We start from the raw sequence: 551,662 nt of genomic DNA on the forward strand, positions 1-551,662 counted from the left end.
GGTCTGACACTCCTTTACCAAGTTGGACCTTAAGTTTGCAGCCAGACAAAATTTGGGTGAAAGGTAGACACCGCAATTCCAACGAGCCCACGCCCATCAGTGTATAAAGGGCGTGCTAATTACAGCGCTCGATCCATCCCGGCTAACCGGAGAAGATCTAAAGCCTTGAAAATCTTGCTAGCTTTAACCAACCTGGAGAACAGGTCACCCGAACTCAACTCCAGCCCCTAACCCCTGACTCCCAGAGACAAGCAACGTGAGGCGAGTGCGCGCGCGCCTCTGCCTGCCTGCGTCGAGACTACAAGTCCCAGCATGCAGTGAGGCATCACGGGTCGGTCCTGCGTGGGCCGGTCCTCCTAGGGGACAGCCGCCGGGAGTCCGTGCGTGCTGACGTTGACGCGCGGTACGTGCGTGCCCGCGTGAGCTTGCCTCGCGGTCCTGGGCTTGCTTAGCGTCAGGGCGGCTAAAGGCGTCGGAAGCGTTTTTGTAGCGGCGTGGTCGTTGTAAAGTTTGGGGGACAGTGGTTGTTACAAAAAGAAAGAAAAGAAAAGAAAAACCTCAGAGGACCTGAAAGGGGCCGCCACTTTTCTGGCTCTCCTTCCTCCCGAGTTGGAGACTGCCGAGTCCAAGATGGACAAAGTGTGTGCGATTTTTGGGGGCTCGCGGGGTATTGGCAAGGCGGTGGCTCAGTTAATGGCCCGCAAGGGCTACCGACTGGCTGTCATCGCCAGAAACCTGGAAGTGGCCAAAGCCACCGCCGGGGAGCTCGGCGGTAGGTATCCAGCTGGCGTCGACGCGGGGCGCACAGGTGTCTCCCCGGGTGGAAGTGCCGGCCGCCCTGCACCTCCCGCCCAGGCCCGAGCCCTTGGGGTTTCCTTTGAGACATTGCAGTCCTGTGGGGCCCCACTAATAAGCACCTACCTTCCTGCGGCTGGTGCAGGTCGTGAGAAGCGGCTTTGTTTTGGCGTCTGGGAGGGGAGTCTCTGCAATTAACAGCTCCTTACATGGTAGGGGAGGGAAAGGACTTGTTCTGGCGCCCTGGGCTACGGGCCTGGGCGGGATGGAGATCCGGCAGGAAAGGTAGGCGGGCCAGGTGTAGACAGCACACCGAAGTGTTGCTGAGGGCTGTTTTTGCGAACGCACAAAGCTGGGTTTCAAAGAGAAACTACTCTTGAGTCCCAGCCAGTTTTGAGTTAAACCTGGCCAGGTTAAGTCACAACATTGTTTTACTCAGTTTTGCAAGTGCAGTTGTTTTGCCCAGTTGTTACATTGCCTCTGAACTTCAGTCTTGCCTAATAGCAATGAATCAGTCATGGTTCTGCGAATTTCCAACTCTTGATAGAGAAATTAATTGTTGGAAAGATGCTGAGCTGATGCTGTATTTTTGCTACTGTAATGGACAAAAATATGAATGTTTACTGTCAGTGAGGCATGGGGAGAATAAAGGTCTGGGAATGTGTTTTTGTGGCTGTTACTTTTATTTTTTAAAGGGTTGTTATTTGAATGGCAGAGAGGCAGATCTTCCATCTGTTGGTTCAGTCCCCTCAAATGCTTTTAACAAGAACTGGGCCAGGTGTGAGCTAGACGCTCTGTGGCGGTCTCCCACACTGGCAGCGCCGGTCCAAGTACTTGGTCTGTCTGCTGGGTATGGGGCAGGTAGCTGAATGCCTAGCTGGGGCTCAAAGTGACCCTCTCATGTGGGATGCTGGCAGTGCAAGGGGCTGTTGTGTTGGCTATCCCTCCTCCTGGCTCCCACTTTTAAAATAGCATCGTTGAGTTCACAGATGCTGCTGGAACTTGAGTTCATTGTCATTCTGACGAAAGAGAGAAAGTAGTGCTTGTTCGTGGTCACTCTGAGCCATCTGTGTGTGTTCCACTGGGTTAAACTCTTGGCTCAGCTTGCAGAGGGGTGTGTGGGTGCAGCAGGTCTTTGGATGAAAGCCTGGAGTGATGCTATGGGGCCTTCATTTCCTTGACGCACGTGTTCTGTGTTTTACCTAAAACGTTTGGTTTCCCAGGTGGTTTGTATTGCCAAAGGCTGAAGAAAGTAATGATAATGTGAAAAAGGCAAGTTCAGGTGGGAAATCAGTTATTTTAGCTTTTTTTTTTTTTAAATCTGTGTTTACAAAAAAAAATGTATCTGGGTTTTAAAAAGGATTGATTGAAAGGCTGAGTTACAGAGAAAACAGGGAGAGACAGATCTTCCATCTGCTGGTTCATTCCCCCTGCTGACCACAGTGGCTGGAGCTGGGCCGGTCCAAAGCCAGCAGCTTGCTCTGGGTCTCCCACATGAGTGCAGGGGCCCAAACAAGTACTTGGGCCATTTTCTGCTGTTTTTCCAGGTGTGCTTTCAGGGGGTTGAATTGAAAGTGAAGTAGCTGGAACTCTGTGGGATTCCAGCACTGCAGGTGCCAGCTGCTATTTATCTGCAAGGTGGGGTTCCAGAGGGAGGGAGATACAGAGATCTTCTGGCACTGGCTCTATTCCCAAATGGTGGTAGTGAGCATGGCAGGACCAGGATGTCATTCAGGTCGCACGTGGGTACAGCTGCCCAAGTACCCTGGCCATCTTCTGCTTTCCCAGGTAATTCATAGGGAGTTGGATTGGAAGTGGAACAGTCCGACTTGAACCTACATCCATATGGGATGCTGACATCTCAGATGGCTGCTTTGGTTGAAACACCACAACAGCAGCTCCCAAATTCTACATTTTAGAGGACAGACACTCCTGTATTTAACTTTTAAAAAAATATAAAGTGGTAGGCCTGATGCGTTAGCCTAGTGGCTGAATCCTTGCCTTGCAACCATCGGGATCCCGTATGGGTGCCGGTTTGTGTCCCCTCTGCTCCACTTCCCATCCAGTTCCCTGTTTGTGGCCTAGGAAAGCAGTAGAGGACAGCCCAAAGCCTTGGGACCCTGCACCAGCATGGGAGATCTGAAAGAAGCTGCTGGTTTCGGATCAGCACAGCTCTGGCCCTTGTGGCCACTTGGGGGGTAAACCAGAGGATGCAGGAGCTTTCTGTGTCTGCTTCTCTCTGTAAATTTGCCTTTCCAGTTTTTTAAAAAAAGGATAAATCTTAAATAAGTGGTGAGAAAGCAGCTCTCATTCGGTTTGCATTTGGTACTTCTTCTGGGCCCATGGTAGATGTTACCATACTCTCATTGGTGGTCAATGACAGATACCAGCTGGCTTTGTGGTTGTGAGAATGTAAAGCCGTATACTGTGTCACTAAGCAGTGATATTCAGTATGTTGGGTGGAATGTATGTTTTCAACTCAGGATATTTTCTGTTTATCCAGATGTAACCACACTATAGTTCAGGAGCACCTTTTTTGCTTTTTTTTTTTAACAAATTCCTGTATTGTTTCCTCTCTCTTGTTGGTTGGACCTAATAGCACTGTGTGTGCCATTATGGATTTGTAGCACTTAAAACACAGGGAGAAGCTCTGGAATTCACACTTAGGACCAAATAAATCAACCAAGAAATAACAAAAGTTCTAACAAAATTGGATTTCAAAAACAATATAAAGTCCAGGTCCCCAAAATTATTGAATTGGGTAGCATGGGTTCCCTGTTAAAGCCATAAATGTTGTTAGATATATTTTGTAAAGCGGAAAAAGGCTCCGCTTCCCTTTTTGTTGTGAAGTTTTGGGGCCGGTGCTGTGGCATAGTAGGTTAGACCTCTGTCTGCAGGGCCAGCATTCAGAATGGGCACTGGTTCTAGTCTAAGGTGCTCCACTTCGGATCCAGCTCTCTGGTTATGGCCTGAGAAGGCAGCAGAGGGTGGTCCAAGCCCTTGTATGTTTGTACTAACATGGGAGACTTGGAGGAAGCTCCTGGCTTCAGAGCAGCTCAGCTCCTCTCAGCTCTGGCCATTGTGACCATTTGAGGAGTAAATCAGCAGATGAAAGACCTTTATCTGGCTTTCCTTCTCTCTGGAACTCTGCCTTTCAAAGAAAAACTTTTCTAAATGAACTTCTGTAGTGTTACTGTATTTCCTCTGTTCACCCCTGCCCTAACCTAGCTTCTTTCCTCTGAGAGCGGGTGCTCATCTTCACATGCTTTTATCACTTGCATACAAGCTCACAGGATAGGGCATGTTTAATGTACTGAGTGAATTTAAAATGAAAGGTGAATTTATATGTAATTGTGATTTAACTTTGTTTTGTAGGAGAACACTTGGCACTAAGCTGTGATGTTGCTAAGGAGCATGATGTTCAACATGCCTTTGAAGAGATGGAGAGACACTTAGGTCAAGTAAATTTCTTGGTGAATGCTGCTGGCATTAACAGGTGGGTCACAAATTTCAGCACAATTCCAATGTCTTTTTTTTCTTAACTTTTTTTCCAAGCAGATCTTTGTGGAGTCTATGTTTATGTGTTGGTTATGTTGTTTTACTTCTAACTGAAAGAAAAGTCACACATTTTAACACTTGGAGAATCCATAATATTATTTCTAAGATACTGTGTTAGAAATGAAGTATCTCATAGGTTTGATCAGTTTTTGGGACTGCAGTCACCTGCCATGTACATGCCAGGGCTCTCCCAGCACTGAGAAGGCTGTCTTGATTTCTAACTTAATACCTTCTTTTTTTTTTTGACTTTTTTTATTAATTATTATGCATTATGTGACAGTTTCATAGGCTCTGGGAACCCCCCCACCCCTCCCCACGCCCCTCCCCCCTGGTGGATTCCTCCACCTTGGTGCAGTATTACAGTTCAAATTCAATCAAGATTCTTTCCTTGCAAATATATACCAAACATAGAGTCCAGCTACTTATTGTCCAGATGGGTTGAACAGTTTCTTGGGGAGACCATTTCTGGTCCAAAGTTAGAGCTGGTAGAATATCATCCCAGTCAATTAAGAGTCCCAATATAACATTAACAGCAATTTGTAACATTATGGAATTGACATGGTTTTGCGTAACCAGTATGTTAAAAAAAAACAAAAAACAAGTTCTTAACCACAACCTATGATTTGCTCATTGACATTTCAATTTGAGTTTGTATACAGGACCGGCTGCTATATACCTTAAAATGGCTATAAGGTACCATTCAGCTGTCTCGTGTCTATTTCATTCCAGTATTTAGCCATTTGTTGTGTTGAAGTATAATTTTACTGATCTTGGCAGATTTTAGGATAATCTAGACTGGCTTGTAACTCTAACAAGACATTTGTCAACAATTAAGGTGCAGAACATTTTTTTGGGGGGGGGTGTGCAGGAAAGTCCCCAACACCACGGTGAAGAGTGACTAATCTTCGTGTCCTACCCAGCAAGGCATGAGCAAATCCATGCCAGCTCTTTCCTGTCAGATTCCAGGCTCTACTTTTTGTTGTTTGTCTATTTATTTTAGGTTTTTTTAGTTTGTATGATTGTTTGTTTGCTATGAGGGGTTTTCAGAGCGATCCTGATGGTCATTGCAAGGGAGGGTGGGGGTCCAGAGGTGGAGCCAGGCTCGGACCAGAGAAAGCTCTCCTCCCTGGTCCCGAAGGACGTTTATTGTTCTTCTGTTTCTGCGGACCGCTCAGGGCTTCTGGTTGTCTTTCCGATGATGTTGGTAACTTAATACCTTCTTAAGGGCAGTCACTATGCTGAGTTCTGTCGCTGTAGGTTCTGACAGTTTATGAACCTAATAATGAGGGAGTCCAAGATCAATTTACGAGAAAATTATTCAGAGTAATCCTAGTTTTCTTGCTAACCAAGTTGCACCATGGCAGTTGTGCAGGCTAAACTGTTTTGTTTCAGTGTATACTTTCAGTCAGCAATGCTTGCTTCCGTGGCTAGAGGGGGTGGCAGTGTGCTTTCTGGCTGCATCATTTCCCGGTCCTAGGTTGTTGGTGGTTCTCAAGCCGAGTTCCAAACGGGACCCCTAGATATTCTTGCAAAGCTGGAAAGCACATCTTAGACTCCATTTTTGGGAAGAATCCTGTATGTCTAGATTTCTTTTGTTTAAACATCTCATTTATATGTCACTTTTTCTTTGTGTGTGTAGGGATGGTCTTTTAGTAAGAACAAAAACTGAAGACCTAGTGTCGCAGCTTCATACCAACCTCTTGGGCTCCATGCTGACGTGCAGAGCTGCCATGAGGACCATGATTCAGAAGCAGGGAGGGTCCATCGTCAATGTAGGTGAGTAGTTCCCCTCTGTGTGTTGCTGGCAATCCTCCAGTGCTGTACAGTTTTTAATTAACTTAGTCGGAAGTTACTAAGGTAAGAAGCTCGAAAGGAATTGATCTTTGTATTATCTGTAAAACAATGTAGCCAAAAGGCCGAGAAGCGATGGAAAAAGATTTAATGAACTGATTAACGAATAAAACATGACCATGTATTCACATCCTTGGAGAGGTGAGGCAAATGATAAGTGAGTTGACACCATCACATACTAGAAAAGTGACAGTGCTGTCCACGTGCTATATGAGAAAAAATGGCCAGGCGCAGTGGGCGAAGGCCGCGTGCACTGGGAGAGGCCAGCACTGCAGAGGCCGGGATGTTGTCATTGCATATCAGCGTGGTCCCAGTCGTGCCAGTAGTCTGGATTTCTCAAGAGCAGTCAGACATCTGAATCTTTATTTGAAATCATAATGTTAGAAATGTGTATAAGGAATGTAAAATCATAAAAGTGTAGACAGTAGGGCCTGGTGTGGTGGCCTAACAGCTGAAGTCCTTGTCTTGTATGTGTTGGGATCCCATATGGTCACCAGTTCGTGTTCTGGCAGCTCCACTTCCCATCTGGCTCCCTGCTTGTGGCCTGGGAAATCAGTCGAAGACGGCCCAAAGCCTTGGGACCCTGCATGGCAGACCTGGAAGAGCTCCTGGCTCCTGGCTTCGGATCAGCTCAGCACTGGCCATTGCGGCCACTTGTGGAGTGAATCAAGGGATAGAAGATCATCCTCTCTGTCTCTCCTCCTCTCTTTATGTCTGACTTTGCAATAAAAATAAATCTTTAAAAAATTGTAGATAATAGGGGATAAAGAACAATGTTTATAGCCTTGTATGAGTTTATGCATGTTTATAGCCATGCAAAGGTTTCAAGCAAAATTAACTGAGTTTTTTTTTAGAATGGTTGTGAGTATATACTACTCCAGTTTGTCTGCCTCACGAGTTTGATAAACCATGGAGTACATACTGTAGAACTTAAAAGGTGCAGTGGCCTGAATGAAATCTTTCTTTAGTTTGTTAATTTCAAAGTAGTGTCACACCATCTGTTTTTTATTTTAAGTGATTACACATTAAAAGGCCACAAAATGAAAATGTTACTCCACCAAAGCAGATAACCCTGTTTTTGTTTGTTAATATAGGATGTGGCTTTCCAAGCCAAAATCTGATGTTTTTAGTTTTGAAATGAGAGAAGAATACTGTGCTGATGAATTAAGAGGCTATTAGAACTGTCAAAAGATTATTTAGAAAGAATTACAGAGAGAGAGGCTGGCTCATTCCCCAGATGGCCACAGTGGCTAATACTGGGATGGTCTGAAACTAAGGAGGCAGCTGTGTCCTCCTTGTCTTCCACTGCTTTTCCCTGGCCACTCTCAGCGCACTAAATCCAAAGAGGAGCAGTTGCAGCATGAACTGGTGTCCACAAGGGGTGCTGATGGGGCAGATGGCAGCCTCTGCAACATTTTTGACATTATTATTATTATTAATATTTATTTGTTTTCATTTGAAAAGCAGAAATAGAAGGAGAGAGAGCGCGCGAGATAGCAAGAGAGCTTCCATCCACTAGTTTATTTCCCATAGGACTACAGTGGCTGAACTGGAAAGTTACGTAGCAAAGAGCCAGGAGCTTGTGGATGCAGAGGACCCTGCCCCACTGCCTGCCTGCCCTTTAGCAGGGAACTAGAATGGAAGTGGAGCTGCCAGGACCTGAACCGGCACCCGTATAGGAGGCTGATGGAGGCTTAACATGATACGCCACTGTGACATCCCTGACATTGATGTTTTAACCATGTGAGGGATGAGGCAGGTGCCGTGGTAGTTACTAAGCCAGCACTTGTACTGCATATTTGCTGTAGTGGTTCAAGTCCCAGTTGCTGTGCTTCCCATCCAGCTTTCTGCTCACGTGACTGGGAACAGCAGTACCTAAGTATGCCATTAAGTATATTAGTATGGATTCCTGCCATCCACGTGAGAGTCCTAGATGGAGTTTCTGGCTGTTAGCTTCAGCCTGGCTCAGCTCTGGTTATTACAGTAATTTGGATGGAAAATGACTTTCTCTCTTGCTTTGTTTTTTAAATAGTTGAAAATAAACATAAATTAAAGATATTTTTTCAAATGGATTAATGAATGAGTTGGCCTTTGGCTTTTTTTTTTCCTTAAGATTTTTTTGTTTGTTTATTGGAAAGGCAGATATACAGAAAGAAGGAGAGACCGAAAGATCTCCTGTCTGCTGGTCCACTCCCCAAGTGGCCACAATGGCTGGTCCTGAGCTGATCCAGAGCCAGGAGCCTCCTCTGGGTCTCCCACACGGGTGCAAGGTCCCAAGGCTTTGCACTGTCTTCAGCTGCTTTCCCAGGCCACAGGCAAGGAACTGGATGGGAAGTGGAGCAGCCAGGACATGAGCCAGTACCCATATGGGATCCTGGAGCATGCAAGGTGAGGACTTTACCCGATAAGCTACTGCGCTGGGCCCAACCTTTGGCTTCTAACACAAAACAGGCATCTATCTCTCACCTGGTAACATGCAAGTTTATTTAATTCTACAACATCCCTTTAGATATATTTAAGAAACCCATGTCGGTTCTCTGGATGTATGCAAAACCTTTAAAAATGCACTGGAAGTAAATAAAAGTATACAAATAAATCATGAGGATCTGATTACAGAAAAAAAATATTGCACGTTGCTAGGAATTTCATTGATATTTCAGGGTTTTTCGCTTTTTGACCAAATAAATGATAAGTGCATAGCATGAACTGAAATTTTTTTGTTTGATTTCTTCTCCAAGCTTCTGTTTCTCTTTTTTAAAATGCTCTCTGTGTTTCTATTTCTTGTGAATACCCTTTCTTTTCCACCTGTATTTCCTCAGACCAGTGTCTTGTCTTGGTTTTCTGCCTTCACCATTATCCAGTTTACAGTGCATGATATAGGTAAATATGTAATATTTGACTCTGATTATAATAAAAGTGGAATGTTTTTCTAAATTTCTTAATTTTTATGAGGCTTGTGATTAATTTTTGTATTGTAAGTACAAGTCAGTGGTGCAGAAAATTACTTCTGCACTTCTGTTTTGCAGGCGTTATTTGCATATAGCTGATATTTGAATTATAAAGTATTCTTACATACTCATTAAATAAAGTCTTAAAAATCTGTAGTAAGCAGTAAAAGTTACAGTACATCATGGAAAGTAATAAAATTGAGCTTTTACAGAACGTTTATAATTGAAACTACATTAATTTAGATTAACAGTACCTTCAAATAAACTATTTTTCTTAAATGTAAAAGTGAATGCTTATGTCTGTGCTGTAGAATCATGACATTCTTCTTCCTTAGGCTTTTTCTGGCTTTAGCTTCTTTCCTCAGAAAACCCTTATAAACACCATGGAATTCATTCTGTGTCACCTCTTCAGGGTAGAGTGGGTCTCTTTCACTTAGTGGGTCAGTTTGTAAGCCTCAAAATTTATAAACTTATGAACTCAAAACTTATGAGTTTATATCAGGTTTTGTTTTTCAAGATCTTATTTTTCTGTTAGTATTTAGAGTAGACTGGGACTCTTAAGTTTTATTACCCAACTGACCATGATAAGAGTTCCCATGTTTAGTAAATAAGTTTTTTTTTTGTTTGACTTTATATATTGTGTGAATTTTCAAGGAACCTCATTAATTAATTGATTTGAATTTCTTTTTTTCTCCCTCTAGGAAGTATTATTGGATTAAAAGGCAATTCTGGCCAGTCTGTGTACAGTGCCAGTAAGGGAGGACTGGTCGGGTTTTCACGTGCTCTTGCTAAGGAGGTAGCGAGAAAGAAGATTAGGGTGAACGTAGTTGCACCAGGTTAGTGAAAACTTACTAAAAAGCTCTATTGATTAAGATTTTTGGTTTATGTGGAAGAAAGCTGTGAATCGGCCCATTACTTGACAGTCATTGATTGACATCTATGTAAAATAGTTCAGATGTGATTGTGCAGAATCAAATAATGAACTGGTGACTAGAAAAAAAGTTCTTTGTACGTTCTGTTGTGTGCAAAATCTTTTGTTTAAAAATTTCACTAATGTATGGAATGACTTAAGGTGTAGAGGATCTTATAGATCATTTATTCCAGTTATTTAGAAAACTGGGATCTGGGATTCAGAGTGACTTGCCCAAGATCGCCCAGCAATTTTGAGGCAGCAGTCTTACTAAAAGCTTATGTTGCTTCGTTTCCTTTGAAGGAAAACGGAGATTTGCTCCCTTGGATTCTGTAACATTCAGAGCCCTGGATTTTTGTGGTTTTTTTTTTTTCCCTGTATGATCTGGTTAAACTCTGTGGAACCTTACAAAACCTTCTACCTTTGTCATTGCAGTCAGGTATCCCTTAGCAATGGGCTTCACTCTAAGAAACATCATGAGGCGGTTGTGCAATGTGTGAACATTGCACAGTGTGCTCACAGGTACTAAGGTAGCTGTTGGCGTCATGAGGTGACGCAGGATTTTGGGACCACTGCCGTTTACGTGACCCACCAGTGACCTAAATGTCCTTACGTGGCGCATGACTATGTTTGCCTTTTGACTAGTTGATAAAACTGACTGTATTGGCAAAGAGGGTCATTAAAATTGTTAAAATTCTAATCTACGTCAGCACTCATTAACTGATGTGCTAGATGTTTTTATTTGGCATTACTTGATGTTTTAATAAAGTAAGTGTTTATGTATGCCTCTGCCAGTTAGCCATAGTATGCCAGCTTATATATAGTTTTCAGGAATTAACCAAGTGCTTAAGAAAAATTTAACTTGGTTCACTCCTTGGTTGTAAGAAAGAGTGGGCTAAAGCAGACCTTGGTTACATTCCCTTTTTAAGTCGCTAGTGACTTTTGCTTGGGCTCTGGAGTTGGGAATTTATTTGGTACTAATGCTGAGCCAGCAACTTTCAAAGATGTCCTGTCAACTCTTTTGCTCTGGGTGCCTTCATTGCAATTTTTTGTCTAGGTGCAAAGACCAGCAGAAGTCGCACTATGAACGTTTGATACATGACTGTAGTTTACATACAGCTAATTTCATTTTTGTTTTTGTTGTTTTTTTCTGGAAAAAAAATCTTGTCTTTGCTTTTTGTTTGCATACGCTTTATAAAAGCTTATTGCTGTTAGTGTTAGATTAGCTGTGTATGAAATATGATATTTATGATTTGGTACCCCACATATTTGCTTCCTTTTCATTTAGTGGAATAGTGTGGGTAATGAACAGTAGTTTGTGGTGATTTAAAACCTGAATGGATTGGGAGGAGTTTTCCTGACTCATAGTAAGTCATGTAGCAAACTTTCTGGAGTGTCTCCTATGCTGCAGAAGTGTAGGAGAGCTGTGTTAAGTCCCAAAACATAAGAAGGAGTAAGCTGTTTCTGCCATGAAGCGAAGCATAGTGGGAACGATAGAGTTATGATGTCATGTGAGGAACGTGAAGTAGAGGTGCACGCCAGGCGCGGTGGGAATGCCGAAGAGAAAACACTCTTAGTTGTCAGGGCCATTGGCTGAATAGTAGGAACCAAGTTAATAAAAAGGGAAACTTTAATAAGAACATTACTGTAGTGTGATATGGCTTTTCCTAAAGAGATTTTCCAGTGCAATTTATGCATTAGATGAAAACTTTTACTGTTGCAAGTTAAACTGCTGGTTGTGACAAAGGTAGTTCATATGAGCACTGATGGAGAAAGGTCGCAGTCAGTCCATTTCAGATCCAGCTGCTTGCTCACGTTCCTGGGAGAGCATGGGGGTGGTGGGGATGGCCCAAGTGCTCAGGCCCTGCATATGGGGAGCGAACTAGGGTTTGGAAGATCTTTATTCCTCTTTCTTTATAACTTTGTCTCTGAAATAAATAAATCTTAAAAAAAAAAAAACCTGTTGCTAAAATGTGACCATTGCATATGATGACTTTTATTGTGTCACTCTGCTTATGTACCAAGCAGGTTTCAATCAGTCAGAAGGAATGTATAAGCTGAAATTGAAGAACCAAGTTAATTCAGTGGATTATTTATTAACCCTATTTTAAAATATAATTTTGGTCAGATTGTTCAGCCTTCGAACACCTGACATAGTTAACAAATACATAGTTTTTTAATGTTCTATTTTTGTTTTTTGGTTACCCTCAAATGGAGGCTTCATAAGAACAGTCAGGCGAATTACAAGGAGCAGCAAGGAACAAAGCAGACAACAGAGGCTGTCAGGGCATGTGTTTAACCAGCAGTGAGACACTTGAGTCTTGTATTGGAGTGTCCAGCTTTGATGCCTTCCTCTAGCTCCTGACTCCAGCTTTCTGCTCATTCAGAGCCTTGGGCCAGTGGCCGTGGCTCAAATAATTGAGTCCCTTATCACCCACGTGGGAAACCTGGTTTGAGTTCCCTGAGTTTGGCTTAGTTCTTGTTTGAGAAACAAACTAGTATGTGGGAATATGCTTTTGTTCTCTATTTCTTTGTATGTCAAATAATCATCAGTGCTCTGCCTAATATATACTGATTACTTTTAAAGGTGATTAGTTAGCAAGCTTTGGTATTACAGGTAGAGCATCCCTAGTCCCCAAATCCAGAGTTTGAAATATTTGTATGTCTGAAGCTTTGTGAGTGCTGACAAAATGATCAAAAAGTTTTGGTTTGGGGAAAATGTGGGTAGGGTTGCAGGGGGTTAAGCTGTGGGTTAGGACACTCACATCCCATACTGCAGGGCTGGTTGGAATGCAACTCCTCCGCTTCTGCCAGATCTTCTGCTGTTGTGTCTGGGAAGGCAGAGGTGATGGCCCAAGTATTTGTGTCTAGCTGGGAGACTGATTGGAGTTCTTACCTCCTGGCTTTGGCCTGGCTCTTGTGGACATTTGGGGAGTGAATCAGTGGACAGGAAATCTTTCTCCCTATCCCCCATCCCATGTCATTCTACATTTTAAATAAACTAATTTTTTTAAAAGTTTGAAATTTGGAACATTTTGAATTTCAGATTGTGGGATTGCTGACAAATCTATGTGACTATTTCAAAAATTCCAAACTCTGAAAAGCTTTTGAATTGAAGCATCTTGAATAAGGGATCTTTAACTTGTACTTTAAATATAAACTTCTCAGCATAAATCTTGCTGATTAGAAAATATTAAACATGGAAATAAGAGTATTTCATGAATTGAACCAGTAATGGACATGTTACCCTTAAAATTGTATGTTTTGAATAATAATGTATATTGTATGAATTTGTAAGTTACAAAAGGCACAAAGTGAAGTCTTCTCTCTTTTAGACATGTGGCTACTTTCATTAATAGCAACCATTATTAATAAGTTTGTTCTGTGGTTCATATATAAGGTAATTGTGTATGTGTATGCAAGTTATTTCAGAAAATACACGTTATATCAGACTATCATAATGTGCTATACCTTTATTTTATTCATAGAATAATATGTCTTGGAGATAATTTCCTGTTCTTTTAAAAAAAAAAATGTTGTGATACAATTTCATAGGTTCTGGGATTTCCCTATTCTCCTCTCCCAAAACCTCCACCCCCGCCCCCCGATTTTCCCCATACTACTGTAGTAGCATAGTCCTTCATGAATAGTCCCGAAGTCCATCATTCTTCCGTTCAAGCATATCCTGACGTTGCGGGCATGGACAATGGCATAGAGTTCAGTATCCTATTGTCAAGATACATTTAACAGACTTGATGATTTTCTGGGGGTTTCCAAATCCGGCCAGTGTCACTGGGAGTCCATCTTTACTGTGGAAGTAGAGATGCATACTGCATTGTATCTTCACATCTGGACATGATAGTTCCTATTACACAATTACTGTACATCTGGTTAAATAAAAAGCCATAAAACATAATCAACAGGAAGAAAAATAGGAAATTTACAGCCACATAAAGTTAAATAACATGCTAACGTGCTACTGTGTTGCTGAAGAAATGAAAAAGAAAATGAAAAATATTGAGAAAAATGATGCTACTGTATGACCTATGAGTCAGTGAAGTAACAAAATAAGAAAACAGTTTTTTTAAGAAATGAAACTAAAACCAAAAATATGCTATTAGATATAGCGAAAACAGTATTGAAAGGGCTATTGATTTAATTTTGCATGAAGCTTGCTTTATATTCTATAAAGAACTGTTTGATTTTTGAGACCATTGGATAAGGGCGTCTGACATACTGGTTAAAATGCTGGTTGCAGTTCCCATGTCAGGTACCAGTATGCCTGATTCAAGTCCTAGCTCCTCTGTTGCAGATCTAGCTTCCTGTTAATAGACAAACTGGGAAGCAGTTTATAATGACATAAATATTTGGGTCCCTGTCGCTTGGAAAATCCAGATTGGCTCCTGGCTTTGGTCTGATCTGACCTTGCCTATTAGTGGGTGGATGATTTCTTTTTCAAATACAATGAGAGTTAAAGTTGCAGTTTTATGAGAATCTAAACATGAACCTTATGATTCATTCATTTAAAATGTATAATTCAGGCATTTTAGTGCAGTTATAGAATTGTCATACCACAGTGAAGTATCCATGTGTACTTCTGTTTGTTTAAATTTAAGACCCAGAGAGAGATTTTTCTTTTGCTGGTTCACTCTCGAAATGCCCTGGAGCCAGATACTCAGCCCAGGACTCCCATGGTATAGTAGGAACCAATAGCATGAAATGGGTGTACCCTACTGCCAGCCAGGGTACCTATAGCAGAAACCTGGGGTTAAGACTGGAGCTGGGACTGCACACCCAAATACTCCAATAGGGGATACAGGTCTTCCAAATGGTGTTGGCGTTGCTAGGCAACATGTGTGTCCCAACAGCAAATTTTAGAATGTCTTTGTCATCCCAAAAGAAATCCCTGAAGGCATTCAGCTTACTTCCATTTCTCTCCAATCCCAGCTTCTGCCAGCTGTCTATCTCTATAGATCTATTTGGGTCATTATGTATATATGCTATCACAACATTTGGAGTCTATGACTGCTGGATAATTTTTAATGGCTGAGATAGCAATGCCTGTTTAAAAAGTCAGGTCAATTTACTTCTTCACTTGATGCCTCTTGATAGTATGTAGGTTGTCTCTGATCTTTTCTGTTAAAATATTGGATTATTTATACATTGGCAAGTGTGCCTGTAATCCTGGAAATGGAACGGTTATTGCTCAGAAGTTACATGCACTTGTAGTTTTGATAAGCAGTGAAGCACTGCATTTATTTTTGCAGGGTACCCTGTATGCTTTGGTACCCTCTCCCTGCTCTTTAAGTTGGAGGGCTTTTTTGTTTACTACTTGGAGGAAATTGTAGTGACAGGTGCTTGCATAAGCTTGGCATCCACTTGGCTGTGGGTATTATTTTAAGTGTTCTTATGTGTTGTTGAGCACAAAGTTGATTTTTCACTCTGCTTCCCACTATAAATGCAAGATGTGCAGATTTGTTTTGGGTAAAATGTTGGTCTAGTTTTGGGCAACAGCCTTGTTTTTTCCTTAGAAAGTGTCTAGGATTGTTTTAGTTGCTTGTTTATAGATCCATGAAACAATACTAGAGATAGAGCATTTGAGTTGACCACTGTGTCCACCAGTGCTGCCTCTCACAATTGTTACTACTGGTGATAGACTAAAATGCAGGTGTGTTATTTAAATACAAAGTCTCTCCTTAACACAAACATGTTGAAAACTAAAATAGAAGCCTAGTAATAATGTGGAAACAAGGAGTTGTTCTTTATTTATATTGAATTGCTAGTTGGAGATGGCCAAAGGTAGCATATTTAGAGTTATAAGAATTCTTAGTGAATATGAACCCTTTACTTTTATGAGCAAGAGTATCCTGGTTCCTAGAGAGTTTCTGCATATATTTTAGAGTATACTGGGCTTATCATGTATTCAGGACTGAAGTAGAAATTTCTTTGTTACAAATTGGTTGAGTGCATGTCATTCAGTTTTCTGTTTCATGATTTAAAGAGTGATGACTGTATAGCCGGTGGGGAACCTCCTACTGTCCAAGTGATGCAAAAACATCACTTACTGCACAGTGGCACCTACTGGTAGTTTATAGTTTGTATAGCCCTGCTTGAAAGGCACTGTAAATACATACCACATAAAAAGAGTTGAATTTCTAGAACTTTGCATAAAACATGATTGAAGATAGGGGAAAGAATCTTTGGGGCCAAGGATTGAGAATACAAACTGGAAAGCAGTGCAAGTACGAAGATTGGTGAGAGGGATTGAGAACTGCTAATACTCCTCCTCAGGCTGTGACAATGTGTTAGGGATCCACAATTTTGAATGCAGTACGCTCATTGGGACTAAACATGGAGTCTGCAAGAAGCACATGGGGCATGCATTGATAAAAGCTGCGTATGGCCTCCAGAGTTTTTCTGCGCCAAAACTTATATTTTTAAATCTATTTTAAGTACCCTGCTATTTATGTTTGTGGTTCACGAGCTTTCGATAAAATGGCATGGACATTCGGTAGAGCTCAAAATATTGTGTCATCAGGAATATTTTTATGTGAATGCTGAAGACATATATGAGTTTTAAAAGGCTACAGATAGATTAGGCCAGTAGGACTATTCTGTATGCTGCTGTGATGATGGACGCATGATATAGATTTGTTCAAACCCATAACCTAAAGAGTGAACCCTGAGGTAGATTATGGACTTGTCTCAGCACTGCATTAATATTGGTTCATAAGTTGTAACAAATGTAATACACTGAGGTAAATGTGACTAATGGGGGAATGAGGGTATTGCGGTAAGGGAATATTTGGCAACTTGACCATCTGTTCAGTTTTTTTTTTATGAATATAAAATTATTGTGAAACCAAAGTCTGTTAAGAAAAAAATGGAGAGAAAGGCTCTTTGAATATGTTCTTGGGTCCATATCAAGCACCAATACCAAACAGGGAAAACCAAGTGTTTGTATGAGTTTGTCCTTTGCTTTCAACCCAACCTGTCACACCTGATCTACTTTGAGGCATTTATTGTGGGGTTTAAATGATGGCCGGCAAGGGTCATATGTTTGTCCAAGTATCCATTCGTGAGTCTGGGAGAGGCTTGTCCAGCCTCCTCTAATGAAATAGCACCCTTACCTTTCAGACCTGCGAGGTGAAAGGCGAGTCTTCCTGGAGGGTGAGTGGCTGAACGTAGTGATTCCAGCTCTGGAGTTGTAATCATGCTGGACTCACACTCACCTCCCCTCTTGTAAAATCGGGCCTGACGGAAACACGGGCATAGCAGACCCGAATCCAGGCAGTAATTATGCAAACCCTTTAGATGGCTTGAAGGTGGTGGCTTTCGTCTGGTCCTCATTATGGCTTCTGTGATTGTTTTTGCTTTCACAGCCTCTGTGTCACAGTTCACCCTTCCGTCTCACTGTGATTGTCTTTCAACTTCCTGCTGCCCACGTCTTTGTCTCTGGTTTGCCTTCTAGTACCTCATGCCTTGTTCTGGGTGACAGTGCCTTCTGATGCATTACCCTTTTGTTTCCAAGAGGGCAAATACATCAGAACTAATATCTAGAAGAGGGACAGGCCAATTTCTTTTCACACACCTGGATTAAAACTCAGATCATAAGTAGTTTTGGAATTGTAGCTATTTTAACCATATACCTTCCAGTGTAAGAACCAAGGGACTTTTACTTTAAGGGAAGTTTAGGAAGTTGTGAAGGTGACTTAATTGAACCATGGTTTTCTTTTTCAGATTTTAGTGTTGCTGATCTGTCATTTTCAATGTATTGTATTTATTTTATGATGCCAAAACTGCCATGCTGTTTTGGGTAATATGTAACTTTCTTTAGGGTGGAGCTTTTAAAAATTTTTTAGAAAGATTTATTTTGCTTAAAAGAGTTAGAGAAGGAGAGAGAGACAGAAAAATCTTCCATCTGCTGATTCACTCTCCAAATGGCTGCAGTGAACCAGAGCTGGGACAGGCTTAACCTGGGAGCCATAAGCTTCTTCCAGCCTTCCATATGGGTGCACGGGTCCAAGGCTGTGGACCATCCTCTGTTGCTTTCCCAGGCCATTAGCAAGAAGCTGGATTGGAAGTGGAGCAGCTGGGACTAGAACCAGCACCTGTGTGGGATGCTCACACTGCAGGCTGAGGGTTAGCCTGCTGTGTCACTGCACCAACGCTAGGGCACAGCTTTAATAGTATTTCGTGACTCAGGGATAGAATTTAGTTTAATGCATGTTAATGACTAATCTTTTTTAAACCACCGAATGCTGACCTTTGGAATAACCCATCAGAGTTGGTTGTAAGTTTGATCCTGGCATAGCCACAAAGTCTTTGTTTCAAACTCTTTTGGGTTGTAGTTTATTGTGTACATATTTTTCTTAGATTAAATTGTGACCTTCTGTTGAGAGTTTATAGATTTAGTGGGAAGTATTTTATGTCAATTTAGCTAGACCTAAAAAATACCTTGGAATAAAGAATGATTGTATTGTGAACTCTTTGAGAAGATAACCGTATTTTTAAAAACCATCTAAATTTTTATAACAAATGTTAGGTTAGTTTTCTTCCTAGGCTTCTCTGAGGAACCTTTGAAAGTTCACCATGTGCAAAGCCAAGAAACTGGCTGTCACAAGAGAGTAGTCTTGGGCTGTTTGGGTTGCCTGCGGATGATTATGGCTGTCTGCTGTAAATGAAGTTGGAATTACAGTTCACTTGAAATTCTGCGGAGGCTAGGTCGCAGTGTCTCATGTCAGCTGCGTCTCCTTTTATCTTGAATTCCTTCTGGCCATCTCATTATTTCTAAGGATGAAAGGGAATGTTGATGACTTTTTAAAAGAATATTTTAGAACAGAGTAGATTATTTCACATTATAGTTTTAGAATGAAACACAACACAAAACTGGTTTTGTTACTCCAGATCCTCATTACAGACCATCTGAAGTTAGTACTGTGCATTTCTTCAGTAACTTGTTATATCTGCACACAAAAATAATGTATGTTTGTTGTAAGCATTTAGAAAGAGCATGAAAGCATGAAGAAGACAGTATCACTTGTTTTTTTTATTATTATTATTTTTGTCACTTGTAGTTCTATTTACCAGATCACCTATAATTCTGTCTACAATCTTGTTAATATTTTGGTATATAATTTTTCAGTTATTTTTAGCAGTGGTATAAATGAATTAATGACTATGTGTGACATTTTTCATTGATTTAAATATAGCATCTTTAATAGCATCTTTTTAAATATCTGCATATTTTGTGTGAGTTTGTCTTGACCTGCTTAATGTATTGTTTGTTGAAAGACCTTCAGCTTACTGCCAGCTTTTCTCTAATGAAACTGTAACTGTTATAGAAAAACCTGATCATTTTAATTTGACTTTTAAGAAAGCTTTTTAGATATTTATAAGTTTGAAAACCTAAAAATAAAAATTAAAACAATTGGAAAACCTAAGATAAAGAAAAGTTAAATTGTTCCACCTCAGGTACCTGCCCCAGCCTGGAGTGAGCAAGGCTAAAGCCAGGAGCCAGAAATTGAATCCATGTCTCCCACTTGGGTAGCAGGTACCTAGGCACTGGAGCCATCAGGTGCTGCCTCCTAGGTGCACGTAAGGGTAGCTGGAGTCAGGAGTGAAGCTGGGGCTGGAGCTTCAGCACTTTAATGTAGGGTGTTTTTAACTCCTGTGCCTAATGCTCACCCATTAACGTTAATTCTTTATTCAGTGTGGAGTTCACACTTGTCATCATACTTTAAATGAAGGAACATTTAGGTTGATTTATGATTGGAGTTATAAATTATTGAATTTTAATATAAGCCAATTTGAAAATTATTTTTGAGATCGCACATAAGCTTTTACTTCATGTGTCATAACTTTTTAGTTCATATGCTTTTTGTGACCTTACACTTTTTAAGAAGATTTTCACTTATTTATTTGAAGGGCAGAGAGACACACCAAGAGACATGCAGACAGAAATCCCTCATCTGATCGTTTATTTCCCAGATGCCCATAAGGGCTGGGGCTGGGCCAGGCAGAAGCCAAAATGTAGGAACTCAGTGTGACCCTTAAAGTAGGTGGTGGTGAGCCAACTGCTTGCTGCATTCCCTGCTCCATCCCAGGGTGTGCCTTAAGCTGGGACATAATGCACAGCAGGGTTTGAACACAGCACTCTGAGACAAGACTGGCTCTTCTGCATGGCATCTGAACTATTATGCAAATGTTTGTCCTTTGGACTTACTAATTTTTTCCCCTAATTATTTCGTGAATCAACATTGACTTTTCTTTCTATTTTTAAAGATTTATTTATTTTACTTGAAATTTCGAGTTAGGGTGACAGATTTTCCATCTACTAGTTAACTTCTCAGATAGCTGCTATGGCCAGGTTGGAGGTGGGAGTTTTCTTTGTGGTTTCACATGTGCATGGCATGGGCCCAAATCCTTGGGCCATCTTCTGCTGCGTTGTCATGGCCACTGGTAGGGAGCTGGATGGAAAGCAGAGGAGCCAGCACACCAAGTGTTACCCATATAAGATGCAAGCATTATGAGTGGTGGCTCTATCACTGTGCCAACACCATTTGCTTTTTCTTTAAAAAAATTTTTTTTAAAGAGTTGCTTGTATTTATTTGAAAGTCAGTGTCTCAGAGAAAGAGGGAGAGACAGACATTGATATTCCATCTGCTGGTTCACTCCTCAAGTGGCCGAGATGGCTGGAGCTGGGCAGATCTGAAGCTGGGAACTTCCTCTGGGTTGTGGTTGCAGGGGCACAAGCACTTGGGCCGCCCTCTGCTGCTTTCTCAGGCTGTTAACTGGGAGCTGGATTGGCAAGTGGAGTAGCTGGGACTTGAACAGGCACCTATATAATCCATTGCTCTGTGGAGCTGGCATCCCATATGGATGCTAGTTCAATTCCCAGCTGCCTTGCCTCCTATCTAGCTCCCTGCTAATGTGACGGGAAAGCAGTGGAAATGGCCAAAGTTCTTCAGCCCCTACACCCAATGTGGGAGATCAAGAAGCAGCTTCTGGCTTCAAACTTTGGATCTGTGCATCTCCAGCCATTGTGGATGTTTGGGGACTGGAAGTCCTCTCTCTTTGTCTCTCCTTTCTCTCTAAAATCTGCCTTTCAAATCAAATCTTTAAAAAATGTAGTTCTTCCTGGCATGTATCTATAATAATCAAGAATTTTCTTTAGTTTTTATCACCTTTCAAATTGTGGAACTTTAGAGCATGTTGTTTGCAAACTTTATCATATGTAACACTAGCCTCTTAAATTTTGAATTTTCTGTGTGTATCTGAATAATCATTTGATAGGCCATAAAGCTTTTTCTTTTATGTATTGGAAATACTGGTCTAATGGTTAACTAGCTTACAGCAAGTGGAACTAACCTTTTCCCAAATTGCCACATCAGTTCTTGTGATTGTCTTCTTTCTTTGACCTTTTCTCTCTTCTCTACTCACCCAAGGAAAGTTCATCCATCTTGTGCCTTGTTGGGTGTACCTTTATAAGGCTAGGTACCAGGCTTGCTTACCTAACAACTGGGTGTGCAGGTGACTCTTTAGTCATCAATTATGGATTCCTTGAATGAAATTTAATTCATGTTTTGTTTGTATTTGTATCCATTTACTTACATTTTGCCTGGGTTTGGGCCAGTAGTCTGTAAATGGTGAGTGAGTGAAAGTGGATGATTGTTAATAGAACTTTGTGATTCCTACACAAGATTTATTGATAACACATTCTAAGGAATACGAATTCGTTTTGATTTTTAATTGGACCAGATAATTTGTAACCTTTTCAACTGTATAATCATTTCTTTTTTTAGGATTTATTCACACGGATATGACCAAAGACTTGAAAGAAGAACTTCTAAAGAAAAATATTCCTCTTGGGAGGTTTGGAGAAACTATTGAGGTGGCACATGCGATTGTGTTTCTTTTGGAATCACCGTATATTACAGGGCATGTTTTAGCAGTGGATGGGGGCTTACAGCTCACAGTATAATTTACAGATTGTTTGGTTGTGATTGTAGTTACAACTCTCTGGGCATTGACCACATAATCATGCCTACGTGAGTGACACTTGCTAATCAAACCTGTTGATGTTAAAATTGTTGATTGCTATCTTTATATGAACATATCTGAAAAGAAAAATGTGTTCTGTAAAGCGTGTGAATCATCTACTTTTGGTTACTTCGTAGTTTATAGCAAGGCTTTATGAAGTGATGTAGGTTTGTATAATTTGCTTCGAAAGTTGAATTCATTGTCTAGTCATGAATAATTTATTAGGCTGAGTTTTCTAGAAGTTAGCCTTTTGAGTGTTGCCAAAACAGAAGAGTATTTGCAGGGTGATGATTAACTGTCCATATCTCTGCAACCCTACTTAAAGCTGGGTGGTGTTTCCTTTTGCGTGTGCTTGGGCTGTCAGTGTTCATAGAGGTTGGAACAGTTAGTACCAGTTAGGTAGAGATGTAAATCACAAATCGATTTCTTAGATGCTGTTGTCGACTAAGCAGCTGAGCAAAATAATTCATTATTGTATACAATAATGAACTGCATACACCTCCTGAGTAGAAAAAACTGGCTTTTTAACCCACAAAAAGGTGTAACATTAAATGTTCACAGTGGAAAATGATTAGCATGAGTCTATACAAAAGTATTTATGGTATAATCCAGGTACACATGTAAGAAAACAGGAAAAACCCTGGAGAGAATATGCCACATACTAAACATAGTTTTCTGATGTGTTTGAATCATTTGTATATATTTTTTCTTTTGACTGAATCTTTCAATATTCATAATTTTAATGATGTTCTTTTGTGTAAAAACCAAAATACATTGAGATGAGAAAAAAGCACAGTGATACTTAAAACTATAGTGGAGCTACTTAGTTTAAGAAATAACATTTTCACGGCTGGGTTACGGTGTAGGGAATCACACTGCCTCATAAAAATTGGCATCCCATGTTGAATGCCAGTGCAAATTCTGCTTGCTCTGCTTTCCATCCAGCTTCCTGCTAATGGGCTCGGGAAAGCAGCAGAACATGGCCTAAGGGTGCAGGCCCCTGCCCCCACATGGGAGACTTGGATAATGGTCCAGGTTCCTGGCTGTGGTCTAGTGTCATCCAGGTTGTTGCGTACATTTAGGCAATGAACCAGCAGATGGAAGATTTCTCTTTCTTGGTCTTGTCCTGTCTATAATTCTGCCTTTTAAATAAAAAAGTGTATCTTAAAATATTTAAAAAATTAACAAGGTGCCTGCTTTAGCAGCACATACACTAAAAATTAACAGTATTTTGCGTTAATAAATATATCAATGATTTTTACACTAGAATTTTAGAAAGAATATAAAAGTTACTTATGCGCAGTCATAAATAATAACCTAAAGTAAATATACAGTAACAGTGAGGTAAATGTCTTTACAGGAAACTAATGTAAATTAAAGGTATAGACTCGCTGAATATAAACTCAGCATCTATTTTGCATTGAGCTCCTGTGGGAATAGTGTGATATTTTCAGTGTTACTAGATTTGTGTTTGTTTTTGCTTACTTTCAATATATTTCAAATAGTGTATTCTAGAAATGAATCTTTCTATAGATTTTTTGGAAATAAACAATATTTTGTCTAAGGCAATAGTTGTATGTTAAGTGCAGAAATATGAGTATACCAGTAAATTCCAGTAATATCAGAGCTATGTTCTAAATCAAGATTCCTGATTTTTTAGAAAAAGCTACTTACTTTTATTTGAAAAATTTATGTAGAGAGGAGAGACAGGAAGAGAGAGCTCTTTCTCCTGCTGGTTCACTCCCCAAATGGCCGCAACAGCTGGAACTGGGCTGGTCCCAAGCCAGGAGTTTCCCCCAGGTCTCCCGACCCTCCTCTGCTGCCTTCCCAGGCTGTTAGCAGGAAGCAGAATCAGATATAGAGCTGCCAGGACTTGAACTGGCGCCTGTATGGGATGCCGATACTGCAAGAGGAGGCTTAACGTGTTATGTCACGATGCTGGCCCTCATTCCTGATTTCTTAATGACTTAAAATTTATTTTTGAAATAATCTAGATTAATCTTTTTAGGGTATAACCTAAGGGTGAATAATGTGAGTCTTTTTGAACAAACTGTCTACTAAGTGTGAGGCATGGTAATATACAGAATTTATCAGGCAGACTCATTTCTAGCCACTGAGGGGAGAGAGGGGAGTTGCAGCTCTCAAGGTCATTGCAAATGTGAAGCTTCTGAGGTAGGAGGTTTATTCACGCAGCCAAGGAATGGATTTGTCCAGTGCTGTCTCATCTACTGGCTTTGGCTGCCTGCAGCTTTCATTTTGGTCTTCTAGTCAGCCTTCAGCTCCTTTCTCTTGATGCTTCTTGTTCTCCAGTCATCAGTAACTGTTACTGATTTAGAAGAAAGCAGCATGTTGCCCTGAACATAGGAATACTGAAATGTAGGTTAAAGATACGGCTAGGGGCCAGTAGGGTAGCATAGTGGGTAAAGCTGCTACCTGTGACACTAGCATCCCTGTGGATGCTGCTTCAAGTCTGGCTGCTCCACTTCATATCCAGCTCCCGTTAATGAAAAGCATTAGAAGATGGCCCAAGTCCTTGGGTCTCTAAGATTCTTTTGGGAGTCTTGGATGTGGTTCCTGGCTGCAACTGTTGCGATCATTTGGGGAATGAAGCACTGGATGGAAGATCTCTCTCTATAACTTGCACTTTGAAAAAAAAAACCTTTTTTGAAAAAAGGTCTAACCTTTAAAGGTATTTATACTTTACAATAAGAAATATAATCTTTAAAAGTATCCTATTTCACCCCCGGCATATATCAAACTAGTAGAATACAGAGAGATCTTGTAATAGGTCAGGCTTACTCCACGTAAATTTGCTGCACACTCCCACTGACCTGGTAGATTAAAAAAATTCATTTTTATTTGAAATAGATGAGAAAAGAGGAAAGAGAGAGGAAACAAAGGCGTCCACGTGCCATTCATGACCCACATGCCCCAACAGCGAAGGCTGGGCTGAGCTCAAGCCAGGAAGCCAGAAGTCAGGCGGATCACCTGCATGTGCGGCAGGGTCTGCTACACATTAACCGGAACCTGGAGTTGGAAGCAGGGCTGGGGCACTCAGCTGGCGGTGTGAGTGTGCCATGTGGCATCTTGGGAGTGTTAGATAAATCTCAGATCTCCTAAGAGCTCACAATTGAACCTGTATTGAGAACTTTTTTGAAAAGATTGTATTCTTACTGGAAAGGCAGATACAGAGAGATCTTCCGTGTGCTGATTCACTCCCCTAGCCACCATGGTTGGAGCTGAGCCTCTTCCAGGTCTGTCACACGGGTGCAGGGTTCCAAGGCTTTGGGCCATCCTCGACCACTTTCTCAGGCCACAAGCAGGGAGCTGGAAGGGAATTGGCCGCCAGGATTAGAACTGACGCCCCTATGGGATCCTGGCATGTGCAAGACGAGGACCTTAGCCACTGGTCTACCACGTTGGGCCTGAGAACCTCTTTTCAGTTCCTGGTTAAAGCCAGTGTGTTAAAATGTTTGCATTGGAGGTTTCAAAATTTGTGTTGCTTACGCTGCCATTCCTTCTCAGTTTGAGAGGGTTAGTTAACAGTTTTTTTAAAGCTAGAATTACATGTTATAAGTTCCTTTGGTGATGGGAGAGGGATGTTTTGTGCAGGAAGATCATTCAGTTTCCTTGCTTCTGTCACCCAGGGGAAAATGTGGGAGACTCTGCTGGCTGGCTGAGTTGTATCTTCTAATACTGAAACTTTTTCCTAGGCTTTCCCAATGGAAACATGTGCAAATGGAGAAGTCATACTGTTGTCCTAGTTTGACATACTGTATTTAAATTAAAAATTTAATAAGTAACTTTCTTTTATAGCAATTGTGTCTTTCATCTGTGTTATAGACTCTTGAGAGTAGAGATTGTGTTTTCATTCATTTAACTATTTAAGCACTTCAACAAATATTTATTGTACTTATTTTGATGTCCCTATCTTACCGACTTGGTTCTGATTGAGTTCACTGGAAATAGTGAGGTAAATTCTGGTGTTAATGCTTCCTGTTAATGATTCAGGGTCATCAGTCATTATGCTGTGCTATAAATGGGGAGAATCATTGAGAAATACGTTGAGTCAGGGCTACCCTGGAACTGCTTTCTTTTATCAGATTTCTGGATCATGCCTGCCTTTTCTTGTTTGCCTGATTTTGATGCTGAATTGCACTTTACAACTGAATTTGCAGTGCTAAGCAGTCAGCTATTTTCTCTTAGAGAATATGAGTAATTACCATTTGCTAATTTGAAACTCTTGGGCTAATTGAAATAAAGTTGAAATTTTCTGGGCGACTTAAAGTTTAAAAAACATATCGGAGCCTTCTTCCTAGAACATTCTGATCAGTAGAAGGACAGAATGAGGGAGACAGAGATGTTTCAGGAAAAGTTTTCATTGATTCAGATTGTTGATTCTTCCATGAGATGAAAATTCTTTTCCACTGTGGATCAGACATCACCAATCCTGGGCAGTACCATGGTAAGAGGAAAAAAAAAAGGAAACTGATTTCCTGGTGCCCATAGACTAAATGGCAGGTGGACCGTAGTGGACATAAACAATCACACCAGTGTGAAATGAACCGGGAGAAGCACAAGAACGTCATTGTGAAGCCACTGTTAGGAAGCGGACCTGTTTTAGAAGGTCAGAACTCAACTCCTGTGGGCGGGGTGGATAATAGGAACTCTGTTCAGTGGGAGCAGCAGGTGTAGCCATCCACTGGTGAGAGGAAGCAGGGGGAGTGAGGAAATGGAAGGGCCGTGGTACTAGGAGTGTAGAGCCGAGGGGAAGGTGTACTGAGGTAAAGCAGGAGGTCCAGGCCATGCTAAGGCCAGCCGTCAATGGTGTTAACAGTTTAGAGCTCTATCTGAGGAGCTGTTGAAGAATTTGAATTAATAGAATACCTGATGGGGTTTTAAAAAGTTTGTTCCAGTAATAGTGTAGAGAAAATGTTCAAAGGGGTTCATGTAATGCAAGGAGACACTTTGTGACAGTTTAGGTGAGAGACAGTGGAAGGCCAACAACAGGGTAGTGGGAATGAAAATGGAGACAAGTGGTCAGACTGAGGATTTGGAAATAAATCAGCAGTGCTTGGTGGCTAGTTTGATTTAGGTAACAGATGTATTTCTGACTTATAAGCCTGGATGAGTGGTGGTGCCATTCACAGGAAAAATACTTCGGTAAGCAGGTTTGGGAGTTTCATGAGTTCAGTTTTGAACATGCTGATTTTAAGGTGTTCAAGAAATAAATAAGAGGCGTTAAAAATGTGTGAGTGAGGAACTCAGAGAAGAAGTCTGGGCAAGACCTGGTGTGTAAGATATTTCTTAAGTTGGCAGTGTAAGTTTTGAGCATCAAGGATTGGAAGCGATTGCCTAGGAAGGGCATTTGCAGTGAGAAGATGGTAATCTCAGATACTTTCATGGTATATACCATGTGCTGGGCAGTGTTCTGTGGGTACAGAGTGGAGACCCCTCTGAGGAGCACTGGTGATTAAGGATAGCTTAGGGACAGGTAGGCCTGTGAAGGAGACTGAGAAGGGCTGGTGTGGAGTGGTACAGAGCTGCGTCCTGGAAGCCAAGGCCAGCATGTTTTCCTGAAGGAAAGAGTGCTCTATAGCAGTACTCGTGGAGCTATTGAGTGAGGTCCCAGAAGGTGGAACCAAGCAAGTCATTGGTCACTTCATTGTGAATTGTTGTTTTTGGATTGATGGGGATAGAAAAAAAGTAGAAAAAACTGCAGCTGGATCTTCACAACTTACCAAAAGATGGAAAAGGGGCTTAAACATCAAAACAAATTATGTATTAGAAGATAGCTGAGACTTTGTGACATTGGAGTGTGATAGGAGTTCTTAAATGTGAAAAAGAAGAAACTAGTTAAGACCTTTTATTCATCAAGATAGCAAAAGATTGTATACTTCCTGAAGGTTTTATGTGATGTATGGATCTAATAAAGAGTTACTATTAAGAACATAAAAAGAGCAGTAAGTCAGTAAGACTAACCAGTAGGAAAGTAGGCCAGATACAAAACAGGCTTGTCACAGGAGAGGAAACATCGCCAACATATGTTGAACATGTGTTAAAAATAATTAGAGATACTGCAAATCAAGACCCCTGTGAGATTTCAGTTGACATTTAAGTGGAAAAAAATAAATGTCTGATTCTACTGAGTGGTACAGAACAGGGCTTCTCAAACTTTAGTTTCAACCACCCATGGATCTTTTGAAATGTGACTTCTGATTTAGCAAATTTGGAGAAGAACTTGGTGTGCTACACTGCAGAAGATTTCTAAATTATGCCAGCTGACCAAATAATGGACCATAATTTTAGTCTATTAACTGAATTTTCATTTTTTACAGTTTTTATGTATTTCATATGAATCACACATCTTCTATCTGCAGATTGAACTCCCAAACTTGTTTCAACAGATGGGACTGTACCAGGCCAAAACTGAGAGCCTGGAATTCCTCCCGGGTCTCCCACACAGATGGCAGAGACCCAAGACTTTCAGTGATCGCCTACTGCTTCCAGAGTGCCCAGTAGCAGGAAGCTGGACTTGGAAGCAGAGCAGGGACCCAGACTCAAGCATTCCAGTATGGTATACAGGTATCTCAAATGGCACATAAACATCCACTCCCAACTTTTTAATGCATTTGAAAAGATTTGCTTATTTGAAAGAGAGGGGTGAATCTTCCTTCTGCTGGTTCACTCTCCAAATGGCCTCAGCAGTTGCCAGGGTTGTGTCAAGGTAGAACCAGGATCCCAGAGCTTCTTCCAGACCTTTCCTGTGGGTGCAGGGCCCCCAGCATTTGAACCACACTTCACTGATTTCCAAGACTCATAAGCATGGGGCTGAATTGGAAGTGGAGCAGCTGCGAACCAGTGCCCATATGTAATGCTGGTGTCATAGGCACTGGCTCTATCTGCAACTTGTGAGTGCATTTTAAATCCAGAAAGTATTTATAAAGGACCTTGCCTAAGATAGGCCTATCTAGAGTGCTTCTAGGAAGCAGACTGTAAGGAGATTTTTTTTTTTTTGGTTCAATCACTGGCTAGGATGGCATAGAATCCATTTACTGGTGGAAATTGCGATGATAATCTCTGCATGTGACAGCAGTGCATTGCTCCATCTATACCTCTGGCAAATTAGAATGGCAGTAGAGAGGAGGATCCATTGGTCAGCACAGAATCTCCCAACTTTCATGACATGTGGGGGAAATTATGGTGAGTTGGGTTGCTTGTTAAGTTGCATTGATATATTAAAGTGACAGGTTCACATCTGCTATTTACCAGACATTAATCAGAACTCAGCTGCACAGTCAGGAGTCAACACTAAAAGTCTAAAAATTGAGAGAAAGTATAGGGCTACAACAAGACTGAATTCTTAGCTTTAGCTAGTAGGTCCTTGGTTGAGAAGGCCTTTGGTGGGGCATTTCGCCAGAGGCACTCAAGAATACTGAGTCTAGATTCCCATGAATCTTTGGGACCTTGAGGAGTGACTTACTCCCCTTGCTAGAGGATGGAAGTTACTGCTTGCTTGGCTATTTCAGAATCTTCAGCTGAGACTAATGTCTTGCAAGCCAGTAGTTACTGCAAGAGCCAGCCCCACCTTCTTTTCTGGCAGTGAGCTTGAACATCAGCATCAGGCTTCACCGTGAGCCGACAGAGATGTCATGATCCTCCAATGAAGCAGAGGTTTTTGAGTGAAGCAACAACAGGACCTGGCAAGTACGTGTAAGTCTTCTTTTTCTGTTGCAAGGCATCATGAACTTGGCATGTTAAAACAACCTCCATTTGTTATCTCAAAATTCTGTAGCTTGAAAGACTGGGTATAGGTTGGCTTACTTGGATCTTGTTTAGTTTCAAAGGGCAAAGATCGAGGTATGGGAGAGCCATGTTTCTTTCTGGAGGCCCTGTAAATAATCCATTTTTGAGCTGGTTCAGATTATTGGTGAGATGCAGTGGTCAATGGTCTGAGGTCTCTTTCTCCAGCTTTCTGGCAGCTGGCAACCTCTGTGCTCCTAGACTGCCTTCACGGCTTCTCAGCTTCGGTACGACGGAGGCTGGGTCCCAGCCATGCTTTGAATCTTTCCACCTTCTGCTTCTGACTACTGCTAGAAAACCACTCTATTCTTGTGAGGGTTCACATGATTAGATTGGGTCCAGTGCTACAGTGACCAGAGCTGGATCGGCTGCGGTTGGGAGCCTGAAACTGAGTCCAGGTCTCTTATTTGGGTGGCAGGGACCCAACTGATTGAGTCATCACCTGCTTCTGCTCTGTTTATATATATATTAGTAGGAATTTTAAACTGAGTTTATTTCTATCATACAAGTTAATCCTCTTAGCTCAGGGGTCATTTATAAGTAAATATTTGTGCCCTAGGCCATGCAGGAGCTGCCAGTCAGTCATGTGACTTTCCCATGGTTTCCCAGTTTTATTCTGTCTTTCCCTGTGGTTACATTGTCCTGGGCTCTAGTTCATTCCCTGTGGTCACTGCTGCCCCACAGTTGGCAGCTCACAGGGCGTGGGTCTCCAATCTCTGTCTGCCTGGACACTCTACAGACATACCCCTGTGATGTGAGTTCTAGGATTGGCTGTCCCAGTTGGTACCTTTGGAGTCGAATGGCAATTTCCTCATTTCCTAGCCTACAGGGTTCTCCCTGGACCTGCTGTGCAGTCACCTGACTGTCTCTGTCATTTCTGTACTTAGGATCCCATTTTGTGGGTCTTGTCTCTTTTAGTTGGCTTATAATCTCATTTGGTAAAATACACCTTCCAGGAAAGATACATGGCAGGTAAAAATTTTGACACCTGCAGTGTCTGACAATATCTTGAATTCTGTCATCTGTTAAATCGATTAAGTACATAGTACCAGACCACTCCCCTTGGAATTTTGAAGGAATTGCTTGGTTGCCTTGGGTTGTCTGGTGTGACTTTCTGGAAGTTGTAAATAAAACTTGTTTTGTGAGGTTGTGTTGGCCTCTAGGGGTTCCAAGGACCTGTTCTCTCTCACACGGTGTTTTATTGGGTTGTGCTTTAGTATGAAGCTTTCTCACCTAACGAAGGACCCATTCAATTGAACCCCCAACTTTTTTCCTGCCATACTTTGTTGGAGTTTCTCCATTTATCTTCAAACTCTATTGAAAGCTTAAATTTTAATTACTTATTTTTCATTGCTGAAGTTCCTGTTTTGATTATCCCTTTTTTTGGTAATTCTGTATTTGTTTCCTGGATACAGACTTCTTTTTTTTTTTTAGGATATTATCAGTACTGGACATTAGCAACATAACAGTACTAATACTATTACTGAAAATTCTAATATTAATTTCAGTACATTAGTGTTAACACTAATGTTACTAATAGTATTAACAGAAGCTTTCTTTGTGTACTCTTAATTTCCAAGTTACTTTATCTTCCAGATCCCTATCGTTTCAGTTAGAGTCCCAGAGTCGTCCTCAAATCTTGGTGATCCTTAGACTGCTTTTTACTCTACAGTGGGACAGGAAAAAGCTTTGCTTGAACCCAGTTCTGATCAAGTCTCTGGATCCAGCTGCCAGCTTGTGGGAAATATCAAGGATGGAGGAATATGCTGAATTGCACCGTGAGGGCAAACAGCAAAACCCAGGCTACTGCACACCTTGCAGGTCCTAATAATGTATTTTTTTTTTAATTTATTTATTTTCATTGGGAAGGCAAATTTACAGAAAAGGAGGGAGAGAAAGATCTTCCATCTGCTGCTTTACTCCCCAAGAGGCCACAATGGGTTGATCTGAAACTAGGTGCCGGGAGCTTCTTTTGGGTCTCCCAAACAGGTGCAGGGTCCCAAAGCTTTGGGTCATCCTCTGCTGCTTTCCAAGGCTACGAGCAAAGAGCTGGATGGAAAGTGGAGCAGCTGGGATGTGAACTGGAGCCCTTATGGGATTCCAGCTCATGCAAGATGAGGATTTAGTCACTGAGCCGTGACATCTGGTTTAATCCACAGATAAAAATGGAAAAAAAAAAAGAGAGGGGTACTTACAGACTAAATGAGACTTTCAGAACTAAAATATGAACAAACCAAACTATTTAAAAATGATATAGCAGATTTTATGTTTATATATTTTATCACAATTAAAAACCAACAGGAGGCAAGACTGTGCATCTGTAGGACACAGGAGGACCTTAATGGTGCCCGTTGAAGTTCTGTGTCTTGACCTGGGTTTTGTTAGCTTTTTGTTGATCTTAAATTTGCTAACCTTACTTTAATCTTCAGTGTTTTCTCTGTGTAGAATTTGAAAGCATTTTCACACTACCAGCAGACTGGCGGCTCTGCCGAGGCCCACCGCTGTGTCCTGGCCTGGGGGATGGTCTGTGCGGGCGTGTCTGGTCAGTGAGGGAACCCTTTGGCGTTGCTTTCTCTAGCTCATCCGTAGGATTCCTTCACATGATTAAGAATTTCTAAGGACCACAACAAACTTTGGTTTATGTGGGTTAATCAATATTTACTGTATTAAGAAATAAAAATTGATTTAAAAACTTTAATTCATTAAAAATGACAATAGTAAACCCACTACATAAAAAATGTTTTTAAGAATGATTTTCTAAACAAATTGTTGGAAGGCTGATATTTCTGTGAATTTTCAAAAATTAAAATGGTCTTAATGTGAGTCAGGCAAAGAGATCTGTTGGTTTATTGCCCAGATGGCCTGCGATGGCTGACTCTGGGCTGGGTTCTTCAGCCGGGAGCCAGAACTCAACTCCACTTGGGTTTCCATGTAAGTGGCAGGAACTCAATTACTTGAGCCATTACTGCTCCCCCTCAGGGCCTTCACTGCTGGGAAGCAAGAAGCGGTAAATGATGTGTAACCACAAGGCCAAACTCTCTTGTGAATCACTTTGATGTCTAGCTGAAGAGAAGACAGCTAAACTCACATCTGTTTCTGCTTTTTCTGTTTTGCAGTTGCATACTGGCTGCAGCCTTTGGAAACTCCACGATTGTCAGAGAGTGAGAAAGGCATCTAACAGTGTAGTAGTATTTTGAAAATAGAGCTGCCTGTGAGAGTACCTAGGGTGTCTGGAGCACACTTTGGGAACTGTTTCTCTTGAGCTGGTCAGCCTCTCCAGCAAAGACTTTCTATGTGGAAAGCCATCAGCCCTGGCCCTGACCTCCTGTCTCCTGGCTGTCAGCATTCCGACCTCCCAAACAGGATGGAGCTGTAAAGGTCACTGCATTCCTTGGTTCTTGGCATAGTGTCCTGCGATCCGTTGTTGGTAACTCTCAGACCAGGAACCCGGGCAGCCTTTCCAGTAATCCTCTTGCATGCTGCTGTTTGTTGCCTGCATTCATAATTGAGGGAAATTTAAATTTAAGTTAGTGGCTGGTGATTTGTTTCCACTCCAAGTGTACAGGTTCTGCCAGTCCACTATTAATGAATGTACATGTTTTCTAACAATTATTTTAGTTTCCAACTATGTTAAATTGATAGTTGCTATATATATTGAGCCATGTTAAGTTTTACATGTGCTGTCCTGTAAGCTTCATAGTAAGAGGTGCCGTTTTCTCTTACAGCTGAGAGAATTGAGGCCTGGGAAGATGACGTTACTTGATGATGGATCAAGCAGGCCACATGTGATTCACCCTGGCTGGCCAATGCTAAAACCCAGGGTGTTCCCCACCAGCCCATAGAATTCGTAACACAAATAATTGTTAAAGGAACCAAGTAAAATTTTTCATTATTATATAGCAGCCTGTTGTAACTGAATAGGTAAAGTGATTGTTGCGTATCACTCATAGTCTTAGAAGCCTTTAAGAGTTCATGGAAAACATGCGTGAGCTCCTGAATTTTCCATGAACTTTTGGAGCTGCCCTTGCATAGGGGAAAATCAGGGTCCAATTGAGCATTAAAATATGTATTAGATGTTATGAGCTACCTAGCAAGGAAGAAGTTAGAGTAGAGGAAATGATGGAAAATACACAGAACTAGTTTGATTTGGATGTATCCTCCAAGTTCCCCCAGGTATCTTTTTAACATGTTACGTGCAATATGTGTTTGCTTTCGGTGGGGACTATAAATTACAGAAATGACCAGCTTTATCTCTTTGTCTGCTCCCACAGCCCCTGTGTGTGGCAGGCAACCAGAGGGCCAAATGTGTGGACCTAATGTTGTCAATGATCTGTGTATTGATGGCTCCAGGTATGAGTGTGTGTGGATAGCCATATTTTTTGTTCTAGTAGCTGTATCATTTTCCTCACTTTGAATTGATGCACCCTTTTCAGCATGGGATTGGTAGGTACTTGCATATGTATAAATACAGTTCCAGTGGCAGAGAAGTCTAAGGTGGGCTCTGACAGCTCTACCTTCTGGGGAACACAGGCCTCCCACTTAGGCACTCAAAAACAAGTTTAGGCGCTGCTTCATGTGATTCTACAGATACACTTAAGGTCTTTCAGGTGACTTTAAAATTAGGTGAACCCTTGAGACAGGGGGAGGGCCTTGGGGGGGTTCTCCTTGTGTGTTTTGAAGACCACCATGGCCTGTGGGAGCCAAGCATCAACCCTGGCAGATGAACTGAGACTTCTCTCCTACAACTGCAAGGAGCTGGGCTCTGCCCTAAGGGCCCAGGCAGGAGAGGGCTGCCGAGCTGCAGGTGGGAACGCAGCTGGCTGATGGGGACTTGAGCCTTTTCAGAGCTGAGACGGAGGACCCAGCCACCACACGCCCGGACTCCAGAACGGTGAGTCACCAATGAGTGCTGTCTGAAGCTTCCTAGTTTGGGCTAATTTACTAAACACTTTGCTTCACAAAATTGCAAGCATTGTTTGTTAAATATTTATTGATGTTAAGTCCACATTACACCAGCACAACAATCCAAAGTAGTATGATAGTACTTTTCATGATATAAATACAATGTAAAAGGTGGCAAAATAATGCTAGTTAATCCCAAACCAAGAAAGTTAGCAAGTCATATGCAGAAAAAATTTGGCAAGTAAGGTATGACATAAATTGTAATTCTACAATATATGGGTTCATGGGAGACCTTGTGGTATTTTAAATTCCGCATTAACAGTGCATGTAAGGATGGCCAAAGACACTTGCACCACGCTGCCACCCAGTGCTCCGGCCTCGAGTCATTTAAAGCTTAGTAGGTTGGTGTTCACAAAGAAGTGTAAAGCTGTACATGTGAAGTAGTAATAGGAAATACATGGGGTGGTACAGATAGAAAAACATTTAAAAAATACTACATATGAATTGAGTAGCTAAGAGCTCAATACCTTTATTATAAATAATGTAAGATATATGTGTTTTGCATAAGGAATACAGTGTTTTCATAGCAAAGTACCATTAAAGCCTCAGGTTTTATACCATTAGGTCAAATTATTTTTTCTCCTTTTAAAAATGGATTGGTTCCGACTTAAAGCCATGAAGTCTGGTCAGAGCCAGCTCACTGAGCTGACGCAGAATCGTGCGCATTCCAAAAGCAGTCTTTGCTGAGATGCTTTCACAAACTACTTAGAACCCAGCACCTTCCTAAGGCAAGGTCTCACGGCAGCAGGGAAGTGAACAGTAATTTCCACTCGCTTTTCTTGGTGCCATCGAAAAAAATGCATTATGGCACACCATTCCCTCAGAGTAGATCCCACAGGCAGTTTCTCATTTATGCCACTCTTTTCAGTCTCAGTCCATTTTCAACTTGCTCTACACGTCTAAAGTCTTCAACTGCTACACAAACCTCAGACACACTGAAATCCCCATAACACATGTGCTCCAGCCTTCCCGCTGTGCCTAGATTCCTGGACTTGGAATGCCAGTGTTTTGTCACCTACACTTTAAAGAAAACGGAAGAAAAGCCTGGTCTTTGCCACCTCTCCTGCCCCTTCTACTTTTATCAAAATGCAATATACTTAAGCTGTTAGCACTTCCCTTCATTGTCCCCCCGACTCCTTCCAAACCCGTGTTTCCTGCTGATCTGCTTGGGCCTTGGTCATTTTGGTAGGTTAGATGCCTGCCTTTCCTGGAATGGCCTATACCAGTATTACCGTTTGTTTTTTTTTTTTTCAGACTATATTATCGAAATTATCCTCTTAATATGGTTTGTAAATAGCTTTCTCCCAAGGTGGCATGAGAAGCAAATACTACACCTAGGGTACTGACCTTCTAAGAAAAGCCCTGATATGAATCTCATTTAAGGCAAGCAGTTTCTTCCTTAACTATGAAGTAGTTTGCGAAGACAAGGCATTTACTTGGATTTCTTTGTTATTTCCGTTTTCAACCTGACATTATTGCACTTGGTTCACTTGTAGATGTCTGAACACAGCACGCTTCAGAATCCTCGCAGTAGGAGTTGTGGTACAGTTGCCCCATGTTAAACTTACGTCACACTCTGAAGCTTGTAGCACCTATAGCTTGTGTTTAAAGGCACTTGTAGATAATATACATTGTGGTTTCCTTGGAACAAATGGATTTCCTTTAGCATTTTGGCATTTCAGCCGCTTTAATCACAGCAATTCCAAAAGTTTTAAGCTGGACAATAAATGTGTTTCCTGTGCAATGTGTATATTTCTATTAGCATCACCTACTTAAACGCTAAGTTTGGTATATCAAGTAAGAAAAATATTATTTTAGTGTTGTTTCATATAGTCAAAAATGCATCTCTGTCTTTTTCATAATGCAAACAGGATGGTGTTGATCGAGACTGTGTCTCCGCTGTAACCGGAACGGGGCTCACAGGTCCTCACTTTCCACCAAGCCGGGACTCAGCGTCAGGTGAGATGGGCTGGCCTCGGGCTGGAACGCTGCTCTGATGTCTAGCCCCTGGTCCGAAAGTGCTGCGTAGCGGCTGGCTGAGGGCCGGACTTTTTTGGGCTTGGTGCTCTGTGGCTGTTGATGCCACTGGGCTGCAAAGTAAAAGCAGAGTGAATTCAGATTATTCACTTTGAAGCACTTGGCTGTTTGAATATGTCAGGTGTATGTATATTCTTTGTGAATTCGCCCACAGTGGAGACATGGAAAATTAGGGTTACAGTGGCATTTTATTCATACATTGTGGATTTATCATCTTTATGGGCTAGGGGAACCATAACAAGGAAAGAAAAGCCAAGTGTAGTCTGTTTTCAAATAGTGCAGCACAGGGAATCTTTTCAGGCAGTTTGTTCCCTTTGGTAGTTACGGATGGATGTGAAAAGCAGTACAGTAACTGAAGAGACACTCATTTCCTGAGGAGCCTAAAGTCTACTTGGTAAGGAATTTGAAGTTGGTTCTGGCTGTGAGCGCATCATACCATACTACTATACAAAAACAGTTTTAATTTTGGATACATGAACACAAATACCCATTCACAAACATACTGCTGAGCTATTTTCACGTATTCAAGAAAAGCACTGAACCACAAAAATTCACATTCCAGGCTCAATGGTACACACATTTAGAGTGCATTAGGACACTATGCTAAGATTATAATGTAGGAAGAAATGTTAAGAGTCAGTCTCTACAGCACACAGTCATAGAAAATGAAAACCACAGGGTTAGGCCCTTGCCTACTGTTAACTCCTAATGAAGCCACAACTGTCTTGGCAAAGTGAAAGAAACCAGCATGCATGCAGGTTTTGCTAATAATTCAAAATTCCCGAGTGATACTTGGTATTGTGCTCCTGGTCAGGTTCACTATTAATGTCGAGAAACTATAAATAGAAAAAGAAAGCAATATGAATTTTTTTTAGGCAAAAAAGGCAGGTAAAACACTATGGTTGTTTCTAAGATGATTTGCTGAACAGTGTCTGAATTGGTCCTGGATCAGTGAGTGGCCGTGACACGGTGAGACGGGGCGGTACTCACTGTAAACGTCCAGCCTGGCAGTGCAGGACACGATGCCGGCCTCGTTCTTGGCGGACACGGTATACCAGCCGGCGTCCTCCTTTGTGGCTCCCTGAATGAGCAGGCAGATGTAGCCGTAGTTGTCCTGGTGCATGCTGGAAGCAAAGATAAAATCATTAGGGCTCTAAATTTCCCCAAAGTGGCTTCAGACACGAAGCATCCTGTTTAATGAGGGCATTAGACACATGCAAGCAGCAGATAATGGGGTTGTGCTTATTCTGGAGGGAGTACGGTCCCCAGTACAGCTAATGGGCAAGGAGCACAGGTGGGTGGCTGAATCAGTGTGCACACTTCCTGCCCCGCCGAGGGTCGGCCTCCACAAAGACCACTGAATAGGCTCTCGCCACGGACGCTAGAGGACCAGCTCTTCTTTCTCATGTGGTGAAGTTTTGTTTTTTAATGAAGAATGTGCCTCACCACATGCCATGACGGCCTCCATGTGAAAGCTTACTCCATCCCTGGAGAGGAGGGTCATGGTGTGGCTGGTGCCTTGTAGAGACTGCCAGATCCCCCAGTGGCCTCACCTCACTCGGTCAGTGCTGTGTGTGAGTGACTCATTCTCTTTCTTCCAGAATATCTGGGGCGGTGGCACTCCTGAAACACGACATTCCAGCCGTACCGGGTACCCATCAGCGACTCCTGTGTTCTGCAGCTTCTCCAGAAACACAGGGGGTTTGTGCGCTTCTTTAGCTGCAACGAGATGAATTCCCTGTCAACGATGGAGTGGGTACTCACCAAAGAATTCAGAAACCCAGCATGCTGTGCTCTTTAAGGCCATTTTCACGTCGGGTGGTAAGAGGCTGTCTCCAACTTAAGTCTTTCACCAAGCAAAGGTTCATTTGCTTCATTCCCCTGAGTCTTTCCTCAATTAAATTAGGTCTGACAGGCCCCCACAGTGCACTGGCCATCTGCCACATGGAATGCCTGTCGCCATCACTTCAGCTTCCCTCCTGAACTGCACTCACAGCTTTTACCAACTGCTGCCACCTAGTGACGGGACCTTGACAGTGCTTCTGGGTTAGCTGCCCGAGACAGCACAGGATTTCAGGGGAAGCAGCTCTAACATTAGCAGCCTTAAAAGAGGTCCCTTTAAATTAGAAATATGTATCCTATAAGTTACAAATTCTCCTTACTGTCTTTTTTAACACTATAAAAAAAGACGACTTTATGACTTGGTCTGAAAATTGCTAATAACACTGAAAGAAAGTTACCATCCAGTGGGAAATAGCTTTCTTGTCTCAGTGCTGAAAATGTCAGGGATAAGGTCTTCTTTTCTTCTGGGCTACCAGTGATGAACTTGAGGATATGTGTCTGTCTCCACCACCAGTGCCTCATTAAGACACAAAAGAGCATTTCTGTCCATTCTGGATGTTGCCAGCTGCTTTGCTATGCATGTTTACGCTTCTAGGCTTAAGGTCTTGCGTTAGAGGATTGTATCTATTGAATCTTGCATGATAACTTACTTGCAAGGCAGATTTACGTGAGATTCATTTTCCAGTTCCTGTGATGGCTAAGGCCAGGAAGGAGCTGGGCTGTCCCCTGTGCTGGCAGGTAGCCAGTCGCTCGACCTACCACAGCTACCTCTCAGTGCATGCTTTAGCAGGGAGCTGGATTGGAGGTAGAACAGCCTCTCCTAGAGGGTAGAGGCACCGCAATGCATGCCACATGATTACCTGACCAAGGCTAATTTAGGGGGAAGTAAAGTGAGGTTCATCTCATCCTATCTGAAAAGATGACAGCGGTTAAAACACACTTTAATGTCAGAGAAACGCACATTCCATTTTGAGGCACTGCATAACCAGGAGCCTGGTTATGCACATTTTATCTAAAGTCCTTATCCAAAGGCCATGGAGGCTCCATCTTACATGTGGGGAAGCTGAGGTGTCTGTCAGTTGCGAAGGTCGGCTAACATGCTTGTTCTAGGCCCTGCACACTGAGCTGTTGCTGGAAGTGCTAATGGAGGCACACCGAGATACCTCTGTCCCTTGGCCTCTCGTGGGGCCTGAAGGACGGGGTGATCAACCAACGCATCTAATAGAACAGCTTTAGTGTGCGGTCGAAGGAATGAAGTCAGCCCTGCTCCCTGGGAATATGGAATACATTGCACAAAACATTAAAAGCATGGATATCTTGCAGCACCACAATCCACATTTCAACCATACTGTTGTAGAGATCTCTAGGGGCCATGATCTGGACTGGGCCCCTTGCTGGTGCCACCCACAGGGGAATCTCAGGTATAGTTCCTGCTTTGGCCTAGACCAGCCCTAGCTGTTGCAGCTGTTTAGGGACTGAATCAGGGGATGGAGGATCTCTTTGAAAAACAAGAGGGAGGGAGGGACAGATACTTTGAAAATAAAGAATTTGTTGGGACCAGTGTTGTGCTGTGGCTGGTTACTAGATGTTGGTTCAAGTCTCAGCTGCTTCGCTTTTGATCTAGCACCTTCCTGCTTGGGCCCCTGTGCCCACTGGCGAGACCTGAAAAAAGCTCTTGGCTTCAGACAAGCCCAGCTTCTGCAGCCACTTTGGGAATGAACCAGCAAATGGAAAATTTCTCTCTTCTTTGTGATTCTGCCTCTCAAAAATAAAATCTTTTAAAAAATAACCTGATGTGTAGCAACTACTTTAATTCAGGGAGTCGCGCTGCCCTCAATATTTCCCTTTATGACACAGGGAGTAGAGCCAGGCAGCTGCTAAAATTGTTTTCTGCCTTGGCCAGGCTGGTGGAAAAAGGGAAGATAAACAAAAATGGCTGCAGTAAGAGCAGAACAGTTTGTGTGTATGCTAAGTCTTATATCCCCACCAGCTATTTTGGTGGCAGCATCTAATTTTTCCCCAGCAGTATGATCTGTGTTCCATATTGACTAACACAGAGCGTGTTTCCATTGGTAAACATGCAGAGAGAAAGCAATCAGAGAAGCCTACCAGCAACCACAAGCTCCAGGCTGAAGGAGTTCTGCCCTGCTCGGTTGGTGGCTATGCAGGTGTAGATGCCGGCGTCCCGCGCCGTGACGGGCTCTATGATCAGAGAGTGCACCCCGTTCTCACGCACCAGCATCTTGTGAGCGCTGTCAGGACGGATAGGCTTCCCGTCAAGTTGCCAGCTCAGGTCTGGAGTTGGCAACCCGCTGACCTAGGGCAGAAGGCAAAGGCGTGTAAGGTCTCTGATGTTAGAACAGAGTGCAGCCACTGCCAGCAAAGGACCCAGCAGAGCTCGACCTCTGGCAGGACCAGGGATGCCTTAGGATCTTTGGTTACGCTTTGGCTTAGGGCCTTGCCCCGGCTCCCTCGCACACAGAACAACCCCGAGACCGCTGAAACGAAGATGACTAAATCCCGTCCTCGTTTTACCTCACCCAATGCTATAAAGATTCCCGGGATGCTGTCAGCACTAGGCTAGGCTCTGAAATCCTTGGACCACAGGTAACATCACACACACACACACACACACACACACACACACAGCTGGCATTTACACGCTACAAAGCAGCTCATCCAGGGGCAGCCATTGCCATGGAGACATCAGTCACTGCATCCATCCACACAGAGGATTATTGTTATTTTATAATCCTTGAAATGGAGTAAGAGCAATATGAAATTACCCAGAAAGCCATCTCAGCAAAATTAGCATTACAATGGAAACACCATAAAACTTCGAGAACGTAGCAGTTGTGTCAAGCAGAGATGCGATAACAGTATACTGAAGTGCTCACGGCCAAGTGCTGTGAAGGGAGGGACTGGACGGCTGATGACCAGCTGCCAGCCTTCTAGTTCTGCCCATGATTTGGAATGTGAGGAAGCCACCCAGCCCGCTCTCTTCAGCTTTACTAGTGGGAAATGATATGCAAAATAATAATAATAAAAAATCAGGCTGCAAAACAGCTCAAGAACCATCTTTGCCAAAATTAGCCAGAGAACTCACAAGTTCCACTCCTGCTGTGATATGTGTTCACTTACAGCTACAACAAAGTGCCTCCCACACAGAGCAGCAAATGTCGGAGAACATAATGTCAATCTACATTACTGGTTAAAGGAGGAGAGACTCTGGAAACAGCTGGGTCTTTGATCCCAGGGACAGGCCACCCCCTACTCACTGCCTGCTGGGAGGGGAAGTGGACGTGGGGTCAGGTTCCAGGCTTTCCCCAAGTTGATAAATGAAGTGGCACTACCATGTGACTAAGGTAGAGCCCAGGCAGGTCGGGCCTTGTGCTGCTGGAGGCTGTGGTGTGTCTACAGGCAGAGAGGCCCAGCATACTCACTGCCAAAGTCATAGTGGAGTTGTTGAGTGCATGCAAAGGGAAATGACCAGTGCTGGCTGCAGTTTCCTGGGTGAGGCAGCAGAGCAGGCATGAATCCTGAGGACTGAGGGTGGCAGTGTAGAGCAGGTTTGAACAGGTGATGCGCTCCGTGTGCAAGGAGGTGGGATTGGCGGGCAGAGGGTCCTTGCTCCTGTAATGAGTTAATACCCACCCAAGGGGAGCTGGCATGTGGGACTGCACTGCAGGGCTTCAAGGAGGAAAGTGAGCTAGGGTCCCAGGATTTGGCTTAGGCTCCAGAATGTTCCTGTCATCCCAAAGCTTAGCTGTCATCCAGGTCAGATCATCACATCATGAACTCAACAGGAAAACATGATCCTTTTGAATTCAGTACTTCGTGATAAGAATAGGGATTCCAAAGCCAGGATTGTGTCCCTGGGCAGTGAAATGACAGTACTGTAGTTTCCTCAGGAGGGTGAGAAATGAGAAAATGGTATGGTGGCTCTGCACTCCTTGTTTAGATGTGCTCTGTCATCATTTTTAATATTTAACAGAAGCCCAGGGGGTAGACATTGGTGTACTGGTTGAGGCAGTGCCCTGGGCCGGCATGCTGTGCTGCAGCCTGCCTGCTAACGCACACCCCGGGAGGCAGTGCCCCCTGCTCGGGGCCCTCGGACCTGGCTCTGGGTGCTGCGCCAGCTGCATCCACAGCCGGCTACTGCAGACATTTGCAGGGAGGAACTAGCAGATGGGAGATCTGTCTGCCTTGCAAACGAAACAGAATCTTTCAGTCTACTTCAGATTTGTTATTTTACTACTACATAGCTCAGTATACATTTTTTTTTTAAATGCAGATTTTTCTTACATAATTACAATTCTTATTATCATCTTAAAAACATAAAATAGGCTGCAGCTTATCCAGGGAACTCAATGTCACGGGGGTCTGCATCATTTCTGCTAAACGTTGATCAGAATTTTATGTGGGTTTTTTTTTTTTTTGACCAATGTCTCTTCTACCCCCTAGCCTCTGGTGGCCACCCTTGTGCTGTCTGCTTCTGTAAGTTCAGCTTCATCAGCTCCTACTGCACGATTTACCTTTTACTTAACACAATGCTCTCCAGGTCCATGTATACTGTCCCGAAACGTCTTTTCAGGGCTGAGTTGTGTTTGCTCTATATGCCGTCTACTGATAGACTCAGGGACCCTGGGTGGAAAGCACATCTTGGCTGCGAAAGAACACGGAAGTGCAGACATGTCTGACGTTCCTCCTGTTTTCTTAGGATATACAGCCAGCAATGGGGGTGCTGGTTCACATGATAGTTCTTTAGGTTTTCAAGACTGAAAACGCAATGAAATACATAGAAACTCAATGTAATCCTTACTTTAAAGAGAAGTATTCTATGAAAGAAAATATCTTGTTAGAAATACATTTATTCTATGTATTTCTAGATGTTCACATCAACTTTTAACTTGCCCTAATCCTCTATTTGTGTTCTGTAATTCCACAGTGAACCAGCAGAGGGAGCGCAATTTTTTTAAACCATTCCTTTAGAAGCAAAACTATCATTAAGCAATGGGGCAAAAAAATAAGACCAACAGAATTTTTGCCTTCAGACATCTTTGAAAATTTGATAAAAACTGTGTCACATACAATTTTGTGTATCAGCGTATGAAGCCTACTCAGGGACTCTGGTTGAGGACTCCTGCTGTGAGGCAGGAGGGAGGATGGCACTTGGGTGTCTGCACATGACGGAGGGCAAGCAGAGCAGATGAGTGGAACAGCATGTCCACGGCAAAAGCGTCAAGAGCAACCAGCGATCAGAACATAAAGAAGATATAGCCCAAGAAGTGTTTCAATGTGGAAAACCACCACCCAGTGACTTTCTGGAGTATGGTACATAGAAAACATGGTTAGTATAAATTTTTTAAAAAGCATGTTTCACATTTTCCTCCAGCAGGACCACAGAGAAAAGGCAGTGATGGGAGAAGTGGGGTAGAGGGTTGGTGGGCAGCGGCACGATCTTACCTTGCAATCCATTCTGCAGAGTTTGCCCTCTTGAATGGTCAGGTCACCAGGAGCTTGCAAGAAATGAGGTCTGAAGAATCGCTCCTGAATCGGTTCGTTCTCGTCCCCGCTGTCCCTGGACCGAGAGCGAGGCCTTAGAACAAGATGGAGGGCAGACAGGCAGTGTTACTGCTTGGCTTTAGTCTCAGCTTTTCTTATGAAACATGGATGATAATGAGAAAACTTCAGAAAGCTCATGGAAATGGAATTAAGGTTTTTATTGTGGCACAGTTTTGAAATCCATGCGTCATGTTTTCATATTACTATTCATGAATACGTAGAAGATCCTTCGTACGCATGAACTTGAAGATGTTTTGCATCAAAGTGACTGGTAACTGCACGGTCTAAGAGCTTTATGCAGTATCCGGTAGAACTCCTTACCTGTCACCTACCCCCAAGCAAAATCTCAGAAAAGCGAAATCTGACTAAAGGTGGGTTTTTATGACAGCCTGCTGCTAACTGCAGTCGAATGTAAAGGCAGACACGGAACTGAGAGGTGTAGCACATATTAGCATACTTGTTCCTCAGTGTTTGGGAAGCTTTATGAAACGCAGTTCCAACCGCTACTCATTTATTAAGGAATCTTTGGTTTGAAAAGAAATTATTATTAACTTTCCATTGTGGCTTTCATTTTGTAGATTAAAAGTTTTTATTTTATAAAAGTGCAATATATTTTTAATCAAAATTCCTTTTCATATTAACCGGGCAAATAGCTTTTCTAGTCAACTTCACTTTTGTCTTAGCTATTCATGTTCCTTAGGGCATTATTTTTTTATTTAAAATAAGATTATGCAAATCTCTTAGCTGAATGCATGTCTCATTTTTATGTTGCTAGAGGAACCTTTAAGAGGAATAATTTGAAAATAATTGCAAGAAAGACTCAAGAGGAGGAGGTAGAATATAAATTGTGTCAGTAATCACTGGAAGACAAGTTTAAAAACACTTAATTAGCAAAAGTGAGACTTGGACCAGAGAAAGATTAGTGTATCAGGCTAATGCTTCAGCTTTTTAAAGCAAGTACATATCTACCCTTCTGCATAGAAATCCAATTTATGAGAAAAATTCTTCCAACTACCCACTGACATAAGGAAAAATTTAAATGTACTGAAGACCACAAGACGAGCAGAAGAGACTAATCCAAGACACATGGATCACTGGCTGAGCGTGAGATGTTTCCAGCCACGAACACAGGCCTGAGCTCCCAGGACCAGACCCTGCCACATCACAGTGTGTCCACGCTGAGGCAGCGGGCTGTGCGGAGTACCACCCCAATGACACACATGGAACATTTCCACTCGGTCTCTGAGCCTAACGTGTCCTCACTGAAGGAGTCTACGTGGACAGCCTGTGTAGGCTTTGCAGTCAGGAGTACCTGTAAAATACCTCAACAGGAATCCCAGTGGACAGGCTGATGGATTTAAGTGTGTTCTTTGTTAAGGGCGAATACTCTGTCTTCCTAAGAAGCAATGCCCTTTGCCCAGCCTTGTCTGTCATCATTCCATAAGCATTCTTGCATAGGCTCAGGGCTAACAGACACAAAACATAGTCTGTTATTAGCAGATATTTAAACATTTGAAAACAGGACTAATCTCACAAGATTCATAATGTAGGGTCTGATGTTGTGGTGCAGTTTCTGCTTGTGACACCAACAACCCATAAGGGTGCCTGCCTTTCAGATGAGGAAATCTTTTTAAAAAAAATTATGGCCTAATGGTTTTATGTTTGGACCTAAGCAGTTGGGCAGTGAACACCAAGAAATAAACTATTCTGTTGTTTCCCGGCCTTTTGGCTCAGATCAAGTGTAGAAATGAACTATTTCAAGAAATGTGCTTACAGGAGCTGATGCCATCAGCTCACATGCTTAGAGAAGCATGGTTTCAAGCTTGGAATCCTACTGGCGAACATTTCTGTGCATATGTGCCACAGTCAGCAGTAGCTGCATCTGGATTTCTCGGTATGGAAAACGTGCCCGAGGTAACGCATTCATGCTGATGCATCTCACAGGGCTTAAGCACACCTTGGCAAATGTCTGTTTCCTTTCCCTTTCTTGGTGTGAATGGCATAGTATAATTATCGAGGAGCCACACCAAATTCATACTCCCATTCCAATTTCTTCTTGGGCTGGCTTCTATGATTCTAATAAACAATTGGATAATGATAAAAGCACAGTAACAGAATCTACAGTACCTTCTGACATGAGGATGGCCTGAGGGGGAGCGGGGACTGCGGCCTCTTTGGCTGACTGCCTGGACCATCAGCCGGCCGGTGCAGCTGATGCGGCCCTGTGGAGACACCAGAAGGAGGGGTTATTTACTTAGGTAAAACTATTACCCACTGAACAGAGTCTTGTCTTTTGGCCATTCTCCAACAGGTTACTATTTCCTAGCCAGCCAGTGTGCCATTAGCCATGACCCCGGCTCAGCTCAGGTCCTTAGGCTTTCCTGTTATACCCACAACAGGATTTAACGTGAGAGCCCTGCAGTGGACTTTATCCACAAAGATCTTCCTGACATCAGAAGTTGAGCTGTGAAATAGGGCAGGACTGTGTTATTTTTTCTGGGGACTAGTCCATTGCCATTCAGGTTGTTGCCACTCCTGATATCAGGATAGATGCTTTTTCTGTCAGATTGCTTTGGTGCTTGTTTCACAATGGGACACAGTCACACAGCAAGGGAGATGTCAGCAGGATGAGACAAGCCATGGGTAAGACAAGAGCATGGGACGATGGGGGGAGCTTCAGGATCATGTGGCACCATGCCTTCCTGACATGAATGTATTGGAGATTGAAGCAGTGAACTCTGTAACGTGTGGGGGCCTGTGATTAGGGCCTCTGCAGGAAGCTGTCTGTGCGTGTTTAAGTTTGCCAGGTGACAGTTTGAGAGCCGTCATCGTAAGGCACAACCAGGAGATCAGAGGACGCGATCAGCCACACATGGTTACTGCCTTTTGTTTCAGCTCCTTATTTTGCCTTTCTCTAGAACTAGCAGAGTAGCAGGATAGATGATTTTCTCCTTTACTTTCTCTTTCCCTTTCCTGAAGAATGAGCATCTACATTTCAAAATTCTGATGAGGACCAAAAAGTAACAGCAGGTGAGGAAATATGAGGAGCAGGTTTCTCCTGAATGAGTCACCCTGGTGGAGTGTAGCTTAGGGTGGAGAGCAGCCTACACTTGAAATTCTACCGCTGGCTCTCACTGTCCTTCCATGTTGGCTGCCAATGCTGAGAAGTAGCAGAAGCAGAAGGGTCCACATGTGTTGAAATCTGTATTCCAGCTGAGGGTGGGCGAAGCAGGGCTGGGGCTGGGTGGAGGGTGTTTGTGCAGAGAGAAAAGGCCTCACAGCAGGATTCAGTGAAGGACCCGGATCTAGTCCTAAAGCCCAATAGACCCACAGGAGTGGACGGGACCAGGAGCCTTCATCACTGCCCCACGGAAAGGCATTCATGAGGGTCCCAGCATCACCCATCCCGTGTCACCAGGGATGTGGCTCATCTGGGCACAGTGTTGAGAACACCATGAAGGAGGCGCAGAAGTAGGATGTTACTTCTCACCTCGAGTAACTGGGCCAGAGCTTGGAACACATGCCACACATTCACTCACACTGAGCTCTCAGCAAACAGAACGGGCCCCAAACCAGCTTGAAATCTAACCATCATGTTCTCTCAGGACCGACTGACCCATGTTCGACTGCTGTTCATGTGGAACCCTATAACCATTATTTTCATTTCACCCCTCTAGCACTGGACATGCTATGGAAAATCTAGCTGTGACTTGCTTAAATGAGCCTTATTATAAATTATCCAAACATGCATTCTACTACTAGAGGTTTTCACAACACACAAAACCCAGGATTCTTTTCAGATGCTAAGAGCAAGGAAGTTGATGCCTCATTTTACAAATGGCTTCCAGCTGTACTAGTGTGATGTGCCCTCTGACTCCCTTATTATCTGCTCTGCTGATCGGTGGTAGAACGCATACAGTTTGCATTCATCTTTTCTGGTGGTATGAAACCCAGACAAGTCACAGGAGAAGCTAATACTGATCCATTCCGTGGTTAGAAGAAGAGGTAAGAAGAAAATCCAGACTTTAAACTTGATATTGGATAAGCAGATAAGGGCTGACAAAAGAAACTCTCTAACTTGGGTTTGAGTTTTGACTTCCCTATCTCCAGGCCAGACACTGAACTGGCTCAAGCCTTTGCCTCTTCAGTAACAACAGAAGTGCTGTGTATTTCTCATCAGGCTAACAGAACCTCACGGAGCCTTTCAAGCATCAGGTGGAACATGCTGTCACATACAGAGCTCACTGGAGCTGCAGCTATTGTGCTGGGAGTCCGCGAGGCTCACAGGCCAAGGACGTGCAGCAGGCTGACTAGCCCCGAGAAAAAGCTCCAAGTGAATAGACCAAAGCCTGCCCTCGGCTCTCCGTGCCATTCCTTCCAATATCCCTTCCAACCAACAGCTCGGCTGCCCCTTAGCGCTCACAGACCCAGACTTCTGCACACACCCTGCCAGTGAGCTTTCCGGGCCCGTCCTCAGTTCTGGGTCTAACAGTCAGCGACTTCAGGCAGGGAACTTCACTTCTCTGGCCAGGTTTCCTCATCAGGAGGAGGCCAATGAGATCTTAAGCAGATTAAACAGGTCAACCTAGCACTGTGTGTGACTCATGCCAAATGCTTCAAATGTTTATCACAACCTGAATACCAGGCATCCCTTAGAACTGTTTTGCTAAACATTGAGATTTTGTTTTGCATATATAATCAGGTTTTCTTTTTCTTGGTATTAGAATGCAACTTACTTCAAAGGAAGACCAAAATATTTATAGCATGAGAAGCCTCATCTGCAGGAAGTACATGAACCTCTTTTACTCTAGCTGGTACCCGCATGGAGCCAGGGACATTGTTACTGGATGCACGTGTCTGCGGTGCTGCGTGTGAGGCCTCAGGTGGAAGTTGCCCTCTCTCCTCTGTGCCAAGCATTAGCCTGCACTTAGGATAAGCTGCCCCCCAACAGCCATGAAGTAGGGTACACAGTTGGGCATTTGGCTCTGCAGGGATGTCATGTTTCTATGCTGTTTTCCCTGCTACTGCTTAAACCACAAACGCAAATGTTGCCCTGGAATAGTTCACTAGCCTTCAAAATGGAATTTGTTCTCATTTGCTCTTTTCATGCGTACACCAGCCTTTGCTTCTGAACATGAAGTGGGGAGGCATAGTCTTAGCATGGCCAGGTACATTTAGAGAACAGCCACATTAAAGATTTCTATAAAATTTTGGCATTAGGTCTGAAAAAGACTAAAAAGAACTTAGCAGTCTGACATGATGCCACCAAGGTACAGAACAGCAAAGTTCAGGCTTTTAAATTGGAACCTCTTATTTATAAGATTGCATTCAATTCATGCTAAATAATCTCATCACTGTAATACACCAGTTAACCCCAGCAATCGTATCAGGCAGTACTGTGGTGGCCTTTGCTTTCATTGTTTTTCTCATTCCTGCCTGCTTCACGAATGACACATGAAACAACAATGGAAATGAATGCGGAAAGTTAATCTCGCAGTCAGCCAGGAATCCATAGAATGAGGCTGAAACCAAACCTGATCAGTTTGGTACTTCTCTGTGCCAGAAAAACCCAGAGTTAAATTTAAAGCTTATAGAACAAATAACAAGCTGAATTCTTCAAGTGATCCTAACACATGCAGCTTGTACAGATTATAAAATGTAACTTGTGGCACACAGGTCTTTATAAATGCTTGCCACATGTATACATAATGTTGTTTGAGCAGACATCAAACTGCACAACAGCCGTTCCAAACTTCAAGTGCAACACTAGTAACTTAGCAACACAACAAAATAGAGTAAAACATGCGTGTTTAGATTTAGTCGTGTCTTACAGATAGGATTAGCATCTAAAGTTAAGCACGTTGGCAACTCAGTTTGGCATTAGGTTTGCTGCAGACCTGTGCCATCCCTCACCCCGTGCTGCAGTCTGGGCTGGACTCGGTCTCTCCTGAATTGCTCCAGCTGCAGACTTGCTGCAGGTGACGTGCAATTTGGCGGATGCAGAGAGCTGTGTGTTCCAGCCCTGGTGGAACTTGGACGTCATCAACCACATCTAGCCTGCTCCCAACTCCCGGAAGGTCAGCGCAGGTGGAAAAAGACCACATTCTGGAAAATACTCTGCTGGACCTTAGGGTTTTCTCCTTCCCCGTTCTCCACCCTTCTCTTGGCTGCTTTTGGTAACTATTTTGCACTGCTCAGGAAGTCCTGCGGTCTGTGTTCCATTACTGGACTGGGTTTTCCACCCCAGCGTTTGCCTCTTCCCCTTGGTCATTTCACATCATATAGGCTACAGTTGTATTACAAGAAAAATCCATGCAGCTGTCTCCCTTCAAACCCAAATGGATTTTAAATATGAAAAAATGGCAGGTCATGAAGGGACATCCAGGAAGCACAGTCGGCTTCAGTGTGTGTCAACCGGACTTCTCACTCTTGGGATGAATATGCACATCGAGAGATTTAGTTTTGAACTTTGGAAGTTTTTTCAGTGCCTATTTAGGACATGTCTCTTCTAAGTCATGCTTCAGTTCACAAGTGGCAAGAATGACAAAACATCTAAATACAGTTGAGCATCCTTAATTCAGAAATCCAAAACTGTGCTGACACAGTGCCCAGAAAATGTTACATTTGTGATCACTTTTATTCAGGATACTTAGATTAGGGGTGCTCAACCAGGTAAAGTATATGCAGATATTTCTACGAACAAACTACTATGAAATCTGAAACAAGTACGGTCCCAAGCATTTTAGCTATGGCATACTCCACCTGTATATATTAACATTATCAAGGTGGAGTAGTGGAGTCCATGTAGTGAAGTCCATTTCACGTTCTAGGCCCTGACATACAAAACCTACATTTGGCCTTTTGGGATTTAACGACTCCTGAAGACTCCAGGAGGGGAACGAGCAGTTCTATACTTGGAATTAAAGTCGCCCAGGTGACATGCTCGGAGACTTGGGCCAGCAATAACTCTCAAATGTCATAAATATTAAAAATGCTCTCGCAGCCATTTCAATGCAATACACACACCCGCATGCTCAGTCTAAAGCCCAAGTGTCCACTTTTAGAACTTCCCCAGACCCGTGATGAGTTTCTCCCCTTCATTCTGCCAGTTTTCCACTATGCAAGTAGAAGGCTGGACTCTCAGCCCCACCTCTTACTGGAAATACTAGGTGTATCAAACTAAGCTCCACAGCCAGCCGCAGCTGGGATTGAAGGTTACTGTGACTTTGGGGCTCTTTTGTGCCCCTGACAAAGTGTATTCCTAAGACCCTCTGTTGAAGACATGGCAGGGTTGGGGTCTACAGACAGAAAGGCTGGCTGCAGAGAACCAGTGTCCAACACGGGGCTCAGGTGGGGATGTGGAAGGATGGCCTGGGGCATGTGCTGAGGCAGTGCCCACTCTGTTGGGGACTTCTCTTGATCCTGTGGGTGCAAACGTGGCTTCCCAGCCCCATGTGTGGCTGGTGTCAGCTGTGCTGTGCTGTGGCCATGGCCCAGTCTCCACCCATTCCCACAGCTTTAGGTGGAGCGGGTAGTGAGAAGGAAGAGCCAGAGGACCACAGAGCAACAGCATGGCTCCTCAGGTGTCTGCCAAGCATGGGGGCTACCACGTGGGGTCTCGGGTATCTGTATGACTCGGACAGCAGCCAGTGTGTGCTGGAGAAGCACACTGAAATCCAGGCTGAAATGTGGACTGTTTGCATCTGCAGTCCCGGTCATCAGAGATGGCAGTCAAGGGGCTAAGTGACTTGTTGAAGAACGCACAGGCCACAGAGGCTCCATGGGAGATTTCCCTGATGCTACAGCCCACCTCCACTCCTAACCATGTGGTCTGGCCACCCAGCCCTAGGCCTTCGGTTTCTCCACTGTTGCCCTTCAGTCTTGACCTGTCTGGTGTCATTACTTGCTCTAGATTTCTTTCCCTTCCTCCTTTTCTATGTTCACAAAGGCAGTTTCTACAGGGGGCTGGGGAGGAGTTGGGGGTAGGATGACATTTGCTTATTTCATGGATACCTTGGAACTGATCTATTTATGTGATAGAACACGAACCATCCAAAATTTGTTCTCAGCAATCTTCCTTCATCTCCTGACTTCATCCTAGCTTGCCAAGAGTCTGGTCCAAGACCCTTGCTGGTCAAGGCTGCTCTGCCACCTTGAACTCTGCACTACATCATCGGCAGCAATCGCCCGGTCCTTCTCTTAGAACTTTTCCACATGTACAAATACATTACTGTAATTTGAAGATGACTAAAGCCAGACTTATAACTGCAGCTTTGCATTTCCATTCTTCTGTCCTACAAGATGGCTTATACCAATTTACAACGTGTTGGAAAAAATGCCTCGCTGTTCCTAACAGGATGCCAGTCCTGGCACGTGCTTAAGGAACAGTGACGATTCTTTCCTCGTAATACATCCCAGCCCCTCCAGCAGAAAAGAGGAATCAAGAACTGAACAGCATGAAAAAAAAGAAAAAACCTGCATTTTTTTCTTGAGTTTTCCATTATTTGATTAACAGGCAGGAAACAGGAAGTTAAAACATGTTAGTGGTCAAAGAGGCATGGTGAACATACAGTAAGTAAAACAAGGTAAGTCCCACCTTTGTTGCCTCAAGGGCAGCAAAAGCATGAATGCCACAAGCATTCAAATGCAGGGTGATGCCCATGTGCTTCTGGATTAAAAAGGTCAAGCTCCCAGCAGAGGCACTGCCAGGGCAGTGTGTACTGGGCTGGCTCTCAGTCTCCCTGGCTGGAACACTTGAGCTTCATTCTAACCCTGATGTGGCTGCAAGAAAGTGGCCTCCCATGACAATGGACCAGAAAAGCAGATAAACCCCACAGAGCCATTTCAAAGTTAGCCTGTAAGTGTGGTCAAAATTATATCATCATTTCCTAATGACACTTCAGTTTCTCCTTGAGAGAAACGATGAAACAGATGCAAACACATAAGAGACTTTAAAAAGTCCTCCTAAAAACATGACTATACAATAAAATTGTGGATTTTAGCTTCCGTTTTGCTTTTGAAAGATAAAAGGTATTATCTTCAGGCTTTATAAAATTAAAATGATTATCGTGCATTGAGCTCATCCAGTGCAGTCACTTCTGACCCGTCTGTGTCCCACAGACCCTGCAGAATGTCTTAAAATGAAACACTGCATCAAGAACAATCTGCAGACTTACCCTGAGAATGGGACACCCAGCAACTGCCTAATAGATTCAGAAAGGTGGTTGACCCTTTAAACCTAAACCTCAAGCCAATACAAAAAAAAAAAAGCCTTTTTTTGTGGGGGGTGGCAGGAAACAAATCCAAATGCTCTCCACAGGCAATGTAAACACAGTAATTCCTCTACACTTACACACTCCCTCATCCTGTTGGTGTGTGTTTCCTTTTTAGATAGTTTCACTTTTTTGAATTTTCCTGCTGTAGCTTCCCATACCACCCATTCACACAGTGACTATTTCAGAGCACACAAGAGGGAACAAACCTCTGCCCTGGATCACTACCGTGGACCACTTGCTGCACTGAGTGAGTTCACACGAAAAAGAAATTTTCTATCCCCAGAAATTGGGATGGAATACAGCTTCATAAGCCACAGCAGCGGCCCCTCAGGTTTCCATCGAGCAGTTCCCCTGGCCACTCACACGCTCCCACTCATAGCGCTGGGCCCAGACCTCGCGCCCCCTCCACACCTGCGGGTTGGCAGCCATGATGGTGTAATTCCCGTCGTCGTCTAGGGTGGAGGCCGCGGTGTGCAGAGAGCAGGTCCCATCGAGGTCTCTCTGAATGATATAGTGATCACTCTTCGGCGAGATCTGCTTCCCATCTTTAAACCAATAAATCTGGGGGTGCAAAGGATTAGAGATGGTAAGCGAGCAGCCACAGCACGTTCGCTCGCTGCCTAGAGGACTGCTCAGGATCCAGTGTGTGGGCTGCAGAGCTGAGCTTCCATGGTCAAACATTTAACTGAACGAAGGAACATTTGAACAGAACATTGATTTCTGAGCAATAATAATAATAACCCACAAAAACTGGTAACAATTCCAATCCAGATTCAGTTAAAAATTATAGATCCTTAAAAATAAATGGATATAGGGCCCGGCATGGTGCCCTAGTGGCTAAAGTCCTCGCCTTGAAAGCCCCGGGATCCCATATGGGCGCCGGTTCTAATCCCGGCAGCTCCACTTCCCACCCAGTTCCCTGCTTGTGGCGTGGGAAAGCAGTCGAGGACGGCCCAAGGTCTTGGGACCCTGTGCCTGTGTGGGAAACCTGGAGGAAGTTCCTGGCTCCTGGCTTCAGATCACCATAGCACCAGCTGTTGCACTCACTTGAGGAGTGAACCATTGGACAGAAGATCTTCCTCTCTGTCTCTCCTTGTCTCTGTATATCTGACTTTGTAATAAAAAAATAAAATAAATCTTTAAAAATGGATATAAACAATAAGAATCTATATCATGCTTGTGTTTTTTAAAATACTAAACTTTTTATGCAATTTCATTATGCATTCATTTCATTGATGAATTTCATATATGATGTAACGGAGGGGTTTCTGCTGCATTTCCGCAGTGATCATGTCGCTGAGGTGTTTTCCTGTTTGGCCTCTGTCCTCTTTCCAGCAAAGGGGCAACCACAACGTATTACTTGTCAAGACAAGGTGAAAAGGCTGTATGAGAGAAGAAAGCAGACCTTGAACTTGCACCACTCTGCTGAGATGTGTTCACCAAATGCAGGTGGGTGCCAGGGAGGGTGCCAGAGTGCAGGGCTGGGGAGGGTGGAGGTCTACTGCGTTGCCTCTGGGCCAAGAGGTATGTGATAAAAAGGCTGAAAAGCCCAACAGGGAACTGGGACTGACAGAAAATTCCAGTGAAAATCAAGTAAAAGTAAATTATACTCAAGAAAACACCAAAGTACTGGAGGCACAGTTTTAAGATACCTAACCTGAATGATGGAGAGGGAAAAATTAAAATCTTAATATTGATTAGAAAATTTTACCTCTTTTAAAAATCCTTGCCTCCCTCATTTTTAAAATAAGATTGGTTTATGACCATTTTGTTCTTATTTTTTTTAAGAGATTTATTTATTTATGTGAAAGACAAAGTTACAGGGCAGGAAGTGGGGAGACAGGAAGGGTGAGAGAGAGAGATCATCCATGAGTGGACTAGGCCAAAGCCAGGAGCCAGGAGTGGATGTGGGGTCCAAGCACACAGGCCATCTTCAACTGCTTTCCCAGGCCACTAGCAGAGAGCTGGACTGGAAGAGCAGCAGTTGGGACTCCAACCAGCACTCACATGGGCGGCCATGTCACAGGTAGAGACTTAACTAGCTATGTCACAACACTGATCTGGTCATTTTTCACAATATATTTATTTGAGAAGGCAGAAAATGGGGGCTCATCCCTCAAATGCTCTAATTGGGGGGTGCACCAGGAATGGGTCTCCTGTGTGGTGGCAGGGGCCAGCTACTTGAGCCACCACCTGCTGCCAAGCAGGGTGGGCTTCGGCAGGAAGCTGGACACAGAAGCCCAGCTGGGACTGGAATCATGCCACTCAGCTCCTGGCCCCTACCCTGAATGCCACCCCCAGTTGCCATGTCTGATGCAGGACGTGAACTGCCCAGTCAGCAGGTGGGTCCAGCAGAAGGCACCTCAGCGCCCACAGCCCCACCTGCCATCACCAACGTGGTGTACTAATCTCTGCATCGCCCTCCAGACTTAAGGTCAGGGAAGACAGAAACTCCCTTCTCCTTTACGCTATAAAAAACATTTACTTTTTTGAAAGGCAGAGTGACCCAAGAAACGGAAGGAGAAAGGCAGGGAGAGAAAGTAAGAGGAAGGAGAAGAGCGAGGAAGGGGGAGAGAGAGAGGGAAGAAGGTGGCAGAGAAGACGGGAGGGCGAGAAGGAATCTGAATAATCTTTGTGAAACCTTTATTTTTAATACAGGAAAAGCCTAGCAACATCTAATACTACATAGATCAACTGCACTGTAACTTTTCTAGTTTATATCTTCCAGTTAGTTTCAAATGTATAGGAACTTCAATCTCTGGATGCTTAAAAACAAATCAGGCTTCCCACAGATTTGATGTTTGGTTTTGCTTCCATTTTAGCACAATCCGTACAGCTCAGATAAGTGACTCTTGGGCTGCTGTGCTCCCCTGCTCAGCGTCTGTGTACTCCACACTTGTCAAGTTTGGCTTACTCTTTTTTTTTTAAGACTTATTTTTATTGGACAGTCAGATATACAGAGAGGAGAGATAGAAAGGAAGATCTTCCATCCATTGGTTCACTCCCCAGTGGCCACAATGGCCGGAGCTGAGCCGATCTGAAGCCAGGAACCCGGAGCCCTCTCTGGGTCTCCCACGCGGGTGCAGGGTCCCAAGGCTTTGGGCTGTGCTCTACTGCTTTCCCAGGCCACAAGTAGAGAGCTGGAAGGGAAGCAGGCAGCTGGAACATGCACCGGTGCCCATACGGGATCCCTGCACATGCAAGGCAAGGACTTTAACCATTAGGCTTCTGCACTGGATCCTAGGCTTCCTCTTTCTAAAGCAGTTTCCCCTCCCCGACCTCTGCCTGCAAACGATTTTACAAATCACAGACTTGAAGTCTTGGGGCTGGCAACATGGCGCAGTAGGTGAGGCTGCCACTGCAGTGCTGGCATCCCCTATGGAGGAAATTCAAGTCCTGGCTGCTCCACTTCCTATCCAGCTCCTTGGTAATGGCCGTGGAAAATGGCCCAAGTGTTTGGGTCCTGCAACTACCCATGTGGGAGACCCTCAATGAAGCTCTTGGCTCCTGACTTTGGCCTGGTCCAGCCCTGACTGGTGTTGCCATCTGGGGAGTGAAATGGCAGATGTGAGATCTCTGTATGTATGTATATCTCTCTCCAGCTCTCCCCATAACTGTGATATCAAATCGATCTGTCTTTAAAAAAGAGAGCGAGAGAGAGAGAGAGAGAAGGAACTGGGCACCACAGCTGTGCATGTGCCTCAGTGATCACGACTGAAGTAGACATTCAACAACAACTACATTAAAGTTTGCATAACCATGGCTTCCCTGTGTTACTTCACATGGTATAGAATCCTCTGCACTTGGGAAAGTTAGTTCATTTCACAGAGCTCAGTTGAGCCATTTTCACTTTGGGAGTAACCACAATTAGTAAATGATACAGATGAGTGACGAGCTCAATTATTCAATGGATGTTTCCAAGGCCCGCCCTCCTCCTCACTTCCTCCTGCCCCCCATCCTTTACACTCTGCTCTTGGTACACTCCACCAATCTTAATTTCTTCTAATGCCCCTAAAGGAAATCCTGAACCTCACACATTTTACATCCTGGGTGTTGAGAAAGCTCATTTGTGTCTCATCCTCATACTACACATGCTGTATTTTTCAAAGGTTGGTTTGTCTAGTGGAAAGCCAGATAGCGACAGAAAGAAAAAGCCTGGCTGAGTCTGGGGGTGGGAGGGAGGTGGGGAGAAGAGATGGAAAAGTCAGAATGTAAGAGAGGTCAATAATTTTTATCTTTGGGACAAGACCTCTGTCCCTGCCACTGTCCCCATCAAGCAATAAGCCCCTGATCTAGCCAGCGCGAGGCCAGGCTGGATGCCTTACCCTGCCCCCCTGGTGTCATGTATGGCCTGGGGGGCCTTAGGGCCAGCTGTGAGCTGTCAGGGCAGGTGGAAGGGGTACTGACACCTGAGATTTCCAATGGGTGGGCTTCAGCCAGTGTTGCCCCTGGCTCCTCTACTTCTAATACAGTTTCCCGCTATTGGTCTGGAAAAAGCAAAAGATGGCTCAAGTGCTTGGGTCCCTGCACCCATGTCAGACACCCAGATGGAGCTCTAGGCTCCTGACTTTGGGCCTGGTCCAGTCATGTCCATCGTGGTCATTTGGAGAGTCAACCAACAGAATAAAGATCTCCCTGTCTCTTCAGCTCTCTCTGTAACTTTGTAATAAAATATATGTTTTAAAATAAAAGTGTTGTTTGTTTCCTCTATCTTAAGGTTCATTTTCCAAATGGTCCCAACCGCTTAGGTCAGGCCACGCTAAAGCCAGGATCCAGGAACTCCATCTGGGTTTCCCACATGGGTGGCAGGAACCCAAGTACTGGGGCCATCACCCGCTGCCTCCCAAGCGTAACAGCAAGAAGCTGTTTTGGAAGCAGAGGAGCTACAACTGGAAACCAGGACTCTGGATAGGGGATGCGGGCGCCCCAAGCTTTGAAAGCAAAACTCTTCCTTAACAAGATACGGTCTGCTGTGTTCTGGGTATGTCCTTCTGAATGCATCGGCTGCCCCCAAGGCAGCATTGCTGACACTTGTGACCCTGGGGAGGACACAGAGTCCTGGTTCTACCGTCATGAGTGGATTAATCCTGCCCGAATGCTGGGAGTGAAGCCCTGAGACACCCTCACCAGCTCCAGGACTGCTCAGCCTGCAGAACCGAGGACCAAAACCACCTTCGCTCCAGGCACCGGGACCCGCCGCAGTGTTTCAGCTCACCTTTGGCTTTGGGTTTCCAGCCACTCTGCATGTGAAAGTCACAGGCATCCCCTCAAAGATCTTGAAGTGTTTCAGCTTCGTCTCGAAGAACGGGGCCACTCCGTTTTCCACAGGTGCATCTCCATGTTGAATGTCATCGCCTGATTCATCCACAGGAGACCTTTCTAGCCTGTACTCTATTTCACTGATGAGTCTCTGCTCACAGCTGGACACTTTGTATTCCTGTATCAGACAAAGCAAGTTCACTTCAGCCACTGCAGTCCCTGGGGCCATGGTCTGCCTCAAGAGTTCCCTTCCCTTCTCCAGTAAAGCACATGGGTATATTTTTTTATAAAAGAACTTAAAAACCACTTGGTCTAAGTCTGGCTCAATTTTACACAAGGCAAAACTCAATGAAAACATCTGGAAGCCAGTATACATGATTATTTCAAACTGTCTTCAGGTCCACCTTAAAAAAAAAAAAAACCCACACACACCAGAAAAAAGCCAACCAATGAACATGACTTTTTGTTCTTTTTTTCTTTCTTGGCAGATATATGGGAGAGACTAGGTGGGTAGGGTGGTGGGAATAGAGGAAATGAAAAAACAAAGAGCAAAGGCTAGGTATTCCTGAACTGTTTGTAAAACTCAAACTGGCTGGGCCACTGCAGGAGAAAGCTGGATCTTGGCAGGACCCCATTGCGCAGGCACACAGCACACACGGCTGGAAGCTGCGGTGTTGCCGGAATCCTATCAAAGGAGCAATGGCCAGGTCACCACCAGGTTCTTTTCTCAGGTAACAGCTCTGTTTCTCCTGGGGCCCTCTCCTTTTAGTTCTGCAGAGATGGGCAACCCATCCACCGTGAAAGTAAACTAGGACTGACAGTCTAGTCATGAGGTTGGCTGCAGAGAAACACAAAAGCAAGACAAAACAAACCTGGACATCCCCTGGCGGGCAAGGTGGCCCATTTGGAAACACTTCTTGTTTGCTATTAGGCAAGGGGTTATTCTCACCTGCTTTTCTGCTACAGAAGTTACTCAACTCTTAGTTCAGTTTGTTGATTAGAAGGGAGGAATACAATGGTATGGGGAAAAAAAATCAAACTGCAAAAAAGCATGCCACAAGTTGTTTTTGTTTTGTGCAGTTACTACACCCTTCTAGAAACATAGACTAGAAAGCTTTTTGAGATTTGAAGTTCACCTTGCCCATTCATGACAGAAGTAAAATTCCTGTTTGTTGAGAATTCACAAGAAAAATAATGTGGCAGTAATGCTGTGCATCTGCTATACATGCAAACTGATCCTGGTCACTGCCCTTCTGATACACGCGTGACAGTCCAGACAGACACACGGGTGAAAAGGGAAGCCGGGAGGCACACAGTGGACATGAGTGAGAGAAGAAGGCAGAAAGCTTGACCTTTTGACCTTCCAGAGGACTCCCTACAGAAGCGTGAGGAGACCCGATGTCCTGTAATGGCAGAAAAACAGAAGTGAAGGCTGACAATAAAGGTAACGGGAAGGAAGCACAACTTTGAGCGTCCTCGAAGTGAAACTTGGAGGGTTGCAATCTTTCATGTAGAAAAGCGATCTGATTTTGAAGGCAGGCCCATGTCTCAGTGGACAGGGGACCCTTGGAGCTTTTCTTTTGTACTTCCTTGTAGCCTGAGACCACATGTGGAAACTCCAGCCAGAATCGGGAGATCAGCGAGCCACTGGCACCAAATCCTGGAATTGACTTTTTTGTGTATGGTGGTAGCATGGGAACCAAAACAGTGTTTTGAGAATTCTATGGATTAGTGATTTATAACCACACATGGAGGCAGATAAAGAGGCAGTCTTTTATGTACACAGACTGTTTTGGCTTAATATATCTGACTATATATTAAGAATATGACTATATATATTCCTTGCGTACATATGAACAACATAGTGGGATCTACTCATTAGCTATTTCCATCAGTGTCAATGAAAATGTCTCCATACAAAACTTTCATTATAGCACAGGATAGAAAAATCACATACCTGAAAGGGGAATAAACTAGTCAATCAGAAGATTTTAAAAAGTTAACACAAATATCACTAACAAATGATTCTGGCAGCCACTCAGCATGGTGTCTGGTACATAGCACATGTTTAATAAATAACACCTCTGAGGTTGGTTTGATGACACTGTTTTACAGTGACTGTGCCCTCCGCTGTTCCACAGAACTGATCTCAAGAATGGAGTGCCTGCAGAGCACGGAGAAGGGGACGGTGCTGCTGTCCTTTTTTCTAAGAAGTCCAGACCCACAGCATACCTGATTAGCAGCTTCCTCTTCTGGCTCCTGAACGTGAAAGACGGTGGCACTGTCAGCACCCAGCAGCCGCCGAGCCATCCTCTCCTCGTAAGTTAACCTCTAAGGAAATAGGTCACAAAATGCACAAAATTAGGGAGGAAAAAAGTCACAACTACATGTTGCCGAAGACTACAAAACCAGAACGAGCTGCCTTGCTTCCTGCCATCTGCCTCAGATCACTGCATTCTTTCTGTTGATTAAGTTGTTCTACCTGTCACCTCCCCTCTGATCCACTGGTATCCCATGTTGGGAGATACCAACTAATTTTTTTAAAGATGTATGTATTTATTTGAAAAAGTTACAGAAAAAGGAGAAGGCAGAAATGAGGGAGAGGCACATGGACAGAGACGGCGCTCCTTCCTTCCCTGGGCTCACTGCCCAACAGCCACAAAGGCTGTGGCTGGGCTGGGCCAAATTCAGGAGCCAACAGCTCCATCCAATCTCCCGTGGGGGTGGAAGGGACCCAGGCAGTTGGATCATCTTCTGCTGGCTTCCCAAGCACATGAACAGGGAGCTGGATTGGAAGCGGCACAGCTGGGAACTGGTGCTTCTACAGGATGTCAGTGTGACAGGTAGCAGCTGAAGCAGCCATGTCGCAATGCCAGGGCCCTGAAAACTAACCTTGAGGGCTGCCAGCTGACCCAGCACACATTGTAAAGCGGGAATAAAGCAATGGGGCAGCCACCACATGGAAGATGTGGGCCATGTCCTTGTACGTAATGAAAAACAGAGGAAATGTGTCACCTGCAGGCTTCGGAGCAGCCAAACAGGTTATAGGACTAAGAAGCGCAGGAAAGTTGCCCAAAGGAGAATCCACTGTTCAAGAAGGAAAGAAAATGGACAGGCACGGCCGGCCACCTGAAACAATCCTGCCAATTACCCCCATGAAATGTGGCTAGTAAGCAGTGCTCAGGTTTAGGCCCACACAGTTTTTGCTAGGTCATTCTTAGGTTGTAAGTCACAGCAATGTTTTTGTTCTGCAGGTGCTTCATGCATTTAGGGTGTCTTAGGATGATGGCACGAGGGGTGGGGATGTTCAGAGACCATCGGCCCTATCAAGCGCATTTTACAAACAAGAACAACAAGGCAAAATGTACAGAAAGCACAGAAGTGATTTCAGCTGTTTCCAAATTTCAGAACTTCGATAAGAATTCTGGAAACTTTCTAATCAGGAAAATATGTTGGATAAATAAAAAAATTCCAGTAATTGCTGGTTCTGGTCCCAGATGAAACCAGGAACTGAAATAAGTCAAGTGCCAAAGGACAAATCATCTCAAAGTTCAGACAATTTTACTTAATGAAGACACAGCAGGAAGAGGAGGAGTGGAGGTCAGGTTGGGGGGCTGTCAGGTGACTGCATCAGTTTCCAGCCACACTCCGCCAGCACTTAGCTGGGTTTCAGCAGCAGTTTCCCCAGCAAAGGGGATTTTTTGTGTAGAAGCAGCCCTATATTGTAGGATCCAAATTCTCTTTTTGGTAACCTGCACAGCAGCCCCTGGCCTCTGGGTAAATACAGACCTGCCCAGAGTGTGTGGGCTCCCTGCCTTGCAGCATGTGCCAGGCCACATGGCATCCTATGCTGTCTGTACATGGTCACAGCACCATGCTCAGGTGTATGCTCTCAACTCCAGGAGCTGCCCTTCCATATTCCTGTCCCTGCAACTCATCACGTCACCAAGACTGAGGAGGAAGAGGAAGCAGGGAAGATCATGGTAAGAGGAAACCTATCTCTTTGTCTCCCTGCTCCTTACATTCAGGCCCTAGTACTAAGAAGGCTGTTGAGACTCAAGAATTCTGTAGACAAATCTTCAGAGCCTAGGTCCCAGTGAGTTAAGCAAAGAGACGTCTGGTGCAGGCAGTTCCCAACCCGGCCCAGGCCCTGGAGCTCTCAGTACCGGCTGCCCATTGTTCAGGAGGTCCTCCTTGAAGCGAAGTTTGCGTTCCAAGTCTTGGATGACAGCATCCTTTGTGCCCTGGATCTCCTCGTCAGAGGCTATCCTTGCTGTCCTGCCAGCCTTCTTTGGGAACCCCCTGAGGGACAAAAGCAAAAGGCAGTAGAGTCAGTTGTCAGGCACAGACACCCCAAACTCCCCAGGCCCGCACAGACAGCTCAGTGTGTCAGCGTGTCACTCCCTCTTGCCCAGACTTTATAGCGCCCTGGGAAAGGAGCGAGAGAGCTGCTCTCAGCAGTTCAGGAAACCCTAAATCGAAACCAGTGTTCAAGGTTCCAATAGCTGCGGGAGTATGTCTTAGGACAGTAAATTCAAGCACAGGGAAGACTTGGTTTAGTCCTGGGGAGGCAGCAATATAGAGGAAAAAACCAGCTGATCTGTGATTTGACAAGTGTTTAACATCTTACTCTACCTCCTATTAGTTTTTGGCCCAGAGTCTGTTTCTTAACATCTTTTCTAAAGCAGATAGAAGAAACATACACCACATGTGAATGTTGAAAAAGTTTGGGAAGTAATCATGCTTCTTTCATACTCTTATTTCTTCTTCCGGTCCATATAATTCATTTATTTAAAAACTATCCCTCCCCTATTTCTAAGAAAATATAGACTGAATGTCCTTTGCCCCAACTACTTGGGGATAGAATGGTTTGAGTTTCAGATTTGGGAATATCTGCATACATACATATAGTTTGCAGATGGGACCCATGCCTAAACCTGGGCTTCATTTACGTTGCACACACACCTTAAACACACAGCCTGAGGGTAATGGCAGAGACAGCTGTATTGCACCTGCGTTTTGACTATGACCTGTCACTTAAGTGTGGAATTTTCCAGTTGTAGCATTACACCAGTACTCAGAAAAACTCAGATTTTGAAATATTTTGGAAGTTGGATGTTTGACTTGGGTATGTTCAATCTGCATCACGGCTGTCATCTTCCCTGGTATCCCTTTGCATCCTTCATTTGGCTAGAGCCTCCCAACCACCTGAAGAGCCCTGGGCTTTTCGTAGAGGTAGCACCTCAGAAGCCTTCGAAGGCCAGCAACACTGCCCGGCCGAGTGAGCCCAGGATGGGTGTGGACTCACATTTGTTGGAACCTTAAGGAAATTGCTTCCCCTTTTATTCCTTTACTCTCACAGGGCAGTGCAGATTTCATGAGAAATGGAATACTATTTCATAGTGAAAGGAATGACCCATCACAACTCATCCCAACAAGCCAATTTCAAAAGCAAAATGTGGGATTAAAAAACAAAAAGTCACAGAGAAAAATGCATATAAATGTATTTCCATTTATAGATGGATTACAATGAAATAGCCCACAGTCAGAAAACTTGTTCTCAAAGTGTGTTCGTGGGACCAACATCAGCATGATCCAAAGGACTGCTAAAAATGCAGACTCTTGGCCTTAGTGCAGACCTATGTGACCAGTGAAGTGTGGCTTGGGGTTTAGTGATTTGTGTTACAGCAAGTCCCATGGGTGACTATGACACACATGAAAGCTTAAAAACAGATCCAGAGAAACATATACACATGGTAGAAATAAAAGAAGATAATGGTCGACTCTGAAACTCAGAGTAGTGTTTACCTCCTACCGAGGAAAGGAGGTGCAATTGTAGAAGGAGACCTGTTAGCAGAAGTAATAAAATAGAGCAGAATTTCTAGAGGTACTAGAAATAGGTAAGATTTTCTATACTACCAATGATAAGATATTTCTCATGAGTCAAGGGCATTGTACACTTGATGTTATGGACAAGGCAGAAAGTTCCAGGCTAAGGATACATGCACACATTGGATTCACTAACTGACTCATAGGTTCTCATTGTGTCACTCAACAGGGCTGGCAACAAGATGGTCAGATAGGAAGGTGCTGGTCCAACCCTTAACCGTATCGAGACTCCGGGAGTCTGTCGCCTGCACCTGCTCCTCCAGGCAGTCACATGCCCCTTAGTCCACCTCCCCCTGCTGCCTTGCTACATTGTTCCTGACTGTACTGGGTGTTCACCCTCCTGACAGGAGCCCTGCCAGTCTGTGTGGACTCAGTCCCCCGGACGGTTAGCCAGAGGTGCCGCAATGTCAGTTTGCTAAAGGACAACAGAAGCGGAGTGAAACGGTAAGGTGCTCTAGTTAAAAACGTCCCGTCGCCAAGGCAGTGTATACTTTGAAAGGAACTGTACACTATGAAAGGATGAATCTTACAGTCTGGAAACTGTACCTCAATAAAAATTCCAAAATGAAAAAAAACCAATTTACCATCTACAATAAGAAACACACAGGAAGCAGAGGTTGCCTGCTCCTGTGAGCTAACACACCATGTAACAGCAAAAGCTGCAGGCTCCAGTCCATGGCCAAGACAGAAGACGTCATCCATGACAAACCAGGACGGAACAATCTGGGGCCCCCAATGAACATCGGGGGGAGCACTATGCAAACACACTGCGGAACCGTGCCATCCAAACCTCGTTAATCAAGTCAAGAAACTCTTCACATAATCAACTTGCAACTAAGTCTTCTGATCCTCACAGTGGCAAACAGCCCAGTAAAACATGCCATGCCAGCTCTGTGATTTCGAGTCATTTACCCTTGTAGACTAGAATCGCACATTAAAGAAAAAAAAATTGAAATGTTACAATGTCCTGTGGTTGAAGTTCAAGGAAACAGCCAAACACATTGGAAATTAATCTTGATAGGGAACTGGGCAACGGACCTGAGAGAGCCTGATGGCAGGAGGTGAGGGGATTAGGGTTTACAGCCTCAATTTTGAAAACCATACATTCTTTAAACAGCCATGCCCACTGGTACAGTGGGTTAACCCTCCGCCTCTGATGCCAGCATCCCATAAGAGTGTCAGTTTAAGAACCAGCTGTTCCCTTTCTGATCCAGCTCCCTGATAATGCACCTAGGGAAGTAACAGATGTCTTAAATCCTTAGACCCTGCACCCATGTAGGAGACAGAGATGAGTTCCACTTGGCCTAGCTGTGACTGTTGTGGCTGTGTGGGGAGTGGACCACCAGACTGAAGACATCTCTGTCTCTTTCTGTAACTCTGCCTCACAAATAACCTTTCTATAAAATGTGCAGAGGCCAGCACCATGGGTTAGGAGGTTAAGCCTCTGCCTGCATTGCTGACAATCCCCTATGGGCACTGGTTCATATCCTAGTTGTTCCACTCTCCATTTAGCTCCCTGCTTATGCCTGGGAAAGCTGCAGAGGATGGCTCAAAGCCTTGGGACCCTGTATCCATATGGGAGACCTGGAAGAAGCTCCTGCCTCCTAGCTTCAGACTGGCTCAGCTCTGGCTGTTGTGGCCACTTTGGGGAGTGGATCAGCAGATGGAAGATCTCTCTGTCTCCCTCCTCCCCTCTCTCTAACTCTGCCTTTCAAAAAAAAAAAAGTAAAAAAAAAAAATCTTTAAGAACTGTGTATATTTTGATGTCTTTCCTAACCTGGCACCCTCTCTCCTCTGCAACTCTTTTCCCCAGGGTCTGTCAGCCTTTAATGTCTCCCAGGTACCCAGGTACAGTTGGTTATTGTACCATGTTTGTTTCCTTATTAGCACCCATCACACTGCAGTATGTGTTCTTTAAATATGGTCCCAGTCACCACGGCTCTTCTGTAAATTACAATGCTTGTTAACAGACACTCAAATAGTATTGCTGGGATGAATGAATGGCTGCATTATGGATCTGCACTTTGACCCCTGTCTAACCTTCTCTCTCTCCTCGGTCTTGTGCCAGAACTATCTGAGGTCAGACCTCATGTGCAAAGCCAGCCTCAGAACAAATACCAACTGCAGCATGCGGGAAGTAGAGAGCTGGGTTTTGAAGTCACCCGAGAGGTAAAAGGTAGCTCTTGGTTACCTCAGACACTGCAAACATACAAGTTTCTACTGTTGCTCTCAAAGCTGAGCAACATCACCAAATTGCACAACTGTGTGATGACAAGCAGCCTCTGATGACAGAAGGTGTCACTGAGTTTGACCGCAGGCTATGTGAGAGCTGTGCTCTCGGCGCTAATGAGGAGGACAGGGAGTATCGCGTGACCATCACGGGCAGATGAGATCAGCTGCAGAGAAGCAGAGAGCTTTTCCTTTAAGACAGCCAGAAGTTCCACTGGACAAGGAAACATCTATTCACTGCAGAGGTTCGACTGCTTGCACAGCACTGTCTGATGCACTTCATCCTTCCAGCAGGTGATTAGAACTGGTCTCGTGCATCTCGCAGAAAGCCCCTGTGCCTGGGGTTCCTGTCACATATGTATTTTCTTGTTTCAAATATAACTATTAACGTTGCTCTTTGGAGGAGGATGTCATGGTGCAGCATGTTAAGCTACTGCTTGGGATGCCTGTACCCCATATTCAGAGTGCCTACGATGGAGTCCCACCTCTGTTTCTGATCTAGTTCCTTGCTAATGTTCCTGGTAGGTAGCAAATGACAGCGCATGTACGTGGATCTGTGACACCCAGGTGGGAGACCCAGATGGAGATCCTTGCTTCTAGCTTCAGCTTGGCCCAGCCCCTGTGGTTTCGATCATGCGAAAAGTGTATCAGCAGATGGATGATCATGCTGTCATTGTGATTTTCAAATAAATAAAAATAAGCACTTAAAAACATATACTCTTTGGGGCTGGTGTTGTGGTGAGACACGTTAAGCCATCACTTGCAATACTAGCATCCCAGTTCAAGTCTTGGCTGCTCCACTTCTGATCCAGCTCCCTGCAGGAGCTCCTGGGAAAGCAGTGGAGGATGGCCCAAGTGCTTGGGTCCCTGAACCCGGAAGAAACTCCTGGCTCCTGGCTTCAGGTTGGCCGAGCCCTGGCCATTGCAGCCATTTGGGAAATGAACCAGCAGAATGAAGACTTGCTCTACACACCCTTCCCCCATTCTCTGTCATTCTGCCTTTCAAATAAAATAAATTTACTCTTTGGCCCAAGTAAGGATGCTTATAATTTCTTTTAGTAAGTCAGTTTCCTAAACACAGTAAGGTTACTAGCATTATAAAAATGTTTACTTAATTCCTGGTTCTCCCTTTTCTAATAACATTTTATTTTATTTACAAACCTCAAGGCACTCATATTTTCTGGATCTCAACAATACTGCAGTAAAAATCAATAGGAAGTTAACAGAAATGTCTAACAGCTATTCCAAAACTGTTACTGAATATCTAGCTATGCAGTATTAGTACAATATGGCAATAAGAATTTTAGTAAGCGTAGAAGAAACAGTATTAGTTTCCAAAATAAGCTTGATGACACTGGTTTTCTACCACGCATTACAAGTTTGCTGTATAAAAAGTAAAAAATGAAGATACAAGGCCAATGCCTCAATGTTGCATTATGTGACATGGCAAAGGCAACCAAGTTCAAAAGGTTAATAACCAAACTGGGTGTAAGTCAAGGAGCAAGGTACCAATTCTAGAAGCAAGCGGGCTGGAAAGGGCGGCAGCTCTGGTTGGAATGGCTGCCGATAACTCCAGGAAGGGGAGAAGAAGCTAAGAAAGCCACGGAGAGTTGATGAGCAGGCAGCAAGTGGACAAAGGGAGAGGAAGGAATTCCGGGTCAGTGGATAAAGGCCCAAGAGCCACCCTCCAAGCTATGTGACTTTCGTGACTTAGCTAAAGGTTACACGACTCGTTTCCAGTGGTGTGAAACATGGATGGTAACCTGTTTCATAGGATTACAGAGGAGACAATAGGTGTTAATGTGAATTAAAATGTTAAGTAGACGTGGTATAGTAAGAGCGCCTCTGGAGGGGCTAGCATTAGACATTCAGCTTGGGGGTTCAGCACAGCCCTGAGAAGAGTTGAAAAAGAGACCAGGGATTCTGGACTAGAATTTCCAAGAAACTGCAAAGAACCCTAACCAAGTGACTTTACAGTGCTCAACCCTGTCCTGGGTGCTGGGAATACAAGGCTGGGTAAAAGGACACTGTGATACAAAATCACCTTTGGGTGGTGGGGAGGGGCAGCGGGGAGAAAGGGAGGGAGGGAGGGAGAGACAGAGAGAACACAAGAGCTGGGAAAGGGGCCATCAGAAAGGTAACAAGAAGTTTCTCAGGCAAAGCTTTGGCAGGGTGAGCTTGTTTTCCTATAAAATAGAGTCTGTGTCGGAGCTTAATAAGTTGGTTGCACTCCCCAAAGTGTACCTGCTTTAGATAAATGAGGAATGATAACCCATTAAGAGACAGACAAGAGTTATCTGGTGACAAAACCAATTTCCTTTCATGATGGTTTCATACAATTAAACATAGCTTACTGAAAGTAAATTGTCAGCAAAATCAGAACTGAAAGTCCACATAGAGACAAACCTTAGCCAATACACAACCCCAACAGGCTTCCCTCAGTAAACACTTATTATACACACTCAGTCCATCTGTGCAAAACAGTACTGATCTGTTTACTCCAGCTGTAACTCTAATTCACTTGCCAGCTCAAAAAGGGAACTCATGTGGCTGGGGCTAGAATCACCCCAAACACGCATAGCCGTGGCAACCAGCACGAGGCCCCAGAGGTCTCTGCTGCTGGGTGATCTTCAAGCATCCTCCCCTTGATACGCACTCAGTTCCATCAGTGCATTTCAGAAACTCAGGTCTCCAGAGTCCAGTGTTGATTTAACAGATCAGCTATCAGGCCAGCAACCAGAAAAACAGTTTAACTACTAAATTCACTCCTTGCGTTCAGTGAAACCTGATGACCACATCACACAAACTTTGTGAGCAAACTCCCTAACAAATTGGCACTTAGATATCTTTTATATTCAAGAATGGAATCTACGCATGAATATATTTTTTGAAAATCCCGAAGCCAAGTTTTTATGTATCCATTCTATTTTTTGTAACTCGATTATTATGATGAAGCCAAACTTGTTTAAGCACAAAGAAAAACGAGAACATTACACTGAAATGAAAATCAACACCTTTAATTGTCAAATGCCTTTTCTAAAATGATGATGGTGCTGGGGACTGCCCTGCTCACTACCTCTGCACGACTCGGAACAGCGCCACAGACCACGCAGCCGACCTGACTCCCAGCAGCTCCTGGGGCACAGTCATCCACAAAATCATCACCCCTTTGTGCAGGGCCCTGGAGGCCCTCCTACTAACCCGATGCCCAGGGTTGAACACAACTTTTTCTGGGCTGCTGTTACATACAAGATGCTAATGAGTCCATGGTCCCAGGGACCTCCAACCCCTCAGTTCCCTGGTCTCTACCAGCAAATGACAAGGCCAGCACCTGCTTTCATGAGGGACAGGGTGACAATACTGGCTGCCAGGCCTGACAAGATTCCTGTCTTTTGGGTTCTTTCTCAGTGGTTACCACCTTGCCACCGTCTTTTCTTGAAAACTTCCTAAAATACTCTATCGTGAAGTGAAACCTACAGCTATTATCTGTTACCATCCTTTTTCTCAAGGTTTGGGATTTTACTGTTTTCCTTCTGCACCTGCTTTGGTTAATTATCACATTTACTAGAGATCCGCCAAAGCAGTACATGCAGGGCTAAGCCACGGTACTGTCCCCCACCCGCCCCCTCCACCGCTCAGGCCCCGCCCAAGTCCTGGGAAATCCTGCACCTCTAGGCTAGAGAATGACGACACTGTCCCCGCCCGCTTGTTTCTTCTAAGTCAGGGAGAAAGAGTGGGACAATGAGATCATGCCCGTAAAGAGCTGAGTGCCTGCAGAAGAAAGGCTCTCATTAGGACCTCCCAATTAGTACATTTTTTAATTGACACATGCTCCTTTTTGTCATACACAAAGACCTACTGATGTAAAAGAGGCAATTAAGAGTACAAAACACTATAGCCCTGTGGCTGTGCAGCACTCCCCTGTGAGAACTGTGAATGTGGGCAAAAGATCCAGAGGCCGGCCGATTCCCAGGCTGGGCCCTGCATGACGCGCCTCGAGTGCAGCCGGGTCAGAAAGGCTTTGCCCTTGGCCCACGGGGCACCGGCCAGGCTCATGGGTGCCCATCATCTCCTAGGACCAACCTACCAAGCGGAGGAACAGGGTCACAGCCATGAGAAGGTGTAAAATTAACCATTACAGGAGTTGAGGGGGAACAGGCTACACTAATTTCATAAAAGTGCATACAGATGTCCTCGAAGGAACATTCTCGTGGCATCCTTCTGCAAAAATGGCCCGGCGTCCTATCTGTGTCGGCAGCTTTCAGCTGGGCAAGACCTCCACGACCGGTGAGCCCACTACCCCAGGGAAGAAGGAAGCTGCTGGAAGGAGACACTGAAGACCCGCAGTTTTCAATTCACCTCCAGCAGCATGCAGGTGCCAGATAGGCCCACTCACTTCTGCCTTCTTGGCTTCGGGGTTTATCACTGGCACCCATGACTTCTGCGCCACCCTTGACCTCTAGCCACGTGAGAAACAACCTTTTCACAAGCTGTTTAGAACCTGGGTAGTACCAACTATTCCTCAAATTAACACTAGAGCAAGGCTAAACACACAAACAGGATACAAGGACAAGCGTGCAATAGATGACTAAGAAAACAGACTCATGGGCATTTAAACCTTTCGTAAAACAAAGCAAAGCAAAAAACCAACTCTCCCGAATTAGGTATAATCAATCAATTTGCTGGGACCTGACATATACGGCAAAACTATCCAGTGAGAAAAACAACACATCTAAGTGAAACTGGATTTGCTGTTGCGATCACAAGCTCCCAATAAAGCGTGCGTGTGTACACGCGCGCGCGCACACACACACACACACACACACATGCCAACAGCTTGGTAGTTCCTATATGCGTAAGTATGCCAATTAGCCATGGTCACCCTCAAAAGGGATACTCTTGGGCTAATTATCTGGCTTACAACCATGAATAAATAGCAACTTTTTTTCTGCTTTCAATTCAGAATGCAAATAAGGGTTCCCATAATACACCAGGGGAAAACAATGCCTCAAAAGACACAAGTAACCAAGCTAAACCACTGAATACGCCAAGTGCATGTGATTTAGCAACAGCAAAATTCCTTGGAGACAAAGCGTGACACGCAGGAATGGCTCACTGGGCTGGCCCCAGGACGAACATGTGCAGTTCAGCATGGCCACTTCACTCTAGTGTCCCAGCGCTTAACCACCTTTGGGTGGAGTTTTCCATAGCCACAGAATCAGCAGGGCTTCTCCATGAACTTTTAAGAAATGACACAACTACGGAAATCTTTCGTGGTAACAACGAAATAGTCTGACTCCATAAAATGAGCTTCCTGTTACTGGAAGTTAAGCCCTTCAAGCTGCAAATCTTTAGAGTCACAAAGATTGGAATAAACCACAGCTTTCACTGAAGAGGATAAAGGCAGGATCACCCAATACCTTTTAAAAAACGTTCGCTCAGCTTCTGTATGAAAGACATTAGAACCAATTATTTACTGTGTGTCTTCCTGAAGTGTCTTATACCAAATTCCCACTCTTTTAAAATCTGTTGTTAATAATTTCCTTCAAGACAATATTTCATATTCTGTCAGCTACACAAATGACAGCAAAGCATGGGAGAAAGACAGTTTTCTTTAGGCAAGCCGACCACTTTCACCAGAAACCTGTTACGGCATCATTGCTAGGCAGATTCCACTCCCTTTTTTTTAGAAGTCTCTTCAAAAAATTTTGTGGAAATATGAATTTCAAAGATAAGTGTATTCAGGGGCCAGCACTGTGGGATAGCTGGGTAGACCCTAGGCTGGGACTGCCTCATCCCATGGTGGAGTGTTGGTCCACTGCCCACCTACTCCACTTCTGATCCAGCTCCCTGCCGATGTGCCAAGGAAACAGCCCTGGCCCTAACACTTGGGTCCCTGTCAGCCATGTGGGAGACCAGGTGGGAGCTGCAGGCTTCTGGCTTTGGCCTGGCCCACCCTGGCCACTGAAGTTAGTTCAGGAGTGACATTCTGCCTTCTAAACAAATCGTTTAAAAGATAAGCATAGTTTAGTGCAAAAAAAAAAAAAAAAGCAAGCCATCATGACTTTTTCATAATTTGCATTTTCTACAAGCTTTTTAAAGTACCCTCTTGCTTACACCTGTCTTCTGACTCTGCTTTTTCCAGTAAGGATGTCAGAAGCTCACAGGATGCCAAGCACAGGACCCACATAACCAACATTCCCCAAGTGCCCAGCCTACCCAGAGCTCCCTGGTCCACCTCGGCCAGACTGGCCACAGCAGTACTTGCCTGCCAGGTGACCCAGGACAACCCTGCAATGGGAACGCCTCATGGATGAATGAGAATAACCGCATTCAGCGTTTCCTTCTTTTCCTCTCAACAGCTTGGGCTTTTGGCCAGAGCTGCAGGTATCAGCCGAGCTGAGACAGGTATTGAAATGCTTAGGAGAGGGGTCAGCTTGGCTCCTCTTCCCCAACCATGCCAAACACCTGCTGCGGGCGCTCCTGTGGAAGGCTGCCTGCCCGACTGTAGATGTCAGCCTGTCTGTCCTCAGAGGAGCTCCATTTTCAAGATCTGGTAGAGCTGCCGCAGCACTGTTGGGCACAGGCAGTTACAAGGGAACCTGCAAATGCTGCCCACCGGGAGCCAGGGGCCTTTTGCTCCAGCTGGGGCGCTCTGGGGACAGGGACAGACCCCAGATCACCAGGTCTCACATCCTAGGGCGCACACCTTCATTTAATGGTAGATAGACAACAACCTGCTTGTTCCCCTTCCAAACAGTCACTAGAATGTGGGGAAAGTTTTGATGACTGCTCTTTTGGGTTTTTCTAAATTCCTAACCTCCTGCTTACTAAGCAACCTCATGGGAAGTCAACACACATGGGGTGAAATTCAAGTTTAGTGGCCACGTGACTGCGAGAGGTGGCGGGTGGGAGATTTAATTACTGCTCCTTCAGCTGTGGACTCTGGGGCAGGTGAAACCAACACAGGAGACCTGCTTAGCTGCCCGCCCCATCAGTGCCAGCCCAGGCCACCCTCGTGGTAGTCATCACCGGCACGGGGATTGCGAACAGTGCCTGCTGGTCACGCAGAGGGCACCTAGGGAAGAAGTGCTGGACAATGCCGATGTGGCATATTAAACGGGATGCTGGGGTTCTAGGGCACTGCGGAAGTGTAGGAGCCGGGCGGCGCTGTCACTTACGCGGGGGTGACGCCCTTGGGTAGCCCCAGCGCGTTGACAGCAGCTGGCGGCGGCTGCGAGGGCAGCAGGGAGCTGAGGAAGGCCGCGGGCGTCTGGCTGTGGCTGAAGCGGGCGGCGGGCGCGGGGCAGGGCGAGGCCGGGCCCGGGCTGGGCAGTGGCGGCGGTGGTGGCGGCAGCGGGAACACGTCGGGCACCGCAAAGGCCGCGCTGGGGCTGAAGACCGGAGGCGGCGGCGGCGGAGGCGACGGTGAGGACGGGCCCCAGGAGCCCTCGGCCTCGGAGCCGAAGGGCTGCACGAAGGGCGGCACGGGCGCACGGCCGAACTGCTTGGGCGTCGGCGACAGAGGCGACGGGAGGCTGGACGAGCTGGGGCTGGAGGCCGGCGTGCCGTGGCCCGACGCGGGACCGAGGTTCTGCGCCGCTATGAACTGCTTGGGGCGCGCGTAGTTGAAGGAGCCGGAGGACTGCATGGCGGAGGCGGAGCGGGAGGCGAGTGCGCTCATGGGCTCCGGGGAGGCGGGCGACGCGCAGGCCGCGAGCTCAGGGAAGGCGGGCGGCGGCGGGAAGGGCGGCGAGGGAGGGCCCGAGTGCCGCGCGCTGGCCTCCTGCTCCAGGCGGATCTGGTTCTGCAGCTGCTGGATCTTGAGCGGGTCCCTGCGGGCAGAGAGAAAGACGGAGACCTTCAGAGAGCGGCTGGGAGCCACGTGGGCCACGCGACGAGGCCGGCAGGGAGCCCACGGCCACCGAGGGCCACCCCACACTCCAGCAGCAATGGGGCGCAGCTGCGCACAGGTGTAACTGGCCAGGCTACAAATGCTGATGGCGATTGTGCCCGACACTTGGGAGTCGTACTTCATTTTAACAACAACAACAACAACAACAACAACAACAACAACAAAGAAACAAAAGCCAACTTTTGACCAGAGTTATCAGGCTTCTGATTTGTAGCAAATTTTGAAGAAACTATCAGAACCAGCAAGTTGAAAGATGGAAAACATCTGACTCAAAGTTATTTTTGGCAGATTTGTATTGGTCATTTGCCTTCAGTGCGGTCAACTCATTATTCAGTAAATTCAACTGATTTCTATTGAAGATTTACTGTAACCTCGTTTTTTCTTCCCCTTACATCTTGAATCGCCAACGACTTAAACACATGCAAACTTAAAAATACACAATTGAGAGACATGTATTTTAAATGTGAATGTGGCCCTCAGAGGTACCAAATGGTTTTTAAATACATCTAATACTGTACATCATTTTATAAAAATAAACTCTATAATAAATGGTTTTCTGTACTCTTCCACTAACCCCTCCCGTGGCCAGGAAGCCATCAACCTGGCCGCCCCCCGCCCCGTGCCAGCCTGGTCTCACTATGCCCACACAGTGCTTTCAGGCGCTCTAAAGTTGGCCTGGCACTGTGAGTCAATTGCCCATATATTGTCCATCGATAAGCAAAAGTTTTAGTTTATAGTTTTGAAATAAAGACAACAGCTAGTAATCATCTAAAAATATTTTTTCTTTCTTTTTCCCCTCAAAGCTTTTCTGTTGAGTCAACCAAGATTTCTTTCCAGCAAGTAAAAATATAGGCTTCATTAGGGCTGTGAAAGCACTTGGACGGCAGGGGGCGCTACAGCAAGCCGATAAAGCAGGCAAAGTTCTATGAACGGAGAAAGTTATATGCCTGACCATAAAGCTTTTTAAAAACGTCAAAACCACACGCGAGAAGTTCCTGAATCTTTAAAACTCAGGCTTTCAGAGACTCGAAGCAGTAAAATGAACTGAAGCTACTGTTAAAAAGTAATAACTACACTTTAGGCATGTTGTGGCATCTCACTGTATGTGGGAACATAGAGTTGTCTGAGAACACTTTCCCTGTCTTCTGTAATTATCCAGGACAGGGATTAGACTTGAATCCTTAAAAAGACAAGCACATACTTTCCTGGAAACGGACAGTTATAGAGAGAATACGGTTTTATATTCTACACCTGTGCATATCATCACGGATTACAACAACAAAGAGTTCTGGGGTTCCTACTGAACTTCATTGCAGCCTTTAAAGCGGTCATGCCACCGCCGGGATTCGCTGCGCCCCTGGAGTTGCAGATGTCTGTGCGGTCTCGACCCACCATTCAGCCCTTGCGTATTTGCACTCAAGTATTTAGACATGACCCAGGAACAGATCTCGTAAAAGCCACCCACCAGCTCCAAAACCCCAATACCCAGCATTCTCACTCCCGTCTGGATTTTTCTGCTTTCGCGTCTCCTCCCGATTGCAAAATGCACCCTAGCCCTGGAATGTTTATCACGCGTCCACCGACCTCCGCACTGGCCTGCAGGCCATCTGTGTCTTCAGAGGCACTGCTCCCTCTCCCCAGCCTCCCGGTGCTAGCCCGGGCTCACCATGCCCACAGCCTCGGCCGTGTTCGAAGGCACTTCCTGGAGGTGCTGTGCCGGCTGTGGTAAGCCTGCCACAGCCATGGAAGTTCCGCCTTGGATCTGGTATGAGGATTCTGCCGCCCGTCTCTAACGAGTAGCCCCTGAAGACAGCCTTGGCAGAAGGAAGGGGAGCCCAGGCCACGTTAGCTGGCTTCTGACTTTTCTCCATGGGGTCAGCAGACTCACTTGGTCATTACAAAGTGTCAGCAGATTTGGGCTTAAAGCTGTTGGAGTGCTAATTCTAGCAATAAGTGACAGATAAAGAAATGATTACTATCTCATTCTACCAGAAATAGGCTTTCTAATAACTTGCCTACTAGTACCGGGGTACTTTGAAATATTTATGAAAAATGGAATTGAAAGATGGAAAAAAGATGACTTTGGTGCAAAACAATTTTTTAAATCCCTCGTTTTTCATCTTCCACAAGTATTTGCAAGAACCTGTGTACATGTTGCGATGAAGAGTTCTGCTAAAGGGTCTGCTCTGTTTCAGTTGCTGGCATGGAGGGAGGAATAGAAAATGCAGGGAAGTGGGGGGTGGGAAAAGAGCAAAGATTGTTTTGAGGGGGAGCGCACTGTGGTGTGGCATATGAAGCTGCTTCCCTGGCTGCCTTCATTCCATATCGTGGTTGACATGAGTCCCAGCTGCGCAGCTTCTGCTCCAGCGCTCTGCAAACACACAGCAGACACAGCCTGACCATTTGTCTGCCACTCATGTGGATGAGCAGAATGGAGTTCCTGGCTCTGGCTTTGGCCTGGCCTGGCTGTGGCTGTTGCAGCTATTTGACAAGTGAATGAGCCAGCATACGAAACACCTTTGTTTCTCTTCCCCCTTCTGTCATTCAGCCTTTCAAATAATTTTCTTTTCTACAAAAACTATTTAGAATCTCCATGTGTCTGATTTGATTCCTGTTTAAATAACTTCTTAAAACATTTGAATTAGATGATCAATACTAGACTCTGGGATGATGTAATACACAATTTTGGATCATTTTTCATTCATACGTAAGCTGATTTTCACAGATACAAAAAGAAAGAAAGGTACCAGAAAGATTAAAAAAGAATGGCCTTGGGCTCTTGCTATCCTGAGAGTCCAGCAAACACAGGTTGTTGAAATGTGAGTTATTATTACTACATATCACTTTTTTCCTCTGGGGAACTGTAGCTTGGGCTCAAAATAAATGATGTGAACTTCTGGAAAAAACAACTTTTATATAAATTGGAAATTCCCAGTATGTCTCTCTGGGGCAATGTCTGGATTGCACAAAATAATTTATCCCCTGATCATACTAATAAAACTAGGGTATTCATAATTGTCTGGAGAAATGGAAAACATTGGTGATTTAAGAGCAAACACGCTGCTGGCTTACGGGCCTGCTTCCACTGCTGACTGTATGATACAGGAGTCGTGCAGTCCCGCGCCCTCTGAGCTCTGAGCTAACCCTGGCCGCTGTCTGCGTGCACTCTGATGACAGGAAGTATTGCCTTTAGCTTCCTTACAATGCCCAAGGCTCAACAGTGACCCTGGCAGGAACATCAGTGTCAATGACAACAAGGATGCCGTTTCTGTCCCTGGCTGAGTCTGGCAGGTATATTCAGTGGGACAGTCCTACTGTAGAAGGGACCAAGACTAGATTGGGAGTCTTGCAAATGAAAGTAGATAAATGAATAAGAATGAGCTGCTGGTTAACACAACATAGTCCTAGCTCAGCATCATGTGCATGGAAGACCTACACACACTAATCCTGAGAACATATACAATGGATGGACTGCAAAACTCCCACCAGGGTTCCATGCAGTAGTACCAGTCAAGCTCCACTTATGACTTTATTAATCTTGTTCTATTTTTTATGCCTCAATTTGTTTTCAGTTGAAAGAAACGAGGTCCTATGCATGAGGATTGGCACCTATCAATTGGCTTTACTGAGCACTAATTATTGCCTCTTGATAATAAGTAGACATTGCAATCTTGGGAACACTGTAGTCCCCCCTTATCTAAGGTTCACTCCCTGTGGTCAACCACAGTCTAAAACTATTACGTGGAAAATTCCCGAAATAAACAACCTATAAGTTTTATATGACAAACTCTTCTGAGGGGCCTCATGAATACTCATGCCATCCATCCTGCCTGTCCTCAGGGATGTAGATCATCCCTGGGTTCAGAGTATCCACACGCTATGTGCTACCTGCCCGTTTGCCCAGTCGCTGTTTCACTTCTAGGCCACCTATCACAGCATCACAGGGCCTCTGTTCAAGTAACTCTTTTATTTTACTTAATAATAGCAATCAAGTGTAAGACTAGTGATGCCGGCATAAGCTCTCTCGAGTGACAGAGATAAAGATCACTCTTACAAAATGTTTTCATAGCATATTGTTATGATTATTCCATTTTGTTATAATGGGCAATCTCCTACAAAGTCTAATTCATAAATTAAACCTTAACATAATTATGTATGTGTGAATAGGAGAAATGTGGCACTATATGTAGTTGCAGGCATCCACTGGTATATAAGAGGGGGCTTTTCACAGTCTTTTACACACATACGGTGAGTTAATATAAGCTAAATGAGAACATATTGCATTGGGTTGATTGGGAGAGGTTATGACTGCAGAAGTAACTATAAAATTAAAATATATCCCCCTAAGTCTGGGGAGTATGGAGAGATTGGGGATAAAAATCTGGATTTTCTACAAAGTTCCATAAACCAGAGAATGTTAAAATCAAATTAAAATTGACCCCTGCTTGGGAAAGTGTGTCTATGTGTGCCTAACGTGTGTTGCAAATGACATAGATGGCTTTTCAAAATCCCACTCTTTGATCTTTAATTCATTCTGGGCCTTTTGTAAATTGTGCTAACTCTCCAGACAAAGCCAGGCTGGAACACAGTTAACGACAGAGGAGGGTTCAAAGGAGAAGTGAGCTGAAGGAAATCAGCACGCGACTTGAGTCTCTTTTCCAAAGATGTGTCCTTTGCACTCAGCCTCAGAACCACATCTGGCTCCACTAGAGAGAGAGTAGCGCCTTACGTCTTAGTACAAAAGTTTGATCTCTATTTGAAGTCCTTCCATGCCCCATGAGAGGGAGCAACTGCTGACCAATGCATAATCCTCCTGGGAACCGCTCAGGGATGTGAGAGGGCTGTGCCCTGCCTGTAGCACAGGGTATCTGCACTGAGAAATTTTAGTGCTCTGAACCACTCCGTGGGGGTGACAGTCCTGCAGCTGGCTCCCCAGATGTGCAGCATCTCATCCAGGAGGTCTGTGGTGCTGGGAGGGGCAGGGCAGGGTCATTTTGGCTCTGGGAGGGCTGCAGGATGTGGTCCACAGCGTTTACCGCCTCACCCAAGTAACAGGCTTTGTGGGTGGACATAAATTGTATGTGATAACGGGCAGGATCCGACGGGGTCCACAGAAGTCATGGGACGTGCGTGATGACTCTGAGTGGCCGCCTGCCTGAGCTGCTCTCTCCCTTTATCCTGGGAAGAAAATGAGGTTAGGTTCTAAAATCCTCAACTCGGCATCGCTGCTAAATACCTCCCATGACTTTTCTTCCTATGGTTTCAAAAGGCCAGTGCAAGCAGAAGGAAGGTATTAGCTGCCAAGTCCTATAAAAGCCAGGCTAATTTAGTGGACACTAAATGGAATTAATATGGCCTGTTCCCCAATTGAAATTATTTGGTATTCATTCTTGACATCAACGAAGTATGTTTCTGAACAAAAGTTTATTTCCCAACCACTTTTCTTGACAATGCTCTAGGCAAGACCAAGGATTGTGTTTCTAGCTAAAACAGCCAGGCAGCCCCCTCTGACACAGCTGGGGAAGGGCTGTGAATGCTCCAGCACAGAGTTTCTCTGAGACTTTGAAGGATGGAAGAAAAAAGAATGACAAATACTTAACTTTCTGTCTCATAATGAAATAAAGAATGTGGCCTTATTTCACAGCTTCCATAGTTAACCTTCCCTGGATTTTCCATTTTTCTGTTGTCTTGGGGCTTGTGTCATCCCTTCAGCTGACGTTTGCTGAACTGAATACAACTGAAACATGGGTATGCACAGCTGGCACCTGCAAGAAGCAATCCTATCTTTCACAACGAGCAGTCGGGATTTGCTCAGCAGGCAGCTTTATATGCAGCATTCTCTTACTTCCCTGGGGGCCTTTCCACACGCCCCAACTGCAGGGTCTGCCTCTGTCTTCACAGGTAAGACACTCAGCAAAGATCTGTTGGATTTCACCCAACTGCCCAGATTTCTCTACCATCTAAAACATCACTCCATCCAGTGAGAGTTCACTCAGCCGCATTCTTCCAGGGGATTCTTCGCAGAGATAAATACCACGCGTGTCCTTCACAAGTGAAGACGTGGGGCCACCAAACAGAGAAGGACCGAACAGCTCCAGTCCCAGCTCAGCTGTGAACTCTTTATGATTCTAGATAATTCACTTCTTCCTGGGACTGTCTCTTAGCTTTAAAATGGAAATTTACAACATTCTATCTGTAAGATTCTAGTAAACTTTGAAGTTTTATGAGGCGTACTTGCTAGCCTTTTAAGATTTAAATGTTGCACATAAATTCTGTCGTGATATAGAAGAAAACAGCTTTTGGGTCCTGTGCATTTCCGAGCAGTTTCTGTGGGGCTGGGCGTTGCCAGTCAAGAAAGTGGCTGCACACTCACTGTCCATAAACCCTCCTCCTTGTCCGACCACAACCTTCAATCAACCTTTGAAATGATTTTGTAAATTTTCCGAAAATTCGCTTCAGGGTTTGCTCAATGGACGGGTAACCGTTCTGGTGTACTCAGGAGCTTTGGTCAGGCCTCATTCTTGGCATCTCAGTAGGAACTCCTTCCAGAAGCCTTCTCCCGGATGCTTCTACACTCTGCTACCTCCAATGCTGGGCCCGCCTCCTTCCCTGGCTCTCATCAAGACCCAAGCTTTGTGCTCCTGTCTGCATAGGAGCCGGTCCCTAACCCAGACCTCAGTTCTGCATCCCATGGAGCATTAACGTGCAACGTTAATCCTAACCGATCCCATCTACAGCAGAGTCCCTCTCCCCACCCCCCAACCCCCCCGCTAATGTCTACCCTCCACAATGCATGATATTCCAAATCCCTACAATTTGGCCCCAACAATCCCAACAACTATATTGCTACTTATACACTCCTCCCTCTCTTTCTGCTTTTTTCCTTCTTCCAGGTTAGTTACTCTCATTGTCTCCTAACTTAACCTGCCCTTAACCTTTCCTTAAATGCTGCTTGGTTTTGGAAGGCCTGTCCCTACCAACCTGTCTCCATCTGTTCTTCATCCTTTTGCCCTCATCGCAGGGCCTATCTCGACCTGAAGCCCTCCTTAAGGAATGTTTGCCAAGCCTTTCTCCCTCTTCCTCCCCCAGCTCTAATACCCAGGCACTATCCTCTCACACGCCCCAGCCGGAGCTCCTAGCACCACTGAATGCTCCTTGCACCCTGCCGGTTAGTGTGGTGCCTTGGATGGAGATCACTAACCACCCGGGAAGGGATTGCTATGGTTTTTTTTTTAAGGAAGAATATGGGCAAAGAAAATTTGGCTTGTAATTAGAGGGGAAAATGTATCTTTTAATTTCACATATTTATAACATACACTCATATTTATGTATGCGTCAGAACTCTAACATGACGGTACTTTTATTTCTGGAATTTAGTAGCTAAGACAGAAAACTCCCATTCGCAAATGAGAATACCTCTGAACTTGGTACCGCAGTTCCTAATTTGGCATCTGCGAGGCCCTCCAGCATGCTGCAGGCAGCGGCAGCCTGTCTCAGTGCCCATTTTCCATTTTGTTTGGTTATCAGTCAAAAAGACACTGAGTTTCCCTTCACCTTGAGCAGCAGTGCTCTGGGGATATTTTCAGTACTTGGTGAGAAATTCAGTCATCTCTGAGCAACCTTCTTCTCTTCCCTGCACAATGTTCTATAGCCACATTGCCAAAGCACAGACTGTCCTGAGATGACAAAGTTGTTCCCTACACAAAAAGGAGCAAAGATCCCATTGTGTGTCCACTGTGTCGCAGGTCACAGAGACCCAGTGGAGGGTCACCAAGAAGGATGCACAAAATGCCTGCCTTGGGGCTGGGGTCTGCAGCACTGGCGTGGGTCTTGAACTTCACCCACAGATGTCTGGACTCGTTTTCCAAGTGTGGTGGATGTGCCGCTGGGAGTTGCTAATGGCTGACACCGAGTTAAAGAATGTGTAGGTGGAGACTGGGCTTCGTTTCTGGAAGAATAAGACCATCCTCTGATGGCATGGCAGTAAGCATTCATTAAAGCAGGGGATGACTCACGAATAGGTGGAGACGGATTCCCTCTTTGAAACTATTTGCTGAAACTCCAGGGAGAGCGACCAGCTATTTGGATTGTCTGTCTGTCTTTCTTCCTGGTATCTAGAAGCAGCACCTGCCCTTCTTTCACAGATCTGTTTCTCCTCTATTGCTTGTGGCTCTTCCAGGCACAATCGCCCAAACCTTGGCTGTGCGGTGAGTGTGTAACCCAGGACTAGCCAACCACTGCAGGGCCAAGCCATGCAGGGCCAAGCCACGCAGGGCCCTTCTCTGGGAACTTTCATACTAAAGACAGAAGGGAAATGTGCCTATTTGTCCTTGATAGTTATCTAAAGGATGAATCCTCTTGAGTTGCTGTCCCTAACTGGAGTCTATAAAAAGAAAGCTAATATATAAAAAAGAAACCACTTTAAGAGATAAAGTCAGCAAAAGAGAGAAGGGCCGACTGGATTACTCTTTTAGCACCTGGATCCAGATAACCCCAGATGAGTATTATCTCTCTGAATATCACGGGCAAATTAATTCATCCTCCTCGTTCTTTTTCAGTTTGTTAGTGGAAATGATTTCTTCTACTTTACAAAGTAACCTTGGAAACTAACCAATCCAGCTTTCATATTTTACAGATACAGAAATGGAAACAGAGAGTGATGTACAGCACAGACTCATCACCTGGCTGGTGCCAAAGGCCTAAAATCTTGCTGGAGAAGGAGGGCGGAGGGCAGAAGAGGCTGAAGCCAGAAAACTCCATCCAGGTTACCCACATGGGGAGCAGGGGGCCAAGTACTTAGCTTACCAATGACTGCCTTCTCAGGTGCCTCAGCAGGGAGCTAGATCTAAAGTGGCACAGCTCGCACATTCACTAGCCACCCATATGGCATGCTGGTGTTGCAGGTGCAGACTTAATTTGCTATGCCACAGTGGCAGCCCTTAACAGACTATTATCTTTATTTTCTAGCTGAGGATGCTAAAGTACAAAAAAATGTGTGTGTATACACATATATAAAAATACATATGTATAGATATAGTATATATACATATGTGTACAGATACAGGTGTGAGACTAAGGTTGCACAGCTGAAAGCAGTGAGGGAATTTAAACTGAGAAGGTGGCTCATGATCACTTTGTTACACTGTTTCACTTCTTTTGTCTCTGAGAATCTATCCAATTCCAACCAACACTGTGGCTCTAAAGCTCTCACTCCTTTTCCCTCTATCTCATTGTTACCTAGGATATGGACATTGCAATAGAGCTTAAAATCATGAAGTATACAGAGAGACTGGCTATGGCCTGAAGGTATTTGAAACATATAACTTTAAGTAGTTATGTGTCCCAAGCTCAACTTCAATGGCTTTTATTTATTGGGGATATTATAAGAATAATTCCTGGCTCCCTTTTTGATTTCACCTTCTTGTAAGCTCACACCTTGGGAAGCAGCACCCTGGGAGGTGATGGTGTCCTCCCAACTCTTGCTTCCTATTGATGTGCACTGCTTGAGCCTGTCACCTCCCGGGGCGTACATCAGTAGGAAGCAAGAGTTGGAAGGACAGTCAGAGCTCAAGTGCAGGCACCCCAAGACGGGATGTGGGCATCCCAAGTGGTCTCTTACCCCCTATGCCAAATGTCCTCTCCCACTGATAAACTACAGTCTCTAACTAATCACCGACCATCCCTGGCCATACACCATGAAGGCCAGAGATAGCAGTGGGAGACATTGACACAGGTTCTCAGTTAATACTTTTCAAGGAATTCATGAGCTGGGAGCAGGCACCTGGCCTAGCAACTGACAAGCCTGTTGGGACACCTGCATACCCTCTGAGAGTGCCTGGGTCCCACCCCCCCCATGCCAGCTTCCCTCTAACGTGCACCCTGGGAGCAGGCAGCAGGTAATGCTCTAGTAGTTGGTTCCCTGCCACCCATGTGGAGACCACGACTGAGTTTCTGACTCCTGGTTTTAGCCTAGTCCGGCCCTGGTGTGGCAGGCATTTGGAAGTAATTCAACAGACAGAAAATCTTTCTCTCCCTATACATCACATCAATTTTTTTCGAATAAAAATATTAGTGAAATTTCTGAGGCGAATTCAGAGACACAGTCAAGGGGATAAGTACTGCCAGGGAACTTCACAGCACAGAAATTTCTACATGCAGGCCTGTCCTTCATTCTCTTCTCGGAACAAGATGTTTGCTGTAGGAGAAATCCAGATGGAAGCATCCCTGAAACACCTGGAGTTGAACTCTTACAAACCCCATGCCCTCCTTAACATCTCCTGCCACTGAGACAGGTAGCACCTTCCCAGACAGAAGCGACTGTGCTATTAACTATCAACATAGCTGCAATTACATGATTGCATGGCCTAGCTTATTGACGTTTGCAAAGTCAAACTTTGGATCATTTTCAAAGGACCTTCTTTAAATGTCTTGCTAAAGTCCCTTTATGCTATAAAACCTACTGTCCAGACTTTCAAGACCAGTTGTCATTCATCCATTATGCTACTGCACCTGCTGAGAGACTGTGTCCCAAACAGGCTGGCATCCACCAATAACAGTTTTCACAGGCTGGTGAACAGCACCAATTTACTAAGCTGATTCTTAAATCTTCATAACTGAAGAACTAGACAGTATTTCTGAATACACAGCACACTGCCAATAGTCCTTTTTACATATTTTGGTCTCACGAGGGCAAATAAATTAAAGGAATGCTCAGCTGAATCTGGGGACTGGGAGTAATTTATTTAAAGGTCGACTACTGCTGATTGAAATGCTAATAAGGTGAAGTATACAAGCCAGGGGTCCCCATGATGTTAGTGCCCACCGGCCTGGTCACCTGCCTCCTGTTCAACCTTTCATCTGAAGCAGGAAAAAGTTCTTAAAGAAACTAAGAAAAAATGCACATTGGCAAGCTCAGGAGAGATGGGTTAGCCACACAAATTAAGGGACTTGTGGAGGTAGAAAAGAACTGTACCTCTTAATGGCTCTGCCCCTTAAGCTTTTGACCAGCTGACCTTGACATTCCTTGGAAGCCAGAGGATGAGCTACCCTAATGGGCTGACTAACCTTTCCCCTCAGGAGGGAGAGCCAATCTTTTCAACTAAAGCAAGTTGATCCAAATGTGCCTTGGGATCAAATCATAACAAATGACTAAAACCACTAAAGTAAGCCTTTGATAAAACAATCCAGTTATTTAATGTAATTAATCTTAAGGGGGGGAGAAATTTATCATAACTGCATGATGTTGCCAACGTGGTTTTGTATGACTGTTTATCTGGCATTCCATCAAGTAACTTTCTTTTCCTCTTTTTTAAAAATTGTGGGTTTATTTAAAAAAAAAAGATTTATTTATTTATTTACTTATGAAAGTCGGATATACAGAGAGGAAGAGGAGACAAAGATCTGTCTGCTGATTCACTCCCCAAGTGGCCACAAAGACCAAAGCTGAGCCGATCTGAAGCCAGGATCCAGGACCTTCTTCCAGGTCCCCCATGCAGGTGCAGGGTCCCAAGGCTTTGGGCTGTCCTCGACTGCCTTCCCAGGCCACAAGCAGGGAGCTGGGTGGGAAGCGGGAGCCGGCGACCATATGGGATCCTGGCACATGCAAGGTGAGTACTTTAGCCACTAGGCTACTGTGCCAGGCCCTAGTACAATTTTCTATAATATGATATTTGTTGCTGCTTCTAGTACTGTAACAATACTGCAACATCTTGAGATGCCTTCTAAAAGCAAGCTTTGGAGAATGGTCAGCTGCAGTATTGAACTTGTTTCACATGTAAATGCAGAAGTTGGTTGCATATTACATCTGGGTTACCTGATTATACAAGATTACAAACAGTGGGTGGCTATTCTTTTAGGCAAGTAGCACTTAGCTAAGGATAATTTCTGCATTTGACACATAGATCTCCTCTGAACAGCACTGGGAAATGCAAACTGATCCCTATCCTTTCACTCCCAATGAAGTTTTAGTATTACTCTTTCCTCAAGATAAAAACTCAGTCTTCACCACCCCTTGTAATTTAGCTCTGCTAAATACTTAGTGTAAATGCACCCTGACAAACGGCTGGTTAACATAATATTCACCATATTAGTCCCTTGCCTTATGACAAAATACCACCATCAAGTTTTGATTATGGAAGTGGCTGAAGGCAAGGCAGCTTAGAAGAGTATGAAGCAGAAATGTCATCTTTGTTGCCAATGGAATTCCATTATTTTTTTTTTCATCTCAGAGAACTGAAGCATACTGATTACTCCTGACACCCAAGGCAGTATTTACAACAACCCTTCTCCATTTAAACCTGAATTCACAACCATAACTATAATCACAGACACTTCATATAGTTCTTGGTACCTTTTTAAAAATTCATCCTATTTCTGAAAGTGGAAATATGTGTGCTTTACTACAAAAAACTGCCACCAAATTCTATCAGATTTCCAAAAAGCAAGTCTTGACTTATCACTCACACTTCTTAGCAAAAATCAACTCATATAAATCTTCAACATACACAGAAACCCAAAAGTATAAGGTTTCAGGCAGAAAACAGAGAAAATTTTTGTGATCATAAGTTAGGCAAAAACTTCTTAGAAAGACACAAAAAGTGAGTCCTTAAAAAGAACAACAATAAAGTCAACACACTGGATTCATCAACACTAAATATGTATTCAAAACCCAGGAACCAAGAGAATACTGAAAAGGTGCCTCTTCATCTAGGGCTGTCTCCTCTAAATCCACTTTCTCTCCCCAGTGTCAATCAAATGATTGCTGCTATTCTTGAGTTTCCTTCAAAGATACCCCAGACACAATGTATATGGTGCACATGGTATAACAGTTCTATTATTCTTTGCAGCAGACACAAAACTTCATATTGAACATACTTATCAGATTATTCAGTACAGTCCCATTCTTTTGACAGCATGCACTGGTTATGAACATAACAAACAAAATTCTTTGGAAGTAATTAGTTTGAAGTTTTCTTAAGCAAATATGGAAATGGAACAGATAAAAAATTTTTTAATATGCTTGTCTCAGTGCCATTAAACAAAAGCTGTTTCTGAATTGTTGGTCTCCCTGTGAATTACTTAGGCTGTACATAACATTTTAGCTATGCTGGCTGTTGCATCCTGGGGGAGTGATGGTGTCATCTGGGGCTTGGTACCAAAACATTATTTGAAGTACATGGAAACGAGCTGTTTCAGTGTTTTCTACTTGCCTGGGAATTATGTTTTTAGATCATCAATTCTTTAAAAGGAAATGAGGCTCTCATTAGTCACTTCGATCATCTGAAGAAGTATTTACCTCATGCTACTTGAAAAGCATTTTTCACACACACACACACACACACACACACACACACAGCACAATCCCCTTGCTCAAAGCCTGGTGTTTAGAGGCCTGTGTTCGCACAGTCCAAATTGAGATGTGCTCAAAGTATGAAATACACACCAGATTTTGAAAATTCAGTTAAGAGAATATACAACTTCATTACTAATGTGGACACTCTTTCTTACAAGTTAACATGAAAATATTTTGGATTGACTGGGTTAAATAAATTAATAACATTAATTTTATTCATTTCTTTTCTTTCTGATGTGACTCCTATATGATTAAAATGACAAATGTCACCTGTATTTGTAGTTGACATATGAGAATTTCTATCAGCACGCTGACTCTTCATGTTCCCTCCCTTCTCCTAAAGGACTGTTTGTCTTAGATGTTTACCAGGTGCCTATTGAACAGGAGCCTGGGGCTGGAGTTAGGGGTTTCAGGCCAGTCCTCTGCTTGTGTTGCCAGCATCCTTTATGGGCACCAATTCGAGATCCAGCTGCTACACATCCTATCCAACTTCCTGCTTATGTGCCTGGGAAAGCAGAGGAGGATAGCCCAAGTTGTGGGGCCTCTCTATCCACGTGGGAGACCCATAAGCAGCTCCTGGATCCCAGCTTTGGACTAGCCCAGCTCCAGGCTACGCCAGTTCTGGCATTGCAGCCGCTTGCAGAGTGAACCATCAGCTGAAAGATCCCTCTCATTCCTCTTCCCGCTCCCTTTCTCTGTAGTTCTGCTTTTCAAATAAAAATAACCTTTTTAAAAAAGAATCTACCATGGCTATGATCTCCGGCAGGGCCCTTGCTGGATGATAATGATGCAATTGCCCATTACAGCAGCAAAATGTCATCCTCAGTTTCTTATTTTCTATTCTATTTGCTCACCACTCAGCACGCAATATCAGAATCATAGGCTGCGTTTCTCAGATTGTTTCACACTCCTAAGACACTCATGCATGGTTGGCCTGCACTCTGACTCTTCTACAGCAGTTACTGCTGGCAGGGAGAAGCGACTCTGTTTCCATAGAAATCTTTCTAATGTTCAGGTCGCACTACAGGAAAGTCAGTCCTGCCAGCAGCAGTGAACATGCGCATCGCTGAATCATGGAAACAAGTGGTACCCCGAAGCCAGGGTACAAAGCCAAAGACAGCAGACTGTGGAGTGCGATCACTTGGATCATGTGACAGAGCACAAGTAAAAAGGGTGGAACCTGTTACCATAAGATGGGATGAGCAGTGACGAAGCTACAGTGAGATTCGAATAAGCTACAATGAGATTTCTTTCTCCAGTTCATAGAACTATTTAAATGAAATCAATGCACAGGTTCAAAAATGATAGCCTACTGTCCCGAGACACACAAACAACTTTTACATGTAAGGAATGTTAGTGAATAGGAGAGAATCGAGACCATGGGCAGGACCTGGCTCTTATACACACAATATTCCTAGAAGCTTACAGTCACTTGCTATTGCTTCCTTGCTAAAGCCAGTCTGAGAATACAACCTCCTCAACCAAAGTATTACCGTTAACATCATTTTTTTGGCTTAGAAACTAATGTCTCAGAGAAAACTTGCCCAGAGGGATTGCAACATACACTTTCTTCATACCTTTTGTAAGTAAAAGGTAAAATTTAAATTAATGTGTAATTCACAGTTGATCAAACGTTACACACACACACACACACACACACACACACACACACACACACACACAAGCAGATGCCTGGAAAATATCTCTATGGTACACCCCTGAGACTCTAACTTCTAAAAAAAGTACCTCCTGATCTTCCTAACTTAGTTTGGCTAAATATAGTTAGCAGGCCGCATGCCTCCAGCGCATTCCCGCTGGAATTCAGCTAAGATAAACACAACACATGGAGGGAACCTGGCCCCCCTCCATGAACATTACATCATTCTTCCTTATTAGGAAAACCTCTTCAAACCTGAAATTTTGCTCTAAACCGAGTTTAACTTTCAGAAAGCAGCTGTAGACAGGGAGAAGCTCTCATCAGAAGAGATGCTGCACGTTGGGATGACTCGTTTCAACAATGGTGTTTTCAATAGGATTGACACTGTGCAAAACAGTAACAGGGTGCATTTCATTCCCGAAGGAAGGTATATCTGAGAAAGAACATTCAATGTTCCCCAATTTTTTCCTATCTCTATATATTTGATTTTTTTTTTACTGTATCTGAGACACAGAATGAGGGAGCTCACAGGTACTCCCCAAAGGCCCACAAAGCTAGGACTGAGTCAGGCTGAAGACAAGAGCCAGGAACTTCACCCGCATCTGGCCTCCTATGTGACTGGCAGGGACCCAAGTATGAGGCTGTCATCTGTGGCCTCCGAGGACGTGTATCAACAGCATTAACAGGAAGCTGGAATCTGAGTGGAGTCAGTACCTGTACCCCGACACCTGGATACAGCACGAGGCGCCCCAGCTAGCTTCTTAGTGCCCATGCTATTTATTTTTGTGTATGAGGAGAAAGGAGAAAAATCTTAGATTCTTGATTTCTCACTGCAATATAAATTCTGACCAAAGATTCTGCATCTGACTGATCTCAGGAGGATGATGTGAAGGTTAAGAAACAGACCCACCTCCCCACCCTTTGCAACACCCTGGAGTTTCCTCCTAACGTGTTGTCATATTTGCTAGACATCTTTGGTTACTTTTGTTAATAGGATTAGACTGAGAACAACATGCTAACTAATCCAGGTTTCTTGGTTTAAAAGTGAGGTTTATGCAGTCCAAACAAATATGTCAACTAATTCAAACAAACTTCTTCCTTAAGCAATAGTTTCTCAAGGATCCAGATATGATTAAACATCAGTTTGCTTATTCTACCTGGTACTTCACCTTTCCTTCCTGCTGTTGAAAGCACAATTCTCATGAGAAATAAACGAGAAAGTGTTGAAAACAATGTGCTCTAGATGTGCAGTCCACAATGGTGCAGAGGTGCTGACAACGCTCAGTACATTCCAAAACAAGGAACTGGAAAATGAGCATCCCTGAGACACCATGGATCACGCACATCATATACGCAAGCGAAAAAGTTGTTTGGCCGCAATTACACATCCTGACTTCGAAATGCCCACCTTGGCTACCCAGCAACATAGATTACCCATTCTACCCCATTTGTGAAAGTATGGAGGCTGAGGAAGGCTATCAGAGAAGGGCAGTGAAGAGAAGATGCGCCTAGCAAATAAGAAGAGACAATGTTTTTAAAACTCCCTAGAATGTTGCAATATCTCTCTGCAACTGAACATTGTTAACACTTTTTTAAAAAATGAGTGGAAAAAAAAAACACAACCATATCTGAATCTCTTGCATTCAGTCAGCTGGTCTGTGGGTGGTCCTCACTGTATCCCATAAGGTTCCCTCACGCAGGGGACTGGGACAACGATTCTATTCAAGGATTCAAAGAACCTTCTGGTTCCAAAGGGCCCTTTCATCGTCAGACAGTTTATTCTGCTGCTTCCCAGTGATCTGGGAATTGACGGTACCGGTGTACTAGACAGACGTGTAGGCTCGGAGCTACATCGCTTACACTTCAATTTTAGACTCTATTATTTATTGGCTGAGTAACCTACATCCCTTAACCCCTCTGAACCTGTTTTCTTATCATTAAACTGAGGGTCATAGAATTATTACTCCTCTGGCTGAGATAAAAGTGTTTACAGCAATCCTTGAGAAAGACTTCAATGTCAGCTACTGTTTTTCAGGATGACTGTATATAGGGGGACTTTATTTTCTGAAAAATGAAATGAAAAGATAACCTTTGTCTTAATGTGAAAACTTTGAAATTCACAGGTAGTTTTTCATAATACATATTTTTGTGAACTTTTAGACATTTCGTATGCATAGGTTTCTGAAACATCTTTCAATTCAATTTTCCATGAATTTGTTTGAAGTATTTTTGTACATAATTTACTGTCCAAATGCAGATTTGTTCATATGTGTCTCATGTTGAACATCAATTGTCCTGGGAAAAATAGAACATGTAGTCACCCCATGTCAAAGTCATGTGATATAGGGAGAAACTGATGTATAAAATAACAAAATGGGGGCCCAGTGGCATGGCCTAGCGTCTGGAGTCCTCGCCTTGATTGCACCGGGATACCAATGGGCGCCGGTTCTAATCCCGGCAGCTCCACTTCCCATCCAGCTCTCTGCTTGCAGCCTGGGAAAGCAGTCAAGGACGGCCCGAAGATATGGGACCCTGCACCCGCGTGGGAGACCTGGAAGAGGTTCCAGGTTCCCGGCTTCAGATCTGCGCAGCATCAGCCGAGGCGGTCACTTGGGGAGTGAATCATCGGACGGAGGATCTTCCTCTCTGTCTCTCCTCTCTGTATATCTGACTTTGTAATAAAAATAAATAAATATTGAAAAAAATAAATAAAATAACAAAATGTTTGCATCCCAGGGTACTAGACTGTACAAGAGATTAGCTGGAATAAGAGAGCTTTAATTTAAAAAAAAAACCTGAGAATTTAAAGTGTTCATTCTAAATACAGACCTCACAGTTCCATGTCAATCACCCATTTGCTGAATTCAGAGCACTCCTTTTCAATCTTATCCCAAATACACTGTAAAATGCAGGTTGAGTTACTGAAACAACATTTTGTGACTCTTTCCTGGCCCCCATGGCCCTAGCGGCAGGGAAATGGGAGTCGAGGAGGACAGTGACATGGAAGCCAAAGACTAGCATGAGCAGTCTCACTCAGCACCAGCCGTGCTGGGCACCAACGGACATCGCTTCACTGCTCCAAGTCATTGTGTTGCTTCGCCCCTGACCTGGGGAACTGTCCCCCTCGTATGCTGTCATTGTAGAAACAGAGAAAACACATCTGTTAAAAATGAGCTTTAGTGGAAAAAATTTCAGTTGGCATTCTCTTTTCCTCGCTGCCGACCGTTTTATTTTTTTTTTAATAGCACTCTTATGTAAGTTCTTTACTATATATAGTAGAGAACAGGCAGTTATGATCTGACCTGCACCAAGGCAGTCAGATTGGAGCCATTTCTGTCCACCTTGTACCCACTGGCAGCGGGACCTGCTGGAAAGCAGGAGCAGCCAGGCTCTAGAAAGCCCCCTTTGTTGAGATTTCCACTGCTGCTTTTGACACGGCTGTCCCTTTTTGGGTCTTCACCCTCCCCATCTATCCTATTGGCCCAAGGCCTATTTCTGACCTAAGCTATGGGGGTGCCTCTGCAACCTCTGAGAACATCTGGGAAACATTTTTTTGGCTTAGTCAATAATGCATATTTTCCCCCTGTACATTCTTCCAAGATTTACGCAAAAGCTAGAATTCTAACATTTCCATGTAAGGATCCTAGATTATTTTACTGTCCTTGACCAGCTTACAACTGTTCCTATTTTTCCCACTTTGCTGCAATCTCTACAAAAAAAGCGGGGGCGGGGGGGAGATCTTCGTTGCAGATGCATTACCTAAAATTTAGCACACACTCCATGAAAGAACCAATGAACTGATCAACCAACAAGACGAGGCAGTGATAGCCAACATTCATTAAACATGTACTACATGACTTTGGACAACTTAATAATCTTTCTGCACCTCAATTTTCTCATCTGTGGAATGGGACCATAGAGGACTACTATAAAGATTATGAGAACTGTTCAGGACAAGGAGGCATGCTCTCTTAGTTTATAGAGTGCTTTCTTCCCCTTTCGTGAATGTCCCCACACCCACTCTGTTGCACAATCAGAGGCCCATGGAGTCATCCCTGCTGGCCCCACCCCCTCATCTAAACCACGAGTGTCCTTCCCTACTCATCTCCCACATGGTGTGTTTGTACGTACAAGCCCAGAGTTGCAAAATCCACACTGAATCTTGTGACTCTGACTTCCTTGCACCTAACAGCTTTCACTTGCTCTTGGGATAAGCTAAAACTCTCCTGCACGGCTCCCGCCAGGCGTGGGTGTCTGACTGCACCACTTCTCACTCCCTGGCTGTCTGAGACTTGTGAGTGATTCCTGCTGACTTCAGCCTTATCTCCACCTCACACGCATCCCTCAGCTGTCAGGGAAAGCACCACTTCCTGCAGAAAGGCTCCTCCCCCACTCTCCAGATGCCTTCAGCTTCCTGCCCTCGGTGGTCCCGGCAGACCTTCTTTTTTAAATCATATAGTTGGACCCCTAACTGAACAAAGTTATGCATGCAGTGTGACCACGCCCACCATGCCCACACACGTGCACAGCATGTACTGATCAGAAGTGATCAGGGTTACTGGAACATCCACCACCTGCAATGTTAATCATTTCTTCAAGTTGGAAACATTCAGAACCATCTTCATTAGCTGTTTTCCAATATTCAATTAACTGCTGCCAACCACAGTTATCTTACACATTTTATGCATGTATTCATTTTTACACTATCTCCCACACAAGCACCTCATCTGGTCTCACAACTCCAAGTACCCACACCCCTCGATAGCATCTTGCCATCTGAGTAACAGGAGAAGCGGGAGGCAGCACAGATACAGGAAGTGCAAGGAGCATGGGAGGGTAAGGAGAGCCCTCGGGGTAACAGTGCTTGACGCAGCGGTTGGTGAAGACACAGCCTGGGATGCCAGCTTCACATTAGCGCAGGCAATGCCTGGGATGCAGTCCCTGTGGCTCTATTCCTCATGCCAGCTTCCTACTAACACACACCCTGAGAGGCAGCTGGCGATTGGCTAAGGCATGTGCGGGTGCTGCCACCTCCATGAGAGACCTGGCATTGGCATGGCCCAACCCCAGCTGTTGGCAACACTTGGGAGTGAATCAGCAGATGGAAGATATTCTCTCTCTCTCTCAAATAAGGAAATAAAAGAACAAGGGAGAGAATGCCTAGGCCCTGGCCTGGGTTCTTTCCAGAGGTTTTCGCTGGACTCATTTTGGTCATCTATACGTTAAACTGGGCCACACTTTTGAGGACACAGTTTGTGTGAGAAACAAACAAAACTCCCAATGAACACATGGGAAAATCGGCAGCTGCTTTGGCTGAAAGAAAACCATACTACACAACGTGGCCATGCTGTCAGCGCCCTCAGACATGGCCGCTGCGCCTCTGCAGTCCCTTCCTTGCAGAAGCTGGAGGTGTCTTTTTCTTCTGTCACATACCAATGTGGCCTCTTCCGTTTCTCCCAAAATACTAAAATCATGGCAATGAGCTTTATTAATCCAAAAAAGCAAACTGGACATTTTCTTCATGGTTTATCAACAAACGAACAATTAATATCATGAACAACTCAGACAGAAGGCAGTGAGTGACATGAGTCTGTCAACCTCAAATATCCTAAACACAGGATGCAGGCGTCCTGACAGCCACGCCTGGAAAGAAGTTCAATGCTTCCTGCATAACCAAACCAAACCAAACCAACCCCCTCCCCCCCCCCCCCATTTAACCTTACAAAACCACCACCAACTCTCACAGGTTCTAACCTCAGGACTGGCCCTTGTTTTCCTTTTTTTGCTTTCTGAGCCTTTTTTAGGCATCCCCTTCTACAACTTGAACAAACACTGACTGGGCTTTGAACACACCCAGGGCACCAGGCTCCGTGCTGGAAGTCTGGCAGACAGAGCTAATCTTCTTGTGGTCACGTGAAACCAGCAAGTCAGGTACAGTCTACAAACTCCGCGAAAATACTTAACTGCACTTGAGCCCTGAGATGTGTGTTGCTGGAGACAGCCCCCGATTGTCACATGATTTCAATTTATTTTGCTCTAATTTAGCAGATGGCTTTTCTGGTCAGCTGATGGCATGGGGTGGGGTGCAGATATGTGCGGGCTCTTAGCATCTTCCTGGGTCACTATGTGCATCTCTCAGTCACTCAGGAGGCTGGCTTCCCCACCCACACCACTGTCAGCAGAAGTCAGAGCCTGTTGAAAAAGCTGGCCTCAGCTCTGTGCACTTGTGTGCCTAACTCTTCTCTTCCTCCGCCTTTAGCCACAAGTTGTCACCTCCATTTTCCAGCAGATCTAATACATGTTCAAAGGCCCTGAAATACGGAAGACTGATATAATATTAGATTGTTGTGCTGGACACGGCTACAATTTATAGCATCTTCACTCATACCACTCATGTGCTACCAAACAGGGTAAAGCAGACACAACTGTGTTTTATTTCACTTATTAAAGTGCTAAGGTACACATCTTTCTTTTCTAAAATAGCAACAAAGGACCAGTGGCTAAATCCTTGCCTTGTATCAGTCAGGATCCCATATGGGCACCAGTTCATATCCCAGCTGCTCCACTTCCACCCAGCTTGTGGCCTGGGAAAGCAGTAGAAAATGACCCAAAGCCTTGGGACCCTGCACCTGCATGGGAGACTCAGAAGTTGCTCCTGGCTCCTGGCTTTAGATCGGCTTAGCTCTGGTCATTGCAGCCACTTAGGGAGTAAACAAGCAGATGGAAGATCTTTCTGTCTCTGCTTCTCTCTGTAAATCTGCCTTTCCAATAAAAATAAGGATTTAAAATGAGGATTGTGACATAACCAAAGTTTCTGTCTGCAGTGCTAGCATCCCTCATGGGCACTAGTTCATGCCCCAGCCACTCCACTTCCAATACAGCTCCCTGCTAATGGCCTGGGAAAGCAGTGGAAAAGGGCCCAAATGTTTGGGCCCTTGCCATTCATGTGGCAGTCCTAGAAGAAGCTCCTGGCTTTAGCCTGGTTCAGTCCTGGCCCCTGTGGCCATCTGGGGAGTTAATCAGCAGAAGGAAGATCCCGCTCTCATCTCTGTAACTCTGCCTTTCAAATATAAATAAATAAATATATAAATATATTTCAAATATATATATTTTTAGGAGATATGTGAAAGGCAAAGTGGCCAAGGCAGGGGGAGAGTTGGGCAGAGGGAGAGATCTGTCATCCACTGGTTCATTTCCCAAATGACCACAACAATAAGAGACAGACCAAGCTGAAGCCAGGAACAACCAACTCCACCTGGGCCTCCCACAGGTGTGATAAGGTACTGGCCATCATTTGCCAGTAACCCAGGTGAATCAGTGGGGAAGGTGGATTGGCAATGAAGCAGCTAGGACTCAAATGGTACTTGGATATGAAATGTTCATGTCCCACGTGACAGCCTAACTCTGTGCCACATCGGAACCCTAAAGCATACCTCTTTCAAGGAAAACAAGTTTGGGAATTCTGCAATGAATGAGACAAAGATTCTAGAACTCACCAGCAAGTTTTGCCCTGCCTCTTTCACTTTACACATTGTTACTTCTAATTTATGGGGGTGTTAGAGAGGCACATTCTAGAGATGGAGAAAATTAAAGCAGTCCAGGCCAGGGGTCTGCAGTCTCTGATGTCGGGGGTAGCTGCTCCTGAGACTGCCAGGATGGAGCCACGTGCGGAGCAAGAGAAGAGAGATGACTAACTGAGACACACACAGGCACACAGTGACCCCCTAGCTGGTCTCTGCCTCTGACCTGCACCAGATCCACTCCCTCAGCAGATTTTCCTTGCCGCGCACAATGGGCCAGGCACTGAGTCAGGGCAGAGGGGGGCCCTGCTGAGCAAGAGTTAGGAGAGACTATCCTATACAGCGGTTGCCTACTTTCCACAGCTGGGCCCAAGACACCACACTAGAATCTGTATCATCATAGATTTTATACACAACAAAACTGTACCAACTCTCCCAATGGTCCATTGGGTTTTCCCACTTTGCACAAAGATCTGGAATGTGAAGACAACTGTCCTCTTACACAGGACTTTTTATAAGGGATTTTATAAGTGACCCAGGCATACCAGCTCAGGAACCAGCCATTTTACGGTCAGGGTAATGTTCTCCTCTTATCTCTTCAGTGCTTGGTAGGCAGTAGAGCAGAAGGCAGAACACTATTTCCCGCCGGATCCAGGCTACAGGAAAAAGGCCCCTTGCAGCGCAGAGGCAGCAAGGCTGCAGGCCTCCTGGGCTGCCCATGGCATGCAGCACCAGCAACTCGTTCAGTATCACAAGCTGGGTGAGTCAAATTCTCCCACCTTGCAGTCAGGGAAAATGTCTCCCATTTGTACACATCCAGGTCTCTTCTTGGTATGTATTAAGTATGAGGGACAATTAAGGGAGTTTATTACTTTTTAAAATGAAACAAATATATTGGGCAACCAAACTACTTGGTTTATCCTTGATACTTTATGAGTGTGCATAGTAAAACAGAATAAACATGCCCTGGGATCGTTTCCGTAAACGGGGCAGCATGCAGGGCAAGAAGATGGATTGGGGATGAGAAGCCAGTAACCCAAGCTTCCCCACTGCCAACCACAAAGTACTCCAACCTTTAGTGATCTTTTCTTTAAAACCATGCATAACAATATCCACTCCTTGTAAAGTTTACATGAAGTTAAAAATCTAACACTGAATCAAGATGGTAAGACATTTTGGTCTTTCTTTATTACTGACAAAATATGAATACAACTTTGATTTGTACCAAAATCCTCCTCCAGGCCTTAGAATAAAAATCAGATTTTGGAAATTGGCACTGTGATGCAGTGGGGTACAGTTGCCACCTGTAATGTCAGCATCCCATATGGGCTCCAGTTCAAGTCCTGGTTGCTGCACTTCTAATCCGTCTCCCTGCTAAGAACCCTAGGAAAGCAGTGGAGGATGGCCCAACTGCTTGGCTACCTGCACACGCGTGGGAAACCTAGGAACCAGTCCTGTCTCCTGGCTTTGGATTAGCTCAGCTCTGGCTACTGCACCATCTGGGAAATCAAGCCAGTAAATGGAAGATGCTCTGTAACTATGACTTTCAATGAGATAAATAAATCTTAAAAAACAAAACTGAAATAACACAAAATTTCGAAAGCAAACATTAAATGGGCATCAGGTTCCCAATTTGAGTCATGGCTACACAGCTTCTGACCCAACTTCCTGCTAATGCCCAAGCTGGAAGGCAACAGGGGATAGCCCAAGTACATGGGTCCCTGTGGGAGAGCCAGCTGTAGTTCCTGACCCTTGGCTTCCAACTGATCCAGTTCTGGCTTTTGTAGGCATTTGGGAGGATGGCCAGGAGGATGACAACCATTGCTGTCACTCTAAGACTCTGCCTTTCAGATAAAAAGGAAAATAGAAATTTTCAAAAAGGGAAAACATTAAGTTATGTCTAGGTTTGCTAGTGAATACTCAGTTACTGCAGAAAGTGTGACACATTAAAATATACATTCTCTCTTCCTGGCTTCTCTCTCTCTGCATCCTTGTCTTTCAGAGCATTATAGCTATCACCTTAAAAAATACATCCCTTGGGGCCCGGCGTGGTGCTCACTTGGGGAGTGAACCAGCAAACAGAGGATCTTTCTGTCTCTTCTCTCTGTAAAACTGACTTTCCAATAAAAATAAATATTTTTAAAAACTGTATCCCTCTTCTGCTGCACTTCATACAGTGTAGACAATCTGACCTGGCTTCTCTGAAAAGCAACCAGCAAGACAACCCGAGCACTTCACAGAAACACAAGTCTTAAAAAGAAACCCGGAGCTTGCTCAATGGGCATGTGCAGGTCTGGAACCCATTAGGACTCAGTCTTCCAAGCGGAGCTCATCTCTAGCTCTGATGCTATCAGTTGCCAAGGAAAGCGAAAGACAAAAGTCAACTGCTGCACCCAGCTGGAATGTGAACATGCTCAAGAATGTCATAATAATATGCTAGGGCTAATTTACGTCCAGATGTGAGTGGCTCTCCCAGAAAGCACTCAATCTGAATCCTCTGCTCTAAGGGAAACAATTCTTACATATTAATAAAAACTGTATAAAACTCCCATGGAATGTGAAGACAATAAATTGAGATTATAAAAGAATTCTTATACCATGCAGGAAGAGTTGCAAAGTAAACTTCCTCCCATCTTTACTAGTTGTAATTATAGCCTTATGTTGTGTTTCAGGAAAAATACACTTGTTTCTGCAGTGAACTTAGGAATGAGTCACACTACAAAACAGTCTAGAGAAGGCCTCGAAATTGTCCATTTCTGGCTTGACATAAGAGATCCAAGTAGCCTGTGATGTCATTTTAAAATGAAGTGCATTCAGGCCCGGCGGCGTGGCCTAGTGGCTAAAGTCCTCACCTTGAATGCCCCGGGATCCCAATGGGCGCTGGTTCTAATCCCGGCAGCTCCACTTCCCATCCAGCTCTCTGCTTGCAGCCTGGGAAAGCAGTAGAGGAATGGCCCAAAGCCTTGGGACCCTGCACCCACGTGGGAGACCCGGAAGAGGTTCCAGGTACCCGGCTTCGGATCGGTGCAGCACCGGGTGTTGTGGTCACTTGGGGAGTGAATCATTGGACAGAAGATCTTTTTCTCTGTCTCTCCTCTCTGTATATCTGACTTTGTAATAAAAATAAATCTTTAAAAAAAAATGAAGTGCATTCATTAAGCTCAATCAATCTTCTGATTTTGCAAAAGGCTGCAGTTCAGGATAATTATTCAGTATATAATGTATTTTGGCAAACCAAGACTTTTGGCAGTTTAAGGTGTAGAGACAAAAGTACACGCTACACTTGAGTTTGATAATTATGTCCTAAAGTTTCTGCTTTCACTATAATCTCTTCATACACTGAATATACTTACATTGTCTTCATATTAATTTTATCATCAGTGATAGTGTGAGAAGCCTTGGCTTAAGAGGGAAAAAAGAAGGGGCCTGGCGCAGTGGTCTAGCAGCTAAAGTCTTTGCCTTGAATGCACCGGGATCTCATATGGGTGCTGGTTCATGTCCCATCCAGCTCCCTGTTTATGGCCGGGGAAAGTAGTCAAGGATGGCCCAAAGCTTTGGGACCCTGTGCCTTCGAGGGAGAGACCCAGAAGAGGTTCCTGGTTCCTGGCTCCTGGCTCCTGGCTCTTGGCTCAGCTCTGGCTGTTGTGGCCGCTATGGGAGTGAATCAGCAGATGAAAGATCTTTCTCTCTGTCTTTCCTCCTCTCTGTATGTCTGACTTTGCAATAAAGAAACAAATCTTAAAAAAAAAAAAAAAGAGGGGAAAAAGAGAAATTGCACAGAAATCTGTGCCTGAATTACAAGGTGTATCTGTTGTGTAGGAAGGCAGTGAATGAGCTCTTGCTAACAGCCATGGTTTCCACTGACTACAAAAATGACTACATTTAGTCCCTCAATTACACAAATATACAGCTTTTGTTATCAGTGTTAGATCCATCAAAGGTAGGCCCTGAGACAAAACAGAGTGGCTGGCTCATATCTGCAGGACAGGGTAATAAGGACGATGAATCTAGCCCCTTCAGTTTTATTCACTTTCCTTTTGCCTGGAGCCAGAAGTGGGGAGTGTTGGTAGGCAGGAATGAGAATGGAAGTGCTTGGTCTTGGTTGCCACTCGACAGAGGTGACAACTCTGCAGTCACACAGCCCCTCTAGGATCCATTTTGTCACAAGTACAATGCCAAGATCAGAATGAATTCTAGCTCTAAAACTGAGTATAAACTCTGTTAAAGGAAGGCCCCCCCCAAAATTATGAATTATGCTAATTGGGAAATAGGAGTAGAGTCAGTCTCCATATTCCTGGGACTTCCAAAGAAATAAACATTCATTGTTGAAAATGCATGAAAAGTACTAAGACAATAACATCAAAACAAATATTCTTTCCCATAACCCCCATTCTCACATAATGGGTTTTTTCCATTCCTTGGGAAAAACCACCCTAAATATTTTGGAGCTAGCCTTTCAGAAGTGTTATTATATACACATAGGTTTCTATGTTGGGGGTTTACTTTGTTCACAAAAACCTGAATGAAGCATTTGTGCATCCCCCCCTCAGTCACCTTTTATCTTATAAGAACACACCATGGATTCCCCTCCAGGCAAGGACATGAAGATATGCTCCACACTTTTTAGTGGTGAAGTAGTACTCCATCAAATAGAATAAAAACAAAGGTACACCATTCTTCATATTGACAGACATGTTCTATTTATGGACTCATTAGTACAGTGTAGCAGCACGAACCCTTACAGCTCTTTCATGTTTGTTTTGAATTTTCTGTGAGAAAAAAAAATTCTAAAAATGAAACTATTCCATCAAAGGGTGATGTGTATTTTCAACATTAGTGGGTATAGCTAACTGTCCTTAAAAAGATCTTAGGATTATATTTGAAAAAAAACAAGGAAATAATAGGTGATCTTTTCCAGTTTTTTCTTTTTAACTAAGCATCCAATTCAATTAAGAAACTTAAATAAAAACAGAATAGAAGATGGGTGCAGCTTTGAGCTCTAGCCCCTTTCAAGTAGTCCTCCTTTCATCAGTAAGTGTTAGGACCATGTGCATTTTGTTTTGGTCTACATGTTGTCAAACTGACATTTGTTCTGTTGGCTAACTATGAATCCAAGAACTGCTTATTTCTAGTAGTGAGTTACAAATCGAAGTCCCAGCATCCAGTGGATGCCACTGAACCTTCCCTTCCATGACAGCAACACAGCTGGTGTGGGAGCCACACTCCCACATATTATCAGAATCCCTGCTTCTCACGATGCCCTGCAGTAGCAGTGATTGGACAGGTACTCAATTAGGGAACTACAATGCTACTCTGGGTAGGCTGATTTTCATGAATCTGAATGATAACCACTCAGCTAACTGGAATAGTATTTTTTTCTGCTCCATCTCATCAGCGTCACACACAAGCTCTTCAACATTTACAAGGAACCAGCTGCAAAATTCGAGATGGAACCCTCCCTCAAATTACCTCTTACGCACATATCAACTCTTCTACATAATAAGTATTTAAAATTCACACAGAATCATTTCTAGCCTTTTGCATCTGAAATATTTTTATTTGCTTGAAAGGCTGGGACAAAGATCCCATCCACCAAGTCATTCGCCAAACACCCACAGCGTGGAAGCAGGAAGCCAATCCTGGTCTCCCACGTGGATGGCAGGGACCCAGGTGCCTGAGTCATCACCCTGCCTCCCAGGAAGCCAGAGTCACTGTGGAGCAGAGCCAGCTCAGCCACTCTGGCCTGCTGATGTCGTCAGCCCTCCCGGCTTCATCATTGGGCCAAATGCCCATTGCCTCCCTTCTCATCTGTTCAAAGTAGCTGATGTGAATACTGATGTAAACCTAAACCTTCATCTTGATTTTATTCAGTGGATCTGTGGACCATTTCCAATATATTTTTTGTTTTACATATTCCATTTTAAAAAGAAAAGTAATGAAGTATACAATAGTTACAAAATTGAACACTGAACAACTGTACAATTTCTATTTACTTAAAAGTGAATTTTGTTGGCAAAAGGAAAGAAATTAGATTATACAAAATAATGCTTAGAAGAAAACAGACAAATTTGACAGGCTGCAGTGTAAAATTAAAGAATTTTACCTGCTACTTGTGATATACCTGGTTCATGGTATGTTTTTAAGAGCTGAAGTCAGGCTTGCACTGTGGCTCAACAGGTTAATCCTCTGCCCTGAATGCCAGTCTCCCATCTGGCTATCAGTGCATGTCCTAGACGCAGGGAGCTGGATGGGAAATGGAGCAGCCGGGACATTAACCAGCACCCATATGGGATCCTGGCGCATGCAAGGGGAGGACTTTAGCCACTAGGCTACAATGCTGGGCCAGAAAGTCTTTTTTAAAGAAAAAAAAAAAAAAAGCTGAGATTGACATGTATACAGTATTTCAATAAAATTTTTTAAAAATCACTTAAATTTCATAGTTGAGTTCATGTTGGAGAAGATAACCAGGAAATGAAATGATCAAAAGGCATTCAGGAAGTTAAGGAGCAAACAGAGCCTAGTGCAACTGCTTGCTGTCTCCATTCATTCACTCAGATCACACTAATCTGAAGTCTGACACCTTTGAGAGTTTCACTAGCAACTAAATAGCTCACCAAATAAATCAATGGTGCAGAAACCAGCAAAGGGGCCACTTAAGATACACTTTCTTCAAGAACCTTGGAAACACACATGACTTCAATACAAGGGTCCCTCTTTAGTCTCCCCTCTGAGGGTCTGGCTAAAGTCGTCTTCAATCAGGGGAATGCTAGGAACGTGGAGTTACTGTGTGCTGGGTGAAGGCAGAGTGCTGGCTTTGTTTGCTAGCCTCATAAAGCATTGGAAAGACTTTTAAGTATGTCATCCTCCAGCCATAATGTTTTAATATTTGGAATTCATTCTTTATTTATTAGGAAGTTGGCAGGGAAGATAGACTGAGGGACGTGACTCCAATTTCCTGTTGCACAACTTTTTTTCACCTCATATAATCTAATGAATCTTAAATAAAACACTGTAGGGTCAAGAATATCATAGAAGTCACAGGGTCTCCTACACAGAGGGCATATGATTTGGGAACACCCACTGGAAATTTGAGTGAGAAAAGCTTTTCCAGGATGTCCAACCACGGTGACACCACAAGATCTTATTGTCTCAAGTTCACCATTCCCTTCCTTCAGTTGACAGGAATATACGTTTGTATGTGTGTGTGTGTGTGTGTGTGTGTGTGTGTGTGTGTGCATGCACGCACACGTGCCTTTGCCAAGGGACATAAAATGATTTCACAGGACTGTGGGGAGAATTAATGGAGAATTTAGAGAGGGGTGGGGCTGTGGTATGGCCAATTAAATCACCATTTAGGATGCCTCCATCTCATATCCCAGTAATGGTTAAGTATAGCTACTGAACTTCTTTGTTTTTTAAAGATTTACTTTATTTTTATTTGAAAGACAGAACTACACAGAAGAGACAGAATGAGAGCAAGATCTCCCACCTGCTGGTTTTCTCTGCAAATGGCCAGAGCTAAGTCAATCTGAATCCAGAAACCTCCTCTGAGTCTACCATTTGCACGTCCAAGGACTCGGCCATCACCCACTGAGTTCCCAGGCCGTAAGAGGGAGCTGGATCACATTTGGAGCAGCCAGGACACAAACTAGCTCCCACGTGGGATGCAGGCATCAGAGGCAGCAGCTTAGCTCATTATGCCATGATCTGGCTACTGCACTTTTGACTCAGCTTCCTGCTAATGAATCCCGGGACGTGGCAGAAGATGGTTCAAATGCCTGGGTTCCTTTCAGTCTTCCTTTTAAAAACATTGTTATTTTTTGTTTAAAGAAAGGCAAAGAGACAAAGACACAGAGAGATCTCCTGTCTGGTGATTCAGGCCTTACATGTTTGCTAAGGCAGGGCCAGGCTGATCCAGGAGATGGGAGCACACTTTAGGTCTCCCAAGTGTGTGGCATGGGCCCAAGCACTCAAGACATCAATTGCTGCTTCCCATGGTATATGTTAGCAGGAAGCTGGAACAAAGACCAGAGCCAGGGCTTGAACTTGGCCCTCCATTATAAAATGCAGGTATTCTAAGCAGCATCTTAAACCAATACACCGAATGTCTGCCCCTCTGGCTATTGTGATCCAGCAATGGTGGCCAAAACTGACACTGTGAAAGGCTCTTGGATTTGCACAGCCAGACACATGGATTTCTTTGCCACTGTTTCACACTAAATGAAGAGGAAGGGAAACATGCACAAGCCTCCTTGTCTACTCAGCTAAAACACAAGCATATCACTGGTTCTTTCTTCGCTTTCACAGACATACTGTGAAGTAGTAATTATTCTTGAGGCAACAGGAGAGGCACTGCACTTTGACAAGGTGTGGTAAACTTGGCTGGGAAGTTCAATTTCCGTAACATTGTTTCCAGCCCAGGAAATATCTCAGGTGGCTTGGTATGGGTCACCTGCTGCCAGTTTTTCGGGCATGGGCTTGCTACTCTGGGATGACATCATTTAACTGAATTCTTTATTCATCTTGCTCCACAGAAAGCTCTGCTTTCAACATGTCTCCATTTTCCTCAAATACTGAACCTCATATGACCTGACCATGCTTCTGTCTCCAAAAGCCTAATATGGAAAGTCTCTTATCCACGGAATGAACCTACTTGCCTATTAAAATAGCAAAGGTATTTACTAATGTGCGCATTAAAACCATGCTACAGTGGGAAGACTTTTTGAATGTAGCATCATTATTACCTACAGGAATGAGCTGTAACTATAGCTATGACTGCAGCATTATACCAACAGAACCCTTGCAGTACCTAACTGCTGTATTAAATTGGTTTATCCTGAGGCTTAAGAACTGAGATCACTGAATTTTAAAAATCATGTCAATTGTAACTGCTTTCTTTCAAAAACCATGTAAACTACCTACTTCAGCTAAGCAAACAAACAAACAAAAACTACTGAAAAGGTGGAGCCTGTGAGTCTTAAAAAAATTATTTCGTTAATTGAAAGGTACGATGGAAGATGGGGGAAGGCAGGAGAGTGAGAGGGAGAGGAAGGGAAAAGGAGAGGCAGGAGAGGGGGAGGAGGGAGGGGGGAGAGGAGGGAGAGAGGGGGAGGAGGGAGGGGGGGAGAGGAGGGAGAGGGGGGAGGAGGGAGAGGGGAGAGGGAGGGGGGAGAGGAAGATGGGGGAGATGGGGAGAGGAGGGGGAGGGAGAAGAAGGGGAGAGGGGGAGAGGGGGAAGAGGAGAGGAGGGAGAAGAGGGGGAGAGGAGGGAGAGGAAAGTAAGAGGAGGAAGAGGAGGGGGAAGGAGAAGAGGGGGAGATGGGGGAGACGGGGTAGGGGGGAGAGGAGAGGAGGGAGAAATCTCCAAATTGTTTTTTCACTCTCCAAATGGCTGTAATAGTCAGGGTAGAGCCAGGCTAAAGTCAGGAGTTAGTAACTCCTTCTGGTCTCCCACGAGTGTGGCAGGAACCCAAGCACCTGGGTCAACACTGGCTGCCTCCCAGATGCATTAGCAGAAGCTGGAGCAGAAGTACAGAGCAGGCCTGGTGTGATGGCTCACTGGCTAAATGCTTACCTTGCATGCTTGGCATTCCTGTCTGCGGCCTGGGAAAGGGTTGAGGACAGCCCAAAGCCTTGGGACTGCAACTGTGTGGGAGACCTAAACAAGCTCCTGGCTCCTGGCTCTGGATAGGCTCAGCTCAAGCCATTGTGGTCACTTGGGGAGTGAACCACTAGATGGAAGATCTTTCTCTGTCTCTCCTTCCCTCTATAAATCTGCCTCGCCCATAAAAACAAACACATAAGAAAGAAAGAAAGAAAGCAAGCAAGCAAACAAACGAACAGGGCAGCTGGGTGTGGGACCAGGCACTCCAGTATGGAATGTAGATATCCCTAGCAGTAGATTCATCTGCTGCACCACAATACTTGCCCTGAGCCAGTAATTTTGACAAGCAAACCTATTTCCTATTATCCTTTCCCAGTTTATCAATTCATTAATCAACCTATGTTTCCCAAATCAGAGTATGTTTTGAAGGGTATTATCTCCTGGACTCTAAATTAGCATAAAAATTCCAGGAGGTTTGCAGGAAAGCCTTTGATTACCTTCCCTGACCAACTGATGGTTAACCTCACTTCATTTAGAATTCCTTTCTGAGAAAACCACAGTGATCATGCCTAAGAGCTAGTTAGGTTAGGTGACACCATGTATCTCCTTCCCTTTATATATTATGATATATCCATACGTGTATACACACACACACACACACACACACACACACACATGCATAACCCTCCACATTTGCAGAATCATCTTTATCATCATCTTTTGGGTAATTAGCACTGGGACTTATTGAGGAGCCTTTTATTTCTAAAACAGTTTTACTGAAAATGCACAGGTTTATAATCTGTACCAGCAGGTGGCATTCACTGATGTTTGAGATTCATCTTCTACTCCCTCAAAGCTAGGGGATGATACCCCATACATGAAGCACTCCCTGAGGGAATACACAGAAGAGGAGAGAGGTGGAAAGGGATGGGAATGGATGGTTTTTAATTCTGTCCGTACAAGGCAGGGGAATTAAAGGTGAGACAGACCTAGTGGTTCTTTGATATGATCCCTTTAAGAGAAGCAAACAAGAAATGCAAAGGCAATACATGTTGTCTGAGGAAAGATAGCTAGTACAGACAGCCTAAAGCAGAATTACCAACCAATCAAAAGGTAGACTTGGGATGACACTCACTCTTCTGGACATAAAAGAAGGGAGCACAAAGCTACAGGTTGAAGGACATTTGTCCTAAACTTCATGGCACACTTAGCTCAAGATGATCCACAGCACAGTGCAGGTGGTGGAGGAAAACACCAGGTGTCTGTTGCCCTTGCCAGGGGATGACCCAAGCGCTCAGTCAGATCCTGTGGTTTCACAATACCTGAACCTTCAATCACGCAGCTGAGAGCCAGAACGTTGTCAATGTTTTCCTGATTCATAACTTAGTTGGATGCTTGTCATCAGTGAGAAACTTACTTTTTAAAAAGTTACTACCGAGTGTCACAGAGGGATATTGTATCTGAAACCAGACATTTAAAGCACAGAGATTAAAACCAGGAGCAGATCACCCCAAAAGCGAGAAACAAATCTAAAATTCTGGCAGAGAAATCATACCCAAGATCCCCAGCAAAGCCAACAGGGGTTCAATGGGATTGTCACCCGCCTTCACTTTCAGGTTTGTATTTGGCTTAAGAAGTGGCATGAAGCCAGTTTTGTGCATAGTAGGTTAAAGCCTATAGTGCTGGCATTCCATATGGCACTGGCTTAAATCCTGGCTGCTCCCTTTCTGATCCAGCTCCTTACTAATGTGCCTGGAAAAATAGTGGAGGCTGGTCCAAGTCTTTGAGTCCCTGCACCCATGTGAGACACATGGAAGAAACTCTAGCCTCCTGGCTAAGGATTGGCTCAGCTCCAGCTATTGTGGCCATTTACAGAGTAAACTAGAGGATGGAAGATCTCTGTTTCTTCTTCTCTCTATAAATCTTTCGTTTTTCTTTAAGTGGACAAAACTGAAATAACAAGGCTAAAAAATAAACCCATAATAGGGTTGGCATTGTGGGAAAGCAGGTTACGCCCAGAATTCTATACACAGAATATATAGGATGCAAAGCCTGCATCCTATATTGGCATACTGGTTCAAGTCCTAGCTGCTTGGCTTCTTAACCAGGTCCTTGCTAATACACCTGCAAAGGCAAAAGAAAATGGCCCAAATATTTAGGTCCCTGCCATCCACTGGGGGACCAGCATGGAGTTCTTGGCTCCTGGCTGTGGCCTGATCTAGCCCTGATGCTCTTGGCCATTTGGGAATGAATCAGCAGATGGAAGATCTCACATCTCTGTCTGTCATCTCGCTTTTCAAATAAAGGAAATCTTAAAAAGAAACTCATGGGAAAACTGAGCTGAGAGTTGAGTTGCAGAAGCCACATGCAAGTCATCTGGGAGCCACAGACATTCTAGATACAGAAGAAAGAGACAGAGCAGCCAGACGGCGCCTGACACACAACGCCTGTCACTGTGTGGGTAGGTGACACATCAACTCAGCAGTTCTGTTGTCAGGGCTAGTGGCCAAGGGGCAGAGGACACCACTGTATGGATCCCTCAGTAACCCCACTGGAATAATCTCTTCAGTAAACTGGCCTTCAGAACTTTAAACACTTAAGATTTACTCTGAAAAACTTTCTTCCTGAATTTGCGATCAGCATTCTCATGTTGACTTTGCCAGACTTGCCATCTGTGCTTAAGCTTTCGGAAAATACTGTACCTGCCCCTGATGCATATTTTCGAGTGGCAAAATCATTCTGCATCTCAGAGCATGATTGGTACTGGAAAAAAAAAAAACACAGTTGGACTAAGGAGATCCAAGTCCTACCATAACTGCACCTTGAAAAAGACCCAAACTCAATACATTTCAATTTTTAAAAAAAATCAGAGGTAGCTTCTTAAGGCACAGTGGGCAAGCTGCAGCTTGAGATGTCAGCATCCCATGCCAAGTGCCTGACCTCGGGTCCTGGCTCTGCTCCGGATCCCAGCTTCCTGCTAATGCACACCCTGGGAGGCAGCAGGTGGTAGCTCAAGGATCGGAGTCTTCATGGGACTGTGTCACCCACATGGGAGTCCCAGGTTGTATTTCAGGATCCTGGCTCCCACCTGCACCAGTGTGGCTATTGCATTCATCTTGGGAATAAACCAGTGGGTAAAGGGTACCCGTCTCTAAGGTTTTTTAAACAGAACAAAAAACCATTTTTGTAAACCTGAAGAGCGGAGGTAAAAATGTCAGACCCATGCAGTTAGCCAATGTCCAGGTAGGTTTCAAATGAATGAGAACTTGGTAGTCACTCACACATCTCCTCCTTGTAGACTTGACATGGGTGTGAATTTGGACTTCTCAAATTCTGCAAAAATGAAATCATTCTAAATAACATGTTCAAGTGACTAGTTATACTATGTCATTCATTTGCACTAAGCAAAAAAGTTGACCCAAGGAAAGGTCTGGCAGCTTCGTAGAGTTGGTGGTTTCCTTGAGCATCTACCACACTGTGAAAGAGTAGGAGACAAACTGATATTAAACAGGATAATTTTCTGGACTTGTAATCTGACATCTCCTGCTGGTTGTGTATAAAGACAGGCCAAGGAATGCAAGGACTTGGACCAATGCCACCTTAGGCCTTGGTATTTTTTTCTTGCTTTTCAAAGAGATCTGCAAGTTCTGATGTACCACTCTGACTGACAAGCCAAGCCCTCTTCTTGGAGAGGTGAGAGCCCCTCCCTCTTTTCTGCCTCTGTGTATCAGGCAGTCACTTGTCTGAACAAATGACAGTTGCTGGCATGGATAGTACATCTGGAAACATGGTGTTACATAACAAAATGCCATGATGGGAGCGGTATAGTGCACATGTGATTTTACTGGATTTCCGAGTAGGAGACAAAAGTAGTTTTTAAAATATCCACAAGTCCCCTTCCACACCAATGCATCCATTTATAATTGTGCAGACAAGAACAAAATGCGACTTGGCCATGAAAAGCCATCATTTTCTCCAACTTCAGTTTTGTGTCCCTTTGTGGTTTTTCTGGAAAAAGTTTTACTTCTTTGTTGACACTGGATAGATTTTGCAAACTAAAGCATAACTTAGACCAAATCTTTACTCAGCTTTCAAATACTGAGAGACCTATTTTTTTCACTCTGCGCTCTCCTCTGGGCCCAAAGTCACCCTCTCCCAAAGCTGTGGTTATCACCAGCAGTGGCAATCCCTAGATTGTTGCCTCCCACCAGGCCGTCTCCTCGCAGTAAGCCTTAGGTATGTAATTAGCTCCTAGATATCTCTATTTGGGATGTGCCAATTTATACTAACCTTCCCTCAAAACTGCTCACTTCTTGTCCTTCCCTAGGGACAGGGAAGCCCCATTCTTTCACGCCTGGCAAAGCCCCGAGCAACCTTGTACATCCATCCACTCCTGTATCTCTCACATTTCGTCAGCAAAGCTAATCACATCTTCTAACTCTATGCAATCCATCTACTTCAATTAGTCCCCTTGCCACTAACATTGTTGAAATCCATGCTATTCATCATTCTAACCATCCCAGTGGCTTTCTGCTTCTAAGTGGGCCACCTACCAAGTACCCTCACTGTGTGCTTGCCAACAAGATGTGATGAGATAGAAGCCATTCACTAGCCTCTACAAAGGCATAAGCTGGTAAGAATGAGGGCAACAGTGACCAGAGAGTAATACGTAAGAGCTTACAGCAAGCACTTTTTAAAAAAGATTCATTTACTTTTATTGGAAAGGCAGATCAGATTTACAGAGAGAAGGAAACACAGAGGGAAAGATCTTCCACCTGCTGGTTCACTCCCCAAGTGGCCACAACGGCCAGAGATGAGCCAATCTGAAGCCAAGAGCCTCCTCTGGGTCTTCCATGCGGTTGCAGGGTCCCAAGGCTTTGGTCCATCCTATACTGCTTTCCCACGCCATAAGCAGGGAGCTAGATGGGTAGCAGAGCAGCTGGACATGAATCAGCACCCATAAGAGATCCCAGCACTTGAAAGTTAAGGATTTAGCCACTGAGCCATCATGCCGGACCCAAGAGTAAGCATTCATTCATGAATTAAAACTCTGTTACAGAGATGGAATTAGCCAAATGAAATAATTAGCACTAGAACAACTTGGTACTAGAACAACTTGGTATACAAGTACTATTTTAGAGCCTATACATGTCACAGCACTTCAAAAAACAATGCGTGATGATTAGGATAAAATGATTTAAATGAAATGTCTGGACAAGTATGCAGAAGGCTTGCAATGCTCATCACTCATCAAATACTAACCACACACCAAATGCAGAGCTTTGCTCCAAGTAAGTGACAAGAATCAGAAGATAGGGACTGGCACCATGGTGTGGCAGGTGAAGCTGCTGCCTGCAGAACCAGCATCCCACACAGGTGCCAACTGCAGTACCACCAGCTGCTTCACTTCTGATCCCTGCTAATATGCCTAGAAAAACAGATGGCGGGTGGCCCCAAAACGTTTGGGCCCTCGAATACATATGGGAGTCAGAAGACGGTCCCTACCTTTAAGAAGTAAATTAGAGTACTGAATTCTGAGCTATACTTCCCTTGTCTTTATGTCTCTCTCTCTCTCACTATCTCTCATTCTCTCTCTGCAGCTGACATTCAAATAAACAAATAAGCCTTGTAAAAGAGTCGTGGGATATTGTGAATCTTGAGTCAGAATTCAAGACAGGTGCCTTGGACAGGTGCCAACATTGTGGTGCAGTGGGTCAAGTTGCCATTTATAACACAGGAATCCTGTGTTGGAGTGCTGGTTAGAGTACCTGGCCCACTCTTCAGATTAAGCTTTCGGCTAATACGCCTGGGAACGATGGATGCCACTTACATGGGAGACCAGGAAGAAGTTCTAGGCTTCTGACTTGGCCTGGCCCAGCCCTGGTTGTTGTGGCCATTTGGGCAAAGAACTAGAAGGTGGAAGATCTCTTTCTCTGTCATTCTTCCTTTCAAATGGACAAATCAACCTGTAAAAAGAAAACTGACCTTGGGCAGACCCTGAAAGCACAATTCATCATCTGAATTCAGAATTCAAATGTCTATTTCGCATTTTCCAGACTGCTCTCACACACGCTTCACTCCCACTGCTTCCACTCTTTCAGGGAGGACCACACTCCCCATCTCACTAGCAAGAAGCATCACGCAGCGCACTTCTGTCTCTAGTACCGCTGTCCAAGGCCTTATCTTCTATCTAGTTCAACAGAACAGCTGCCAGGGTCAACCTTTCTCTTCCTGCGCACCAAGTCCTGGCCTCTAGGATGTCCCTTCAGCAGCTGCACATTTCACCATCTTTGGAAAGACAAGATCAAGGCTTTCATGACTTGAGCTTGTCTCTCTCCTCACCCACTCACTAACGTAGTTGCAGTGATGTCTGAGGACAGCCCATACTCAAGCCCTTGGCATTGCAGAGATAATGGTCTACTGTGAGAAACAGTAGCAGATATATTCCTGGATACAACCACACTCCACTCTTGTTTTCTTTCTCACTGAACTGCTACCCCTGACCTGGGATTCTGCATTCTCCTCTCCAGCCCCAAGCCATGTAACTGCATTAGAAGTGAACAGGTGCCAGTTCTTTGCTGATGATTTGCCTCCTACCACTGATAATTAAGTTCCACTTGGGCAAGGATTTTTGCTGCTCCATCCACTAGGGCCCAGGACTACCTCAACACTATTTGATACATTTATGAGGTCCCAGTCCTACCATTCCTGATCTCTGTGACTCTAAGCAATCTAAATACTCTCTTTAGATCTCACATTACTGGGCCTGGCATGGTCGCCTAGAGGCTAAAGTCCTCCCCTTGAATGTGCCAGGATCCCATAGGGAAACTGGTTCTAATCCTGGTGCCTCCACTTCCCATCCAGCTCCCTGCTTGTGGCCTGGGAAGGCAGTCAAGGACGGCCCAAAGCCTTGGGACCCTGCACCCGCGTGGGAGACCCAGAAGAGCTCCTGGCTTTGGATAGGCTCAGCACCAGCCAGTGCAGTCGCTTGGGGAGTGAATCATCGGACGGAAGATCTTCCTCTCTGTCTCTCCTCCTCTCTGTATATCTGACTTTGCAATAAAATAAATCCTTAAAAAAAAAATCTCACACTTCTGACACTCCTACAGAAGAAAGATAAACTGATAGTACATGGGATTGTGCTGAGGTTTAGAGGGCAGGAAGTATTGAATATGTTAGTATATTTAAGATTTATTACTTTGGGCCCGGTGCAATGGCCTAGTGGCTAAATTGTTGTCTTGCATGTCTAGGATCCCATATGTGTGCCAGTTCTACTCCTGGCTGCTCCACTTCCCACTCAGTGTTCTGGGAAAGCAGTAGATGGCCCAAAGCCTGAAGAACCCCGGGCTTGTGTGGGAGACCTGGAGGATGCTCCTGGCTCCTGCTTACAGATCGGCTCAGCTGTGGTCCTTGAGGCTACTTTGGGAGTGAACCTGTGGATGGAAGCTCTTAGTCTCTCTTTCCTTCTCTTTGTGTATCTGTCTTTCTAATTAAAACAATACTAACAATAATAATAATAATAATACATTTAAAAAATATTTATTGCCTTTTCATTTAAAGGCAGAGTTAAAGAGCTCAATCTATCTATCCATCCGTCCATCCATTTAGCTTCCATTTGCTGGTTGACTCCCCAAATGGTCACAATGGCTGGGACCAGGCTAAGCTAAAGCCAGAAGCCTGAAAGTCCATCCATGTTTCCCACATGGCTGCAGAGGCCTAAGCACCTGCACCACTCTCTGCTGCCTTCCCAGGTACATTAGGAGGGAACTGGATCAGACGCAGAGGACTGAAACGTGTACTAGGGTCGATACTGGCATCGCAGTGGCAGCTTAGCCTGCAACATCACAATGCTCTCCCCTTTAGCACATTTTCTGGTATGAAGTAAGTGCTCAATACAGGATGCCCATTCTATGATTAATTAGAAGTGTAATAATTAGCACTCATGTTTACCTTAAGTCTATCCAATTCCAAATAAGTACAGGTTTGGGAATTGAGTCACCAGGCATTACAAAGGAAAAGAGGCCTGTAGACCTGCTTTCCTTCCAGTGTTGACGATTCCACTGAAAACCTACTCAATGTTAAAAAGACTGAGTGCATTTTCTCCAAAAGCTCATACACATAGCTTGGTTCTGAGGCTCAGTTCCATCAATAAAACAGAATCTTCAAGCTCCGACTAGGTTGACCTGGGAGCTTGCCCCTAAGGGAGACAAGATGAAAGGGTGCTTACGGTTCCCAGCAATGAGTTTTAAACATCCACACGGGGAGTACAAGCTATGTGAAAGCTGAGGGCTGCCTCCTTCCCACTGACAAGGGCACTGCCAATGTCCTGTAATATCAGGCTCATGAGTCTCCCATCTATTGGCCCATGGGCTCTTCGTTTCTGTTTGGATGCGCTACTTCGTTCCAGTTCTAGAACACCAGAAATGTGGTGGGCTACTCTGGGAGAGTACTGTGACCGCTTAAGGGCCTGGTTAATAAGAGCTATTCTTAAAGGGTTAGTTATCTTTTCTCAATTCTTTTTTACTTGGTTTTGTAGTCTTCTTAGGAATCTATTTTTAACACTTCTATATGGAAAAACATGCCAAGCTTTTGCCAATGGAAAGCAGAAAACACCTATTGCTCATTTCTTCTGGCTGACAAACCTCGTTTGCAAATGGCAGCTTCTCTCTCTGCAGGAACTCTTTTCCACCAAATAAGCCTTTAACCATCCAACAGTGTGTGCCAGGATGAAAATCACCATCCTCGTTTACCATCGTGGCAAAGTCTTGGCAGTTGGGCTAACACACATTCAGTGGGAAGACACAGGATTGACATTAGCTGACCATTCCTCATTTTCAGTTGCTTTGCTCACAGTCATTAGCCAAAATACACAAGCCAGAAAGGCTCACCTAACTGGAATGGCTTATGTTGCCAATTATGGTTAACCCTAAAGCACACAACCAACAAGACAGCTGAGATTTACTGCTCCGGAACAAAGCTGTGCTTTGGGTTGGGCAGCAAACTGCACAGGCCACTCATTTCCAATTGCTCTTTCTGCTTCCCTGACACCCAGGCCTCTCCTGCCTTCCCTCCGCATCCATGTCCTTCCCATAAGAACAAGCTACTACTTGCAAATGATGAAGTCTCCTTGGATGGAAACTTTATCAGCTGCCATCCCTCATCCTTTGTCCTCTAACACAGTCTGATACAGACTTCTCCTATTTGGAGGGAAAAAACAATCCCTAGAATTAGTGCAATCATGAAGGGGTCTCTAGGATCAAAGACTTGGAAGACAGAACTTGGAAGAATCTCTGTTTCAACTCTGTAGGAACCCTATAGTGAATCTTTCCTCTTCTTTCTTCTTTAAAATCTATCTGGCAATGTCATCTTTTGGTGTGTGTTGTGTCTCTGAAATGTGTTCATGTGTATAAAATAGCAAAGCATGTTCAAAGAAGAGTCCAATGATCTTGAACATACCAGTATTTTTTAAGAGAGTATTTAGTGGGGCTGCATTGTCAAATAGCCGATCATTAGTTGTGATGTCTGTATGCCCTAAAGGATTCCCTGGAGTCCCAGCTGTGCTACTTCTGACCCAGCTCCTTGCTAATAGTCCCAGGAAAGCAGCAGAGGACAGCCGAGTCCTTGCACTCCTGCCAGCCACAGGGAGACCTGGACTGAGCATGCTCCTTGTAGGGCCCAGCCCAGCCCCCACCACTGGGGGCCATTTGGATAGTGAACCAGCAAATGAAAGATCTCTCTCCTTCCCTATCACTCTGCTTTTCAAATAAACAAACAGGTAAATAAATCTTTTTAAAAAAAATTGTCTATTTATTGTCTGTTTTCCCCATTTACTTGGCAAGATAGTAAAAACTGATTTTTCAAGGCCAATGAGCTCTAATGACTCAATATTTATCAGGACCTTGTAAAATAAATGCTGAAGAAGCCAAAGACACTTTGATATGAAATCGCTTGTGGGAAAATACACACAAAAGAGAAGACAATATGAAATCCATTGCTACAGTCTCTGATTATTGTGAACGGAATCTGACAAGAGGGGTATAGTTAACAATAGCTTGGATAATTAACAATTGTGAACAAATTAAAAATTTCCTCTTGAAATGATGACTTTAGCACCTTGTGCGGTATAGATTCCTAAATAATTTCCAGGAAATATTTTAAGTTTCAGTAATAATTTACTTCAAATATAACATTCAAAGATTTATTGTATGTAAGATTTACTGTATGTATTTTGAGGAGGAAAAAAAAGCAATTGCCCTCAAAAACAGTATAAAGAATACAGCTCATGGGAAAAGTTTTTAAAACACTAGCACTAGGCTGAAGACAACAATAAAGCAACATTTTGAAGATTGTTCCCCATGCAATGTGATGAAATCTAGTTTTCTCTCTATCTTAAGTGTTTCAAGGATACACTGAAGCAACATCAAGGCTGTGTAAGTGGGATATCCATCTATTGTTCACGGAAGGCAGCAGCCTCCTCACCTGGGACAGCCTGGGCTTCAAGTTCTTACATCATTTACAGCAGGTGAGCAACCAAAGAATACCAGGTATCAGCATCCTGTGATTCAGGGGACTTCAAAAATCACAACAAAATAAAGCTCCATTATCTCCAAACACCGACCCATGCTCCACCCCCACACATCAGGTGCCCACACAGGGAAGGAGATGGTTGGGAGACTGGCAGGTGTCCTTACTGGCCATACATGTCCAGTTTCTTAAAAAGAAGGTGGTGTGGCCATGGGACAATCCAGCCAACCCTCTTTCTCAAGACAAAATTGTAGAAGAGAAAAGCTAGTCAGCCAGCCAGCCAGCCAGCCAGCCAAGGAAATAGTTGAAAACCTCTGTTGCTCACTGAGCTCCTGTCTATCCCTCAGGCCTTACTGTTCAAGGGTGCACTAACTACTGACCCACCTCTGCCCACAAGCCTCACACTTCTCTAGAGGAAAAGAAGTCACTCAAACCTCCAAAGCCAGTTAAGTGTTGAAAGGAAAAAAAATTATACAGCTGACTTTCCTGGGGGGCAGTGATGGGCAGAGTTCTGACACTGAGTCTTCACATTGCAAATCCAGAAAATGTCCTCCAAGCCAGTCCTGGCAGTTTCCAAAGTTGGTAACGCCGTTCTTCAGCAGGGAGGATGGGAGGATGGGTCGCCAGGAGGGAGTGGTAGTTCCCCAGGAACTCTGCCTACACATCTCCTTCTTGGTCAGGCTAGCTAGTTCCCCCCTGTCTGCCAGCCACCTTGTGGCCCCCACCCCACCCCAGATGCCGGGGGTCCACCCATCCTCGTGTTTCCCTTGGAAGTTTTTTCACTTTAGCAGTCCCCACCTGCTGCTGGTGTGAAAACCAACTCAGCAGGGAGCCGGGATGACCCACCTAGGATAAGGAAAGTCCCCCTGCGCAAAGCACCAGTCCAACCCAAGCTTCAATCCCAGTCCAGCAGTAAAAAAAGGGCGGGAAGCCCCCCTAGCCCTTCAGGCCTCTGCACACAGCCCCTCCCAGGAGGGGGAAGGGGCGGTCCGATAGCTCAACAGGACCCTTCCAGGGTGATTGGGCTGTGAGCGCCAGGGTAACAAAGCAGCGGCCTGGACTGCGGGAGGCGATGCTGCGGGCGACACTGCAAAGTCCGCACACTCACCATCTGCTTGCGGACAAGAGCACCCAGGGGTACACGCAGGCTTCCAGGAGTGGAGCCCAAGGAAGGGTAGGCCAGGCTTGGGCAGGCAGAGGGCACAGGGACCTGGCCGGGCCTGGGTCAGAAGGACCCCTCCCCTCCCCCAGACTCCAGCCGCTGGGAATGAGGTCATCTCCCCCTCCCAGCCCCCACCCCAAATGCCTGCCAGCCCCTTGAGCTGTGCCCTCCCCTATCAGCTTGGACCCCAGCTGTGTGCGGGGGGGCTGAGAATGAGCAAGGGATGGAGGAGGTCAGAGAAGTTGAGAGAGACACGGCAGGGATGGAACGCGGCCCCACAGCATCTTCTCCATTCAGGACCCCCGCTGTGAGAGGATGAAGTGCTTCCAAAGTGGGGCTCAACTTTCAGGGAGCAACAGCTCCCAACGGGCAGGAGGGCGGCCCCAGGGAGTTCACTGGAGGCCGAACCGGGGTCAGGGGTCCAAGTGGGAGAGCAGGACCCCCACTTACCGGCTGCCCCATCCCCCCCTACTCCCCTGGCCTGCCGCCCCGTCCTCCTCCCTTTGATTCACGCAGTGCCAGCCCTCTGCGTGCGCCTACCTGGGGTGTGCCGGCCTCAGCACCCCGCAGCTCCCGGTTCGGTTCCCGGCCGCTGCTCCCAGGCTCCGGGGCAGGTACCGGAGCTATATAACCCGCCGGCCGCTCGGTGACTCAGGGAGCGCCTGGCGCCCTTCAAAATAAGAGTCCCGCCCGGGCAGGCCGCGGGAGGCGTGGCTGCAGCCCTGGGAAGTGGCCCCTTCCCCCGAGCATCTCCCAGCCGCTGTGCCGGCCGGCCAAGCTGGGCTTGGGGTTTCCCTGGACCCGGCAACCAGAGCTCATTACGGGAACAGAGTTGTACAACTTTCCTTATAGGCCACAACACTCTGTTAGAGCTGAGCGGTAGAGATGCCTCAGTTTTTGCTGTTTTCCCTTTATAGACTAAAGAATCACCATCAGTCAGTCAGTCCCACCCCAGCACAGCATTCCTAGGGGAAGCAAAGGAAGGCGGCAGAGGACGGAGGCAGCCCTGAAGCAATGAAACTGCTGCAGGGCGGCCCGGGGGCGGGGCGGGAAAGGCCACCCCCGGGGGCGGGGAGCAGGGGCGGATTCGCAGGTGGGCCGCATGCTGAGGACTAGAAATGCTTTCTAGATTTCCAAGCATTCATGCCCTGGGTTCTGTGGACCAAGGAGTCTGCAAATTCAGAGTCCAGGGGAGTTAAGAAGCTAGCGCAGGTGTAGGGGGGCGCCGCAGCCTCCACCCTTGGCCCTCAGCCACAGAGGATGAACTCCTCCCCCGGAATTTAGGTAGAAATGCTTTGAAAGCAGGAAATGGATTTAATTCTAGGATTAATCTCCCAGGTGAGATGTGTTACAGATTGTGGGCTTAGGCCTAAATCCCGATCACTAATTTTTCCTTTCACCAACTCAGCTAGGGACACCCCTGCTCTCCATCGAATCCTCAGGTCACCTGACTTAGCACTCTGCCATGGCTGCCCCGAGCGTGCAGCCTCCATCTGTGCTCCGTGGTCACTGGGGCCACGGACAAAGCAGCGGAATGGACGCATGCATAAATAAATGGTCATATATAACATACATGGAGCTCGTTCTTGCCAGGTTGCTTCTATAAAACAGTCACCAAAGAACATGTCAATCGATGCGGATGAAGCTGGAGTAGCTGTAGTCCACTTGTTTAACTGCTCAATTAATTCTAGCCCTACCTTCATTATTGATGTCTAACCGTGGGGTTTTTAGGTATACGATTCTGTGCCAGACATTTTCATACACATTCACTCCATTGCACATACACAGAGAAATATCTTTGTTGATTTTTAGTTGAAAAATGATGCTTCAAGAATAGTTGAGTAATAAATCACATGTGAGTATTTTCCTGCAAGCCCACTCCAGAGGTATTGTTACCTGCCTCGAGTACATTCCTCCAGGCCTTTGAATGTGGATTTAAACACATATTTAAAACATACCATCATTGATGTCGCATCCTGTAAGCCACCCTTTTTAAACCTCACACTATCTTCCAGGCGTCCTTGTCTTTGCCATTTTGACAGGATGATAGGCCAGCATTTCTATTGGCCTGAGGAGAAAAGTTTAAAACATGTAAGTCTCCATATTTCCCTGCTTAACTCTGCCTTTCTTTGAGTTTTTACTTGGCTCATTCCTCTGTCAAGTGGCCATTCCGGCAGCAGCAATGACATCACCTGACTGGTCAGAGGCTTTTCTCAAAGGCTGCACTGTGGCCCTGGAGACGGAAGTGAAGAACTGAGTCCGTGTTCTCCACTGTGGGGACACTCAAGCTTTCTTATTTGCATACTAATGAAGCTGATCTGATGAATTTTCACTTCAAATTTTTATCCTAAGGCAGAGAGAGCAGGAGACAGAGAGGGCAGAGCAGAGAGATTCTTCTATCCTTTGGTACATTCCTCAAATGCCAGCATTAGCTGGAGGCAGGACCAACTCCTGGAACCAAGAACTCAGTCTGGGTGAGAGCAGGGACCCAAGCACTGGAGCCATCACCTCTGGCCACCCAGGGTGCACATAACTTGATGAAGTTTTAAATCACAATTCTCTTTTATAAAATCATTGTTGCTAGCACTACCTGGCACCCTAACCCATGAAAGGCAGGTCAGTGGAGGGGGTGCAGGAGAATCTTCCAATTGCTGCTTCTTTCCCCAGATGGTCACAATAATTGGGGTTGACCCAGGCTGCAGCCAGGAGCCAGAAACTCCATCCTAGTCGCCTACCTGGGTGCAGACACTTGCTCCCTCTTCTGCTACTTTCCCAGGCTCATAGCAAGGAGCGTTATCAGAAGTGGAGCAGCCAGGATTTGAAATGGCATTCTGGTACGGGATGCTGGTGTTTCAAGCAGCAGCGTAATGCGCTGTGTGCCACAACACTTTGCCTCTAGATCTCAGCTCTTACATTCTGTGATTTTATGATTTGGGAGTTCATCCTCAACATAAGCACAGGAAGGCTAAAAGAAACAAGCACTGTCACTCTCCCCGCTGTTTCTTCCCTGTCTAGGGTTGGGTGTAGAGAATAGACTGGGAGGGTTGATTAGAGAAAATATCTCCACTCCCTTCACCCTCAGGATACCCCAAGAGCAGGATAACCCATTCCATCTGTGCATCTGCCGTGTCTGCATCTGCTTGCTCCTGCTCCAGGTGCCTGGGGGGAAGCACTCCCATCCCAGAGGATCTAAGGCATTGATGCAAAACATTGAAAATGTTTATGCTTTTGACATTCAAGTTGGGTGTTGTTTTTTTTTTTTTTTTTTTTTTTTTTTTGCATGAAGTGTGGCTACATCCTAGCCATTACCCTGGACAAGTTCCAAAATTGCTAACACTTGCATCAACAGTGCTGATGAGAATTCCTGCCAGGCTTGAAAAAGAACACTTCACCTTCCTCTGAACACCCAGGTTCCACCCAGCAGCAACCTTCCCTAGAATCACCACCCCCCCCCCTTAGCTAACACTTAAAAGTTTAATGGCTCAAAGCGAAATGACAGGGATGGGAGCAAGCAACCACAGATCCAACTTTCCTTCATCCATGAACTGCCCTGGTGGGATCCCTCCAGCCTGGCTGGAACGGTGAGACACTGTTGGCTCTAAGACTCTACCTGCACCTTCACTGTCAGGATGTTTGAACCCAGAAGTTTAAGCTGCATTTGAGACACAGTGTTTTGCTCAGTTTCCCACTTGTTTGGGGAGGGGTATGGGAATGGCTGAAGGGTGACAGTGAAACACAGGTGGTTAGAAATTACAACAGACAACTAAAAACAAGCAGAAACGTACCGAAGAACATCTTGGCAGTGAAGCCAAATCAGTGAGACACAGAGAAATAGACAGGAAATCCTGGGGCAGGGAGGCACTCGGAGCAGAGGTCTCAAAATGGATTCAGCACAGGTAGTGATGTTGTAAAAGCAAATGTTCTTCTAAATTAAAATTAAAGCCAAAGCCTATTCTTCCATCTCTTTTACTGACAGGTAGCAGCCAAAAAGTGCTAATATATCTTTTAAGTAAAATTGCTAAAATGTGAAATTTTTCCTGTGGCCTCCAGAGTGATGTATTTTCTACTAGGAGGCCTTGCTTTGTGTTTCCTCAGATTGGTTAATGGTTTTTGTAGCAGATATTTGGACGCCCAGTCAGCATTGGGGCAACTTCCATTCACCTCCTCTGATATGGTATTTTCTGAGATGTGCTGATGTGGTTATTGCTATGTCTCAAGGCTATGAGATCCTGGCCAAATGGCCTACTTCTTCTCTTTTAGAATATTATATTTATTCCAAAAGCCGAGTTACGGAGAGAGGGGGAGAGATAGAGACCCTCTAGCCGCTGATTCACTCCCCAAAACAGTCTCAATGACCACAGCTGGGTCAGGGCCAAGCCAAAGCCAGGAATCCTAACCAAGTCTCCCACATGAGTGGCAGGGCCCATCTTCTACTGCTCTCCCAGATGCATTAGCAGGGAGCTAAACCAGAAGTGGAGCAGCTGGGATTGAATCCAGTAATCATACAGGATGCCAGTATCACAGTGAATGGCTGAGTCAGCTGGCCCACCATGTCAGCCCCAGTTTCATCACAGGTGGTGGTTTAGCCCACTGTACCAGGATGCCCTATTTCTTCAATGACACATATCACCCTTTGTACAGACTCCCAACTACATCCAATCAACAAGAAAAAGACTCGCAATAGTAACCATCAACCTTTTACCTGATACTGGCTTCAACTAATATTATTTTTGGGAGAATATTTCTGAGAATACTTAAGGTCAGCATTTATTACATTCATTTTAAAAATAAGCCTCCCTTGGGCCCGGCGGCATGGCCTAGCGGCTAAAGTCCTCGCCTTGAAAGCCCCGGGATCCCATATGGGCGCCGGTTCTAATCCCGGCAGCTCCACTTCCCATCCAGCTCCCTGCCTGTGGCCTGGGAAAGCAGTCGAGGACGGCCCAATGCATTGGGACACTGCACCCGCGTGGGAGACCCGGAAGAGGTTCCTGGTTCCCGGCTTCGGATCGGCGCGCATCGGCCCGTTGCGGCTCACTTGGGGAGTGAATCATCGGACGGAAGATCTTCCTCTCTGTCTCTCCTCTGTATATATATCTGGCTGTAATAAAATGAATAAATCTTTAAAAAAAAAAAAAAAATAAGCCTCCCTTTAAAAATCTCAGTTCACTGTATTTGAACTCTAGCTATGTCTAACATTTTATACAAAGCATATTTGTTTCTATATCAACAATTACTAATGATTGTAGCAAAAAGAACTGTTCAAACTGGGAGTCTTCTAAAGAGAGGAAGCCCCACACATTTTCTGAGCATGAGTACAAACTCTTAGGGGAGGAAGGGGAGGCAGGTTTCTAAGGACCAGTTAGACTTTTAACCATTTCTTCATGCTGAACCACATGATGAACATGTTCATCAACATATTCCAAGGGCCAGTTTCCCCACTCACTCTTTTAAGAAGGTCTGTGTTGGGGAACGGAAAGATGACACCATAGTAGACAAGATAGCAGACTGCATTTGTGAGAACAAACAGACTTAAGACCATGCCAAACATTGCCATGGGACCTAGAGCCAGGAGGGGCTGGAAGAAATCATTCAGTGATGGCATGTTCTGCCAAGAGCTCGGATGCTGGAGCTGTGCAGAATGGGGTTGGTCCAAGGTGCTCTCCGAGACCTCGAAGTCCAAGTTTGTTTTCCTTACACTGCAATTCAGAAGATGCACTGGGATGCACCGGTGCAGAGTCTAACACAGCAGGTGATATGTACCCGAAGGGACTGGTTTTCTTCCCCTTCAAATCACAGGGAACTTATTTGTTTATAAAGCAAGATGTAGTTAGGAACAGAGTAGCAATCTGAACTTCCCTTTGGGGTGGCACTGGGTAAGTCACTTATTACTTCATCTGATCATGCAAACTGTAACAGCTATTATTTTTCCTACATGGAGGAGTTTAGTGAGCACAGAGAGGTTAACTAATTTGACAAGGACACAGAGTAGTGTCTGGACAGAGGAGCCATGACATAAATCATTCTCACCATAGTCCAAACACCAGGGCAACTGCATTAACCACCACAGGACACTAAATCTCTGTCAGTAAATCAGTAACTTATTATTTGAATGTCTTACAGGACACCATAATGTTTGTTTGACCTGAATTAGTTAAGGCAACTTCTAAATAGGTTCTGCTTAATCCAAAAAAGATTCTGACTCATTATTGAGTCCCCTTTTCCAAATTGAATGCAAAATGCCGGCTCTAATAGAATCATCCACTGATTCTGCATGGATTATTGAAGGGGAACAGTTAAAAGCAGGAATGTGCCTTTTTATTTGTCTCTCCTGAGTAAACGGTGAAATACCTCTATCAGCTGACTAGTTAGTTTAATGTTGGACTACACAAGGAAAACCTTGGAGAGTGCAAGCTACTGTGAGTAACAATGGACAAATACGGCCCAATCAGGTTAGGATTACATATTTTATATTAATCTCAATGGCAATTTGTGAAGTTATGAATGAAATGATGTAATGCCTCCTTACTTAATTCTCTTAATACTATCACCTCTGGCAACACCAAAACAAGGATTATGGGTTCTCACATGGATGCTTTGGACTCTTGAATGAAAACACCCAAATCAGTCATCAGTATTCCATGTCTGTTCCTGGAAATACCAACTCAGTGTATCTCAGGGTATTTGCCGGCATCTTGGTGTATTTTTTTTTTTTCAGAATGATGATGTAAATATGGAGAAACCAAGAGCACCAATAGGCAATAGTGTGAGGCTTGCAGGGAGGGACTCAGGTTTATTTTTCTCCACCTGGATAAAACTGCCCTACCTGAAACCTTTTTGCGATGGTTTGAATGCACCCCCAAAACTATGAATTGGAAATTTCATCTTCGACACAACATCATTGGGAAGTTGGCCCAATGAGAGGAATTAGGCTTTGAACGAATGGGTCAGTACTCACGGAGTGGGTTTCTAAAGAGCTTGCATGTGCTTGCTCATGACTGTCTGTCTATCTGTCTCTGTCTCTTTTCCTCCTGCATTCCATCATGGAATGACAAAGCAAAAGTGATCTTAGCAATATACTGATCTTGGACTTGAAAATTGTGAGAAATTATTCTCTTTACAGATGACCCAGTTCGTATTATTCTTTTACAACAACACAAAAAGAGCTGGCACATCTTCCCTCTACGAAATCCTTCCATCCTAACCTTGAGAACTGATTCCCTTGAATAAACTAACCTGCTAAGTCAAAATAATGGGATTGTTATCTGAAACATTTATATTTTTCATTAGGGAAATACATAGGAATTTAGGTGTGCAAGTTAAATATTTTCTAGCAAAGATATCTAACCAAGAAAACTGCTAAGATGGTTTTACAGTATTTATCTTTAACACAATAAATGTACAAATCTAGACTCCAGTAAGAGGGAGAGAAGAGAGAGACTAGGGGAAGCCAAATGTAGCAACTAAACTTTCCTTAAAATAAAAATGTAATGGATACATTTTAACATAGGAAGTTCCCTGAAGGCAGGCCCTAAAACCCATGGGAGAAAATATTGACAATTAACGAAATGCATTTATTTGATGTATGGCTTTGTATTTGACAGTTAAAAACAACTGACTTAATAATATCAACACTATTTGTTATAGTTCTATTGAATGAGTTCCACTATATCATTGCTGATACAATACTAGACTTTTTGGTGAAACAAGATTTTTACCCAAGATTTCCATAGATGTAAAGAATATCCTCATTATTCAAAAAGGAAAGGTCATTATCCTTATGTTGGCATATTTTATTTATCAATTTGTTTCTAGCAACTTTTGAAAGATAAATGACTTTAAGGGATTTGGTTAATTTATGGCATTGTATCAAGACAGATTTCAAATTAAACTTTGCTTCAATCTACTATGTTCAAGAAGTTAGTGGCCTATATCTTTAAGTGGCCATTTAGTTTATAGGATGTAATTAATTTCAATTAAATGTGGCTCATTAATATAGTTCAGAAAAGGGACTAAATCAAGGATTTGGAGTTAAAAGTATCTTTTTTAAAAATGTAATTTCTGGAGAAAGTTGACAAAGCAGTATTCAAAAAGTAAAATTTTCAAAGCAAGAAAAAGTACCCAGAACAAAACTCGAATCCAGTCCTGCCTTTTTTAAAAACCAACCCCTCTTCAAATCATTATCTACATTTTTGCAAAAGACCTCATTAGAGATCAATTTATTGACAACAAGTATCTGCATGTTTTAGTTATTGTTACACTTAGCTCGTTAGCTTATGGGTGGTAGCATTATTCCATCTTTATCTATAGGCAACACGATCAGAATCCTGATGTAACTGCAGTGTCACTGTTCCTTTGTTTGTCCACTGTATGACACTTCACAAAACCTTGCGTGCCGGCAATGAACAAACTGGTTTGGCAAAAACTCTCTTCTCACACTGACTACTTCTGAGAATGCAGGCTCGGTCTTTTCAGTATCACAGAGGAATTCATTTTGAATTTAACCACCTGCTTCGTGGTTATTCTACTGTGACTCAAAGGCCTTCCACAAGCTGCTCTCACAGAGCCTACTGACTGGGGGCATCCACGGGTTCTTGAAGGTCATGTGTTGCTACCTGAGAAGCATTGCTAAGAAATGAAAAACATGAAATTCAAGGAGACCAGCGACGCTTGTTGTTATAAAGGAGTGAAAACAGATGAGGCCAGAGGGTGTTTTATGAACTGCCCTTATTCTCAGTGTTTAGGCAGTAGCAGTTTACAGCCCAGGTCTAGCAGTGCAGTGGGAAGGACCTGCAACACTAGTGGGTTCCCAAAGGAATTTCAGTCTTCCTCAAACCAGAAGGAAAAAAGAAAAGAAAGGAAAAGAAAAGAAAAACATAATGATGATGACTAAATGAGCATAAAAAAGAATTCATCCTGCACTATATTCATTTTTATACCAGAGTATTTTATGTATTTATTATTTATTTACTTTTACATGGAGAAAGGATCACAAACGCAAAACTCTCTCATGCCCATGAGTACCAGAAAGCAGCCCCTGGTGCCAGGCATCTAACGTTTGTCTGAACCTTTGACATTTTGCTTTCAGTAGATATAAAGACAAACTATACCACCTATTCTCTATTCACAATTGAATTCTCTGGGAACTTAAATCAGTAGGTGTTACATGTTTGAAAGAAGAAAACACAGTCTTGTATTCTCAGGCTCTTTATAATCTAAGCGGAGACAAAATCAGCTGTTAACAACAGGTGCCTTGCAGTTGCTCATTCATTTGGACATTTATTTTATGAGTTAATTACTCATAACTTCCCTATGAACAGTCTGCACATCTGGGAAAATAAAACTGCCCACTGGAAGTCAATGACTAGAGTGTAGGTGCAGCACAATAGTTACTTCATGAGGATACCCTTAAAAGGGCTTACCAAAAGTCTCCGAAGCACTCAGAAGTTGGACTTGATGTGTAAAGCATGACATAATATCACGGTAAAGGCTTTAACATGGCAATTTAGCTTTCAGCTCTTCACAGACCTCTGGCTTGCCCATTCTGATTTACACAGTCATCACCTCTTTCAGAGCTTTTTATCACTCTAGTCGCATTGGGCATCTAGAATATGTTGTGCTTTTCCTTAAATGCCTCAAGATTTTCTTTCCTCTTTTAAATTTTATTGTTAACTGACATGTAAAATTCCATACCTATTTATGTATGGGGGTACTATGTGATGTTTCTCTGCATGTACCACTGCAAAATGTCCAATCAGGGTGGACCTATCTATCTATTCCCTCAAGCATGTAACATTTCTTTATGGTGAAACCATTCACAATACTTACATCTAGTTTTTTCTTCCAGCCAGAAAAGCCCAGTACTTATCATCATCTATAGTCCCCTGCTGTGCAACACAACTCCCAAGTCTCTCCTCTTACCTACCCCTTCCCCAACCTTTGGGAATCACCATTATATTCTTAACTTTAGGAGATCAACTACAGCAGAGTCCAGACCTGAGTGAGATCATGTGGTAATTCTTTCTGAGCTTTCATGATTTCACAATACATTGATCTTCCATGTCCCTCCACGATGGTTACTGCTATGACTAAGATTCCATCCTTTTTTTAATGACTGAATGACATTCTATTTGTTTGTACACATACCCGCATACCCCCCACATTTTTATATTCATAGTGGATGGATGCTTAGGTGGTTTCTACTCCTTGCCTGTTATGAATAGTGCTGCAATAAACATGGGGGTGTAGATGTCTCTTGGGGGAGAGTGATTTTCTGATTTCCTTTTTTTTTTATTTATAAATATCATTTATTTTCTGAACTCTCACTAAAAATTCTGTTTCTCAATTCCAAAATTGACTTCTGAACTAAATTTGGCACATTTTCCTAATTGATTTTCTTGAAGTGACCAGAAAAAAAGCATTTTGTCACTAAAAATAGCGAAAACAAAATTCTATGTAGTAAAACAGTTGCTAAGCTTGGGTCACTACAATCATATACCTTTTAGTTACTACATGTAACAAAAGATCTTATCAAGTTTTGAGTCTCTTTGGAAATAAGATCTTGAGGCAAAGGTGCCTTAGTCTAGGGTCTTCTCTTTTGCTCTGTGGAGGGTTGGATGGCATGATCTCACATTTGCTCCAGCTGGAGGAGCTGGCACCAGGTCCACGACCATGCTGCCCTGCCCTAGGAAGGGACATTTGTAGAAATTCCTCGGATGAGTGTTAGAGTATTAGATGGAAGGGCGGTCCTTAACAACAACTCACAGATGTGAAAAACAAATCAAAACATCTCTTTAAATATATACTTATCTCCATACTTTAATTTTTCTTTGTGCGTGTGTGGCTAGAAAGGAGCTTTAAAGACTCATGTAAAATAGAATTAAAAAACAAAAGAGATAAAATTTGCCTTGCAGTCACTGCTTATGACACAGACACCCCATATCAGAATGCCAGTTTAAGCCTTCGCTATTTTGCTTCTGCTCCAAGTTCCTGCTACAGTGCCTCAGAAGGAAACAGCTGATGGTCAAGTCCTTAGGCCCCTACCACCCACATGGGAGTAGCCACTGAGTGTGAAACAGCGGAGGAAACAGATGTGTCCACCAACCCCCCCTGTCTTTAAAATATATGTATAAACATGATATATATATATATATCATGTTAATTTCTCAGCAACAGCACTATGAAGTGGGTGACACCTCTTAATCACTGATGCTTCCGCACTAAATGACTGAGGATCTTGGGAACTTAATCCAAGTCACAGCAGTCCCTTTTGCATTGTTAAGTGAAGAAAAACAGATATTCTTTGAATAGTTTTGTAAAGAAAATATATATTTCTCTATTTTTCTGAAAGGCAGAGTTACAGCAGGAGAGGGACCATGGAGAGAGAGGCTGATTTATTTGCTGGTTCACTCTCCAAATGCCCCAGAGGCCAGTGTGGAATCGGGCTGGAGCCAGGTCCTGGGACTCTTTTTGCACCACTCAAAGGAGTGGCAGGGTTCCAAAGACTTTTACGACTTTCCTAGGCACATTGGCAGGAAGCAGGTTGTGGATCTTTCTCTGCCTCTCCCTCTCTTTGTATAACTCTGCTTTTCAAATAAATAAATCTTAAAACAAAAACAAAAACAAAAGACTTCAGGCAAGTTATCTAACCTCACTGTGACCCAGTTTCCTGCTCTGTTAAAACACCTCACGAATCGCTGCCAGGATTCCATGTGGAGCTGGACAATATTCAGCACAGTGCCTGTGGTGCTGCTGCCCCAGGCTACCAGTTTCTATCGATAACTACTCCATCCAAGATTTGATAATTCTAAAAAGTAAAGGCAGGAAGTAAACTGCTAGTGTGCAGCCTGGTGGAAAGAATATGGACCATCTAAAGCCTAATCAACTCTCACTTTGTCCAAACATGATTCACGGAAGCACTGCTTAAGTTCACCACAGAAAGGGGGCAGGCAGAGAAGGGGAAAAAGCAGAAGCCCCAAGGGGAAAACATCCATTATGGATTTAAATATTATATTCAACCAGGGAGTAGGCTCCATCAAGAACTCCCTGGGAGATCTTGCCTGAGCTACTTCAAGTCCTTGCACTCTGTTTTCAAATCTGTGCCACAGCAAGTGGGATAAGGTTACTTCTAAAACTCCAGAGTTATTCAATACTTATTATACATCATCATAGCAAATTCTATGAAGTTGTACAAAATTCTACAAAACTCTGGTTCTGTTACCTTTCCTCTGTTTTTTTTTTTTAATAACGTACTCTATGTGCTGTTTTCAACATTTTATTTTACTTATTTGAAAGGCAGAGTTACAGAGAGAGAGGGAGAGAGCTCTTCCATCCACAGGCTTAGTGCCTAAATGCTCACAACAGTGAGGCCTAGACCAGACTAAAGCCAGGAACCCGGAACTCCATTGTGGTTTCCCATGTGGGCGGCAGGGGTCCAAGTACCAGGGCTGTTTTCTATTGCCTTCCCAGGTGCATTAACAGGGAGCAGGATTCGAGACAATCAGGACTTGAACTAGCACCCATATAGGATGCCATTGTCACAGGCAGCACCTTAACCCATTGCACCATACTGCTGGCCCCCTTCTCTGACTTTTTGATACCTGGGTATGTAAATAATCTGTTCATTGCTCTAAGTCTCAAGCAATTTTCCCTGGTAAATGGGAAAGGAAGGTAGAATTATGAGATCTCAGCATCAAGGTTTGCTGCAAAGGGCTGCTCAATCCTTTCTCTCTCTCCCTCCCTTCTTTCCTTCCTTCCTTTCCTTCCTTTCTTACTCCCTCCCCCCCGTCCTTCGTATTTATGTATTTGAAAGGCAGAAAGAGAGAGAAAGAGAGAGAGAGAGAGAAACAGAGGGGATGGGGGAGGTTCTATCCACTAGTCACTCCTCTGGAACCTGCAGTAGTCTGGCCTGGGTCTGGCTGAAGCCAGAAGTCTGAGTCTCCTGTATGGGTGGCAGGAGTCCAGCACCTGGACCATCATCCAGTACCCTTGCACACATTAGCAGGAAGACAGACTGGAAGTAGAGCAACTGGAACTCTAATTTGTGCTTCTAATTGCAATTTGAAAAGGGGCAACTTAATTAATCTATGATGCCACAATGCAGTCCCTGTTTTGTCCCTGCTTTGTACTGGAAAAGGAATGGGGAGTGGTTTAACCAGTGATTACCTGTGCCGTGCTGTGCTTCCCACTATGCAAAGCATTGGAGACATCACAGAGAAATAGTCCCAAGACCTCTACAATTACAGTTTTTTTTCTGTTTTGTTTGGTTATTATTTTTCCTCCCAAAGGAACTACAACTAGGGCTTGGTGCAAGGACTCCATTGACTAATCTTCCCCCTTCAAGCACCAGGATCTGATATGGGCACTGGTTTGTGTCCCAGCTGCTCCACTTCCCATCCAGATCCCTGCCTGTGACCTGGGAAAACAGTGGAGGATGGCTCAAAGCCTTGGGACCCTGCACCCGCGTGGGAGACCCAGAAGAAGCTCCTAGCCCCTGGCTTCAGATTGGCTTGGCTCTGGGCATTGTTGCCATTTGGAGAGTGAACCAGTAGATGGAAGATCTTTCTCTCTGTAAATCTTCCTTTCTAATAAAAAATAAATAAATCTTTAAAAAAAGATACTACACCTAGCTTTGTTATTTTCAAATAATTTACAGGTCAAGTCAGTAGTTGAAATAAAACCTAGGGTCTGTTATGCTATCATTAAAAATGCAGGTAGAATTTTGTGACTTATATTTGATGTGAAGATAAATGCAAATCACAGGGCTAATTCTGGACACTGCTTCCTGCTTATTCGCTTTCTCATGATTTTTTTATAAAAGGTATTTAGTATGAACAAATACAAATAATAAAGTCAGCAAAGAAAAATCTATCTCTACATAGGACACTTAGCCCTACTAGTTTCTCCATATTTTTTTTTAAGATTTATTTTATTTATTTGAAAGGCAGAGTTACTGAGAACGAGGGATAGGCAGAAAAAGAGAGGGACAGAGAGAATATGAGTTAGTCTTCCATTGCTGGTTCACTCCCCAGATGGCAGCAATGGCCAGGGCTGAGCTACAAGCAAGCCAGCAGCCAGGGGCTTCTTCCAGGTTTCCCGTGTGGATGCAGAGGCCCAAGCACATGGGCCATGGCCAGCTGCTTTCCCAGGTATATTAACAAAGAGCCAGACTGCAAGTGAAGGAGCCGCCCATATAGGATGGCTTTACCTGATTCACCTCAATCTAACCTCTAACACATAGTTACTGTGTGTGACTTTATAAGGTAACGAACTTTCAGGCATTTTAGTGCTATGTGTCATAATTTCTCTTTCTCTCTCAAACTTAAAAATTTGAAAAGTTGATCAACTTAAGAAGCATGCTAAGATAGCACTTGGTCATTTAAAATGACTGATTTGAAAGTTTAACTTTATGTATCGTTTTAATTTTCAATTCTTTGTTAGTGATGCTAAGCATTTTTTTTGGTAAGTAACGAGATGACTTAATAGAGAAATAAGGTTTTATTTGAAAAGTATGGGATGAGGGGCCTGGCGCAATAGCGTAGTGGTCAAAGTCCTCGCCTTGAACGCACCGGGATCCCATATGGTCGTTGGTTCTAATCCTGGCAGCCCTGCTTCCCATCCAGCTCCCTGCTTGCGACCTGGGAAAGCAGTTGAGGACGGCCCAGATCCTTGGGACCCTGCACCCGCGTGGGAGACCTGGAAGAGCTCCTGGCTCCTGGCTCCAGATTGGCTCAGCTCCAGCCATTGCGCTCACTTAGGGAGTGAACCATTGGATGGAAGATCTTCCTCTCTGTCTCTCCTCCTCTCTGTATATCCACCTTTCCAATAAAAATAAATAAATCTTTTTTTTAAAAAGTATGGGATAGGATATTTTCAAAAACAGAATATACTACATTTTTAAAAAAGATTTTTATTGGCAAGGCAGATATTACAGAGAGGAGAGACAGACAGAAAGATTTTCCATCTGCTGGTTCATTCCCTAGTAGCCACAATGACTAAAGCTGAGCTGAGCAGGTCTAAAGCCAAGAGCCAGGAGTTTCTTCACACAGGTGCAGGGTGCTAAGGCTTTGGACCAGCCTTTGCTGTTTTTTCTGGCCACAGGCAGGGAACTGGGTGAGAAATGGAACAATCGGGACACAACAGGTACTCATATGGGATGTTGAAACATACAAGGTAAGGATTTAGCTGCTGAGACATTGTGCCAGGCCGGGAATGCACTACATTTTAAGAGCAATGCAATGCAATGCTCTAGTTCTGTGTGCTATAGTATTCTCTTGTTCTGCCTTCCAGATTCTTGTCTGTTCAGACTCTTCTGCCTAATAGGCAGTGTTCTAGTGGTTTCTGACTCATGTATGTGTGATTCAATTGTGTATGTGGTAACCAATCAAAAGTACAATCTATACTTATCTCTGTTAGCGTTTCTGGCAAGATAGAGTTATTGCAGATTTGACTAATTTTGACCCAGGATCATTATACCATATTTGTTCCTTGCTGTGTACAAATCAATTTCTAGATTAACAGAAATAATTTCTCAATGTTGGCTTTGTGACACAAAAAAGGTGTTTCTTATTAGCAATGTCCTGAAATAACCCTTGCAACTCTGTCCTATTCCAACTACACTTCAAAGGCTGTCAGAATAAAATCAATGGCAATCCATTTCATTAGTAATAAATATTTACCAGTTGTAGCAGATGGTATGAGAAGATTCAAATAGGCACTGAAAGGGCCTGGCGCACTGGCTGAATGGCTAAACCTCCCCTTGCAAGTGCCAGGAGGCCATCTGGGCTCCAGTGCATTTCACTTCCCTTCCAGCTCTCTGCTCATGGTCTAGGAAAGCAGTCGAGGACGGCCCAAAGCCTTGGGACCCTGCACGTGCATGGGAGACCTGGAAGAAGCTCCTGGCTTTTGGCTGCAGATTGTCTCAGCTCCAGCTGCTGCAGCCATTTGGGGGAATGAACCAGTGTATGAAAGATCTTTCTCTCTGTCTCTCCTTCTCTCCATCAACCTGATCTGCTGGCTTCAAATTGACTGAGTTCTGGCGGTTGCACCTATTTGTGGGGTAAACTATGGATGAAAAAAATCTCTCTCTCATTCTCTCCATAAATCTGATCTGCTTTCCAATAAAAATAAATAAATCTTTAAAATAAGGGCGGGGAGGCACTGAAGGGCCACTGTTTTTTTGCTGGTGTCCCATTTTAGAATACTGGTTTAAGTCCTGGCAGTTCCACTTCCAATCCAGCTCCCTGCTAAGGAAGCTGGAAAAGCAGTAGAAGACGGCCCAAGTGTTTGGGTCCCTGTAACTCATGTGGGAAACAGAGATGGACTTCTGGGTTTCTGGCTTCTGCCTGGACCAGTTCCAGCTGTTGTGGCTATTTGGGGAGTAAACCAGTGGATGCAAGATTCTCTTCTTTATTGTCATTCCACCTTTCAAATAAAGTAAAATAGATACCGATGGCTTTCTTTGCATTTTTGTTTCCTTTGAGTAACCACCATTTGAATGAATCACTATGTCTAATGAACATTTAACTAATTTGTGAGGATGTAAGAATTTTTTTGAAGTAGATATAATTACAACTTCATGTCCAGGACATGTTGGAAAATGAATTTTGGATGGTTTATGTTGGTTCTTAGGAACTTACACCATCTTGGCTCAAAGACCCATTAAAGATACACAGAAGTCAGGCTATGTTGCTTCTAAGGTACAACTTGTATTCTTCTGTATTTCACAGGAGGATGCTCATTGTTTCAGCTGCTACTGAAAGAGGCTCTAAACATCTCTCCAGACTTTCATTTACAAAAGCCGATGCAAAGTGAGAGAAAATTTACATGTCTCATTCCAGCATAAAGACCAGGGATACTGCATTGCTTGTAGATTTTTTGTAAGGAGGCAAAGCAAAAGTCACTGGCCCTCTGGCTTGGCTTATTTGACCCTCCCAGATTGCCTTGAAACCCTGACACACTTCTATTCTGAAATACTTGAGAACTGACTTCCTTATTTGGTTGCTGGAGCTGCTCTTTGTCTTGTTCAAACATTCTGCTAAGCTTGCAGCCTCTGTTCCCCCCCTTGCCCACTGCTCCCCCTTTTACACACACACACACACACACACACAACTGGCTTCAACAGGTCACTCTGACTCAGCCCTCTCTCTAGTTCACTAGCCAATCACTCGTTGGTTATGCCCATTTAAGGAGTACCTTTTGGAAATCGTCAGGGACCACAGAGTCCTCAGCTGTTTGGAAAGATTGCTATGTTGCATACACCCGAAGCCACCACAAAACATGTGTTTCACACAACTGCACTCCTTGTACGGCAGGACATGTATTTAAAAAGAGAAAGAAAAAACAGCTGAGAAATAAAAACAAAACTCCAGGCAGCTTAATTCATGGTTACTTGGGTTTTCATCTTTCTTCAATCAATGATACCTGCCAAATCCTCCAAGTTAATATTAATACACACACACACACACACACACACACACACACACTCACACCTAAACAGCTATGCCAGTAACACAAAGTAAAGCTCTTAGTTCTTGGGCAAAGAACACACTTTCAAGAAATGCTGTTCCTGCTGAAAACAGCGTGGCATTTGGAGTGCTGAAGGCTATTATTTGAGTTGTCTGCTCCATTGCATTTGGAAAAAGCAAAGCTTGCTTGCTTGTTTGCTCGCTCTCCTCTCCATTCCCTATTTAAGAAAGAAGCTGCAGTGGTCCCCTCCAATAAAACAGAGCAGTGTTTCTTTACATATAAACAACTGCGAAATTCCTTGGGCAAGCACATAGCCTTTTGGTGCTTGGAACAAAGCGGATGGTGGTATTTATTATGTCAAATAAACACATCATCTACACTCCAAAGGCAAACCTGAAACAATCAGCTGAACAAAGCGGCTTTAATCCTTCTGCAATTAGCTCTTGTTCAACTCCACTGAAAAAATTAAGAATGAGTTCTATTCCCAGAAAAAAGTTTCCTCACGTTGTTAAGTATCTACAGTTCATTCCTAACACTTGATCTGAAAAGGAAACAGAGCTGGTTTCCAGAGGCAAGTAATATAAACATACAGGATATCCTATCATTTAGTAGTATTTCTCATTTAGCCACCAAAAATGATCTGTACCCTTCCTTTGTCTATTGTGCTAATTTATAGAAGCCCTGGTATGGATCAGGCACTGAGCAGGACACTGAAGCCACCATTTACAGCCACCACTTCGGTCATTACAAGATTCAGATCAAACTCTATAGAAAGTAACATTCTCTCCCTGTCTTTTGATCACTCAATTTTGCTTATTTGTGTTCACCATGGCAACCAATGTGGAAACAGTATTCAGCTTGCGAAATTCCCTAAGTACATTGCCCTCTTTAACTTAGGACAGTTTTAGTCTGGCTTGGATGAGTTCTAGTTGGAAGACGACTCAAATTCTTCTGGTATATAGGTGGGGTATAAGTCACAAACATGCTTTTTATTATCTATTGCTTATAAAGCTTGATGAGGCTGGATGTGCTTTAAAACACAGTTTGTGGGTTCAAACTGGTTCAGATTTTAGAATACATAGAAGTCGTAACTCTCTGCACACTATTTTAACCTATTATAGGAATGTCAGGTGATTCTACTAAAAGAAAATGAAGTTATTGTATGCCTTGCAATACTTAAATGGTCACAAGCACTAGTCAGCAAAAATTGAAATTTGGGGTTGAAGTAGTGGTGCAGTGGGTTAAATGTTAAGTGTCAGCATCCCATATGAATGCTGTTTGGAGACTTTCCTGCTTGTTCTGCTTCCAGTCCAGCTGCATTGTAACGCACCAGGAAAAGCAGCAGATGAAGCAGTGCTTGGGCCCCTTCCACCCATGGAAGAGACCTAGATGAAGCTCTTGGATCCTGGCTTCAGCCTGGCCCAGTTCCAGCCATCGCAATCATTTGGGGAGTGGGCCAGCATATGAAAGATCTCTCTCTCCCTATCTCTCCTTCCTTTGTATAACCCTGCCTTTCAAATAAAAAAAAATAAATCTTTTTTTCAATTAAGAAAAAGGAAATTGGTTCAAGCCCTTCTGAATTGTTTAATTTACATTTCTCCATTTGTCTTGTTATTTTGAAGAAAAATGGTACTAGTCACTAAAAGATTCTTTAAAACATTGTTTTGGGGGGGAAAAAGCTTAAAGAAAATTACCCTGTGATTTTGGGAAGCCTGACCTGGGATAGGCCAGCTTTCTTGGGAAGTATCAGAATAGAAGCACTAGCATGAAGCAGTCAGCCCAGGGGCCAGTGTTGGGGTGCAGTGAGTAAAGCCAACTAATGTGAAACTGGTGTTCCATACAGATACTCGTTTGAATCCTGGCGAATCTGCTTCTGATCCAATTCTTTGATAATGAACCTGGGAAAGCAGCAAGTGATGTCCCAAGTACTCAGCCACCCATCACCCATGTGGGAGACCTGGAGGCAGTTTCCAGGCTCCTGACTTCAACCTGAATCCAGCCCAGGCTGTTATGGTCATTTGGAGAGTGAACAAGTGACCTCTCCCTCCTTCTTTCCTTCTCCCTCTGTAACGCTGTCTTTCAAATAGAGACCTCTGTGTGCTCCTGCCACTACTGAGGATGTCATTTCTCTCTCTGAGTCTTACTCTCCAAACCTATAAAGTGCAGATCTCTCACATGGAGGTGGGGGTTTGTTTGACTGAATGGTAAAGATGCTTGTAAGATGGGTGCCTCATATCAGAGAACCTGGGTTCAACACCTGGCTCTGTTCCTGAGCCCAGCTTCCTGCTATTGTGCACTGTGGGAGGCAGAAGTGTTTTCCCACATGATTGGTTCCCTGCCACCTATGTGAGCGACTCGACTGAGTGCCAGGCTCCTGGTTCGGGTCTCAATGGGAACCACTATGGACAACTGAAGATGAATAAGTGGGTGGAACTAGCTCTGTTACTCTCTCACCCTCTCAAATAAATTTTTAGAATTCCCAGTGAAGATAGACTGATGATATAGACGATCCTGTTACAGACTTCTACTCTTTGCCTCTTTGCCCAACAAATTTGGTATACGAGCTAAGAGTTTGAAATAGGAATTCTCAGAAACATCAGACACTGTGGGATTCAAATGATTTCAAAGCATTTTCCTAAATCAAAGTTCCTCAAATCTGAGAAGAAAGGTTCTTGGTTCTTACATTTTTGGTTTGTGGTTGTCACACATGATTCTCAAATTCAGCCAGAATTTTAGAAGACAACCCAACATTTCTCCTCATGTACTTGGGATCAGTCTCAGTTGTTCTGAGACTGACTTGGAACTTCTCAAAAATGCTGGCAAAATCTATTTTTGGCAGCCTCTACATAATTTTTGTTGTTGTTGCTTCATCCATACGTTCCCTGCTGAATTCAGAGTCTACTCTGAACTTCATTGTTTTCTATGCTGCAGCCCTGAGCTTTACCCATCGCTTTCACCCCCTGGCTCAGGCCGCTGCTCAGGGACCATGTGAGGTTCTACATGGAGTTGGGTCTCCAATGTGGGAAGAAGGTTTCTGGTACACACATTACTGAGTCATGAACAACAGCTTCTAAAAAGATGAAGGAGGGGTTAAGTATTATGATGAAGGCGTTCCTCAGGACGACCACATTCCATATTACAGGACTTGGGTTCCATACCTGCCCATGGCTCTGAGGACCAGTTTCCTGCTAATACCCACCCCGGTGGCACTGGGAGGCTCAAGTAATTGGGTCCCTGCCACCCACATGGGAGACCTTGATCACATTCCCAGATCCTGGCTTCAGCCCCAACCCAGCCTGGGTATTTGGGAAATCAATCTCTCTCTGTCAAATATATATATATATAATAGGACAAAAAAGCTGAAAGCAATATGTATTTATGTGCATGTGAGTCAAAATATTACATACATTAAATTTACCAGTTGAAATATATTTGATTATATGGCTCATCTGTTCTTAGTAGATTGCAACTGGCCCACTCAGGAGCAGAAGAGGAGCCTCAAACAAGGTCCTTCCTTCTACCCTTTGCACACTTAGGAAAGTGCTGGACATGATGTGAGAAGACATAGGCATTTCATGATTCCAGCAAAATCAGTATTTCCATTCTATTGCTTTAACTTTTTCAAATCTTTACTTGCATTATAATTATTTTCAGAAAAAGGAAAAAAGTGTCACCTAAGTTGTCAAATAAATGCCAATGCTTCTCCCCCAAAGGATTCCCTTTGTCAAAAGCAGACTCAAAGTATCCAAGGAACAGTGAGCTCCCCACACTACATTCCAACCATCTATTTGCCTTTAGGAACGATTCCAGGATCCTCTCTCGTAGGCCCAGGATTCTTTGAGTCTGGCATTGGCCTTTGTGAGGCTGAACTGGGTGAGGAGGTGTGAGTCAGGGCAACTTTTAGGTCCTATTTTTATTTCCACACCCACATTCATACTGTAAGTTTTGATGAGTAAAGAAAGAAAATGATTGCCATATGCTTCCTTGCATTTGTTTCAAATACACACACACTTCATTATGAAACTCCAAGTAAATGAGCATAATTGAAAGCTGATTCTTTACATTTGATTTTGAATCTAAATACTCAAAGAGGCCTAATTGTGACTAGAACAAATTCATAACACAATGTCTTCACATTTAATAGTCTTTACTACTCTTAGGAAGAAGAGCTGCAGAAATATCCTGAAGTGGAAAAATCTTTGCAAACTCACAAGCAGGAGAAAGCGTGACTTCAATCATTCCCAGCAATGTGCTGGAAATGCATCCCCCCCCCCCACATGTGGCCCTGACGCAGACTGTCATCCTGGGAGCCGCCAGACTCCCTGTCCACGCATGAGGACCGGCTTTAGTGGACAGCATCTGGGACTGATCCGAAGGCATTTTTGCATTCTGCATACTGCGACAAACCACCTTATGCTAATCTCTTCATGAAACAGCAAAGAGAAAAACAAGATACTTAGCAAGTCCCAGACACCCCTATACTAATGGTCGATGCTGACAGATTTCTAAGGAGGTGAGGCTTGGACAAAGAGGGTCTTGAGTCATCTTTGCCTGGCTTTTAATTGGTTCCAGGCCACAGCTGGAGACCAGTTTTCTTAGAACTCAAGTTGAGTCTCACCAATCTATTAGAAAAATAGTGTTTTTACAAAGTAATTTATTGACATGGACCTCGTCAGCCAATAAAACCATTCTGACTTCATACTATCCATTTTCATTTATGGAAATGCAGTTTTTCACTGTTTGACGTTCTACCATCGGCCTTTTTAGATTGTCTAGTAAACCTCCTAAAGCAACTGCATTTTATTCAGCAAATCTTTAGTAGGCAGGTAGGGCCAGACTTCTACCTTCATACAATGTTTCTATTTGGTTTTCACACTCTCATTGCACATCTTTAATATCTAAAGCTGAACATAATATGATTGGTGCTGTGGCATAGCAAGTAAAGTCACTTCCTGCAGGGCCAGCACCCTATTTGGTCATTAATTTGAATTCTAGCTGCTCCACTTCCAATCCAGCTCCCTGCTAATAAGCCTGGGAAGGCAGCAGAATATGTCCTAAGTACTTGGGCCCCAGCATCCACTTGAGAAATTTAGATGAAGCTTCTGGTTCCTGGCTTTGGACTGCCCCAGTTCTGGCCATCTGAGTTGAGTCCATCTGGGGAGTGAATCAGCAGATGGAAGTTTTCTGTCTCTTTTTCTCTCTGTAATTGCCTTTCAAATATGTAAATCTTAAAAAACAAATATGACCCCCAGATACAGAAAGGAAAAAAAGAATGTGAAAATGGTCTTACCCACCTTCCTGTAGTCCTTGGCCCTTATCACCAGAATTAACTATGTAAAAATCATTAAAATTATGATAATTATTTAGAAGAACAAATACAAAATTTAATGTATCATATCCTTTCCGCATGGAATCACCATACTTTTCAAAATCTCCTGTTTCAATTAATAAGTATTTCCCCCCAATATCTATGCAATAAAGGATACTTCTCTAATTTATTGAGGACAAGAAAAGATCCTTATGACACCTGCTTCCTATATTGAAATGCTGTGGTTCAAATTCCAGCTCTGGCTCCTAAGTCTAGCTTCTGGCCAACGCAGACTCTGGAAGGCAGCAGGTGCAACCCACATGGTGAGACTTGGATGAGTTCTTGGTTTCTGGCTGTGCTAATCCCTTTCCCCATCATTGGAGCAACTGAGGATGCACAATCAACCACCTCAGTTATAAGTTGGCAGTGAAATAATGGGCAAATGAAGACTCTATGATGGACTGTGTCAATCAGTGGACGACCTCATCGAGTGAAACTGGCAGCGATTCATAACTGGAGAACTATTAAAACCATTTGAGCAAGGATCTCAGAGCATGCCCCACATCCGGGACTTGAGGTGGGTGGGAAACTGGGTGGGGCTTCTCCGTCAATATCCCCCTTTACCTCAGATACATGATGGAAACAATATGGACATAATACTATTACCCACTTCCCTATACCCCTTGAACCTTTTTTTTTTTTACCGTAATTAACTATGTAAAGATTGTCAACAAAAATACAATAAAAAAAAGATTTAGTTCCAAAAAAAAATATGATACTAATCTTCCATTCCAAACACAAAGAGAAAAGAGACAGATGGACAATTCTACTTTGAAATGACTGAGTGTCACTGCAGAAGAAAAGGAAACATGTAACCCAACATGTGTTCTCGGGGAAGACTGGGAAAAGACCATGGAGGTCTGACAGGGCATTCTGGAGAATATGCCCAAGACGCCACATGACGTCACATATGGCTGAACCTCAGATCCAAGTTCGGTTTTCTTCAGCTAATCATCTTTTTTGTTTTTGCTACAGAGTTGATTTCCTAAAAGACCGACCATAGCAAAGGCTGTTCTTTTCTTCCTTTCTTCTAAAATCCCTGAATCTTCTCCATCTTACAACACCTGGAGATTTCATAACCTGACCTGTAGTTTTTATTTTTTAATCTTCAACCACTGACTTTGGAGGAGAAAGGCTTCCATTCTCTTCAAGTACATTATCCAAACCCCAACGTATGTTAATTTTGCTTCCTTCCAATCTTCTCCAGGGCCTACACATAACTATCTTTGCTTTCTTGAATTTTCAATTCTCAAATCCCCTTCTCTCATCAACGGGCTCTTTAAACCATCTTCCAATGTACCTCTCACGATCAATTAGCTACATTTTCCTCTCCTTTCATCATTAAGTGCTTTGAAAGAATAATCTGTGTACTCATGGTCTTTATGTACTCCCTTCCAATCCTCTTTCCAACCTCTTACAGTCTTGCTCTTCCAGAAACCAATGCAGCAAAGAATCTCACTCGCCCCTGCAGCACCAAACTCAGGAGCATGTTTGTAGTCTCCCCATGCACTTCTGTCAAAAACAAACCCTGTCTCCCTGCCCAGCTCAGGGGCTGACCTCCTGGTCTTCGCTTTCAGCCCTCTTTCTGCCTCTCTGGCCGCTTCTTAGCATTGCTCATTGACTGCATTTTGCTGGGTCTGATCCTTAAGTACAGGTGTCTTGCCAGTGTGTTTGCTTTCAGTTGTATTCCTGTCTCATTCTAAAAACTGTACTCTCCCTAGCCTTTATGGCTGCATCTTTCTTTTATTTTAGACTTAACTTCTCTTCTGTGCCCCAGAAATATCGTTCCATTTAGACACCCACTAGCTAGAACACAAGTTCAAAGCCGAAGTTATCACTCCCTTGATCTACTCATTTGTGTCCTTCTAGTTACTTTCCCACTTTTCCGCTTATCCTACCCCATGACATTGTATATGCATGGCTAGTTTTTGAGACTACAGATTTTATTTTTACAACTTCTGCTTTACATGTTAGGCCTGCCCACATGTCTTGATTTCTCATTGAACACAATAACAAATGCATGCCAAATCATTAAATATTTCCTGAAAATGTTGGAATGCTGTCAGTAAATAAAGATGTGTGAGAGGAAATCTGAATAAAGGTGAGAACACAGAACTGCAAGCACAGCTCTTTCAGCTGCTTTACCCTGAAGGAATTCTTCAGAAGTTACAGAAGGAAATTTAGCTTTTAAGACCTCACGAGACCAAGAGACAAAAGACAAAAATGCATGAAGGGGCCTAAGGTGACGAGCCTAATTCCAAACCCTAGCAGCAGAGTTTCTTTACTGAAGAGTCTCAGTGGAAAGGTGGCCCAGAGGCTGAAAGCTGTTCCCTGCATCTGTGGCCAGCAGATCACAGGGGAAGCCAGCTTGTATTCCTTGTCAACCAAGACTCATGAAGGGCTGAGCTTGCACCTGAACTCTCCTGCTGATCAATCCAAACTTCATTGTTAGAATAATCAAAAACAGGCCTGGCGCCATGGCCGAGGAGCTAAAATCCTCGCCCTGAATGTGCCAGGATCCCGTATTGGTACCGGTTCTAATCCCAGCAGCTCCACTTCCCATCCAGCTCCCTGCTTGTGGCCTGGGAAAGCAGTCGAGGACGGCCCAAAGATTTGGGACCCTGCACCCGTGTGGGAGACCTGGAGGAGGTTCCTGGCTCCTGGCTCCGGAATGGCACAGCACCAGCCATTGTGGCTCACTTGGGGAGAGAAACATCGGACGAAAGATATTCTTCTCTGTCTCTCCTCCTCTCTGTATATCTGAGTTTGTAATACAAATAAATACATCTTTAAAAAAATAGAATAATCAAAAATAACACTAAGCTACCAACCTTCAATTTTCAGATTTAGTTTGAAACGGTCTTAGACTTTTTTTAAGCTTTAAGCACAGCAAATTCTGAGAGAAATCACCTTTTTATAGACCTCCAGGGATTCTCACAAACAGTATTTCAAGGCATCCCAGTGGTGTATGCTAAAATAAATAAATAGTAAATCCACCAAGGACACAAGGGAAAAACATACTATGAGCAAGAGCTAGTACAATAACAAAAGAAACTGAGACACAAATACTTCTGATTTGGGGCTTGGTAGACATGGAGCATGCAGCAATAATACTACGTTAAACAAATGAGAACCAATATTTTAAAAAATCTGCTGTTTTTAAGTTGCAAACTGCTTTAATTGTTTAGACTGCTTAGCTACCTTATATAATTGGTATGCTTCCTTTATGCATCTCCTCAATTTTCAGCATCTTATGCAAACATCAATCTTCATAAAGTTGTTTGATTTTCCCAGATAGCATTAATACTTTCAAAAATGTTTTCATATGTATCAATGTATTTGCTTCTTACGTTTTCCAGACTTCCCTGTGGTGTGTAATAGTTGTAATTTACAGACAGGCAATAGTTTTGCTTTCCTTATTGGATTGTGAACTTGGATAATTCTAAAACTTAAACTGGTGTCTCTGAATGTGTCACAGTATCTTGCTAAGTTCGTTTCACACACTTGGAGATTAACTAGGGTTTGTTAAACTAGAATATGTTGGATATAGTTCACCTTGTGGAATGATTTCTCTTGATTCTCAAATAATTGTAGCACAAAGTGAAATTTTCATATTCACAAAATTGTATTGGCCTCCAAATCTCTCTGTAAGATGCCTAGTTTTGTCTGTGACCTCACTGCCCTTTCAAATTCCAAGCTCATTTTCCACAAATTCTTTGAAGTGCTTCATGAATGTACATATATTCAAATGCAGACATACAAACACACATACAAGTCTTGTCAACCCAAGTACATTGTGAGCACCTAGAAAAAAAAGTGTGTGTGGGGGGGAACAAATGTCTTGTTTTTAAAAATACTTTTTATTTTGTTACTTGAAAAAAAATATCCATGCCAAATGATCATTTTGCTCAACTGGAGAGAGATTGTATGTAGCACACTTCCACTTAGCTAGGAGCAAGCAGCAGCAAATGACCAGTAGCCTGACTCTTTGCTAAAAATGACAGGTGGTCAGATAGGAAAGGACTATGCAAATAACATTAACTGAATTTCTACCACGGAGGATGCAAGAGACACACTTACTATAGCTGAGACCAAATCCCTGCTTTCAAGGATCTCACATTCTAGGGCAGCAGAGATAAGTTATGACCCACAATGATAAGATGTTAAATGCTCTAGCTTGGCAGCAGGTAAAAGAAATAAGGCCAAAGCAATTACCCCTGTAACTGGAGGAGCAGGGCGAAGCATCTAGTTCACAAAAGAGGATTGAAAAAGATGAGTAAAGAGGAGTTTCAGGGGTGGGGTGGGGTGGGGGGCCGGGGCATTCCAACTGTGGAGACACTGTGTACAGAGGCATGAGGTTATGCAAGAACCCGGCATGCTCAGAACAGTGAAAATCTGTTGGAACATAACCCCAAAGGAAATCCAGGCAAGTTGAAGCATTGGATTGCACCAAGAAAAGGAAAGAGTACTTTGGGCCTAACATGGGAGGAAAAATTCCTCAAATACTTTTACTTTTCCTGCTCTCGTCTTTATGCTTCCTTCCAATCACTGTGACTGCTGCATTTGCTCCCTCTCTTACAGCAAACTTTCCTCAAATGACATACACTCTCCCTTTCTCTTAAAGTAAACCACTATCCTGACCTTTCTGGTTTTTTTCCCCCATTTTATTTGAAAGGCAGAGACAGAGGCAGGGAGAGAGGAGGAGACATTTTCTATCTATCCACTGGCTCAACCCCCAAGGATCCCCAATAGTGACTACTGGGCCAGGCCTAAACCAGGAGCCACAAGCTTAGTCCAGGTGTCCCATGTGGGTGACAGGAACCTAAGCAACTGAACCACCAGTAACTGCTTCCTAGGATGTGCAAGAGCAGAAAGCTGAAACAGATCTTGAGACCCTAAACCAGGCATTCCAACATAGGATATGGGTGACCCAAATGATGTCTTAATCGCTGGGTCAAATGCCGACCCCCAGCCCTCACATTCTTTAGGAGAAAGGTGACTGAGCACCTGTTACCAATATAGACCTCAGGTGAAGAAATGCTTGCAGATATCTTCAACCCTGACCCCTTTACACAGCAGAGTGAAGTAAGCCTCCCATCTCAGATTGTGGCCTGATGTGATCACTTTGGAAACTCTCAAAATGGGCAAGTCTTGCTCTTTTTTCTTCAGACAAAATATAATCCCCCAACACACATTTACTCTGAATATATGGCCCTTGGAATGAAAAATACCCTTTTGGGACAGTGACACAGATTTGATGCTGTGGATCATATATGTAATATCTAACTAACTGAAATCAGTAGAAATGTAAATTACAGTCAGTTATATATTACAATATGGTCCATAGCATCATATCTGTGTGGGTATATGACTTTGAACACAGGTGTTTATGACTGTAACTGCTACTGCCCAGGACTGCAGCCCACTGTGGCCTGATGGTCAAGGTGGATGTTTAGTTATGGGGTCTGCACACTCGCTGATCATCTTTGTGAATCAGGACCACAACCTAGGCTCAGAACTATAGATAATGAGAAGGCAGCTCAGTGCCAACTGGAGAATTTTGTAAAATGCCACCAAAGACAGGATCTTAAAAATCTCAACGCTGCCCCAAAAAGCATGCTTGAGTAGTCTCTAAGCTGGTTTCTGGATATGTCCAGACAGATGATAAAGTAGCTATGTTTTGGCTTATACCAACTTTTGGGCAAATATATGCCTATGACTTGCACAGTGCTGAGTGTTACTTTTTGAATGAATTTATTTCTACTTTGTTTTACATGCAAACCACATACTTCCCTCTTTTATAAGAAAAATCAAATCTGTGAGGATCTATTTTCTACATGGTCCTGTGTTGAGTGATATTTTCGAGGGCCAGGTGAACGGCATCAGCCGGCACTGTTCCCACAGTGAGTAATGCTTGAAAAAGTGGAGCCTGTTTACAGCTGTGAAAGCTATAGCCTGTAAATGGCAGAGAAAAGGTGACAGCACCTCAGCTGCACAGGCAAGCCTGGACAGCATTCCCAGGAATCCTCAGCACAGGAAAAACAGCCCCGTGCAAGCAACGACCAGCCCAGTGCTAGGCGTCAATCAGCTTCCTGTGGCCGTGCAGGCTGCACATCTCACTGAGCTGGATCCTCTCCGGGCACTCCATGAACACACAAGGTCCCAATGCTGTCCTGGCAACCCTGGCCGTGACAACCCTTCAGAGAGCCAAAGGCAAAAAGGTTCATCCCTGGGACAGCTTTCCTCTGGCATAAAGGAGTCCCTGTTTCTGGTGAGCCAGAAATCAGCCTCACCGGTCGGGTGGACGCTCATCACAGATAGTATTGGTGAACAGGATTTGGTGGTTTGTGTGAATCGAATGGTAGACTCTCACGATGTGACAATACACAATTTAGATCATGTGATGTTTACCACTCAAATAAATGAAATTCATTTTTTCCACGTTTAATAACTCCTCATGGACAAGTCTTTAACTCTACAGACTACTGAACATTTTAAAAAATACTTCCTACTACTTTAATGAAGTGAGTAAAACCAGTATAGTTAAGGTTGGTAGTCATTAACCAAATCCCTGCTCTCGTCTCCTTGGTGGGGACAAAATTACACGTTTCTAGCCTCTCTTGTAGTCAGAACTACAAATCATTAAGAAAGGACAATGCCAGACATTTAGTATGTGCCACGCAGCTCTAACCTCCTGTTTAAGCAGTCTTCATTTATTCAATGGACTCCACCCTAAGGCTGGTATCTTTATATGAAGAAGATCATTGTAACAAAAGGACTGCTGGTTGCCCATGACACAGGAGCGCCCTTCAAGCACAATGGGGTGCTAATCAGTAAGACAGGAGTGGACATCTGGTGCAAGTATTTAAATGCTGCTTGGACTGCCCATATATAAGTAGCTTTATTCAAGCCCCAGCTCCACTGCTAATCCCAGCTTCCAGCTAATGTTCATCTCAGGAGACAGTAGGTGGTAGCTCAAGTATTTGGGTCCCTGCCACCCACATGGGGAACAGAACTGAGTTTCCAGTTTGTGGCCTTGATCTGGCATAGCCCTGGCTATTGTGGGCTTTGGGGGAATAAAACAGCAGACAGGGAGATATCTGTTCATCTGTCTTTCAAATAAAGTAAACAATACACCTTTTTTAAAAGAAGGGGTATCGGGCCCGGCGGCGTGGCCTAGCGGCTTAAGTCCTCGCCTTGAAAGCCCCGGGATCCCATATGGGCGCCGGTTCTAATCCCGGCAGCTCCACTTCCCATCCAGCTCCCTGCTTGTGGCCTGGGAAAGCAGTCGAGGACGGCCCAATGCATTGGGACACTGCACCCGCGTGGGAGACCCGGAGGGGGTTCCTGGTTCCCGGCTTCGGATCGGCGCGCATCGGCCCGTTGCGGCTCACTTGGGGAGTGAATCATCGGACGGAAGATCTTCCTCTCTGTCTCTCCTCTGTGTATATCTGGCTGTAATAAAAATGAATAAATCTTTAAAAAAAAAAAAAAAAAAAAAAAAAAAAGAAGGGGTATCCTGGCCCTTTTTCTTTCTTTTCCTTTGATGCAACTTGTTAGTGGTATCCTATTTTTTTTTTCCTGAGGATTTGGGGTCAAGTCTCTCTTTTCTCCTCTTTAAAAAAAAAACTCCTATCTGCCTATCTTTTAAAAAAACTTATCTCTGCCAAGAATAAGAACTCAAGGTCTCAAGGAGGAACCACTGCCCAGGTTGAGAGACAGAAGTACCTTGTTGGGGCTTCCCTTTCCGCTCTGGCTCCTCAGAGTAACTGTGAAACTGACCTGCAAGATCCACCTTCACTTCATTTCTTTAAAGTTACAGGATCCACATATGCACATCTGAGCAACATTCTTTGCTTCCAACCTTTTAAAAGCTCAGTATAATTGGAGTCCTACTGTAAAAATATCCTTTTGTCTTGTTCCTTTAGTTTCATGTATGTAATATTCATCAGTGCTGTTACGTCTAGTGATAGTTCATATACTTGATTTAAATTCTTTTTACTTATTTGAAAGTCAGGGATAAACAGAAAGTCATTTTATTTTAATGGGTGAATGGTATTTAGGTGAATGACGCTACTACCATTTCTTCATCCATTGGACTGCTGATGGAGCTTTGGACTGTCTCCAGTGCAAAGCTCTGAGGAGCAGGGTTGCTCTGCACAACTGCCTGCGTGTCTCCAGGTGCCCATGTGGGAGCACAGCCTGCTGGAATATAATTAAAGTAGGATTGCAGGGTCATAGGGTTTATATAACATCCGAGTTTGTCCAAGGAGGCAAAACTCTTTTCCAATGTGGTTTTTAGCAACATATACTCCCACCATCAGTGCACGAAATATCCTGTTCATTCACATCCTCACCATTACATGGTATCATCAGACTTTGGCATCTGTGCCAATCATGTGGGTGTATAATGGTATCTCTGTTGCTTCAACTCATATTTCTCTTGTTACTAAGAAGGCTGAACATCTTTTTATGTTTCTTGGTATTTGAGTTCCTTCTATGGTGAAGTGGCCAAATTAAATTTTTCATTTTTTAAATTGGTGACTAGCTGCCTTTTTGTTACTGATTTGTAGGAAATTAATTACCCTGCCTATAATTTGCATACCCTGATCTAGTACTGTCTGCATGAGTTGTAAATATTTTCCACTCCTTTTCTACTTTATGGCGCCTTTAGATGATCCAAAATTTCCTAGTTTAATGTAATGGGATTACCAAATCTTTTATTTACAATCTTATGTCTTATCTACACAGGAAAGAAACTCCTTTTAAAAACAAGTGTAAAAGTTTGCAAATATTATTTATAAAAAGAAACTTTTTAAAGCAAATGATCTATGATTTCTTCATTGTAGTTATGAAGTTTGTCTCTAACTAGAGGCAAACAGACCTTTGCCATACATTGCCACAGCAGTGTAAAAAGTTATTTGTTTATGACACAAAGAGGACAGTTGCACACAGAGTTCCCATCCATTGTTCATTTCCTAAATGTCTGTAATGTCCACAGCTGGACACTGGCCAGAGCCAGGACTGATACTACAACCCAGTACTCCTACATGGGTGGCAGCGACTCAAATCTTTGAGCCATCAGCTGCCACCTGCTGTGCACTAGCAGGCAGTTGGAAATGGAGCACAGAGCCAGGACAGAACTTCCAGGCACTGTGATCTGGGATTCAGGCATTCTAATAAGTTTCTTTCTTTCTTTTTTTTTAAAGATTTATTAATTTCATTACAAAGTCAGATATACAGAGAGGAGGAGGGACAGAGAGGAAGATCATCCGTCCGATGATTCACTCCCCAAGTGAGCCGCAACCGGCCGGTGCTGCGCCGATCCGATGCCGGGAACCAGGAACCTCTTCCAGGTCTCCCATGCGGGTGCAGGGTCCCAATGCATTGGGCCGTCCTCGACTGCTTTCCCAGGCCACAAGCAGGGAGCTGGATGGGAAGTGGAGCTGCCGGGATTAGAACCGGTGCCAATACGGGATCCTGGCACGTTCAAGGCGAGGACTTTAGCCGCCGGGCCCTCTAATAAGTTTCTAAACTGCTACACCAAACATCTGCGCCTATGTGTGCTTCAGCAGGATAAAATTGGTATATATAGTATGGTTCCAATGTTTAAAAACATGAGTATAGCTATTTCACCATTTAAAATATATAGCTACTATCTGTTGAAATAGTTTATGGGAAAATCATAGATTTCCTTTTTTGTGCTTTTCTGTGCTTTCTAGTATTTCTATAAATCTACATCTATATATATATATGTCGGCGTCTTGGTCCATTTTCTGCTGCACACAGAGCAGATGAACCTCGGTGATACTGAAGAACTCAGGTTTCCTTGGCTCATGGTTCTGGAGGTTGAGAAGAACACAGAGCCAGCACTGGCTCAGCTTCCGGTAAGGGCCTCGTGCTGTGCAATAACACGAGGGAAGAGCAGAAGAGCAAGTGTGGAGGGGGACAACCATGAGACAGAGCCTTGATCTGTGCTTGATCCACCTCTCCATGAGTCCTCCCTCCTATGAGAATCGAGCAGCAGGGCCCCCAAGAACTAATCACCTCTTCAAGGTCTCACCACTTCCTAAACCTGACTTTGGCAATTAAAGCTCAACATGAATTTTGGAGAGAATACAGGACAATAGGCAAATAAATGAGAGGTGAAGCAGTAAGAAAATTTTTAACATATGTCTAACTTCTAGTTATAACAAACTTGCTTCTTTTTTTAATACAGATTTTATTTTTTCATGATGTTTACATAATTGGTTAGAGTGGGAAGGGTCAAAGCTTAGGGAAGGGTGACTGAGACCATTGTTTCCAAATCTTCTTTTTCTTTTTTCTGTGTCTGGGGGAGGGGAATTAAGATTTTTTCAAGTAACAAAATAATTTTGCTGTATTTAGCAATTCAGAAAACAATGCTAGAAAATTTGCCAGTTTCAAAGACAACTTTTCAAACTGAAAAGCCTTCAGCTCTATCTCTTTGCATATAGTTGAAATTTTTCCTAATGTTGTCCTTATTCAGAGGGTTTCCTCGACAGTCACCTTAGTTTTTACATTGCGGGGCCATTTAGACAAGTCCCTTTAGGTGGGGCGGGGCACATTAAAATAGGCTATCATCCATCTGTTAACAATAGGCAGAATACTGGAACAGACCCATTTTTCCATATATTTGGAATCCTGACCCTGATTCCAATAGCGCATCTTTTTTTTAAAAAGTTGAGCTCTTTCGTGTATAACTCTGAATTTGACACCATTAATACAAGTGCGTTTGGTTCCAATTTGACAACACAGAACTGAAGAAAAATAACCAGGCTGGAATCAGAAGGGAAGTTTCATGTCCAATTCAATATGTTGAGAAACATCCTGAGGGATTTACTGCAGTGTGATTCATAGATACAGGGACATATGTTCTGTAACTAGGAAGAGAACAGCTCCAGGAGATGGTGGGGGTGGCATGCAGGGAGTTAAATATAGCTACCAGTGGGACACCAAAGAAAGCATGAAATCTACACAGCTACATTTGCAAAAGTGGCTGTGTTTTCCTTCATTAATTAGGGAAAATCCCAGAGTCTACGGAACTGTATCATAACATAAATTTAAAAAAATCATTACTTGGGTTTTGATTGTCTCTTTTTAAGTTGATTTTTGTTGTGGTTGTTGCGTGCTGACAAGAGGCGTAGTCTGACTCTGCCACACAGATGGCAGTTGGATCTGCATCATTCATTCCCAGTCATTGGTTCAGAGTACAACAGAAAATAGAAATTGGGAGCATGGATTCAGGTCTCACAGACAGAGATTCTTTATCACAAGGCAACTCTGCCTTTGCCAAGGTGATGAGGCCTATATTTCTTTGGTTATGAAGCTATCCTCAAATAATGTAATTCAGAGTGGTCTGCTCAGCTCCTTTAATTAGGAATTAAACCATTTCCTGGAAAAGATGACGAGAAACAGGGACGCAGTAGCTCTGTTAACATGTTAGATTGGCACAGTGGTCTAAGCATTTTAGAGTTTTGGATGGATCAAAATTTTTTTTTCTACAAACATTTAGTAAAGAAGATTAAAAGAAAAAGAAACGGGTGGTATAGATATAAGAGTTTCAAAATACAAGCAGATATTCATTCAGAAATATCTTAGAGCCAGTTACTTCCTAAACATTTGTTTATTTTCACATATTTGAAAGAGACAGAGATCTTTCATCTACTGGTTCACTTCCCAAATATCCCAAACAGCCTGGGTTGGACCAGGTGGAAGCCCAAAGCCTGGAATTCAGTCTAGTTATCCCGCATGAGTGGGGAAATCCAAGTATTTGATCTATTATTCAGTGCCTCGGGTGCACGCTAGCAGGAAGCTGGCTTGGAGGAGGGAGAGGTGTCACAACCCTCGGACTACAATGTGGATGCAGGCATCTTAGCAGCAACTCAACCACAGCACCAACACTCATTCCAGGTCCTCTGTAGCTTTCTTCATTCATACCATGGTGTGTTAAGATAAATACATTTTCAGAGATAGAACAACGTTTAAATATTCTAAGAGGTAGACAGATCCAAAGTAGAAGCCAACTGACCTTACACTACTGTACTTTCCTGTATCTTTGAAAAGACAATGCAGACAACACAAACTTAGGATGACTGATGCCTTAGGAAATGAAACAACTCAAATTTCGTCCTTGGAGCCACAGCCACGGCTATGGCAGAACTGACCAGGTATGCGTACTGGATAGCAGGTTTGCTGTGCTCCCTACAGACAGCTCATGTAGCACAAAATACACACTTGCTCCTTGGATCATGAAACAGGAAAAGCAAAATCTGTTCCCTATCACAAAATTACCATTACCATCAAAGAGCAAGGGGGCAAGCTCTCAACTGGATCAAACTGCATTTTTATGAGAAAGTCTATAATCTCATTCCCTGTGTATGAATAGTTACAATGTGTCTTCAAGTATCTCATGGCCTTGGAATTCTTAAAAATATAGTGAAATTATGCAACTAAAGACTTACCAGCCCCCAGTTGCTTTTGTGTCATTCATAAAACCCCTCTCTCACCTCACAAAGATTGCTTAAGCTGAGGCTTTGCTTCAGGCCCTGCGAAGAATGGAAAGGACCCAGTAGAAAGCTGGAGGGGCTCCCTTTCACCCTGGTGTTGCTTAATAACTATTCCTAGTGAAACCCATGTATGCTCAGCTAACACAGCTCTCACAGGACAGGAAATGCTGCCCACTGGTGAGGTTAGTCCAGCAAGGAGCTGTGCTCCTTGGTGCTGGGCTTGGTACACAAAAACATGTTCTCTGCAACTTGGGGGGTACAACTCCTATTCTCAAGAAACCATTAGGGGAAAAGCATAGAAACAGGTCCTTTCCATGACAGCTTCACAGCAGTCATTGCAGAGAGCTGCGGGCCCTGAGATGTTCTGGGCTCCTCACAGCTCATCGACAAACCAAGTCAACGTTCACTGTCACACGTGAACACCTGCGACAGACAACCGGAACACCTTAGAGCCTTTCCATTTCTTTTTCACAGCTACCGATAATGAATATATTTTTAATCACAACGTGTACACTTATTTTCAAATACATAGTTTACAAGCACAAAGTAAAACACATTTTCTATTTTACTATCCTTTTTTCCCCCACTCTCTGATTTATAAATTTCCAGTCAATAGCCTTTGAATCGATTTCCTACAATAGGTTGGAAAAACACTGCCAGACTAGCAATTGACAAATTTCGATAAAGCTACATGTAACAGAGGTACCGTGGGACGAGGATACAGATAAAATATCTGTGTCTCTTTCTAAATTTATGCTGACATCCCTCAGTGTGATATATTGGGGTGTGAGGCCTGTGGTGGGTGATTAGGTCACCCCCTCATGGGTGGCACCAGTGAGATCTGTGCCCTGCTAACACACTTGAGTGCTGCTGCCCCTTCCATCCTGAGAGGCCACAGGGAGAAGACAAACTTGTGTGAAGTAGAAACTCAGCTGTACCAGGCTTTGATCTGCTGTTGTTCTACTTTAGGGTTTCTCAGCCTCCAGGATTTACATTATTTATAAGCTACCCGTCTCAAACACGTCAGACCATAAGGAGACACACAACCCTCATCCTGACAATGACAATGATGGCTCACATGTCCCGAGCAGGTACTATTTACTAAGCCTCCAGTTTGGGGTCCTCACATTTATGGCAGGACATGACACAGCAGATTCCTGACAAGCTCCCCACCATCAGACAGATGTCAAACAGCCCAAAGTCCTGAAGTGTCGGGCTGAGAGGCTCAAAGAGGAACACAGAGGATGCACCCACAGGCTGGAAAAGCCAGCACAGCTGTCCTGCCCTGGCTGAGCTCCAGCTAAGGAGACAGGAGTGGGTGAGCACTGGGTTCCCCAGGCTTCTGTCCCCACCTTCAGTGAAGTGACAGGGTCTAAGTCAAGGGCCTGGGCAAAGACATGCCTACTGAGAAGGAACCTGGAAGCCCAGAAGGCTGAGGACTGGAGAATAGATGCTGTTGTATCCAGAGGAATAACAGTACCTAAGTATAGTGATGGTAGGGGATGGGGAGCTGCAGGGAGGGGTGGGGAAGGCAGAGGAAGTCAGCCACTTGTCCCCTCCTGCAGATGTCCTTGGCACATGTTGTAAGGCTGGGTGTGGGAGAGGTTTTATGTAGGCCTGGACTGGGGTTTGGATTACTGTACCAATTACCCTAATGAGAACAATCTGTTTCTGATGAGAAAACTTGCGTAAAAGCTACTACAAAGAAGGGGCTCGTGTGGGATTTCTCCCAGTGTGAGGCAGGAGCAGCCTCCCAGAGCAGATGAGGGAGGGCCAGGCTCCTTTTGCCCTAGGTACTCAAACCCACATGGCGTCCTACAGGGGCAATGCTTACTGCACACTACACATCCTCCCTTTGGGCAAGTCCTCCAAGCGGGCCACTTTTTACAGATGAAAACATCAAAGTTCACAGAAGGGTGAGGCATCTCCAGCCAAAGTGTCATGCTCGTGAATGCTAGAACTAGGATTCAAACTTGGACAGGCTCACTTAGGTACCGCATATCTAACTGCATTGAGCGAGGGAACAGGAAAGTGTATTCAATAACTTAATGAATATGGTATAATACCAGCCTTTTCTTCCCTACTTTTATTTCTGATATATATGTCTATGATAAACTATATCATACATGCTGAAAATAACGTCTGTGATATATATTTCAGACTAATTGCATGTTGAGTTTATGCACTCTACTAATATACACAAGTATTTCACAGTGGAATTCTTTAATGCATAGACTAAACTGTGTCCCTGGAGTACCCGGGCCCTCCCCTCTCTCTGGATCCCTTTCATGGGAAAGCGTGTTGAGTGGGAGGTTTGAGGTGAGGGACAAAGGCAAGCTTTTTGGGGAGGACACTACTCAGGTAGACATAAAGGATATCAAAAATTGGGGCGGCAACAACAAACAGAAGAGCCCTAAGAGAGACTCAGAAGTGGGGGTGGAAAATGTTGACTGAAGACAAATTCCTATTACCTAAACAATATTCTCAGGCCAGTTCTAAAGTTTACCTCAGCTCATTGGGTAACAATGCAAAATGACTCCTCAAAATGTTTCATTGTTCACAACTCTGTTTGCAGGGACTCTTTATTCTACAAAGGGGCTGGGTGACTTGGTGAGAGTCTGCCAGTGGCTGCTCTGGGAGGCAATGTGAGGTCTGACAAGAATGCCAAGAGTGCCACAAGCAGGTGTATTGCCTCAATGATATTTACCAGTTATGACAGACCCTCATCTCTGCTGGGATGTGGTGGCCTTTCTTTGAAATCTTCTCCCAGATTGCATTTATGTATAGGTACGCTGCAGGGGAGAGTAGCTGTGGTTTTCACGTTTTTGAAGAGTTCCTTGTCCCCAAAGCATAAGAAAGATTGTGCTAGGCATTTGTTTAAACAATTCTTCTTTTAAAGCAAATTTAGGAGGCTGGCATTGTGACACAGCAGGAAAGGCCACCAGCTGCAGTGCCAGCATCCCATATGGGCACTAGTTCATGTCCTGTTTCTAACCTAACTTTCTGCTAGTGGCCTGAGAAAATGCAGCAGCAGAGGATGGACCAGGTGTTTGGACCACTCATGTGGGAGACCCAGATCAAGCTCCTGGCTTTGGGTGCTTGACTTCTGGGGACAGAACCAACCGATGGATGAAGTCTGTCTTTCTCTCTCTATAAATATTAATCAATCAATCAATCAAGCATATTTTTAAAACACACACACACAATTATTGGGCCAACAACAGCTTAACCTACATTCCATATTAGAACACCAGTTTGGCCCATTTTCTTGCTTCCTCAGAGGTAGTAGATGATGCCCTGAGCCTTGGCTTGGGTCCCTGCACCTGCATGGAGACCTGGATAGAGTTCCAGGCTCCTAGGTCCAGCCTGGCCCACACCCCACTATTTTAGGCATTTGGGAAGTGAACCAGTGGGTAAGAGATCAACTCATCATTTTCTCTCTCTTTCTCTGCCTTTCAAGAGGATAAAAATAAATGAGCATTACAAACCCAGAATTCATCATGGGAGAAGGAAGATATTTTTTCTTTTAGCATATTTTCTTTTCATTTTGTTTAGCAGATTTTATGTTTTAATAGCATTACTCATTCTGAGAAAAAGATAAATACGGAGATATATAAAAACTCCTCTCCTTTAACCATGTAATCCTGCCCTCCAACAGTGTCTTAGTGCATGGCTTGTTGTCTTGGAATTAAAAACGATCTTCAAAATTCTTTCAATCAGAGAACCAACACCCAGCATAAAAGTGATGGAAAAAGAGGAAGTCAGAGTTTGATTACAGTAGCAGTGGTGGAAGTGAAATTAAAAGGAGGGATTCTGAAGAAGGCGCTGCTTGGAGAGTGGCAGCTGCTTAAGGCAGAAGTCACTGCGTACAGGAGAGAAAGATATGAGCAGAAAAAGCTCAGGGGTGCAAACCCACACACCACTCAGAGACCCTTGCCCGAGGTCTGGAACGTCAGTACTTGATGGCCCATGTTAGGCTGGAAAGACACTGTAGTGCTGAAATGTAGAATAAGAAAAACACAAGGTTGAGATGAAGACTGTCAGAATATTACTGAGGGAGTCAGAAGAATTGATGGAGACAGTCATTTTCACACATGCTAACAGCTCCATCAAAATTCCACACAATCAAATTTTAATTTTAAACCAGTATCTAAAAGGTACAGTGAGATAGTTCTCTGAAACTTAACATAGGATGCAAAAGTTTGTCTGAAAAAAATCAGTACAAAAAGAACACTGCTCTGTGTGTGTGTGTGTGTGTGTGTACATACATGTACCAGAAGAGGCTAACAGAATTTAAAGCACAATAATTAGAACTGACATGATACTGGCTCAAGTGCAGACACAGAGGTCAACATCATAGAGTAGAAAATCAGAAACAGACATGAGTACACACAGCTCAGAAAATGATAAAAGTGCTGTCTGAAATCACTAAGAAAGCATGGATAAATACATAATAAACTTCAGGAAAAAAACCGCATCCATATCTCTTGCGGCATGACAACATAAGTTCTAGCTGTTTTAAACTGCTAAACTGAAAAAGATGAAAGCACAACAATTTTTCTCTAGAGCAGAAATTCAACTTGAAGGCCTTCCCCTTCCCCTGCCCCCACGCTGCCCTGAGGGGGTGGGTATTGTGGCACAGAACATTAAGCCATCTCTGGGAATGCTTCCTACCATATCAGAAATCTGGTTCAGGGGTCAGAGCTGTGGCACACTAGGTAAAGTCACAGCTAGGTAAAGCCTGTGACACTGGCATTCCATGTAGGCACTGGTTTGAGTCCTGGCTGCTCCACTTCTAATCCAACTCTCTGTAAATGTGCCTGAAATCAGCAAAGAATGGCCTAAATGCTTGAGCTCCTGCACCCACATGGGAGACCCAGAAGAAGCTCCATGTTTCTGCCTTCCAAATAAATACATCTTAAAAAAAATGAAACAATAATGAATTTCTGATCCAGCTTATTGCTAATGTGTCAGGGAAGCACAGATGCTGGACCAGGGAACTGGAGTCCTGCCACTCACACTGAACACCTGGATGGCATTCCCATGGGGCTTCCGCTTGGCCCAGCCTTGGTTATTTCAGATATGCAGAGAGTGAATCAGCCAGGAGAAGATACCATCTCTGTATCTATCTTTTTTACTCTGCCTTTTAAGTCAATGAAAACAAATAAACATTTTAAGAAAATGAAGTCATGCTAACCAATAGTAAGACATGGGTGAGTCTCATAAACAAAATTTTTATCAAAAGAATATATAAACATGAATGATTACATTTATATGATGGATCTTCAAAAAGTTTCTCAAAAATGTTATTATAAAAATTATGAATGGATTTCAATTTGCTTTTAAAGATTTGTTTTTTATAGGAAAGGCAGATTTAGACAGAAGAGAAAGAGAGAATCTTCTATTCACTGGTTTACTTCCCAAATGACTGCAACAGCTGGAGCTGAGCCATTTCAAAGCCAAGAGCCTGCTCTGGAACTCCATGTGGTTGTAGAGTCTCCTGCTCTCCCCAGGCAGGGAGCTGGATGGGAAGCGGAGCAGCCAAGACACAAACTGGTGCCCATATGGAATCCTGGCACTTACAAGGTAGAGGATTAACCAATCAAGCCATCCCATTGGGCTCATGGGATTTCAATTTTTTGTACTAATGTCAACTAGTAATAAGTTGTTACAATATGTCTGAATAGGACCTAATTTGAGACACTGAGGGTAAGACTTCAGTTTGCAATAAGCTTCAGTCAGAGTAACAAATTCTGATAAAATGAATAACAAAAATCTGATTTATGGTGAAGTTTGGGTAGGAAAGGTTAAAATTACCGAAGCTTCATGAAACATTCATGGGGACGATGTTCCAATCAGCGGCTTCTGAAGGGATAGTTCATTTCAATTACAATTTTGAACAAGATACTGCTGAAGACAGAACCTCCAGCAGAACACCCACATCAATTTTCAAGGAAAAAGCTTGTTTTAGTCATGCTCCAATTGAAGAGGAAAGGTGATCAACAGTAGAAACAATAGCTAACGCCATAGGCATCTCAAGTGTTGAACCTACATAACTATGACTGAATAGTCAAAGTGAAGCTAGCCTTCTGCCGTACGGGTGCCAGAACTGCTGCATCCAAACCAGCTACAGACAACAGCAAAGTCTTCAATGTACATTGGAAACAAACAGGATCCTTATCCTGGAATATTTCTTCAAAGAACTGTAAGGCAGATGAGACATGTCTTCATTGGTACTATCCTGAAGACAAAATACAATCAAAGCAATGACTACCAAGAGGTGCAGGTGGTGCAGTTGGAGGCAAAGTGGAACAGTCAGGGCAAAGGTGCTGAAGGTATTTTGTTTGTCGACTTTCTAGAAGTCCAAAGAACAATAGCATCTGCTCGTCAGGAGAGTGTTTTGAGAAAGTTCCCTATAGTTTCAGCAAAACGTCACCCTTGAGAGCTTCAGCAGGGAGTTCTCCACTACAACAGGACTCCGCTATATTCTTCTTCTTGAACAAGAATGATTTTTCTTCACCACTAGACCAAATGCTTGCGTCTATTATCTGTTTTAAAACAGTTTTATAAAAGAGTATTTTACGTTCAGAGAAAAACTAAACCAGTTCTAGTGTTTCCCTCCACCCTCACTTCTACTCTCTGGCTCTCATGATCAAAGCTTCAGATTCCTTGCCTGAATCACACTAGGACTAGGTACTGGACAACTAGGCACAGCTATGGCTGAGAACCTGCTGCAATGATCTAAACTAACCAATGGTAAATGTGCTTTCCTGCTTCACCTGACTCCCCATGGAAACCACAGCAACGCTCTGGCCCACATCTCCCTTCCTGCTTCTGACTCCTGAGGAACCCAGGCACTTCCCCTGGGGCCAAGTAGGGTCTATTGTCCTGGTTCCTTGTTCCTCTTGGGAGTCTCCGTGTAACCAATGGCAACCATCTCTTGATCTGTTAGCCTCACTACAACTTGATAATAACAAATCCTAAATTTAGAAATAGTAGATGGGGCTGGGTTTTTGTGACACAATGGTTGAGATGTTCCTTGGGCTGCTTGAAACCTGACTCCCTGCTGATGCACACCTTGGAAGGCAAGAGGTGATGGCTCAAGGGCTTAGCTCCTTGCCACCCACAGGGGAGACCAGGATTGAGTCTATAGCTTCCGGTTTTGGCCTTGCCCAACTTCAGCTATTGTGGACATCTGGACAATGATTCAGTCTATGGAATAGGTATATTTGTCTGTTTCTGATGGTGCCTTTCAAACAAATAAAAAAAAACTATAAATTTTAAAAGCATTATCTGGAACTTTATGATTGTTTGTTAAACAGAACATTCATGTTCATTACACCATTTTGTGAGCATGAACTTTTTCCCCCATTAAAACTAATCAGAAAAATTTCTTATAAAAATGCAGTGTTTGGGCCAGTGCTGTGACATAGTGCATTAAGCTGCTCCCTGCAGTACCAGCACCTCATATGGGACCAGTCTGAGTCCTGGCTGTTCCAGTTACAATAATAGTTTCCCATTAATGCACCTGGGAACAGAGCAGAGGCAACTGCAGTCATGTAAGAAACCCAGATGAAGCTCCTGGCTCCTAGTTTTTTCTTTCAAAGCAATCTTTTTTTTTTTTTTAAGGTAGTGAGTTTCTTTCCCAAAGATTTATTTGAAAGGCAGAATTGCAGAGCAAAGCAGAGAGCGCTAAGGAGAGAGAGAGAGAGAGAGAGAGAGAGAGAGAGAGAGAGAGAGAAGAAAGAAAGATTTTCCATTTGTTTGTTCCTTCCCCATATGGGTTTATATGGGAGCTGAGCTGGAGCTGAGCTGATCCAAAGTCAGAAGCCAGGAGGCTTTTCCTGGTCTCCCATATGGGTGCAGGGTCCCAAGGCTTTGGGCCAACGTCTTCTGCTTTCCCAGGCCACATGCAGGGAGCTGGACTGGAAGTACAGCAGTGAGGACATGAATCAGCACCTATATGGGGTGCTGGTGCAGCAGGAAGAAGCTTCTCCACTACACTGTGGCGCTGGCTCCTAGGAGTAATGTTTTTAAGTATAGACAAAGCAGAGCACTAATAGTCACGCCAGTTTTCTAGCCACTTATCTAAGGAAGACACAGTCCAACGTAACTGCACAGGACTTCGGAGAATCCCTGGGTGGTGATTTAGTCTTCAGATTTCTACTTAAATAAGTAGGAACTGGGTCATCTCATATCTACAGGAGTGAGTGAGCAATAGTTATTTGGACATCATTGACATTTTTGGCATCACATGCTCCACTGCACAGCAAAGCAAAAGTTTACTAACTACCAAGAATGCCACATTAGTAACATTTTAAGAATTTAACACTAATAAACACGTTTTTAGTAAGGTTAGACAGGCTTTTTGTTGTTGCTGCAAACACCAAATCTAACTTACAATCATTTCAATCCAATATTGAGCCAAATGCATGCAAACACACATAAGTGTGTGAAGGGTTGTCATTGTCATTTGTTGGCTCCTCTCTGAAGTAAGGGCAAGCAAAAAACTTCCCCAGAGTTCACGGCTCAGGGAGCTTACACCAAGAGTCTATTAAAAAATGAATAAAAGAAAGTATACTACCAATAAGTAGCTGAGTTTTTAATTAAGTCAAGAACAAAACTGAAAAATTCTTCCTTGTATATAAGTATTCTTATCCACTGAGTTTAGATCAAGAAAATCCATGGCAACTTCTTGTGGTGATGTAACTAATGGGTTTCGCACTTTGCAGGAGGGTAGCCACTAGCTACATGTGGATGGATATTCTGCCCCTGGAATGTGAGTGGAGAACTGTAGAAACATTTATTCTCATTCAAAGCTAAGCATGTGAAATTCATGGCCACTGTATTAGCATAGGTTAAGACATATTTACCAATTTAGCATTTTAATATTTCCTTAAAAAACCTGCTTTTAAAAATAACTTCAGTAGTATTTCTGGAGGAACTGCAATTGTTATAAAGAATTTAAGTGTGTCTTTTGATATTTTTAAATAATGTATTTATTTTACTTGAAAGAGTTACACAGAGAGAGGTACAGTGACACAGAAAGATCTTTCATCTATTGGGTCACTCCCCAGATGGCCACAATGGCCATGGTTAGGCCCGGCTGAAGCCAGGAGCCAGAGGCCAGGAGCTTCATTTGGGTCTCCCACAAGGATGGCAGGGGCCCAGGCACTTGGGCCATGCATTTTACACTGCTTTGCCAGGTACATTATCACATAGTTGGATTGGAAGTGGAGCTGCTGGGACATAAACTGGTGCCCATATGGAATGCCAACATACAAATGCCTTCTTATGTCAGCTCCTGTTTTAATAGCTTGTATTCAATAGTCCATATGCTCTCTCTCTCTCTCTCACTATATATATATATATATATCTATATATATATATATATATACATATCCATGATAAACCTATATAACCAGTTTTTCACAAATATTCATTAAAAACCTACCATAGGCCAGAAGTAATAGGAATCTCAATTTTAAACTCTTAAGATATTTTTAATCATTTGAGCCTTCTCTGTTTTTGCTCACTGTACATATGTAATGTAAATATATATGTGTTTGTATATATAGGTTTATCATGGATTTGGAAACTTGTTTCACACTCATTGAGGGGTGGAGGGGACCTTACTGGAAAACAGTGAACGAATCTTTGAAATTTAAAGCTATCATCTCTCATCTTGTTTCTCACACCAGTTTAATGGATACACATGTTGACAGAACAGTAGCTGGATGGTAGAAAGTTGGCTAGTTAACTAGCTTGGTAATTAGATGCTAGATCAACTGTTTGATAGATGGACATCAGAACAGTAACACTTCTATCCGCGAGGGATTATATTCAATATACCCCGTGGAGCAAACTGTGGATGCTTAAGTAGTTCTTTATGTGAAACGGTATAGGGCCACTGTTGTGTTGTGGCAGTAAGTTGAGCTGCCACTTATGACTACTGTAGCTCATGAAGGAGTGCCAATCTGAGTCCTGGCTATAGTGCTTCAAATGCAACACTCTACGTATGTGGCTGGGACAGCAGCAAATAATGATCCTATCACTTGGGTCACTGTCACTCACATGGGAGACTCTGGTGGAGTTTGAGGCTCATGGCTTTAACCTGGCCTGGCTCATATTTGAGGAGTGAACCATCAGATGGAAGATCTCTCTCTCCATCACACTGCCTTTTGATTAAATAAATCTTTTAAATATTTATTTATTTTTATTGGAAAGTCAGATTTAGAGAGAGAGAGAGAGAGAGAGAGAGAAATCTTCTGTGCACTGGTTCACTCCCCAAATGCTTGCAATGACTGGAGCTGAGCCTATGCGAAGCCAGGAGCATCTTCCAAGTCTCCCACGTGGGTGCAGGGTCCCAAAGCTTTGGGCTGTCCTTAACTTCTTTCCCAGGCCACAAGCAGGGAGCTGGAAGGGAAATGGAGCAGCTGGGATACGAACCAGCACCTCTATGGGATCCCAGCACATGTAAGACAAGGATTTAGCCACTAGACTATTATGCCAAGCTCTCAATTAAACAAGTCTTAAAAAATGGTATATGTGCATATAACTAACACAATCCTCCCATATGTTTTAAAACCACTCCTAGATTACTTACAATACCTAACACAGTGTAGTAGAAGTTGTTATACTGCATTGTTCAGGGAACAATGACAAGGAAAGCGCCTACACACAGCAGTACAGACCCAGTTTTTTTCTTCCGCATATTTTCCATGGAGGTTGGCTGATTGTGGAATGCAGGTGTCTGGAGCACTGGCTCTGAAAGGCTTCCAGGTGCTATCCTCCTTCTGGGATGTCTCTATCTCACTTGGGGATCAAGGGCTTTCCGGTTCCCTTAGCCCCTAAGTGGCTTTTTTGCTTCAGGAGTAAGCACATTTTCTGTAGTAATTTTTAACTAACATAAGCTCATTTTTAAAAACTCTAAAAGGAAAGGAACAACCACGTGTAATATCTGCCCAGAGATGACAGTGGCTAGATTGTGTTGTCTCTCCAACTGGCCTGCTTTCTGCTGCATACACTATTACCTGTGTGTGACTCTTAGAAATATTCCCTAACGGACACAGGGTGTACTTCATACTGTATTTACTGCTTTTAAATGATCCTATATTGGAGAATGTATTTTTATGCCAAGAAGTACGTTTCTATCATATTCTTTTAATTATCTGTTTAGGTCGTGTGCCATTGCCCAAAATATTAATGTGGGTCACAATCCTATCTCTGTCTACCCATTATTCTATGTGGCATTCTGATGCCCATTCACCAATGTTCAGTCTTCACACTGAATTTTGAAATGCTAGGTAAGCCCCTATAATTTGTTAAAACGGTCTCTACATTTTTGTGTGTTAGAACCTGCAGGGTGAATACCACATGCCTCAGTGACATCACCGTTTTCCCATGACATGCCTGGCCTTTTGATCTGAAATGTTGTTAAATAGGTCTCTTTTAGTCCAGTCAGGAGGCCTAAGCAAGGCCTAGAATGGCAGCTGTTGGCTCTCTCCACCCAGAGATGGGGTTTGGGAATGAGAAGGCAAACAATTTCATATTAGGAACTTGCAGAGGAATCAAGCAGCAGTTCCAAGGAGTGACTGCTTCCTTGGTCATGGGGGAACCACAAGTGAAAATTAAATGTTTCACATTCCTCACTACAGTTCAGAGTTCATCGTTTGGGTTTAACTTCGTAACTCTCCAGTTCGTCAGCAACGAACAGTGAATTTCCACCAGATGCATTCGGCAATCCCACCTGGTATTTGCAGAGGAGATAAGGGGAGGATTATGCACACTTAGCTTGTCCCAGCACAGGCACCCAGCAAGAGTCACGCTGATACTTGGAACAAACAGCCTAATTTCTCCCAACACACATTCACACGTCGCTGGCATTCAAGGCACCCAGAGCTCCACTTGTTAAGATGGAATTCCACCGTAGAGCTAATTGGTTCACAAGGTTGCTAATTCCCAGGGAACCACTTAAAAGTTAATGAGACACAGCCAGGGCCCCATTCCATTTTGCTGGTGACAATCTTTCATTACTAGAATGGAAAGACAAGAGGGGAAAGAAAACCGGGGCTTCATTCAAAGGAAACCATCTGCGGCTTCAGCCTGGGCTGGAAGGCAGTCCTGGCCAGCAGCATTCCTCAGCTCGGGCCTCCGTGCCACGTCTCCCAGCAGCTGAGAGAAACCATCACAAGTGCATCCCATGACCACCTGTCCACCGCAACCCAGGTTCACAAGGCTGCGTGGCTGTGGCTGCGTGGGATTGCTCAAGGCGGGGGACGCTTGTGCTCTTGCCCACCTCCTGCTGTGTCCTGCCTTGAGGCTCAGTCTCCACCCCAGACAATCTTTGCATCCTGCTTTCTTCCTTCACTCCCACAGATGAGTCCAGGGCAGCAGACTCTCTTATCCTAACGCGAGAAGGTGTGAGTGGCATTAAGGATTCAAAGCTCTGCTCTGTCTCTGGCCAGATTCTGTCTCAATGCTTTCTTCAGTGGTGGCCTTGTTTTCCAAGTTTCTCTCTGGCGCTCCCACTCCAGCCTGCCTCTGCTTCTAGGCTGCCCATGCTGGTGCTACACCATCCCCAGCTCTCCCCGAGACACCTCTCCTCCAGGGGTGGGAAGGAAGGGCTTCTTCATCCTTCTCGTGGCACTGTGAGCCGAATCCAGGAGTTATTTATATTCCTCCCTCCCTCATCACTCCTTTAGGATCTGGGAAGATGGCAAGTGTCCTGGGGGCAAGTTCGCTCAGCATCCTGAAACCAGTGGATGCTATGGTTCTTTGCTACATTGCTACAGAAACAAACTGTCTTTGGAGAAATATTCTGTTCTCAACCCAACTTCCTCTGACCATGTCTGACTGACTAATCCCCTCTGTCTCCAGCACCTGCTTCTTTGATACGTTCTTGTATAACATTGACCACGTGCCAGGAGCTCCAAGTTGCCTCACAAACATTCATTACCCAAGTCCTCCTGACAGGCCCAAAGGAAGCCACAGCTATCATCTCTACTTTCTGGATGGAGGAGAGACATGACTACCTGACCTGGGCTTTCCTGCAAATAGGATTTCTTTCTGATATATGCACAGTCTCTGTTGGTGCTCCTCCTGCTCTTACCCTCTCTCCCCTGCATGCTGTCCCCTCACTCCCCTTTTTACAGCTCTGTGCTGCCTGCAGCCCCCAGGTGAGGTCATCGCTCCTCGTAAGGTTCTCCGTGCTCCCACTGACATGGGTCTGCTCCTCCTCTGAACGCCTCTCCCACTGTAGGTGTGCTTCACTCGTGCTTCTGCTCTGCTGTGTACTTTGCTGTCTTTCAGTGTAAACTTCTACAGGTCAGAGGCCACCAGGCTGTCCTTTTCTCCTCCTCCAGAACCGTGGATCACTAATCATTAACTAGACCAAATGGTAAACATTGCCATCATCCAAGGGAAAACAAACAAAAAAATAAGGCAGAAAAATAGCCACACAAGGGTGCCTTTTTTTTTTTTTTGCGCTACCATGAATATATGTTTATCTGTTGTCAGTGAGAACACTATATTACATATACTTGTGGGCAGAAGTGCTGTTTTCTTACTTAGACCAGGAAAAGCCAACTATGCACGGTCCAGATCTGGCCCTCCGCCTGGTTTTATAAATAAAGTTTATCTGGCACAAAGCCATGCTCCATTCATTTCTGCATTGTCTACCATGGCTTTCACACTCCAAGGACATAGTGGAGTGCTTGTGATGGAGACCACATGGCCTGCACAGCCTAAAATATTTACTCTTTGGCCCTTGACTGAGAAAGTTGGCTGGCCTCTGCATTGGACAAAACAGAGACAAGGCATCTGAATATGAAACGCTTCACATTGCTACTTTTAATTTGAACTTACTTTTCCCTAATCATTTTCTTGACACTCTCTACCCATGGTCTAGGATCAAATCAAGGTACACACAGAATTTGTCGGGCTTGACAACACAGGCCCAAGCGTACTCGGAAAGAACTGGCCAAGCCAGTGTGCACTGATTGCTCCCCTTTCTGTAAAATTCCTGTGGCACCTCACTGCTCCTTGCCAATCAACATCTGTGGCTGTTTCCCACAAGTCTATTCTATTAATGAGAGGCATAGTCACTGGTAGCAGTCTGGTCAAGTTTGCAGTTACCTAGATTTTCCATACCAATGGAGGCGAGGAGAGACACGGGTAATAAAAATCAGATGATTGTCAAGCAAGGCCTCAGCCTAGTTTGGAAAGGCAGGCAGAGATAGCAGGCAGTTCTGCTGGGCGTCAGGTCAGTGTTAACTGAAGCAATGCTAGGAAAAGATGATCTTCATACTTCTCACAAACAACAGTGCAGATCAATCCACTGATGACCTTTACTTGATTTTTTTTTTTTTTTTTTTTTTGTGAGGCGGGCTGGGGGGAGCTCAGTCGTGTTTTTGGCTTTTGTGAACCATATAATTCAGAATTGTGTGGCCTCTCCTTTCTGAGTCCCTCTGCAGTAACCTGCTTCATGACCAGCCCTCTTATATGGGCACAATTTTCAAGATTCTCCAAAGTTTGGACTGACCAGGAGCCCAGTGACTGGGTCTCCACTGCCTGCTAACAGGTCTCCTCCACGCGCCCAAAGAGCACAGACTCTCAGGCTGCCTACCACCGTGTCACCAGGATGGGTGATAACCGGTCTCTCAGTCTCAGCCTGTATACCACAGGGAGGTTATTCTGTTTATCAGTCCAGACCACACTGAGCGCCTGCAGTTTTGTCTGCCTGGTATGTAGTACACTTCTTCATTGGCTCATTGCTTGTCTCCTCTGTCCCACTGTACCTAATTGGCCTCTGCCAAGCTACAATTTGACACTAGACAAAAAGAAGTCCAAACCTTCACCAAGCCCTCTTGAATATCACACTGTTCAACAAATACAAACCTGGTGCATACATAGCCAGAGTTCTATCATCTTCCTAATTTTTATTTCATGTTAGTGGTTTAGGCAAGGATAAGCCACTTGCCACTCAATTCATATCCTGAACCTTTGCCACCACAAAACCAAAACAGGGACAGGTATTATGGGACAGCAGGTTAAGCTGCACTTGGGACCCCTATATCCTGCATGACAGTGACTAGGTTTGAGTCCCACGTCCACTTCCTATTTAACTTCTTTGCTAATGCATACCCTGAGGACAGCAGGCGATGGCTCAAATACTTGGCTTCCTGACAGCTTCATGAGAGACACAAATGGAGTTCCTGGCTCCTGATTTCACCTGGCCCAGCCTTGGCTGCTGCATGCATTTGTGGAGTGAACCAGCAGACTGACTTTTTTCTTTAAGATTTTTTTTTTTTAATTGGAAACGCAGATTTAAAGAGAGAAGGAGAGACACAGAGAAAGATGTTCCACCCACTGGTTCACTCCCCAAGTGGCTGTAATGGCCATAGCTGAGCCGATCTAAAGCCAGGGGCCAGGAGCTTCTTCTGGGTCTCTCACGCAGGTGTAGAGTCCCAAAGCTTGGATGGACTTTTTCTTTCTCTGTTTTTTTCTCTCTCTCTCTTTCGTTACTCACTCTGCTTTTCAAATGAATAATAGTAAAAATAAAACTTAAAATTAGAAGTCAACAAATATTTGTGGCTTTTTAAAGTTATGTATTTTCTTGGCATTTATTAAATGTCCATTTTGAATATTCCCAAGTACAGACTTCTGTCTATGGCTTTTTAAAAATCTACACACACATAAACACACTCACACAAGTGCTTGTGCACTTTAAACATATAACTCTGATATTACAGTGTGAGTTGTCTACTTTTGGTCTACTTTCATAAAAACTAGAAAGTAAAGTAAAAAAGAAAGTAGAAAAGAACAAAATATGGTAAGAATATACCAGATAATTTTGTGTAAAAAGAACATATTCTAGAGCAATAAAGCAGCGTAACAATAGTATGAGCAATATCTCCTAATAAGAAAAACAAAATATCCAGTCTTCAATTTTCCATGACAAAGTTGGATTGAAATCTATAGAGAACAATATTGCACCACCAGTTAGGGACTGTCATTGTGTTGCTAGCAGCAATTTGGTAAGTCCAGCAGGCAGGGGAAGCAGGAAAAGGTCTGCCCTCTCACATTCTATCTGAAAGTCAAGGGGAAAAACAGAATACTTAAGGAGATACCACTAATAATATCACACTCAGGATTCGTGGCAGACTGCAAATGAGGAAAGGGAGTCGCAGCAAAAGTGACACAAAAGAACAGGAGAAAAATTTGACGAGAAAGTAGAAAAAAGACATTAAATAAACAAATCCACTAAAAGTCAAATAATTCCTTGTTGAGTTTTCTGTGGAGTAAATTGGGAGACATGTGGCTAATTAAGAGTGTGGTAGGAGCGTCTCCATAATTACAGTCTTAAGTGAATAAGAAATAGAAAATTTGAACAGATACAGTTTTATTGTGTGGTACACCAAAAGCCAAATAATCACACCATCTAATAGGATATGTGTTTTATGGATCTCCTCAAATTCTTATGTTAGGTGAGGGGTTTGTATACATATCAGATATTCAAATTGAATTTAGATTTCTAGACTTTAAAGCTAGACAATATTGGACTGTCAAAAAGATAGGACTGGTTTCTCCCCAGCATCTTCATACTGTACATTTAATATAAATAATGTCTGAAGAACAAATGAATGATTCAGACTTGTAATATAATACAGAATATAGAAAAACACAAACTAACCAGAGGATCATTTTTTATATATAGTAAGAAAATAACAAAGTTGAGTAATAAGTAATGGTGCAAAAAATACACAACTCCGTATGGATCAACCAACAAGGAATTAATAGACAGCAGATAATTTAGGAAGTGGAGGTATATTCTAATATCTGAGGCTTAACTATTTTAGATCAGTGGCCCTTATGGGGCATATCACAATCCCATAAGCATTAGTAACATCAATATCAGAGGATTCCACATCAATGTATTCCTAGCCAGAATCCAGAGCTGGGCTGCTGGAAGCAGTCATCTTGGGTCTAACGTCCAGTTCCTCCCTGTACTAGCTGTGTGACCTTAGGCAAGCTGCTCAGTCTCTCTGATTCAGTTTCCTCACCTGTAAAATGGAGGTTGAAGCATCTCTGTTGCAATGAGTCACAAAGGATAAATGAGCTTATATTTTTGAGCTTACACTTCAGGATAATGTTTGACACGTCATCAGTGTTATGTAAAAGTGTCTTATGGAGAGGTGGGTGTTAAGATGCCATGTGGGACTTCCGTATTCCCCATCAGAGTGCCTGGTTCAAGTGTCATCCAGCATCTTGCTAAGGTGCACCCTAGGAGGCAGCAGGGATGGCTTAAGCATTTGGGTGCTTGCTCCCCACTGGGGAGACCCAGACTGATTCTGGAGCTCCTGGCATTGGCTTGGCCTTTTATGAGTAAACTAGCAGATGGACAATACTGCTCTATCTTTCAAATAAAATGAAAACAAATAAGAAATTAAAATCTGTATTTTCTAAGTAAATATTTACTGAGTATCTCCCATGTGGATGGCACCAGGAATCCCATAATGAATAAAGAGAGCCCTTCCCTACAGGGATTTTGCAAGGTAAACCAGTTACCATGGTTTGACACACATGTAAACTTACAAGCTAAAATCTACTAGGATTCTTTTTTTTACTGTATATTTTAATTCTCTCACACAGGCCAAATGCATTAAGCATAGGGATTACATAAGGTGCTTCATCTATCTGTCTCAAACCTTAACCATATTAACAATTTGGATCACTTCCTTAGAGATTAGGATGTTCTTCTAGAGTTAATTAAGTGACGCATGTATGCTAGAAAGTGTCCAGACCTCCATTATCTCCCAGTAAGGCAGAAAGAAAAAGATCCTCCTCCTAAGCACTCCTTTCAAAAAGCAGGCATTGGAACACTTCAAGACTTCTCTAGGGAAAAAAAAATCAGGAAAGAGGAGGGGAAGGAAAGCTCTCTTGACCGCAGGTCTCCTGCTCACTTCCTTTTCCTTCCGATTCCCCCACGGCACCCTCCCATTGACACAAGGGGCACCTGGTTCACCCCTGAGCGGCAGCCTTGGGACGAAGATGATGGGCTGCAGCCCAGGGAATCTTGGTCCCGCTCCATGTGCTGCAGAGCCGTTTCCTTCTCCCAGGCCAGCCGGCTCCGGGCATTCTAGCGCAGCATAGGGGACAAGGGAGGCCCCAAGAAGTGAGCACTCATTAGGCAGTGTTGAGTGAGCAGGGTGGTGCGAATGCCCGGCCGTCAGCACTCACCTCAGGTCTCACCATGTGTGAACGAGCATTGCTTTCAAAGTAAAAAACTGACTGGTAAACTCAGGCCTTGGGTGGGGGGTGGTAGGGAGGGGTTGGCTCCTATTGTTTTCCGAATGTCATAAAGAGGGGGGGAAAATACTTGTCCTTGGTTGGAGACAAAATCGCTATTTACAGCCTTAGTTTCCTCTTCTGTGAACTGGGTGAAGTGGCCCAGGGTCTCATAGCTTCTGCTCCTCTCTGAATCCATGTGTATAATCTGTGGGAACCCACTAGGTTGATCTTATTCTCTTGGTTTTGCCTTCCATCTCCTTGTGTCACGTGGTGTCCTGTAATCATGTTTTAAACCTTGTCCCCCTCACTCCATCACATGTACCTTGAGCTGGCAATTCTATATCAGTCCATGGCAGGAAGAAGTCCAGTGTGTGTCAAGCCTGGGCACTGGAGCAATATATGGCACAAAGGAGTATTGATGGTGTCCAAACCCCAACCACACCACGGCTGGGCTTCCTGCTTCTCCCCCATATCCATGGAGGCTTCTGGAGACATCTTGGATCATGTTAGCTCTATTCAACACAGCTGAAAACCTCTGGCCCATCTTCCTGATGCTTTCTTGATCAAACACTATCAGACTTTGTGTGAAAAGGTGGAGACCATGTATATGAGTGCCTCTGTGTGTGTCCACTTGTTTCTTTTCTTGCTTTTCAATATCATATAAATCAAAAGAGAAAAAATGTTACTTGTTATCAGTAAGCAAGCTGGGGTTAATTTAAGTAGAGTTTAGTACACAGACTAATTCTAAAATTCCAGTTAGAAACCTATTTATCAAGTATACTGAAAGTAAACTCTGAGCAAATCAGATGCAACAGCTGTATAAAAAAGGATATGACACCATGATGAAATGGGAATTATCTCAAGAATGTAGAGGTAATTTTAACTGTAAGATTACCTCAATAGAAGCAGAAAACGCACTCAACAAAATCCAACATCCTGATGAAAAAATTCTCAGCAAACTAGGACTAGAAGGAAACTTCCTTAATCTGATAAAGGGTATCCATGAAAAAATCACAGCTGATCTCCTACTTACTAGTGAAAAACTAAATGTCTTCCCCATAATATTAGAAGCAAGGCAAGCCTTTTTGCTCTCATCACTTGTATCCAACTTTTCCTGAAGGTTCTGGACACTATAATATGGCAAGAAAAACAAATAGCAGGCATCCAGTTTGGAAGGGCAGAAGAGAAATTCTCTACATTTGTAAACAACTCTATTGTCTACATAGAAGATTAGAGGAGTCTACAAAGAGCTTTTGAATTAATGAGTCAGCAAGTTGGCAGATTACAGGGCAAGTACACAAAAATAGATTTTATTTCTATATATCATGAATGAACAATCAGAAATTGACATTTTAAAACTCATTTGTGAGAGCATAAAATACGAAATGTGAAGAAACCTAACAAGAAATGTGTAAGATCTTTATGCTGAAAACCACAAAACAAGAAATACTAAAGAACCCCTAAGTAAATGGAGACACACACTATGGTAAAGAGAGAAAAGATTCAATTCTTTTAAGATGCCATTTTTTTCCAGATGTGTCTATAGATCCAATACAATCTCAAGTCAAATCCCAGGGGATTTTGTGGCAGACAAGCTAATTTTAAAATTCATAAGGAAATGCAAAAGATCTAAAGCAGCAAAAACAGCTTTCGATTAGATCAAAAGTAAAAAGTCAACATTATCTTACTCTAAGACGTACTACAATGCTGAAGTAGTTAAAAGAGGAATACTGACAGGACAGAATAATTGAATAGAATAGGATCTACAGACTGATTAACACATATGTAGCTAATCCATTTTTGACAAAGCTACAAAGTCAATTTGGTAGACAAAAGTCCATTCCACAAATGGTACTAGAACAACTGAACATCTATATGCCAACACATAAATACAAAGGAAGTTAAATTTCCCATCCCATACCATGTAAAGCAATTACTAGTAATTCTGTCATAAATCTAAATACAAAACATAAGCCCTATCCTGAATGTCTGGGAAAAAAACTGAGGAAAGCATGGTTGTGAGCTTGGATTAGGCAAGGATTTTCTACACTTGACCTCAAAAACATGACCTAAAAATACTGACACATTTGATCTTATCAAAATTAAAACTAATTCTATTACTATTGAGAAAATTAGAAGACATTTCAGAGGAAGACCAAATGTTCGCAAGGCATATATCTGACTAAAGATTTGTATCTAATGTACACAAATCATGTAAAAACTCCAAAAGAAAATTTTAAAATAGCCAACAGATTTGAACAGGTATTTCAGGAATATATATACATGGAAGTAAATGCATGAAAAGCTGCTCCAAGGAATGCATCATTAGAGATGTGAAGATTAACACTATAATGATGGGCGGATGCCTGACTTAGAGGGGACCCTGTTAGGATGCTGGCACTCCATATTTGAGTGCTGGAGTTCAGTATACCACTTGAGGCCCTGTTTCCACTTTGCTGCTGGTATGGACTCTGGGAAGCAGTGGTGATGGTTCAAGGGCTGGGTTCCTGCCATCTACACAGGAGTCTAGATTCAGTTCCTGCCTTCTGGTTGATGTAGGCAACAGGGGAGTAAGCCAGTGAATGAGAATATTCTATCTCCATCCCCACTTATAAAGACACATGAAATCAAAGAAAAGTTAAAACAACAGAGAAACTTAATTATGCATCCATTAAAATAGCTAAAATTAAGAAAAAGTGAAGGTACTACTAGTATATGGAAGAAATGCTTCTCTCATATAATGATACTGGGCCAAATGATATAACCTAATACAGAAACCAGTTTAATAGTTTCTTCATTTTTTAAAAGGTTTATTTATTTGAAAGGAAGGCTGAGTGAGAGAGAGTAATGGAGAGGAGAAGAGAGAAAAGGAGAGGAAATAAAAAAGAAGAGAAAGAAGAAAGAAGAGGTTTTCCATCTGCCAGTTCACTCCCCCAGATGGCCACGCTGACTGAGGCTGAGCTAGACTAAGCCAGGAACCAGGAACTCCATCCTGTCTCCCAGCCAGGGAGCAGGGGCCCACATATGCGGCATCAGCAGGGAGCTGGATCAAAGCAGAGCAGCTGGGACTTACTGCCCTTGATCTCCTGCTCCCACAACATAGGACACTGACCTTGAAGGCGGCAGCTTTATCAACTGCACCACAATGCAGGCCATGACAACTTTTATTTCAAGATTTACTTATTTTTACTGGAAATGCAGATTTACAGAGAGAAGGATCTTCCATCTGGTGTTCACTCTGCAAGTGGTCGCAATGCCCAGAGATGAGCCAGTCTGAAGTCAAAAGCCAGGAGCCTCTCCCAGGTTTCTCAGGCAGGTGCAGGGTCCCAAGACTTTCTGCCATCCTTGACTTCTTTCCCAGGCCACAAGCAGGGGGCTGGATGGGAAGTTGGAGCAGCCAGGATTAGAACCAGCACCCATATGTGATCCTGGGCATGCAAGGCGAGGATTTAGCCACTAGGCTACTGCATCAGGCTCCATGATAGTTTTTTTTTTTTTAATTAAATGTGCACTGACCAGAAAACCCATTCACCCACTCTTAGGTTTTTACCCAGAAAATCCTAAATACATCCAAAGACTTGTTTACAAGGAACTTTATCCATACTAGTGAAAAGAGGAAATCATTCAAATATTATCAATTGAATGGGTAATTGATATTTACATAGAGACAGAAAACACATCAGGGGTTAGGGTTATCTGGGAGGAGCAGGTATCAGGAGGGAAGTGCAAGGGCTAGGAAGGAATCACTGGCTATGATGGCTATGGAGCAGCTGTCTTGACTGTGACGATGCTTCCAAGAGTGTATACAAGGGTCGAAACAGAATTGTACCTTCTAAGCAAATGCTGATTATTTTATCTCAAAGATCCTAACCATGTTTTGCAAAAACAAAACAAAACAAAACAAAACAAAACAGAAAAACAAGGATTCGAGTGCTCTGAGTTAGAAGAATATGGAGAGGGTAGCCAGGTGGCGATGGCTGTGACTGAGATGGATCACATGGCGCCTGTGACTGGTGGCAATGTCCCAGTGCCTGAGCTGAGTAATGATCCGATGGTCCCTGCCTACTATCCTTTCCTTCTGTATGAATCTGCCATCATCGATTGCTCTGTGGGGTTTTCTTCATTTGTTTCATTTTTACAATAAAAATGTTGTAACAAAAAATGCTAGGAAAACAATGGCATGAGAGAACACATAAAATATGACTCAGCTTATGATAGGCACATTTCCAACTCTTATTCCCAGGGCTATACAATGCTGAGGAAAAGGAAATTGAAATGATATGTGTTAAATTGAAAATGAAGTGAAATAGATTTGTTAAATGGCTGCAGCATTTCAGAAGCATTTCCTAAATGTGAGAGGGGAAGCTAAGTGAATGCTATCTGCAGTTGGGTGTGTCCCTGTGACCTCTCAGACAGGAGACCAGGCCATGAGGTGGGTGGGGAGGCGGGCAGCCAGGGTAGTTGTGCAGATGCCATGAAGGCCTAGGAACAGACATTAATCAGGAAGGCCAGGGACAAAATGCCAGCACATTCTAGCAGAAATGCACCATGGGGCTGTCGAGGGTAATGGTAGGAACACTGGCTCTGGGGTCCAAGTCGAGGATTTGCTTCTGCCACTTCTAAAAATTTACCTTGTCTACCCTACTTTCTGCACCTGTGGCATGGTGACAATGATGTGAAATACTGTGTGAGGCAAATGACATAATACTTGCTCAGGGCTTAGCTATCCTTCCCAGTTCAGTACGCATGTCACCTGTTGTCATCATTGAATTTATAAATGTAGAAACTTCAGCTCTCAGTAGCAGAGTTACAGAGAGCAGAGGCAGAGAGAGCTTCCATTCGCTGGTTCACTCCCACAGGAATGTGGTTTCTTCTTCCCTCCCTCCCTTGTTTCCTTCTTTCCTCCCCTCCATTTACATTTGAAAGGCAGAGTTACAGACAAAAGGAGAGAGAAAGAACAAACTTCAATCCACAGGTTCACTTCCAAAGTGGCCAGAACAGCCTAGCCTGGGAGCGTCTTCCAATTTTCTCACATGGGTATAAGGGCCAAAAGACTTGGACCATTCTCTGCTGTCTCTCCAGGTCATAAGCAGGAGTCTGGATCAGAAGTGAAGTAGCCAGGTCAGTAACCGTTGCCCTTCTAGGATGCTGGTGCAGCAGACGGAGGATTGGTATAATATACCACTGCAGCAGCCCCATAAAGGTAGTTTTTAAGCAAACTTTACTGTATTCTGGCCTAGGGCATGGCATGATCAAAACCCACTAGAAGCTACGGACAGGAAATTGTTGTGGAGTCCTTGTAGGTTTTCCTTTGGGACTTCTGCTGAAGTGAGGACTCTGGTAGACAAGGGCAGGCTTGGGTGTTCAAATCACAAACAACCTTGTGATGGTTCACATCAAGGAACGATATCCGCTACTAGATGCACAAACAATATGGAAATTTCACTTGGCACTGTTACTTAGAAAATACTCTGGCTGCTCCTCCTCCTCTTCTTCTTTTTAAATATTTATTTTATTTTTATTGGGAAGTCAGATATACAGAGACAAGGAGAGACAGATAGGAAGATCTTCCATCCAATGATTCACTCCCCAAGTGACCATAATGACCGGTGCTGTGCTGATCCAAAGCCAGGAACCTGGAACTTCCTCCAGGTCTCCCATGTGGGTGCAGGGCCCCAAGGCCTTGGGCCATCCTCCACTGCTTTCCCAGGCCACAAGCAGGGAGCTGGATGGGAAGTGGGGCCTCTGGGATTAGAACCAGCGCCTATATGGGATCCCGGCGCATTGAAGGGGAGGATTTTAGCCACTAGGCCATGCCGCTGGGCCTTGTTCCACTTCTGTTCCAGCTTTCTGCTGATGACTTGGGAAAGCAGTAGAAGACATCCAAGAACATCCTTGGGTCCCTGCCACCCCATGAGAGACACGGACAGAGTTCTTTGCTCCAGATTTCTGCCTGGTACAGCTCCCACTGTTGTATTTTTTTTTGGAGAAGGAACCAGCAGATGGAAGATGAAGACCTATTTCTTTTTCCCTCATCTGCACTCTTTCAAATAAATAAAGATAAAATAGATCAAAATGTGAAAAAACATTCTTAGGGTCTAAACTCTGGGTTAAAGATCATAGTAAGAAATGCATACTAGCCTGGAACCTTCAACACATGCCTGGAAGCCTGGCAACTCAGCAGAAACAGGTGTCTTCTAAGGGCCCTGTAGCAAGAACCTCAACACAGGAGCACACATTCATGAACACTCAGCTACACCAATAAAAGTTCTCCCTCCTTATCCGCATTTCTCCTGACATTCTCTCCTTTGCCAGCACCTCATGTGAGTGCTCCACTTCTAGCCAGGATTATTAGCAATACTGTTTGATAGCAGAGAACCTGAGTGTTTTACCAACCGCAGCCTGAAAGACTACAGTTCAGCTGAGAATTTTGCTATCAGAAAAATCGTTTAGCTATGAATAACCCTCTTTGTATAAAAATATATACTCCGGATGGGCATTGTGGCAGAGAAGATGTATTTGTGGAGAATGAACCAGAGGATGGAATCTCTCTCTCTTCCTCTCCCTCCCTGTCATGCATTTTATTTGAAATCATAAACATATGAAAGGCATTGTGTGCCAGCTAGCAATTGAGTGACAATAAGCTTCCAGGTGATGTAGGTTGGATGTCCCCACTGGCACTTCAGGTTGAAATGATGGTATGTCAGGCAGTGATTCAACCTGTTATACTACTGCATCAGCCTCTTAGTGTGTAAAAGTTTTGATTCATTAAAAACCATTATGTTTCTGAGATTCTGTTGTAACTGGAGTTCAGAGGAACTCTGAAGATGTTCACAGAAAGTCTGGGAAACCCACTTAATTCAGGCCTGGCTTTGGGAAGAGCAGAACCAAGCACTGAGAAGGCACAACAACAGGAAAGATGAGGCTTTCTTTCTCACAGCAAGGCGGAAAGCCATGCTTTCCTAATTTGTCTTTACTGAGAGAGTTCTGAGGATCTTCACAGGTGTATCCCTGGGAGGACCTGTCACATGAGTAGGTGGTGCTGGACAGCTGCTGGGTGCATGTGCACAGCCCTGTACAGGGGCTGATGAGCTGGCTGTGGTGCAACCCCGGGCTCAGAGCCCAGGACTGGGCACAAAGACCTGGGCAGCGCCCCTGAGTGCAGGAATGCAAACTTCCCCACTCTCATTGACAATCAGACACTGGGAACTGCACCTAATTTTTTTAACTAAGCTTGCAAATAACCCAAGCCTGGACAATCTCAGAAAGAGCAGGACTGTGAACAGTCATCTGAGAGTGGGTGCTAGTGAAAGAAGCCATTCGGCTCAGTTTGCCTTTCCTGATCTCTTCCCTTCTCCTGTTCCAACTCACCCTTGACCTCCCAAACCCTCCTGCCTGACCCCACTCACACCACGTCTCCCACAGGGGCAATGCTGTTTCCTCACAAACAGACTTAGGAAATGCGCGTCTGCTTTACTGCTGAAAGAAAACCCTGCACACACAAGGACATTTGTGTCAGGCATCATTTGAGAAAGCTGAAATATTGTAATAGCAGCGTTTATGTTCTCAGACTGTAGATAACTAAAAAGCAGCAAGATTTTACTTTGAGCTTTGAAATGAAAAATATCACCCACTCAGAGGAAATACACATTCCTTCCTTGCTCTCTCGACATGGTTAATGTTCCTCTAGATCTTCCTTCTCTCCTTGAGATTTCTGAGTCACCACAGAGGGAGACCCAAGCCGATGTCTGGCCAAGTTTTGCAGATTTAGCATTCTCAAGGAAAGCAGACTTGAAAGGTTTCCTTTCACAGTTCCCTAAGCTCCTCAGACAGTCTGGAGCAGAAACTGTCCTGGGACCCATGATAGAGTGGAGAGCAGAACTGCAGCAGGCAGGGGAGTTCAAAAGGGTAAGGCTAAGCCATGGCTGCCTTCAAGGCAGCAGCCAGGAGACCGATCCCGGGCCTGCCTCCCGCACACCAACGCAGGGATGCTGGGTTCCCAGGCTCCGTGCTGCATCATAGCCTTCCGGCTTTGGCCCTTGAAAGAGTCAAGCCTGCAATTCTCGGTTCTTTTTCCTTTCCTAAAGATAGGAGCTTACACAGACAAAGTGAATTTTTTCAAAGTTGCTGTGAGGACAGTTTTACTGAATGTCTCTGGAGTCGGGCTCATGGGCAGGCTTGTGTACAAGGACACTTTGCCAAGATTAAGTTATTTAAAAAAACATTGTGATATTAGTGTATATTCAGCTGTATGTAGGTTATGAAACAGAGTCTTACTACTTTTCTAGACATTGCTTTTGTCCTCCATTCTGAAATAATTCAATCTTTACCCCTGAAACAACTATTATTCTGTTGTGATAATTATTTTCCTTGTTTCTATCATTATCACTAATATATGAACCATCAAATCTCATTGCTTTTCCTTCTTGAGCTTAATAAAAATGAAGTGATGCTGAAAATATAAGATTAAGTGTACTTGAAAATCTGATTTATAAAGCAAGAACAGCTTGTTTTTTAATAATTGACTGGGTTAAAGCAGTCGTGCTTCCCTGAAAAAGCCACCAATACACACTAGAGCAAAATACATACCAGTCAAATGAGCTGCCTCAGCCAGATTTTTTATATTAATTTCGTCTATGCGCTCCAAAAATAAATCCTGTCTATGCTACACATGCCTGATTAAATGTTTTGATAAGTAGACTATATTTCTATGAACCATGAACATATAAGAATATCAGTGTAAGAACCTTATTTAACCATATTAATCCGATTCTGTTAACTAGAACCTATCTTTGTTTCTTCCTTGTAGCCTTAATATTGGCCTTTATTCCAATACCTGATCTGTCATGTCTTGGAACAAAGTGTTCTAGGCACAGGGTAATTAAGAAGAACATGAAAAAGAAAAACTCTCACTCAAGTCAGCGGCGCGGTCTCAGCCCTCCCTCTCAATGCAGTTGGCAGATGCTGACGTGGTGGCTCCTGGAGAAGTGCTCAAGCTTGGTCAGGCATGGTCAGCAAAGTATGATCTCAAGTGTCAAAAGAACCATAATGGTCAACAGCATTACCAATAAGGGGACAGAGTTCTATTAGAATGGTGATGGCAGAGGAAGTCAGGCAAACTTTACAGGAGAGGCATCCTTTGGACTGTGCCTTGAAGGTTGAATAAGAGTTTTCCAAAGGACACATGGTGGAGATGGGACAGATTATGTGAGAGCTGGGTAATGGCCACAGAAAAAGCTTCAAAGGTGGGCTGGTATGAGAAAAGCGAGAGCCTTGCATTGAGAGTTTCTGCTTAGAGTATAACAAGTGACAGGACAAAATTAAAGATGGGGAGTGATATTACCTATACCATATAATGAAAACCATATGTTGAAGTTGTGAAATTTAACAGTATCAGGAGAAAAATGAACAATGTTATCTCTGAATATATGAATATATCTCTGAATATATATGATTTTAGAGGTTTCTCAGTTTTTTTCTTTTTATATAAATACATATGATTCATTTAATGAAAAGGAGCAAATCATTAATGTGGATTAGGGAATAAAGTTCAAGAGTAGTTCATAAAGAAAATATCTGATTTCACAAGTTAATCTCAACATAGTCTATGCCAAAGGATGACTCTGGTGGCAGAAATAACTCCAGTAAATGCACACTCAACTGTAAGAGGCACAGGATCTCGATGGAGAGCAGGGGTGGGCGGTGGCTAACGGGCCCACTTCCTGTGCTCACTGGGACTTGCTCTCAAGTGTAACCTCCAGTTCTGGGAACTGCACTACCAAAAGCTTTAGTTGAGTGGGTCCGGAAGAAGACTCCCCAAATAAGGAAGATGTCTGATGACTGAGTCATAAAAGAAAGATTTATGTTATTTTGAGATGTTTATCCTGAAGAAGGGACTTCAGGGGTCACTTGAGCCATCTTCAAATGTTTGATGAGCTAACACGTCAATAAGAGACAAGATTCATCCTCTCCAGTTCTCAAAGTCAGAACTAACCACACTAGTTACATGGAAGCTAGTTTTGGCTGGACATGAAGAAGCGATTTGAGAGTACAGTGTTATGGCTAGAAGTGACTGATATCATATCAAACAGCTTCATAGTTGATAAAAGTGACTCATGTTGAGTCACAGTGACTTACCCCAAGCCTCTGTAGCTGGTCAGCTGGACACCAAGGGTTGAGCCAATTCTCAGGCCCCTGAACCTGATGTTGCTGCCTCCACTCCAACATGCACCTTGTAGGCACTGCAAAAACTCAGCTATATCTTGGCCTTCTCAAGAAGTAATCTTGAGTTCAGGATGGCTACAATCCCAGGCTGTATTACTGCCCATTGACGGTGCTTCCGAAGAATGTGTGACATGCAGAATGTTAGAATGGAGACTGCTTTCAAGTCCATGGTCATTTGAATTTTTAGGATGAAAATTTAGAGTGATGTCCTTTAAGCTCTCATATTCATTAATGAGAAATCTAGGAAGTTAGGAACAATGGCTGATAAGTAGAGAAGGTACAAGAAAGTATAGTTTCCTAGTTTCTTTAGACTCCATTGGGGTTATTATTGGTATCGTTATGTTGATACATCACTCCTACCTCTCCCATTTGGCAGGGATGAGGGGTGTGTTGGGTGGGGGGGAAACTCTCTTTCTGCTTTGGTTCCTACCCTGCCAGCCAGAAACTGTGATAACCCACAGAAAGGGACTGAATCCAGATGGGTGTGCCCTGAGCCATGGCAGAATGCCACCTGGAAATCGTCACAGACTAGATTATAATAACACTCAAGGCATTTTCATTCATTTTGGTCCATGCCAAGAAAATACTCACTCCCTTTTCCTCATCCCCACCCCCACCCACCACACTTGAAAAGAAAAATCCACACACCCATTTGTAATTCAGCCATTTATTTGGCTCACAATCATAGGAAAAGGGCTGACTTGCTTACCTCACTAGCGGCATATCCAAATCCTGAATCTATACTTGAAAGAATGTACAGTACAGGATTTCCCTCATTACCAGTGAGCTGCAGACAACAAATTCATTAATTAAAAGCTATTTTCTGGTTCCTGGTATGTCTGTTCTTTGGGAATGAGATTACAATCTGTGGCGTGCAGTGAGTTAGCCTATGAAACGGGAACCCAGTTCGGCAGTGTAATCTGGCTCTGCACTTAATTGTCCCTGAACATGTGGTTAAATTATTGCCAACAAGAGTTTTGAGTGGGTGACGCTGTGATAGGATATTTTCTTCTCTTTGACATTATCCTGTGTCCCCAAGAGCCCAGTCTTACTTGTGTTATCTGAGTCCTCTCTGGCTGGCATTTCCAGGGCATTCATTCCTATCTGTGCTTTCCTTTTCCTTACTAAAATGTAGCTACCACCAATCTGACACTCTCAAGCACAGGCTGTGCCTTCCAACATGTCAACCAGATAGTTAATGATTCTCTCCTCTTCTCCTACTGTTCTTTCCCTTCCTAACTCCTCCATCATTCATTTCATTCTCTCTCTTTTTTTCTTTTCAGATAATTGAACAAACTCACCCAGGTAAAAGGTAAGCAGTATAGATCAGATTCAAAACCTCTTTTTCTGATTCCAAAGTCTAGAGAATCTACAAGGCAGTCTACATAGTGTGAGCAACCAGTCTGCTGTCCCGTTTGTATTAGAACTTTTATATCAGGTGGTGTATAAACCTTTGTTTCAAATGAGGAACAGATAGAGAAGGGGAGCTTAGTGGGAAGTTAACTCAGCCTACTCAGGTCAGGAGGATGACAGTGGAATGAGGCAGTAGAAGGTATTCATTGCTGCTGCAGGCCAGGATGGATGTGGGAACCCAAGGAGCAGGTGAGTGAGGACAGGATGCTTGACTTGGGAATGGGAAGGTTTGATGCAGGCCACATGAAAGTCTAAAAACTTGTGGATAAATAATTTTTCCTGACACACAAGGATCAACTGGAAAGAGTGGGGCAAATCTGAGAAGGAAGTTTTTGATCGCAAAAAACAAACCTCAAAATGTTCCCTAGGGCTAAGGTGTAAACAGAGTTTTCTATAAGAGATGACATTTTATGTTAATTTATGATATATAATAATAGAGGCATATTTAGAAAAGTAATAGAAATAAATACTTTCCCTGTATTAAGTCAGGTGTATTCTTGGTCTAAATGACAAGAGTCAATTATTTTCTCTCCTGTTTTTTCACTCATTTGTTTATTCATCTACAAATGTTTACTGAGCAATCTTTTAAAAAATGATCTATAAGGAGATGACGTACAGCAAAAATATTCTTTAAGCATCAAATTTGCATACCTCTTACCTTCCCTCCTATAGTCTCCACCCAACATTTTGTGGCTAACAAAGTCAGTCATGGAGGAGAACTTGCCAAAGAACTCTGGGGCCTTGTGGCTAATGCTGGGGATAGGGGTGAAGCTACTTAGGCCTAGCCTGAAGGTATCTAAGTTCTTTCCTCTTTGGTTTCAGATTTCTGTGCACGGTGCCGACCTAAAGCAAAAACCACGGCCAAGTATGATGGTCCTTGCACTAATATTTACTTGAATATCCCCTCTTTGTCCTGAAATACTTGATTCAAAACTGGCCTGGCCCCAATCCTGCTGCCAGGAGACTCAGAGTAGCTCCAGTAAACAAGATTGTCAGCTCATCTCCTATGTGCTCAGCCATCTACCTCATAAGGGTTCAAACACTCTGAATGCTGTTTGGCTTTAAATAGCCAGGTGAGATTTCAGCTCTTACTCCATGACCTGTTGCATACAGGACCTGAGGCCATCTCATGGCTCTGTACGTGCCTTCTGCCAACAGCTGGAAGGGTGATGAAATCTCCACTTGGCATGGTTCTGGTGAAAATGAAGTGGCAACAAAATAGAGAACATCCATCAGAGTATTGGACACAAACTAGGTATTTTCCAGTGTCTGAGGACTGGGTCTGAATTTTATGGCAAGACATTGACATAACTGCATGTATTAAAGCTATGTAGTTAACGATTTCAAACTCCAAGACTAAAAATAGATCAAACTCATGGTGTAAAGAGTGGCATTTTTTATGTATTAAGTTCTATAATGCATAAATAGTCAATGAATGTTTATAAGAGTTATTCTAGAAGGAAGAAGTCATTAAAATTATTTTTAGGTGTATATATTTGGGTCTTCAGTTATATATCAGTGGTTATGGTCATCACGAAGCATGTTTAACAGATCCCTAAAATTAGACTTGCGTGTGGATTTTTTTCCTTCATTGGGTAAAAAGATTTTTAGTTTAGAGAATAGAATAAGGGAGGGCTACAAGGTGATACTTGTGAAGCACACCCATGGTTTCTTAGGAGAAAATTACTAGAATGCTAATTCCAGGCCCAGCATGACAGGAAAAACAGATTCACACCCTCCTTTACTGCAAACAGAGTGCAAAAAATATCTTGTTGGGCTACTTTCTAGCTACCTTACAAAGAAAGGTGCCAGATACAATATTGCAAGTCATGAAAATCTGCTGACTGCGATTTTCACTGGAAGGAAAGGATCTCAAAATCCGATGCAAGAATTGAGAGGCAACGTGGAGCAGTCCTACAGAGGATGCCAGAAGCACAGGGGACTCACAGTTGAAGTTTCCAGTTGGAAAGATGCTCTTACTTGAGAGCCAAAGACAAAGGCATTGGCAGACATTGTGGGAAAAGCATATTCCATGGAAATGTGTGTCTTAAAACTTTTCCATAGGAAAATGCAAAAAAAAAAAAAAAAACTTTTTCCTACTGAGCAGTGTTCTGAAGTACAGGTAGTTTAAGAATGAGAGCAAAGAACAAGGAGATTCTAGGCTGAATTCTCAGTTTACTTTGGTGAACCCTATACCCCCCAATTGTTTGGATGCAAGAAGGACCAAGAGTCAAACAAGTATTCAATTACTTTATCTAAACATGTCATGACCATGTCTCCTCCTCGGTAATTCTTATCACTTTGCAGTTTTCCACCTTTGAAGATTCAGTTATCCACATTTCTTGGCAATGGCAGAACCATATAGAGAACAGGAAAATCATTGCTAAGCTAGGATTTTCACAGTAGGTCTTTTTTTTTTTAAGATTTATTTTATTTTTATTACAAAGTCAGATATACTGAGAGGAGGAGAGATAGAGAGGAAGTGGAGCTGCTGGGATTAGAACCAGCAGCCATATGGGATCAAGGCAAGGACCTTAGCCACCAGGCCACACTGCCGAGCCCCACAGTAGGTTTTGAGAGGTGGGTATTTGACTCAGCACTTAATGCCATTGGGGACACCCCCATCCCGCAGCATAGCACCTGGCTTTGAGTTCTGGCTCTGCTTCCAGTTCAATTCCAGTACTCTAATATATGCAGTAGATAACAGGAGGCAGTACATGATGTCCAAAGTACTTAGGTCCCTACCACCCAAGTGGGAGACCAAACTGAATTCCTGGATCCTGGTTTTGATTGTGCCCAGCTGTGGCTGGGGAATGAAGCAGCAGATGGGAGATCAGTTTCTCTCTCTCTCTCTCTCTCTCTCTCTCATTCACTCTTAAGTAAATTGAAAACAAACTGCAATGAAATAATAAGATCTTGAAAGTTAAAAGAAAAAAATAAATTGAAAACAAATTGCAATGAAATAATAAGATCTTGAAAGTTCTAGATTTGAGTTTTCAAGAACCAGACACTTCAGGGAGGAAACACAGAAGTTTCTTTATTGTCTCCCACAGCTGGGCACTGAATATTCAGAACTGATCTTTGGACAGTAAGGCCAAAGAATTTTCCAGCCCTCTCATGAATAAGACAGATGTTACACATGGTGTGTGTGGGGGTAGTTTCTCTCCTAGAGGAAAGCAGTAGAAAATCACTCTTGAACAGAGAGATTTTCTTCTGCACAAGTAAATAAGGGATAATTTATGGCTAATTTTGTTTGAATCCTTTCTCAGGCTCTCATTAGCCCCTACTCCCCTACACCTCATGAGGGGTAAGAGGCAGAATATCAGAGACAACAAATAGGTAGATAGGTAATCCAAAGTTGGACAAGCCCCACATTGCAATCTGGTGACTGGCACTAGGTCACCAAACCTCAGAGTCAGAAGGCATCTGTGGCAACAGAGGTGTAAAGGGAATGGTACATTTAGGCTCTCCATCCACTCCCCAGTGCCACCACCAGGACTCCTGGCCTTACGCACTGCAGTCGGAGCTTTCCTCACCCTACACTTCAAAGTGCCACCTTCTTCAAAGGAAGAAGGAAAAAACGGAGGGGTGGGGTCCTTCAAGCTAAGGATACCAATACTACAGATACTGAGTTAACCTGGAAAAGGGTACGTTTGAAACGGGAAGTGACCCAGTTACTCTAAATAGGTGAGCTGAGATCCTTCAAGCAGAACCAGTTGAGTTCATAAATCGTTAAGTAAAGGGAATTTTTTCTAAATATGAAGGGAAGATGTATTTTAAATCATACTATTCAAGAATACTTACTGGGCCACTGAGCTTGAGGACTGTGTAAAGCATAAAGTTGGTAGGGTCAGTACAATGGAGTTTACATTGCTCTTAAGCTTTTACTTTCATTTGTTCTGGCCTATCCCACTGATGTGTAGCCCAGCATGTATTTTTTTGGTGAGAATCTGGGGATTTAAACTATGCACAAGTGAGGACTGTGGGAGGAAAAAAATGCTTTAAAGCATTTTAAATTTGCTGTTCGTGGTTACAAGTTTCCTTAGGAGACATAATATTTTTTTTTCTCTCGTCTAAAAAAATAATTTGGACTAACCTCAAAAAAGCTGGGTTTAATGTTTCTCAGACTGTTTCCAAGCAGACTAAAATACCAACAAACTCATGTCCACAGGGAGAGTTTATGGTTCACCAAGTTTGATGACTCACGCAGCAGAACCTAGATGCCTGAGATGAAGGATAAGTCTTGTACCGGGATGCATGGAACATACAGACCAGAACAGTGGATTCTGCACAGTGGCTGTTTGACCTACAAGGTCAGTGGGCAGACAGGATGCCACTGAGAGCAAGACAAGAGTAGGAGAGCAGACAGTTTTTCACACTCAGCTTTGATCTGTATGGGAAAAGCACACTGGTGGTAGCAGCCTCAGACATTAACACTGGATCAGTATCTGAGCCAACAGTTTGAGATGATGCTCGCTCCAATCCTCTCTGAAGCAACGGCTCTTCAGGCGAAATAAGAGCTATGCATATTTTGTTTTAAAATGGATAAAAGCAGAAAGACACCATGTGTAAAGCTCTGTCATCCATATTGAAGTTGTCAAAAGTTAAAGAAAATATATTTAATGTATTTGAAAGATTAGGGACTGGCATTATGGAAAATCAGGTAAAACCTCTGCCTATGACACTGGCATTCCATATGAGTACTGGTTCGAGTCTCTATTGCTCCACTTCGGATCCAGCTCTCTAATAATGTGCCTGTGAAAGCATCAGAACATGGCCCAGGACTTGGGTCCTGCCCTAGCATGGAAGACCTGGAGGAAGTTCCTGGCTTCTGGCTTCAGTCTGGCCTAGCTCTAGCTGACGCAGCCATTTGGGAAATGAGTCAGCATCTCTCTCTCTCTTTGTCCCTCTCTGTAATTCTGACTTTCAAATAAATAAAATACATTTTAAAAGAGCATTTTAAATAGCTCCTGTGATTACATAAGTTAATTTTTACAATAACAAAATCTTTATAAATTCTAAAATGTCATAATGTTATCATTTCTTATTACCAAACAGCCCATATGTTGGTTACTATAATGAAATACCAGAGGCAGGTTAAGTATGACAATAAAGGTTCTTATTTACTCACTATTCTGGAGAATCGAGGGCATGGTATGAGTATCAGTGCAGCAATGGCAAGGACCTCATCGTGGACAGCAATGGTGAGAGCACGTGTGCGCAAGAGGAAGAGATGTCTCAAAACCGAAAGCCAGAAAGAGACTGGGGTTCCACAGTTACTCCTAAGGACACATTCCTGATTGACCTAAGGACCTCCTAAGAGGTTGTACACCCTAACAGCCCACGCTACTTCAGTGCCAACATGCTTCCAACATATGATCCTTTAGGATAAAAGCAGCAGTCAAGACATAATAATAGCTATGGTTTACATTTAGTTTCAGTCATCACTACACGAGGCTGGTGTTGTGGCACAGCGTATTAAGCACCACCTACACCACCAGCATCACATGTGAACATCACATGGGTTCCAGTTCATGTCCCAGCTGTTCTACTCCAATCGAGATCCCTGTAAATGTACTTGGGAACCCAATGGAAGAAGGCCCAAGTGTGGGCCCATGTACCCATGGCGGGGGTCTTGGAAGGAGTTCCTAGCTCCTGGCTTAAGCCTGGCACAGCCCCAGCTGTTGTGGTCATTTGAGGAATGAATCAGCTAGTTTAAACTCTCTCTTTCTGTCTCCCTCCCTTTCTCACTATAATTCTGTCGTTAGATAATAAAGTCTTTAAAAAAAAAATTTTTTAAAGGACAGTCATCACTGTTATTAGCAGTTACAACAGATCAGAAGTCACTTACCACACACCTAACTGTGTGGCTTAGGTGATCATCGGGGACTGGGAGGTCAAATTAGAAATACATGCAGATCTTGGCCCAGCACGGTAGCGTAGTGGTTCAAGTCCTCGCCTTGCACGTTCCAGGATCCCATATGGGCGCCAGTTCTAGTTCCAGCAGCCCTGCTTCCCATCCAGCTCCCTGCTTGTGGCCTGGGAAGGCAGTCCAGGATGGCCCAAAGCCTTAGGACCCTGCACCCATGTGGGAGATTCGAAAGAGCTCCTGGCTTCAGATTGGCTCAGCTTCAGCTGTTGCGACTGCTTGGGGAGTGAATCACTGGACGGAAGAACTTCCTCTCTGTCACTCCTCCTCTCTGTATATCCGCCTTTCCAACAAAAATAAATAAGTCTTCAAAAAAAAAATACATGCAGATCTCTTCTTACGCTTTTTGCTCTCAGAAAATGGCTACAATACTTATTAGAACCACAGAAGCAGCATAAATAAAGTTCTGATTGTAATCTGTCCTCAAAAACAGAATAGTCCAATCATTTCTTATACTCTCCGCTATCCCAGATCATCACACAGGCATCCGACTCAGACAAGGCCAGCATGATCCCTTGCACATGACGACACCGTCAGAGCTGGACTGTGACAAACTGATTCAGCAACTGTCTCAGTACTTTAGCCTTTTCACCCCAAGTCCGTGTCTGACTTGCAAACACAGAGTACTTTTGGAGATGAGAAGTCATTAAAGGACTCCCCCTGTGCAGCCATGAAGTCTGAGGAAATCACCATTTCCAGCTAGTTTTTCTGTATGTCTTCACAGGACCTTGCTTGAATGATTTGTTCATGTTCGTTCTGTCTACTTTTCTACCTTTGCGTCTTCCCTTTGCTCAGCACACTTTACTCAGGGTGTACTTTCCTCCACTCAGTGGCCAAGGCCAACCACAGCCTCCACCTTGCCAATTCCCAAATACAATTCTCAGTATTGACTTACTTTAGACCAATATCCTGCACTGATGGAATTGATCTCTCTTCTATTTTATCCTTTAAAAAAGCATTTGAGGGCCTGTCCTGGTAGCCTAGTGGCTGAAGTCCTTGTTTTGCATGTACCAGCACCCCCATATGGGCACTGGTTCTTATCCTGGCTGATCCACTTCCCTTCTAGTTCCCTGCTTGGGACAGCAGTGGAGGATGGCCCCAAACCTTGTGATCCCCACATCCATGTGAGAGACCTAGAAGAAGCTCCTGGCACCTGGCTTAGAGTTGGCTCAGTTCTGGCTGTTGCAGCCACTTGGGGAGTGAACTAACAGACTGAAGATCTTCCTCTCTGTCTCTCCTTCTCTGTAAATCTGACTTTCCAATAAAAATAAATGAGATCTTAAAAAAAACCTACCTTGTGAAATTTTTTTTGAAGAAAATTCAGAGGGAATTGGGGAGGGAGAGTTTCTGTTTGCTGATCACTCCCCACACACCTACAACAGCAGGGGCTAGGCCTGGTGGAAGCCAGGTTTCCCGTGTGCGTATCAGGGATCCAATTACTTGGGTTATCAACTCTGCCTCCCAGCATCTGCACTGGCAGGAAGCTGGAGTCAGGAGCTGGAGCTGGGACTTAAACCCAGGTACTTGAATATAGGATGTGGGTGCCTGAACTCCTAGGTCAAGTGTCCCCTCCATATTTTCTTCTGGGAACACTCTTCTCATTTTGCATACACTTTTCCAGTTTTTTCTCTCTTAGAGGGTGCTCCGTCTCATCCCTTTCCAAATGTCTCAAAAGCAGGAGAGCAACTAGGTCCACTTCTAAGAGACCCTTTCCCTTAAGCGATCACAAAGAGTGTCATGGGCTTCAGTACTACCTCTTTAGTGAGGATTCTCAAGTGCATAGCTCTATTTCAAGATCTTCATTTCCAATGGACATTTTCATATCAAAATCTATAAAATGCCTCAAACCTAACAGAGCCAAAAAAGAATTACTGACTGCCAAATACTTTCTTGCTTACTTACCAACATGCCCATAAATGCTATATCCTTAGAGAGGAAAACCACCTAGGAATCATCCTTGATTCTTTTCTTCCATTGCATGGTAACTTTAATTGATCAGAACATCCTATTGTAAGCCTGTAGAAGCTCCCTAACCACCACCACCCTTACAAGCTACTCTGTTTTTCCCCTGAACTAAAATAATCTATCAAGTGGTCTTGCTTGCTTACTTTCTTGCTACCTCCAGACTAGCCTCCAGGCAGCTGCCAAAAACTTTTAAACAATAAGTTGGATCATATAACTTCCCCGCCTGGAATTTTCCTTTGGCATAGCACTCTGAATAACACCAAGTGCCTGCCCCTGGTCAATAAAGTTCTCCTTCATTTCTCCGATCCCATCTTCCACATGTATCCTCCTCCGCTATTATGCACTTCCCACTCTTACATTTACTGCTCCCTGTTACTCTAAGTGCCTGATTACCAAGCTCTTTCTCCCTCTAGGGCTTTTAAACTTGATCCTTCTCTTTTTTTTTTTTTTTTTTGTTCCCATTATACTTGTCTTAGTCCAAATGTCATATTTCTGATCTTTTGTCTAAAATTTTTTTTGCTGATACTGTCTATATATTCATTTCTTCTGCTGCTTTCTCCTTAGTTCTTATCAATACCCCAAATGCTACTGTTCAGTGTTTATGAAACTTCTTCTATCTTGTTGATTATTCTCTCTCCCATGCCTAGAACAGTGTTTAGCATGTTTGAGCAATAAGCCATGTCCAACAAGCACTCATGGAATTAGAGTTCATAGTACATTTGTATGGTTCGTAGAACTAGAGCTAAGAATTCAAGAGTGAACACCACAAAGGCGGTATTTAAGGCCACATGACTGTTATCTTTTGATCTTAGAACTGGGCATAGCTGCTCTCCTGCATTTGAGAGGTCTGGACAAGGATGAGAAGGAGCACCCTGCGAGAGAAAACCCACAAGAGTTGAAGCCAATGAGGAGAGTGTTCCAAGAAGAAAACAGTACATTGAATAAGCAGTTGAATGACATGCACCCAAATGTTACACAGAAGGATGGGAGTGAGTCAGTGGGGCAGAAGTAACACTCCAAGGTACTCCATGATGTAGAATCTTGAGGTTTGATTTTATCTAAAAAAATCACACAATTGCATTTCTTCAGATTGCTCCCATATAAACGTCACCACCATATAATGAGCTTTAGTGCACCAGAATGGAAAATGACAGTATAGTTGGAAAGCTACAAAATCATATTGCAGATTGGATCTGGAAGATATTATTAGCAATTTCACTCTATAGCATTGAGAAATCTGTCTACAGATCAACTTATTTTAATTATTCTAAATTTGATCATTACCCACGAAATAAAACAAATCATGTGGCCTAAGAAAGTAAACAGAAGGTACACTGTATATAAATACACCTTCACCTTCACCACATCCTGTGGCTCACACAAGTCTTCAAGGTAGAAAAAGACTCCTGAAAAGCATGAATGCCAGGAAGTTCATGCTGGGGGATGGGTGGGTGGCACCTTAGACAGGATTATGAGCTTGTGCCTCTCCACTTCCTGCGCTCAAAAGGAAGGAACAGTGAGTAATGGGAAGAGAAAAGAGGAAAGGAGGGAGGAATAAAGTTAGTGGTAGAAATGCTGAGGTATCTGAGGTTGGGACCAAATGAACTTCAAAGACAAAAGAGGCACAGACATCCAGCCCAGTGGTTATGATGCCAGTCCAAATGCCTACATCCTGTATCAGTTTGACATTCAGTTCTGGTTTCTGGCTGCAGCTTTCTACTGATGAATACCCTGTGGGGCAGCCTGTGATAGCTCACGCAAATGGACACCTGCCACCCACATAGTTTCTAGTACTGGGCTTTTAAAAATATATATTTTTATTGGAAAGTAAGATTTACAAAGATGATGAGAGATGGAAAAAGAAGTTCTTCCACCTGTTAGCTCACTCCCCAAAGGCTGCAATAGCCAGAGCTAAGATGATCTGGATTCTAGGGCCAGCAGCTTCTTGTGGGTCTCCCATGTGGGTGCAGGGCTCCGAGGACTTAGGCCATTCTCCACTGCTTCCCCAGGCCAGAGCTGGCTTGGAGGTGGGGCATCCAGGACCCAAACCAATGCCCAGAGTGAAGGATTAGCCTGTTCAGCCACAGCTTAGGCTCAAAGCACTCAGCTTTATCTTGGCTCATTCCAGGCTATCGCGGGCATTTCAGGACTGAACCCTTCTCTCACCCATGCCCCCTCAAGTACGTTTTAGAAGCTAAAAGACTTAACTACATACATGTGCATCTCTACATTTTCTCCTTTCACTTCAAACTGGATAATGGGTTATTGATCCTAAGAAGATAAGTTTGAACAGTCTGATTTAGCATTGGCTGTTGTTTGGTAATCAAATGGTTGCTATATTTCCTTCAAGGATAAGTAACGAGAGAATACTTAATTTCAACTGAGATAAGGGCCCAGCGCACTAGCCTAGCAGCTAAAGTACTTGCCTTGCACATGCCAGGATCCCATATGGCTGCCAGTTCTAATCCTGGCAACCCTGCTTCCCATCCAGCTCCCTGCTTGTACCTGGGGAAGCAGTCGAGGACGGCCCAAAGCCTTGGGACCCTGCACCCATGTGGGAGACCCAGAAGAGGCCCCTGGCTCCTGTCTTCGGATCAGCACAGCTCTGGCTGATGCAGTCGCTTGGGGAGTGAGTCAGTGTATGGAAGATTTCTGTCTCTCCTCTGTATATCTAACTTTCTAATAAAAATAAAATAACAAATTTCAACTGAGATGAGTCAAGACTTGCTTGCTGCCCCACTGTTTCATAAATACAATCTTGCGCTAAAAGTCCAGGCTATTTCCCCTTTTTCTTCCTTTTTCCTTTCCCTATTTCCTTTCTTCCACTTTAAATTTCTTCTCACGTTTTGGATTATTTACACTATATGTTTTTAAAAGATTTTTGCTGCTGGATCATAGTGATCAATATACACTGGACAATAATGATCAATTGACAATAATAATCAATAATCAATTCAAGTTCGTGGTCACTAAAATAGCTTGTGAGTAACGGAGCCCGTCAGTACATTCAGATGGCAAAGATGAGCACCACACATCCAAAGCAGAGAGGCTCAGGCTATCATTGTCAACCGATTCTCATCAGGCACCATTCAGAAATGTCTAAACAGATAATGTGGGGAAAAAAGTTTTAAAACTCAGCACAACCTCAGAACACGTAACTAAATAACAGACATTTTAAAAGATCCAGAGTCACTGTACTGCCCACGCTGTCACATAAACAACTTGGCCATAAAAACTGCTCAGCATCATCTGTCTTTTTATCAAGAAAAGGATGGGAACTGATTAGATTACTGAAAGGAATGAGAACAACTCCAGTGTGACTCGAGAAATTGACTTTTAAGCTTGAGCTTGACCTTGTGCATTCTTCTGCTTGGCGGGGGGGGGGGGGGGGGGACTGAGTGTTCCAAAGAGCTCGGAGCTGTGTAACATTCCAGCCCTGAGTCCCTGGAAGCAGCTCTCCTAGCCCTATGTCACTCCAAGAGCAGTGTTTAGGAAAACATGCCTACTTCCTCTCCCTTGAGTCTGTGAAAATAACCAGCCTCCAACACTGGTTATCACAATGGAGTTCCTTACATCTTGTCACTCCACCCACTCTTTGTAACATTCTAACCACTAAACTCACAACCAGAGAGGGAGACTGTTTCGAGACAGTGTTTATCTAGCCTGGGTTTTCTAGCAGCTGACAGTACTATCACAGGAACACGATACATGAAATGATAACTCACACAGCTGAGTTTAAACAGGACAGGCCTTGAGAAATGTTAATGCTTCCATCTTGATATTAATCACAGGGTTTGATAATTGTTAAATAATGATGCTATTGAGAAGAGAGGTCTAGAGCGTGTCTTGTCCAAGGTCAGATAGCCATTAATTAGAGATGATAGGAAAGTAACTCGAGGGTATTAAATGCCAGAGCCATTACTGTATGATATCATGTCTCTGACCTGGTAATTTATACTGCACTTAAGTCACAACACCCAAAACTCATTAATCACTTTTGTAACCAACAAGTCTTGATATTAGCATGTATTACACCACTTGACTCTCCAAACATATAAAATCTGATTTCATAAATACAATATCTGTTTGCCAAGTTTCTCTTAGGTACTGAGAGAGACTTTAATACTATAGCCAAGACTGACAGCTGCAGGCATTTCACTTAGGAATTAAGATTCTGATTAAGATGCTTCCATCCAAACTTGGAGTACCAAGATTCAAAACTGGGTTGTGGCTCCTGCTTCCTGCTAACACACATACTGAATGGCATTAAGTGATAGTTCCAATCACCGGATTTCTGCCACTCACAAAGGACCTCTAGGTTGAATACCTGGCTCCTGGTTTCAGCCTAACCCAAGATTGGGTGTGCAGATAATTGGTAAGTAAGCCAGTGCGTAGGAGCTCTCTCCTTTCTCTGTGTTTCTCTGGGGCTCCAAAGAAGAAAGAATGGCACATACCTTTTGTCTAGCCAAAGAGATACAATAATCTAAGTACTTGTAAAGCAAACCTGAGAAATACAATACTACAGGTACTAAAAGGCAAACCAGTTCCAGCTTGAAGCTGCAGATAGTATTCATGGAAAGATTTTGCATGGGTCCTTGAAATATAGCTAGGAGGTAGGCATAGAGGCCAGTAAATAACAAACCCAATTAAGTAGGAAAATTTGTCTTTTCTACTTTACTGAGTTTTTCTTTCCCACCCTCATTCTGACCTGTGCAATACCTATTTTTCTCACCCTTCTCCCCTTCTTCACTAGCATGGATGAGAGCCTCCTACTCTGGCATAATTTCTCTTCTTTTTCTCCCCCTCTTTAAATATAAAACATGGATATGTGAATTCTTTTTTTTAATTGCTTTTCTTTTTATTGTAGTTTCATCTCTCTCTTTTTAAAAAATAATATTACATAGTGGATTAGGGTACAAAGGGTTAAGGGTTACAGGAAAGTGGCTAAGATTATGGTTTCCACACTATTATCATCGTTTTTTCCCCCCTGTATCTGGGGTCAAGGCAGAAACAAAGGGAGAAGCCCCACCCAGCCTCCCACCCATCCCAGTTTCCCAATGTGGGGCATGCTCTGAGGGTCCTGCTCAAGCAGTTTTGATAGTTCAACAGGTCTGAATTGCTGCCAATTTCTCACCATTCCAATAGCGATGAACCCTATTCAGAATCCACTGGCTGACATAGTCTCTTCATGGTTGGGGTTCTGAGATCAGCAGTTCAGTTGGAGGGTTCTCCAAAGAAACTTCATCTGAGGTGATCCTAGACCTGATTGCTGTGTGTGTGAGTTTGCCAGTACAGGGTCTGGCATCGCCCATCACCCCAATCAGCTTATGCACATGCTGGTTGCTACAGTTGCTGGGTCAGTTCTGTTTCCAGCCCTGTCTTCCACACGAACCAATGGGTGTTGCAGTCCAACCTGCTCCTGCCCACTTCATACTCAGCCTTCACGCAAACCAGTGGGAGCTTCAGCCTAGTTGGGGTGACTCTCCACAACCCCCACCAGGCCTGCTCCCTACCCTGGTTCCCATCTTGCCACTTTATACCACAGGCTTGTTCAGTCTGTCCCACATCCCATTTGGCTCTGGTAAATGTGAATGGGTATTGAAGCCTAGTTCAACCCCACCAACCCTACTACCACTAACCCTACTATCCAGCCCACACACATATTGGAGGGTGCCTTTCTGTCTAGCCACGCCTGCCCCAGTCCCAGTTTTCATGCTTTCCAGTGGGAGTGGTAACCCAAGAGGGAGGTGCCCACTATCTCCCTACTAGGCCATTCCCACTTCCCGATTATGCACTCTCCAAGTGGTTCCGGAGTTTAACTTGACAGATTTAGCTGCCTCTGCCAGCTGATGCTGTGGCAAAGCCCAACCAACCCTTGCCCACTCTAATTTTTGCTTGCACCAGTAGGAACAGTCAGCCCAACCTGGCTTTTCCCTGATCTTGCTCACATGAGGCTCACAGGTGTTGTAGCCCTTCCTGGTCTGGTGTGCCCCCATCCCAACTCACGCTTTCCAGTGGGAGTTGCTGTCCCGCAGGGTAGCCAACATTCCCCCTGTCGGATTTACCCCTTCCATCCCTGGTTCTCACGTGTGCTGTTTGGGCGCTGTGGCCACATCTGCTATGGCTCACCACACCTTGGCTTTTTATAATGTGCACTGGTTTATGTGGTGATCAAACCTGGCCCAAGCCACACTCTATTCTGGTGCTTGGATTCACCAGCAAGTGACATGATCTGGTTCAGCCTGGTCTGCCCCCAACCTATGCCAAATGTATGCCAGTGGGTATCTTTCTCTGGCCTGGTCTGGGTTGCACCCTATCATGACTGTGTCCCGACAGAGGAGTTTCCCAAGCTCCTCCATCAGAACCTCTCCCTATGCCAGATCTTGCACGTACTGGTGGGTCCATGGGTCAGCCCTACTTAGTCCACCTCCTGTCCTAGTAGGAACAGTGGCCTTTCCTTGCTGGCCTTCAATCCATTCCAGTTCTTACTGTTGGATGTTTCAGCCCAGCCAAGGCTCGTCCATACCCAGACACTGCTCACTCATGGCTCAGTAGAGGCAGAGACCTAGCCTAGTCCATTCTACATATACCTAGGTTCTCCAGAGCACCAAATGGTGCTGGGGTCTCACCCGGCTAGGTGTATCCAGCCCCAGTTTACACTTGTGCCAAGGGAGATTACAGTCATATCCAGACCAGCATACCAGAACACAGCCCCCATTCCAGCCCCTGCACTCTCCCGTGGGAATCCCCAAACAGCAAGGGTGTACTCTCACAACTTCCCAACCAAGTCTAATCCCAGCCCTAGATTACACACATGCCAATGGTTGCTCTGACCCAGTTGTCTTAGCCTCTCACCTGTCTCAGCCTTTGCCATCAATGCTGTGGCCTAGTATCCGTGGCTCATCTAGACCAGTTGGTGTAACAGCCTAGTTCAGCATGACCTGTGCTCCATCCTGATTTCTGTTTCTCCTTGTGAGTTTAGGTTTGCTCCACCCTGCCCAGTCTGCCCCCTTCCAGTTGCAGTTTGGCCCACCCCGCATCCTGTTTTAGGATGCACTTTCAGGTGCTGCTGCTTTGACCTGTTCAGACTGTTGTTGGTTCCTTTACATGTAAGTGATGGTAGGTTCCATGGCCACACCTAGCTCAGCCCGTCACCACCCCAGCTTGCGAGCTAACCAGCAAGCTAACCAGGGTTTGGCCCACATTTCCCCCACAGAATCTACCCCAGGACCTGGTTATCTCGTGTTCTGGTTAGTGTCTTGACCCTGTCAAGTGTGATCCATCCACTGTTCCACCACTCAGTCAGGTACTGGTACCTCATGCTGCCAGACAGGCCCCAATCTATAGCTTTCATGTGGATTAGTGTGTGGCAGTCAGTGATGCTCTATGCTAACAGACCATCTCAGGATTCCCATTTGGGCTGGTGAATCAATCTGATTCAAATAGATCTTATGGACTCTCCCCTCCAAACCACCAGGTCTCAGTCCCCAGAATTGCCAGAAAGTTCTGTGACCCCGTTGCTGGGAATCACCCAGAATTCATCCCTCACCTACACTCACACTGGCCTTATCCATGGATGTCCCTTGGCAGAATTTAGATATCCTAAAAACCCCAGAGCTCGCTGCTGGGCAACCAGCAGGCACAGTCTGGCACCACTTGGTGCACTGGCCACCCAAACCTAGGACTCAGTCACCACCTGGTGGCTGTGACTTTGGCCTGAGTCCCCAGCACTGGGTCAGGGCACTGGGTCAGGCCTGGCTGGGGCACACTCCCCCTACAGCTGCCACACTGCAGGAAGCTGCTTTTGCACCAACCCTGTGGCTGAATGGATATGTTAATTCTAAAAAGCCTGCTTAGATAATCAGATGCCCTGTAACCAAGCTCTTCCCTTCATCAGGAGGGACCTGAACTTCTAGCATGCGGACAGTTCCCGAGATAGAAACCCCAGGCCTGCAAGGGCTCAGGCCTGGCCCAAACTGTCCATTGCAGCCATCTAGAGAATGAACTAGTGGATTAAAGATCTTTCTTTCTTGCTCTGCAGTTCATTCAAATAAATAAATAAATACATTTTTAAAAGGAAACATTAAAGTAGAAATGTATTCACAAGAAACAAAACTCAAAATAAAATTTAGACTATTTAATACACTATCTTGATGCACAATATTCCCTTTCAAACAGTTATATCTTATTTAGAAATACAAAAAACACATGATTTTCTCAGCATCTCATAATATCTGCCTAATGATGCCACAAGGTTCTGTACTTTAGTATAAAGTGAGGTACGCAATGTAGTATTGTCAATACATGAAGGTGAGTCAGAGAGATGTGGCAAGAGGAATGCTGAACTGGGAGACTTAGGTCTGGTGCCCTGGCTTTAAAGTGATAATGATAATGACTTATCATGATGCTGCTGTTGCACACAAATAATTGGTATCAATTTTTAGGCACTTACTGAGTTTTAGAGATTAAGTGCCTTATATGAATTTTATGCCATTTATCATCTCAGTTGTTCTGAGTTCTTTTATTATTTGATATATGACAAAGTTCAAAATTTTTTTTTTGTAAACAGAATGTCGTTTATTTGGGGTCAGCCTGCATCTTTTATAGTCTTCCTAGTTCCTCCCAGTATTATCCCAATGACAAAGTTCAAATTTAACACGGGTGGTGACATACTGAAGATCATAGCCAAGAAGGTGGCTGATGCAAAGCCTCTACTGTCATCTCCACCATAACTAGGCCACACCTGTAGCATCACTGAATATTTGTGGTCTCCGCTCAATTCCTAAAATTATGGAGTGGTTGGACCAGGTGGCCTGTGAAGTACCTTTTAGCTTCAAATATGTCATAAATACTTTACCCACTATTGAAAAGGCCAAAACACCGCAACTCTGTCTATATATATATTATTTTATTTTCTTTTCTCCAACATCTTGCTTTGGCCCTGTTCTATTCCATGCTTTGGAGATATCATGAGAGTATGGAAACTTAAGGTAGAAGTTGGGCAGACTACCAGCTAACTGACCACAGTACAGAGGAAAAAGAAGTAGCCTTAGCAGGGTGCTTTAGTCTCATAGGTCCCAGGTCCTAAACAAGCTGCCTCAATAGAGTAAACAGAAGTGGAGAAAAATGAGGGACTCCAGGAGTCCCTGCTAAGCAGCATCTCTTCCTGCACCTGCAGAACAGTCCCACTTCCATCAGACACAACACTCACCCCAGAGATTAGTCTTTCTCCTGGGTTGTTTAGAAAAGGGAGTGAGGATGGTAGAGGAACATCCAGTGGATGGGTGACTGCCCAGCACACTGTGCTCTGGGCGGGTTCACCATGAGCCTTGACAGCACTGTTATCAGCTTGTTCCTCTCCCTTCCCCACTCGGCCAGGGACAGCGAAGGCAGCTTTCCGCTTGAGTTTTGAACTGTGATTCCCTTTTTGGTACTGGTGTTATTAAACTGTATAAGAAATACTTTACGGGTAAGTCATATTTGGAGCATCCAAGGGACATCTGGCAAAGATTTTTGTGACAATGGAAGCAGATTCCCATTTACTATAATTTGGAAATTTCCAAATTCCCCTTATTCATGTTACGCGTGTTTTGAAAAATCTGGGAGATGTCCACAGATAGATATATTGAGGTCTCCTGAAGGATGTTTTGAAAAGATTGCAAAAACTGAATCACAGGGAAAGGCAAACTGCAAGCAAGCTCTTATTTTTAGGCTCCCGGCCAGACTTGACCAAACAAAACAAGCAGGAAATAAACAAGAGGAGCAAGTTAAAGACCCCAGTCAATAACCTCATTCAAACTCTCTAAACAGCGGTTGGGGTGACCATCTGCAGTCAAAATTCCAACTTAAAGCTCTTTACAGACCTGAAGTCATGGTACAGCTCACTTAGTAGGAATTCAACAACATCGTACATGGTACCACTTCTCATTGGAAGCTGACTGGGATTTTGAGAAAAGGTCTTTCATAGACTCCCCAATGACACACTAAATCAGCATTAAAGCCTTCTGTCAAAATATGTAGTGCTTTCTTTAAAAAAAAAAAAAACCTCAAGTCTCACATGTAATTAAACCATGGTAATTTGTTTTCCTTGACCTAGTGCTTGCTAGGTGTCATGGAATTAGAAATGAGGAAAACCTTCCTAAACATCATGTTGCTCCAGAATGCGATGACCTAACGGGGGAATCAACATCTATATGTCATTCAGAGTGACAATGAGAATCACCTACCCATCAAAGATGCACTGGGGTGGGGGCTGGGACAGGGCTAAAACAAGACACCCACAAACCTGGTGTCAGAGAACCTCCACTGTGGTATGGAGGCAACCCTGAGACAGTGGTCACATGAGGGTCACAGCATGTGCACGGTTTCCAGCAACAAGAGCGGGGGGAGACAGAGAAGAAGGGCTGCTAGCCTGTTCCTCCCAGAAGTCAAAACATGGTACCAGCTGATGGAGGAAACTCACAGATGGGCAGCAGGCGGTCAGGCAGACAGAGGAGGAGAAGAGCAGGCGGGAGGCTACGAGTCCAGAGGGAGGGGCTGGATTGCTGGAAACATGAAGGAGGGAGTGAGATTCTCAAGGCAATGACACTGAGTGGGTGGTTAAAATGGTTTTCTCGTTCAGTGCTAGAATTTATATTCATATAGCTGTGATTTATTCATAACTAGCTGCCAGAGTTTACGATGAGCACATGTAGGGTTAATATAATCAATGAGTGATTCCTGCTAAATGTCAATTTACTAGTTGTTTCCATTAACTTGTGCAACCTGCTAGATTTTTGAAATACTGAAAACTTTTCCCAAACTCCTGTTACTGACTTTCCCTGAAGTGTATTGAAAAACGCTGTTCAAGGGAGTCAGCATGTGGAGCACCAGTATTAATTTAAAAAATGAACTCCTCTTGGGGCCAGTGCTGTGGTGCAGCATCTTAAGTCACAGCTTGGGATGCCTGCATCCCATACCCTGGCTGCTCAGCTTCCTGTTAACGCATCCTGGGAGGCAGCAGACGATGGCCACCCATGTGGGAGTCACAGATGGATTTCCTGGCTCCTGGCTTTGGCCTGGCCTCATTCCAGCTGTTGTGGGTGTTTCTGGAGTAAACTACCAAGAGAGAGGTCTCTTCCTCTCTCTCTCTGCCATTTTTTCTCTGTCACTCTGCCTTTCAGACATATTACATATACACAAAAGCATGCCTTTGAAAACAATAAAGTTTTGGAGGGTAAAGCAATTGGGTCTGGTAGTTAAAATGCCAACGAAGATGCCTGCATCCCATATCAGAGTATCTGGGTTCTAGTCTTGCCTCTGCCTCCTGACCCTAACTTCCTGTTAATGTGGGCCCTTCACCTGTGATACTCGAGCTGAGTTCTCAGTCTTGAGCTCGGCAGATGTGTTCTTGCCCTCTCATTCTCCCTATCCCTCTCCTGCTCTTCGTCTGTCTGGCCCCCTGCCTCTCAAATAAGCAAATAAATTAAAAACCACTTGGGTTGGGTATGTTCATGGAACAAAAACTATTTTTTTCCTCAAACTGTCTGGATTCGGCTTTCTAGCCATGTGAGTTACTGATATTAGGAGGACATTCTAATCTTATCATAATGCTGAAAACAAACCTGAATTGAAAGCACACAGCCTCTTCCAAGTGACAGCGATCAAATATGCTTTCGTCTTCCCCAGGGCAACACTGACCTTGACATTCCACCAGGGGTCAGAGAGCTAAGATCACCTCCTCTGAGGGTGAAGCAAAAGCAGGACCCGGGAACAGAACCAGGCAGGCAGGGGAAGCTACTGAAGCCACATGTGGGGGCAGGCATTTGACATAGCAGATAAGACGGCCTTTGGAGGATGGGTGATGAGGCACAGCAGAACAAGGCACTGCTTGGCATACTCAGGTCCTACATCAAGACGCCGGACAAATAAAATCCAGGCAAACGTCTTCTGATTCCGCCTCCTGCTAACACTCCTGGAAGGGCAGTAAGTGATGGCCCAAGTGCTGGGGTCCCTGAGGCTTCTTGTGTGGTAGCCCCAAGTGGAGTTCCAGGCTTCCACCATCAGCCTAGCTCAGTTTGGGCTTCTCCAGCCTTATGAGGAATAAATAGCAGATGGAAGGTCTCTCTTTCTCTCCTTCTCTCTCTTCCTATTGCTGCATCTTTCAACTAATCAAATAAATGAACAAACAAAACTGAATAAGAAAATACCACTTGGAATGCCTGCACTCTACACTGGAATGCCTGCATTTAGACCGCAGATCCACTTTCAAGTCCAGCTTCCTGCTAATGTGCCTCCTGGGAGGCAGCCAGTGATGGCTCAGCTATGCGGGTTCCTGTTGTCCATGTGGGAGACCCAGCTGGAGCTCCTGGCTCTGACGTCAGCCTGGCTCAGCCATGGATGCTGTTGGCACTCTAGGAGTGAAGCAGTGGAGGGGAGATCTCGGACTATGCATCTCTCACTGCCTTTCGACTAAATGTGTGTTAAACATTCTAGAGTTAAATGAAGACACGTTTGTCTGAGAATTACTGGGTAAAGAATTTGAGGAGGAAGCAGGAAGAGACAGTGCTTGCAGGCTGAGGCAGGGAAGCCAGGAGCTCCACGTTCAAGTGTGGGACTTCTCCAACCAGGAAAGCCAGGGCTAGGCACCATCCACACTGCTTCTGCCAATGCCGTGAACAGCTGAGCCCATGGTGCTGATGGTGTTTCTGGAAGGCCAGAAACCCAACAGGCTTTCATTAATGAAGCCAGGATGGGTTGAACCTCAGCCCTTTCCCTTGGGGCCCTGGTGCATTGTATGCTTTGGAAAAGAAACAAAGAAAGTCAGAGCAAGCTCTCTTCTGCAGTTCCTCCATTGCCCCACAAAGCTTGTGTTTTGTTTAGGGTCAACTCATATCAAAGCTGTATGTAGGATGAATGACATGGTTTGTTATTGTTTTTGTTTTTGTTTTTTGCAGTGTTACCATTCTTTTTTTTTCCCCTGAAGACATATTCTTAAAAAAAATCCCCTCAGGGCCAGCATGATGGCAAAGCACCCTAATCTTCTGCCTGCAGTGCTGGCATCCCATATAGGAACCAGTTCAAATCCCAGATGCTCCACTTCCCATCAAGTTTCCTGTTTACAGCCCGCCTGGGAAACAGTGGAGGATGGTTCAAATGCTTGGGCTCCTGTATCCATGTGGGATAACTGGAAGAAGCTCTTGGCTTCTGGCTTCTAACCAGCCTAGCTCTGGACATTACAGTCATTTGGAGAGCAGAAGGAAGATCTTTTTCTCTAACCCCCTCTAACTGTAACTCTGTCTTTCTGATAAAAAAAAATAATAAATCTTCAAAGTAAAAGAACAAAAATAATTTTCTATTTCTCCTGCTTCAACTTTCTAATAAATCAATACATGTTTAAGAAAAATAATAGGGATCTAGTGTCATAGTGCAGTGGATAAAGCTGCCACCTGTGACGCTGGTGTCCCATATGAGTACAAGTTCAAGTCCCAGCTTCAACACTTTCAATCGAACGCTCTGCTAATGTACAGTAGAATATGGCCCCAATACTGGTACCTCTGCACTCACATGGCACTCGTAGAAGCAGCTCCTGGCTTTCACCTGACCCTCCCTGAAGTTGTGACCATTTGTGGAATTAACCAGCAAATGGAAGACCATTGCCTTTTCTGCTCTGTGTAATTCTGACTTTCAAATAAAAAAAATCTTTAAAAAATATTTATATGCAGCAGAGAGACACAGACAGACAGACAGAGCTCTTCTCTCCTCTGGGATACTCCCCCAGTACCCACAATAGCTAGGGTGCAGGCAGGCCAAAGCCAGGAGTGGGGAAATCACTCCAGATGTCTCATGTTGGTTAGATCTCAGTCGTCCCATCAGCGAGCTGGAATTGGGGGTGAAACAGGGTCCTTAGTTCAGGCATTCCAATATGAAACACGAATGTCCCAAGCAGCATATTCTTATTTTTTGATTGATTGATTTTGAAAGTCAGAGTTACAGTGAGAGAGAGACAGAATAGAAGAAACAAAGAGATCATTCATGTGGTGGTAAATTCTCCAAATGGCTGCAATGGTCAGCACTGGGCCAGGCTGAAGCCAGGCCAGCAGCTTCATCCAGGACTCCTATGTGGGTGGCAGAGGTCCAAATACTTCAGCCCTCTTCCACTGCTTGTCCCAGGCCAGGAACCAGCACCCATGCTGGTCCTACCAGTGGCATCTTACCCATGACATCAAACACCTGCCCCAAGACCTACACACCACTAATAGAAGCAAGGATTCCTTTTCAGAACTTGAACTTCCTCAGGAGCCAGCAATCTCATATGATAGGGATAAAAGCAAGTAACAGTTTTCAGAAATGGCACTATTCTACTTTATTCCATTTTTGGAGTTTCAGAAACAGGTGAGCAACACCAACTGTAGGAGATCTTTGCACCACCCACAGTTGGATCTGGTTGTACGGAAATGAGCTGTATGTAGGAGATCTTGAAGGCACTGGGAAACATCTTAAACTTGGAATAAAGTTAATCAAGGCCACATTACACTTAACATTCTTCCCTATTAAATACAGGTCACTTCCTTCAAGATACTATTTTGAGCGATTAAGATTTCTGCAATTCTGCAAAGACTGAAGTTAATTAAACAGCACAGCAAAAATGGGAAACAGATGTCACAGAACATTTAAAAAAAGATTTTAACGACAATCACTCTGTTTTCTTAAACTCATTTGCTGTTGCTATTGTAGCCTGCACTCAAGTTCATGAGCTGCTGCAGGATTTTGTATCAATTTCATGTAACTGGCAGCAGAAGAGCTATTTAAAGGGAAGCGTAACTGGGGCAGTCGGCAGTCTGGTTTCAACGCTTCAAGTCTTCTAAATGAACACTTTCTATTTCTTCAAGAGACCTTTGTATGCTATCAACTCTGACTCCAGTTTTATTATTTTTTAAACAACCTTTTCTAGTGACCTCATGCTCAATTTTTCCCAAATCACCTGCCAGGTTGACTAAGAAACTTAGTATCTGTCAAAGCCAGTTCACACACACACACACACAAAATCGCAACATGATGAAATTTTTGGAGATGAAAGTCAAAGTTAACCTTAGGTACATGCACAATGACTGGGTTTGCAATGTATTTTTTTTCTGACCATTTGGGAAATAATATACTCGCAATTCAAAACTACAAAGTTATCTGGAAAAGATCCAGATTTGATTAAAGTGAGGAAATGTAGCTTTCACAGAAGGAAAATGTAGGTTTCTATGAGTGATCACACAGGATTAGAGAATCTTTCGGAATTCGCCTTTTAATGCATTTCCAATACTTAAGATTATCTGCTGATTACTATGATAGGTCCTATGTAGCATTATAAAAGTTTTAAGAGCAAATACTTTTCACACAGGTAAGCCTGACTATCTTTTAAAAAAATGAATGGACCGGTATTATGGCTAGGCTTCAGTCTACACACGGGCATCTCAAATCAGGGAGCCAGCTGGAGTCCTGCTTGCTCTGCTTCAGATCCAGTTTTCCGCTAAGGCCCTTAGGAAAGCAGTGGAAGACCGATGCTGCCTCTGCCACCCACATGGGAGACTCACAGGGAGCTCTAGGCTCCTGACCTTGACGTGGCCCAGCCTCAGCCACTGCAGCGTTTGGAGAGCTAACCAACAGTTGCAAGATTTGTCTCCCCTTCTATATCAACTTGGCTTTCAAATAAATAAATCTTTTTTTCTTTCAAAAAGGAAAACTTCATGCATTAGTGTTTTCAAGTTTCCACTAACATACCAACTGAGAGGAAGCAATGAATTATTCTGCTGCCTGCTATTTATAGAAGCATCTCTATGCAATCTACAAATCAGGAATTGCTTTTACACTGAAACAATGATCTCTTCTAAATCAGAGAAGAGCTGTTAAATCTGAAGAGAAGGTTCAAGACAAGGGAAAGTTCTCATTAGAGCAGTAATAAAGGAAGACTAAACAAAGTGTAAGGGTGTGATGGTGTGATGGGGAGACCTGCAGCTGCTACACTAATGACCACCAAAATGAACCTCTTCCCTGACTGCACTTCATGTCTGACAGTCATTGATTTCTAACAAGAGGCTGCAGCAACCTCGGTTTGGATGTTTGGGGAATGCTGGGAAACAAGATGCCCAGGTCTGCAGCCTCTTGGTGGGCACGGGACAGGAAAAGTAGAAGGAACACAAACTGAACAAACAGGAATGTTAGCAAGTACTGTTGGTGACACGTGCCACACCTAAGTCTCGTGTGTGCGCTACATCCTCCATCAAGCTGCCTCGGTCATCGTGCCTCCTGGAGTCTTGTTTCCATAATCTTTCCTATCCATGATCAAGACCTTGTTCTATACATGTGTCTTCTAAGAATCACACCTTAGGTCTAGTAAAAGACCCTTGAAGCATAATTGATTCAAAAGCCTGACCAATAGCAGTTTTCCTGATCTTTCTCCAATCAGTTTCTGGCCACAAATCCATGAAGCATGTAAAGTTGAGAGGGACAGGACAAAGAGAATGTGGTTTTAAAATGAGAGTGGTCAGATTCCATCTGTACTAGGAATTCCCGGGTGATTATTCTCGTCTCCTGACTTCACAGCTCAGGAAGTATGTCGGGAGACAGATGGGCACACAGCTGCTCCTGCCTCCGCTCAGCAAGTTCTGCATGCTTAGCTCCACCTGAAACCACGGCTACAGCTTCTCAGGAAGTCCTCCACTCCTTGATCTTGGAAGTCAGTCTATTAAACTTCTAACAAGTGATGCACTTTGAAGGATGAGGGGTTATGGGCTGAATTCTTCTTCTTAGTCTGTTAATGACTAACAGGTTTACCAAAGCCAGTCAAAAAAGAATTCTGCCATATAGGCTCTTCAAAAAGCCAAGCACAGGAGAGGCCTCCAGAGAGGATGTGACAAGTGCGGGCATTTGGTTCAGCGGTGAAGATGCCCCCATTCCCTACTAGAATCTCTGGCTTCTAGTCCCAGCTCACCCTCTGATGACAGCTTCCGGCTAAGGCACATCCTAGCAGGCAGCAAGTGATGGCTCAATTACTTGGGTTCCTGCCACTCATGTGGGAGACCTGGATTGAGTTCCTAGCCCCAATGATGATGCACATTTGGAAAGTGAACCAGCAGATAGAAGAGTCTCTCTGTTTCAATACAATGAAAATAAACTAAAAGTTTAAAACAGCGATTTTTAAAAAGTGTATGGGGAGGGGCCAGTGCTATGGCATGGTTTCTACCTACAGTGCTGACATCTCATATCAGGACCGGTTCAAGTCCAGGCTGTTCCACTGCTGACCTGGCTCCCTGCTTACAGTCTGGCAAAGCACGCTTCAGCCCCTGCACCCATGTGGGAGACCCCAAAAAAGTTCTTTGTTGCAGATTGGCTCAGTCCAATCATTGCAGCCATTAGAGACTTAATAGCAGATGAAAGATTCCCCCTGCATAATTCCATCTTGCAAATAAAAATAAAAAAATAAATCTTAAGGAAAAAAATGTCTAAAGAACACATATTATGAGAGCCTTGTGCTCGAGTTCCAGACATTTTGGTGCCTAAATATACTCATCTTTCAATTCACTTTTCTGTGAACTTTTCTGAAGTACCTCGTTTTTTTCAGAGACTGACAAGACTACCACACGTTAATGGAGACAGACAGAATCTCACTAAGGAACACACAAAAGAGGGTCAGAGATGAAAGCAAAACACTGCTCTTGGGTTTTACCGCACAGCATCTTGTCAGTATAGAACACTGCCTTAGGGAAGAAGTGGGACTTGTCATGTGTGTCAGTCACTGGATAAAGTGAACCACGCCATCCACAATCTTCTCCAGGTGCCTCATAAGAGCACAGCCCCCAGTGTGCTTCTACTGTGCCTTGGTCTTAGATGTTTCCCTTGATTTCTCAATCTACAGATGTCTTTTCCCTCTGGCACTCAAAATTCTGATTCTCGCATGCAATTGTGTTTTGAACACAAGCCGACCCCTAGTATAGGTTGTGCAAGAACTTGAAGTTGTTTCAGAGCTCTAAGCATGCTGTTCATCTGCCCCCTATCCCAGGCTTTCAAAGACTAATCAGCATGGGCCTGTTGTTTTGGTTCTACTCATTTTGCAGATCAGATGAAGTCTGGGTGTCCGAAGGGGAAAGGAACAAAAACCGGCATCTGTCTCACACAGCTGATAGATTCATCCATTCACTTACTGCAAGGATGCTCCTAGAGGCAGCTGAGCTGCTGCCTGTTGAAAGAATGGGGTTTCAAGATTGCATACACCTGCTTGTATACAATCCGATTCAACTCTTTGTTGTCTATGTTAACGTGTTACACCTGGTGTTAGTAACGGCTCCCTCCTCCACTACCATTACCGGCTCATCTGCTCATTCCAACTGTCAGCATATATTTGCCACTGAGGTCACACGGGATTGGAAGGAGAAACCTGAGCCAACCTGCGTGAACATTTCTAACCTGCCACGCGGACACTGCTCCATTGTTGGTCCCATCCCTTGCAGTCACCCTGCTCCCCGCAGGTGGAAGCTGATTTCTGAGGCTAATGGATGGGGCCCCGCTGCTCACAGGGCTTCCTCCAGGTCCCGGTATGAGCTAGAAATCACCAGTTTGGTGATTCCATTCCCCTTGGCCAGATACTCACTTTCCCAGCCTGTCTGGGAAACGAAAAAGACTAAACCCGAGTCACAGTTGTGATTCAATGGCCCTTAAAAGGAAGTAGACTGGAGAGGGTTTTTCTTAACAAAAGTTACTAGTTCTGAATGCGTCCTTCCCGCTCTGGAGTGAGGACTTGATGGTTGTGTCGCTGCAGCTACTTCATAAACATGAAGAAAGAGTTAAGTGACTCCAAATACACTTTTTTTCTGAGATACATATATGTATTCTCTGTGTATGATGTTGGCCCAAGTATATATACTTAGCAGAATAAGGAGCTATTATTTCAAAATTTTGTGCTCACAAAATGAAGTCTTATTTTTTCAAAGAAAAAATGAAAGCAAAATGGATAAAGTCAAAGATGTGGTCAGAGCAGACACCATGGAGCTCATCAAAGAATTTCTGGGTCTTTCCTTGCAGCTTCTTTTGGTAATGTTTGGGTTAAACTATATAGTGTTAATTAAATGTCAAATTCCTGGGAGGATTAAGTCTACTTTTCAGAGTGGTAAAACAAATAAAATTCTGTGTATATGGGAGAAGAGGTGAATAGGAAAGAGAAAAGTCAGTCGAAACTGACATTATCAATCTCAAATTTTCTGGAGGAGACATGTTCAATTCCTATGAAGGACTAAGAGCCAAAGCTGAAACTTACTGCTTTCAGGTCCCTGAAAAAATGCCTCAGGAGATTTTACCAGCATGCCTGTTGATGGTGCAGATAACAGAGCTGGGGAATTCCTGGCCCACAGCCAGGTAAAGCCTGCAGAATCCCTCAGTCTGTCCCTGCCAAGGCAACTGCCAGTGGGACTCAAAATTCAATAAATCTGTGGCAGGCTAATTTTTAAGTTGATAATTGTGCATGGCCTGGGAATGATGTTATAAATATCCAAATGGCCCTTGGCAGAAAAAGGGTGTCCCACCCCTGGGCGACGAGATTGTCTACTAGAAGCACGCAGAAACAGAGCTCCCTGTGGAAGGAAGGCACAGCCAAACTTATAACATGAGAGAAAAGGGCTTCCTGGATTCGGGTGGGTTTTGGCCACCTCCTCGCACCTCTGCTGGCACCTGCCTCAGCTTACCGTTCAATCAAAATGGAATGGCTCGAAGAGACAGGCCCATAAAGCATCTTCATTACATGAGAGGACGTGTTAATGTGAGTCAAAGTGAGGGCTTAGAGAATGACCTTTCCCAAATAGCCGCTTTCCTTCCCAGGAGCAGCCGTGCAGGGAAACACTGTGAGGAAGACACAGTAAGTGGAACTGCTGGAATGCGGATCTGGCCCCTGAAGAACAGTGCCGCAGAGAGGAATGCTGGGAGCTGGGGCATGGGCTGCTGGTTAGTGAGAAAGCACAGAACTGCTTCACCTGTGCTGTTCCGAGTGGCAGGAGTGACACACTGCTTAAATACTACACTAGCAGAGTCCTCTTGCAGGTTACAGGTTCAGTCTTAGATGTGCCTCAAAATGACTGAGCCTCCAAGTTTCAATCGTGACGTAGAAAGATGGGTATTTCCAAATGTTTTCATCCTTAGCACTTATACTTTTTACTATTATTCTGCTAATATTCCTGCCCCTGCTTCCCATTCTCTGTTTTCTAATGCTGATTTTCCAAAGAACATTCATTTTTCAGCATAATTAGGTTTCTGGAAAGTTCACCTATTAAAGAATATTACACTCTAACGGGCTGATTTTTGAACACATTTACATGAGGCACAGTAGGTAATGTTGCCTGTGATGGCAGCATCCCATGTGTGTGCTGGGTCAAATCTGTGATTCATCTCCCTACTCACAACCTGGGAAAGCAGCAGCAGATCACCCAAGTGGTTAGGCCCATGCTCCCATGGAGACCCGGATCAAGTTCATGGCTCCTAGCTTCAAGTTGGTCTAGTCCTGGCCACAGGGGAGGAAAACCATTTGAGGAGGAAAACAGTATATATAAGATACCTCTTTCTCTGTAACTCTTCCAAATAAATCTGTCACACACACATACACACACACACACCCAAACACACAAGATACCACACCACACCAAATCACAGTTTAGCCATAGTAAACCCTAATAAAGAGTGGAGTAGCAGTTTAGCCATAGTAAATCTTAATAAAAAGTAGAGAATGCTAGACAGGAACTAATATCAGAAAATGTTTCCCTTGAGTTATATGAAGTTTAAATTAAAAATATGCTCAAGCAAGACAAAAGATAATTGGCAATTATGTAAAGACTCAAACTAGCTATTCCTCCATCAATCCCCCCTATTTCAAAGCTTTCAAAAGAACAACACAGCAGCAGACACATAAATTACACCCACGACACTCCGCATACATGTGTGACTGCAGCTGGCAAGCTACTACTGATCAGCTTTGGGCAAGCTTCTAACTACGAGGAGTTTGCTTTGAGTCTCAGAATTTCTGACATCCAATTTGGTGCTGGAATTAATTAAGACTTTGGGACTTGGAGGGAATTAAATGACTATTTTTCATTATGAGAAGTACATAAATCTTGGGAGCAGAATGCTATAGTTTGTATCTGGTCTGAGTATTCCCCGAGACTTCCCATGTTGACATTCAATCCCCTCTCTGAGGTCCTAAGAGTGTAAAAACTTAATCAAATGATAGGAGGTGACTAAGGTGAGATCGGGTCATTAGGGTCGAGCTAGAGGAGACACACCTAATGTGCTCATTTCCTGCCTTTTGCCAAGTGACCTCTTGTGCTACCTTGAGAATCTGCTAGCAAGGAGGCTTTCACCAGAGGCAGGCCTGCAACATTCAGAACTGTGAGCTCCACAAACTACTTTGCTTTATAAGGTCACCCTACCTTGGACATTTCATTACTGTAATGATAAAAAGTGATGGATGTAACATTCTAGGATAGCTTAATGTATTTGGCTTCGAATAGTCTCAGCTTGAGTAGACACTGGATTACTTTAAGATTAGGACCAGGGGCCTGGCACAGTAGCCTCGTGGCTAAATCCTCACCTTGCATCTGCTGGATCTCATATGGGTGCTGGTTCATGTCCCAGCGGTCCTGCTTCCCATCCAGCACCCTGCCTGTGGCCTGGGAACACAGTCGAGGACAGCCCAAAGACTTGGAACCCTGCACCCATGAGGGAGACCTAGAAGAAGCTCCTGATTCTTGGCTTCAGATTGGCTCAGCTCTGGCTGTTGCAGCTGCTTGAGGGGTGAAGCAGCAGACAGAAGTTCTCTCTATCTTCTCTGTAAATCTGCTTTCCCATAAAAATAAATAAATCTTTTTAAAAATCTATATATAAGACTAAGGCCAAGCATATAGCACAGCGATTAAGGAGCTGTTTGGGATGCCCACATCCCATTCAGGAGGGCCTGAGATCCAACCCGCTACACTTCCGGGAGGGAGCAGGGGACATCTCATGTATTCGGGCTCCTGCCACACATGCAGGAGACCCAGATTCCTGTCTCCTGCCTTGGCTGTTGTAGGTATGTGGAGAGCTAATCAGTCGATGGGGGGATTTTTTTTTTTTCCTGTGTCTCTGCCTTTAAAATGCAATGCGAATCAATAAGTATAAATATAAGAAGAATAACTACTTTTTTTGATGATCCTTTTTACACACACTGGTCCTTTACATTAAAGAACTTTAATTTTTATTTTTTTAAAAAAACATTCCTGATAGACCTGTCATATTCTTAAAAAAGAGGAAACACATGTGGAAGAATGACTGGTTCCTCCAAAGGGAAAGCGCACCCCCACACTCTACATGCTAAATTCCTTCTGTTATAATGATTCAGTCCTCCCACAGACCGTCTCCAGATCGGCTCTGTAAATGGCTTACCGCTGAGGAGGATTCAAATGCCACGTACAAAAAGCCAGTGTTTGCTGCCTTCTCCCCTAAGATACCCCACGGCAGCTGCATCGGAAGGTTAGTGCCTGGGGAACAGTAATGGAGGCGGTAGCAGAGGTAAGCACACAGTGGGGCATTTACAACAGATATAACAGCTTGGAGAGAGGAGACTGAAGAACAAGGCCAATTCAGGAGGCCTTGGTCTGGGGGATTCCCTGTTGCTGGGGAGAGAGCAAGCAAGAGAGAGTAGGCAGAACCTGCCTGCACTGACCCCTCACCTAGATGATCGACCCAAGAGGAATCCTGCTACCATAGACCAGTAGCTGAATGAGGCATGTTCCCCGGAGAGCTTGGTGCAAATCTCATAGCTCTCGTTCCTCAGAGCCGGGAAGGCGGTGTGGAGGTGCCATCCTGAGAGAGGAGTCCCCACCTAACTTCATACAAGGACCCCACGGACATTTTAGAATTCTTCCAGGGAAAACTGAACCCTAGGGGTGTGGCTGGGCTTGGCAGGGCAGACTGGCAAGAGGTCAGGCCCACAGCAGCACTCCACTCTGTCACAGATGGTTGGGCACAACAGCTGGCATAGACAGGTTCCAGGATTCTGGGAATCAGGAGGCAAGTCCCACCAGAATTGATTCTCAAACCTGGACCATGTGAACAATCAGGCTGCAGCTGGGTTCCCCGTACCTGCCCAGCCTGGCTTTAGGGGCACGGAGCTGCCCACACGGTGGGGATGGATCTCAGAGTGCATACAGACAACATGCTATAGAGTGAGTTGGTGTTTCATAGGGGCTGCACAAAACAGCAACAAAAGAGATGGAGGAGGATTCCAAAATCTAGAAAAATCTTCTGTTCTCAAGGACTGAAACAAGTATCATTAAAACTTCCATACTGTTTGAAGAAGTTTATAGATTTAATGCAATCTCAATCAAAATTCCAAGGACATTCTGCATAAAACAAGAAAAAACAGCAATCCTGAAATTCATATTGAGACACAGAAGACTCCAAATAACCAAAGTAATCTTAAACAAGAAAAACAAAGCTGGAGGCATCACAATAATAGATTTCAAGAAATGCTACAAGGCAGTTACAATCCAAACAGCCCGGCAGGTTTACAATCCAAACAGGTACTGGCATGCACGCATGTGCGTGTACACACACACACACACACACACACACTAAACATATAGACCAATGGAATTGAACAAAAACTCTAGCAATTAAATTAACTCATATATCTACAACCACTTAATTTTTGACAACAAGCTAAAATCATTCCCTAGCAAAAGGACAGTCTCTTCAACAAATGATTATGGAAAAACTAATTTTCCACATGTAGAAGTTTGAAGCAAGACTGTCACCTTATCCCTTTGCAAAAATCAACTCAAATTGTATGATACAAAGTTAAAGCCTGAAACCATCAGTCTGCAAGAGGAAAACATAGGAAAAATGCTGCAAGACATTGGTCTAGGTAAAAACTTCTTGGGTAAGACCCCAGAAGCACAGGCAATAAAAGAAAAAGTAAATAAACAGGATTACATTAAGCTAAAAAGCTTATGCTAGCAAAGGAAACAATAAAGCAAAGAAGCAACTGGCACAATGGAAGAAAATACTTGCAAACTATGCACTGGATAAAGGATTAATATGGAAACCATATAAGAAGCTCAAAAAACTTCACAACCAGAAAATAATCCAGTTAAGAAATGAACAAAGAACAGGAAGATTTTCCTTTTCTTTTTAAATATTTTATTTATTTATTTAAAAGGCACAGTTACAGAGAGAAGAGACAGAGAGATCTTCCCTGTGCTAGTTCATTCCCAAAAGGCCACCACAGCTGGGGCAGGTCCACAGCCAGGAGCCTGGAACTCCATCCAGGTCTCCCATGCAGGTGCAGGAGCCCATGGAGTTGGGTTATCTTCCACTGCTCTCTTAGGCACATTAGCAGGGACCTAGACTGAAAACGGGGCAACAGGGACTTGAACAGGTCAGTGTTGTAGGTGGCAGCTTAACCACCTCTGCACAATGGTGACTCTAGACATTTTGCAAAGAATGAAATACAAATGGCCAACAGACAGAAGAAATGCCCCGGGTCACTAGCCATCAGGGAAATGCTAAAACAAAACAAAACAAAACAGAAACATAGAAGCAGGTATTTACCCCCAATTCCAGCTAGAATGGCTATCATTCTAAAAGCAAGAAAATAACATACAAGAACGAAAGATCACCCTCTCTCAGTCTGCCATCCGCAGTCTAACATGAACTTTGCCCTCATTCTGATTCTCAAATCCCTGGAGTTCATGTGCATCATTTCCAGGAACACAAGGGTGAAGTGAATGAAAACAAAAACTTCTCCTAACAACTCTACAAACTCTTTTTTTGGTGGCCATTTACTAACATTATTTTCCTTTCTTGCTTTTTGAAGGCAAACTCAACCAAATTATCCCTTTGGTGTGAGGACAGAATAGACATTTCTCAGACAAGTAGTGTCTAGAAACCTAAATGTGTTCTGTATCCCTTGCTTGGAAGTTGCTGGAAGACACTGTTCCTGATACATGCAAAAATAAAACATAAAAGTGACCTCTACGCTCTTTAGGTCTCAGGGGAACCACAATAGGGAAAAAGTGCAAGTGCTCCCAGGATGAAGGTGAAGTCCTGGGAGAAGAGCAGTGCATTAGGTTAATCAAGAATGCAGCAGACAGTGGGGAGTTTCCGAGAACGGGGGAGGGGGATTTCCTGCATTATGGCATAGAAAAAAAAATCATGAGAAAAATGATGTTTAAGAGATTGCCCATTTGCTGTACTGTGATCCCAGTGAGATCTGGCAGGGGTATAGGCAGTTCATTGTTTAAGCAAAAATCCCACAACTAGGAATGGAAAAATAAGAGGGAATGAATAAATAAGCATCATTTTAAAACCATTTCAATCATTAATAACAGATCACTTATATTTGTACAATGTCTCTGAAGTAATTTCTTTGTGACAAATAGCTTTCTATGTTGTCACACTAACATAAAACACGTTCAAGTTGTAGAAGTAGCAGCAATAAATTTATGGAAGAAAAATATCAAAAAATGTGTATTTCCTCAATCTAAGTAAAGGATGGCAGTAGTTACCTGTAGCAGAAATCTACGACCTGTCTTTGTCAAGGGTGGGGTAGCCTGCACAAGGTAGGATTCTTATGACTAAACACAGTGTTTTAAATCTCGAAGTACATGAAAATGTCCTGTTCACCTTTACGCAATATACTGAAGTGTATGCTAAAGTCAAATGAACTCAAAAATGGAAATACTGTGTTCTTTCAGAATAAGAAGCATTGACACTTAAAATTTTTCACTTAAAAACAGATCATGGGAGAAATCCGTTACTAGGCAGAAGACACTTTGCTGATGCAGGCTCTGTATCTGACAGACTGCTCAGAACTAAGTAGGACAAGTTAGCCGAGGAGCATGCTTATTTCACCCTGTCCTATAATTGGAAATGAGATTTATTCCAGATCATGTGCAATGTGCACTTCAAGACATCCACAACATTGCAGTTACTGTTGGACACTTATCAGAGTTCAAGTACTTAAGAAAATGGCCACTAACTCAGCCCAACCTCCCACCCCCACCTTAGACCCAGCACTGCAGGAGGGCCTCCCAAGATCCCTCCTCAGTCTACTAAAATCCACCTCATATGTCTGAAGGCTGAACTTGATCCAGGATCAGAATTGAGTACTTGCCTGTCTGCATTTCTTCTACAAGATACTCTCATAGAAGAGAGTGGACAGAAGTCATATTGGGTGTAAAGCAAAATCTAACAGACACTCATGAGCGAACACCAGGTAAACCACCAAAGCAACTCAACCACTAGTCTTTTTTGTTCTGCTTAAAGGGAAAAGATTTTATTCATTTATGTTCTTATTAAAAGACTTTATTTTATTTTTATTGGAAAGTCAGATATACAGATATACAGAGACAAAGAGAGAAAGAGAGGAAGATCTTTTGTCTGATGACTCACTCCCCAAGTGACCGCAATGGCCGGTGCTGTGCTGATCTGAGGCCAGGAGCCAGGAACTTCCTCCAGGTCTCCCACGTGGGTGCAGGGTCCCAAGGCTCTGGGCTGTCCTCGACTGCTTCCCAGGCCACAAGCAGGGAACTGAATGGGAAGTGGAGCTCCCGGGATTAGAACCGGTGCCCATATGGGATCCCAGTGAGTTCAAGGCTAAGACTTAAGCCACTAGGCCACCGTGCCAGGCCCAGGACAAAGAAATTAGACAAAATTGGTACTTCTCTAGTCCCATTTTACTTTTTTTCCTAGAATACAATTTCAATTTCCTTACTACCATCAAGGCTATAAAAACAAATTTCATCATTGAAAAGCAGCTTTCGAAGGGCCAGTGTGGTGGTGTAACAAACGAATTCTCTGCCTGCAGCGCTGGCATCCCATATGAGCACCAGTTTGTGTCCTAGATGTCTGATTCAGCAGCAGAGGACAGCCCAAGTCCTTGGGACCCTGTATCCATGGGGGAAACCCGGAAGAAGCTCATATCTCCCAGTTTGGGACCTGAGCAGTCCGGTTATTGTAATCCTTTGGGGAGTGAACCAGAAGATGGAAGACATCTCTCTTTGTCTCTCCCTCTCTGTAACTCTTTCAAGTAAAATAAATAAATGTTTTTTTTTAAAGTGACTTTTAGTCCATTTTTATTTTTAATCTGTAGTTGACATGCTGATGGAAATACAGCCAACGATCCTCAGAGAGGGAAGACCCTCAGAATTTATCTACTTGCTTCTAGAAACTTCTCTGCCAAATTTTGGTTGAACGGGGTTTTCCCCCTATTTCTCTACAGTAAAACAGCTGTTTAGCATAAAAATCTTAATTACTTATAAATACACTTCTGCTTCTGAAAGAAGAATGAGAACCAACTCTTGTTGTTAATCTAGAAAACATCACCATGGAGTATCTTCTATATATTCCAAATTGCTTTGTGATAGAATAAAAATAAATGTACTTTTGGTATAGAAGACTAGAGGATGTCCTTTGAAAAAAAACAAGAACTATGAAGGAAAGGATGATTATCAGTCATGAAAACATACATCTGGAGCAAGAACTGACCACAAAGGCTAAGACTGTTTGGATGTCCAAGCTACAAGCTCTATTTTAGAAATTTTGGAGAAAAGACATTTTTTTAAATTTTCATTGCATTGTACTCAAGGTGCTTTTTATGTTTTTTTTTCTTTCTTTTTTTTTTTTGCTGCAACCATTATTGAACTTAATGATAGATCCCTGAAACCAGATGGCATATGAATTATTTCAACAAAAACAGAAAAAAGGACAAAAAAATATTTGTGGTCTTTCCAGAAATCTTTCACAACCTTCACATTTAGTGGCAATTACTAGGAAAGCAGCTTGTCTACAATTGTGGCTGAGGCATACGATTACCCACATTTGACCTATTTATAAACTGCTTTCAGCCCAAGGAATACCAGATAGCTACCACTACTCTTTATGATACCCAACATATAAAGTAAAAACATTTGGATGGCATTTGAGGCATTCAGTTATTTTACTAGCTTTGTATGAGGAAGTCACAGCTGTAATCCTTTAAACACTGCCCACAGTGGATATCTTACATCATTACATTTAAATAGCATAACAGACCCAGAGTATGCTTTGAAATGGAACAGCACACAAAACAAAGTTACTTTCAGGGTTTCAGAGTTGACATGGCATAGAGTAGTGAGCTCTAGCAAAAATACAGTGGGACTGGAGATAGAAAAATTAAACCAATGTATATAATTATCCTTTAGGTAATGTAAAAGAAAAAAAAACTATACAACCCACATAACGCTTACAACAGCTTTGAGCAGGCAAGGTCAGTATTGTTGGTCAGGGCCCCTCCACATCCACCAGTCTGAGGACATGAACCTGATTCAGGAGCCTGCATTTAATGGGGGTTTCCCTTTCTTTGATTTCAGCAACTATGGTCAGTCATAGCATGATGGAAAACTCCAGAAATAAGTTCCAAATTACATGCAACTCTGAGAATGGTGAAGAAATCTTGAGATTGATTATTCAGAGCACAAATCATCCCTGTGGCCAATGTATCTGCGCTATATTTAACTGCACATATTACTTGTTGGTCAGCCATCCCAGCCGACTGACTTGAGGTTCAAGTAACACTTACTAAGGGCCCAAACCATCAAGAGCAATGATGGTGGCAATTTGAATATACCAAAGAGTAGCTGTAAAAATGCTTCGTATAAATGAAAAGGTGAAAGTTACTGATTTAGCAAGGAAAGGACAGTCACATGCTGAGGTTACTGAGATCTATGGTAAGAATGATTATCTTAAGTCATGAAGAAGGAAAAAGAAATTCATACTGTTTTTCTGTTGTACTTCAACCATAAAGTTTGTTTGATGAAGTGCCTAGTTAAGACAGAAAAGGAATCATTTGTGTGTGTGTATGCAAACATCATCCTGTAGGGTTCAGTACTATGTGCATTTCAGGCATCTACAGAGTCGTGGGTATAATCACTGTGGTTAAGAGAATGCACTGTCCAAAAGGTCTTCAATAAAAGTTCATGGAAAATGTGTTTTGATGCGTGAGAGCCAGAGGGGAGGAGGCAAAGCCGGCAGGGGAATGTGGGCTCCTCCAATGGACAACCACTCCCACTGGAGAGCATGAGTTGGGATGGGGCACACCAGACCAGGAAGGGCTACAACACCTGTGAGCCTCATGTGAGCAAGATCAGGGAAAAGCCAGGTTGGGCTGACTGTTCCTACTGGTGCAAGCAAAAATTAGAGTGGGCAAGGGTTGGTTGGGCTTTGCCACAGCATCAACTGGCAGAGGCTGGCACTGGGGCTAAATCTGTCAAGTTAAACTCCGGAACCACCTGGAGAGTGCATAATCGGGAAGTGGGAATGGCCTAGTAGGGAGATATGGGCACCTCCCTCTTGGGTTACCACTCCCACTGGAAAGCATGAAAACTGGGACTGGGGCAGGCGTGGCTAGACAGAAAGGCACCCTCCAATATGTGTGTGGGCTGGATAGTAGGGTTGGTGGGGTTGAACTAGGCTTCAATACCCATTCACATTTACCAGAGCCAAATGGGATGTGGGACAGACTGAACAAGCCTGTGGTATAAAGTGGCAAGATGGGAACCAGGGTAGGGAGCAGGCCTGGTGGGGGTTGTGGAGAGTCACCCCAACTAGGCTGAAGCTCCCACTGGTTTGCGTGAAGGCTGAGTATGAAGTGGGCAGGAGCAGGTTGGACTGCAACACCCATTGGTTCGTGTGAAAGACAGGGCTGGAAACAGAACTGACCCAGCAACTGTAGCAACCAGCATGTGCATAAGCTGATTGGGGTGATGGGCAATGCCAGACCCTGTACTGGCAAACTCACACACACAGCAATCAGGTCTAGGATCACCTCAGATGAAGTTTCTTTGGAGAACCCTCCAACTGAACTGCTGATCTCAGAACCCCAACCATGAAGAGACTATGTCAGCCAGTGGATTCTGAATAGGGTTCATCGCTATTGGAATGGTGAGAAATTGGCAGCAATTCAGACTTGTTGAACTATCAAAACTGCTTGAGCAGGACCCTCAGAGCATACCCCACATTGGGAACCTGGGATGGGTGGGAGGCTGGGTGGGGCTTCTCCCTTTGTTTCTGCCTTGACCCCAGATACAGGGGGAAAAAACGATGATAATAGTGTAGAAATAATGGTCTCACCCACTTTCCTGTAACCCTTAACCCTTTGTACCCTAATCAACTAAGTAAGATTATTTTAAAAACTAAATTAAAATAAATAAATAAATAAATCTGTAAGAAAAGAAAAAGAAAATGTGTGTTGAGAAAGAAACCTAAGTGGCTATTGTATGCCTTGGTCACCCACATGCCATATCTGGGTGCCTGGTTTGAGTATCAAATACAGTATGCTTCCAAAACAGCTTCCTATTAATGTGCCTGCAAAGAGCACACACATTCAGGTTCCTGCTCTCCCTGTGGGAGACTTAGCTGTAGTTCCTGACTCCTAGCTTCAGCCTGGCTAGCCCCTGGGTTCTGTAGACATTTAGGAAGTAGATCAGAAGATGGAATATCAATTGATTGCTCTCTCTCATTCACTCTATCCTTTAAATAAATAAGTAAACCTTCAAACAAATAAACAATGTATGGGCTTCAAAATTTTGCATCAACTTAAATATATATTTTAATTCTATTTTCCACAAACTATTAGAATGCCTTTATATACTTCAAATGCAAAATCAGGGTTCTTTTTCTAAGTAATTTATAGTTTCTTTTTGAATAATGAAGCTGATGATATGCTAAGGTTTTTTTTTTTTGTGAGGGGCTGGCATTGTGGCATAGCACGTGAAGCCATCATCTGTGATCCCAGCATCTCATATGGGTGCAGGTTTAAATCTCATCTGCTGTCAGATCCAGTTCCCTGCAAAGGGCCTGGGAAAGCAGTTGAGGATGCTTGGGCCCCTGAATCCATGTGGGAGTCCCTGAAGAAGCTCCTCATTGCTTCGGCCTGATTCAGCCCAGGCCACTACCGTCATCTGGGAGAGAACCAGTAGATGGAAGATCTTTCTCCCTCTCCTTCTCTCTCCTTGTCTCTGTAACTTTGACTTGCAAATAAAAATTTAAATCATTCAAATGAAAATTTAAATCAATCAAATAAAAATTTAAATCATTCAAATTTAAATCATTCAGTCAACTCATTTCTTGAATATCTATGTATTTTATCAAATCAATATATAATACTCTTTAAAAAGAATGAAGGGTCTGTTGCGCAATCGGTTAGCACATTTGGCTAGTAAAAATAATTAAGGAATGTTTAATACCTTATCACACATGCAAAGTGTATTTTAAAAACTCACATAGATTCTAGTGCTACCCAGGTTTATGTAATCATAACTTCAGTCAAGTAAAGAAACAGTCATTCTTAATTCTGTTGAGAGAATGAGTCTTTCTGCTTTTACATACGTAATAGAAACCAACTAAAACAAACCTATTATTAATGTTTTTAACATTAGATGATGCATTAGTCTGAATCTAAAGTTTACACATTTGTAGGATAAATAAACCAGTATTTAAAAAAGGGAAACCCAATGTTTATCAGTCTGTAGTACACAGAAATAAATTCTCTAGTAGAAACACTTGTAGAAACAAAATAAAATCCAATACACATGAGAATAACCAATTTTAAATATCCAAATACAAGAAATAATCTTGTTTAATAAAAACCCAATTCAGGGGCTTGGATAGAAATTAGTAACCACAAAATGGATGGTGGTGCTATGACGTAACTGAAATATACAGGGGACTGAAAAAGCAGAACGGATTACACTGAGAACGGCTCTGTTGGCCTCCATCTACAAACCATCTTAATCACACTTCATGAAGTAACCACTGCAATCCCCAGGATGATGTCATCAGTCTCTGGCAAACCTCCCCCTACAGCTCTCTTCTTCCTGTTCCTCTTCCAGTTCTGCCTCTGGAGTCCCTGTCTAAATCCCTTCCATGGCATGTGGGAGTCCTTAACTGCTTCCAGCTAATGTCTCTGCTTCCTCAAATGTTCTCATTGGCAATGCTCTGTCTTAACTAAACTGCCTTTCCGTGATGATGTAACCAATCTCATCATGCCCTTCCCAGAGCATGGAGGCCCTGCAAGCTCCGGGCTTTCCAAAGCTCTGTGTCCAACGGTTCTGCCATCATCACTCTGTATCTGCTTCTCTACTGAAGTCCATGTGCTCCGTCTATACTCACTCTCCTCCCTGTATGTCAGCAATAACCTTTGTTATTTCCCCACTTTTCTCGATGTCTTGACTGCTTAGCCTTTGGTTTTGTGCCATCACCTTTGGCCATCTTCCATTTCAATGTTCCTGGTAACTTCCTGTCTGTCTGGTTTGTTGACTGTTTCATATACTACTGTGACCTGAAATTCCCTGCATACTCCCCAAAATATCCTACATTCTTCTATCACTCAGAAGTTTCTCTTAGATTTTGAGCTTTTACATTACTTCCTTTGATCACAACTACTGTTCTTTTTCCAGAGTTTCTTACCTCGTATTTCCTTTAGCCATTTTCATTTTGAGTACAACTTGAATTTTCTTTGACCCCTGCTATTTTCATCGGTCCCTTCTATTTTCCCTTAAGCCTAGATCTGGCTTAATTTGCTTCCTTTTCTTATCCTAGAGAGTGCTTGGAAGATGATTTCAGTATTTCTAAAGGATCATCAAATTAAATATGAGGGTACTTCAAAAAGTTCATGGAAAATGGAATTTAAACATACATATGCCTTGGTGCAATTTTTGAGATCAAGCAGTTTGTTTTCATAATACTCACTTTCCATGACTTTTGGAAGACCCCTTGCATTACAGTATTCTCAGTGAGCCAACACTACCAATGTCACACACCCTGCCTTTATCTTCAGAAACATGCCTCAAAGTCGAGGAGATATGTTCACTGAGTTTTCATTCTCAAATTGCAAATGGGTTCTAGGAAATGTATTTGTAACAACAGAGAGAAAGCATTTGCATACATCTCCTTCTTGACAGTCCTGATTTTTCCCTCATTGTTCTTGCCCAGCCTTTCTTAGTCTCTCTAATCTCATGGTCACCACAGCTATGCCTCCTGTTTCAGGAGATGCCTCCATCACATACTTCCTGACAATTCTGTCCTGGGTTCTGGAATCTCACTCTACTCTGATACCTTTTCTTCTCCACCACTGATGCTTAAACATTTTCATCTAACATTCTGTAGAAAGCCTTGTATGATTACACATGAAATGTTAGTCCTTAAAATACTTGGCTTCTCTGGGAGGTTACAAATTAAAATTAGCTTATTCACATCACTTCCATCTCAAATGCAGTGATGCATAACCGAAGAAATGGGAGTTATGTGAAGGGCGAGGTGGCTATAAGAGAGAATATGCGGAGGGATAAAGTTATTTTGGAATTCAGCATGTTTCCAAGGAAGGGTTTTCTAGGATGGGGCAATAGTTAAGAAATGCAGTTGAAAAACAATGAATGCAGGGGAAAATCAAGATGGTGGAATAGGGTAAGGACACGTTTAAACAGACGGAAAAACATTTAATCAGGATGAAGCAGATAGGACACATTCCAGGAAATAGGAAAAGGCAAAACAACAGCAGAGGGGTACCTGAAGACTGACAGACACAGGAAAGCAACGGACACAACGGTGTAGTGTTGCAGTGACTGATACTCCAGTGGCATTCAGCTAATGGCATTCTCAGCATCTAGAATGATCCACCACTTTCCGGATGCTCAATTCCCAGTGAAAAAAAAAATGAAAAATTAACTTTTTAAAACATATTTAAATACGTCTAAGGGTTTCCTCAGCATATTTCATAATTGCATCTCTCTGATCTTTGTAACTTATTGTGTCCCCAACTGTTTTATTTTTTTTTACCTTCACTTTATCTTTCATGATTTTGTTTTTTTTTTAAAGGCAAATTTACCATGCAAGGTCAGCATGACTAGGAACACACTTGCTTTCTAATGCCATACAGTAGTATAGTGAGATCTTGAACCCAAAATAGTAGAGGTTAAAGAATGGAAAAATGTACAGCTTTCTAAGTTACTCTGCCTAAGCTACACATTGGCATTGGAGCTGCAGTCCAACATAAACAGGACATGAAGGGAGTAACACAGAAGCTCTTAACCTTTCATCACACGTCTGGCATCTGATGGGAGTGTTAACACGTCAAGTACTCATACCTTGAAACTGCAGTTTGATTGCACTGATTGTACTCTGGCCAACTGATATTACAAGTATGTGCTCCACATCAAAACGTCTTCCTAGCCCTTTCAAATGTCTCATTTTCTCTATAAGACTTATTGATTAAAAGACATTTTATTTATTTGAAAGGCAGCATGACAGAGAAGGAGCAACACAGAAACAGCCATCTCCAGCTCTGGTTCACTGCCCTAACAGCTACAATAACAAGGCAGGAGTCAGGAGTCAGGAGCCAGGAACTTCTTCCTGCCCTCCCACAGGGGTGGCAGGGGTCCGGGTGGCTGAACTATCTCCCACTGCTTTCCCAGGTGCATTAGCAAGAAGCTACACTGGCAGTACAGTAGCCCAGATTCAAACTGACACTCTGAAAAGGGATACCAGTATCAGCAGGGATGGCTTAACCCACTGTGCCACAACACCAGCTCCTCCTCTAAAGCAGGATGTCAATCAAATGAAGATGCCAGAGAAGTGAGGAAGAATTTGGAAGTGTTTCCAAATTAAGTAACTAAGATATATTTTTCCAATGTAATTCTACCCCTTAGGATTCCTGTTCTACATCTTCAACCAGTTTACAAGATAAGTGATGTCAACTGGAGAATAATGGGACAATAGAAAAACTTTTAATGAATGAGGTTTGAAGACAGAAACCTTGTGCTATATCAAGATAAACAGTTTAAGAGAACAACTGGTGGGGATGGGGAGAAGGAGCAGCTAATCCTTCACCCTGTGGCACCAGCATCCCATATGGGTGCTGGTTCATGTCCAGATGCTCCGCTTCCAATTCAGCTCTTTGCTTATAGCTCAGGAAAGCAGTGGAGTCAGGTCCAAGTCCTTGGGATTTCTGCACCCATGTGGGAGACCTGGAAGAGACTCCTAGCTCCTGGCTTTGGATCAGCTCAGTTCTGGCTATTACAGCCATTTAGAGAGTAAGCAAAAGAACGGGAGACCGTTTCTCTCTCTCTCTCTCTCCCTTTCTCTGTAAAATTGTTTTTCCAATAAAAACAGGTCTTACAAAAGATGAACTGGGTTGAGATATTTCTACTGCTCCATGCACTCAAAAAGTATGTTTGAACATCTGTTTGTCTAGTCCTGTTCTAACAAGATGCTTAGATTTAGAGGTCTGTGAAGGAACAAGCAGAAAAAAACCAGTCAAGGTCTCTACTCTCAAGCAGCTTACACTATAATACTATGGGAAAGCAACAGACAGACCAAAACTCCAGTGAGTAACTGTCAGAAACTGTGACATACATGTCGTCATCAGAAGGGATGATTTATTGGAGAGTGGCCAGCACTGCTTCAGATGGGGTGGTGTTGGTCAGTGATGACACTGAGATTTTAAAGACAAGAAGTTATTAGAAAGAGAACAATACAGGGAATCGAACATTCTAAGCCAGAGAAAAACTGGTACTTCAATTTGAATGTAGGTGTGTAGGGGAACCAGCACAGAATTTCCAAATATAGAAAACCTTACACAGTTAAGTCACTGATATATACAGGACAGCCTGCTATTTCCTTCTCCTTTTCTTGTCTCAAACACATTCTCCCTCATGCCTGCATGTACAAGGCAATGATGATGCTCTGATTCTGTACAAGGCTTACTGTTATCAAGATGTGGTTTCATTTTTTTTTGTCAGCCTAGTACCAGGACTAGTGCCCCAGTACCCCAAACCCCAATACCCTTACTAAACATAAACTCAAGACAACCCCGCTATCCCCAACCCCCGCCTCCACGAGACAAGGTATACTGGAACAACTTTCTAAGGGTAGACGTGAAAGAAAGGAGAAAAAGTACCAAAATCCATGACTGAGAAAGGCTAACTCTATTTCAAATCATTTCATCCTTTTAAAATATGAACCAATTATTTGGGGTAGGGGAAAGAAAAAGTAGTAAAAATAAGAGCTATTGTTTAAGCATGGAAAAATAGTAAAGTCATTTCATTAAAATTCTCCTGGTCAAAAAACATGAACTTTTATGGCAAACTATACATTTGGCATGAGAACATCAAGTTAGCGTATTTTTATCTGTTGACCTGTCCTGCTCCTGAAGATACGGTCTTGTCTATTGTTTCACCCCTCTGGAATCTCGTTGTGGCTTTCCATTTTGCTTCTTCTACAGGTGTATTGTCCCTCCCTCCCAGAAGACAAACGGAAAATAAATGAAAAAGCAAGTAATAAAAAGGGTTTGAAAAGAAGGAACTGACATTTTTATATTATTTGGTGTAATTTATGGGGGTGACCTCAAAGGAAAAAAAAACAGGACCACACTTATCTAAATGCTTTGCAAATAACCAACTAAATTTAGCATGCATAAGCTTCCTTACATGGCTTATTCTTAAGGATTCCACCATATCCATGTCTTAGAGATTGTTGGAGGTTTTGTTTTATTTTGTTTTGTTTTGTCGGGATAAGAGAAGCATAAATTTTCATACTGACTCCTACATTTGTTTTGAATTTTTAAGCATCATTTGTACAGAAAAGGCAGTAACAGATTTATTGGGCACACTCAGAATCAAGAAAAGCTAACAGACTGTTAAGTATGGTTTATGTTTATTCTCTTCTTGTTTTCTTCTACCAAGAAATGAGATTTAAGCACCATGTTATTTTTATTGCAGTGTCATAATGGGTGTCAGCCGCTGAGTAACAGAAATAACTAATCATGTATTCTTGAGTGCCAGGTAAGTCGACTTTATGGTTCCAGAAGTGGTAAGGCATCCCAAAAATCTAAGGTGAAGAGCTTGGGGCACTTGCCAAGGGGTCTACATTTAATTATATTTAGCTTGAACTTGAGGGACAGGGTCAGAAACATAGACACCAAGGGATACAGAACTTGAGGTTGGTGCCTCTGTGACCCCAGAGCAAGAAATGCATTGTCCTGACAGGGAGGACAGGCCCAGCTGTATATCTGGGTTGGTGGCTAGTGCACTATTAAAGAAAAGATTTTTGTTGGATGAGGAAAATAGGAACTGGACATAGAAGAATGCATTCATTTCTATATTTTGCTTTAATTTTGGATTTTTTCTCTCTTTGCATGATTGTTGGTGGAGCTATTTATTTGAGAAAGAAAAATGCAGAGGGTAAATAAAATTTTTTAAGAATCTGCCCCCACTCCTCCAAATTCTGTCAGGTAAAACTACAGAACCACTTGGAGAATGCAAGATCCGGAAGTGGGAGTGGGTCCAGTAGGGAAACAGTGGGTACCTCCCTCACCACTCAGAACCAGGTCTGAGGCAGGCATGGTTAGACAGACAGTGGCACCCACCCACAAGAAGCAGGTCTGGGATCACCTCAGATGAAGTTTCTTTGAGGATTCCCCCAGCTGAATTGCTGGATTCAGAACCCCAATCAGAGAATTGCAGGTCCCATGGTCTGACCAGGGAGTGCCTGCATCAGAGCTAGGCCTCCTCAGTGGCTCAAACAGAGCAATGGAGGGCATGTCCGGGTGCACATGGAGGACATGGCAGTATATTGGAGTCTGTAGAGGACTCCTGATACCATAACAGAGGACAGAGGACAAAACAAATTGATCAACTACCTCAGCCAAGTGTTGGCAGTGAATACCTGGGCACAAGAAGAATCTAAGATGGGCTATGTCAACCAGTGGATTCTGGAGAGATTTCATCGTGTTTGGAGTGGCAACACTGGCAGCAATTTAGAACTGCTGAACTGTCAAACCCTCTTGAGAAGGACCGTCAGAGCATGTCCCACACTGGGGACCCTGGGGTAGTTGGGAGGCTGGGTGCGGCTTAGCCCCTTATCTCCTCCTTACCCAGATACAGGAAGGAAAAAAAGAGAATGTGGAAATGGTGATCTCACCCACCTTCCTATAGCCCTTGACCCTTATCACCCTAATCAACTATGTAAAAATCATCAAAAATAAAAATAATTTTAAAAAACCTGTCCCCCTCCAATTTTAGATTAATTCACTTCTGGGGTGAACTATTACTCATCCCTTACCAAATGTTTCCTATTTGTTTGGCTACAAATAAGTGAGATGCATCAAACACCACAGAACCCCCAAACACGTCTCTCTCCTTTTACGCAGGAAACAGAACCATAGGCTGATGAATGAAGATTGGATCAGACCATAGTTTCTCCTTGCCTATCTCAGAAGCCAAAAAATTCCATTATTTTTCCCCTAATGTATGAAAGGACTTAAAAAGATATAAAGATTTTACTTGGCAGTTACCTACAGTCATTCATACCAATAATGTAGATGCCATTCTAACTTATTCACAGATGCCACTCAATAGTGTTTCTCTATTAAGTGCTATAACCTTGGAAAAGACCAGCAAGACTTCTCAGCATGGGATGCAAGTAGGAGAGCTTCTATCAAACCAGTTGAGTTGGTTCCCTCTTTCTTCAATCACTTCTGTTTCATTGGAGCTGTCATAGCAAGCCTACCTTTTATGTAACTAAAATGAAATCTAATAAAAGTATGATTATAGAGTAAAAACAAAAAGAAAAGTTAATCAAAAGAAGCCTCATCTTCTATGGTTTTCTGCTCAGTTAAACAGTGGATAATTGCATAATATTAAAATTATCAAGTGGTGTCCTAAGGAAATATTTAAACATGCAAAGATTTAACAAAAAATCCAGGGATAAATGATCATTCAAGGAAAACCTGTTCCTAAACTAACAGGTTCAATATTAAGTTGCTTTGCCTTTCCCTAACTTCTCTTATGACAGAGGAGAATCCTGTCATTCAGGCTTTAACACTAACATTCACTTTTCCTATATCCTTTTCTACTGAAAATCTGAGTCATAAGTAATTTATGATGTCACTCTTCAAACTTGTACTGAAGCCACTCACCTCTTCACACCCACAAGATTGTTTGGTCTGCCGTATGTAGACATGTTCCCCGCCCCCAACATCCACACCAACACCACTGTCAGCAGAGCTAAAAGCTGAAGAGCTGTTGAAACTCCTGAGATAAGAAGGGCTGTAAATGCCTGTTAACAGCTCTTCATGTTTACTTTCCTGTGATTTATATTCAATTTATGATGGCCATTATAGTAGATACACTTCACTTAATCAAGAGCAAAGTCAAGTCCTGGTCATGAAACACATCCCCTCCCTTGCTTTCCTAGGACAGCATATCCCTTGTTTCATTAGAAGGACTGCAAATACATACTCAACATGCAAACATGAAAGAAGTCAGCAGCAGCGATTAATTTTATGGGCTGGCGCTACTTGAGTATAAATCTCTTTCAAGGCCACCATTTTTGAGCTCATTTTACCTGCTCAATCAGAGACACTGGAGTTCAGGTAGTAAGTGTTCACCGGTACCTTGCACATTACTGCAGAAATCTAATAGTCCCACTACCTTAACAAAGAGCCAGATAAGAACACAAAATGAAGCAATCATGGCCTTTGGAAACAGCAACAAGCTCATCTGGAGGTCTATCTCCATAAATTGCATGTTCTTTCACTATTATTTTAGACAGTTTGTAATTTATTTATTCTGACAGTGTGTATTACATTCCCTTAATAAACAGAGTACTGTATAAATGGAATTATTCTAATTTGATTATCCTAGAAAAATCACATTTTTAACAAATGAGCTGTTTATAATGCAAAGAGATTAGATTTAAAAATAAAAAAGAAAACAGGCATACATGCAGACACACACACACTCAAAACCAAAGAGATTAGATTGCTCAGGTTCAGGGGAACACAGAATAAATGAAATTTATCCTAAAGAAACCCTTTATACCCCAAATAAAAAACATCAGACATCATGTGGAAATTGGAAGGGTTCTCTGAGATTCCAGTAAATTTATTCTCATGGAAATGTGACCTTATAAGGGCTCTATATGTCTTGTATGGCTCTCACTTTTTCACTGATCTCTGTCAGGTCAGGAACTCAAGGTCTGTTAGGCTAGAAATTTTTGGGTTAAATTATTTTTGCCTCTCTATAACATTGTAATGGCCCCATTCATAACATAACTGTGTGCGGTGCCAATGGAAACAGCTCAGGCAAGGTTTATCATCCTAAGAAAATAACGGAAATTAAATATGAAGGTGGTTTTCAGGGAAATGTGCAGTTCTACAGAATTCCAAAGCCAAGTGGGTTGTGCTGTGTAGGGCCCTCTGCTTCACGCTCTCAGTCAACATCTGTATTTTCACCCTTAGCTTTCAGTCTTCCTCTGCCTATCCATAGCACAGTTTCACATTGGAAACATTTGGAAACACTTGATCATCAAAGCAGGAGTCTCCTTTATCCATTACTTCCAGAGAGTGGCTACCTCCTCCGGTATTTTGTTCAAAGGCCACACCACTCAGTTATTTTCACAGTTATAACTGGTTACAGCTTGAAGGAAAGGACAAATTTAGCCCAACTTCCAACTCACCTTCTCTTTCTGGGTATCTTTTACATTTTTTTTTTTTGAAGGATTCCTCCTGGCCACAGGTCATACAAGTAATGCAGAAGGGACAACTAGCCCCATCCTTGAATCTGGGCAAAGACTTTTCTCTAACTCAGAAAGTAAATCTAGCAAGAGAAGGAAATTGCTATTAAACCATGCAGAAATACTCACAGTTTCGGTTTGGCAAGCAGAGGGGGTGGCTCCTTCGTGGGCGAGAGCAGGACAGCTGGCGATGGAGGAGATTTATGACTGTTGGTTTTGCCATTAATCAGGCCGTTGACTCCATGGCCAGGAAGGATGCCATTAGCCTCCCTCTCAGCAGAGTTGAATTGCATTTGAAGGACTGCCATACTAAGTCCCAAGTCAGGGCTGTTCACCTGCTGGATCTCAGATGGTTTCTTTGAAGCCAATTCAAAGGAATTTGTCTCCAAGACCGGTGGCGGAGGTGGAAAGTGCTGGAAATCATTGTTGGATTCGCCTACTGAATCATAGCTACAGTTTTCAGAGTTGGCTAAAGAAGGGGAGAGGAAGGAAGAAACAATGAGATGCCACTGCTAGTTCATAAGCAACTGGAACACTCTCATACATCTTTGGAATCTCATGCACTCTTGAGTTGTTAAAGGACAGGTGGCTGTGTTGTGCTCATTCAAGCTCAAAGCACTGGCCTCTGGAGAGCCTGGCTCTTCCAAGCTTGTTTTTACTAACTGCTACCTGTTTCATTTCCTAACTGAGCTCACAAGTGGAAAAATTACCTACTAAGTAACACATTTCAAATTAAAGGCAAAGATAGGACTTGGTTAAAATGACAACACAAACACTATCAATGAAGGCTTTGTTGTCTGACATTTCAACTCATTGGTCTGACTGAACGTCTCAATGTCTTTACTGACACTGGCTTCAGCTATGAAACTTTTCCAATCTCTGAGTCCAAGTGAAATGTTTCATAATCTCCTAGAAAATGTTTTCCCAGGTCAGGCGATGGTCCCTTTGGATTCTTCACCTTTCCCAGAGCCCAGAAAAGCTACTGGTTTGTACTGAGAAGTGTGCACTGAGGTAAATGGAAACTTTGATATCTGTCGATTATGTTTGGCCAGCATGGATTTATCCCAGATAAAAATGGGAAATATTATATACCAATCTGCCACTCAGACTGCACTCAAGGATTTGGGTCATGTTGTTGGAACACTGCACTATCGCTACAGCCGTTCAGTGGTACAATCTTCCAGTTATCTCCTGCTCTGTAATTCCAGTGATGACAATGGGTTCTCTTTCGTCACTTCAGCCAATTTTCCAGGAAGGTGAACCTGGCATCTCTCAGTGTAATTAAGATGAGAAAGCATTTACAGTTGCTGTTCTAACAACCCTAGCTGGTTTTGGCTGTACCTCTACTGCCACCTAGCACCAAGTTCTTGATCTTCAAAGAAATCAATCTAAGTGCAATTCAGCCATTCTCCCCAAGTTTATCTCTCACAATTAACCAGGAATTTATTGTTTTCTTACTATGTGTATAACATGTGCCAGGCTTGGTTGAAGAGAGATTTTGAAAAATTATGTAAGAAGAGTATTACAGTTGAGGCCATTAACATAAGCTAAAGAAAATTCATTCATAATTGCAGAAAATAGTAAAGTAAAATAATAATAAAAAAAGTCCACAAAGCTGTTTCATATCACCTTAACTGGTGGTGAGTTTCTGAGTTTCAAAAATATTCATGCATTTTTGAGTATCCTTTACTGCTGTGTTTTTCAAATCATAATCATACACAAGGCCTTGAAAAGGTTCATGGAAAATTTATATTATGCAAAAATTATACATGGATTTCAAAAAATGTTTGCACCAAAATAAACACATTTTGATTTCATTTTCCAAGTACTTTTATAAGTGCCCTCAAATATGGCCACTGGTAAATACCATCCATGAAATTCAATCCAATCTTGACAATTTCTCTGAAGTACATTAGGTTTATCTTGTGTTACTCTTACAGAAATCTCCAGAGGGGCCTGAACAATGATTTAATTGTACATGAATCTTCAGATCTCAGGTGTTGGCCCTGCTGAGAACAGGGACTGCCCCTCTGATTTGGAAGTGGCCTTTGGATGTGAACCTGTTTCTAGGTTATCACAAAGATGTTAGGAAACCAGCCCCATTGTTTCCAGGAATAAAACTGCAGGAGTTTAACCACAGCCCCAGGGGTGCTGAGTTGTCATTTCATCATTACCTCTTTGTCACTGCTAGTCTCACTCCTTGTCTCCCTCTCCCAAAGCCTTTGCTTTCTCCATGAAGTATCCGATTGCAAGCACTACTCCTGGAATGGCCACACATTCCTGAAGGCTGAGCCTGCTCCCTGCAGCAGCTCCTCTCTGCATGGCCAGCCATCCTGGAAATGGGTACTGGAACCCAACCATTGCTTCCTCCCCACCTACCAGAGGTGACAACCAGCTGAGCAGTGCTAGTTGCAGATCCGTAATCATTTCTTGCCGAGCATGTAAAGATCCCTGCATCTTCAGGGAAAGTCTCTGCGATAACCAGGGTACAGATCTCCTCTGGAGGGGAAGAGAACAGAATCATTCATTAGAAGCAAACCACCCCACAGAGGCAGATGCTCTGCCTTTCTCCATGAAGCCAGTTAGGTCCTAATATCCCAGACTTGCTTCTCCAAAGGCGGCCTGATAGAAGAATCGCCTTACATTTGATGAGCAATTCAACCTAGCTGGAGTTCCAGAGATGGACTCAGCCTTTGTGACGCTTAGAAAAACACTTTCAACAATCATGTGAGAGGGAAGAATGATGGAAGGACCAACAGAAAAACAGAGTTCCTGTTGCCTGATTCACTTTCCTCAATGCCCTCAGTGCCCAGGGCTGGGCCAGGGGTGGCCCTGGTTAAAACTGAGCATGCTGAGAACTTAATCCAGGTCCCTCCTTGTGGGAGGTAGGAAATAAATGACTTGAGCAATCTCGTGCTGCCTCACAGGGCAATGACAGGAAGCTAGAGTTAGGCGTCCGAGCTGAGGACTGAATACAGGCATTCCAGCATTGGAGGCCAGCATCTCAGTTCCTAAGCTAACCATCTGCGGCACCGATTTCAGAAAATAGCAGTCTGTTTTCTCATGTATAAGAGGGATAATGTGTACCTAATGAGAAAGCTGTGTAAACAAACTGGGATGTTTCCAAGTGTGTAACTCTGAACTCGACATGTGTATGATGTTCCCATCCAGGCTAACTAGAAGTTCTTTCTGTGCAATACAGAGGCCTCCTACTTCTGCTCAACTGAAGATAAAATTTGTGGGGCAAATAAAGATCCTCTAAAATGCTGATAATAGGAAAGAAGAATATAATGTACAAATTATGCAGGTAATTATCCCAAATTACAGTTACACAGTATGGCAGTATAACCTGAAAAGTCTAGTTCGAGCCAAGTGTCACTTGACTAAGAGTTCCAGCTCATCTAAGACACTAAAGTCCAAGCCCTGTGACTCCAGTCAACTTTCTCACACTCTGTTCTTACATGTAAAATGGAGATAACATTAGAACCTACCTTAGAGAACTTGTATTTTTTTATGGCTTATAAAAGTAACCACCATAGGGTTATTGTGAAGGATGAGGATGAAGAAGATAATAATAAAAGGATTTGCTGTAACTTGATATTAACATTTAACATACATGAAATATGATTTAATCTGCCTTACAAGTTAGGCAATTATTAATTTTTCTGTGATTGTTTTTCCATTTTATTCAAAAGGCATGAGAGAAAAAGAGATCTTCATCCCCACATGCTCTCCAATAGCCAGACCTGGGCCAGGAGCCTGGAACCCAATTCCATGCACACAGCAAGACCCCACGTACTTTTCAGTCCTTTTTTTTTTTTTTTTTGGACTCCAGGTATGTGTTAGCAAGGAGCTGGATTAGAGGCAGAGGAGTCAAGACTGGATCCAGGTACTTCGTTATGGGCTACTGGCACCCCAACTAGCATCTTGACTCTTATGCCAAATGTATACCCAGGTGATTATTACTACTAGCCCCATTAAGTTGACTGAACACTGAAGCAAAAAACACCTACGAGGTTGCCCCAAGTTCACATGGCTGCTGAGTGGTAAAAGCAGGCTTCCAACCAAGCTGGGTTCTAGACTTCACACTCCTGAAAACCCCCATTCTCATGAGTTAAAACCAGATATAACAAATACAGTATAGACAGGGGACACCAGCATTAAAAGGAAGCTAGATTTATAGTGTGCCAACTACTTTTAGGTTGAATAATTGTCATCATTGTGGATGTAAAATAAAGATTGCACTGTCAAATGTAAAAGAAGGTGATATATTTCTGATTGCCACCAAGTAACTCTATCCTTTATTGACATACATCTGAGCAATTTAAGACTTCATTTGGGGGGGGATGGTAAAATCTGGCTGTAATTATGACTGTCTTTTGACCCCATGTCCATTTGTCACGTGGCTATGCAGCTCCTTCCATTAAGTGGCAGAGGCTTTGAAACTAGGCTGCCCGTGTAAGTCTCTTCAACCTTGAGCTATATGGTTGGCCAATTCTGAGCCAAAAGCCTCAAGGGTTTCTGACTACTTTTGTTCAGTCTTTTGGAATCCAGATGAACCTGTAGGTCATCAAGGCTGCACTAGCTTGTTGGGAGAGGAGACCACATACAGCAGACAAGACAACTTGCGAAACAGACCAGCCTAGACTAATTCATTGCTGGCCCATCTTCAAGCTGATCACAACCACACGGAGGGAGTCCAGCTGAGATCAGCTGAGTCCAGTCCACAAGAACTGTCCAGCTGAGGACCAGCCAAATAGCTGACCCACAAAATTGTGAACGAAACAAATGATTACTGCTTTAAGTCATTTCAGTCATTGGTGCCAAACTGTGTAGTATGCGAACAGATATAATTCGACACCGTAAAATGCTTATTTTTAAAACTCTCACTGATATCCTTCCTGTAACATCTATGAAAACCAAACATACTTTCTTGAATTTCTCCCTTTACTACTGGTTTATTGCCCAAATGGCTACAACAGCCATGTCTCCCATGGAGGTGGCAGGGATCCAAGTACTTAGGCCATCTTCTGCTGCTTTCCTGGACACATTAGCAGGGAGCTGGATGGGTAGTGAAAACAACCAGGTCTTGTCCCCAGCTATGGTATGCTGGGATCAAGATGGAGGCTTAATCCACTGCACCAGGATGTTACCCCAATCTACTCTTTATTTGTAGATTTACTTTTACTGTTTGAATTGGTAGTATAAATACAAGGCACAAAATTTAAAAGGCCTAAGTAGGTACATGATTCTTTGCCTTTTAAATAATTGTTTAAAAACTCACAAGGCTTTCATTAGAATTTCGTATGCAGACTTACACGTTTCAGCTGATACATATGTATTATACCTTGCTGAAAAGAAACAACAGGACTATATAAAGGGATGTTTAAGAGTATACATGAGTGAGCAGGATCACAAGTGGGACAGCTGCAAGTTGAACTAGAGCCCCTATGGGATGCTGGTGTTATAGGCAGCAGTTTTACCTACTATGCCACAAATGTCAGCTCCGTTGCCAACAAGCAAAAAAAAAAAAAAAAAAACTTACACGTGATCCACCACAGACATTATTCCAGCAAATCTCAATCACTCCTTTTGGGATTAAGAGAGGTGTCAGGCATATTAAGAAAACCATTTTCAGGTAGGGGTTGTAGAGACAGTGATAGAGTTACAGTTCACAACCAGTATTTGACCATAAGTTCCCTGAATAGAAGGAAGACAACAGGATGACAGAATGTGTGAGGCAATCCTGTGTTTGCTGACCACACTGAACACATCTCTTGGCTTCCCAATGGGAGAGGAAGATACAGAGTGTGGAAGTAATTCAAATTGGGGCTTCAGGTCAGATTAATCATTGGGAAAGTGAGATGTATCTGGAAAGGTACAAGGGACTGGAAGTTTTAAAATTGAATACATATGGCTTTAGGATGAATTAAAAGTGTACGGCGGGGGAGGGGGGTGGGAAGCACAACTTAGACTTATAGTGCTAAAAGACATTCTCAAGACTGACTAGCCCACATCCCTCACTTCCTCAGGCTAGGTCCACACTGATTCTCACGGTCATGGCTAGTGAAGGTTAGAGCTCAGAGGCCAGGGGCCAGAGGCAGCCTGCCTTGCACGTACATACCCTTTTCTCCATGAAGCATGAAGTTGCTCTAGCTGCTCTGCAGTTTTTCCTGGCTCACAAGATAAGGAACCTGACATAAAGTGAGGTCATGAAGGAATTGGGCTGGGAGACTGGGAGTTTCCTAATGCTGAGAACTTGAATTGCTCTCCTCAGTATCCAGATAATTCATCAGAAATCCATCCACACAAGGAGCTGAGCTCTGTGTCTTCTAAGATGTGATGTGCTAGGGGTGGGCATTTGGCACAGGCATGGAATGCTACCTGGGGTCCCTTCATCTTGTATCAGAAGGCCTGGGCTTCAGCCATGACTTTGCTTGTAAGTCTAGCTTCCTGCTAATGCATACCCTGTGAGGCAGCCATGATAGTTCAAGTCCTAGGGTTGCCACACCCACGTGCGAGGCTCTGATTGCATTCCTGGCTCCTGGCTTCAACCTGGAACAGCCCCAGTTGTTGTGCACATTTGTGGAATGAACCAGTGGATGAAACATTATCTCTATCTCTCTCCCTTTCTCTGTGTGTTTTTGTGTGTTTATCAGATATGATACATTGGAATAGGATATGAGCCAAGCCAAAGTACATTAAAATATTGACATGCTGCTAGGAGAAAAAAATGAAGACCATTCTTAAATTTTGGAAAAAAGAAGAAAAAAACTGCTATGCTAGCTGGCCTTTGGGCAATGGAATCACTCATGCAGCAGGTCTCCTTCATTCCCATTTTAGCAGACACTACCCAGAGCAGGGAAGTCTTCCCAGCTCCCAGCAGCACCAGGTGCTTCCTGACTGGACACTCATGGCCTGGATCCCTGTGCACCGCTTTCTCCCCGAGACTTGTTGCTGTCTGGAGAAGTCTTGGCTCAACCTTTGATTATCTACACCTGGGAAGATGGAGCTTCTCTGGACATACGAAGCCATTGCCAGTTCAGTGTCCCAGAATGCTTCTGCTGTGAGCACAGACAGAATTCAGTGCCTTGAAAACATTTAAAAAAGGATAATAAGATTTGGGCCCCGCGCAATGGCTCAGTGGTTCAACTCTCACTTTGCATGCACTAGGATCCTGTATGGACATCTGTTCATGTCCTGGCTGCTCCACTTCCCATCGAGCTCTCTGCTTGTGGCCTGGGAAAGCAGTGGAGGACGGCCCAAAGCTTGGAACCCTGCACCCACATGGGAAATGCAGAGGAAGCTCCTGGCTCCTGGCTTTGGATCACCTCAGCTCTGGCCATTGTGGCCACTTGGGGAGTGAATCAGTGGATGGAAGATCTTTCTCTATCACTCTTTCTCTTCTTAAATCTAACTTTTCAATAAAAATAAATAAATCTTTTATAAACCAAAATGTAATTGGTCTGCACGAAGTGGTCCTGGATGATCTGCATGGTTTCACAGTTCCTTTGTGGCCTCTCTATGATTTGGGGGAGTCTTGTAATTACAATATCTTAAGAAAACTTGAGGCTGTAGGTATATTGGCCTCTCTAAATCAGAAAACTCTTTAAAAACATTTTTTATTTAGTAATCTATGGCACAAAGAGGAGGAAAGAGAGACAGGGAGAAATCTTTAATCTGCAGAATCACTCCTCAAATGCCCGTAACAGCAAGGGTTGGACTAAACCAAATTCAAGATCCAGGAATTCAACTGGAGCCTTCCACATGGGTGGAACGGATCTGGTTACATGAACCAAACCTGTTACTTGTCCGAGTATTCATGGACAGGAACCTGGATTGGAAGTGAAGCAGGTAGGAGTTAAACCATGTGCTCTGAGACAGGATGCAGGAGTCCAAGCAGCTACTCTCACTGCTGCCTGCTCCTAGGCAGACTCCAAGTTTAAGGATGCAGTTTTATCATCCCTCAGCCTTCCATGACTCTGAGGATAAATTTTTAACCCTTCATGTAGTCTGTGAAGGTCGGCCTCGTGTGGACTGCTTGCTCATCACCAGCTGGTCGTGCACATCTCACCTTGGCTCCTGAGCTCTGGACAGCCTACTGGTTCAGGTGCCGCTCCTTGGGAAGCCCCATTCCCCATTTCTCTGCTTTGTGGAGCTCCTTCCCACCCTGGCGTACTCGCTGCTCTCCTACTCTGTGTAGTTTCCAATAAACCTGACTTCCCGAGACAATCATTTTTTAGACCTGGGTCAGATTTATGATCTCTAGGAGGGCATTTCAAAATGTCTGTGGGGAAAAAAAATGGAATTTAAAGTTATTTATTTTGGTGCCAACATTTTTGAAACCCATACCATAGTTTTGCATAAGAAGTATTTTCCATAATTTTTTTGAGATCACTTGTACGGATGGGTTTCAACATTTTATGCAAAAAATAAACTTATCTTTCAATTCCATTTTTCATAAATGTTTTGAAGTGCCAGCATGTGCCATTTCAAAATGGTAAACTTTCTTTAGAGACCCATATCACACTATAATTAGCTTCTGTAATTAGTTTCTGGTCCCTGACTAGAATATAAGCTCTGAGAGCAAAAACCATCTGCTTTGTTTTGGCCACTTTCTTAGTATTCAGTAAACAGCAGGCTCACCATAATTATTTTTGAATAAATGCATGGATGAAATTTAGATGGAGGTAGAAAATAAACACTTGGCATCCAAACAGGCTGTTTTCTAGAGGAATTCTCAGTAAGACTGCTTTTTCTATAAACTTCCTTCATGTGCTTCCAATTCAAATGAACAGAACTCATTGTATATGAATTTTTGGAATACTTTATATGCATCAGATAGTATTTGTCTATATATGCCAATTTATATTTAATAATTACCTGGCTATCTAAAAAACATCACAGACTTAACAACAGAAGTAGGAAGATGTTCTTTTTACATAATTGTAAAGCCTTTACGGGCTAGTGGTTTGTCCTAGATCAACTTTTACTCCAATGCCCCAAAGGCTGTTTGGATTTTCTTCTCTTGGAAATTTCATTCACTAGTGACCTCAGGCTTACATTCTGTGGTGAGAAAGATTATCATTGCTTGGATGGGTCTGACATTATAAAAATAATGAAAACCATAAGGAAATGAGAGGAGCCAGGCTGCAATATTGAATTTTCATCTGGTAGCATCTTCCTTGAACAAAGACCTGTAAGACATCTGTAAAATATATCTTGGTAAGGCATGGAAATCAGGAAATGACTGCTTCTGTCAAATAAATGGAGCCAGAAGCTCACTTATCTGTATGAAAAAATTGAATCCAGCATACACGGAAAAATTTAAAATTATTAATAACTTCAATGATGATCCATTCTAACCCAATTTCCCTAAATTTGATTTCCTAATGTTTTGACTTGAGGGCATATAATAAATTACTAACTCAAGAAGTTATTTTTCTTACTGGTAATAAATTCTGTTTTTACAGTTACCTAAAAAGTACTTAATAATAGCAGCATCTCCCAGAGGACAGTGTTAAATTTCATTCAAATTCTTGGACAGCCTTAATACTTGTTTAAATACAAACAAAAATAATTTTCTTCATGGAAACTCTTCAAACTGAGCCAAGGATTTGATTACTAGGTTTTTTGGGCAGTAAGGGACATTTTAACAACTGCCTACCTTTATTTATATCTATCTATCTATATATATATATATATATATATGTATATATATATAAAACTGCTATCCTTATATATATTGAGAGAGAGAGAGAGATCGAGTAACTGAAAAGAAATCCAGCTTCTATCTTTCAAACCACATGATTTAACAGACACAAATGATTAAAAAAAAAACCACCTCTTATTTTTGGATGATTTTTTAAAAATCATCAAGACAATATCCAATGTAGATAAAATATCCTACTTAGGTTAAGATTTATTAATGATTCTTAAAAGCAGTAAACTAATATATGCAGAGATTATTTACAATGTGTAGATTAATTAATTATTTACAATGTGTAGACCCTATGTGTTCCTCAAATCTAAGGAATACACCAATGCTTCAGAAATGCCTTTACATGCACCCCACTTAAACTTTCTTCTTCTTTTAAGGTAACAATTATTTTCATTTTCTGCGTATGTTTACCATCCATGTAGTTGACCTAAAAATGTATTCCTTAGTTTAAAAAAAAAAAACAACCTAGGTAATAAACAGAAATCTTGAGGAAAGTGGGCACATCTTTGTCACTGCTGGAACCAACACTGCAGGAACTATCCCAGGTCATAAGTGAGAATAAAATTCCATGAACATTTACAAAATGTCTTGCCCAGTTACTCAGCAAGCCCTATGAATTACAAAGCTCACGTCACTGGGACCGTCTCAGTGAGGGTAAGCACAACAGGAACGGGTGGTCAGCCTGACTAGCTGGTAGAGCAAGTATCTCCATGTCTTCTGTTTGCAAACTCAACATGGCCAACAATGAGGTCTCAGGATTGGGTCTGGGAAGATCACTACTATGTGAGTGAAATCAATGTTCTTGGCTTGAGGGGAGGATGGGAAGGCCAAGCAGAGATGAGAATTTGGCTCAGGCTCACTAGGCTGCCACCCTGTCATCAGAATGAAAAAGGGGATGATCCAATAGTCACAAACCACTTTGTCATGAAAACTCTGTTCTGTCCATCTCCAGAGCCACACAGCTCCCATCTGGACTTGCCATCACTCCCGAGGCACAGCTGTTATCCTCCTGTGGGTTTCCTTTGATCTCTGGCTTCCTGTTCCCACACGCACATCTTGCCGTTCCCAGGTTCCCTTGTTATGGGGGAGTACATCCTCCATTAAGAGTTGTGGAAGAAAATATCTAAGACTTTGCAGTCTGAAAACATCTTGGCTGGATCACCACACAGAACTGAAGGTTGGCTGGAGGCAGAAGTCTGAATTGGAGGTAAGTTTACTTTTGAATTCTGTAGGCACCCCTGGCACACAGTTGGGAAACACAACAGATTTTATACAATCCTAATGTAGAATGCCCCTTGAGCTTTTCACATGCATATACTCTACCAAGATCTCAACAATCACCTGTACTAGGTGCCCTTCCACAACTCAGCATCTTGGCATACTCAACTCAGTTTAATTCACTGTACATTCAGAACCACTGTACAAGATCCAGGATGACTTACACTGGTTAGCAAAGATTCACAGTGGATGGAGTAAACACTGTGCTTTCATGTGTGCAATTTCTCTACCATTAAGACACTTCTTTTGCATTAATTTTACATGCCATTTGACAATGCCGCAGAAGCAACCCAATACAGTTTGTGGCTGTTTCTAAGCAGCTGAGTAAGAACCTGAGTATTAACAGCTGTTAAATGAGTTTTCTACACTCCCAGCACCAGACCAATCTTTGAAGAATTCTATAAGTGTGAAGCCAGAATGGCAAAGGAGGAGGCCAGAGCAGGTAATGTGTCAAGCGGATGTTGGTCTTAAGTAAGCTGACTAGCTATTAATTCAGAAAACAGTCTGAAAAAGATTTGTGATGCAAGCTGACTTCTGTCTAGACAGAGAGGCGAGTGTAAAACGCATTAGACAGATATAGCACAGTAGTGACAAGAAAAACCTGTTCGGTTGCACAAATGCATTTGGGGGGGGGGGGAATCTGCTATTTCCTTCTTTATCTAAATATCTTACCCTATTTGGGCTTTATCTAGGTAATAGTCAATTTCCATCATATTTCTAAAGCTTTGAAACACCTTCCCATGAACAGAAGTAGAGAGTAGAACCTGGGTGACCATGGACTGGGAAGGGTAGGGGAGAAGGAAGCAGAAAGAGGTGGATCACACTTCAATTAGAGCATCAAGCCCAGTAGGGTGACTACATCAACCAATAATTTTTTATATATCATAACAGCTAGAAGGATTCTGATTGTTCCTGACACAAAGAAAGCGTATTTCCGATGAAAGATGCACTATCTGCCCTAATTTGAATATTACACATTGTACACATGTTTTAAAGTATCACATTGTATTCTGTAAAGATGTACAATTATTATGTGTTCATTAACAAATAACAGTATCCAAGTCTTGCCATGAGTTAGAACAGTGAAGATCTGCTAGCACCCCTTCACTCTGAGATCTCCTTCAAGATCAGTCTGGGCTTCTGCTGTGTCACAGGGTGTGACCTGGGCTGCTAATTAGTGCCATCTCCGGATGTGACTCACCTAGGCCCCGGCTGCAAAACCTGTACCTATGCGTACAGGCGCCTGTGCTAAGGGAGCCGAGACTTGGTTTCCCCATCTGTCAATCTGGCCTCCTGCGCTTTGCCCCATGACAATCATGTGGCTTGTCTTCCCTCTCCCAGTTGTAGGTGGAAGCTAGGCCATTTCCCCCATGGAAATCTTGTCTGCTTAACCTTGCTCTACCCTACGCAACTGAACAAGCTCTTCCAGCAAAACTTCTGTTGGATTTAAGGCCAAGGGTCAGTGAGTGACAGGGGGTGACAGCAAGTTTGTGCTGCTGGATTGCTTGCTGTTGTGAATGGGAAGGGCTTCCCATTAGGGTCCTCGTTCTACATTTCCCTCTGAGGTACAGGTTCAGTGTTGACTGTCCCAGGGACCAAAAGTCACTGGGCCAGTTGCCATTCCCCAGGATGGTTCTGCAGTCAGGCTGTGTCTGAAATCATCATGGTTTCTGACCCACTAAGCTGCAGTCAGCTGGAGTTGTCTGGAACAGGCCAGTCATGAGGCCTGGCTCTGGTTCTGAGGTTATGTTTCTAATGAGCCATGACATAGGGGATGACTGTCAAGTCTGGTCTTCAGAACGTTCAGATATCAACACCCAGGACCTTTGCCATCCTGTTCTAACACCCAAGAGCCACCTGGTGGAGGGCAGAGAGGACACTGGATGACTTGCCTCACATCCCTAGCTCTGATGGAGTCAGCATGGACATCCCCTTGTGGTCATCCTGCTGTGAGCTTCTGCACATTCTGGAACCAGAAGGCATGCCCAGGAGCCTCACCCATCATGTCCTTGCTCTGCTGATGAAGAGAGGCCTTCTCAGGGCTAGGCGGGTGGGTAAACAGGGTCTGCAGGGCCACTCTCCTTTCATTTTCTTCTCAGGAAGTTCCAGGCCTTCCGCCCCAGCTCATTCACTCTGGCTGTGGTTGTTCCCGCATCAGGTGCTGCAGCTGTGGCACTAGGCTGAGGACCAGCTGGGCACTGGGAAGGAATGGCCACAGGTGGGAGGAATGCCCTGACAGGTCTAGGCACAACCTAGGCCTAAGCACAACCAGTCTTTCTTTCCTGAGTGCTTTGTTCATGAACTTGCTCCCATGGATGCTGTACCCTGCTGTTGTCTCTGTCTTGGTCTTGCCCGCCACATGGGCTCCTTCTACCATGAAACATGGCCCTGTCTCTGTTGGTATTTTCTTATTAAATTGGCCTTTTCATTTCCCTGAGGTGTGGGGGAGAAAGGACAGAGAACAGATAGTAAAAAGAATGGGAGTGGGTGGGTGTTGTGGTGCAGAGTGTGTTCGCCTGCAGTTTGGGATGTACACATTCCTTTTGAGAGTGCTAGCTAAAGTCCTGACTGCTCTACTTCAGATCCAGATTCCTGCTCATGTTCCTGGGAGATGGGAGATGAAGGCCCAAGTACTTGGTTTCCTGCTACCTGTGGGGAAGACCCAGATAGAACTCTTGACTTCTGGCTTCAGCCTAGCACAGTCCTGGTTATCTCAGGAGAATGAATCAGTAATGCAAGTTCTCTCTTCCTCTCCATTTGCCTTTCAAGTAAACAAATGGGCTTTTTTTTTTTTAAAGAGCAAAGGAGTTAAAAAGAGGGAAAGGAAATAGCAGCAGGCTGTTGGAGAGAAAGAGCAGGAGCTAGTGACTGCAGAGAGAGCAAGTTATATCACAGAGGAAAAGAAAGAAACAGGAAGAGAGAGTAATAAAATCTGAATGTTAAATATTTTTCTGAATTTCAAAGTCTATTTATGTCTTAGAGTTTGAAAAATATCATTGGCCAAGTGCCATAAAATTAATTTTTTGTCTCAGATGCATGTGGTCATGCCTGGTTTTCTCCTTTCCCCTCACCAGTGGCTAACACCAATCTCTCAGGGAGGCTGGTGCCCACACACATTCTCCATGGCTCAACAGGTCAGGGATCCATTAGATATGCACAATAATTAAGCCCTTAAGGGCAAGGAAGTAGTCTTACATCTTTTTGAGGTTTTCCCTCTGACATAGTAACTTCAAGGTCAAAGTAACTAACCTATCTGGCAACTACTAAAAGAATTATACCTCCTTTTGTCAGATGTGTCAAACGATGGTCTAAATACAAGTATGTTTATACATTTGCCCGTTTTGAAATTCTTACTAATAACTCAAGTAGTTCCTCATATGTTTAAGATTTTAGTTTGTTTTAAAAGTATGATCAAAGAGCTTACATCATAATACATGCCAAGTGCAGATTTCTGAAGCACGGCATTGTAAAGGAAAGAGATGCTATTCTAGGAGAGTCAGGGTGAATCCAATTGCAGAGCAATGGTCAGATGTCAGGAACAAACCAAATGCAGAGTAGAGATCAGGTGTCAGGGACAATCTGCTGCATTTGACTAGCTCTTGAGTACATATATATACTATACATGTAGACTAGACACAGGTTAACCTGAAATACTTTTCTGCCAAGAAATATTGATTTTCAGCAAATGCCATTATTGTGGTTGGTATGGAGGAATTTTCTTAAATGCTTTCAGACTTAATTAAAGTGAAAATAAAGTTGAAAAAGCCAGTAAATGTGGAAAAGAATAAAAAAAGATCATCCATTGCCAGCACATGGAAATTAAAAGGAATGCCTTCCATTCCTTGTTCTAATTTTGCTATGTTCAACCACAAGGCATTGAAGTTGGTCCTAGGGATCAGGTGTCAATGGAGCCAGATGTTAGTATGGAGCTGTTAGAATTACTTCTGTCAAATAATTTATGATGCCCCTCCTCCTTTGTAATCTAGAAGGAAAACAGCCCATCCTGAGTCAGAAGGATTATGTGTAGGACGGGGGTCAGGGCCAGAGGGCAGGCAGGAGACAATGGCATTCTGCTTCCTTATCCAAATGTATTCCTTTTAGCCAGGACATTGTTTCCATTTTTCTCACTCACTCACACACACACACACACACGCACTCTCTCTCTCTCTCCAACGTAAATCCTAATTTCTAACCAATATGTTGTAGCTTCAGATAAGTTTATGATTTTGCAATGAATGTTTTTGAAGACATTGAGGAAACCATCGTCACCTACTCAGAGGATGACAAGGGACAACAACATGATGAAAAAGTATTCATTCAGCATCTAAAAATGTAACAGCACAAGTGGTCTGAATTCAAGCCACCATTAATGTTATCATTTTGGGCATGATTTTAGTATTATTTGTATCTAAAGCATTAAAAATGTATTGTTTTACACATTTGTTTCACATAATACAGTATTTCTTAAAGGTAAAAATCTATTTCTATCTCTATATCCATCACCTATCTATTTTTTCAATTCTCTTTAAGATAGTAAAAAAGGGCTGGTATTGTCATGGGTTGGTAAAGCCCCACACCTGTGATGTCGGTGTTCCATATTGCTACCACATTGTGTTCCAACTGTTCTACTTTCAATCCAGCTCTGTGATAATGGCCTGGGATGGATCCCTGACACCATGTGGGAGGCCCAAGTGAAACTCGTGGCTTTGGCCTGGCCCACTGCTGGTCACTGTGGCCATTTGGAGAGCGAACCAGCAGATGGAAGATCTCTTTCTTTCTGTTTCTCTAACTTGAAAAATAAATCCTAAAAAAATAACCCACTGTAAACAACATGTAAAGGTGTATGCATTCACAGTCAGGAATGGGACAGTGTTGGATGTGGAGAGTGATGCACTAAGCAGGTGACACATTCTAGTTGCTACCCTTGGCAAGGTGGCCATAGAACAATTCCAGCTGTTCCCTAATGATGCTGCTCAGCAGTATCTCGGACCCTGCAGCCTAGCAGGATCATATTCTGCTTGGAAGAACCCAACCTGCCCACATGTGAGAGGTTCAGAACTGAGCACAGCCATTTGAGCTGCAGTGGCCCACACAGAACCCTCAAGTTCCCAAAGAAGGGCAGCAAGGCCAGCACACAGCTGTGCTGACACCTGTGGCAGCAATGGGAACTTATTAGGTGTATAGTGCAGCTGTGATTCTGCAGGTGGAAAATCCATAGCAGAAAATGGTCTTGAGAGGATGTACTATGAAATCCTCAGAAAAGACAGTTTCTGTTTCTTTTACACACACTGTTTGAGTCTACTAGGAGTCACAAATTTGAAGAAGTCTGAGTTGGAGGAACAGTGGACACGAGGTTTTTGATCTCCCTGACCTGATCATTCAGGGAAATCCTATGATCCTCCTCAGACTAGGAGAACAGGAAAAGTTTATAGCTCAGAGCACTTCAGTAAGAATCACTGGGGGTGCACTTCTCTTGCATCTTTGGGCTGTGCTCAGGAGAGACATTTCTGAGCTGGGCAGTCTTGCTGGTGTTGGGTTTTGGTCACTGGACACATGCAGCAAATTGTTCATGCTTGCTGCAATTTGAGGAGGATGTCTTTTCTTCCTTGGCATAGATCACCTTTTGAGTATGAAAGAGTATATTCTAGAAAGTCTTTACAAACTGAGCACTTGACCTTGTTATCTGAATTGAATTGAACGTCTTACTAATAAAGAAGCTGATGCAAAGTGCACCGTACAGACTTCATGATAAAGAAGATATTGTCTTTAAGAGGGCTTCACGTTTCCAGGGGACTGCAAAACCGTTTGCTCTACTTATGGCTTTAAAGCAGGGACAAAGAGTGATTGATGTCCTGAAGATACATTAGCTGCTCCCCACCCACCACAAAAAACAAATGAGAGAGATTATTCTTACCAGGTTCAGCTGTAGATCTAGGTTCTGTTGGTCACATAAGGAAAAGAATAAATCAGAACAAAGTATTAGAATGTGGTTCTCATTAATAATAAAACCATCTATCCTTTTCTATGTCCTTGTCTGGGTCAACTCTACAGAAATGTTGGACAGACTCTAGAACACATGAGACATAGTTGAAGCCATTGGACAATTTATATTTGAACAAATACTTGAATTCTAGTGATATACTGAGTAGTTCTTTAAAACACAGTTCACAGAGGAAAGAGGCTGGTGAACATTCTAAAATGATACACACAGCTCTTAGAACAATGATATATGTCTACCTTTCTGAAGAAAGAATAGTAACTTTCATCACTTTCCAACGGGCCACAATGGGGTCTGCTACCCACTGACTTTGTGATCAATAGAAATGCACTCATGCTAAGGCCTTAGCCTTTCTTGGTCTCCCTGAAGTGAGAGGGAATCACATGGTTAGATCTGGGAGCAGGGGCCCCTCCCCTTACTTTTCTGCAGAATCCTGAAATCTGGTGAGTCCTGGATTTCACTCCCTTGGCGGAACCACTGGACCTGCAGAGGGGGTGCCCCCCGGACCCGACACTCCAAGACCACCACTTGGCCCTCGGATGCTGCCGTGTTTTGCAGCTCCTGGAAAACCAAGGCAAACACTTTCTGTCAGACTTGGGTGCATTCCTAAGCAGTTTCATGATAGAGAATAAAAATGCCAATCCTTAGACAAAAGCAACCGCCCCCCCAAAAAAACCCTTGCATCATAACACAATTACCACTGACTCAGGTAAGAATAAACACCTCGAAACCCATGGATCATCTGCTTTTTATAATCTCTGTGTCATCCAATTAGGGAGGTTTACCATAAACCCTGAAGAACGTGTGGGCGTGCTTTGAAATTTGCACTGACCTTTTTACACTGAAGGAATTTAACCCTGCCAACGGTTACCTTTATCTACATTTCAGAATAAACGGACGATACATGACTTCCCTACATTACTATACTCCAAATGGAAAGCAGACAAGAAGAGAAAAAAGGAAAACATTTATTTTCACATACTTTTCACTCCTTCCTGTACTCCTCCACCACCTCTACCTGCCTGGCTTCCTGGGTCAAGTTTATTTAGCCAAGAGGTTTTGGTATTTTCTCATTTTGAGATTCTAAATACAGTAATAAAACCTGTCACATTTCTTCCTTCTGAAGTTTCATTTCCTTCTTGCTTGCTATTGCCCTTATTGCTTCAGTCCCCTCTCCAACACCAGACCAATAAATTTTTACAATGCAACAGATTATAAATTAATTTGGCATTACTAAGAGGTAAAACCTTTACAAAGTTATTAAATAGTAAGACATTAATAGTTCCTAGATATATGCTTTCCCTCTCCCTTCCTCCTCCAGGATGCCCTTGAACTGTTTGAACTACACATACACTTTTTATTTATACATACACAGTACTAGATCTAGTAAAGTGTTGAAAAAACTCATACATAACCAAGTATTTTACCTACGTATTCAACAAAAGCAAACACATTCACATTCAGAATATGGGGGACTTTCAGCAATCCTACTCCAGGGAATATATCTAAAGGCACTAAAATCTGCATATGACAAAGTGACCTACAACCCTATAATTATAGCAGCACAATCCACAATAGTGAAAACATGGAAACAACCCAGATTTTCATTGAAAAGAAAAATGAATAAATACACTGTGGTATATCTATTCCATGGAATACTGTACAGCCATGTAAAGAATGAAATTGTACCATTTGCAACAAAATGATTCTAATTGGAGACTATTATGCTCAGTGAAATAAATCAATCCCAAAAGGACAAATATCCTATGTTCTCTCTTATCTAAGACAACATTCACGCAAAACAAAAAAACAGATGTACAGATAGACAGGTATATACATATTCTCATAGATGAACTGTATAATGGAGACTAGCAAGACAGGAAGGGAAGACACACTGCAGTAGGCATTTCAACTCCCAAATAAAAGGACTCCTAGTGAAACAGTTAAATATACCATGTTAATATGATACTGAATTTCCTACTTTTGACTATATCTACAATGTCATGATGCACTGAAAAAGCAGAATGTTAAACTTGTAATTGTTACCAAAGGACTATACAACTGTAATGATATGGGGCAAAATGGTGGGAGGGGAAATTGGGAAGGGAGAAAGGAGAGAGAAAGCAGGAAATCCTTACACCTACAAAATGTATCACAGAAAATATTTTTTTTTAAGTAGGGGAAGAATGGTACAATGGATCAACTGGTTAATCTTCCACCTGCAATTGTCAGCATTCCATGTTGGTGCTGGATTGTGTCCTGGTTGCTCCGCTTCCCATGCAGTTTGTGGCCTGGGAAAGCAGCAGAGGATAGCCAAAGGCCTTGGGACCCTACATCTGCACAGGAGACCTGGAAGAGGCTCCTGGCTTTGGACCAGCTCAACTCAGGTCATAGTGGCCACTTGGGGAGTGATACACAAATGGAACAATGTCAAGGAACTTAGGCAGTCAAAACTGCATAGTTATTCATAGTTATTCCTCCTGGAGCTAGCTTTTTTTATCTTGCCAAAATCTATAGCTGAACAAGAATTTGAAAAAATACTCAACATCACCAATCATCATGGAAATGCATATCAAAACCAGAATAAGATATCATCTCTCACCTGTCAGAATGGTTATTACCATACACAAAGTAATAACGAATGCTGGCACGGGATGCAAAGAAAGAGGAACTCTCATTCACTGTTAGTGCCAATGAAAATTCGTACAGCCATTGTGGAAAACAGCACAGAGGATCCTCAAAAACTAAGAACAATCGTCTGATCCAGCAGTCTCCTACTGGCAGATATACTCAAAGGAAATGATATCAGTATGTCAAAGAGCTATCTTCACTCTCCTGTGTACGGCAGCCATATTCTTGATAGCAAAGATATGAAACGAACTAGGGCCCACCAATGGACAAGCACATTTTTAAAATGTGTCAACCATATACAATGGAATATTATTTATTTGTCATGGATGAATGAAATTGTGGCATTTGCAGCAGTATGGATGGAAATGGAGGACATCACACTAAGGGAAATTAGGCACAGAACAGTGGCCTTAAGAGCTTGGAAAGGTGTGGGTGTGGCAGACATGGAGAAAAGATGGTTAACAGGTACAGGATGCAATTGGATAGGAAGACTGTTCATAGCACAGCAGAGAAACTCAGGTGGTTAGAATTAATTCCCTGTTTCAAAATAGCTAGTAAAGAAGATTCTGAATGTTTTCAACAAAAGGAATGATGAATGTGTGAGTTGATAATTACACCAACTTCCCTGAACTGAGCATTGCATACTGTGTATATGTACTGAAATGCCAATTAAAAACAAACTATACATGGATATTTGATACATATATAGCCATGGCTAAACAGTAAGCTATTAAGAGATCCTTCAAGAATGTATCAAGTAGCCTCAAAGAAGATAGTCATTCATTAGAGGTTGTACTTGGTAATGAGGATTACCACTATATAAGATTTGTGGTTTGGGGGGTTGTTTTCGTAGCATCTCCCATCATGCTTCAACTCTACCAGATACCATGATTCCTTGGAGCATTCTTACTATTTGGAAAGAGATGCCATGTGGGAGTCACTCTCTCCTGGCCATGCTTGTATTCCCAACTCTCCAACCCATAGTCCATACCAGCTCTGTTGCCTGAGCATGCTCACCACTCTGCTGATTGGTCTGCAGGCAGAAGCCCTGAGCATCTCTTCCAGAAGAGTGGGAGGAAATGAATGGGGGCACCCTTCTCTTGGCAAAGCCCAATGGCCATCCACTGTCAGCATCATGCCACAGAGAAAGATCAAAGAAGGTGCTAAGGAAGACAAGGTGAAGGTCAGTTGGAGTTACACATAAGGATCAGCAGGAGTAATTCCCAAATCTGCTAAAGCCAGATCCCAGACATGAAGAGGACCCAGCACAGGAGGGCAGAAAATAAACTGCCCAAAGGAAAAGGGAAAAGCAGATGCAAGTTGAAAAGGGAATAGTATTAGAGAAAAGAAGAAGGCTTTAATCCAGACACAGAAATTAGAGGCTTGCAGTTTCCCAAGGATGTGTACTCTGCTTCCAGAAACTTAAAACTGCAGACTTTGTAATGATGAACCTCTGTCCTAATACAGAACTCTGTTTTGCTTCTCATATAAGCCATCCTACTAGCACAAAAAAGTGCTCAAAATGCTACATGGTTGTTTTTTTTTGGGGGGGGGGGCGGGGCGGGAAGGGGAGAAGTAGGGAGAAGGGCCACTCATAGAATCTCTACATCTTAAATCTGGAATGCAAGGCAGAAACAGAGTTCTCTATCTAGCTTATTACACACTCTAGGCCACCAGAGTGGAGCCTGATGGTGGTGGTGGTGGTGGCGAGGGGTCGAGGGGAGTCAACTGAAATTCCCTAGCCCCTTACACCATCAGTAGGGACTTCATATGGTTAAGTCAAGCAACACATTTGGCCCTGGCACCTTCCAACCCCCTCAAATTAGAACTGTGTCTTGGTTAACAACACTTCAGCTCATTCTTGTTCTCTGATCAAATCCCATAACGGCTTATACCAAGATCATTAATAAAGTTTGAATTCAGACTTGCTTAGGAGAGGAAGAAATCACATTTCAGGAAAAAAAAAGATAATGAAGATGGCTTTCTGTATCACCTCATCAAGGTTTCATGGATGTGTTTTCATATTTGTTTTTCAGTTTACTGATTCTTTGGGGTGTGAAAAGTATGAGGTAGGAGTCTGAGTTAATAGCTGTTCACCACTGCAGAAGAATTCATCCCTTCTCCAGGGACCTGCGAGTTTCTGTAGCTGCTGGGGTATTTTTCTGGGCTCTGTTGTAATCACTCCCCCACCAGCTTCTCTAATCCAGTGTCAGCACCCTTTCCTACTTACTACACTACTGGAGAGATTTCCTATCTCAGAGGACAAATCCCACTCCCGCCCTACTACGACCTCCTAATTTTTTCTTCATGATTACCCTGATTCTTATTTTTTATCTTTGCAATTCAAGAGGCAGAGAGACAAACAGACAAAAATCTCATGCACTCTTCATTCCCCAGATGCCTGGAAAAGCCAGGGCTGGGCTGGGCCAATGCCAGGAACTGGGAACTTACTCTAAGTTATGTGGGTGGCAGAAAGTCAAGAACTTCAGCCACAGTCACTGCTTCCTGACACTGTGCTAGCAGGAAGCTGGAATCTGAGCTGGGTATCCAACCTGGATGCTCCAGTGTGGGACAAGGTCATTGAAACCACTAGGCCAAATGCCTACTCCCATTCTGGCTGTTCTTGGTCATTCTTTTCTTCCACACAACTCGTAAAGTCAGGTTGCCAAATTCTGTATCAAATAAAGAAGTGGAAACAAGCAACTTGCTAAAGTTTCAGCTTACATTTGCAAAAAGCAGGTTAATCATGAAGTCATAACTGCCTTTTAGTCTTTCAGTTGCTAGGCAAGACATATTTGTCCATTTATTTGGGTCTGTCTTTCAACATAGTTTTATAATTTGAGGGAAAAAAGAAAAAGGAAGAAATGCTACCAGGGACTGTTTCTGACTTCAACAGTCAACCAATGAAAGGGATGTCATTTAATTTGGGGTGATGCAAATAGCTAACTTAGGGCAAACAAAAATGAGTCTATCTTTGGAAAATTCTATAAAGCTTGTTTAATCTGTCAAGATATCTCTGAGAAGAACAAAAACCAAGAACATTCTTCACATAATATTGTCTCTTACTTTTGCTACCAGTCTTGGCTTGTGTACCAGATTTCAAGTTCGTTTGGGTCCCTGCTCACACACCCGCACCTCTCATACCCTTCACAGCAAGAGAGTCACATAGCATCGGTTCAACAACTATCTACTGAGCCCCCAAAGGTACCCCTGAGCATCAGCCCCCTATCCATTCTTTTGAAATTTTAAAGACTGCTGCACCAAGTCACATGTGAGCAAAACTGCAGGACCAAAGCAAACATGGAGAATAAGACTTCCAGATGTCAGACCTTTGTAAAAACAGGAGGAAAGTAGGCAGCAGCAGTTCCGTCAGATCGGCAGAGGTACGGAGTTGGACTGTGAACCTGAAATAGCAGAGACACATGGATCAAATTCTTAATATAGAAATTGCTGACAAGATGGGCTACAGAAGCCTTTCATTCCGGGGTTCACTGCACTTGAATGAAACCAGTGGATGAAAGCAACCCATACATCATTTTACTAGTCTGTTCTTACAGTACAGACATTGTTCTGCTTCCTCATTTCACATCTGTTACTCTTCTCTGTTCAAAAGGATATTCAAGGTAAACGTTACTAGGGTCCTGGGGGAGCCACGAGCTTTTAAATGCTATTACCAAATGGATTTGTGTGTGTGGGACTTTCACAGGGGTCTTTTAAAAAGTTCTCACAGACGTTACATTTTCCTCTTAAATACCAACTGGAAGCATTGAATTAAAAGTGTAAGCTATTGACAAGAGAAGCAAAAGGATCAAACATCTAACCTATATTATTTTTAACTTGGACTCTTTTTTCAATAAAAGGATTGTAGGAAATGAAGAGTGAAGAATTTCTTTTTGTCTTGACAGGCTAAACGCAAAGGCACAGAGAAAGGTTCTTGAATGGCATTCAGCTGTGGGGAACTATGAGGACTTCAGAACAGTGGACAGAAAATATTTCTCTGTGTACAATTGTCTATTTTTTTTAGTTTTTAAAGTAAGTCTGGTTTTAATTTTAAAATTTAACAATTTTTTAAAGACTTATTTATTTTATTGGAAAGACATATATACAGAGGAGGAGGAGAGAGAGAGGAAGATCTTCCATCCGCTCATTCACTCCGCAAGTAACCACACTGGCTAGAGCTGGAGCTGATCTGAAGCCAAGAGTTAGGAGCTTCTTCCGAGTTTCCCACGTGGGTGCAGGGTCCCAAGGCTTTGGGCCATCCTTGACTGCTTTCCCAGGCCTCAAGCAGGGAGCTGGATAGGATGTGGAGTTGCCATTTCACGAGCCACAGCCCATATGGGATCCTGGACGTGCACAGTGAGAACTTCAGCCACTAGGTTACCATACTGGGCCTAAAATTTAACACTCACTTCATACGTAGACATTATAAATAGACATGTTTATACTCTTTTTTTTTCTTGAAAACAGGGTAATCATAGCACTAAGTGAGGGATTCATGACAGTCATCACAACATGGGGAAAGATGGGGATATTATCATGTACATGATGTAATTCAGTGGAAAAAATATGGATAGCTTCACGAATGTGCGCGTCATCCTGGCATAGACCACACTTATCTTCCCTGACTCGTTCTGGGAATGCTGCCAAAGCAAGCACACAATTCCTTATTTTCAAACAATCTATTTATTCACTTACTCTGGTGGCTCTCCTAACCCAGAAGGAAGGGGATCTAACACTGTGTGTTTAAATACACCACAGGAGACCACAGAGATCCTGGAGATGCTAAAGCAGGGAGAGACCTGACTCACCATCTTGGGAGACATTTTTTACTGGCTTGTGATGCATGGGGTCTGGGCTTTACCTTTGCATGGCCTTTCAAGGTCCAAATAAGGCATGAACACTTTCAAGGACTTCCTTGGTGCCAGGCCCTATTCTAAGTATCACAGGAAGACCAGCTCCTGTGTTCTCCTTGATGATCCTGTGAGACAGATGGCATCATTATCTTCACCTTACAGGCAAAGCAACTGGGCATGGAGAGATCATCTTCTCACTCATGGGACTACTTATCAGTAATATCATCGGTCAGTACTGACTATTTGTCAGTAATAACAAAGTGCTAGAGTTCCTTGGAGCACGCCACTCTCCCAGCTGTGGGAGTGGGACATGTCACCTTTGAAAACATTCGAAAATGCACTCCTTACAATCAGAGGCACAAAAGTCTTTCAGTTCATAGGGATCTGTGTTATACCCTGCCCTATTTTGCCACATTCAAGAATTAGTTCATGTGCCTATTACCTGCTTCTTAAGCATTTATAAATTATTTGGGAATGAGCTGTGATCTATTTTTTATTCCTGAACTAAAAAGTCTAGTCTTTGCCCCAGTGTGATAGCCTAGTGGCTAAACTCCTTGCCTTGCATGTGTTGGGATCCCATATGAGCATCTGGTTTGTGTCCCGGCTACTCCAGCTCCCTGCTTGTGGCCTGGGAAAGCAGTCGAGGATGGCCCAAAGCCTTGGGACCCTGCACTCGCATGGAAGACCCAGAAGAAGCTCCTGGCTCCTAACTTTGGATCAGCACAGCTCTGGCCACCGTGGCCACTTTAGGAGTGAACCAGCAGATGGAAAATCTTTCTGTCTCTCCTTCTGTCTGCAAATCTGACTTTCCAACAAAAATAAATCTTTTTTTTGTTTGTTTGTTTTTTAAAGTCTAGTCTCAAAACTTACCAATGCTTAAACGACACACACTAAAGAAGTCCACTGATTCAATCAGAATTATTTCCATAAACTCTGTTCCTGTTTAGGGTTTAAAGAAAATATACTACATACATATATGTATATATATGTGTGTGTATACATATGTATATGTCTTTGAGTAACTTGTTATCAATTTTTCTCAAGCTAATGAATTCTAATCTTTTTCTTATTGTCCGCATTTTGTATATATCAGAGTATTATCTACTTTAGTTACTAAAATACCTATTAATGTTCAATAGATAAGAATTCTTCTGTGAATATACATTTAAATATGTGTTATATCTTTATGACACAGAAATATTTGAGGAGAGGGTCAAGGACAGGGTGAGGAATAGGGGGATGAACAGGAAAGAGAGGAGGAGATGGACATGGAGAAGAACCAATTTGCCATCCCCTCCTTCATGCTCCAGATACCTGCCACAGATGAGAATGAGCTAGGTTGAACCTGGGAGCCTGGAACCACACACGTAATAGGAAATGAGTTACTGATATCATCACCACTGCCTCCACAGACTCTACTCACAGGAAGTTGGAATTGGGGGCTGGAGCTAGGAATTGAATCCCCGGGTGCTCCAATGTGGGCCACAGATGTCTAACTTGTTAGACTAAACATCTCCTGATAGCACATTTTTACTTTTCCTTTAAATTTGTCTTGTTTGTTTTTGCACAGTACACTCACTACAATGGCTTTCCAGCAGATTGCATTATTGTTCTTTGTTGGATAAAGTAGTCTCACAAAAAATAAGAACAAATTAAAAAAAAACTAAAAGCATAGTGAAATGAAGGAATTTGAATTACTTTTTTGTTTGCATAGCTTCTAAGGATGAGAAAGCTTTTTTGGTGGCATGTGGACTTAACTGGACTTACCTTTTCATTTGTTTAGACTAAATGGAAAGCGGGCGTATGTGGGAGATTAATCAGATAGTCATAGCCACAACAGACATGATTTTATATTATTGTCTGATACCAAAAAAGTTCCCAATGGAAAAGCACAAACTGATTAATTGGTGGTATGGTTTGGATTACAAATTAATTTTAGTAGACTACAAAAACAGCATTACTTACTATTTTCTTTTTTTCCCAGTTCTGTTCCACTCAGAAAACATTTCAAGGAGAAGCACTAATTAAAACCAAAGTTGTAGCTTTCAAGCCAACAGATCCACTGATGGAATCAAGCCCTCCCGGTCCTGGCCAAAGGCACACTGACCTGCTGAACCGGGACAGACAGGGGCTGGATGACGGCTGTAGTCACGCCTGTCTTTGGGGATGATGACCCGATGGTTAAGGAGACAGAAGTCGTTTTCTTTTGAGCTCTGGAAAACAGGGACAAGTGTACAGTCAGGACTTATCTCACTGAAACACTTGACATGAGAGGCAGGTTTCTTTTTGTATACTCAATCCACCTCATGCAATTACTTCTGAAATGGGAACCCACAAATCTATGACCGGAAGAGTTGCCGTCAGCACATGTAGATGCTGTGTCTTAAAGACATCGAGCAAAATCAACACATGGTGAAAGACAAGCTGCTCAGGATAACTGGCACATTGTTCAAGATTCTACAGCACTAAACTGGAAATCCTAACAGAAAACTCACAGTTGTAAAAAGTCAAATCTTTACCAGTAAACAGATACTTGAAATCTTGACGGAGAGAGTGCTGTATTAACTCAAAAATTTTGCTTGTCTACTTTAAGCCTAGCCTTTGTTCTTTATTCTGGTTGCTTATTTTGTAGACAGTTTGTGTTTTCTTTGTACATACATGTGAGGAGGAAGGAAAAGATTAGGAAGAGCTGGTTTTTAGCCCTAATTTGCCAAGCAGTTGGCTGTGCTGAAGTGAGCCACGTGTCATCACCAAGTCTGAACTCGTGTCCGAAACAAGTTATGGTAAATTAAAATAATCTTCTGTAATTCCCTTTAAATCTGTGATTAAGCAATTCAGTAACACAATCTCGATGTAAAGAGTTATCTATACAACTATTCTCAGTTTCATTTTTATAAAATCATAGATACTTACATTTTATTAGTAATCCATGCATCTGTGTAGGAATAACTACATTTTGCAATTTCCAAGCATATGATCTAACTAGAAACAGATTTCCTAATTAAATATTTACATCCTTATTTACATTTCAGTAATGATGTAATTGCTTTTATTTCAGTTTGCTCATTTCATACTTTTATAATCAAATAACCATCTTTGAAACTAACATAGCACATGGTTAGATTCTGGCAATTTGGTGGTGAAACGTGAACTTAAAAGGTTAAAGTTAAAAATTGTGTTTCAGCCTGAAATATCTGATTTCAGATGGACTTCAGCTGACATTTCCCTTCCAAACACAGCACGCTGGTTTGACACACAGCTCTCCCCACCACTATTCTTCCGTTCTTTGTTGTACAGATAACTGACCGACTCAGGGGCACTTACTGTGGCATAGCTCCAGTCTTTGCTTTGAAAGCCAAACTTTCACTGTCAGAGTCAGTTGAACTGGCACCTGGGAAAGCATTAATAATGATAAAGTTAAGATAACAGCAGCATCTATATGTTCAAAGAATATTTTGGTTCTCATCTTTCAAACAACATAGAGTCTTACTTTTGATGCACAAACTCAACACAATTGAGAAGGATTTGGATTCAGCTTACTTCTACTTGCACAACTTTTTCAGAAAATTATTTTTGAAGCATTCTTGGGGTTAATGTAGAGATGTTAACAGACTAATCCTCTACCTGCTGTGCCAACAGGGCAACAGTTTGAGTCCTGCCTGTTCCACTTCCAATCCAGCTCCCTACTTATGGCTTCAGAAACCAGTAGAGGACAGCCTAAGGCCCTGAGCCTGTGTACCCATACACGAGACTCTGAGGAAGCTCCTGGACCCTGGCTATGAACAGGTCCAGCTCTGGTTATTGTGGCCATTTAGAGAATAAACCAGCAAATGGAAGATCTCTTTCACTCTCACTCTCTTTCTCTGTAATTTTTACTTTCAAGTAACATAAAGAGAGCCTGGCACAATGGCTCAATTGATTAATCCTCCTCTTGCAAGTGCCGGTATCCCATATGGGTACCAGTTCTTGTTCCAGCTGCTCCACTTTCCATCTAGTGCCCCTAGCAGGCACTAGATGGAAAGTAGAGGATGGCCCAGAGTCTTGGGACACTGCACCTGTGTGGGAGACCCAGAAGAAGTTCTAGGCTTCAGATTATCTCAGCTCTGGCCATTGCAGTTATTTGGGGAGTGAACCAGCAGATGGAAGATCTTTCTGTCTCTCCTTCTATCTGCTAATCTTCCTTTGCAATAATAATAAATCTTTTTTGAAAAAAGTAACAAATCTTTCAAAAAGTTCTTGAAAACAATATATAGTTTGTATATTGTATATATATAGTTTATATATTGTATGTATATATTTAAAATAATCTATTTGAGAAACTGAAAAAGCAAGAAAGATTGACATACAGACAGAGCTCCCATTGGCTGGTTCACTTCCCAAACAGCTGCAAGCTGGGAGCCTGGGACCCAATCCTGCTCTCCCAAGCAGAGAGCAGGGATCCAGCTACTGGAGTCACTACCTGTTGCTTCCTAGGGCATTAGCGGGAAGTTGCATTTGGAGGGGAGCCAGGACACAAACCCAGGTCCTGCAAAATGAGATGGGTGTAATCCAACCAGTATGATTACTACCAGGCCAGACACTTGTCCAAGCAGCAAGTCTTTAATGCCAGATTTCTTATGAATTTCTTTCTCTTTTATCTCTTTAGCAAATGCTACCATAGTTTTTGACTTAGGAAGCATGGAATACGTATTTGCAGCTGTGCGAAAAACACCTGGATTTTAAACCCCAACCTTTTCCCAGGAGATCACAGGCTGTGGATAATCAATGTCCATTCTTCATTCATCAGAAGATGCTGTCTGACTCTGGGACGGATTCGAGTACTACAGTAGTGTTGTTCTTGATTAAGAGGAAGTCTCCAACTTCAACTCAGGCCCTCCAAACCTGCTTGAATTGTTGCTGTCCCTCAGCTATCAGACTTTTAGTCAACCCATTAACTGTACCCAGATTTCAATGTTCATACTTTGTGTGTCAAGAGCTTTTTAGGTGACAGATTTGAAATGATTTCAGTAGTCAAATGCACAGCCTTGATATTTCTTTTGTAAAATATATTTTACCTGGGTTACTAAATTATAAAATAATGCAAGCTCATGGAACAATGATCAAACAGCATAGAATTGCATGACATAGTAAAGAGCAGTGAGTAACTTCCTATAAATCTCTCAGCATGTTAATAGTCTTGTATATTTTCCAGATGAGTTTAGCATATCAGTATACATGTATTTAAGCACGTACTTACACAAAGGGATTCACATTCCAGTGCACTCTGCAACTAGCTACTGCTGCTGGTTAGGACATTCAGAATATGCACATCCACTTAGTTCTCTGAGATGCCTGACTGGTGCTCCTGTGACTCACTCTGCTACGGTAGGTTTTCCAGTCTTTTACCAACATTCAAGACAGTCATGTTTAGGTAACTCTGCTCTAAGGCAGGATGTCGCTTTCTACTTACTTGCATAACAGTCACCCAGGACAAGTGTTTCACCCAGCTCTTGACTCCCATAGTAGTTTCCAATTTCAGGTTAATCTTTCCAGAGTGCACCATTCCTACCAAAAAACTGCATGCCTCACAAGTTCTCTACCCCATAAATTTCAAAAATCAAAATTGGACTTTCAATGGCCCTCATTCCAACCTGATTTGCTAGCTCTGTTTGTCAGAGCTTCCTGCATTTCCAGATCATCTGAAGATAGTACAAAAAGTTTAGAGAAAAAAATGGAATTAAAGGATATTTAATTTAATGCAAAAAAACCCCACTTTGAAATCCTTGCATAGTTTCTTTTAAAGTGCATTTTCCATGAGCTTTCTGAAGGCCCTCTGAATGACCCTGTCCCATGGAGTTGGACATGGTCCTTGGTGTGTCCACCATATGCAAGGGAAAGTGGTAGAGAAGAGGCTCACACAAATCCTGGTCCCTAGGGAATCCATGCAAGAACACAGGACACATTAACTTGTAGTGAAAAAAAAAAACAAAAAACAAAACAAAAAACCAGGACAAACCCCAGCAGGGGAGGGGTGGAGGCAGTGACAGGAGCACTGTGAGAAGGTAACTGTACGGAGGGAGGCTGGAAGGCTCCCTTAAGATCCAGAGAAAACAAGGGCTCGTTTGCTGTGCTTGCGCCTTCAGCTAACTGATTCTCATTTTCTCTGTATTGTGGTAAATGATGCATATATTAAGAAACAATGATAAAACTGAGAAGACAAAAAAAGATAAAATTCTATATTCTGCTACAATAAAACAATAGTTAGGAAAAAAATTCTCATTCTCTTCCTCTCTCCTCTCCCCTCCCTTACCCTTCCCTCCTCGCCCAACCTCTCCTCTTTCCTTCCTTCCTCCCTGCCTCTCTCCTCTCTCTCTCTCCCTCACCAGCCCACCCCAATCTCTGTCTCCCTCTTTTATCTCGTTCCCTCCCTCTCTTTCCTTTTTTCAGTAAAAAGGAGAGCAGCAGTGAGGGAGCATGCTTCTATCTGCTGGCTCATTCCCTCAATTTCAGCAACAGCCAAGCCAAAGGCAGAAATCTCCCCTGTGGGCAGGAAGTCTCCCCTGTGGGCAGCAAACTCAAGTATGTGAGCCATCGCCCACTGCTTCCAAGGTGCAATAAAGGAAGCTGGATCAGTAGCACAGGTAGGACTCAACCCCAGTTACTCAGATGTGGGGTGAGAGCATCCTAAGTGGTGGCTTAATCCACTGTGCCACATACCTGAGCTTCATTTCTTTTTTTTTTTTTTTTTGTTTTTGTTTTGTGGTTTTGGCCTTTTTTATTATTATTTTTTTTAATCCATTTTATTGTATTGTTGTTGACAATCTTTACATAGTTAACTATAGTTGAAGGAAAAACAAGAAAAAGAAAAAAAAAGGTTCAGGGGGATAGGGAGGTGGGCAATGCTATTATGTCCATATTGTTTCCATCATGTATCTTTTTAAGATCCATGTTATTGGACCATTCATGAATGGTTTAACTGGCTAATCCCCCCTTTGCATGGCTAGAATTTCATATGGGCACTTGTTCATGTCCCAGCTGCTCAACTTCCCATCCAGCTCCCTGCTTATGGCCTGGGAAAACAACAGAGGATGGCACAATGCCTTGGGACTTTGTACCCATGTGGGAGACTGGTGAGAGGCTCGAGGCTTCAGAATGGCTCAATTCCAGCCATTGTAACTATTTCAGGGAGTGAACCAGCAGATGGAAGATCTGTTTCCCCTGTCAATCTGATTTTCCAATAAAAAATAATTTAATCTTTAAAAAAGAAGATCCATGCATTTTGTTCCATTTTTTGTTGTTTACTCTGTGTTTTTGGATTCCCAGTTTTTCTGTTTAAGCCACTTACTTCTAGGATCATATCTGCTGGAAAACTGATCTCTAAGAACCGAGGTGAGGTTAGCCAGCCAGCTGTCAATTTTTGAGTCCTTCCTATTTGTTCTTAGCAGCCTGCTAGGATTGTTGCAGCATTTAATTATTATAATACACCATATCAGGAAATAGTATGTTCAACAAACATATAAGAACATTGAGGAGACAAAAGGTTAGTTAATTTGCATACAGTCGCATAACTGAAAAGTGGTGGTGAAAATAGGCATATGTGTGCTTTTTGAACTGCTGGTTATGCCCTTCCTGCTTGCCATATGACCTGCACATGCTGCTCATGTCTGTCTGTCTCAGAATGCTCAGGGTAGGATTTGAACCTCTGTTGCAATGGGTGGACAGCACCATGGAACTGCAGCATTCTGGTGGGGCAGCTGCAGGAGACAGTCTAGAAACACCAGCAGGATCTGCAACTCTAACAAGATGGACACAGCAGCACTGGAGTGGTAATGTGGTGGAAAAATGACTATAAAAGAGAAACCAGGCAGGGAGATCAAACTATAGGATATCACAAACAACAAACTGTCAAAAACACAATCAAAACAGGAGAATTTCAACTACGCTAAGAAGGCAGCAGGGAGGTAAGGAGGGAAAGTTAAGGAAAAATCAGGTACAGCTTGGATACCAGAACCTTCTGGTGGGCCTGACAGACCACTGTTACTGGAATCATGAAAGTGATTAGAAAAAAGGGACAGGTGGAAAAAGTCTTGGCAAGTCCAGATACTTTCAAAATAGCCAGAAATCAAGGCCAGCACCACCTATTTTTCACCTGATTCAATTATTTAAACAATATACATAATACTTAAAGACTTAACTGTTATGACCTGAATTCAGCAAATCACTCTTGCTAGTTTCTCCCTGATTTTTAGAAAACAGTGAGAGTTCAGAAAGATTCCTGTGCCCTGAGTGAAATATGCTAGCCAGTTTTTAGCACACCTGTCCAGCCCTTGAACAGCTCAATGTCACCTTACATCTCAAATATCAGAGGAGTCCTTGTAGAGAGTGGCAGATCAAATCTCCCTCTTGGTGCCAGTAACTCCTCTTCCCCACGCCTCAGGGTGATTCTTCCCTGTCCCTGCTATTTTGTACCTTCCTTGAGTCATATGCTTTGCACCTGCTGGTCAGGAAAGAAAACACTCCCGTCTCAGGTTCACATTTTTCTCTGTATTTTCAACCATCGCATCTGGTTTTCTAAAGTAAGTTCCAATACTAAAAAGGCACATCTTCTAGTGCTTGTGGTTACCATCAGCTGTTCATCTAATATGATCCTCCCTGAAATCCAACTATTTCTATTTTGCCTTCCACATGGAATGGGGAACTTTGGCATAGAGTGCCAATGTAAATGTCATAAAAACCAGACTGTTGTCTTAACTTTAAAAAGTATTTCCTTTCCACTTTTAAATCTTCCCCAATTGACTAGTTTCTTACAAGAAAAGACCCATAACATAAACCAAAGCAAAAATTAAGGGAAAAAACATCACTTTGAAACTATCACTCAGCATACCCTTCTCCAAAGTCATCCCTGGTACATAAATCTGTAATAAATAAGTTCTTTAAATTCACTAGCAAAAGATAGACCTCCTATCTGCCGATTTACTCCCTGAATGTTTGAAATGGTCATCTTAAACTGTATCCTTTACAAAGAATTATATCTTTTACAAACATAGAAAACAGAATTTTATCTATGAACTACATGAAATCTAACAATACCTTCCCCCTTCTTCTTTAATCTTAGCATGTTTAATTTACAAAGGTTTAATGTCACGTTAAATAACGAATTCAATAAGTAACAAGTAGAAAGATCATTGTCTTAACTGACATTTTAATTACTTGCCCAAATATCTCTTCCAATAAGTACATTTTTAAAAGATGATGCTATGCATTCTTTTCAAGTATTAGTCCCCTTTCCACTTACTGCGTTGTGAAATAGCTATGTCAATAAGTAAATAATACACTGCATGATTTTTTTCTAACGGCTGCTTTATGTTCATCCCTGTGACTCTGCCATGATTTCATCATTTCACTATTACTGAAAATATTTGATTTTTATTTTAAAAACATATACCCAGAAAGCTATGTAAAACAGTAATGTATCAATACACTCATTTCCCCCATTGTTATAAAACGCTACATTCTAATTGGCTTTGTCAATCTGATATCTTCCTTCATTAAAAAAAAAAGTCTTGCCCTGTGTGCTGCAGCTGCACCAGGCTGCAGAAGATGTCAGTCAGTTTCCTCATAATTTTCACTTGAGGGAAGAACTTGAGCAAGGACAAGAAAGTACTGACAGTTGGAGTCTTGAAAGTGATGAAAACATGACATCTGCAAGGTGGACAGACCTGATTTTCAGGCCACTAAGGACAACTTTATGAGATCAGAAGGCATAGCATGACAGTAAAATATGCAGCTTTATACTCAGAAGCTCCTCTATCACTAAAGTAACATGAAGAAGAATGAATAGCATACATAATTCCAGCGAAATGGTGGATGCATGGAGCACACTGGTATTAACAACATGACAAAATCCATAAAACATCAAAGCTGTACTTCAAGAGCTAAGATGGCTCACAATGCCCAAAGAAACAGGAAGCTTCTATAGCCATCAGAAACACAAACATAACACGACTAATTTTAGTGGATCTGGTCAAACTCATTTTAAATAACAACCTTCCACTCATGTTAGTCTTGATTAAATATCATAATGCAAAGTACTCATATATTGAGCAATGAATTCCAGGTGGCACATATGACACAGATAAGTGTAAAAATAGATTTAACATACATTCAGCACAGTTTTTCTTTCTTTTGTTGGGGCGCTGTCATTTAAATATAAATCCAGAGTAGGGTGCAGGTTTACGTGACAGAAACATGGCTGTGTCAGGTAGCAGTAGAAACCTGTGTTTCTCAAGATTAAAAATTCCACAAAGTTACAAATAGAAGTGGCATGCCTTATTCTTCTTGCTTAGTCAAAGAGCTGCAGTTGAAATTATTTCAAGTAGCAGCCACAATGAAATTGCACAAAATTTTGAAGCAGTGTGGGTGTCTACTACCAGCAGTATAACCAGAATCTTGAGATTGTTTTGATACTTGTATTTATAGTAAAAAAAAAAAAACTGGAAAAGGGCCAATGACTTTGTTAAAAGCTGTGCCTATATGTTATATGTAATGGACAGGATAAATATGTATTGATTGACCATCTTTATTTATATTTAAGTGAAGTCAAAAAAAGGACTGGGTGTATGGATAGCTGATTTTGAGATTAAAGTTAGACTTGAAACAAGCAAGATGTGGAACATGAGAAAAATTCAGAGTGGAAGCATAGTAGATTAAATCATGTAGCTTCAAACTCAGAAAATAGTCTTTGTGAGGGTAGATCTTTCTTAAAGGTGACTTTATTGAAATGCTATCCTTTGGTACATGTTTTGCTGTTCAAAACCTTAGGAATTAAAGATACCCTCCCGCCTGTTATTCTTGATCATGTTTAGATGAGTTTCTAGTATAGAATCAGTGGCAGCAGCTGAGACTAATCGAAGCAATGCCCATGGTAGATAGTTTTATAAAAAATTACTATAAAGTAATTAAAACGAGCTTCAAAGAATGTGTAATGACAAGGGTAAGTGTTTGTGAAACAGTAAGTTAAGTTTTAAAAAGAAATGAGAGTAGAGTAAAAGGCACACATCTACAGGAAAGAGAATGAACATACTTGGAGACTATTAGAAGCCAATCAGACTGCACATGATTTCTATATCCTAATAGGTTGTAAATTTTATAAGATGGAAATGTGCTATTATATAGCAGTAGTATCAGCCTACACTATGTGCTAGGTGGTGCTTTAAGGGAATAGATCATTCAGTTATGCAAATAATCTAATTTTCTCCATATACAGATCAAGAAATAGCAGCATGGAGTCATGAATATTATGAATTTTAGGATTATAAACATTATAAATGTTATTTAAAAACAAATGATGTGGAGAATGATCAAAGCTATGCTTGGATTTCTTCAGCATCTCTGCAAGTTTTGCAACTTCAGCCAAAGGAAGCGACGCTTAGGGAGGTGTGGGAATGGGGCTGGTGCTTCCCTGGCTTTCCCCTGCCTGCTCCTGTAACATCATTACCCACATGCAGGTGTCACTCCCACAGGCAGTACAGTCATCCATGGCACTGGGAACCTGCACACAAATCCACATGGGATCTGCTACCTGTATCATGCTCATGTATTTTCCCTCTTCCTACCTAGTTCATGCTCTCTGATCCAACAGATCCAAATCCAAATCTACAATGTCCAGGCTTCTCCAGCTTCTTCACCCCACATTTCAAAGCCACCACCCTGCCCTCTTCAGAGCTCTTTAAAGCTGACACAACCTCTGTAGTCCAGGGAGGCAGCAATGGGAGCCTGAGCTAGCAGCATTTATTTCATGAGCTGACATTTATATTTCTGTGAAAGCCTGGAAATCATCTTTGCCAACTAGTCCTTGGAGGAACTCCATCCATGTATATAGCACTGGTGGGTCTGAGGCCTCTTCCTGATCCTTTTTTGAAAGACTACATTGTATTGTCCTTCCTCTTGGGAGAGCTCTAGCTCTCTCTTGCACTGTTTCCACCAGCAGAAAAACATATTCTAGTAATTCCTGTCTGAAAGCAAATGACACAATCATCTTTCATCAGGCCATCATTGTGCAATAGCCGGTAAAGCTGCTGTAGTGATGTCAGCATCCCATTGGGCACCAGTTCATGTCCCAGCTGCTCCGCTTCCAACCCAGCTCCCTGCTAATGCACGTGGGAAGACAGAAGATGGTCCACTGCTTGGACTCCCACCACTCATGAGAGAGATCTGGATGGAGGTCCAGGCTTTGGCCTCTCCCAGTGTTGGCTGCTGCAGTTATTCAGGAAGTGAATCTGTAGATGGAAGACTGAGTGCTCTTTCGCTCTCTTGTGTGTGTGTCTGTGTGTGTGTGTGTGTGTGTGTGACTCCCCCCTCTTCTACATATATATCTGACTTGCATATAAATTTTAAAATCTTTTGAAAAAAGATACTGATCCTTGACTTTACCGAGAAGCAAGACTTCTCCAAGCAGTACTGCTGTGCCACTTCTCCTAAGACTTTATTTAATTGAGAGGTAGAAACAGAGATTCCACCTGCTGCTTCACTTCTCGATTGTTCACAATGGTCAGTATTGGGATGGCCCTTGGCCAGTGCTGAAGCCAGGAGCCAGGAGCCAGGAACTCAATCCACATCACCATATGAGCGGCAGGGACTCAAGCAACGAGGCATCATCATTTCCTTCCAGGGAATGGCAGGAAGTCAAAGTCAAGAGCCAGAACCAGAGCCAGGACATAAACCCAGAAACTGGTGTGGAACACTGGCATCTTAATCACTAAGCTGAGCCCTTGCTCTCAATGGCTCTTCCATCCTCTACAGATTCATAGAGTCTTCTTGCTGAAATCACTGCTAACATCAGTATTGCTTAGCAGGGGTTTTCACCACAGCTATCCTGAATGGACCTCTCAGGAACTGGGGACACAGCTGATGCTCCTCTAAACCCCATTCTATTCGGTTTCTCTCAAGATCCTGGGATTTTCCTTCTTGATCTCTCCTGCTGCCATCTCCTCACCTGGGAACTGCACCAGGTAGGGATCTCTCAGGCTCAGAAGGCAGCCCTATCCCTCTGGAGTCCTTGTTAGTCTTGTCTGATGGTGTGTCCAGTCCCAGATCATCGGTTACCATTGGCATGGAGATGCTCCCAGTTTGCCCACTTTGGGCTGTAGGCTGTGTTCACACACGTTCAACCACTAACTTGACACATTCACTTGGCTATCTAGAGAGACTTCAAACCCAGCATGTCTGCAATGAAGCACTTCATTCTTGCATCCCTGAATCCTGGTCCTCCCCATTCTTCCCACTTCTGAGTCTGGCAATACTGTCCACACATACGGTGAATCTGAAATTCAGACACCTGTGGGACTCCATCTGTCCCCTTGTACCTTACATGTAACCCACTGCAGTATTTCTGGAGTCTTACTCCACCTCTCTCTAGAAATGAGCTCTCTCCCTCCTTATGCTGCATCCCCCTGGAACAGCATCCATTGTCCTCTATCCTGCTGCAATATGCTCCTAACTTGCCTGTCTCATTAAAAGCCAAATCAACAGTTTAAAACTACGATACAGACCATGTAATAATACCCTCTGTGATCCACAGTTGTATTTAGGATCCATGCCAGATGGCCACAGGGACCAAGAGGTGTCCTGTATCACTGCCTTCCAACTCCCCAAGGAACCTCTTCCCTGGGATGCGTCCCTGTGGTGTGGGCATCTTCTGTTCCTTGAACACATCGGGCCATGCCTCAGGGCCTCTGTTCAGCCTCCCTGTGACAGCAGCTCGCTTTGCCCAGTCTTGATTTCACAGTAATGGCCAGTGGTCTGGCATGATCAATATGTGCACTGATTTACTTTCCCCTCTTCTTGAATGTCAGCACATTGATAGGAGGGGCCCCTCAAGTTCACTGCCATGTTCCTAGTGTCTGAACCACCGTCCAATACAGACTTAGAGAGGCCACCCAATACAGACTCAAGAAAAACACACTCAGTTAAATGTCTTGAAAAATCGTATGCTTAAATCCTAAATCTGCTTGCTGCCCCCAGACAATGAATCCTTTCACATTTTGCTCTATTGCTGTAAAGAGGGTAGATCCAGGAGTCATACTGTCAGGGTTTGAATCCCAGGTTCACAGTGTATTTATGAGTGTGGGGGCTTATGTGAGCACACAGACATACGTACACACACACGGGATCCTAAACTTTGGTGTTCTCAAGGAGAAAGAGAAGCAGTTTATTTTTTTTATGAACCAAAAAAGAAAACTCAAGTAAAAATGAAGAACATATTATGTTTGGCTCCTAAGTAAACTTAAATAAATGCAAATTACTGTTCTTAAAGTTTGATTTCCTTTGTATCATTCTACAAGTGATTATAAGAGTAAAATTTAGACACTTTCCAACTAGGATGTTAAATTTTAGAGCACATTTTAATAGAGGTTTAAAGTTCTAAAGAAAACTTCCTACCTTCAGACAGATGCCCAAGGACGACAGCTAATGTGATTGTAGCAATGTGCTATAACCCAGGTCAACAGGGACATGCCAGGGACTAAATTAATACCAGAACACATAAAATATGAACCATTTATAACTTAGAGTCATCATGTGAGTCAAAGATTTTATCTTTTCTAACATTTTAACTAACTTTTCTTGGACACAAAAACAGATAAATTCATTTTTAAAGAATTATCCATATTTCATAGGGCCAAGAAGCTCGTTTTCTAGAGTGCTTTATGCTGGGCTTATAAGACTGAATCTTAACAGCTCTTTATTCCTGCCTTCCAGCTCATTATCTTCCTTTCCATTTATCTCTTGTCACAGATACCCAACAGCTGGTTGGCTGACTAAGCAGCTCCAGTGTATGTTGCAGAAAACTGGACTGGGAACATGCCATTATATCTGCTAAAGTGTTAGCAAGAACTGTTGTGGTTCACAGAGCCGGGGTGGACTTCCCCACAGCGAGCAGCTCATCCAGAGCCTTTCAAGCACACACAGACATTGGCAGCTCAGAAATTTCTAAAGAGGACCTACAGGCAATAAAATGAAGTGAAATGCGAACAGTGTTTTGTGTCAACCCGAGTTGGACTTGAAAACTGGTTCCAGAGGTAGGAAAGTATCTTCTTTTAATCATGCAAATTTTATCTATTTTATCCTGCAATTGACTTTTTAACTTCATTTGAATGCTTCTAGCACTGGTTCTCTTATACCACAACAACATCACTTGTCCTTTTACCTTCTATTACATCCGTATTTGCTGTTATATTAAGAATTCCATAATATAGCAGGGACTGTGTGTTGGCTATATTTGTGTCTGCTCCAAAATGCACTTATTATAACCTAAATGAAGGTTGGCTAGATGAACTTGATAGAATGTTCTTAAATGTGAAGTTAATGGGCCCAGTGTGGTGGCCTAGTGGCTAAAGTTCTCGGCCTTGAACGCATCAGGATTCCATATGGGAGCTGGTTCTAATCCTGGAAGCTCTACTTCCCATCCAGCTCCCTGCTTGTGGCTTGGGAAAGCAGTAGAGGATGTCACAAAGCCTTGAGACCCTGTACTCGCATGGGAGACCCAGAAGAGGATCTGGGCTCCTGGCTTCGGATCAGCACAGCACCGGCCATTACGGTCACTTGGGGAGTGAATCATTGGACGGGAGATGTTCCTCTCTGTCTCTCCTCTTCTCTGTATATCTGATTTTGCAATAAAAATAAATAAATCTTTAAAAAAATGTGAAGTTGATCTCATTTAACATTGTGGTATAGGAACACCACACTCAAAAATTCACCATGTTTCTAGGAATTCAGCAAGCAAATAAAGGATTTTTAAGGTGCGCTATCTGAAGTTGGAGATGGGAACAGATCTGATCAGCATCAGCAAATAGAATTTCATTTATTTGAAAGGCAGTATCATCCACTGCTCTGAAATGGCTCAAATGGCTCAGGCAGTCAGGTCTATGTTAGGCCCAAGTCTGTCTCTCTATTCGCCCCCTCACCCAACTGCCTTTCATGTACACAATAAATAAAATTTTAAAAAAATTTAACTGTTTAAGCTACCCATGTATGATTTATAGTTTAACTTTGATTGATAAGGTATTTCAATTGCAAGTACATACTCATACTTTATAAAAATGGTTGGATAGTTTCTATTTTAAATAAATCCAAGTTAATGTAGCTGAAACACTTTAAATGAAAAGGAACAACTGTTAACATTAGACACACTTGATGTGTTCTTAAGTGTCAGGACTGTTGGGTTTATTTGTAAAGTTTTCCAGGAGAAATGAGGTTTGAATCGTTAACACCATGACACTGAGTGCTCTGGAAAGCTTGTTCATGTGGCTGTCCTCTGACCTCCAGGCCACTGGACCGCTGCCACTCCTTTACCCTGCACCACTCCTTACCTTCAATGAACACCTCGGCGGAAGTACTGTCTGAGCCACTAGGGTTCGTGGCCAGGCAGGTGTAGCGACCTGTGTCGTCCTCAAACGCCTCTGCTATAGTGAGAGTATGGAGGTCTCCGCCCTCACAGTGGATTTGAATATCTGGAGAGTTGTGTAGCTCCTTATCCTCACAGAACCACCTGCAGGCCAACAGAGGTCAAAGGACAGAAGTGAAAGAGCAGAAGTGGTCAGATGCAAAACCACAGTGCAAACTAGAAAGCCTGAATACCATGCAATAAGATGCTTGTTTGATTAAAGAAAACATCTTTGGCTACATTACTGATGGGATTTGTTACAAGCCATCATGTAACATTTGACCAACCTTGAAATGAGATCATCATGCTGAAAAGATCACATCAGCTATAAAATTAAAAGAAATATATATCAAAGTTTTTCACAAAGTTTCTATAATAAATGCCTCCTATACTTATAATATGTTTGCCATATTTTAAATTTTATTTTTATTTATTTTTAAATTTTATAATATGGTCATTTATTATAGTTTTATCTAGCATTCTTGTCTAAAATTATAAAATACAAATGTTATACTCAAAACATCTAACATATTAAAAGAAACACCATGTTAAAAAATAATAGGCAGCAATTTTTATTGACCCCTAAGACTTTGTATCAGCTGACCTGTAACCAATCTAATACCTTCCACATTTTGACATTTACAAAACCTTCTGGCAGACTGCCTTGGCCTCCAAGCTGTATAGATAACACAGTTGCACTGTAATTCACTCACAATGGGCAGAATTTTTCCTTTCTTAAACAATCAAGACTTTGGGATGGGAGGCCACAGGTTGCCAGACTACGGTTTTTATTGTTGTTTGTTTTAGAAAGAGAGGCAGAGAAAAAGAGAGCTAACCAGCTCCCATCTGCAGCTGCATTCTTCAAATGTCCTAATGGCAGACACTGGGCTGGGGACAAAGCTAAAAGCCAACAACTTAAGCCAGGTCTCCCCCGTGTGCAGCTGGAACCCAGTGACTTGAGTCCTCACCACTGTACTCCCAGAGTCTGCCTTGGCAATAGTTGCGATCAGAAACTCAAAGCCAGTCACTCCAAGGTGGGCCACGCTATGGGGACGTCCAATCACTAGGTCTTAACAATGGTTTCCATTCCCAAATGTCTTTTGTACATCAACCCCTCAACAGCATGTTGATGCTTTTATGTTTTATAAAACACAACCAAGAGCATAAAAAAGTCCCAGACTAAATTGTTTTTAAAGAAAAATGAAGGAATGTGCCACTTGTAGTTCAAAGGATTGAAGTCTAAGACGATAGCCTATCTAGCTTATAATTAACACTTAGAAGATTTTATCTGACTTTCATTTACAATACCATTCTTTGGAATTAGTATTCTTTTATGAAAATACGACACTAAGATTTTCTGTTTAGAGTGGCATAGTTTAGATATCTGTGCCTAATTTTCAAATTAATTTAGATGCCCATATAGTGGCACAGTGCCAGCAACCCATTTGAGCACTGGCTCAAAAGCTGGCTGTTTTACCTCTGTTCCATCTCCCTGCTAATGCATCTGAGCAAGCAGCAGAAAATGGCCCAAGGACTCGGGTCCCTGCATCCAGGTGGGAGGTGAAGTTCTAGGACCCTAGCTTTGTGTTGTGGCCATTTGGGAAGCAAATCAGCAGATGAAAGATTTCTCGATCTCATCTCTATCTGCAGCTCTGCCTTTCAAATATATAAACACATCTTTTAAAAAGAAAAGTAATTCAATGAAGCAAATGAGTTTGTGAATAGAGCATTAACTCTAGAAATCATATTAAGAATTAAACATGAGATATTCACGAAAAAAAAAAGATCCAAGTTTTAGGATTAAAGCACATAAAATCCTCAGCCAACAGAGCATTCCACCATCTGTGTTGGGGGCAGTAGAGGAAGCCAGTGTTACTTGATTTGGGGGGTCCTTCAGATTTTCCTTGTTTTCAGGCAGTCTTGGAATACTGTCTGATCCAAAGCCACTGTCCAGCCCCTTTTGTGTGGTCTCTTTCCATAGCTACAGCCCAATTTGCACTCTAACTGTGGCTTCACATTTTCAACTGATCTCTCCACCTACAAGCTATAAAGTCTTCATGTATTTTGTCATCAGATTAATACTCTTGAAAAATTTTCCTTCATATATCATTCCCCAACCTTCAGATCTGTCATGGAGACCTTGCATGTAATGTATTTCTGACTCCATTTTCTACCATTTTCCTAGACTGCATCTCTACTTTTGTCACATACTGGCCTGGACTGTTTTCCATTAGTTCTCAACTATTGTTTGAGAATTTACTTTGTTTGTGCATTTCCCTCCTTGAAATCCTGTTCTATTCTTCTTAAGTAACCCCTGTAGGAATGACTTTTCCTTAATGTCAAGGAAAAAGCTTCACTATCATATGAAATTCACGTGAATACATCCTGGGCTGATGAATATCATTTGTATGCAATGTGTTGCACTATACACTACAGGTTATGAGCAAAGAATAATGTCTGGTAAACTCAAACTAGTTGAGTTTGCACTGCCAACTAGAGTATTTTTACTTTCCATAGAAAATAAACAAAAGAAGAGCTGGTGCAGTGGCAAATCAGACTTTCTCTGCCTGCAGTGCCTGCATCACATATGCCACCAGTTTGAGTCCAAGCTGCTCCCCTTCCCAGTCCAGCTCCATACTATCGACTGGGAAAGCTGCACAAGAGGGCCTGAGGACCTGATCCTCTGCACCCATGTGGGACAACAGCAACAAGCTCCTGGCTCCCAGCTTCAGTCTGCTCAGCTCTGGCCATTACAATTATTTGAGCCAGCTAATGGGAGATTTCTCTCTCTTGTGACTTTCAAGTAAAAATAAATAAATCTTTTAAAAATTTTTAAAAAGAAACAAATGCACAATTAAAGGGGAAATGAAGCATGGCAAACTGCAATGGGGATATTAAAAATGGAAAGATTCATTTCTCTTATTAAATGCATTTCTTGGGCAACCTTTGGTAACTGCCTAAGGAGTGCAGGACCTTCTCTAACTCTGCAAACCAACATTTTGCTAGTCTGCAGCTTGTTTTTATTGTAAGTGAAGAACTATTTTTATGCTTTTAAGTATTTGGAGAAAGAAACAAAAGAATATTTTTTGACATAGAATGTTCCATGGATTTCAGAATCTCATAAACAAAGGTTTTCCAGATTCATGCTCATTCCTTAACACATGGCCCATGACTCAACTGCATTTCTTTCTTTTCAAAGATTTGTTCATTTTATTTGAAAGTCAGAAGTGCAGGGAGAGAGTGTGTGAGAGAGATCTTCCATCCACTGGTTCACTGCCCAGAAGGTCACAAAGGTCTGGGGCCGGGCCAGACCAAAGCAGGGAGCCAGGGGCTTGTCTCGGGTCTCCCAAGTGGGTGCAGGAACCAAGGACTGGGGACATTTTCTGCTGCTTCCCAGGCACATTAGCATGGGGGCGGGGGTCAATGGAGTCGCCAGGACTTGAACTGGTGCACATTTGGGATTTTGATGCTACAGGTGGCTTACAGACCCAGTTGCCTCACTTCCTATCCAGCTCCCTGCTACTGTGCCTAAGAAGCCTCCACATGGGAGACTGGGAAGAAGTTCAAGGTTCCTGGCTTGGGTTTGACTCAGTCTTGGCCATTGCAGATAGTTGGGAAGTGACCAATGGACAGAAGATTCTCTCTCTGTCTCTCTTGGTCTTTCCCTCTAACTCTGCCTTTCAAATAAATAATAATCAATACTTTAAGCACTGGCCTAATATGTCCCACACTATACTGACCTCATCACAGAGTCCTGAGTGGGTTCCGCATCCAGGTTAGTCACTTTAACAAAGCCATCTTACTTGGTGTGGTTTGCATCTCTGGTCCCTTGACATGAGTGTACAAAAACTTGTGATTTTTTTATTTGTTTCTATGTGTGCTCAAAATATTTTAATATCACTTATTTGACAACTGATCTTTGGTCACTTTCATATAGACTATGTATTCTTTTCTTAAATATTTGATGTTTAATGCATAATTTCATCATTCAGAAATATCAAGTGTGGCTTTATGGCCAAAAAAAAAAAAAGAGCATCTAAATTTTTTTTTCATTGAGCCGTAGTATGTCTCACATGTTTGATGCTTCAAAACTACTTGATATCTGCCTCATATTACTTTAGAGTATGCTCCACCCAAGAAAAATGAACAGTGAGAGGAATTGTGGCCTACCAGGCCTGGAAAATGCTAGATTTTAAATCTTACTCTTTGATGTTAACTATTGACATTTTGTTATTAAGGCCTGCAACAAGTCCTGTAGGAAGCATTGTCTAATCCAGCATTTATTATTTAGCTGGCTATGAGAATCCTTCTTTTGACATGCTAACATCACATGCATATGACATAGAATGTTTTCCTAGAGAGTTTCTTCCAAAAAAGAAAAAGAGCCCTTAGGAAGTTCATGGAAAATGTGTGTTCTGGAAAAAATACATGAATGTGTTTCAAAAATTTTTGCACTAAAAATTACTTTTCCTTCCATTTGCCACAAACTTTCTGAAGTACCCTCATACCTTTAGAATGAATTAAAATCAACCCTAAACTGAGCAATAGTGATAAGGTTATTGCTGGAGACAGCAATCAGTAAACACAACAAAACACTGGACACCAGAAGAAAAGATACAGGCAGCAAATACATTAGCAGCCTGATCTTACTAACTTATTCACTCAGGTTACAGCAAAAGGTTTATGAACTATGTCATTCACAACTTCTTAATTTCTGATGCTTTGACCTCAGGGGACCCATTCAAGAGAGACAGCCTTGGACTCTCCCTGCAAACCGATCAATCTAGAACCCATACCTCCTACTACTTCTCCATTGGGCCTTACAGCTCAGAATCACTTTTACTCTAGTCCTCCCTAGGACTAGGTGCCAGAAGCCTAGGAATGGCTGCTATGCCTGACAGTCTGCTGACATTATCCACATTCACCCAGCCTGCATCTGCGCACTCAGCCTCACCTACCCCTTTCTGTAGAAACCATCATCAAGACTCGTGTCACCGTTTTCAGTTCCCTCCCTCTGCCTCTTCTCTACTCCTAGTTACCCGTTGAGGAACCTGGGGGTGCCGCGTGTTCCTACTCCAGGGACCTAGAAGTACAAACTGTCTTCCCAGATGACATTCATCTCCTACCCTCCTGGCCTCATCTAATCTGAATCACAGTAAAACCAACATTTTAAACCATGGATCCTTGCCAACAAACTATTCAATGAACAAGTGTACAAATGTAGACAAGATAGAACAGATAGATTGCTCAAATAATATCTGCCCTGGTCTGCTTTAAGATATATGTGGAAAGAGATTTGTTGACTCTCAGCAACCCAAACTTAAGTGAATTTAGCAGCATAAAACTAGACTCAAGATAATCTTGGTTGATTCCATTCAAAGACAAAACTAGCTTTGTCTACTCTTCACAAAATGAATTGAAGATAAATCACCTTCTTATCTGAACTAAGAGGACCTGGGAATTTTTTGACACCACATTTTGGATGAGATGTGTGCGCCTTGGTCATGTTTGCTTAGTTAAATTTCTTAAAGGTCATAATTCCATCAGTTTCCTGGCCAAAGACTCAAAGCACTGAGTAGTCTCTCCAGGAGAGGTCAACACCGCGACTGTTCAATTTTGAACTCCCGAAAACTTTCCCACACTAAATTCTTATTGCTAGTGTAGCTGATGCAAAGCCACACTGGTGTGAGGAGCTCCACTGGGAAGCACAGGGAGAGGACCAACTGTGCTTGGTCAGCAGAACCCAGGTAGGGACACTCTGTCCCTGTGCCTTCTCCCCTGGCAGATGTCACCGGTTCATAGAACGTTCTGCTCTCCCTCACTCCTCGGTACTGCAGCTGAGGCCAACTACAAACCAATAAAGTTCGAAGTTTCTAAACACACTTGCCGTCCCCCTCTTGGTCTCTTTCTAGAGGATACATTCTCTTCCCTCCAGACACTGAGAATTCTTCTCTTTTTATCATGTGGTAAGAGCAGAGAGGAACTATGGTTGAGAGACAAGTGTGAAGGGAAGTAGGTAACGTGGCTAAGTGAGGTAAAATTCTGCTTGAGGACATCTTATGGACTTTCATATTCCATCTCTAATGTCTGGCAGCCATGTGTCTGGTGAACAGGATGCTAGAGAACAGACTGATTAACAGCCTGTCTACGGGGGACAGTGCTGTGACACAGCACAGGAAGTCAGCATAGAGATGGCATCCTATCCCCAGCACCAGTTAGAGTCCCAGCTGCTCTTTGTCTGAATGTTCCTGGAAAAGCAGCAGAGGATGACCCATATGCTCAGGCTCCTGAGACCCACGTGGTAGACCCAAAGGGAGGTCTAGGCTCCAGGCTTCGGCCTGGCTCAGTTCCTGCCATTGCAGCTATTTGACAGCTAATGAATAGAAAACCTCTTTATCTTTTTGTCTCTCTCTCCCTGTCACTCTGCCTTTCAAATAAATAAATGTTTGAAAAAAAATTCTTGTTTATATCCCTATTCTGAAAGTGGTAAGTTTCAACTTAATCACACTTTGAATTTTCTGTCACAAAAATATTGAAATATGTAATTATAATCTCATACTCAGGATGAAGATGACATAATATATAGGAATAATGGTTGTTCTTAAAGATTTATGTAAATGAAAACTAAGCTAATATTTACCGAATGCCTATTCTATGCTATGTGCCTTTCACATATGACTATTTTAGCCGCTAGGCCACACCGCCAGGCCTCACATATGACTATTTTTACAGCAAACTTGTGAAGTGGTTGCTATTACATTTTTGGATGTGAGCAAATCTCACCTGTTTATTAATAACAGAAAATGCAAAACAAGGATAACAATCCAGATAATCTCCAAAATTTCATCTTACACAATACGTGTGTTTTTAACTTTTATGGAGACTTTGACTATGAGTAGAAACATGTTCAGAAAGCATTTATTGATTCTTTGACCTAATCTCAGCACAGTTGCTCAAGGACTATGTCATTATCCACAACAGGGATGTGAGAGAAAAACGGAGAAGCAAACCTTGAAAAATTAGCGTGTGGTAAATCCCCTTTCAAAAGAATTAAGAGTTGCTAAGATAGGAGAGAGCCAGTTGAGACTGGCTGTCAGATTTCAAGGCTATAAACAGGGTGCAAACATAACCTTGCACTAACTGAAAGTCAGATACAAGACGGTTAGGACACAGTCACATTCACTCAGCAATCAACTGTTTATTCATTAAGAGGCTTACTGCACTTCAACTCCAACCCAGGAACTGATACTGGAGACAGATACCAGCTAAAGGGGGTTCTTAATTCTTGGACCTAGTGATGGAGCTAACAGAGAAGAAAATCCAGTTCTGGGCATAAAGAAATACAGAATAGATTTCATTGAATGGGTTAGGCTCTTCTATGCCACGAAAGTACAACTCCTTCAAAAATCTTTCCAAAGTCAGACATGACTGCATACATACACATTGAGTTTGCTTTGGATAGACTAAAGTTGAAATACATTTCTTGGAGAGGGAATAATGTTGACAGATTCCATGAGTCTTGAACTTCCCACTTTTATTCATAGAAGATTACAGAACATAGCAGGGGGTGGGGAAAATTATAGTATTTAAGATCCTGAAGGATGACATATTTCTGTATTCCAGTCTATGCATTTTTTGAAATTAAAACCATACACACCATATATATATATGTTGTAGCCTAATGCTATTTTTCCTCCTCCCTCAGTATTTTCTAAACATTCCTAAAAATGAGATAGTGCCTAAAAATGAGATGGTGCCAAAAATTCAAGGATCATATTGTGGCACCAGCAGGATATGGCTGGACTGAAATTCAAGAAGGTGTTTTACATAGCAAAGTTCAATATTTAATTGTTCACTTTCTACATTTCAAGGTTATGTTTAAAACAACCACTGACTTGATCATAGCCCTAGCCTTGGAGGTCTGACTGCAGTCTCTGGACCTGCTCAGTTAAGGGCCAATGGAGGTCAGGGGAGTAATTAAAATCAGGAGGTGGCACAGATGTTTCAGAGCCTCTGGCTATTCTTGAAAACCCCCACCCATTTCCATCTTGCATAGTGGAAGAAAAACCAAAAAGCTGACCTTCCTGCCATGACCCGTTCCTCCTGCCCTTGTGACATAGCAGGGGGCACGGGTCTCAGATCTGTACTTCAGTGCTGGGTATCCATTTGGGAATGCTTACAACACTGATTCTGCAGCATGGGGTCAGGATTGTCGACTTTCATGAGAATAAATTCAACTGATAAATGAGAGAAACCAATAAATTTACTGGCAGAGTATACAACTAGTTTATGTTTCAATAATCACATCTGGCATTACTTGGCTTTTGAGCTGGCTACAAATGCTATTCTAATACTACCACTTAGCAGGAAGTATAGATTTTATGAGTGACAGTTTCTTATGGCTATCTTTATTTTATTGAGCCACAGGTATGTATCATGGAAATTTTCTGTGCACTCCTTTTTAAACATGTGGCTCTTAAAACAGTGAATCTAGGTTAGTGCTTTTTAACTCTACTAAGGGAAATGGTAGATCTTAGAAGAAGGCAGTTTATTGAAAGAATGAGGTGTTTATTAAATAAAAACACTTTTGGGGCCCGAGAGCGTGGCCTAGCGGCTAAGGGCCTCGCCTTGAAAGCCCCGGGATCCCATATGGGCGCCGGTTCTAATCCCGGCAGCTCCACTTCCCATCCAGCTCCCTGCTTGTGGCCTGGGAAAGCAGTCAAGGACAGCCCAAGTCTTTGGGACGCTACACCCACGTGGGAGACCTGGAAGAGGTTCCAGGTTCCTGGCTTTGGATCCGCGTGTACCAACCGTTGTGGCTCACTTGGGGAGTGAGTCATCAGACGGAAGATCTTCCTCTCTGTCTCTCCTCCTCTCTGTATATCTGACTGTAATAAAATAAATAAATCTTTAAAAATAAATAAATAAATAAAAATAAAAAATAAAAACACTTTCAAAACAGTTGGGTCTTTATGTTCTCCTCTAAGTCAGTGCCTTTATGCTCCTGGGGAAACCAAGTCACGTTGAGAGATGGGTATCTATTTTTTCTCCCTCATACATCACTGATCAATGCTTCCTGGAAAAATTTATCTTCAAAGTGATGGTAATGATTTTTGTGGGATGGCAATGATGTTTGCAGAATGGCAAATTTAGCTGCCAGCTGGCCCTGTCTTCTACATGCAATCAGCCACATGGTTTCCCAGCAAGGACGTTTTTGAAGAAAGCAAAAGCAACCGTTTCCCTAAATCTTTTCTAATGTAAATGCAGGGTAAGAAACTGTCTCAGGTAGAGCGATGGCTCTACAGTGGTTATCTTTTCCAGGGATGCCTTTCTTTGGAAGGAAACTGCAGTGCAACTAGACCGCAACTGGGACCGCAACTAGAAAACTCACAGAACAAAACTGGCAGGTTATGCCCAAGTTGGGTTTTGCTTGTGCCTGTGCTCAAAGCGGGGCCATCTGTAAGAACTGCTTTTCATGCATCCTCCATTAAACATCAATTCATTTTTATGGAGTATTTTTTTTGTCTTGTCACCAAAGATTTCTTAATTCTTTACATGTGTTCACATAACCACAAGACAAACCATGTTTATTCTGTCATGTGGATTTATAGGCAGACCAAAGTGAAATTAGTTCTCATCTAAATTTACTATGGCTATAATTTCATGGTTGCTGAGTCCCAAGGCCAATAGCTAAATCGGTGTGGACAACAGATGTACTTTAACCTTATGGTCCAAAAGAGACCAATAAATAGATTGGCTTTTTTGAAATCCAAAGCCCAGGAAATGATAAAATAGATTCTGAATGAAAACCAAACTCATGTCTAGTAATTCTTTCCTCAACAATCATTTTTATCTCCTAAGAAAGAAAGATAAGACAGAAGGGTGGGCCAGTCCAGATAAAATTCAACTGTAAAAATGATTTCTCTCATTGTGTTTGATGATGACGTGGTAGCTTCATGTCTGGACACCATGTAGATATTTAATTGCTATTCTTAAAAGAAAACTATAAAAATAGGCAAGTAGAAGCCACATTGACATCTGCGGCTGCCAGAAGCTATCAAGTCTGAAATTGCTTCCAATGTTTTTCACGTGGGTGATGCAGTGGAAGGGCTGGAGGCCTGGGAGTGGGTGGCCCCAGGTTCTAGGAGTGCCAGCCCACAGTGGGGCTCAACTGCCAGGGATTCAGTCACTGGTTTGAGGCTACAATATCCTTACTTTTGAAATGTGAGAATCAAGTGGCCAAGCATTTCCTCAAAAGTGTCCCTAAAAACTAGTCCAACAGCAACTTGACAGATAACATTGAAAAGCTTTCTGTGGCCAAACAGGTTTAGGAAACACTGGGTTCAACTAAAACACCTGTCTCAATTACAAAACTTTTGTGAGTTTTGTGCCAAAAACACACTGAGTTTTTTTAAGAGAAAGCCAGGCAGGCATCATTCTCTGCTGTACTTGACCATGGAACATGTGCGTTAAAATCATGAGGAAGGATCAGTGTTTATACAGAATAGATTTTGGAAAACCCTAGGCTGCATTATCACTAAAACCCCAGCTAAGTCTACTATGGTGACATTTACTTACTAGCACACCTTTTTACAACTACCTTTTCCCCACCTCATGACAGACATGGGTCACAGCATAAACTTGACTTCAGAATCTCTCTTGGTTATTGAATGTCAAAGCCAAGGACAGCCACTACCAGCTGATTAGAGCTGGCACTGGAGCTCAAATATGCTTGCCATACCTCTCTCGATAGTCTGTGTTTAGCTGTGTAATTTTCTTACACAGCATTCAGTGTAAAATGCTGATCTCTAACCTCCTGTTTTTCCTTAACTGTAAACACTAATAACTTATTTTTGGTCAAGTTTGACATTTCTGACATGTCACTTAAAAATACTGTGTATTCCCTAAACCCCAACATTCCAATTTGGAAAGTTTATAAGGTGAACCTATCCCATCCCAAGCCAAGGCATTCACGAGAGTGAAAGAGATAACCATTAATAACTACAAAAATAAATGATGATTGTTTCTGGCAACGTTTTGGTTGTAACTGCACTAAATCAACTTGAAATGCCTTGCTCACTGTGAGGACTATTTTGACAATTTTCAAGCATGTTCCATATCCATGAGTAGACAAATGGAGATTTCACAAGACCTGGGAAGAAACCAGGAACCCAAACTCCTCACTCACAAATTCTCAAGTCAATTTTCCACACAAGCACACAAAGAAGTTGGCATGACCTGACAAATCACACTTCAAAGTTGCCCATATTGTGAAAATTTGTACTGAACATTTCCATGCCATCATAGGACTGGAGGGGACTAGATTAGTGGAGAGTCTGAGAAGGAGAAATGACGTACATTAAGTACCTAGAGGAGCACACTCAGCTGTTTGTACTGCTACAGTGATGGCAGGTAATTATTAGCTATTGTTGTGACTTGGATTACATTCCAAAGAGGATAAACTGGGAAATGTTTTACGAAACAATACCATCAGTCTCCGGTGCTCTGGGAACTTGTCCACTGAGAGGCGATGATTATCTCAGAATTATGAAACCCAGAAGACCAAAGCCAGAATTGGAGAGGGACAGCAGCAGCTCTTCTTGGTATCAACTCCGTGGATGACAGAAACCCACATCCAACAGGCCATCATGATGGAAAGCAGTTATTGTCTCGTATTTGAAAGGCAACTCCATTCCTTCACAGTTTTGTTCTCAGCAGTGAACGTCTTCCATCTAATATGTGTCCCTTCATCTTACTCCTCTGCCCCTTGCCTTCATTATCTGTCTTCATCGCACAGCCAGTTAAGTGCCAGTCAAGCATGATCAGGGGTCAGGGGTTAGGGAGGAGGAAATGGGAAATGGATGGAAGCCAAAACAGAAAATTAAGGAAAATAGCTTTCCTTCCAAAAAAAAAAAAAAAAAAGCGGGGAGTGGTAAAACTGCAGGCAGTAACAGTTTGGTTTCTGCTGCACACACGAGCCTTCTGTTGGTTGGGGCTCCATCCATTGAGCCACACTTGGGTGCTTGAGGAGGGAAGGCAGCTTCCAGCTCTCTGATGAGACCATTGGACTCAAAGGTTAGGAAGAGTTCAGGGTCTCGTTGTGCAGAGTTCTTGCTCCCATCTATTCTGATGTTCCAGTGTGACTGGTACTACAACTCAAGAAGCAAGCACTGCAACACAGCCTGTGCATGCCCGTGAACTGTCAAGTGACCCTGCTGTCAGCCACTCAACCCATCAATAGTCATTTGCTCTCTGTTTGCAATTAAGGTTCTCCTGGCTAACTCCTTGTTTGTTGAATGCTTTCTCCTTGCTCTTATTTTGTCCCTTCTCGAAATCCACATTTAGATTGTCAACTTTCCAGGGAGAGCTAGAAGAAATGAAGTCACAAACCAAGAGAAACCCTTAACTGAGTGATCAAGAACTAGAGGTAGAAAGGAGCCCGATCTCAGCAGAGAGCACACACACAGCCCCGTGACTTGACTAAAGCCCTCACAGCCAAAGCTGCCTACATTGCTACACAGAGTGAAACACACAACACCTGGATTTCACATAGTCCTCAAACTTAGTTCCCCACAAAAGGCCCCCAAACCCTGCAAATGCTGTTTGACAACCACCTTTCCAAGTCCAGCCACACAGGCAACTCTAACCCACACAGTAATTCTAAGAAACCCCCGCCTTCTACCCCCAACTATCAGGATCAGATACATACTTGGGATTCCGTGCACAAGAGAGCCATGTTCCAGGCAAGCAGCCTGCAGTGTCTGCCCTCGGACCTGCGTGTACAGTGCTGCAGCCAGAGCAGGGAGGGGCTCAGGTGTGTGAGCAGGAGCAGGAAGTCAGGCCTAATTACACCCTGTTTGATTTGGCTATTTGAATAACGAATAAAATGGCACGTTTCTTTTCAGTTGGCTTTCAGAGGAAAACCACTGAAGCCTAACTGTTTCTGGTAACACACTCGACTGTTTTAAGTGTGAAAAATCAATGTTACCAATAAATATAGTCTTATTGCTTGTTTGAAAAGCACAGATTTGGTTATCATAAACGAGTTCTCCTTTCTGATTATAGTAAGAGCAACCCGCCTCCTGGCGACATTCCATCCTTTAGTGCCCATATCCTGCATGCCCCAAAGGTATGGTGATCTTACAGCACAACTTTTCAAAACTGGCTTTGGAGTCACTTACATTCCAGGCAAAAGACAAACACACATACACAAATAAAACCCTCTCCCTGTTTATATAACCAAACCCTCTACAACTATTAAATGAGGTGGGAGGCATAGAGGGTTAAGGAAAAAAAGGCTTTGGAATATAATAGTTCCCAGTTATAGGAAATTATGTTAGCTCCTTTGCTTATATAAAATATGCCTTTTAGAAAAACTGTTTTAGTATTTAAAAGAGCTGGCTGATAGGGACTGTATCCTATCTGCTATGCAAACAGCACACAATATGCTCAGTTTGGGAGCGCAGGAGTTTTACTCTGTAAGCCCAGGGCATGTGTAATCAGCACATCTTAATACTGGGACTTCTGATTTGGCCACCTCTTTTCTTAGTGTCCCTAGGTACTGTTTGTGGACAGGAGGAAGGGCTAACAGGTTTAAAAGCTACAGACACTGCGAAAATAAAAATAAAATAAACCTTTCCTTACATTTTTCTGCCATGTGTAGGTCTTGGGGAAATCAGAAATTTTTTTTTGTATCAGAAAAGCATGGAGGGCATCTGTACTACTAAATGCTATTTTGTCCATTTTCCTCATTGTCTCCCTGTAGTGCTCAGGATTCCCAGGTTGTTTGAAGTTGGTTTTAGAAGTACTTGTCTGGGCTCAGACTCTGAGATAGAGCAAATCAAGTTACTGCCCGAGACACCTGTATCCCATATCAGCGTGCTGGTTCAAAGTGCAGCTGGTTTCCCAGCCAGCTCCCTGCTAACGCAGCTGGAAGGCAGCAGAGGAAGGCCCAAGTGTGGATTCCTGTTAACCACTTGGCAGATCTGGATGAAAATCCTGGCTCGAGGCTTTGACCTGGTCCAGCACTGGTTGTTGCAAGCACTTGGAAAGTAAGCCAGTGAATGCAAGATAAATCCATTCTTTCTCGTTCAAATAAATACACATTTTTAAAATAAATAATTATTTTTAAAGTAATACTTTCCTGGATGCCATATGAGGTCAATTCTGAAGGATCTACAAAATTCTCTAAGGTTTCCTATAGTTCACCTTTTTCTATATGCCCCCAGTGGGACAAACTGCAATGTGTTAATGGGTTTCCTGTCACCAGAGATACTGAAGAGGTGTAACAATTGGCAGGGGTACTGTAAAGAGAATTCAAGCGCTAGATGAAAAAGTGGTTCTGATGAGCACTGCTAGGATTTATCTTTCCTTTACCAAGAAATTCATAGCAAGCACAAACAAGTGGGAAAAAATATCCAATGCCCAGTGTACAGAACACCAAAGAATGGCAAAGCCCTCTTAATTATGATGCACTTACTGAATTAGCCTAATTAAACCAAAGTGGCTCCTGGGATTTCCAGGGCCTTTGCAGATAGCGATGTATCACCTGTTAAATGGAGCCTATATTCCACACATGTAACAATGCGACACTGTTTTCCTGTTTAGGTGCAGTTTGCAACACAAAACATATTTTAGGAAACTGGTTCCTACTTTGGACATAAACTTGAATCAATATGCAACAATGGAGTAACTCCTGTCATGGGAAAGTTTCTACATGTAATCCTATTCATGACTCACTTGCTTAGTACTCACATTTCTACTTTTTCTTTGAGAGTCCCATCTTAGCCTTATTTCACTGGTACAGAACCTCCAACTGAAGAAATCCTTGTGCCAGGAAATCACATTCTATCCTCAAGTCCAATGACATGCAATTTAATTTTTCAAGAGCTCATGGGAGAGTCTGAAAGTTTTTTAACTAAAGGCTAATTTTTATGAAGTTCAGGATGTAGGGGCAGTGTGATAGTTCCCTGCAGAGCCTCTGCTTCCTGCATGACTTCAAACATTCTTCTTGAAGAGGGGTCTCATCCTTGTCACCCTAAAAGCACCATTATATCCATATCCATTCGCATAGGAAAGTACTTTTTTCAACCTAAGGAACAGCACCCCGCCCCAGCAGGTTCACAGGAGTGTGAGGCTTCACACAGCCCCTCTCAGCACTGACAACCTGCCAATTCCAGCCTCCAGTGAGGAGAGGAGTACCTGTGTCTGCTGATGTGCAGACACAGCGGAAGGTTCCAAGCCCAGCGCAGAAGTCTAGAGGCTAAAGTCCTTGCTTTGCACGTTCCGGGATCCCATATGGGCGCCGGTTTTAATCCCGGCCACCCCACTTCCCATCCAGCTCCCTCCTTGTGGCCTGGGAAAGCAGTTGAGGATGGCCCAAAGCCTTAGGACCCTGTACCCACGTGGGAGACCCAGAAGAGATTCCTGGACCCTGGCTTTGGATCAGCTCAGCTCTGGTCATTGTGGCCACTTAGGGATTGAATCAGTGGATGGAAGATCTTTCTCTTTGTATATCTGACTTGCCAATTAAAAAGAAATAACAAACAAAAAAAAAGCAGATGGTTCCCACACCAAATTATGATTTCTAGTTGTTCACTCTTGTTCGAAACCTTCCTGAATAAGACATCAAGTTTGCATTTTTTGGTCAGGAGTACACAATACACAAATATGTTTCATCATGACCTCCTGCTTTTGTAATTCATTTTGAACTCACTAGGGAGGAGGAGAAGAAATTCTTCCCTCTCCTCCTCTTCCTGTAAAACATCTAAGAGCATCCACGTGACTTGGAATTATAGTACTTAATAGTTCCAAAACGCTGGTGGGATTAGCAAGAGATTTTTCTTCTGGAGAGTGACTAAAGAGTTAACCTTAAACATTATAAAGAAAATCGTTAAATCTGCTGCCAGGTCACTTAGTACAATGTTAAGAGCTGAAGAAATGAATTTACCCAACACTCAGGAGCCCAATAACGTAATAGTAACTAATACGCCACAGAGAAGCACAGACTTTCTAACGCTGCTTTAGAAGTGATTTATTGATCCCTGTGCAACAACTCTTCGGCAATTAATATACTCAGAATTTATAGATTTATCACCAATGTCAGGAAAATTTGACTTCATTCTGGAGCCTGTTGCCTTGTTGCATCAATCCCTAAATTCCAATTAGCTCAGCTGAATCATGAGCCTCAGCAGGCTCCTCAGCATTCCCTTTGTGTTCAGGACTGAATGCTCCAACGTTTGGATTACATTATTTACTCACTACAAAACCACGGGGAAGTACTTCATATGTTTAGCAAACACTAATATTTTACATAAAGGAAGAAATAAAGAGATATTCAGAACACACTCTCATATGTTGTGATTTTGCTAATATGATACATGTAGAGTGTGTAGGGTTCTTAGTAAAAGTGGCAGATGGGAGCTATGTGAACTTGTAGAAAGAAGACAAGTACTATATAATCCAGCTATCCCACTTCTGGGAATACTGAAATCTGCATATGAGAAAGTGAACTGTAATCCTATATTTACAGCACAATCTACAACAATGAAGACATGGAAACAACCCAGATGCCAGTTGAAATAGTAATGGATAAAGAAACTGGGGTACATCTACTCTGCAGAATATTACTCAGCCATTAAAAAGAATGAAATCCTATCATTTGCAACAAAATAGTTCCAAAGAGAGGCCATTATGCTCATTGTAATAAGCAAATCCCCAAAGGACAAATATCATATGTTCTGATAGAAGGCAACCTTCATATAAAATACCAGACCAATATAGAGGTAAAAATGTATATGCATATATTTATCTAAAAGAACTGTATAAGGGAGACATTCATACCAAGAAGGAAGATACAGTGCAGTAGACACCCCTACTCCTGAATAAATGATGGTTCTCCAATGACTGTTAAATATATATGTTGACCATTAAATGTTGGACACCACCATTATCTATACCTACAATGCCATGACACACTTAAATGGCAGAATGATGGACTTATGACTGTTGCTGAAGGACTAGTCTATCCTAACAATATAGGGGAAATCAATGTATGTGGGGTGGTGCGAGGCAGGGTAAATGGGGAGAGTGGAAGGGGCAATCCCTGAGCCTATGGAACTGTATTATGAAAACAAAAATACAATAAGATGCCCATATCTCAAAATAATAAACTGAGCAAACATACTAAAAAAAGATATAAGCTAACAGCTACACATTGAAAACTGCTGTAATTCATGTAAGACTATGAACAAGAATAAGCTTTTCAGGGCACTTGGCCACAATATCTTTAGAATACATAAGCATTTCACTGAGGACTTTCATTTCCAGACTGACAGGCCTTGTATTGCATGAGGACATGAAGACTTGAAAGACTACATGATGATTTCAGGACCTTTTTTTGTTATTTTTATTTTTATTTATTTTTTAAAAGATTTATTTTTATTGGAAAGGCAGATATATAGAGAAGACGACCGTTCATCCACTGATTCACTCTCCAAGTGGCCACAACATCCGGAGCTGAGCTGATTCTAAGCCAGGGGCCTGGAGCTTATTCTGGGTCTTCCACACAGATGCAGGATCCAAAGGCTTTGGGCTAGCCTCAACGCTTTCCCAGGACGCAAGCAGGGAGCTGGATGAGAAGCAGGGCTGCCAGAACACAAACTGGTGCCTATATGGGATCCCAATACATGCAAGGCAAGAACTTTAGCCACTAGGCTACTGCACTGGGCCAACCTTTTTTTAAGTCACATGAAGACACAGAGCTTGGCCTAATGTTCACTGAAGTTCTGAAGGCAGTTCAATTATGACAACCCCATACATTGTGTCATCTGAGGCTAGCATTATGGCCCAGTGTGCTAAGTCACCTATTGCAAAGCGCGCATTCCAAACTGGAGCACCAGTTGGAGTCCTCTCTGCTCCACTTCAGATCCAATCACTACTAACACATCTGGGAAAGCAGTGCAAGATGGCTAAGGGCTTCAGTTCCTGCCAGCCACACGGGAGGGCAGATTAAGGTTTCTGGCTTCTGCTTTTAGCCTAGCCCACCCATCAGAATGCAGAGATTCCTCTCTCTCTCTCTCTCTCTCTCTCTCTCTCTCTCTCTCTCTGTATATATATATATATAAAATATATGTAATATATACACACACACATACATACACACATACACATATATCTTACCTCCTACCTTTCAATCACATTCAAGGAGACAAAAATAAACGAACATTGTAAAGCAATATCATCTAGTTAAACTTTAACAATCCACAATGAAACAAGATTTTTGGAAAGTTACACAAGAAACTTACAAGCTATCTGTTGAGGAGGACTGAGGCTGAGGAAATAGAACTTTCACTTTTTATTTTGAAGTTATCGTCATTTTTTTTTAAACCACAAACACCTTCATACTATTCTATACATTAAGGTTATTTAAAACATTCAAAAAGAAAATAAGAAATACGTAAGAATGTCCAAGCAAGGAAGTAGTTAAGTAACCAAAAAGAAACACACATTCTTTTTTTTAAGATTTATTTTTATTACAAAGTCAGATATACTGAGAGGAGGAGAGATAGAGAGGGAGTGGAGCTGCCGGGATTAGAACCAGCAGCCATATGGGATTAAGGCAAGTATCTTAGCCACTAGGCCACGCTGCCAAGCCCCAAAACACACATTCTTCAGGACACTCATGTACTATGAAGAGACCCACCTCCTTGTTCCAGCATTCATGACTACTCCAGACTACTAAACTTGTGTTTTACTTGTTCTTCTCTCCTAAGGTTGTTATGAGAACGAAACAAAGCAATATATATGTCTATCCTTCAGAGTTATGCTGAATGTATTTCACTCAGTGAGATTAGCCAGCAGTTATAATTGTTTATAAAATATAAAGCACCATTTGTGGAGGTATAGAAAAAAACAATAAGTCTGGGGTCAAGCATTGCTTGTGGTGCAGGGGGTTAAACTGCTGCCGGCACTGCCAGCAGCCCATGATGCAGCTCACTCCTGATCCAGCTCCTTCTTAAGATGCCTGGAAGAGGGGCCAAGCGTGGTGGCCTAGTGGCTAAAGTCCTCGCCTTGCACGTGCCGGGATCTCATATGGATGCAGCCCCACTGCTCATCCAGCTCCCTGCTTGTGGCCTGGGAAAGCAGCTGAGAACAGTGCAAAGCTTTGGGACCCTGTACCCATGTGGGAGACCTGGAAGAGGTTCCAGGTTCCTGGCTCCGGATCGGCGCAGCTCCAGCCATTGCTGCCGCTTGGGGAGTGAGCCAGTGGACAGAATCTTCCTCTCTGTCTCTTCTCCTCTCTGTATATCTGACTTTCCAATAAAAATAAAAGTAAAACTTTTAAAAAAAGATATCTGGAAAAAGTTAGGAACCTGTTTATATTCTGGGTGCTTCAGAAACTTCATGGAAAAAGAAGGAATAAAGGGTAAGTTTATTCTGATGTAAAAACTTTTAGAAATCTATACCAAGTTTTTTCATAATATGAATTTTCCACAAATTTTTTGAAAACCTTTCATATCATAGTGTCTTCGTAATATTTTCCTTTGCCAAAGAAGTTTATACAAAAAGCAATCTATGGTTTTCCAAAATCATGGTCACAATAAAAATTAAACTGAATTTGATTAAATAAAACAAATGTTAAGATGTTTTATATTATCCCAAAACTAGATTCACTGATGAAAAATGATGCTTGAACATTTTCATACCACAAAGCATTATGACATTGCAGATAAAGCCATTGACTGCAAAGCCAGCACCCTACACAGGCACCCATTCTGCTCCCCAACTGCTTCACTTCCAATACAGTTCCCAGCTAATGGCTTGGAAAAAAGCAGATGGCCCAGTTGTTGGGACCCTGCCAACTACAATGGAGACAGTGCTTCTGTGTGGTCCAGCCCTGGCCACGGCAGCCCTTTGAACCAGCTAATGTAAGAGTTCTCTCTGTATTTCTGTAGGTCTGACTTCTGAGTAAATAAATAACTCCTTTAAAAATTCTCATATCTGGGGCAGGCACTTGGCCTGGTGGTTAAGCACCAGATGGGTCACCAACATCCTGTATTGGAGTGCCTGGGTTCGAATTCCTCCGAGTCCAGTCTCCTACTAACCTAGTCTCTCAGAGGTGATGGTGACAGAGGAATAATTTTTTGATAGCTGGATCATTTTTGGCCCTCAACTGCTGCCTTGCCCAACCTTGGTCATCCTGGGCATTTGGGGACTGAGCCAGCAGATGAGAGTTCATTTTCTCTCTTTAACAAACACATGAGTAATTTTGGTTTTTAATTCACACTAGTGAGGGATTATCTCATCTTGCTTCAAATAGTATGTGGAAAATGTCATACTGTATCACAAAGGAGGGCATGTAGAATGTGGCATGCTCTGATTGTATTCTGTTGTGTTTCCTTAACAACCAAAGGTCCTTGACTTTTCTGAGTTAATGTCCCCAAAACAGGATGCCTTCTGTCTATAAAGTGATCCTTGCAAAAGTCAAAGGAATGTGAGCTACACTTCTCAAGCAGCCTTTCAGTTGGATCTTAAAATTCTGCCTAAAGAAAGAAAGAATCTAATTATGCAACAAAATGAAGAGCTGAAAAATCTAGATGATAAGGTTTCTTTTGCTTGTAGGTAGTTTTTAGTCCAGTGGGGAAGGGAACAGAGGGGAGATAATAAGCACTTTAACTGCAATGTAAATGAAATGACATCAGATGCAGCAATGGCAAAAAGGGGGGGCGGGAAGATGAAAACACAGAGAATCACTGGAGCCACAGTAGACAGGGCAGTTGTAGACAGTGAGGTTAATTCATGCTGCAACAGCACTGCTTTTCACCAAGTTTATATAAGAATATGGTGGATGTCTGGCACAGAGGTTCAAGAGCCCCTTGTGACGTCCACATTCCATATCAGAGCAGATGGATTTGAGTCCCAGCTTCACTGCCAGTTCTGACTTCCTGCTAATGTGCACCCTGGGAGGCAGCAGGGGATGGTGATACTACCTAGAGGGAAGATCGGGATTCAGTTTCAGGCTCCTGGCCTGGGGTTGGTCCAGCCAGGGCTGTGGCGAACATTTGGGGCATGCATTAGTGGAAACAAAGATCCAAATCTATCCCTGTCTTTCTGCCTTTCAAATGAATAGATCTTTCTAAATTTTGAAACTGACAGCATATAGAACAGCACACAGAATTTTTTTAATTTGAAAGTATCCAAGTCAAGAGATTCTGCAATAGTGGTTATCACATCACCTCTCTGAGAGGCTTCTCCATTTTTTCAACTTCTAGGACTCAGTGATAAGCCGCATACCTTTTAAGCAAATAGGATCCGCATGGTCTTTCCTAGTGCCTTTTCTCATCTGTATTATATCCAATAAAGATCCAAAAAAACATTCCTCTCCAGACCTTCTATAGAATTGGTGTTTGTGTCTGCCAAGAGATAGTCCATTTCCCCCCCTTCATTATACCACAGATGTCTACTTGCCTGAAGCTGCAAAACAGCTGTTTCTCGTGAATGTGAGAGATTCATAAATGGAGGCTGCTCTTTTTCAAGGAAGGAGCTATAGCACCTGCCGAGACCTGTCCTTTGGGAGGAATGCTTGGGGGAAGGTGGTGGGCAGGGTGTAGGGGGCGGCTCTGGTAAGCAGAACCAGAAAACAATGGTGCCTGGGGTTGTTGGGTAGCAAGTGCCTCTGAGTACATGAGCTCTCTGGAGTACATTAGATCTTCCTAAGAAGCACACAGACCAGCACCAGGATGGAGTTCATGCCCAGCTGCCTTCAGAAGCTGTCAGCAGCCCCAGAGAACTACTTTCATGGACTGCAATGGGGAGAGGGGAAAGAAGTGCTGCTGGCCCTTTCCAAGTGTAGAGTTTGGATAAATAAGGATTCCGGGCAATTCTCTTCATATGAACATTAAATATGCAGAAGGGTTTTTTTTTTCTTTTATATTGGAAGGGTGTGCTGCCATAGATGGACTACCTAAAGGGGGGGTGCCACCAAAAACCTCCAGGGCTTCCTTCGCACAGACTCCTGAGTGCCACACAGGCTTATCACTGAGCTCTATGGCTACAATTTGTCTTTCTAGAAACTTCGGAAGCATCTTTTTCTTATATTTATTTACCAAAAAGGCAGTTTGACAAATAGAGGGAAAGACTGAGATCTTCCTCCCACTGGTTCACTTCCAAAATAGCCTCAAATGGTAGGGCTGGGCCAGGGTAAAATCAGGAGCCAGGAACTTCTTCCAGGTCTCCCAACTAATAGCAGAGTCCTAAGCACTCGACTCTTCCTCCATTGCCTTCCCAGGCACATTAGCAGGGAGTTGGACTGGAGGAAAAGCACCTGGGGCTGGAGCTGGAACTATGATACAGGATGCTGGTGTGGCAGGGAGCACTGACCAATCTTCAAATGTTTGAGGCTCTATCCTGATCTCAGAAGAATAAACAAACAAGAAAAACATGCCCTATGTTCATGAGTGAACCAGATAATCTACAGATTTTGCATTGTAGTTAATACCATCGGTCTGTGCTTTCTCAAGGAACCTAACCAGATCCTTCTAAAATCTTCAGTGCTCAGGAAAATGTTTTAATCCTCCTCTTCCTATTTTTATTCAGAACTTGTATGTTGAAAACACATAATTTTTTAAAGGATTTATTGATTTTATTGGAGAGGCAGATTTGTGGAAAGGAAAGACAGAAGGAAACATCTTTCAGCTGCTGGTCCACTCCCCAATTGGCCACAATGGCCAGAGCTGAGCCATCCAAAGCCAGAAACCTTTAGCTTTCTCTGGGTCTCCTGCATGGGTGCAGAGTTCCCAAGGCTTTGGGCCATCTTCTGCTGTTTCTCCAGGCCAAGACAAGAGCAGAGAGCTGGATGGGAAGTGGAGCAGCCAGGACATGAACTGGTGCCCATATGGGATCCCTGTGCTTGCAAGGTTAGGATTTAGCCATTAAGCCATCACACTGGGCCCTAAAAGGCTGATGTTGAAACCTTTTCATATTGGTGACTAATGCAGTTCCTTTGAAATGGCTGAAAAAGGAGAGAAGAAACATAGTTTCTTCTTTGTGTGGCAGACTTTCCAATCTTGCTTCTTCCTTCCCAAACTGTTTCTGCTATTCAAGTTGACAGGTTGGGCTAAGTGTTTCATATTTGTACAAAGGGTACTGATTTTATTGGCTATTAACAAATATCTTAATATGGGGGCAGTTTTGAAGATGGAGATCTCATTATATTTAGACCATTATATGGGGAAGCATCAGTATTTGCAAACTGCATTGTTAACAGAGAAGTATAAATAAAGGTTATGTGTCATTAGGGGCTATATTCTTAAGAGATGATGCTCATAAAGATATTACACTCAGAAATGTTACAATGTAAGACATCATGGCTATAACACTTTTTTTTTGTGACAAGGAGAAGTGAGTTGTCTCTATCATTGTTTCCTGAAGCCATGGAAATGAATTATTTGTTGTAGAGGTCAAGGGGAAGCCACAGGCCCCAGGCTGTGAGGTGGCAGTGGGCCAGATCTTGATTCATTCTTGGATGCCTCATATACCATTCCACAAGTGATACCTGGAGACCGTTTTAAATAGATTTCATTTTAGTGCTGGGATTGGTTCTGGAAAGAGGAATGTTTCAGGGGTGGGTGGTAAAGTTGTAAATGGGGACTGATGAACTGATACCTTATAGCAGAGTGTTCTCCGTGCACTTTTCAAGGTTTGGCAATGACGGCCCACACTTGGCCTGGTCTGGGACTAGTATCCTGCTGTGGCAAAAGATTGCTGGTGATCCCTAACCCATCCACCTGTACTGGTGCCCAAGGGAAATCACCATCAATGTGCTCCATGGTGGGTTCTAACTTAGAACACCACTCCTCAGCTCCCTCCATTGGAAGTGCAATACAGAAGAGCATCTGGCCTTGGAAGAAGGACCTCAACCCATCTCAACCCATCTCCTTCCTGAAGGTTAGCTGCCCCCAGTCAGGACAAGGCCATGAATGTTCTGGGATCTGCAGAGGTAAAGCCAGTCCTTGGACAGCAGCCAGGAGACCACTTTGTCACCTGGTGAGGAAGTTGGCTTCTTGCCCCAGTTTCTTCTTAGAATAGCAAAGAACACATAGGCTCAGCATCCCTGTGAGGTCGTCTCCTGGTTTTTAATAATTCCTTGTATTTATTTAGTGCCTTTTTCCTCTCCCAAGAGCTAACTCTAAGAGTTTTCCATATGTTACTTGAATCAGCCTCATTAGAGCCCCATGCCTGAGCTGGTTAGAGAACGGTGCTAATGGGGCCAAGGTCAGCACCCAGTCTCCCACGAGCTCTGTGAGCAGCCCCACCAGCACTGAGACAATCTGTCTCATGTCCTGACTCTGCACAGCTAACCATAACCAGTTATTTTCTAAAGCTTACAAGAGGCTTATAGGGATAACCAGTACTAAAACTACCACTGATATTAGCCTTTAACATATTTAGCAAATACCTAACCTAGAGTAAGAATGCCTAAGTACTTATCACACGTGGACTAATTCAGCCCTCCTTCAAATTCTCAAATTCGATGACTAGAGTACCACCAGTAGGCCCACTCCAACAAAGAGGAAGCTGAGACCTTGGGAGGTTGAATAACGGGCCCAAGGACACAGAGGAAATGAAGGAGCAGGATTCAAGTGCCATCCCAGCTTAAAGGATTGAACTCTTAAGCATCACTCAGGACTGCCACCCTGTAAGGAGTACTGTGACTGACACAACTAAGTTCACAAATCCCTGATCCTAACTACACATTAAGCACAGTTTACTGTATACAGAGGAGTTAGGAAATTGAGAAAAGGATATAACTGACATTTAGAGATCATGACTAATAAACCAAGTCTGGTGTTGGGCTATAGGTGTTGTATGATTCAATGCTTACAAGAATGTAAAGGATCTGTTTCTCACAGTGGCATATGGAGGATGACAAAGCCTAAGTGATTTGAAGGATACTCAATGGAAGATCCAGATTCATGAAAGCAATCTATCTACATCAATTGCATGTATTATCTTAATGAACCTTCAGGTGACACTGCCACTTTAAAGGGCACACTACAATATAAAAAAAGAGATACAGAGGAGATGAGCAGAGTTCTCATGAATGCTTGTAGCCAGGATCAAAACCACACTTTCATGCTTTCATTCCTGTGCCCTCTTCCCTATAACTGCCACATGGCATTTTGGTCCTACTCACATACTGTGAATATGTGACAAGAAACCAGCCAATCATTAGGGTCATAGGGCAATGCAGGGTGGTGGGAGAGAAGAGGAGGCCTTTCATCAGTAACAGAGGCACATCAAAACCTATCTAACCTGTTTATTGGGTAGATTCAATGATGAAGCCATCTCAACTCGTGGGGGCAAAGTTAAGGCCAACAAGTATTTTAACATCAGGATCCAAAGAGCTTCTGTGTGCCATCTGAAGTGCATGGAGCTAATTGTCTACCCAGCCTCTTCTCTGGAGGTGCCAAGTGGTTTTGAAAAAAACAGTATCGGCCCGGCACAATGGCCTAGCGGCTAAGGGCCTCACCTTGAACGCCCCGGGATCTTATATGGGCACCGGTTCTAATCCCGGCAGCTCCACTTCCCATCCAGCTCCCTGCTTGTGGCCTGGGAAAGCACAGAGGACGGCCCAATGCTTTGGGACCCTGCACCCGCGTGGGAGACCCGGAAGAGGTTCCTGGTTCCTGGCTTCAGCTTGGCACGCATTGGCCATTGCGGCTCACTTGGGGAGTGAAACATCGGATGGAAGATCTTCCTCTCTGTCTCTCCTCCTCTCTGTATATCCGGCTTTCCAATAATAATAAATAAATCTTTTTAAAAAAAAAAAACAGTATCATCCAGAAAGTCCAGGCTCAGGAGTCAAGCAAACCTAGGTCGTATCCTGGCTCCATCATCTTCTTGATGTATGAACTTGGGCAAGGTGCTCAGCCCTCCATGAATTCTAGCTTCCTAATAAAGAAATGAGGCTAGGGAAACATCAACATGATAAAGCTCCTGATCATAACTCAGAAGAGGTTCACTATTTTTATTCACATGAAGACCTTCATGAGAAGCTAAAAAACAAACCTGTGCTTCCATTTCCATCATTGAAATATCATCTGTAGTTTGCAAACAGGAGTGCAAAAATGGTGCCACTGGCTGCTTCAGACACTCTTCAGCAGTCGGCTTTCTTGAAAGCCCTCATTAGTCGAGGAAAATTTTGTTTTTCCAGCAGATAAGGTTTCACAGTACACTGGCAGGTTGCATTGGGTACCTTGATTCATGTCTCCACGGATATTCATATTGGTAATAATAACTAACACATGTATACTGGAAAGCATGCATGGTTTGTCATGCACCTCACATTATGATAACCAGCAGCAAGATCTTAAATAGAAACATTTTGGAGGATTGACTGTAATAACTGTTCATGCTACAAGGCCAGTTTTTAGACTACAAGTGCCTTGTAGTTAGAATTTCAAAACCAAAAGAAAGAAAAACCCCAAACTGTTTCCTGTATATTATCCTCAAGTCAGACAAGATAATCTGGATAGGAATTCTACCCAAGAGCAATACTTTCACTGTGGTTAGCAAACCAGACTCCTTCCTTTTTAATTTAACTTGACCTAATTAAGGCTCGACTGTAATATTTTGCCATAATTCTCTGAGATCCTTTAACAAGTCTCTTAACATTGGGGTTATTCCATAGCTTGCCAAGTTAGACTCTAACAGGTAACTATTTCTTCTCATAACACTTAACCTTTTGTATGGGATCAACATTCTAAGGCTGTAAGCCTGGTTCTAACAAGGCTCGGAGCATCCTTCTCTCTCTAGGCACTAACACTTGGCTGTCTTCTCACACGTCTGCTAAAGATAAAGCAGAGTACACATGTGACAATCATTCCCGAGACTAATGTTTACAAATCTCCCTCCAGGGTGTCAAGATAGCAGAGACCAAGCTGGGGGTGAAAACAGTTTTTTCAGATTGTTATTTGTTATCCAGACATGTTATTGTTTCCTATTCCACTGTCACAATCTGTGTATAATTCTGAAGAACTAGCGGGAGACAGCCTATTGTGTAGAAAGTGTTTGCACTTGCAAGAGGAACTGGCACTGTGACACAGAAGGTTAAGCTGCTGCTTGCAATGCCAGCATCCCTTATGGATGCTAATTTGAGTCCCAGCTGCTCTGCTTCTAACCCAGCTCTCTACTAACATGCTTGGAAAGGCAGCAGAGAATGGTCCAAGTCCTCAGATCCTTGCATCCATGTAGGAAACCCTGATGGAGTTCCAGGTTCCCGGCTTGAGCCTGCCTGGTCCATCCCCAGCTGTCATGGCCATTTGGTGGAGTAAACCAGCAGTTAGATCTTTCCCCCACTCCTCTCTGTCACTCAGATTTTCAAATGAACAAATGAATCTCAAACAATATGTATTTTTTACTAAAATGGTTTAAGAAAGGAGAATGGTAAGACACACAACCCAGGAGAATGGGTCAGCAAAACGCCTAGTGCAAATGTGGTGCCCTGAATGTTCCCAGCACCACCCACTGGCCTCTACTGGAGTGTCAGGACTACAAGAGCCACTGTGCTCTCCTTGGAGTGCATTGCTGTGAAGCTGCCCTTGAGAGAATTCTGCAAGCAGTTCCCAACTGGGATGAACATGGTGAGAAGGTCTCCCAAAGACATCCTAAAGAGTCCTCCGATTCTCATTCTACTGGTGACATCAGGAAAGGCCTTGAGGAGACACGCTTTCTGACACAGAGCAACAGGGACTGACAAAGTCATGGACTTGAGGTCATTGAAGACATGGAAGGCCACTGAAGAGTACCAGAAAGAAGGGAGGGCAAACAGACGAACAGAGCAGGCAGGTTTGAACCAGGAGTGGGTGGCAGGCTCTGAGAGCCACAACCACAGCCAGGGCCCCATGGTATTCATAGATCATTTGTCTGGGGCAGGAGTTTTCTAGGGCTGGTTTGTTTGCTGCCAGCTTTATAACGTGGTAGATTTCAAGAGCCAGGTACACAAAGGATAATGTAAGGACAGGGTTTCTTCTGGGAAGGGGCAGTGATTTATTCATAACTCTCTGAGATGCTTATTCACATGGAGATTGTGGGGAGCACTCAGACTCAATCTGCTTTGGAGCCAGGGCCCCAGAAGTTGTGTGCTTGACAGGCACCTGACCACCTATTGTCATGAGACCATGAGGAATTCTAAGTTTGAAGTCACTAAAATATAGATAAGTGTACAGGAATGTACAGACAAGAAATCTGATTTCTTTGCTGTAAGACCTTGGAAACCACTTAAACTCAAGTGAATCTATGTTGCTTCATCTATGTTACTGAAATCATGTTTTGCTTTACATGAGTTGCTCATGCTAAGGGAAATAACACAGTTTATAAAAGCAAATGTTTGCAATTAGCACATTTTTGGGCCAAAGCAAAATCTTATAGACATCCACTGTCACATCCAAGACAGATCTGGGTATGGTTAGTGACACTTCAGCCACATATTTTAAAGAGGCTTTCTAAAAGTGGGGCGAGTTGGCCTAGCAGTTAGGATGCCCACAACTCATATCAGAGTGGCTGGGTTTAAGTTCTGGCCCAGCTCCAGATTCCAGGTTCCCACTCATGCCCACCTTGGGAGGGAACAGTAGCTGGTTCTCTGCCGTACACATGGGAGACCTGGAATGAGTTCCCACCTTCTAGCTGTTGAGGGTATTGGAGAGTTAGCGAGCAGATGGGAGCTTTCTGTGTCTCTTTCTGCTTGTTAAGTAAATACTTTCTTTTGGTTAAAGAGCATGACTCTGGTCGTCTCCTACTCTAACCCTGTGTGACGGTCAGTTGACAGCCTGGCACTAGAAAATGGACAGCTTGCTTTTTCAATCCTGGAGCCATGAGGGAGAAGCACTCTGAGGGACCAAAAGTCTCCAGGGTCCACTTTCCATATTGGTGATTTCCAGGGACTTTAAATGTGCTAAGCTTCCTGGGACAGTAGCTAGAGTTAGGAATTAAGAAGTGGAAGAACAGGATTAAGATCCCAAATGAGCTGATGAATTGAAGACTTTGTCCGGAACAAAAAGAAACAGCTCAATAAGAGAAAATCTGGATGATATAAAGAGGAAATGATCATTATCACAAACACAGGCTAAGCGATGTCTAGCCAAATGAGAATATGTTGAAAATGAGCCAAGGACAGCTGGCTATCACTTAAAACATGAGTGTGAAAGTTGGCTGCACGAACTGAGGCAGTCTGAAGGAACTGTGAAGTCATCGTCGCTGTATCGTACCTTTATGAGACTTTGTCCAGTTTTGGACTTCACAGTTTGAGAGGCACAGAGCATTTGGACATAGTTCAACAGATGGAAATAACAATGATGAAATTGTTGGAGAATAAGAGCTATGAAAAAAAACATATCTGGTATTATTTAACCTAAGGAAAACTAAGAAAAAGGCCTTAACTCTTCTGATCCATGAGCTACAATTGGGAATGACCAATTGTTCTTTGTATTCTTGAAATTGGCTCAAGTTCAGCAGAAGGGATGGGTGTTAAGTAAGTAGCCTACCAAACACCTCTAGTGGTGAGTTAAGGGTCTGAGCAGGCTCTATGCCAAGGGAAAGACCCCTTTCCAAGTGCAGATTGAGGGCTACACCAGACAGAAAGATGACCTTGTGGTAAGATACTGGATTCAAATGACAAAAAGCCAGAATGCAACCATTTTTAAAATAATTCACACTGGATTTGAAAGCAACCCTGTTTGTGGCTCAGAGCTATGATGTAGCTGGGTGATTAACTTCTCTAGACTCACTTTCCTCATCTGCAAAATAAAGGTAATCACCCAGATAACAGACATCATTCTTTAAGATTTATTTAAAAAATAATATGCCAGAATAAAGTTGGCAGAATAGGGTAAGGACATGTTTAAACAGATGGAGAAACATTAGCCGGTATGAAGCAAAGAGGGCACATTTCAGGAAATAGGAGAGGACAGAACAACAGCAGACAGGTACCTAGAGACTGACAGACACAGGAAAGCAGCGGACACAACAGTGTGGTGCTGCAGTGACCGATACCACAGTGATATTCAGCAAGTGGGGATCTGATTTGCACCAGCAGCCAGAACTCCACCAGCAACAATGTGGGAAGGGACATTCACCAGGAGCTCAGGAGATGAACCCAAAGAACTGCTCATCCCTCTGGTCCGATTTGACCAGGAGCAGAGACAGAGTGGCAAGTCCCAGATGTGAGGTGGGAACAGGGTGGATTTCACAGCCTAGTCCGCCCCCTAGAGCCATATCGGGTACCATTTTGTCTAGAGACACCAAGGCTATGGGACAGGACTGAGCATGCACTGAGCTGGGAGTGAACTCATTTCTGGCTCAGTGAACTGCATGCAACAACAATGTGGCATCCTACAGGTTCTACCCAAGATAGCTCTGAGTAGGCCTCAGACCTGATGGCCAGCAGCCTGACCTAAGCCCACCCAAAGCCAGGAGCCAGGAGACAGGAGTGTCACCGCTGCCCAGCAGCGGCAACACTAAAACGACGAGGCATGCTCTTGAGGGTCCAAGAAAAGCTGGAACAGCAACCAGACCCTTCACTGCTAAAAGCGGCTGCGTTTCTCTCCACTGCCTCTTTCCCCATTGGTCTTAGCTTTCCTCTGCTGCTTCTCCAGCCCACTCTCTGCCACCCTTTTTGCCGCCCGTCCTTCGTTCTTTCCCCAGTCTTTCTCTCCAGCCTTCTCATCCTCGTCTCTCCGTACTGCTTTTACTGCTTCTGTCTGTATCCCTCTTTTCTACTTTCTCTCCGGCACCTTTCCTCCTGCCCGTTCTTCTTCTCCCTCGTCCCGTATTTCTCCGTCCACCGTCGTCCCAGTCTGTCTGTTCTCTGCGTAGCTTTTACCAGCTACTTTTATGTCGTTCTCCACCAATCACTTCTCCCCGTGGGTCAACTTGGCACTACGTGATAGGCCAGTAATCACAGCGAAGGCATTAGCCTATCCCTGTGGCTTGCAGTTTACCTGCTGGCAGACCAACTCCGCCTCCTGGCCCTGGGCAAGCCGCCATCTTGCAACGGCCCCTACCAATGCCAGGAGCGGTTTTAGCACCCTGCTCCCCTCACAGGAGCTTCTTCCCAGTCTCCCATGCAGGTGCAGGGCCCCAAGACTTTGGGCCGTACTTGACTGCTTTCCCAGGCCACAAGCAGGAAGCTGGATGAGAAGTAGAACATTTAGAACAATAACTGGTCCCCATATGGGATCCCGGTGCATGTAAAGTCAAGATTTAGTCACTAGGCCATTGTGCCAGGCCTGTCATACAGAATTCTGAAGTGTACATTTTATAATGTTCAAGAATAAGCATGGTTGCAATATGCAACATGATTATGCTTTCAATCCAGCGAAGGGAAAATAGTAGATTGCTGGGGGATTATACATTTGATCCCTGAATGGAACGGAGTAAAATCCCGTGACAGAGTCTGGCATCACAGGGTGAGTGAAACTTCAACAGCCCTATGGAGGAATATCTGGGTATGAGAGACAGAAAAGGCAATATAGGGTATTTCTGAGAAGAGTGATAGATGTCTAGAGTGGTGGGGAGAAAGAGAGTGCCAGAGGCCACCCAGGAATAAGCACAAGCAGAGGAGGCTGTAAAGTATGCTGTGGTCTGAATGGTGGTAGGCCCTGAACTCATGCCAAAATCCTAAGCACCAAGGTGGCAGTATTAAGGAGAAGCCCTTTTCAGAGGTGTTGGAGTCATGAGTGTAGGGCATCCATGAACTTGATTGGTGTCCCCTCTGCTTCATTTTAAAATTTTTACCCTGGGAATGGAATTAGGGCAAAATAAAGGAAAACTCATAACTTCATGATTTATACAAAGGGCCTAAACTGGCCCACCACTACTAATGATGTAAACTGACTTTATGTACATTATTCACTTTTGTTCCCCAACTGTGATCTTCAAGAATAATTAACTCCGAAGTGGGTATTGTCAGTCCATTTCTCAGGTAAACAAATGAGGCTGAGTAAACAATACTTTATCCAAGCTTCATTAGTAAGTCTGAGCACTGAGCTACTTACTCAAGCTTCTGGCTCTGAAGTCCTTCTTTTTCTCCTAACATTTATTTCATGGGAGTGAAATAAGAGCAATATGGGAGACTGTTTAATGTTTCAAAACTATAACCTACTGAGCTGAGTAATGTAACCTGCCTTCTATCTGATTGCTGAGGGTTATCCTAGAAAGTGTGCTAGACCCTAACGAGTGCTTTAGCCTGCTCAGCCTGCTTCTCCTTCTGAAACAAAGCCTGTTGTAGGGTTCTCAGCTCACAGGCCGAGCGACGGTCTGCAGGGTGAAGCCCCTTCTGTCAGGCCACAGTGCCGCCACTAATGCAATGCCAGAAAAAGAAGAAGCCGCTTAATAAGAACCCTGTGTCTGTGTATTTGGCTAGGAAAGTCACCAGTCGTCCTTCTCTCCAGGAGTGCCTGATACACTGAATGATCAGTTTTGAGTCATGTGGCTCTTTTCCTTTGTCAGCTGAGGAACCCCTTCTCTAAACTGTCCTGCTTCTCCCCTCCCATCCAGCCATGCGTGCTTGGGACTCTCCTTGCCCACTCTGGATACTGACGGCAGGACTGGGCAGTCACTTCTAGGCAGGCGAGAGGGCACTGCTTGCAGGCCTCAGAGAGCAGTGACATGGTGGCACCTTTTTTTTGTTTTCACCTCAACATGTCACTTTCCGAGGCCCTTCTCTGCCCTAGGCTTGCAAGAGGAAGACTTTTGTTTCTTTTCAGAACAGTTTAGATGGAGTTCTGCTGAAAGCAAGGAATATGACTAAGTGATTTCTTCAAGTCCCTTCCAGCTGGTGATTCATCAGTCGCAGAATTTGGAATTGGAATGGACCATAATATTCTGGGCCAAATGTCTCATTTTCACAGAGGAGGAGAGTGAGGTCCATAGAGGTTAAGAGTTGTGGGAGCTGCTTGCTACAGTGGAAAGGACATGGGATTTAAAGTTTGAAGTTCTGAGTTTGAAGCCAAACTTTTCTGTTCAGGTGCTGTATGACCTTGAGCAAGTCATTAATCTCCAGAGCTCCAGTTTCCATACTTGTAAAAGGGAAATAGTATTACCTCTCCTGCCTGCTTCTTAGCATTGCCCTCAGGGTCCTGTGATACCCTACTTATACAGTTCATGATTTTTTTTAAAAAGCAATACAGTGCTTTATCAATATGTTACATGATTAAACAACTTATTCAAGGTCATGCTATGATGACAAAACTAAGATCTTCAAACCCAGTGTACTTTGGTTTCCATCATACAATGTTGTCTTCTTGATGTTCTTCCAATTTTATAGTTACAATATTTTCTCATAAGCCACACTAATTCGATCTCCACATGTGCTTCTTTGAACCCTTAGATATACGTAGACACAAACTGGGGGAGTCCAACTGGCTTGGATGGATCCTAGACAGGCAAGTACAAAGACTTGTTGGAGATAACTCAAGCAGCCTCCCATTACATCACAGCCATGGCCTTCAGACCCCAGGATGATTGCTGCCAAGGGACTAGGCTTTTCCATGGAACTTCCCTTCCTGGTTTCATAACACCAAATTAGACATTGGTGTTGGCTATCTAACAGCTTTTAGTGGATGATGAGGCTATAACATGTACTCTGAGAACTGAAATAGGATAAGCATGAGCCACAGAGTGAAGTAATAATAGATACTTTAAATTCATGCTGGATAAAGATTTGGGAACTTGTTTAGCAGTAATAGGTGGTTTACAATGCCAGTTGGTGGTAATCCACAGAGGAGAGGCAGGACATTGCAGCTAATTCTCACAAAGTATGGGCTCAATGGTCTTGTGTTCCCATGGACCACTAATGAGAAGGGACCATGGCTCTGAGCCCTTTCATCACTTCTTAGGTACTGGAAAAGATGGACTATATTTCATTTGGCCCCAATATTAATCACAAGGTATACTAAGTCCTCACGAAGTTGACTTAAAATCGTCTCTTCTGATGATCAGGAGACAGGGACTCCCTGCTGGATCTGATGTTCTGTGACCCTCTGGTTCAATGGGGTGTACTGGTACTGGTCCTGGTACTAGTTTCCTGCTGTCATCCCAAGCTGAACATGGGCTAGCTTGCTTTCAGCTGTTAAATAGAGTTGGGTCTCTTCTCCAGCAATGGTCTTAGATCTTTGAGGAGCAAAACAGGCAAATCCTACTTTTCCCTATGTTCTCTGGCATGTAAAGAAATAATGGGAAGATCAAGCTTATCATAAATGGGAAGTGCAACCTCTTGCTCTAAGCAATAAAACAGAAAAAAGCAGGAAGGGGGGAACCCTGTCAGCCAGTTCAGCCAACAATTTCCATGTTAAAAAAAAAAAGTCCAAGTTGGAGCCATGTGGTCTCAATAAAGTAGTAAAATATATTTTCTTTACCCTACACTTCATGTGCCCATAACCTTCCTTTTAAATCATCTCTAAGCAGCCCCAAATCACTCTGACCGCAAATCACTTGGTGGCTTTGGTCTCCGGGCAATGGAATGTGCTGCAGTAGACGGGGAGTCGCTACCAAGTGCGCTGGCTCGGAGGGAGCTTCCAGTCCCTTCTCAGGCACATAGAACCCGGCAAAACCTTGGAAAGGTTTAGGGGCCCTGAGATAGCGCATGACATCATAACTCAATCATTCAGGAAAAAACTGCAAGGGCTGCAGAATCAAACAACATGCCACAAACCACAGTGGGCAGATAAAGCCGAAGAACAGCTTTCCTTACGAAAACATTCACAAATACCACAGGCAGCTGGCAGAGACACATTTAATTACATTTACAGAAACCCATTGTATCCATCAACCCCACCATCTTTGGAACTGACCACCAAATGGGAAGGTCACTGGAGCCCGTCTGTGAAATGAAAAAGCCAGGAGAGCCTCAAGGTTATGTCAGTGCATTTCATAATGCATATTACCATTAGATTTGACCCAGCTGCGAAATCATTTGATAGGCTTTGAAAGGATTTCCAAGCGAGCTAGATCTTAGTAGTAACATAGCTTTAAATTTATAGCAGGGGACTAAGTGCAACCCAAGGTGTGAGAAATCAATTATTCAGCACATGATTAATTAAAGAGACAGCAAGCTTGTCCTGGGTATAAACAAATCTCTCACGACTGCCATCTGCCATTATATCAGAAGACCTAGTGTTGCCTTTTCCAAGTGCCACTGGAGCCTTTGTTTGTTTATTTTTTTTAAAGAAACCATTCAAAGAGTTAAGTGCGCAAACGCTGAAGGGATGGTAAGTGTACCAGGTGTGCTTCTGGCACCTTAAGTCAGCATGCATTGTCAAGGTATGCTTAAAGCTGACAGGGAACAAAAGTTGCCCACAGAAAAACATAATTTTACAGAATACTTGAACATCATCTTATAGCAACTGCTAAGTAGGTGTTTTCAGGAAGACTACAGAACTTTCTAAGGAACAAGAAATATATGCCTAGAAATTTCATGTACTTCTTCATGTTAACCTTACAGTATGACAGCTGCTTTTTCTAGTCTGTGATTTCACCTAAGTGGAAGAAAACTTTCTACAGCAATCAGAAAAAAAGAGAAAAAGCACACGATGAACAACCAACAAATGGAACCACTGTAGTGACCAAAGTATACATGTCTTCCCTAAAGGGCCAATGAAGATTTGTATAGCACCTGCACACATTAACATCGAGTAGCATAATCTATTCTGAAACATGTTACTTCATTGTCTGTAAGGTATCTGCCAGCAATCATTTTCATCAGACACCCAAGGGTAACTTTCCATTTCAGCTGGAGGTGGGGAAAGTTCAAACGCAAGCCCCTAAGATCTTTTTTGCAGTCTGTAAAGCAATAGCAGGGGGAAAAGGCAAGATTCTGGTTACTGAAAATAACCTGTTTGCCATTATGTGCACAATTATAAGCTAGGACTTGCTTTGTAAAATTGCTGGGTTCAGCGGAGATTTCCCGTGGATTTATCGGCAACAGAAATAAACAAGCATTCCACTGAGCTCCACTTGAAAGTAGGAGAAGGGATATTGAAAGCCTTTTTCTTCGTGTGGAAATTCAACTCAACCTACAAGGAGGTGAAGCTACATTCCAGTACTCTGACGATTTTCTTCATCATCAGAAAATGGAAACAACCTAGATCTTGAAGCACAGTCCGCTTCTCAAAGGACTCTCTCCATGACCCCTTACCATCACTCACATCACCCCTCTCTTTCTTCCTCCGGCCCACTGGCCAGGGAAGTCAGAGGTGACTTGAGAATCCCCTGGGGGTGCTCAGGGGCCAGCATCTTCCTGCTTCAAGCACAAGCAGCCCCGGGGGCTGGTGGGGTGGGGAGATCTGTTTTTAAAAGTTACACTGAGGGCCCAGCACAGTAGCCTAGTGGCTAAGGTCCTCACCTTGCACGTGCCAGGATCGTATATGGGCACCAGCTCTAATTCTAGCAGCCCTGCTTCCTATCCAGCTCCCTGCTTGTGGCCTGGGAAAGCAGTTGAGGATGGCCCAAAGCCTTGGGACCCTGCACCCATGTGGGAGACCCAGAGGAGGCTCCTGGCTTCTGGCTTTGGATCAGCTCAGCTTCAGCGCTTGCGGCCATTTGGGCCACAATCAGCAGATGGAAGATCTTTGTCTTTCCTCCTCTCTGTGTATCTTTCAAAAAAAAAAAAAATCACACAGATTACTTTTGGCTTAGCTCATTTCAAGAGGTCTCCCATACTCAACCTGGATAAAACCAGTGTGACAGCGCTGTTTTCCCTAGAAAGGAGCAGGCAGCGGCAGTCCCTCAGAGTAGCCTTTCCATGGTGGAGGTGTCAGCAGGAATGCACTCTTTCCTATGGTGCTCTGCTGGCCACTTGTTTCCACGGAACCACAGCCAACCAAATGCTCACTAACCACAGGGACCTTGTCCAAAGGGCTCTAGAGTACCAGGATAGGAGCGGTTGACTTTGTAAGACAAAGCCCTGCCACCCAGCGAAACTCCCCAAAACAAGCAAACGAACAAGCAACAAACGCAGGCTCAGGCCCCTGAAGAGCAACAGGTGTGAAAGCTGCCAGATTTCACATGGGGAAAGAACCCAAAAGCCTCTCCAGAGACCAACCCTTGCCAGCTAGACTTCATTCAGCCACCAAGCAGCTCACAGGCTGTCAGCAACTGATGGCTTTGTCAAAGGTTTCCAGTGGGGATGGCCCAGCTTAGGGAAAAACAAGCAAAAACACAAATACACAGGGCACAAACTGCTCCAGACACAGAGGAAAGACCTCTGACGACGGGTGCTTCTCTCACAGTATCTACTCTTAATGAGAACAGGAGGAGAAGCAAGGCATGGTTTCCTCCCCTCCCCCACCCCAACTCCAACAACAGTAAAGTCCCGCCGCTGTGCAGCCCCTAGTATCCCAGCCCCCAAGAACGGTCCTCAGAAGGGATAGGGTGAGGGGTGTGCCGCTAGAGGTGCGGCGCCCCCCACTCCACACCTTTGCACGCACCAACGATGGACACTCACCGGCTGGCCAGATCACACTCTCTGCCCACAGACACTGTTCATCTCGTCTTCCCGATCTCGCCAGTGCCCGTCTTGGAATACAGCCTCGTTTGCAGAAGGCGGCAGAGAAAATTAATGGGGAAATGGCTTGCCCGAAGCCCAGCCTCTAGCGGGCTGCGAGGAAGACCTCTTGCGGGGCACTGGCTCCCCTGCAGCCGCCTGGCGGCGTGGTGGGTGCAGACAGCAGCAGCAGGAGGAGCAGCAGCAGCAGCAAGCCAAGTGCACTGTGTGTGTGCTCCTGGTGCAGTGGACCCGGCTGCGGGGAGGAGAGAGGGTGTGTCCTGCCGAGGAATGCGGCCAAGGTCCACAAATAACTCCCCTCACCCCCAAAGCCCAGGGCTCCCAAAGCAAAGCTTTACTTTGCCCGAGGCGGGGAGGCAGGCTGGTAGTCACCCACAGGGAGGTAAGGAGTTTGTGAGTTCCATTCACAAGCAAGCTCTGGGAGCGCCCTTTCCTCCAGCCCTCTGTTAGAGCGCTGAAGATACCTTGGCGGGAAGTCCAGGCGGCAGCCAATAGTGTAGTTGGCGCTGGATATCAAAGAAACCCACGTCCTCCCTGAGCTTCCTTCTAGACTTTTCCACGCAGGGCCATCTTTCAATGATCCTCTCCATCTGTGCTCCCTCTCGTGAACTAAACCGTTCCCCTGACGCTGCCTGACTGCTACCCTATAAATTAATAGCCGCATTACACATGGAGCCTCTAGGAAAAGGAATGCCAGGAGTAAATCTGGCCTTTGTTCTTCGCTTTGTGTTCAACAAGTCCGCCATTCATCAAGTCTTTCCACCAACACCCAGGGGTTGTGACTGATGGAGTGCCTGGCTGTCCCCAAGTCTGTGTTTGTGAAAATCCTGTCTACTTGCTTCACCTTCCACAGGGATACCATGAGGAAACAGCAGCAGCCAGACCCACCTCCCACCCCGCACGCACTGGCAAGCACCGTCTTTGAAAAATGACTTCACTACTTTCGGTTTTTCCCCTTTTCTTCCGGTTACAGAATGGTTTGTCCTTGACCAGTCAGAGGAAGAAGCTTCTACAAGATCCATGAAGCTATGCATGGGGCCAGGGCAATGTCAAAGGCAGGGGGCAGATCCTTGATGTCCAATAGAAACTGTGTCAGAAAGAGGGTTCCAGAGACAGAGTCATCTGGAGAGCGCAGAGCACAGTGCAAAACTATGGGTGAACTGAAACACAGTGTTGGAAGAATCCACTGTGCATCTCTTTTCTAAAGATTTTATCTGAAAGGCAGAATTGCAGAGAAAAGCGGGAGACCCAGAAACAGAGCTCTTCCATCACTGGGACTTGCGTCCCTTCCCTCTTTCTTCCCAGGCACATTAGTAGGGAACTAGATTGGAAGCAGAGAAGTGGGGACTTGAGCCAAGATAGGACATTCGGCTTAGCAGCCAGGTGGTTTAATGCACTGTGCCACGATGCTGGCCCCTCATGTGTATCCCTGGCTCATTTTTATTATCCCAGGGAAGTGATGGGTCGTAAAACATTGCATTTCTCTCTCATATTAAAATTCCCCCTTCCTTTGGCAATCAAAGTAAAGTTAATAAAAGTGAGATTATTTTTCAAAGTGAAAATACTCAGGGTTTGACAGGTGAGACCCCTCCTTGTCTGCCGTTACATCCTTTTATATTGTTTTTCTGTCGCCGCCATCCAGCAGCGGCGACACTAAAAATGCCGAGTCATACTCTTGGGGGTCCGGGGAAAACTGGTAAAAGTGGCTGTGTTTAAAACCTTCTCTCCACTGCTCCTGTACCCGTTGGTCTAAGCTTTCCTACCTGCTTCTTCCGCCACCCTTCTTCCCACATTTCTTCCCGTACTCTCTGCTTCATTCCCCAGTCTCCTCGTCGCCTCCTAGTAGTCTCTGCATCGCCGTCCAGTCTTCTACTATCCATCCGTTCCAGTCGTGCCCTGTCCCCTGTCTTCGTCCGTCCGAGTCCAGCTTTTACCGGCTACTTTTATATCATTTTTCCACCAATCACTTCTGTCCGTGGTCCACGGGGCTATCTGATTGGCCAGCAATCGCAGCAGAGGAACTAGCCTATCCTGTTTACCTGCTGGCGAGACAAATCCCGCCTCCTGGCCCTCGGCCAGCCGCCATCTTGTGACCACCTAACATACACGTGGGGTCAGCCGCTCCCCACATTTTTCCTCTGCACTTCAGCTGTAGTTTTCCTGGGGTTATTAAGTAACAGAGGCAAATACTGTTTTCATCTGAAAGCTATCACAGAGAAGCAGGGTGGTCCCGTGGGTGGGTCTCTCTGATACTTTTCAAGCCTTCACCGTCCTTCTGTTCTCCAGAAAGGGTGGTTAGAGAAATCTTTCTTGTGAATGAGTGAATGAGGGAAGACTCAAATACCGAGGCAAAAGCAGAAGGAAAAACTGGGGGTGGGGAGCTGCAATTCAGTGTATAGCTTTTGAGGACAGAATCTGCACAGCCCCTCAAGTACTTCTGCTAACACTGTGAAAGTTACAGAAGGCTGCGAATTAGTCTATGCGTCTGGGGTGCTGCAATGTCCCAATCAAAGCCAACACTGCCTTTAGTCCTTCTCTCTGATGGTGATAAGAAAGGACAGATGAAGATCTTGCCATTCTGCATCCTGTACACAAGAAGGCTACTGTTTGGGTTATAGTTATTGGCAGTGCCAAGTGTTACTGCAAATTACCTTTTGTTGCTAAGGTTTGCTTGCTTGCTTGCCTGTGCTGCGACTGATAATCCTCACAACACTGTACGTCCTTCAGAGTTCCTTGTGTCAAGAGAGGGCATCTTTGTGTGAAGGATGCAATGCCCAGGAGGCATGGACAGAGTGGGGGGACTTGGTTCAACATGCAGATTCCTGGCCAGCACTACAGTCATGATTCGAGCATCCTATATTAGCATGACAGTTTGAGTCCTGGCTGCTGTGCTTCCAATCCAGCTTCCTGCTAATCCACCTGGGAAGGCAGCAGAATATAACTTAAGTGCTTGGGTCCTGCAACCCATAATGAAGACCTGAATGGAGTTCTGACTCCTGGCTTGGCTTTGGCCTTGTCCAGGCTTCCTGGAGAGTGATCAATGGGATGGAAGACTCACATACTCCCTGTTACTCTGCCTTTGGAAACAAAGCTTTATTTAAAACAAAAAATATTGAACACGCAGATTTACCAAGGAAGTTTTTCCCTCTGCTGGTACACTTCACAAAAGACTGCTACAGCCTGAGCTGAGCCAATCTGAAGCCAGGAGCCAGCAGCCTCTTCCAGGTCTCGCACGTGGGTCCCAAGGATTTGCATCATCCTCCACTGCCTTCCCAAGCCACAAGCAGGGAACTGGTTGGGAAGTGGAGCAGCGGGGACACCAACCAGTGCCCGTATGGGATCCTGGTACATGCAAGGCAAGGATTTTAGCTACTGAGCCATTGCATCAAGCCCTGGAAACAAATCTTAAAAAAAAAAAAAAAACAAAAAACTAACTCACTGATTTCCTGTCAGAATAACCAAAGCAGCCTTTTTTGTTTGTTTGTTTGAGAATCATGATGTAAGATTTTGCTTTATCATTAATCAGTTACATTTATTTGAAGGGCAGAGAGAAAGAGAGAGGTCACCCATCCATGTTCCATTCCTCAAATGCCGCAACTGTAGGGCTGAGCTGGGTTGAAGCTGGAAATCAACAACTTTGCCAGAGGTTGTTGTAGGTTACTTGAGAATCACCTGCTGTCCCTCCGGATACAGATTAGCAGGAAGCTGGACAGGGAAGCAAAGCTTGGGCCCAAGTTCAGGCTCATTCATCTGGAATATGGGTTTTCTAAGTGGCTGTTTAGTTATTATGAAAACACTTGCCCCAGACAGGTGTTTTAACTTTCCTTTTTAAGTTAATATTCTAAGTTACATATTCACACAACTTCAAATGAAAACACATTCTACAGTCTTTCTACTCTACTTGTCATATGCCTAGCCTATGTACATCTCCCCCTATGGGACCACTGACATCAGTGTTCTTTGCACACTTGCAGATTGCTCTATACATGTGTAAATGTATCTTTTTTCCTTTTTTCATTTCACAAAAATGCTATGTGCACAACTGTTAGCCTTTTTAAAAAATTATTTACTTCATTGGAAAGTCAGATATACAGAGAGGATAAAAGATACTCCATCTGCTGGGTCACTCCCCAAGTGGCTGCAATGGCAGGAGCTCTGCTGATCTGAAGCCAGGAGCCAGGAGCCTCCTCTGGGTCTCTCATGTGGGGACAGGGTCCCGAGGCTTTGGGCTGTCCTCAACTGCTTTCCCAGGCCACAAGCAGGGAGCTGGATGGGAAGCGGGTTGCTGGGTCCTAAATCGGTGCTGATATGGAATACCAGCACGCACAAGGCGAGGACCTTGGCCCTAGGCTACTGTGCCAGGTCCAACTGCTAGCCTTTTATCTTGCTCCTCCAGTTAAATGTGTTAATATCTTTCCCACAACACATGTTTCTCTTTTCCTTCATTTGGAAACAAACATTCCTGGAGCATCTAATGACTTAAACTGTTGTAAGTGCTGGTAACCCAGCATCAGACAGAGGAACAGAAGTTTCTGCCCTTTGACGTTTATATCTCAGGGAGTAGACATAAGGCAGGGAATGTGCATAATAAATAATACTGTGCTAGAACAAAGTAAGAGCAACTGAGAAAAATGGAGCATGCTCACAGGAATGGGGAATGTCAGGTGCAGTACTAACATTTTCAATAGTGTGCTTTTGAGTAAGTGACAGGTGAGCCAGCTGGATAGTGGTAAAACAATGAGCTTTGGAGTTATCTGAAGAGTGTGGTGGCCCAGGTAAGAGGGGAAAGCCAGTGTCGAGGTCCTGAGGTAGCAGTCTGAGTAAGGTGTTTGGGAAATATCAAAGAAGTCAGTGTGGCTGGGAAGAGAAAGTGGGAAAGCATGTTAAGAGAGTTCAGAGATGCAAAGGCACCCAGATCATGTATGGGACTCATGAAACAGAGTAAGCGCTTGGCTTTGACATCAGTGGAGCATTGTTGCAGAGGTCTTGGGAAGTGGAGAGAGACATGATGCAACTTGCATATGTATCGACACTTAGAAAACACACTCATGTTTAACGTTGCATAGCATTCTCTTGGATAAATGCGCCACAATTTATTTAATCAGGATCCACTGATAGACATTTAAGTTGTTTCCAAAGTTCTGCTATTAAACAATGTTACAAACTTCCACACGTGACATGTTATACTTGTGCAAGTCTATCTATGGTATTAATTCCCACAAGTGGGATTACTAGGTTTTGCATTTCTAATTTTGATGGTTACAGCCAAATCACCCTTCAAAAGGCTGAATCAATTTACACTCACACTAGCAAGTGATGTTCAGTAGTGCTTTGCTCCCCATGGTTTTGCCCACAGAGTACACAATCAAATCCTGGACTTCTGCCAATCTGATAGGTGAGAAGTGATGTCTCCAGATAATTTGACTTGCATTTCTCTGATTTTGAGTCAGGCTGAGCAACTTTTTCATGCATTTAAGAGCCAAGTCTATAGCTTTGCTGTGGTCTCTCTGCTTTTATGCTTTTATACTTTCCCCATATTCTGTTGGGATCTTGGTGTTTTTCTTTACAGATTTCTTGAAATGCCACATCTATTAAGGAGATTATCCCTTTTTGTGATGAGTTCCAAATTTTCTTATTTTGCCATTTGTTTTTTGACTTTGGCTTATGGGATTTTGTGACATACAAACATTTCTGAGTCTTGTAGTTTGTTTTGTCAGTTTTCTAATGTGCCAGAGAAAGACCTTTCCTATTCTATATATTTCTATGATTTTCTTTTTTACCATTTTGATACTTGACCTTTTTTATCCTGGCTTAGTTCACAGGCAGTTAAGGTATGAATCCTGTTTTATTTTGTTCCAATTAATGATCCCATTGCTCACCACCAATTCTTTTTAACATAATTTTTAAAGCATGGTGCAAGTACTTGGGCCTCTGCCATCCACTTGGGAAACACAAATGGTGATTCTGCTTCTTGGCTTGGCTTTGGCCTGTTCCTGTCTTACCTATTGTAGCCATTTGAGGAACGAACCAACAGAAATTATCTTTTTCTGTCACTAATAAAATAAATCTGGTAAAATAATTTTTAAAAAGCAAAAAAAATCAAATATTCTTGCCATTACTTGTGGCAAGAATAGTGCAGAAGCTTCACATACTCAATAAAATTTAACTACAGTTGGTCATAAATATGTTTATGCTGTGCAATATCTTTCCAGAACTTTTTAATCTTGCAAAACTAGAGTGCTACACTGACTGGAATAATTGCCTTTACACCACCCTTCCACCTCCTGGTAACTCTGTGCTTCAATAGATTTGACAGCATTAGATATCTCACAGAAATGAAATCAGATAGCTTTTCTCTGTGATCAGCTTATTTCATTTAGCAAAATGGTCACAAGGATCATGTATGTTATATCAGGTGATATGATTTCCTTCCCTTTTATGGCTGAATAGTATTCCATCATACGTGTATACAATATTTATCTATACATCTGCTGATAGAGATTTGGGTTGTTCACACCTCTCAGTTAAACTGAGACACATTTTTATGAAAAGAGATAAGAAAAAAAAATCCCTGGGTCCCAGCACCGTACTCTGGTGGCTAAAGTCCTCACTTTGCACACATCGGGATCTCATATGGGCACAGGTTCATGTTCCAGCAGCCCTGCTTGCCTTCCAGCTTCCTGCTCATGAGCCAGGAAAGCAGTTAAGGACAGCCCAAAGCCTTGGGACCCTGTACCCACGTGGGAGACCCAGGGGAGGCTCCTGGCTCCTGGCTTTCGCTTGGTGTGCTTCTGGCTATTGTGGTTGCTGAAGGAGTGAATCAACGGACAGAAGCTCTTTTCTTTCTTTCCTCCTCTCTGTACATATCTGACATTCCAATACAAATAAAATCAATCATTTTTTAAAATCCCTAAGACTCTACTTTCAACGTTATGCTATTATTTGACTTTGTTTTCAGTTCTCTTCGTGTGGTACATCTTTCTGAATCTTCACCTTTTTGAACGGCTTTGACCTATGAGCCACCTCATGCACAGGGACACACCAAACACCCTTGCCTTCAGCCCTGCTCACCCAGGCCTGTGCCTGCTACTGCAAAGCAAAGGAAACAGTTTTCTGCTACTGTTTTCCAGCCCAATTCCTCAAGTTCAGAAGATTTTTTTCCTGGTGTTTTGTGAGATTTCCAATACCTAGTCTGCACAATGGCTATCGCAAAACTGTTATTTCATGAGCAAAATGCTAGTGCCTGTTGTTTAGGCTTCGGTTTATTTTTTTCAGAGATCTCTATTGCTTCTATAACTGAATAACTTAAATAGTTATTTCTGGATTGGGGTTTGATAGACTTAACTTGATGGCAATACAATATCTTCCTTGAGCAATACCTTCTAATAGTTCTAGGAGTGTGTCAAAGCAGTTACCCCAATTACAATGGGAGAGACTGAGGCAAGATTCCTCAAAAATGCATTTCCTCACCATTTCTTACATGAGACACAGGTCTGCTTCAGCCACACTCTCATTGATATTGACAGAGATGCATTCTGGGGTTCAAAGGACACATTGTCAACTTCCTAGGAAGCTGACTTAACTATCTTACACAAATGCTAATACTGTTGAAACACTCATGGTTTACCTGGTGAAGTCAGGAATCTGCTTCTCTGGGGAAATACTAACAATAAAAATCCTCACCTCTTTGGGACAGCTTGAGTATCACCCTGAGGCACAGGTGACAAGACCACCTCTGGAGCCCTCTGCCCTGGAGCACCAGAGAAGGTTATCTCCGAAGATCCAAGTGATTCCTTTTCATATCTTGGCCCCAAAGTCTGATGTGACCAGTCAGTGTTGTCAGGGGTGTTCAGATTTAAAAATATAAAGCAGTTATGTAGCGAGAATCTGCCTGTTGGAGGAATTTAAGTCCAGACCAAACTGCAGTATAGTTATGTGACTTCTCCTTGGAGCTTAAAGACACGGAGATCATGTTCAACTTCAAATTGTCTCATGTTAAAGGAAGCCTAAGAGATTCCACATTTTTCTTTTCTAGGTTGAAGGGAATAAAAAAAGGGAGACGTACACAGAATTCTTCCACATTGAGACACTTCAGGGTAATGTTTTCTTCTAGCTCTAAATTCCCAGGTTGGCTTCAAGCTCAACATTTGGATCATTCTGACTAGCGAGACACTGCTTGAGCAAGACGGGAATTCTGAACATTCTTGGAGGCTTCATAAAAATCCCAAAATGATGGACAAATGCTTATGTTGTGGTCATGCAAAGAAAAGCCCCCTTCTGATTCAAGATGGGATTTGTTCGTTTTATATTTACAGTATCGACCCTGAAGGAATGTGGAATTTGGCATGAGGGAGAGAATAGCAAAAGTAAGGAAGGACTAGAGACCAGGTCTCTGTGTGGTGTGTGTGTGTGTGTGTGTGTGTGTGTGTGTGTGTGTGAGAGAGAGAGAGAGAGAGAGAGTGGTGTGTGTGTGTGTGTGTATGTGTTAAACTGGAGCCTACAGAACAGGGGAGAGGAGTATCTAATAGTTTTGTTCGCTCATTTTTACAGCACAAAATTCTTCTGGTCTATGGTATGGAAGAAGGAATGGAAGAATTTTTTTTTGCTGTTCTTGTTAGCAGCACCATCTGTTTACAATGAAGGCTTGGCTTCTTCTTTTGGAGCAAATAAAAGCCCTAGGGTGCCCATATAAGTCAAACAGATGAAGCATGCATTCACAGACCTGAAGAATCCCCCACTTCCGCCTGTGCAAGGCTTTCATGGTAGATTTACACAGCATCCTACCCCCACATAAATTCAAAAGGAAGCTTCCGAGGAGCAAAGGTGGGTCAGAGGTCACTAGAATTCACAGCCCAGGCAGCTCATGCACCATCTAGTCAAGTGATTGAGACCCCTTGGGTCACATTTGCCAAAAGAGAGGTTGGGCAAATGGCAAAAGAGCCATATAGTAAAAATTCCTTTCGCTGCTTGTCATGGGATTCTTACACATCTGGGAGAGGCATATATACATCAAAACAAGAAAAGATGGAAATATGGCCTTTGCATAATTGCTACATTTGGACCCAAATTCCAAATAGAAAGGCATGTTTCCATAAACAGTGAGTTATAAAGTAAGAAAAACCGATTTCAGTACCAACCACCAGGATTGTAGTGGGACTGGTGGTGAGGTGGGTGGAATAAGTTCAGAAGGGGAGCACACATCCCTCTTCTTGCTCTTTTGGCTTTGTGCTGTGCTGTCCCTGGCTACCACCTGCTTGCCAGGGATTTGTACTCTCTTCCCAGATGTGAAGTTCGGGTAAGGATTTGTAAGATAATGACAATAGTGAAGAAACTGCCTATTCTGAAAAGTTTTGCTCAAAAAGTCACATTTTACTTCTCCACATGCATCATTCCTCATCATTTCTGTTGAACCTGCACTCTCCTAGGTTGCCTAGCAGAAGGTCTAAGCTAAACTTTCAGAGGTTTATCAATGGCTAGGAAAATAAAAACAAAGAAGCCCAGGTGAACAGCTGAGGAAGAACACTGTATTCACAGTGTCAGAGCTGCCCATCTGTATTTTAAACAAATAGCCCCAGCTATTTGATGCAAAGGAACCTTACTGGCTACTGCAAGAATCATTCATGTAGAATATTACATGTAAAAAGAAGTGGGAGGCAAAGCTCAGTGTAGAATCCATGCTACCCCAAGTTTTGGCACACACCTCATGGTTGTTTCATTCTGAGTTGGGTCTGTAGATTTCTGTCCAAAGTTTCAGACTCTGCAGCCAAAGTACAGGAACTTCCTTAGAGAAACAGTTCTCTCTTCTCACCCGAGAAAGGCCAAATGTGAGAACTGACTGTGTGGACTCACTATGCTTGTCCCTGGCCAGCTACCCAAAGCCAGCTTCCACACAGCAACCAAGATGCAAAGCTGACCTTGCACAGTATTGCACTCAATATGGGATTCCACAATTGATCTTTTTTGACTGAGTAGCATCATTTTGGATAACTTTTTGGCTAGGTTTCCCCCACTCCCTTTTTAAAACTACCATTAAGAAAAACATAAAATCAGGTATCATTAACCAAAATCTGTTAACAATATGGAACAAGGCTATCTGGTGGCTCAGACTAGGTCAGTTTTGCTGCATTCTGTGTTAACAGATTGTAAATTTGTCTGTGGGTTTTCAATATTTATGCTGTGAGTCAGGAAAAAGTATAGATGGACTTGCAAAATTTTGTTGTTACTACTGGGAACACCTGCAGTGCATGCTGCACTGGTCACTGGTTAGGGAGACTAGGTTTTTCATCAGGGAGAACTATGTATTCATTTAAGACTATGTTTGAGAGCTGGTATTTTGGCAAAGAATGCTAAGCTCCTATCTACCAAGCCAGCATCCCAGTGAGTCCCAACCGCTCTGCCTGTGATCCACATTAACAAGGATGTTAATGTGCTTGGACCAAGTGCTTTGACTCCTGTCACCCATGAGGGAGACCCAGTTGGAGTTCTAGAGTCCTAGGGCCTGACCCGGCCCTGGCTATTGTAGCCATCTGGGAAATGAACAAGCTAATGGGGATCTCTCTTTCTCTACCAGCAAGGAGAAATCACCATTTTAACAGAGTAGAGGCTTTTGTGGCCACATGCAACTGTGGGATTTTATCAGAGGGATAGACCTGCAAAACCCACTGATTCTGAGTCTGGCCTGGGAGGATGGCAGGGGTAGGGCACCCTCTTAAGCCCTTAAAGTGCTCCCTTCCCCTCACTCTTTTCTGGAACCTGGACTCAAACTGATGAAGTTGAGTATCAACCAACCTCTGTCAGTTACACTACAGCTCCCTATGTGGATGGGGTAGGGTGGTGGATCTAAGTGGGGATACTTGCTCCCAGTGACCTTGGAATGCTGTGACTGTGCCATAGGGTATGGCGGGGCTTTGGGCAATTGCTGTGTCTGGCTTCAGAGGCTCAGCCTACTTAGGAGCACACAACCCCTTGGTATGGTTAACATGCCTGCGTGGGTGAGGCGCCTAGGCATTACCCGTTCCCCCTGGCTGGCTTGTTCATTTTGGCAAAGAGGGCCTGCCACTTGCAGTCACACCAGCTGAGGTGATCACCCCTCCCCTCTGCCGACAATAGAAGAGGCCTACCACACCCAACTTGGGTGTTGTCCTGGACTCCTGCCCAACCTTAAGCCCCTGGAGCACCCTGGCCCCACCCAGCACACTCCTCCAGATATCCAGGGAAAGAGCAGATACTCCCCTACCCAGTGGAGGCATCTTTTAAAGATTAAAGTCACCAGAGGAGAAAATCAGCAAGTGTTTTCACAAATACTTAAAGATAAATGAAGAAATACAAGAAACATGAACAAGGAAGATAATGTGATTCTCCCAAAGGAACACGGCCCTTCAATATTAGAATGTGATGACAAACAGTTTGATGAAATGCCTGAAAAAGAATTCAAAATAATGATCATAGGATTACGCAAAAACACAGAGAAGCAAAAACATGCATTAAAGAAATCCATGTATGACAAGAACAAAAAATTCTACAGGGAAATGGAGATGCTAAAGAGACATAAAACTGAAATATTAGAAATGAAGAATTTAATATGTCAAGTAAAAAATATTAGTAGAAAGCCTTAACAACAGGCTTAGTGAGTCAGAAGAAAGACTACCTGAGCTATAAGACAAATCTTTGGAAATACCTCAGTCAGACAAAACAAAAAAGAAGAAAAGATTTGTGAGACTGAAAATCGTGTTTGAGATTTACAGGCACTATTGCACAACCAAACATGACATGTATTAGGATTTCCTGATGGTACAACAAGAATGGATCAGAAGATATATTCAGGGAAATAACAGCAGAAAACTGACTCAAAATGGAGGAAGATATGAACATCTTAAAAAAAACATTAATGGACATAAAGAGAAACATACACTCTGATACAATAATGGAAGACTTAAACACCACACTTTCATCATCGTGCAAATCAATCAGGACATATATCAACAGAGAAAAACAAAGCTGATCTATACTATAAAACAAATGAAGCTAAATGACATCTACAGAGTGATTCATCCCACAGATGACAACTCATGAAGACCTGAGGTATACAGCAAGAACAGTGGAAAGAGGTAATTTCATAGCAATTAGTGTCTATATCAAGAAACTGGAAAGTCATCAAATAGTCTAAATCCATTTTAGAGACCTAGAAAACAATAAGTCAGATGCAAAACTAGTAAGAGGAAATAAATAATTAAAATTAGAGAATACACAAAACCAAAACAAAAAAGGTACCAAAAAAATCAAACAGTTATACACCAACAAATTGGAAACTCTAGAAGGAATAGATTTCTGGGTACATATACTCCACTAAAGTTTATTCATGAAGATACAAACAAGACAGAAACTGAATCAATGATAAACACCCTTCCAACAAAGAAAAGCCCGGGAACTGATGGCTTCACTGCTGAATTCTACCAGACTTTACAAGAACTAATTCTAACTATTGTCAAATGATTCAAAACAATGGAAAAAGATAATCCTCCCTTACTCCTCCTATGAGATCAGCATCACAAGAATTCCCAAACCAAGAAAAGAAACAACAAAGAAAAAGAACTACACATTAATATCCCTGATAACCGTAGATGCAAAAAAACTCACAAAATGCTAAATAATAAAATTCAACATGCCAGAAAGATCACTCCCCCAAACCCACTAAGATTTATCCTAGGATGCAGGGATTTTTCAACATATATGAATAAATGTGACATACCACATTAAAAAAAATTGAATAAAAATCACATGATGATCTCAACAAATACTTTTCCAACAGAAAAAGCATTTGATAATTTATGTTAAAATAGAAATAGAATATAATATTTTTCAAATGGAAAAAACATTTGATAAAATATAACATCCTTTCATGATTAAAAGGTCTTGAGCACTTTGGGTATAGAAGGAATATTTCTTAACAAGATCAAAGCAAAACATGATAAATCTTCAGCTGGGATCACACTGAATGAGAAAAGCTCAAAGCATTTCCATTAGGATCTGGAAGCAGACAGTGATGCCCACTTGGACCACTGCAGTTCAATGTGTTTCTCTAAGTTTTAGCCAGAGCCGTTAGAGAAATGAAAGGGATACAAATTGGAAAGGACAATGTCAAATCTTCCCCGTTTACAGATGGCATGATCCTATACATATAGAAACCAATAGACTCCATTAAGAGATTATTGAAACTCACATGAGTTTTATACACTTTCAGGATATAAAATCAACTCACACTATGACTATAGAAAGAACTTTTAAGATCAGGCCCATTCACAATAGCTACAATTAATTTTAATATCCTACAATAAATAACCAAGATATTAAAGGAGCTCCACAATGAAAATTGCAAAATATTGAAGAAAAAGAACACACACACACAAAATGGAAACATCTTCCATGTTTGTGGATTGAGAGAATTAATATCAAAGCACAGATTCAATGAGACCCAAACAAAATATCAAGGACATTTTTCTCAAATCTTGTAGAAACAAGAGACCATACAGAGCTAAAGAATTCTTAAACAATCAAAGCAAACCTGGAGTTATCACAACATCAGATTTCAAGGAATACTCCAGGACAGTTTGACGATAACTGATTCTATTTTGCTCCTGATATGGGCATGAAAATAGATTCATAGACTAATGGAACAGAATGGAAACCCCCAGAAATGAACCCACACATCTACAACCAAATAACCTTTTACAAATAAATTGAAAACCAATCTCTGGAGAAAGAATAGTCTCTTTAGCAAATGGTCTTAGGAAAATGGGATCTAAGAATGTAGAAATATGAAATAAGATTCCTGCCTTTCACAGTGTGTGAAACTCAAATCACAATAATCAATGTATGATCTGACACCTTCAAATTACTAGAGGAAAACATCATGGAAACTTTGCAAGACATTGGCAAAGGCAGAGGAGTTACTGGAAAAGACATCAGAGCACAGCCTAATACCAAAAATAGATGAATGGAATTACGTTAAACTAAGAAGAAAATATTTCAAGCGAATAGGCAACCAACAGAATAGGAGAAAATACTTTTAAATTTTGCAACTGATGGAGAATAAATATCCAGGATCTATAAAGTGCTCAGTGGCCTGGTGTGGTAGCCTAGTGGCTAAAGTCCTTGCCTTGCTCGCTCCAGGATTCCATATGGGTGCTGAATCATACCCCAGCTGCTCCACTTTCCATCCAGCTCCCTGCTTGTGACCTGGGAAAGCAGTGGAGGATAGTCCAAAGTGTTGGGACCCTTCACCTGCGTGGGAGACTAGGAAGAGGCTCCTGGTTCCTGGATTTGGATCAGCTCAGCTCAGCTCAGGCAGCTGCAACCGCATAGGTAGTGAACCAGCAGACAATCTTTCCCTTTGTCTCTCCTTCTCTCTGGAAATCTACCTTTTCAATAAAAGTAAACAAATCTTTTTTTAAAAACCATAAGAAAGTAAACAATAACAAAAGAATCCAGTTAAGAAACAGTCAAAGGACATGAACTGGAATTTCTCAAAGGATGAAAAATAAATGACCAACAGACACATGACAAATGTTCTGGATCACTAACCATCAGGGAAATGCAAATAAAAATGACAATGGGGTTTCACCTCCCATGGTTAGAATAGCTATCATCCTCAAACTTAATAAGAGATGCTTTCAGGGATATGGGGGAAAAAAGGTACCCCAAGCCACTGCTGGTGGGACTGTTAACTAGTACAAACATTAAGATACCTCAGAAATTGGAAAATAGATCATATAGCCTCACCATTTTACTGCTGGGACTTTAATCAAATGACATTAAATCAGCACATGAAAGAGCTATCTGCATCTCATGTTTATTACAGCTCAACTTACAATAAACTATGTAATCAACCCAGGTGTCCATCAACTGGTGACTGAATTTAAAAAATGAGATACACACACACACACACACACTCGCACACATATACCATGGAATAGTTCTAAGTCACAAAAAAGAATGAAATTCTGTCTTTCGAAGCCAAGTGGATTCAACGAGAAATCATTATGCTTACTGAAATAAGGCAGTCCCCAAAAGACAAATATCACGTTTACTCTGAAATGCGAATGATAATACAGAATACGAAAAGATGAAAGAAAATTGACATCTTGTGATTAGATAATTGCTTTTAACCCTTGCTTATACTCAGGGGGCTGTGGTCTTTCTATTGTTTATTTCCTGAATATTAGTTAGCTTTGCATTAAGTCTTTGATTATAAACTCAAATTATTACTTTTTTGCAAAGATTTAAAGAAAAAAGGAAGTAAGCAAGGAGGACTGAAAGAAGTAAAGAGGAAGAGAGGGCAGCATGGCTATCTTAGAATTATACTATGAAATACATAAAATCTGTTCTCTATAAAAATGTTAAAAACGCAAAAATTGTATTAAAAAAAAGACTACATGTGACTACAATTATGACATTCTAGAAAGCTTGCAGAAGTTTAGGTGGCTCCAGTCTCAATGGCTTTTGTCTTTCAAGGAACCTACCAGCAATAAGACAACTCAGAATTGTCGGTTCAGTCCTAGTCTCTAGCCATTTCTCAAGTCTGAGTTCTGAAGTCACCTGTCTCCTCCACAAGTTTTCCAGCGTATTCCACATTGCTTCGCTACTGTCTGTCAAAGACATTCTGTTTTTTTGTGCAAAGGGGTCTCCTGCTCAATGATGGCTTCCATGATATGTTCAGATCCCCAGCTCAATGTACACCTGGCACTCCAAAAGGGACAGCCAGGGCCTGGTCATGGCTAGACTTTCACATCATTCAAAACTGCACTTATTTGGCATGCACATCTGCTTGATGTTGAGAAAAAAGTAGGACAATGATTTGTGATGCCTCCTAGAAGCCTGAAAGCAAACCTATTGACAAGCACTCGTGAGAAATGTGTTCCAGGCTTTATACAGACCTAATCAGTGGTGCATGTGAGAATTACACAGACGGGGAGGTCATGAACAAACAATGACACATTTTGTAGCTGTCAGTAGTTTCCTTGGAGGAAAGAACCCATTCTTGTGGTTGGGCAGAGGTGACAGGTGGCATTTTTGACCTTTGATGTCACTGAAGACATTTAAAGTATGACAGAATGAATGTAAGCCTGGGCTGTGCATTTTTGTCAAATTTGGAAGAGATGTTTGCATCTCTTCATAATATTCAAATATGGTTGGCCTTTCCAAACTCTTTTTTCACAGTGAAAGGGGTTACAGAGAGACAAAGGTAGATTTGGAATCATAAGTCTTCTCAAATGCTATGCTGCTTTGTTTTGGCCGATTGCCTGCAGGGACATAGCCCTGTTGGTCCCAGAAAGCCAGTAACTGGAGACAACAGTGCTCAGTTTCTGCTCACAGACCCCCCTCGCCAGGAAGTAGAGATGAATTGGCATCAAACACACTTAGGAGAGTTTCTGCTATCCCCCCAAAATCGCATGAAGTCAGAATAAATGACAAAACCATGCACACACACAGCTCTTCATCATTTCCCAAGCATGTCTACACAGCTATTGCAATCACCCTTCTGAGTTATCCTGTGATGTAGATGCCATGATCTCTGTTTTACAAAAAAAGGAAACAGCTTTAGAATATAAATGAGTTGGTTGGGCTTGCCTAGCTAGAAAAACATTAAGGAGGTAGAAGATACCTTTCTACTTCATGGCTGCCTCTAATTTCCATTCCCTATTCTCATCACTGTCACTTTCTTCACTTTCCTAAGGAAAACACAGGACTTTACTGATAAATTCTTTGCCAGGCAATAACAAAGACTTCAAAAACCAATTTAAACATCTCCCTTTCTCTAAGACTCAGCCCTTGCATTATTTATTTCTCAAGTTGGAAGAAAGATTGTGGTACAGTTGGTAGAGGGAACTTCAAAGCTAACATCCCTTTTGTTTCGTTTTTCTTCTTACTGTTTTCAAGTTACAATTGTCCTTTTTTTGAGAAAAAGCATAACTTATAGACAAAACCTAGTATGTGTGTGATGCAATTCTCATAATAGCCTTGAAAAGTATGATTGTAAGTTTCCTCCATGAGATTTGGAGAAGTTAGGTAACTTGTCCATGGGCATGTGCAAAATAAGGTTAGAGGGCAGATTTGGAACTAGAAAGCATGCCTCGACTCAGAGATCTTGCCCACTACTTTCTTTCTGGTGGATGGCAAAAGGTTGCAGAGCATGTCTCCAGGTCCCAACCTTGATCAGCCCGACTCTGTTCTGATGGCTCAGGAACTATGAAAGCCATGGATCAAAAACTGTTCAAACCCATTTGTACATCACATTACTCATCAATGGACTGCTTGCTGATAAGGAATCATTTGTCTTTCACACAAATGATCAGGGACCCACTCATCTCTTGGGAGCTATCATTGAATGCTCCTATGTGAAACCAGAAACAGCAAGGAGAGGGAAAAAGGAAACCTGGTGAACTCAGTTAAGTAAACACATGCCACCTGTTCCTCCCCCAATAAAAATGTATGTACCGTCTAACTACTCACGTTACCACAAGAGTGTCGCCCCACAGAAAGAAATGTAACTGCATTCTCCCTTGTAAGTAAAGATGAAATCAACAAAATATTCTTTTAATTCCATGCACTAGCCTGATCTGAATTAAATTATTTTCAAATTTAGAATTTAATACATTTAGGTTTATTTTTTTCTTTTTACATTTTTGTTTATTTAATTTTTAAAGATTTATTTTTATTGGAAAGACAGATTTACAGAAAGAGACAGAAAGCTCTTCCATCTGCTGTTTCACTCCCCGTTTGATTGCAATGCCCGGAGCTGAGCCAATCCAAAGCCAGGAACAAGCAGCTTCTTTCGGATCTCGCTTGCAGGAGCAGGGTCCCAAGACTTTGGGTCACTCTCTACCGCTTTCCCAGGCCATAAGCAAGGAACTGGATGGGAAGTGGAGCAGTCAGGACATGAACTGGCACCCATATGAGATGTCAGCATCTGCAGGTGGAGGATTAGGCATCTGAAACATCCTGTTGGCCCCAAAGTCAGGATTTATTCATTAAAGACTTTTTTTTTAATTCTTAAGGACTGAAATGAGGGGAGCGAATTATGGCATAGTGTGTTAAGTCGCTACTGGAACCACCAGCATCCTTTATGGAAACCAATTCGAGTCCCAGCTATTTCACTTCTGATTCAGTTCCCCAGTAATGTGCCTGGGAAAACAGTGGAAGATGACCCAAGTGCTTAGTGTCTGTCAACCATGAAGGAGACCCAGATGGATTTCCAGGGTCCTGGCTTCAGTCTGGCACAGTTCCGACTGTTGAAGCTATTTGAACAGTGAAAAAGAGTGAAAGATCTCTCTCCTACCCCACCCTATAAATCTGTCATTCAAATGGATAAATCACTTTTTAAAAAAATAAAGGCTTGAAATGAAAAATAAAACATTGTTTCTCAAGATACATCTGAATCCTTTATCCTCATGATTGAAAATCGAGCAGGTCAGAGTGAGAAAGAAGATAGGGTGGGTGCAAAATGAAGGCAGCCCGTCTCTCAGTATGAATTCTTTTACCCCCAGATTACAGTGGGCGCCTAGAAATACAACCCAGTTTAAATTCACAGCTAAAGGGAGTATGTAAAGAATCAGCAAGAAATAAAATAAAAAATACTGCAGCAGTCGTGAAAGCCCTGGGACTGCAAAAAGAAAAAAAAAAAAAAAAAAAAACGGTAACACTTTCATTCCTTTCTTAACAATCACATCATAAATAATTTTCCCCAGCTAGCCACAAACTCTCTTCATCCACAACTTAAAGGCAAAGACCTCATAAATTGACTGGGGCCTTCTTCCCTTTGTGACCACAAGGCAGTGATTATTTTAAACTGAAGGCTCTAAGGGACATGTTTTCAGAGCATGTCACCGGCAGGTTTCACAGCAGCTGACAATCACTGCTCTGGTCAACAACACCTCCAAGGTGACAGGAAGGAGTCCCAAGCAGCCACTTTGGCTGGAAATGCAGCGATGTAGTCTTTCAGATGCCACCCCAGACACCTCCGAGGGTACCTCCTGAGGACCACGGATGGAGCTGGTAAAATAGGCTACACCTGCTTCCGATTATCTGATGAGTACACATAGAAACAATGCAATCCGGGAAGAAATGTAAATCCCATGTCCATGCCCTGATGAAATGTCATGTCAGAACTGAAGAATTCCTTTTGCCCCTAAATGGATTTCAGCCAGATACTCACATTCAGACCCCCAACTTCTGTTATTTCTGCTTGCGAAACTGTAAGGAGAAACGTCTTCATAGTTACCAAAAGTATGTGTGGATAGATGGTAATGAAGACAAATGATTTTTCCCTTGCCTGATACGCAAAGTTTTCTATGGTGTGTGCCACAAGGCAGCTTAAAACAAACAAAAACACACATGTATTTTTTGCTGTGGCATTTGGAACTTAAAGTGTGTGAAACTAAGACATGAACATGATTTTTATTCTCAATGCCTTTTGCATCTTTTTTAAAAGCCCATAATTCTTTCTGAAAAAATTTTTAAAACTTTGTCTGTTCCCCAAGAATTAGGACAAAATACTAAAAAGGCACATTGCAAGAAACTGGAGCCAAATGCTATATGTTCATTCTCTTTAATCATGCTACCCCAATCAATCTATCTTCTCATACGCACGCACGAGTGCTCCCTGGCCCTGGCCATCCTCCCATTTGAGGCATCTCACTGCTGTTGTGCTTCAAATTCCCACAGCTTATTGGCTGTACTGTTGCTGCTGGGCCACTTGCTCATGGAATCAGTTTTGGACAATTGAAAGTGCTTATTGGAATGGCTCTGCACCACGCTGATCTGAATGACCCCGCAGAGCTATGGAAGGAACAAAGCTCTGTGTTATTAGAGTTCATTGCTTTGCCTTGTGCTTCAGACCCCTTTTTCAGCAGTATTTGTTTTTCCTTATGATTTTTTAAAAATAATAATTCTATGCAAAATATTCCCCCACCCCATGAGTGGACAGAAATGGAGCCCAACCACATATGGAGCTTTAGACAAACAACTCAGACAGAACCATGCAAAAGCAGAGACACAAGGCAACGATTTAATAAATGCTAGTAAAGACTTTCATGGACTTACAAAGTATTTTACACCAGAGTTCCATTTTTCATTGCTCATTTTATGTTTTCCAAATTGGAGAAAGCCCAAACATGAAAAGGTCCAGATAAGCAGGCAGCTCTAGCAAAGACGCATCACCCTGGCCAGCCGGGGTAGCTTCTCTCTCCTACTTCGGTTTCGGGCACTAGGATTCTCCCAGTGGAGCACTGCTACGGGCCTCCTGTTAACTCAGTGCTGCACAGCTTTTTAAATATGAACAACAGAGTCCACAGTGTCTTACTCAATGATAATACAGTCCAGGGCTTTTAAGAAAAACCAAGTAAGACCTATGTCACGCTCATAGCATATATATATATATATATATATATATACACACACACATATATATACATATATATATACACATATATATATGAGAGAAGAGAAGAGGCGGGAACCCAGCCAAGAGGTAAAGAGACTTTCAATTTTCTTCACGAGACTGGAGATTCTCTGCTAGAGTCAAGGCGCCATCCAAACAGACAGAGCTACGTCTGACGGACATTACTTATGACATTAAACAGAGAAAGAACAGCTGAAACCAAAAGCTCCAGGCTCTAAATGAATTCCCAGCTACAAACCAGAAGGCTAACACTGTTAGGTCTTCGGGGCAGCTAGATGGATAGCTCTGCAACTCGGCTTTCTTTTCCCAGTGTTGGCATGACTTGAGGGATCTGTGTATTCTTCATGTGGTACCGCTATCGTGTTTTTAAGTAATCTTTGGACACATGCCCATGAATTAGTTTAATCTAATTCTCCTTTTATCCATAATGAGTTTTAGTCCTCACAGCCAGCATGACTTCGGGCTTCCTCCCTCTAGATCTCTTGGAAGACTTGGGGTAATCCCAGAGGCTCATTATTTCTAATTAATTCCTATATAAATGTGTGGTGCTGAGCTCACCCCCCCACACACCAGCCAAAGGAGGGAGGAGGCCTCTCCACCCCATTCTTCTCAAATGTAAACATGCCCGTTTCACAACCAGACCCTTGCAACCAAGACCTGAAACCCGCATCTATTTCTGGCATTGTTGTCTGGAATAGAGTTCAGCTCAATTAAGCATGGAGGGTATTGGCACATATCCAAAGATATGGGTTGGAGACCAGGCTGGCAGGAATTCTGAGAAGTGTGGTCAGCATTATTTGGTGAAGAGAGGGCATCAAAAACATGAGGCCTCCTTCAAGACCCCTCAGTGATATTTCAGTGGCTGCATTCACTGTGGGCAAACAATGATGGTGGATCCATGCATCAATTTGCCTGAAATGTTTTATTTTCTGCTCTGAATGTTCTGCATCTCAAAAAACCCTTCAGTACTCAGTTAATCGGGATGGCTAACCACCTTGCCAGGTACCTAGACAAAAGTCTGTACAACATGCAAATTTGTGGCACAGCAGGTTACAATGCAGCCTGCATCCCATGTGAGTGCTGGTTCTACCACGCCTGCAGATCTGGATGGAGCACCTGGCTTCTGCCTGGCTCAGCACTGGCCATTGAAGCCATCTGGAAAATGAACCATCACATGGAAGATATGTCTCACACTGCTTTTTAAGTAAATAAATAAATCATTTTTTAAAAAGGCATGCAAAGCAGTTTAAACAACATTGGAAACTCAGTCTTTCTGTCATGCTACCTCCCGGAATTTTTTTTTTTTCCTTTTTCTCTGTTCATTAGTGAAGGAAGGTGATGAGGAAAGACAGCCAGTCGGTGAATCCTTCAGCCCTTACACCAGCAAGACAGATCCCTGGGATGTAAACTGGATGGCACTGAATATGGTGAAGGGACAGTCTGGAGAACTTTCTGAACTCCGTCGTCTCAGACACACTTGTTCTCAAGTCTAAACATTCACTTTTCTTTCACACTCCTTTCTCTTTTTAAAGATTTATTTATTTTTTTGTAAAGGCATATTCAGAGAGGAGGAGAGACAGAGAGGAAGATCTTCCATCCACTGATTCACTACCCAAGTGGCCGCTATGGCAGGAACTGAACCAATCTGAAGCCAGGAGCCAGGAACTCCTTCCAGGTCTCCCAGGCGGGCGCAGTGTCCCAGGGCTCCAGGCCTTCCTCGACTGCTTTCCCAGGCCACAGGCAAAGAGCTGGATAGCAAGCCAGGCTGCCAGGGTACGAACTGGCACCGCCAGGATCCTGGCATGTACAAGGTGAGGACTTCAGCCACTAGGCTACCGTGCCAGGCCCTCCACAGTCCTTTCTTTAAGCATGATTCTGTGTCGAGCGTTTTTCTGCCAGGGCTCTGGGAGGAAATTTTCACAAAGTTCAGCTCTTGGGAGCACTGTGCACATCATTCTAGCTCTAAAGAGCTTTGAGCAAGGCAGAAAAAAAAATGTTTTGCAAAGCTGCTTCTGGTGACACAACTCTTAGATGGGTCACTGTGTTGAGATATGACTTTGAGGCAGGAGCGAGCAGTGCAGTTTCAGCCAGTTTATATCTGAGGGCAAATATCTTTGGATTGCACCGTGATCCCAAGAACAATACAGATCTGTCCCTTGGAAAATCATTATCCCTGGACACAGTCAAGAAAAACTCCCACCCTTGCTCAGTAGTTGGGCATATGGAGTTCGGGAGTTGAGGCTCAGCTTGACACAAGCTGTCACAGATCTTTGACACTCACCCCCAAAGCAGAGCAACTTGCCAATCAGTCCCTAGGATTGGAGTCACTGCTGTGGGAGAAGTCATGTGCTGGGGCTGAAGGGGTCACAGGAGCCATCACACAGAGATGTCACTTCCAAGTTTTCTAATGAGAGGGACCTGAAGGAAAGAGCTTGGGAACAATAGGGTGAGTGTGTTTCTAACCTGGATTTAAAGTTATGTCTTAACAGAAATTTTAGAAAGCTGAGAAAAACTATGGGTGACAGATTTGGGACAGTGCATCTGATTTCATGCAGGGATGATCTCTCTCCACATCCTAAGTTCTTTGGGTAGGACACAGAACTAAGCAGATTTTGAAGCTGCTGGCAAAGGCACTGTACTAGACTTGAGACAAGTTCATAAGGAGTAGCAGTCCAGGGTTCAGGCAACCCAGCATGGCAATGGTACCAGAAATAAACTCCAAAACAAACGCCACAAACCAAGTGTAGCCTAAAGAAGTTTTCATTAGCACTAACTCAGGCATCAAAAACGACTTTAAAGAAGCCGGTTTGGTTATGGATAATCCAACAATCTTGTACAATTATGTCAATTTGAAGGGGATTGATGGGACTTTTTTGCTCATTTATTTTGGTGTGGTGTAGCTGTACATCAACAAGGAGAGACAATGGCAGTCCATCCATGTCTGGGCTTCAGGAGCTTTGGCAGCTGGCCCCCAACAAGGCGTGGCAGAGCACAGCTAACAGGACCAGAGATGACTAGCTCAGCAAAGCAGGGAAGTGATTTATAGTAAAGGGTTTCTCAACAAGTTTCCACTTAATAGCAAACTGATAGAATGGTCTCATTAGTAGGAAGATCGAGACAAAAGCAACTATTGCAAGCCTCAGTATGCAACAGCAAATAGAATAGTTTGGCCAGAACTCTTCGAATACACTTGACAGCCAGAAAACAATTCAGTTTGTAGATACCAACCCCAGACTAGCAAGTACCCAGTCACTAATGACTTCGGGTCCAGCCAGCCTTCTGGCACATTAACACAGCTTCCAGATGTCACTCTCACGGTGTATTAACTCATCAATTGTTTAATCCAGGGACTAAGCTCTAAATCTTACAGGTAGATGACAGGTTAGATCATAAACCTGTGACTGCACAAGACTTGTGAAGGTGGAGTCACACCCATAGTCTTAGTTGAAATAAGAGTGATCACTTTGTACTCATAAATAATTCCATTCATGGATAATTTTTTTTATTTATACACAAACAACCTGCAGGACAAAAGCTACCCAGACTTTTGTCTGCCATTTCTGAACCCAACACTTTAAGAATCTTAGAAATTAGAGAGAAGATGCTGAGGTCAAATTTAGCACAAACCTGGGAGAATCCCTAAGGACTTGAAGGGTAGCTGGGTCCCAGCATATTTCGGAAACTATTGACCAGGAATAGAAAAGGACGAGGATCTCAAGTGGTTAAGTATGTGTATAGGGATCTTTATCTTTGTTTCTTTTATGCAGTACTGGGGTTGTCCCTGACATGCAGGTGAAGGGCATCAGGTGGAAGAAAATCTGTTGGGGTGAGAAGCTAATCAACTGTTCAGACCACCTGGCCAGTTCAAGGAACTTCCCACTCCATGCTCAACATTTCAGGTCCAGAGATAGCTCCCAAGGCGTGGGCCACTTTCTTTGGGTAATGCTAAATAGGAAGTAGCAGAGCCCAGGCAGTAACTAACACCAGAGGGGCTCAGCCCTATGGCAGCTTTCCAAGAAGGGCACAGACTAGGGCATGGCTTCTATCTTTCCAGAGATGCTGAATCAACCAAGGCAATAGATGCCTTCCAGAAAGAACCAGGGAGTTCTGAGGGAAACACTGTGACTACCAAGGACAATAGTAAGATCTAGGATAGAACAGCTATCCCAGATGAAAAATTCTTGATGGGCCAGCAAGATTAAAATAAGCATATGGACAGGTAGTTGACCTAGCACTTAAGGACATTAAGGACCCAGCACGATGGTTCAATCGCTAAATCCTTGCAAATGCTCGGATCCTATATGGATGCCGGTTTGTGTCTGACTGCTCCACTTCCCATTTAGCTCCCTGCTTGTGACCCAGGAAAGTATGGCAGGATGCTCCAAAGCTTTTGGACCCTGAACCAACACAGGAGACCCAGAAAAAGCTCCTGGTTCCTGGCATTGAATCAGCTCAGCTCTAGCTATTGCGGCCTTTTGGAAAGTGAAACAGAAGATGGAAGATCTTCGTCTCTCCTCTATATAAATCTGATCTGCCTTTCCAATAAAAATAAATCATGGGGGGAAAAGGCATTGACTATACTGCATATGTTCCATAATAGAGTACTTGAGCTCAGCACCCAGCTTCAGCTGCTGACTCCAGCATTCTATTAATTCAAACCCTGGAAGAAAGCAATGATTGCTCAGGAAATTTAGTTTCTGCCCACATGTGTGAGACCTAGATTGAGTTCTCAGCTTCCTGCTTTAGCCCCAGCCCAAAGTAGTCCTGATCACTGTGGACATCTTCCGCTCTGCCTCTTCCTTTTCCCTAATTGCACCTCTTCTCTCAAGCAAAGAAAATAAACATTTTAAATATTCTTAAAGGTAAAGATTTGGGGGATATTTTGGAGCAGTTACAGATAGAAGAGCCATTTCAGATACTAAGCAGGTGAGCATACTAGCCAAATAAATTTCAATGGATTGGATGATTGTAGATGGCACATGACTACCAACAGAAGGGTTGAGATGCAGAGCTTGTTCTGAAGAAATCAGGAAGGGATAAGGAAATGTACTCTGTAAAAGGAAACTGATCACTGTGGGAGAAATCTGCACTGATGTAGAAGGAATGCCAGAAGAGATGAAATAAATGAGGTGATCCTTTTGAATAAGTAATAGCACAGAACTTCCCAGAATCAAGGAAACTCACAAGAAGCTCAGATTCAGAAAGCTGCAAGTTTCTCTGAGATGCAGTTTGGGTTCCATATCACATCCTTACAACCCACCTTTTTACTCCAGGCACTGCAGCTCCCTGCAAGTGTGACTTGACACTACATCCCCTCCACTACCCTGGACATGCCTTCTGTTCTGTTCCCAAACTTCTCTGATGCCATGCCCACGCATACGCGGGAACCCAGATATGCAACTGGGACGCAGATGACGCTGCATAAAGCAACCTTTGTCCAACTGGGCCTGGGGACCAACGAACAAATGCATCGTTTTCTTACCTCCTGATTGAACAGTTCTGAAGGAAAATGCATAGCTTTCCTCAAGCAGTCACTGTTTGGAAAAGGCTTTGATGAACCACCTGTACATTCAATCCCCTAGTCTCTCCCCAGGGGTCACTGCTTGATGAGGTGAACTGTTGAACCAACATCAACACTTCCTATGACCAGACTTCCTGCCGTGGGAAGGAAAAAAAAAAAAACCACCTCCACATTGACTAAAGTCACTAAAGACTGGATTGGGTATGATTCCCGGGTGTTATGATTCTGGCTTATATACATCTTGATCTCACACATTACCTGAAAGAAGGAAGTCTGATTCCTGCTGCTGAAGTTTTAACTTCAAGATAACTGTAGTGTCCCCAGCTTGCAGGAGAGGTAACACCCTCAGGGCCTTGGAGAAAACTCAACTCAATTCAGCAGGAAACAGGAAGGAAACGGAGGCGGAGTAGCAGCAATGTTGGACACCTCATGGGACATTCCCATCTCCAAGAAAATATATACCGATTTCAGTAAGAAAAGTTGGTAGGGAAAAAAGTACAACGTTTTTCCTGTCTCAACACCTCTGATCCTGTGCCTGTTAAACTGATGACTGTAGTAGAAAAGCATCAAAAAATGCCAGAAACATTTATGTAAGTTGGAACACAGAAAAAAAAAAAAAAAACAAATGAACAAGCTAAATCCCTACAATTGAAAAAAAAATAGCTCTGGATATGGGAGGAAGGTTAGGGGAAAAGAGGGATTTGGGATAGGAAAAAAAAAGAAGTATCTAGCGAGCATATCACATGTTTGTGTGTGTGTGTGTAAAATGTATCATCTAATTCCTTTTATGTCTGCTCTGAGAACCTCCTGGAAGCAGTTAGGCTATGTACAACCAGCATCTGGAGTCTGGATCTAGGTTTCTCTGGAAAGAAATACTGAACTAATACAGGTCCAAAGCCTCAACCTCATGGAGACACTCGAATGCTTCATGGAAGCTGGGCATTCAAGAGAAGACTGAAACCACCTTGAGATGCTGCTGTGGGCTCATTACGTGAGTGCTGGAATGTACTTCCATATGCATAGCACAAAGTGTAAATACCAAAACACACACAGTGGGTTCTTCTGGTGGAAGCAATCACTTCTTATTAATGTCTTCCATGTTATCCAACTTGTTATGAGAGGGAAGTTATCTATTTTTCAGTGGAGGTGACAGTAGTTGTAAGAGTTTAAGTAGTAGCTGCTACAGGGAGTAGGCAATGCAAAAATGCTTGTGGCTAGTCTGTGATGGGACCAAGTTGAGCCTCTAGAAAGCTTCGAAGATCTCAATATTGGCCCAACCTCCCTTGCCCAGTGTGTGGGTTATGCCCTTGCAATGTTGGCCTGTCTTGTAGTCTGTACTGTGTGCTGACCCCAAGCACCTGAGTAAGCTCATCATTTCTTCATGCTTAATTCTTTGAGGGTTTTACTTGAAAGTTGGAATTAGAGAAAGAGAGAGACAGAGAGACAGAGAGAGAAAGGGAGAAAGCAGCTATGCAGGGATCGAGACAGATACTCCATCTACTGGCTCACTTCCCAAATGACTGCCATGGCCACAGTGAAGCTGATGCAAAGCCAGGAGCCAGGAGCTTCTTTCAGGTCTCCCATGTGAATGCAGGTGCCCAAGGACTTGGGCTATTCTCTGCTGCTTTCCCAAGCTCTAAGATGGGAGGCAGATCAGAAGTAGAGCATCTGGGACATACACAGGCACCCATAGACAGAAGGTTACCTTGCTATGCCAATGTGCCAGCTACTCACCTAGAGAACTTTCAATACACACAGAGATCTGGAAATTATCCCCAGAAATCCCTTTATTTTTTGAACTAGTGTGAGTTCTATGCAGGGGTGTTTTTAGAAAAAGCTGAAATGCATCTAATGGACAAATGAGAGAACCACTACCACAGGGCTGAAGCCCCAGGGTCCAAGCTGAGCATCTCGAGACTGGAATAAAATGCTGTGACCTCCAGGAACATGGCATTTAAGATTCAGTCCGCTCCCCCACATTATTATGCCCTGAACTAGAAGACTAATTTTCAACAAGAACACATTTTATTCCGCTCCCCCAAAATCAGTGCGTAAGTATTTTGATTAAGAAACAAAGAAGCCAACTTTTCTTTCAGTTCATCAAAGTGGCAAATGACAGACCAGATATCCTTTGATCAATGTCCTATTGTACTCTCTCTTGACTTACAGTAACAGAGCATTAGAGAAAACTGTCAGTTAAGAACCACATAGAACTGGCTCTGCCAGACATTGTCTTCCAGCCTCTTTAGGCCTAGGTCTGAATTTCAGATGAGTCACAACCAAAGACAGTATTAGGTAGCAAGTATTCTCACAGTAAATTCCTTTCTAGTTACTGACAGCAGGAATATTCAGAAACATGTACTTCACGCAACATTTTCTGCTATTAAATCATATGCACTATTAATATTCATATTGTAACATTATAGACTTACGCTTTATAGAAAAATGCTTTCTCGCCCTCCAATTTCTGTGTGCCTTAATCAAGCATTGTTAGCCTGCTAATGGCACTATGCTCTGTTATGTCTAAAGATGTTTGCATTCAGGCACTATTACATCATTTTTGCAGATTTTTTGGGCAGACTGTTTAACTGTGTTAAATTTTCCATTTATAAAGTTTTATGAGATTTCTCTGGGTATTGGGTGTCTCCTAAGGTAAACTGAGACACTTTCTCCAGTTGGCCTCCTTTCTTGTTTGAATTGGAACTGAGAAAAAGAAAGATAATAGATGTGTGGTTTGCCTGCAGTCGCTGTGACTGTCCTTGATTAAGAGGGAAATTTGGCTTTTGTTATTCAAGTGTCTTTTGGTCCTTCTTGGCTTATACTACTGGAGTGATTGTAGACAACAGACAATACCAATTCTTCCACAGAATTCTGTGTGTTTGTTTGCTTGCTTCCCTTTCTTGTTGTTCACCACAGCTATGAACTACTTTCTTCAGGGTATTTCAGAGCAATTTCCTTGCATGTAGAAGGAGCCTAACATCAGATAGTGTTTACCAGATTATCCTATATAATTAATCATTTTACTAGATATAAAACAAATTCAGTCAAGTATGCCTATGAAATGCTATAAATATATATGCTATATATATATTTGAAATCTACAAAGCACATTTGCACACATCCATCTTCTGCAATGTCTACAGTTAAACAAAACTAATGCCTTTTTTAAAAAGATGTTTTTTTGAACAGCAGATATACAGAGAGGAGGAGAGACAGAGAGAAAGATCTTCTGTCCCACGATTCACTCCCCAAGCGGCTGCAATAGCTGGAGCTGAGCCAATCCGTAGCCAGGAACCTCTTCCCGGTCTCTCACGCGGGTGCAGAGTCCCAAAGTTTTGGGCCATCCTCGACTACATTCCCAGGCCACAAGCAGTGAGTTGGATGGGCAGTGGAGCCACTGGGATTAGAACCCTCGGCCATATGGGATCCCGGAGCATGTAAGGCAAGGACTTTAACCACTACGCTATTACACTGCACCCAAAACTAATGTCTCAAAAAAAAAAAAAAAAAACCAACATTTCCTAAAACTGCTTTGACTACCAAACATATTTTTGTATTCTGTGGATATTTTAGAAAACATTGAAGAAATAGACCAGTTTAACTTTTACTAACTGGAGAGGAGTAAATCCGCTGTCCTCATAGGGGCAGTACTGCCATGAACATCTCTTCCCATTGAATTCAGCCAACAGAAGAAGGAGATTACTAGGAGTTCACATTCTAGATTCCCTGTCTGAGCTTCTGGGAACCTGAGGACACTACCAGCAGTTGTCACATTGGGTGACACTTTTGGATTTCCATGTGTATCACCCTCACTAGCACTTAAGCTCCGTGAGGTCAGTGGCTAGGTCTTTAGCAGGGTTTTCACTAGGAGGAAGCCTGGGGCTAAACATGTAGACATTCCATAGATTGAATGGCAGAGTACATGCGTGGGCTGCAAAGTATTTGCCTGGTAAGCACACAGCCTTTTCTTGATAGTTACCGGCCTTTTCCAAAAATCTCAATCTGAAGGGTTCTGGGTGCTCAGTTGCCACACTTCACACCTGATGACTGTGCCAATCTTGCCCCAACTGGCCAGACCAACTGTCTGACTCAAACACCACTATCTGCACTAGCCACAAGAACATGCCATTCTGGTTTGAGGTTGTCCTACCCTATTGCTCTCTGGTAAGATTCAGTGGTTAGAAAGTAGAGACGGAAGAAGGGAGGAGGAGTAGGCAGGAGAAGTAGCAATTGAAAGGTAGAAGTCACCCTATGGAAAACAAAGTAGAGACAAGTTCTATGGATAAGAAGCAGAAAGAAAGAACAGAGAAAACATTAAAGATTAGAGTTCATAAGCTCATCAGGCTGCTAGATTTACTTTTAGATCCTCTCAAGCTATGGTTAGGCCCTGGAGCCCCTGGCTTATCTATATCTAGCAAGGAATGAATTCCCACTGCCTCAAAACCAGGATAAGCCAATGCTGGGTTTTTGCCTCCTTTTATATCCTAGTGTGTCCTGCATTTTGTTAAATGTTTGTTATCTAAGCTAATCTGAGCGTGTTAGGTTATCGCAAAATGCATAAAAGCATTTTTATTCCTGTTGCTATAGATCAGGAGGCAAGTGTTGGATCAACTCAGAGAGAAATGGGAGTTTCATTTGGTTTTATGCATGTGAGCTTTCTCCAGAGTAAACCACTGTGGTCCTCAATCTGAATCAGATGTTTCTGGTGATGGTAATCATGGTGGGGGTGAGGATTTGTTTTTCTAATAAATTATCCACGGCATTCTATGCGTGTGAAATTGATCAAACACTGCTGCTCATTGGTGACACACAAAGTGAGCAAAGGCCTTAGGGGTATTCTAGATCAAAAGTGATCAAAATGACAAATGATTACCCTTGCTCACCTGAGGGTTATGTGTGCCCAAACAGTTCTGCTCTGAAACATTCTGGGAGATCTGGTCCTTGCATTCTACATACAACATGATGTGTAGCCCATTAATGTGTAACACATTATTTACTGGTTTTGCTTAAAGCAAATACTTAATCAAAAAGCTAGAAATTTTGGAACAAAATTAGCTAAGGAACAACTAGCTACGTTTACTTTAAAAAAATAAAAAAGCCTAAAACAAATCCAAACTTGTAGAAAACATTGAGACACAAGGAAATAGTGATAAATCATTGATTTCTTAATATCCTTGCATCATTTAGAAAATTATGCTCAAGACAGCTCTCAGACAAGCCTGCACATTCCTCTTTTTCCCCGGGCAAGTTGACATTGCATCATAGATCTCATAACCTTCTTTTGGAATTACTTTCTTTTTAAAGAAGAAAGATACATTTGCAAATATTCCAGAATACTCATTACTCTTTTCTAAAAGATGACTAGAAATCTTTCAGTCTCTTGTTCCCTGTTGGCAGTTACTTAGAGCCTAGAATTTATGTGTGTCCTCCATTTGAGCATGTCCACAACTAGTATACTAAATACACAAATTCCTAAAAAAAAATTCCCTAAAAGCATTCTGAGCACCAAAATCATCATCAAATATCATTTCATTAAGGCATAATTCAAGAACTCCTGACAAATTGTGAGTTTATTTTTGTCCTAAAATTCTGGTCACAGGAATGAGATTAATACAGAAGATTGAAAAGCAGAAACTCAAAAAACTAAAAATGGTAGGAGATGTGTAAGCAGGAACTCTCTAAGAGGTTCTCCTTTATTAGTTTTTTTTTTTCATGTTATTTTTTTTATTATTATATGTTTTTTATTAATTATTTAGCATTATGTGACAGTTTCATAGGCTCTGGGAGTCCCCCCATACTTTAGAAGATGAATTTGGTGCAGCACTTAAGACACTGTTTTGGGAGGTTTGCAGGCCATATCAGAGTGCCAGGTTGGACCTGACTCCAGTAATGATTCCAGCTCCCAGCTAACGTGCATCTTAGAGGCAGCAGGTGCTGATGGCTCATGGAACTGGTTCAATGCCACCCACCTTGAAGACCCTGATTGAGATCCTGGCCCCTGGCTTTGGTCTAAGCCCCGTCATTGTGGACATTTGTGGAGTGAGTGGCTATGCAGAACTCTGTGCATTTTGAATAAAACAAAACGGGGGGTGGGGGAGTCTAAGATAAAGTAATTTATTCATTGGAAGTCACAGACTTTGCTTTTGAACAGTCACTAAAACTGTTTTTTTTTTTTTTAAGATTTATTTTATTTGCATTGGAAAGGCAGATCTACAGAGAGCAGAGACAAAGATCTTTGCTCTGCTATTTTGTTTAGAAAGGAAGAGTGTAACCAAGCTATACAGATTTTGGCCGGCTGCTCCACTTCTGATCTACCTACCTAGTAATGGGCTGAGAAAGCAGCAGATTATGTCCCAAGTGCTTGGGCCGCTGCACCACCACCAAATATCTGGAAAAAGATCCTGGCTTGCAGCTTTGGGCCAGCTCAGCTTTGGCCATTGTAGCCATTTGAGGAGTGAAGCAGTGGATGAAAGATCTTTGTATCTCCCTGTCCCTTGGTAATTTTGACTTTCAAGTAATAAATATTTTTTTAAAAAGTAGGCACTGTAATGGCTATAGATAATAGTATATTAAGTATATAATCTTCAGGCGGGGGCCCAAGCGGCTTGGCCCCGGGCCGCCATGCGGCCCGGGTGCGCGGGTCCCTGCCACGATTCCAGCCTAACACAGCCAAGCTTTCCACCACGTACGTGCGTACATGGGGTGCAGGCTCTTGGGCGGCCAGTGCGCCATTTGGCGCCAGGCTTCGCCTGCTGGCCGCCCGGCCAGGAAGTTCTGGAATTTGGTTTCTCTGATATGTTGCATGAGACACTCCGTGCTGAACCCACAGTACTCTGAGAATATGTATTAGTCCTTAAGCTTTTCAAAGGCATTTAATCTTCCTCTGAAGAACCTGTAGTCACTTTATAGTGCCGATCGCCAACATCAGCTCACTTAAAAGGCAAAATTCCGGGCTTGTCCAGCAGGATGCCCCATTACCTGATAGGATGTGGGATCAGCAGAGGGGTCATAGAAGGCAGGACTATGACACTGACTGGCATTCAAGAACCATACTCGGGGCTAGAATGTGTGAGGCATGCGTGGACCAGTCCCCTGAAACTGACCCCATTAGATGGTTTAGAAGGGCCGGTGGAGTCTATGCAGGAGGCATGACAGTCTATGGGGCGCTCTGGGTTGACCAGAGCAACCTCTGGCATACTTAACACTGGCTGGCAACAGGCCTGGTTGGAGAGCGTGGGGGAGGCCTTGGCTGCGTGGAGCCTACCACTAAGGGGCACAGGAACTGGAGGGAGGCTGAGTTCTGGTCGGGCCACAGTTGTAATCCCTTGGCACAAATATCAATTCGGCTTTGACGCACCATGCCGGATTAGACCACAGCACAGTTTGGTGCTCCGGAGGACCAGGATAGATGTTGGACCGGCTCGGCTAGGCCTCAATCCCATCTGAGCCATATATGAGATATACGTGGGTATGGACGAGCCGTGGCTGGGCTGAAACTCTCAACAGCAGGAATCAGAATGGATTGAAGAGCGGAGCTGGCCGAAGGACCTGCTGGAATGCGTGAAGCCCGACACCATGAAGGAGTCGGAGGGAGGAACCTGAACAGTTCCTGACAGGACACTGGCTCTACAAATAAACGCAGGAAGCATGGAGGTAAATAACCCAGAAGAGGCTTTGGAATGTGACCCACTGGAATACACTTGGCTCGGGTTGGGGCAGACCAGGCTGAGTCGGTTCACGTCATCCACTGGCAAGCCCAAGTGCTGAAACTGTGTGGGGGCCTGGCCGGGTTTGGTTGCGATAAAAAAAAAAAAAAAAACAGTACAAAACACAAAATGCCAAGGTGAAATGGCCTGTGCTAGTAGGGAATGCAACACCAGACCAGAACTCCTCCCACTGGTTTAGGTGAGGGACGAGAGTGTGATGGGCAGAGCCGGGGAGAGATGCGATACTCATTGGTTCCAATAGAGGTCGGGGCTCAGAAGAGAACCAACCCAGGGGTTAAAACCATCAGCTGATCAGAGTGATGGACGGTGGCAAGCACTGTGCTTACTAGTAGTACATGTAGGAGCCTGGACTGGGAATGCCTCAAAGTTTTTTTTTAGGGGGATTCCCCTGAACAAAATGGAGGAATCAAAGCATTAACCAAAAAAAGATGGAAAATGGAGTAGATGAATCAACCACCTCAGCTTTATGCTTGCAGCGGAAAACTGGACAAGGGGAAACCCTAAGACGGACTATGTCAATCAGTGGACTCTGCACCAGCCTCATCATACCTGGACTGTTGCTGATGATATGTTGGAGCTTCTAATTGATCGAGGTGACGCTCTGCTGGCTCTGCCTACAAACCTGAGAGGGCCTCCCTGGGAGGCCGTTGAACTTGAACTGGACAAGGGGGATGCTGGACTCTGTATGGTGTAAACTTTTAATTAGGGAATCTCAACGGAACTCGAGCTGTGGTTATGCATCAAGGTGAAGGAATTCATGCTGGGGGAAGGGTTTGGGGTGAAGGGGGGGAATCCCAGTACCTATGAAATTGTGTCATGTAATGCAATGTAATTAATGAATAAATGAATATTTTAAAAAGTATATAATCTTTACATTAAAATGTAAACTCATTGATGCATAATATGCATATATTTTCAAAGCTTTAGTTTTGTGAGCTCGGCACAATAGCTTAGTGGACTAAATCCTCACCTTGCAAGTGCCAGGATCCCATACAGGTGCCAGTTTTTGTCCTGGCTACTCCATTTCCAACCCAGCTCCTTGCTTGTGGCCTGGGAAAGCATTAGAGGATGGCCCAAAGCCTTAGGACCCTGCCCCCACATAGGAGAGCTGGAAGAAGTTCCTCTCTCCTGGCTTCGGATTGGCTCAGTTTCAGCCATTGCAGCCACTTAGGGAATGAACCAGTGGATGGAATATCTTTGCATCTTCTTCACTATAAACCCACCTTTCCGAAATAAAATATTTTAAAACACTTAAGTTTTTTAATTTAAAATATAGCTTGAGTATCTTTCTTGGTGACAGACGTAACTTACTCTTTTCATAACCACATAGCATACTACTGTGCAAACTACTAATCCTCTGATTTCATTTTCTCCCATACTGTAGACAGAAATTGATGTAATATTCTTGTGCAGAAAGTTTTGCTGATTTGTGGGTTCTTGGACTCTCACTAGAGGCAGAAGTGTTGGATCAAATGATATTTGATTCTAAACATTGGTAGGTACTACATCGTTGTCCTCCAATTAGTGTATCTGGTGATTTCTGACTTTCACCCTATGGCTGTGCTCAGAGTGGTCGGTCAGTCAGTTAATTCATCTTCAGCTTCAATCCTTCCCATTCTTATCCTGAATCCTATATGAAACCTTACAAAGTACAGATATTTTCATATTTCTGTAAAATTTAGAAAAGTGAACAATGTTAACCACAGGTGATTATGACAACTAACTCAACTGACTTCTTCTGTTATGCTCATCACAGACCCACAACACGGAAAGAGTTGCCAGCTATTTTGATGATAGAGCTTCTGAGAGGTAAACTGAAAATGCACAAATTTAAATCAAGTCTATGAAGATTCTTTTAGGAAGCTTCAATATAATAAATGAGAAATTACAGACTCCTGATGTAGTTGTATAGGAACAATTTACTTTGGTTCATCTTTTAAGAAATAAAATAAAACCCAAACTAACAGGGGTGAAACCAACTCAATGGAGCAGGGAAAACTCAGAAGGTATTTTAATTTAAAGATATGAATTAACTTGATCTCCTCCTAAAAGTGCAAATTAAAGGTTACAGTCAAGTTTATATAGAAATAGTAAGAGCTTAAATTATTTAACTACCAAATTTATGAAAAGTTGATTATATAATTACATTGATTTTCTTGTTGATTCGATGTGGAAGATTGGCACAGAGAACAGTAACACAAAGATCAACTCACCCAAGAAAAGAATGCCAACTATGAAATAGTGCCACTAACTTACTGCAGTTCCTCAGTGGGTAACATTTGAAATTCCCTACAACATTACACATCATACGTGAAAGAAACTTAGCTTTTCCAGATTGTTCTTCTAAAAATCTGTGTCATTACCAGTAAGTCCTGAATCTGAAACCTTTGGATACCAAAGATAAAAGAATTGTAGTCAATCATGTTATGAAAAAAATGACTTATATTCCCACTGCCTATATAAAATGTTATAAAATTCACACAAAATTATAATCAGAAAATCCACAGTTGAATTTATAAAATGAAAGTACTAAAGAGGTATTCCAGTTGGGGAGTCATACAAGTGTATTAGCTTTCTGGATTTTTAAATTTTAATGGTATTTTTTATCTTTAAAAATGTGTACGAGGCTCAGAGCAGTTGCCTAGCAGCTAAAATCCTCACCTTGCACACCTGGGACCCCATATGGGTGCTGGTTCTAACCCAGTGGCCTGACTTCCCATCCAGTTCCCTGCTTGTGCTCTGGGAAAGCAGCTGAGGATGGCCGGCCTTGGGACCCTGCACCTGTGTGGGAGACTAGGAGGGGGCTCCAGGCTTCCGGCTTGGATCAGCTCAGCTCCAGTCATTGTGGCCGCTTCTGGAGTGAATCAAGGCACAGAAGATCTTCCTGTCTCTCCTCCTCTCTGTATATCTGACTCTCCAATAAAAACAAATCTTTAAAAAATATGTACCACTCATTAGAGTATTCTCACTGTAAATCAAAATTTAAGGTATACTTTATTTTCTTTAAAAGGATTCTTAAATTATATGAGCTTCAGGCATAAACGCTGGATCCACCCCTGCATTCATGAGAGAGCCTATTTCCCATCACTCTTGCCAGTTGTAGGTAATGTTAACATTTTTTTGCATGTGCCAATCTGATAAATTATATATATTTTTGTAATTAATATTTAATGAGGTAAGATGAGCATTTTATGGGATTACTTTCTGTAAAGCGCCTTTTCATTATCTCTGCCTGTCAGCTGCCTTTTCTTCCTTAATTTCTCCAAGAGAATTCTGGGTATGACACAATTACCCCTGTTACTGATGTTTCATTCATTTTCCCAGTTATCCATGGAGCTTTTGACTTTGCTTCTGGTGCAATTTATTTCTGTTCCTCAAAAACATTTCTGTGAGATTTACAAATTTAGAGGAACTTTTTAAATTGTTTGAGAGGCAGAGAGACACACACATGGAGTATTTCTATCTGCTAACAGGATCAGCCCATGCTTGCAAAGGCTGGAGCCAGGATCTGTGAGCTCAGTCCAGACCCCCTCTGTGGGCAGCCATAGGGAGCCAGCACCTGAAGCCCCCTGGGTCTGGATTGCCAGGAAGCCAGAATTCAGGGCCAGTGTCAGCAGTCAAACCCAGGGGTCTTAATTAGGCCAAAAGTTCACCCTGACAACAGCGTTTTGAAAAAGTGGAAGTGCTACACTTAGTAAATAGAGGCTTTAAAAAGGGTAAAATCCACTGGGCAACTTTAGTGTTAAATAAGTAAAGTTACTTTCTCCAAGTCTGAGAGATGGTGAAATATTTTTTCCTCAGAAGTCAGGAATTCTAGATATTTCTTCCTCTTTCTTTTTTTCTACATGCTACTCTGCACTTAGAACTGGTAAGAGGAAACAGCCCATGAGAAGTTGCAATTTTCTTGTCGAGAAGTAAATCAAAATGCAAGTACATGCCACCTGTGCTGCTGCTGCCATGCTTATGTTTGTTGGGCTAAAATCTTCAAAATTCATTTCTTGGGTTCTTGGGTCTGTTTGCATCTTTAAGAGTGAACAGTGCCAATCTCATACAAACAGCAAGAGTGCCTTACACAGAATCCCATTTGGTTCATTCAACGGCCTCCAACAGGACCACACAGCTTGGCTGCTCAACTTCTGGCTAGCTACTTCTTACCTTTGGTGCCTACCTCAAATGCTGCCTCAACAAATCTTTCCTACACCCCCAAGGAATGATTAATAAGCCTTCTTGATGTTTCCAAAGCATTTGGTTCACAGTATCTCTGGTACTTAAGAGGTGTTGCAGTTTAATGGCATGCCAATTTCTTCTCCATTCGACCATGAATTTCTTAGAAGTGTGGCTCATTCATCTTTACATTTTCAGAACCCGGTACATGATTTGGCAATAGCAACGATGCAAGCATTCTGTGACATGTATATGAAGACTATAAAAATGATTTAAGTGGATGGAGTGGTATACCCAAACCACAAAAACATTGTATTAGAGGTACATTTAGAACAACAGAAGCATGGTCTAAGCTGTTCTGCTGATAAATGAAAGTAGGTATAAGGTTGAGTAGCAAAAATAATGTACTGCAGTGCAGATTTTTATCCTTGGGATCCTCAGATCCTGCAGCTTCATGAGTAGGTTCATGTTCATATTTATACTCAAGGTTCAAGGACAGTGTCACAGCAATCTGGAGACAATCTTGCTGCATACTATGTGCATGCTCTTATTTTGTAACAACCTCGCTTTACATTAAGTGGACATTTAACATTCATAGACCGGCATAAGTTGGCACTAAAAGCACAAAACATTTACTTTACTAAATATTCATCCATCTCCTAACCAGCATGTTAGACAAAGGCTTCAGAGTCTTTAAACATTTACAGTAAATGACGTGATCTGTTACCTCCCTGGGGGACCACCGTATCACATGCTCTGGCGACACCCCATTTGTTGATTATGTAGTTATAGATTTCCTCAATAAATCATGGTGCCTTGCAAGGTCCCATTTATTCTTCAGTCCTTCTCAAAACATAGCAGGGTTGAGAAAACTAAAAAACCTAGTTGTTTTAGAGTTATATATGAACAGGTATTGGCACAGAAATCAAATTATGATCTCAACAGAGACACAGACAACTTCAGGCCCCACCACAATTTGTCCTCAAAGAGGTCAAGGTCAAACAAAACCCATCTGGGGTCTTTAATGACATCTGTGCAATTTATCTAATTCATGGTGTTTTACTCATTTGTCACTCACTTGGGAAAAGAAATGCTACAGTGATGATGCAAATGCATTTGACCTTTTGCTATAAATCATAATCAGTTTAATCAGAATAAATTGCTCTCAAAGAAGATTTTATTCATTGGAATTTTCTTTTGAAAATAATAAGCTCAGCAAAATTTTAACAGCAACTCTGACAACTACATGTGGTTATGTTAACCCTGTTCTCTCTCTACTCTCCATGTTAATACATCACAGATGAAAAACATCTACTGAACATGATACAGATTCAGATACCACAGGAACATTTTTGGATATGTAAGGCATTCCTGGACTGTTCTGGAAAACCAATAACTTAATTATTCAATGTCTAGTAGACATCAGCTATATACAAATTTTCAAGGGCCTGTTTTTAGCTAGCTGTTTAGACAATGTTTAAAATACCCATGACCCAGGGGCCAGCACAGTGATACAGCAGGTAAATCCTCTACCCTGTGATGCCAGCATCCTATATGGGTACCAGTTTGCATCCTGGTTGTTCCACTTCCCATCCAGCACCCTGCTATGTCTTGGGAAGAGTGGAGGGTGGCCCAAAGCCTTGGGACCATGCACCCACATGGGAGACCCAGAAAAAGTTCCTGGCTCCTAGCTTTCAATCAGCTCAGCTCTGGCCATTGTGGCCACTTGGGACGTGAACCAGCAGGTAGAAAACCTCTCTCTGTCCTCTCTCTCTCTGTAAAAATCTGCCTATCAAAATAATTTTCAATCTATCCATGACCAACATCTAATTACCTGGGTTTGATACCCAGCTGTGGTTCCTGATGACGACCTCATGCTCATGAGATCCTTGGCACAAACAGTGATCAGTAAGATGATTGGGTTCTTTTGATTGATGTGGGACTGAATTTCTGGTTCCTAACATTGGCTCAGCCACATCCTGGTTATTATGAGCATTAGGGTAGTGAACCAGTGGTTAGAAAAATGCTCTTGTTCTCTCTCTCCACCCTACCCTCAAACTGAACTTGAAATCTTCAAAACGACTCATTGTGTGATCACCTGTAATAGATCCCAGATGAGGAGAGCAGAGGACTTAGATCATCTGACCAAATCATGTAGCAGAGCCAGAATTGCAATCCAAATTGATCTGACTACAAAGGCATACGCTTTCCACTATCCTAATTTCATTAAGCCCTATACAAGCTTGTGAAAAAAAGTTCCATTTCCTGTGTTTCAGACATGCAAGTTTTGGTTTTTGAATGGGCCAATACCTCCCCTTATATACTTCCATTTTTTTTTAAAGATTTTATTATTATTGGAAAGCCGGATATACACAGAGGAGGAGAGAAGAGAGGAAGATCTTCCATCCGATGTTTCACTCCCCAAGTGAGCCGCAACGGGCTGGTACACGCCGATCCGAAGCCAGGAACCAGGAAACTCTTCCGGGTCTCCCACGTGGGTGCAGGGTCCCAAAGCCTTGGGCTGTCCTCGACTGCTTTCCCAGGCCACAAGCAGGGAGCTGGATGGGAAGTGGAGCTGCCGGGATCAGAACCGGCGCCCATGTGGGATCCCGGGGCTTTCAAGGCGATGCCCTTAGCCGCTAGGCCACACCGCCGGGCCCTATACTTCCTTTTTTCTAAGGATTCTCCATAAATACCACCTCTGCTTGCACTGCCCTGGAACTCAAGTGCCAAGGATGATGCATCCCCTGACAACCAGGTAAAGGACTGGTTGCTTGCTTCCTAAGTTATCACATACATTGTCTGTCACCTGACTTCTTCCTGTACTCAGCCTTTCAATACTGATAGTCTTATTTCACTTTCCATAACTGTGCCCTGAACTGTTTACAAACCTTGCTCAGTTCTTTTAGAGACAAAACTGCTTTTTTCTATAAGCAGTACTTACTTGCTTGATTTATTATGACAGGAGACTTTCTCTAACTGAACTGGCAAATGTCAGTCAGTGGTGAGACACCCCACACCAAGGGACCAGTAATGCCCAGGGTGCCAAAGCTGCATAGATGGTCCCTCCCAGCAGCCTGTGGTAGCCTACTGAACAAAAGATCTTACTGTCAGCACAGCATATTTGGAAAGTAATCATCAAAAAGTCATTGTTTATGTCTTTATATTTTAAATGATTAATTCCACATTTTCTCCCTCCCCAGGAAGCTAAAATGAGAAGTAAAAATACAAACACAGAACCAAAAAAGAAATGGCTATGCATTACTAGTTTGCTATAAATACAGTTAGCCACTGTTTTATGTTTTTAACCATAATACAAATTAAAAATACATTATCTCAAAAGTTAAAACAAAGAGAAAGATAAGAATCATTATATTAGAAATATCTATAAAATACATTAAATCTGTTCTATTCATCTTATTTAATTAAAACCTTTTTAATGATTATTGTTGCAATAGGGTTTTTTCTATTTTTTATATATTGATTATTCAACATAAATTATAAGGTGTTTTTAGGACCTGGCATGGTATGGTGGGTTAACCTGTCACTTGTAAGGTGGGACTCCATAAAAGAATGCTAGTTTGAGTCTGGTTGCACCATTTCTGATCTAGTTCCATGCTAATACCCCTGGAAAGCAGAAGATAGCCCAAATGCTTGGACGTCTCAGGGTGGAGTTGCTTGGTCCTTGCTTAAGCTTGGTATAGCTCCAGCCTGTGTGGCCATTAGGGGTAATAAAAACCAGTGGATGGAAGATCTCCGTCTTCCCACTGCTCTACCTCTGTGTTTCAAATAAGTAAACACAGAAATCCTTTTGTAAAGGAGGACTTTTGGGGAGCCTCCTTTCTAGCATCATTTCAGAGGAAAACTATGTGGGGGTTCCAAATCACCACTTGATAAATGAATTGTAAGACACTATGATTTTAAATTGAGAACTCATTTTGGTCTATTTTTAGTGGAGAGTCATTTTTGTTTTTATTAACCTCATGACCAATTTGCATGTGCGGGTCCATCTGCCTTCTAGTCTTTCTGTTTTCCAGTTTCTAGGCTGGATGGCAAGTTAGCAGGTGACAGGGTTGAGAAAGGTTGGGATTGAAGAAGTCATGTGTTTTTGCTCTAATTTCACAGGTCAACTTTTGATTATCAATGGTTTTATCTAGACCACCTCCCCATTCTTTTTGCCTGGTGACTATTTATCTATTAACGTCCTTTCCCTGGCCAACTAGACATGTACTGAATAGAAGGAGTAAAGTGAGTGCCATCTCTTACTCCCTTTAACTAAAACAGACCCAATAGAGACAAACTAGGGTAGACAGCCCCCTCTGAAAGAATCCAAGAACTTTTTCAACAGTTTTGACAAAAAAGCTTAGCAAGAGAGGACTTAGAAATAAGGGAAACCTTGGGAAAATATTAGATAATATTAACCATAAATATTTTTAAATGTGTTATGATTTTTAAACATCCAACAGAGCTTTTAAAATAAAATTTACAGAGTAGATTGTCTGGGAACCAGCAATTTCATGTGTGCTATACTTCGTTAAGTCTCATGGTTTTTTGCAAAGCTGGCTGTTGGGCAGGGGCCAAGTTTATTGCATTTTATTCAACTGTAAATCTCAGAAGCAAAGCTATACTTCATGTGACTGTTGGCATGGTTCTAGACACGCAGGTTTCTTCACAATTTTATAGCTCAGATCTGTCAGGACAATGACCTAGATTCCTGTTCAAGTTTGGTCCTGTACGGCTGTTTGTCCCACACAGGATAATAGCACTATTCTTTATATCTTGGCTTCTAGTCAGATTAGGCTAAGATGAGATTTTTTCTTTGATTTTGTTTCCAGTACTCCAAATTGCTACCTCTCTGAGAGTGATACGACATCTAAGGAATTAATCATAGCAGAAGAAGTAGTGTCAAATGGCCAAGTCAAATGAGACATTTTAACTTGCTATTTTGCTGCATGTTGGTGATCTTCATGCAATGGAGTTGCTGAAGTTTAGGGGCAGTTCAACTTATTGTATTTCACATTCATTTTTCCAACTGCCTGTTTTGAAGACATATTCTAGCATGACGACCAGTTTTTGAGGTCTCAAACCCTTCCAAATACTTCAGGTTCATAGTGAAGTGTTTTGTTTTGTTTTTGTTTTCAGGACAATGTTATTTCCTCTCTTTTTTTCCTGTCAACTAGGTTCTCTCATACACTTTCCTCTGGAATTATTGGGACTCCTCACAACCTCTCCAAAATCATCAAAATCCATGCAGTCTTAAAAGTAGAATTTCTAGATCTTCTTTAATTTACCAATAGTCTGGAAATTATTTCTTAAACAAGTTTACTTAAGATGATATTAGTATTACTTAAGAGCATTTGATCTTATTTCTTTATGCTATACAATTAGACACTTATTTCTTTATGTCCTACAAACATTTGGGTGCTAAATTAAGAATAGGTCTGCATGTATGCAGCAGTTGAGATACTATTAAGACATCCCATATCTGAAAGGGTGAGTTAGAGTCCCTTCTGCTTCCAATCTAGCTTCATAATAATGTGCACCCCTGGAAGTAGCCAGCAGTGGATCAAGTCCTTGGATTCTTGCCACCCATTTGGACGACTCAGATGGAGTACTTGGCCTCTGGCATTGAACCAACAGAAGGAAGATCGATTGTGTCTGACTTTCAGATTAAAAAAAATAGTACATTCAATCATTAAGATGAAAGAAACTTTAATTAAATTCTTTTAGATAAGAAGATGCAATAACATTTCATGGTAAGATTTTTATAACAAAATCATACCATATTTTGGAATTTCTTAAAGCACTACTTGAAGAGATATATAAATATTATATAGCAAGAGTCAACCATACACAGACTCTAAGTTGACATTATTGATTGAACTTCTCAAGCTAACAGGACTGGAGGTGAATTTTACATGAAAGAATATTTGATTGCATGGTGATGAAAAAGAATCTTCAGTAGAAAAAACTATGACTCTGATGCTGAACATCTGATATACATCAGGCTAAACTATACATTCGTGCGTCTATCATGAATTTAGCATGGAGTGATTGTGATTACAATTCTATAAATTGGGTCATCTGGACTAGGAGAGGATAAAGATTCATTTAGAAGTATCAGGCTCACTAGGATTGGAACCAACAGCTGACCAGCAAGGCCCACACTGGTGTACTGCTGTGCAGTTCACATGCCTCCTGCTATTCCTCTAGTGCCATCTGTCAGAATAGACAGTTGCAGTAACTCTCCTAGCAAAAAAGACTATCATCTCACTCCTATTAGCCAGCTAGTTCTGGCTTTCTGGGGTTTTATAAAAACCCTTGCTTTTAACTTCAACCTTTGAGCCAAACAATAGTATAATGGAAAGCACACCCTTTCTACATTCCCTTCAGAGTAAACAGAGGACTCTTTGCATTGTCCATTTCATCTACTCCGTATTCCATGAGGCCTGTGTCCTGCTGCACCAAAGAATATTGTGGCTTAGTTATAAGGACCCAACTGTATACCACAGACTTCTGGATGTCCAGCCTCTTGCTTACACCTCTTCTCTTGGATGCTCTTGTTTGGTCACCAGGTCTCAATCCTTACCCATACTGCAAAAACTAAGTTCAAAGCCATATCACCTGACACGCAAAGAACACTAAATACTTGGATGTTAAATAGCCGAGACAAACAGAAGCGAGTTTGTATTGTATCACTAAGATGCAAGAAGTGAGTGATCTCCTTGTAAATTTCTCATGATATTGTAATCAGGGTTTCAGGGATTTTTCTAAAGAGGAGAGCTCTTCATGGGGGAAAATTTGATAGGTTCTGAGAATCAGCAGCTGCTAAGCTTTTATGAAGCAGTTAAACTTCTGTCAACCTGAAAAAGGGGGAGCTGATATTCAAGTGTGCTGGTCCTAAAGCCTGTGGCAACTGCTACTATTGTATGACATTTAGTGCAAAAGAATTCCCTTACAAAAACTGGTGAAGGGCTGGGTTTTCCATGTGATTATATGGGGCCAAACAGAAGCAGCACACATTGGATGCAGAAAGAGGCAAAGGGAAACATAAGAAAAACAACAGTCCTGAAATCTCAGACATCAGAGAGTTTAAGTCTTTCTCAGTCTTGGCACTGCGCAAAAGAGTCAATTCTCTACACTGCAAGGAGGTTCAGCTAGTATACTGATTGTAATATGTTTTAGTAACAACACCTTCCATCTCGAACAACTCCCTCAACTTCTCTTTCCTAGCTTTCATATATTACCATCTATGATTAAAAGCTGTAGTGAGCTATCCTTGCACCTAAGTGTCCGTGTAAGGAGAGAATGCTCAGCAATGTATATCCAGAGTAGGAGTGTTGGTAGGAGTGCGTAGTGGACTGGGCTCCTCAAGCAGAGATTTGCCACCTCGAAAATCCTTGACTGCAAAGCCCTAGCAGTGAGAGCCACAGAAGGAAATGGATAAAGAATCTCACCTTTAGAAAACGTGACTCAGAATTCTGACTCAGAGGGATGTGAGCCAATTTATGATCTCACCCCGGAGCTTCCTAAAGCACCTGGGCTTTCCCTAGAGGTCTCTTACCTAGACTGGGGCTTAGGCCACACCTGTCTGGCCCTGAGGGAAGAGGCTGACAAGAACCCTGCCTGCAGTGGGATGCAGCTGTTCCCATTAGGTCAGACACGGCTCTTCTAGCAGCATTATTTACCGTGTACTTCAACCATGACCAACAAATTGTGGCATACTTAAGCAATTGAATAAAGAATATATACTTCTCCTGCTCAGAAATCCAGCCCTGAAGAACCAGCATAATTGTGCTCGACAAATGCCTGTCCTACCCTGGAAATGTTGTCTTGCTAGCTGGTATTCTATAGAAACCCCTGCTTTAAGTTCAAGTTTAGACCCAAACATGAAAGCTGTCAAGGAACAGATGACAGTTCCATGGATTGAGAAATTCATTTAGCCCAAAGATAAACACTAGATTGAGTGTCTCATACCTGCAGGAAGAAATGGGATAAAGGAAAATAATTGTACTTGAATAGGTATCTGACACAGATTAAACAAGGTTACATTAAAATATTTATTGCCATTTACACATTTGAAATTTTTTATTTTGTGAAATAACTTGTGGAAAAGCATAAGCAGAGATGGTTTCAAAGGTGTCTAAAGGTGTTTCTTTTCCTATAGAAAAATATGCAGACAATTCATTTGGTATTGACTGGGGTGGATAAATGGGCTGCAAGTGGCTCCTGTCTTCCCCTACCCCATATTTTGTTATCATCTGAATGACAGTGAGCCAGTCCACAGCTCAGCAAGTTTGGCTCCAGACAGCTTTCATCACTCAAAATATCCTAGAACTACCAATGATCCGGGAACAATCTTGGAATGGGGTCTGGAGAGAAAAAAAAGCAAATCAGCGACTCTCAGAACTACACTTCCAAGATGACTACTGATAGGAGTGGATAGTACACAAACATTTCCAGACCACATGAGGACTGACCCAGATCCAACGGAGCTCGTATTTGTCTCAAGAATGACTCAACTCAGTTTCTGTCTAAATGGATTTAGTCTTGGAGAAAGGCAGTAGGAAGCTGACTTCCCAGGACCATCCTCCAGGCTCATGTCTAGCCCACTTTGGTCTATCCTGGCAGTCCTACCTGCTGCTTTGAATCACCCGCAACACACCCTTTGTTTTCATCTGTTTTGTGACTCAACTGAGTATGATCAGACCAAGTGGTGACTCTGTTCTTTTTTTTTTTTTAAAGATTTATTTTGTTTTTATTACAAAGTCAGATATACTGAGAGGAGGAGAGACAGAGAGGAAGTGGAGCTGCCAGGATCAGAACCAGCGGCCATATGGGATCAAGGCGAGGACCTTAGCCACCAGGCCACGCTGCTGAGCCCGTGACTCTGTTCTTTGACTATTCCAATTACAGGACGGTCTCCCTAACTCAGTGGAGTTCTATGTGGTGATGGTGGGAGAATGCAGTGAAATTCTTGCTCCTCACGTCTCAGGAATGCTGGTTAACGACCTGGAATCCTAGGGAAGAGGTGGAACAGGAGAGCATGCAGCTGGCAAGAGTTAACCTTAACTAGGCACAAGGGCAATCTGAGGTTTGAGAACAAAAGCTCAAGTTGGGAGCTACTGGCCAAGCCATCTGAATGACAAGTCATCCACACTCCTAACTGCCTTCATGTCCATTCTCCCCAGCACCCAGGGCTCCCTGCCCTGCTCATGACTCTGGCCCAGCCTGCCCCGGGAAGTCTTTCCAGTGCAATCTGATGAGCTGCCTGCAGCTTTAGCCAAGCAGGGTTGCTACTGAATGATATAAACAGTTCTGTTTCTTCAAGGGCAAAAGGATTTTGGTGTGCTCTAGTAATCAAGTAAAAGTCAGAAAACATTTTAGTCTTTTTATCTTTATGATACACTCTGATGATCCCAGAATTTTCCAAACTCCCTAGACGCTTGAAGACCTTCCCAGCTGCCATCATTTGAAAGCTTAGCAGATTGCAATTCATTTTCAGACACCAGGGCTGCTCATCCTCATCGTGCCTGACCTCTCTGATTAAGGGATTCACTGTTGGGGGCGTTTGGGCAGTGTGTTTAGCAGCACCTGCAGCCTCTACTTTCTAGTAGCCTGTAGCATTCTCCCCTCCCAGCTGTGACAACAAGAACCTCTCCATTACAGTTGTCTTCTGGATCTCACCGAGCGGCATTGCTATCTACAGACACTGTCTGGTATCCCAGATGTTTCTTTTCACTTATTCTCTTATCATTGTAAGGTGTTCTTAGCTCAATCTTCTCACCATCAGGGAATCCTGCCTGGTTTTTCTTAAACAAATTCAGGAGAAAATATCTTTAAATCCCACAGAAGGCTTAATGGATGTTGAGAAACTGACAACTTTGTATGTGAAGGTTTTTGAAGACCTTGATAAAATTAAGCATCTTTTAACAATTCTCCAAATGCCCTTGACAAATACTAACCCTGAGAGTCTGGAAAGCTCAAGTTGGGGGTCACTGGGATAGCTGACAGTCTTAAAATTGGGACTATAGTTTACATTAGTTCATTTTCTGGCTGTTTTAACAAAATACTCAAGGAAGGCAGCTTTAAAGGAAAATAGTTCTGGCAGTAGTGCTATGGCTCAGTGGCTAAGTCCTCTCTTTGCAAGCATCAGGATCTCATATGGGGGCCACTTTGTGTCCTGGTTAGTCCACATCCCATCCAGCTCCCTACTTATGGCCTGAGAAAGCAGCAGAGGATGGCCCAAAGCCTTGGGACACTGCATCCGCATGGGAGACCTGGAAGAAACTCCTGGCTTCTGATCAGCTCAGCTCTGGACGTTGTGGCCATTTGAGGAATGAACCATCAGAAGGAAGATCTTTGTCTCCTCTTCTCTCTGTAAATTTGATCTGCCTCACCAATTAAAAAAAAAGAAAAAAGAAAAAAGCCTTTTTAAAAAAGGAAAAGAAATTAGGTCTAATTAGCTCAGTTTTACAGGTGCAAAGACATGGCACTGGCCTTGGCTCAGCTCTGAAGGCCTCAAGGCAGGTAACGTCACCATGGTGGGAGCACATACCAAAGGGAGAGATCATACCACTAGACAAAGCCAGACACTGGGGAGTGGCCAAGACTTGTTCTTTTGTGAGAACCAACAAGCCCCAAGGAACCTCCTTGCTCCCTTCCCAGGCCACGCCCCTGTGTCATAAGGACTAACCACCAAGTCTCTCCTCCACAAGTTCATGGCATCCACACTAAGAACCACACCTCCGACACACAGACCCTTGGCAAACAAGCCACATTTGAATCACAGCATGGCTTCCAATCCATAATTAAAAATGGGTTCAACTTTTATGTTAACTACCCATCCTAAAGTGAAGACTCGCCTCTTTCCTCTCTTCTCCACCACATCTAAATTTCAGCAATCAACCAAAGCACTGGGAAGTGGGTTCAGCTTTCAGGCAATGCTCAGTCTGGGTCTGTGCTGCTTAAGGAAATCAAGCTGAAATTCAGAGAGGTTAAAGAAGGCTGTTGCTGCTTTGAGACATCCCTGATCCCAAATGGTTTACCATGAGTTTGGGAATTGCTGGAGCCAAGCAGCAGAGGCCCCCAGCTTGCTCTTTGGTGGAACTTGAAACAGCACCCTGATAGGAAGAACTGCTTGGCAAGAAAGCCCTTCTCTCTTCATCTGGGGACCAAGAGAAATGACAGAGCGTACTGAAGCTATCTTAAAGTACTCACTCTGGCAAAAATCAAAACTTTCCAAGGAGATTTTTTTCCAATCTTGAACAAAAAATTAATGGAATATGAGCCAATTGGTGACATTTAAATGGCAGTTTTAATGCTAACGTAGTTATAATCATTAACGTTATTACTATATTGGGTTTCAGAAAAATGAGTTATCTAGCCAATATCTAGCTATTTGCCTGACATTCTATCTATGTAAAGGGGCCTAGATCTAATATTTTCAAGTAATATGTCATAGTGTGAAAATCATAGATCTGGTTTCTTAATAGTTTCAGAAAGTTCCTCCAAGTTACCTCTGGTGGGTTCTACTCCTGCCCAGAGAGCTTTAGCAGGCGTTGGGCTCACAGGCTCCCCCACCTGGTATCCCAGGAAACAACAGACTGCTTCTCTGACCCTGAGCTCTTGATGCCAGACTCAGAGGACAGAAGCACACTGAAGTCTGAATGCCTTGCCCCTTCTGGTCTAAGAGGTACCCCGCACTGTGGGAGGACTCTCTTCTAGAGTTTACAGGCTCACAGCAAGAAGTGGAAACAGAAGTGTAAGGGCAGCTTCCATGTTTTGTTTTGTTTTGTTTTTTTAAGATGTCAGAAACAAAGTACAATTACAATTGCATTAGCCCCAACGTTCTCATTTAAGAAACAGGTCAATATTTTCATCCCCTTTTCTCTCCAAGTTGATACATACAAACATACCCATACATACACACGGATATTATCAGAATACAAGACATGGTTATGGAACTACTTGGAAAAGTGTAGTGTAAACTCACAACCACTGCTTCTATTATACATGGACAGTATGATCTCTGGTCCTACCTCCTTAAAAGGGATTTAACACAGTAAGACTGTATCACCAAATATTGTCTAAAACAAACGTATTTTCCTCCCATTTTCGACATGTTAGTTAACTTGAATTTTGTCATAAACAAATGCTTATAGTCATATTAGAACTAATATAAAAGGCTATTTGGGGAAGAATGCCAGTAGATTCTGTAACTGTGCGTTTTATGTGTAAGTGTGCATGGGTACTTAGTTGAGAGAATATTTTGCCCACCACTGTGGTCTTAGAACCTGGCCCAGAATAAATATTTATTAAACGAATGAATGAAAATATATGCTATGCAACTCTGCATCCAACAGTTCTCCCTCACATCTATGCATATTCTCAGCTGCCAGAGATTTCCATCACACATGGTCCACATTTGAACGTTCACATTCAGAAACACAGCTGGGTGAAACTAGAGTCTGCTCGTTCTTTGGATGGCAGCAACAAACCACAGATTGAAATAGCAGACATTTAAACAATGTTTCTGACATGGTTGGTGATTAAGATAGAAAACAATTCTTTAGATGTTTTAAAAGTGACACTTATTTTATATATCCCGCTTTTCATTAAGAAAAACCGCAAAAATTAAGACTGTTAACACATTCTAACAAAGGATTAACTTGAAATTTTAATGAAAAGGTGACCAAATGCAAAAAATCATTACTTTTGGTCACGATCCAAGGAAGATGATTCATAACCGCATTTCTTTAAAGTCCTATTTGTTTAATACAGACCTAGGCAAGGTATCTGTCACTTGTTGGCAAAGGTTCCACGTCTGATAGCATTCCAAATCAATCTACACTACAACAGGACTGGGCTTCAGCAGAGAGGTACTTAGAACTGGTGGAAATGAGATGCTATTGATTTTAACTGTTTTAAACTTGAGGGACAAAAGTGAATAAGGTTGAAGGATCTCACTCCTTCAACTTCTTTTCCTCCCCTGAACTTCCAAATACAAACTTATTTGGTGGGATTCTCATCTCCTAAAGAAGGCATGCTTCTCATCTGAACACCACGCATCCTACAAAGTACATTTACATTTTCTAATCTCAAATTTACTATTGAAAAAGAAAGGGTTGCTAAACACTGTGTAGGGGTGGGAGGCGTATGAAGTCAAGGAGACAGCATGTAAAGTGCCGAGGAAAGGGATTGGCACAAACTAGATACCAGACACAGATTCTATCCCTAGCTCATTTATCTTGATTGACTCCAATGTGGTTTTGCAACACCTGGAAATAAAGCAGGTTGGTGTGAAAACAATACTAATATCACAGACATCCCAACAACTGAGATTGTCACATTTAGTTCAGTTAGTCTTTTAGGCTTATATGGAAAATGAACATTTTGATAAAGTAAATTCAGTCTTGACTCTCCCTCTGTATCCGTCTCAACCAGATGGGTGAACTGTAACCCTTTCCAAATGAACCCAGATTAGGAAATGAATCTGGTATGCAAAAGATGGCAACTTGTGTAACCTAGGACCTTGCCATCTGAAAATGTGGCTTGCAGATCAGCAGCGTCAGGTTAGCCTGGCACTCCTTAGGGACACAGAGTCTCAGTGTCCAGCCCAGACCTACTGCATCACAATCTGTGCTTGACCTGGACATGCATTAGTGTTCCAGCAGCACTGGCATGGGAGAGAACGCCCTAGCTACAGCAGCATCGAATCATGGGCAGAGCTTTTTAGATAACTGCAAGGGAAATTCACTCTATTCAGCAACAGCATACAGTAAACAAACTATTGCAATAATATCTTGGATTTCATTGATTCCCATTCATGTCTTTCCCCAATATAACGTAAGGAAATAAATCTCAATGCTGAATCTTACACTTATATTATTTGATCTTTTTATGATATTACATTAGGGCTGAAATCATATATAGAAAGAATTAAGGTTCCATCAGGGAGAAAAAAGGAGCAGGTGCTGCAGTGAATGTATCATCTACTCGTTTATCACCAGTTCTAGTCCTCTGTTGGAGTAGTCTTTGATGGGCTTCAATAAATGGCAAGCTACCAGAACCAAGCAGTATGAATTTGTTCAATTCGGAGTGGAAATTCTTCTGTGTATCAGACGCTGGCTTATGTATACTGTCACTCAAAATATTAGCAAACCTAATTCACCAGCACGTTAAAAGAATCATATACCATAATCAAGTCAGATTTAGCCCTCAGATGCAAGCATGATTCAGCAACACAAATCAGTAAACATCATACATTCCATGAACTACAAGGTAAAAATCATATAACCACATAATAGATGAACAAAGAGAATTTGACATAATTCAACATCCTTTCATGAAGAAAATTTTTCCATGAATTAGCTATATAAGGGATGTGCCTTACCATAGTGAAGGCCATTTGTAACAAAGCCACAGCCAACTTAATAATCAACAACAAAAATCTGAAAGTTTCTTTCTCTATGCTCACAAACAATAAAAGGTTGTTGACTCTCAACATCCATTCAACGTAATTCTGGAAGTGATAGTTGAACAATTGAGCAAACAAAAATAAAAAAAAGGCATCCAAATCACCAAGGAACAAGTGCTATTGTCTGTTCGCAGTTGACATGATTACGGATGCTCACATGTGCATATACAACCCTAAATACTCTACAAAGACTACTAAAACTGACAAATTCAGTTAGGTTGTAGTACATAAAATCAGCACATAAAAATCAGTTGTATTTCTACCCGATGAACTACCCAAAAAAGAAATGAAAAAAGTAATTGCATTTGTAATAGCAACAAAAATAATAGAAGTAAATTTAACAAAGGAGGTAATATATTTGCACCCTGTAAATGCTAAGACCTACTCCAAGGCATTGAAGTCATAAATAAATTGGGGAAAAAAATCAATATTTAAATGTCCACATTACTCAATCTACAGTCAACAAATCCCTACCCAAATTCCAAAGGTATATTTCATGTAAATAGGAAAAATAACTGTAAAATTCATATGAAACCACAAGACTCTAGAGAGCTAAACAAACTTTCAATTCTATAAATGGCAGTTTGACCTATTGTTCCAAATTGGGTCTCACCCTACTATTCTCTGCAGCTCAGCACATACTTCAAGAAAAAGGGGGAACATTTTGATATAGTTTAATTCTTCCTATATAAGGAAAACCTGGATCAAACTGTATTGAAAGTGTTTCCGTATTGCTAAGTCCCGCTTATTTGTGTTTCTTCAAACCTTTAAAAATTAATATATTGGATTTTGCAGAAAGCCAGAACCCTCATATTTCAAGCAGCAGTCCATCTCAAGCACCACAAAGAGAAGGCTGCCAATTCTAAGCACCAGGGGTTCAAAGGTGCCTTCCGATTAGAGATGCTAAAATATGAAAAATTTGCCTCTCCGAAGCAATTAATGCTAACAGCATTTCCTTCACAGCAAGTGGTTTACACATTTCCAGTCTTTATATGAAAATTTCACAAATGACCGTCTTATTTCTAGACCTGTTTTTCTCCCATCAAGGGTCTTGAATCACTTGTAATAGAATCATCTGGGGCCGCTCATTACCAAGACAGATTTGTGGGCCTCACGGCAAGACCACTCAAACAGAATCTGGTGAGAGAATCTAAGCAGTTACATTTTTAAAGCTTTTCAGATGAATTAATATGCTGCCAGAGGAAGACTTTCCTGAAAGTGGTCCCCAGATCAATAGCAATGCATGCCCTGAGAGCTTTTTAAAAGTGCAGCATCTCCAGGGGTGGGCATTTGGTGCAAGGAATAAGATACCTGAATTCCATATTAGAAGCCCTGGGTTTGGTCCTGCCTCTGTTTCCAAATGGCTTCCTGCTATCATACTCTAGGAAGCAGCCTGTGGCCCATGTCCTCAGGTGTCTGTCACTCACAGGGGAATCCTGAATTGAGTTCCAGGCACCTGACTTCAGCCTAGCCTAGCCCTGGCTCTTGCTGGCATTTGGAAAGTGGATGGAAGATCAATTTTCTCTCTCTCTCTCTCTTTCTCTCTCTCCCTTTCAAACATTAAAACAAAACAAGCAAAAATACACAAACAGAAATGCAGTCTCAAACCTTATTCCAGGGACCAGTATCATGGCGCGGTAGGTGAATTTGCCACACACACAGGAGTCCAGGAAGGAGTTCCAGGCTCTTGGCGTCAGCAGGGCTGAGAACTCTAGCTATGTTGGGCCAGAGGAGGAGAGAACAAGCGGGAAAAAATCTTCTCTTTGCTCCCAGATGTACTAAAGCAGTCTGCATGTTAACAGGATGTCCAGGTGAGTCGGAGATTCACTAAATTACAGAAGCAAGGCAGACTGGGAGTTTTCAAATCATGGTTCCTCGACTAGCAGCAGCTGCTCCTGGAAACCTCTTAGCAACATAGTTGTAGGCAGAGTTGAACAGCAACTTGGGGATGAGCTGGAGCCCAGGTTACCTGTAGTTTTAATAAGCCTGCCAGGTGACTCTGATGCTTGCTAAGTTGAGATCTCCTCCTTGAAAACCAAACGTTTCTTGCTCACACCTGATGACAAGCACTGATCAGGTTGATGCAAGGCAAGGAGTTTCAGCTGGTGGCAGATGCCTGGTCCACACTCACAGGGATTGAGAGACAGTAAGTCTCCCAAGCTAGGTGAGGTTTTAGCTACAGATGCTAAAATAATAGTGGATAGAGCAACTGAGAAACAACAAATAGTAAAATGCTGGCGAGTACTAATCGCTTCTATTAAAGAGAATCAAAGAACGATACATTTGTGCTAAGCTTTTTCAGCTTTAATATTTTATTTTAGCATTTTTTTCTGATCCATCAGACCCACCCACAACAAGGCCATCATGTTGTGAGTCCTCACAGTATCCAGTAAGTTCTCTGAAGTGCTATTAACGTGAATTCAAATCTAGGGCCAAAGAGTAGGTACTTACGGGGTTTTTTTCTCCGCTTATATAAGCGGGAAAGTTGATGATGTGAATGCCTTGAGGAATCATTCATTAACTGTTCATTGATGCACCTGTCATAAATCTGACCATTTTGGATAGTAAGGATTGAAGATAGATAGGTATCAAGTAGCATGCATTCTGTTAGGCAGACAGGCATGAGAAAAGGTCATTTCACTTCATTATGATACCATGCATAATGCGTGTCTGAAATGGTCAACCATTGGTATAATAGCAGTTTGAATATGAGGGAGGTCAGAAGAAGAACCAGTAAGTAGCTCCTGGAACATTTTAAGCAAGAAGTTGAATGACAGAAAAGGCATCCTTGTAAGTGTATTATAAGACACAATTATTTATATCTATCTATTGACCATTATATCTGCTAGAATGAAGAAATATTTAGGTGATTCAAACTAATTTTTTAAAATTTTGGATTTTGGAAAGTTTTATAAAAATCATGCTTTAAACAATGTAACAAATGTCTGATGTTTCTCAACATCCACTTTTTATTATCTCTGGCATTCCAAGATTCTATTGTTTATGCCAGTATTATGTTTAATAAAGCATTGTGACAGTATCAATAAGAATCTAAAAGCAAGATGTGACACAGATCATCCAAAAATGCAGTCATCCAGGCAGAGATAAACCTTGCCAGAGAGAAAGAGAGGAGAAAGAGAGAGAGAGAGAGAGAGAGAGAGAGAGAAAGTTCCCAGAAATTATTTTCCATTGAAGTAGAAGACTGAAATACAATAGATTGTGTCCCATCAGTGAGAATAGGGATTATGATGTTAATAGTCTTGAGTGTTTAGAAATATAACATTAGACTGCTATTCCACAACAATAATGTTATGCTGTTTTCAGACAATTTAGGGAAGATAACAGAGGGCCTCCCATAAGAGGCCTCTCTGACCTTCCTGTCCTAGGCTGGTACTGTCTCAGCTTCCCATGTTCTCTTAAAATGCTGCACCTTTTAATCATAGCACTTAACCCTCTGAACTATAGTTGCAGATTTAGTACCCTCTTCCCTATCAATAATGACCAAAAGCATGTTTGGATTATATTTAATTACAGTACCATCAATCTTAGTCATTCATCCATCCACTCATCATCACCCATCCTTCTCTCCATCCCTTCATCAGTTCATCCATATTGTGTGTTGGGAGCAGTTTTAGGCACAGGGGTACAGTATGGGGAAACAAACTTCCAGTTACTAAGGAGCAGAAGATCTATGAAAGGAGACAGTTCAACAAATTAATAAACAAGTAAATAACTGAAGATTTGGCAACTGCTATATAAACAATAATACAAGATGATGGGATGAAAAAGAAAATGGGGTGGAAGAGTGATCTTAGGGTTGAATGTTCAAGATCAGGCCTTCCTGAGATTTTGACTTTGGGGCTGAAAATTCTGCCCATCAGAAAAATCACAAAGGAAAGAACACTCCAAGCAGAAAGAACTGCAGATGCACAGCTCCTAAGTTTTCCTGTGCTTGGAAACCATAAAAAATGGGGATAAGGGCAGGAAAGTCAGTGTACATGGAATTCAGCTGTGGGGGTATTAAGAGAAGAGTGGTAGGTCAGGTAGGAGAGAGGGAGAGTCTAAAACATGGTTAGCTTTCCTTGTAGATATTATAGGGGGATGGAAGATTTTGTTCTAAAAATAAATGGAGAAGTCTTGGGTGGGATAAAAGTATTCCATGATCAGATTTATGTTTTAAAAAGATCACTCTGGGAGCCAGTGGCATAGTTTAGTATAGCAGGTCCATATCAGAGCAGTGATTTGAGTCCCATCTGTTCTGTTTTCAATCCAGCTCCCTACCAATGCACCTGGGAAAGCAGCAGCAGACGGCCCTGGGTACTTGGGCCCCTGCCACCCACCTGGCAGACCCCTATGGAATTTTAGGCTCCTGGTTTTGGCCCAGAGCAACCCTGCCTGTTGCAACCATTCAAAAAGTAAACCAATAGATGGAACACTTTTCTGTTTCTGTCACTCTGCCTTTAAAATAAACAAATAGAATCTTTTAAAGACACTCACCATAACTACTATATGAAATGCATATAGTATCTGCATATAGGTATCTGCTTATGTCTGGGAAGGATGACTTGGAGCAAAGTTGAACAGTGCAGATGGTAGGAAGTGCTTCGGGTTGGAGGTTTTGTCAATCGTTATCATACTGAGTGCATAATTTGTTCATCCATTATTGAATAGAACATCCTTTTAGGTAGATTAAAGCTACATTAAATATGCATAATATAAAGCTTACTATTTTAACCATGTTTATGTGTATTGAAGATACTCTAAAAAGTTGGTAGGAAAATGGAATATAATAGGCATTTCTCAGGAACTTTTTGAAAACTACTTCCTAGAGTTGTATTAGGCACATTGTGCTATCTTCCAGCTGTCCCCACCAACCATCTCTAGACTTCTTACATTTTTTCCCAAACTAAAAACCTGAAATTAATTGTCTATCATTACTAGCCAAGCCCAGACAACAACCACTCTGCTTTCTGTCTCTGTGAATCCACTGTCCCGGGTAGCTCACAGAGGAGGAGTCATATAGTGTTGTCCTTTTGTGGCTTTCTCATTTATGCAGAGTGACATCCTCAAAGTAATCCAAGTTATAGCCTGTGGCAAAATGTCTTCTTTTTTAAAAGCATTTATTTTTATTGAAAAGGCAGATTGCAGAGAGAAGCAAAGACAGAAAAATCTTCCATCTGCTGGTTCACTCCCCAAATGGCCACAAAAGCTGGTGATGAGCTGACCCAAAGCCAGGAGCCTGGAGCTTTTTCCAGGTCTCCCACATGGGTGCAGGGTTGCAAGGCTTTGGGCCATCCGCTGCTGTTTTCCCAGGCCATAAGCAGCAAGCTAGCTAAATGGGAAATGGAGTAGCCAGGACACAAAGCAGTGCCTATGTGGGATGCTTATGTTTGAAGGTGGAGTATTAGCCAGTTGAGCCAACATGCCAGCCCTCAGAATGTCTATTTTTTACATTTATTTATTTATTTGAAAGGCCGATCTACATACGGAAACACATAGGAAGAAAGGGGAGAGAGGGGCCCCAAAGAATCGGACCATCCTCCACTGCTTCTGCAGGCACTTTAGTGGAGAGCTGAATTAGAAGTGGAGCATCCAGAACTTGAACCCGAGCTTACACTGAATGCCAGCATTATAGTCAGTGACTTACTCTGCTGTGTCACAATGCCAGGCCCCCTGTCTTTCTTTTCATGGCTGAATAAGATTCCACTGTATAGACATAATACATTTTGTTTATCCCTTCATCTGCCAATAGACCCTTGAGTTACTCACATTTTGAATATTGTGCATAATGCTCCTAAACATGAGTGTACTTACATGAGAGGTTTTATGAAACAGAATGAAGATTCAGCTGGTGGGCCGAACTAGGATACCCTTGTGCCTGAATCCTCACCTTGCACCTGCCAGGATTCATATTGGTGCCAGTTTGTATCTCAGCTGCTCCACTTCCCATCCAACTCTCTGCTTGTGGCCTGGGGAAGCAGTAGAGGATGGTCTAAAGTCTTGGGACTCGGCACCCAAGTGGGAGACCTGGAAGAAGCTTCTGGCTCTTGGCTTTGGATCAGCTCAGTAGCACCTTCTTCTGTATATTTGCCTTTCCAATAAAATAAATCTTTAAACAAAAAAGATTCAGTTGCTTACCATTCCTTTATTCGCACTCTCACTTAAGTTGGCACTGACACCTCTCATAAGCTACAGTGCAGTAACTCAGTCATTTACTGTATTATCTGGAGGAAATAGAATTATTCAAAACATTAACTTCTCTCCAAGTTTAAAATCTGCTGAAAAAACTGAGTGTTTAGCAATATGCTCAATAAGCAATTAGTGACGGTTCACAGTGTGTCTAGCACGAGATCTGCCTCCAAGGACCTTGCAGGGCTGTGGATTATATGTCACTTGCTTGCAGTGGATTATATGTCACTTGAGACATTTACAGCTCCTATGGGACTGCTGGCATATTCCCTACTGCTCTACTTCCATTCTAGCTTCCTGCTGACACATCTGGGAGGCAGCAGCTAATGGCTCATGTTTGAATCCCTTCTACCCACAGTGGGAGACCCAAATGGGCTTCCTTCCTGAGGATTCCTCAGGAAGGAAGCCCATTTGGTCCAGCCACTGGTCCAGCCACTGCTATTGGAGCCAGTTGAGGAATGCATCAGCAAATTGGAAGGTACTCTATCTCTGTCACTCTCCCTTTCAAGCAAATAAACACACACTTAAAATTTTTGCACTCTGCCATATAAAACCAATCTCCTAAAGAATGCAGAAATTTGTCAACAAATAATCAGGAGAACAAGGGGAACTGATTTGACTTATATAGTTTTCAAAATTCTGGACCTTTGAAAAGTAACATATTTTGGAAGTTAATTCAATGAATTCAGATACTGTCTTTATTTTTTTACACATGCCTTTTTCTAGAGATTCCTAAAAGTTACTAACTGAATGATTGATAAGCTACATAAATACTAACTTAAAATTTATTGCAGTGAGCTAATATAACTCCTAATGATAACATGTGTGCTTAAAGGTTAAAGAAAAATAAGTTCTCATTCATGAAACAGACCAGTTAGGATCTTCACAATTTATGGAATCATACATGGAATAAGCAGAAAATTTGACTACATGAGAGTTTAGTGCATGTGGTGCAAAATAAATGAAACTAAAGGAAAAGAGTCATATTAGTAATAACAAAAGGGAAGATGAAATGACAAATGGATGTTGAAGAAGGCAAGGGTGGTTAGTATAAAGTGCAAAGTAAGTTCATGGCCCCAAAGGTCTTAAACTCTCCATGCTTCTACTTCAGATGTCAACTCCACCATTGTTTTCAAAAAAGAGAGTCAAAGAAATAAACTCCAGAGAATAAAAATCAGGATTAAATAACTGTGTCATGTATCAAGCCTAAACAAATGCTTCACAAGACAACCATTTACATTCACCTCTTTGTCATTCCTAAAATGGGATTTGAGAAGAAACATGAACTGGAGAAACTTGTGTTGCATTGGGTATGTTGGTAGTACAAGTTGACAGATACTCCAGACTCCAGTGGGAGTGTCAGCCAGGGACAGAAATGGATATGAGCAGCTAGGACTCAGCCTGACCTCAGGATGCTGGATCCATAGTATTTCCATAATAGGACTGCAAAAAAAAAATATGTCCCTCTAGCCTTATTTGCTTTCCTTAATGGATAATGCTTCTGGCTTGGATCTTGCTGTGGAAAAAAAAAGGCTCTTTTTTGTCTCGTAAAATGTTATAGATGTTACTAAGGCAACATACTTTAATTTTATTCCTATCTCAGATGATAAACATGGAAAAATGTAATTGGCAGTTTAATCAAACATTTAGTGCTAGCTTTAGGTCCACAGAGCATTTTGGTTTTTTGTTCTTAAGGAATATTGGCACTTCAGCTAACCTGCTGCACTCAATTAGACAGAATCCTAAAGCCCTTGTCTAAAAGGTCTTACTTACTCTGCCAACTTAAAAATACCCCGTGGCCAATTTTTAAAACCCACAGGGGAAAGCAAGAATGCTGCTTCTATGACAAAACTCTTAGGTGGCCAGAATGAGTTTGCATTTGTGGGGAATTTTCCTCTAGGCAGAAAAAAAAATCCTGAACATCTCCACATTGGTGAAGACAGTGCCAAATTGGTTTGAAATAAACCGATTTGTTTAAACAGAGAAAATTACAGAAAGATTTCTTTTTTATTAGTAAACTGCAACACACTGCATGGAGACCTTTGACTTTAAAGCCTGTTTATTTTGCACCCAGTCAATAGCCAAGGTTATTGCATCCAAAGGAGGTCATTTGAAGCCCCAGTTCCCTGTTGAACTGTAACAATAAACATCCACAGGAGACACTGAGACTTCCATACTCCCCAGCCTCAAGAAACAAGGCCCAAAGCACAAGCCTAAGGATGACAGCCAATGTGACCAGCGCTACACTCTGCATTTCAATCCGAAGACATTCCCTTTAGAGCTGCAGACATGCTGGCCCTGGCTGTGGTTTCAACAGCTCATCTCAGCCATTACCGTCACTGGACAATTTTATTAATTGTTCTCTTCTGTGCAAGAAGACAGCTGGGCAGTGGAAGAGTTAAGGGAGGTTGTGGTGAACTTCCACCAAGTTTCAGTTACGCACCAGTGGGGACCGAGGCTGATTGGGAGTTTGCATCTGCACCACTAACCAGTTCCAGAGCTCGTGCTGCCATCCCTGCAAACAGGCTCCTGGTTCATCCATTAAGTGGTTAGGAAACATGCAGCTGGCTTGATTTTAATTATTCTAGACCTTTCTACAAGAGTTAACATCACCACTACCACAGATGTATACACTGACATTTAGGAGTACTCATGAGTTTCAAATACAATAATATACATAATTAAAGTGCCTACCTAAGTTGTTCTCGAAGCAAACTTCCGCCTTTTGAAACATTTCCCTTCATAAAAGTCCCCCGATATTTACAGTCTGTAGTTGAGATCATACTCTTGAAATGCTACAGATGAACTGTGGAGAGGAGCGAGTGTAAAAGAGGTGGTTCACACTGAGACTACTTGCATTGAAAAAATTCTACAGTACAGGCTTGGTTCCCATTGGTCACTCGGTGACCTCCAACAATATTTGTCCAGTTGCTATGCAGAGAGGGGCGGCTGCCAGCTTATTTCATTAATAAGCCTGAACCTGGCCTTTGCAGATAAGAGCAGCTATTGTTCACGTGAATGTGCTTGTTGATAAGATGGATGCATCAGCAGGTATAGAGATGGCCTGTAGAACTATAGCCATTTCTGTGTCACACTTTAACTTTTCACAGCTGTTGCAAAAATAAGCCAGGAAACAATTACTACTGCATTTTTTAAAAATTACACTTCCCCTCTTCAGAAACACACATCTAAGAAAATCAACTTTAAATATTTTCTTAAGAAGGACATTGTTCCTGGAAATATAGGATAACTCACTTTTCCCTTATTCCACATATATGTACACAATATGTATAAATAAAATGCATACTTATTTCTTTACTATTTTTAAATGAATATTTGTAAGGCAGAGTTATGGAAAGAAAGGGAGGGATGCAGAGCTATCTTCTTTCTTCTGGTTCACTCCCCCAGATGGCCGTAACATCTAGGGTTGGGCCAGGCTGAAGCCAGGAGCATCATCAGGGTCTCCCACATGGGTACAAGGACCCAAGCACTTGGGACATCCTCTGCTTTGCAAGGCATATTAGCAGGGAGCTAGGCTGAAAGTAGAGAGCCCACCGGGGATGCCAGTACTGCATGCTTTACCTGCTATATCACAGCACTAGTCCCTTTAATATGTATTTTAAAGTGGAGATTTACTTCAGGAAAATTTTCCCAAATTACAAATAACTCCCTTTGGGTGTGACAGGTCTACACATATGTAGGTCCTCATTATACTCTCCATGAGCATTCGAAATGAAATGTGTGCAAGTCTGAACCACACAGGACTAATGTAAAGCACATGCCAATTTAGGCAGGGTTTTAAAAAATGTCAAAGACAGATGTTTTCCTTTTAGTATTTAGAGAAACACCCTACTATTTTTTTTTCAAACTACCCTGACTCTGTGTGCATTTTTGTGGGATTATGTGAGGGGAAGACTGTTTAGATCCTAACTGTATGTAAGGACAGAGGCACAAGAAAATCAACATATTCAGTTAGCTATCTTAGATAGCTAACTCTTTCAACAATGATCTTAGTGTGTTCAAGAATAAAGAAAAAATGGAATAAATTTTCACAAGCAGGATACTTTTTTAGTGTTCTGTTATATAATTTTCAAGGTATTTCTTAGACTTAAATGATGAGTTTATTTTGGTGCAAAGATAAAAAGCATTTGAATCCCATGTACACTTTTTTTTTCCTGTAAAGTTGCATTCCCCTACTTTTGAAGATGCTTCATACTTCAAGTGGATCTGCTAGGCCATATGATGCATATGAGGGCTCACTGCCTTCCCTGCATGTTAACAGCATTTCAAAACATTTGTTTAAAGGTCCACATCCTTTTAAGTGGCAAAAGAAAGAGTTGCTAATTGGGAATGCTACAATAAAATTCACTTCATCACAAATGACCTAGCAACTGTGTGCACTTTTCCAGCTATGGAGGACCAGTCCTGTTCGGGGATCTCGTGAGCCCCAGCCTTTCCACTGAACTGATGTCTGTCATTTAAAATTATACACGCCTGTGTACCTGCATATGGGGTGAGTCATGTATATATAAACAGAACACATATTCAGTATTTTTAAAAACAACTCGTTGTACAGACATCAACATCTGTCTTCCTTATTTATCCTATTTTCTATTTTATCATAGCCCTAAATTACTGTTACCAAAAACAACATGCAAATCCTTGAAGTGATAGTCAATGCAAAAACACAATTAAGTCTTTTCCACATTTTTGAAATCAAATTTACATCTGTCTGTAAATAGCAAGGGAACTCCAGTGCCCCACCCCAAAGGATAGTAATGTGCTTGATTATTTTTCCATTTTGCCTTTTCAGTGATGACATCCAGCTTCCACTGCAGCTACTGGGCTACTGAGCAAAGCTGCAGAACAGGACCTGTAGCACCCAATGGCTCTGATGAGAACAAGAGTATGATGAAAGAAGTGGACTGGAATCTCTGTGGGAGAGTGAGGTGGGGAAGTGACAGTCAGCAGCCTCCAGGGGAAAGTGTGGGTGAGTGAGTAGAGACCTCAAGAACCAGTCCCAGCTCTCAGGACAATTTGTACATCTCCCTGATAGTGGTATGTTTTCCTCTTGTTTTTGTTTTCCATTTTAGTCTGCATAAAAAACACACACGTCTTCCTCTCTACACCATATTTTTAAAATGATGTATGAAATCTCAAAAAGCATATCCTGCTAGCCAGAATCCAGGGATGGGGAAAGGGAGTCGATGGAAGACAGAGAGAGCTCCGTGCAGTGGCAATGCCAGTCACATCTGCATTGCCACATAGTTGACCTGATCGGCTTGAGTGTGTCCACCCAAATGTCTGAGCAAATGTTAATCCCCATCATTCACAATGTGTGTGAAATGTGGAATTTAAAAATGAGAATCAACAGATCTATATATGTACGTACATATACATACATACATATATATATACATACAATATATGTATTGCAATACCTCTAAAGACAGAGCCTGTGAAAATTCAGAACACAAATGGATAGGCAATTTTAGCAACCTCAACACCCCTCTCAAAGTTTCAGACCCAGTGACACAGAGACCACTGCTCTAATTTTAAAATTCAGCAGCTGAAGAAACAGATTGGTGTGGGTCTTCCTATACACATTTTTAACATTATTATCACTTTGATAGTGTTAGCTTGTGTTTTGGGATATATCCCTGAGAGTGGGGTTGCTGCATCAAAAGACAGATCACTAACTTTGTTGAAAATTACCTGCATATTCCTAGTTCACTCTTTTTTTACTGAGTAGACAAAATCCAGTGATTTTTTTTGTCTATATTACTGATTATTGATGAAATAATATGTTTATAATAATGGCTTCCTAAAATTTCTCATAAAGTAAAATAAAATACTCTGATATTTTTTTAAAGTGTTTTATTTTTATTTGACACATACCAAGTATTTATTATTATTATTATTATTATTATTATTAGGAAAGACAGAGAAACAGGGCAAGCGACAGATCTTCCATCTGTTGATTTACTCCCTGAATGCCCGCAGCAACTGGGGCTGAGCCAGGCCTAACTCGGGTCTCAGCAGCTCAATCCAGATCTCCCACATGGATGTCAGCAGTGCAAGGACTTGAGCCATCGCTCACTCCCCCCGGAGTGGGCATTAGCAGAGTACTAGACCTGAGAGTGGAGCCAGGTTTTAACCCGGCTACTCCAGGAAGATGTGGATGTCCCAAGTGGCATTCCATGTGCGTGCCCACCACCATGCTTTAAATCCTGCACTGGATTAGGCTACTGAGAAATTTTAACTTGAAAATTTTTAAATTGAAAAAGTTTTTAGATAATTGAAAAGAATCTCAATGCATATCTCAATAGGTACCTTTCTCATATTCTCATACATTAAAAAATATTTTTTCTGCAACTTAAAAATCTGAGAACTACATGATGTTAGTAAGGTTTTCCTGTTTTAAAAATGGAGCTGCAGGGTCAACTCAACGTCAAGTGAGAGATCAAATGTTCCTAGCTAGAAAGAGCAGGATGTGGTTCCCACCTCTGCGTTATCTTCCCAGGTATGGCAAGATGCTCCCCAGGAGAGCTTGCACAGAGTAACCTGGAGAACCAACTCTGACTGCGTTTGCTGATCTCTGCTGAGCTATGGACAGAGAATTGATTGTGTGCCTGTGAAATACACACCCTTCCACTGTCCCAATGTTTACATCAATGTCCAGCTTTTTTTGTAGTATCTGCTGAAGGTTGAGGCTATCAGAAGACAAGGAGATTGGCAACTCATGTCATCGTAAGAAGAAATATGTTTGCTTGTTAAATAGCACATGTTCATATCTTGGTAGGCTCAGAACTCAATATGATTTTCAAACTGCACATATTTAGTATTGATAATTCTAGATAAATCTCTCTGAAAACATGGAACAATCTTATTCTTTATAACAAGGTATAAATCTAGAAAAGACTGGAAGCTAAAGTTAGCATTTTTTTTTCATTGGAAAGTCAAATATATAGAGAGGAGGAGAGACAAAGAGGATGGTCTTCTGCCCGATGATTCACCCCCAAAGTGGCCACAATGGCTGGAGCTGAACCAATCCAAAGCCAGGAGCCAGGAGCCTATTCCGGGTCTCCCATGTGGGTGCAGGGTCCCGAGGCTTTCTGCCATCCTCAACTGCTTCCCCAGGCCTTAAGCAGAAAGCTGGGTTGGAAGCAGGGCCAACGGCTTAGGAACCAGCACCCATATGAGATCCCAGCCCGTGCAAGGCAAGGACTTTAGCTACTAGACTACCACACCAGGTGCTGAAGTTAGTGTTTCTACAAATATGTTACTTTTTAGCACACACACAGAGAAAATTTTGTTAGCTAAATGCTTATAGATCCAACTTTTCTCTTAGATTATTTCCGATCTGTTTCACATGATTATAACCAAAATATTCTCTTTGTATCCAGAATTTGGTCACAGGACATAGCAGAAATTCTATGCCTATTTGAAGGAAAGGAGAAATATCCACGATGCCCCACAGAACACACTTACTCTGCAACAAACATTAACATCTTCTGTCTAGACTTAGAAGACAACATTTTCTCAAAGCTATGTATGAAGTTTCTAGGAGTAAAAATATATAGAAAAGAATTGACTTTTCTTTTTAATCAAAAGAGATGCTCTTCATTGTGCTTTTCTCTATTCCATAAAGTAGGGAAGATTATGACAAAGTTAACTCCTCCATTCACTACAAACTGAAAATGTGATGAAACAACAGACTTGATTGTAGGGGCTGATCTCCACAAGCATCTTCCTGAGCTCATGAGCATTTCTGCTTCAGGCCCTGCTGGCTTTCTTTTCCCCTTCAAATGACCTTAGAAGTGGCCACCTGGGTTGGACCTGTTTTCCATCAAGCTGGACGGCTTTTACTGACAGTACACACTGCTCTTCCTCACCTCTAAGTTTTTCCCATGTGTGGTTTGCTTGGCCTGGAACATCCTCCTTGCTCTGTCTCTGCTCACCTCTCAATTTCCCTCAGGTCTCCCTCTGGGAGTTGCATCTCCCTCTTGCTCTACCCTCACAGAGCTCTCACTACATGTGTAGTGACTTGAGCCGAGAGGACCGGACCCATCTCCAGAACGCCCTGCAATATTCTCAGAATTGACTGCTATGTCCAGCTAGCCTGTAGTAAACATTCAGGGTATACATATTTGATGAGTGTGAGTTTGTACAGGAATAGTTACTTATATTGGTTGCACTGGTCCAAAAAAGCAAAGGACTAAAATTTTCTTAACAGTGATATAACATTGGCTCTAGAAAGATATGAGGTCTTTTATATAGAAGAGGAAATGAGGGAGAATCAGCTTTTTGAATATTCTAGAGACATATGGTTTAATCTGTAGTGATTTTCCATAAAAACATAAAGATACAGACCAGCAGTCAATGACAAAGTTGCCTTTGGGATCCTAGAGAAATTAACTTTATACATGTAATACAAATTACTACTTAGACTATTGTTTTCATCCATTTTCATTTTAAAGTTCAGTCCCTAAACTTCTAATTCCTGCATGGACTTTTGTCATTACTTTCATTCAAGAATATTAACAGGCATTGTATATCCCTTCCTTGGTGCTATACATAGTATAAAAAATATACAGTATGTAAGTGTATTTATAGTATAATATATACAAGTATTTATGTATTTTACAAACATCATGTATTTATGTAACATGTTACATTTAAATACATCATGTATAAACATGTATCTACATGTATTGATTTGATATACAATATTTTGTAGAGTCTATAAACAATTTTAGGAAACTATCTGCAAGTTCTTGAGTAATAGTGTATTTTGTTTAAATCTCTATCTGTCCATAACAGCACAACGCCACAGAGGCAGCTCAGAACCTTGCTGTTGTACATAGCAGTGAATAAAAAAAAAACTACAAAGAGAGTAAATGTTAAAACTCATGATTAATAGACTGAGAAGAGCTGTTCCACTTGGGATTCTACGCGCCCCTTTCTAACCTTATCTCATGGAGAAATACGGGCTTGGTGACATCTGAATAGGAGCTGCAAATGCTCATTCAGATGTCTCCACAGAGCTGAGTGAATTCCTTAAGGGCCACATTTGCATGGTGTGAACTGTGACAATGCCAAGCTGCACTCAGTGATACTTCCTACTGCTTCAGGCTGCTGAAGCCCAGATGTACCTTCCCAGCAGTTTGGAAGTTGTTCCATGATTCTTGGACTTCAATAGAATATAGACATATGCATATATGTTATTTCAACAGCCTCCAGTACTTACAGTAGCAGAGGCTTTATTCTACTATTTGTCAAACTTCACAACTAACCTGTCAGAAAGTTCTTCCAGCTTTGACTCTAAAATGTAATGTCAACGCAGCTTCTCACCACCTCCAAGGCTACAACAAGGCACTCCCGCTCTCCTGTTGGACTCATTCCTCCCTCTCCTTTTACTTGTTCTCCTGCAGTCCTCTCTCTACACAGAGTACAGAGCCCCATGTGTCTTCTGAAAAACACCAAATGGGTTCCCACTGCATATGGAATAAGAACCGAACTCTCACCCCTGCTGAAAGGCCCCACTTGCCTGAGTTTTCTAAGGGGATCTGACCCCTGAATCTGCCCCGCCCCCCCACTCGGCTCCTGCAACACCCCACTTGCACATGTGCCACTCTCATCCATCCGAGGGCCCTTCTCCACTGCTTTCCCTTTCCAGTAACACTTTCTTCTCCACTGAGGACAGCTCTCCCAAGGAGCCCCTTCCTGAGTACATCCTTTATGGGAATCCTAAGTCCCTGGATGCTTTCCAGCTGCAGTTTTATCCTTCTCAAGCAGGTACCATCCTGTTACACTACATGGTTTACTTATTTATTTACAGATTTGCTACCTTCATCCTCTTGCCAGAACATAAACTTAAAGACACGAAAGTATGGTTAATAATTACATCCCCAGGGCCTAGAACACAGGTTTGCCCCTAAGATCCTTAAGCATGACAAATTGAATGAATAAATCTCAGCTATGACTTCCCTGCTTTGTGCATGTTTGTTATTGTAAATATTGAAGGCTGTGGGAATTAAAGGACCACAATGAGCAGACATTTGATCCCTAGAGGAAGGGTGATCTCACAATTCTGAGCACATACTGGGAAGCAATTTGGTAGAGTGAAAAATATATTTGAAATTAGAAGAACTGGGTATGTAATACACATATTTTATATGCAATATAATATTTTATAGTCTATGTGGTACTGATACTCCAGATTTCTTATTTGATGTTTGTATGACATATTTTCTCCCATCCTTCTACTTTTAAAATATTTGTATGCTCAAGGTGGAGGAATCCACCATGGTGGGAGGGTTTGGGGAGGGGTGGGGAGAATCCAAGTACCTATGAAATTGTGTCACATAATACAATGTAATTAATGAATTAAAAATAATAAATAAATTTAAAAAAAAAGAAAATTAAATGATGAGAAATTTAGTAAAAAAAAAAAATATTTGTATGCTTGACTTTGTATTGAATCTCCCATAGAAGCAATCATAAAAAAAAATTAGAAGCACTGAACCTATGTTCCTGCTTACTGTAATATCTATCTGTCCTGACTACATCTTTTCAATTTTTAAAATATTGATCTATTTAAAAGGCATAGATAGATAGAAACAGAGAATGAGAATATCTTCTACCCACTGGTTCACTCCCCAAATGACTATAATGACCAGGGCATGTCCAGGCCAAAGCCAGGAGCCTCAGCTGGATCTCCCAAGTGGATGTCAAGAGTGCAAGTTCCCGGGCCAGCACTCATCGCTCTCTAAGTGCATTAGCAAGGAGTGGCCCTGTGACACTGGTATCCCATATGGGCACCAGTTTGTCTTCCAGCTGCTCCACTTCTGGTCAAGCTCTCTATTAAGGTGCCTGGTAAGGCAGCAGAAGTATAAGTGCTTGGGCCTCTGTCACCCAGATGAGAGACCTGAATGGACTTCCTGACTTCAGCCCAGCCCAGCTCAGCCCCTGATCTTGCAGCCATTTGAGTAGTGAACCAGCAGAGGGAAGATGTTTACATTCTCTCTTTCTCTCTTTGCAATTCTGACTTTCAAGTAAGTGAACAAATACATGTTTAAGGAAACTTAAATCCATAGCAAATGCATGTGATTTAAACCCTGTATGTGGAAATATCTGTTGAGTAATAGAGGAAGCAATACTTGCTCTTTCTACTAGCATTCCTTCTGAATTAGCTAAATGTGCATAAGCGACACCCTCGGAACTGATCCTGACTTGTCCACTCAGTCAGTGGTGAAAAGCACCTACTCTAATTCAAGGGAAGGGAAGCTTCGAAATCCCTGTGAGAGGTCAGAAAATAACATGAGAATCCAGACTAATCTGTGGATTACATGCATGAAGAAAAGCTTTGAAGACATTAAGAAGATGCTTGTGGAATATGTTTTGATCTTCCCTTTTCTGACTTAGAAAATGATTTTTGCAAATGGGTCATTTGCTTATCAGTCCCAAGTGGGTGGCCAGCTGCTTTACTTCTGGCTTTTTCCAGCATCTGTCTGTGGCAGAACAATGGCCCCAGTGACAACCTGGGCTTCCCTGGTTCATCTGTGACTGCATCTGGAGAGGCTATGAGAGCATGGGACCTGACAGGAGTGGGCCTTTGGCAGGGGCTGCACATGACTGTCCCCTCCCTGGCTCCAGGGCACAAGAACAGGCCCTTGAAAAGTCTCCCTCTAGACTGCAAATGTATTTTCCAACTCTTATGCTGAGAGTTCTTCTTCCGTTGTTGTAGGTCACTCTGCTTTCCAAAGCAAATAAATCACACCCAACAGCCTAGTGACATACTGCATTAAATTGTGTGTGTATGTGCGTGCATTGTTAAAGTGGAATGAAATCTTTGCCTATGTCCAGAATGGATATCCACATGGCAAATTCAGTTTGCCATGAAATTGTGTTTAAGAGTAAAAGGTGTAAAAAGATAAAATTGGGTGTGTTTCCACAAAGCTAATATTTTTAGTGCTTAATACAGTACCTGGCACTTACTAGATGCCCAATTAATGATGGCTGAATATGTGTCTGAATGAGTGGATGACTTGCTCTGATTTCCACAGTAATTTATGCCAGAAATGTGAACATGCACTGCTTAGGAAGATACTACAAATTACATAGATCATTTCCGTATCATTTAATTCATCTGGCTGAGAATCGTTTCTTTACTAATACAACACATTTTGTCTTCCAGTTTCACTAGAGTCTTCTGGAGAATGTTTCCAAAGATATCTGTCTGGTTCAAGTGATGTGTGAAGCTGATCCTGGAAGCTCCTGAGCAGTTTCAGGTCACACTCTCAACCTTGTGCACAGGTCTAGCCTTTGCTAGTGGCAGCCTGCTCCCCAGCTGCAGTGGTCTGGAAGGATCTGATTCTGAAAGGATTGGTCCGGGGGATGGCAGTCACTGAGCAAAGAAGATGACTGGCCTCCCAGCGAGGGAAGAAGCTGTGTGTTTGAGGCTGTGTGTTTCATTAAGGATACATGAATTATTTTATCTCACAGCAAACCACACGTCTAGTCAATAGACTTTAGACAGAACAGTCCATCATGTGTCAGCTCACGTCTGTCAGGAAATCACAGCCTCCACCATCACACCCCTTCAGTTATCTAATAGTAATGTTTGTGGCCTACATATTGAAATGTGTAAAAGATGCTACTCAAATTCCATATGGTCTTAAATATGTTTTACAGATACCAATTAAAAAGTATCTTCTTCATGACATTCAAAAGTACTCTGTTAGTACCTCTTCTATTATCATTGCAATTGTGTTTTGGAGTTTGACATGATATTTAAACATGTTGTTTTTAAATGTTTCAGCTATGTCTGAGTTTTGCTGTCGTTATATCTCTGAATAACCAACATCCACTGAGGAGGACCCTAGCTTACTTAGCTCGAGGGCCAACCGCTTTTGCCTTCTCCATCAGAGGGATGGGCCTGGTGCCATGTCCTGCATCTTTAATGACCTCTTGTCTTGGCAGCAGCACAGCTTCAGACTTCGCCATTTTCTGACAGTCTGCAGCAGCTGAACGACTTGTTACACTAACCCATATTTTTAGAGGCTAAAGACTCAGGATGCTATCACTAAAGATCCTTAAAGCAGATACATTAGGAGTAAATACAGCGTGCCAAACTTGTTATGGCTGAAAGTCTAGGGGTCTTTGTATGTTTCACTGCATTTTTTCCAGGGAAAATGGCTGCTTTTGTTAAAAGCATTTGTGACTCAATGTGAGTCAAAGGGAGGATTTTCTAGAATTATGTCTGAATGACCAGAAGCTGCTTTAGGGCAAATCAGATCCTAAGGATAATCCATCCATTGCAGACTGGTTCTGTAATAACCCCTTAGTAATTTCAATTGCTGTGTGGAAAGTTACAGGTACATTATGTTGGGAATCTTGGCATTTTATAAACACAGAAAGAGACACACCTAGGTCATGTTTTACAATAAGTGGCAGATCCTTATTACTTCCTGTGGTATTTCCTTTGTAATGCTGACTTTGATGAACTCTTGGCACCCTGACAATAAAAGTCATTCCACAGAAATTCCATTTGCACTTACGTAGCAGGATCTAGCATGCTGCTCCTTGGCCTCAGCTTTAATGGAAGTACAAAGATAGAAGGCAACAGGTACCCATGTGTGCGAGACAGAGCCACATGTTTGGATCTGCAAAGCAAGCATCTAAAGACCAGTTCCCAAACACATGAGCCCTCCAGCTAGCCACAATGGTAATAAGTGATCAGAGTTTGGAGAGGAAGGAAAAGCAAGCACACAGATCCCACTGGAGGGTGCTGTTGCCAGGTGGCCCCCTTGTGAAATTCCTAGGGAATGAGGCTTATGCCTCCACAGCACAAGTCACTTCTAAACTTTTGAAATGTGCACCTTGCACTTGGGACACACAGAGGATTGGTGTGTGATGTGTGCCTGAGTAAGCTGAGATGGAACGGGGTCTACTTCGTCCTTGCGAAAATTAATAGAGAAAGAGGCTCTGAGTAGGATCCTGCATGAGGAGAGCCAGGAAAGTCCTAAATCGGTAAGATTGGCGTTGGGTTCTGGCTTATGGAGCCAAGGACTGCGGGACCTACTGCAAGGAGCTGGAAACTAGGGGAAAGAGGACAACCTGGAAGGGTACAACGGGACCTCTCAGAAAGGAGCTGAGGATGAATAACAGATTTGGAGGAAGTGAGGAATCCATCTGTCCCCAAACAAAAACTCCAGGAAAGGTGCCTAGCAGAAAGGTTCTTAGTACCCACTGAGAAAAAGACCTGGCTTTGGGCATGACGGGCCTGGAACTAGCAAAGCCACTTGTCTAGTAAGGACTCTCCAACCCCCTCAGCTTTCCTGCCTTTCCTACTTCCTTAGCAGCATCAAGAGGTGAGCAGGGCAAAATTCAAGAGCAGAAGGAATCTCCTCAGTCACTGCTGGCTTCCAGCTGTAGTAGGTCCTAACCAGGGCAAGGAGCCAATCCCACTCTCCATCAAGCTCAGAAGTTTGACACTTATATGGGGCCAGACCTTCTCAGCAGTGAAGGAGTTGACTGTCGGGCAGCCTATGGGAGAGAGCAGAGCGTCCCTGGAGCTTTCACTCAGGCGCAAAGTAAGATCACTTCAGTTCAATGGCAGAAACTTAAAGGGACAGGGCAAGAGAAGCCTCAGTTCTGATTTATTTCCTAAATGATCCAAATTCAACATATTGATTATGCCTCTAGGAACTCACGGTTGTGATCTAAAGGATATGGTTTCAAAGCTAGCACTTATGGAGAGAACTACAAAAGGAGAGAGCACAGTCATGACTCTTGTCTTTGAATCAGGCCCAGGCCCTTGGAATACCCTCAGAAGCAAGGAACTCTACAGGGCAAATATTGGACAAATAGTAAGTGGAAATGTAAAAGGGAGACTGTAGAAATACCTGCTGTGCTGCCTTCTTACCCATGCAAGGTGAGTGCTTAGAAAATAAAATAGAGCCACCCACTGGAGACAGAGCAACTCGCTTTTGAAGCTCTAGGTCTTAGTCATGGGAGAGTAGGAAGAAGCTGGTAACTCCGGACCAGGAGGAATCAGGACTGGTTCCCAAGTTTCTCTCTCTCTCTCTCTCTCTCTCTCTCTCTCTCTCTCTGCCTCTCGCAGTTTCTGTTCTTTCTCATGTTCTTACAGTCATTTGTGATAAACAAGTCTGTGGAACAATAAAACAGCTATGGTGATATTCCTGCTCAAATGTGACTTCAATAACAACACAAGATGACTTATGGGAAATGGATATTTCTTGTGTTTTAAATTCAGGCTCCCAGGAAGCTAACATGTATGTATTGAAGGGATCCTGCTGTGTTCTGCTTACTCTGGTCCAGCAATTTCCCTTCCAAAAAGCTCATTTTTAAAATCTTGGAAATGCGGGCCCGGCGGCGTAGCCTAGCGACTAAAGTCCTCTCCTTGAAAGCCCCGGGATCCCATATGGGTGCCAGTTCTAATCCCGGCAGCTCCACTTCCCATCCAGCTCCCTGCTTGTGGCCTGGGAAAGCAGTCGAGGACGGCCCAATGCATTGGGACACTGCACCCGCGTGGGAGGACCCGGAAGAGGTTCCATGTTCCCGGCTTCAGATCGGCGTGCATCGGCCCGTTGCGGCTCACTTGGGGAGTGAATCATCGGATGGAAGATCTTCCTCTCTGTCTCTCCTCCTCTGTGTATATTTGGCTGTAATAAAACGAATAAATCTTTTTAAAAAATCTTGGAAATGCATGTGAACAGACAAAGAAAATATTTCACCTTTCTTTTCAACTTCTGCTCCTGAAGAGACATAAATAATATGAACTTCCATTTCTGAGCACAAATCCTACTGAGAGATTGGTAGTATTTCTCTCGAATCTCTAGAATGAAAGTTCAGAATTGTTTTACACAAGGTGGTTTTCAGAGTCCTTAGATGCAGTCAAAAGATTGACTTTGGTGCAAAAAAAATGAATACATACTAGGATCCTCCAGAACATTCATGGAAAGTAATACAAAAATTATGCATAGGTTTCTGTTTTTTTTCATGAAAATAAACTTAATCTTTAAATCTGTTTCCCCATAACTTTTTGAAGTGCCTTCATACAGATTTCTTAAAAAGGAAATAAGAAGAAGACTAAAGAATGCGTCTTAGGTTACACAGCTAGTTTCCATCCGAGCCAAGTACTGATCTTATTCTCTTTCACTGAAGTCCTAGTTCTTAACAACTACGCCAAACAGATCTAAACTTTTGAATAAATTATTAACAAGGTGTCAAGATAGGCCATGATGCTGAATACATAGATGGATAATGAGGGATTAAATCAATCGCCTTGGAAAGAATTGCATTCTCTTCCCAAATCTGTTTAACTTGGCAAATCTGTTCAGAAGCAAACCAGCTGGTCTACTTGGTTTATGGAGCTGTGCCTTACCCTTGGGTTAATTGTAAAACAGAAAGTTGAGAAAGGGATGATTGATTTGCTAGTATCAGCTCCTTCCTTGTAATACTCAGATCCATATTGCTTAAAAAAAAAAAATAAAACACTGTACAGGGCCTTGAGGCTGCCCGAGAAAAGCCAGGGAGCAGCCGGTTTTCCCAGCAAGCTGACGGACTCAGGACTGCCCAACAGCACAGACTTGGGAAGCATGGCCCACCTTCGGCATTGTCCCTTTGCCATCAGCAGCTTCAGGCAGCTCACTGAAAGACTGGAATGTGGGATGGATTTTTTCTCAGGCCCCAGCCTTCTGGAACTGTGTAGTCTAAATTCTGTGGTTCTGTTCTCTATTCTGTGTTCCAGCTAAAGTGAACAGGCACCACAGAGCCCTTCTCAGAAGTATTTAGGGCTTCTAGACAACTTCAGTCCATTGAAAACTTATCAAAACTGGGGGACATCCTGAGTAATGGTGGCTTGGTACTGCTTTCTCATTCTGTTGCCTTTACTCCTGGGCCATACGTTTTTGGCACGGGGAGGTCATGTACAGGTTGATGCGGCCATGTGCTCTGTAGCACATCTTGGGGTAATTGCATTTACTTTATGTTGCATTTCTGCTTTCTCGTTCTCCCACAACTCTTTAGAAGAAGACTCTCTGCTGGTAAGATAAAGACTTGCCTCAGCATCTACCTTTGCTTTGCTAGATTTTCACCTGCGCCACTGCAAAGCTTTCTCACTCCTGGTGGACTTGCCCACCTCCAAGTGCCCTGAAGACCTTCCAGGTGGTAGTTTCTCTGTCTCTTGTGGACTTGTTCTTACTTAGACTGGTTTCAAACCAAACACCTCACTTACTATCTGAGTGAACTTGGAAGACTAAATTAATATCTCTGAGTTTTAGTTTTGACTTCTGTGCAATGGGTCAGTGATCTCAGAGACAGGTCTCATAAAATCATCATATGGCTTTAATGGTTCTGCCCAGCATGGGAAGTCTTAACGTGATGGGTAATGCACATTCACACATAGTACTTGGTAGCTTTTAAAATTGCCCTTAAGATTTCCATAGCTTTCTTACTACAGAATCTATGTTATGATTTTGTGCTGCGAAGTGTAATGTTTGCTATTTTGTTTCCTAATGGGAAAACTTTGCAAATCAAATAGACTGGCTGGCTGATTAGTAGTTAGAGCTTAGGTATATAATCAGCAATACAAGCAAACTTGTATTTAGGTGATTTCATTATCCTAGATTATTACACTTTTAAAAACATATTACCTTGGGCTTGGCAGCGTGGCCTAGTGGCTAAGGTCCTTGCCTTGATCCCATATGGCTGCTGGTTCTAATCCCGGCAGCTCCACTTCCTCTCTATCTCTCCTCCTCTCAGTATATCTGATTTGTAATAAAAATAAAATAAATCTTTAAAAAAAAACATATTGCCTCATACTTGTCTGCCCTTGCATCTGCCTTGCTCCTTTTTGTCAATTCAAAAATTGAACCAAATTAGTTCCTCTGTAAGCCTCCCCCCACCCAAAGAACATTCACTGGAAACCTACCTCTATCTGCTTCCCAAATGAATGTGGTATTTTGTGATTTTAAGCAGTTTGATGTTATTTATATATTGTAAATGTCCTCTTCCTAATATTACTCCACTCTTAAAGTCAGATTTTCCAGCACTAATCATAATGGCTGCTGTTTAATTCTACTTTATTTAGTACAGCTTTATCCTTGCTTTTCTGCAGCTTTTTATCCATGGACAAATTGCTCCAAATCCAAGATTCATATTGGCTAGTCTTTATGTTTAGCAAGCTATAAACACGGCTAATAACTTCCTAATCCAATTAAAAGCAAAAAAATCATTTTATTTTGAATAATCATTAAAGGCCTTTGAAAATTCTAATAACTGTATCCAAAGTTTTGCTTTGATCCACTTACATTTCGCCTTCATAAACAGTGGATAATAAATTAATCTGTCATGTTTACTATTTTTTTAATTTTTCTTTTATCTCTCTTAATTAATGTACAAGACTCCCAAGTTGGTGGTTATGAAGTACTCTGATGGAATCCTTATGAGTGGAATCCTTGCAAAGTGTTACATGACTAGCTCTAAAGCGAGTTATAAAATGTGACTAACAGATTGCAAATTTTACCCTTGAATTTCTTTATAGTACTTAAATGACATGCAAAAGACCTCAACAATTTACAAAAGAGAAAATTCGATGTTTAAGATAGAATTAATGTTCAAAAAGTGCAAATAGATTTTAAAACTCATCAGACTAGTAGATAAAGAAAAAAATAAACTATCCAATATAGGTAAGATTATAATTTGGGCTTTCTCCTGTATAAGAGGACATAAGAGAGCTTTGCATTACATTTTGGAAAAATAGTGTTAATAATAAATACAAAAGAGTTACAAAAATTAGTATATGACAAGAACACAAAGTCCAAAACACAAATAACTCTAAACATAGACATTGCCATTGGATTTATTAAATGTAAAATGTCCTGATGCAATTCAGAATTTTGTAGAAACTACATAAGCATGTTTACAAATTCTCTACTTAGTCAGTATGCAAATCAGCACTGGAATTAAGCCAGTGAAACCATTTTCCCACAAAATAATGATGACATATAGGTAAGAAATGCAGTTCAATGAAAGAATATGGACTTGGGATAAGACATCAAACAAATTAGATTAATACACAAGAAATTCATAACACGAACCCCTAAGGAGAACATACTAAGTACTGACCCTCTCTGAGTGAGAGTAATTTGCTTGCATAGCAAAGTTTGGGTTTCTGGTCCGCAGGCTTGTGAAGTTCCCATACAGTCCAAGCATGCTATGAGTGACAGATAGGAACACAGCTCAGGTGGCACTGGACATAGATGGCCTCATCCAGGCTCTGAATATCTCCAGCTTCAAGTCCAGATTCAGGCCAGGGACTTAGGACTTGTCATATGGCCCCAAAATGCTCATTTTCCTCTAGTTCCACATTTGGCTTTCCATTTGAGTCTTACAGAATTTTATTCTATTTTATCTTAGGGCAAGCCAGAACTAGAATAACTAAAATATTTGTAGGTTTGGGGAAGCTTGATGATTTGGATATGGTGATTTGCTACATTGGACAGTACGACAGAGCAACTTAACATGTTCTTTTGTTCTCAATTTTCTGTTACGATGAAAAATCTGTGGTTTTACCCCCAACTCAGGTCCAATAAGCACATCCCTTTTAGATTAGAACTATCCTCCTTTTTTTCTAGCTGCAGCCCATTTCCAAACCCCTTGCAGTCCCAAACCCACATTAAGCCTAGATATTTGCTAACACAGTGGAAAAGGCACTAAGAGAGACCAACTTGGGTTTTACCTCCCAATGTAAATTTATATACTAAATTTATTTCCTCTATATGTAAAATGATCAATTACACAAGGATATTGGGAGGACTAAATAAGAATGTCTATGATGGTGTTTTATAGATATTATAATTCTATGTAAATCATCAAATCATTACCAATTTCAATTAGGGGGCAACATTTCATTGCCTTTTGCCAAGTACTACTATAAAATCAGCTACTTCAAAATCTCTTGGTTTTGTAAGGGTGGGTTTTTTAAATTCCATCTTCTTTTTTCTTCTTGAATGAATGCCAACAAATTCTAAGAGTCACATTTTCTAAGATTGAGTAGCCATTTGATGAATATCTTTGCTTTTTTATCTCTGATCAGAATATTAAGATAAACTGTGAGCTGTGGTTTATCTTGACAGATACCTTATTAAAAAAAGATAATTGAGTAAAAATTTTAACAAGTGGGAGGAATTGGACTGAGTTTAAAAAAATACAAAGATTCTCAGGAACTAACTGTCTGAAAAACCCTAAGGAAAAAAGGAATGAAAAAATCGATCAAATAGTTGATTTTTAACATGCATTGTGTGCACTTTATTTAATTGGCATGATCTTATCAAAGAAATGAGCACTTAAATAAATCAACTATTAGCTCAAGGCTGTGTTCTGAGCCTGTGTACACACACACACACACACACACACACACACACAGGCATCCGAACTTAAAAAAAAAAGTTTTGAACACCCACCGGGAAGAGCATCTGTTTTCCATTGACGTCCCTGATGCTTTTGATTTAGATGCTGCAACACTGAAGGCTTGCATTTTTTTTTTTTTTTGGAAATGTGACATCAAAATCAATTGGCAATTTTAATAATTACAGTAATGTTTTTGTAAATGAGGAAAATTCATCACTCAAAAAGTAGACCACATGGCAGTTTAATTAGAGTATGTGACATTCGCATGGCTGACGTCATCAGCTGGCGGTTTGCTCTGAGATGCTTTTCTCAAGCTTCAACAACTCTTACTTCTTACCCTCCCCAAATTGTGTTGCAGTGTTGAACTTCTAGATGAGAAATACCCAAGGTAATTCTCTTAAAGCCACATGTAAATTAGTTTTTTGAATGAGAATTTTCTTATTTCTTTAGTGTCCTGTGAGGTGCTTTTGACTAGACTTCAGGCTGTGTTACTCACACAGGGTAACCTGACAGCTCAGTACACTCCCCTTCAGTGCCCAGGCCCCACCCACACACTTCTAACCAGATCTCTGCAGATGGGACACCTTGTATCAGTGGTTTTTATCCCTGTGTTTATGAGAACACACACCAGGGAATCTCTTTAAACAAGGCCAATCACTTAGAAGAACTTAGTCTTCAAAACTATTTCAAATGATTGCTTCATTTCTCAGAAAGCACAAGAAAGAAAAAAAAAAACACAACAGTTTGATCCGCTAAGGCATGTTGGAGCATTTTCTGTTTTATTTCCCCCTGAATTAGAACAAAATAATCCCTTTCACCTTTTTCACCTATGAAAAACAGGGAAGCAGGACCCGGCTTGGTAGGCTAAGTTCTTGCCTTGCATGCACCAGGTTCCCATATGGGCGCTAGTTTATATCCCAGATGCTCTGCTTTCCATCCAGCTTATGACCTGGGAAAGAAGTAGAGCATGACCCAAAGCCTTAGCACGCTGCATCCATGTGGGAGACCCAGAAGAGGCTCCTGGCTCATGGCTACACATCAGTTCAACTTTGGTTATTGCAGCCACTTGGGGAATGAACCAGCAGATGGAAAATCTTTCTCTCTGTTTCTCCTTCTCTCTGTAAATCTGACTTTGCAATAAAAATAAATACATAAATAAATAAGTCCTAAAAAAGGGAGAGAGAGAGAAAAACATCCCATTCACCTTACGTCGCGGTTCTATAATACTCAGCCCCAGCCCTGGGGGCTACACATAGGTCTCCCCTTTTATCTCCTTCAGATTTTCTAACCAATAGCTTTAAGTGGGGTGCTTGTGTCTCGTTAATTTCTGTGCATTAACACACAATGCAATTGGATCTGGTAGACAGCATTGTCTAAGATGTGAAGATGGTTCAAGACCTCACTTGGAAGGTGGTTATGGGGACCCCAGCAGATTCCACTCTCATCACGGTCTTGTGGACAGTTGGAGTTGGAGGGCACACAGCACAGGGACACCAGTTATGCTAACAATGCACATGCTTACAAGATGATCATTTTAGCTGAAGAAGCTGGTTTCAAAGATATGAAAGAACACTCTCAAGTCTAAGCACACAGGCATCATTTGATTTTCATAATATTCTGACACAAGTTTGTCAGACTGTTTTTTTCTATTTTAAGCATAAGGAAATGTGGAGGGTGTTCTGAGTCATTAAATGGCAGGCTCTGCTTTTTTTTTTCCAGAGTCCTAACTAGTGATAAACAACAGCCAGCAACCCAGGGCTTCAGATTTGTGTTTCTTGTCATTTTCTGCAATACCTTTTAACATTTTGTAGGGTGGAATGCATCTGGATCAAATCTGCAGCTGACACAGGGATGGCAGAATCAGAATTCTCAAATATTTCAACAAGTTGGAACGCTAGCCAAGAAAACCTTACAGAGGAAATTTAATAGGAAAAAATAGAAGGTCTTCAGATTATATTATTTAAAAATACATATATGCCAAATGTAGCTTTACAAAGATGGAGAGAAGCAACATAATTTGTGCATGTGAAAAAAAAAGTCCATGACTCTGAGATAAGAATGTGGGAGGCTGAAGTACAAACCACAAACCTGAGTTCTAACAGCATTGGTGGAAGTATAAAAAAATTGAGGAAATGAGGGAGCTCCCATATTCGTCTCTGCTGGAACTGAACTGTTTGGGTTCTGTTTTGCTTTGCTTTTGCTTTTTTGCTTCCTTTTAATTTGTGACAAATGTGTTTGTGTGGAAGAGGGTGGGGAGAGCCCATGTGTCAGTTAATATCCTCACAAACCAGATCAGCCTGGGCTGCCTCCTCCTGCCCCAGAACCTAGGAAGAATTCATTGACCTTGAGACACTTCTGTGAATTTGCAGGCTTAATATCTCTTGGCACCTTATGAATACATGATTCCACTTCCTTAAGTTCAAGTTGCAATATTCAACCCTTATCCACTGTTCGGCTTTAGCCGTTTCAGTTATGGATCTTGCAACATCAGTCTTCATGGGTCTGCAGCTAAAAACAACTGCCTGTTATCAGTGCTGCTCTGTGAACCTTCCCTGCACCTGCTGACAACAATGTCATCCAGAGAATGCCACACTTACAGAAGCGCATCCTTACCCTCAGTTTTGATTTGCACCATGGCAGTTACAAGTAGAGCATCTTGGTTTGAAAACCGTAGATAGTCCCAGCTGTAAGCAACTACCTATGTTGCCTTATTCCTAGGCAAGTGTTACACTGCTGGAAGAAAAGCAGCCAATGGGCATTCTGGGCTAGGCAAAATTTGTGTTAACTATACCAATGTGCAAACATAGTTGCTTATTCAATTTTTTTTACAGATATGTGGGTAAGGGCCCAGTACAATAACCTAATGGCTAAATCCTCGCCTTGCTGTGCCAGGATCTCATATGGGTGCTGGCTCATGTCCTTGCTGCTCCACTTCCCATTCAACTCCCTGCTTGTGGCCTGGGAAAGCAGTAGAGAATGGCCCAAAGTCTTGGGACCCTGCACCCACGTGGGAGACCTGGAAGAAGCTCCTGGCTCCTGGCTTTGCATTGGCTCAGCTCTGGCTGTGGAAGCCACTTAGGGAATGAACCAGTGTATGGAAGATCTTTTTGTCTCTCCTCTCTGTAAAAATCATTCTAATAAAAATAATAAATAAATAAATATTTTTTAAAAAGATATGTGGGTAAGTTGTGGAACTCCGGGGTTGGGACATGCCACCCTGGCCCCCAGGCAGGGAGGCTGCAGATTGCCTGGGGATGGAGGTCTGGTGATGTAATAGAAAGGGAACATCTGGGGGCATGTTTGACAGAGGAGAAATGACTTCTGAGGTCTTCCACAGACCAGCCACTATAATCTCAGTAGACAAGTGACCAAAGGCAAAGTGATTTATAGGGGAGAAACTGGAAGGCATGTCTGGATTAGCAAAGGCACCAGCCCACATGGGAGACTTGAACAGGCTAAATAGCACTGACTGTTGCACACTGCACACACAAAAGATGGAGCTTGAGGGCATGGCTGGCTGAGCTAGGCCACAAAACCTGCCTGCAAGTGTTAGAATAGCGTGTGGGCTAGGTCAGGCAGGGCACAGCACCCACCAGGATGCAAGAGAACTGGTTTTGGGGGCAAATTCTGCAGAGGACTTGTGGGCTCACCTCTGCGGGAGTGCAGCACCTGCTGGTTTATGAAGAGAGCTGGAGGGTGGTGATGGACTGAGCCAGGCTGGACTTGAAACTCACATGACAGAAACACACATGACACTCATGGGAGCTAGAGCTGGGAGGAGGCCTGGCTAGGCCAGGCTACAGCACCCATCAACATATGTATGTGCCAGCTCTGGGGATGGCCCATGTTGGGCCTATAGCACACACTGGCACAAACAAGAGATATGACAAAGTTCACAGGTCAGGCCAAGTTGGACTGCAATACCTGCTAGTTCACATGAGGGACGGGAGAAGTACACACTGGGCTAGGCTGCTGCACCCACCAGTGAGAGCTGGAACTGGGGGTGGCCTGGGTTGAGCCATGCTGTAGTACCTGCTGGCAGATGCCAATACCTGGTGTAGGCCATCTGAGACTGGGTTGCAACAATTGTCAGCAGGTGCATGATCCAGAGATGCGAGCATGCCTGGTAAGGGAACTTTGGTAACTCCCTTCCTGAGCCATTGCTTCCACCGGTGGACATGGCAACTGTGTCTGGGGGCAGGCCAGTCTGGAGGCAGAACAGGCTGGGCTAGGCTACCACACCTGCTGATGCACTACAGAATCAGAATGGTATAGGTTATAGCAACCTCTGGAAGCTTCCAGAACTGGGTGTGAGATATATCTGGCTAGACCATGGTGCCCCCTGATAGGCACAAAATCTAGGGCTAGAAGCAGAAGTGGAAAGAGAACTGTGGGTACTCCTGCTCATGAGCCTAAGAGCCAGGACTGGGTGTAAGCCAGGCTGGGCAAGGCAGAAACATCTGTTGACATGTCTGATGGTGGGGTAGGATGAACTAAGCTGCAGTAGCTATTGGTGTGCATGACAGCCAGATGGGATGTGGGACAGACTAGGCTAGGCCACAGCAGAGGCTAGTGCACACAAAAACAGGGCTAGGAGGACACCTGGCAAGGGTTATTGGGGGTCAACCCAACTGAGTTGCGGAACCCTTTGGTATGTATGAGGACTGGGTCTGTGGCAAGCTGAGCTGGGCTGGGCTGTAGTACCCATCAGTTTGTGTGTGATATGGGACTTGGGTAGAACTGACCAGACCACTGCATCTATCAGTATGTACTTTGGCTGGTGCAGTTGACAGACCAAAACTGACCCTGCACTGGTTGGTACACACAAAGTCAGGTCTGAGGTCACCCCAGGTGAGGTTTCATGGGGGACTCCCCAACTAGATCATTGAACTCAAACTCCAGCCAAGGAAAAATTTCAAGATATATTGGTTCAACTTTTTTTTTTTTAAAGATTTATTCATTTTATTACAGCCAGATATACACAGAGGAGGAGAGACAGAGAGGAAGATCTTCCATCCGATGATTCACTCCCCAAGTGAGCCGCAACGGGCTGGTGCATGCCGATCTGAAGCCGGGAACCAGGAACCTCTTCCGGGTCCTCCCAAGTGGGTGCAGTGTCCCAATGCATTGGGCCGTCCTCAACTGCTTTCCCAGGCCACAAGCAGGGAGCTAGATGGGAAGTGGAGCTGCCGGGATTAGAACTGGCGCCCATATGGGATCCCGGGGCTTTCAAGGCGAGGACTTTAGTCGCTAGGCCATGCCGCCGGGCCCTATTGGTTCAACTTTGGAGTGCACATCTCAGGACTGGGCTCCTCAGTTGCTGATGCCTATGCAGTAGATATCATGCCCAGAGTATATCGGAGGACATGAAAGCCAGATCATGTAGGCCAGCAGAGGATACCAACTGCCTCATCAGGGCATGAAAAGCAGAATAGGTTGGACCACTCTCCTGGTCAAACTTAGCAACATGTTCCTGGGCCTGCGGGTACAGTAAAGTGGACTTGGTCAGCCAACAGACCTTGGCAAAATAGTCTCAATCTTGGTGCAATGATGCTGATGGCATCTCAGAATTATCTAAACCACTCAAGTAACACCCTTGAAACACTCTTCCCCACATTGTGGTCTCTAAAGCATTATCAAATGTCTGTCCCTGTAGTTTAACAGCAAGGAGTGGCCTCCTGCCCTTCCTCCCCTGGGGACACAGGGGTAGAAAATGTGAAACTTTAATTCCATTCACCTTCCTCCATACCTTGACTCTCCCCACCCTAACTGGAGATCCATGAGGGCATGCATCCCTCTCAACTATGTAAATATTAGAAATAAAATTTTAAAAGATTTGCTCAAAGAGAAAACAGTAGATAAGAAGTTTAAACCAAAGTTTCAAAGTACATGTTGTTTAGAGTAGTGCAGTGACATCATACACCCTACTGCTCTGTCCTTTCTAACACATGGATTATCCCCTGTCCCATGTATCCACACTATATGTGCTACCCTCCCAATTAGTCTCTACCTAATAGCCATCTCATTTTATCTACTCTACTATTGTGAGGTCTCAGGGCTTATGTTCAAGTAATCCTATTTTACTAGATAATGACCTTAAGTCTCGAGAGTTGAGATGCTAGTAATTTAAACAGGCCAAAGAGAAATCATAAACTACTTATTTTAGGTAAAACAAACTTAACCTGGGCCCGGCGCGGTAGCTCAGTGGTTAAAGTCCTTGCCTTGCATTACCAGGATCCTATATGGTCTCCGGTTCTAATCCCAGTGGCCCCGCTTCCCATCCAGCTCCCTGCTTGTGGCCTGGGAAAGCAGTTGAGGATGGCCCAAAGCCTTGGGACCCTGCACCCACATGGGAGACCCAGAGGAGGCTTCTGGCTCCTGGCTTCGGATTGCCTCAGCTCCAGCCATTGCGGTCACTTGGGGAGTGAATGAACAGATGGAAGATCTTCCTCTCTGTCTCTCCTCCTCTCTATATATCTGCCTTTCAATAAAAATAAATATTTCAAAAAACCAAAACAAACTTAACCTAAGAAGCTCATATACTGAAGCAAAAAAGATCTACAGTAAGAAAGAAGTTTCTCCCCATGAAATTGCAAAGAAGGAAAAAAGAAATTCAGGCTAGCCTTGTCAAAGCTCCTCCAACCACAACAGTAATAACCATAGTATGCAGTAAGGGCCCAGTAAAGATGGAAAAGGCATTAAATGTGTGGGTGGGAGCCAAAGACAGAAAATGGGATCTGATTGATTGGCAATGTGTTGCCATCGTAAGTGTTGAGCCTCTACGAAGACTTCACCAAGGAATCTGCTAGAAGGACACCAGGCCCCTCACTACCTGTAAGAAAAGGTTACAGGAAGATTTGAACTGAAAACCATAAAAGTGACTGGAGAGGCTGTTAGGTATTGCTGTTAAGCTCTTGCTGTGTTTAATTTATAAATTGAACTGTTATCTTAGGTGTGCATTCATACGTACAAGAAAGACCATAGTGTATCCAGGCCGTAACCGAACCTGGGAATGTTGGGATTCCCCACACCCCCTCCCCACGTCCAAGAATCAGGAAAGCCTGCTGCACAGCATCCTGCCTGGTCTGCACCTCTTCCCTGCTGTGTGGCCCCAGCAGGCTTAGCTTCTTATTCTGATTTACACAGAATTCCACTTACATAAGGCTTTGCTATGTTGAGAGATTTTATTGATAATTTGGGGAGACAAGGAAGGATTATGGAACAGGAACAATAAAAAATTTAAGTTGAAAAGCAGACGTTCCCGTTTTTAAAACAATGTATGCATCTGGTGGACCATTCTGCAGGGAATCTTTCACTGATTTCTACTGTGTTCTGAGCACTCTCATCTTGTGGGCTTGCTCTCACTTTCCTCTCCTTTTTCTTCTTCACTCACTTCCTCTCCAATTTCCTGCTGGAATTCCTTATGCTTCTCATATCAGTATGCACAACAATGTGCCTTTCTCTATTCCTCACTCACACACTCAAAGCCAGACCTGTATAAAAGCCATTAAGACACTTGGTTAAACTAAAGGCTACCCCAAGAGTTCTTTCCTACAGAGACCGCTCTTTTCAGAATTGCACTGTGTAACTAAGTGCCATTTTACTCCTTGTTTAAATCAAGAAAATGAAGGGCTTCAAGATTGTATCTTCTCAGTACTTATTTTAGATAATTTAAAATGATTAACTCCTTTAAAATTGCTATATGAAATGATCATTCTACTTTCCCCATCACAATCCTGAATGAATAAAATCTGCTCATCTTTTTGACTGTAGAAAGGGTACATTATACAAACACAATGTCATATACATATATGAAAAGTGATGGTTACAACGATATCGCTGAGACTGAGAGAGAGGTTAGCACAATAGGCATAAACATGGGATGGATTTGGGCTAGATGTGGGGAAAGGAGAGAAACAAAAAGCTCAGACTACAGTGTGAGTTAAATGAGATCATTAAAATGATGTAAGACACCAAGACAGGAATCTAGAACTTTGAATAGAACTTGGGCTTATCTAGCCATTTAGTGGCACATCCTGCTGAGTTAGCAAGTCAAATTCAGCTTGGAGTTGAAACAATACTAGATCAAGAAGGAAGATACCAAAGTACAACAACAATGCTTCACAGAAAATGAACTGGGTTTTAGCTGAATTGCTTTTTCATCTATTAATTCATGAGCTCTCTCAACAATACTATCATCTCCATTTTATAAATGAGCAAAGTGAGATGCAGATAAGCCAGGTGACTTTCTCAGAGGCACAGTTAGGAGATGGTGAGCTGGGGATGGAGTCCCAGCTGACATAGGCAGCAGCTGTTCTCTTAACGACTGCTCTTTGTCCTTATGGTAGACAAGGTAGCACAATTCCTGGGGCTTGTAGATACATCTAGGGGAAGTGGCATACCGCACATGATACCCATGTGGTATACCAGGACAGCCTGTGTTATGGAAATGTGGTCTAAGAAAACTGGTGGATCCAGGTGGGTTGCTGAAGCAGCCTTTGCTCTGGGTCCCAGAACAGGGGGCAGGATGAAAGCTGCATTTTGGAAGCAGATTTGGCGAACATGATCAGAATAGGTTGGAGGCACTCATCCCCTCCTTACATGCACAGCAAAGGGCTTGGCATTTAGTGATTCATTAAATCAGGCTAAATCTTTCTTGCTATGCAGAAAGACTCTTCCCCCCAAATGTATTCTCATCTCTGTTTTCTACGTAAAGCAGGGGAACAAGGCCACCCTGTGTTGCTGGCCAATTCCAAAGTGGGGGCTGGAGTCTAGGTCAAATTACAAGGATATGAGGAATGGGTCAAATGTGCCCAGGCCTCCCTGGAGATGTGAAATGTCTCTGTTTAAGGTCAGTGTCTGCCAGCTCCCCCTGAAGAGCATTCATTTCATCCCTTTACTTATGGAAACCACTGGATCATGTTCAGTGGGACACATCAAATCAGTGAAAGACCCATTTCCTAGGTCAGAGAGCACTTAGCAAAGTACTGCAGAACTCGGTGCCACTGCAGCTCTGCCACTGCAACAGTCACTGAGGAGGCTCAGGCCTAAGACTGCTGGGACTACAGTCCTGGGCTTGGCACCCAGCCTGGGTGATGTTAGACCTATTACTCATCCTTTCTGTCCCTCAGTTTTCTCATCTGTAAAATGGGAGAAGCAATAGGATAAACTTAGAGATGTGTGTCTGTGTAGGAGATAACTGGATGAGTTCAGCATGCACATATTTGTAAGATGGAATTGGTAGGACCCGGCATGATGGCCTAGCGGCTAGGGTCCTCGCCTTGAACACACAGGGATCCCATATTGGTGCCGGTTCTAATCCCAGCAGCTCCACTTCCCATCTAGCTCCCTGCTTGTGGCCTGGGAAGGCAGTCGAGGACAGCCCAAAGCCTTGGGTTCCTGCACCCGTATAGGAGACATGGAAAAAGTTCCTGGCTCCTGGTTTCAGATGGGTGCAGTACCGTCCATTGCACTCACTTGGGGAGTGAATCATCAGATGGAAGATCTTCCTCTCTGTCTCTCCTCCTCTGTATATCTGACTTTGCAGTAAAAATAAATAAATCTTTTAAAAAAATGGAATTGGTAGCAAAATTATGGAGTGAGTATGATAACAATTCCACTTTAACCCATTCCTGAAATGAACAAGTCAGCCCCTAAAGACAGAACTGTTGTCTATTTTGTTTACTTTCTAGGCCTCCTCAAGAGTATCCATACTTAGTAAGCATTTAGTATATTCTTATTGACCAAAAGGGAAACTTTTCAACATTTTCTTTTTTTTTTTAAAGATTTATTCATTTTATTACAAAGTCAGATATACAGAAAGGAGGAGAGACAGAGAGGAAGATCTTCCATCCGATGTTTCACTCCCCAAGTGAGCCGCAACGGGCCGGTGCGCGCCGATCCGAAGCCGGGAACCAGGAACCTCTTCCGGGTCCTCCCAAGCGGGTGCAGGGTCCCAAAGGTTTGGGCCGTCCTCGACTGCTTTCCCAGGCCACAAGCAGGGAGCTGGATGGGAAGTGGAGCTGCCGGGATTAGAACCAGCACCCATATGGGATCCTGGGGCTTTCAAGGTGAGGACTTTAGCCGCTAGGCCACGCCGCCGAGCCCTTCAACATTTTCTTATAACAATGTTCAATACCTTCTATTTTTAAACATTCAATAGCTTATGTTTTTTTAACAACTACATGCATCATTAAATGTGTTAGAGAATCAAATAAACAAATCCAGCTCCAAGCCCTTTCTAGTATACAACAACTAATACATCACAACTAATATGGCAATGAAGAGAAGACATTTTAAAGGATAGGAATTGGATTTGTTGTTGGAAACACTGCCAGCTGAGTAATTCCCACCCGAAAGAGAAACAAAACCTAAAAACCTCAATAACACAAATGGATCACGAGTGGATGTGGTTCCCAACCCAAACACCTAACCCGGCTTCCAGCCCTGCTGAACAACAAAGGGACTGACTGCTTAGCCCCTTGAATGCTAAGTACCAATGAGTCAACTCATCTGCATAAACCCTACAGTATGTCTGCAACACATTTTCTACTGTTTTCTTTTAAGCATACATTTTCCTGAAATGAACGATTCTTATTAAAAGAGGGAAATTATAAAATCATCTCTTTGCCATAAGGAATTCTGAGACAAACTACTGTCTCCATGAGATGTCAACAGTTTAGAGTACTTTTATAGTCCTTCCACAAAAATGTAATGGGCAGTGAAGGCTAGGGTGGAGCAGAAAGGAATCCCAATAAAAACTCCAACTCCTTAGTCTTCAAGTGCAAAGTGGCCTTTTACCACTTTACCATTTCTAGCAGCAAGTAATCATCTCTTCCCACCTCTTGCTTCACTGAGGGAGTCTTGGTTCAATGTGAGAGAATGTGTAGCAACCACAGTGGTTCTTGGCCACTGAGGAATTCCATCCTGATCTTCCAATGCCAGCAACTCATTTAAGGGTGAAATAAGAAGACACAAGAGAAAGAACATAAAGCCAGACATGTACATATAGACATGTATATATAAACATTTTGTTCCTTTCTCACGCACACATAAACAGAAACCAGCATTTGGTACAGTGGCTAAGATGCCCACATCAGAGGGCCAGTGTTCAAGCCCTGATACTGCTTCTGATCCCAGCTTCCTGCTAATGCACACCCTGGGACGCAGCAGGGTTGGCCCAGTGGCTTGAGTCTTCACCACCCACGTGGGATACCAACCAAGGTGCTGAATGTAGTTCACTAGCTCTGGTGTGTGACTGGTCCAGGCCTTGCTGGCAGACATTTGGAAAGTGAACTAGCCGAAGAGATCTCTCTCTCTCTCTCTCTCTCTCCTTTCTGCTGTTGTGCTTTACAAACAAGCAAAAAATAATTGAGTTACAAACACACTCGTCTCCAAGAACATGGAAAATGTGAAGTGCTTTTTGCACTTGCATGTTTTGGAGACAGAGAAGCAAGCCTGGAGAAAAGCAAAATGGATGTAACAGGCACAAATCAAACTTAATCACCCTCTCACACCACAGGAAAGCCTTTCTGATCTTTTAAGCTTGCCTGTAATTTATCTTTGGAGCCCTGGCCTGTGAACGTGCAAAGTCGAGAGCAAATCTGATAGCGGCCATCTGTGATGCTCATTAGCTGCGGAAAGCCTTCAGAGAAACCCGCTAAGTCATCTGCTAAAAAGAAAATCACCAGGGCTCTTGGCACAGCACAAAGCCTGGCATGGCCTCAGTGTAGGACAGTGTCACAGCTGAGATTCTTTTGTAGCTTCCAGGTCTGGTTCATTCCATTCACTAACTCTAGGATGAATCTGTAGATGTGCAAAGAGCAGGCAGTCGACAGGTTTGACAAAAGGTCATTTTGAGCCACTGCATGAAGAAACAGAATGTTGCATTTCATGCAAATGAAGTACAAAGAGATTCAGAATAGACCCTTGCAGGTCCCTAAGAGATTTCAAGGGAATCTGACTAGAAATGGGAAGAGTGAATCCCTTAAATCTGGGGGTCTAAAAACTTGGTTTTCAAATTCAGATGTCATCATGCTCTAGCTAACAAACAGGAAAGTTTCCCTGAGCCTCAGTTTTCCTCACTTGTAAACTGGGATAGCTCAGCTATTGTCAGACTCAGGTGAAACAGTGGATGCTGATAACATTCAGCTCTCTTACAGTAGGCACCTGTCATGTTGAAAAACTTTTTTTTCAATTTATGATTATACAGACTAGCTTGGTAAAATATTATGCCTTAATATAAATCTGTGAAGTGTTGGTTTTTCATAGTCTGTCGATCTGACTTGCATGGCAGGGCTAAGGGGTAGAGAGGTGGGGAACAGGGAGAGTGCTAAGCCTGATCTGTAGCTTCTAAAATGTGGGAGGTTAGGAGAGAGGAATAGACTTCCAGTACTGGTAAGAGTCCTCTCCCCTGTGCCTGCAAAGGTCTGGAATTATTCCCAAAAGTGTGCCTCATGGAATTTGAAATTCCCTAAGCAAGCAAGGGTTGCTTCATGCTCTGGTTTATACACTGGATGTGTTTTACAGAGTGCAGATGCCCTTCAGCAAAGAATAGTACCGGCAGAAACACGAGACCATCTGAAAAATAGTGTCTAGGGCTACAGTTAATGACTTTCCAAAATGTATTAAATTTTGAAAGAATCTGATTAGAACTTGTGCTATCATGATGTTAACACTTAAAGTAGGACCCAGCATGGTAGTCTAGTGGCTAAAGTCCTCGTCTTGCATGCAACAGGATCCCATATAGCCACCAGTTCTAATCCCAGCGACCTCACTTCCCAACCAGCTCCCTGTTTGTGGCCTGGGAAAATAGTTGAGGATGGCCCAAAGCCTTGGGATCCCACACCCTCATGGGAGACCCAAAAGAAGCTCCTGGCTTCTGGCTTCGGATTGCCTCAGCTCCAGCCACTGCAGCCACTTGGGGAGCGAACCATCAGAGGGAAGATTTTCCTCTCTGTTTCTCCTCCTTTCTGTATATCTGACTTTCCAATAAAAATGAATTGATCTTAAAAAAAAAACTCACTTAAAAATAAAGACTTAAAGCAAGCATTTTCTGGGAGTCAGCATGGTGGTATAGCATGCTCATCTTGCACTAGCATCCAGTAGGAGTGCTGGATCGAGTTCTAAATGTTTCACTTCTACACCAGCTCCCTGCTAATGGACTGAGAAAGCATTAAAAGCCAGCCCAAATCCCATGTTGGAGACCTGGAAGAAGCTCCTGGCTTCTTGCTTTGGACCAGCCCAGTTCTGGCTGTTGTGGCCATCTAGCGAGTAAATCAACAAACAGAAGATCTTATTCTCTGCCTCTCTTTCTCTCTCTGACTTTCAAGTAAAATAAATATACATTCAAACAGTAAAAAGACTTAGAGTAAGCATTTTCTCTGTCTAATGATCAGAATCTTTTTGTATGCTTTTTGTTTTACTTTAAGGGCAAGGAGTTTCAAATACTTAATGGAGAAGGAGCTGGCACCGTAGCACAGTGGGTGAGGCTGATACTCATGACACTGAAGCACCAATTCGAGTCTCAGCTGTTCTGCTTCTGTTGTATCTCCTTGGTAACACATCTGGAAGGAAATAGGAGAAGGCCCACATGCTCACATTCTCGCCAGGACCGAGAGAGACCCAGCTGATTTCCTGGGTTCCTGGCCCATTGCTTATCGTTGAGGCCACTGGGATGTGAATCAGTAAACGGGGGATCTCTCTCTCACTCTTTCTTTCTCCCTCCCTAACCATCTTACTCATTCTGTCACATTGCCTTTCTTTTTTTTTAATTTATTTATTAATTACATTGTATTATGTGACACAGTTTTATAGGTACTGGGATTCCCCCCACCCCTCCCCACACATTGCCTTTCAAATAAGTAAATTAATAAGTAAATAAATCTTTTTTTTTAAATGTGAAAGTCAACTGTTCACTTAGAACCATTGACTGGATCTATAATTCCAATAGGAAGGCATGTTCCATAGTTAAACACATTATCAATAATCACTTTCACATTGCTTCAACTCTTACTGTTTTTTTCTTTATCCTTTTTGAAATCATACTTGCCTGAGTTTTGTCTTTGATCCCTATATATCAGAACAGTTAAAAAAAAGTTCACTTTGGTGTTACCATTTCTATGAGATGAAATAAGGAATGGATCTAACAATATAAAATGTCTCACAGAAAGTTTCTAGAATGGTTATTCTCACTTTAATGGAATAAGAGGCCAATTTATTACTGTAGTAAGATTGCCACTACAACCTGTTGAGTGTGCCAATAGGTATAAATTATACTGAGCTGATCTTTAAAAAATACGGTTTTTTCATGAACCTACACTCATTTTGATGCTTTGAAATACTTATTTAAAACCTTCTCTCAGTTATATCTGCCTTTGTAATCATGCTTGCAGCCAGCACTGGAAGAAGATACTGCAGCTCTTGCAAAAATAAATAAATAAATACATAAAAATAAAAATGTTCCCACAAGATTGCGAGCCAAATTTTGCAGACTCAGATGTTTGGAGACTTTGGATAATCCTGGCAAGTTCTGGACGACCGACTGAGGTAAACAGAAACACCAGACCTTGAGAGCTTCATTGTCAGTGTCAGGATGATTCATCACCAGGCTTTTCTGTTCTTGACTGTTGGGTAGATGATAATTAGAAGGTTTCTTCATTGAAATTTAATTGAAGATACAAAGTAATACCTGTCAGTTTGTAAAGTATCACAGCTACCCAATTTGTTCCAGTGCACTGGACCCGCAGAAAACAGAAAATAAACACATTGTAAGAACTGCTAAGCAGGCTTGGTTATGCAGCCTAATTGCTCCAGTGTATTGAAAAGATGTTATTATTTATCAGTTAAGTGAAACATGTTTGCTGTCACTGCACTTTGGAAGGCTAAAGGCAAGAGCTGGATTTTTGTGCAGGAATATTCCTTCAATCCTGTATTCCCCAACTCGAACAGGGTAACAACATCATGAAGATATAACCTTTCAGAAATACTTCTGTCATAAAGCTCATTTCGCAGTACTGAAGTCTAGCAAAATGTCCTTGATGCTAAAATATTTTTGAGAGGTAAAAACAGGGAGGGAGTTTGGGGTGAGGAGAGGCGGATGACAAAGTGATTCCATTGCTTGCGAGGCTGATAGCTTTATCCTAAATCAGAGTGTGTGTAGGGGGAGGTGGCACAGTGGGGAGATTTAGAACAGTTCTAAGTAACTCTCCTTGTTGTTAAGGCATGTAAAGAAGGAAAGTTAAAACTATTAAGTGAATCTTGGCACCTGGGTTGTTAGAGTTCTTTAAATCTTATTTGTAAACTACACAACGACTTGCAACGGGAATCTTTGTGTGAGACTGTAAGGGTCTACTTCTAGGTGGAAAGAAGCCAGGCCTTGATTGCTAAATTCCTCTTCCTGCTCAGTTACCTCCTTTAAGACTCATGTTTGGCAACTTGCCATTCATGTCTACCTTTTTTCCTTATTTCAGTTTAACAACAGCTAAGAGAGAAAGATGGGGAAATCTTCATTCACTGCTTTACTCCCCAAATGCAGTAGACAGGGCTAGACCAGGCCAATGCCAGCAGTCTGTACCTCAGTTTGGGTCTCCCACATAAGGGAGGGACCTAAGTGCTTGACCCACTGCTGTCTCCCACTGTGTCCATCAACAGGAACTAGGAATCGGGAGCAGAACCATGACTCTGATACAGGACAAAGTTGCCCCAAGAAAGGCACTAACTGCCATGCCCATTTTCTGATCCTATTTTGTAGATATTTGATGCAGATTTAATAAGGGAAGACTATGAGACATTTTAAGAAGTGGCTGAAAATTGCCAAATTTGCTGAAATTTGCCAAATATCTCTATGGAGAACACTTAGTATTCAAACACAGTAGTTTTCATTGTGCTACTTGTATTATTGCAAGGTATTTATACCCCATCCATTAGCTCCCATCTATATTTTTTGTCTGCTGTGATACCCACAATGCAGTAGCCTTACATATCTCCATTTCTTCCTTGAGAGCGGTATATGGACTCATCCCATGGCCAACACAGTGAGAGCCACTGGAACAGGATATGGAGATTCCATTCTTGGAATATTGACTATTATAGAAGAAATCAATAGCAGGGCTGATAGGAGGACCCAATTAAGAATAAGAAAATATTCTATTTTAATGCTGAACCTTGTAGAAGAATCATCAAATTTCTTGCATCTCAGTTTAGCCAAATATTAAATGGCAACAAATGTTCTCTTTCTTTTTTTAGATTTTATTCATTTTTATTGGAAAGATTGATCAGATTAATGGAGAGAAGAGACAGAAAGATCTTCTATCTGCTGGTTCACTCTCCAAGTGGCCACAACAGCCAGAGCTGAGCCAATCCGAAGCCAGAAGCCAGGAGCTTCTTCTGAGTCTCCCACTCAGTTGAAGGGTGCCAAGGCTTTGGGCCATCCTCTACAGCTTTCTCAGATAAGCAGGGAGCTGGCTGGGAAGTGGAGCAGCCAGAACACGAACCAGCACCCATATGGGATCCCAGCACTTGCAAGGTGAGGATTTAACCAATTGAGCCATCATGCCAGGCCCCCAAATGTTTCTTCTACTGAAGCAATTTAATTTTTAGGAAAATACAAACCTTAAATACATTAAAATACTTTATATAAATATGTACACATGGTATCAATAGATGAGCAACTCTTGCTTGTCACTAGCTTTGGGTAATGTCCTAAATACCAACCAGTTATTATGAGAGAACGTATCACTCTTGTAACATTAATGGAGGCCTGCAAAGAGGGCAACAGAGAAGCCACACCCATCTGCATCTTACCACACTGTGGGAAACACAGTGTATACAGTTGAAAAGGTGAATACAGAGGTGGCAAATGGTTAAATCACAAGTGTGCTATCAGCAATATGCAAGGAAAACATTTAAAGGAGAACATATATTCAATGCAAGAGTCAAGAAAGCTGCAACTTGGGGTGGGCCTTGTGGTGCAGAACGTTAAGTCATTGTTTGGACCATTGGCATTCAATATGGGAGTGCCTGAGATCAAGACCCACCGCCGCTTCCGATCCAGCACCTACTAACGCGCCTGAGAGGCAAGAGATGATGACCCAAGCCCCTGAGTTCCTGCCACCCACAAGAAAGATCCAGGTGGAGTCACTGGCTCCTGGCCTGGCCCAGACCCAGCTGATTTGACATTTAGGAAGTGAACCACTAGATGAATGGTCTCTCTCACTCTTCCTCTCTCCACCTTTCAAATAAGTAAATTTAAAAAGTAGCTTTTTTCCCTAAAAAGTTAAAAAAAAAAAACCATTTCCCTTATTACACTATTTTAAATGTGTTGTCTTCTTTCCTCACAATATTAGAAAAGTACAGGTTGGGGGAAAGATGCTTGGTTTGGTTGACAAGATACCTGCACCTTATATCAGAATACCTAGGTTCAATGCTTGACTTTTAACTCCAGTTTCCTGCTAATGTACAACCTGGGGGCAGCACTGATGGCTGAAGTAGGTGGGTCCTTGTTATCCATGTGGGAAACATGAGCTGAGCTGGTGACTCCTGGCTTCATGCGCATTTGGGGAGTGAACCAGCAACTTGGAGGGTTTTTTTGTTTCTGTTTCTCTGCCTCTTAAAAATGTATGGGTTGGACCCACCACCATAGCCTAGAGGCTAAAGTCCTCACCTGCACATCCCAGGATACCATAATCCGCTGGCTCGTTTCCTGGCCGCCCTGCTTCCCATCCAGCTCCCTGATTGTGGCCTGGGAAAGCAGTCAAGGATGGCCCAAAGCCTTGGGACCCTGCACCCGTGTGGGAGACCTAGAGAAGGCTCTTGGTCTCCTGGCTTCGGATTGCCTCAGCTCCAGCCATTGCAGCCCCTTGGCGAGTGAATCACCAGACAGAAGATTTTCCTCTCTGTTTCTCTTTCTGTATATCTGACTTTCCAATAAAAATAAATAAATCTTTCTTTTAAAAAAGGAGATTTCCTATTTTTGCCTTACTCAAAATGTTTAAAAACACCTCACGAATGAAGAGATGTCTGTATGAAGACAACTTGATGAACCAATGAGTGCATGTTGCCAACCTATCTAACCATTACAAAATAACATGAAATTTCTGAGAAAATATTGTTAGTTGCCAAAATTTGCATTTTGATTCCTGCATTTTACATTTGTTGATATGACAGATCCCTCCGACTTTGCTAAAAAATCCTTTGTTAATGGTGTCACTGAGCTCTCAGATTCCACTTCCTTCTGGACGTTTGCCTGGGTGGCCAGTGACTTTCCTTCCCTCAGCTGTCCAGCAGGCAGGGTTTTTCTTGAGGTGATGTCATCAGTCCCTGTCCTGTCCTATCTTGTCCCCACATGGCCCCAGTCCCTATGTCAGATTACAGGCAAGGCATTTTATACTAATGCCTCATAAACATAATTTCAGCCTTCCCCTAACAGTCCACATAAATCTATTTTCCTGTGTTTCGGACAATATGAATGGCAATAATCATTCATTTGACCTTCAAGTTTTTAGGACCCACCTTTTTTGTTACTTTTTCCTTTATTCTTGATTTCAACACACTCAAAATCTTCAAAATTGTCTTCAGAATGTTCCTTGCTTCTGGCCCCTCGTTTCTATATGTAGCTTTTCTTAGACTGAGTTTTCACTGGCAACAACTATAATAACCTTCATATAACTAGCAGCCTCCAGTCTTTTTCCTGTCCAATTAATCCTATTCACTGATGCCAGAGTTAACATTTTATTTTAGCACAATTTAACTTGTAAGTAATAGATCATTTTAAGAGGAAAACAACAGTAAAGTACAAAGTAAAAAGTGAGTCAACATCTCCCTCATCTTCCAAAAACTTCGTGAATGTTCCAGAAACATAGGCACATAAATATGATCTGTGTTATTGCCCTCAAGAGCTGGGTACTTGGGTGTGTGTCTCAGTCTTTGACTTTGTAACCTATTTTGATTCTTTAAAAGATCTGAGGGGCCAGCATCATGGCTCAATAGTCTAATCCTCTACCTTATGGCACCAGTTCATGTCCCAGATGCTCCACTTCCAATCCAGTTCCTTGTTGATGGAGTGGCAAAGCAGCAGAGGATGATTCAAGTCCTTGGGCCCCTGCACCCACATGGAAGACCTGGAAAAGGCTCCAGCCTTTTGGCTTTGCATCAGCTCAGCTCTGGTTGTTGTGGCCATTTGGGAAGTGAATGCCAAATGCAAGATTTTTTTTTTAAGATTTAGTTATTTTTATTCAAAGGACAAACCAGCTTTATGGAGAGAAGGAGAGACAGAAAGAAAAATTCTTCCATCCCCAAGTGGCCACAACTGGAGCTGAGCCAATCTGAAGCCAGGAGCCTCTTTCAGATCTTCCATTCAGGTCCAGAGACCCAAGGCTTTGGGCCATTCTCAGCTGCTTTCCAAAACCACAAGCAGGGAGCTGGATGGGAAGTAGAGCAGCTGGGACGGTGCCCTCATGGGATCCTGGCTGGTGGGAGGCAAGAATTTTAGCTACTGGGCCACTGTGCTGGGCCCAAAAATAAATAAATCTTAAAAAAGGGGGGGTGTGGAGGGAGAGAGATAGGGCCTGGCATGGTAGCCTAGCGGCTAAATTCTTGCCTGGCATGTACCAGGATCCTATATCCTGGCTGTTCCACTTCCCTTCCAGCTCCCTATTTGTGGCCTGGGAAAGCAGTTGAGGATGACCCAAAGCCTTGATACCCTGCACATGAGTGGGAGACCCAGAAGAAGCTCCTGGCTCCTAGCTTCAGATCAGCTCATCTCTGGCTAGTGTGGCCACTTTAGGAGTGAACCAGTAGATGGAAGATCTTTCTGTCTCCTTCTCTCTGTAAATCTCATTTTCCAATAAAAAAAAAAAATAAATCTTTAAAAAATGATTTAAGAGTTGACTTTTCACCTTGAGATTTTGTCAAAAGTTTTACTAGCCTTTTCAAATTATTTATTTAAAAGGCAGAAGGAGAGAGAGCAAAAAAGAGGGGGATGGAGAATGAGATGGAGAATCTTCTATCCCCACCTACCAGTTCTCTCCCCAAATGGCTGTAAAAGCTTGGACTAGTTGCCAGGAACTTTATTCAGGTCTCCCAGGTGGGTGGCAGGGTCCATGTACTTGGATTATCTTTGCTGATTTTTCCGGAATCACTAGCAGAGAGTTGGATCAGAAGTGAAGCAGCTAGGACTTGAATTGGCATTCATATGGGATGTTGGCATTACAGGCAGTGGCTTAGCACACTGTGCCACAAAGCCAGCCCCTATACGTCTTTTAACATTTTATTCTACCCTATGCATCATTGATGAGCCTTTTATCTTAAGACTCTTATTTTTTCAGCAAAGACTTATTTATCTCTAGTATTTTCCAGTGGCTTCTTCCCCCTTTATTAACTCAGTTTTCTCCTTATGAAATGTCACTGCACTGCATGGATACAGATGCATACCTTAGTGGCTAAGAGACTACATGTGACACCTATATCCCAAATCAGATTACCTGGGTTTAAGTCCTGGCTCTGCTTCTGATCTAGCTTCCTGCAAATGTAAGCCCTTGGGCAGAAGCAGGTGATGACCCAAGTAGTTAGGTTCCTGAAATTTTACTTTCATAATTCAATTCTAAATTTCATTATATCCTGTTTTTGCCATATTTTTCCATGGTTAAGTAGAAATTTTCAAAATTATTTTTTTCCCTTTCTCATGATGTACTTCAGATAATTCTTGGGTTGGTTCTTTTTGTTCATTCTTTGCTTTTATCAAAGTTCTTTTAGGTTGTTTGTGTTCCTATATTCCCTGCGATCCATGGTAGCTAGAATGTATTTATAAATGTAGACCTAGAATGGCTGTACATGTGATGTGCTGGGTTTCCTCTGTAGCAACAAAGATCTTATTTCCCTGTGACTCTCGTAACAGGAGTAAGGCTTACTATGGAAGCTTGTACTGTCAGAGACCAACCCCTGAATTGCCAGGGCAGGAAAAATTTCCTGCCAGGGACAGAGTGGCTTTTTGTGCAAACTGCCCTGATAAGACATCAATAAAGCTATCTTCATTAACCTAATGGCCAGGCACTTCTGAAACTATTTATTGAATCCACATTATATGCACTTAAAGTAAGGGAGAGGTGGGTTTTTTTGTTTCATTTTGTTTTGTTTTTTTGAGAGCTCTCACAATTTTGGGTTGAGTAATCCTTTCCTACAGCTGGCTTTCCAGATTCATTTGTAAGCTTTGTATCCTGGGTTTTTCAGGTCATTTCCACTGGACCTGACATAGGAGGTATGTGAGTGGCATTCCCCAGTGTCATGTCAATCAATCACTTACCCCTGGTGGCTTTTCAGCTTTTCCCACAGATTGTTTGTTATTCCTCATGTTTAAGATGAATTCCATCTACATCTGGGGCATTCTCTACAGAATTGAAGGCAACGTTTGGTCAACTGTGATTTGTTGAAACAAAGTGATCATAGGCTCTGGCCCTGATCATCTATTTCAGATTCGTGAGTGGCTTAAAAATTACATCTCCTCATCTTTAGGCAATCATCTTTGTTACTCTAAAGTAGGCTTACCGCCAACATTCTGTCAAATGGTAGAAAAAAAGGAAATAATTTAACCATATAGTCCTGAAATTAGATACACTCAAATGCATTATCAATAAATCTCACTATTCTAAGCAATCTTTAATGATATTTAAACATTAATATTTTCTAGCCCTTTTTTATTCTTGATTTAAAAGTATATGACCAAAGAGAGAAAAATTTAAACATCAGATTTGTAGTTTGCACAAAAATTTCTTCCAGGGAAGTAATTCTCTAATGGAAATCTTCGACGAGGCCCAAACTTCAGAGGAGGGGAACATTAGCCTGTCACAGAGACAGAAAAGAAGTTAAAGTGTCTGTCTTAATGCAGAAGAGAAAGGAGAATTGAGAAATATGGGAGAGATGGGAGAGAGGCAAGAACAAATGAAAGGAGGTTGACTGGGCAACTGTAGTGAAATGCCACAATAGCCTAATGCTAATTAATAGCTGTTAGACACATAAATGTTTCCCCTGCCCCCATAGTCTAGGTTTTTTCTTTTTCTTTAGGAGAAATACATAGTGAACTGATACTATTAATAGTCACCCTACTAGAGATGACTAGCTTAGCCTGAGAATTACCTCTAAGATCATCTACTCTCCTGGAACACTTAAATATTGGGGTCGTCCCCTAATCTGGTTTCATTCATGGCATCTTCCATGAAGTTTTCTCATACATATGAACAAAAACTTCTAAATGTGGAGCTCCAAAAGCAGTTGCAAGGTAACATGAGAGTCCACTCAATCCAGGACAGGAACAGGATGTGCAGAAAGAGTCTTGTAGCTAAGGATGGCTATGAAAGAACTCTCTGAACTTTCACAAACTATAAACTCAGAAAGGGTAGAAGACACATACATGTGTATCATGAGAGGCAAGAGCTTCTTGATGTTGCTTTTGAAATTTTATTTTCTGAAGGTATGGATCAAATCTTTGTACCCTCCAATATGGAACAGAGCTTTCCCTTAGAGAATGCTCTATAAATGTCCATTTCATGAAGAGCACATTCTAGATTCATGTCACAGACATGCAGCAACAATATGAGAACATAAAGGCAGAAACTACTTGGAAAGAATTTTTTAGTAAGAAAGTTTAAATTGATGATTAAAATACTTGCCATCCAGTCCCTGATATCCTACTGAACTATCTTTTTTGTTAGCAATTGCAGTGACCATTTTCTGCCACCTTGCTGGGTACATCAGCAGGAACCTGGGGTTAGAGGTGAAGCAGCTGAGACTTAAACTGGCACTTTGATAAGTCAAATGTTAGTAAGTCGCTCACAATTTCTCTGAAAGAATCCAAGGGTGCTGAGTCTTCCACATCCCCCTAAATTTTTGGTGCCCCCGCAAGACTCCTTTAGGCCATTCTTGTATTTTCAAACTTGCTTGTCCAGAACACAATTTTTTATGGCACACTTGATTCATATGCATTTCCCTCCATCATTTTCATCAAACCAGTCTCCTCTTCTCATTCAAACTATGACCCTATTGTCCCCAACCTATCATCCTAACCCTCACGGCATCCTTTAATCTCATTACAGTTTTCTCAGTTCAGAATGATAGATATGAAAAATGTCCACGTGTGTCCATGGGGTAAATAGTCTCCAAGTGGGTGAGTAAGTAGGAGACAATCCTACAGTTTTTGAAGCCACTAAGTTTTGGAATGGTTTACAGCATTGCTTCATAATAAATATACAGCTTCAAATGATAACTCCTCAATGGTTACAAATTCTGCCAAATAGCAGCCTTCTGGTGCTGGTAATCCCATGCACATTGCTAACCATGGGCATGTCTCTGGGTAATGACCTCTTTGGCTCTCACATTTCCTCCTACGTAAAATGCTGATATATTAATGACAGAGTCCATTTATTTTTTTAAAGAGAGATCTTCCATGTATCAGTTCACTCCTTTTACTTTTTTATTGGAAAGTCAGATATACAGAGAGGAGGAGAGATGGAGAGAAAACCTTCCACCCATTGATTCATTCCCCAAGTGGCCTCAATGGCTGGAGCTGAGCTGATCCGAAGCCAGGATCTAGGAGCCTTTTCCAGGTCTCCCACACAGGTGCAGGATCCCAAGGCCTTAGGCCATCCTTGACTGCTTTCCCAGGCCACAAGCAGGAAGCTAGATGGAGGTGGGGCCACCTGGATTAGAACTGACACCCATATAGGTACATGCAAGGCTAGGATTTTAGCTGCTAGGCTACCATGCCAGGCCCAACAGAGTCCACTCTATAAAGCTCTGGAGAGAACTGAATAACAATATGTGTATGTAATTCTTTGTAAAGTTGCCATGCACATGTAGTGCCCAATTAGTCATGATGTATCTCATTGAGACAGGGTGAATGGATGGGAAAATTCTACTGATGACACCAATAAGAATCAAACCAATAAGATCTGTCTACCAAATCATAGCCCTGGAGTTGAACTTTACTTAAAAAGCCCATGAGCAAGCAATGAGAAATAAAAGGGAGTATAATTTCCAAGCTAGGAACTCATTTGTGGGTAATCCAGATTTTACCTTATAATTATAGGGCAAAGCATTTCAGAGATTGATGATGTCACCATGTCTGGGTCATGTCAGAAGATAACAATCATCTTAGGAATGGACAATTAGAGGAGGGTATACCAGTTGTGGTCTCAGCTAGAGAGGTCCCACTAAATTTTGACAACACATGGAGGTTTTCACAAAAAGACTGGATTCAAATGTGTGCAAGCAAGCATAAGCACAATGGAAAACTCCAGGACTTTAGCACAGTTGTTAACAACTCTAAAGGGACCAAGGGCAGGTGCAGCTTCCTGAACACAGGGAGAGAGTATCATTTTGGTGAGAGAGCTTCATGCAATTAAGAGACCAAGGAAATCCCATAAGAAGGCAGAAGGCTAAGCCCCTTGAGTTCCCCACCTTCTTTTCCTTGGATCTGCTAAAACTCTCCAGGTCTTAGTCCAACCACATCTGAAGGGAATCTGCTATAGTCTGGAAAGATTGGCCTCTTACGGCAACAGAGTGGGGATACAGAAGAATGGAAAGAAGATCTGTACAGGTCCAGAGGCCTATGCAAGTTAAGTGGTCAGAGGCTCATGGGGCAAAAGCTGAAAGAAGCAGAATTATGGATTATCATAATTAAATTCTTGGGTTTATAAAGAAGTGCTCACACAATTCTATGGCATCCTGAACTAAAGAAGCAAATGCTAAATTTTATAATCCCTTTAGAGAAGTTTGGAGAGGGAGAGAAATGGCATTGTGGCATAGCAGGTAAAGCCACTATTTGCAATGCCACACCCATGTGGGCCTTCATTCATGACCTATTTGCTCCACTTCTGTTCCAGCTCCTGCTATTGTCCTAGGAAAGGTAGTGGAAGATGGCCAAGTGTTTGAGCACCTGCCTCTCACACGGGAGACTCAATGGAGCTTCTGCCTCCAAGCTTGAGCGTGGTTCAGCCCTGGGCATTGCTGCCATCTGGGAGTGAATCAGCAGATGGCCAATCCCTCCTTCTACGTCTCTCTCTCTCTCTGTAGACAGATATATCTAAAATAAAGAAAGGTATGGGAAGATATAAGTAACTCCGAAGAGGTATTGTCTTCATTCCCTCCCAATCTATCCTCAAAGTCTTAAGGAAACAATCTCACTGGCATTCCTCTAGCTAGGAATGACTCACACAGCTAGAAAGGCTCACTGCTCCCCTGAGTGGTTATCATGAGCAAGCAGCTGTTGGTCCACAAGTAGCCCGAGACAGATGCCACAACTGGCTGACAAAGTAGGAGAACCATGCAAAGTAATTTCTTTCCCCTACAGGTTTGATCTGGAAGCATTTGGGAGATGCATGCTCTGATAGTTGATGCCTTGCTCTTTTATTTCTCCTTGGAACAGGTCTCGTGCCAGCTGTTTCTAATCCCTCCCTTGGTTTCCTCCTAATCAACACACTTTGCAGCCTTCCTTTGCTTTTCTGTAATTTTTTAACCCCTGACTTCAACCTTACTTTCTGCTGTGATAATCTAAATTGATTGACTCTTTCAGGGTGACTAAGTATTCCCAAGCAGGAGAGGCTCTGAGCAAACATGCCAGGTGCCAAGAGCCTCAGGGAATTTCTACTACTCATCCCTCCATCACCCCATGAGCACTGAACATAGGTGATCGGTGCAGGTGTTCTTATGTTTGAACACTGACGGGAAAACTAAATCACTTTTCAGGAAACCCACCTGAGGGATTAGAAGCCGCCCCTCCTCCCTTCCCCCTGCCAAAGAAAGTGAAACAAAAGGAGAAAAAGAGCATGAAGTTTAAGGAGGGAACTAGGTCTGATTTGCAATGTGCATATGAGGGAGCTCATCTTTCAGTATGCATCACAGTTTTCTCTAATTCCATGAATGTGAAAAGAAAAAATCTAACATTTCAACCAGAGCAAAACATAATGAAAGACAGGTTTGGGCTGAGTTTGCTCTTTTCTCCGAGTTGTCAAATCTGAAAGCCAGAAAACCATGCAAAGGAGCAGCAACACATGCAGTACAGTGGAGCATTTGTGGAAGACCCCAGGGAGAGTGCATTCTGAATCGCAGGTAGCTGACAGCGGGGAGCACATGTGGTGAGAAACTCAGAGCTGGTAAGGACTTCTGGGGTGCATGGGAAGTGCTACTCTGCTCAGAGGAGGGCTGTCCCTTAGCCTTTCCGGAAGCCACACCTTCAAATCTTAAAGTGCTAAAGCCCTTTCCACAGCTCATGGCATAAAGAAAACTTAAGTTTTTAAGGTTTGCAGATGCAAAGGACTAGATAAGTATGAAAGTTTTCATTGGTATCCTAACTATTGCAGGTAGACATTAAATGTTATGTACTGGTAGTAAAGCTGCTTTGATTTGGAGTATGAGAAAAACACCTGGTTAATAGATTCATATCCTACCTGCATTGGCCTGTTAGAATTTGAGGAGGGGGAGGGGATTACAATCCAAGCATAACAGCTCTTGTACTGGAGTTACTCTACTGGTTGTTGCCCTGGTGAATATCTGTGCCTTAAACTAATTTTTTTCTCTGATTGTTAAGAATGGTGGCATCTTTAATTGGAGAGAGCACATTGGCATCTTCCACTAACGAAGAAACAAATGGGTCACTTAAAACACAAACTCCAATCCCCCCCAACTAAAATATGACTCCCAAATCAGGATCTGAGACAGAAACGAATTGGTCAAGATTGAGGAGCAGAGAGCATACAGCGGAGTAGCACATATTTTCAGGAAATGCAACTGACCCAAATGAAGTAAGAAGGCAATGATTTCCCAGAGAGCTCTTCTACCGGCACAACCAACACCTGTTCCCCATATTCAGCATGCCACATGGTCCCCTGGTGCCTTTCACCTGAGGCTAAGAATATCTGTCATTTTGAATTTCTCATTGAAATTCAAGGTGATAGCAACAATTTATCTGTCCGAAAGTTAATATGATTTCTTCATATTACTCAGTCTTGATGTCCTTTTCTCAATAGTTGACTGTTCAAAGCTAAAACTGTATATTCTGTAAAACACTGCCTTAGTATATGTTTTATAATGGCCTTTTGTAGAAAAGGTCTTGAAGAAATCAACACAACTAAAGTGTTGTTGGGGCCCTCTCCTCCTTTATTCCAGGCAGCAGTGGTTTGTCCTTGTACTTGGCATAGGGAATAATTCCATTTATCAGGATTCTGGCCAACATATGCCAACACATTCTTAATTAAGATGCTGGCAACAAAACACAGGAATTAAACAGTACCATGCAGAACTCCAAATCATATTTGTTATGTTTCAGTCAGGATCACTGCTCTGTCTTGGAAAGCCTTGGTTACAGGTCTTTGCTGGTGGAAGTTAAAGAACCATGACTTCACCAAGCTGCATCAGTAAAGGTCATTTCTACAAAGAGGATGCTGTCTCTCCCCCATGGCAATACAAGAAAGCTGGCTAGAAATAGGCACAGCACTAAGTTTTCCCTTGAGGACCACTGAAGAAAGGATCACTGCTCTTGTCTTTTCCAACTTTATGCTGTCTGGAACAATGGAATAAAGCCACTCACCAGCCTTTACTCTTAGAAAACTAAACAACTCTGTTAGCTGCATGTAAGCTATTAATGTTACTATATCTGCTAGTACTAGTAGGTGACTGACAAATTTCATCAGAGTTCAATAAAGAATTGTTTTAGCTTCTGACTTTGGAATGACAACCAAAGGTTTAAGAAGAGTGAAAGTGACATTTCATCACAAGTTTCTTGTAACCGAGTGTTTTATGTAGTTCTGTGTAATGACATATGATGCTGCGTAAATGCTACTCTAAGCTCCTGGTATTAACTCTCAAGGTCTCCTTCTTGGGAGTTAACACAGCCCCTTGAGAGGAATGGCTAGATCTAGCTAATCCTTCGCCTTGAATGAATCTTTTCATTTGTGAACAATACCCTTGCACTATTATCCTCCTAGAAAGTGGTTAGTTTACACTAGTCCTTTTACCATAAATACAGAAAGCATAATCTTCTCATTGTGGTGGTTTAAAGCCCAAAACTGAAACACAAATATTTCCACCTGGTTTTCCTAGACTTCATCAACTGTGTATCTAAAACCCTTCCTAGACACAAGCATGGTCCCAACAGTCTCTGCTGGTGCAGTTGGTCTATAACACATCCTAGGATGGTAAAAAAAAAAAAAAAAAGAAAAGAAAATCAAAAATCTTTCTGACTTTTAAAGGAAAAACCTTTTTTTCTTTTTTCTTTTTTTTTTCTTTTAAAATGTGAATTCCTGTCCCTTTTTTCCTTTCTTCCCTTTTTCCTTTCTGTCCTCCTCCTCTTCTTCCTTCTTCTAGATTCTCCATCATCACTTGGAAATCCTTTTCTCTTCATTTAAAAAAAAAGCGTCCACCAGAAATACTTCTTCAGTCCCAGTAGCCGAGGTTAAAGGCTAGAAAAGAAGTCCTTATTCCTTGAGTACTTTCACTTAATTTTTCTGGCCCATAGTGTGGATTATGTGTTCAGGGACTGGAATCACCATCCACTGCTATGTGGAATCAGATTTCACTGCTGGAAAATTTCACCAAGGGAACAAATGTAGATTCCATTGAAATTATTAAATTTTTCTGCCAGGAAGGAGTTTCTCTATCAGTGCTCAGGTGACTGGCAATTTATTCCTACCCCAACAGCTACTAAATGTGATACTACTTCTTAAAGAAATTAAACAGGATAAAAACCATTTCTATGGATATATGCCATTTTACATGCCATTGACAGATCAGTTTTGTATCTTGGTCAGCACAGTAAGCAATATCAAGTTACAAATTCCAAATTATATTTGCTACAGTTGTATTTGTAAAGTAGCTCCTGTCAAAAGAATGTGATTTCTAAGTGGAGTTCTTGAATTGCTGTAATTATGCCTAAACAGATGCAGTGATCCATGAAAAGGCACTGCCCCAAGGCAAAAGAAGAAATATGTCAAGAAGTACTTAAAGCATGGCTACAAAAAAAAGATTTGTGAAACTAAATAGATTGGACTGTGAAAAATAGCCAAAAATTTAGAGTTAAAATTTTCAAAGTAACCATTTCACACTAGCTTGCATACTAGCTAAGTAAACTTCCAAAAAGCACATTTTGAAAGCTTTGCGGCATGGTATAATACTTAGTAGAAAAAATATATATATTTATAAAATCAAAGCTAATTTATCTAGCTGGGGAAAAGCCTGCATTTGTTTCTTAAATTATTTTTGGAGTTTTCTTCCTGCTGAAATTATTGGAATACAAAAACAGGGTGTGGCTCAAGCAATGGAGAACCACTTTCAATTGACTTTAGCAAATATTTAACAAGAGCACATGAAGCAAGCAAGGAAACTGCTGAACAGTTTAAAATGCAACAAAGAAACAATAGTCAAAGGGATGTGATTTTTAGAAGGCTTTCCAAGTTGACAGTAATCCACAATATGCCTGACCTTCACAGCCCTGGAGTTTAGAAAGAGAGAATGAGGTGGTAATTAGTATGAAGGAGGGGTAGAGATGGAAAGAAATCCCTTTTCCTTGGCTATGGTCCCATCTCCTACAGCAGTAAATGAACAGAAAGCCAAGGGAGGGAAAAGTTTCTGGAAAATGACAATAGTCTGAAAGCAGGGAAAAGCATCCTACCACCCCATAGCAGCAGTGGGGATGATTCTGATTTTGAGAAGGTAATCAGAAAGAAAATTACAGCACAAAGATTTTTTTTAAAGGGCAAAACAGATTCACAGATTTGAGAGAAGGCAGAATATAGGTAGTTTATCTCAAGAGAATGGCAGTTAATAAAAGTGGGGCCGACTTTGTGGCATAGCTGGTAATTTTATACGGCCACTGGCTCAAATCCTAGGTGCCCCACTTCCGATGCAGCACCCTGCTAATGGCCAATAAAAGTGGTGGAAGATGGTTCAAGTTCTTGGGTGCCTGCACCTACATGGGAAGACCAAATGAAGCTCCTGGCTCTGGCCTGGCCCAGCTCAGGCCATTGTGGCCATTTGGGGGAGTGAACAAACAGATGGAAAGTTCTCTCTAGCTCTTTCTAACTCTCTCTCTCTCTCTCTCTCTCTCTCTCTCTCTGCAACTTTGCCTTGGAAATAAGAATAAATGTTGGAAAAAATAGTTTTTAAAATACATAACTTTCTAGATAATATATGAATGCTTATAGTTAGTTTCAAACTATATATAAATATTTATACTTAATTTCAAACTCTTTCCTTGCATTAAATGACCTAACACTCACAATTACCCTAGAAGTAGGTACTTACATTTTTTTCATCACACCAGCCAGGAAACTGAGGCACAGCTGATATACATAATTTGCCAAAGTGACCTGACTGATGTGACAGAGCCAAGATTGATGCTCTTGCTCCAGACACACAGACAAACACAAACTTTGCCAACTCCTATTCCACAAGCAAATCTTTCATTCTAAGGAGAGTAGTGGTGAATACATTCATGCCTTAGGTACACTTGGCTTGGTATTTATTTATGGGTTTTCTTGTAAATTCCAGAAACATGGCCATTGAGATGTAAACTGATGTCAGTAATTCAGCTACTGCTTCCTGGCTAGATACAAAAACAAAATATTTAGGGTTTTATGGTTTTCTGAAACAATGTTCTCATGAACACTCTTATCATATATTTCTGCACCCATGAGTGTAAGTTTTTCTTTCAGGCTTAAACTTAGGAGAAGGATTCATTCACATAATTATTTTACAGTATTTATTGAGCACTTATTAAATGTCAGAACTATTGGAGGCCCTGGAGACACCAGAATGAGAAACCCAGGTGAAGTTCTAACACTTGTGGATTTATAGTCTAGCAACAAGATACAGTGTGCTAAAAACTAAACAAAATATGCAGGTTATTACACAAATTCTATGAAGAAAAACGAAGCGAGAGTGTGGAATGGGAAAGACTTGTTCTTTTTCATAGGATAGTGTTGGCAAGCCATACTCTAAAGGTGACATTTAAGGTAAGATATAAAAGAGATGGAAGATCCAACTCTTTGTGCATTTAGGTGAACACTGAAGTAGAAAGACTTGGGAGGCACGCATGACTCAGACAGGAACACACCTGGCATGGGGAGGATGCAACCAGGATGGGGAGAGGAGGAGAACACAGCACGAGAGAACAAGACCTTATGAGTGCTAGTACGATCTGGGGATTTAACTCCGAGCATGAAAAGGCATTCGGGTGAGCACCATGGAGACTCTGATGAGCAACAGTGGGGGGCAATACACCAATCAGAGAGTGATGTGAATACCCGAGAGAAAGTTGATGGTGGTTTGGGCTGGAAACTGGTTAGTGGAAGTGCTGCTTTTACCATATATATATGGTAAAATTCACACACACACACACGTGTGTGTGTGAAAGAGAGAGACAGAGAGAGATTGATGGATTCAAACATTCAAATCCTTCTGGCTAGGATACTCTGGCCATATCTTCCCAAAGCAGTCAACAGACAGTATATACCACACACTGCTAGGAAAATGAAATCAAAGGTTTGTTTTTCTTAAATTGTCTTGAAAACAGAAATTTCTACAGGCAGACTTATACAGATTTTATGTTGTTCATACTGATGTCTTTGCTTTTGACGATGATCAGAGTCTTGTTAACCCATCAGAGGCATTTGAGGTACTGGATTTTTATTATAAAAATAATTTAATTGCCTTTAATTACATGCACTAAATAAAAATTTATGGGGCTGACAAATTTATGATCTAATCGGCATCTTATTACTAATGAGTAATTACATCGAGGACAACGAAGCACATGCTTGGACTGTTACTGGAATGTACTTTTACGGCAGTAAGTGGGTGTTTCAAAGGCATCTCGTCCTTGGGCACATGTGTATGTTTACCTTATGCACATGAGCGTGAGGATATACGTGTCTGGAACCACTCTGCCTAAGCTGGGAGTGCTTTGCTATGTAGTTATTTGATGGAAATTCCCTAATCACTCCTTTTACATTTTTTGGTTGTGTGCTGATGGACAATTATTATCAGCATGCTGCAATAAAAGGAAAGAATAACCATAGAGAGACATGGCTTTATATTTTCAGAGACATGCTAACTGGCATATTGTTTCCTTAGAGGGCATTTGGAATATAGATTTTTCAAGGAGGAAATTCCTTTTTCTTCAATCTGGAGCTAATTGATAACCTAGGTACTACTACTAAAGTCATGGTCACACTGGCTAAAATGCCCCCAATAGCTACTGCATAAAGAATAAGCAATCAGAAAGCCTGAGGCACACCCTGGAACTAGGACTAAGTATTTTTATGTTGCTACGCACATCATTCAAGTTTTCTATTTCAATATCCTCGTATTTGTAAGGTTTAACACAAATAGTGGCCACACCTATTTTTAAGCATAGGGAAAAAAATAATAAAATCTGTTTCTCATAGTGTCAGAAGTCATTTTGAATTAGAATTCTCACAAAGTTTTTAGTAGTTCACAGAAGCTGAGAGGCCAGGGAAGGGGAATGATTTCAGGGGCCGTAACCTGTTTACCCAGTTCTGAAGCAGCGATAGTATGGTGGGAAGACAGAGCAACAGGGCATGACCAGAGACACACATGAATCCCAACCCAACTGGGTTTAATGTGGCAACTCATAGTACTGACAAACACTTCATACATTTATTTGAATACTACCTAAGTTGTACATAATTTCAATTAATTTGCACAAAGTTTTTTCCACATCAGTCTCTAGGGGACGTCACTGGGCAATGGTGTTTCTTTGTCTCTCTGAAGCAGTGATTTCACCTTTCACTTGCTTCAGCTCTTGAACAATGGAATTTTCTCCTTGAGTCCCAGTCCCTGATCTAGATGCCAACACCTGCTCCCATCTCTTCCTATGGCCCATTGCTGTTAAGTGGGCCTGGAGCATTCTACTGGCCAACCACTAAGTTTCATTGCTTCCCAGAGCAGTTGTCACCCAACACTGAAGGTCTCCGCATTTTCTAAGCAGCTACTGGGCCTGTGCTTTTTGCTTGCTTCAGGGTTCTTTGTCACCCACCTTGCTCTACACAAGCTTATTGGCTGCTTCTAGGGCCTTAGGAGCTAGCCCACCAATCAATATGTCAGCCTGCTCTCTGAGACAGGCTCTGAAATGCCCTGTGCAGAAACTCTTCATTTAAAGTTTTCTTTCTTGTGCAAAATTTCCTTCCAAAAAGATTTTCTCCTAAAATTGTCCCCATTCCTCATGTGATCAAGAGATCTCAGTGCTCTCAGGCATTTGGTTCACTTCCAGAAACACAAAGAAGACTGAGATCTTGAGAACAGAAATGTCCAAAATCCAAGGCACATCTATATTCATTCTCAACAAAAACAATGACAGCAACAACCACAATAACCCTTCAGAGTATAAAATACAACTAACTTTAAACAATCATTGCACACGATTCTAGAACACGTACAACGTACACTGGCTAGTCAATCCTAGTCATGGACTACAGTAGACCAGATGATGACAAGAGAACATAAGCCAGTCAGTAACACTGTGCTTGCTAACCAAATTAATGCCCTCACACTCAAAAAAAAAAAAAAAAGGCAGAATTTGATAGCCCCTCGCATTAGTCAATGTGTATAGGTACTTATATTAATGTGAACACAGTAATCAAAGACTGCTTCTCTGAATTAGTCCTTTGGTGCCAATTGGATAACATCATGTTTGAACGGCCATAGTATAGTTGCTATGCTAAATCAGAGAGAGGGACTATTTTTGCAGTAAAGATAGATAAAATCATACACAGTTGGAAAGTATTTGTACAAGATTGGTAGACTTTGAAAAACTAGCTAGAATCTGAAAGAAATCTCAATTTCATTTTATCAGAGGCAGAATGAGGCAAGTAAGTTCTTTATGAACAACATCAATGTGGAATTCAGAATGTTTAAATAAATGAACACATTAGCAAGGTTTTTGCTGCCCCCTGCTGTCAGTGTCTAAAAGAAACAGAAGATGGTAAAATCACTGTAAAATTGATTTAAGGAGCTTTAGTTGAATGAATTGAGGAAAATCTGCCTGCCTCTAATTTACACCACCCCTCAGCCAATCATTCTAATGCATGTGTCACGTTGGTGAGCCGTGTTTGGTCAAATGAAACCAACACTAGCAAATAGTATACTAGACACTGGATGGGAGGAGAAGCTGGCAATTGGTGAGATGTGATTTTTTAAAAAGGATCACTGAATGTTTGTTTAATGAGGTCCATCATGTTTCCAAATTAAATAACTTTGAATTGATTTTTCATATGTGCATAATTTAGGTAAAAGTATCCATTTACAAAGGCAACAATTCCGATCATCAGAACAAAATAATAACAAAGAAACCTCAAAAAAAAAATAAAGGCAACATTTTCAAAATCAGGGAAGGACGGTTTTTTTTTTGTATCATAATCCTAACTTAAAATGTTACATTCATTTTGGCACATGAAATTAAGAAATGAGAAAGAATACAGTTTAAATAGAACGTGAGTGGAACAGTTGCTGGGTGACTATTCTTTTTCACACAGTATTCTATTTGGCCACCATAAAACTATTTGAAAATTATTTGAAACTATTGGAAAATTATTTGAGTGCCTATTCCACAGGCAACGACAGTCATGGAAGAGGAAAGTAGCTTGACTCTGGAGATCCTTTTGGAGTCGTAACAGGAAGTCCTGCAGTGTGACTCCAGGGTCCCTCCTCAAATGCTTTGCACAGGAGAAGGCATAAACTCCAGAACTGAGGAGGAAGGCTCTATGGAAACGTTAAAGGACACTCAAGGCATGCTCACTTCACAGCCGCTCTTTGCCCAGCACTTACTCTGGGGGTCTGAGTCCAGGCATGAGTCACCGGCCTATGGCAGCGCCACCTGGAGGTAGCCGTCGTGTTATACAAGTTCTGCCCACCTTGGCTGCACTACTGTGGAGGCAAATGTGTGTGGCTTTGCTGACTTTCACTGAATATGGGCCACTTTGGCTCACATTACTCATCAAATTCTCTGTTTGGGGGACTAACTTTATGCTTGGCCTCAGCACACCTGTGCCTTTCCTCTCACCTTCCAGCCAGATTCCCATTATAGCCACAATTTCGCTATCTTCAGCCACTACACACACACACACACACACACACACACACACACACACACACACACACACACTTTCCCTGATACTTTGAATAAACCAGTTTTCTACTTCTCTGGCCTCTATCAATTCCAGAGTCCTGGATAACACCCACTTGTGCTTCCCTTTGCCTGAGCCAATCCTTCCTTTTCCCTCCCAGTACAGCCCCACAGGTCCTGCCAACACAAACATCTTACCAGGCACATGCAGCAGGTTCACAGTGGTTTTTTGTTTGTTTTGTTTTGTTTTTGTTTGTTTGGCAATTCTGGGAAGCTTCTTCCTTTCAGATAGTCAGTAAAACCTTACTTCAGTTTGCAGAGAACTAACTTTTCTCTCCCATGTCAAATACACCATTTGGCATTCACAAGAATTCTTACCTGACATGCGGCATTGGATTTCCAGTGACTCTACACACCAAATAAACGCGACTTCCCTCTGCTACTTCTTGGCTCCTGAGCTTCTGCGTGAACCGGGGTGCAGACAGAAGATAGGATGCAGCGGAGGGTAGAGGGCGTGGGATGCTGGCACAAGGTGCAGCTGCGTCCTGGTGCACCTTGTAGACAGGCCTGGCCTCAGGCTCCTTGACCTCTGCTTCCAGGCCCTGGTGATCGCCAGTGGGGCTCTGGCTGGCCGACGCACTCATCAAGGCTGTCGGCTGGTTCTTAGGAGAGAGGTAACCACTGTCAGGCGAGGAGGACTCCCCATTGGGGCTTCTGGTCCTTGGCTTTGAGGCCTCCCTGAAGATGGAGGTGAGCTCCTCGATCAAATTGGCTGCCTTGTCACTCAGCTGGCCCTGAGGACCAGCCTTCCCGGCACGGGTGGGCTTGGACTTCAAGCCACAGCCGGTTGCTTTTCCACTACGCTTCTCAGCCTTGCGCAGGCTCCGGATGTAGCTGGGGCTAGCCAGCAGTGGCGACATGGCTGGTTTCCTCCTGGGAGCAGGTGAAGCGGTACTGTTAGCCTGCCCTGCCGGAGGCTGCGCAGGTGCCAGCCTGGGATCCTGTGGACTGACCGGAGAGCTCCGCGTCACCAGCTGGGCTTCTGGATGGGAGCGGTTTGCACAGGGGCTTCCACAGGAAGGGTTGAAAATCTGTGAGATCTCCTTCTCCGAGTCGCAGTCCTCGGTTTCGGAGTCGGCTATGGCCCTCCGAGCCAGGTCAAGACTCTTGTTTATCTCTTCCTGACTGAGGAAAGCAGACAGCACTGGGAAGAAATCAGTGTGCTTGCCTTCTTCCTGCATGTCTGACAGGGAATCGTAGAAGGAGTCGTGGGAGGAAGTTTCAGACATGGCTGAGACGTCTTCATGTACTGCTGTCCACCTGCAGCAGGAAGGCCAGGAGCGCCAGCAACCTGTCGATGGCGGCTTCGGTGTCCTGAAACAACGTTACAGAATTAGCATGAGGCGTCAGGAGTTCTCAGTTCTCTCTTGTAAATTACACTGCTCATATACAAATGGAGAGACCCATGGGAAGGGACCAAGGGGAGCTTTCTCTATCCCATCAGGTGGACCTAGCTACAGGTATATACATGCCAGCTGTTGTTAAGTTTATTTCCTATGTGCCTGTAAATGAATATCAAGTATAGCCCCAACTAGTGTTGGAGAACTCAGTGAGCTGGTATCTGGTGGCAGCATTGTTGTTGGCTCACTAGGGGCTCAGGACCTTCTCAGAGCCTCTTTCTTGTCCATAACACACTTCACCAGAGCTCTGACTTCACTAGTCTAGAGATGTAATAAGCATGAGTGCTCAGCTGATGCTAAACCAGAAGATACATGTCACTATTTTGATTTCCACTTTTGTTTTTCAGTGGAACATTTGAAGCTCTACTGCCTCATCCTTTCTTGTGTCCAGTTGTGTTTTGTGTTCCATCATATGGATTCCCTCAGTAGTCTGTTACATAGTAATCATCTCTTAGGAAATGCTGCAAGCGCATTTGTGCACTATACTAGGAATGGTCCAACTTTCATTTTCCATAAAAGCCTGAAGAGTTAATATTTGTGACTTGGGGGGGTGTTGTACAGTCTTCAGTGTGATTACCAACATTTCCAAGGAATCCTCAAACCTGCCACAGGCAATACATATGTGAACAAGCATGAGTGTGTGTGTCAAGCTTTAATTAGAGGGAATTGCAGCACAGTAGGTAAAGGGACACCTGTATTCCAAAGCAGAGAACAGATTAGAATTCTTGCTGCTCCTCTTCCAGTCCAGCTCTCCACTCACGCACCTGGGAAGCACAGATGAGCCCGCAGTACCACATGACTGACTGGGAGCTCCTGGCTCCTGGCTTTGGCCTGGCCCAGCCCCGACTCTTATGGTGCTTTGTGAAATGAACCAGCAAATAAATGATGTCTCTTTCTCTCTCTTAGTCTCACTTAGAAATAAATTAATTTTAAAAACTGTACACAACTGAATTCTACATAATATTCATGAGTTAAAGTGAATATTCCTCTTTTTCAACAACAATGTATAAATTTTTAAAAATTAAAAAGAAAAACCCTTAGTTTGCCGGCAGTAGAATTGTTTTAACTCAGAGCCAAAAGTTTGGTGTCTTGATCCTGATGATATTGCCTTTATGTTGAAGGAGTTACAATCATACGCAGCGACAAGCTGAGCGACATTGAGCAGACATTAAACTAATAATGGGAAATGTTGATAGGACTTTACAGGAAAGTGAAAAGGACTTAGAAGCTATGAATGTCTAATCTAACCTTGAAGGGACTGTGAGAGAACTACACGACTTGCATAGAGTGTCTATATCAAAATGTCATCAGATTAAATAGCAGTTATTTCATTACCTGCAAGATAAATTGGAATGAGTTTAAATTCCACAATAATCTTGAGCTGAATATTGTGACCACCTTACTCTGCGTTTGCTGTTCTTTTCTGTATGTTGCTCACAGATTCACAAAAGACCTAGAGATTCTCAAAATTGAGTCCAGAAAGCAATAAAGGAAGCTTCCTGGGCATGGTAAGGCTCAACTTAATAAGTTCTGTCAAGAGTAAACCTGGTGGGACATTCTCTAGAAACTGTGTGTTGTGAGGACTGAACTGGACTGCTTCGTCAAAAGTACTGTCCCATCCAGGGAATTCTCTGTTTTCAAAGAGTGTTATGGAAGAGTTTAGGTGAGTTCCAGCAGCCCTCCTCAAGCACTACCACGTCATGGGCTACGGAGATTCGCAGAATCTATTAACTTCACAGAACATCATCAATCAGAGGTCCTAAAGCTTAGTGTTAACCTACCATATCTTTTCTAGTTAAATGTTGTTCTTTTTAGAAAGACTATTTTCTTGCATTTAAATTGCAAATTTTGGATAAGAGACAGTGAGACCTCTCTAACCTTTGGTGACTTAACAAGGATATTAGCAAGCTCACTGTTCAACTTCTAGTTACAAAAAGCTAATTTTTTTCCAAAGGACTTTTTTTAGGTTGTTTTCTGTTTATTACTCAGTCAACATCTATACACTGCCCACCTACTATGTGCTAAGTTCATCTTTTTATAGCCTGGGACCCTTAAGTGAAAATATGGCAGTTTCTCTGCCCTAAGGAGCTAACAGTCTAACAGAAACGACAAAAGTAGTAAATTCAGAAAAACTTGCAGGTTCTGAATTTCTTGTGTTTGGTCTGATCTTAAGTGTTGTCAATTTATTTGGGGCTATTCTGTGACTTCTGTACACAGCCTCAAGTTTTTGTTGAGAGTTGATAGGATACAAATAAAACACAGGACTATGAAACAGCAGGCACATCTCCATGGGACCACTGGTGTCTGCAAAGTTCAGCTTCATAGGAAGGCACAGCCCTGTGCACAGGGCGGGGGCCAGAGCAGCAAGGGGACCAGCTCAGCTTCATGGCGCCTTAGGTTTCCTCAAACAGTGCTTCTCCAGTGCTCCAAGGGACATTCTCCTCAGTGAATTCTAAAATTTATGTGTGAGAGCCAAATGCTCCATCTTAAGCAAGTGTTTGGTGAAGCAGGTTTTGGGAAACAGCAGATACCATGGGCTCGCATCCACCTGATACTTGAAGGTCATCTGGCACTGTGATTTTGTGGCTCACAACTTTTCCCTAAGTTAATATCATTCTATTAATACAAGTTAATATCAGCATTCTAATAGAACATGCAAGTAAATTTTATATTTGGTCTGTATTTCACATAATCTCATGTAAGTTATTTTATTATCTTGAATTATCTTTGCACTTGTATCCTTGTATTTGGGAAAATATTTATTTTGGAGCTCCTGGATATATCATATAAATATTAATGTAAATGGTTCATATATGTATATGAATGTACCAATGATAAAGAGATTTTACAAAGTCCAAATCATCTTTGCTGTGAAAGTTTCTGACTTTTGGGAGCAGATATTTCTTCATGAATTTGCATGTCATCTTTGTGCAGGGGCCATGCTAATCTTCTCTGTATTGTTCCAATTTTAGTATATGTGCTGCCAAAGTGAGCACCATTTTTCTATTTCTTTATTTCAATCATCCAAGACCACCCCCCAAAAAATTTCAATTACTTGGCCAGATTTGAATCCTTAGGAAACATCAGATCCAAGGTTGAAATCTAAATTTAGGGCCTAGCATGATAGCCTAGTGGCTAAATCTTCGCCTTGCAACCACCAGGATCCCATATGGGGGCCGGTTGTATCCCAGCTGCTCCACTTTCCATCCAGCTCTCTGCTGTGGCCTGGGAAGGCAGTCAAGAACAGTCTAAGCTCTAAGCCCTTGGGACCCTATACCCATGTGGGAGACCCAGAGGGAGTTCCTGGCTTCTGGCTTTGGATTGGCTCAGCTGTGCACTTGGGGAATGATCCAGCGAATGAAAAATCTTTGTCTCTTCTTTCCCTGTAAATCTGCCTTTCCAATGTAAATAAATAAATATTTTTTAAAATGGAAGGAAGGAAGGAAGGAAGGAAAAGAAAGGAATGGAGAGGAAAGGAAAGGAAAGGAAAGGAAAGGAAAGGAAAGGAAAGAAAGAAAAGGGAAGAGAAGGAAAAAAAAGAAAGGAAGATACATTTCACTGTAACATTTTCTTTTCCCATTGGAAGTATTATGGCTAATTACTCGATGAGTTTAGGTAAAGCAAGAACTTTCACAAACTGTCTTGTACTTTTAGATACATAAAGCTGGTTACCACTTTGAGAGAGAACTACTTGACGTTAGGAGCAGACAGATGGGCACCAAGGATCCCTCAGTATCACAAGGCATGCCCGCCAGTTTCTCTGTAGAGTCCAGATAAAGGCAGTTACACTTCAGCAGCCATCTAAAACACATGTACAACTAGGATTAAGACAATGAAAGTGGCTGGAAGACCAGGCACTAAGCATCCAGCACAGAACCTCTGGTAGAGTTAGGCAGGGGGTAGACATTGCAGGGTGCTCTTACGCTGTTTATTTCATAAATTTATGAAAAAAGAAGTCAAAATTATTTTTTAAGGCTAGCCATACATTTCCATATTTATATAACTACCAAAAAGCAATAAACTATTACTATTAATGCAAAGATTTAATATTAGAAATGTTTTAGAATATCTAAACTATCAATACCAAAGTTGAAAAAGCTTTCAAGCTTATTTTTCTTGTTTCAGAATCATAAGTAACCCTTAGATTGAAGTCTCTATCTACCATCCTTCCTTGTTTTCATTTTCTTTATTTTTAAAATTTTCTTACAGAGAAAGAATGGAAGAGACAGAGATCTTCCATCTCCTGGTTCATTCCCCAAATGGGAAAAACACCCAGGTCTGGGCCAGACTAAGCCAGGAGCCTAGGGACTCTATCCCAGTCTCTCACATGGCTGCAGGGGCCCAACTACTTTGGCCATTTTTTCCTGTTTTTTTTTTTTTTTTTTTTTTTGCGCTACCTTTCCAGGTATATTAACAAGTTTGGATGGCAAGCTGAGCAGCCAAGTCTTGAATGGGCATTCTGATATAGGATGCCAATGTCCAAACAGTGGCTAACCACTGTGCCACAATGCTGGCATTTCTCTGAAAACAAATCATCCCCTTTTTACCATGAAGTCCAAAAATCAAATGCGAAAAATTAATAAAATCTTGTGCTTGATGTAAATAATTCACTATAATTTTCCAATCATATAATCTGCTTTTTTAAATCACTGCATCTGGATTCCTTTCCTTCTAACTGATAATTGTCATAGTAGGCAGACATATTATATTTATCCACAGTTTTAAAATCTCTCCAATAGATATTTTATTTCAACTTCAAGAACAGAATCTAATGGTTCATCTAATGTCACATCAGCATGAATGTATTTTACAGAGGATTTGGAGTTATTCCTGTGGTGTTTTTTATGTCATCATGTTTATTCATCATACCAATGGATACATCTAGGTTGTTACTTTCAGATCATCCTTTCTACCACCATTAGCCAAATTCAGTGCTGCTCCTCCTCACTTAAATACAAAATGTATTTACCATTGTCTCCAACATGATGACCTAACAGTTACAAATTATAGCCAGAGCTGCTTCGCACACCTTGGGTTCCTTTGCTGAAATTTAAACAGGAGTTAGCAATGAACTAGAGAAGGTCCACATTCCTAACTGGAATTGATCACTCTATCATCACAGTCCCCTTCGATCACCTGAACACATGAACTACTGTAGGTCACCCTGTGCATCACTTATACTCAGTGTCATTGAAGGAACTTGTCAGATTGACTTGGAGACCTGAATAATGCTTCCTCCGCCATTTTTGTCATTCTCAAGGTAAAGAAATCAAAGTGATTCATTGTTCAGGGTAATTATTCAGCTCCTCCTTCCATTGTGTGCAGCAGTCATAGCATCAATTTCCATATCCAATTTAACAATAAAACAGAGAAGCCCAAAGAGAGAGAGAACATGGAGTTCTTAAGCAACAGAATCTATTCTATACCAGATAATAGGTAAGAATAATAATTGGTATTCTAGGAAAATAAAATCCTATATTTATAGGTGTTATTAGCTTGATAAATCTCTCAGAGTTTTAATATTATTAGTAGTAATTTATCAAAAACACTCCAATTTTTAAAATCTGAATAATTGAGGTATGTATTTAATTTACTTCAGAAAAAAACAGAAGATATCCTTATCATATAATATTCAAGTTTTACATATAAAATAATTTTGAGTAGTTTTAAATTGCTAGGAAGTTGGCTTTACATAGAGTCACAGTATTCAGACTAGGTGGCCATCAGTAATTCTAGCAGACACTGAAAAGTAATATAAGGCTGAAGTCATTCTGCATCAGTCTAGTATATTGGATCCAAGAGTTTCCCATCTAACTTAAAACAGCATGAATAAAGTTACACTGTGGTGTTTAAATGTAACTGGACAGCAGAGAGACTGAACTGTAAATTTCTCTTCACAAGACTTCTGTTTTTAAGAATAAAAATGTAAACTTTAGATATGGCTATAATTTCTTAAATCTACTAATATCTTAACCTATTAAATTATATCCTATGAGTTGTTTCTAAGAATCTTTCAGAGGTATAATTAATATTTTAGAACTCTATTAAAGCCTAAAGACCACTTTTAGGTCAGGAACATTTAGTTAAAATGTGGATGAGATATAGGCAACTGCTTTTTCATTTTCTGTGAAAAAGGTAACACACACAAATCTTAACAATTGCCTCCATAAATACATGTAATGCTTTTGGAATTGATAACACCAAGTTAGCATGCTTAAGATAATAGGAAATTCCGGTCTCCGATAGCAGAATCAGCAATAAAGAAGGTGAATTTTACATATTATATACTTTTGGAAAGACTATAATAAAGTTCCCATTGCTTTCCTCTTCAAGAAAAATCAAAACCCCTGATAGATAGTATCACAAACTTAGGCAAACCACTGTTATATGCTTTTAGCTTTTGAATACTGGCCTTAAGGTGCTGCACTCCTGGTTAGTATACAAAGACATCTTACAGACCTTTGCAGTGCTGGGTCAGTTTGAAGGCTTCTGACATGGGAGAAACTTCAGATGAGCATTTCTTTTCTACCCGGAGCGTGGAGGGTGGCCTGGCCTATCCATTAGAGCCTGCTGGGTTTGTGGTCACTTGGACGCAACTGTGGCCTCAGACTCCTCTGTCTTCTTACTCCACTCGACTATATTTGGAAACTGAACTCATGTTTCAGCAGAGGGCCACCGTCAGGAATCCCAGTGGCAAGCTGAGAAACAGCCCCAAGCTCTGAGAAGCAGCTTCGTGGAGATGAAAGCTAGCACGGCCAGGACTCCGTTTACAGAGCTGATAAACATGGCATTCAACCACGGTCCCTTATACTCTGATCCTGTAAAACCTCACATGTTCTTTTAACATGTTCTTAAGTGATTAAAAATGGAAAATGTGATTCAAGTAGAAAAAGTGATTATGCTTAAGGAATACCCTTCTTACTGATATCTTCTGCTTTGTATGTTAAGTTTAACTCATGTGGCAAATTATCTTAAAATAGAAAATGCAGTAACTGTTTAAAGATCCAGCTACTTTTCAAATTGAGAGGAAAGTCCCAATGCTAAATTTTATGGGGCTAACTAAAATTGTGACTTGACATACTCAATAGCAGGATTAAATAGGTATGAACATATAGGGACTGCAACTTCTATATATCATAACACTGAGTTCTTAACTCAATGCCAGCATACAGAGTGCATAAGTAAATACTGTGCTCACTTTGGCAGCACATATACTAAAATTGGAATGATAATTAAATACTGAATAAATATTGATTGACTCAAGACAAACATGAACATTCTTATCATTATTAAGAAAAAAAAAACCTCACAATCATTTTATTGCTTGTTTTGTAGCAACTCATTGTAACACAGTTGAATATGTCTTCCAAGTAAAGGATGGAGGTGAAAAGAACAGTAAGCTTTTCTGTTTCAAGATCAGGTAACAGATCCAGATTGAAGGAGGAGAAAACGACCACACCAAGTTTCCAGTTAACTTGTAAATAAAGCACTGAGTCTTTGTTTTTCGACATGCAGCCATCAAAACATGTCTACTTTCATATCTTAAGTTTCTTGGGACCAGTATTATGGCAAGATAATCAGCCTGGACCCCTGCTTCTATGAGAGAAGTGGAGGAAGTTCCTGTTTCTGGCTCTGACCTGACTTGGCCTGGCCTAGCCTAGCTGTTATAGTCATGCGGGCAATCAATCAGCACAAGATCTCTCATTCTGTCTCCACACCTTTTGCCTTTCAAATAAAATAAATCTTTCTGAAATGTTTCTCTCAAATGGTATAAATTGTATGATACTTTTGATATGATACTCATATACTTTCTTTTTTGTGTTTTCTCCTAACTTCAATGGCAGAGGGAAAAAATAAGGAAAGGAGAAGGGGATGGGAAGGAGGGAGAGAGAGAGAGAATAATCATTGCACTCTCTCCTGGATGCTGAGATGCCTGGGGTCAAGAGCCCAGCAGGTTCGCTGGCAGAGGAAGTTTCTGCCTCTGCTTCCAGGTGGCTGCTTCACCTCTGACTCCCTGGAGGAAACACTGCATCCTCACATAGAGGAAGGTAGTAGGGGGAATGAAGCCTCCTCTGTCCAGTTCTTTACTAAGTGCAGCTAATCACTTTCCAAAAGCCACACAACTCAACATTATTGTGCTTGGTATTTGCTGTCAATGCAAATTTTGTAAGGGACACAGTGATTTAAGCCATAGGATTAATTAAACATTTGTATCTAATTTTCACTAAATCTCTGTAACAATTTTTTAAAAGACAAGCATTGGGAGAAGACAGCAGAAAGTAGCAACAAAAGTAGGCAAAGTGGTTGGAAACTGACAAATATCAGAGGACTATAACCAAAGATAAAACTGAAATTCCTGTGAAAGAGACTGATAAAAACCAAGTAATTTTCCCAAAGAGTCCCAGAAAGGCTCAGAAGTTGGAGCTACTGCACCTCTCCTAAGATACCAACTTTTGTGAATCCCAGACTAACTTTACAACCCTATTGTGAGTGCTGAGGGCATGAACACTCATGCTAATGTTTGCTTCTTTTTAATTTTTAAAATAAATATTTATTTCAAAGTCAGATTTGGGAATGGAGAAAAACAAAGAAATCTTCCATCCTCTGGTTCATCCCCCAGATGGCCTCAATATCCAGGGCGAGGCTGTGAGTGACCAGGGCTCCATGCACTTGGGCCATTCTCCACTGCTTTCCCAAGCACATTGGCTGCGACCTGGAATAAATATGGAACAGCTGGGGCTTGAACTGGCACCTATGTAGGAGGCTGGCATTGTAGGCAACAGCTTTATCTGCTACATCACAGTGTTGGCCTCTAATATTTTCTTCTTATTGAAACATTATCAGAGGGGTTGGTGCTGTGGTGTAGTCAGTTAAACCTCCTCACTTGTGGTGCTGGCTCCCCCTAAAGGCACCTGTTCAAGTCTCAACAACTCCACTTCCAATCCAGCTCCAGGCTAATGTGCCTGGGAAGGTAGTGAAAAACAGCCTCCCAAGTGCTTGGGCCCCTGTGCCCACAGTGAAGATCTGGAAGAAGCTCCAGGTTCAAGGCTTTGGACCAGCCCAGCTCCAACCAAAACACCCATTTGGGGAGTCAGTCAGCAGATAAAATATCTGTGTCTCTCCTTCTCTCTCTATAAGTTTGTCTTTCAAACAAAAATAAACATACTGCTTGAAAACTTTCATAAAGGTAATATTCTTGCAACCTCTTGAAAGAAAGGATTTGAACATACAATCTAATCAGTGTTTACTGTGACCACTAGCAAGAATAGTCATGAGTGTTGCTAAAGTAATGCCTAATTCTTTCTGTCATCATGAAATCATTCACAACAGAATGAAAATGCATTCTCCCCTTTTATTTCCAAGAATAGCTGAGTTTTCTGAAGTTTTGTCCTTCTTTTTCACAGCAGGAAATTCACATCTTTTTATACAACTGATAAAAAAGTATACAGCTGTACAAACCCTCAAAATGACTTGTATTTGCATGTATGATTTGGTTCATAGAATCCTGTTAGATTATCTGCAGGTAGACGGGCACAGATACTTCTGGGGTAAGATGCTAGTGCCAGCCAGGTGAGAAGTTGAGTTTCCAGAGCCTGAAGGGCTGGGAGAGTAGCAGCCAATGAGGTTGACCAGGGTGTTCCCACAGGCTAGAATAAATCCCAGTGAGAGCACCTATGGCGTCGCCTAACAACTCCAGCAACAAACGTCACTCAAACCTAGTCAGTCTTTTAGCTTCTTTCTTTGTGTCTATGTGGCTCAGTTCTATTTCACAGAATCGGGCATGGTCCCAAAGACCTGCTCAATTAAACCAGTGATACCCATCTGCACCCAAGAGAGAACCTGAAATTCCCCCCTGGTGATTTCAATCTTAGGAACTGGGGTTAAATCTTCTGTACATGCTACCCAAAGTCTGTGGGTGGCCTCTTGGTCATCTGTTTCTCCTAATTGAGATGTGTGCCTATATACATTCACAAAAATGAATAAAGAAAAATAATCTTATAATGACATAGTAATAAAATTAGAGCTGAAATTGCTGTATGCCATATGTAGGTAGCTATCACAGTGTACTTAGGTATTACAAGTTTTAGCCAGAAATGATCTCATTTCCAATCGGCTTTACAGGTCCCAAATGCAGACAAAAGGTTAACATGGAAAAGTCAGTAAAGCTAATTTCTAGTGCAGCTTTTTATTGCATTTATGTGAAACAGTATTAATTTTGCTTTTCAAAGACAGAAAAACACCATTTTTACTGTATCATTTATTTAATAATATAAATTGAATAGAGGAACGTATGTACTAGTGTTTTGAATAAAATTATCAAATATGAAAAATAATTAATAAATAGGAGTCAATAGTAAAGAATACAGCATGACTGATTAAGTTTATCCAAGTTAAAAAGACATAACAACAAAAGAACTAGTGTTTCATTTACCGTGTTAGCACATTGAAAGAGAAATAACCAAAAGGGCAAACGTCAAATTAGTGAATCTTGTGACAAAATATAACATTCACTCCCAGAAAAGACGAATCTTTTAAAGAGGAGGAAATAAATATTTCTGCTCTCCCACGATATATTAAGAACTAGGAGTGTGTGTAAAAGTGTTACACTGCTGGGAGAAAAGCAGTCAATAGTTGGTGGGCATTCTGGGACAGGCCAAATTTGTGTTAACTATACCAATTTACCAACATGGTTCTTTATTCTTTTTTTTTTTTTTTACAGATATATGGATAAGGGCCCAGTGCAATAACCTAGTGGCTAAATACTTGCCTTACATGTATCAGGATCCCATACAGGTGCTAGTTTGTGTCCCAGCTGCTCCACTTCCTGGCCAGCTCCCTGTTTGTGGCCTGGGAAAGCAAAGCCTTGGGACCCTGCATCTGTGTAGGAGACTAGGAAGAAGCTCCTGGCTCCTAGCTTTGGATCAGCTCAGCTCTGGCCATTACTGTCACTTGTGGAGTGAAGCAGCAGAGGCAAGATCTTTCTCTCTGTTTCTCTATAAATCTGACTTTCCAATAAAAATAAATTTTTAAAAAAGGCGCTGCTTGAGATGCTTGCTTCACATACTGGAATGCCTACATTCAAGGCCCGGCTCGATGTGATCCAAGCTTCCTGCTGCTGCACACTCTGAGAGGCAAACTGACAGCTCAAGTAGGTGGGTCCCAGCCACCCATTAGGAGACCCAGATGGAGTTACCAACTCCTAGCTATGGCGTAGTCCAGACTGATGCTGGCATTTGAGAATGAACTAGTAGATGGAGAATCTCTGCCTTTCAAATAAGTAAAAAAAAAATGCATTTTAAAGTAGTAAAATGTCATATGAATTCAATTAAATTAGCATTCCTCTTTCATAGAACAACAATGAGTGATATAAGGGTTTGTTAAGACAACTTGCAATGGCAAAATATGCAGGAAAGGAACACTGAGGTGGTAGGATAGAACTTCCAGATAATTAGAGCACTAACAGACCCCTGACTGTGTCACCACAAGAAATGGAGGATGGATTCAATAAAATGACAGGTCCCACTCTTCTATGGGAGCACACAGCTGTGAAGTGACGGCGTGTAGTAAATGTCTGTATGTGCCCTCTCTATTTTTCAGCCTTGCTCAATTCTACCCATGTAATGGTTTCAGGAACTTGATTCCTGTTTCACTTCATTCAACAAAATAAAAGTTCTTCTGACCTAATGGATAAGATAAAAGTGGGATGTATAAATAAATATGGAGTCATGTTAATATATTCAAGAGAGAAAGGATAAAAGTAACATCAACAACAATTTGTGTGAAATCATCATTGAAACCTAATGTGTATTTCTTTATTTATAACTTTTTTTCCCTGGCATGTCCATTGATCTTAAATGTCTTAAACAACATTTCCTTCTACTGCTGGTCAGCTCTTGCCTGCTGATTTGCAAATCATCAAAAACATTCACTCTGCATATCTGAACATTGTTGTTCATGTGCCTAACTTTTCCTTAAGATTTATTAATTTATTTATTACTGAAAGATTTATAGAGAGAAGGAGAGACAGAGATCGTCCATCTGCTGGTTCACTCCCCAAGAGGCCTCAATGGCTGCAGCTGAGTCAATCTGAAGCCAGGAGCCAGGAGCCTCTTCTGGATCTCCCAAATGGGAGAAAGGTCCCAAGGTTTTCGGCCATCCTCTCAACTGCTTTCCCAGGCCACAAGCAGGGAGCTGGATGGCAAGTGGAGCAGCCAGGACATGAATCAGTCCCCATATGGAATCCCAGCAATGCAAGGTGAGAACTTTAGCCACTAGGCTACTGGGCCAAGCCCCATCACCCAACTTTAAAATGTCAGTTCCCTTGACCCACTCTATCCTACGCTTACTACAAGGACATAGTTATAGCAAACTGTTATGTAAAAACATGTTCTACTAAACATTATTTATAATAGCAAATGATGGAAGTGATCTAAATACGTAACTTACGGGATGACTTAGTAAACTCATGAAATTTTTAAGTATCTATAAAAATCTAGTTTTAAAAAGTGTTTATATGAGGGGAGAGAAAAAAACTAAGGGAAACAGGAACAATAACAAGTCTTTTAAGTTTGAATATAATAATAAAGATCCTTGGGTGGCTAAAAGTATTAATTATTGAAATTAAGTCAGTTTGGTATTTCTGTAATATGAGACTTCACTGTGCTATGAGGCCTTCTCCCTTTTTGTTTGTTTCTGTAATAGAAGGGAATAGCTAATCTGCAAAATACCTAGATATTCAGAAAAGGATCTTTAAAATGTTTTCAAAGAAAATTTCAATTAAAAATTTTTACATATAAAACCTATGTATCTTTATGGGGTATTGTGATGTTGCGTTACATGTATACATTGTATAATCTCCAATCACAGTGACCCAATTTCTCCTTCAAGTGTTTAACATTTCCTTATAGTGAAAACACGTAATTTTTTTTAAAGTTTTTTACCTAAAGCAAAACAGCTTCTTGCTTCTCTCCCAGTTTGCATTCTGTAATGCTCCATGGAGCTAGTATGCAAGAAAGCAAAACAAGCATTGCTGCCAACGAAGAGAGCCGTGTAGCCTGCTCAGCAGCTGCTTACCCACGCCCTGTCTAATGTGGATGAGTGTGGCGGCTACTCCCTGGGAAAACAGTAGGGAAGGAGGAAACCAGCTGCTGCCCCAAAGTAAGATTTCAGCATTAAGAAATGCCAACCATGAAGGTGGTTGCTCTGCCTTGCAAAATCCAGAGGTCTTCCCAGCTGGCGTCCACTTCTGCTAGCCTAGCAATGCACTCAGCTCCTACTATTTTAGGAAGGAATTTCCAGAGCTGGCCTGTCTTCAGCCCCCAAGGTTTCCTCTGATTGACTGATCAACAGGTGTTGAAAAAGCCTGTGGCAGAAATATCCCAGACCCAGTGTGCTCATTTGACTTCTGTCACTGAGACCATAGTTTCATTTGAATTTATCCTTCCTTAAACATCACAAAAGCTGAACAAATTATCCATAGAATTTATAGGCAATAACCTTATTACACATAGCATATGTATGTTTCATAACATACATTGTTTATGCATCATAAAGTAAATTCCCACTAATGATTATACAACTGAAACCTAAATGAATATAAGGTGAACTTTTCAAAAAATATTCTTAGTCAGATGATCCTAAATATACACTAAACTATTGGTACTTAATGTTGCTTTACAAGCAAATTGTGAGAAAAGCCATTAAGATAATATCACACCAATGTCACAGAAAAAAATATGTACAATAAATTACATATAGTATCAGAAAATAAATCATATAGATTGTCAAAAACTTAACTACAGTCTGATATACTGATTATTACTAAATCCTGTGTCTTAATTTTTGTCTTAGAAATATATCCAAAGTAAAAGAAGCACATGTCTACAATTTGTTCACTAGAATTTAAATAAGAATGAAACTCCTATCCCACCTGACCATGACAGTTTCCTGCTGTGGTCAGAGTCCTTATTTTGTTCTTTGGGACTGCACAAGGTGCTTCCTCACCTGCTGTTCTTGGCCTGTGCTGCAGCTGCACCCCAAGCCCTCCGAGCTGCTCTTTTAGGGCTTCCCTGCTCTCTCAGCCCGGCACCTGCTCTCCAAGAAAACCAAATGCAGGACTCCCCACCTCCTTCAGCCCAGCTGCAAAGGCACCGTCTCACTGGGACTTGCCTTGTCCACCCTAACTAAAATTTAACCTTCTTCCTTCTTCAGTATTTTACTTATTCATCTTTTTTTTTTAAGTGAGGGAGAGATAGGGTGAGACTTCTCACCTGCTGGTTTACTCCCCAGATGCCTAAAGCAGGCAGGGTGGAGTTAGGAGCTGGGAAATTGAGCCTGGTCTCCCACATGAGTGGCAGGGTCTCAAGCGACTCAGCCACCACCTCCTCCTCCCCAGGATGTACACCAGAAGGAAGCTGGGATTGGGAGAAGTGTGAGGACTTGAAACATGGCACTCCCCTTATTGTGGGATGTGAGATCCCAGGCGTCATCATACTCAGTAGGCCAAAGAGCCAGCTGTGCTTTCATAGATTGCATCCTCTTTTCCCCTTCCCTGTGTATTGTTGCCTTCGCAGCTTATCTGTACCTAACACAATTTGTGTTTTACTTCTCTGATTGTTTATCTTCTCCACTGGAATGTAAGCTCTATAGGGAGAACTTTGGTGTTTTATTTGCCACTCTATTATCAAACTGTAAGTGCCTGGGACATAGGAAAGCCATCAATAAATATCTGCTTAGTGAATGTGTAGAAAATCCATTGACTGGATGGCTATTGCTATCATTCAAAAGAAGGGTCTTTTTTTAAAGATTTATTTATTTCCATTGAAAAGGCAGATTTAGAGAGACAGAAAGAAAGATCCTCCATCTGCTGGGTCACTTTCCAAGTGACCCAAGCTGAGTCAATCCGAAGCCAGCAGCTCCTTCTGGGTCTCCCAAGGCATTGGGCCACCCTCTACTGCCTTCCCAGGCCATAAGCAGGGAGCTGGAAGGGAACTGGAGCAGCTGGGATATAAACCAGTGCCTATATGGTGTCCTGGCACATGCAAGGCAAGGATTTAGCTATTAAGCTATTGCACCAGGATCTCAATATAAGGCTTTCACGTCTTATGCTTGCCTCACAGTTAGGAAAAGACTTACCACCTAGGGGCCCATACATGATCATCAGCATCATCTGCGTAGTATTAATGGTAATGCCTGCCTCCTATTGCTTTGTTCTCTCTATAAAATGTATTTCACTGAATTCTTTAACAATTCTATGAGTTGTCATTGTCCCCATTTTACAGATGAAAAATTGAGGGTAATCAATATAGTGATATTGAAGCTATTATGTGATAGAACTGGTATTAGATAGGTCATCTGAATCAAACTACTTACTTCTCAGCACAAGGATATAGAGTTTGGTAGGATAATAGGAGATAAAATACTAGAAAGCTGATCAAATATGAAAACAATGAAGATATGTAAACAGATTTTAAATTAAGGAGTGATATGAGCAGGTTTACATACTAAAAAAAAATTATCCTGCCGTTGGAATAGGAAATGAAATGGAGATCATAGGCTGGGTCAGGAAATGAACGTTGTATTGCAATAAACCAGAATGAGAAAAATGAGTGAAGCTTATTTTAACTTCTGGAAGAGGTGACTCAGAAGAGAAAATCGAATGGAGACATGCCATGAGTCTTCACTGAGGACCAAGGGATTGAGGAACCAATCATGGCTTCCAATTTTCTTCCATAAGCAGTTACAAATTTGCATGGGTACCCTGATTGTGATTAGAAATGTAAGAAGCAAAGGAGGTTTAGAAGAACACAGTGTAGCTGAAGTTAAGGGAAAGCAAAGTGTTTGAAAAGAAACTCTGGTTTGAAGCCTCAACTATGGTCAAGAGGTCGATACATCAGGACCAAGCAGCAGCGTTTAAGTCTGATCATCAAGTGTTTAACAGAGAAGCACTAGGGCAGATTCTGGTCTAGTCATCTCCAGGTGTGTCAAGGGAAAGATGGGAAGCTAACAAACATATATCCCCAACAAATGAGATGAAAGTGGGCAGGGACTCATTTGATTGTTTTTTTAAAAGATAAAAGTGACTTCATCATGTTAGTGGAATGAGTGGTAAATGACAATTTTTTTAGATTCCAACTGATGCTGTAACAAATCAGCACAAACTTTCTATGTTAAAACACAAATTCATTCTTTTGTAAGTATGGAAGTTGAAAGTCTAAAACCAAGGTATTGGCAGGCTGTGTTATTTTGGGGGACTTCCAGGAAGGAGTCCCCCTTGTCTTGCCTTTTCCAACTCTGAGAGGGTCCCTGAACATGTTGCCGTGTGGCCCTTCCTCCATGTATAAACCAGCAGTATATTATCTACTTTCCTTTCTGATTTCCCACCTTTCTTGTTAGGACTTTTGCAATTACTTAGTGGCCTCCTCAGACAAGGCAGGATAAATCTCCCTTCTCCAGCACCTTTAATCAGTTGTGCATGCAAGCTTTCTTCTGCCATGTAAGGTAATAGTCACAGGTGTTGAGTAGCCTTCCTGAAAGCGTGTCATACAATGAAGTGAAGGGCTGCATTTTGCAGTGTAATAGAACGCAGGTGCTGCCAGTTGAGGGGGTTAAAAAGTGGGGATGGAATTCTGCTTCTAAGGCTCCCACTGTTCCCACTTTTTCCAAAACACATTGGGAATTCTTTGATGTGTATTCCTCCCAATATTCTCTTCAAAAACAAGCTAACCACATACAGTCCACATAACTTTTTGATCCAAATTCTTGTCTCCTGCAGCAATAGTATCAGTATCATGTGCATATAGCAACAGAGTATATTCGGCAAGGAGGGAGCAAACACACATTCACGCATGAGTGGAGGCTGCCCCACACCAAGAAATAACCAAGATGAGTGGGCCAAAGAATTGCCCACAAGCTAGAGAAAAGAGAAACTAAAAATGGTACCTTTAATTGGGAAGGTCTGTCCTAGTTCCGTGGCAGAAGGGCGCACCTGAAGGCTGTGTCTCCGAGTTCTGTTATTGGCAGAAAAGGCAAACATGGGAGAAACGCTCCCAAATGAGTTCATGGCAGAAAGAGCGCTTCATACCATCCTCCCTTTATAAGCAAGCGGGTGGTATCCAATTGGCTATTCAAATAAAGTGGGGTGTTAGTGGTGCTGTGGTCTGAAATGCCACAGGTGCGTCCTGAGAAGGGAGGACAGCAAACAACAGTTAAAGAGGCAACATCACCCTGCAACAGTACTAGTTTCCCACCTATTTGTATCACAGCATTACCACCTTTCATCCTGTGTCTGTCTATATATAGACATACTTTAAAAACATTTGATGAAGGACTGGTGCAATGGCCCAGTGGTAAATCCTTTCCTTGCCCAAGCCGGGATTACATATGGGTACCAGTTGGTGTGCCAGCTGCTCCACTTCCCATCCGACTACCTGCTTGTGGCCTGGGAAAGTAGTAGAAGACGGCCCAAAACCTTGGGATCCTGCATCCAAGTGGCGGACCTCGAGGGGGCTCCAGGCTCCTGCCTTTGGATTGGTTTAGCACCAGCCTTTACGGCTACTTGGGGAGGAAACCAGCAGATGGAAGATCTTTTTTTTTCTCTTTCCTTCTCTGTAAATCTGTCTTTCCAAGAAAAACACATAAATCTTTAAAAATTTTTGATGATCTCGGGCCCGGTGCCTTGAAAGCCCGGGGATCCCATATGGGCACCGGTTCTAATCCCGGCAGCTCCACTTCCCATCCAGCTCCCTGCTTGTGGCCTGGGAAAGCAGTTGAGGACGGCCCAATGCATTGGGACCCTGCACCCGCGTGGGAGACCTGGAAGAGGTTCCAGGTTCCCGGCTTCGGATCGGTGCACAACGACCATTGCGGCTCACTTGGGGAGTGAATCATTGGGCGGAGTGAATCATCATCCTCCTCTCTGTATATCTGACTTTGTAATAAAATAAATAAATCTTTAAAAAAATTTTTTTTGATGATCATATTGGTGTGCAATATTCTTCTGTCACATGATTTATCAGTACATACCATCTCATTTAGTAACTACTGTAAAGCATTTCATTGGTGCCTGGCATAATGGCTCAATTGGCAAATCCTCAACCTCTAAGCACTGGGACCCCATTTGGGCACAGGTTCATGTCCCAGCTACTCCACTTCCCATCCATCTCCCTCCTTACGTCCTGGAAAAGTGATGGAGGATTGCCCAAAGCCTTGGGACCCTATACCTGCATGGGAGACTTGGAAGAAGCTCCTGGTCCTGGCTTTGGATTGGCTCAGCTCTGATCGTTGTGGCCACTTGGGGAATGAAGCAGCAGATGGAAGCTCTTTCTCTCTGCCTCTCTTGCTGTCTGTAAATCTGCTTTTCTGTTAAAAATAAATGAATAAACTAAAATGTAATTGAATTTTTATTAGTTTTATTTCAGGTAGAATAGAATGTAAAACAAAACATGAATATGCTACTCTACTTCTCTCCCTTTCATATTCAGCTTCACGGCTGTAGTTGTTCCAAGGGTTACTATTGTAAAGATATTCTTATAAAAGGGTTTCTTACTTACTTACAAATTATATAACTGTTTCTTGTTTTTTACCCTTAAACAGATGCCACAAGCTCCATGCTGTGAAGGAATCATCCACTCATTTTTTTCTTCTAAGGTGGGCTACACATTAGACTTTTTAAATTTTTATTTATTTATTTATTTGTTTGTTTGGAAGGTGGAGTTACATAAAGAGAAAGAGGAGGAGAGATGGGGGAGAGTCCTTTCTTGTACTGGTCACCCCACAAATGATGCAAACACTGAGGCTGCAGCTGGAGCTTCTTCCATGTCTCCCATGCAGGTGCAGGGGCCCAAGGATGTGGGCCATTCACCACTGCCTTCCCAGGTGTATTAACAGAGTGTTGGGTTGGAAGTGGAGCAGCTGGGACCTGAACCATTGTCCACGTGGGTTGCCAGCATTTCAGCTGGCAGGTTAACATTACATCGCAGTGCCCCTGAGATATTTTCTAGTGGTTCTTTTACCAACCCTTCCCAAAGGCAAAGATTGTCTTGAACCATCCTTATTTTTAATGGCTATATAACTTACTGTTTAGGGAAAGTAGTTCTGTAAACATAATTACTTTTAATAAGATTGAATGTATCTTACAAAATTATTGTTATGGTACATTTACAAAGACTTAACTTGGTCACAAGTCAAAGAATATCTATGACTTGTGATAAACTAGTGATGCCTTAAAAAGGATTAAATCTGTACAACTATTCGGGCTCTTAACTTAGAGGGATGGGAAATGAGCCCACAGCAGAGAGGAAGGCAGGAACTTCAACTCCACATCACCATGGTCTTGGAGGATAACTTATACAGATACACTATTAAAAGCCATAAAGCTTATCACTAAATGTGGGTCTCACCATGGCTTCCACTGGGGTGATAAGCTGGAGACCTTATGAGGTCTCGGTAGGGATATTGTATTCTGAGTATGAGAGAACATGCTCACTTATATTTGATCTCTCTGCAACTTTTGTAGCCTCTCTTCATGACTAGGTCACATAGGCTCGTTGTGTATTAGATGAAGGAAGGAGATTCCTTTTGCCTCACAGTTTTGGTGGTTCACAATCTAAGATTAGTTGGCTCCAGTGATCTGGCATCTGGTTATGCACTCCTGCTCAGAGTCCCAAGGCAGCACATGGTGAAGGGGAACTTGTTTCTGCCTATGTTTCTGCTTTTCTTATCATGTATCTTTTGTTTGCTTTGCAATAACCTATACCCAGTGTAATAAAACACATTCCTTGCCGCATACCTCCATCCCCCATAAGTTCAACCCTAGAGAATATATGTTATGTGTACATGAGTGTGAAATTGCATGTGTACATACACGCAGATGCATCCGTTTTTATGCCTTCTTGAGAGGCTGTGATACTTTCAGCATGGCAGTCCTTGAAAGTTTCTCGTTGCATAGTACTTTATTTTTAAGGCTGACTCTCCTGAGGACAGTTCAAGACAGGTTATCTTGAGGCAGTTGTGAGTACAGTGGCCTATGTACTTGATGAGATCATCACTTTGGGCCACTTGCCTTTCTCTTTCTCAGGAGCTATTAATGGAATAACTGGAAAGCGGCAGAACATTACAGTTCACTCTGACCCGGAGTGACATTTCATGGCCATGCTGGTGTATGGGTCTTCTTCAGTCTTCACCTTCTCACCTTTTAGAGACATGCTTTTTGAAATATTGAGACAGGTGTTTTCACAGGTGCACATACCTAAGACCTCACTCTGTGTTCCCAAAGTTGCAATAACCAAAGCAAGTTGGTCTATCCAGACATGCAAACAATTCCTGTTTCAGTATAGGACTCTAAATTGAAACCACTAAATCAAGAGGAAAGCAGGATAAATGGAGAAGAATCAAAAGAAATCTCTTCTCAGTGACTCACATAGAAATTGTTTCAGAAAGGAAAGGATGGAACAGGATGAGGAAGTGGCTTTCAAACCAGCTGTGGCCTGCAGTGTACATGTGGGTTATTCCTAACGTGCCAATGAGCAGCTGCTTAGCTCCTGGGGATCTGTCGGCTGCAGGCACTGCAGAAAGGACTGCTCCTGTCCCCTGTCATCCAGCTCAGGTGACTGTCATTGCTGACCTCCTGGACTCAAGTTTTACCTGATTCATTGTTATTGTTTGTATACAGAGCATCGTTATTTCAGTCAAGGTTTTAACACAGCACAATAAACCACTGCTTGTGACCTGGCATTCCCATGGGAGCCATGTCCCTGGTTCATGTCCCAGCTGCTCCACTTCTGATCCAGCTCCTCTTAATGAACCTGAGAAAGCAGCAGAAAATGGCTCAAATACTTGGGCGCTTGTAACTCACTTGGGATAGTAAGATAGAATTCCAGGCTCCTAGCTTCAGTTTGGCCCATCCTAAGCTACTGCAAGAGGCTGGACTGGAAGCACAGTATCCAGGACTTGAACTCCATTCTCTGATATGGGATGCTAGTATCACAGGCAGCAGTTTAATGTGCTGTGCCACAGTGCCAGACCCTAAAGCTTTTTTTAAAAAGATTTATCTATTTATTTGAAAGGCAGTAAAACAAAGAGAGATTATGAAAAAAAGAGACTGATCTTCTATAAGCTGGTTCACTCTTCAAATGGCTGCAACAGTCAGAGCTAAACCAGGATGAAGCTGGGAACCAGGAGTTTCTTCCAGGTCTCTCGCGTGGGTAAAGTGGCCCAAGCACTTAGACCATCCTATGCTGTAATCCCAGGAGTATTAGCAGCAAGGTGGATTAAAAAATAAAGCAGGGCTTGGCAGCGTGGCCTAGTGGCTAAGGTCCTCACCTTGATCCCATATGGCTGCTGGTTCTAATCCTGGCAGCTCCACTTCCTCTCTGTCTCTCCTCCTCTCAGTATGTCTGACTTTGTAATGAAAATGGAATAAATCTTAAAAAAAAAAAAAAAAAAAAAATAAAGCAGCTTGGACTGAACTGGTGCCTGTAAGGGATGCTGACTCCACAGGGAGGGGAGGGTGCTTAATGTGCTATGCTGCAGCAATGGTGCTGGACCCACAAAAGCATTTTCTTTATTGCTAAAAATGTAATGCTTTCACTTGAGTTGAAATAAGGAAAAGTAAAGTTTAACTGAGTGAGACACCCTCATTTACTGTTTTATTTTAGTCTTCTCCACTGGGGGGGAAAGGTATATCCACCCAGATGGATATTTAGAAATGGCTTTGCCACTGACGTGTCCTAAAGTAAAACTGTTATTTGCTTCTCTTACAGCTTGCCTTTTGTATTCTGCATGGGGCTGGTCTGCAAGGGAATCCTCAAAGTTGTGAGCGACAGGCTGAGGAGTGGTGAGCAGCTGCGCGGCGGACCTGTCTAGTGTAGAGAGGTGTGGTGGCCACTCCCAGGGAAAACAGGAAGGAAGACGAGGACCAAGGAGGAAATCAGCTGTTGCACCCAAGGATTTTAAAATTGAAAAATGCCAACCATGAAGGCAGTTGTTCTGCCTCACAAAATCCAGAGGTCTGCCTGGCGTCTGCTTACTTTAGCCTAGCAATTGGTCCAGAACTATTTTGGGAGAGAATTTCCACAGAGCTGGCCTATCTTTATCTCCCAGTGTTTCCTCTCATTGAATGGTCAACAGGTTTCAAAAAAGCCTGTGGCAGAAATATCCCAGACCCAGTGCGCTCATTTTGATTTTACAACTGCATCTGTGTCTTTGTATGAATGTATTACTTAAAAACTGACCTATTCGAAAGGCAGTTTCAGCAAAAGCAGGACAGAGGCAGAGAGAGCCAGATCGTGCAACTGCTAATTCCCCCAAACGAAAACAATGTGTGGGGCTGAACTCCATCTAAGGCTTCTACACGGGTGGTTGGGGCCCAAGCACTTGCGCCGTCTTCTGCTGCTTTCCCAGGGACATTAGTAGGGGGCTGGATCAGAAGCAGAGCAGCCAGGACTCAAACCTGCACTCCTGTGGCATGCTGCTGTTGCAGGAAATGGCTTAACTCACTGTGTCACAACAGCAATCCCTGAATGTATTACTTCTTAAGCGAGAAAACATTTTTTTTTTCAATAGAATGAGGTAAATCGTTGACAAAATAATTTCGTGACACATTAGATGACATGAATGCCATAAATTAATTTGTTAAATTTAATACTGAAGTAATGGTTACACAATTGAAGTCTAGACAAATTTAATAGTGAGTGAATTTCCTTTATCATGAGCTATGTTGGAATTACGATTTTAGGAAAGCACCACAACTGGCTTGGTTTCTTTTTTCTAACCTATGGCAGCTGGAGAAGGAGATAGTAATGAATTTTCTTAAAAAGTCATGTGTCTGAGAAGGTTCTGAGACAAGAACAACATACCTAAGAGCAGAATCAGAGAAAAAGGAAAATCAAAACAACATAGTGTGAAACTGCAGAACTGTTAACTTACAAGGCTTAAACAGTGAAGGGGTGATTGTCCTCACTGCTTCCCCACTGAGTCGCCCCATATGGCTTTTTTTGTGTGTGTGTAGGTGCAAGGAAAGGACTTCAGCCACTAGGCTACTGTGCCGGGCCCTGTCACTGTAAACAATACATTATATGGAACAGGAACTCGATTATTCTTTTCAGTGTTCAACCACAAAAAGAGAAAAACTGAATAGATCCAGATGATTAAAATGTAGGCAAGCAAAGAGGGAGTTGAACAGGTTAATTAGAGGCTACTTGAAGGAAAAGGGCTTCTGAATTTCATCTTGACAAGAAGCAGTTAGCAGCCCATAGAGACATAAGACAAGAGATAAGAAAAACATACATAGAATTTGTGATTAGCATGTTCCTGGACAAGGTCCATGGCACAGTCATCGAAGTAGGTTTCACAATGAAAAAAAGAAAAACCAGCCTGTGTTATTAACACACTGTGTTACATCTCTGGGTTATCTATGTAGTGTGAGATGTGATATAGCTTGAATTTTCTCTCCTGGAATTATGGGTGGAAACATAATACTCTGTGCAGTAGTGATCAGAGGTGGGGTGTCCTGGGGAGTGTTTCGGTAACAGAGTCCCATCCCAGTGAATGCTGCTAAAGGTCTTGAGGCAATGGGTCCAGTTGACCTCTTGCTATCTTATCTCTCCCTTTCCTGGCTTCCAGCCATGGGATGACGCATCAAGAACGCCCTTGCCAAATACTAGACCAAGTTTTGAATCTTGGCTCCATTTACTACAAATATAATTCCTCCTAGCTTTGTTTATCTTTATTGATTTTATAGCAAATAATTGTTACCACTTCACGAAATGGTGCAAGTAACAAAATAAATGTAAGGACAAAAGCAAGGAGACATAGTCCAAACCAGCTCTAGCTCTGAGTTACTGTCAGAGAGCTGGGAGAAGGGAGCCACCAGTCACACCCTTCTGATGTCTTTTTTGTTCTGAACAAGATGCTAGAAATTGCTGCCCATTGTAAATGTGCCCCTGGCTGAGACAGCGCTGAAAAGACACCACTTCCACCATTTTCTCAGGTCTTTCCTTTTTTGGAACCCCCTCCTCCCCACTATGGCAGGAGACCTCTTTCTCTCTCTTAAATCAATCTTGCTTTGCATACTGAAATTGTTTACCCTGAGCAGCATCCAGTGGCTCCTGGTGTGTCCTTGTGTTGCAGGGAATTTGGCACAAAAGGCAACATCAACTGCATTTCTTGTCTCACATGAAAGACTTTTTCCTGCAGAAAACTGTAGTGTGCAAGGCAAGATTTATTTAAGAAAGGAAGGAAGGAAGGAAGGAAGGAAGGAAGGAAGAAAGCAAGCAAGCTCCTGCTGAGTGACAGGAGGGGGCTCCAAGGAGGGAAAAGACCTGAGGAAATGGTGGAAGTTTGCATTTTTTGTGCACCGTCTTGGGGAGGAGGACAAAGTGGGGAGAGAGAGAAAAAAAAACTAATTCACAACAGGCAGCACTTTGTCCAGAACCAAGGGACATCAGAAGGGCATGACTGGTGGCTTCCTTCTCCCATTCTGAGGGTTATGCTGACACTGTGGGGTTAGTACCTGCTATGTCTCCTTGCTCTAAGAGATGGGAATTGATATGTTAATTCTGTCCTTTGGTTCCCCCTCAAGGGGAGAACTTGCCCTTGGAAGGCTAAGAAATCCGGGAGAAGCAAGGTTTTATATTTTAAAAGTGGTCGAATCGGCCAGAGCTCAGCCAATCCGGGGCAGGAGCTTTTTTGCGTGTCCAAGGTGGATGCTGTGTCCCAAGACTTTGGGCCGTCCTCGGTCACTTCCCCAGGGAAGTGCAGCATCCGGGACAGGAATCCACGCACACATGGGATCCCGGAGCTCACAAGGCAAGGGCTTTACTCACTAAGCTACCGTGCCCTGTTTCACCTGTTTTAAAATACCACCGTGCGTGTGTGTCTCAGATTTCTTCCTTGTTTTGGTTTTTCTCCCAGAGCATCTTTGTGACCAAAGGTCAAGCCTATCCGTATTGCCTGAGCTTTCTCTCTGAAAGTGCTGATCCGCGAGGACGATACTTTTTCCCGACCTGCATTATCCAGTCCGAGGTGTAGGGGAGGCGAAACCGAAACTTAAACGCTTCTACAAGAGGAAATGAAACCGAAACTCCTTCTCTAGGTTTAAAACACAGCGGGCGATGCAGGGAGCGCCCAGTCAGACGCAGTTCCAGAGTGTGCTGCAGCTCTGCTGAGGTTCTGCTGGGTCCTTTTCCTGCCTTGCCACCTTGTGGAGCGAGCCGCTAAGCAGCAGCAGGTGCTGGTGGGGATTTAAGATTGTGAAGAGTGGGTGGTGCTTAAGGGTGGGAGGTGGGACTTGGAGGGGGTCACCCAATGGAGTCTTAGTCCCCCATCGGGAGGAGGACAGCTGGAAAGGAGCTGTCCCCTGGCACTTGTAAGTCTCTGTCCACGTTGGATGGATGGAGCTCTCCGTGCAGCTTCTGGGTGCACAGAGCTGGGAAATGGGGAGCTTGTTAAGGTGCCCAAGGAATTCTCCTCTGGGGGAACCTGGACAGTAGAAAAGGAACTAATTGAAGGACGTGAGATGCTCCCCATTCCAAACCGATCAAACCTGTACAGGACAGCAGGATGCATGCTTTCTCCTAAGCAGCATCTAAGGTTGCACACTGGGAATCTGAGTTGTACTAGGATCTCCCGGTTGGTGCCTACTGAGGCTTAGGACAGGTTTTTGGTGTTTTGTTTTTTGTTGTTGTTGTTGTTTTTGTCTCGTTTTGTTTCAGTTCGAGGAGTGTAAAGAATGTATTTATGGCTAGGGGCAGGCTTTGCCTTTCCACTGCTGCGTGACAAATGATCACAAGCTGAGTGGAGGGGAACAATACTCCTGTAGTGGTGTGCCGTTTCCGAGGGTCACAGGTCCAGGCTTAGGGAAATTGAGTCCCCTCCTGGCTGACTTCCAGGCTTTGATGCTTATTTCGGCCACGGAAGAGCTGAGCTCCTTGTAGCTGAAGGGTTGTGGATCCCAACTTGCTGGCTGGCTCTTGGCTGCGGATTACACTCTGCCTCCAGAGCCCACCCTTGGATCCTGGCTACGTTATTAGCCTGCAGAGGTGTTCCCTTGCAGGTCTTGAGAACACCATAACCCCGGGAGGGACTCTTACTGCCACGGGTCCTGCTCTTACTGGAAGGATGGATATGTCCAGAGTCAGTGTTCTCAGCATGGTGAGAGGCTTGGAAACAATCTTAAAATTCTGCCCACCAGTTTTTCTTCATGCAGCACTTCGTGTCACGCTTCCACTGAGTTCTAAGTGGTAACACACGATTTACCTTCTTTCCCCAATCCCTCCCTTTTACTTCCCTTTTCTCATCTCCCCCACTCCTCTGCTTCCCTTTTAAATTTATTTGAACCAGAATCCAAATATCACTCTGACATCTGTGATTGGATAATAGTGCCTTTTGAGTTTCGTTGAATCTCTTCTATTTCCCCCGTCCTTTGTAGCTTTTCTTAGTCCTTGTGCCATGTAACAGGTTCCTCTCTTTGAATGTCTTTGAGTCATTAGGCTAACATTTTGATCATATTCCATTCGGATTGGGGAGGACGAGTTACAGTACTTTACAGATGGTGGGGACGCTTGCCTCTGTTATTGTGCTCTTTCCTAAAAATACCAAAATCGTCCACTCATTAAGGATTGCGAGATGCTTATATGCTATCATTCTTTTTCTGTTAACTAGCTGGATTACTTCTAGAGACAAAATTCTCCTCATCTACTATTTGGGTATCCATGGTGTGCAATTGTTAGAGGCAACCAAAATGTTAAAAGGTCTACATATTAGAAGTAGTTTGAATAAGCCAGAAGCAGCTTAATGTAAAAAGGAGAAGTTTCTACAAATAACTTAGGCCACACTCCCAGGCTTAGGCTGTAAGGGTCAGTGGGTCTTTTGCAGGCACTGATAAGAGTAAGAGCAAGAGCCCATTGTCCACCACACCCAGGCTCAGGATGTAAGGGCCAGTGGCCCTGATAAGGGTAAAAATAAAATAGCCCCATAGTCTGTATTTCACAGATATGTTACCTATTGCTTTGCATCTGTAACCCCTTAGCTTAGAATAGTTTTGTCTTGTCATGATGAATAAGGACTTGAGGCGTTCCGCGGGCCTCTAGTCTTGCCTGTAATTGATTGGAGTGTTTCATACTTGCTTTAAAATGATTGGAATGCTTTTTGTGGGCACAGACTTTGCTGTAAAGGCCAAACTGGCCTGTAAGAATCTGGCTTGTCCCTGGCTTGGGGTCTTGCTTCATCCACTGGTCCTGTGTGTCCATGTGAGGAGCTTGACCTTGGCTAGCCAGCTCAATAAACTGCTTGCTGATTGCATCCACTTCTGGTTCTTTGCTATCCAACGGTGGGACGATTTTGGACCCTAACACAATATTTAAGAGAAAGGATAACTTCCTGATTTCAGCAATCATTATTTTTTGATTTATGATCTGTAAGGAATTTTAGATTCTAAAGGTCACAACAAATGCGTGATAATTACTCCAACACAATTCTCATTAGGTCTCATGTTTATGTGATAGTATTATGAAGGGAGCCAATACAGTATACTTCTCAAATGCAGTTCTGTAAATAGAATACTTTCCTTCCTTCTTCCCTCCACTTGTCTTTCTTTCTTGTAATTTTTGATATTACATTTTAAAGGTTTATCGCTCCACAAAATAGAGTTCAATAAGCAAAAACTAAAAAGACTCTAGTTCAGTAGGAATGTAACAATTACCATTGATTATTCCCTGTTCTCTCTCCTTCATCCATATCGGATGTGTTACCAGTCTTTTAATGTTTATTTATTTTTGTTTATTTGAAAGGCAAAGAGCAGGCAGTGAAGAGAGAAAACAGGAAAGAGAGACAGATACAGACACACACAGAGATCACCTATCTTCTGATTCACTCTCCAAATGACCCTAACAACCAGGACTGGGCCAGATGATGCCAGGAGCCATGAGTTCACTATGGCCCAACCACTGCAGCCATCATCTGTTGCCTGCAGGGTGTGAAATCCAACAAGGGCTAAGCTTTGATTCTTGGATGAAGGGGAAAATTCTGGAATATGCCCTGAAAGATTCTGCAGACCTGTACGCCCATATTTCTCCAGCTCCTCCTGGCATGGTTAGTCTTCCTCTCACTCTATGTACTAGCCCTGCTGGCTTCTTTTCAGAGCCCCCTTCCATCCAGATTTCTTTATGCCCCTGCACATGGCATTGTGCTATTCCATCTGCCTGGACTGCTATTTTGCCTTTGTTGCTCAATGAGTTCTGACATAATCCTTTGGATCTCAGTTCAGGGATTTCTATTTCTGGAAAGCTCTCTTTGACCTCACGGACTGTCTGTCACATTTGTGTTTTCCATGGATTATGTGATTTTAGGATTTGTGGTTTTTCCCCCTGCTTGATATAATTTCAGGAGAACTGGTCACATGTTAACTTTGTTCATTCTTGTCCAATATTTTGCTTTACATATAGAAGTCACTTAATCCTATTCATTGATAACTAAGATCTTTTATTCTTCCTCTTCCTTTGCAGGCCTGCCATTTTCATTAGCAACAACCATTTAGAGGAACCAGAGTAAAGGATATTTACTACATTGTAGCTTCCAGTTCCAGTAGGAGGCATAAAAGCAGCAAGAATGGGTAATTTTCAATGGGAAATATTCATACATGATTAAACAGTGATTCTCTTAGCCCCACAGATTTAAAGGAATTAAAATAATTATATTACTGTTACTTCATTCTCAGTGATAAAATATAATAACTTCCTTGAAAAAAGATTTGAAAATGACTTATCTTTCTCTCTTTTTTAGATTCAAAAGAATGCTTAAAGTTTTTAAACAAACTGTCAGATATAATTCTGACTCAGATGCCAAGAGCTCAGTGAGTATCTTTGTTATAATGAAAATACATGGAAACATCTCTTTTTTTTAAAGATTTATTTATTTTTATTGCAAAGTCAGATATACAGAGAGGAGAGACAGAGAGAAGGATCTTCTGTCAGATGATTAACTCCTCAAAATTGACCGCAACGGCCAGTACTGTGCCGATCCAAAGCCGGGAGTCAGGAGCTTTTCCGGGTCTTCCACGTGGGTGAAGGGTCCCAAAGCTTTGGGCTGTCCTCGACTGCTTTCCCAGGCCACAGGCAGGGAGCATGGATGGGGAGTGGAGCTGCCAGGATTAGAACCGGCGACTATATGGGATCCCGGCGCTTTCAAGGTAGGGACTTAAGCCACTAGGCCACGGCGCCGGGGCTGGAAGCATGTATCTTAATGTCCTTTACCAGGGTACTTCATAAAATGTGTGGGAAAATGGAATTAAAAACTTGGAAATTTGCTTCAAAAGTTTATAGAAAATGCATATTATTAAAAAATGACATATTAAAGCTTATCTTCCAATGCTCCATTTTCATGAACAGTTTGAAACACCCTTGAATATATTTGTTTGACTTTACACTGATAGTGTGTGTGTGTGTGTGTGTGTGTGTGTGTGTGTGTATTGCTGACAATTATAATAATGAGGTCATAGCAATATTACTTCCTTTTTTGGACATTCTTTAATCTCCATTTGACCTTTTTAAAACTCTTCGATTTTAGGTATTCCAGCATATTCAGTGATTTTGTTGAATCTGAATTTTTCCTGATTGATGGAGATTCATTATTTATCACAATGATATGTGAGCAGTCATTAAGGAAGGGACAAAACCTCCACTTCTTCTATCTGGTTGAATGCTATCTTTTGGATCTCACTAGTAAAGGAGGACAATTTGCCATAGTCTTCTTCGAGGTAACTCAAGACAGTTGAGTTCTTTCTTATGATTTCAGAGTTAACAAAATCCATTAAATTCTTTCATGTATAATATTTTTTCCTTATTAGAAAGCAAATGATACCTTCTTTTAAAAAAAGATGTATTTATTTTTATTGGAAAGTCAGATAAACAGAGAGGAGGAGAGACAAAGAGGAAGAGCCTCCATCCGCTAATTCACTCCCCAAGTGGCTGCAACAGCCAAGCTGAGCGGATCCGAAGCCAGGAGTCAGGAGCTTCTTATGGGTCTCGCATGTGGGAGCCCAGTCCCAAGGCTTTGGGCTATCCTCTATTGTTTTCCCACGCCACAAGCAGGGAGCTGGAAGGAAAATGAAGCAGTTGGGATAGGAATTGGTGCCGCTATGGGATCCTGGCATTTGTAAGGCTGAGATTTTAGCCATTAGGCTGTAGTGCCAGGCCCAAAGTAACTGTATTTATAAAAATTCAAAAAACTTACAGGAAGAAGACATGGCACAAAACTGACCCACAATTCTAGCATTCAGAAATGACTACTCCTGAATTACTCTCATAGCAGAGTTTTATTGCAGGGAAGGTACATGAGGAATCTCCTCTGTAATGGCCTGCTTGATGCCCGATCCTAGTCTCTAACTCTGAGAAGTGCTTGTCTTCAAAGTCAGCAGTACAAGTATTCAAGCCCAAAATCACTAGCCCTGCTTTTTTTTTTTTTTTTTTTTTTTGGTTCTGTAGTAAATACCTCTAAGAGAATGTTGTGTTTTTTGCTTGATTATAAATATAGTGAAAGTTTTCTTATTCTTAGAAGTAACTAATGTTTTATACTTAGTGATTTTGTGCATAGATTTGTTCTTATTTTGCAATCCAAACTATCGTTACGGTTTTTTGGTACTTCTAATTTAATATGTTGCTTGTTGAATAAATTATTTATTGGTCAGTTTTTTGTATGCTTTTCAGGTCATAGTAGGAGACTCGCTATAATTGCATAGCAAATCCCCACACTCAACTAAAACTGAAAATAAATAATATAGCTGCTCCACTTGCCATCCAGTTCCCTGCTTGAGGCCTGGGAAGGCAGTAGAGGACAGTCGAAAGCCTTGGGACCCTGCACGCGCATGGGAGACCCGGAAGAGGCTCTTGGCTCCTGGCTTAAGATTGGCTCAGCTTTCGGTCATTGCTTACTTGTGCAGTGAATCATCAAACTGAAGATCTTTCTCTCTGTCTCCCATTCTCTCTGTAAGTCTGTCTTTCCAATAAAAATAAAAATAAGTCTTGTAAAAAATTGATACAAAGTAAGTAATTTTCACATATTTCATGAAGCTGATTTAGGAGCACGGGGTACTTCTCACTTTTTGGCCTCTCTCCCACGTTTTCCACCCACCCTCCTTCTTTCTTTTTGTTTTCTCCTAATTTTTACAATGGCAAAATTTTCATTTCACTTCACAAACACAGATTTAATACTCAATTTCGTAAAAGATATCAACACACAGCAAGCATTTAAAAAAACACTGAGCTATTATTCCTTGGGCGTGTACACAAAGGCTGAAAACAATAGTTAAGTCTCAGGATGTCAGTCTCACTCATGTATGTAGGTTACACATTTTTGTACTTTGTGTATGAGTTATCACAGATCAGGGAAAACATGGTATTTGTCTTTTTGGTGGGCTGGCTCTTTTCACTAAACATAACGTTTTCCATTTGGATTCATTTAGTTGCAGAAGACAAGATTTCATTCTATTTTTTCATGGCAGAGTAGTAAACATGATGTTATAGGTTATGTTTTTAAACATTGCTGACTGCTTGCCAAGTTGTTTTGAAGAATTATTCTGGGTCTTGATCTAGGGCTAGCAATCAAGCTAGCAGCTACACTTATTTTAGTTCCTTTAGAGCAACTAATGCTGCCTCAGGAGGATTGCAATGGCCTCTAGCAACCATTTAGAACAAAGCGATCCACTTCTGTTTCCTACTCCAGATAATTCATACTTATTCATCATTTTCTTTCTATGGATTTTTCTGTCCTTTTTCTTTTTGAGGTGAGAATGGAGAAAAAGAATTAGACACTGGAAGGGGGAAGTGTGATACACCCTGAGTATGATGTACCAGCCTATGGCAACACATGTTTTTCATGTAAATTGTGATGGATGCTCTATTTGTGAGCAGGGCCTATTTCCCAGCTGTGAGACCAAACACAGTGATGTTGAGCTGTATTCCTTTAATGCCTGTAATGATATGTATTAACCAGTTAATGAATGAGGACATCAAAATAATGCACCTTACCACTATTCCCTCCAGGATGCTGAGTATGCATATTTCAAATTCCCTGAACTTCTTCCTTTGAGAACTGCTTTGATCCTTCATCTTAAGAATAACACCACCATTGATGTCCGAACTGAATTTTCTGGATGCTTGTCAGAAGAGTGGAAAGTCTTCTTGGAAGCAAGTTACCCATATTTCCTGATAGTTGCAGATGAAGGCCTGAACCACCTGCAAACACATCTTTTCAATTTATTAATCATTCAAACTTGGTCATTGAAGGTCAATGTTGTGCTTTTCTCAGGGCAAGCATCTGATATTCTTCGACTTAATGCTTACTTTATGCTAAGCTTGTCTGCAATAAGGGAATTTTTCAAGAAGGTAATTTATATCTAAAACACTTTTTTTTGGAATTCTACAAAATTTTCTAACTTATGTGACTCAGTTTTCTATCTCCTCTATGGAAATTATCATAGATTGAAGAGAGATATATAGAAAGTAATAACAACAATACAAGAGGAATAATTTACTGAGCCCTTATTGTTGTAACAGTAATGCAAGGTACTTAACTGTCACAGTAACTCCATATGACATGTGTTAGCATTGCTTATGGTTTACCACTATGAAAATAGACACCAGACTATGTAATTGACTCATCATCAATGCCAAATTAGGAATAAAACATTAGTTTGAAAGAGGTGGTCTAACTCCAGCCCCCATTTTCTTACCCAATACATTGTGTGTTGGCTCCAAGTTAAAGATCAGATCGTATAAGTTAGAGGCAAAAATCATGTCTGTTGCTGAGACATCCCAGTGAAATAGTTAATGTCATGGCCTTTAATAATACAGTTTGCCTCCTAATTTGTTGAACATTCACCTTAATCATTTTGAAGATTCCTGGAATACAATGGAAATGCAACTGAATATATTGTGTTCAGCAATGAAGACTTTGCAAATACTGTTAAAAATATTGCTGATAGCTTGCTGGGTGATAGTCCTTGTTGGGGAAATAGTTTCTTTGCTATGAACAAATTGTTGGAGGTTTGTTGCAATAAGCTACTTTGCATGAAATAGGCATGGCGATATTTTGAGGTGCAGGAAATGTGCTAAAATTAGAATACTACAGAAGTGGCAGATCTTGGTAAATTACGAAAGGTCATTTAATTGTATGCTTAAAATGAATGAATTTTGGGGCTGGCATTGTGGCACAGAGGGTTAAGTCACTTATTAGGACATTAACATCCCATAGATGCATCAGTTTGAGCCCAAACTGCTCGGTTTTCAATCCAACTCCCTGCTGATGCATGAGGAAGGAAACAGATGATGGACCATGTGTTGCAGCCCCTGCCTACCCATGTAGGTGATCTGAATGGAATTCTGCAATCCTGAGGCCTAGATTGGTCCCAGATGTTGAGTTTAGGGATTAAACCAATAAATAGCTCTTTCTGTCTCTCCATCTTTCTGTCACTCTGTTGTATAAGTAAATACATATTTTTTTAAAGAATGAATTTCATATTAAATCTAATCTCAAAACAAAAAATTAAAAGGAAAAAATCATTTGGTAAAGACCAAATATCTCTATTTGGGAGGACTTAAAAACATCAGTGATCATCTGCCATCAAGTTAGTGCATTTTCATTTTCTAAACAAATTTTTGGTAAAGATTGTATCTTAAATGTCTTACTTTCTATATTAAGAAAATATTTGAACAGTTTATTTATGACAATTCGATCTGACTTTCCTTTATTTCACAGAATGTGGAGACAATTAAGAGTGTTTATCAAACCCTGCTTGAACAACTGGAAAAAAGTAGAGATTTACTACTAGCACCACTTTTTGGAGATTTAAAATGGGAAAATCTGATGGAAGAGGTACGAAACTTTAAAAATAAGACTCTATTTCAACTAACTTTTTAACTATGGAAAATTTTCAAAAATAGAGAACTGTTTGTGGAAAGGGAGAATTAAAAGATAAATCTACTCTGATACAAAATCATTTTGAAATCTACATACAGTTTTTCTCATGGTATGTGTTTCCATGTTATCTTTTCCCAGTGTTAATTTTTAATGTAACCACGATACATTTAATAAAGCCAGGAAATAAAAATTGCCACAATACTACTAACGAAACATCAGACCTTAATTGAATTTCACTTCCTTCCCCACGAATGTCCTTGTGTTCTAGTTTGTATCCAGGAAACCATATCTATTTAGTTGTGGCTGTATGTGCTTTTTATGCTGCTATTCTAAATGAAATGTTTTCATACTCTTAATTTCCTTTTCAGATAGTTTGCTATTAATATATAGAAATACTATTGATTATTGTTCGCATCCTGCAGCTTTATTAAATTCACTTATAACAGTTTTTTAAAGGAGTTGTTAGTTCCCTGTATGTATAAATCATGTCGTCAGCAAACTGAGACAATTTCACTTTTTCCTTTCTGTGTTTGGGATGCCTTTGCTTTCTTTCTGTGGTCACAATTTCTGTCCTTTGAAGATAATTTGTCCCTAGGAATGGAGTCTGTCTCCTCAGATCAAGTCCCTGTCTGTGTAACTCTATGGCCTCCCTACAAGTCCTCTGACACTTCAGATTGTACATGCTTTGAAATTCATTTCCTGGGCTTGGCGGCGTGGCCTAGTGACTAAGGTCCTTGCCTTGATCCCATATGGCCGCTGGTTCTAATCCCGGCAGCTCCACTTCCTCCCTATCTCTCCTCCTCTCAGTATATCTGACTTTGTAATGAAAATAAAATAAATCTTTAAAAAAAAAAAAGAAATTCATTTCCTATAGTATGAACTCTTCCACCTCTATGGTTTTGTTTTTTAAAATATTTTCAGTTTTAGGGTCGATTTAGTCTCCCATCACTTATTCTAGTTCACCTTTCACTAATGTCCTGCTTCTGTGCTTTGTGATATGTTCTGGGTCATTTTCTGTTCACTACAAGGTCTTGAGTTGGAATGTGGTAATAGACGAGTTGAAGAACTGAGATTTGGAATGTGTCAGTTTTGTTCACACAGAGATTTCGCAGTGCCGTTGCTCTTCTTAAGCAGTGCTGTGAAGGTGACTGTAGGATGTATGTAGTTGTAAAGTACTCAATAGTTTTAGGAAGTTGATTACTACAGATTCTATTGTCCTCAACTATAGGGCTATATCACAAAACTGTATCTGTATGATAGAAGTTGAAATATGAAAAATGGTTTGTGAATAGCCTAGCGCTTCTTGCTGAAATATACAGTAGGTGAATTTCATTAATGCATGTGTCATATCTAGATTTTTCTCTGTCCCGGTATTATTTCTTTTCTAAATACCCTTCATACGCATCAAGAGGTTAAACCACCCCTTGTGAAACTGGTGACACAAGCAGTGCCAGTTTGTGTCCTGGCTGCTCCGCTTCTGATTCCCCACGCCTAGCTGCATGCTAATACACCTGGGAACGACACGGGAGATGGGGCCAAGGGCTTGGGCCCTTGTCACCCACATGGGAGTTCTGGATGGAGGTCCTAGTTCCTGGCTGTGGCTCTGACCTGACCATGGCCGTGACCATGCCCAGCCACTGAGGTCATCTGGGGAGTAAAACAGCAGATGGAAGATTTCTCTTTCTCTCCTGCTTTCTGTCACTGCCTTTCAAATAAAAGAAGTAAATCTTTTAAGGAAAGTAAACTCTCACTTTTAAAATATATCATTTCAGTGATATTCTATGTTTCTTTTTTTTAAAGATTTATTTATTTTTATTACAAAGCCAGATATACAGAGAGAAGGAGAAACAGAGAGGAAGCTCTTCTATCCAATGATTCACTCCTCAAGTACCGATCCAAAGCCAGGAGCTTTCCTCCAGGTCTCCCACGTGGGTGAAGGATCCCAAGGCTTTGGGCCGTCCTCGACTGTTTTCCCAGGCCACAAGCAGGGAGCTGGATGGGAAGTGGAGCTGCCAGGATTAGAACCGGTGCCCATATGGGATCCCGGCGTGTGCAAGGCGAGGACTTAAGCCACTAGGCCAAGGCGCCGGGCCTGATATTCTATGTTTCTAACAGTTGAGAACATGTCACATATAACTTTTTTATTCACTCTGTAAGATTATTCTATAAACACTTTCTGAGTTCACTAAAACTTCAAAAATTTTGTATTTACTGGGCACATAACATTTTCCTAATTTAATCTGTTTAAAAATTGGCTGTTGCAAATAACTCTGGTGAAAATCTTGGTACATAAACATTGGTGCTTGTTTGGTATTTGGTATTATCTAGTTAAGCTAGATCCATAAAAACAAAAATATCAACATGGTTAGGGATAATTATATTTATTGTTAAATGGCTTTGCCTTGTTTTTGTAATTGTATGTATTAACAAAGTATAACAGAGATGATACTTCACATGATTTCTAGTGCTAACATTAAAAAGTACTTTGCTAACATGAAGGTAAAAATATACCATTTAAGTTTTTGTTCTAATTTTTGCAAAAGACACTGTGCATGTTTATGATTTGGTAATGTTTCCATTTCTATGCAGTTATGGTCTTACTAATAATTAGGTTTCTTCATATAGTTATTGGAACTTTGTGCATTTGCATTTTGTTTTGTTTACTTTTTTAATAAAGTTTTATTTATCTTTATGGAAGGCTGAGTTACAGAGTGAGAGAAGGAGACAGAGATCTTCCATCTGCTGATGCACTTTTCACAAGCCAAGAACCAGCAGCCTCAGAGAACTCAGGAACTCAAGATCTCCTGTTGTCCTCCATGGTCACCCTCCAAGCAGTATCAGCAGGGAGCCAAATTGAAAATGAACAGGCAGGACTTTAACTGATGCCCAAATGTGATGCCAGCATCACTGGTGGTTTAACCAGACACACCACAATGCAAGTCCCTGAATTAGTACTTTTAAAAAAGAATTTGTGTGTTTACTTGAAAGTCAGAGTGACAGCAACAGAGAGAGATTGAGATTATTTCCATTCACTAGTTCATCCCTTAAATGGCTGTAATATATATAGGGCTGGGCTAGGCCAAAGGCAGGAGGCACTAACTCCTTCATGGTCTCACACATGGGTTGTAGGGAATCAAGCACGTGAGCCATCTTCTGCTGCCTTCCTAGGCACACTACTAGAAAACTGGATTGAAAGTGGGGGAACCAGGACTACAACCCACACTCTGATATGCCAGCAGCAAGTGGTGGTATAACCCATTAGGTCACACAACACTTCATTGTGATGTTTATTAACCTATGGGTTGCAATGATTTTCCCATTGAAGTTTTTTATATTTTAAAAGAATCATAGTTCTATGTTGTCATTATCTATCTTTTCTGCATCATTTCTTCTAAGACCAACTTAAGAATAAAAACGAGTAAAAAGTTTTGTAAATACAATGACATGTTACAATTTCCTTCTGTGACAGGCCTGTGAGACTGTTTTTCGCCTTGAGCAAGTCTGGCCAGGGGGAGCTGACATTCGGCGTGTCCATTGTGTTGCTTCATGTGCGTTGTCCTTGGGAATGTACCATCGTTTTCTAGAAAGCAGAAAGACTACAACTGATCAGAAAACCGACACTGATGAGGTGTGATTGCTATTTTACTCAGAAAAACCATGCTCTGCACTTCCTTTTGTAAAAAAAATTAATTTCTTTGAAAGGCAGCATTACAGAGAGAGGGACAGGAAGAGACAGAGAAAGTGAGAGATCTTTAGTCCACTAGCTCACTCCCCGATTGGCTGCGACGGACGTCTGCTGCATCCCGGGTTGCACATTCGCAGGGAGCTGGATTGGGAATGGAATTGCTGAGCTGGAAGCAGCCTCGCACTCCCACAGAGATGCGGGCATCCCAAGTGTCAGTCTAACCGGTCGAGTCACAAGCTCTGCCCTGTGGTTCAGTGTCTCACCATACAGATATTTAGTCTAAATCGTCTCAAGAGGGGAGACGTGCTCTCCTTTGCACTCCTCCTAGTTTCTCAGTCACATGATGCAAGCTGGAGTGATCAGAGCTGCAAATCCTGCAGCTGTGGTCTCACCGTGAAGTTGGCTGATGTTCCTTTTGAGTGGCTTTGATGGCTGCCAGCAGTAGAGCCTCTAACTGAGACTCAGTTACTGCCAAGTCCTATGGGAAGGAATCCCAACTGCAGCTGAAGATCCTGAACCACGTTTACATTAGCTGCTACTAAGCCACAGTTTCCTTTCTCCTCCTGTGTCTCATATCTGTATGATTCTAAAAAAGACTGTTTCAAAAAGGCCGAACAAAGGGTTAACATGGTGGTGCAGTGAGTTAAGCCACAACTTGAGATGCTGGCATCCTATATTGAAATACAGGTTGGAGTCCTGGTTGCTCTGTTTGCACTCCGGCTTCCTGCTTATGTGCCTGGGAAGGCAGAGGAAGATGGCCCAAGTGCTGTCTCTCCCCCTTTGTTTACATAAATAACTACATAAATCTTTATACATATATATATGTGTGTGTATATATATATATATATATATATATATATATATATGCACATACATATGAAGAGAGACAGTATGTTGCGGGGTGCGAGCAATATCACACCAGACAAGTCTAGGGTTTATTAAGGAGTCTTTATCAACAAAGCTTGGTGATAACAGGGCCCATTAGAAATAGCAAATCACAAGTCCATATGGCAATCCAGTCAATCAAAATTCCAAGAGGAACAAATGGTCATTACCCTCAAGTCCATCCGTTAAACTGAAGACCTATGTCCCAGCTTCCCCAGCAATATAAGTTATCCCAAGATACATACAGTGAACAACCTGGGCACACTTGTAAAGCTATACACATTCACCTCTCCCTGGCTTTTCTGCCCACATTCCATTACTACCTGCCTCACTTCTCCTGTAACTGTCAATAGTATACAAATTAGAAATACAAAGCATCTTAGCATTAACATCTTCACTGTCCAACCCAAGCAGTGAACAGAGTGAGGAAGGCAGACACACAGGGACTATGCTGGGGAAGAGGGATATCTGTCCTTGGAGCTGTAAGTGGGAAGCAGGAGGCCAAGCAGGTACTGGGGAAGTCAAGAGTCCTAGTGCCAGAGTGAAAGAAGCACAGGACGAAGAGAGAGAGAGACCCTCCCTATCATGGGCATTTACAGGGGCTTGTGAGGGCAGTGGTTACACAACAGTGCAATACTGCCCCCTCTCAGGTTCCAGGTGATGATAGGTGAGCATCACGGGTGGGCAGGAGGGAACACCTAGGTGGTGGTGGACGGGAGTGGCTTCTAAGCTCATGACCCTGAACGAGCTGCCTACCTCACATGTGGAGAGAGCATGACCCAGAGAGAGTAGAATGAATAATGTAACAATGTGTGATTCCCACCCAGAAAAGTGTGATAAACAGCTTTATTTGTGCTGTGTTCATTACATGGCTTTCACAGCTGCCAACTGGGTCTTGTCTCCTTTGTTTTATTCAGGTGGAAAGTAATTGCTTAAGCCTGCAGGAAGTGGAAGATCTGTGCAGACTGCATTGTCTCAGTGTGGTGTTTCTCCTCCACTTACCTCTTTCGCAAAGAGCTAGTGCTCGATTCATCACTTCTGATTGGATTCAGGAAATTCATACTTTTTTACAAATGGTAAATATGCTGTTGATTTAATTTGTTTGCTACATAAAGACCAGTAGAGAGAGGCCAGCTGAGAGGATCAGAAGGAAATTGCACAGGCAGTCTCCTCTGAATCTTAGGTTGTGTTGCAGTGGACAACCAACTGCAGAGAATCCACTGGAAACCATTTCCTGGCTCTTGACCACTCATTCGGCTCTCAGGGGAGCTGGATGTACAGAATGAGGTGTAGCCGGAGTCACCTGATTCTTAGGGAAGTTAGGATGGCTTTTGCATGAATCCTCTGTTGAAATCCAGAATGGGACGTGGGGAGGTAATTTTTGAATGGAACTGACCTAAAAGTAATTGAACTAGACTAACTTGACTTGTTGGGGTGAGATTATTTTCACTCCACTGGCATAAGGGCAATGTTGGATGAGCAACTAGAGTTCCCTTGCAGAAAAGCACATTTGTTGCCCATCTGAGTTTGTATTTGTGATATAGTAAGTATTAGATGTATGAAAATAGCACCAATGTGGATCCTGCTGGTGCTTGGGTGAGAACATGAAGTCTTATATTCCAAATTCCATTGAGGAACTTCTCTCGAGAAATTTTTATAGTCTGTTACAAGACAGCAGAGAATGACTATTTAAAAGGTGACAGGAAAAAACAAAGAATAGAAGATTCCATTTATAGCTTCTATTACATTTCCTTTAGTCATTTCAGGTTTATATGGTAAGCCTCTTGATATTATATGTGAGATTTTGAAATGATGTATTATAGCATCTGTATTACTGTGCAGTAGCTTTGTAAGCTTGTTTCTCAGAAATACTTAACGCGCTTTGGTAAATTTTATATAGGTTGAATTACATGCAAACTATGGGATAATATGCATGTGATAGTTGTATTACTATACACATTTAATGTATATTGCCTATGTACAGTTGCCATTTATGAAGAATTTTCTAGAGTTTTTAAAATGTGTAACAAACTCTTAACTGAAAGTACTTTACAAATATATGCTTAATAAATTGTGAAATATGGTAAATTGCCCTTGATGGACATGCCTTATGTTGTTAGCTGAGAGAAAACCTTGTATTTAATTAGGACAACTCTGTTGGGAATGGTAATAGCCACGATTTATTCTGCACTTGTTTTAGGTGTTCATTTGACTTCCATTGCCCCACGTAGATATCACGAGTTCTTTACATCCTTGTGTTAGGAAGGAGCAACCTGAGCTCCCAAAGGTTGGCAGGCCATCAGCAGAGCTGGTAAAGGAGCCAGTGGGAAGCTGACCTCTGCTTTGTCCAGCTTCTTAATAAGCACTCTGTGCATGACCGCTGATTGTAGTCAGCCACCCTTCTTGCTTTTCCCACAGTCGGTGCTTTGACCTTGGCAGCACACTATTGCTTGAATTGGGGTTTCAGGTTGCAACTGAAATATTCACAGTCATGAACATGTTTTGAAGGCTCTGGAGAAAGCAACTAGCAATCATAGAAGGGATGGTTTCGTGTGGTTTATTCCAAATCCTGATACCTTGGAGACTACACACCTAGTACCTGAGGGACTTTTTGTTCCAGGTGAAGGAAAAGGGTCTCCACAGCTGTCCCACTTTCACAGATCACTGTCAGTGTGGAGTGTGGTGCGCATAGTCACATCAGCAACAGCTGGATCCGTCTTAGAAATGCACCATTAGAACCCAGTGTGATAGCCTCGTGGCTAAAGTCCTGGCCTTACGCATGTCAGGATCTCATATGGACGAAAGTTCATGTCCCAGCAGCCCCGCTTCCCATTCAGCCCCCTGCTTGTGACCTGGGAAAGCAGTAGAGGATGGCCCAAAGCCTTGGCATTCTGTATCCACTTGGGAGACCCGGAAGAGGCTCTGGCTCCTGGATTTGGATCAGCTCAGCTTTTGGGGAGTGAATCAGCAGATAGAAGATCTTCCTCTCTGTCTATCCTCCTCTCTGTTTATCTGACTTTCCAATAAAAATAAATAAATCTTTTTTTTTTTTTTAAAGAAACACACAATTAGGTCTCAGGCTTACTGAGTTAGAATCTTGGGCTGATGGCCAACAAGCAATCTGTGTGGGTAACAACTTTTCCAAGTGAAGCTCATGCTCACCTGTAGAGTCGCTCTTGTACGACTCATGGAGCTCTCTCATGATTGGTTCATGTATAAAACTGCACTATGGGTAGGCAAGTCAGCGCTTCTTTGAAATCTATGATTTTGTTATTAACTCTGGGGATACTCTCCAGCTTATATGGATAGAGCTGGGCTGCCAAATGCAGCACCAATAGCCACAAGTGGACCATGAGCTCCTGCAGTGTGGGTACAATGGCTGAAGATGTGCTATCCATTTAAAAAAAATACCAGGGGTGTGTTTGGTCTGGCAAGTAAAATACCAGTTGAGATGACTGTGTCCAGAGTACCTGGGTACCAGCTCTGCCTCCTGATTCTGGTATCATGCTGATGCAAACCCTGAGGGGCCATGGGGATGGCCCATGTAATTGGGTTGCTGCCTGTCTTAAGGAAACCTGCATTGAGTTCCTGATACCAGTTTTGACCCCATCCCAGCCTCAGCTATTGTGGACATTTGGAGAAGGAAACAGCAGATGTGAGATCTCTCTGTCTATATGTGTGTCTTTTTCTCCCGCCTTCTCTTTCTTGGAAGGAAGGAAACAAGATTAGATTTCACAAACCGTATGAAAATTTTGAAATTACTTGTATGTTAAAATGATAGCATTTTAGATATTTTAAACAAAATTGTTACAAATTTCTGCTTAATTTTTTTCAAAAACATGACTTCTAGAAAATTTAGTCCTCACATACTCTATTTTTGTTGGGTAGTGCTGGGTTGAAGTTGTTCAGCAATAGAAATCAGTATGTTGTTCATATCTGGAAAGCACGTTGTTCATATGTGGAAAACACTTGTGTTTTGCTGTAAAGGGAGTGTGGGCAAAGAAGGCTCCTTTTCTTGCTCTGAACTGAACTCCCCAGACACTGTCACCGACTGAAAGCTGAACTAGGCTCTGCTTGTTGGCACTGCTCCCTAGCATCTCCCCTCCCATGAACTCACTGTAGTTAGTGAGGATCTCACCTGCTAGGTGGGAACCCAGCTGGCAGGTGCACATTGCTGATGTGGGATGGAAATCCGAGTTTGGAAGTTTCAGCATCCTCTAGACTTCTGAAGAACCAAAGACTCTTTAAGATTTTTTTTTTTAACCTGGAAGATTTGAAGAATATTAAAGCATGGGTAAAACAGAGGCGTACTTCAGAAATATTTCTGTTGGCTCAGGACTTCAGCTGTGGATCACAGTGTGAGACAAAAATAAAATTGCATGTAGGATAAAATACAGATTTCCCTGATTCAGGACACAGAATTATATTGAACCCACCATTTGCTGAGTATTGTTTTTATTTGTACTTTGTATATATTTTCAGGTACAAATCACATATCATTAGAACTGTAACAGCCCTGTCCACCTGCCGTTTGGATAAATTAAAGCAGCATTTGAAATCTCTGTGTCACCTATTATTAATGTGAAAATAGTAACTATTTCATTTTCCATTTTCAGAAAAGTTTGTGTGAATACTTCATCCTAAGTAACATAAGTATTTTTGAATCTTGCAATCTGAATTTACTTCACCTTTCTGACTTAAATGATGAGGCTTTGTGGAAGAATATTGTTTTTTATTATGAAAATGAAAGTGTACAAGGTACCACTTCAGTATTATCATAGTGACAGTTCATCTAAACATTAAAATAAGTTAAAACTTTAAAGTAATGTCTTATTCTAATATATAATTTTTCCTCCTTTCCAATCTTTATTTATGTATGTAATTTTTAGCTATTTATCACTAAGTGTTACTCTAAAGTAGTTCTGGAAAAACTGTGTTCAGGTATTTGGCATTTCCTTTAAATGTTAATCTTTTTCTAGTTGAATACAAGCATAATTCATCTATAAAATGTATTCTTGGTAATATAATCACTCCATACTACTACATATTTATGGAATCCTTTTTTTCACAAAATAAAGCCAACTTATATGTTATCTAATTTTATTTTCTTGGATTATTTTCTTAGTAGAAGTTCTTTGGTATTTCTGAAAATTCAGAGCAAAATGAAATGTTTTGAGAGAACTGTGACTGGGTGATTATTCTTGAAGCTTCTTTGCTAGGATTTGGTTCTCCTTCCTATAGTAAGCAAAGGAATAAGTTGGCTTCATGTAAATATTCAGCCCTGTCACATTTTCTGATTTCTCAAAAAATGTAGTGTTTACTCACTGTAAAGTTTTATGTGCCATTATTTAAAAAATAATTTATTACTTATTTATCTGAGAGGCAGATAATGACAGCAATATCAATGATGGGTTATCCAAAGCTGGGAGCAGGGATCTTGACCTGTGTCTCCATGTGGGTGGCAGGGACCCACTACTGGAGCCATACTTGCTGTCCCTCAAAGTCAGCAGCAGTAGGAAGCTGGAATCAGGAGCCAGATGGGTGACTTGAACTCAGGGACTCCAGTGTAGCGTGTGAGTGTCCTAATCAGCTTCTCAGCAGCTAGTCTAAATGCCTGCCTCAACACTGTTCATTATCCTAATAAAATTAAATACCCATCATCTATTTTTGTTAAGGAAATCATATTTTAACATTTAATGATCAAATTAGGAAATAAGACAAAATTTAAAACCTACTTTCTGGTGGTCAACACTGGTGGTCACTTTTCTGTTGGTCCAATATGGAATGGGTTAATTTCAGAGCTTCATGAGTTCTGCAGGTGGAAACACATGTTCTGATTGTGGATGCCTTCTTGTGTTCAGTACTCTGCTCTGCTCTGTAGGCCTGCATTTGGATGTGGGAGAAGTCATTATGAAGGATTATGAACATCTCTGGAACACAGTGTCAGCGCTGGTCACAGAGTTTGAGGTTGGAAATCCTTTTCCTCTGAGAACAACGGAAATTTGCTTTCTTACCAAGAGCCCAACACCAATAAAAGGCAAGAAATTCCTAAACCACTTGGAAATAAGCATGTGGGTCTTCTGCAAATGTTTTGAAAACACAGTTTGAGTTGCATGCACAAATAACTCTGATGTCATACATTTTAATAATGAATATTCATTACCTTTATCATCATATCCTGTGAGTGATAGGCTGTGAATCTGAACATTTCTGTTTTACATATAAGTACTGTTGGAAATTTAAAATGGACAGATCTGTAAAGGGTCTTCAGAAAGCTAATAGAAATGCATATTATAAAAACAACATGATTTTCAATCCTTTTCTGTCAAACATCTTCATTTTTTTTTTGAAGTTCTGGCAGTCATGTGGTATATGACTTCCATTTCAATGGCAGTGTAGAGCCTCCTAAAAATCTGTGCAAAACCCTTGACATGCTGTGTGTGAGATACCAGTTTTTTTCTCCTTCATCTTATTATAGTTAAGTTCAAAATAACACCAGGAGCCAAAGTGAATGGGAAGCTGAAAGCCCTGGACAGCATGGGCTGCTCTCAGTCCTCCAGAGGCTTGCCCTCAGCTGCCTGGACAGAGCCAGAAGGAAGGCCTGAGAGAGAGAGAGAGGAGAAAGAGAAGGTGTCAGAACAGGGACCTCTGCAGAAAGCTAGCATCCCTAGGAGCATACCTAAGTGTTCTTATCTCCACATCCTTGTTTTTCAGCAAAGATGGCCACAGACTAATCTCACTGACCCTCGAACATAGGACTTCTTTAAGAACTTAGGATTTAAATTTAGACAGTTAGCAGGATCAAGGTAATGACAAGCCAAACAATTCACTTAAATGAGCTCCAATGGAGACTCTTGCATGTGGTCTATTGATCCCAGAAAGATGCAGTGACAGATGGTTAGGTAAGGTGAGGAAGGGAAGAACATGGTTGCAAGACCCTTATGTGCAGGGGTCCGCTGTGGTGGACTGCTGGGAAAGATCATTTAGAATCTTGAACTTACGTGTAAGCTATGTTGGAGCTGTGTTTCCTGAAGAACTAGAGAACTTCACTGTCTATTCTTTATGACTTTGACTGAGGCATTTTGTCCTTGGCATTGCTGGCCTGTTCCACATGAGCTGTTGGAAGAAAAGTGCTTAGGCAAGGGAGAGCAAACATACAACAGTATCAAGAGGGTAGCAGGTGGAGCCACAGCAGTCTATTTAGAACCATGAACCAGACATTACTTAAGTCACTCATTAACCTCTTATCATAGATATTTGGTGTATGTCATTTGTATCATCTTTGGGTGGCTGTTTAAAATCAAAGAGGACTCAAGAAAATATTGTAATGATATAAAATAATTTCATTATTATTTGCAGTTCCACACTTACAATTTTTGTTTGCATTCTATGTGGATATATGAAAAAAAGCTTTTGATAATTTCTGTGACTTTATTTCCAGATTCTTTGTTTTGTAAGAAAGAATACTGAAAGAAATAGATACAAGCATACATAATTGGCATACATCTGCTTGTCTATCCATCCACTTATCCATCCATAATACCAATGACCCACCCACATGCATAAATGTTGTATCTTTGTGTTATGTTTTGTTCCAACATGTTTTAATGTGAGAAAAAAGCTTTAGGAAAGAGCTGAAATTGATAAATGTTGACAAAAATCAATGTAAAATATTTTTCATGCGAAATTGTATAAAATACAGTGCCAGTATGAAGGTTTCACATTTCACCTTTTTTTTACAGATGGCTCTGAGAAAAAGATGACTGATTTGGGTTTCATTCCAATGTCATCTGCTATAATTGATAAGTTTGCTGGAGACATTCTAAAGGATTTGCCCATCCTAAAGAGGTACAGTGCCCCAAGTGTGCCTCATTGCTGGTGTGGACTGGAAGGGTAGCAGATCAAATAGAGACTGCTTGCAATATGCACTTGTAACATAATGAATTAAATATCAAAATTTGCCATTTGAGCATTGCTGGATATATATTTATGTAATCTACTTTAAAATTAAAATCATCTGAAAATATGATTTATTGTGAAGTGTTGAATGAATGGATATTTGTTGATGCTAATGGGACTTTGTAAGTGACATGAAGCAGTTTCTGACTTCCTGAGCCCCTGGTAAACTGCTCTTTGGATGCCACCAGCCACCTCACATTAAAGAAAAGGGAGCTGTGACTTTCAGAAATATCATTAGAAAATGCAATCTGTGCTGTGCTATGTTGGGAGGCATGCCATTTCAAATTTGTGTCTGTCTCTTTTTGTCTCACAGCAATGACCCTATTGTTACTTCCCTGGTTAAACAGAAGGAATTTGATGAACTTGTGCATTGGCATTCTCACAAGCCCCTTAGTGATGAATACGACCGGGCAAGGTGCGATTTTGAAGGTGAGCTCTGTGACTCCGGGGAAGCAGATTGAAAGTAGGCCCACTTTCTGCCTTTTATTTTATGGTGAAAAAAAAACTGATGACATTCAATGGAATTTTTAATTCAGAGTAATTGATAAGGTATTTAGGTGTATGTCAGCAAGTATGGATGTCTTGGGAGGAAGTGCACAAACTACAGAATTTGTCTCCACAAAAGCTAGAAACTATTATAAGGAAAAATGGCTTGTGATTTCAGTCATGTTTTACTTACTATCAAATATATTGAACTATCTTCATCCCTCTTCCTCAGTTGACTCCATCTAAAATACCAGCAGGGTATATTACGCATCCACCCTCAGGGCTGTTGAGACTCCAGGAGATTCATAGACCAAAGTAGATCAAAGCAGAATAAAGTGGGGATCTTGTCTCTAGTTCATTCCTTGGCTTCATCTCACTGTTTTAACCCCTAATGTCTACACCACCTTTCGCAGAATCAGTAAAACTTAACTCTAAGAAGAATCTAGAAACATGCACAGTAAGAGTGTTTTTATAAAATACTTATCAACCTGCTCATATAAATAGCTACCAAGAGTCTGCAAGGGAATACTTTAGATTACCCATTAATATCCTTCAAAGTGGTTTGGTTTGATGATATAGACACAGAAAAGTTGCTTAGTTACTCAATTTAGTTTTGAGTATTAGAGTTTTTGAGGTTTGTGGGAGGAAGTCATGCCGTGATTGCTGGAGCCTCCTCTTGCTGGGATTTACTACAGTGAGCACTTCGGTCAGTTTCCAAGCTCTTGGTTCAGTAACTGCAATCCAGTATACTAGATTTTTCTATCCAATTATTTTTATTGTAAAGATTTACAGAGAGAAGAGAGAGAGAAAGACCTTCTATCTGCATATTCACTCCTCAAATGGCCACAACAGCCAGAGCTGAGCCAATCCAATTCTCCCATGTATGTGCAGGGTCCCAAGGTCTTGGGCCATGCACAACTGCTTTCCCAGACCACAAGCAGGGAACTAGAAAGGAGGTGAAACTGTGGAGACACAAACTGGCACCCATATGAGAGCATGGCATTTGCAACGCAACGATGTTAGTGACTAGGCTAACGTGCCAGGCCCACAAGTCAGTATCTTTGACAACTGACTTCTTGATTCTGCCTCTCCATTTCCTGAAACCTCACTCACCATGCACATGGCAAAGGTAATGCCAGAATCTGCACTATGTGTAGCATTCTGCTACATGTTGTTGGAGGTAGACTGAAAGAATATTTTGTCACTTTCCTTTTTAAGGTAATGAGTTATTCTACGCCACAAAAGACTGTGGCTTAAGATGTGCTCCTGGCCAAGTAGTTGAATTAGATTACCACACCAGAAGACTGCATATGTGGGTGGGATGCTCTGAAGAACTAATGAAAATGCCTCTGGAAAAATTTAATGTTATGTCATCAGCTTTTTTTTCTTTTCAGAAAACTCTAGAGACCCCCGTGTACTACGATCTGTACAAAAATATCATGTTTTTCAACGATTTTATGGGAATTCGTTAGAATCAGTCTCTTCAAAACTCATTGTAACTCAAGATGTTAAAGGAAAGAGGAATTTTGGTGACTCTAAGAACAAAAAGACTCGTGTAAGTTCTAAAAATTATACAAAACAGTTTTGCATTTGTTTTTCTTAAACTGTTATCTGTTTATCTCTTTGGTATTTTTCTTGCTAAGAAAATAATCTTCATATAAAAAGTTATATAAGTTACTTTATCCATAATAATGTACATGCACATTTAAAAAGAAGGCATTAAGCAACTAAAGAGTTGACATTAGAAATGGTGAAATACCATTCTAAAGATAATTATCTACTAATGACAATGAAAATCTTTTTCTTGAAAATAGATATGGTTGTGTAATACTTATTTTCAGACCTAATTTTAAAGGCTACACTTCCCCTAAAATGGTTGAATAATTAACTCATCCCCTTTTCAAGTTTATAATCTCTTCATTTCCTTTTTCTATGTGGGCTTGATTCCTACTTTATCTGGCTCCTTTTTATCTTTTTTCTTTTGGCATATCATTTCCTTTTTTCCCAAGGGCCATAATAGAGGATGGAGTACCTAAGTGAGGAAAGTTAAATCTGTTTCTGGAATAGTATTACTGATCATTTCCCCTTCATAGAATATTCTGTCTATCAGCTAATATTGTTGATGTCCAAGTACCAAAATTAGTAAATTTGCTAATCTTTTTAATGGTTTTAAAGCAAATATTCTTTTGCTATGATAAAACAATGAACAACTCATTAGGTTTTAGACTATTTCTGTGGACCTCAGTTGGGGTTAAGAAAAGGCATGTTTATTTCTTGAAAAGTTTCTTATAAAATCAGCAGTTTAGCATCTGAGATAGCCAACTGAAGAAAGCAAATCATGGGGTGGGTGTTTAGGATACTCACATCTCACACTGGAGTCGCAGGGTTGAATTTCAAGCTCTGGCTCCCAATTTCAGCTCGTCTTCACTCAGAACCTGGGAGGAAACAGAGGAGGAAACAGTGATGACTCCTGTTCCTGCCAGTTATGTGGGAGACCTCCTTGGGTTCCAGGCTCCTGAGGTTGGCCCAAGTCATAGCAGGCATGGAGAAATCAAACACTTGATGGATTCCTTATTTGTACTTTTATGTAATTAGCTAATTATTAATGTTTTTATTGGAAAGGCATATTTACAGAGAGAAGAAGAGACAGAGAGAAAGATTTTCCATCCACTGGTTCACTCCCCAGTCCGAAGCCAGCAGTCAGGAACTTCTTCCGGGTCTTCATGGGGAGGAGGGTCCCAAGGCCTGGGCCATCCTCCACTGCATTTCCAGGCCACAAGCAGGGAGCTTGATGGGAAGTGGGGTAGCCAGGACACAAACTGGCACCCATATGGGATCCTGGCAGGTGCAAGGCAAGGATTTAGCCAATAGGCTATAGCACCAGGCAAAAAGTATTCTTCCTTACTTTCTGTCTCTATCTTTCAAAAAGGAAAAAAATAAAACAGTAAGCATCAGGGGCGTCTGTCACATGTCTGCCTACTTAAGCTTGGTGAGGGTATCATAACTGAAACAGAAAGACCCCAAAAAGAAAACAAATTTGAGTTTCAACTCTTCTGAATGCTTATTTTTAGAATACTTGTCTACAGAGAGCCATTACACTAAATCATATTGCCATAGGTTTTCATTAAATAGAGGTTTAAGGAAAAGATCTTTTTTCATGACTATTCAACTGCAGAACAATAGACTAAGTCATTAGTGAACAGTTAAAATATCGTCTCACTCTGGAAATACAATCACAGAATATGCCCAACTGCTGATACATGTTTCTCTTCTTTTGGGCAGGAGACTAAGGCTGAAATAATTATTAGAGAGAATAAGAAGAGGTTATTTGCCAAGGAAGATCAAAAAGAGGAACAAAAATGGAATGCTCTTTCATTTTCCATTGAAGAGGAACTGAAAAAGAACTTAATCTCTGGAATTAAAAACCTAGAAGATTTTTTAAAATCATGTAAAAGTAACTCAGTGAAATTTCGAGTGGAAATGGTAGGGCTAAATGCCTGCTTAACTGCGTGGAAAGAACATTGCCGAGGTGAAGGTATATGATTTGGTTTTCTTTCTTTTTTTATTATTTTTTTTTAATACCATTTACATAGTTGAAAGGGATGCATGCTACGTGTGCCTCAGATTAGGGTGGGGAGGGCCATGTATGAGGAAGGTGTGTGGGACAAATGTTTTAGTTTATTTTCTTTTTCTCCTGTGTTTGCAAAGGAGGAGGGGGCCCCTTGCTGTCAAACCACATCAGCACCTGGGGATGGGGGACTGTCCCTTGATGAGGCCCTAGGTTCCTTCTTTTTCCCAGCAAGCACTTTCATTCTGCTATCTTGCATGTGCAAAATCAGCCCCTCACCAAATACTACGTCCCAATGAGAGGTCTGAGTCTTAGGTTATGCTCTCTCTTCAACCGAGATGTTGAATCTGAATTTTCATTTCATTGTTATTAAAGGAGATCAGGATGAGCAAGGACTTATGGGATGTAGAAATGCATTGCATTTATTTAGGTAAAGTTCCTATGTTGGCTATCCAAAACTGCTTTTGTAGATCCAAAATGTCATCCATGACCCATGCGCCTCCATCTTTGCCTTCCATTGTCATTGGCATAGGACTTCAAGTCACCTCATAGTCCCAGATGACTGCATTTTTAGCAGCTCTTAGAGCAGAGAAAGGAAGAGCCATCTAAGTTCCACATTTCACCTTTTAAAAAAAGATTTATTTCTTTTTATTGGAAAAGCAGATCAGATTTACAGAGAGAAGGTGAGACAGAAAAATCTTCTTTCCACTGGTTCACTCCCCAATTGGCTGCAATGGTAGGAGCTGAGCCAATCTGAGGCTGGGAGCCAGGAGCCCTTTCCTTATCTCCCACAGGGTTGCAGGTTTTCAAGACTTTGGACCATCCTCTACGCTTTCCCAGGCCATGAGCAGGGAGCTGGATGGGAAGAAAAACAGCCAGGACATCAACCAGCACCCTTATAGGTTTTCGACACTCGCAAGATGAAGATTTAGCAATTGACCCATCATGCCGGGCCCCACATCCGTCTTTTATGAATCTTCCATGTCATTAGTCAGATCACCATCACAAGGCCATGTCAAACAATAAGAGAAGCTGGTAAATGTAGACTTTGATTTGTATACACTGAATCTCCCAATAATAATAAGGAATAAGGAATTTGGATCCTACTTGCTATGTAGGTAATGAGGTTGTGGTATTAGCCAAAGATATCATTTTTCATTTTCCATCTACCTAAATTCTATCTATTCTTTGAATCCATTTCATGGCTTTGTTTTCATAAAGCATTCCTCAGGTAATCTAACTCATGTAACACTGTGGTCTCTATTGCTCAGTTTGAGCCCATCCAGTATTATGCATTGTCTTTCTAAGTCAACTGGAAGTTCTTGGGAGGTGGAACTCTGTATTAGATCTCAAAGTTACAGTTCCTCTTATAGTATTTGGTAGATGTTAGTACTGTTTATGAGGTAGACAAAATATAGCCTGATTACATGGCAAGTGGAATTACATCAGCCCTGATGTGGTTAGTATATATGAAAATATTAGCAGAGAGGAGGAGTAAGATGGACATAAGTGACGATTAGAAATCAGTTATTGTAGCAGAGTAAGCACCCCTGGCACTGTATAAATAAACTCTTCTAGCAATATAAATTGCTCATGAATCTGCATACTCAAGGCTAGGGATCAATGTACATAGAAAAAAACCCCTTGTCTTAATGAGGCAGAACTGTGCCAAACAGAACATAAAAAGCTTTGAAAATGAAGCACTGGGAAAATTAAAATATTATTTATTAAAATCAAGTGCTTAAAGAGAGGTGATAGCTAAAATTGATTGTATCATGTTTTATTGACAGATATCCCATAGAGTCAGGATCTGGTAATCAAAACAGACTAAATTGATGGGCTCCAGTGATGTTACCAAATATTTAATTTATGGTCAACCGTAGGATTCAGTGTTGCTAAGTCTTTAGCCAGATATTTGCAATCACAGACACATTTTTTTTAACATGGTAGAGGAGACACATAACTGGTAGCTGAAGAAAATATTTGTTACTTTCCATAAACTCCTAAAAACTTGGTATTTAGGGCTCGGTGCAGTGGTCTAGCAGCTACAGTCCTCATCTTGAACGTGCCGGGATCCCATATGGGCACCGGTTCTAATCCCAGCGGCCCTGCTTCCCATCCAGCTCCATGCTTGTGGCCTGGGAAAGCAGTTGAGGACAGCCCAAAGCCTTGGACCCTGCACCCACGTTGGAGACCTGGAGGAAGTTCCTTGCTTCAGATTGGTGTAGCTCCAGTAGTGTGGTCACTTAGGGAGTGAATCATCAGACAGAAGATCTTCTCCTCTGTCTCTCCTCCTCTCTGCATATCTGACTTTCCAATAAAAACAAATAAATCTTTAAAACAAAAAGAAATTGGTCTTTAGACTTGATTTCTATCATGAAATGTATTTTTCTATTTTCCCAATATTGACACATTCACCTCTGTATAAGTCATGGAGGTGATTTAATATGGATAACTAAATTTCTATTTTATTTATCACTCTTTACTCCAACATCTCCACTAATGGCAAGAAAAAGAGTGAGTTTAATGAAGAGTGATAGATGGCTTGACTGTTGTGGTGCAATGGGAAGGTGCTACTTAGGACACCTGTGTACAGTATTGGAGTGCTGGTGTGAGTCCCATGTTTATCATTTCCCTTCTAGTTTCTTGATAACGTGCCTGGAAAGCCAGAGAATGATAGTCCAAGTATGTGGCAGACCTACATGGATTTCTTGGCTCCTGATTCTGCTTGGCCCAGCCTCAGCTGTTGCAGGCAATGGGCGAGTAAACCAGAACATGGAAGATTTCTGACACTCATTTTTCAAACAATTACTTTTTTTAAATAAAAAGATCGTATGTGTAAATCTATATTAATTTTAATTATTATTTATCCTTTACCAAGGAAGACACACGAAAGATTTAAGGATAGCTGTTGAAATGATGAAGAGAATCCACTGCTTGATGGAAAAATACCCTGAACTTTTGCAAGAAGCAGATCGGCAATTCATAGCCAGATGTCTTCAGTATTTAGGGTTTGATGAGTTGGCAAGTTCTCTATGTCCAACCCAGGTAATAGTTTCAGCACAGTTCATTTTATTCCAGGAAATATTAGGTATACAAAAATTGATGTGTAACTCTCTTCTATATTTTTAAATTTTAAGTATTATTATTATTATTTGCCCAACAGTCTGCTTTTGAAAATTTGTACAAATGTTTGGGTGGTTAAGCAGATTAAATATCAGATAATCTCTGCAAACTCTTAAAACTTGACCTATACTTAATTATATTAGAGCATGTGACTATTCAACAGTCTTTGAATTCCATGAAATGTATTTGGAAATCTGGATGTCTGCTTGTTTATTCCTAGGAAAGATGATGAATTAAGGAATAAAATCTCCACAAAATATTAATGATAAAAGGCTTTTCACACAGAAGGTGCCTAGCAATAATTTTTTTATGTTACATAAGAGATATTATGCTTTAAAATACCTTTCAAAGTAAACTTTAAAATAATGCAGGATATAAGTGATGACACAAAGAAGAAAACAAATAAATATTCAGTTGGCATTGGTCCAGTACGGTTTCAGCTGCAACACATGGGGCACAATTTGATGCGAGAGGAGAGACAAGATCCAGATCCCAGGGTCCAGGATTTCATTCCCGACACGTGGCAGGTAATGACTTGAATGCAACACAGATTCTTGTATTATCTTACAATATGTGATCTCAGGCATTTCTCAATATTATAACTTTACATTGTATATTTGACATGATTTTTCAAATATTGAGTCGTTTCATACAAAATGTTTTTATAAATATTGTGTTGGGTATTATTTTAAAAGAAAGTGAAATTCAGCAATTCAGCTGAAATTCACACATGCAATTTAGAAGAGCTGTGGTTCTGGGGCCTTATGCCAATGGCATTCCCTAAGTTAATGAGTAAATCTTCACAGAGAAATACATTCAGTGCCTTTATCACTAGAGTCACTTTCCTTCTATAAATATATATAAAATAACTACTGATTAATATACAGTTTTGAACCACATAAAATTATTGATAAATTGGGCATACTTTTTTTGCCCTGAGAGATCTCAAACAGGAGGTTTATTTGAGAGACATAATTGTGTCTTCAAATAAATCTTTTTCTGATTCATGTCCAGTATATGTACCATGAATGTTTTCTTTCTTGCTCCAGGCTTTAATCCATCTTACACATGTTTTTTTTCCCCACACTAATATCATTGTTGTTTTTTGTCTTTTTTTTCTGTGTCTGGGTAAAGGGAGAAACAAAGGGAGAAGTCCCACTCAGATTCCCACCCATCCCAGGTCTCCGATGTGGGGCATGTGCCAAGGTCCTGTTCAGGCAGTTTTGATAGTTCAACAGGTCTGAATTGCTGCCAGTCTTGCCATTCTAAGCACAATTAAATCTCTTCAGAATCCCCTGGCTGACATAGTCTCTTCATGGTTGGGGTTCTGAGATCGGAAGTTCAGTTGCAGGGATCTCCAAAGAAACTTCATCTGAGATGATCCCAAACCTGGTTCTTATATGAGTTTGTCAGTACAGGGTCTGGCACAGTCTATCGCTCCAATTAGCTTATGCACATTCTGGTCGTTGCAATTGCTGGGTCAGTTCTGTTTCCAGCCCTGTCTTCCATGCGAACCAGTGGTTGTTGCAAACCAGTGGGAGCTGTAGCCTAGTCAGGGCAAATGGGGCATACTTTAAAATTAATTTTTAAAGGGGGGGTGTTGATCTTCCAGCTGCTGATTCATTTTCCAGATGGCTACAGTTGCTAGCACTGGACTGAAGTCAGGAGCCACGTGGGTGGCACATGTCCAAACACGTGGAATATCTTCTGCTGCTTTCCCAGGACCATTAACAGGGAACAGAATCAGCAGTGGAACCAGCCAAGACTCAAACCAGCACCCACATGGGATGCTGGCAAAGCAGGCAGCCATTTAACCTGTGATGCCACAGTGCTGGTTCACAACCTTTATCTTTCTTATGTTGATGATGATGGGATACCTTACAAAGTCATGTTATGCTTTTACAAGAAGGAAGAAAGCTATTGTGATTCTTCCTGTGCTCACATTGCTCAGAGATGGCTTGGAATGGGGCTAGGCAAAACCATGTGCAGGCTGGCATTTTGAGATCTTTTTCCATCTTCACTCCTCATATATGATTACAATGGTTGACAAGTCATTATAAAATAAAACCATAGTTTGAAGAGATGAAGCTGTCATGCACTTTCCAAAGTAGATGTAGTAAATCAGAACACAGAGTCTTCAACCTTTCAAGGAAAATGAATTTATTATGAAGCAGGGCAGCAACTATCTCCCATGATGGTGCACCGAGGGGGAAGGAAAACAGGGTTATGTGGCAGGTATGCTCTGAGGCTCCAATGCACTACCATATCTTTCATGCCCAGATATTTATCCACTGACAAGGCCTGGCTGGAGTAGTTGCTAAATTTGCTGTGCCCTCATTCCTCTGATGTGGTACCAGGAATCCTCTGCAGGTCACAATGCACTGTCATATCCTCCATGTGCACGTGGATATGCTGTCCACTACTCCATCTAACCCACTGAGGAGGTCCAGCTCTGACACATGCACTCCAGGGTCAGATCATGGAACCTGCAATTCTTTCCATGATTAGAGTTCTGAGTCCAGTGGTTCGGTTGGGGATATCCCCAAAGAAACCCCATCTGAGGGTATATTGGAAACTTTCAGTCATTTCACTTGTGGTTCAGAGGATCATATTGGAATTGTATTCCTCTGTTTGTTCTGTTATCATCATCATGGTCACGTTGTTCACATTTTTAACACAATGGTGCTCGGATTCCTTCAGCGAGAGCTCCTGGATGTTGTGGATAACCATGAGTCAGCAGTGATCGTTGCCCCAACATCCTCAGGCAAAACCTATGCTTCCTACTACTGCATGGAGAAAGTGTTGAAGGAGAGCAATGAAGGGGTCGTGGTGTATGTGGCGCCAACAAAGGTAGGGCAGAAGCAGATGTAATATTCTTGTTCATTTCTGAATCTCTCCTTTCAAAATAACACACACTCTTGGTGGTAGATCTGGTTCACTTTATTTTTTGCCTTCAAGTCTCTCAGTGTGGTTTCAGATGCTAAAAAGAACACTTCCCTTAGATTCATTTTGAGAGAGAATAAAAAGCAGGTTTTGGAATCTTGTGGTTAAACTTTATGTGTGGGTTGACAGGTAAGCACCCACAATGAATTTCACTCAGGACCTTGGGTTGCCTCTGAGAGGTTCATGGAATGGATTATTTGCCCTCTGGCACTGGTGATGGGGCTGTTTGCCGTCCTAGATTATGTTACCGTGTTCCTTTCATGTCTAGTACTGTTTGCTTAAATACAATGATTTCTGTTGTTAATCTTTGATGTTGATATTTAATGTATGGAGAGTACATATATTTGCATATCCTCATTCACAATTCTTCTATTTCCTGAGGTTACGTTTTTTCTGTTACTCTTAAAAAAGTCCTATTTACTTTATTTAGATGATTTTGATTTTACAGACAAAAATGAATTAGGCTACATTTTATTTCTAAGAAAATAAGTTGTGCTGAATGGTCTGTGGTCAGCCTCAGGACCAAACGGGACAATATAATCAGTTGAAATTAGCACTTTTTTTTTTTTTTTTTAGCTTTTACTGGTTTGTTTTTCATGACTGTATAAAAGCAAGGCGTGCTTTTATAGTCAAGAGAAAATTAGAATGTTAGAAGTGGAATCAGTAAGTTGTCTCCCTAACTATGCCAACTGTCACACTACTAGAGGCCAAAGTCCCAAGAGTACTCATGTATAATGTTCATTAACTTAAAAGATAAGCACCAAAAAGTTCAGTTGGGAAAGACATTTACACTTACTCAAGGGAGTTACGGATGTGGCCGGTTAGCTGGTTAGTATCTTTCCTGCCTGGCTAGAACATACAGGAGTAATCAAGCACAATTGGCTCACAGCTGAGACAGCCCAGCTCTTCCCAGTGTCCCACAAGCCTCAGCTTTGCTGGTCTGGCCTGGACCCTCCCCATCTGATTCTCCTTGAGGTGTTTCCTCTGGGCAGAGGCCCTCTCACAGAGGCCACCCGCAAGGCATAGAATACTCATTTCACGGGGAAAGGGCAGTGTTCTTGAGCTTTCCTGCTGTAATTCTGAACACAATACATGTGACCAAATTACTCTTCTAAAAGTTGAATTCTAGTCTGCTGACAGTATATGGCATGGACAATCTCCTTTTTATCACGTGGCATACGATAGGTGAAAGTTGCAATCTTCAGCTTGAAATTTGTATTTCTATTATTGGCAGTGACTTGGGCACTTTTATGAATGATTTTTGAACACTGTCATTTCTTTGTTCATTGACTACTTGTAGGTTGCTTTTGCCTACTATTTGGTTTGAAAATGGTTGTCTTTATTAATTAAAAGCTTGTACAATTAAAACTTCGTATCCTTCCCTGTGGTAGGCATTTGGCCTGGCCATTAAGGTACTGGTTAGCATGCTCATATCAGACTGCCTGGGTCCTAGACCTGGCTTCATTCCTGATCCCAACTTTGTGCTAATGTGAACTCTTGGAGGCAACATCAGTGACTCGATTGATTTGGACTGAGTTTGGGCTCCTTGTTTTGGCCCCAGCTGTGGGCCACTGCACACATTCAGAGAGTGAAGCAGCAAATGGGAGCTCTCTGTTTCTATCAAACACACACGCACATTTTTACCCCAGATATAATTTTCATTTATTTGAAAGGCAGAGAGAGAGAGACAAAGAGCTTTTTCATATGCTAGTTCACTCCTTCAGTGGGTGTAATGGACAGGGCTCAGCCAAGAGAAAGCCAGGATCCAGGAAATTTGCCCAGGTCTCCCATGTGGATGGAGGGCCCATGCACTTGGGCATCCTCTGCTGCCTTCCTAGCTCATTAGCAGGGAGTAGAATCAGAATGGGAGCAGCCTGCCACCTCTGATCCAGCTTCCTGCTAATGGCCTGGGAAAGCAGTGAAGAATGTCTTAAGGCTTTGAATCCCTATACTCTGTGGGAGACTAGGAAGAAGCTCTTAGCTTTAATTTGGCTCAGCTCCGGCCATTACATCCATTTGGAGAGGGAACCAGTGAATAGAAAATCACTTTCTCTGTCTTTCATTCTATCTATAAATCTGCCTTTCAAATAAAAATTTTTTAAAAATCTTTAAAATAAGATTTATGTTATTTCAAAAACAAAGTTACAGAGACAGGGAGAAAGAGATCTTCCAACTGCTGGTTCACTTCCCAAATGGCTGCAGCAGCTAAGGCAAGGTTGGACCAAAGCCAGCAGCTTCTTCAGCATTACCAGTGTGGGTTCAGGGATCCAACAACTTAGGCCATCTTCTACTGCTTTCCCAGGTGCATTAGCAGGGAAGTAGATTCAAAGTAGAGAAGCCAAGACTAGAACTGACACCCATATGGAATGTTGGCATTACAAGTGTTGGCTTAAATGCCTCTCCTTAGCTTTTATTTTCACTTTTTCTATTCTAATATATATATGTAAGCTATATTTCCTGGTTTTTGTTTGTTTTTTTGTTGTCATTTTTCAAATAGTTATACAGAGATATCTCACATCTGCTAATTTCTCCCCAGATGACTGCAGTAGCCAGGGCTGAGCTAAACTGAAGCCAGGAGGTTCATGTGAGCCTCACACATGAATCAAGGGGCCCAAGTACCTGGGCCATCTTCCACTGCTTTTCCTAGGCCATGAACAGGAAGCAGGATTGGAAGTGGAGCTCCCAGAAATCAATCTGTTAAAAGTTACAGGTGGCACCCATTAAGCCACAATGCCAGCCTCACTACTTTTCCTTTTGATGGAAACATTTCTTTTTTCCCCACTTTATTGCAGCTTGAAGTGTATTCATCAGGTTGCCTGCCTAGTTGAGCATCTCAGAGAGAGCACTTTGGTATACTTGAGGTGTGAAGGGGCAGAAAATAGTTAAACATTCTGCATTGCAGCAGAATGTATTGTAGGCAGTTCCATCATCCCCTGAGATTTCACCTGTCTGTACTTTATTGGGTGACTAATGGACCCCGTTTGTGTCAACCAGGCCCTTGTTAATCAAGTAGCAGCAACTGTTCAGAGTCGGTACACCAAAATTCTGCCAGGAGGTGAGACTCTATGTGGTGTTTTTACGAGGGATTATCGACACGATGCCTTGAACTGTCAGGTAAGATTTATGAATTAACCAACTTGTTCCTGAATGATGTAGCAGTATTTGCATGCCTGTTTGATTAGAAATTCAACATCTTCATAGGGCCTTGAGAAGTTCCTCAAATTTATGACAGCTTTAGAAAAAAAAGCCATTTTGCCATCAGAGTAATAAAACTTACTGTTGAATAAGGATACTTCACTTTTTATTCTAGATTTCAGATATAGTTCATAGTATGTCTGTTTTTAAATAAATCCAAAATGAAGAATCCTAGAAATTATGAAGTTAATAAACATCAATGTCTCCGCAGAACTACTGTCTCTTGTTAAGTATAAGCTAAGAATACTCATAAATTCAAAAATGGTGTATTATAGACCAAATTCTGGTTTTAACAATATCATTGAAAGTTGAACTCACAGATCAACATTCAGGGCTACAGAGTGAACATGTGATTGTAGAACTTAGAGATGTACTTTCTAAGTCGCCTTTAAGGAGGGACTCACTGCCTACATGCAGGGGGTGTGGTTAAGACAGATGCTGTGAAGCCTTCGCCATCACAGTTCTTATCCAGTGACTGAGATGTATGAAGAGCTGGCCTTTGGGGCTTGGTGTGGAACAACTCAAAGGGCAGTGTTCACTCCAAAGTGTTAGGCTCAGTGTGCCGAGCTCTACCTGATCTGCTGTATAGTTTGGCTTCCCCTCTTCCTAACGTTGCTTGCCATTTCAATTTTCAATTCTTATTTTTTAGAAAAGTTTTATATATTTTATTTGAAAGGCAGATTAAGCAGAGAGAAGGTCGTCCATCCATGGGTCACTCCCCAAATGGCCCCAACAACCAGAGCTGAGCTGATCTAAAGCCAGGAGCCTGGAGCTTCTCTCAGGTTTCCCACATGGGTGCACGGACCCAAGAACTTGAGACATTGCCCACTGCCTTCCTAGGCCATAAGCATAGAGCTGGATCAAAAATTAGGCAGCTGGGACATGAACTGTTGCCCATATGGGATTCCAGTGCCACGTGGTGGAGGATTAGCTTGCTGGGCCACTGTATCAGCCCCTTAGTTTTCATGTGTTAATAAACATCTTCAACCCATACTCAGTCTGAATCAGGTTTTAAAGAACCAAACATGTGACGCTGAGCAATTTCTACTTTTAAATTTTGAATATTCATAAATAATTATTTTGACTTAAGATTTGATATTTTTACCATTTTTGGCCTACAAAAAAATGAGGTTTCATTTGGCTCAAAGTCGTACATATAAAATTCAATGGAGCAATTCTTAATAGCAATATTACATACTAATTATCAACAGGTCCATTTGGGACTCATAAGCTTAATTTACATAGTCTTAGAACAATGACAGCACATATAAAGTGCTCAACATCTTAGTTCATGCATCATTTTTATTTTTAGGTTCTTATTACGGTGCCTGCCTGCTTTGAAATTCTGCTGCTATCTCCTCATCGTCAAAAGTGGGTGAAAAGGATCCAGTATGTTATATTTGACGAGGTATGTTTGTTGCTGTTTGGGCAAGTTTCCTAGCACACACAAACACTGCAATGGAGCTGCTTTATGGCATCTGTTCCATCAGGTGGAGTTCATATGGGCAGGCACTACCTTCTGAAGTTTCTGAAGTGCACGGTCATGGGTCTTTTGGTTTCCTGTTCCTGCTGTGACTTAGTAGCATATGTTTGCACTCATCTACACAGCCCTGGATGGGAGAGGAACCTTTCTGTAGAGATTAGTGTTTCAGGTGGAGTAGAATTCAAGCACCACAACATAACTTCGCATGGACAGAGATTTCAAAATCAAGTCTCACTCTCTAGTGCAAAATATTTTTGGTTCTAACAGGCATTCAACGACAAAAGGCATTTTATTTGTCATCATAGCAGCAGAAAGCTATGGCACATTTCAAAATGCAACAATAAAAACGTAAAACGTATTTTTCAAAGATGCGTGCGTGTGTGAGGAAATCAGAAGAAGTAGCCTTTCCCCAAGTTGAAAATCACAAAGCCACTGAGCCTTTTCTTAGAAGCTGGCTGCTTTGGTAGTTCACTGAAGGGACAAAACTGACTTTTCAGCTTGCTGGAGGGGCAGAGCAAGCCTTCAGTTCACTGCCAAACAGATAAGCCATTTTTATACTTTTTAAATTATTATCATCATTTAATGATACAGTTCTATAGGCCCTGGGATTTCCCTCAACCCTCCCCAAGTTCCCACCTCACCCTCACTGAGAAGTACAATGACCAAGAACAAAAGAAGAGAAAAAGGCACAATGAATATTACTGTACTCCCCTGCAAAACAGCAAAACAGCAAAAGCCATTGCCAACCTTATAGTTAACTGAGAAAGACATCAAGAAAATGGGGGATACAGAATTCAAAACACATGTTATAAAGCTTCTTATTAACAATCAGAAGCACGTAATGCAGGCATTCAAGGAATTTAAGGAATATGTCATACAGGAAATAAGTCAGATGAAAGCTGATACATCAGAAATGAAGGATACAGTGGAGGAAGTTGTCATGGCTCTAACAGCTAGTAGGATGGCAATCCTGAAATGGACGGCTGGAAAAGTTTCTCTTATAGAGTGATATTAAGCTGAACTTGATAGGTTGGATGAGAAACAGTATGTGTATTCTGAGCAGTGGGACCAATAATGTCAAAAGGTCAGGGGTGGTAAGGGTGTGTGTTCGGGGAGCAAAGGAAAGACTGCATGAGCTGAAGCTGGAGAGTCAGCAGGGGCCAAATTATGTTATGCATTGTGCATCCCATCAACGAGATTATACTTTGTTTCATGAGCAGTGTGCTATGCTGAAGGAATCTTATTGCGGACATGACTTGATCTCATTTATCTTCTAAAGAATGTAGAAGGTATGAGAAAAGGAAGCATAGCAGTAAGGAGGATATTGTTAGGACAACTGAGTTGTGGTGGTGGCTTGTTTGGCGGAGTTCTGACCAGCAATACATATGTTGGAAAAGAATTTTTTAAATTAAGGAGCACTGCTACTACTGGAAGCAAATTCAGATGCCACATTTTTTATCTCATGAGTTTTTCCTTTATTTTACCTTGGTCAATTAAAGGTTATTGGAAAGTATATATGATGATTTCCATTCTCATTTTCTTTCTTTCTTTTTTAAATCTACTTTTCAATTGAGGAAAATTTTTTTTCTTTAATAGGTCCATTGTCTTGGTGGAGAAATTGGAGCAGAAATCTGGGAGCATCTCCTTGTCATGATCAGATGTCCTTTTCTGGCTCTTTCTGCTACCATCAGTAACCCTGAGCATCTCACTGCGTATGAACTGGGTTTCAGTTTGAACATGTTTACCTCTTGGGTCTTCACATTTCATACTGTTTGCATGGGTTTTGAAGAGTTTCCTAACTTGCTAGTAAACTTAATGACTTATTTTTGGTTCTCGTGAGCACCTGCCAGCAGGTGTTGAGCAAAGCCACATTCTTTGGGAATGGAAAATCAAGCACTCTCATACTCAGTCCTGCAATTGCATAGGAAATATCTCCCCCAAAATATTTCATCAGAAATGTCAGATTTGTGGTTTTTTTTAATTTTTCACCAACAAATAAAAACTAAAACATACCCAGACACACTCAGCCTTGGACCCTGATAACCATGGTCTCAGTTTGTACAGTTGCTCCCAAGATAAAGAGCCCATATTAATTTGTCTTTGGGCTTGATATTTGCCTGCTACTAACAATTATAACATCATAATATGTCAGGTACAGTTCTAAGTGCTTTGCTTTTATGAGAATGCATTTTCAATACCTGAAACTCTTGTGATTTACTGGAGTAGTGCACCACAGCTTTTCAAATATTATTGGTATTCATTGTAAAATGTGGAAAGTGAGGCACAGAAAGATTGAGTCACTCAGCCCAGCACCATGACTTTCAGGAAGGAGGCTGGAATCCATTCTCAGGTGGCTGGGCACTGGAGCTAATTCCCGTAAGCATAGATTTTTAAGGTACCTGAGATGATCTTACACTATTCAGCTTCCTAGGATGAGTTCCATGCTCTGCCTAAACAGTATGTAAATTCATTTCTTCAGGTGGCTCCAATCAGTGAAACAATACTGGAGACAAGAAGATGCCGTCATAGAGAAAAACAGCTCTTTTAAAAAATATGGTCATCCTACCAGTTACCCCAAACATTATTTGCGAGTCAGACAATCATATAAAGTTAGACTTGGTATGTTTGATACATGCATAATACATATTATTTTTTCCTCTGAACTTACATCATTGCATTTTCATCGATTTGAACTTTGTGCTCTTCATTTTTAGTGCTCTATGGAGAGAGATACAATGATTTAGAGAAGTATATTTGCTCAGTTAATCAAGATGACATTGACTTTGAGCATTTTCATCCATGTGCTGCACTAACAACAGATCATGTAAGCAATACTTTAGCCATATATGTCCTGATATAAATCACTTGTATAAATAATTTAAAACCTGCCTAATTGATTCTTATCAGAGATAGCCAGTGCTTTACAGCTGATATTTTAATTATTTTAATTATCTTCATTGAAAAAGGAATGTTCTATTTTTCACTGACAGTAGGTTATGTAGCAAGTAGTTACATAGGACATTTCCTTATGTAGCAATGATAGGACATATGTAAACCTTCTAAATCCTGATCTTGTTCAGTATAGTTAAAATTAATAACAGAACAGAGTGGCAAGTTTAAAATGCAATAAATTGCATCTCCCAGAGAAAGGCTAGGAAAGGACAAGTGAGCTTGCTTTGATCCACTTGCAATAAGGGATCTCCTTTAATCTGTGTGTAGCTTGTTTCAGGTTTCAGGTCAGAGCAGAAATATTTGGGCCTTGCCATTAGCATGCCATTAGCAACTGCTGCTGACTCCTGGAGACTTCTCCGCCCAGGAAGACCCTCAAGAATGGCTGTCTCTTTCTGCCCAGCCTGGATCCATACTTACCATTTTCTATGGCATTAGGGATAATGTGGATTGCAAAAGCAGCATCATGGTATACTGATGCATAGATTTTCCCTCTTTATGAAGGCATGGTACAACTCACTCATAATTAAATCAATTTTCACTTTTTTTTCTAGGGTAGAGTTGTCTGATCTTGTCTAAACTCATAATCTTTCAGCTTCTAGTACTCTCACTGGAATTATAAGACAATTCATAGGAAATCACATGCAGGGCCCAGCATGTGATGGCTCAAGTAGTCTTGCAAACACTGGATCTCATATGGGTTCCGGTTTATGTCCCAGCAACTCTACTTGCCATCCAGGTCCTTGATTATGCCCTGGGAAAGCAGTAGATGCCCCAAAGCCTTGGAATCCTGCAACCACATGGGAGATGCAAAAGAAGCTCCTGGTTGCGAGCTTCAGATCTGCTCAACTTCTGCAATTTGTAGTACTTGGGGAGTGAATTAATGGAAAGAAGTTCATTCTCTCTGTCTCTCCTCTTTCTGTATATCTGCCTTTCCAATAAAAATACAATAAATCTTAAATAAAAAAAGAAAGAAAATTACACCCATTGAAGGATCATGGGAATTAACATGAAACCTATTTTAGGTGGAAATTAAGAGATTTTGTTCATGCTTTAATCATTCAGAAACACTTGTGGATCATAACTTGTTAGTATTTTGCGCCATCAGCACTTGAACATTTTAGTTCAACTCTTTTTAATATTTTTGGGTTCATGATAGCAACCTTGTGGCAAGGGGAAGACATGATAAAATCAAAACAATATTAATTCAATTAGTTCAATTTTGTTTTAAACGTAGATTGAAAGATATGGATTCCCTTCTGATCTTTCCCTTTCACCTCGAGAAAGTGTCCAGCTCTACGACACCATGTTTCAAACATGGGACAGTTGGCCCAAGGCTCAGGTAAATAATAATCATGGAAATTAATGCTGTGATTCTTATAAGTAATAGTAACATTAATGTTCAGAAAGACAAAATTTCTCCCTTTCTAATCTCTTGCCTCTGATCTTTTAAAATCATTAGTAGATACTTACCAAAGCAAAATTGCTCTCATACTTCTTTCTTTCTAGTACTTTCGTTTTCTGTTAATGGGTTTTGAATTGTGGTTTATTTCCAAAAATATTTCTTCTTTAAATTTCTCTGATAATATCATATTTTAATTTCTTCACACTGTTGGCTTGTATGTCATTACACTTGCATTCTTTCTGAACGTGGTCCTTGCTGTTTTCATTTTCCACCTTGTTAGTCTGTGTCCTTTGCTTTTATGAATTCATCTAACCTAATAGTTTTATGTCTTTGAAGCTATGGGGAGATGAAAACAGCTTCATACATCTCTCTCCTCAAGAGTTCCTAACAATGGTTCTGATGAGAGACGCCATTAGGAGTCATGTTTCGATTTGTCTTGCATGATATTTAATTCTGTGGCCTCTGTTTTCAAGGAATTGTGTCCAGAGAACTTCATTTATTTTAAGAATAAATTAGTCATTAAAAAGCTGGATGCCAGAAAATATGAAGAGAGCTTAAAGGAAGAATTAAGAACTTGGGTTACAGATGGCAACAAAAAGAAGGTACTTTTCCTAGATTTTGTGTTTTGGGGAAAACATTCCATATTCTGTATTGTTTTCAGTGTGTCATTTAGTTAATACCATTTTCTGTTTACTTAGTCTTCAGATTTCATCTTAGAATTGTAAATTGAACATGGAGTCTTGTGATTCTAAGATAAAATATAAAGAGACAAAGGAAAGAGATATTTGTCTTATCCTGTTTCCTAAGACATATGGTGCCAGAGGTGGCTGGTTGTTCCCGGATGCTGCAACAACCAAAACCAAAGAGTTCACTGTCTGCAGGGACAGACTCACAGTGCCTTGATACTGCTACAAGGGTCTAGAAGCTTAGGCAGACTCATATACTTTGGATCTTTGAAAACATTGCATCGGGATTTTTTCTTGAAATATTTTTTATGATGTTTACTTTTAATTGTGGTCATTATTTGTGATGTAAAGTCTGAAATTCAGTCATTTATATTATGCATACTTTGAGGAACTTGATGGTCTTTATGCTTTTTTTCAAAGATTTATTATTATTGGAAAGGCAGATTTACAGACAAAGGAAGAGACAGAGAAGATTCTCAGTATGCTGGTTCACTCCTCATATGGCCACAATTGCCAGAGCTGAGCTGATCCAAAGCCAGGAACCAGGTCTCTCACGCAGGTGCAGGATCCCAAGGCTTTGGGCCATGCTCAACTGCTTTCCCAGGCCACAGGCAGGGAGCTAGATGAGAAGTGGAGCAGCTGGGATATGAGCCAGTATCTATAAGGAATATCGGTGCATGCACGGCGAGGATTTAGTCACTAGGCTAGTGAACCAGGTCCAGTCTTAATGATTTGAACTGTGCTTTAAAGCCACAGATGGTGGTTTCTTATTTTTTAGGAGTTGTTTGTATTAGACTCTTTAATGATGTATTTTTCCCCAGTATACTATAATTGTTCTTATTTTTTAAAAAGAACCTGAAAGAACTTACTCTTTTGTTGGTGTGTGTGTGTGTGTGTGTGTGTGTGTGTGTGTTTCCTAAAAAAAAAAAAATCCTGGAAAATGTGTTTGGAAGTAATTTTCCCACATGGAAAAATCAGTTAGGTCAGTGCAGAAGGACTGGTTCACCATCACCCCCATGCCCAACCCCTGCCTGCCTACCCTTTGTGTTGCCAGGAAAGAACCAGCACCAATTTGTGAACAGTTCTTCTCTTGACTTAGGCTGTCTTAAAAAATCATCTGTTACACTACAAATATGTGGTGTGGGCATTAGCGCTACCTACATTTTGTTCTTTAGCAAAATATTTTTAGTAGCCTCTAAGGGTTTATTCTATGATATGCTTTCAAGGACAATTTTAAAGAACCACAGAAACATAGATCATCTAATGTTGAAAGTATTTTAATAAAAAATAATAAATCATTTTTTCTATACAGAGAACTTAAGTGTTTTTTGAACACTCTTTCAGGCCGAAATGGTGCTGAAAAATCTCCATCCGCATGCGGATGTTAGCACGAACAACATAGACAATCTGTTTCCAGTTCTTGTTGAGAAGCTACAGGAGATGGACAAGTTACCTGCATTATTTTTTTTGTAAGTTTTTTGTTTTGTTTATAATTTGTATTACAGTTTGTATTCTGTATTTGCATTCCTTTAAGATGTGGTGGGTTATAGTATTAATTGCTATTTTTGTTGCTCATTTGTTTTTCAAATGCATATGTTTCTTTTAAAAGGTTCTCTTTTGTAGTTCAGTTTTTCTTAAACATTCTACTTACGCTATTAAAAATTAACTCATATTTTAGTTTGCTACTGCATTTTTTGTTTTCTGTGTGCTATACACTGTTCTTAAAAAAATTTAGGTCTTCTTTCAATGTATACGTAGGATGTTTGTAAGACAAGTTGGATGTATAAGCAGACAAGTATCCCACATAAAATTAAAATGTTATTACAACATGATAGAATATTTATTGGCAAAAGTATTTTATTACTTCAAATTTACACTAATAAGAAATAGGAGTTATAGGTAATGGCTGCATTTTAGATGTTGTACTCTAAGAATATTTTAAAATTGAATAGAGAGGCCTGGCAATATAGCCTAGTGGCTAACGTCCTCACCTTGCATGTGCCGGGATACCATATAGGTGCCAGTTCATGTTCCAGCTGCTCCACTTCCCATCCAGCTCTCTGCTCATGGCCTGGGAAAGCAGTTGAGGATGGCCCAAAACCTTGGGATCCTGCACTTGCATGGGAGACCCACAAGAAGCTCCTGGTCTTTGAGAACACTTGGGGAGGAGTGTACCAGCAGATGGAAGATCCTTCTATCTGTCTCTCCTTTACTCAGTAAATCTGCCTTTCCAATAAAAGTAAATAAATATTTTAGAAATAATTTAACAGAATAGTCTAGTTTTACACCAATGGGTAATTTATCAAGTGGATTAACATTCCATTGCCCGGTTAACCTTAGCAACATAGTTTGGTTGCCAGATTTGTGGTGTGTCAAGTAGAGCCACTACTTGCAAAGCTGGCATCCCACATGTGCTCTGGCTCATATCCAGGCTGCTCCACTTCCAATCCTGCTACCTGCTGATGGCCTGTTGAGAGCAATGGAAGATGGCTTAAGTGTTTGGGTCCTGCTGCCCATGTGGGAGACATGGAACAACCTGGCTCCTGGCTCAGCCAGGCTACTTTAGACTAGTCGGGGACTGAATCAGCAGATGGAAGACCTCTCCCTTGGTCTCTTCTGCTATCTGTCATTCTGATATACAAATAAATAAACAAATAAATATTTGAAACACACGAGATATAGTTAGGGATCAGAACAGAATACATAATTTACTTTAGATAGTTTCTAATTACACTTACACTACAGAAGCTTTACATAGATGAAAGCATAGTGTTTTACTCAAGTGCTAATTTTTTTAAATTTGGTGATATTACAATGTTTTTAATGAAAATACAATGGTGAATTATGATGTAATTATGAAGATCACGATATTAGGTGTATGAGATTTGATATGGTTGTATGTCTGCACAATTGATTTTAATATCACAATGTTTGACTATAATATCAGAAAGGTGGCTTATTGTAAACTAATTATGGTATCACAATAATTTTACAGGAGTAAAAAGGTTATTTATAATGTCAAACTTAATTACTATAATTCAGTGATTTAGGATATACAACTTGATTTTGATGCCATTTTGTTAGCTTTATGGTATCACAGTTCACTACAACATTACCATTAGTATTGTCAGTTTATGGTTTTACCATTCTGGATTACACCACATCCCACTTGATGACATCAGGATGTATTTATAAAATCATGATTGGTTAAGACATTCCAATGACAGCTTTATGACATCCTTATGGTTTTTTATGAGTACATAATTTTTTATTTTATTATATATGTATTTCTTTATTTTTCATGATACAGTTCCTTAGGCTCAGGGATTTCCCCTTCTACCCTCCTCCTCCCATCTCCCTGTAACTATTTATATATTATATTATACTATATTATATCATATGCCTATATAACAATAGTATAGTCCTTCAGCAAGAGTCACAAGTCCATCATTCTGCTATTTAAGTGTATCATGACACTGTAGGTATAGACAATGGTAGAAAGTCTGGCATTCTAATGTCAAGATATATTTAACAGTTTTATTGGGAATCCATCCTTTATTCAGAAGTAGAGATGAATAGTATACTTGCCTCCATTACACAGTTCCTCTAGATGAATATACGAATATACATGTTTACCTATATATCTGTTGATCTTGTATTTTGCATGAAGTTTGCGTTATATCAGAGAGAACATATGATACCTGTCCTTATGGGATTGGCTTAGTTCATTGGAAACAACCTGGATGCCCATCAAAAGGGGAATGGATAAAGAAACTGGTATAGCTACTCTATAGAATAATACTCAGTCATTAAAAACAATGAAATTTAACCATTTGCATCAAAATAGTCCCACCTAGAGACCATTATGATCAGTGAAAGAAGCCAATCCCAGGCGGTAAAACTTAATGAAAGTCGTTCATATTCAAACACACATCCAGTATTAAATCACCGTTAATGATGTGTGTTTCATGGAATAATGACAGACGAATATAAGCTTGCATTTAGAAATTTGGAATATAAAATAAAATTGTTTCTTCTATCTTTTTACTGGGATGAGAAAAATAAATATCTTAATGTTTATTTTTACTTAGGTGAAATACATATAGTGGGGAGAGTTTTTCATCTTTTGGTTCACTTTCCAAATGGCTGCAACAGCCAAGGCTGAGCAAGACTGAAGCCAGACACCTGGAGCACCACTCAAGTCTACTATTCAAGTCTACTATTATTATGGCATATAATATAATATAATATAATATAATATAATATAATATAATATAATATAACATAATATAATATAATATATAAAAAGTTGGGGGGAAATGGGAGGAGAAGAGTAGAAGGGGAAATCCCTGAGCCTAAGGAACTGTATCATGAAAAAAAATACATAAATAATAAAGTAAAAAACTATGCACTTGTATAAAACCATAAGGATATCATATGAATGGTAAGGACACAACAATTGAGAAATCAGCTGCTGCCTCCCAGGTATTAACAGGATGCTTGAATATACGCAGTGGGACTGTATCCCACATCTGGTATGAGAGGTGGGAGTCCTATTTGATGGCTTAACCATTTGTACCACAGCACCTACCTTCAAACAAATTTCTGTATCACTAATAACTAACACAGTTCTCCTGCTTCCTCAAGGATGGAAGTAGATTTTAGTTAGGAATGAAAATAATTCTGGCACAATGGTTATTACATCATGGAATGCCATGAAAGAGTGCTCAAGTTGAAGTGCCTGCTGCACTTCGTGTTCCTGCTTTCTGTTAGCGTGTACCTCAGGAGGCAGCAGGTGATGCCTTAAGCAGTTGAGTCCCTGTCACCCGCATGAAAGACCTGGACTGAATTCTGGACTACAGCTTCAACCTGGCTTAACTCCAGATGTCGTGAGATTTGGAAACTGAACCAGTGGATTAGGGCTCTCCATCTGTCTCAGAAATAAATAAGTAATAATTAGAAAAAACAATTCTGTACAGATGAATTATTTCCTGTAGCTGATTGCAAACTAAAAAACCCCAAATAATTGTTGCATACTTACAGTTCAATATATACTCATATATACTTTTGTGGGAAAGCAACATTTTTCTTCTAGTCCTTTAGAGTATTTTGTATGAGCCTTATGGTTTTATTAATATAAGACAGACCACTGAGATAAATGTATTCAAGTTTATATAAGGTTTATATGGCATAGGAACATCAGTACAGAAATAAAGACTAAAAGACAAAGAGATGAGCACTTATATGGACAAAAAGTGGTCAAGGTAAAAATGATTTAGGGAAAAGGTTTGAAATAGGATAACTAACTTGATCAGGTGACAAGGAAGAAAATAATTCATTCAACAACGTTTGTATAAATTTGCCTTCCCTCCATTTCCTGTCCTTGATGATAAGAATGGCATAAAGCATCATGTTTTTAAGAAAAAGAGGGGCATCGAGAGCCATCCTCTTGTTCTTGCTGGTTTTGGGTATCTTTACCTCAAAGTAGAATATGCCAGATAGGTGAATTTAATGTTGCATGTACCAAACTTTAACTGTAATAATTTTTCCCCAAAACATCACAGGTTCAATTCTACTGGTGAGTTGTATCTCCGCATGATTTTATGAAATCCTGGTCTTTATAAAACATCTTGCTCTTATGCTATTTGATTTAGTCCTAAGTGGCTCCAGGTCATCAAGAGATCTGAGTGCTTGTCTGGACTGACACTAACCCCTAAGGTCTTTTTAATCATAGATCCCCAACAAACCCCAATGACTGGTCACCGAATAAAAATTTATGGAGTTTGCAGTTTTTGCCAGCAGTATCATTGTGTGCTTAGGACTACACACTTTATGACTAGGTCCAAATTTCAGTCTTGCCTCTGCCACCTGTAGGCTAAGTCACTTCTGCATAGTTACTTAATAACTGTGAACCTTGTTTTTCTCATGCAAACAATGCAAAGACAAAAATAGTAATATGTAGGGTGGAGTTAAGTTACAAAAGCACTTGGTGCAGTACTATGAAACATCATTGGCCAACGACCAAGTTCTAGATCATCTTTGCTCCAACATAGGTAATCAGAGACATTTAAGAGATAAACTCTTTCACAAGTCATCTGCAGTTTTTATAAGTAAAGTACCTTGATGAAAATGGTAGCATTTAATAAAGAAATACGTGCTTAGGACCTAGTCACTTGTGTTAATGTAGAGACAGAAGCAACAGAATGTCATGGTGAACAACATGGGCTTGGAGGCCCGACTGTGCCTCCTGCAGCTTGTAGTGTGGGCCAGCCACATAACTTCTTCATGTCTCTTGTGTTATTATCTGCAAAATCAGGAATGCTAACAGTGCCTGCTTCATAGAGTTGTTGTGAGTCCTAAGTGAGATCATATATGTAAGCTACGTAAAATAATGTCTGACAATAGTCAATATAAATGACTACTGCTACTACTTTATTGTCTGCTGCAAGAAATTTCTTGCCATATGTCAGTGTCACTTTCCTGATCTTTGCTTCATGACTGTGCCAATTTAGTTAACCATATTTCTAGCTCTGTACTTTAGAAATGCCCTTTGCCTCACAATTTAGACATTTAAGCTTTATTACATAAATTAAGCCTATGACTTGTTCTGATAAGCTGTGGCTCATGTCAGGTGAGTGACTATTTTAGCACAAGGATTTTACCAACAATATAGTGGAAAATTAAAACGTCCCTGGGTTTTCTAGTGCTCACGTAAAAAGCCGTAACTTTCTGATACTGAGAAATGCATGTAGAATAGACAAAAATGCTGTTTGCTATTACTTCTTCAGGAAGCATTTTACTTTTCATACATCAGGAAAATTTTATATGCTGTCTTTCACCTAGTTAATTACCCAAGTCTGAGAGGACAGATGGTTACAGCCTGGACTGTTTCTGGTTTAAGCACCAAGATTCCAGCAGGTCTAGACTCCTGTCTTCCCAGGAATTTTATTTCAGAAAGTATAAGGTCCAGACCTTACAGACATTTCTGTATTGTAAAGGCTAGAAAAAACCTAATTTTATCTGGTCTCTGAAAGCAGTCACATCCCAAAAGGTCAAGAATAAGAATGTATGAATTTTTTCCCATCTGGCCAAATAAACAAAGAATTACTGATGATAGAAGATGATATTTCTCCCTTAGGCTTTGGGAATAGGCAGAGATAGATAGCTTTCTTCTGTGTATAGGTAGTTAAGATTCATGGTTTTTGGCTTTTGACTGTAGAGTATCCAATCCTCTTTGGGGAAAATTTCTATCAGTTCTGCTTGAGGATTTCCCTGGAGTAGCATCTGGGGTGGGAGTTGGGAGAACAATATTAGCGTGAGCTTGTTAATAAGGGACTGCTTTCCAGGAACATTTGGTATGCACATCCACAGGAAAATTTCATGAAGATGAACGTTAAAAATCTAATAGATGTTCGTCAGAATGCTAACAATAGATGGAAATGGCCTTTGAAGTTTATGCTGGTATTTTTAGGCAAGCATTCTTTTCATTTGTTTCTAGATTCAGCTTAGAAGCTGTAGAAAACAGAGCAACGAAAGTGTGTATGTTCCTGAATGAAAAGCAGGAGAAGAAACGGCCTCCTAAAGCTAATAAGGAAGCCCATGACATGGCCAACAAACTTCGGAAAGTTAAAAAATCTATAGAGAAACAAAAGATTCAGTAAGTACTTAAACAGATTACTCATAAGAGGGTTAAAATACTCTTCTAAATTCCAGTAGGAAAATACAGTGAATGTACTCCTCCAAGTCCTCATTGATGCCCAGCCTTGCTTGCAAAAGTTTAGTGAATCTGGATCAGAACATGCCATAAACAAGTGGCCATAAACACAAATTCTTGGATTGAATAAATGAGTCTCATTTAGAACCTGAGAAATGTGGTACCACAGCTTTCTTTTTGTTGTTGTTTTTGTGTTTTAAAGGTTTATTTATTTTTATTGGAAAGGAAGATAAAGAGAGATACAGAAAGATCTTCCGTTCTCTGGTTCACTCCACAAGTGGCCATAATGGCCAGAGCTGAGCTGATCCGATCCTGAAGCCAGGAGCCAAGAGTCAGTAGCCAGGAGTTTCCTCTGTGTCTCCCACGAGAGTGCAGAATACCCAAGTTTTGGACTGTCCTCGACTGCTTTCCCAGGCCACAAGAAGGGGAGCTGGGTGGGAAGTGAACTGGGGACATGAACTGGTACCCATATGGGATCCCAGCAGATGCAAGGTGGGGATTTAGCCACTCTGCCATTGCTCTGGACCTGGTACCACAGCTTTCAAGCCTATGTGCACTACTTAACGAAACAAGCTCATTATCCCCTCAAATAAGCATATTTTTGGCACATACTTGATGTTGGACTCCCAGTGAATCTGCAGAAGTCTGCACATATTGTGTGACAATAAAGATGTATCACTTGTTCTTGCAGTTTTGTTAGTGATCCTGGAATGGTAAGGCTAGTGTGGTGGTGCTGTAGGCTAAGCTGCTGATTACAGCACCAACATCCCATAAGTGGTGGTTAAAGTCCCAGGTGTTCCACTTTGGATCCATCTCCCTGCTACTGCACCTGGGAGGGCAAAGTAAGATGGTATGAGTACTTGGAAACTGGCCACCCACATGGGACACTTAGTTGGAATTCCAGTCCTGGCTATGGCAACCATTTAGGGAGTAAACCAGGAGCTGGAACATATCTCTTTCCCTCACTCTGTACCACAGTCTATCAGACAAATAAATATATCTTGGGACTAACATTGTGGCATTGGTGGTAAAGCCATCACCTATAATGCTGGCATCCCATATGAGAACCAGTTCGTGTCCACTTCCAATCCAGGTCCCTGGATTGAATGGGGAAAGCAGCTAAAGGCAGCCCAAATGTGTGGGCCCCTGCTACTCATGTGGGAGACCTGGATGAAGCTCCTAGCTTTGGCTGGCTCACCACTGACCACTGCAGACATCTGGGGAGTGAACCAGTGGATGAAAGATCTCTCTCTGTCTCTCCCTCTCTCTGTTTGACTCTTTCAAAATGAATAAATATATTTTTTTCAAATCTCTGTTTAAAAATAAGTGATCACGGGCTCAGCAGCATGGCCTGGTGGCTAAGGTCCTCGCCTTGATCCGATATGGCCGCTGGTTCTAATCCCGGCGACTCCACTTCCTCTCTCTCTCTCCTCCTCTCAGTATATCTGACTTTGTAATAAAAATAAAAAAATAAGTGATCACAGAATAAGCCTGAGATTGGATCAAATACTGCTTTTTGGCTTGGAAAACATCGCTACTTGTCTTCCCCTGTAGTACCTTATGGTGTCAGCTCTAGGGTCAATATGTTCATTCTCTTCTGTGCTCCTCCATCACTGCCTGTCTTGGATGCTCATCACGTCTTGTTGGATGAATACAAGTTTTCTTCAAGGATCTCAGAGCCTAGAGATTCACCGCTGATTCATGATCTTTCAATTTAGCCTGCACATGATCTTGCAAGTATTCAAGCTGATTAAATTTTTCCTGTACTTGATGATCTTCTTTAGTGAGCTGATGAAGTCTAAACTGCTTGACTGTTACTTAGTATGCCAACATGTTTTGATCTTTGCCATTGTTACTCTCCTCTAGCAATACTCAGCATTCACAGTGTACCTCACACGGCCTACGTGTGCACCTCTTTCCAGGAAATTTCTGCCTTGATTGCCCTTCTTCATTTCCTGAAAACTTGTGTTCATGCTGTTTCTACCTCTTCTCTGAATCTTGTATTGATTTCCCAATAGACTTACTTATGCTTTCTCCCATGTTCTTGCTATATTTCTAGTGGTAGATCAGCACTAGATCAGCTCCCTTACAACAGGAACAGGTGTGTTCCCCCTTTTTTTATGTCCAGTGCTTATTGTATGGCCTGCTAGGTAATACTTATTCCAGAGCTATTATTGATTGAGCAGCAGCTATTGGCTTCCATGTTAAGCCAGCTTCTAGAACTTCTGTGACTCAAATTTTTGAAATCACAGAGCGAGCTGGAATTTCTCCTGATCCATATGTGTATATCTCCTCTGCCTCCTTTTGTTGTTTCCTTAGCAATGTGGGCAATGAAGAACTGTGGCAGAGATAGTATAGGACGTGTAGACTTCCTAATAGCAGATTGTCCTTAGACAAATTTTATTTGCGGTAATCATAGCCACATTTCAAATTTTATTAGTGACCAATTCACGCTATAATAGGACAGACAGTGTGTTTTGATATCTTACTTTGCATTATCATTGTACTGAGATTGAAGGATGCCTGCACCAGGCCCTAAGCTAGAGTATCCCTTCTTCATCTGAATGCCTGCCTGCCAAATGAGAAGTCAGTAGCGTTAAGGAGACATGCCCACTGGAAGTCATTTATATAAATTGCAGGTTGTTATAGAGCTATGGTTTCAAGGGAGGATGCTACAGTGTATTTCAGGGAATAGTTTGTTATCTTGATTTAGAACTTAGAGGAGATGTGAAAGCCCCATTGTCTGCAAATATTAGGGCATTCTCCCTTGAGTTAAGGGAGATATTAATCAGAAGTGAAAACACTGAATGATACAATACAAGCAAGTTCATCTTCTCCTGTTAGGAATTGTCTAATGTGCACAATTTAAAAAGACAATTAATGTGTGTGTGTGTATGAGAGAGAGAGAGAGACAGAGACAGAGACAGAGACGGACAGAGAGAGAGAAAGAGACAGACAGTGAGAGAAATGTTGTTATATTTAGGGGTAGAAGATAACACAGTTTGATGATCTAAGAGTTCAAATCAGGATTATGGGGGAGTGTCAGATTCCCTAGTAGCACATGCTGTGATGGGAATGTCTTGTGTGAGTGACTTTTAAAAGAAGGGGTGCTCTTATGAGTATGGTGTAAGAAAGTGAGGGAATCAAGAGAGGGAAGGTACAGAGAAGCGACAATGTGGGTTCTGCAGGAACAAGTCTGAATGTGGTTCTGTAAATGCTGCAGGCCACCTTAGCGTTGTCTGCTTGAGTCATGGACTGGTTTTTATTCCTCATTTCAACTGGTTATTCGCTTTGAGCCACTCCCTCATCCCCAGAAAAGTATGCTGTCTTCCCAGAAATTTCCATGAGGCTCCTGTCAGTGGCAAACTGCGAATGAAGCAGTTGATAAATTTTAGCAACCAAACTCAGAGAAGCTGTAGGCTAAGGAAGAGAGTATGATCATCATTTTAGCAGATGGGAAATAAAGCTATCTGAGTAGAACTGGATTTGGTGAGAAGGAATACATAGTGAAAGTTTCATGAGGGAATCTTAAGTTTCAGAGGCAGGTGAGCAGCTGCGTGAGGAGATCCGCTTGCGATAGTACAGATGCATACTAACAATGCGAAAGACTGACAAGAGTGATTGGGGTTAAACCTGATGACCAAATGTGAATATTCATTGCCTAAGATTTTATTTCTATGAACAGAGATGAAAAAGGTCAGAAGAGGAATAAAACAATGGATCAAAGCCTGATACACAAAGCCGAACATGATCATCTACTGAAGAATTTGGAGAAGAATCTGGAAATTCCTCAGGACTGCACATACGCTGATCCAAAAGCTATCGATGCTGAGGTCAGGACTTAAAATGGACTTGTTCTCCCTGACATTTCACTCATCAGCCTTCCCTTCCCAGTCATAGACAAGGTCTAACATGATCTCTAAATGTCATCTCAGTCAGAAGAGGAGTTCCATATGTGACTTTCTGGCTACACAAGCCACTTAAGAGTTCTGCTGCATGAATCTTGAGAAGTATAGATTTAGACCATTTCTTGCTCATTAACATTTTCCCTCGAGAATTTCTGGCCTTTCTTCTCCACCTATGATATTGCTTTCCATGGCATGAATTCTGGTTGTCCTCTCCTAGCCACAGTTGAAAATTTGAACACATGGTGACATGATACACTTAAATTTTTTTTTTTATTTATTCACTTGAAAGACTGCTATAGAGGGGGGAGGACTGAACAAGAGAAAGAGACAGACAAATCTTCCGCCACTGGTTCACTCCCCAGATGGTAGCAACAGCCAGAGCTGGGCCAGAAGTATCTTTCAGGTCTCTCCACACAAGTACAGGAGCCCAAGCAGTTGTGCTGTCTTCCACATCAGTCCCACACACATTAGAAGGGAGTTTGATCAGAAGTGGAACAGCTGGGACACCCACATTAGCTCTTGAAATCATGTAAGAGATATGGATTGAGTTGCTGGCTTGTTCCAGTCCCAGCCACTATTCATGTCTGAGGAGTGAACTACCAGATGGAATCTCTTTCAGTGTGTCGTTCTGTCAATTTTTTTAAAATGTTTATTTTATTTTCATTGGAAAGTCAGACATATAGAGAGGAGGAGAAACAGAGAGAAAGATGTTCTGTCCTCTGATTCACTCCCCAAGTGGCTGAAACAGACGGAGCTAAGCCAATGCAAAGACAGAATCCAGGAGCCTCTTCTGCGTCTCCCACATGGGTGCAGGGTCCTAAGGCTTTGGGCTGTGTTTGACTGCTTTCCCAGGCCACAAGCAGGGAGCTGGATGGAAAGCAGGGCCACTGGGATTAGAACCAGCACCCATATGAGATCCTGGTGCATGCAAGGTGAGCACTTTAGCTGCTGGCTACCATACCGGGCCCCTCTAAGTCTTTTAAATAAATTTTTTTAAACTAAAAAAATAAGAAGAAGAAATTTATTTTGATACTTTTTTTTCAAAGTTCATGGTCACTTATCTTATGGTTCAAACTTGCCATGAACTTTTCAAAGACCCCATGGTATTGTGTGTGTGTCTTCTTCATGATCTCTTCCTTTTTCATCACCATCATGTACCTCACATTTTAATGGATCCTTGATATTCTACTGTATGGATAACTGTTTAACTGAAATAAATACTCAGTAGCAGCCCTTTCCTTTTGGATACTTGGGCTATTCTTTCCCTCTCCACACATAAGCACCGTTTACTTTGTTCACAATCTCTGAACACAACTGGATTTCCCTTTTGGGACATGGGAAGTTTTAAGGCCATTCATGACTGCTTTGCAGTGACAAGTAGGCATTCCCTGACCATAGAGGACAAGGAAACCACTCTACTTTCGGGGAGAGTTTGTTCTTCTCTGGGGAAGGCTCCAGTAAAACTACCATGATCTCACAATGCTCTGAGTGTTCTAACAATTTTGTACTGTTAACCCCCCAAATGGGGTGAGATAGTTTAGGATAGTTTCAAATAGTTGGAAAGAATTTTTTCACAGTTTCTGTAACTATCATAAAATGTTTTTTTATTAATGAAATTGATTTCTAACAGTTGCCAAATTAGCATATAGAATGCATGCTATTTTGACTCAAACTGTTTAAGTTGTGATTATCTTAAAAGCAAGCAAGAAATTGTCAATTTTCCTAACCCCTGGCTTCTTTTAGACTTTGCAGATGGTGTTTGATCGAGTAAAATTTCAAAGAAAAGGTCGTATATTGAAAGACTTGGCAAAAAGGGGCATTGGGTATCATCACAGCTCCATGAGTGCCAAAGAGAAACAGTTAGTTGAAATACTCTTTAGGAAAGGATACATAAGGGTAGGTAAAGTTTTCCATTCTAATAATTAGAGTTGTGACTGTGAGTGATTGTTCGCGAAAAGTAAAAACTATAACCACCTTTTTTTCTCATGTAATTTCATCTTCTTGTGCTTTTTTTCCTCCCTTCCTCCCCTTCTTTACTTTCACCACCATGTCATAATTCCACATTTCTTTTTTACTTCATTGCAACAGGACATTTCAAGTGTATCTGTCTGTTTGTTCATTCAATGAGGATAAAAGTATTTTTGTTCATTTCTTTTTAAACATTAGAATATAATACACAACTGCACATAAGTATGCATGTAAATGAGTTTTGTCATATGATCATACTCATAGCCAACACCCAAATGAAAATTGAGCATTTCTAGTGTCCCAATAGTCCTCACTGTTACCCGCTCTCCACTTCTCTTTGACTTGAGAAAAACGTATTTTATCATTTAGATGGTATGACTCAGTGCAGCAAAATTTCTAATTACATAATAAATGACTTAATATCTACTAATTTTTTTTATCTACTCTCCACATGAACTACTGCAAACAAGAGAGAATGTGTGATATTTTTCTTTTTGGATCTATCTTCACATACCATATCTTTCCAGTTACATCCATTTTGTTGCAAATGTTAAGTCTGTGTTTTTCAACTCTTCATTGGTCTTTTGTGTAGTTTTTAAAGATTTATTTATTTTTTTATTAGAAAGTGAGATATACAGAGAGGAGGAGAGACAGAGAGAAAGATATTCCATCCACTGATTCACTCCCCAAGTGGCTGCCAATGGCCAGAGCTGAGCCAATCCAAAGTGAGAAGCCACAAGACTATTTGTGTCTCGCACGTGGGTGCAGGGTCCCAAGACTTTGGGACATCCTTCCCAGGCCACAAGATAGGAGCTAGGTGGGTAGCGGGGCTTCCCAGATATGAACCAGTGCCCATACGGGATTCCGGTAGGTGCAAGGCAACTACTCTAACCCTTAGGCTACCATGCCAGGTCCATGTAGGTTTTAAAAAAAAACCTTCATTTTGTTTATTTCTTCTCTTTCTCTTTTAATAAAATGTATTTATTTTTATTTGAAAGGCAGATTTTCTGAGAAAGAAGGAGAAGCAGCGAGAGTGATCTTTCATCCTTTTTCAGTCTCCAAATTGCCTCTATGGCCAGAGCTGAGCTGGTCAGCAGCCAGGGTCCTGAAGCTTCTTCTAGTTCTCCCACGTGGGTACAGGGACTCAAGCACTTGCGTCATCTTTTCACTGCTTTGCCAGGCATATTAGCAGGGAGCTGGATTGGAATTGAAGCAGCCGGGACTCAAAGCATCACCCATATGGGATGCTTGCACACCAGACCAAGGCTTACCCAGCCACAATTGCTTTTCTCAGTTTTAAAAAGTATTTCTTTCTCTTCTACTAATTTTGCATTTGTTCCTTGAATTCATTCTTAATCATTAATTTGATACCTTTCCTTTTTTTAACGTGGGCACTAATTGCTATAAACTGTCGTCTTAAAACTGTTTTTGCTCTATCCTGAAAGTCTTAATATATTGTGTTTTTATTTTCATTTGTTGCAAATATTTTTAAGAAGTTCCCTTTTATTTTCCTCTGTGAACCACTGTTCATTCAGGAGCTTATTGTTCAGTTTCAGTGTTTAAATATTTTCTACAATTTTTCTGTTGTTAACTTCAAGCTTCATTCCATGTGGTCAGAAAATACAAATATTTGTTAAATTTGTTGAGACTTATTTAGTATATGGTCTATCCTAGAGAATGTTCTATGCACTGATGAAAAAGAATGTGTATTCTGCAACTGAAGTAATGATTTTATTCTTTCTAGGTGGTAACTGCTACTGGGACACTTGCTTTAGGAATCAACATGCCTTGTAAACCCGTTGTTTTTGCTCAAAACTCTGTCTATCTGGATGCTTTAAATTACAGACAGGTATTGTAATGTGCATAAATATGAGTAAACTTGATGTAATGTTGAAATATTTGTATGGATGGATTTCAAACTTTTTTGCAACAAAATAAACATTTGTAAATTCCATTTCCCATGAACCTTTTGAAATGCCGCATATGGCCATAGGATAGTTATATATAAATCTTTCATTCACAAACATACTACATTCATTCATGCCTGACTGTCTAACTTGTGTGGAAGGCACACAAGTGTGGGATAATAAGAACACTATTAATCAGGTATCCGACTTTGGATAAGATATGTAAACTACCTGGTTCCTTCCCACACACCTTTCCTATATTCAGAATGTGGATTACAATGTATCGAATGCTTTATAAGACAGTTATACATGGAAGGTACTTGATAAACATATACTAGTTCATTTGCACTGATTTTGCCCTTTGGATTTTGCACTTTTGATAATGCCTTAATACTGCCCTCTTTGCTCTAGACATATGGTATTTTATAAACCTACTTCAAAATTCTCTCATAGTGCTACTTGATTTTCTCTTTGCAATTTCTGTATCCGTCATCGTTCTTCCAGTGTTCTCTACTCTGTATTATTAGAACAATTTCAATTTTTCAATTCTTTATTATATTCTGTCCTATAGACAGCATAGTTTGTGTAAATATAGTTGTTTTGCTCAGGGACATTTGATGAATATTTCTGCTAGTAGCATCCCAGCATTTTTTTTAATGTATGTATGTATATATAAGACAGAGTGACAGAGAGGGAGATAGGGATCTTTCAACTGTTGTTTCACTTCACAAATGCCTGCAATGAGACTGGGCCAGCTCAAAGCCAGGAATCAGGACCATGGATGGCAAGATGCCTCTCAGGGTATGGATTAGCTCCAAGCTGAGTGGGAAACACAAAGCTGTTGGCATTTGAACCATTCACTCTGAGAGTGGAATGTAGATAGTGGCTTGCCAGGCCACCCCACAATGTCTGCCCCTCTAAATATGTCTTGTTCTATTTACTGGGCAGTTCTGACCCAATATCACACCCTAGGAGTTCCAATCAATTCACCTGCCTCTGAATTTTTAATTTATACTTTGAAGTATATTCTACAGGAACTGTCCCTGCCTCATCTTTGGGAATCTCAGTAACAAAGGTATTGGGATGTTTGGGATGATGGACTTGGAAATAGAAATGCCGGGGTCTGAGTCCTGTGTGTTCCACTTTCTGGTTGCTTGCCTCTAGGCAAGTTTCTTAGATTCCCTGTGCTCTAATTTCAAGTGTACAAAGGGGAACATGTTTATATATTCTTCATATGCCACAGTGGTTTTTTGTCAATTTGTAACTCAACATACTTTTGTGTGACAAGGTAGAAGAGAAAGAGATGAGGTAAAGAATGAAAAGGGAGAAAAATAATTGGTATAGTAAAACAGTTTTAAGTGAACTTGAATTCAAGCTCTACTTTTCTGTTGTTCTTTGTTTCTCATATCATTATATAAATGCTCACTATGATTAACAACATCACAGAAGTACATCATTTTCCAGCTCTATCTCAGTCATGGCACATTTTCAAAGCCCCATATAAGTGGGATTTAGTTTCAGTTAATTAACGATTGGGCATATGCACAATTCATATACTACAAATTAGTGCAGCAAGTTATTTTTTCCAAATATTTTATTTATTTACTTGAAAGGCAGAGTTATAGACACAAAATGAGAGACAAGAGAAATCATCCATGTGCTGGTTTACCCCTAAATGGCCAGAGCTTGGCCAGTCCCAAGCCAGGAGCTTCTTTCACTCTCCCACATATATGCAGAGGCCCAACAACTTGGGCCATTCTCTGCTGCTTTCTCAGGCACATGGGCCGTGAGCTGGACAGGAAGTGGAACAGCCAGGACTGGAACTAGCACCCATATGGGATGCTGGCATTGTGGGCAGGAGCTTTATCTGTTCAGCCATAGTCCTGACCTCAATAAGCTCAAATTTTAATCTAGGATTGGGAAAACATTTAGAGAAGTTTCATGATATGATTCTATTCCATTTCAGATGTCTGGTCGGGCTGGCAGACGAGGCCAAGATCTGCTTGGAGATGTGTATTTCTTTAATATTCCATTGCCCAAAATAGAAAAACTCATAAAATCCAAAGTTCCTGAATTGAGAGGACAATTCCCTTACAGCATCACCTTCATCCTTCGACTTATGTTGCTGGCTTCCAAAGGAGACGACCCAGATGATGCCAAGGCCAAGGTACTATGCTGGCCAGTGCCAGAGGTCCAGTCTCTGTCATTGACCTGTTGTACTTGAGACTACCGTTCTTTGGGAAATATGTAGCAGTTACTGTTCAGTTTATTTATTTATGTATCTTTTAAGATTTATTTATTTTCATTGAAGAGGCAAATTTACAGAGGAGACACAGAGAGATCTTTCGTCTGCTGGCTCACTGCCCAAATGGCCACAATGGCCAAGAGCTGAGGTGATACAAAGCCAGGAGCCAGCAGCTTCTTATGGGTCTCCCAAGCTTGCACAGAGTCCTAAGGCGTTAGGCCATCCTCTACTGCTTTCCCAGGCCACAAGCAGTGAGCTGGATAGAAATGGAGTAGCTGGGACTTGAGCCAGTGCCCATATAGGATGCTGATGCTTGGAGATGGAGAATTAGCTAGTTGAGCCATTGCAGCAATGGTTGTTCAATTTAATCTTCCCTGTATTTCCCTATGGAATGTAAACACTCTACAGCCAGGTATGTTTATTTGCTGCCTTTTTTGGCATAGACATTCAGTCAGTATTTGGGGCATGACTGAATAATTTTAGAAATATCTATAAAATATTATGTGTTTTTGTTTTTCCACATATGAATCTTCCAAATGTAGTGGTTTTCCTAGCAATAGGGTATATGAAATTTCTTCTGGCTTCCTTCTGTGTCCCTCAGACACCTGGGACTGGGTGTGTAGCTTTTGGCTCATGTGTCAAGACTAGCAGATCTTCATCTTACATTGCCTTTCTGGACTGAAAGATGCCTGTCTTCTAACCTTCCCAATCTGCATTGATTATATGTATGTAATATATCACTGGGCTACATTATGAAGTACTATTAAGATTCTTGCCATTTTAGTACAAGTTTAGTTATGGGGTGTGCACCACTGTTGTTACAATGACCCACCATGCCTCATCCCTCAGATTCTCACTGTTCTACTGTTTCTGACTCTAGCCTTCTCTCACTAAATGGGACAAAGGAAGGAGAAGAGTTTGTAGGAAAGGCTACATCTGGTGTGCTTTTAGAAAGCACAGTAAAGGAGATGGAGAGTAAAGTCCCACTTCCCCTACCAGTCTTCCTTCTTTCCAGAATGCTCAGCTTAAAGTAGTGATTTCTTCTAATGTTCTATGAAATCTAGAGATCTAAAGGAACCCAGGCTTAAGTTTTGGTGATGATGTGAAGTTTTCTTTTATGGTGAACTTGAAAGACATGTGCTGGGGGTTTTCAGGCTGGTGAAATAAGAGTAAGGACAGGTTTAAACAGATGTAGAAGGATTAGCCAAGGTTAAGAAAGAGGACAGGCTGATGGCAGAGAGACACCGAGAGACCAATGGATAAGAGGAATGGCAGAGACACCAGAGCAGTCCTGCAGTGACCAGATACCCAGCAGCAACTGATTGCAATTGGAGCTCCACTGACAGCTGGATGGGAAGAAGAGTGCACCGGGAACTCAGGAGGCAAACCCAGCCATCAAACTGCAGGTCCTGCTGACTTGTTTAATCTGACCAAGAGCAGACACAGAGTGGCAAAACTCAAGCAGTTGGGTATGGGAACAGTGTGAATTTCATGGCCCAGACCTTCAGCAATGCCACACCAGGTGCCATTTTGTGAAATGCGACAAAGGCTCTTGATGAGGAACAACAGCAAGCTGTGTATGTGCTAAGCCAAGGGAGAACTCACTCCCGGCTCAATGCCTTACACTGGTTCACCAGGAGAACAGACTCAGCATCCCATGGATTTCATTCAACCTGTTAGCAGGTTCTAGTAAGAAGAGAAAAGAAAAAAAATCCATGCAATGGGCATCACCAACAATCCTGTGATTTAGGACAGCTGGTGTCTTCCTAATCCCAGGTACTGCTGGAACTGGGAATGGGAGAGAGTCTGACCAGGCAACAGTAAGGTCACAGCACAGGATTACAAGGGGGTGGAGAATGGTGAGCTGGGAGCATAACATGGGAGTCCAGGACAAAATCTCGCTGGAGGGAGTGGCACAAGTGACAGCAAACAACTGAGCACTGAATGGGATCAGTAAAGTTGACCTGTAAACCTACGGATACAGTTTAAAACCCAGCCCCAAGGATAAGAATTCACTAATCAGAGTTGCAGTGACCAAGGGTAAAATGAATAAGGTTCCTGACACCTCCGTTGCAAAGGAACAAAATCCTATGTCAACCTAAGAGTTAACTGAGGCAGACGTGGAGGAACTGTCTAATAAAGACTCTTTTAATTGTTATGATGCTTTTTAACAACAAGAAGAAACACATACAAGAGTTCAAGGAATCTAAGAAATGTGTTACACAGGAAATAGCAACATTGAAACAAAATCAAGCTCAATTGTTAGAAATGAAGTACACAATACAGAAAGTTAAAAACTCAGTGGAAAGCCTCAATAATAGGATGGGTGAGGCAAAAGAAAGAATTTCGGGATTGGAAGATGCCTTTTTCTGTAACTGAAATAGCCAAAAAACTGGAAGATTAACTGAGTCAAGCTAAGAAACACATCCAAGAGTTATGGGAGTGCCTGAAAGTGCAGAAAGAGAAACTTGGTTCAAAGATGTATTCAGAGATTGTTTATAATTACCTGAGATGGTCAATGTCCCTTTTATCACTGTTATTGGTACTGCCCATAAATAACAAAGATCTAGTCCTCATTGTACCTACATTAGGGCCCAGGGATAAAAGAATGAACTCACAATGAAATGACTAAATGGAGTCTCCTAAATGGATGGGAGACACTTCAGTGGCAACATGATGGGCTTGGGAAAATTCACGAAAGACACCCATTGTGAGACAGGAGGGGAGAACAGAGGGGAGTGGAGGGAGCTTGGGGGATGGGGAAGGGAGACCCCAGTGCCAACTAAACTGTCTCAAAAAACAATTTAAAAAATAAGTATTCAATGAAATGAAAACTTCCCTAATATGGTGAAATAATTGGGAAACAAAATATAGGAGGGGCATAGAATCCCCAATAGGTTCAACCAAAAGCAATCTTTGCATGATAATCAAGCTCTCTGCAGTTGAACATAACGAAAAGATACTGAAATACACACTTGAAAGACATGTGGACTCCAATGCTGTTTTCCACTGGAAACCAACCAATATTTTTACTCTTTGGGTAATTAAAAAAATCAGGCACTATTATTTCTGCACCAATACAATACAATTCAGACTAACACATATTTTTCTCTTCCAGAGCCATTAACTCTTTTTTTTTTATTTTATTTTTATTACAAAGTCAGATATACACAAAGGAGGAGAGACAGAGAGGAAGATCTTCCGTCGGATGATTCACTCCCCAAGTGAGCCGCAACGGCCAGTGCTGCGCCGATCCGAAGCCGGGAACCTGGAACCTCTTTCAGGTCTCCCACGCGGGTGTAGGGTCCCAAAGCTTTGGGCCGTCCTCAACTGCTTTCCCAGGCCACAAGCAGGGAGCTGGATGGGAAGTGGAGCTGCCGGGATTAGAACCGGCGCCCATATGGGATCCCGGGGCATTCAAGGCGAGGACTTTAGCCGCTAGGCCACGCCACCGGGCCCCAGAGCCATTAACTCTTAAAATGAAGTTGATTTTTTTAAAAGTGTATGTTATTTTAGAGTTATATAGAGGGAGAAAAAAAAGCGATTTCAAATCGCTGCAATGGGCAAGATTAAACGAGACTGAAATCAGGAGCTTCATCTGGGTCTCCCATGTGGGTGGCAGCTGGGACATGAACCGGTGCCTGTATGGGATGCCAGCATTGCAGTAAGAGGCTATACCTGCAGTGCCACAATGCTAGTCTCCTTGAATGGTTTTTCTTAAAGTGTTTGGAAGAGTTTCTTTTCTGGCAATTCTATTTTACATGCTTTTTTTGGGTAAAAGGAAGGCTGTGACATGTAGGAACATAGTAAAACAAATAATATGAAATCAAATGGAACCTGATACATTGCTGATACGTAATTTATAATACGGATGGATAATACCTATCCTACATTATCATTTACAAATATTTTCATAATCTGAACACTACACAATAAAAGTATTATTTCTTAAAGGTTCTGTCAGTGCTCAAGCATTCTTTGCTGTCCTTCAAACGAGCCAGAATCATGGAGATGCTAAAACTCTACTTCTTGTTTTCTCTGCAATTACTGGTCAAACAGGTATGCGTGGTTATGCTTTGTCCTTTGCCCTTTGTTGAAGTACCACTGCTGATGTCTGGGTTTCATGCCAGGCTGAACTAAGTACAGTGTTTCGAAAGTTATATCCAATGGTTACTGTTACTAATAATTGATTAACTATCAAAGCCGGAGTATGTAATTACTACCAATTACTATTGATCTTTCATATTGGCATAAAATATTATCGTAAATTAGCACTTAGTAAGTAGTAACATAAGTAATTATACAGTGACTTAAGTCAAACTAATAAATTATGTTTTGCTTTTTAGGGCTATGTAGATCAAGAAGGTAACCCGATGGGGTTTGCTGGACTTGTATCACATTTGCATTATCATGAGCCTTCTAATTTTGTTTTTGTCCATTTTCTTGTAAGAGGCCTTTTCCATAATCTATGTCAGCCCACCACAAAAGGTAAGCATTGAAGCTGCATGCACAAGCATAGTCTGAAACCACCAACAGATTTGTGCAAAGTCAGCCCTTGGGCAATACTTTTTCTTTCTTTTTTTTTTTTAAAGATTTATTTTATTTTTATTGGAAAGGCAGATATACAGAGAGAAAGAGAGACAGACAGAAAGATCTTCCATCCAATGATTCACTCCCCAAGTGGCTGCAATGGCTGGAGCTGAGCCAGTCCAAAGCCCGGAGCCAGGAACTTCTTTCAGGTCTCCCATGCAGGTGCAGGGTCCCAAGGCTTTGGGCCGTCCTCGACTGCTTTCCCAGGCCACAGGCAGGGAGCTGGATGGGAAGTGGAGCTGCCAGGATTAGAACCGGTGCCCATATGGGATCCCGGCACGTTCAAAGCATGGACTTTAGCCGCTAGGCCATGCCGCCGGGCCCCGGGCAATACTTTTTTCAACAGAGAAAATGCAATGACTGTGCAAATAATCCTTAAATGAAAGAAAACAATGTGAATACTTACTAATACAGAGCCAATGGGAGAGAGCCAGATGTTGTGACACCTCTTACAATTTCTGCTTTTCTGGGTGAAATTAACTTCAAGTATTTCTTGTTCTCCAGGACATAGACATATCAAAGAATATTTAAGATCTAAAAAGAAAAAAATCTCCTTATAAGCATACCATAGGAAAAAGAGAGTTGAAAGCATTTTTAAAAATAAATTATACACAAAAACAAATTGCACTATCTATATATAATCACAGAAAATATTTATGAATATTTTCTTCTAGTTGTATTTTCTTTGAATACAGTTGTATGCTTCACTTAAGTAGATTATCAACTGGAACCTTTTTTCCTAAACCACCAAAATTTTGTACATTTCCTGTAAATATTTATATAATATATAATATATATAACATTGTAGAATTATATATAAAATATATAATTATATGAATATAATTATATGAATATAATATGGTCTTCCACGTGAACCAATCGGTGTTGCAGTCCAGCTCAATCCTACCCACTTCTTACTCAGTCTTCACACAAACCAGTGGGAGCTGCAGCCTCGTTGAGGCGACCCCCCCCCATAATCCCCGCCAGGTCTGCTCCCTACCCTGGTTCCCATGCATGCCAGTATGTACCACAGACTTGTTCAGTCTGTCCCACTTCCCATTTAGCTCTCGTACATGTCAATGGGCATTGAAGCCTAGTTCAACCCAACCAACCTACTATCCAGCCCACACACATACTGGCAGGTGCCTTTCTGTCTAGCCACCCCTGCCCCTGTCCTGGTTTTCATGCTCTCCAGTGGGAGTGGTTACCCACGAGGGAGGCGCCCACTAACTCCCTAATAGGCCATCCAACTTCCAGATTATGCACTCTCCAGGTGGTTCTGGAGTTTAACTTGACAGATTTAGCCCCAGTGTCAGCCTCTGCCATCTGATGATGTGGCAAAGTCCAACCAACCCTCACCCATTCTAATTTTTGCTTGCATCAGTCAGAACAGTCAGCCCAATCTGGCCCTTCCCCAGTCTAGCTCACATGAGGCCCACAGGTGTTGTAGCCCTGCCTGGTTTAGTGTGCCCCCATCCCAACTCATGCTCTCCAGCGGGAGTGGGTGTGGATTCCACTCTACACAATTTTTTTCCCCTGAAGGTTTATATTATTTATTTAAAGTTCAGAGGTACAAAGAGAGAGAAAGATGGGAGATACACAGAAAGACACTCAATCCATTGGTTCACTCCCAAAATGGCCTCAAACGTTGGATGGCCAGAAGGAGCTGGACTGGTCCAAAACCAGGACCCTGGAGATTCTTGCATTTATCCAACATGAAAAGAATAGCTCTGAGCACTCGGGATGTCTTTGATTGCTCTTTCAGGTGTCAGGGAGCTGGACTAGAAATTGAGCAGCCAGGACTTAAAACCGGCACTCAGATGGGATAGCAGTACCATGGGTGGTGGCCTTATCCACTTCACAGCACCAGGCTCACATGTTGCATTTTTTTTCTTTAAGATTTACTTATTTTTATTGCAAAATCAGATATACAGAGAGGAAAGACAAAGACAGATCTTCCATCCTCTGGTTTACTCCCCAAATAGCCACAACAGCTGGAGCTGAGCTGATCCAAAGCCAGGAACCAGGAGCTTCTTTTAGGTCTTCCACATGAGTGCAGGGTCCCAAGACTTTGGGCCATCCTCCGCTACTTTCCTAGGCTAGAAGCAAGAAGCTGGATGGGAATGGAGCAGCTGCGACAGGAACCAGTGCACATATATGGATGATGGTGCTGCAAGGTGGAGGATTAGCCAGTTGAGCCATTATGCCAGCCCCTACTGGATATTTTCAATTAGTACTAACACTAAAATTTAAGAACATAAATTCAAATGTAGTACATATAATCATCGATGTCTATATATAAAAAACAGAACACTTGAGTATTTTTTAAATGAGTAGAATAAGTTCAAAAGGAAAATATTGAAATACAACATAGGAAAGTTAGATAATTATATAAAACTTTAAATTTATATTTGATACTCTGTGTCATTAAACCATTAGAAATGATATTGATGTCAATATGAAAAAGAACATCAAACATTTAATAACTGCTAATATTACAATGCTCATTATAGTTGAATGTAACAACATAATAAACTAGGTACAGTATGCTCTTGTTGTATACAGTTTTAATTTACTCAAAATTAAACAAATTTAGGGGCCCGGCGCGATAGTGTAGTGATTAAAGTTCTCGCCTTGCACGCCCAGGATCCCATATGGTTGCCAGTTCTAATCCCGGCGGCCCTGCTTCCCATCCAGCTCCCAGCCTGTGGCCTGGCAAAACAGCCAAAGATGGCCCAAAGCCTTGGGATCTTGCGCCCGCGTGGGAGACCCAGAGCAGGCTCCTGGCTCCGGGCTTTGGATTGGCTCAGCTCCGGCTGCTGCGGTCACTTGGGGAGTGAACCATCAGATGGAATATCTTCCTCTCTGTCTCTCCTCCTCCCTGTATATCTGTCTTTCAATAAAAATAAATAATTCTTTAAAAAGAATTAAACACATTTACTTGAAAAATTTGATGTGATGGAATAATGAAACAACATAATGCAGATTGTTAATTTTATAATTAAATTATAAATAGTTATATTGAATGATATATAATTACATAAATACATGAGTTATAAATATATTTATATATAAATATATCTATGTAAATATAAACTATATAAGTATATATTATATACTTTAACATATATAACAATTTATAATATATAAATTATGTGTGTATACATATATGTATACTTATATATTCATTATATGGTAGTATACTCATCACATATATTATATATTACACTGTATGTAATATATGCATTATATAAATATATGTGTGCATATATGTGCATTTTATATATCTAATATATATTATATACTTAGTTATAATTATATAATTAAATAGTCTATAGTTATTTTCATGTTTACATTTACATATGTGTGTATATATATATATATGAAACAAGACTACTGGAAGAAAAAAATCATTCTTGAAGCCTGGCTTTGTGGTGTAGCCCCTAAAGATACTGCTACAGGCACCATTTCATGTCCTGGCTGCCCACTTCTTATCCAGCTCCCTGCTAAGGGCTTGGGAAAAGCAGCAGCATGTGGCCAGTGTGTGGGCCCCTGCACCCACGTGGGAGGTTTGAATGAAGCTCTTGCCTACAGCCTGGCTCAGACCTTGCCATGGCAGCCATATAGGGAAGAATCAGCAGATGGAAGATCTTTGTCTCTCTTGATCTCTCCCTCGGTCTACCTGTAGTTCTGACCTTTAAATAAATAAATAAATCTTTTAAAATACCATTTTTTTAAGGTTTATTTTATTTTTACTGCAAAGTCAGATATACAGAGAGGAGGAGAGACAGAAAGATCTTTTATCCATTGATTTACTTCCCAAGCGTCTGCAATAGCTGGAGCTGCGCTGATCCGAAGCCAGGAGCCAGGAGCCTCCTCCAAGTCTCCCACGCAGGGACGGCTTTGGGCCATCCTCAACTGCTTTCCCAGGCCATTAGCAGGGTGCTGGATGGGAAGTGTGGCGGCCGGGGGGTTAGAACCAGTGCCCATATGGGATCCTGGTGAATGCAAGGTGAGAAACTTAGCCACTAGGCCTCCACGCCAGGCCCTATAAATACCATTCTCAGCGCCAATGCCATAGCTCGACAGGCTAATCCTCCACCCTGAAGCACCAGTATCCCATAGGTGTCAGTTCATGTCCCGGCAGGCTCCATTAGCCTGCTTGTGGCCTCAGAAAGCATTAGAGGATGTCCCAAGTTCTTGAGACCCTGCACCCATATGGGAGACCTGGGGGATACTCCTGACTTCTGGCTTCAGAACAGCCCAGCTACAACCATTGCAGCCACCTGGGAGGAGGGGGGAATGAACAATAGATGGAGGATCTCTGTTTCTCTTTCTCTCCTCCTCTCTATAAATCTGCCTTTCAAATAAACATAAATAAATCTGAAAAAAATTACCATTCTTCCAAAAGTTCTGCAAGAGAAATAATTCCAGCAATCTGAAGTACAGTTTTGTTTGATATGGGGATAGGTATATGTGGTTGTAATCATGGGTATAGAAACTTGGTAACTTTATAAGGCTAATATCTATTAGCATCATTTGCAAAATAAGGGCACTGGGGCAAAGAGAAATTAAATAAATTCCATCACCCAATACATTTAATAAATCTGAATGAAGACTCTAGAGCCTAAATTATTCAATGTAGCAATTCTTAGAAAAATTTATTGTTAAGATTTTTGGTTAGCACATAATACCTGTGTATATTTATGGGATTCAATGTCATATTCAATACATTAGTACAGCACTACTGATCAAACCAGGCACCTGATATTTTCTTTACCTGATCATTTCTTCACATTTGGAGCTTTCTAGTTTCTCTTCTGGTTTTTCAAATTAAAAGGAATATCTATTAAATATAGTCATTCCACAGTGCTGTGAACACCAGAACTTACTCCTTTTGGTGCCTGTCATAAAACCTCCTCCCAGTACCACTACATTGCTAATAATCACTACTATAAATTTAGATCCATAGTTGTTGTTTTTTTTTTTAAAGATTTATTTTATTTTCATTACAAAGTCAGATATACTGAGAGGAGGAGAGATAGAGAGGAAGTGGAGCTGCCGGGATTAGAACCAGCGGCCATATGGGATCAAGCCGAGGACCTTAGCCACTAGGCCACGCCGCCAAGCCCAGAATCATAGTTTTTTTAAGCACTAATGTGTGAAAGAACATGTGGTATTTTTCTTTCTGCTTCTGGCTTATTTCACTCAATATGGTGTCCTCTAGTACTGTCCATTTTGCTGCAAATAAGAGGGGATTTTATTCACTTCCTTTGAGTCAATAATATTTCATTACATATCAATATCACATTTTCTTAATCTGTTCACCTACTGCTAGACATCTTAATAGATTCTATGTCTTGACTATTATGAATATTGTTGCAATCTAAATGTAGCAAAAGCTTCTAAACACTACAGAACAGTACTAATGTATGGTAAACACTGAAGTAATTCAAGGTGATAATACCTTAGAACGAGTGGCGGTTGGGAAGTAAAGCTGAGATTGTTTATGGGCTGCATTTTTAAAAAGCCTTAAATGTCAATGTAAGGAAATCTTGGGAAGGTGATTAGGCAAAGTAGGACTGGGATGCTAAACGAGGGTGGAGACAGCAAGAACGAAGAGGACATCACAGAAGAAAGCTGTCAGCACATATGGTCCTTCACCAGTTGCCACATTTGTCATAGAAGGTTTTCCTTTCCCAGGAAATATGATATTCAATTTAAACATTATATTTTCTTCACAGTTATAACAAAATTCTTTGTTTTGTGTAGGCTCAAAGCATTTTTCTCAAGATGTTATGGAAAAGTTAATGTTGGTATTGGCACATCTCTTTGGAAGAAGATATCTTCCAGCAAAGTTCCAAGACACCACCTTAACGTTTCATCAGTCCAAGGTAAAATGTCTGACTCTAATGAAATTTCACAGTTAAGAGCATTAAATAGGCTCTATCAAAAGTTGACTTTTATAAACCTAGGATAGGTAATTTTTCATTGTAAAATAATTATTTTACATTAGTGTGCTAGCCAGTATATAATTTGGAAATCTGTTTCTACAAATATAACAAAAGGTTAAATACCATGAGGAAAAATACCTATCAAAATCTAATTCATGTGTTTCACTTTATCAAGTACTCATCAAATTACAGCATTAAGTAGCCTCAAAAATGTGTGAATAATTATGCATGCACCTGAAATTCCTTGCCCATCTTGGAATAACCAGTATTGGGGTCTCTACCTTCAGGCAGCACTGTGGGCAAGCAGCAAGTATATACCAGGTAACCTCAGAGAAAAGGTACTGTAGAGCAGCAAGTAAGATTTGATTTGTATTGCCCAATGTTCTGCTGAATTATACATCTGTGCCCTCACAGAGTGCCCCACATACCAAGGCCCACAGCCTTAGTGCTTGACCTATCATCACACATTTTTATCACAAGTACATCCTTGAAATCTCATTATTTTTATTAATATAAAGGAGAAATTTTATTCATTCCATAGGTACAGTTCCAACAGGACTTCCCTCCTCCCCTGAAGGAGTGTTTTTTCTTTAATCGATCTACTCAAGTAAATTTTCACTCAACTTAGAAAAGTCCGTATGTCCATTAAAAAGAAAGTCATTACAAATACAATAAAAGATTCAGAGTACAGGGCTGCATCTTTTAAAAATGACTGGAAATTGTTCTACTTCAAAGTAGGATGTAGTAGGTGGATCATTATCCTTACTGCATCAAAGAACTACAGGAAGATGAGAGCTGGATGTGCTGACACTATTGTGGCAGGAACTTTTCCAAGGTGTGCTAGTTTCCACCTCAGGGAACTTGTCAATTCTGGACATGCTTTGACATTTAGATTCAACATTTGCACAGTGTCATTCCAAGAGATTTTTCAATGCCCAGTATAGTTTTTAGTGACTGCATAGCACTGGACGAACATGTTAAAAATTTGAGAGAAAGCAAAAACACAGTAAGCTTTTGCCATGAGGTATTTAGTAACAATTCTGTGTGAAATTTTGGGGTCCTACATCAATAGGCTCTTAAACATAGATTAGAATTCCTGAAGTTTAAGCATTTGTTAATGAAAAATAACTTTCAAAGTGAAGCATTTCCATCTGTCTTCATGAATAAACTAATAAAAAATTCCATGTACTATAGGCGAGGATTGTCCATTTCAAAATTTGAAAAAAAAGAAAAAAGAAAATACAGGAGTGTATGAAGCAATTGGAAAGGACAGTGTGTAGACAGATGTAAATCTACATATAATATACTCAAATATAATTGCAAAATGTTATGAAATGTGAAATACATGTAGCACTAAAACCCATGGCAATCATAATCCAGAAGTTAATGAGATTAAACAGACTTAAAATTTTTCAGGTTTGGAAAGAATTAGGACAAATGAAAGACTAGAAAATAATGTACAAAGAATGTTAAAACAAGGCAAGACCAGAATGAAAAAGAAAGAGGAAGACGGAATATATAGCCATAAGTCCCAAATAGAAAGCAAAAATAAAGCAGAAAACTCAACTGTTTACGTGGTTACATTATATGCACATGTGCAAAATACACTAAACACCAAGAATTTAGAGTGTATCTTTTTTTAAGATTTAATTATTTTTAATTGGAAAGTCCAATATAGAGAGCGGAGGAGAGACAGAGGATGATGTTCTGTCTGATGATTCACTCCTCAAGAAACTGCAACAGCCAGAGCTGAGCTGATCCAAAGCCTGGAGTCAGGAGCCTCCTCCGGATCTCCCATGTGGGTGCAGGGTCCCAAGGCTTTGGGCCATCCACCTATGAATCTAAGAAGGATACAAACATTCGAAATACAACATTCTTTGGGGAAACACAGAGAAAGGAAACATTTGCTCTTTTTAAGAGCAAAACTTAATTTCAAAAAGGAAAATTAAAGATGTATCTCTTTCAGGAATTTAAGTGGGCAACTAAGAAAATACACCAACTAATATAACCCTCACCACCAAGTGAGGTTTATTCTAGGCATACCAGTGGTTTCATCTTGTTGCTTGATCTCCAAATGTGTCACTAATTCTTTGAAATTGTCACAAGATCATTTGAGAACATACTTCTATTTTTGCATAGTTTTAATTAAGTCATATCAAACAACTTTTAAAATTAAAAATTGTAAAAGGCAGGGAGAGGTGCGTAGGGGAAGATAGGGCTGAAGCTGGGAGCTCCAAACTCAATTCACCTCTCACATGAGTGACAGGAACTCGATACTTGCACCATCACTGCTGCCTCTCAGGGAATACATTAGTCAGAAACTAGATTCAAGAACTGAAGTTGCAAACTCAAGCCCAGGCACTCCATTGTGGGATCCAAGCACTTTGGTGTCTTAACCACTAGGCAAAATGCCTGCCCTATAAATGCAAAGAGAAACAAAAATGAATTTTACCTCAAATTTACCGACAAAAGAATGGAAGAATGGCATCATTGACTGAGCAGATGACAGTAGAATTCTGTTGCAATGATTTTTACTGTTCTACCCAAGACTGAGTTGTCAAGGACTCTAAGCACATTTTTCTGAACATGTCTGACCTATAGGTATTCCTTGAGGATCTCCCAGAAGATTTCAGTGCTGCTTTACATGAGTATAACATGAATGTTACAAAGGACTTTACTTCTTTCCTACTAATGGTTTCCAAATTCGCTGATATGAAACAGGAATACGAACTCCCATTATCAAATATCAGTAAGTATGTTTTGTCTCTATTCTGGAACAACTTAAAAAACAGAGTCTTGCATAACAACATTTTAGCCCAGGAGAAGAGAGAAATCCCAGGAATGTCTCTGGAATGAGGGCATTCCATTTACTCTCCAATAATAGAAATGGTGATACTTAGAAGTTAGCAGGACAAGGACAATGAAACCAAATGGAGTCATTTATAAAGAATGTTGATTAAAGGTTGTTTTGGTTCCAAACCTGAAAAATGGATTAAGAACAACTGTTAGATTAAGACAAAGTAAGGGCTCATCCTGAAACTTACTACCGTGAGGGAAGGTGTTCATGAGCATAAACTCTAGATTCCTTCCCAGATCCAAGTCTGCTCTAACACTGATTAGTTTGAGACTGTGGGGAAGAAAAATCCATAGTTGTTTTCTCGACTGATACATGAGAAAGGAAATAACATCTACTTGGTATTGGTGAGCTTTGAAGGATCAAGTTAATATACATAACTATATTAAGATAGGGCTTGGCATGGAGCAAACAACATTCATACATGTTTCTTTTTCTTTTATATGAACTAACACATGGATGCTTTCTGGGAAAAAACAAAAAAGGAACAGACATAACGTACTGAGCTGTGGATGGCAACTTTGTTCACTGTACCTCACATCCCCAGTGGGGAAAATTCAAGTAGAGGGAACAGGTAGCTTTCTGGGCCCTGATAAAATAGGAAAGGACATAAAAAAAAAAAAAAAAAAACAAGCAATAGTGGTGGAACACTGGAAGCTCACAAAGTAGAGGAGTTGTGAACATGTGAATGTTTTGCCTCCAGGACAAAACTGGAACTCAATTTGGATGTGTGATCTAGTGCATTATCAAAGCATGACTAGAAAAGTGTGTTTCTTCTCATTCCATTTCCAAACCTATATGTAGTGGCAGCCTCGGACTTCCTATCTAGAAAGATTCTGAGGCTAACTGTGAGTTCAGTGGTGGGAAGTAACAAGGTAATAACAATTCTCTGCTATGGTAGAATTTAGTCTTGTATTCCTGTCGATCCAAAGTCACTAAAATATAATACATTTTCTCTAATAATGATACTGGCGATTTGTTGAGTGTATTCACTCTCAAGCTGTGGTGTATATTTCATGTGAGATGGCTCACATAGAGTTGAGTGGCAGCTCTTGCAGCACAGTCTATGGAAAGTATGAAGGTTTAATAATTTGGCTCATCTTTTTTAACCGATCCTTCCCAATGTGTCAGATTTCTCAGGTAAAGAATGTGAGGGCTCCCAACTGGTGTCTCACTTGATGAACTGCAAGGAAGGAAGAGCAGCTATCTCACCATTTGCTTGTCTCTCTGGAAACTTTGACAGTGATTTACTTCAACCACATGTTTCAGAACATGTAAGTGAAAAATGTCATTCGTTCATGAAAGACCCAATCTGAAGGTGTCATAGAACAGAATGTTTTAGAAGAATGGGGAATTCTGGCAAGCAAATAATAAACAACTATATAACAATAATACTTTTTTAAATGTTTTTCTGTATTTTAGTTTTATGGTTGTGAAAAATTACTTATAAAATGGTCTATAGCTAACAATATTGAAAATAATTCATCCATGGCTGCTCCATGTTGAAAGCAGGAGCCAGGTCTCCATCCAGGACTCCCTTGTGGGAAACAGGGACCCAGGTACTTGAGCCACCACTGCTTCCTTTCAGGGACCATATTAACAGGAAGCTGGATTAGAAGTACAAGATCTGGGTCTCCAACTACCCATGCAGGCACCCCAAAGCAACATTTTAACTGCTTTGCCAAATGCCTACCCTTCTGTATGTCAGTATTAAACTCACCATCAATTAAGAGAGAGCTTTAAGGTACAGAGCATGAACTAATTCACAGTTGGAAGTTGTTACTGATGATATTCTGGAGGGCAGCAAAGGGTTGGTTTGATTTCATCTGACTTGAAAAATCTTAGACTGTGAACGTTATTGGGGATGGCATTCCTTTCACCTTTTCCAACTCACTTAATGCAAATGTACTTTCCTAGAGAAAGTTGTACTCTGTTAAAGCTTATTTTCCTTGTATTACTTATATCTTAATGCAGTACTAAGTATGTGTACTTATATTTTAAGTAGCTTATACATGACCATGCATCACAAAAGCATCATGAAGTGAGCACCCTGTGTTCATCATTTCATTTCCTTGTCTTCCTTCTCCTACTCAAAATTCCTGAAACTTTTTCATTCTTTTTAATAAGTTCATGTAAATCATTTTTAATTTTTTCTTACCTTTAACTTCACAAAAAGTGAAAATGTTTTTTTGTAATCTGGAAGTTGCTTTTACATACCCAATGCTATGATATAGCCATATTGCAGTGTGAAGCTCTTCTATTTTTTACTACCTCATATATTTAACAGTGTGAATACAAAACATCCTGCTGCTGTATGCTCCTATTAATAAATGTTCAGAGTCTATTTTTGCTATAAATATCTGGTGCACATGTGTGCAATACTCTCTGTTAAGGCTGGGTTTTCTGAGTTAAAGGATTTTCTGTATCAGAGGAGTATTCAAATATTCAACTTTTTAAGCTACTACCAACTCATTTTAGGATGTTTTTGTACAAGTTGACAGTCTAGCACATGTTAGGATTCATCTTGACCCTTTCAAATCTGGTTTATAAAAAAATAATTAGAAATGAAGAGCTGTTTGCTTTCTTCCTTTCCTTTTTTCCCCTTCTTTCCCGTCCCCCTACCTCAAATTCTAATGATTGGGTTCCAAAGATAGTTGTTCAGTGCAATGATTCTCTCGTGACATATAAGCCTGCGCTCCCTGTTACTTTGTTTACAAAGGTATTTTCTGCACCAATAAAGAGAATGATAAAATTCTACAATAGCCTCTTTTCCTAGTAAATCTTCCTATAATTCCAGGGTAGGATGGCATGTATACATTATAATGCAATAGAGGCCATCATTTTCCTAAGTGGAACTGAGTCATTCTCTATGCTTGCTTAGGGTGACACCAGCAGTAGCATGTAAAAGACACTCTCTTCTTTTACTATAAAGAGTGTTCCTTAAGAACACTTATTAAAGGAAAGTAGCAATAAGATCCAATACAAAATGTGATAAACTTTCTTTCCACATAAATAACAAACTAGGAAATGTTATTTCTTCAGCTCATTTTGCGCACAATTGGTATCAGTCACAGACAAGCTCCTATGCTGTGGCCACAGAGATTTGATAGCCAAGGAAGGAGGATTCCACTTGATGCTTACGCACTTGATTTCTACAAACACGGTTCCTTGCTAGGATTGGTCCAGGACAACAGGTATGTGTGTCTTCTGTCTCTATGCCTGTCTCCATTTCCATCTAATACATAAACTTAATCAATTTTAGAGAGAAATCCTAATACTTTCAAATACAAACTATACTAGATCTGTAAAGATATAAGATTTTTAAGTTATGCAGGCATTTTAAAAATAATTTATTTCATTTTAAAAGACAGAGACAGAAATCTTTCATCTGCTGCTTTACTCTCAAGATAGCTACAACAGCTGGGTATGGGCCAAGCCAAGGTCAAGGGCCAGGAAATTATTCCAGCTCTCTCACCTGAGTGGCATGGATCCAGCCACTTGAGCATTCACCTGCTGCTGCCCAGTTTGTGCATCAACTGGGAGCTGGAAACAGAAATGAAATTGGGACTCCAATGCAGGCACTCCCATATTGACTACAGAAACGTCATGTAGCATTTTTTTTTAAATACACTAATGACAGAACATAAGAAATTCTGTACTGTTTTAGTGTGTGGATTATCATCAGAATCTTGGTACTTAGGCCAAGATAGATACTTGTTAGATACTTGTTCAACTTTAAGACATATTCTTAAGATATAGCTTATAGACATTTTTATTTCTCCTACTTGTTCATTAGATTAATAGTAATAATGGGCCCGGCGGCGTGGCCTAGCGGCTAAAGTCCTCGCCATGAAGGCCCCGGGATCCCATATGGGCGCCGGTTCTAATCCCGGCAGCTCCACTTCCCATCCAGCTCCCTGCTTGTGGCCTGGGAAAGCAGTTGAGGACGGCCCAATGCATTGGGACCCTGCACCCGCGTGGGAGACCCGGAAGAGGTTCCAGGTTCCCGGCTTCGGATCGGTGCGCATCGGCCCGTTGCGGCTCACTTGGGGAGTGAATCATCGGACGGAAGATCTTCCTCTCTGTCTCTCCTCCTCTGTGTATATCTGGCTGTAATAAAATGAATAAATCCTTAAAAAAATAGTAATAATACATTAAATATATTCATCATTAATAAAGCCAATGCTATCAAATATCTGGCAGGAGTACATATAAAAGTATTTAATTCACACATGTGAGGACTAAGTACATGCTTCTGGTTTTTTTTTAGGCTAAAGGAAAGATTGCTAAATTAAAAAGTTGGATTTTGCTAAAATAATGGTCCCTAGTCTTTCAGAAGACAAATGATACTAAAATTATGAAATGATCTTAAGCAAAAAGAAAATTCAGAGTGTTGCCAGAAAAACATGAAGTTGGTAGCATAGTTGAAAAGTACTTCAGGGTATATTTAAAATGAATAAATCCTTAAAAAAATAGTAATAATACATTAAATATATTCATCATTAATAAAGCCAATGCTATCAAATATCTGGCAGGAGTACATATAAAAGTATTTAATTCACACATGTGAGGACTAAGTACATGCTTCTGGTTTTTTTTTTTTTTTATTCATTTTATTACAGCCAGATATACACAGAGGAGGAGAGACAGAGAGGAAGATCTTCCGTCCGATGATTCACTCCCCAAGTGAGCCGCAACGGGCCGATGCGCGCCGATCCGAAGCCGGGAACCTGGAACCTCTTCCGGGTCTCCCACGCGGGTGCAGGGTCCCAATGCATTGGGCCGTCCTCAACTGCTTTCCCAGGCCACAAGCAGGGAGCTGGATGGGAAGTGGAGCTGCCGGGATTAGAACCGGCGCCCATATGGGATCCCGGGGCCTTCAAGGCGAGGACTTTAGCCGCCGGGCCCCATGCTTCTGGTTTTTGCTAAGGACACTATTTTCAAAACTAGTAGGCAGGGGTGAGCATTCTGCCTACTGGCTATGATGCTGGCTAAGACATCTCTGTCTCCTGTCAAGGGGCTGAGTCAGACACCCAGTGTTGGCTCCTGAATCCACATTCCTGCTAATGTAAACCAACGCAGGCTGTGGTAATGGCTCAGATAACTGGATTCCTGCCACCCATGTGGTAGGTATTGCAGAAATTCAAGGAATAATCAACTGAATGGGAGTTCTACCTTTTTGCCTCTCAAATAAATATATATTTTTGGAAAATAGTAAGCATAAATGAGTATTTCTGGATTGACACGGTAATGGAGCAACTGATCCCAGTTCTGAGCAAAAAGGTGTGGGTAGAGGCACTGTGTCATATCAAGGCAAGAATTCAATATGCATTTTACATAAAATTTTGAACAGTGCTTACTGAATTATGACACTCAGGAATTGACACTCATCAGATGTCCACTTTTGTTATTTTTCTTACATCTGACTTACTGTTGGGCGTAAAGTAACAATAGTATCAGTGAGACATTTGATCCTAGCTCTCATTCACTCTCCAGAGTTCCACTTTTCTAGTTGTTTTTTTCTGAGATGGCCAGTCTCCTATGATTATTGATTATCTTAATGGTAATACTGTAACTCATGAATTCCTAACCATAATTACTATATCTTAAATTATCATAAGGAATTTTGTGGCAGAAATGATTCTGAGAAATGTCTTGATAAGTTCAATACTTGAATATATAAAATATGAAATTTTCATAAATTGCATCACTAATTTTCAATATTTTGTTCAGGCTACATGAAGGAGCAGCTTATACATTACTGAAGGATTTTGGACTCACCATTAAAGCTATCAGGTGTGTTACACATTAAAGTGTTGATTTCAAGTTTTTCAATTTAGCTACAATTTGAAAACTCGTAACCTCTTATCTGAGCCACATACTTGGGGGTGCCTCTTGTGTGCTATACATTTCAGCTCCCCAGACCCCCTTCAGAATTTCTCAGTCCAGCCTTTTGCACTGTTTCTATGATAAACTAAATCTCAAAATTCATCTAGGATTAAGTTGTCTCCAGACCACAGTCTTAGTGACAAGCATCGAGTACCAATAGGCATAGCCTAAAGTTTTGCTGACTCCCCACTAGGACTTGGCATTCTTAATTGATGTGTGCAGCATGTCAGACACACTATCCTTCAGAGGGTCCTTCTAGTTCCATCAGCCCTCTGGTTTACATCCACTTGCATACTCTTGAATCTCTTTCTTTATCCATTGTTTTCTCTTGGATTCGTCTGACAATCACCTCTCATCTGGGCTTCTTGTTTTTACTGAAGGTCTGAAAAGTACCAAATTTCTGGTAGATTCCCCTATCCACTAGCTCTGTGTGGCTTAGTTAAATTTCAGGTAAAAGGCAGCCTCTAACCTACAGACACTTCAACAGTTGATAGGTGTTTCTTTGTTCTTTCAGTTCCTTTTATACTTTCATTATCAAATGCTTTTAAATTGTAAGTAACCTGTTTATCCCTTTGAACTGAGTCAGATACAGAGAGTAAAATTCAGAGATACTGGAGAAGGAACTGTTTTGCCTGCTTCTAGATAGAATGTTCTCCTTTAGTGCACAGTTACCCAAGTTACAATCTCCACAGAAGCCCAAGAAATGCCAGAGATCTTGGAGTTCTTTCAGAAGCTGGACTAAGGAAATCATTCATCCATGCATTTACCTAACAAGCGATTTTAAAAAAAAGAAAACGCTTATCATCATCATCCCTTAATCAACTCAGCTGCATTGCTTATTCCTTAAGATTTCATCTATTTGAAAGGCATAGTGAAAGAGAGAAAAACAGAAAAAGATCTTCTACCCACTGGTTCACTCCCATGGCCAGAGCTTAGAAGCATAGAACTTCATCCTAATCTACCATGTGCATAGCAGGGGCCCGAGTGCCTGAGCAATCTCCCAATGCCCTGTCAGCAACTGGACCAGAAGGCACAGAGCCAGGATTCGAACCAGTGCTCAGATATGCCAGCTGTAAGTGACAGCTTAACGCTCTGTGGCAGAATAGCAGCTCAGGATTGTGTACTCCTGCATTTAGTTTTTGAGAGGTTGGGAGGGGATCACTTGTTCATTAATTTCTTAGTAACACTGTAAAATAAGTTACCATAAGAGCATAAACCAACACAGTTGCATAGACTTATGGTTCTAAAACTTACACATCTGAAATGGGTCCCACTGAGCCAACATTAGATGTTATCAGGGCTGCCTTCCTTTCTGGAGGCTCCAAGACATGATCTGTTTCATTGCCCTTTCCAACTTCTAAAGGCTGCTGCCATTGCTTGGCTGGCACCCTCTTCATCCTCAGAGCCAGTAGTGTCACACTGCCACATTCTGATAAGAACTCTCTCCTGCCTGTCTTTTCTGTCTACAAGGACCTTTGAGAGATTACAATGGGTCTCCCCCAGATAACCCAGGATAATCTCTGGACCTTGCTTAGCTATGAGCAGCTGCAGTTCCATCTGCAAGTGTAATTCCTCTACTGCTTTCCCAGACCACAAGCAGGGAGCTGGAAGGGAAGTGGAGCAGCTGGGACACAAACCAGCGCCCATATGGGATTCCAGCACTTGCAAGGTGAGGATTTAACCACTAGGCTTGTCATGGAATGAAGCCTAACCATAGGACCCCGTGGGACTAAGGAATACACCTCGTTCACACACTATTATTTACTTACCAATTTGTTTGCTCACAGGTCTTGGTAAGGAAAAAATATTTTCCTCCTCATAGAGATAGGTAGCGAACTGTGGGTTCTGGCATATGTATGCTGTACAAAGTGGCAAACAACACCACCACAAAGTAATGGCTCTAAGAGATGTGTGCAGAAATGAGGAACGGCCAAGTTATGTGGGATTTCTTGGCCTTTCAAGTTCTCTTCATGACAGACAGAGGACCTGCATGGGTTTTGTAGCTTTATCTTTTCTATTTTTTTTCAATGCAAGGTATTTTGAAATAAATGTTTCTTATTTTGCTAGCATTATTTTGCCAATTGATAGTGTTTGCTTCTGCCTTGTCAAGGAAAGCCTTTCTTATGATATTCAGCCTCTATGAAATAGGTGCTGAATAAGTTTTTTCTCCTATTGCAGTGTTGCCCTGCGTGAACTGTGTGAAAATGAAGATGACAATGTTGTCTTAGCATTTGAACAACTGAGTGAAACCTTTCTTGAAAAATTTAATAAAGTTTGAAGACAGAATCTGGGTAAGCCATTTAAAACATCACCCTAGGAACTTGAGGGTTTAGGGTTTAACCGCAAGGATTAAGAGGGCAAGCAATTGTTAGTAGATGCGGCATATTCTGTAAAGAGTGCTCTTGGATAAAACTTCCAGTACGTCTGAACCTGGTTTCTTTATCAGTGAGGTTATTACTTATTATCTTTGAGGATTAGGTGAGAAAACACAACAATTTTGTATGTAATTGAAGAAATTTTCTAATCTGCATAGCCAAAACAAATACTATTTTATCAGTAGTTTTTCTTAAGTGTCAAGACTTGTAAAATTAATTGAGGTTAGAAAATTCTGAAGTAATCTGAAGGTGAAAAGTCCTCTCTTCCAACATTACTGGAATTCTATGACTTACGACATTCTGTTATTGAACTAGTACCTCTTTGTAAAATATAAATTAGTTTTTAATATGTAAATGATAGTTTAGGAATAAATCTTGTTATGTTTTAAAGGAAAACATACAGTAAATGATTTATTTTACTTTTATTGTAAAAAAAAATGTGACATGGAAATGTCCAAGAAGTAAAATGGGCTTAATCTGCAATCACTGATCTCATCAATTTCAATCCAGCAATCCTTGTGCAATGACCTAAGCTTATAGCTTCCTGCAGCTTAGGTCTACTTGCCCTCTTTATTCTCCATTCTAGGATTTATTCTGGACCCTAAATTTGAATGAAGAACCTTTCCTGTGTGAAGCAAACAGTCTGTTCTTTCCTCCTAGCCAGAGTACCCACTGAAGGCTGATATTTCTTTTACGATATATTTATTTTTACTAGAAAGTCGAGTAACTTGGTACCACAACAGAGGACGGAGGACAGAACAAATTGATCATCTACCCCAGCCATGTGTTAGCAGTGAAAATCTGGGCAGAGACTCTAAGATGGACTATGTCAGCCAGTGCATTCTGGAGAGATTTAATCGTGCTTGGAATGGCGAGACTGGCAGCAATTCAGAACAGCTGAACTATCAAAACAACTTGAGCAGCATGCTCCACGTCGGAGACCTGGGATGGGTGGGAGGTTCGGTGAGGCTTCTCCTTTTACCTCCCCTCTTACACCAGATAAAGCAAAAAAAAAAAATGTGGAAACAACGATTTTACCCATTTTTCTGTGTGCAATAATCAACTTTGTAAAGATTATCAAAATAAAATAGTTTTTTTTTAAAAAAGGCAGATGAACAGAGAGGAGGAGAGACAGAGACAAATCTTCCATCACTGATTCACTCCCCAAGTGGCTGCAACGGCCAGAGCTGAACCAATCCAAAGCCAGGAGCCAGGAGCTTCTTCCAGGTCTCCCACATGGGTGCAGGATCCCAAGGCTTTGGGCTGTCCTCGACTGCTTTCCCAGGCCACAAGCAGGGAGCTGGATGGGAAGTGGAGTAGCTGGGACACAAGATCTTCCTCTTCGTCTCGCCTCCTCTCTCTATATCTGATGTTCGAATAATAAATATTAAAAAAAAAAAAACTACACAATAGTGATACATTTTTACACTGATGTCCACTCCATTCATTTTCATGAATCTTATTGAGATATGAAAATCCTTTTTCCATATAATTTAGCCAATCTGACTTCCTAGGTTTATTTTTTGTTTTAAAGAGGATGATAAAATTAAACATTGTAATCTAGAATATTTTCAAAGGACGGGTTTATACCTCCCAATCTCCTTGAGACAGCTCCCAATGGGAAGCTTTTTTTTTTTTTTTTTTTTTAGAGGCAGAAAGAGACCTAGAGTGCTCTCATTTTCTGGCTCACTCAACACGTGCCTGCACTGACTAGGCTGGGCCACAGCCTGGAGTGAAGAATGTAATCAAAGTCTTCCACATGGATGGAAAGAACTCTATCACATCACCTGCTTCCCAGGCTCACATTGGTAGAAAGCTGGTGTCAGCCTGAGCTGGGGATCATGCCCAGGGATTCTGATGTAGGACCCAGGCATCTTAATCAGTGTCCTACCTGCTAGGCTAAATCTCTTCCCTGACTTTTAGCAAAAGCTTTTGAGGAATGACCTGAAACAATTTATGAGGCTTAAGTGAGGACCTCTGCAATGGTGGAGTAGTTTGTCCCAGGCAGCAAATCAGCTAGTCATCATCCAATAGCAATATTGACCACTCAGAGTGTCCCAGAACTTAAAATTGAGGTGTATGATTCCTTGAGATTCACAGAAGAGGAAAAACTTGTATTCTAATGTAGTAAATCTATTTAACCGTAGTGTCTCCCTCAAAACAACAAGTACCATACATGTGAAGGTGCTCTGGTTTCATGACTTCTACACTAGAAAAAGCTGGGGCTGGCCGTAGCAAGCTCCCCTTCTGCCTGTGTCACTGGCATCTCGTATGGGTGCTGGCTCAAATCCCAATTGCTGCACTTCCCATCTAGCTCTCTGCTGATGGCATGGAGCGGTGGGAGACTGGAAGAAGCTCTAGATCAGCTCAGCACCAGCTGTTGTAGCTATTTGGGGAGTAAATCAGCAAATGGAAGATCTTTCCCTTCTGTCTTTCATTCTTTCTATAAATCTACTTTGCAATAAAAACAAATAATTTTTTTTTAAAAGTGAGTGCAAGGAGGACATCAGCATTTCCCATCAGTCTGTATCCATTCACCAGAAATTCATTTTTGCCTTTTCCCACAGAAGCATCACAAATGCTTGCAGGGCTAAAATACTGAATCCAGCTGATGACAAACAGTAAAGGAGTCGAACAGCAAAGGGGTTGGGTGGCTGGTGGGGTGGAAAGGGGAAGGAGAGGGGCTTGCTGGCTGGGAACCTGGTGACATTAAGCTAGAGGAGTCACCAAATCAGAGAAATCCTGGTCCTGGGATCCCCCAGGAATGAGATTTCCCACATAGCTCAGGCACTCCCTGGTGTCTTCAACAGGCTCATTTGGGTCAGACACTGCTCTAATCTTAGGACCTTCACACGACCTCTAGTGAACCTGCACATAGGATTCCATGTGTTGAAAGACTTCAGCAATGTTTGACTAAGGAAAAAGTACAGACAACATGCACAGAATGTTTTGACAGACACTGTTGCAGAAAGTCTGATAATACAAAAGCAAGATGAGGAGACTACAATACCTAATTACTTAGTGCACAGATGCCAACATCATCCCTAAAAACGAAAAGCAATCATGGAACAATCACTATCAAATGGACAAGATAAGCTGCAAGTAACTGTAGAGAGATGAAAGTCTGACTGCTCAAACCAACAATTCAACATAATACACAAAACACAACAAACAAGGAAGGCATGTACCAGAGACATTTAACACAGAATAAAATAAGCAAACTTTTATGGCTGAAAAAATACAACCAACAAATGAGAAATATACTAGCAAGCCAAAACAGCAAACTGCTCAAGCAGAAAAATTCAACTTGAAGGAAGGCAATTTGAAAAATATTCATAGGAGAAAACAGAAAAAAAGTACAAAGGATTGAAGAAAGCTTATAGGATCTAGAAACATCATCAAAAGAATAAATACATCAGCCATTGATATTCAAATAGGAATACAGAAATACAAGGGGTAGATATGTATTTAAATAAATAATAGCAGAAAACTTTCTAAACCTGGACAAAAAGGCAAACGTTTAGGTACAAGAATGACAAAGATAATTCAGCCATATTCAACCCAAATAAGATTACCCCAAGGCCTACAATGAGTTCTGCAAGGTCAAAGGCAAGCCAGGAATGCTTACAAAAATGAAGCAAATAATTTGTAAGGAAATTCCAGTATACCTTTTTTTTAAAGATTTTATTTATTTTTATTGGAAAGGCAGATATACAGAGAGGAGGAGAGACAGAGAGGAAGATCTTTCATCCAATGATTCACTCCCCAAGTGGCTGCAACGGCCAGAGCTGAACCAATCCAAAAACAGGAGCCTCTTCCAGGTCTCCCATGCGGGTGCAGGGTCCCAAAGCTTTGGGATGTCCTCGACTGTTTTCCCAGGCCACAAGCAGGGAGCTGGATGGGAAGTGGAGCTGCCGGGATTAGAACCGGCGCCCATAAGGGATCCCGGTGTGTTGAAGGCAAGGACTTCAACTACCATGCAATCACGCTGGGCCCAAAATTCCAGTATACCTTAGAGCAGACATATTCAAGTGTTGAAGGAAAAAAAATTTTGCAAACCAAGAATAGTATATCCATCAATGCTTTACTCTAAATATGAAAGACATCCCAGAGCACAGCAGCGGTAGTAATTCACAACCACCTTGGTCTATAGCAAATGCTAAAAACAACTCTTCAAACTAAGACAACAGCATAAAAATCACAAGTAATAGTATGTGAATTCAGAGTACTTAAACATTTTACTCCTAATATAAACCACTTCGATATATAGAACAAAGGTGAAGATAGGGCCACTAAACTTAATAACTGTCAACTTGGTAAGGGATAGGCAATACAAAACGATGAAAGCTGTGCTACCAATCTAAAATGTGGTAGGAAGGGTGAAATCAAAATACAGTTGTCTTATACAATCAAAGTTTATTATCAATTCATGATAATTACAAGATATTTTAAAAATATTTATTTATTTTTATTGGAAAACCAGATATACAGAGAGGAGAGGGAGAGAGACAAAGATCTTCCCTCCACTGGTTCACTCCCCAAGTGGCCACAATGACCAGAGCTGAACCAATCCAAAGCCAGGAGCTTCTTCCAGATCTCCCACATGAATTCAGGGTTTCAAGGCTTTGGGCCATCCTTTACTTCTTTCCCAGGCCACAAGCAGGGAGCTGGACAGGAAGTGTAGCAGCCAGGATATGAAAGGCACACATATAGGATTCCAGCACATGCAAGGCCAGTCACTAGGCTATCATACAATGCCCCAAGATCTATTTCATATTTCATGGTAACCACAAGTCAAAGACCAAAACTAAGTACACTAAAAAGCTAGGAATGAAAACATACTGCTACAAAAAAAGTCACTCACCTAGAAAAATAAAGGCATAAGAAAGGACCAGTAACCAGAAAATAACTACTGACAAAACAGCAGTATGAACTCCCCACCTATCAACAGCTATCTTGAATGTAACTATATTATACATTGTTAAAATAAGACATAGAGTGCTAGAATGGATTTTAAAAAGAGAGAAAGGGGCCCAGCACTATAGCCTAGTGGATAAATCCTTGCTTTGCACACCTGGGATCCCATATGGGTGCCAGTTTGTATCCCACCTGCTCCACTTCCAATCCAGCTCCCTCTTTGTGTCCTGGGAAAACAGTAGAGGACGGCCAAGCCTTGGGACCCTGCACCTATGTGGGAGACTCAGAGGAAGCTACTGGCTCCTGGCTTCTGGTTACAGATTAGCTTAGCTCTGACTGTTGTATCCTCTTGGGGAGTGAACCGGCAGACACATCTTTCTCTCTGTATCTTTATATAATATATTACACACATATATAAACATATGTGTGTATATTATGTATTATATACACACACATATATGCATATATGTATGTATCTGTCTTGGCAATACAAATAAATAATGCAGGTGACATGATTCTATACATAGGAGAACCAAGAGACTCAATAGAGAGACTGCTAGAACTTACACGAGAGTTCAGCAAAAAGCCAGGGTACAAAATAAATGAACAAAAATCAACAGCCATAGTGTGCACAAACAACTCCAAGAGTGAAAAACAAATATCCAGCATGATAGTCTTCAAAATAATAGAGAAGAAAATGAAATACCTTCTCTGTTATTTTGAAGGGTACCATGCCAGATAGTCTATGAGGAAAACTATAAAACATTAAAAAATAAATAGAAGACTTCAAAAAGTGGAGTAACATACCATATTCCTGGATGGGCAATGTCAATATCATCAAAATGTCCATATTACCAAAATCAATATATATATTCAACATGATTCCAATCAAAATGCCAAGAACATTCTTCACTGAGCTGGAAAAAATGATATAAAGGTTCATATGGAAACACAAAAAACCACGAATAGCCAGAATTATCTTGAAGAATAAGAACCTAGTGCAGGGATCACAATTCCAGACCTCCGGACATATTACAGGGCAGTGGTGATCAAAACAGCCTGGTATTGGCACAGAAACTAAGAGGAAGACCAAGGGACTGGAAGAGAAGCATCAGCAGGAAACCCACACATGCACAGCCATCCAATCTGCGACAAGAACACAGAAAACAATCCAGGGAAAAAGGAAGGTCTCTTTAATAAATGCTGTTGGGACAACTGGCTAATAGTCTGCAGAAACAAGAAGCAGGAGCTACACCTTTCACCATACACAAAGACCAAATCTAAATGGATAAAAGATCTAAACCTACACCCAGAAACCATCAAACTCTTAGAAGAAAAACTTAGAATTGAACCTATGAAATATGTGAATGTTAAAATTTAAAAATAAAATGCATCCATTAAGAAATAAAAAATATAGTATCCTAATGTATTTTTACTTTTAACACTAAACTATACATGGATTTTTAAAAGAAAAAGACATAATCAAATTAACTACTAAAGTCTAAAAGTATCACTTTTTTTTAAATTTTATTTTTTCATTGGGAAGACAGATATATAAACAGGAAAGACAGAGCTGGTTCACTCCCCAAGTGGCCACACGGCAGGAGCTGAGCCAATTTGAAGCAAGGAGTCAGGAGCCAGACACTTCCTCCGGGTCCCTCATGCAGGTACACGGTCCCAAGGTCTTGGGCTGTCCTCCAGTGCTCTCCCAGGCCATAAGCAGGGAGCTGATCGGAAAGCGGAACAGCCAGGACACAAACTGGTGCCCAAATGGGATTCTGGCATATGCAAGGTAATAATTTAGCCACTGGGCTATCATGGCAGGTCCACTCCTTGATTTTTTTAAGACTTATGGCAGAGTAACAGAGATAGCAATACAGAGAAAGATAAAGAGAGAGAGAAAGAGAAAGACAGACTGACTGACCTTCCACGGACTGCTCCCAAAATGCCCACAATGGCTGGGGCTGGGTCAAGCCAAAGTCTGCTGCATGGATCCAAGGATTCCATCTTGGGCTTCCATGTGGATTACAGAGGTTCAAGCACTTGGGTCATCTTCAATTTCTTTATCAGGCACATTAGCAGGGAGCTGAATGAGAAACAGACCAGCAGAGTCTACAAGAACTGCCCTAACACAGGATGCCAGTGTCACAGGGTGCATCTTAACACACCACACCACTGCACAGATCCCATGCTGCTTCGCTCTTAATGCTCCACACTTCTTCAGCAGAATGAGGCAGTTGTAACTTGTTCCCAAGATCTCTCACAAATTAGCAGCAACTTGCTCATTAATTTCCCATCTAATGATTGAGAAGCTATTGGGCCAGTTGTCCAGCCTTGAGGTTAAGGCATTGCTCCAGACACCCGCAGACCTTATGGGCGTGCTTGTTCTTTGACTTCAGCTCCCTGCTGATGGAGGCCTTCAGAGGCAGCAGGTGATGGCTGAAGTAACTGGGTCCCTGACACACATGCAAGCGACCTGGACTGGGTTCCTAGTTCCAGGCCCAGTTGTCGTTCGTATTTGGGGGAAATGGACCAACAGATTCATACTCTCTTAAGTAAATAAAGATGTTAGCTTGAAGAAAAAAAATCTCAGTGTGGCCATGGTATTCTACAATGGACTGTAGAAAATTAAAATCTAGGAAGCACCCATAGGTGCTCCCTCAAGCTGACTGAAGCTGAAATCCTCACATCCACTCCCTCCGTCACTTTCATAATTTGCACAACATGGATGGGCTTCCACCAACAAAATGCTACTTTTAATCTGTAAGTATGCTATAAGATATTTTTTGTATTTTTTAATAACAACAAGAGGTGGGGGGGTGGAGTTGTGGGGAAGAGAAAGGGAAAAGAGAAACCACCAGGTGGTGACATTTCTGTGTGTGTGGCTGAGAGAGGCCCAACCCAGCCTGCCACTCAAACGCTTGGCCAGGCGCAGGGGAGGCTCTCTAGACCGGATGGCTGAGGCTGTGACTGTCACCTCAGCACTAGAAAAAATGACCTAAGACTAAAACCCTGCGTGAGATACTCGACAACTCCCTATGTACAAACAGCCATTTATAGCTCTGAAGGGATTTCTTCACACACATGAGCTCGCTGGAAATTCGCAAGCTTCTTGTGAAGAATGAGGAGTGGGCATTTTTACTCACATGTTGAGGAGGTAGGTGTCTATCTACAGTAGGAAACTGGCCTGTGAAAACCACAATTAAAATGACAGGGCAGCACTCAAACAGGCCTTTCAGCTTGGACACAGAAATGGAGATGACATACACTCCGTGTCCTTAGACAGCCCTGGTGTGTAACAGTGCAGGCACCCACACAAATCCTTCTAGTAAAAAAAAAAAAAAAAAGGTAATACAGAAAGCTCCTCTGGAGGCAGAGAGAACAGTCAGGATTCACCCAACAAGAGCTGCTGTTAGGGTTGACTCGCATCTCTGACAAAGTAAGTCATAACCCTGATACTTCTGAAAGTAACCTGGTTAGGAAATAGGTTCTTTGCACATGTTATCATTAACAGGTTATCAGGGTGGGTCCCAATCCAGCAGTGCAGTGTGCTCGTGAAAACAGTGAAACCCCCGGTGAGGGTGGATGCACAGCTTACTAATGCAGCCTTAAGAGTGACACCAAGGAGCCAGGACCACCTGCAGAAACCAGGAGAGGCCAGGGGGATGCTGCAGCCTCTCAGAGGGAGGGTGGCCCTTAGGCACAGCCTCAGGACAGCCAGCTGGCCTCCAGGTCTCACAGAACAAATGTCTGCAGATGGTGGTCCATTAGGCTTTTATCAGAAAAATAATGCATTTCCCATGGGCAGGTAATACTTGCACTAAACACTAAAGGCTAGGCAGCTTTCTGAGCCAAACAGAAGGCTTTTTTCACACACATGAGCTCACTGGAAATTCGCAAGCCTGGTTGCGACACTGCAGGCAGAGGCAACAACATGAATGAAGATCTTGCTGCAGGAATGCAGGAATCCTGGGTGACTGGATGGAAGGAATACTGAACCAAGGGGACGGGCATGTGGCTAAGGTGACCAGACCTCAAGCACTGGTATGCCAGGTTTGTCCTACAGCCTAGAAGGGACTTCAGGCCGAAGCCTTTGAGAGGGCTCCCTCTGCTGGTGCAGAGCGGTGCAGTCAGGCAAGGTAAAAACTATCAGCCTAAGTATCAGCTGAGGGAAGGTTTGGGGGGGGGAGGCGGATAGGGGGAGGTTCCTAGCATTCAATTGGAGACATATTAGGTGAAGAGGGAGGCGGGGATCAGAAAGAGACTCCAGAATGGTCCCTGGGTTTCAGGTACCAAATGATGCAAAAAAAAAAAAAAAAAAGGGAAGAAGTTTCTCACAGACAGCTTGCTTGCCATCAGAATCCAATCAGACATATAAGTAACACCAGAAAGGAAATGGAAAGCAGAGGCTGGTATCTTGGTGGAAGGATGTCCTTCCCTAACACTGGACCCAGCACTGTGAAGGGTGCAAAGCAGGGGCTGGCAAACCACTGCCCAAGAGTGCTTTCACATTGTGTTCTCTATGATTGACGTACCACTACAAAGATGGTGAAATGAGTCTCAGACTCAAGCCTTATGGCCAACAAAGCTATATTTATTACTGTCCCCAGAGGAAAAAAAAATTGCTGACTTCTGGTTTATAAGAGCACATTTCAAACATATGTATGTGTGTTATAAAAGACCTGGAGAATTTCTAAAATGGACTCCAATTCAGGAAACCTGAGACTGAGCCCTCTCTCAGGCTTTGGTGATACTGACGCTGCTGGTGCAAGCATCACACTTATTCGAGATGCAGGAACCAAGAGCAGTGCTGCCCACTAGAAACACAGAAGGTGATTTTCAATCACTTTGTGTCCATATTACAAACACAGACATAGGGACCAGCACTATGGCACAGAGGGTGAAACTATCATCTGCACTTCCAGCCTCCCATCTGAACACTGATTTGAGTCCAAGCTGTTCTACTTCTGATCCAGTTCACTACTAATGTGCCTGGGAAAGCACCAGATGATGGCCCAAGTGCTTGGGGCCTTGCCACCCACGTGAGACCTGGATGAAGCTCCAGGCTCTTGACGTCAGCCTGGCCCAGCCAAGGCCACTGTAGCAACCTAGAGAGTAAACCAGTGGATGGACATCTCTCACTGTAACTCTGACTTCAAATTAAAAAATAACAACAACAACAAAAAAAAACCTTAAAGGTAAGAATAAACAGGTAACTTTAACAGTGACAATAGTTCTCTTAATCTTTGGAAATGTTTAAAGATACCAGGAGGATGCTGAAAATCACCAACACTGAACATATTATATACTAGGCTTTCCTTACACATCCATGTGATAAAATCCATAGATTTAGCACAGGGAGACATTAACAATAAAACAGCATTACCACACAATAGTCAAAGTTACATGAACGTATTCCAGAGTATCTTATACTCACTCTTCCTCCACTTGAGGTGAGATTCAATGCCTAAATGATGAGACGAAGTGAGGTAAATAACACAGCACTGTGATTTATTTTTTTATTTTATTTTTGATGATTTTTACATAGTTAAGAAGGATAGATGCCCAGATGGACTACTATTAAGGTGAGAAGGGTTGAGGAATGGGGGAAAGTAGATGAGACAATTGTTTCCAATTTTTTTTTCTTCTTTCGGAATCTGGAGGAAGAGTGTGAAGAATGGGGGAAGACTGCTCCTAGCAGCCTAACCTCATCAGTACCTGAGGACGTGGAATGATCACTCAATGTCATCCTAGGGTCCCCAGTGTGCAGTATGTTCCAAGGCACTGCCCAAGTGGTTTTTGTAGTTATGAGATGTTGATTTCATTGTTCCAAGATTGAGGAAATCCATCCAAGGTCCACTAACAAAGTCCACCTTACAATCTCCACCTGCCCAGATACTTGCTGTCAAAGCTTGGCTGGGAGAGTTGTCTAATTTGTTCTGCCCTCCATGGTACTAGATGTCCTCTGCAGGCCTCAATCATCTGTCATGTCCCCCATGTACATCTCATGCCATCCACTGCACAGGCTTCAGCAACCAAGAAGACCCACTTCTGACACATACACTCCATGGTCAGACCACAGTTCGTGTGATTTTTCCCCATGACTGGAGTTTCGGGACCATTGATCCAGCTGGGAGAGAGGACTGCCCAAAGAAACCTCACCAAACCTAACTCCTGTGTGTGCCAGCCAGTGTGGGATTCGGCTCAGTCCATCACCCACTTCAGCCTACACACAACTGGTGGTTGCAATCACCTGGTCAGTTCTGTCTCCAGTCCCGTCTCATACACAAACCAATGGATGCTGCAGCCCAGCCCAACTCTGCCCACCACTCACTCCGCCTTAACACATCAGCAGGTACGGCAGCCTAATCAGAGCGGTCCTCCAAAACCCTCACCAGGCCAGCTCCCAGCCTCGGTTGGTGCACATGCCAGTATGTGCATCAGGCTGTTCCAGTCCATCCTGCATCCCATTTGGTTCTTGTATACATCAATAGGTACTGCAGCCTAGCTCAGCCCAATCGATCCCACTATCCAGCCCACACTATGCCTAGCTGTCCAGCCAGACCCACTCCCAGTCCTGGTCAAATGCTCACTGGTGGGAGCTGTAGCCCATCAGAGGGGTGCCCACAGTGTCCCTGCCAGACCCATTCCCAGTCCTAGATCTTACACTTTCCAGGTAATACTGCAGTCTAGCCTGACAGGACTTGCTCCCTCACCTCAGCACTCACCAGCTGATGATTTGGGAAAGCACATCCAGACTGCACTTTCTCTGGCTCCTGCATATATCAGTGGTTATGGTCAGTTAGCCAGCCTGGCTCTCCCCCTAACACAGCTCACATGAGGCCAATGGGTATTGTGGCCATGCCCAGCCTGGTCTGCCCCAAGTCCCAGCTCTCACGCTCATTAGCAGGCGTAGTGGCCCAGCAGGGTAGCTCCCGCAACCTCCCTACCAGGTTCTTATTAACCACTTGAACTCAATCTGGTTCTTCTACATACAGTTTTAAAATGTAACAAGCTCTTTGGTAAGAGGGAAGAATCGGACAGATGACTTTGTGACACCTGGGATTCTGTATCACCTTTACCTTTACATACACTATGTGCAATTTACAAACCACACAAAACTGAAATTTGAAGGAAAAAAAGAGAACAGATTGAGAATAGATAAAAAAAAAGCAAGCTTCACCAATTCCAGAGACATAATGTAACAAGATAATCTAACAAAGAAAGCAGATTTGTGAAACACAGATATTTATGAAACATCGCACACTGCAAGGTATTTCTCCATGGAGTGAGTCATGCAGAAAAAGACAGTAAACACAGGACCTGCTGTGATGGTTATCTGAGAAACTTCAGGGATGGAACAAGTTCACTGATGAATACAAGGCCTCAGACTTGGAGGAAAGTTAACTGTAATTTGAACTTTAAGATGCATTGGTCCACTTTGTGTTGCTGCAACAGAATGCCACAAACTGCGTAACTGACAAACATCAGTTTATTTGGTTCACTATTCTGAGAGGCCAAATCTGGCAAAAGTTTTCATGTTGCACTGTAAAGGCAGAAGGCATCCTATCATACGAGTGGGGGAAGGTGAGGGGAGAAGGGACTGAATTCAGTTTTTTTAGCAACTTGTTCTTACTGTGATACATTCACTCCAGTTCTAACAGTGATCCATTCATGTGGCTTGTCCTCATGGCTTAATTGAATCTTAACATGTTTTATTTAAAAGGCAAAGACACAGAGAAGGTTGAAGCGTCAAGGGAGAGTGAGTGTTCCATCCACTTGTTTACTCCCCAGATGGCCTCAGTGGTTGGTTGTTGGGCCAGGCCAAAGCCAGGAGCTTCATCTTAGTCTATAATATGAAGAGAGGCCCAAGCACGCGGATCATCTGCTGCTTTACCAGGTACACCAGCAGAGAACCAGCTCAAAAGTGGAGCAGCTAGGACTTGCACCAGTCACCATATCGGATGCAAGCATTGCAGGCAATGGATTTACGTGTTATGCCACAACGTTGGCAACTCAATTCTATCTTAATATCTTAAAAGTTCTACCTTCCAACTCTTTTGTTCTGGGGACTAAGTTCCCAACACATGAATGCTAGAGACAGCTTCAGATAATAGTAAAAGCGTTAGAAATTTCTACAAACTTCTCTTGTGCTGCCAAAACTGGAAACAAAGATTTATAAGGCTGAGTAAAATCTATTGAACATTTAAGTGTCTTGGTGTTTTTGAATCTAAAATCTAGGCAATAAGCTTGTGTCAGGCAAATAAGGCACACTTTGCCAGGGGTGAGTACCGAGGCTGCTTAAATCATGTTACCACGTAACTGGGCAGTTAGTTTAGCTCTGATATGTTACCTCTTTAGCTTTCCATCAAATACACCCTTTCCCAGGATGTATCTGTTTCATCTGGGATCCAGGAGGGGGTAATGCTATGAAAATGTTAATAGTAAGCTGCATGTGGAAGTTAATGTCCAGATGATTTCATGTGTGTGAAGACGCCAGTACCTCTTATGAGGCCGACAGTCGGAGTGCGCCCTCTGCTTCACTGTGGATCACGGTTAAAAGGGTCACCCAGGTGCTCTCTCTCTCCTGTCCCCATCCTGTCTTCTTCCTTCTGCAATTCTCTAGCCCTACACATAATGGATATTTCTCCATGTGGGACAAGCCACCCTCATTGCATGAATCTGTTCACTTTGTTGCCTTATATGAATAAATCTTATTAACATTTTGTGCACCTTACATGTCTCAACTCAAAATGTTTATCTTTGTGTGAGACAAGGACCTGGAAAGAACAGAATGAATAAACCTACATGTCCACAACCATGTGGAACCACAGACAATGAGGATGATTGACCTTTGTGAGATTTCCCGCTTTAAACTTTTGATTATCTTGAAGCTTGTGAAAAAAATAGGGTTGGGTGGCAGGGAGGCATCTATGAAATGTGGTGTTCATGCGGCCTGTTGCAGACTTGAGAACAGCAATAGCCAGCACTGGTACTTCTCACAAGTGACACAATGCATGTCAGTTTCACACTGAGATTTTTGACCATTTTGCCACAGATTATCTTTTCTGTCAAACATGGGCCACTGGGACCCTAAACCCCAACAAAACTAAACAAGATGCCTCGATAACTGGTTGAAGGGGTAGGGAGGAAGCTCTCCCTTCTCTTCCGTTTAGCTGAGTTTATGTATTTAAACAAGAAGCCTGTCTTTTGTGCTTATCACCACTGCATTCCCTGAGGAACTTTCAGTATTTTTCTCAGGGCAAACATCTTTAAGTCCTGGCTTTCTAGTTTTACATGCAACAGACTCAGACTGTTGACAGAAACATTCAAGTGGCCATGAAGTCTGGAGCCCAGATGTAATTCACCTGCCAAACAGGATCAAGGGCAAAGGGCAAAGATCAAAGGCCAAAATGCCCCCCTTAGTATGCCCTGTAGCAAGTCTCAGTCAACATTAAGGGATGTATTAATAGGAAGAAGCAATAATGCAGTGGAGGAGGAATGAACCACGTTAAAAACTAAAGAAAACAGATCAACAGATAAACTCTCCTTTTGTTAAGAGGCCCTCAGGTTCCCAGACAAGGTGGGGCCAGTGGGACTTTTAGAGCTATTGCATTTCATGCCATCCTGATGCTCCAGGCAAACTGCCAAATTCTGTTTTGGGATCAGTGAGGTGCTTTTCTGTCTTTTGATGACCTTCTGAAGAAAGACCCACTGATTCAAAGGGGACACACACTCTCCACTGTCTGATCAGGGCAAGCTCCACTGTTCTCTCAGTGCAAACATCAACATTGCAGCACCGCGGTGCATATCAAATCTGTGCACCAAACGGGAAAAGAGCAAAAACAAAGGAAACAACAGAAGCACAGCCCTTCAGATCTGCAAGCATGTTTAGGCTTAGAAATAAGATGCTTCTTTTCAATCAAGTGGGGGTAAAAATTTAGACATCTGTACTGGTCTTCTAGATTATAAGATATCTGCCTTCAGCCACAAAGTCCTAAATTTACTCTACTACATCAGGGGTCATCTGTGCCTCTTCTGTTTTAGTAACATCCTATTCATTGACAGTGGTTTGTGTACCCCACTTTTCTGCCTACTTCACTGTGCTCCCTTTCACTTTGGCATTCTTCTCTCCTTTTTTAACATCTGCCTCAGGCCTGAATTTGCGTTACCAACTGATCCTCTTCCCTTTCCATTTGTCTCTATTTCCAAGTGTGGCTCAAGCCCGCTTTTTGCCTCTAGTGACAGGAACACCTCACAAATGACTGAAAAGGCAGGCTAGCTTCTAATCTGATCTTCTCTGAGTTGCAAGTTACATTAATAAGGAGATCTATGTTTCTCTGGAAATAAACCAAAGGCTTGTAAGTTTATATCTAACTGTAAAATAGTATAATACTAAAGTCAAAGAGCAAATACACAAATGTCGTTCACTTTTAATTTTTCTTTTCTTGTCTTACCTACGGTTAAGAAGTACTTCAAAATGACCTGGTAAATGACTTCATGTCTCACAGTGACAACTACTTCTCCTGGTGAATCATTAGGTTCCTGTGCTACCGGGAGCAGAAACTACTCCCTCCTCGACCCCTCCAGTTGTGCTTCATCATATGCGTATCCAACACACCAAAGCTAAGTCAGATCACTTCAGTTCTGGTAACAATGGAGCAGCACAGGCAGTTCCATCACCAGAAAGCAAGTTCACACAGTGTACACACTGCTACATGAAGTTCATTTTATTCTCAATGGTCACTGACATGAAAGTATGGCAACCTGAGCCTGCCAAATAAAAAAATGACATGACATCACAATCACCTTCCAAGAGAACTGTTCTTACTTTGAATGGAAAACATCACTTCAATGGAAAACATTTACACATACTCTCTTACTGCAATTCCTAACTAGAAAATATAATTTTAATAACACAGCAGACACTTCTCCTTGATGGGCCACACCTTTCACTGCTGAAAGGGAAACTCAATTACCTTAAAAACCAAAATACTGAAATAAATACTAAATAACTTAAGGAACGGTAGTTTGCTGCATTACACATTATATCGCAAATCCTAAAGCTGGCTTTTCTTTTTCTTTTTTTTTTTTTTTTTAAGCTTGGAAAACATTTGCCTTTTTTTGTCCCTTACTAAGTAATACATAGTTCTGACAGGGAACATTATTCTGTGGAAGCCTGAGCTTAAAATATAAGCTCTGTTCATGGAGAATCTGTTAATGTCAAGTGCATACAGGGTGAGGAGCTACCTGTTCAACCTTTAGCAGGGCCAAGCAGAGCCTTCAGGTCCCAAGCCTGAAGCCACAGGCAGCGCCCTCATCACTCTAGGCCAACCCAGGACGTATCCCTTGAAGTCAGCAGTTTTGGGGGGAAAGGTACACAAGTCACTTGTACAAGTCCCTGCATTTATCTGTAACTACACTGTCCTTAAATGTTACAAAGTCTTTGAGAGCAACCCTAGAGTTTCAAAAAGCAGCAACACAAGATATGGCAAGAGGAATTTAGTAAACATTTGCTGTGGGAGAAATTTTAAGCAAGATTTAAGAGTGTTTTCCTTTGACAAAGTTGTTAGCAAGCTCCCAGTATGATCCCTATTTCCTTCCTATTACAAATAACAGTGTTCACTGCCTCCCGAGCCCTCCCTTAGCTGAGATCAGCACATCTCCTGAATCTTGCCTTGTTTGTACCCAACCCCGCCTGTACATCATTTAGAGAGCACACCTGCCTGCCTTCTCATTTTTATACAGAGCTGTATAGCTCTGGCACAAGACTGGCTGTAACTGAGGACATCTAAAAACTACCCGGGCTCCCTAGACCAGCACTTACAATTTGTTTAAATGTGAAGAAGACAGATTTCACAGTTTATCAGAAAATCGATCTCAAACACTAATCTAGGAAGCACATATAAGAGGTAAAACTCTGGTTCATCAACAAATACATTTTCAGACTGAAGGCTGGTCACTTCTCTTGTCAATCACTGTATGCACACAGCCACTGTGTTCCTGAATGAGGAGGATGCTATTGTCTCTATCCTTTCTTGAACCAGACGGACCTCACAGAGGGGCAGCAACTATCTGTAAAGGGCCTTTCAGTAGATATTTTAGAATTTAAAGAACTTACACATAATCTGAGGCATATTCTTCAGCTTTTTAAGCAACCTTCTACAAATGGAAAAGCCATTCTTAACTTGAGGTTCTTCCAGGCTTACCTCTCCCATCTACAAGCCCTGCTGTGAGAAGCCCTTAGTCAGGGGCACAGGGACACTAGCCAGGTTTCAGGCAGTTTGGGGTTCAGAATCCTAATGCAGGGATTTTTTTTTCCAGAGTGAGGTAGGTCCTTGTGCAGGGAGCATTAAGAAGGCCAAAAGCAGAGCTCTTTTGAGTCTGGTTCTGCTCTGTCCATGGTACCCTACAGAGCTGTACCAAAACTGGCCTCCAGCTCTTAAGAAGTGGTTATTAAAAGGATGGCATTTACCCTACCACTGAAGATGCCAAGCAAGACACCATGTCCTACCCCAGGGCACTTGGATTTAAGTCCTATTTCTAGCCCCTGATTCCATCTCCCTGATCATGAAAATCCCAGGAAGTGGCAATGACAGCCAAGTAATTAGGTTTCTACCACCTATGCAGGAGACCTGAATTGAGTTCCCAGCTCCCAGCTCTGGTGTCTGCTCCAACCCAGCTGTTAGAGACACCTGGGCAGTGAACAAGAAGATGGGAGCTTCCCTCCTCCTGCTTCTCAAATCAACAAAAATAGAAAACAGATGTTTTGCGTCCAGTGCAATGGCTCAACTGTCAAATATTCCCTTTCCAGTACCGGGATCCCAAACAGGTGCCAGTTCATGGCCCGGCTGCTCCACTTCTCATCCAGCTCCATGCTTGTGGCCTGGGAAAGCAGTGGAGGACGGCCCAAAACCTTGGGACCATGTGGGAGACGCAGAAGCAGCTCCTGGCTCCTGGCTTTGGATTGGCTCAGCTCTGATCACTGTGGGCATTTAGGGAATGAACGAGCAGATGGAAGATCAACAAAAAAAGTGGATGATTTAAGGGAAGAAGTCTTAATTGAGGTTGATTTAAAAATGTGCCTTTGTCGGCTTACTCTTGCCTTGATTTTAAGGGCAAAACCACATGCTCTAAGGTATTTACAGGTTTCCACTTTATAACCTTTGGCCTTCTTACTCCAAACAGTTGGTAACAGAAAAACTAATGAGTAAAAACATCTCTTCTCTTCTTTTGTGGCATACAGAGGGCTAACACACTCTAAGGATTTTGAGAGCCACACGCCAGCTCACCTTACTCTGGATATCAGCGTTATGGCTCCCCTAGACTGGAGAACAGCAAGTCAGGAGCTGTCGCACACAACCTCATAGGGACCTTTCTCCCCATCCTCTTCAAAACAAGACTGCACCACACAGCTCCTCAACTCTGAATACTTAGGAGGTAAACATTCTATGCATATGTTTTTCATTGCAAAGATAGTCACGTGGAAGAGAAGAAGATTATTTGTATTTCTTTCACTGCATATATCATCTTTTCCATCCACATACTTACAGCATACACACTACTAAGTAACTGAATAATACAATGTCAAACTGTTTTCCCTGAGTTAAATAAGATTTCAAAATCTAAATTCTCTCTACTCAATGATTTTCATATGGGTTTATCTGCTACAGGATTAGGAAGCAGCATACATATGCACACTCGCACCCATAAAAAGAATCTAGCCTGAAAAACTATGTATCCAAAGTCCCAATGTTTTTAACCCAAATGGAGAGGTGAAACACAAGCAGACTGACACATGACAATCCAGTTGTCCTTTTTTGATTTTGTTTGACATATCAAATTGTTTTCTTTGAAATGTACTTATTTTGGGGATTAAATTCAGACTCTTGCCTTAGTCTGGCTTCACAGCGACAATGCTGTTATAGCCTCAGCTGTAGCAGTTAATGAGAACTGGTCAAGCCATGTACGCAGAACAACTTCATTAGGAGGGCAAAATACCAACTTGCAGCTAGAAAAAACTAGAGCACAATTAAGCAAGCAAAAGTACATACAAGGAACACTGAAGCACCTGACTACAGCCAGGCAGCAACTCTAGATTAAATTAACACCTGAGACATCATCCTAAACCAAGTGTTCTAAGACTACTAAGAGATAAAGTAATTACTTGCAGTCAAGAAATGATATGAATGTGGATTTTTCTAAATAAAATGAAATGTAAAGTCAATTCTGGTGTGTTTTTAAAACTGTCTCTGGTGCTTTTCACACATACAACACAACATAATACAACACAAGCTCTAGCCATTATTGCACATTGTTCTCTACTATTACTTTTAAAAGCTACTTTCTTGTGTCTGTATTTCTCTGTTCTCAATATAAATGGTTTTCAAATCTTAACCTCTAAATAATACACTGTACCAGATCTGAACAATCACTTTCTTTAAGGTTGGAGCTTTCAAGATAAGGAAAACAATAAATTACAATTTCAGCCATAAGTTATTTCTTTTTTTGGCGGGGTGGGTTGGGGGGTAGGAGTCCAGTTATAGAAAACTATCACTCTTCAAGTC

The 551,662-nt window shown here is 42.2% G+C and overlaps 3 protein-coding genes, 1 long non-coding RNA gene and 1 other non-coding gene across 10 annotated transcripts; 2 read left to right on the forward strand and 3 right to left on the reverse strand.

Annotated features, from left to right (window-relative positions):
• The first annotated feature begins 552 nt into the window (after positions 1-552).
• CBR4 (carbonyl reductase 4) lies at positions 553-22,566 on the forward strand. The gene is made up of 5 exons (XM_004579056.3): positions 553-772; positions 4,171-4,291; positions 5,993-6,129; positions 9,854-9,988; positions 21,867-22,566. Exons 1-5 carry the CDS (start codon positions 631-633, stop codon positions 22,043-22,045), a joined length of 714 nt encoding a protein of 237 aa, XP_004579113.2. The 5' UTR covers positions 553-630; the 3' UTR covers positions 22,046-22,566.
• Positions 22,567-36,692: 14,126 nt separating this feature from the next.
• PALLD (palladin, cytoskeletal associated protein) lies at positions 36,693-433,097 on the reverse strand. Of its 6 annotated transcripts, XM_058670014.1 has the most exons (23): positions 432,952-433,097; positions 425,411-426,406; positions 273,299-273,477; positions 260,277-260,343; positions 259,060-259,165; positions 255,429-255,503; positions 249,888-250,029; positions 249,385-249,408; positions 234,851-234,970; positions 232,601-232,940; positions 74,147-74,800; positions 63,014-63,149; positions 61,080-61,178; positions 60,200-60,250; positions 58,804-59,025; positions 54,000-54,149; positions 46,441-46,535; positions 44,215-44,347; positions 40,858-41,065; positions 38,460-38,625; positions 37,897-38,030; positions 37,699-37,742; positions 36,820-36,959 (listed from the first exon to the last, which is right to left on the reverse strand). In XM_058670014.1, the coding sequence occupies exons 2-22, from the start codon at positions 426,319-426,321 to the stop codon at positions 37,729-37,731; spliced, it is 4,026 nt and encodes a 1,341-aa protein (XP_058525997.1). In that variant the 5' UTR covers positions 426,322-426,406; positions 432,952-433,097; the 3' UTR covers positions 36,820-36,959; positions 37,699-37,728. The 6 variants fall into 6 exon arrangements, with proteins under 6 accessions (XP_058525995.1, XP_058525996.1, XP_058525998.1 ...); XM_058670012.1 differs by lacking the exon at positions 37,699-37,742 and having other exon boundaries at positions 36,693-36,959; XM_058670013.1 differs by lacking the exons at positions 37,699-37,742; positions 60,200-60,250 and having other exon boundaries at positions 36,693-36,959.
• On the reverse strand, positions 429,382-429,488 carry LOC118760030 (U6 spliceosomal RNA). Its single transcript, XR_004996527.1, has one exon. It is a non-coding gene; the product is annotated as a U6 spliceosomal RNA (small nuclear RNA).
• An 18,513-nt stretch (positions 433,098-451,610) lies between the features above and the next one.
• LOC101530912 (probable ATP-dependent RNA helicase DDX60) lies at positions 451,611-533,202 on the forward strand. The gene is made up of 39 exons (XM_058670018.1): positions 451,611-451,720; positions 454,995-455,101; positions 455,272-455,341; positions 456,055-456,244; positions 458,529-458,870; positions 460,243-460,359; positions 463,874-464,032; positions 465,892-466,050; positions 469,591-469,732; positions 470,856-471,011; positions 472,717-472,822; positions 473,247-473,362; positions 474,814-474,974; positions 476,702-476,954; positions 479,869-480,035; positions 480,485-480,640; positions 482,814-482,963; positions 486,051-486,170; positions 487,564-487,659; positions 489,331-489,446; positions 490,214-490,353; positions 490,449-490,558; positions 491,921-492,025; positions 492,562-492,690; positions 494,119-494,243; positions 500,273-500,431; positions 504,174-504,321; positions 506,140-506,292; positions 508,109-508,213; positions 510,238-510,438; positions 514,471-514,575; positions 514,863-515,004; positions 520,879-521,000; positions 523,662-523,809; positions 525,046-525,188; positions 526,957-527,108; positions 529,648-529,710; positions 531,982-532,094; positions 532,894-533,202. The coding sequence occupies exons 2-38, from the start codon at positions 455,098-455,100 to the stop codon at positions 532,079-532,081; spliced, it is 5,130 nt and encodes a 1,709-aa protein (XP_058526001.1). The 5' UTR covers positions 451,611-451,720; positions 454,995-455,097; the 3' UTR covers positions 532,082-532,094; positions 532,894-533,202.
• Positions 463,901-472,044, reverse strand: LOC131481388 (uncharacterized). Its single transcript, XR_009246278.1, has 3 exons — positions 471,976-472,044; positions 470,710-470,786; positions 463,901-463,984 (listed from the first exon to the last, which is right to left on the reverse strand). It is a non-coding gene; the product is annotated as an uncharacterized LOC131481388 (long non-coding RNA).
• Positions 533,203-551,662: the final 18,460 nt, after the last annotated feature.

The sequence above is a fragment of the Ochotona princeps genome, chromosome 11, assembly GCF_030435755.1.
Source record: "Ochotona princeps isolate mOchPri1 chromosome 11, mOchPri1.hap1, whole genome shotgun sequence".
NCBI classification, from domain to species: Eukaryota; Metazoa; Chordata; class Mammalia; order Lagomorpha; family Ochotonidae; genus Ochotona; species Ochotona princeps.

Excerpts from the sequence above, each read along its gene's own strand:
- CBR4 (XM_004579056.3), top strand. The coding sequence starts at position 631 with ATGGACAAAGTGTGTGCGATTTTTGGGGGCTCGCGGGGTATTGGCAAG. Across the intron at positions 4,292-5,992 it reads AATGCTGCTGGCATTAACAG|GGATGGTCTTTTAGTAAGAA; the intron begins GTGGGTCACAAA and ends TTGTGTGTGTAG. Across the intron at positions 6,130-9,853 it reads AGGGTCCATCGTCAATGTAG|GAAGTATTATTGGATTAAAA; the intron begins GTGAGTAGTTCC and ends TTCTCCCTCTAG.
- PALLD (XM_058670012.1), bottom strand. The coding sequence starts at position 426,321 with ATGTCTGAAACTTCCTCCCACGACTCCTTCTACGATTCCCTGTCAGAC. Across the intron at positions 260,344-273,298 it reads CGCCGAGGTGTTCATTGAAG|GTGCCAGTTCAACTGACTCT; the intron begins GTAAGGAGTGGT and ends ATGCTTTCCCAG. Across the intron at positions 232,941-234,850 it reads TCAGCTGGTTGTCACCTCTG|CCAACTCTGAAAACTGTAGC; the intron begins GTAGGTGGGGAG and ends CCCCTTCTTTAG.
- LOC101530912 (XM_058670018.1), top strand. Across the intron at positions 476,955-479,868 it reads AGAACATTGCCGAGGTGAAG|GAAGACACACGAAAGATTTA; the intron begins GTATATGATTTG and ends TCCTTTACCAAG. Across the intron at positions 494,244-500,272 it reads TTACCTGCATTATTTTTTTT|ATTCAGCTTAGAAGCTGTAG; the intron begins GTAAGTTTTTTG and ends ATTTGTTTCTAG.